This window comes from Schistocerca nitens, chromosome 2 (genome assembly GCF_023898315.1).
Source record: "Schistocerca nitens isolate TAMUIC-IGC-003100 chromosome 2, iqSchNite1.1, whole genome shotgun sequence".
Classification (NCBI taxonomy): domain Eukaryota; kingdom Metazoa; phylum Arthropoda; class Insecta; order Orthoptera; family Acrididae; genus Schistocerca; species Schistocerca nitens.
The window spans coordinates 495746201-496322916 of record NC_064615.1 but is presented as its reverse complement, the minus strand read 5'-3'; the positions used below and the strand labels follow the sequence as shown (position 1 = coordinate 496322916).

At 42.9% G+C, this 576716-nt stretch overlaps 1 protein-coding gene, 2 non-coding genes and 1 pseudogene across 3 annotated transcripts; 3 read left to right on the top strand and 1 right to left on the bottom strand.

The window, feature by feature from the left end:
- Window positions 1-150954: 150954 nt before the first annotated feature.
- Window positions 150955-501469, top strand: LOC126236459 (nose resistant to fluoxetine protein 6-like). Its single transcript, XM_049945777.1, has 13 exons — window positions 150955-151259; window positions 238256-238399; window positions 294105-294322; window positions 318160-318374; window positions 359131-359228; window positions 365319-365512; window positions 382582-382745; window positions 400678-400846; window positions 433290-433483; window positions 445295-445436; window positions 477258-477447; window positions 484472-484614; window positions 498282-501469. Exons 1-13 carry the CDS (start codon window positions 150956-150958, stop codon window positions 498396-498398), a joined length of 2292 nt encoding a protein of 763 aa, XP_049801734.1. The 5' UTR covers window position 150955; the 3' UTR covers window positions 498399-501469.
- Window positions 193685-193802, top strand: LOC126237978 (5S ribosomal RNA; annotated as a pseudogene).
- An 11210-nt stretch (window positions 501470-512679) lies between the features above and the next one.
- Window positions 512680-512752, top strand: Trnar-acg (transfer RNA arginine (anticodon ACG)). The gene has a single exon. It is a non-coding gene; the product is annotated as a tRNA-Arg (tRNA).
- A 441-nt stretch (window positions 512753-513193) lies between these two features.
- On the bottom strand, window positions 513194-513283 carry Trnay-gua (transfer RNA tyrosine (anticodon GUA)). Its single transcript is given in 2 exon segments — window positions 513194-513229; window positions 513247-513283. It is a non-coding gene; the product is annotated as a tRNA-Tyr (tRNA).
- Window positions 513284-576716: the final 63433 nt, after the last annotated feature.

The window sequence follows — 576716 nt, the reverse complement described above, 5'->3', positions numbered from 1 at the left end:
GACACACATTGACATTTTGTGTGGGCTGTTAGTTTGTTAAGATCAGGTTGGTCGCGAAATGAAAACCGGGGTGAAAATCCGATGGAGCTCTGCGCTTGTGTGGTGGGCAGTGTGTCCGGTATGGCTGTCGATCCTGTCACGTCAGTCTTCTCAGTTCCGAGAGCACAATGACCACGTAACGTTGTCTAGAACAATAGTGTCTCCCACCAGTATGAGTGCCTGCTAAGAGATTTCGCTTGGTGTCAGACAACCCCACATAACGTGACTGTCATGCATTTCTTTCTTGATGACAATTTCAGGCCGCTCATTGCAGTGGGAATGAAGACGTTCCTGCAACGTTTTCGATGTCAAGTGTTTGATCACAGATGGTAAGCCCGGTCTTCGCTTCCCCTGAGTTTCATCTTTGCTCACACGAACTGCTGGCTATGAAGACGGCATTTTGGTACAAACAACGGGCTGCAAACTAATAGAGAATCAGTGAAAAGCACAGGTGGCTGCTTTCTATGATAAGGGTATCGGAAAGTTGGAACAACACTACGACAGTGTCCAAGTCGGAGCGGCGACTATGTAGAGAAGTAGCTGCAAAAAGCGGCAAAAAAGATAAAAAAAATCATTTGTACTGTGGTGGAGTGGACCTTAATAAATGAATAGCCTTAATAAACGAATAGCCCTCATACATACAGATAGATAATATCTAAATTCGTCAATTCTTAATAAGTCAGCATCAGTGAGTCCCAGTTTTAGTGCTAAAACGTAGAACTGGTAGACAAACTGCATGTTGGCTTCTATCTCGGTTTCTTCGGTCGACGTTTGTCTGATGTTTTTTCTGAAGTTTCGCCAGCACGAGTGGCTGGCATTGACTAAGGTTCACCCTCCATTGCTGATGGTGGACTGGAGTCGAGCTGCCGGCCGATGTGGCCGTGCGGTTCTAGGCGCTTCAGTCTGGAACCGCGTGATACCTACGGTCGCAGGTTCGAATCCTGCCTCGGGCATGGATGTGTGTGATGTCCTCAGGTTAGTTAGGTTTAAGTAGTTCTAAATTCTAGGGGACTGATGACCTCAGAAGTTAGGTCACATAGTGCTCAGAGCCGTTTGATTATTTTTGTCAGTGCTAGTAGCCTGTACACCCTACTTTTGCAGTGTTGCAGGTTGCAATTTTCCCCTGAAGACGTTCGTAGAGGTGACGAATGTAGTTTTTCGGAATGGCCCTCCATGCAATTTCCACCTGGTGCCTCTATTGGCCCACATTTCCTGTCGGTCTTGCAGAAAGTGCAAGATGAAGTTTCATCCGCTGCCGCGTGCTCATTGGGTGACAGATCTGTGGGTTGTGCTGGTCGGGGTACATTACGTGCACCTTGGAGACCAAATTGGGTGGCACGTGGTGTGGCATGGGATGCATGTGGACGCGTATTGTCATGATGGAAAAGCACATCTCCTTGTTGGTGCACGAGCGGTAGCACGACGGGTTGAATGATGTTTTGGATGTACCGTGCACTGTACAATGTTCCCTCTACGATCGCCAAGGAGAACGGCCATTGTACTCGTAAGATACGGTTCCCTACACCATGATGCCCTCGAATAGAAAAAAGCGTATTTGAAAAACAAATTACCTTGTTACTTAGGGCCTTAGCTTTCAATAAAGTATAATACGACTGTTTATTATCTGCTTTGCCAAGTGGTTGCACCCAGTTTAACAAATATTTCCGTGTCAGATTGTTTACACATTCAAAACCGGCGCGGCAAACTTCTTCTAAGGTCAGCTTGTTGCTCTCAGAATATGCGGTCCAACTGGTAATTCTTGTACTCGCGCCACACGTAGCGAATTTACATCGTTGAAAGGCAAGAATACTTTCGTTTCCTTCTAGAAATTACATAACGTTCGCTTGTGCCTGACCGCCCGCGCTCAGCGTGCAACGCGGAATATCCCAGTTTGGAGTCGCGGTTTAGATCTGATGAGCAGGGAGTAGGGTCGTCACAAATAAAAGTACAGGGTGGATCGTGAGTCTTGGCTGTATAGGTCAGCATTGACCGTGAACGTGAGGGTCCAGGTTCGAGTCTTGGTACGTCACCCAGTTGGAATCTGACAGGAGGTATCAGAATGAGAGCTAGTTTGAACCAGCAAAGTCAATCTCTTTAGCCAATTATCACCTGAAAACGAGCAATGTAATAAATTGCACTGTAATTGGGTAAAAACAACATTAGTACTAATATGCACGAAATTTTGTATTAACAACATCTTATGTCATTCTAGGCAAACTAAACTAATACGCATCTTTGTTACGCTGTGAGCACCAAACAGCTTTTCCGTCTGTAGATCACTATAGACTAAGATGTCCCAAACAACGGCTACAGACTTTCGTTTGAAGAGAATCCGTCCACACAATATAAACAGATAACAAGTCACAAAGCCCGGACAACCACAGCAGGTTCCTCAGAAAAAAAACTGTAAACCTTCCTTTCTTAAGCTGCACGCCTTGCAGAATTGACATGTTCCTCATCGCATAAATCAGAATAAGCTTTTCCTGTAATAACAAACTTCATAAATAAGCAATCCAAAATACTAAAATCATCAATTCACGTTAACGCGGTCAGTCATGTGTAGACAAATTCCAGAGTGCGCGTGCAATAGCCTGTAACACATTCTGCAATTCGTTTTAAAGAACATGTTTATGCACTCAATTTACATACTCTAAGAAAAAAAAATGAAAGAAAAAGAAAACACGGCGCTTCACGAGGGAATTATCTGAATGCGACGGAAATCAGGAGATGTAATGCCGATGTATAGACAAACAAATGGTTACAATTTCAGAAAAACTGAATGACTGATTCAAGAGAAAGAGCTTCACAAATTGAGCAAGTCAATAATGCGTTGATCCACTTCTGGCCCTTATGCAAGCAGTTACTCTGCTCGGCATTGATTGATGGAGTTGTTGGATGTCCTGCTAAGCGGTATAGTGCCAAGACAAGCAATAGGAACTCTCACCGTGTGCAGCTGAAGTATAAGCCCGTAGAGTAGCAATGCACCATTGTGCTATAACGGGACAAGTAAATAAAAACACCTACAGCCGTTCTTATGATTTTATTTTATTTTGTCGCTACCAGATTCAACGCTTCATTGCGTCATCTTCAGGATGTTTTAGAAGCGGTACAGGTTGATATGATCCCCATGCATACCACATCTGTTGCGAGCATTACTGGATACGCAGATAATGTGCCAGTATTCCAACCCTCAACTGACAACTGACTCGAGAACCATTCAAATTTGAATTTAAACAAACATTCTTCCCATAACCAATACGTGAATGGAACTTCGAGATATATCGCACGCAGACGGGCAAGCTAAAAAATTCCGTAATATTTTAATTAAAACATAACATGCAATCATGCATTTTTTTTGAAAAGCATTAACTTTCAATTAATACAATTGGACCAAGGCATCATTTACAATTTATTTTACATTTTTCTACTATTGTAAACATAAACGATCAAGAACTGTTGCAAATGTTCGGTAATAAGATTGTGTCTTCGGTCATTCAAAACATTTTTATAAACAGAAAAGGACTGTTCTACATCAACTGAGGTAACTGGGCAGCAATACTTGCTTGTATAAGAGAAAAATGAGTACTAATCACAGCAATGTCTTTTTTAATATTGGAATCATTAATAGCTTCCTTGCGCTGTCAAACTATCCAAGCACTTTCTTTGTGGATGAAATCAGTTTATTTACATTGACAAATGGTTCAAATGGCTCTGAGCACTATGGGACTCAACTGCTGAGGTCATTAGTCCCCTAGAACTTAGAACTAGTTAAACCTAACTAACCTAAGGACATCACAAACATCCATGCCCGAGGCAGGATTCGAACCTGCGACCGTAGCGGTCTTGCGGTTCCAGACTGCAGCGCCTTTAACCGCACGGCCACTTCGGCCGGCTTTACATTCACAAACGTGGAACGTACTTCTTCAGCAAGACGATGTACTCCATGAGCAAAGCACGTCACATGAATCAAATTGGGATAAAATACTCGGAGTGCTTTCCCTGCTTTGATCATATAGGAAGGAGCATCTGAAATAAACACAAACACCCTTTCATTTTTCTAATACCCTCATTCACAAATCCAGCTATCGTAAAATGATTTACTTTTTTAAGTTCTTTGCAGGCCGCTAAATAGGAAGAAGAAGGCTCTTCTTTTAAAGCAACAACATTTAAATTTACAACGTAACGGTCACAAGTGTCTGTAGTTTCGTCAGCTGAAATCTATATAACGCTGTCCTTGAGTTCATTGCGTATTTCTTCCAGAACATTAACGTAAATTGTCCGTATGTAATTTTTGCGCAATGTTGATTCATCTGGCATATTTTGATTTAAGCAATATTTGCACAGGAAGCCTTTGAGGACAGGATTGGTAAGTTTGTGAAGAGGAATATTGTTTGCATTGAATGCTTCAGATAGATCCATGTTAAACCGATTTTTTTGGTTACCTTTGGACAAATCGCTGCTATTGCAATTTGTTGTTGTCGGTGGTTCTTGTCGTGGTCCATTCTTCTGCTTTCCTGAGATGTAAACACTTGTCTTGACGTGCTCGTCTATTTGATACTTTTTTTTTGCAAGAAGCGTTTTTCCTCGCAAACTCGACAATGTAAAACAATTTCGTCATATGTAAATGTTCCAGACGGTCAGATATCCACGAAACGATGTTTCTTTGAGCGGCATGACGCACAACACGTTACACGCTACACGTCGTAAACACGTTCAACTGTGTACAAGCAAATTGGAAGCTAAACTGAAACAATGGACGTGCGACTAAAGAGCTTGCGTAGTTTTATTTAATCGCTGCTGACGCGTACGGTATGACAGCAGAGGGGATTAACCGGGGTCGCGGGCGCAGGAGCGTTGACTCCGTCTGCCTGTTCCTCTTCTGTAATGATTTCGCTATTCAGTGGCCTCTCGGTTAGCGATTGCACGCACTTCTAGGTCGTGGTCAATCTATGAGATATCCAAGCTAGATTGAGCTAGAGACCGCCCGTCTAAATTTTTAAAATATTGTAAACAGAGCGAAAGTATGCATCGTTACTAGTTTTTAATTAAAATATACAAAACCGGTGAAAAAGAGCCAAATATGCAAACATACACTACATGCAAACATACACTACATGCAGTCTTTAGTAACAACGGTAACTAAATTGAATATATTAATTTCTTATATATAAATTGATATATGTTTAAATTTTACTGTTGATACTTTCACATTCCCAGGAATAAAATAAACTGAAAAAAGTTAATATCTTTGGTAATCAAACCCAGGTCTGCAAATTACTAGTCTTAGCCTCTGATCCTCACCGACACATCTGTCATGGCCACGGCACTTTGAACATCCCTAATACTCTCGAGATGCACAATTTGCGACATGTGGAACTACTGACCTTTTGAATTCAGTGGTCTGTGGCAAATGACTGACTCCAGACTAAATATTTGTTGAGAACCTGATCTGTACTTCCTAAAACCATCTCGATATTCATCTAGATTACTCCCCAATGTTGTTTCTACTCTGTTCAGTATAATCTTGAAAAATATGTTACATGCAGCTCGTTGCAGATGAATTCCTCCGTCAACATCTTGTGTACTGCCTTTCTTATGTTGTGGATGTATCAAAGCCACCTTCCACTCTCCTGGGAGTTTTTCTGCTTCCGTAGTTTTCTCAAAGATTAAATTAAGCTATTTTTAATTTTTGTTTCAGAGCATTTCAAAAGGTCTGCTGTAATAGAATCTTCTCCACTAGCTTTATAATGTTTTAATAACTTCTTTGATTTCTTTGCTAGGAGGGATACATCTTCGTCTACATTTTCGTAAGTGTTATAGTATTCAAGCTTGTGGATTGGTTCTGGGCAATTAAGAAGCTGATATAAATATTTTCCATTTCGAAATCTTCACTGTCATATAAGGCATATTGGTCAGCGTCATTCGCACTTCTCTGATGTTAGATTTACATTCGAAGTAAATCTACCTAACTCATTACATCTCACTTCCTCTTCCCAAAGTCTCCTGGAAAAGGGCATTTCTAGCAGTTCATCTACCAAAAACACTTTTATACTAAATTTCCTTGTTTAGTTGCTTGTTTTACCAACAACTAGCCTGTAGCCTTTTGACTTAGAAGTGTAGTTATTGTAACTAAATGGAATATACCAATTTACGTATATAAACTGAACTGTTATTTTTAAATCAAAGCTGGTTTTTAGTTATCTAGGAGAGAGCACTACAAGATACATTTTTGTCCATTTTATTTGCGTACCACCACACATTGGAAGAGAAGTGGCATAATTTTACTGCAATTCCCAGCTCGCATTCGAAGAGAAGTAGCGTAATTTAAGCACGATTTCCGGTTCACATTCGAAGAGACATGGTATAATCTCAGTGCACTATTTACAGTGTGCTGTAGCACATTAGCACATGATAACTGGCCATCACTGGTAGTAATGTTTATTTATTTGGTAGCCTACAAACTGTTGGACACAAAAAAAATGGTTCAAATGGCTCTGAGCACTATAGGACTTAACTTCTGAGGTCATCAGTCCCCTAGAACTTAGAACTACTTAAACCTAACTAACCTAAGGACATCACACACATCCATGCCCGAGGCAGGATTCGAACCTGCGACCGTAGCAGTCACGCGGCTCCAAACTGTAGCGCCTAGAACCGCTCGGCCACATCGGCCGGCTATGTTGGACACAATGAGAGGCAAAGCAATCTCATGAAATTCAAGAAAAAACAGTTTTGTGCTTGATTTTGGAAATTATCTCTTTTATCAGGAGTCACACTGACTGTAATGATTTCGAAGCACACTTCAGAATTTATCTAAAACTACAGAGGACAGTCTGGTTAAATTTTTGTTGAGATATCTCTAGCTTGTCTTCAACAGCTTTGAGTAGGTCCCAGTTCAAGTGGCACCTGTACAATGGCCGCATCAATACTCGGTTCGTAACAGCCCCTGTGTTACTAAAATCTACAAGTCTCGCACCTGCGTGTCAGCAAGCGGTGACTACACAGGCCGTAAAAAGCTACGTATACAAAACTTTGAGGATATCAAATGAAACAGTTTTTTATGTGACAAAAATGTCGTAGGTGTAACGTTCCATTGCTAAAGTTTTGCCGCAAGTAACATTCAAAGATGGTGATGGATATTGTTTTAGATATACTGCTAAAAAAGTTGTCCGTTTACACTAATGTGCAACTAATATCTGTGTCCTAATAATTGTCCAAAACGTTCAGAGCAGCCAGGTGTTTCACGAATAACGTTGCAGCTTCACTGAAATGGTGAACCAGCACTTCTGAAGTGTCTAAACGATGTCTCGTACACCAAACGCTTCGTCTTCCCCCACAAAAAGAAATCTATAGTAGATCACAAGCGATATTCATCACACGACAGTTTGAACACCGTCTCTGAACACCACTTGCGTCAAAACTTCCATGTTCTCCTAGCCGGGAAGCTCTGACATTTTTGTCATACAAAAATGTTTATTTTCGTTTTCTTTAAAATTTTATATACATAGTTCTTTTACTTCCTCTGTCTGTAGTTTGTGTTATTTGCGCTTATTGTTCTCCCTCGGCAGCCTATTAGCTTTTGGTCATTATTTCATTCGCTCATCACTTCACTAGTATCATGACTGACGTGGTGTGATTTGACACTGCGTTAGTACGGAGAAGGAAAATGATACCATTAGACCTATGGGGTTTGCGACACTACAGTCCTTTTTTGTAAATAAAACATGTTAACTAACTTTGATTCCTTAAGGAATCAGTCTGCACAACGACTGTAGATAAATTAAGGAAGGATAGGAAGACAGAAATCAGTCGCAATCCCGCTGGTTTTTTATTAGTCTTGCATATGTAGATTTCAGCTACAAATAGACATCTTCAGTGCATTTGAGTGGGTTACCGCCCAACAAACCCTCAACACTGCATTTCACCATATGACTTTAGTGATGTATAGGCAGAAGGAAATTATACTGGCCTAACAACCTCAGTTTACTTTTGCTTGTACACCAGTATAGTCGTATTTGACACTTACTGTTGCGCTTTTTCTGGATGGTAACTCACTCAAATGCACTGAGGATGGCTGTTTATAGCTGAAACCTGGATATGCAAAAATAAAAATTACTATAACTTTATTGAAATTTATTGAAACTATTAATTTTGAACCCTTTCCCGAATGAAAAACAGCACACTTACTGAATAAAAGAAACATTTATGTGATTGCTGTTCTAAATTAAATATATAGTTTAAAGTCAACAGTTTTATCATTTTTGTGTTTGATGTCGTTCTTTGCTGGTTTTCTTGGTATGTACTTTCGGCAGTGACAATGTACTCTAAATTTTTCAAGTTTTTCATCAACTGAGTGAAGTTACTTATATTTGGTAACAAAAATACCGAAAAACTGGTTGGCACAACGTTATTTATTTTAGATTTTTCTGCTGTATTTGATTTGTTGTCGAATCGAAGACACTGAAGAAGGAATGTGAAGTGTTGTACAGTCACCTAACATAAATGTGCTCATCCGAGTCTCTATCATCCCTGCTCATTCGAGTTTCTATCACCCAGATATAGTCTATTTGATTTCATTACACTGCTAATGCACGTCAGAACGATGCTATCTAGCCAGGATTATCCTATTTATTTTAAATTTGTCATGTTCTCTGTAAATTTTGGATGCTGTGCCAGTGCATTCCTTAGTTTTTTCGGCCACAATCCGCAAAACAATTATCATCACTACGAAACAGACGAAAACAGTTAACTGGAGTGTTGCAGTTTCTTGGCTCATTCCTAAGACAAGGCAGATGTGTTCTTATGACATTACACGAACTTATTGTTTTACTTCTGGGCGGCGCTTTCGTTCTCTCCATGTTTTCCTGTCCAGCAGTATGAAAACTCATTTTCTTTTACAGAGTCTGAAGTAGTTTCAGATTCAGCGCCACCGCGTCATTGTTATGGCTTCTATTACTCTAATGGCCTAACCGCAAAGCACTTTCGTACCCATCAACAACGTTAGCTTTCACTTCATCCTCACATTCTTGAGGAAGTTTCAATACGTAGGCTGCTGTGCTTCGTACAAATTATGTTACACTGAAGAATTTACCATTCTTGTTTAACCAAAGTGGTGGGATGTGTGACACGTCAGTTGAAGAATTTAAAATTCTCCATTGTTGTTGCTGCCAGGCTGACTAGTTGTCAATTGTTGTCATTTAGGTTGCAAAACGAGAAGCTACGTAGAAGGAGAGAAGTAAAAAATGTGGCCAAACACCAACCCTGTACAACAAAACGTATGCAGTGAGGTTCACGACAACCCTCCTGTCCTCCTTTCATTGCCGGCCGCTGGTGGCCGAGCGGTTCTGGCGCTACAGTCTGGAACCGCGCGACCGCTACGGTCGCAGGTTCGAATCATGCCTCGGGCATGGATGTGTGTGTTGTCCTTAGGTTAGTTAGGTTTAAGTAGTTCTAAGTTCTAGGGGATTTATGACCTCAGTAGTTGAGTCCCATAGTGCTCAGAGCCATTTGAACCATTTTTGAACCTGCTTTCATTTTGCATTGCTGGAAACATCTACAGGGGCAGTTATTCGTTTCGCCTGTCGGTTCAGGTGCCCTTAAACGTATCTTCGCTGAGACCCATGACTAAGTATAAACATGAAGAGGGGAGTGGAGGGTATACTGAAAGTTGCTAGCAACGTCAACAGAGGTTGACTTCAGTCTGCTGTTTCTCTTGTCGCGTCAGATAGTCCTAAACGATTCTTCGCGGGGCTGAAGGTGAACTTCAAGTTTTAACAGTGAGTGTTTTCTGTAAGTATTCTACTGATCATACATCTCAGCAACATTCAGCCATAATCCGTCCTTTCACAAAGATGGCGATTCAGTGTTTATGCCTTAGTGGCACTGTGTCGCATTTGTGGCAGATCGTTTCATTTCTAACGGTGTTGGTCCCTATGTAGATGGAAGATTAAGACTACTCTACTCGCTTTACCACTTTGCAATATCCGTTTCTGGTATTACTTATCATAACGATACTTATTTTTAGAAATAGACATCACATTTTGCTAATTAAATTTCGTCTCCTAAAACACGAAACAGTAGTTTTACGTACAAATAAATTAATATACAACTCTACGAATACCGTGCTTGTCATTTCTTATGCGTTGCTGTTAATGATGATATTTATTGTCACGTTCACTAAAGGCCTTTTATAGTCGAACCTTATAGATTGTTTCAAAATAACACAGAAAGCCTGAGCACACAATAAAGAGTACTGCAAGAAACTATTTCTGATATGGCACATATCAGGGAACCTCACCCATCGACGTCAAAGAGCACCCAGTAAATGGACAACAACGTTTCTACCACTGACCTAAACGTGTGGTGCTTCTTACTCCGGGGCACAACTGAAGAATATGGGTTTTAATAGTGTATAAGCGGTATGTGCAGATAGATGTTCACAGTGTGGCAGGCATTTCTGAGCGAGTATCAGCTGTCAGGCGTGCTGCGATTCTGAAGGCAATCTCCTACAACTCTTCCCACAATTTTGCTAGTTTTTACACCAGTAAAATCCCGTTTCCTTAAATAAACGTCCCCGCTCTCCCAGGTATAAAACAGTTTCAGAATTCTCATTACCTGATAAGTATTACTATATAAATATTTGACGTTAAGCATGTAGGCGACAAATACACTCCTGGAAATGGAAAAAGGAACACATTGACACCGGTGTGTCAGACCCACCATACTTGCTCCGGACACTGCGAGAGGGCTGTACAAGCAATGATCACACGCACGGCACAGCGGACACACCAGGAACCGCGGTGTTGGCCGTCGAATGGCGCTAGCTGCGCAGCATTTGTGCACCGCCGCCGTCAGTGTCAGCCAGTTTGCCGTGGCATACGGAGCTCGATCGCAGTCTTTAACACTGGTAGCATGCCGCGACAGCGTGGACGTGAACCGTATGTGCAGTTGACGGACTTTGAGCGAGGGCGTATAGTGGGCATGCGGGAGGCCGGGTGGACGTACCGCCGAATTGCTCAACACGTGGGGCGTGAGGTCTCCACAGTACATCGATGTTGTCGCCAGTGGTCGGCGGAAGGTGCACGTGCCCGTCGACCTGGGACCGGACCGCAGCGGCGCACGGATGCACGCCAAGACCGTAGGATCCTACGCAGTGCCGTAGGGGACCGCACCGCCACTTCCCAGCAAATTAGGGACACTGTTGCTCCTGGGGTATCGGCGAGGACCATTCGCAACCGTCTCCATGAAGCTGGGCTACGGTCCCGCACACCGTTAGGCCGTCTTCCGCTCACGCCCCAACATCGTGCAGCCCGCCTCCAGTGGTGTCGCGACAGGCGTGAATGGAGGGACGAATGGAGACGTGTCGTCTTCAGCGATGAGAGTCGCTTCTGCCTTGGTGCCAATGATGGTCGTATGCGTGTTTGGCGCCGTGCAGGTGAGCGCCACAATCAGGACTGCATACGACCGAGGCACACAGGGCCAACACCCGGCATCATGATGTGGGGAGCGATCTCCTACACTGGCCGTACACCACTGGTGATCGTCGAGGGGACACTGAATAGTGCACGGTACATCCAAACCGTCATCGAACCCATCGTTCTACCATTCCTAGACCGGCAAGGGAACTTGCTGTTCCAACAGGACAATGCACGTCCGCATGTATCCCGTGCCACCCAACGTGCTCTAGAAGGTGTAAGTCAACTACCCTGGCCAGCAAGATCTCCGGATCTGTCCCCCATTGAGCATGTTTGGGACTGGATGAAGCGTCGTCTCACGCGGTCTGCACGTCCAGCACGAACGCTGGTCCAACTGAGGCGCCAGGTGGAAATGGCATGGCAAGCCGTTCCACAGGACTACATCCAGCATCTCTACGATCGTCTCCATGGGAGAATAGCAGCCTGCATTGCTGCGAAAGGTGGATATACACTGTACTAGTGCCGACATTGTGCATGCTCTGTTGCCTGTGTCTATGTGCCTGTGGTTCTGTCAGTGTGATCATGTGATGTATCTGACCCCAGGAATGTGTCAATAAAGTTTCCCCTTCCTGGGACAATGAATTCACGGTGTTCTTATTTCAATTTCCAGGAGTGTATTTTAGAACGGGTTTGAAATTATGTTTAAAGGTTCTTGGAAGTCGTTAAGAGCTCTCCTCTTCAACTACTCGATGATTATACTTTAGACATTGCGTGCAGTCACTTACATTGTCTCAAGACATATATACAGAGTGTAATAAAAATTAAGGCACAAACTGCAGGGCGCATTGGTGACACATAGATGAAGAAATTATGTTATGTGACCATGGGTCTGAAAACTCTTTGTTTCGTTGTTTCAACTCATTTTCTCCAACTCGTTAGTCACGGAAAACACACAAAAATAGAACGTTAGAATCATGGGGACATGAACTCTTGGTGACGTCTGGTTACGTTGTGCACCGCCAGTGTTTTGTTTCACATGTCGCTGTTGCCATGCGGCGTTCGTCATTGCTTATTTACAGGTAACATCTCTTTCAACTATCAGTACGACCGTTGCAAGCACACGGGTTACTACGTAGAATTAATCACAGACTTGACTCGTGTATTAGTAGTGTACACAAATGCAAAGATGGCAGATGCCCATTTTATGTATGTATTAGCTGACGGCAATGGCGCTCGCGCTCAGCGTTTGTACTGGGAGAGATTTCCAGGACGAATACATTAAATGAGTTCGCAATTGCGAATGGGGACAACCATCAGCTATAGAATGGAATGATGACAATGAAAATTTGTTCCGGACCGAACGCGGATTTCCTGCTTATCGTGGTACTTTTCACTGTCGTCATTCCATTCTACAGCTGATGGTTATCCTCTTTCGCAGTTGCAAATGCATTTAATGTATATCATAATGGCTGCAGACGCCGCAGCGCCTGTTCCTTTGGACATGCATGAACACGGACTGCGGCGTCGACAGCTTTACATTGCATCGTAACCGGAATAACAAAGGCACAGCAATATCGTATTCCAGGACGATGGTTACACGACAGGAAAACGTTTGAAGCAATTGATCGCCTTAGCGAACATGGGGCACTGAAGCATGATACTCGCGATCAGCGGAGGCCTAGAAGGACGACGACACCGCAGCGGGGGGCGGCAGTTCTCCATGCAGTTGACGACGACCCTAGTGTCAGTACAAGACATGTGACCGAGTGAGGTGGCGCAGTGGTTATCGCACTGGACTAGCATTTGGGAGGATGACGGTTCAAACACGCATCTGGTCATCTAGATTTAGGTTTTCTGAGATTTTCCTAAATCGCTTAAGGCAAATGCCGGACTGGTTCCTTTCAATGGGCACGGCCGATTTTCTCCTCTGTACTTCCGTAATCCGAGAATATACTTCGTCTTTGATGACCTCGTTGTCGACGGGACGTTGTACACTAAAATCCTCCTCCTTCTCCAGTACGAGACATGTAGCTGCCCCAGTGAGCGTTGACCACATAACAATATGGCGAGTGTTACACGAGGACCAGCTGTATCCATACCATCTACAGCGTGTGTAGGCACTTTCAACCGTTGATTTTCCTGCACGGGTAGTCCTCTGCGGATGATTTATTTAACAAAGCGTCAACCCTAATTTTAGTGCAACGGTGTTGTTCACAGATGCGACGTCGTTTCTACAAGATCAGACTGTATATTTTCATAATCGTTGTGTGTGGACAAGTGATAATCCTCACGTAACTGTTGAAGCAAGTCATCAACAAAGATTTTCTGTCAATGTTTGGGCCGGCGTTGTTGGCGACTGTTTGGTGGGGTCTCACTTTTTTCCACCCAGGCTCAACGGACAAAGTTATCGTAATTTCGTAGATAATGTCCCACCTAATTTGTTGGCAGATGTGCCTTTAGCTGTCGACAAAACATGTACTTCATGCATCATGGAGCACTTCCTCACTTTATTGTCAATGCCTGTCGGCTTTCAAATAATAGATTCGGTGACAGATGGATAGGTAAAGATGTACCAATTGCTTGGCCTCCATGCTCTCCGGACCTAAACCCCCTGGATTTTTATTTGTGGGGGCATTTGAATCTCTTGTGGTTGGAACCCCAGTACAAGATGTTCCGAGTCTCAGTTTTCCTGTTATGGAAGGCTGCGAAATCAGACGCAATACTCCAGGGACACATCAGCGCACACGAGATTCACTACGTCGGTGGGCTGACGCATCTATCAGTGCCCGCAGCGGGCATATTGAACATCTCTTGTGAGAAATAGCTGCACATGGTATAAATGCTGTGTTCTGTTTGTGTGTATTTCACATGATTAATGAGTTGGACTTGTCACATGGAAACAAAGCGTGTCCAGACCCACGTTCATATAACATAATTTCTTCGTCTACGTGTGAGGAAGGCGTCCCGCAATTTGTGACGTACATTTTTGTTACACCCTGCGTACACTTTGTAACTGTAATACCTGTCTTACTGTGTTAGATCTTTGAGATTATAACTCTTATGCTTCCATATCTGAGCATTTTAAATTTTTAAATTCGTCCAATAATTGTTTAAAATTGTTCTGGATATTGTACCACATCATTGTATAAAATATTTTAAAATATACTGTACCAGCTATGAAACCGACTTTTCGGTCGTATCGCAACAGCCTGCCTCAGAGGAAAAGTGATTTTGCTGGAAGAAGGGTGTCACTACGTACTGCAAACTATCGGTATCTGTACGTCTGGAACTTTATTGGACCTAGAATATACCTAGAATATAATAGGCTAGCTATGACGAGAGGGAGAGCTTAGGAAGGAGGCTATTCGTGTACTATCCGGCTTGTTGATGACTGGTGTCTGTTTGCAAATTAGCGCTTGGCTTCTGGTGGGCTTACTTTCTTCCTTCGTGTTCTTGACTATCCTCACCGCTGCATAACCCGTTAGTTCTCTCTAAATGGGGTCGCTCAATAGCTCAACTATTTTCCTTTGATATGCTGAGGTGTCTATCACAGCCGTAACATTACTTCTGTGCCTGGAGGAGCACAGTGTTCTTGTTATTCCTGAGCTTTGTTTGGCCTACCTTTCTTCATGTGTAATATTGTGTCTGGATGGCTTTGTCCATGTAGGATTCCGACTATTTCCTGGCTTTTCTTTCCTGCTTCGACTTGTGGTGCCTGCAAGAGCAACGCCTCCACGGGATGAAGGATTCCCATTGTACGATCTTCGTGGTGTAACTGTAGAGTTTAACCCAGTCGACAGAACTGATGGTCTGCGACGAGATGTGGTACATCCAGACTTGGCTGTGAATGTGTTTGCCCACTATTACTTCCTCAAATTCCTTTTTCTGATCTGGTCTTCCTCCGCGCGGGATTTCTTGTCAGCTATTCCGTTGAAGTTACCCAATCAATCGCTGGTAACTTCGCTGACAAACACGGGGGCCAGCTATTGAAGCCTATGAAGCTTCGGAGTTGCTGTGTCCTTTTCCTTATTAAAGTAGGGCTGCCCAGGTGGTAAATGGTTCTTGCTTTTCTAGTCATGACTAGCCTGATATATTCTAGGGCAATAAAGTTCCAACAAGAGAGTACTCTGTGATGATGCAGTGGTTTATAGACTATACCATCGATCTTTCTCCGCCACAAGGTACAGGGACAGCAAGCAGTTGTACGTTTCAGCCATAATTGCTGGGCTATACTGGCGTCGAATCGACGGCCGTTTTCCGAAGATGACATCCTGAAGTGGCTCGCCCGATTCTACGTCAAAAAATGATGACAAATGAAATTTGTAACTTTGAACTGTAATGGATTAAAAGATATGTATTCAGTTCTTCTTCAAGACTTGGCAACGACCAGTTGGAATCTGTTAATATACGACCTTAATGTTTGAAACGTGACCCTATTACCAATATGTGTAATACTTCTATAGTGAAGTGTTAAACACTGAACACACAGATTTGGCTGGCCGGTGTGGCCGAGCGGTTCTAGGCGCTACAGTCTGGAACCGCGCGACCTCTACGTTCGCAGGTTCGAATCCTGCCTCGGGCATGGATGTGCGTGATGTCCTTAGGTTAGTTAGGTTAAAGTAGTTCTAAGTTCTAGGGGACTGATGACCTCAGGTGTTAAGTCCCATAGTGCTCAGAGCCATTTGTAAATCGTCTTCCATATTATGTAATTGGAAATGTCACAGTAGTCAGCCTTGTTGTAAGAAATATTAACATTCACAAGGTGACATTTTTTACAACATTTTTCATTCGTATGGAATATTACTCATTATAATCACATTGGAATGCAAGAATGTTTAAAATAAGTAAATTTACAATAAATTCAAACTATTTCAATATATTGCTAAGCTGATTTTTTTAATGAATAAGGTTTTACCAGTTGGTACTGATACATCCTATGGTTACCAACGTCTCTTGGTGGAAGTTCGTAATCTATGCATATAATAAGAAATTTCGGACTTTTAGCGCACCGTGATGGTAAGTCTTATTAGGATTTACCAGTTAATTCTAGGATTTACTGATCATCTTACTTTTACAGTAACATATCTAACGAGAAAACATTGTTATCAAAAATATACACGTTACTGTAATGAAGGTTTAGACACATATAGACTACACAATTTTTAATATATAAATATGGATATAAAATATAAAATAGTGAAACGTTGTTAGTAAACAGGAAAGTTACATTTATGGCTTATTACTTTATGATCAGAATACTACTACGGAGAATTTCCAATAGCAATAAACAAGGTTCAAGATCAGACAGAGGGGGAGAACGAGATGGACAGTGGATAACATTGTTATCAAAAATATATACGTTACTGTAATGAAGGTTTAGACACATATAGACTACACACTTTTTAATATATAAATATGGATATAAAATATAAAATGGTGAAACGTTGTTAGGAAACAGGAAAGTTACATTTATGGCTTATTACTTTATGATCGGAATACTACTACGGAGAATTTGCAATAGCAATAAACAAGGTTCAAGATCAGACAGAGGGGGAGAACGAGATGGACAGTGGATAACATTGTTGTCAAAAATATACACGTTACTGTAATGAAGGTTTAGACATATATAGACTACACACTTTTTAATATATAAATATGGATATAAAATATAAAATAGTGAAACGTTGTTAGTAATCAGGAAAGTTACATTTATGGCTTATTACTTTATGATCAGAATACTACTACGGAGAATTTGCAATAGCAATAAACAAGGTTCAAGATCAGACAGAGGGGGAGAACGAGATGGACAGTGGATAACATTGTTATCAAAAATATACACGTTACTGTAATGAAGGTTTAGACACATATAGACTACACACTTTTTAATATATAAATATGGATATAAAATATAAAATGGTGAAACGTTGTTAGTAAACATCAAAGTTACATTTATGGCTTATTACTTTATGATCAGAATACTACTGCGGAGAATTTGCAATAGCAATAAACAAGGTTCAAGATCAGACAGAGGGCGAGAACGAGATGGACAGTGGGTTCAGAGGAAATGAACATAGAAAAAGGAAAAGAGGAGAAGGACCGAGAGAGGGATTAGAAGGAGCCTGTGAGCGAGGGGGGAAGGGTAGGAGAAGATGGACAGAGAAAGGGGAGGGTAGGTGATGGACTGTGAGAGGGAGAGAGAGAGGTGATGGGAGGAGATGGAGAGGGGGGAGGAGAAGATGGGCAGAGAGATGGGGAGGAAGTGATGGAAAGGGGGAGGCATGAGGAGATGGACAAAGAAGGGGAGAGGAGGATGTAGACACAAACAGGGAAGAGAAGGAGATTAGGTCGTTTATCCAATTACTATACGTATTGAAAACGTGTGCTTTCTATTTTCCGTTTAAGCAGACTAAACCACAGCAAAACGTGGTCGGGTACAACTAGTAAATAATAAAAATGAAAGGACAACGCAATACGCAGTCTCCGAGCGGAGAAAATCCCCGACCCAAAACTTTTTGAGTTGAACTGATGGATGTGCAATTAAATTGAGGGCGTGTATTTGGCCCCTTAAGAATTCGGTAGACGTGCAAAGCAAATAACAGCTAATGTGGTGTGTGTGTGTGTGTGTGTGTGTGTGTGTGTGTGTGTGTGTGTGTGTGTGTGAGGGCACTCAGGTTCACGCGCACGCGTGTGCAGTCCGAATCCTCCCTGGCGCAATGAACAGCGTGCGTCGTATTCTGTGACGCGGGTGTTTAATTTGATGTGCGCTCTTCGACTATCTGTCAGGTTCGTCACTAATTCTTCCTTTACGCAACAGGGAAGGGGGCGAACAAACGAGCGGTGCGTTATAGCTTGGCCCACGGCTGCAGTCCGTTAGAACGGCACCACGCCTGCTCGTCGCAGCAGCGGCAGCAGCCCTTGCTACACGTCTACGTCGGCCAACTTGAGGGGATCGTGTCGTCGCTTCTGTTAACTGAAGAATACTGCAAACCGCTGCAAGCTGTCTCAGGCGCGATCTCATACAGCTGCGCCCTATTCTCAGGTAAAACCGCATGCCTACAGCCATCCTCATACAGAACGTAAAAGCCAACATTTACGTTAAATGTTTTGACGTCATAATGTGGGATTTCACGTTGCGAATCATTCATGCGCGATTGTTACCCGCTACTTCGAGGTCTTGCATCACTATGGTTGTCATTTTTTGATACAATAAATAACGGACAGTTACCTAAAAATAAGGGACATTTCGTAGATACTTCGAAATCAATCGTTACATACCAGTTTCAATTACACTGTAATTAGTTTAATTAACAGAATGAGATAATTGGTGAATTTATTAAAAGAAACTAGCTTACACACTGTTAACTGTACAATGCTTAAGCTACGACAAAACATGCAGAAAAAACATTAATGGAACTACCTTATTTTCTTCATCTGCTCTTCACATTTGACCTAGCTGACTTTAAAATTGCACTGTCTAACTTTATCATGCAGAGGAACTATCTATAAGAAATGTTTATGTTTATAGTACTTAGTAGTTCACTTTTAAACAAGTCTACTGAACAACTTTTTCCACTGCCTTACCACTTGTTAGAAATTAAGGAGAAAACGCGTTCAACAAATTCATTTGCTCCAGGAACTCTCATTACAAAAGACACTAGTTTCCCAAGTTAAATTAATTTCTGTTGATCTTTATGATTAGTAAACACTGACAACCACTTCCAGAATGAGGTTCGCAGGAGAGCTTCTGTTAAGTCTGGAAGGTAGGAGACGAGGTACTGGCAGAAGTATAGCTGTGAGGACGGAGCGTGAGTCGTGCTTGGGTTGCTCAGTTGGTAGAGCACTTGCCCGCGAAAGGCGAAGGTCCCGAGTTCGAGTCTCGGTCCGGCACACAGTTTTAATCTTACCTTTTAATAGATATATAATTTATTCAATTTCGAAGACTACAACTATTTTTAAATTTTTTTTGAAATGTGTTCTACATGGGCGTGACCCACTGTGGCGCTGTTAAACTGCTGTCAAATGGTGTTATTATTAACGTCCGTGTTCATAAGGTACATTTTAGTGATGTGAGATAAAGTATGTGTTGTGGCTAACCTGTGATGGTTCAATATATATCGCTGGTGTGATTGTCGATTGTTTCATGTTTATTTACTTTGTCGTTATCTCGAAAATATTCGTAATTAATTCTGTTTCTTGAGTCTCTGTTTTGTTGAAGTATAATAATGAGTAAAAGTAAAGTTATTAGAAATCCTCTGAAGGTTTTTAAGAAAAGGAGAAATGTTGGAAAGCCAAAGGTATTTAGAAATATGGGAATGAAGATAAGTTCTAACATGGTACGAGCGATGCTTGCTTTAGACAAGGAACGCCTTCGGGCTGCAGACAGGGCTGTAAAGAGTCTAGAAATACAAGCAAGAGTAAACAGGAGGAGGAACAAGAGGAAGCTGGAGGAGGAGTTTGCAGAGGATGAAGATAATCCATCCTATGGACCTGGAATGCACTAAAAAGTTAATGCAATCTTTGTCGCTCGATTCCCAAAACTTTTATTTTCTCATACTAATTACATGTTTTCTAAGGATCTTCCAAACATATTTGTTTCAAACTTTCAGTAAATGTTACACAGTACCTTCTGCATAATTTAACACAGCCTTTTTCCAAAAAACTGTATATTTTTGAATATATAAATAAAAAATTGCAAAAAAAGTTCTGAATTTTCATTACAATTGAAAAAAATCATCTTTAATAACTGAACTAAAATTTTGTAAAATCCCTGTGTTAAGTTGTAGCCCAAATTCCAATAAATAATCTGTAAAAAGTTCAACTTCCTACCTCAAATACTTTGTGAGGAAAGATGTAATTTATAAGCGTTATTTTAACATTGCAAGTATAGGGCGTTCCGGAGCCCCTTAACTGTGTTTCCGAAGAATTGATGTTCTTTCCTTTCTTCCAGTTTTCTCTTCAGTAAGCACATTCCGTCATAACCTTTAACCGTAGAAATAGTATCTATTTCTAAGATATTGATGCACAGAAAAAAATCTTAGCTACCTTGCTGGAGAATAATGAATGGATCCCAAAAAATATATCCTTAAGTTCAACTTCTGGATAAAACTACTTCTTCAGAACTGTGGTGCAGCTCAGTCCCAGTGGTTTGATGTAGCTTTTGATGGAAGGCCAGTCGTGGGTTAATCTTTCTACTAAACGTCTACAACAAGCAAGCGAGTTGTAACTTGTCCCAATATCTTCATTCATTCAACATTGACACTTTCAAAATATTTCTGCGGTACTTCTCAAACGTGGAAAAAAGGCTAAATATTTTCAGAATAACGTTTACTATGTCTATATCAACGTAATCGGTTCATGCCTCACTGTATTATGGATGATATGGGCTGAACAATTTGACTACATATTTCTGCAATGTACATCGTGAAGCAGCTTAATAACAGAATTGTGCTTTCAATAATTGACACTAGTGTTGTCTGCAGTACAGGCAATAATCTTGTCTAAAGGCAGGCAATTTTCATTACTTTTCATAGTGGCACGTTCATGAATTGAACTTGCGGTATCATTGGCACTTTCATAAAAGTCCAGAAAGTTGTTTTGTACACTAGTTGTAGCTGTGAAGTGTCTTACCATTTTACGATTACCTTTATTGCTGACTTTTGCTGCAAACTGAAAAGAAATAGTTTTTAGAAACAACCTGCCACATCTTTTAAAGACTTTGGAGCCAATATATCTCGCAACAGACTTTCTTCTTTCTGCGTAAGATCTGACTCACCGTCGTGAGATATAGAAAATTCTCACGCGCTGATGAACATCGGGCCTTGTGGTATTGTCCAGTGACAGGCTTCATCCACTTGTACGACGATTACCAGATATTTTGATATGGCGTTACTTCCTACAACTTCGTTCGTAGGAGTTTTATTGACTGAATTTTGATCAGAATCTGACATCTTAGCGCTGATGTCCTCGATGAGCTTTGATAACTTCACAGTTTACGGAGAAATTTCACAGACGAACCTGCACGGGCCTTTTATCTTTTGTGAGAAGACTGTGATGGATACCTAAAAAGTTGCGTTTGTGCTTGTTTCCACAACTGACTGCTGAGTCCGAGAATTTCATCTTCCAACAAGACGGGGCACCCCCTCATTGGAGAATGTTCGTCGCTGCCTGAACGATGAACTTCCGCATCGCTGGATTGGAAGTAGTGGTGAAAATGATGTGGTTCTCTTTCCTTAGAACGCACCAATGCTGCTGTGATAACCATTGGCACGATGTTTCTACATACGACATGAAACGAACTTACCTACTGCATGGCCGCGCATCATGTGATCAGAGGGGCCCTGCAGAACATTTGTAGAGTGCAAAAACCAAACTTGGTGATAAAACTTTTTTTAGGTGACTGTCTATATCTGTTAAATATTTTCAAAAAATGCATATTTGTGCCATCAGCTGTACATCTGTATGTTTATTCTCTGCCGGTTTCAATTAGCAGCAACCATCTTCACAGGAGAAAAAGAGTGCACATCAATGGATCAAAAATAAATTTTCTACAAATACGACGTAGCCATATGTGGAACATGCATAGCTGTTATAAGAGCCTGTCTCAAGATAATCTATTATAAACCTGCTTCACATCGGCACGGTTACTGTGGTGTATACTTGATGATAACTTCTCATCAATTACTGCAGTTGTGCTATAGCTGAAACCGGTAGATAATAAATGTACAGTTGTACAGCTGATGGTGGAAATGTGCCTTTTTGTTAAAAAAAAAAAAAACTCTTGGTGAGTTGACGGTTTTATTCGTACATCACTCATATTTGTAGATGTAACACTTTGTATACTATAGAGGTTTGAAAACGAATGAATAGTTTATAGTAGCCCTGAATGCCTCGACATATTTCTCAAAAAAGAAGTAGCTATCCTACCGTATATTTTTCCTTATTCGCAATCGGAATGTAGTTGTGAAGTTTCAATGTAATAATTAAAATACAGACGAATGGAACAGTATCCACACTTAACGGTGGCCACATGTAGACATGCTACATCATTTCCGGTGTACTCGCACTGCAGTAAGCTAAAATCAAATACCATAGTGACCACATGATCAAGATCTTTGCTACTTCACTAAAACTCTGCTTTTGCACTACACTGACGAGTACGGCAAGGAAGTGCGATAGCACAACAACTTCTATTTTGGGAAATATGTCTCTGTTAGCGGTGCATATGTTAAGACAGGGCTGGCGAAACGCTGCACAGTGTGCAGACGTGCGGAAGCGCTGCACATGTGCGCACGTGTGCGACAGCGAGCGACAGCGACATCTGTTATTAGACATGTGTCCTAAATGAACGGCGGCGGCTCCACTTCCCTGTTTATGTGGTACACGCAAGAGCTTGTTTGTGAAAGATTTTTCTCGCTGATGAAAATGAATAAATCAAGGTTTCGATCAAGCATAAGTGATGAAAACCTTCGCAACTGCTTGCGTTTGTCAATGAGCCGTGCTTTTGTGCCCGATATTAACTATATCATTTCTCATGACCAGTGATAAACGTGTTTGGATTTATTCCTTTCATAATTAAAAATTATTGTTTACTAATTGTGCATTATTGCCTCATTCTGCTCCATGTTACATTATTATCAGGAAAATTGGTCATTAAACCGATTGTTCCAATGTATACTTACATTCAGGGTTTTTTATTAATGTGAGAAGGGCTACGCTCAGCTGAAGTCGATAAAACATAACATTCATCTAATTGTCGGTTACTATGGAGATTTCAGACGGAACTGATGAAAGATATAGCAATAATGGTATTGAAATAACAGGTGATCATTGAGAGGTCTGCGGTTATCATTCTGTTCAGAGGTCAGTGAGACAGAAATTATGTGGGTGTAATTGAGGGCACCGAGAATTAGTTATAGGAAACCTTGCATTAGTTTAATGTTATTTCAAATCATGAATAAGGTTCGTTGGAAGTCGCTAAGTGCTCTCTTTCTTAAATACTAGATCAAAAACATTAAGCGTATTTACGTGCCGTCAGTCAAGCTGCCTTAATAAAAACCCACGGTTGTTAACTGTATTGCTTGTCTTACTGGGTTAAACTGTTAACATAAAAGTAGACGTCTCAATGAGAAGACTGTGACAGTAATGTTTAATACGCGAAATACCTTCCTATTGTTGGCTTGCAAGCTGTGGAAAGAGCACTAGAATTCGCCGGTACAGAGTATCCCAGCAAGTGGATAAAGCGACATCTGTGCGTAGAAACATGCACTACGTGAACGCTGACGGCTGCGGGGTGCACGCTGTGACCCGGAAGTTGCACATGTGCAGGAGCACCGCACGCGTGCAGAATTTCTGGCCGGCCCTGTGTTAAGACATTATTTCAAGCAAATGTTTAGCACTCTGCCAAATAACATTTTATTTATGACTTTTGTGAATCTGCTAGTCGTAATTGCTCGGTAGTCAGTGTTGTTTCTTCAGTGACCTGTGCTTTTCTAGTCATTACATTCATTAACCTTAAAACATCGATCGCACACAGATACAGAGCTCTACAGATAAATTACCTTGATGGGTGAAAAAAAAGATGAATTTTCATATGTTAAAATAATTTTTATTCAGTTTTAGCCGTTCTAGCCCTAGGATGTTTTCCTGGAAGCGAAGTAAGGACAGGTTCAGCCGCCTAACTGGAACGGTCTTCCCTATCCTTCGCGACTGCATGTACCTCTTCTTCGGGAAGTACGGAACAGTGCGCGTTAGTGAAGGTCACTGTAACGGATGTGTCATGTTCCTGCTGGAGTCGATGAGAGAAGGGAGAAGTTGCCCGTACATAGCTACTCCTCTCGAAAAGGACCAACGGGATGGCCGAGTTTAACGTCCACATGCGACGGACGGGTCACCATCAACATGTTTCATGCTCACAATTCACTTCATGGCACGCTGAGGAGAGGTTTCGAATTTTATCCAGGTCGTTGGCGTGGAGTTTGGTGTTCAGGGACTTGACGCCACCGACTCCCCCGCCCCCCCCCTCCACCTCGTCCTTTCAGGTAAGAGAAAGTAATATTTTACAGTGTAAATGAACTTTCAAACAAAACTTTTTGTAAGCATGTAGCGTTATTTGGGTGACGAGATTTAGGATGGAGAATATATAGAAAGCAGAATTTGTTTATCACTGTGAAGTATCGCGGCACATTCGGAACGTATCCTTTAGAGCATCGTGCCATATTTAGCAGTAGAATGATGTTGTTGGTTCAAATGGCTCTGAGCACTATGGGACTTAACATCTATGGTCATCAGTCCCCTAGAACTTAGAACTACTTAAACCTAACTAACCTAAGGACATCACACAACACCCAGTATGATGTTGTTGTTGTGGTCTTTAGTCCTGAGACTGGTTTGATGCAGTTCTCGATGCTACTCTATCCTGTGCAAGCTTCTTCACCTCCCAGTACTTACTACAACCTACATCTTTCTGAATCTGCTTAGTGTATTCATGTCTTGGTCTCCCTCTACGATTTTTACCCTCCACGCTGCCCTCCAATGCTAAATTTGTGACCCCTTGATGCCTCAGAACATGTCCTACCAACCGGTCCTTTCTTCTTGTCAAGTTGTGCCACAAACTCCTCTTATCCCCAATTCTATTCAATACCTCCTCATTAGTTATGTGATCTACCCATCTAATCTTCAGCATTCTTCTGTAGCACCACATTTCGAAAGCTTCTATTCTCTTCTTGTCCTGACTATTTATCGTCCATGTTTCACTTCCATACATGGCTACACTCCATACAAATCCTTTCAGAAACGACTTCCTGACACTTAAATCTATACTCGATGTTAACAAATTTCTCTTCTTCAGAAACGATTTCCTTGCCATTGCCAGTCTACATTTTATATCCTCTCTACTTCGACTATCATCAGTTATTTTGCTCCCAAAATAGCAAAACTCCTTTACTACTTTAAGTGTCTCATTTCCTAATCTAATGCCCTCAGCATCACCCGACTTAATTCGACTACATTCCATTATCCTCGTTTTGCTTTTGTTGTGTTCATCTTATATCCTCCTTTCAAGACACTGTCCATTCCGTTCAACGGCTCTTCCAAGTCCTTTGCTGTCTCTGACAGAATTTCAATGTCATCGGCGAACCTCAAAGTTTTTATTTCTTCTCCATAGACTTTAATACCTACTCCGAATATTTCTTTTGTTTCCTTTACTGCTTTGCTCAATATACAGATTGAATAACATCGGGAACAGGCTACAACCCTGTCTCACTCCCTTCCCAACCGCTGCTTCCCTTTCTTGCCCCTCGACTCTTATAACTGCCATCTGGTTTCTGTACAAATTGTAAATAGCCTTTCGCTCCCTGTATTTTACCCCTGCCACCTTTAGAATGTGAAAGAGAGTATTCCAGTCAACATTGTCTAAAACTTTCTCTAAGTCCACAAATGCTAGAAATGTAGGTTTGCCTTTCCTTAATCTATTTTCTAAGATAAGTCGTAGGGTCAGTATTGCCTCACGTGTTCCAACATTTCTGCGGAATCCAAACTGATCTTCGCCGAGGTCGGCTTCTACCAGTTTTTCCATTCGTCTGTACAGAATCCGCGTTAGGAGCAGGTACTAAATATAATTATGTGCGTGGGAGATCATCCGCAGCATCGTTAAAAAAAAACAGTTATGAACAGATCTAAAATAAGCTCACACCAATGTGACCGTGTAGTGCATAAGAAAAACAACGGATTTTTGAGGGAGGACAAGGCGACCTTGTTACAAAAAATGGTGTTTACGCGTTTCAAGCATGCTCCATACAACTTGCAGAATGTGCATAATAGCGACCTACCACGTTATGCACCTCAAACTGCGAGCGATATAGATTACAATGATTTCAAAGGAAGCAGTGAACGGTTGCATAACTTCAAACAGTGCTACGGAATTGGAGGATGTAGGATAATGAAATTTCAAAACAAAGAGTCAACTTGATGATGCACAGCAAAGTTGCGGAATCGGCCCAAATTTTTTTAGATGAGATGAACTTACCTAATCGTTCAGTAAGGAATTTGTTTTCAACTCTAACCAATCGGGATTTGAAGACGAAATGCATATGAACGAACCCTGGAAAGGGGGTGTATCAAGATCAGCTAACGTCAATGCCTTAACGCATTCGTATAGAATTATGCCGACTGTAAATGGGTTGGAAAGTCATATATTGTGCTGCGAGAAGCTGGAGGTGCTTGCCAACTACGTTTCTTTCTAGTGTGCGTGATCTTACAAGGGCGGTAGGGAATGTTTATGTCACAGCAAGAAAGAGTGGGAAAACGGGCGTTCCAATAACTGGGACCAAGAACTTGCATTTGCTTAATTTCTGGGCTGCATATAAAAATCACACCCCTTTAGAGCAAACTGTCCCTCCTGAAAAGGTTGTGACATTGCAGTTCATACCGTGTGGAACCAATGGACAAATTCAGCCTCTGGATGTTTATTTTTTCCTTGCCTGTAAACACATTTTCGCGCTATGTACAGCTACGCCTTAAAGAATAGCCAGTTTCGTGATAATATCTACGGCAGACTGTTTCGCATTCGGTTGCATGCCATCACATTCATCAGTTCTCATTAGCCCGTTACACCAAAAAGATTTTATACGCATTCTTTAAGAGTGGATACCTAGCTTGAACATCCTGTACTGTTTGTAACTCCCAAGGAGCTTGCCTTCGACGTCGATGGTGCGAACCTTTGTGATTAACATTCCGTGACATTTTTCATTCGGTGTTCATTGTGGAAGTTAATAGTCTCTTTTGAACATTTCTTCAATGTCGACGATGTCCATTTTTTGAAGTTAAACATTTTCTGTCGCCCTCTTACGTACGTGATGAGTCATTATCAGCTAATATTTTTCCTGTCATAATTGTTAACTCAGCACTTTCAAATGAGCCTTACTGAAGACTGAATTTGCGACCCTTCGCTCAAGGGGTTCCTCGACATCGGCTACTATTTTCATTATGTTGGGTGAAGTGTGGTGTTCACTGCTGTACCATAAGTGCACATGAATGACAACTTATGCTAAGGCCATTGTTATTTAAGTACGACGATAAAGATTTCTGGCGAGGACTCACCATACTATCCAGACAAGAATAGGGGGGCGCTGACCTAGGCAACAGAATCTGGAAACTTTCTGTATGGCGTACAACATTTCGCTCTTTGTTCTTCCCGCTGTTTCATACGCTATGATAGTTTTTGCTTCCTGTTCGTTTTATGTTGACAGTGTACTCAGGTATTGCAGTTATACATCCACGTGAATATGACAAATTTGCACTCATTGACTCCATAGCCCACAAAAGATTTCTTATACCACCAAAAGGTGTTATATCAATAATTACTGTTATTTTAGATTTGTTTGGATCTTAGATTTTCATCAGGTCGACAAATATTATAAAGGTAACATGCTATTTTCTTTGACCTCGGGTCCACAGCTGTCATAAATTTTGTAACACTCCTTCCGCTGAACTTTTCACTCAAACTGGTGTTCGGTCTAATTTGTATAGGACTGTGATTATTGTTTCACTATTACATGAGATTTTGACCTAGTAATGCGCTACCTCACAAATGGTGCTAGTTGGAAGTTTTAGTCATACACGTGACATGTACACTCAGAAGTTGTACACAGGCTAAGGGGCGTACTTCTTGTGCAACAGACCAATGTGGAAATGTTTGCAGTCACAGACCAATGTGGGAATATTTGCAGTCACAGAATTTTGATGAAGCAGTATCCTATGAGTGGCATTTAAAATTGACTTTGAGCCGTAATTGTGCAATAGCGAAAAAATAAATAAAATCTAACAGTCACGGACTGCATGGAGTCATTTAAGAGACAAATGTTACACTTATGATAAATAACATGTTATGTTAAAAACATTAGTCGACCTGACGATGATTTGACAAAGAACGGAAAAATTATTAAAATAAGAGCATCTGACGATTTTATGATGTGTTCTCTGAAACATTAAAGAGCAGTGGAATTCTGCGTCCAGGACGTATTTTGGAGTCTATAATACTCCAGGAATATGATTATACTGTACGTCCCGTGAACCTGCAGATCATCAGTAGCTCGTTCCCATAGGCTTGGATGGACGTGTTCAGTGTCCCACCTTTACTCAGCAGTGATTGAACAAACCCATGCCAGATATAAAATCCGATGCCTAGACTGGAATTTGAGTCTTTATTTTGGAAATTTGTGGTAAGTTTCTATGGAACCAAACTGCTGAGGTCATCGGTCCCTAAGCTTACACACTACTTAATCTAACTTTAACTTACTGGAAGGACAACACACGCACCCACGCCTGAGGAATGACGCGAACCACCGGCGGAAGGAGCGACGCGAACCGCGGCAAGGCGCGCAGACCGCTCGGCTACCCCGCGCGGCTTGCATCTTTATTTTCGTGAATATGTGTCCAATGTTTGTACATTGCGCTACAGTATTCGATAAAGAAATTATATTTATGTTAAACGATGTATCTGTTCCGCATTATTTAGATAAGAGTATTTGCTATTCAAAATGTTGGTAACAGATTTTAGAATCGGCATTTTAAACAACAGTTTATTGAGTTTTCGTGCACACTGTTTCTGAGATGGTTTACTACCAACTTCGAATGCTATTTTCTTTTTCAATTTAATACATGTAAACTGAAATTATAAAAAACCACTGCTATCGAGAGTAAGTGTGGAGGTAAGTGACAGTCTCTGGCCGTGCGGTTAAAGGCGCTGCAGTCTGGAACCGCGAGACCGCTCCGGTCGCAGGTTCGAATCCTGCCTCGGGCATGGATGTTTGTGATGTCCTTAGGTTAGTTAGGTTTGACTAGTTCTAAGTTCTAGGGGACTAATGACCTCAGCAGTTGAGTCCCATAGTACTCAGAGCCATTTTTTGTAAGTGACAGTCTACTGCTCGGCCTGTAAAATCTAATATACGCCCTGTCTTATGGTTCGGTGCGTTAGTGGTTAACGGTTAGATGACAAATTCAAAGGTTTGAGGTCCGTTTTCGGTCAGTGTTATGATTTTTATCTATCACTAATCACTTCTTTCACCTCTGTCAGTGTTTGCGAGTGTCAAAATGCTGAGTTGCACCGTGGTGGCCGTGTAAGCCAGTCTGTTGGAACATCAAACTACTTTACAAGGTGTGGTCCTATTGGAGGCTGTATTTCCTTCCTAAGAGCTTGAAGTTCCAACCAACATTCGGGCTGATGACAGCTTTTCCTCTTCTTTAACATACGTCGCAAATTGTACTTCGACGAATATCGTATGGGTTATGATGTTTCTCCGACAAATTTGCTTAATTTTACGAAACACGTTTCACTGTATTGCAAACCATCATGAGTGGTCTCTGTTACAATTACATACGGTTTTACCTGAAAATAACATTTCCGTACTTACAGGTTATTACACTACTGGCCACTAAAATTGCTACACCACGAAGATGACGTGCCACAGACGCGAAATTTAACCGACAGAAGGAGGTGCTGTCATATGCAAATGATTAGCTTTATAGAGCATTCACACAAGGTTGGCGCCTGTGGCGACACCTACAACGTGCTGACATGAGAAAAGTTCCCAACCGATTTCTCACAAACAAATAGCAGTTGACCGGCGTTGCCTGGTGAAACGTTGTTGTGATGCCTCGTGTAAGGAGGAGAAATGCGTCCCATCACGTTTCCGACTTTGATAAAGGTCGGATTGTAGTCTATCGCGATTGCGGTTTATCGTATCGCGACATTGCTGCTCGCTTTGGTCGAGATCCAATGACTGTTAGCAGAATATGGAATCGGTGGGTTCAGGAGGGTAATACGGAACGTCGTGCTGGATCCCAACGGCCTCTTATCACTAGCAGTCGAGATGACAGGCATCTTATCCGCATGGCTGTAACGGATCGTACAGCCACGCCTCGATCCCTGAGTCAACAGATTGGGACGTTTGCAAGACAACAACCATCTCCACGAACAGTTCGACGACGTTTGCAGCAGCATGGACTATCATCTCGGAGACGATGGTTGCGGTTACCCTTGACGCTACATCACAGACAGGAGCGCCTGCGGTGGTGTACTGAACGACGAACCTGGGTGTACGAATGGCAAAACGTCATATTTTCGGACGAATTCAGGTTCTGTTTACAGCATCACGATGATTGCATCCGTGTTTGGCGACATCGCGGTGAAGGCACATTGGAAGCGTGTATTCGTCATCGCCATACTGGCGCATCACCCGGCGTGATAGTATGGGGTGCCATTGGTTACACGTCTCGGTCACCTCTTGTTCGTACTGACAGCACTTTGAACAGTGGACGTGACATTTCAGATGTGTTACGACCCGTGGCTCTACCATACATTCGATCCCTGCGAAACCCTACATTTCAGTAGGATAATGCACGACCGCATGTTGTGGGTCGTGTACGGGCCTTTCTGGATACAGAAAATGTTCGACTGCTGCCCTGGCTAGCACATTCTCCACGTCTCTCACCAATTGAAAACGTGTGGTCAATGGTGGCCGAGCAACTGGCTCGTCACAATACGGCAGTCACTACTCTTGATGAACTGTGGTATCGTGTTGAAGCTGCATGGGGAGCTGTACCTGTACACGCCATCCAAGCTCTGTTTGACTCAATGCCCAGGCGTATCAAGGCTGTTATTACGGCCAGAGGTGGTTGTTCTGGATACTGATTTCTCAGGATCTATGCACTCAAATTGCGTGAAAATGTAATCACATGTCAGTTCTAGTGTAATATATTTGTTCAATGAATACCCGTTTATCATCTGCATTTCTTCTTGGTGTAATAATTTTAGTGGCCAGTAGTGTATGTTTACTATTCCTTTGTTTGCTGGTAGTGGTCGTAGCCCCGTTTAAATTGCTCGTTCTCGTTCAGTGATCCCAAGTTGTCATACTGAGGCCTTTGTATCGACACTGCCTACTGTTAGACTATAAGTGGAAATGAATAAAATAAATAAGTGTAACTGCGGAACTGTTATTACCACGAAAAATACTTTGTGGGCCACGGTCCCACCAATTAAAATTTCTCCTGATAAAATAATAAAACAGACCACGAATTACGCATATTTACGCTAATAGTACAATTTATTCACATCTGAAACAGTTCCTGGCATTAATTTTGACTTCGTAATTGACGCCGGTGCATACTGCAAACGCAGACATGTTCATCAGATAACATATACTAAGCAACGTAATGGAGGTTGTACTCGTCACGATGCGACATTATGGCGGTGTATCGATCACGGTGGTGCGGCGGCTGGACGCTACGCACGAGGTGCCCTGTCCCTGATTTTGGTTTCCTTCAGTCATAGACGATCGTCTGGGCGAGTCCGTGACCGACTCGTTCAGTTTTGCTTGGCCAAAGTGGAGTAGCGTCGTCTCCCTGCTGACATCGATGTCGACGACTCGTTGAACTCTCTTGTCCTCGCCCGCGTAACAACGAACACTGAGAGGTACGTTAAGGGAGCACGAGACGCAGGCTGAAACTCGCAAAATTCTTTGCACGGCGAAACCGGATAGCAGTGTAGCCAAACAGGCGGCGCATTCCTTTACAGGGCTCATTGCCGACGAGAGACGTCTGGTTATCCCTGCCGACAAGGCGACTGCCAGAGTTGCGTTGCAAACAGACCAGGCGGACAGGCGAGTATTGTTATGTAATTCTCCCAATCCAGTAACATTTCAAGGGACAAACCTTCAGCGCCGCCGATGAACTTCAACAGAGATATGAAAAGGATCAAAAAGCGAATAATCCTCTTTTAGTGTAAATTATACACAAAGGAGCAGAATTTGTTATTCGGAGGCGATCGCTTTTAAGCATTAGACGGTATTCATATGTACAGTGGACTATGTCACGTTTCGCCTCTTGTAGTGGAAAACATCATCAAGGGAAATGAAGTTTTGTTGTTAGGGTTTAAGTAAACATTTCTTTGTCTCCTCATCACATCTCGTCATTCCCGTCAGAACTCCTTTGGTTAATCCGTACAGTACCGTGCACTCCTTGTTCCCTCTTTCGTTTAAGTATACAGTTTCACCAACTGGTTAAATAACATAAAGGTGCAAACTGAAACTCTTTCTTTCATGCACAAATTTAACATAACTTTTTTTCGTAATTAATGCTTTCTCTAACTTGCTTAAGTCCCTCCCACAGTATTTGGTGGTTCATATAAGATCGTTCAAGCCATTTGAACTCCAGTGTTGCACGCACGTGGGAGGTGGTTCAGATAAGATCCTTCAAGCCAGTAGAGTTATTTTATCGCTTCTTCCGCGGTTTCCGAAAATAATTCGGGAGAAATGAAATCGTATTAACTAACTCAGTTCTCAAATATCACTTTTTCGCAACTGTGGTCTTACTACAGGTCCTGCTGAATTAATTACTGTACAGTAAAATATTGATTATCCTAATACTTATCAACCGAAACATCGGTTAACCGAAAGCGTCAAACTGCGATCGACACGTAGAAGTGCCGTTGGCACAAGGCTGCTGATTCGTTCGTGGTTTTCCCTTTTTCTGCCAATGGTCACTGTTGCTGTTCTGTGCTGACGGCGGAACTTTCGCTTGTGAGACAGATCGTTGCGCTGTTCGTGACGGCTACTAAACTTAGACGCGCTTCTCTTTACGTTTCCGATAAAGTTAAAATAACAGATCAGTTGAAGAAACGTGCTAGTGGAGGAGAGTTTGTTTAGGAATATGACGCTGAAATGCATAAAGGACACTGAAGAGAACGATGGTGTCATTACAGAATTTGGAAGTGTACCTGACCGTAATGGTGGAAGCTTGCACAGAAGAATGATGAAAATGACAGAAAACCTGGGTTCAGACACTGCACAAAGCTTGCAATTAGCTCCTATCTTCGGATGAATCTGACACTGAACCGGAGAGACCACCAAACAGCCAGTTTGTAATCGAAGCGGCGGGGCTGATTAACTAATCTTGAGGATCGGAAGAATGTCAGGAAAATATCCAAGATTACCTCGGATGTGATGCTGATTAACATGGATATCAAGTAATGTCAGACGATGAGTAATTATCACTGATGACGAAAACCCTAGCGACGAGGAGGAACACGTCGCAGGGAAAGGAGGAAAGTTTTCACTGCTTTGAGGCGGCTGTGTAGCGGTTGGAAGAAGATGATGAATGTGATGACGTCCATCTGCTATCTTTAACATGTTTGCGAGATTTAGTGCCAAAGAGAAAATAAATTTTGGACTTCTTTTCCTACAGAGCAGGCCTATTCTAATGGCCACTTTCAACGTTTCAATGTAGGCTATGTAGCTTTCCTTTTTCAGTGTTCTTTGTGAGACATGTAATACCATATAAACTGGATGTAAACGATAACTATTTACAACGTACCACACTGGTGTGGGGAAGTCGAGACGAACAATTTGCTATAGGACTATTGCTGCCTAATTAGCCGGGACTACAAAAGCTACCTAAGCTACACCGCACCCGCGCTAATCGAGTTTTTGAATATTCTCTCGCCCTTCTACGCGACCGATCTCAATTTTAAAATTCTTTATTTTTTTAACTCCTGCAATTTAGACTTCCACATAAGCGTAACAAAAGAAAAAAGATTTTTGTGAAGTTATGTAAAACCGAACATTTAGACCTAAACTCTTACAAAAACGATTATCTCATACTAAGAAGGCTAGAAAAACAAAACGATTTGTTGGTTACTTTTACGATCTTAAAATTCACGAAATATTGATGCAAAATTTACACACACGTCAATTTAGCACATTGTAAGTATAAGTGCTAGGTCTTTTGAATATTCAAGGAAGATTTTGGTGAGAAAAATACACTAACGGAAAAAAACACAGCACCAAAAAGAAGCTGACATAAACGAAAGTTGGTAGGCATGTTTCTACATCTGAAAGATGATGTCTGCTCAAATTTCGCGCCAGTCGCGTAAGAGTGGCGTTAGTATCGCCACTATGAGGGTGCAAATCGGGTTTGCTTTAAATACGCGCTGTAACGATCGTGAGCGTTAGTTACCTTTGAGATTGGACGTAGGGAGTTGATGTTAGTCAAGAAGACCTTTAAGACGACAAGTGCACCATTATCAAAACCTCACTGAGCTTGAACGAGGTCGTGGTAGGGCTTCGAGAAGCTGGATATCTCCAGTACTGTAGAGAGACTTGGCAGGAATGTAGCCACTGTATATTATTGCAGGCAGCAGTGGTCACGGAAATGTACGGTCGTAAGTAGATCGGGCTCTGGACAGTCACGTGACTCTACCGAGAGGGAAGACCATCGTGTTCAGCGTATGGCTCTGGCGCATCGTATTGCATCTGCAGCAGCAATGTGAGCAGAAGTTAGCACCACAGCGACGCAACGAATTGTTACAAATTGATTTATTCATGGACGGCTCCGAGCCAGACGTCTTGTAGCGAGCATTGCACTGACCCCAAACCACCGCTATTTGCGACGGCAGTGGTGTCAAACAAGAGCTCATAGGAGGGCAGGGCGGAGATGTGTTTTGCTCTCTGCTGAGAGCTGGTTTTGCGTCGGTGCAGGTGATGGCCACGTCTTTCTTAGAGGGAGGCCAGTAGAGGGCCTGCAGCCAACAGTCTGCGTGGTAGACACAGTGCACTTACATGGACCTATACTTGGAGTATGGTTTGGGGTGCAATTTCCAATGAAAGAAGGAGCACTCTCGTGGTTATCCCACTTATCCTGACTACAAAACTGTACGTCAGTCTGGTGATTCGACCTGTTGTGCTGTCAATCACGAACGGAATTCCAGGGGGTGTTTTCCAGCATGGTAACGCCTCCCCCTCCCCCTCACCCCACTCTCCGCCCCAACATACCGCTGTGCTCCAGTCGAGCACTTATAGTACATCCATTGTCATCCAAAATCAGCATTAACAGCCCTTGTATTGTCTTCACTTAAAACTTCCGGGCTGATAGGCCGTGGTCGAAGTAGAAAACTCTCCCTTGGCGTTTCGTCTCCGACTGCGGGAGACATCCTCGGAGGTACAGCGGGAGAGTTTTATACTTCGACCACGGCCTACCAACCCGGAAGTTTTAAGTGAAGACAATACCTGCCGTGAAAGCTTACATTGTATAATCAGCCCTTGTATTGGCCGACCAAGTGCCATAGGTATGGAACTCCATCCCTCAAACTGATATCTGGCACCTGTAAAACACAATGAATGCACGTTTGTATGCTTGCATCCACCATTCCAGCGGTTACATCGGTTGTTAATGAACCAGCATTTCACATTTGCAATGGCTGTTTGCTGGTATGATAATCAAGTAAATTTGTTACTTAGACAAATGTATTCCCGAAATTTCATTACTCTAAATTAATTGGTTTTTGGTGTTGCGACTTTCTTTCCGTCAGTGTGAATGAGCTTCATGCGGTGAAGAGAGACTAAATAGGAGGCGTAAAAGAGCGAGAGGATTTTCATAACATCGTGCGGCGCGCTTTTTTCCTGGCTTAGGTGGCTTTCGTAGGCCAATTTGAGGTTGTTTTCTAGTTTGGTACTTATAATTAAAGGGCGACTACTCACGGGTGTCCGCTGTGGGCTGTAAATATCGTATGGCAGCGAAATTTGGTAGATATGCGAGTGCGTTAATGCGGAACCGATTTACACAGGAGAAAAAAAATTAGTAACACTTTTAGCCACCAGGTGCAAATCTGGCGCTTTCAACCGTTTTTTATGACTGTATTACATAGGAATCTTTAGCGCTAGGATTTCACCCGGAACAAGTCCTGCCCACTAACCCCCGGTTTCCCGGTCCTTGCTCGGTGCCTGGGCATCGTTTCAGTTGACCTGCGTGGTTTACCGCGTCCGGCTGCACTTGGAGTGAATGTTAAATTAATATCTTGCTAGGTCTTAAATTTTGCCCGATAGTGAAAGGACACGTTATAAAAAAACGTGCACAATTGGCCTCGGCTGTGCCAGGTACTTCCACAGCAAACATAAGAGAAAACAATTTAGCGCTGAATTATTTAAATACGAGAACCCAGTATTCAGATGAATAGCCTATGAAGAAAGATACTTCTATGTGAGAAAAAGCACCCAAAGCTACAACAGGAAAATCCTACCCTCAAAGAATAATTTGCTTGGAGAAAGAGGAATCACAGTATACTTGACACTTAAGTTTCAGAACTCAGACAGTATATGTGAAACAAGTAATGTTCACTATACTTCCAGATGGCATCAAAATTACTTTGTTCTTGCCAGATCGATCCAAGCTGTTTTTGCGTGTTATTCACTGAATAGTTTTGCTGAAAAGGTGTAGGGGTGGAAGACGAACTAGCACAGCATGAAGGACGTTTTACAGCCGTGAAAGACTGCAGCATTTGTTTCCTCCATAACTGCTGTGTGACAAACATATACATCATCATTATTATTTTTAAAAATGGTTTGAATGACATTTACGAAATTAATAAATGTTTTGGTTAAAAACAGACAGGACAAAGAATAACGACAGATTATTTTCCCGAGACTTTTGCAATAGCATATAGGACACTAATCCCACAGAAACAGCCACAATTCTATATAACCTCGTTTACAATGCGCAGGTATGGCATTAGAAGAATTTACAAGTTAAAATTCACCCATTACCCACGCAAATACTAACGAAATATGTCATATAAGCAAATATATTACTGCTTTCACTAGGCATTTCTACTTTATGGCATTCTTATATTCTTTAATTTTCTTGAGCTACTATGAGGGCCTACATAAACAAAACCACTTTTACTTATTTCTATATAACGTTGATTTTAGACAACAGAGTTAGTCGACTGCATCCGTGGCTTTATTACCGACATGACGGATTCAAGACCATTGATTTCGCATTGTATGTTTGCTCTGCTGATTCCCTCAAATAAACGTATTATAATAAGTGAATTAGCTAGCGAAAATTTGTCCTTATTGCCCTTAAATAACATCACGTTGTTTTTTGTTTTCTATTGCTGGCGATGCGTTCAATTCTCTATAAATATTTTTATTTCTTTAATAATGCACATTCATATTATATTACTCTCCAGAACAACTTAAATTTCTTATTGTTACTGAATTTCATCACAGTGTAACATGTGTTGCACTGTGACGGTAACAACTTTGATGTAGCTTCCAGTTTGCGGAACTGCCGGCTGTTTAGGGGAGGGGGTTACACTATGGATAGGCATGGAGGGGGGGGGGGTGAATGGGCGGGACTTGTTTCGGGTGAAATCCTAGCGCTAAGGGCACGTGTATGGCATCTACACTTGACAGGCCACAACATGAGTGAACGGTATGACTATCGACGACAGAGACCGTGTGCTGTTATGAAACAGTTTTACGAGAATGGCAGCAATTACAGAGTTCTGCTGAGAGTATCGCCGACTGAAAGGTATGTGGAGAGACACGATGTCGTTAAATCATTTAAAGAAGATGATAATGAAATTCGAAAACACGGATGAACTTGGTATGGCAACTGGGAGAGAAAGGCATCCTGTCCCGATGGGAGCTATTCACGAGGCTGCGGTTGCAGTAACTGACCATACAGCACGTGCCCCATTAGTGCTAGTGCTCGTACAGAGTCACGAGAATGTCCAGCCTATTTTGCACTGGTACCCATACAAGGTCCAGACATTGCAGTGTTCTGAATTTTCTCTTCGGTTTCTGGCACGGATCAAAGATGGTAACATGTGGCTGGGCAATATTGTGTGGAGTGACGACGCACATTTCACATCTACATCTACACTCCGCAAGCCACCTGACGGTGTGTGGTGGAGGGTACTTTGAGTACCTCTATCGGTTCTCCCTTCTATTCCAGTGTCGTATTGTTCGTGGAAAGAAAGATTGTCGGTATGCCTCTGTGTGGGCTCTAATCTCTCTGATTTTATCCTCATGGTCAGATGTACGTAGGAGGGAGCAATATACTGCTTGACTTTTCGGTGAAGGTATGTTCTCGAAACTTCAACATGAGCCCGTACCGAGCTACTGAGCGTCTCTCCTGCAGAGTCTTCCACTGGAGTTTATCTATCATCTCCGTAACGCTTTCGAGATTACTAAATGATCCTGTAACGAAGCGCGCTGCTCTCCGTTGGATCTTCTCTATCTCTTCTATCAACCCTATCTGATACGGATCCCACACTGGTGAGCAATATTCAAGCAATGGGCGAACAAGTGTACTGTAACCTACTTACTTTGTTTTCGGATTGCATTTCCTTAGGATTCTTCCAATGAATCTCAGTCTGGCATCTGCTTTACCGACGATCAACTTTATATGATCATTCCATTTTAAATCACTCCTAATGCGTACTCCCAGATAATTTATGGAATTAACTGCTTCCAGTTGCTGACCTGCTATATTGTAGCTAAATGATAAAGGATCTTTCTTTCTATGTATTCGCAGCACATTACACTTGTCTACATTGAGATTCAATTGCCATTCCCTGCACCATGCGTCAATTCGTTGCAGATCCTCCTGCATTTCAGTACAATTTTCCAATGTTACAGCCTCTCGATATACCACAGCATCATCCGCAAAAAGCCTTAGTGAACTTCCGTTGTTATCCACAAGGTCATTTATGTATATTGTGAATAGCAACGGTCCTACGACACACCCCTGCGGCACACCTGAAATCACTCTTACTTCGGAAGACTTCTCTCCATTGAGAACGACATGTTGCGTTCTGTTATCTAGGAACTCTTCAATCCAATCACACAATTGGTCTCATAGTCCATATGCTCTTACTTTGTTCATTAAACGACTGTGGGGACTGTATCGAACGCCTTGCGGAAGTCAAGAAACACGGCATCTAACCTGGGAACCCGTGTCTATGGCCCTCTGAGTCTCGTGGGCGAATAGCGCGAGCTGGGTTTCACACGATCGTCTTTTTCGAAACCCATGCTGATTCCTACAGAGTAGATTTCTAGTGTCCATAAAAGTCATTATACTCGAACATAATACGTGTTCCAAAATTCTACAACTGATCGACGTTAGAGATATAGGTCTATAGTTCTGCACGTCTGTTCGACGTCCCTTCTTGAAAACGGTGATGACCTGTGCCCTTTTCTAATCCTTTGGAACGCTACGCTCTTCTAGAGACCTACGTACACCGCTGCAAGAAGGCGGGCAAGATGCAGTGAATACACAGAACAACCGAATTTTGGGATACTGTTAAACCTCGTCTTGTGACGAAGAGTCTTGGCACTCGCCTTATGTAACTGTGCGGTGAGCACCCTTAGCCTCGATCCGGTCTTCTTTGAAGAGAATGCCCCTAGAGTGTCTGTCAGGTGTACTGTGACGTCTGCACTATCGGGACCTCCGTCTACAGACTGTGATTTGTACTTTGAAACAGCGCAACTGTGTGGAAACCACCGTTTTCATGCAAGGTGGGGCAACGCCTCGCATCGCTCACCCAGTGAAAGATGTGGTTATTGCAACTTTCGATGAACATGTTGCGTCCAGAAGTTTTCCAAATGCATGGCCTGTAAAGATCACCTGATCTGGATCCCTGTGACTTTCGGCTTTGGGGATATCTAAAAGAACGCGTTTACTAGGGACACCTTCGGTCTCCACCTGATCTGAAGGCCTATATACTGGAACACGTCGTTCACATTTCACTCGAACTGCTGCGAGCAACTGTTGATCAAGTCCTTTTACGGATGCAGCATCTCGTCGACATCTCCGGTGCTCATATTGAACAAATTGTGTGAGAGTCAGTTACTAATAAAATCAACATTACGCCATTCTCACCTGTTTGACCTTTTTTGCCCACGTCCCACTCCTAATCCGAAACATTGGAAACATTTCTATAGATCTTTGTTGCATTCACAGCGCCAGGTTCGCACCTTATGGCCAAAATTGGAATTAATTTTTTTGCAGCCTAAATCAGTTCCGCATTGTAATATCTACCAAGTTTCGCTGTCGGTAAGATAACCGCACATTGGGCCTCTGTGAGTAGCTGCACATTAATTATAGCCACCGGTAGGCCGCAAGTGCCCTGTGCTAATCTGTTCGTCTCTATTACCTCTACACCACTGTGGCACTTTGTAAACAGTTACACTGTATATGTTCAGTTCTGTCTTTAATTCAGTCTTCCTTTGTTTAATTTTCTTCTGACCTTCGCTGGAGTATGTTTTCATTAATGATTGGTTGACCAAAATATCAATTAACCCTCCGTGCGCCGCCGCCCCTCCCCCCCCCCCCCCCACTTCTTAAAACACGTTACACTACGCTGGTAGACACGTTGATTGTGATAGTATATAATATGGGCAATCTTAAATCTGGAAAGAAGAGGGCATGCAGCAGTTTCTACCCATCTCTTTATGCTTTAAGATGCCAGAATTTGACACCTTACGTTACCAGTTCGCATTCCGGACACGCGGCGGGAACGGATCTGTTTGTTGTGAGTTAGTCAATGTCAGTTTGTTTGTTTAAGCAATGTGGTATGTCTGGAAGTTGTAGAATTCACTCTTGACGTTGTGTGCTATAAAGGTTGGAGGGCCGTCTGTTTGCATAAAATAAAGGATTATCTGTTGAAAGGGCTACAAGTTAATCTTCATAATGGACTATGAGTTTAGAGGGAAATCACTGCATTGAAACTCCCGTTTATACTCTGCAAACCACTGTGAAGTGCATGGCAGGGTGCTCTTTCCTTTGTGTGACTTACTAGGGCTTCTTCCCATTCCACCGGCGTATGGAACGTGGTAAGAATGGTTGTTTAAATGCCTCTGTGTGTGCTGTACTTAATCTAAGCTTCTCTTCACCCTCTCTGCGGTAGCGATGTGTAGGGACTGTGATACATTCCTAGAGCGGTTCTGGTTCGCGAAACTTTTTCAATAAGCTTTTGCGGGGTAGAAAATTTTGTACCTTGGGCATCCACAGCTGTAGAATTGCATCATGATGAATGGTTCAAATGGCTCTGAGCACTATGGGACTTAACATATGAGGTCATCAATCTCCTAGAACTTAGAACTACTTAAACCTAACTAACCTAAGGACATCACAGACATCCATGCCCGAGGCAGGATTCGAACCTGCGACAGTAGCGGCCGCGCGGTTCCAGACTGAAGTGCCTAGAACCGCTAGGCCACACCGGCCGGCGCATGATGATGAAAAAGACCGTTTCAGCTGTATGATATTTAGTAATGACTCAGCTAGATTCCTAGAGTTAGTGCCACATCTTCACGTGCACGTATTTATTTGATAACTATGATCTACTGGGTATCGCTTGATCCAACTACACTCCTGGAAATTGAAATAAGAACACCGTGAATTCATTGTCCCAGGAAGGGGAAACTTTATTGACACATTCCTGGGGTCAGATACATCACATGATCACACTGACAGAACCACAGGCACATAGACACAGGCAACAGAGCATGCACAATGTCGGCACTAGTACAGTGTATATCCACCTTTCGCAGCAATGCAGGCTGCTATTCTCCCATGGAGACGATCGTAGAGATGCTGGATGTAGTCCTGTGGAACGGCTTGCCATGCCATTTCCACCTGGCGCCTCAGTTGGACCAGCGTTCGTGCTGGACGTGCAGACCGCGTGAGACGACGCTTCATCCAGTCCCAAACATGCTCAATGGGGGACAGATCCGGAGATCTTGCTGGCCAGGGTAGTTGACTTACACCTTCTAGAGCACGTTGGGTGGCACGGGATACATGCGGACGTGCATTGTCCTGTTGGAACAGCAAGTTCCCTTGCCGGTCTAGGAATGGTAGAACGATGGGTTCGATGACGGTTTGGATGTACCGTGCACTATTCAGTGTCCCCTCGACGATCACCAGTGGTGTACGGCCAGTGTAGGAGATCGCTCCCCACACCATGATGCCGGGTGTTGCCCTGTGTGCCTCGGTCGTATGCAGTCCTGATTGTGGCGCTCACCTGCACGGCGCCAAACACGCATACGACCATCATTGGCACCAAGGCAGAAGCGACTCTCATCGCTGACGACGACACGTCTCCATTCGTCCCTCCATTCACGCCTGTCGCGACACCACTGGAGGCGGGCTGCACGATGTTGGGGCGTGAGCGGAAGACGGCCTAACGGTGTGCGGGACCGTAGCCCAGCTTCATGGAGACGGTTGCGAATGGTCCTCGCCGATACCCCAGGAGCAACAGTGTCCCTAATTTGCTGGGAAGTGGCGGTGCGGTCCCCTACGGCACTGCGTAGGATCCTACGGTCTTGGCGTGCATCCGTGCGTCGCTGCGGTCCGGTCCCAGGTCGACGGGCACGTGCACCTTCCGCCGACCACTGGCGACAACATCGATGTACTGTGGAGACCTCACGCCCCACGTGTTGAGCAATTCGGCGGTACGTCCACCCGGCCTCCCGCATGCCCACTATACGCCCTCGCTCAAAGTCCGTCAACTGCACATACGGTTCACGTCCACGCTGTCGCGGCATGCTACCAGTGTTAAAGACTGCGATCGAGCTCCGTATGCCACGGCAAACTGGCTGACACTGACGGCGGCGGTGCACAAATGCTGCGCAGCTAGCGCCATTCGACGGCCAACACCGCGGTTCCTGGTGTGTCCGCTGTGCCGTGCGTGTGATCATTGCTTGTACAGCCCTCTCGCAGTGTCCGGAGCAAGTATGGTGGGTCTGACACACCGGTGTCAATGTGTTCTTTTTTCCATTTCCAGGAGTGTAGTTTCATAGCGTTGGAATCACATCTTCGGTGATATATATTTATATCATAATTTAAATCAACTGCTTATCCTTCAGTTACGAAATAAATATGTATCCTTGAAAATGTGGCTCTAACGCCATCAAACTAACTCTATCACAAATAAATATTTATCATACAGCTGGTCTTTTTCATAATTTCGTGGAATAGTTGGCGTTTATCTCAAGGGTCTGCCACTTCAGATTTCTCAGAACTTCCGCGAAACTCTCCCGTGGGTCAAACCTGTGACCATTCATGCTGTCATTCTTTGAAAGTGTTCAGTATCTCCTGTTATTCCTATTTGTTATGGGTTCCACACGCTTTAGCAGTACTCATCAACTAGCTGGTTGCTTACATTTATATCACTTACTGCAACTTCTTAGTATGGTTGACTTCTCTGTGCTCTAGAGTCCTTGGAGAGAATAATTAATCATCTGTTAATCTCTGCTTGTACACTGCCGGAAAAAATGCAACACCACGAATGTACGTGTTCAGTGGCACTAGGGTATAATATGTGCATACGGAGCGGTTGTATTGTTAGCGACTCATGTGTGACGGCCATCGGCGAGCAGATGACGCTTAGGAGACCTGGCTTTGCGCCCTCTGTTTCGAAACTCAAGGCAGTAACTGTGCTGAGTGTGGGAGTGAACAGTGTTTGCAATATTTATTCTCTGGCCCCACCGAAGAGTACGTACTCCTGTTCAACAGCTACAGCCATTAGAAGAGGGTCGCATTGTGGGCCTGAGGGAAGCTGGATGGTCGTATTGGCGGATTGCTGCAAATGATGTGCACAATATGTAGGCAGCGTGTCACTACTTTACGGTTTTCTGGATGTCTGCGTAGTACAGACGCACATCTAGATCGTTGACACATTATACGAGCAGCGGTGGCCGACCGAACATCATCTAAGGGCAAAATCCGGGCACATATTGCATCAGTGGCGTTATCAAGGGACATTAGAACCCGCCTGCCTGCAGCAAGATTAAAAACACGTGTGCCTCTGCCCAGACTATCATTGACACTACGACACCGCCAAGCATGGTTCTTATCCCTGTGCTGCCATTTCTTCGACAGGAAGGTGATGTGAATTTTCAGCAGACAATGCACATCCACATACTGGTGCTGTGACTCATCGAGATCTTCGTGGTGTTCAACAACTGGCCTGGTCAGCAAAATGACCAGCTCTCTCGCCAACTGAACACGCATGAGACATGGTGAAGCGGGGAACTTAGACATTCTCCGAGTCCCGCAAGAACCAGTGCAGAACTGTTACAAACAGCGCCAAGATTCTTGCGGCAATCTACCGCAAGATGCCACAGGACGGGGGGAGTGGGGAGGGGGGAGGGGGGAGGGGGGAGGGGGGAGGGGGGAGGGGGGAGGGGGGAGGGGGGAGGGGGGGGTACACCGAGTACCGATACGACTGTTTGTGCACCCTTTACCGTGACATTCAGCTGTTTCACTTGGTCTGAATTCGTTATCTTACGCTCCTACAATGATAAACTACCTGTCACTTCACCTGTCAATAAAATTACCATGTCCTTGAGACTGTTGCATTTTTTCCGACCATGTAAAAGAAATTTACACCTTTACTATCATTTTCTAAGTGATAAGGAAGATAGCCAAAAAGGAGCTAATAAAAGCTATGTAAGTTCATATAGCATGATTTTGATGAAGTGTGACCTCACTCGAAACGCACAGGATTCAAACAATGATGTCTACTGTAACTGGTGGCAGTTTAAACAAGTATTTCAGTTACAGTATTCTGCATTGTCTACATTCGTTCCTCATAAGTATGTTTGTTTAAAATTAACTACCGCATCTGTCTCAGGATCGATGTACGGTGTTGGAGAGTGGAGTTTCATGGCACTATGAGGCACAAAATGATGTGATTTACCAGATGGAATCTATCGGGCTCATCAGTAACTTCTAGAACGCAATTCGGTGTGAACTCGAAAACCTCTCCGCCTCTTCTGAACGAAATGTGATGTATGCGTGAGAGGCCATTAGATTTTATGGAAATTGATTAATGTGCACACGATCATTAACTGCCAATAGGCAGGTACAAATCATCACACTTCATGTTACGTAAAACTTCCTTGGAGTGTTCAACATGAGATCGTAGTTTTGAGAGATTCTACCAGGTCGCATCCAACATTTCGCAAGTCTTGTTTTCCAACTCATCTACACCTGCATCGACGTACATACCACACAGGCCACCCTATGGTGCGTGTTGGAGGATAGCTTGTACAACTACTAGTCAATTACTTTCCCGGTCCACTCGCAAATAACCTCAAGTCTCTCTAATCTTATCTTCATTGTCCTTACGCGAAATGTACGTTGGCGACAGCAGGGTCGTTCTGCAGTCAGACTCTAATGCCGGCTCTCTAAATTTTCTCAGTAGTGCTCCTCGAAATGAATGTCACCTTCCCACCAATGATTCCCATTTGAATTCCCGAAGCATCTGCGTAGTACTTGCGTCCTGTACGAACGTAACGGTAAGAAATCTAGCAGCCCGCCTCCGAATTGCTTCGATGTATTCCCTTAATAAACCCTGGTGCGAATCCCAAACACTCGAACAGTACTCAACAATGGGTCGCACTAGTGTCGTATATCTGGCCTCCTTTACGAATAAAACATCCTTCCATAAAATTCTCCAAATAAACAGAAATCGACCATTTCCCTTCCCTGCTACAATCCTTACAAGATCATTCCATTTCATACTGCTTTGCAACGTTACTCCTAGACATGTAATCGACGTGTCTACGCTAAGCAGAACACTGCTAATGTCTTACTCGGACATGGTTTTTTTCATACGCATCTGCAATGACTTCCATTTTCGTAAAATTAGATCTAGCTGAAATTCATCACATCAACTACAAATTTGTCTAAGTCGCCTTGTATCCTCCTACAGTCATTTAACGACGGAGGCTTACCGTACACCGCAGTATCATCAACAAACAGACGCAGACTGCTGTTCATTCAGTCAGCCAGATACTTTTGTATATATGATGCAACAGCGCTCCTATCCCACTTCCTCGGGGCACCCTTGACGATTTCCTTATCTCTGATGAACGCTCGCCGTCGACAACATACTGGGTTCTGTTACTTAAGAAGCCTTCGATCCACTCACATACGTGAGAACCTATTCCGTATGCTTGTATGTCCGTTAACAGTTGGCAGTGCGACCCGTTGTCAAAAATGTACGTAAATCTAGGCGTGGCGTCTTTAATGGTAATCAAGATGTCACCGGTCCCGGGTTTAATATTAATCAGCATCGGCAGCTGAAGTTTATCGGCATAAGAAGTCACCGCCAATCTGCCAACGGCCTTGTCAAAGAGGGCGGAGGAGCAGACACAGAGATTCAGGGCACTCTTGTCCTTGGAATGCGAAACCCCATAAAGGCGGAAGAATCAGCGATGATAAACGACATGAGGATGCGGAATGGAATGGAAACCACTACATTAAAGACACATAACGTGTATCCGCAGGACATGCGACCTATAACTGCAAAAGTGTCATGATGATCTCTCTATTAGCAAAAGATTTCGGAATAGTCCCCTACTCGGATCTGCGGAAGGGCACTGTCAAGGGAGAGGCGAGCATGAGAAAAAGATTTAGTAACCGACGAAAGGATAACGTTCGACGAGTCGGGGGGTTGAATGTCAGAAGCTTGGTAGAAAAGCTAGAAAATCTGAAAAGGAAAATACAAAGGCTCAAGTTAGATATAGTAGCAGTCAATGAAGTGAAACGGAAAGAAGACAAGGATTTCTGGTCAGATGAGTACAGGACAGCAGAAAATGGTATAATTGGAGTAGGAAGTACGAATAGGAAGGTAGGGCAGAGAGTGTGTTACTGTGAACACTTCCGTATTGGGGTTGTTCTTATCAGAATCGACACCAAACCTACAAGGACAACGATAGTTCAGGTATACATGCCGACGTCGCAAGCTGAAGACGAGGAGCTATAGAAAGTATATGAGAATATTAAAAGGGTAACACAGTACGTAAAGGGAGTTGAAAATCTAATAGTCATGGGGAACTGGAATGCAGTTGTACGGGAAGGACTAGAAGAAAGGGTTACTGCAGAATATGGTCTTTTGACAAAGAATGAGAGAGCAGAAAGACTAATTGAGTTCCGCAATGAAATTTTATCTACTAATAGCGAATACCCTGTTCAAGGATCACAAGAGGAGGAGGTATACCTGGAAAAGGCCGGGTGATACTGGAAGATTTCAGTTGGATTACATCATTGTCAGACAGAGATTCCGAAATCAGATTCTGGATTGTAAGGCTTACCCAGAAGCAGATATAGACTCAGGTCACAATGTAGTAGTGATGAAAAGTAGGCAGAACTTTAAAGAGATTATCAGAAGAATCAATACGAAAAGAAGTGGGATACGGAAGTACTAAGGAAAGAAGAGAGACGCTTGAAGTTCTCTAAGGTTATAGGTATTCCAATAAGGAATAGCTCGACAGAGAGTGCAACTGAAGAGGAATAAAACAACTCCAAGAAAGGCAGTCACGGAAGATGGAAAGAAATCCATAGGTACAAGGAACGTCACTGCGAAGAAACCATTGATAGCAGAAGAAATGCTTCAGTTGATAAACGAAAGAAGGAAGTATAAAAATGTTCAGGGAAATTCAGGAGTACAGAAATACAAGTCATTGAGGAATGAAATAAATAGGAAGTACAGGGAAGCTAAGACAAAATGGTTGCATGCAAAAGGTGAAGAAATGATTGTCAGAAGGACTGACTCAGCATATAGGAAAGTCAAAACAACCTACGATGAAATTAAAAGCAAGGCTAGTAACTTCAGGAGTGCAGCGGAAATTCTATGTTAAACGCAGAGGAGAGACCGGATAGATGGAAAGAGTAAATTGAAAGCCTCTGTGAGGGGGACGATTTGTCTGAAGTGATAGAAGAAGAAATAGGTGTCGATTTAGAAGAGAAGGGGGATCCAGTATTCGAATCAGAATTTAAAAGAGCTTCGGAAGATTTAAGATCAAATAGGGTAGTAGGAATAGATAACATTACATCAGAATTTCTAAAATCATTGTGGGAGGTGGTACAAAACGACTATTCACGTTGGTGTGTTGAACGTATGAGGCTGGCGACATAAAATCTGACTTGCGGAAAAAAATCATACACACATTTCGAAGACTGGAAGAGATGACAAGTGCGAGAATTATCGCACAATCAGCATAACAGCTCATACATCCAAGTTGCTGACTGGAGTAATATATAGAAGAATAGAAAATAAAATTGAGGATGTGTTAGATGATCAGTTTGTCTTTAGGAAAGGCAAAAGCACCAGGGAGACAATTCTTACGTTTCGGTTGATAATGGAGCGAGATTAAAGAAAAATAAAGACAGGTTCATAGGATTTTTTGACGTGGAAAAGCCGTGCGACAATGTAAAGTGTTGCAAGATGTTCGAAATTCTGAGGAAAATAGCTATTGGGAAACATGGGTAATATACAATATGTACAAGAGCCAAAAGGGAATAATAAGAGTGGACGAACAAGAACGAAGTTCTCCAATCAAAAAGGGTGTAAGACAGGGACGTAGTATTTTGCCCCTACTGTTCAGTCTGTACATCGTAGAAGCAATGATGGAAACAAATGAAAGATTCATGAGTGGAATTAAAATTCAAGGAGAACGGATATCAATGATACGATTTGCTGATGACATTGCTATCCTCAGTGAAAGTGAAGAAGAATTTCATGATCTGCTGAATGGAACAAACAGTCTAATGAGCACAGGGTATTGATTGAGAGTAGATAGAAGAAAGACGACAGTAATGAGAAGTAGGGGAAAGAGAACAGCGAGAAACTTAACACCAGGAAGTAGATGAAGTCGAGGAATTCTACTACCTAGGCAGTAAAATAACCAACGACGGCCGAGCAATGTTGACGTCGAAAGCTGACTAGCAATGGCAAAAAGTGCTTTCCTGTCCAAGAGAAGTCTACTAGTATCAAACGTGAGCCTTAATTTTGGGAGGAAATTTCTGAAACTGTACGTTTGGAGCACAGTATTGTATAGTAGGACTGTGGGAAAACCAGAACATTGAAGAATCGAAGCATTTGAGATGTGGTGCTACTGTCTAATGTTGAAAATTAGTTCTGGTAAGGTAAGGAATGAGGAAATTCTGTGCAGAATCGGAGAGGAAAGGAATATTGGATAACACTGACAAGAAGAAAGGACAGGATGATAAGACATCTGTTAATACATCAGCGAATGACTTCCACGGTACTAGAGGGAGCTGTAGAGGGAGACAGCGATTGGACTACATCCAGCAAATAATTGAGGACGCAGGTTGCAAGTGCTCCTTTGAGATGAAGAGGTTAGCACGTGAGGAATTCGAGGCGGGCCGCGTCAAATCAGGCGGAAGACTGATGACACAAAAAAGGAATAGCGAATCCGCCTATTGCCTTTAATCCATGGTTCGCAGGATCTCATGTCAAAAAATGGCAAGCTCATTTTTGCATGAGCCAAGCTTTAAGACGGAAAGCAAATTTCCTGAACGAGTCAGCGATCATTGTAGATTTTTGTGTATAAAGTCTGCTAGACCGCTTATTATGTTTAATTACCTATTTATAACGTAATTTCGGCTACTACCATCATCACATCAAAATTTAGAACTAGTAAATCAACCTTCAGATTCAGATTCAGTTAGGCTTAGATTTAATTTACCAGTTCTGAGTTTTGATCTGATGATGGCAATTGTGGAAACGATGTTATAAATAAAGAAATGTATTAAATTGTTATCCGTCTATGTGCTGTTTTCATGTCGAGTGCTTCCTTGAACACACTGTTACGCGACAGGAGTAGCTGTGGAACTTTTTACTGCATCTAACGGAAAAGCCGCGCTGAAGAAGAGGACTCATGCGCGTATTTAATTATTGAAACAATGATGATAGGCGCATTGGGCATAAAATACGAATTCTTTAACGGAAGATGATAACGATATTTTCTACTCTAATAATCATTTATAGCCCCGACAGTGGATCAAAGTGTTTATACGGGCAATGTCAGGGGTTAGGGAACGGGTAGCTGCGCGCTTGCGGCGTACACGGATGACACGTTATTGCAGGAGGATCGTTAAGAATCTGTCAGGACATCTTCATTAAGCGGTCTGGAGAAACCGCAAAAAGGCAGTTTAAAAAGGGGCGTGACGACATCTCTGTCGCAAGTACAGCGCAGCGAGTTGGCGTCGGACATTGTGCAGCAGAAGAGACTACCTAGGTGATTAACCCCCACGGTTTTGTGAGTGGGATAATATGTGATGAAATATTCAATTGTTAATGACTTACAAAATCAAGGAACGTAACGCCTTGAATGAAATTTTCACTCTGCAGCGGAGTGTGCGCTGATATGAAACTTCCTGGCAGATTAAAACTGTGTGCCGGACCGCGACTCGAACTCGCGACCTTTGCCTCGCGTGGACAAGTGCTCTACCAACTGAGCTACGCAAGCACGACTCACGGCCCGTCCTCACAACCTTAATTCCGCCAGTACCTCGTCTCCTACCTTCCAAACTACGCAGAAGCTCTCCTGCAGGTACTGGCGGAATTAAGGCTGTGAGGGCGGGCCGTGAGTCGTGCTTGCGTAGCTCAGTTGATAGAGCACTTGCCCGCGATAGGCAAAGGTCCCGAGTTCGACTCTCCATCCGGTACACAGTTTTAATCTGACAGGAAGTTTCAACGTAACGTCTTATCCGACGCTATCTTGTCAGTGAAAATGTTTGCCATTCTTTCCGATAACCTGTTCAAGGGATCATTTACGCTTCTTCACAATATGCGTACTGCCTTACGGGACATATGACCGTGTTAACAATAGAATTTTTCTTCATTGTCACAGGTTTGATCTGAGGCTGAAAAGAAATATAATAAAAATTAATTTACTGTAAAAATGGGCAATTTCTGACAGTTTTAGCACTTTTTGAACATATCCCTACACAAATATGTATTGTGAAATTTAATTTCCAATTATATGGAATTTTATAACCTTTGTCCTTTAATTTCGATAAGAATAAAGAAGTTATGTGGACTGGAGTATTCTGAATACTGCGTTCCGTGGCGTTACCCGCGTCTAAACAGCTATTTTTAAAGAAATGTGAATGTCGAAACTAAGTCTCTATGTGTATGCGTCATCACGAGAGTTATCTCCTGTAGGTGTTAAGGTTCGAGCCACCTGCGGCCCGGCAAACCACGTAGCATCGGAAATTACGAGGGCTATTCCGAAAGTAAGGTCCGATCGGTCACGAAATGGAAACGACTATGAAAATCCGATAAAGCTTTGCACAGATGTGTTGGGTAGTGTCTCTAGTATAACCCCAGTTAGCATCACGTCGCTCTTCTCATTTCTGAGCTCGCAGTGAGTGCGTAAAGATGTCTAGAAAATAGTGTCTGCCGCCAAGTACGGGGGCCTGGTGAGAAATTTCCCCTGAAGCTATGCAGCTAACATTACATAACTGTCGTGCTGTTTCGTCTTCAAGACAATTCTCAGCCGCATTCTGCAGGGGCAATGAAGATGCTCCTGCATCGTTTTCAAATGGAAATGTGAGAGTACCCACAATACAGCCCGTAATTGTCTCCCTCTGAGTTTCAGCTCTGGTCACATGAACCGCTGGTTATGAAGACAACATTTCGGCACAAGACAACGAGCCGTAGGCCAGCGTAGAGAATTGGCGGAGAGCACTGGCGGCTGCCTTCTATAGCGAGGGTATGGGAAAGTTGGTACAACGCTACGATACACGTCTAAGTCGAGTCGGCGCCTATGGAGATAAGTAGCTGCAAGGTGTATCTAACTGTTGCAAATAAAACATTTTTGATTTTTACCGTGGTTTCCATTTCGCGACCTATCGGACCTTACTTTCGGAATAGCCCTCGTATATATGTGTATATTTATATATGTTGTGGGGCAAATAAAAGTGGCCTGGATGAGAGGATATAGTTGGACGTGAATTTGTGGCAGCATTAACGAAGGAGAAAAACACATATTTTTACTTCAAACAAGATGGAGCAACTGCCCATACAGCGGGCCGAACCTCGGAGCACATTACACAATCTTCGCGCCTGACAGAGTTGTTAGCAGAGGTCAATCAGTACTCTGTACTAATTACACTGTTCGTACCATTCGGCAGATCTTGTAATTCTTCTTCACTTTCACTGAGGATAGCAATGTCATCAGCAAATCGTATCATTGATATCCATCCTCCTTGAATTTTAATTCCACTCATGAATCTTCACTTTATTTCCATCATTGCTTCTTCGAAGTTCAGACTGAACATTAGGGGCGAAATACTACGTCCCTGTCTTACACCCTTTTTGATTCGAGAACTTCGTTGTTGTTCGTCCACTCTTATTATTCTCTCTTGGCTCTTGTACATATTTTATATTACCAATCTCTCCCTACAGCTTCCCCTATTTTGCTCAGAATTTCGAACACCTTGCACCATCTTACGTTGACGAAAGCCTTTTCCATTTCGACAGATCCTATGAACGTGTCTTGAATTTTCTTTAGTCTTGCTTCCATTATCAACCGCAACGTCATAATCGTCTCTCTGACGCATTTACCTTTCCTAAATCCAAGCTGATAGTCATCTAATAGTCCTCAATTTTCTTTTCCGTTCCTCTGTATATTATTCTTGTCACCAACTTGGGTACATTAGCTGTTAAGTTGATCGTGTGATAATTCTCTCACTTGTCAGTTCTTGCACTCTTTGCTAGTGTGTGGATGATATATTTCCGAGAGTCATAAAGTATATCACTAGACTCACATTCTACACACCAACGTGAATAGTGTTCTGCTGCCACTTCTCTCCATTATTTTAGAAATTCTGATGGAATATTATCCATCCCTTCTGCCTTATTTGATCTACAGTCTTCCATAGCTCTTTTAAACTCTGATTGTATTACTGTATATCCTACCTCTTCTAAATCGACTCTTGTTTCTTCTACCACATCAGACAAATCGTCTCCCTCATAGAAGCCTTTAATGTACTCTTTCCACCTATCCAGTCTGTCCCCTGTATTTAACAGTGGAATTCCCGCTGCACTCTTAATGTTACCACCTGTGCTTTTTATGTTTTGACTTTCCTATATGCTGCTTTAGTGCTTCCGACAATAACTTCTTTTTCGATTTCTTTACATTTCTCAATCAACCATTTGGTGTTACCTTCTCTCCACTTCCTGTTTATTTCATTCCTCAGTGACTTGTATTTGTCTACTCATGAATTACTCTGAACATTTTTATACTTCCTTCTTTCGTTGGTCAACTGAAGTATTTCTTTTGCTATCCTTGGTTTCTTCGCAATGACCTTTGTTCCTATGGTTTTCTTTCCATCTTCCGTGACTGCCCTTTTTGTAGTTGTTCGTTCCTCTTCAACTGTACTGCCTGTCGAGCTATTCCTTATTGGAATACCTACAACTTTAGAGCACTTTAAGCGTATCTCCTCATTCCTTAGCACTTTCGTATCCCACTACTTTTCGTATTGATTCTTCTGACTAATCTCTTTTCATCACTACTACATTGTGATCTGAGTCTATATCTGCTCCTGGACAAACCTTACAATCCAGAATTTGATTTCGGAATCTCTGTCTGGGAATGATGTAATCTAACTTAAATCTTACCGTATCTCCCAGCCTGTTTCAAGTATATCTCCTCCACTTGTGGTTCTTAAACAGAGTATTTGCTATTACTTGCTGATATTTATTACAGAACTCAGTGTTTCTCTTCTCTCATTTCTAATACCAAACCCATGTTATACCGCAACGCTTTCTTCTTCTCCTACCCATAAAATATCATTGCAGCGCCACAAGACTATTCGATTTTCATCCTCCTTTACATTAAACGTTCAGTACTTTCTCTATCTCTTCATCGTCTGTTTGCGACGTTGGTTTTTATACTTGAACTATCGTTGTCGGTACTGGTTTCCTGTCGATTCTAATGAGAACAACCCTATCACTGAACTGTTCACAGTATCACACTCCCTGCCCTGCCTTCTTATTCTCCCGTTATATTATTTTCTGCTGCTGTTGATATTACCCTGTACTCATCTGACCAGAAGTCCTTGTCTTCTTTCCTTTTCATTTCGCTGACCATCAGTATACCTATGTTTGGCTTTTGCATTTCCATTTTCAGAATTTCTAGCTTTCTTACCACGTTCAATCTTCTGAAATTCCAACGCCTACTCGTAGAACGTTATCCTTTCGTTGGTTAATCAATCTTTATCTCGTGATCGCTTCCCGTTGGCATTCTCCTCTCGGAGATCCGAATGGGGTACTATTCCGGAATCTTTTGCCACTGGAGAGATCATCATGACACTTTTTTAATTACAAGGTACATGTCCTGTAGATACGCGTTATGTGTTTTTAATGCATTGGTTTCCACTGTCTTCTACATCCTTATGCCGTTGATTGTTGCCGATTCTTCTGGCTTTAGGAGCAGTTTCCCACACAAGGTGCAAGCGAGTGCCCTGAACCTTTCACCCCTTCTCCGCCCTCTTTGACAAGGCCGTTGGCAGAATGAGGGTTAATTCTTATGGCGGAAGTCTTTGGCCGCGAATGCTGATAATTATTCAGTATTTAAGCAGTGGTGGGATTTGAACCCAAGAACATGGACGTTTTGATTACTGGTCAAAGATTCTGTGAGTATTGTTTTATTCATACACAAAAACACTTGTCACAAACTTTGCCATGCTGGTGAGATTTATTTTTCTAATTTTATTTTGAAGTCCTAATAATTGTAGGCTAGCATGGGTGAAAGAAAATGAGAATAAAAAAAAAGAATACTGCATTAAGCAAGTTAATTTAACAAAATTTCAACACATTTATGTACGCATCTGTTGTGTGGAATAGAAAACAGTTCGCAATACTTACATTAACACAATATCTTCTAGTCAAGACATTTAGTTTACGCCGGCCGGTGTGGTCGAACGGTTCTAGGCGCTTCAGTCTGGAACCGCGTGACCGCTACGGTCGCAGGTTCGAATCCTGCCTTGGGCATGGATGAGTGTGATGTCCATAGGTTAGTTAATTTTAAGTAGTTCTAAGTTCTATGGGACTGATGACCTCAGATGTTAAGTCCCATAGTGCTCAGAGCCATTTGAACCATTTAGTTCACACTGTTAGCCATTTACGTACAAATTCAGTGGTATGAGAAAAAAAAGTCATGGAACATTTAATACAATTATCTGAGCAAATGTAGTATTCGAAAGTTACATTGCAAAACACAAGATGGTGATTTTTTACTAAACCATGCCACATGTCACTAATTTCAGTAATGAAACTTGTATTCTACTACATCAATTGTTACAATAGTGCCTTCGAATATGTGTCCTCTCATGTAAAATTTAACTCTTATACAGAATGGGCTTTGGGCTACACTTATAACTTATTTATATCTACTTACGTTCAGCCAGTTTTTTTTTTATTGGTTCAAATGGCTCTGAGCACTATGGGACCTAACATCTGAGGTCATCAGTCCTCTGGAAGTTATAACTACGTAAACCAAACTAACCTAAGGACATTACACACATCCATGCCCGAGGCAGGATTCGAACCTGCGACCGGAGCAACTGCGCGGTTCCACACTGAAGCGCCTAGAACCGCTCGGCCACCTCGGCCGGCGTTCAGCTAGTCAGCTCTTCATAGTTATCTGCACTAACATTACAAAAGAAAGAAAAATGTTGCCTCAAATCATTTCGCGAAGCCATATCTGGTCCAGATTTTTGTTGCTGTTTCAGAAGGTTCTAAATGTTTGAATTTGTTGCAGTACCCCTCTAAAATGTTTGAAAAAATGTTCAAATGTGTGTGAAATCTGATGGAACTTAACTGCTAAGGTCGTCAGTCCCTAAGCTTACACACTACTTAACCTAAATTATCCAAAGGACAAACACACACACCCTTGCCCGAGGGAGGACTCGAACCTCTAAAGTTTTTCTAGGAATGTTTAAATCTTTGCTCGCATCTCTAACTGATCTTTCACGTCGTTTTACTTAAATCACTGCTAATCTCATAGTTGATTCAGAAACATTGCCTCTTCTAGTTTCGTTTTTGTAATTTCGAACCATTCTGTAAACAAAACGGCAAAACGACGATGAGTAAGAAGACATAGCTATGTCGAAGATACGCGTAGTTTTGACACTTGAAAGTGAATGTACTATAATGACCAATAAGTAATGATTTCAAATTTACACTGAAGAGCCAAAGAAACTCGTACACCTGCCTAATATCATGTAGGGCTCCCGCGAGCTCGCAGAAGTGCTGCAGCACGCCATGGCATGGACTCGACTAATGTCTGAAGTCGTGCTGGAGGGAACTGACACCATGAATGCTACAGGGCTCTCCGTTGCCTGGTCGGACGAGTCTCGTTTCAAATTGTATCGAGCAGATGGACATGTACGGGTATGGAGACAACCTCATGAATCCATGGACCCTGCATGTCTGCAGGGAACTGTGCAAGCTGTTGGAGGCTCTGTAGTGGTGTGTGGCGTGTGCAGTACGAGGGTGTGGAGATCTCTTCCGAACAGCACGTTGCAAGGCATCCCAGGTATGCTCATTAACGTTCAAGTCTGGGGAGTCTGGTGGCCAGCGGAAGTGTTTAAACCCGTAAGAGTGTTCCTCGAGCCGCCCTCTAGCAATTCTGGACGTGTGGGGTGTCGTTTTGTCCTACTGGAATTGTCCAAGTGTCGGAATGCACAATGGGCATGAATGGATGCGGGTGATCAGACAGTTTGCATACGTGTCACCTGTCAGAGTTGTATCTAGACGTATCAGGAGTCCCATATCACTCCAACTGCACACGCCCCACACCACTGCAGAGCCTCCTCCAGCTTGCACAGTCCCCCGCTGACAAGCAGGGTCTATGGATTCATGACGTTGTCTCCATACCAGCACATGTTTATCCACTCGCTAAAATTTGAAACGAGACTCGTCCCATCAGGCAATATGTTTCCAGTCATCAACAGTCAATGTCGGTGTTGACGGGCCCAGACGAGGCGTAAAGCTTTGTGTCGTGCAGTCATCAAGGGTCCATGAGTGGGCGTTCAGCACTGAAAGCCCATATAGATGATGTTTGGTTGAATCGTTCGCACGTTAACACTTGTTGACGACCCAACATTGAAATCTGAAGCAATTTGCAGAACGGTTGCACTTCTGTCACGTAGAAAGATTCTCTTCAGTCGTCGTTGGTCCCGTTCTTGCAGGTTCTTTTTCCGGCCGGTGCGATGTCGGATTCCTGATATTCACGCTGCACTCGTGTAATGGTCGTATGGGAAAATCCCCACTTCATCGCTACCTGGGAGGTGCTGTGTCCCATCGATCGTATGCCGACTATAACACCACGTTCAAACTGACTTAACTCTTGATAATCTGCCATTGTAGCAGCAATAACCGATCTAACAACTGTGCCAGACACTTGTTGTCTTATACCGCAGCGCCGTATTCTGCCTGTTTACATATCTCTGTATTTGAATACGCATGCCTATATCAGTTTCCTTGGGGCTTCAATGTATATTACAATAGTTTTATTAGAAAACTTGAAGATATGTCATGGGTTTTGGAAAGAAAAAAGAAAAAAATTATATATCTCAAGGATGTTACCCGATTAAAATCAATGCAAGACAAATCTGCTTACGAAAAAATTGCGTTGGATATGATGTAGATTTTGATTACGTTTGAACTATTAAAGTAATAACAGTACTTACTTTAAAAAAGGCAGCAGGGCCGACATGTTCCTGTTTAAGTGGGCCGTTATGCCCATCGCCATATTGGAATTATTTTAGTTCGTTTACGAAAACATTTTAAATGTTTACTGTCGTGTATAGTGTCGAAACAATTCTTAATCTACGGACTTTGATCGTTGAACTTATTAGGAAGTAAGAGCGTGGTGTTGGAGCGTACAATGGAATATCTTGAGCAAGTAATATTTACTTCCATTAATAAGAAAACGGAAAATTTGCGTCGTTTCTCTCTTAGACACATTTGTGGAAAGATAGCCTCCTTGGTTGGTGGCGTACCGTAACGGCAGTTTAACGAAATGATACCAACTGGCCATCGTGACCCTATAGTCAGCGTGTCGCAGTCTCCTCTATATCACATACAATTTTTTCAGTTTGTTGCTTGTCTGTCTGTCTGTCTGTCTGTTGAGACCCCTCTTTCTCCGGAATGGGTTGAGGTATCAAGTTGAAATTTAAGTCAAACACTAAAGCTACAGCCTCTTAGCGATGTAAGAGGTTTAAGTTTCTAAGTCAATGGAATCAAAAGATACGGCCATTTATGTCACTTGTTTCGATACTCGCAAACTCACTCATCAAAATCTGTAGACAAACTATCTATGTACATATTTCACATTTAAGTTTGTATGGAACCCTCAGAGCGCGAATCCTAAGCGCACTTGTCCGATTTTTTCTCTTTTCTTTACCTCTGAAGAGACAAATGAATAGCTGCAGCGTTCGCATTTGTATTGAGACAATATGAAACTTGATTCGCTAAACGATTTTTCCTCTATTTAAAAGTCCAAAGATTTCTCAGGTAAATAGATATTCATCTCCTCACAACAACCAACTTGGGTGATGCCTGTTCAGAAAATGTTAACTGTGGGCCTTTTTGATGGATGGGAAGGACTATTCCTTGACCTAATCGACCTTGCGGCATCCTCATACCCGTCTGCCACCGAAAACGTTTGGTGACAAAGTGGAGATTGGGTTTGTTCATCTATGCGCCAGCATTAAGTAGAAGGAGCTACAATTGCAACTATGATACGACTCCAGGAGCAGGTGACATACACTTATGAGTCCATTCCCGTTCATTCTTAAGCACAGTGGACACAGAATTGTCCCTCTAGCTGAAGTCACGCTAGTACCGTGTGACGCCGCCTATACACTTTATAATGGCGTCAGAAGGCTACTGTCCTATGTTATAAATATTGTTCAGATTGTTGTTATGCTGCATGACTATAAAATTAAAATAGCATTTTCAGTCAATATTCCCACAAAATATCTATTATTTTTTCTATAATTAAAGCTTGTCATTAAATTTCAGTGTCTGGTCTCGTGATCGAAAACGTTCTCTTATTGGCTGTAGCTCTTGTGACGGTACTATAAGTATGTTGTAGGAGTGTTAACCGTGTTCTTCCGTACTTTTTTCTGCAAATATCGTATTTATTTAGTGATTGAAAACACATTTACAACTTCTAAATTCCAATAGAAAGCAATTTTGTGAAGGCTGATAGTGGGAACCTTCCTAAAGTTTATGCGTTTGTGATCTCGTCGTTCTTCAAAAACAACCCAAATTTTTATGTTCTGTACATAAGAAACGTGAAAACTGCATTGCATGGCAACTGGGACATAAGTACTGTCACACAGTAATAAGTCGCAGAATTGTCTAAAAACTGAGGGACTCTGGAACTGCATTATTTGCTCGGACCATACTGAAAAGGTTTTCCGGGGCAACCTGTGAAAGCCTGCACAGTAAAACACATTGGAAACTTTTGCATTCGGAATATAATTGTGATTGTTAATTTCTGTGGTTGTTGTCAGAACCACCACCATTTTCCAGGTCCTCTTTCCTCAATTTTAAAATTTCCTGAGAGTGTGATAACACTCACAGAGAACTGCAAAGCACCATCGTGTTGGCCTTCAACAGCTTTATACACTGCAGTTTATCTGTTCCTCCGGTCATTAATTTAAATCACCGGAAAATTGTGCCTGTATAATATGCGGTTGACGCAGCAGGAACACGGAATTTTCATTTATTCAATTTCTTGATGCGTGGCGTAGTTCACATTTATTGCACACTAAAGGATATGTACTTCCACAAATATATGTAGCACTTGGGCAACAGACACTCAGTAACACGTGAACAAACTGCTTCAGCGAAACAAAAGTAAATACTGGCAAAGATAATCATTTACAGTCACTAGAATCTTGCACTGTCACCAACATATACAATGTATCATACGTATAATCGCTGAAATTTCACAGTTCATTTCGAAATAATACTGATTTCTGTAACAGAAATAAAGGGGGCGTGGCGGCATACATGACCGTAACTTTAAAATTTGGTATATATATAGATAGGTCTTTTTCATTTGAAACCCTATGATGTATATGTCAATGTAATCAGGAAAGACTATAGAATTTAATAAAGTCATAAAAATTTCGATTTTTCCACCATTTATAAGTACCCTGTATCCTTAAGGTATTTGTTTTCCTACTTCATACTTAACTGCAGCTGAACACTGTGTCCTGCTCAAGCAGGACCAACTTCTATTTTGTCGTAATTCCCTGGTCGTATTGCACTTCCTCGTAGGTTTCTAACAATGTTCAGTTCTTCCATTTGTCGAAATCATACAGCTTTACAACCGGGTTAATGGAGACAGTTGGTAGTGGCAAATTATTGTCTTTTTCTTCACACCATCCTTGTGATTCATCACAAACTGATCAGGTGTAAAATGAAGCTAATAAGTGAAAATAGATATTAAAATGTAACATGATACAGAATTTAAAGTTATGTAACTGTATTACGAATAACGTAAACTTAAGAAGACCTCAGTATTAAGCGGAGAATAACTTGTTCATAATGAGGATCGAGCTTGAGAACTTGGCATTAGAAGCCCAGTACGCTACATTTTAAACCACAGGTGACAACTGATTTATATTAAGTATTTACTTACATCAAAATGGTCCTCACAGAAACATACATATAAGTAGTAGCCACGATCTCATTTGGATCTCTACGAGCGAGTTGCAACCACCTTCACTCGTCTTCTCATTCTTTGGAATACTCAAAAACAATTTTTCATGAGTTTTTATGGTTCAAATGGCTCTGAGCACTATGGCACTTAACATATGTGGTCATCAGTCCCCTAAAACTTAGAACTACTTAAACCTAACTATCCTAAGGACATCACACACATCCATGCCCGAGGCGGGATTCGAACCTGCGACCGTAGCGGTCACGCGGTTCCAGACTGAAGCGTCTAGAACAGCACGGCCACACTGGCCGGCGCCAGGAGTTTTTATAGATGTACTTGTATAATGTGGTACTATACACCATTTCCAACCCACTTTCTGAAGCGTAAATTCCAAAACAAGATATCACTGTGAATGAGCTTTACGATAGTAGGAGCAGCGTGCTACTCGGTGACGTCTCAAGCGTCACGCGGCTGAAAGGGACCGTTTTACGGGCTTTCAGATTATTTTAATTTCATTTCCGTTTTTTAAACACTGAAATTGGCGAAGAAAAAAGCGTGTTACGAGCGTGAAATAACATAACTAACAATTTAAGACGATTTTCAGAAAACAGTCAAATATCCTACTCTGCCTGGAACAGAACCCACAAATTTCTTCAGGGATGCCATAAACAGCGAAAGACACATCCGCAGTCAGCTACTGTCCAGTTTGCGTGTTGTTTGACCCACTGAATACGTGCACGTGTCTGGAGGCGCCCTGGAGAGAGGTGGATACTAAGCGGACTGCCGCCCGCCATACGGTCCGATAAGCGGAATGATGGTCTGGGGTGCCACTTCATTTCGTAGCACGACCCCTCTGGTTGTCATCCGCGGCGTCCTTATAGCACAGCGCTACTCGACAGTATTCTGTGCCCCATTTTGTTACTCTTCATGGCAATCAATCCTGGGCTTACATTTCAACAAGACAGTGCCCCCGCAGACACGGCAAAATTTCTACTGCTTGTCTTCGTACTTGCAAAACTCTACTTTGTCGAGCAAAGTCGCCGTATCTCTCGCAAACTGAGATCGTTTGAAGCATTATTGGTAGGATTCTCCAACCAGATAGGGGTTTTGGCGATCTAACTCGCCAATTGGACACAATTTGCCACGAATCTCTCCGACGACATCCAACAACTGTATCAATCAATGCCAAGCCGAAAACCGCTTGCATGAGTGGCAGAGGTGCACCAACGCGTTATTGACTTGCTTAGTTTATGAAGCTCTGTCTCTTGAATAAATCATCCGGTTTTTCTGAAATTGTAATCATTTGTTTGTATATGTACATCACATCTGCCTATTTCCGCCCCAGTCGGTTAATTCCTTCGTGGTGTGTCATTTTTTCTTGTCTTACAAGTTTCAGTGTACTTTGTCTGGCGAGCTTATTTGCGAACCCGTTATTGCTCAGTATTACTTTTACTTTTTTACGGTTAAGTATGTTACGCAACATAAATAATAATCCAACTGAGGAAACTACGAACAAAATTAAGATTTTTTTATGTGATTCACAGCTCAATTGCTTCATTGGTGTACAGATGCTGCTCCACTGGGACAGATCGTGCATATTTCACGTAGTCACGAGCCTTTTTTGGCAATGCGGAAGTTACATAGAAAGTACACCCTTGCTAACAGAGAAATGAAAAACCATAGAAGCATCTCCTACTTGGCGAACTTCTATAAAAAAATATTTGGGAGATTTCTGGGCGGTTTTAATGTGAATTTGCCATGCACGTGGGACACAAGTGAAGCTGTTTGTGAGAGGTTGGCGAGGTAGCCAGTACAAAGCAATGGACGCTCTTTCCAAATGCCAGGCGTCTTTGGCGAGAGCGTCTGCTATGGTTTGCAGGTCTGCTTTCCAGGCGATTGGTTTACTCTGACCTTGCTCTTTAACGTTATTGATTTTTCGTGTTGCTTAAGGAACGCTGGAAGTGCGATTAGTGTGACTCGTCACTTCTAAATTGCTCTCTCAAAAAAGGCACTGCATTGGTCAAAACGTACACGTTCAACTATCTTTCAGACGAACTTCACGTAAAAAATGCTTTTGAAACTATCTCTGAAATAGTATCGCTATTGTTGTTTCCATGGATCACTCTGTTACAAAAAAATTGGTCTTTAAGGTATATCATTTTCCAATACTCGAATGTTGCAAGGGCTGTCGGACAAGTCTTGTTTCTTCGAAGAATGTATCACTCTCATTTTTATCACTCTTCATCTGTTTCTGCGCGTGTAACCGAGATCCTTATGTCCATATTCCATGAATTTACTTGTTTATCCTCCCATGACAATATTTTAGACGGTGAACGGACTAGTTCATAATCATTGACATCGTTGGAATCGTATTCGTGCCAGCTTCTCTTAAGTAACCAGAAGAAGACAGCACCTAGTCATTCTAAAGCTATATTTTCATCCCGATTTCAGCTTCCTTCATAACAGAAGCAGACATGGGAGTATTGTTTGTGATGCTGTCTACCGATGTGATCTTCGGCTATCAGCAGGCGTTTTGTCATTTAGCGGACAGAATATCGCAATATTACCAGGGAACAGCGTCTCGAGTACAAAATACACTTCTAGAATACATCTGTTAAATTGTAGAACGAACAATTTTGTATTAGATTATCTGTCGTTTCATAATTATTTATTTATTTTATTATAGAAGAATATGTACAGCCGTTCATAACAAATACATACAGATACACACACTCTCAAGCTCGCAATGGGTTCATAGCTCTAAGTACAGGCTGGGGATCCAGTCAAAAGCTTCTGCACACAAATTGTAAAGGTGTTCCGCTGTCCTTCTGAACGCTCTGAGAGAACATGCAAATGTTATGCGAGGTACTGTCTGTTGCTTTCCACCGCAGTCACATTAAGGGGATCACCTTAGGCTAAGGCTGAAATTATATTCAAGGCCGCAGGTGAGTCTTGCTGTTATCCTCCTTCAAAGTACGTATAGTTCTATCTTCCTTATTTGCAAAAGTGCCGTCGCATACAATCTACTTTTCCTTTTATTTGATAGCGGCAGCTTTCTCTTATGGATCAGTCCTCAAGGACACGTCCTCGTTACTTTGTGATCGTGACTTGTTATATGTTCAGCACATCGTTTGTGAAAGTGGGGAAGATACAGGATGTTTCAAAAATGACCGGTATATTTGAAACGGCAATAACAACTAAACGAGCAGCGATAGAAATACACCGTTTGTTGCAATATGCTTGGGACAACAGTACATTTTCAGGCAGACAAACTTTCGAAATTACAGTAGTTACAATTTTCAACAACAGATGGCGCTGCGGTCTGGGAAACTCTATAGTACGATATTTTCCACATATCCACCATGCGTAGCAATAATATGGCGTAGTCTCTGAATGAAATTACCCGAAACCTTTGACAACGTGTCTGGCGGAGTGGCTTCACATGCAGATGAGATGTACTGCTTCGGCTGTTCAATTGTTTCTGGATTCTGGCGGTACACCTGGTCTTTCACGTGTCCCCACAGAAAGAAGTCACAGGGGTTCATGTTTGGTGAATAGGGAGGCCAATCCACGCCGCCTCCTGTATGTTTCGGATAGCCCAAAGCAATCACACGATCATCGAAATATTCATTCAGGAAATTAAAGACGTCGGCCGTGCGATGTGGCCGGGCACCATCTTACATAAACCACGAGGTGTTCGCAGTGTCATGTAAGGCAGTTTGTACCGCCACAAATTCACGAAGAATGTCCAGATAGCGTGTTGCAGTAATCGTTTCGGATCTGAAAAATGGGCCAATGATTCCTTTGGAAGCAATGGCGGCCCAGACCAGTACTTTTTGAGGATGCAGGGACGATGGGACTGCAACATGGGGCTTTTCGGTTCCCCATATGCGCCAGTTCTGTTTATTGACGAAGCCGTCCAGGTAAAAATAAGCTTCGTCAGTAAACCAAATGCTGCCCACATGCATATCGCCGTCATCAATCCTGTGCACTATATCGTTAGCGAATGTCTCTCGTGCAGCAATGGTAGCGGCGCTGAGGGGTTGCCGCGTTTGAATTTTGTATGGATAGAGGTGTAAACTCTGGCGCATGAGACGATACGTGGACGTTGGCGTCATTTGGACCGCAGCTGCAACACGGCGAACGGAAACCCGAGGCCGCTGTTGGATCACCTGCTGCACTAGCTGCGCATTGCCCTCTGAGGTTGCCGTACGCGGTCGCCCTACCTTTCCCGCATGTTCATCCGTCATGTTCCCAGTCCGTTGAAATTTTTCAAACAGATCCTTTATTGTATCGCTTTTCGGTCCTTTGGTTACATTAAACCTCCGTTGAAAACTTCGTCTTGTTGCAACAACACTGTGTTCTAGGCGGTGGAATTCCAACACCAGAAAAATCCTCTGTTCTAAGGAATAAACCATGTTGTCTACAGCACACTTGCACGTTGTGAACAGCACACGCTTACAGCAGAAAGACGACGTACAGAATGGCGCACCCACAGACTGCGTTGTCGTCTATATCTTTCACATCACTTGCAGCGCCATCTGTTGTTGAAAATTGTAACTACTGTAATTTCGAAAGTTTGTCCGCCTGAAAATGTACTGTTGTCCCAAGCATATTGCAACAAACGGTGTATTTCTATCGCTGCTCGTTTAGTTTTTATTGCCGTTTCAAATATACCGGTCATTTTTGAAACACCCTGTAGAATTCATGGTGGATAGAGTTATGGAGAAAGAAATGCAGCAGGGCACAAGATTCCAGAATACGCTGTATCTTTTGACCTAATGATCGTCAATACTTGCTTCAGTCGTAGAAGAGAACAACTTATAACGTACAGGAGCGGAAACCATAAAAGTCAGTTACACTACCTGTTGTCCAGAAGGAAACAAATAAAGGAAATAAAGAATACCAATGTTGTATACAGTGATAGTGTGGCTGCGCAACACAAACTCCTAGTGGCCGATTATGACATGGTAGTGGGGAAAAGATGTAAATGTAGCAAGCGAGGAGAAGAAAGAATAAAGTGGTGGCAATTGAAAGAAGGGGAGTTGCGAGAAAAATTCAAGGAAAGAAAAGAGAAATTACCAGAGGATGTACAGGAGTGGTGGAGCTATAATAGAAAGGTAATTACAAAAGCTGGAAAAGACGTACTGGGTGTAACAATAGTAAAGGGACCACCAGACGATAAGGAGGCACGGTGGTGGAATGAGAAGGTTCAGAAAGCGATAAGAGATGAAAAAAAAAGAAAAGGACTTAATAGGAAGACAGGAGGCTAGGGAAGCCTACAAGACTGCAAAAAAGATGGCAAAAAAAGCAGTGGCAAAAGAAAGGCTGACGCAATGGAAGAGACGTATGAAGAGCTAGGAAGAAGACAGGACGGCAGGCAACTCCCACAGATTGCTAAGGCAACAGATAAGGGGACCACGGACATTACATCAATGAGGTAGATAAAGGATGAATCAGGTGTAGAATTACACGACCTTGAGAAAATCCTGAATAGGTGATGGGAGTACTCTGAAAGGCTACTGAAAGAGGAAAATGTAAGAGAGAAGTATGAGGATGGAGATATAAATGAAGGAATGACCCAAAGTATAAGTAGGGAAGAAGTCGAGCACGCGATGAAGAAAATGAAAAATGGGAAGGCCCTAGCGGCAGACCAAATCCCAACAGAAGCATGGAAAAGTCTGGGAGAACAGGGAACTGATGTTCTCTGGGATCTAACGCAGAAGATCTGGAAAGGAGAAAGAATGCCGCATGCGTGGAGAAGCAGTATACTGGTTCCCATTTACATGGGGATAGGGGATATCAAGAACTGTGGCAATTATAGAGAGACAAACTGATGTCGCACACAATGAAGTTCTGGGAAACGTTAATTGAGAAGAGGTTGCGTCCAGAAACTGGAGTATGTGAAGAACAGTTTGGATTTATGCCGGGAAGAGGAACAACCGACGCAATATTTGCATTAAGGCAACTGATTTAGAGGCACAGAGAAGTACAAGCCGAACTGCAATGGCCTTTATCGATCTTGAGAAGGCATATGACAAAGTGCCGAGGCAAGAGATATGGAGATGTCTGAGAAGTAAATGCCTGCCAGAAAATAATATCAGGTTGGTGGAAGACAAGTATGAGGGTGCAATGACACAAGTCAGGAGCAGTGCAGGTGCAACAAAGGCATTTCCAGTCAGAGTAGGACTAAATCATGGATCTTTTCTCAGCCCATATCTCTTTGAACTTGTCATGGATGTACTAGGCAAGATGTGAAAAAAGAGGCACCTTGGAGCATGATGTTTGCCGATGATGTTGTAATTGTGAACCCACCTAGGAGGCACTTCAAGACAAGCTTGAACACTGGAGAATAGCTCTAGAGGCAAGAGGAATGAGAATTAGCAGGGTGGAAACAGAGCATATGTGTGCAAAGGATGCCAAAGAGCTATATATTAACTTGAAAGGAGAATAACTGACGCTGGTCAAGAAATTTAAATACCTAGGCTCTTACACGCAAAGTGATGGAAGACTGGAGGCCGAAATACAGCACAGGATAAATAGTGGATGGATGAACTGGAGTAAACTCAGCGGAGTACTGTGTGATAGGGAGGTTAGCTGCAGAATGAAACTTTACAAGTCTGTGGTGAGACCTGCGAGGCTGTATAGCGCAGAAACTTGGCCAATTACAAAAGCCCCAGAGATAAAGATGGAAGAGGCAGAAATGAGAATGTTAAGGTGAATGAGGGGGGGGGGGGGGGCACACGAAAGGATAGATTAAGGAATGAGTATTGAGTACATCAGGGAAAGAGTGAAAGTGGGGCCCATAGGGAAGAAGATACAAGCAAGTAGGCTAAGGTGGTATGGACATGTGCAGAGACGAGGGGAGTACTACGTGGCGAGAAGAGTCGAAGACCTAGAAATCGAAGGTTCAAGGTGAAGAGTAAGACCGAAACGGAGATGAGAGACAAGGTAGTAGGGGACCTACGGGAGAAAAGATGGCTCAGAGAAGCAGCACTGGATAGGTATTTATGGAAGAGAAGGATCCAGCAAAGCAACGCCGGCCCCACATGACGTGGGAAAAGGCTGAGATGAAGATGATGATGACACCGTTTGTGAAAGAATCCTTTTGCGCTAAAAAATCATTCGTTCGTGAGCCCGCGGGCGGAAGAAGCTAAAGCAGTCACCCCACATAAATGAAATTTTATTCAGATGTTATACCGTATGCGATCGTGATCATGGACATGCACTTAAATACGTAATGTCTTGCATAAGAATTCCAGTAACAAGAATTCCAGTATCTTGTGTAACATTCTCGAGCTGCGACTTAGCCTTGTATCGATGCATAATGAATGTTCCATGTATGGTCAACGAGGACCTGTATAATGATCGTGCTGGCCACGGCAGTTTCGGAGAGCGTATTACATAACAAGAGAAGTGTGTTCACATATATTGTCCTACTGACATCAGTCTGGAGTTGTACGTATAGCTACAACATGGACTGAGCGATGTTCTGGATGTATTTGTACTTCTCAGTGTTCCATCAGCAAACACCAACTTCCTCACTAACTTGCAAACGACCTTGCTGTGCTGAGTCAGATCTGTTGTTATCATAAAAGGAACAGTGCGACGTCATCCCTCCAGTTAGGACTGTCACTGCACCATTAGAAGAAGGCACCAGAAAACTGCTCCATTTGTTGTAATTTGTGCTGCGGTTATTGCGGGATCAGCAGTGACTGCTTCTTACAACAAGCTGTCTTTGTATGATTGTGTCTGCCTCTCCTGTACGGAACCAGGACATCTAGCATATTCTGTCTCGTTGGGATGCAGGTAATAACGTGACAGACGGCTACAGCCCACGTCCGGGTTGTCCTGCATTTCCTCAGAATAACCGTTCGTCTCTCGCAGGCCCACTATACTATCTCGCTGAACGTCAGTTCTATGAATGAAGTTCCTCGCCGTTATACTTTCAGTACTCACCGTCTCGTATATCCCCTGCTTTCTCTGTTGTCCGAAAGTGGGATACACTTCGGACTGGAAAAATGAATTAAAAATGACTTACACCAAGATTCCGACTGATTACCATCAGACTTTCATCTGTAATGAATCTTCACAGAATATAAGGGATAGTCAAATGAAAACGAGACAGGTGGGAAAAAAAATAAGTGAAGAAATCACAATTGTTAATACAGTTATCCTATTGTGAGACAAGACGATCAATGCCTTCACTGAAAAATGTTTCCGATTGCCAGAGGAACCATGATTGTAACCAGGCGTGCACCTCTTCATCCAAAGTAAGTCGGTGGCCACGATTGTCTTCTTCAGGGCTCCAAAAATATGTAAATGGTACAGGAAGAGATCCCCAACGAAACTCCTGTAGCGAAACAACCTCGGCAGCATGAGGACCCGCAAGCATTTATCAATGAAAGCACTGATCGTCATGTTTCACAGTGGTATAAATGTATTAACAATTATTGCGATTCCTTTTGAAATAATGAAAAGTTTACTTACTTTTTTCCATCCGTCTCGTTTTCATTTCACTGTCCCTTATAATGTTTACCATTGCCTCTACGATGTAATTGTGATGGCTACAGACCAAACAAATAAGGGTGTTTGGTCTAAAGTTATACTTTCTGAAACGTATATTAATTACTGTTGTAATAAAGTTTACTGTACCAAGAATTGATGATATACCTGCTAAGTGTAATAAAAAAAATGGCTAGATCTACAAACTTTAACCCTTTAGCCAGACCTACTACTATTCCGGATGACTTTCGTATCATCAGCAGTCAAATCTTTTGAAAGTCGGAGTTTAGTTACAAACCCGTACAACCATGTACTATGACAGCTCACTAGCTACTCTGCTGAACGATTGCTCCTGCCCCTTGTGCTAAACACAGGGCAAACAAACTCATTAGTGAGACCAGAGGTGCAATTTTACTTACTCTCACAACCCGCCAACGTTACTGTTCGCATTGCTCGTATACGCACATTGATATTCGGATGTGCTGTGAGAACAGCAATCTTTGAGATTGCTTTGTGGGGTCCTTCTCTGGTGTGCGATCAAAGTGACAGATAACACGTCCCGATACGAGACAGCACTATGAGACAACGTCCTTAGGAGGAACAGCCACTGAACCAATTAAACCATACTCACAGTTCAACACGCCGCGCGTCCCCACAGTGCCTCCCTGGATCCCCCCCCCCCCCCCCCCCCCCCTCTGTCCCCTCCGCCAGGTAATGCAGTGGTGACCGCCGTTTTCGAACGATGTTGAAACAGTATGACTCCCGTGCAGCAGGAGAGGCCTGATGAGTGCCGAGTTATTGCAGGTTGCGGTCGAAGCGGTGTTCAGTCCGGCTGGAATGTCCGTATGTGGGTGCGGTTCCTGTACTACAGGTCGCCCAGTCCATCCGTAGCGGGACTGGTCGTAGGAGCAGAGCGGTACCTGTGGGGTCAGCCTGCGGTGTGGAAGCATTGGGGTCCTCAGAAGAGATATTAAGTGGATGCGATGTTCTGGGAGAGTGATAATAAGGCATCCTGTTAACAAAAATTGCAAAGAGTGGACATATATGAGCATGGTATGTGAATGGAGTAAAGTTTGGCATCACGCACAACTGCCTCTTGGCCAGGTCGAGATTCCAACAAAGGATGAGTCGACATGCAAGATCCACGCGGGCTTGGGAGGGTGTATCGTTTCTGCCTTAGACTTGCTGTTAAGTAATATCTCGAAAGTGTGTACTGCTTGTTTAAGAAGTTTGTGTGGATCCATACATGGCATCTGTGAAGCGGACCACATCGTTCGACAACTTATTGGTGTGAAGTAACGAATGGTGACGCTAACTCCGGCGTGCTGTTCCCAGTGTTGTAACTCGACGACCGGAAAATTGGCAACTAATGCTCGGGCTGTTAGGCAGGAAGTGTTGGACATCGAGGCATACCTTGACGTCGTTTGGAGCACCGGTGTGTGCTGTCGGGCTACCCAGCCGAATGGCATGGGGTGAGGCTGGCTGGCACGAAGGAAGAGGTGCGTCGTCGGTGGATGAGTCGACATGCAGGATCCACACAGGCTTGGGAGGGTGTATCGTCTCTGCCGGAGGCTTGCTGTTAAGTAATGTCTCGAAAGTGTGTACTGCTTGTTTAAGAAGTTGGTGTGGATCCATATATGACATCTGTGAAGCGGACCACATTATGTCGCCGCAGATCATAAAGAAATTACAGTCGGTTAGCGCCTTGTATATGAAGATTTTTAGCACACTGTATGGCGTCGGAGGAGGTACGCGGATGCACGCTGTATGTCGTTTTACAAATACGACAAGCGTGGGTAGGTTCGTGGCTGCGACCGGTGGTTGTTGAAGCAGTCCGCTGGTAAGGAGAGCGTTTCACCCTACAGGATCTCTGCCAGGGAAGCCACTAAGTCATGTTACTGTGCAGAGGAGACACCTAACAGCACCCAAGGCAGGTGTTTGGTCCTTTGCCCTCCACGGCACATGAGTGCTGTTTTCAAGGTATGGTGTCACCGTTCGATGAGGGCGTGCTCTGTGGAAGACAGGCAGACGTCTGATACCGATGAGTGCCGCAAAGACTGCATAGTTCACAGAATAGGGCCGAATCGCATTTTTGACCTCGACTGAAAAATCAATGAAAACCTGGCTGCTGAATCTGCCATGATGTCCCTGAGAGATAAGGCCTCTACCCACTGTATTACGCGGTCGAGGAGCGAAAGAATGTATCGAATATCCATCAGACTTGGGAAGAGGTTGTACCAGATCAAGATTTACATGTTAGAAATGTTTTGTTGGAATCTCGACCTGGCCAACAGGCAGTTGTGAGTGATGCCACACTTTACTCCATTTACATGGCATGCTAATATATGTCCACTCTTTGCAATTTTTTTTAACATTCAGCTACACGAAGTGACCTGTGACGAGGCGATTTGTGAGATAGCTATTTTTTTGATGATTCTATTGGATGTATTAGTATTTGTAAAGGAAAATGATATCTTTGAAAAATTGTGGTCAGAGAAACAGTTGTTAGGCAACAATATCTGCGTCTTTGATGACAGCACTGTGGAGTCGTAGAACCTTTGACAGTCAGTAGTGGAAAGCTGCGGTGTACAGCAGGCGGTGGTTTGTTGAGTGTAGAGTGTAATGCATGGACGCCCTTTTGGAACTATGAGAGTTGGAGATTTATTACGAGGAGGAATGATGACTCAGAAGAATGCTTGGACATCATACGGACATAAGAAAAGATTTTGAAATGACGGACAAGATATTATTTGATGACATAAAAGGTTCATTTTATTTTTGTAGACTTGTATCGTTGGTCCACTTCACCCTCATCACAGTCGAATTTTTGATAATTATTCTATTGATTGATCTTATGAGTTAATTTACTGTACCATGAAAGTTATCAGATTAAATGAATGCCGCCCGTGGTAGCCGTGCGATCTGATGTGTCTTGTCACGGTTCGCGCGGCTCCCCCCGTCGGAGGGTCGAGTCCTCCCTCGGGCATGGGTGTGTGTGTGTGTGCGTTGTCCTTAGCCTTAGTTAGTTTGATTCAGCAGTGTGTACGCTTAGGGACTGATGACCTCAGCAGTTTGGTCCCATAAGACCTTACCACGAATTTCCAAAGTTAAATAAATTTTCATATTAGAGTCTACAATAGGTTTTTTTGGATAAGTTCCTTCCTAAGTGAAATTTCAGAACTTATGTTGAGTCATGTGTTTCATTGGCATTCTGTGTCAAGACTGTGAACCAAATTTCTCCAGACCAACTGTAGTGCTAGTGCTTACTAGGCACAACCTTTTATTTTAATAGCGTACAGTACCGCCGTTTTTACCGACATTTGCATCGATCCTCGTATCGTACAGGCTTTTGTTTGTTTTGATTAGTATAGCGCAGTGTCGGCTAGACCTTTAGTTTGAGAGCACCTCAAGTTCCTGCTGCTACTAAGACGAGTACATCGTTACTTTGTTACATATTTTTACGAGCTTCGAACAGGATCGACTTCAGTAACGGATAGGAACTGTGATTGCTGTGTACAGATGCGAGCTGAGTTGGTAACCCTTCGCTCACAGCTCCAGGTGGTGTTGGCTTCCGTCACACAGCTTGAGGCTGCTGCCAAGGGGCATCACTGTGGGGAGTTGGACGCGGGGATGCGAGGGACGTCGACCATGTCCCACGTGTCCCCCGATCAGTCCACTGCTGTGGCCACCCCAGGTACTACCTGCACTGTTGACCCTCACCTGTGGTCGAGTGGAAGATCATTGCAAAGCCTGACAGGCAGTGAAACACTTTCTGAGGGGCCGATCGTAGGGCCTCCTCAGTTTATTTGACGAACAGGTCTCGGGCGAAGTCTCTAAGCTGGATGCAGTCGTCCACCCTGTTCCAGAGGAAGCTTCTCGGTCCGTAATGTCTGGGCATTCACAGAGGGTGGGTTTGCTAGTTGTTTGGAGCTCCAACGTTAGGCGCATAATGGGACCCCTTAGGAACATGGCTGCCAAGGAGGGGAAGGAAGCCAGTGTGCACTTCGTGTGCACATTGGGAGTAGTCATTCTGGGTGTGGAAAGGCTGCTATGAAGAGTATAGGGTGCAGTCAACTGTAGGTGGTGGCTCATGTCAGTACCACTCAGGTGTTTTGCTTTGGATTGGAGAAGATTCTCTCGGCGGCTAGCGAACACAGTAAAGACTGTCAGTCTTTCTTGCGAGATTAAGACGGCGCTGGCCATCTGCAGCTTCGTCGATAGAATCAACTGTGGTCCTTTGGTACAGAGCCGAGTGGAATGTCTGAATCAGACCGTGTAGGCTACAGATTCCTTGACTTGCGTCATCGGGTGGTGGGTTTCTGGGTTCTGTTTAATAGGTGAGGAGTCCACTTCACACAGGAAGCAGCTACACGGGTAGCGGGGGCTGTGTGGAAGGGACTGGGCGGTTTTTTAAGTTAGAGGATCTCAGGAAACCACAGAAAGGACGTGCATTTAAAAGGGGGTAGGAAAAACACAGTAAGGTAGTTGTAGCAACAATCGATATTGTAGCTGTAAATTGTCGTAGCTGTGTTGGGAAAGAATCAGAGCTCCAAGCCTAAACAGAAACCACTAAAGCCCAAATAGTTATAGATACAGAAAGCTGGCTAAAGCCGGAAATAAGTTCAGCTGAAATTTTTTCAAACGACCTAACAGTGTTCAGAAAGGATAGATTAAATACGGTTGGTAACGTAGTATTTATTGCTGTCAGAAGTAGTTAACCTTGTGGTGAAATTGAAGTAGATAGCTCCTGCGAAATAGCATGGGTAGAGGTTATACTTGACAATCGGACTAAACTATTAATTGGATCGTTTTACCGATCCCCCGACTCAGAAGATATAGTTGCTGAACAGTTAAAAAAAACTTGAGTCTCATTTCAAATAAGTACCCCACTCATACAATTATAGTTGTGGTGACTTTAGTCTCCCCTCGATATGCTGGAAAAGTTATACGTTTAAAGCCGACGGGGGATATAAAACGTCATCCGAAATTGTACTGAATGCTTTGTCAGAAAATTATTTTGAACAGTTAGTTCAGGAGCCCACTCGAGGCGTAAATGGTTGCGAAAGCATACCTGACCTCTTAGCAACAAATAATCCTGGACAAATAGGGAGTATCATGACGAATACAGGGACTAGTGACGATAAGGCTGTTGCTGCTAGGCTGAATGCCGTAACATTCACAACCTGAAAAAGAAACGCAAAGTACACCTATTTAAAAAATCTGATAAAAATGCTCTTAACGCCTTTTTAAGAGACAGACTCCACACAAAAGATGTAGAATGATTTCAGAGAGAGAAGCAATTGGGAGGTATATACCACACAAATTAATAAGTGGTTGTACTGACCCCCCCCCCCGCCCTCCCCCCCCCCTCCCTCAACGGCCCCCCCCCCTCACGGTACACAAATCGGATCAGATCGCTATTGCACAAGCAACGAAAAAGGCATGCAATATTTAAAAGAACGCAAATTCCTCAAGATTGGCAAAGTTTTGCAGAAGTTCGAAATATAGCGCGTACCTCAATGCGAGATGCTTTTAATAATTTCCACAACGAAATTCTGTCTCGGAATCTGACAGAAAACCCAAAGAGATTCTGGTCATACAAAAAGCACACCAGTGGCAGACGCAGTCAATACTTTCACTGCACGAAAACAGCGGTGAAGTCACTGATGACAGTGGCACTAAATCAGAGTTATTACACACGGTTTTCCGAAACTCCTTCACCAAAGAAGGCGCAGCAAATATTCCTGAATTCTAATCACGAACAACTACCAAGATGAGAAACATAAAGTAGATTTCCTCGGTGCAGCAAAGCAGCTTAAACACTTAATAAAGGCAAGGCCTCCGATCCAGATTACATACCAGTCAGGTTCCTTTCAGTGTTTTCTGATACAATAGCTCCGTATTTAGCAATTATATACAATCGCTCGCTCATAGAAAGATCCGTACCTAAAGACTGGAAAATTGCTCAAGTCACATCAATAGCCAAAAAGGGATATAGGAGTAATCCGCTGAATTACAGACTCATATCAAATGGCTCTGAGCACTATGGGACTTAACCTCTCAGGCCATCAGTCCCCTAGAACTTAGAACTACTTAAACCTAACTAACCTAAGGACAGCACACACATCCATGCCCGAGGCAGGATTCGAACCTGCTACCGTAGCGGTCGCGCGGTTCCAGACTGAAGCGCCTAGAACCGCTCGGCCACTCCGGCGGGAGACCCATATCACTAACGTAGTTTTGCAGTACGGTTTTGGAACATATACTGTGTTCGATCGTTATGAATTACCTCGAAGAAAACGATTTATTGAGACATAGTCAGAACGGATTCAGAAAATATCGTTCTTGTGAAACACAACTAGCTCATTATATTCATGAAGTAATGAGTGCTATCGACAGGGGATGTCAAATTGATTCCATATTTTTATATTTCCAGAAGGCTTTCGACACCGTTCCTCACAAGCGTCTTCTAAACAAACTGCGTGTCCATGGAATATCGCCACAGTTGTGCGACTGGATTCGTGATTTGCTGTCAGAAAGGTCACAGTTCGTAGTAATAGATGACAAGTCATCGAGTAAAACGGAAGTAATATCCGGCGTTCCCCAAGGAAGTGTTATAGACCCTCTATTGTTCCTGATCTATGTTAACGACGCAGGAGAGAATTTGAGTAGCCCTCTTAGATTATTTGCAGATGATGCTGTCATTTACCGTTTTGTAAAGTCATCAGATTACCAAAACGAATTGCAAAATGATTTAGATAAGATATCTGTATGATGCGAAAAGTGACAATTGACCCTGAATAAAGAAAAGTGTGAACTTATTCATTTGAGTACTAAAAGAAATCCGCTAAATTTCTAGTCCGCGATAAGTCACACAAATCTGAAGACTGTAAATTCAACTAAATACTTAGTGATTTCAGTTATAAATAACCTAAATTGGAACGATCACATAGATATGTTGTGGGTCGAGCAAGCCAGTGATTGCGATTCATTGGCAGAACACTTAGAAGTTGCAACAGTTCTACTAAAGAGACTGCTTACACCACGCTAGTCCGCCCTATCCTGGAGTACTGCTCTGCGGTGTGGGATCCGCATCAGGTGGGTGACATCGAAAAAGTTCAGAGAAGGGCAGCTCGTTTTGTATTATCGCGAAATAGGGGAGATTCTGCCACAGACATGATACGTGAATTGGAGAGGCAATCATTAAAACAAAGGCGTTTTACGTTGCGACCGGATCTTCTCACGAAATTTCAATCACCAGTTTTCTCCTCCGATTGCGAAAACTTTTTGTTGGCACCCAACTACATAGGGAGGAATGATAATCACGATAAAATAAGAGAAATAAAGGTTCGCACAGAAGAATTTAAGTGATCATTTTTCCCGTGCGCCGTTCGAGAGTGGAACGGTAGAGAGACAGCTTGAAGGTGGTTCATTGAACCCTCTGCCAGGCACTTCACTGTGAATAGCAGAATAATCACTTAGCTGTAGATGTAGTTAGTTTTTAGCAGAGTAATTGTAGCTGTTGCCGAGTCTTATTGTGTTGCTATTTCTGCTTCATTAATTCATTTTGCAGGTGAGATTCATAATACGTGATTGTTTCGTTTCCTTTGCGCAATGTAGGTTCTGTTACGTTCTTTATTTTACCAGGGCCATACCTCAGTGCAGAAATTTTCGTGCTTATCAGGTCAATATTACAGTTTTTTAAGCAGTTACGTTTTTTTTAAACAGTTCGCACTGGTCAAGTCTATTGAGCGTAAACTTATTAGCCTGCTTACTTATTTGTTTATGAATCAGATCGGTTTGCACAGACAAAGCATTCTTTTCAGTTTCATGTAAGTGATGTGGCTTTGAGCTCAGTAGCACATTTGGGTCGTGACTTCACATTCCCAGGTTTGTATTTAAGATAATACACACTCAACTAAAGGCTACTTACTTGCCATGTCATCAGGTGGATGCTGGAATGAGAGAGTTCTTGGAAGTAATCGAAGATGGCATTCTGAAGCAGCTAAGTGGCAAGGGGTGAATTCGGTTTTGTGACACATCAAACAAAATCTGTCTAATCATGCCCAGTATTTGGGATGTTGAAGACTGAGGTTAGGAGTGGGATTATGGAGAAGCTCTTGTAGTTGTCGGTCGTGCAACTGTGCCTCGGTGAAGTTATCGTAGTCTACTTGTGTCGAGCTGTCGAGCTGGCATTGATCCATGAGAGGTAGTATGCAACAACGTCATCTGCACCCTTCAGGTGGCAGAAGTCGGTCATAAATTGTGCAAAACAGTCTAGGTGGCGGAATTTCCTGGGCATTTGTCTGTAGACGGATTTCATGCTGGGTCAACTAGCAGTTGGTGGTCTGTGTAAATAACTAGTGGTCTGCCTTCCACCTTGAACTGGAAAACTACTTCATAAATCTCTAGAAGTTCACGGTCGCAGGTGGACCACTTACACTCTGAAGCTAGCGACACAAGCCGAAGTGATTGCTGTACACCTGCTGGAGAACTGCCCCAATAGTGAAGTCACTCTCCTCAGACTGGCCATGAGGAAGCGAATATGCAAAAGTCATGGCATGTACAAGGCAGTTCTTAAGCTGGTCAAAGGTATGCTACATGTGGTGGGATCATGCTACCCTATGTTTACCAGTGGTATTCCTGCCTTTGAGAACCTTCATGAGCAGAGCATGATGGTGGCTGCCTGTGGATGGCATGTTGATCGAAGTTAATCATCCCTAGGAATCGACGTAACCCTTGGAACTCTGCGGTGGTGGCAGCTGATGGATAATTCTATTCGCTGTGGCATAAGCCAAATGTCAGCAGTGTTCAGCCGCGTGGGGTAGCCGAGCTGCCGAGCGCGCCTTGTCGCGGTCCGCGCGGCTCCTCCCGTCGGAGGTTCGAGTCCTCCCTCGGGCATGGGTGTGTGTGTTGTTCTTAGCATAAGTTAGTTTGATTAAGTAGTGTGCAAGCTTATGGACCGATGACCTCAGCAATTTTGGTCCCATAAGACCTTACCACAAATTTCCAATTTTTTTCAGCAGTGTTGATGACATGTCCGAGAAATTGCATTTTTCTTTGTTAATCATGACATCGCTATTAGTAAGTATGTCAAAAACTTTTTTAACATGCAATTCAAGCATGTCCTTGTCTGGAAAAAAATGCGGGTATCGCCTAGGTAGGTATAGCAGAAAAGTAAACTTGAAAAACAAAATCAATAAACCACCGTGAGGTTTAAGCCGCTTTTTGAGTGCACATGACATAAACAGGAATTCAAGTAAGTCGAAAGGCATGATAATCGTTGTCTTGTAAATTTATTAGGTAGTAGGTTAATGTAGTATTCATATTGTTATTGAAATAAATAAATAAAAAAATGTCTTGCATATTCTTTGGTATCTGGAGGTACGCCCGCTTGCAGTCCAGGACACAAAAGAAAGGGAGCACCCACAAGGTAGTGTGTGAAACCCACCATGTTCAGTATCAGGTACCCTTCCGTTTTCATACTGACGTTAAGGAACCTCTAGTATCCAGCCAACCATTCAGTCCCGGGTTCCTTGGGCCCAAACATAATGGGTGAAGCCCACGAGATGTCCGAAGGTCTCAAAACTGTGCCTTTTTAAGAGTTCATCGCCCGCTGTCTTATTGGCACGGTGGAAACCTGCCTTGTCTGTGGTTAATCGGAGGGCCTGGTGTGGTGGTTATCTTGTGCACCACTCTGTTTCTGGTAGCACACAGCATAAACAGCACAGGCATAAGGACTGTGGGTGGAGGAATACACGGAGCTTCAGTGGGATGACATACACATGCACATGCACATGAGTCTTGTTGACGAGTGAGAGTGTGTTGCCAGAGGCGCTTCCTCAGAAGCTGCCGTTGCCACGTCGAGACCGGGTTGAGATGGTGAAACGAAGTTATCATGGACGAGTAGAGGTGACTGTCGTGTGTGATGAATTCGTAAAGTGCGCCCTGCTACGATGAATTTCTCCAGTGTGTTGTAGACTGCTCGCCTGTCGTATGGTATCATTTTCCTGTTGTAGGAATAGGGCATCCAGTAGGGTCTCAAAGTGGATTAGTTGGAACTGCTGGATTTTGACGAACGACGTCGTGCAATTTTGCAATCCTGTGAATAACGACGATGATCATCCGTCGAAGTGCGGTACACAGTGTCGTGCGAAGGAGACACAGCGAGGGTGCGATGTGCTGCTGGAAGGGCGTGGCTAATGACACTGACAACAGAGCAGCAGCTGTCTCGGTGAATCCATCTACCGCTAGCCAAATAAGGTCGGTAATGGCGAAAGAAATTAGCGTCGAGTGCAGGTACAGTGAAATCTCCGATGAGGAAGTTCGATTTGCTCACATCTTCGAGACTTGGTCCAGTATTCGAGATTCGGACTCACAGAGTCAATTGCCACACAGAGCTACGCAGCGGGACAGCAATGTCATCAAGAGTTAAGGCCGAAGGTGCGGAACTTACATCGCAAGATAATGTTGGCGTGAGTAGTCGATGATGTAAGGTCTGCTGCCATTCTGTGGCGGTGGCATGAGAGACGATTCATTGCCGCGGTTCGACGTGAAGTCAGTGGCCTGGGAAGGGGCTATGACGTCACAGTCGGCAGAGATTGGTCGTGATCGACCGAGCTCGGTTGCAGCGAGGGGGCGGGCGTGCCGAGGTTGGTTTGCGATCTGCGTGCGGTGGTTATATTGTCGACGGTATTTATGCATTATTGGTGTTGGAATACGTTGAAGATTCTGTCTGATAATTTGAGACTGTTATTTAATGATTCATGTTTATGACCGATCATGGTGAACTGCACTTGCAATGGAAGGTCGACCACCCATAACGTCCAAAGTGAATGGTCCGGCACCTGTTGATAATCAACTAGTGTGCTCAACCTACTCCAGAGCTGTGACGGAGTCCTGTTCCCCAGTTTTACGGTACAAGTCATTTGCTGTAGCTGCTTTTCTGCGTCCCTTGAGAGGTACTTAAGAGCCGACTTTGCTGCAACGTTCGCGTTATCTGAGGTGGATGCGAGAATAATGTTAGTTATCACTAGACGACGGATTTTTAGGTCGTAAAAAAGTGTTTTTGGCACCTAAAATAGGCTCCTTCAGTAGTTCATTTAGGCTATATAAAACCTAAAACAGGCTCTAATAAAAATGATGCAGAGAAAATAAAAATAAATTAAAATACACAGTGTTGACAATATGAACATCTTTTCAGTCATTAAAACAAGGAGAATGAATATTTACACAGTTACAGAGCACAGCAATCTACGACATTAATGTTGAACATAACTCCAAATAGTTTTGAGTTCCTGCAAGATAAAAATCTCCGTAAAAAGATGTGGCAATGGTTTAATTAATACATTCGTAGTTTCACATATTCTGACCATAGTTGGCTTCACAATAAATAACCAAAATCTTTTCTAAGTTTTCTAGTGAAAAACTGTGGCGCTTGTCAGTCAGAATCAATTTATACGCTGAAAAAGAACGTTCTACATCAACAGATGTGACAGGGACGCACTGCATTTTCGGCACATGTTGGACAGGAATGATGCAGTCAGGAGTGCTGGATTTTCCAGTAGTTATGTCGGCAGCGGCACACAACTCCTTCAGGCGAGTGTTCTTCTGCAAAACCGTTTGCATTTTTGCCCGTACTTTTTCCCCTACTTCACCTGGCGCTTCATTATTTTCATTCTGACTTCTTCAAGCAAAGAAATATTGTCGTAGATAGGTCTCCCTGAGCCTTCTAATTGTGAAATTATTCTTGCCATAAATGTGTAGTAGGCCCTAATGTAAGATAAGTCCCGTTTTAAAGAAGAATCTTTGAGTAACTCCATTGCTGCAGTTACGGATGCAGCATCCTCCGGTATGTTTTCAACCACCTTCTGGACAGCTGAGAGATGCGTGCTATGGTATTCTGCTGCTATCAGTCACGTGCAACAGATGGTGACAACAGGCTCTGGCGGCAACAGGACATCTGGAAGCTGTTCTTTGAATGCCTGTATTCTTGATGGTGCCTTAACAAAAATTTTCTTCCCCATAGATATTACTTTTTTACTTTAGGAAATTGTAGCCTTACTTGCTCTGCTATGCGGTTGATCCCATGCACTACACAAGTTACGTGCAGCATCAATGGGTAGAATACTTTTAATAGTTGAAACGCTGCTATCATATATGCAGCAGCATCAGTGACGGCCAGAAGCACCTTATTCCATTCCACTCCGTTTGGGTATAGCACCTTAAGCCCATTGTTCACAAACTGTGCTATTGTTTGTTGATTAGTTTTTGCAAGCTGTTTTGAGTAAATCAAATGAGCCCTGGATGGAGATCTGGATCTAGCTTGCCAATAATCAGGTTTGCAATGTAACGGCCAAGACTGTCATTAGTTTCATGCACAGAAATCTATATACAAGATTCTCCAACATCTTCTCGGATTCTGTGCAATGCAGCATTGTAAGCTGAATCCACATAATTCTTACGTAAAGTTGACTCTGCAGGAATAGACTGAGGGCAGTACTTCTCAAGAAAAACTCTGAAAATAGGGTTTTCTAGTTTCCGAAAGGGGATGTTTGCTGCCACAAGTGCATCACACAAATCACTGCAGAACTTGTTTTTTTCGGAGGATTCACCATATTTAGTGGTTAAAAGAGTTTGCCTCAATTTTGACTTTCGTTCAACATTAGCTTTATGTGCGATTCCATCTGCATGCTGAGTTCAGTGAGATTTCTTAACACTCGAAACCTAATACGAGAGAAAAGGGAAATGCGGTTTAGAATCGCATATAAAGAGTATTTCGTATTACTAAAGGATAGCGATAAAAAAGAATCCTTAGTGGCAGGAAAATAAGAAGTCTAAGAAAAACATCAACTAACCTCCTTGTTGCATGCTTGGCAGAAAATAATTTTCCCATCTGTTGTATAATGCGGAAAATCTTGCAGCCACTGCCTTATATGAGTAGACTTTGAACTAGCTGTTTTCGGCATGGCGTAGTATTCTCACACAGAAACTAGAATTTATTTTGCACTTAGAACGTCAGTAACACTTAACACGTCGGTCGCTACATAATGTACTGATTCGTTTTCGCTAGGAAAAAGTGAACGATGACCTGTTTTTTTTTCCTTTTACTGCGGTGCATGGGGGCGGTAGGGGAAGTACCGCACTCGTTGCTGGACATATGGCACCTGGCAGATGGCCGCCCCTTCTGAACAAGCGAATGGAATCTACCAGTGCTTCAGATGAAAACATCTCACTACTGGCAAATTATTTTTCGAACCGGAAAATTCACGTATAATACCTTTCACGAAACAGAGTAGTTTGATAGGACTGCCTGTAGACAGCAGCGAGAAAATGCGCGAAGGGCAGTAATTTAGCTATAGAGGGCGTCTACGATTAACACTGTGATTTTTAATCCGTGCTCAGCTTAAGGCCTATGAAAACGTTTCTTTGCGAAAATACACAGCTGGTCAGAATCCTACGAACGAAATATTTTCAGATGTAACATTTAGTACTCCCACGTTCGAGTCTAATGTGTAACTCAAATCTTTGACCGGTTCCCATTCGCTCACCGAAGTTAAGCACTGTCGCGCTCGGCGCGTACTTGGATGGATGACCATTCAACCGTGCCGAGTGCTGTTGGTAGTAAGGCAAGCAAAGGAACTGTAAACCGTCTCTAACGACCTTCGCCTTCGACGAGACGTAAAGCCCTAAGTTTACTTCCTTTTTCTAATCTTTGAAAACACACGAACTCTATGTCAGATTAACGAAATAGGTACTTTTTAGGATTTTGATGCCGAAATAGGCAAAATTAGGCGTCAACGTCGCAATAAGCAATTTTAGGTCCTATAGAACTAACGGTATTCAGTTTATGTAGTCATGAAACGCATAAGTACCAACTTATATGCAAATTGGAGCTTAGGAAAAAAATAGGTTTTAACCTAAAGATCCGTGATCTATTCTTTACATATGAACAATAAAACACCTATGAAGAGTATTTGGTATTAACAGGGATAGCGATATAAAAAAATAAAAAAAGACCGAAGTGTTAGGCAAATACGAAGCATGAGCGCATATCAACTAGCCACCTTGCTGCACGCTGGGCAGAAAATATTTTTTTTCATCTGTCATATAGTGTGGAAAAACTTGGAGCCACTGTCTTATATGATGAAATAGGCACTTTTTAGGATATTAAAGCCGAAATAGGCAAAAATAGGCACTAACGTCGAAATAGGCTTTTTTAGGTCCTATAGAATTAGCGCTGTTAAGTGCAAATAGTCATGAAACGCATAAGTACAAAATTTTTATGCAAATAGAAACTCAGGAACAAAATAGGTTTTTACCTAAAATCCGCGGTCTAGTTATCACACCAGCGTGGCTTCATAAGTGACTGAGCAGCGTAACAAATATAGGATCGTCACTAGTGACGTCATATGTGGCGAGGATGGTTTCAACTATCGCGAACCAGACAGTGGTGCTGTTGAAATGGTGGCAGTTTAGGATGTGCACTAAAGCGGACGGGGGCGACGTCGGTGGATAGTCGTGCGGCTTGCATTGGTGACATCCGTAGGGGTTTCGACAATGTTCCGTATCTTAATTGAAGCACAGGGGGGTGCGGGGTAGGAATGTCCGAAGACTGTGCAGCACCGGGTCGAATGATTTCACAAGCGGCGGAGAAGACACATCGGCCAGAACGGACGATCGTGAATCTGACCGGACTGTTGTGACTCAGTATGTGGCAGATTTTCATCCGAATCAGGAGTGGTACACAGTTAATCATTTGTAGTACGCCAATGTTCGACATTATTGTCCGCTGTTGGAGGAGCACTGCAGTGATAAGTGTCACTTTCGCATTTGACGAATGTGGGTTGCTGAAGGGTTGACTGCAAAGTACTGAACACTCTGATACTGAAATCATTGTCGACTCATGCGAATTGCGGCGCACAAAGATTGCACAAAGGTTGCACTGTCGACACGTAGTACCGAAATCGGCATGAAAATAAATCAGCACACGGCCGTCGCAGTTAACCAGTGTGGGCTCCTTCCCCGGGATAGGATCAGGTTGACAGGTAGCATGTCCCGATAAGAAAAAATGGTTCAAATGGCTCTAGGCACAATGGGACTTAACATCTGAGGTCATGTGTCCCCTAGACGTAGAACTACTTAAAACTAATTAACCTAAGGACATCACACACATCCATGCCCGAGGCGGGATTCGAACCTGCGACCGTAGCAGCCGCGTAGTTCCGCGCTGAAGCGTCTAGAACCGCTCGACCACTGCGGCCGGCTGTCCCGATAAGAGACAGCACTCTCTTATTACACGAATTACCGCAGTACAAGACGACGTCCGTACAAGAGGCAGCCTTATAACGAGCTAAAGCACACTCACAGTTTCAAATATCGCCTGCCTGAGACCACAGCCGATAGCCACTGAGGTTAACATGTCGCAGCTTGGCCGACGACGTCTGCTACATTTTATACTAAACGAGCATCGTGAGCACTACTTGTTTGTACAAAATACTTATTATCCGTGAGGATCAAAGGTGTAGTATTTTGGCTGTTACTGGTCTTCGTTTCCTCTACGAATAGTGTGAAAGTAGTACGTTTATGTTATACTACCACGTCATACAGTACGCTTATTGACTAGATCTGCTGTTGTCATAGTGGGAGGTCTGAAGATTGATTGTTAACTAAACAGGAATAGTTAATAGCAAAACAAAATTGTACTTGTGACCCTGACTATACTCTTGTATTTTGTACGATGTTCGAAACAACAGGCTGCTGGTAACAACAACTACAATATTGGTTCTACTTTGCCATTCTCAATACATGATTATTCCGGCTGCGTCACAATCAAGCACTTCAAACCAGTGCTCATTCTGTTATTTCTGGTTTCCTCGCAAATACAACCCAGTCCATAAAGACCAAAAAATGTCGACCGGGGAAAAAATTTCGGGTAGTTGCAAATTTTTGAACAGTGGGAGTGTCATCACCAACACATTGCAAATCCCGCCGGTGTGTGTGAGCGCGTGGGAGTAAGGGAAGAGGGGTCGTGCAAAGATCACTTCGTTACGTTTTTCTTAAATATTTCGCACGCCGTGGCATCTAGCGAAAACTTTTCTCGTTATAAAATTAAATTACATCAAATTCCCTACAAGAAAGTTCCTATTCATTATTTGTCTAGGACTAATAATTTCCGCTTTGCAGGGGATGGAAAAATAGCACATTATTAAGACAGTTACAGATCACTTGGTCAGTGGGGAAGCCACAGCTGTAGAAATCCATTTAAATAAAGAGCTATTTCGCTTATTAATTATTCAAATTAAAAATAGGCAGGCAATTCCCATTATCACTAGCGCACTACGTCACAAAACGCAGTTACAGGGTGACGCAACGTTGTACTGAACTTCCCGTGGCTCGCCTTATGAATCACTGGAGATGCAGTGCGTGAACATTGAGAGAGCGGGAGGGAGCGGTTTCATTTCCACCAAGTGTGTTAATACTACATTGAACACGAGTATTGTTGTTTTTGTGGTCTTCAGTCCGAAGACTCTATTCTGTGCGAGTTTCTTCATCTCTGAACAACTGCTGTAATCTACATCTTCTGAATCTGATTTCTGCATTCATCTCTTGGTCTCCCTCTACGATTTTTGGGGCCCGCCCCCACACTCCGCTCAAATACTAAATCGGTGATACCCTGGTGTCTCAGAATGAGTCCTGTCAACCTAGCCCTTTTTTGGTAAAGTTGTGCCACAAATTTCTTGTCTCTCATATAATTTTCAGCATTCTTCTTTAGCACTACATTTCAAAAGCTTCAATTCTCTTCTTGTCTAAACTGTTTATCTTCAACGTTTCATTTCCAGTCTGGAACCGCGTGACCGCTACGGTCGCAGGTTCGAATCCTGCCTGGGGCATGGATGTGTGTGATGTCCCTTGGTTGGTTAGGTTTAAGTAGTTCTAAGTTCTAGGGGACTGATGAACTCAGATGTTAAGTCCCATAGTGCTCAGAGCCATTTTTAGCTTTCCTTTCCGCAGGTCAGATTTTCCATCTGAACTCTTGATATTCATACAGGTTCTTCTCTTTTCTCCATAAGCCTTTTTAATTCTCTTATAGGCGGTGTCTATCTTTCCCCTAGTGATATATCCTTCTAAATCTTTACATTCGTCCTCTAGCCATTCCTGCTTAGCCATTTTTCACTTTCTGTCAATCTCATTTTTTAGATGTTTGTATTTCATTTAGCCTACTTCATTTACTGCATTTTTAAATTTTTTTCTTTCATCAGTTAAATTCAGTATGTCTTGTGTTATCAAAGGTTCTTACTAGGCCTTGTCTTTTTATCTATTTGATAATCTGCTGCCTTCACTACTTCATCTCTTAAAGCTACCCATTCGTCTATTATCGTATTCCTTTCCCCTGCTCTGCTCAACCGTTGTCTGATGCTCCACCTGAAGCTCTCAACAACCTCTGGTTCTTTCAATTTATCTTGGTCCTATGTCCTTAATTTCCTACCTTTTTTCAGTTTCTTCCGTTTTAATGTACAGTTCACAACCAATAAATTTCAGAATGCTGACCAACCCCTGGGAATGTCTTAGAATTTGAAATGTGGTTCCTAAATCTCTGCCTAACCATTATATAAACAGTCTGAAACCTTCCAGTGTCCACAGGTCTCCTCACGCATACAATCTTCTTTTATGGCTCTTTAACTAAGAGTTGGCGATGATTAAATTACGCTCTGTGTCAAACCCTGCCAGGCGGCTTCCTCTTTCATTGCTTCCCCCAGTCCATATTCACCTACTAATTTTCCTTCTCGTTCTTTCCCTACTACCGAATTCCAGTCCTCCATCACGTTTAAATTTTAGTCTGCTTTAATTATCTGAATAATCACACATTTCTTCAACCTCTTCATAATTTGCGCAGCTAGTAAACTTGTACTACTGTGGTAAGTGTGGGCTCCGTGTCCATCTTGGCTACGATAATGCGTTCACTATACTGTCCATAGTAGCTTATCCGCATTGCTATTTTCGTATTCATTATTAAACCCATTCCTGCATTACCCCTATTTGGCTTTGGATTTGTAACCCTGTATTCATCTGAGCAGAACTTCACTAACACCCGCTATATTTAACTTCATCCTATCTTTTTCCCTTTTTAAATTTTCTAAACAACTTGTCCGATGCGTAAAATGCCATTTCTGTTTTTCCTGATGACGACATCCTCCTGAGTAGTTCCCGCCCGGATATCCGAATGTGGGACTGTTTTACCTTCAGAATATTGTACCCAAGAGGACGCCATCGTCATTTAACCATACAGTCGTGCATGTCCTCGGAAAAAATTACGGCTTTAGTTTCCCCTCGCTTGCAACTGTTTGCAGTACCAGGTCAGGAGGGTCGTTTTGGTTGCTGTTACAGGGTCAAATCATTCAATCATCCAGACTGTTTCCCCTGCAACTACTGAAGAGGCTGCTGCCCCTCTTCAGGAACCACACGTTTGTCTGGCCTCTCAACAGATACCCCTTCGTTGTGGTTGCACCTACGGTACGGCTATCTGTATTGATCTTCGTAGTCCTACACGGAAATTGTAGCATTCTTCTGGGAAAGGTGACTTCCTCTACCACAAGCGCTGCTGCTTGTCAGGCTACATGCAGGCTATACCTCTATAGCGTTTCCTGCATAGTACTTCTACGTGAATAGACATAACAACTTCACTGACTTCATGTGTATACAGTGGAGTTATTTTCAGTTTATTGACTGCCTACTTGCAGAGGACGGGGAGCTGCCTTTCCCGGAAGAACGCCACAGCTGCTGAACAGGATAGCTAAGAGTCAGTTCCCCTCTAGCATTGTTGAACTATCTGCAAAGATTTACGTCGATTCTGTCCATATGCATGCTACGGTCGCAGGTTCGAATCCTGCCTCGGGCATGGATGTGTGTGATGTCCTTAGGTTAGTTAGGTTTAGGTAGTTCTAAGTTCTAGGGGACTGATGACCACAGATGTTAAGTCCCATAGTGCTCAGAACCATTTGAACCATTTTTGTCCATATGCATTTCTCGCGTAAGAATTATTAGTAATCCACATCTATATTCAATGTATTGTTGACACACTTTATGTAAAATAAACGCACCCCTATTGCCTCCTCCTTCCCCGGGGGTGTCGGTGCACTGTGTCGTCAGTGGTTCATAAAAGTGCTCTGCAGAAGGTTCATTATAACTTTGTGTTTCACACTGTAGTTGCTTTCTGTGACGTAGTGCGGTAGCACGAATGGGGAATTCCCTGCTGCCTCTTCGTTTTTCAGAACTATGAAGGAGGGAAGTTCATGACCACAATCACGCGAACTACCTTCCCTCATGTTTCTAACCTACGCCCCCACCTTTCCAACCTATTACACCCACAGAACACAATTTATTCCTTAATACGATTCTACTGCACTTAAATGTGGTACAAGCATTAAATATTTATTCTTAACGCGCTTCAAATGTGTGTGAATTCCTATGGGACCAAACTGCTGATGTCATCGGTCCCTAGACTTCCACACTACTTACACCAACTTATGCTAAGAACAACACACACACACACACACACACACACACACACACACACACACACACACACACGCCCATGCCCATGCCCGAGGGGGGACTCGAGCCTCCGGCGGGAGGGCCGCGCAATCCGTGACATGGCGCCTCAAACCGCATGGGCTCTCCGTGTAAAAAATGAATAGCCCTTTCATGTGGGAAATTTAATTTTCTACTGCGAGACATTTTCGTTAGAAGCCGCTGTTTTCGAGATATGCAAGAAAAATCTCATAAAGTGAGCTACAGTAGTCACCCCACACCAACGTTTACACTCCACCGTTCACGATCTTTAGTGCGTTACTCTTTAAACTTCCCAATACCACAGTAAAAATTTTTTTCCCTATTTTCCTTCGTCGACTGGACTAATAAAGTCCTTCTACCTAACGTTCTTGCGGATCAACATTTTTTTAAATTTTTATTTGTACATTTCGAAAGAGAAGAAATGCTGCCTGTATGGATGATGGAAGAGTAAGAGTATTTTTTGCTAACTACTGAGGCCACGAAATAAGTACATAGTGTAACACGATCCCCTACATGCCCCACCTGAAATTTGCAAGCTTCTAACTTGTCAATCACAAAATTCCGGTGTATGTAAAGCGTACAACGGGTAAAAGTGCAGATATTTTTATATGTGGTACCTTGTCTTGATGTGTACACATTGATGTGTTGGTTGTTTTTTCCTCTGCGTCAGGCTTCCCACATACACTTCACAAACTTTAATACCTAATGTTTTATGCATGGTCGCAGCTGCACCACTAGGTGCACTATGCCTGTCAGTATAGACTAACCGTTTTGCATCCACGTGTCCACACTTCAACACCCGGCCTGCTGTCCAAAGGAAAATAAGATTGATGACTTGCTCTTGTCACATGTTGTTGGAGGAAAAACCCAACATAAACACTTACGACTTCTAATAGCAACAATTATTAGTCTGCAAATGACGTAAATATTGATGTAATGATATTAGTACACCGTTCTTAGTCACCAATAGAAATATCTGCACTTATACCTCTTAACCCTGTACATGATTTCATGAGTTTAGGGGGAGGGGGAGTCCAAACATAATGCTTAGACAGTAAGAATATCTTATAACTCATCATTATCAATAAGAAATTGGCTTATAATTTTCACCCAAAAATATTTAGCAAAGTAATCTCTGAAATGAAAAAGATGCGAAAGATATCAGATCTCAAACAGCAAAGTAAGATTTGCAGCAGTGCTTAAATGGGTAAATAAATGCGTAAAATTAAAATGACTTTATTGGTATTTGTGTCTTCGGTCTTTATGGAAAATTCACAGCTCCAGATGTAAATCCCATGCAGTCGACCGGATAGGTGTATTAGACGTGTGTTGGACAAGACCACAGTTACAGTGTATTGTTTCTCAATCCATTCCGTATACGTGATCTCTTCTCAGATCGCAGTAGCGGTTACGGAGAGTCTGTCAGAAAAAACTGAGGACAATTCGGGAAACAGAAACTGTGGTGTCACCGCCAGACACCACACTTGCTAGGTGGTAGCCTTTAAATCGGCCGCGGTCCATTAGTATACGTCGGACCCGCGTGTCGCCACTGTCAGTAATTGCAGACCGAGCGCCACCACACGGCAGGTCTAGAGAGACGTCCTGGCACTCGCCCCAGTTGTACAGCCGACTTTGCCTGAGATGGATTACTGACAAATACGCTCTCATTTGCCGAGACGATAGTTAGCATAGCCTTCAGCTACATTTGCTACGACCTAGCAAGGCGCCGTATTCAATTGATATTGAGATTCTATTAATGTATCATCAAGAGCGATGTTCTACAAATGTGGATTAAAGTTGAGTATTCCAGAAGCTACGTACTTTTCTTTATAGCATTCATTACGTATCCTGTTTCAGACCTCACGCCAGCCTGCGTGAGTTTAAGCGCGTGCCTTTCGGCTTCCTCTCATTGTGTCTAGGCTGTCTTGTCTAGACACAACAGAAACTTTTGCTGAAATTAACTTGAAATTGATGTAGTCCACTGCCGTCAAAATTGAAAACATCAGGAAGTACAGCAAATAACGAAATTTTGCTTATTTGGGATATACATTGAACTAGGAAGAACATACGATTAAATGTGTCAGTGGTTTAGGGGGTAGAGATGGTGAGAAATTTAGGGCGCAGAGCTGTCCTTCCTGGCGGACAACGAGTCGCACTGAGCTTGAACGACGCGTTCGTTATTTCAGTCTCCCCCATCTCTGTGGCAGATTCTACCAGCCGTATTGACTAGCGAGTGGTTGCATGCCAGTCTCTCAGACACGCATGAAACGATGTTCTCAGTGGGTGAAAGGTCTGTAGAACGTGATGACTAGGGCAAGAGACGAACCCCCTCAGGTCAGGACAGTACGCTCTTGTATTCCCCTCTGTATCGCGATTTCGAGATGTCTTGTTTATAAAACAGAAAGAAAGATGTTTAGCCTACCTTATTAAGGAATGCCTGAGTACTCTGGGACTTTCTCTCCACCGCTTCTCAAACGAGTTGTTCGATCTCATGCTGAACGTGCAGCACCGTGTCTTCCTTTTTCGGGAACCACTGCTTCACCACATTCCGTAATAGAGTCACTGTTGGAATCGGCTAACTTATACAAATATGTGGGTGTAACACCTTGTAGGGATATGAAATGGAACGATAACATAAGCTCAGTCCCTTCGGTTTATTGGTAGAATACTGGGGAAGTGCAATCTGTCTACAAAGGAGGTTGCTTACAAATCGCTCGTGCTACCGGTGCTACAATACTACTCAAGTGTGTGGGACGCGTACGAAATAGACCAACAGGGGCCATTGACGAATACAGAGAAGGGCAGCACGAACGGTCACAGGTTTGTTTGGTCCGTGAGAAAGTGTGACAGAGGTACTGAAGAAACTGAACTTGAAGATAGACATAAACTATCGCGAGAAAGTCTGCTAACAAAGTTCCAAGATCTCTTCAAATAATGACCGTAGGAATGCACTACATCCCCCTACGTATCGCTCACATAGGGATCGTGAGGATAAGATTAGAATAATTACAGCACGCACAGAGGTATTCAAACAATCATTCTTCCCGCGCTCCATATGAAAATGGAACCGGAAGAAACACTAATAACCGGTACAATGGGACGTACCCTCTGCCGTACACTGCACTGTGGTTTGCAGAGTATAAATGGAAATGCCATGTGGCTAGGGCCTCCCGTCGGGTAGACGGTTCGCCTGGTGCAAGTCTTTCGATTTGACGCCACTTCGGCGACTCGCGTGTCGATGGGGATGAAATGATGATGATAAGGACAACACTACACCCAGTCCCTGACCGGAGAAAATCTCCGACCCAGCCGGGAATCGAACCCGGGCCGTTAGGCGTGACATTCTGTCGCGCTGACCACTCAGCTACCAGGGGCGCACTGCAGAGTATAAACATAGAATTAGATAACCGTCTTACTTCTTCCTGGCAGCACTTTTTCGTCTTATAGACGTGTTTTTACAGGCATACAGCATAATCATCGTTCTGAACGATTAACAGCGCTCGTTGAACGGTCGACTAACGAAACATTTACGGACGTAAACACACAACGTCCGGGAGCTGTCCGCGACTCGCTGCTACGCGGCTCGTGCACCGCAGCGTTCGTCGAGTCGCGCATTTGGCTGGCCGGTGGCGGCTGAACAAGCCAAGGGCTACTGTGCTACTTTGTGGCATACCCATGATGACTGTTACTGTCTAGGGTTTAGCCGTATTTTAGCGGGGAAACATGTTTCACTTAATTAAACCCAGTTTTCTCGCAATTTTACAGTTTCTTGCAGAAAAAAATTTACGTGATATTTGCCGAGACCCGATCTTCACCATCTGAGATTGGGTGAGATTCAGCTCGACCCCCTTCCCTGAACGCCCCAAGTAATTAATGGATACCCCCTTATCTTGTTGAAAGTTGTCACGGAAACTTCGAAACTGCCCTTAACGCGTTAGAAATGAAATGGAAATGAGCGTTTGGCGTCATTGGCCGGGAGGCCCCTTGCGGGGCTGATCCGGCCGCCTTGGTGCAGGCCTTATTACATTCGACGTCACATTGGGCGACCTGCGAGCCGGATGGGGATGAAATGATGATGAAGACAGCACAACACCCAGTCCCTGAGCGGGGAAAATCCCCGACCCAGCCGGGAGTCGAACACGGGTCCATAGGACGGCAATCCGTCACGCTGACCACTCAGCTATCGGGGCGGACTACGTGGTAGAAATGTAACGGCTACTGTCTAAACTACCGTCTATGCGAACCAGAGGTGACCGTGTTCAGCAACCAACGGCAACCCGTATCGTCCCGCCTTGTTCTGGGTCCATATGGTGATGACCAATGCACTCTGGTAACTTTCGTTCTCCTGGGAGCCTCCATAAGCGGATATGGCTGTGGTGATGCTGAACGCAGTAGCGGGGCTGCAAAGACGACGTGGTGACACTCCTTTGTTCATGTTTGCCGCTGGGCATGTCACTGTTGGCGCACCGCTCTCTCCCGTCACATCAAGGTAAGCCGCAACTATAGTTGCTGGACAGTACGTGGTGCTCCAGGAGTCCTCTACTTGTCTTGCTGCAAACAAACCACTTTCCTCAGTCACATTGTGTGACGTTGTTGTACAGCCCTGCTTCAGCGAGTGAACAATATGACTCTCCGCCGGCCGGAGTGGCCGTGCGGTTCTAGGCGCTACAGTCTGGAGCCGAGCGACCGCTACGGTCGCAGGTTCGAATCCTGCCTCGGGCATGGATGTGTGTGATGTCCTTAGGTTAGTTAAGTTTAATTAGTTCTAAGTTCTAGGCGACTGATGACCTCAGAAGTTAAGTCGCATAGTGCTCAGAGCCATTTGAACCAATATGACTCTCCTCTTGGGCCCTAGTCAAAATTGTTCAAATGGCTCTGAGCACTATGGGACTTAACATCTGAGGTCATCAGTCCGCTAGAACTTAGAACTACTTAAACCTAACTAACCTAAGGACATCACACACATCGATGCCCGAGGCAGGATTTGAACCTGCGACCGTAGCGGTCGCGCGGTTCCACACTGAATCGCCTAGAACCGCTCGGCCACACAGGCCAGCGAGCCCTAGTCCCGTGGAACGTTGATATCGTACGTAGAGATGCAAATGGATAAACCGCAGTCTGGACAGGTTACGATCTTGCCACTGTCAGACTCAGACAAATGCTGACACATATTTATCTTTCTTACACGAGAAATAACACGAACTTCTCACAAAAAAAAACAACATTAAAATGCCATATTTGAAGGAAGGTGGTATTGATTCGAACCACTTTCTGCGGTTGTGCTGAAATGCTGATAATTTGCATCAGCACGCACGAAGTACATTTGATGTCAGTATGACATTTGTAGCATACCACCTTCATGGTGCCGAAATTTTTATGTCAGTAAGCATAAGTTTCAGAAGAACCACCCCGACAACCTACATACACATTGCATTTAACCTTGCTATGAGCGGTGTTCAAAATAAAAGGTACGGAACAACACTGTAGGTATAACAGAAGTCTTTATCCAGAACTAAGCACCAGAGGACTGAGCACAACTAACCCAATGTTCTTCAGTTCGTCGTCCGAGTTGAACCGCTTCCCTTTTTTTTTTTTCAGTAGAAGTAAATATCCTCGGAGTAGTGAAGGAACTTATATCACTTAATAAACGCAGGTCTTCTGGTCCAGACTGTATAACAATTAGCTTCCTTTCGGCGTATGCTGATGCATTAGCTCCATACTTAACAATCATGTACAACCGTTCGCTCGACGAAAGATCCGTACCCAAAGACTGGAAAGTTGCACAGGTCACACCAATATTCAAGAAAGGTAGTAGGAGTAATCCACTAAATTGCAGGCCCATACCGTTAACGTTGATATAGAGCAGGATTTTAGAACATATATTGTGTTCCAACATTATGAATTACCTCGAAGAAAACGGTCTATTGATACACAGTCAACATAGTTTTAGAAAACATCGTTCTTGTGAAACACAACTAGCTCTTTATTCACATGAAGCGTTGACCGCTATTGACAAGGGATTTCAGGTCGATTCCGTATTTCTGGATTGCCGGAAGGCTTTTGACACGGTATCACACAAGCGGCTCGTAGTGAAATTGCGTGCTTATGGAATATCGTCTCAGTTATGTGACTGGGCTTGTGATTTCCTGTCAGAGATGTCACAGTTCGTAGTAATTGACGGAAAGTCATCGAGTAAAACAAGTGATTTCTGGCGTTCCCCAAGATAGTGTTGTAGGCCCTTTACTGTTCCTTATCTATATAAACAGTCTGGGAGACAATCTGAGCAGCCGTCTTCGGTTGTTTCCAGATGGCTCTGTCGTTTATCGAAGTCATCAGAAGACCAAAACGAACTGCAAAACGATTTAGAAAAGATATCTGAATCGTGCGAAAAGTGGCAGTTGACCCTAAATAACGAAAAGTGTGAGATCATCCACATGAGTGCTAAAAGGACCTCGTTAAACTTCGGTTACAAGATAAATCAGTCTAATCTAAAACCGTAAACTCAACTAAATACCTAGGAATTACAATTACGAACATCTTAAATTGGAAGGAACACATCGAAAATGTTGTGGGGAAGTCTAGCCATAGACTACGTTTTATTGGCAGGACACTTAGAAAATGTAACAGACCTAATAAGGAGACTGCCTACACTACGCTTGACCGCCATCTTTTAGAATACTGCTGCGCGGTGTGGGATACTTACTAGATATGACTCACGGAGTACATCGAAAAAGTTCAAAGAAAGGCAGCACGTTTTGTATTATCACGAAATATGGGAGAGAGTGTCACAGAAATTTACGACGGAATCTTCTCATGAAATTCCAGTCATCAACTTTCTCCTCCGAATGTGAAAATATTTTGTTGACACCGACCTACATAGGGAGGAACGGTCGCCACGATAAAATAAGGGAAATCAGAGATCGTGCGGAAAGATATAGATGTTCATTCTTTCCACGCACTATACGATATTGGAATAATAGAGAATTGTGAACTTGGTTCGATAAACCCTCTGCCAGGCACTTAAATGTGATTTACAGAGTATCCATGTAGATATAGATGTTTGTTTTATTTTATATTTATTAGCGGAACAAACACATGGCAGTCGCAGGGCTATAAGTATGGGCTGTAGGGCGGGTGCTTAAGCGACTCCCATCTGAACTTGGCCTTTCCCTGTTGTGTGATCTTGGAGACATTTGAGCGCTCGTAATCGTGGAGCAAAATCACCCCGTCCGTGAGCAATCCAGACAGTTTGGTCTTGACGCACTTGCGTAGGCTACAGAGTGTCTCACAGTACACTTAGCTGTTAATGTTTTTTTCCGTGCCCGAGGAATTCTATGAGTGTCGGACCTCGTACGTTGAAATAGATGGTGGACATCTCCTTGTCTGCTTAGAGCACAGCTTTGATTTTTTTTTGTTGGAAAAATGACACTAAATTCCCGGCCCTTGGTGCCTCACTACGGTGCTTCAAAGTGGCATATGCAGATTTCAAACGGTTTGGATGTTACGCCGTTTCGTAGTTTTTCGTTCAAACACTCCTTTCTTCACAACTGGGCTGGAAGACACCGGCAGAGCCACTGTTCTAGATCGTCCTTATTGCCACGTGGCACGACTGGATTCAAGAAAGCGAAAAGAAAGTCGCGCGAAGCCCCGTTCCAGATTGGGAATGTTTCAGATAGTTGAAATGTTCCTCGTAGTCGGAAACTGATCTCTCGTCGACGCAGTGAGTTTCAAGGAGTGCTGCGCTGAAGGCTCCAGGGGAACTAGATTTTTGATAGGATGCGCACAAATCTATCTCTCAAAGATCTCTCTGTTTCCAAATCTTACACTAAATTTTATCGCGTAACGTTACTGAGGTGTTATGCTGTGCACCACTAGTGCCTTATGTAAGAAATATAGATTCTATGGAAGCACAAAGGTGTCTGGCTGTAAATCTGACACATATTCCTGCCCTGCTCCCCCCTCACACGACCGACATTCCACCTGTCCTGCCTACTGCCGTTGGTCTCATCTACCAGCAAACGCAGTAGGAAGTGAGTAAAAGTAAAACACAAAACTTTCGGCCTCCTCCGATAGATGCCTTATCAAACAAGCACTCATTTGCTTCATTAAGTTTCGGGCGTGCGGTCATATAAATTCCATTTCTTCTTCTAATATTTCTGCCATCTTCAGTGTGAGCCAAAGACTCACGCTACAGCACTAGCTACGTACATTTAAACTCACGGACCGAACTACTATGTTGTACGAAAACATCGAAATAGTAGCGTCAACTTCATCTGTTTGGGATAAAGTGGAGAAAGAAATGATTGAAGTTCGATTGGCGACGAATTTAATTCATAGAGATAACGGTTTCAGCTTTGATAAGTCATGGAATCCGGCACTTTCTTTAATATACTTGCTGATATGTCACTACAGCGCAGCTCACAGTGATGCATCCATCACCTGACGGGGATCGACGCGTAAACATAGATCTAATTCATACATATGTTTTACTTCTTCGCCATCGACCGACGTCTCTGGCGCCTGTATACCTGTGGCCGCATACACAGTGGTGCGATCCGCGAGTTTAAAAGGACGGACTAAGTGTTGGAGCGTCGGTCTTTCGGCTTACTCTGAAGATGACTGTACGGTACGCGCCGAAATATTAGAATTGGAATTTATACGGCTGCACGCCTGAAATTTAATGGGGCAGTGATTGCGCCGCGAAAACATGAAGATGCATAACCACTCATTTATATCAAGATCGGCACTAACTACACAGATAGTTTACTGACACACCGAAAGCCTTGGTGATGCGGTCTGATATTGTAATAGGTAATGAAAATGGGCCATTGGCAACCACAGTTTCTCCAAGCACGTTGTTTTACGTGTTACCTGTTTCTCCGAGAATTCAGACAAATATGTCGGCGAGTGGCCTCCAGTACTACGGTTTGCTTGAAGCGGGACCTTTTTCACGGCCTTCAGACTGATCAAGCGCGAACACAGTGTCACATAACAACGTCGCTCTTTTTTTGGCCCTCGCTTAATCCACAGTAAATCATCGCAAAAATGTAAGCAACCACTACAAAAACAGACTTTACAGGGGATTTTTAACTTCAAGTTGTACATCTGCAGAGTTTTAGCTGGAACAGATAACACTACCACAAATACATCGCCACAGTCTTTGATAATGTGTTCGCAATATTTCTGTTACGGTTTCCATCAATTTCACCTCTGACAGCTGTTTTCAAACCTCCGGTATATTTTCGAGAGAAGGGGTTAGCAAATGAATGAGTGTTATTAAATGGCGTGAAGTGACTTAAGCATGATAAAAGAAAAATTCAAATGAAATGAAATGTAGTCGTATACGTCGCTCAGAAACTTTTAAGAAAATCCTATTTTCGCCTTTAGCGTGCTATTTAGCTCATTTCTGTTATGAGCCACCAATATTTTTATTCACTTTATAAAAAATTTGTATAAATGAAGTACGGGACTGTGAATGACCAAACATACTACAGTTATCGCCTCTTTATTTGGAGAATATCGAATTTAGATCGCTTATCCGCTGGTGGTTGTAGTAAACAATGGATGAAGGACATCTCTTCCAAACGTAGTGTAAGCATGTTAAAAAGGCGGGTGAAAGAAAAACTTACTTTCCAGACGATTTGACTGTGTATAGAGTATTTAGCAACACTGACGCCATAAGAACCATGAATATCTCTGCGATTCGCTGTGTCAAAATAGTTTATCTACCCTGAAGAAAAAGCGCCATATGTATGTAATGCTTAGAATCACAAGATTACTGATTATAAATCATAGCTAGGATTGTACAAAATGGGAGCTTTCAGATTTCTGCAATTTTTGTGCGTACTAACTTTTGTGCCTAGGGATAGCGCCTTTGACTAGCAATCAAACGTCCTGGGTCCCAAGTTCGATCACACCCTCTGCCTAAATTCTGAATAAAAAACATTAACAATGATGGCCAAAGATTTCCTGTATAAGGACTCATCATAATTCTGCCAACGCCCTTGTCAAAGGCCGCAGAGGTGAGGAAAACAGACTCCGGGCATCCTCTTGCCGTTTGGGATGGGAAACTGCCCAAAAAGGCAGAAGAATCTGCAATTATCAACGGGATGACGATGCAGAAGGCAATGAAACAAGTGCGTTAAAAACAATGTGTATCCACAGGATATGTAGTTTGTAAGTGGAAAAGTGTGATGATGAATTACACTGGTAAAAGGTTTGGGATCAGTTCCCCATTCGAAATTTCAGGAGGGGACTGCAAGGGGGAGGTGACCATGATAAAAAACTTGAATAACCAAAGAAAGGGTAACACTCTGGGAGTCGGGACTTAGTATGTCAGAAATCTGAATATAGCAGGTTAACTGGAAAATCTATAAAGGGAAATGCAAGGTTCAGTGTCTCACGGAATGGCCGCGCGGTTAGAGGCGCCATGTCAGAATTGCGCGGTCCGTCCCGCCGGAGGTTCGCGTCCTCCCTCGGGCATGGGTGTGTGTGTTTTGTTCTTAGCATAAGTTAGTTTAAGTAGTGTGTAAGTCTAGGGACCGATGACCTAAGCAGTTTGGCCCCTTAGGAATTCACACACAACAAGTTTCAGTCTAGATATAGCGGAGGCCAGTGCAACGAAATGAGAAGGATGTAAGGATTTCTGGTTAGACGAATGCAGGGTAACATCAACAGCAACAGAAAATGTTGTAACTGGAGTAGGATTGATAGTGAATAAGAAGGTAGGTAAGAGAGCGTGTGCTTCGAACAATTCAGGTAAAGCATTATTCTTATCGGAATCGACTGCAAACCCACACCAATGATAATCCAAGTATACATGAAGACGTCACAAGCAGAACATACGATGGGGAGAGCATATGAGGGCACTGAATGAGTAACTCAGTATGTGAAGTTAGATGATAATCCAATAATCATGGGGGACTGGAATGCTGTCGCAGGGGAAGGAACTGTAGATGATGTTATTAAGAATGACAGAGGAGGAAGATGAATAGTTTTGGAGAAATCTTCAGCTGGTAGTAGCGAATACACTGTCCAAAAATCACTTGGAAGAGGCCTTGAGACACGGGAAGTAGCAGCTGATTTACGTCATGGTGAGACAGAGATTCCAAAATCACTTACTGGATTGTGAGGCATACACAGGAGCAGATATAGACTCAAAGCCCACACTTACTCGCAGATATTCCGGTGGTGAAAAACGCGGATCTGCAATATCACGATGAGAACTGCATGTCCGGATCATGTCTTTGCTACTAGAGACAGCGTAAGGATCACGCGGACGTCACAGCCAACCCAGGCACTGCTCAGTGGCCCACCGCTGGCGTTAAGTTACTGAGACGTCATTGCGTGGATACAACGCTGTTCAGGTAAGTATCAGCTCATATCGATGACTGACGAAAAAGTGCGGAGTTACGCTACAGTTACCAGTATATCGAGACGTTCTGAGTGTATGTCAGGAATACGGATTTCTTTGGTTCAAATGGTTCTGAGCACTATGGGACTTAACTTCTAAGGTCATCGGTCCGCTAGAACTTACAACTACTTAAACCTAACTAACCTAAGGACATCACACACATCCATGCCCGAGGCAGGATTCGAACCTGCGACCGTAGCGGTCGCTCGGTTCCAGACTGTAGCGCCTTTAACCGCTTGGCCACCCCGGCCGGCGGATTTCTTTGAAAAATAACGTCTTGCTCTGCGAAGGCTAGTTGTACTACCCACTGTAGGCAACGAAAAGAGGTTAAAGTTCCATAAATTTCCGAAGAACAAAAAGACGAAACAAAAATTTATAAATTCTTGTGCGCGCTCAATACATTTTGTTGATATGGATATTTAAAGGGATTTGTAAAGTGAACATTGTATCTTTCTCCGAAACTGAAGCCTGAAGCTGTTCTAATTATATTTCCATCTTCCAGAGTTGATTTTGGAATTAATAACCAGCCTAATAATGAGAGAAAAATTCTGGCACGAAACAAAATTTATCTTAAAGGAGTGGAAGAGATTTTGCAGGTAAATGTATTACCAAGTAATCAAGAAACGACCAGTAGAGAAACATTAACCAGAAATTATGAGGAAAAGAGATAAAAGAATTTAGGCAGAGGTTTACAGATATGCAGGATCGTCTCTCTCGGTGTAATATTGAGTTACTTAAAATAAAACATTTTCAAAAAGTCACTGAGCGTTCTTTTTCTGACTGTCATCAACAAATGGTTATGAAAGGACGCAGTACTAATTGCTGACGAAGATATTGCGAGGGCTGCAATTTCACTTTGTGTTGTCCCACGAGTGTATTGCTAAGTCATCTTCCTAGAGCAGTCACTATTAAATGAAGACTCAGGCAGTAAGCGGTTCCATCAGATTTTATTGATTGGAGCCTTAATATCATGAAAATCCAAGAAAAGTTACCATCTAAATTTTAAATGGACGTAATTCTTAGCTTTCTTGAAATGCATGTTAACGTGAGCTTTTTTTTTACTCCGTAAAGGAAATTGTGAGAGAACCCCAGAATAATGTTCAAGTTATGGTCATCACAAGTTTAGTAGGAAAACGAGTGCGGCCTATTTATTATAACTTCGACCCGGACGTTAGTAAAGACCTGTTGACTGAAATGATACAAGCCATAGCAAATGATGAATTTAAAGTGTGATGTTGGGCCTTACAATGGAAAAATCGTACGTGATCTAAAGGTTACATTTAACGACTCAGGATTCGAATATACATCAGATCAAAACATGCGCGTCGTGCCTGAAATATGTTAAGGAATTATCTGCTTGATGATTGATACCAACTTAAGTCTTGTAGTTTACTCACTAAAGAAGCGTTTATTTAGTTAACTGAACCTCTGGACGGGTCTCCTGAGATCATCCAGTATACTACGAGGGTACCTTCGACGACGCACGAGTTTCAGCTGGTCCCATTCGTGCCCACTTGGAATCATTTGGATGATTTCCGTCTCTTACAGGCGGATCTCCAATATTACTAGTACGGCTGAATGTTTGAATCGCGTCCTGTTGTGCCCACCAATGTGGCAGTCATCTTCGCGTGCTGTCAGTATTTCTACAACTACTTCTACACCGTACGATGCGTGGTGGAGGGTACCCTGTACCACTGCTAGTCATTTCTTTTCCTGTCCCACTCGTAAACAGAACGAGGGGAAAAAGACTATCTAAAAGCATCTACACGAGCCCCAATTTTTCGCATCTTATCTTCATAGTCCTTATGCGAAATGTTGGTTGGCAGCAGTAGAATCGTTTTGCAATGGTCCTAAATGCCGGTTCGCTATATATGTCCAATAGTGCAGTTGCAAAAAGAGCATCGTCTTCCGGAGTGAGATTCGCATTTGCGTTCACGAAGCACCTCAAAATACTAGCTTTCTGATCGAACCTACTGGTAACAAATCAAGTAGCACATTTCTGAAATATTTCGATGTCTTCCCTCAAACTGACCTCCTGGGGATCACAAATAATCGAATAGTACTCAAGAATGGGTCGCACCAGCGTTCTATACGCCGTCTGCTTTATGGATAAGCTACACTTTTCCAAAGTCTCCCAATAAACCGAAGCTGGACATTCGCCTTTGTAAGGTACCCCTTATTTGCAGATAAGAGCGTATTTTATTTTATTTTCTGTTTTGCTATTTCACATACACGAAGTCATTGTATCAGCATTGTAGTACGTACAAAGTAATGAACGAGAGGTAGGTTCCCACGTTGGTTAGCAGAGGCGGTTGATGATCTGGCGCTTTCAGAACCAGTGAGATGATGTACCGAGGCAGAAATCGCTCTTGACGTCAGCAAAGAGATACATAGGGAAATACATTTATTCTGATGCAACAAAAGTTGCCTTTTGCCACTCAGACATTAGGAGGAGTCTACGGATCATAAATACCATCTTACTGTAATTTCACTGTGCCAGAAAACGTTGATATTAATAAATAAACGAATAACTTTGGCATAACCGAACATTTACGATCTTAAACAAACTACACCGATTATACGCTCAAGTTACAGACAGTTCGCCATGGTCGGCAGTCGTCGATACAATGCATCTCGATCTAGTCATCCGGTAGACCATGCTCTCGTACCGTCAATAGTTGGCTTACAATCTGTGTGAGCAAGTTCATTTTACAGTGCTTCTTAAATAAATGTATCATAATGGCATCCCGCGTAAAAAACTGTTGGCATAAAAAAATTCTTCCTGCTTCATTGCGAAAAACATAGACAATAGTATTGCACTTTCAGAACCCGACAGCGCTGCTGCGGCTCTGCAATAAGACTACGAGAGCTTCTCCACATAAGAGGTAGGAAGAATTCCCACGCGGCTGTTCACTAAGTCAGTTCAAGGACGGACTTAATTATCGCAGAAGTCGGGTGGGAAAACGTGGCCATTTATGCTGTATACCTCTTGTTGTTGTTGTGGTCTTCAGTCCTGATACTGGTTTGATGCAGCTCTCCATGCTACTCTATCCTGTGCAAGCTTCTTCATCTCCCAGTACCTACTGCAACCTACATCCTTCTGAATCTGCTTAGTGTACTCATCTCTTGGTCTCCCTCTACGATTTTTACCCTCCACGCTGCCCTCCAATGCTCAATTTGTGATCCCTTGATGCCTCAAAACATGTCCTACCAACCGATCCCTTCTTCTAGTCAAGTTGTGCCACAAGCTTCTCTTCTCCCCAATCCTATTCAATACCTCCTCATTAGTTACGTGATCTACCCACCTTATCTTCAGCATTCTTCTGTGGCACCACATTTCGAAAGCTTCTATTCTCTTCTTGTCCAAACTGGTTATCGTCCATGTTTCACTTCCATACATAGCTACACTCCATACAAGTACTTTCAGAAACGCCTTCCTAACACTTAAATCTATACTCGATGTTAACAAATTTCTCTTCTTCAGAAACGATTTCCTTGCCATTGCCAGTCTACATTTTATATCCTCTCTACTTCGACCATCATCAGTTATTTTACTCCCTAAATAGCAAAACTCCTTTACTACTTTAAGTGTCTCATTTCCTAATCCAATCCCCTCAGCATCACCCGATTTAATTTGACTACATTCCATTATCCTAGTTTTGCTTTTGTTGATGTTCATCTTATATCCTCGCCGGCCGAAGTGGCCGTGCGGTTAAAGGCGCTGCAGTCTGGAACCGCGAGACCGCTACGGTCGCAGGTTCGAATCCTGCCTCGGGCATGGATGTTTGTGATGTCCTTAGGTTAGTTAGGTTTAACTAGTTCTAAGTTCTAGGGGACTAATGACCTCAGCAGTTGAGTCCCATAGTGCTCAGAGCCATTTGAACCATCTTATATCCTCCTTTCAAGACACTGTCCATTCCGTTCAACTGCTCTTCCAAGTCCTTTGCTGTCTCTGACAGAATTACAATGTCATCGGCGAACCTCCAAGTTTTTACGTCTTCTCCATGAATTTTAATGCCTACTCCGAATTTTTCTTTTGTTTCCTTTACTGCTTGCTCAATATACAGATTGAATAACATCGGGGAGAGACTACAACCCTGTCTCACTCCTTTCCCAACCACTGCTTCCCTTTCATGCCCCTCGACTCTTATAACTGCCATCTGGTTTCTATACAAATTGTAAATAGCCTTTCGCTCCCTGTATTTTACCCCTGTCAACTTCAGAATTTGAAAGAGAGTATTCCAGTTAACGTTGTCAAAAGCTTTCTCTAAGTCTACAAATGCTAGAAACATAGGTTTGCCTTTTCTTAATCTTTCTTCTAAGATAAGTCGTAAGGTTAGTATTGCCTCACGTGTTCCAACATTTCTACGGAATCCAAACTGATCTTCCCCGAGGTCCGCTTCTACCAGTTTTTCCATTCGTCTGTAAAGAATTCGCGTTAGTATTTTGCAGCTGTGACTTATTAAACTGATAGTTCGGTAATTTTCACATCTGTCAACACCTGCTTTCTTTGGGATTGGAATTATTATATTCTTCTTGAAGTCTGTGGGTATTTCACCTGTCTCACACATCTTGCTCACCAGATGGTAGAGTTTTGTCATGACTGGCTCTCCCAAGGCCATCAGTAGTTCTAATGGAATGTTGTCTACTCCCGGGGCCTTGTTTCGACTCAGGTCTTTCAGTGCTCTGTCAAACTCTTCACGCAGTATGTTATCTCCCATTTCATCTTCATCTACATCCTCTTCCATTTCCATAATATTGTCTTCAAGTACATCGCCCTTGTATAAACCCTCTATATACTCCTTCCACCTTTCTGCCTTCCCTTCTTTGCTTAGAACTGGGTTGCCATCTGAGCTCTTGATATTCATACAAGTGGTTCTCTTCTCTCCAATGGTCTCTTTAATTTTCCTGTAGGCAATATCTATCTTACCCCTAGTGAGACAAGCCTCTACATCCTTACATTTGTCCTCTAGCCATCCCTGCTTAGCCATTTTGCACTTCCTGTCGATCTCATTTTTGAGACGTTTGTATTCCTTTTTGCCTGCTTCATTTACTGCATTTTTATATTTTCTCCTTTCATCAATTAAATTCAATATTTCTTCTGTTACCCAAGGATTTCTATTAGCCCTCGTCTTTTTACCTACTTGATCCTCTGCTGCCTTCACTACTTCATCCCTCAGAGCTACCCATTCTTCTTCTACTGTATTTCTTTCCCCATTCCTGTCAATTGTTCCCTTATGCTCTCCCTGAAACTCTCTACAACCTCCTCACCGGCTAAATTGAGACATTTCTGGAGGTTTAGTACGAGTGGGGGGTTCTTGCACCTTCGTCAACAGTCTGTAGTGAGGCGCAATGTCAAATGTTTTCCGGAAATCTAGGAATGTGAAATTTACCTGGTACCTTCCGTATAGGAGATTTATTATATTCAAACTCAGAATTTGTTCAAAAATTCTGCAGCAAACTATTTTAAGGGTACTGGTCTGTAATTAGGCGAGTCAGTTCTTTGACCTTTTTTATGTACTGGAGTCATCTGCGTTTTTTTACCATTCAGTTTGGACTTTCCACTGGGCGAGGATTCGCTGTAGCCATAAACTAACAATGCACGCACGGTCTACTTTTTAAATAATCCTTCGAGACGTGCTGACTTGCTAAACAGAGTACAGGGGCCGGACAGTCCCTTTCAGAGGGCTCTCTGGTCAACTGCAATTTAGACAAAGATGTTTCCGACAAGAAACACCAGCTAACAAGTCATGAATATGGTAATAAACTTTTTTGAGCAATTAGTTACGGTGCACTCGCTTTTAATTGAAAGCCGTTCAGTAGGCGTATGGCGTCCCTATCGATTTTCGAAGAAAGTTGATCCTAAAAACAACAACGATTTGAGCCTAGGCTATCAGGAAAATTCAGATGATTCTTTAGGTTTTATAGTACAGCATTTTGCAATGGACGTTCGCTCTACTGTACGTGACGTACGAGGAAATCGCTCGCTTCACTGTTGGGAAGTACAGACCTGGGGCCCTTGTGTTGCTGAGAGCGTCATCCCGAGGTAAGGCAGTACACTACCACATTGCACCAGGTGGGTAACAAACATCCTTTGAGCGTCAGTGTGCTTGACCTTCTTAAGCAAATGCGCAACCTATATTGCAGCAAGACAATTCCTGACCAGTAAATGCCTTCGAAATATAGCTGTCTTTGGTTCCCCGACTTGCCACGCCAGTTCGTCAAATAGTCCATTAAAAAATATCGCGGATGTGCCTGGTCAGCAAATTGTTCACAATTCTCCAGTAAGCTAGCTGATTCTTCGCTAACTCGGACTCATATTAACTGACATCTGCAAGAAAGTAACCAGTAACATATCGAGGCCCTCTTTGATTTCATATCATGATATTCAGAGACTCTGATGCAGTGTGTGTATATCCACACCACATTGAATTTTCAGTCAGAGCTCATATACAGTTTGTAAAGTTCTGTAATTGTAATTGCCCGCATCTCCTGGTCGTGCGGTAGCGTTCTCGCTTCCCACGCCCGGGTTCCCGGGTTCGATTCCCGGCGGGGTCAGGGATTTTCTCTGCCTCGTGATGGCTGGGTGTTGTGTGCTGTCCTTAGGTTAGTTAGGTTTAAGTAGTTCTAAGTTCTAGGGGACTTATGACCACAGCAGTTGAGTCCCATAGTGCTCAGAGCCATTTGAACCATTTTTTTTTGTAATTGTAATTACTTAGTTTTAGCATGTACCTAGAGTTTGGTAATAAACATTCCAAAAGTAACGACAGACCGGAAATGGGTTGTAAATCCCTTAACTATCATACATACGAAAAAGGCTCTCATCGGCTCCATGGTCAACTATGCAAATGTTGCATACTTTCCACCCTTCTCAAGTTTTACTTCTTCTTTGAAATACTTGAGCGCTATGCACTGCGTCTTCCTTTCTCCTCCCTTGCTCTCTCTCTCTCTCTCTCTCTCTCTCTCTCTCTCTCTCTCTCTCTCTCCCTTCCCGCTCGAACCTCGCAATCCTTGTCCCAGACGAAGTTCCCTTTCCTCCGCCTCTTCAGACACCTCCTCACCAGTTCTGTTTCCCGCAAAATTGACTTTCAGCAGCCGGCCGAAGTGGCCGTGAGGTTCTAGGCGCTGCAGTCTGGTACCGCGAGACCGCTACTGTCGCAGGTTCGAATCCTGCCTCGGGCATGGATGTGTGTGATGTCCTTAGGTTAGTTAGGTTTAACTAGTTCTAAGTTATAGGGGACTGATGACCTCAGAAGTTGAGTCCCATAGTGCTCAGAGCCATTTGAACCTTTTGACTTTCAGCACACCTCTGTATCGCGCAATGTTGAGAACGCTGACCTTCTCCCTCATCTCAGGCACAACGTCTCACCTTCCTTGCATCTCCACACACTCCACGTTCTCTTTTTCCGGCTAATTTCAACAACCTTCCTCTCTCACCCTCAGAAGATATTAAAGAGCGCTAACCATCCTACAGGTTGACAATTATTGAGCCATATGAGAAAAAACGTAAATTAGTTACAAACTACGGCGTCCACATTCTTTATTCAACATGTGAACGTCACTATAGATATTCGAATGGAGGTTATGACATGTTCTATATGCTTGCCGTCATTAGCGATGCTTTGGCGCAGAAGAATAGGGGAAATTCTGCATGACCCGCTGAAGAGTCGGAACATCGATGCTGTCGATGACCACCAGAATGGCTGTTTTCAACTTAGCAATAGTTTTGGGGTTAGTACTATACACCTTGTCTTTAATAAAGTTCGACAAAAAGGAGTCGCATGTGTTCAGATCCAGAGAAACTGGCGGCCAATCGAGGCCCATGCCAGTAGCCTGGGTATTCCGGAGACAGAATGCGGTCCCCAAAGTGCTCCTCCAGGACATCAAACACTCTACTGCTTCTATGGGATCGAGCTCCGTCTTTCATGAACAACATCTTGTCGAAATCAGCATCAATTTGGATAAGGGGGATGAAATCATCTTCCAAAACTTTCACGTATCGTTCGGCAGTCACCATGCCATCAAGGAATATTGCACCGATTATTCTGTGACTGGACATTGCACACCACACAGTCACCTGTTGAGGGTGAAGAGACTTCTCGATTACGAAATGCGGATTCCCAGTCCCCAAAATGCGCCAATTGTTGGCGAACTCATCTAAATGAAAGTGGATTTCGTCACTAAACCAAACCATACTAATTCTCATCATGCCCCGCGGTCAACCGTGCGGTTTAAAGGTCCTAACGCAAACCGTTCAGAAGTTATGACGATTATATTTCATATAGTTCAATAACTGTCACCCTGTATGAACCTAGCCCACATTTTCATTCCAAATAAAGGTTCCAATTCACCTTTTCTTTACATAGTTGCAATCCTATCTACAGCTACATCTCTCTTCCCACATGCTTTCTCATACGATCTTTGTTTTCAGTCACATCTACACCTTAGTCCCTCACTTATACGTTGTTACCATGAGCCCCGTAGCACCACCACTCTCAGAGATGAAGACTGCACACATCACCTCATCAAGCTCAGATCATCGTTTCTATTCCTATCAATGTGTATAAACTGTTCAGAAGAATTAGGAGACACACGTGTATCAGCGTGCGGTATGTTAAATCTAGTTTGATACAGGGGATATCTGTAGTGTTATTGTATGGCTTCAGATCTTCGCTTTCAATGCAGGCAACAAATAAAATCATTCGCCATCCATTGGTTGTGCTTTACAAACTCAAGACCACTCAGAAGGAAGTGAGTACCTATTGTGGACTGACAAGAGCAGCCAGTCCACAATGAAGTAGCCGATAGGGCACGCGTCAACTCACACCGTCTTGCGTTAAATCTGAAACAGGATATGTGGTAAAAGCTAAAAAGAAAAGAACGGAGCTTCTCATATACTTATCTTTAATTTCTTCTTGTACATCTCTATGGTGAACACAAGTGAGACTCTCTCCAGATATGGATAACTGCGCCTTGCTAGGTCGTCCGTACTACTGGGGCCGAGTTCTAGTCAGTCTCTCGAGACCTGCCATGTGGTGGCGCTCGGCCTGCGATAACACAGTGGCGACACGCGGGTCCGACATGTACTAGAGGACCGCGGCCGATTTAAGCTACCACCTAGCAAGTGTGGTGTCTGACGGTGACACCACATTCCTCCCCCGCAAATCGGAGAACGGTCGTGTTATAAGGCTTCCGTCCGCCGTGGGGAGGACCCCATGTTGACGTAGGCGATGAGGTGGGGAGCCTAACAACAGGCGAGGCTGTGCCACCTGCACCCTGCCATTCGGTCCGAGGGGAGCTAGGAAACGCCTGAAAACCTAGTCCAGGGTGCACGTCAACATGCGGTGTATGCGCCCGTAATGAGACAGGAGGGGCCGAAGGGTCGACCTCCATGGCGTCGGGGAATCCGACGCGCGATGACGACATCTGGTCCGGAGCGGGCAATAGTTCCATGGCGGAGGACGGCTGGTCACGGGAAGCAAGCGGCGGCGCGTGACCCAGGGAGGCGCGTGGCGGTTGCAGCGACGCGTCCACCGCGGGCGGCGCCGGAGGCGGCTGCGGCGGTGCGGCGCCATGAGGCAAAATGGAAGGCAGCGTCGGGAACACCTGGGGATGAGGCGAGCCAGTAGATGGGTCCCCAGGGCGCTGACCTGACGGCCCCGTCGCTGAAAGCAGACGGGGAGCGGCAGAACCCAGGCGACGACAGAGGCGCAGCTGATTGAGATGCCGACGCACCTCACCAGAGGCCCCCAAAACCAAATACATCGCGCGGCCGAGGCAGCGAAGAATGCGCCCTGCGAGCCAACGCCGTAAGCCGCGATAGTTGCGATAATAGACAACGTCGCCAGGAGCAAAAGCAGGAGTCTGGCGCAGCACAGGAACCTGATGCGGCGGATGCAGCAAAGACATCAAGGTTCGATGAGAACGACCATGGAGCAACTCAGCCGGCGAGCGACCATCGCGGGGCTGAGAGCGATACGAGGACAAAAAGAGCAACAATGCGTCCTCTCGAGAATGCGACTCTTTCAACTTCAACATCTGTGACTTGAAAGTCCGGACCAATCGTTCAGCGGCACCGTTTGACTGAGGCGAAAATGGTGCGGATGTCAGATGTTGAATACCATTGGCCTTGCAGAACGACTGAAATTCTGCAGACATGAATTGTGGGCCATTGTCGGAAACAATAGTCTGTGGTAGACCTTCAATGCAAAAAATAGCGGACAACGCTTGGATGGTGGCAGATGACGTCGTTGAAGACATCCGGACAACAAACGGAAAATGACTGAAAGAATCGACCACAACCAAACATCGAGCATTCCAGAATGGACCAGCAAAATCGATGTGCAAGCGTTGCCAAGGGGAAGTGGTTGTCGGCCATGCAAAGAATTTCCGCGGCGGGGCGGCCTGGTGTTCGGCACACGCCACGCAAGAAGAGCACATATGCGTAATCGCAGCATCGATTCCGAACCAAGTACAGTGCTGACGAGCAAGTTGTTTCGTTCGCACTATACCCCAATGTCCTTGGTGGAGAAGCTTTAAGACAGAGGACTGTAACGAACGTGGGACCACAACCCGAGACTGATCATTATCAGAACGCAACAACAAAACACCACGTCGTACAAAAAGTCTCTCCTTGTGAGCAAAAAATCGGCGAACCAACGGATCCTCGATCCCTGACTTTGACAAGGGCCATTGCGTAGCAACAAAACGCAAAACAGTAGCAAGGACAGGGTCAACAGCTGTGGCCGTAGCTACACGACGAAAATCAATCGGAAACGATTCGACCACGTCATCGGTTTCCGCATCAATGAACATGCAAGCAAGTTCGGAAGAATCGAATGCTTTATCCTCGGCAACAGGCAAACGGGACAACGCATCAGCGTTTCCGTGCTTAGCAGTGGACCGATACAAGATATCGTAGCGGTACTGCGAGAGAAAAATAGACCAGCGAATGAATTTCTGCGCTGTACGTGGAGGTACAGGCGTGTTCGGATGAAAAAGCGATGTCAAAGGTTTGTGGTCTGTGAGGATGGTAAAGTGACGACCATACAAGAAATCATGAAACTTTGTAACACCAAATACGAGAGCCAAAGCTTCTTTCTCTATCTGGGAATAATTTCTTTGCACAGATGAGAGCAATTTTGACGCAAAGGCAATAGGGCGATCATGCGATCCATCTTTGTGCGCAAGCACAGCACCGATCCCGAAATCCGATGCATCTACCATCAACAAATGGGGTTTTCGGGGATCGAATGGCGTAAGGCAAGTATGTGAAAGCAACGCCGATTTCAACTGGCGAAAGGCGCGTTCGCATTCCGTCGTCCAGACGAACGGAACACCTTTACGGCGTAAGCGATGAAGCGGAGCTGAAATGGAAGAGGCATGGGGAACATATTTATGGTAGTAATTAATTTTCCCCAACACACTCTGCAGCTGTTTCAAGTTCTGCGGTGACGGCAAATCCTGTATGGCACGGAGGTGCTCTGGACTCGGATGTATTCCTTGGGCATTGAGGACATGGCCCAGGTAGGGTAAATCCCGAGCAAAAAACACACATTTGTCCTTCCTCAAGCGAAGACCATTTTGTCGCAAGACCTGAAATAACGTTCGGAGATTTTGCAAATGTTCGGCTTCTGTCTTTCCGGAGATCACAATATCGTCCAGATAGTTCGCAGCAGTAGGGACCGACGCACAAACAGTTTGTAAATATTGCTGAAACAATGCAGGTGCGGATGCACACCCGAATGGCAGTCTTTTGAAGCGATACAAACCAAGATGCGTGTTTACCACCAAGACGCGCTGGGATTCTTCGTCCACCGGTATTTGCAAGTACGCATCTGCTAGGTCCAACTTTGAAAAATATGTTCCCGGGCACAGTTTGTCAAAAAGATCATCCGGGCGTGGCAAAGGAAAAGTTGCCGTCACAAGTTGTGGATTCACAGTTGCCTTGAAGTCCACACAAAGTCTCAATTTTCCGGAAGGTTTTGGCAAAATTACTAAGGGTGAGGCCCAGAGAGAAGCCTGCACACGTTCAATTACACCTTGAGATTCTAAATCGTGTAATGTTCTTGCGACCTCATCACGCAATGCGTGGGGAACATTGCGCGCTCTGAAAAACTTCGGTTGCGCGTTTGCTTTCAGTTCCAAATGCGCTGCATAATTCTTAGCGCAACCAAGTCCCGGTGCAAAAATGTCTGCAAATTCTTCACATAGACGAGAAACACTGGCGGAAGGCACAGTCTGATTCACTGATAGGACCTGATTTACGATAGACAAATTAAACAACTGAAATAAATCTAAACCAAACAAGTTCACTGCCGTAGAAGAACGAAGAACGTAAAATGACACAAGTTTTGTTTGTCCTTTGTAAGTTGCAAGAAGGCTGCACTGTCCTAACACAGGTATCCGCTGCCCTGAGTAACTATTGAGCTGAACATTCGCGGCACGCAACGGAGGGGCGCCCAGTTGTTCGTACGTGGCGTGATTGAGCAATGAAACTGCAGCTCCGGTATCGAGCTGGAATGGGATCACTTTGCCTTCAAAGTCTAAGTCCACAAAAAGTTTATTGTCCTGCTGACGACAAGAACGACGTTCACGTGCAATTTGAACTGATACAGGTACAGAAGCACTTGCGACTGTACGGGATTTCCGGCGACGTCGACGCACACTTGTTGTGGGACGAACACAGTCACTGTGAGATAAAGTGGCACTGGACGGGGTGGAATGAACTACATGAATGTCCATGGGCGAAGGTCCACGAGCCTGAGTGTCCTCGGTTCGATTCCGGCGCGAAGCAAAGGGCCTGGAATAATTGTGATTGTCCGATCGAAGCCTTTTCTGGCAAACACTTTGTACATGTCCTTTCTTATGACAGTAAAAGCAAATAGCTTGGCGGGACAGGCAATTTTCACGCGAATGTCTAGTGGCACACCACGGGCATGATTTTAGAACTTCATTTGCTTGCTTACGCGGCGCACGTGTGTGCGAGCTAGGCTGCTGCTGCGCTGACGGGCGCGAGGGCCGCCTAGCGTCCCGTGCAGCGGGCCCGGCGGGCCGGTTAATGTGACACACTGCTGGCGAAGTTTCAAACGAGTCCTGAGCAAAGTCAAGTGTGTCTTGCCTGTCCAATATGTCTATCACTTGTTGAAGGGAGGGATTAACTAGTTTTAAAATCTGTTCCCATATGCGAACATCAGAAACGTTCTGTGCAATTGCATCACGCACCATAGTATCTGAATAAGGGAGGCCACAATCACACTGAAATTCACAATCCCTAGTAAGTCCTTGCAATGTCGCAACCCACTCCCTATTAGTCTGACCGGCCGTACGTTTTGTACGAAAGAACGTATACCGTTTGGCAACGACATTTACTGTTTCTTTGAAATAGGCATCTAACGCCGACAAAATTTCTTCGTAGGACGGAGTTGCTACGTCGCGTCGGGGAAACAATTTCACTATCACACGGTAGGTGCACACACCGACACAAGAAAGCAAAAACGGCTGCCGCTCATTACCTTGAATTCTGTAGGCGGCGAGATGAAAGCCGAACTGGCGGGACCATTCCGGCCAGGACTCGTGGGTTGAATCAAAATTACGGAAGGGCGGTGCAACGGCGTGTTGTGGCTGCGGTAGCGATGAAGCGGCGGCTGCCGCATCGTATTGCAGCACACGTTGACCCTGGACGAGCTGTCCAAGGGCATCCAATAACGCCTGCGTCTGCTGATTCTGCAAGCGAAAAAAGTCGGACAGTACATCCGGAGATTGTGGCGAAGCCATGACACAAGCAATTCAGAGCAAAGCAAGGGAAAAAAGAACAATCCTTCAATCCTAGTCGCCAATGTTGTGGACTGACAAGAGCAGCCAGTCCACAATGAAGTAGCCGATAGGGCACGCGTCAACTCACGCCGTCTTGCGTTAAATCTGAAACAGGATATGTGGTAAAAGCTATAAAGAAAAGAACGGAGCTTCTCATATACTTATCTTTAATTTCTTCTTGTACATCTCTATGGTGAACACAAGTGAGACTCTCTCGAGATATGGATAACTGCGCCTTGCTAGGTCGTCCGTACTACTGGGGCCGAGTTCTAGTCAGTCTCTCGAGACCTGCCATGTGGTGGCGCTCGGCCTGCGATAACACAGTGGCGACACGCGGGTCCGACATGTACTAGAGGACCGCGGTCGATTTAAGCTACCACCTAGCAAGTGTGGTGTCTGACGGTGACACCACAGTACCTGTGTGCCAGTGTTTTCCAGTGAGGTACACAGATGGCAGTTGTCCTTTGTGGACGTTTATTGAATCAAGCTCTGTGGTGGCCCCGAATTCCATCTAATGCCAGAGCCTACGCGGCGGGTGTTGGCAGGTTCCGACGGCGAGTCGCGACCCCATCACAAATATCTGGAACACCCCTGACAGATGTGTTCTGCTCGTTCTGTGCACCACAGACTCTCCAAGAACTCTCGTGGACTCTCACTGGAGAACTGGGACGTGTACCACATAGTGATCTCCGTAGATTTATGCGGAGAATGCGGCGAAGGTGTCAGGCAGGGATAAATGCTATCAGAGGGCATACACGTTATTGAAGCTAAGTCAAAATGGTTCAAATGGCTCTGAGCACTATGGGACTTAACTGCTGAGGTCAGCAGTCCCCTAGAACTTAGAACTACTTAAACCTAACTAACCTAATGACATCACACACATCCATGCCCGAGGAAGGATTCGAAGCTGCGACCGTAGCGGTAGCGCGGTTCCAGACTGTAGCTCCTAGAACCGCTCGGCCACCCCGGCTGGCGACGCTAAGTCCACAATGAAGGGATGAATGATTGTTTCCACTTTGTTTCCTATACATGTTGGATATTTCAGTTCTTTTTGTGTAAAAAATTTAAGACATAATGATGTTTTGTTGCGTATTTCATTTTTGTAAGATGAAGCTATAAATTGGTAATATACCCAATCCTCAATTATTGCTCAATGGAGTATGGCAGACGTCTAAAGACATGTTCTCCTATTTCCTTATAGCAGTTTATATTTATATATTTTAATTTTTCAATCAGAAGCTCAAGAGCGGAAACATAGCCGCTGCAAATCAACTCCACTACTGGTACAATAAAAATAATGGACAGATAAAAAAGTAGCCTGTGACATAACGCTTATTTCAGCCACACGTATCGTCCTTGCAATTTTAAAATCCTGTCTGTACGAAGGTGCGAAGGATAATTGGCTTGACATGGCCAAATGCTAATAAATAAAGAAATCTACTTTAATAGCTGTAAGTCGCTCTCGCTATTAAATTATTCAGCTTCTTCTTCTGCAGACAAAGGGACAGCTTTACTGCGCAATAGTATGTTTTGCTATCAGAACAAAGCTTCTCGGAACAGACCCGTGTCAGGTGCACCTTTCAGCAAGATACTTATGAAGCTCTTGTGCGGAGGCAGTTGCGTTTTTGCAAGTGCCAGGTCTCGCTGCGCAATACGGCTAATCCGATGAGGCAAGAGATGCACTTACCGACGTTGCTGCATTGCTCAGGCAGGAACGATAACAGACGGGTACACCTGCTTGTGCCGCGCATCTGCCCGGGACTCGTCACCTGCCTGTGGTGACACACGGGACTCGCATTCGGAAGGACGGCGTTTCGAATCTCACTCTCGCCGCCAAGATTTAGATTTCCGTGGGTTCCGTAAATCGCTTTAAGTACATGGAGGGCCGATTCATTCGAAGGAGGTATGGCCAGTTTCCTTCCGTGTTCTTCCCCAATCTGAGCTTGTGTCTTGACGCTAATGAGCTCGCCGGGATGTTAACTCTCATCTCCCTTCTTTCAGTGGTTAGTTCCTCTGTACTCTTGTTTTTGTAAAGAGAAGGCACGACAGTGTTTTAGCAAGACTCATCACACTAATACATAAAGAGCTTAATTCCCAACCTCTGTGAGTTGAGGCATTCTCCAGACGAAGAATCTGTAGGTCTATGTGTTCGTTTCCGGGAAATTGCTTAAAATTAATCATCGGGTTATGTAGAATATTCTATCAAGGTTTCGTTTCATTATCTCAATGTCAGACGTCAGGGCGGCGTTTACTTAATGTGTGTGGGCGCAGCATTTCTCACTGAGTTTAACTTAGTGAAGAGTTTAACTTACAGAGTGCTTATGTGGAGGTCAGCTTCGGGCGGGGGGAGGGGGGGGGGGCAGTTGGTTCAGTAATAGGCTGACTAGCGTACAAAGGTCCGCACGCATCATTTCGACTTTGGAAACATAGACTAATGGAGTACTGAAAAACCTCAGACTATCAACAGTTGCGTGTAACCGAGTGAAGCCAGGAAAACAAAACGATGTCAGGGAATTATTTAAGTACACGAGTGATGAAAGTAGTTCGTGGTTACTCATTATGCTTGAAGATAGTCACCAACAACGAGACATTATTTAGAAAATAGACACGCATGCAGGACAGGAAGAAGAAGAAGAAAAAGAAGAAGACAAGCAAAACGTCCTGCAGCAACTAGTAGCTATGCCAGACGTACTGTCCATCATAATGTATGGAACACAGGAAAAAACAGCGGTATTCTGGCTGTATAGTTGTATTTTGTTATCAATTTACTTTTTGTTATTTTAGTTCTGTACCTTTCTGAATGTTCCGTGATCGTAGGTATTATTACTAATAATATTAGTGTTATGTTTTAATGTGTTATGAGAGTTAAAATAACATTTGGTGAAAGACATTATAACTTACTGACTCTGATTTATGGGAAAAGGGAATATGAATATTTATCAAAAAAATAATTTTCCACATTAAAAACATATGTTAAGATATCTAATGCTTAAAAAGATTTACTTAATAATGATACACACCATATTAAAATATAAACTTCTGGAAAAAATTAGTACACCCTTTTTGAAATTTTCAATTACTGAAGATTTACTGTTGCAACAACGCATGTGAGGAATACATGAAATGATTACTTCTGCAAATCAATAGCACAAGCGGTACAAGAGGTACCAGGTATCGACCTGTGCTCAAAACACACATATTAGTATGAGGCGTACCCTTCACAGGTGGAAATGCAAGCGCTGCCTCTTGCATCCAGTCGATCGTACAGATAGCGAATACTGTCCTGGGATACATTATTCCACCCCTGCTCGACCTGTTCACGTAGTCCTATAAGATAAGTTGGTTGACGAGTTGCACCAGTCACTTCTCGTCCCATAATGTCCCACACGTGCTCCTTTGGAGACAAGTCCGATGACCATGCTGACCACTGAAGTTGCTGCACATCTTGCAAAGCACGTCGAGTGTCATGGGCAGTGTCCGAGCGAGCATCATCCTGTTGGAGCAACACATCACCCTCCTGTTTCAAGAACAGCAAAAGAACTGATCTAACAACATTCTGCACTTAGTGAACACTGGATAGCGTCCCCTTTAGAAACACCAAAGGTGAACGGCAGCTGTAGTTATCGCACCTCAGGCCATATCGTCTGGGGTGGGCCCAGTGTGCCATAGGCGAATGCGCCCTACGAGACAGCGCTCACCAGGTCTACGTCGTACGAGCAAACGCCCGTCACTCGATTGCAAGCACAGCGCGCCATTCCATCTTCCGAGTGATCCTCTTGAAACGCCCTCTTTGGAAAATTAATGAATTACTGTGCTGGAAAACCTCTTACGTTATTTGCTTTTCAAACAGCTGAGCAGAACTGAACGTACTCAGACATTTCTCTCTTTACCTATTCTGATCAACACTAAACTGACACGCAATATATTTATCGCAACGCAATCTGACTTTCAAAAGTCCCTACAAAAGAATGGCCCTGACTAACAATAACCTATACCTTTCATGAATCACTTACCTTACAAAAATCTTCGTTACTCGAACTACTGCAATACAGCGAGCGCCACTACTGCCAGCTAAATAAAAGATTCTAACTACTGAAGGCACTAACTACTGATAGGCATATTCAGCAAATGAAAGATTTTGATAGAGAACAAACAATGTATTTACCTTAATAATGTTCCAAAGTCATCATATATATATATATATATATATATATATATATATATATATATATATATATATATATCAGTTCATGATATCCAATATTACAAATTTACTCTTTCTGATGGACACACGTCCAGATCGTCCGCTCTCAAAATTCTGCCATTTCTCTCCCCACATCCACCACTGTTGGCGGCTCATCTCCAACTGCGCAACGCTACGCGCTGTTCACATCAAACTGCCCAACACTACAATGGCGAATATTCCAACAATGCCAACCAGCCACAGACTGCACACAGCACAGCCAGCGACTTTCATACAGAGCGCTACGTGCCGTTACCAACATAAAAACCTAAACAGCCTAGTTACACTCTGATCACACCAGTTCAGCCGTGCACGTTGATGCTGTGGCATGAGTGGAAGACAAGCTAGAGGTGTGCGTGCCCGCAGTGCCACTGCTAATAACCAGTTCGCAACAGTTCATGTCGACACGTCTGGGGCGCACGTGCTCTCTTATCTGTGCTGTGGTAGCTGTACGATCTACCATTGCTACCCTCACAATACGACGATCCTGTCGGGCGTCTGTGCTGCGTAGACGTCCAAAACTTCGTCTACAAGTGTGAGAAATCTTCACGTGATCAGTGATAAAAGCTTGATTGCACAACTGAAGCAGCATGTCCAACTTGCGTGGCAATCCTCCAAAACGACCATCCGCCATTCGGAAGGCCACAATTTGACCTCTTTCAGGCTCGCTCAGTTGGTTGTACGAAGCACGAGTGCATCTCCGTGACATGGCTCCCTGCTTGCTCCACACTTTTGCATCACACTGTTTCTTGTGGCTGTTAGCATTCCCTATCAAGAGAGGCACAGATAGCGCTCTGGTAGGTATGCTCCTACGCTGTCTGTTGGCGGATGACGTTAAAGCCAGTATCAGCCACTATCCGCTGGGTGGCATATGCCATCATCGGATCAAAATCGACGTCGTCTTTCCAGGTGTACTAATTTTTTTCCGGCTGCGTACTTGTGTATTAGAATCAGTCTGTTATTCAAATACATTGAAAGTAAGTATTTAAATGCCCTACCTCAAACAAACATTTTGTTTTATGAACTTTTCTTCGAAAAAAGCCGGCCGCGGTGGTCTCGCGGTTCTAGGCGCGCAGTCCGGAACCGTGCGACTGCTACGGTCGCAGGTTCGAATCCTGCCTCGGGCATGGATGTGTGTGATGTCCTTAGGTTAGTTAGGTTTAAGTAGTTCTAAGTTCTAGGGGACTGATGACCACAGCAGTTGAGTCCCATAGTGCTCAGAGCCATTTGAACCATCTTCGAAAAAGTGCCTCAGTTGTGAATTTGGTTCTCTTGTGAGACGATAAACTGCCGAATTGTATTTAAAACATAAAGAGTTTTATACCTTCCGCTTTGAAACAATGTAAGGTATCAGTTCTTGTTTTTATATCATTACTTCCGCTTATTGTGTGGATTCGGTATCGACAAAAAGTCGTCTCAAGAATGCCAAAATACAGTGGCGGTATCTGAGAGCTTTATGTTAAAGATATGACGACAATTGCCAACGTCCCTTCATTTCCAGTACTCAAATGTAATGAAAGATCGCTGTATATGGCAATTTGATTGTAGGAGAGATGACGTCGAATCTAAAAGATGGCCTGCGCAGAAAGACAACATGCACAGTAACATCTGTCGCCAGCACACAATCGAAGATTACCAATTGCAGATGATACTGATAGCGAAACATTAAGTAACAATAGGCGAGCAAGAAACTCTAAATCTGCCCCTCTGTTGTATACCCTGGGATAGAGCAGGATTCCAATTGGAGTTACGCAAAAACCCCCATCTACATTAATGTCGTTTGCATGTTTAATGACAACAGCGTTCCTAATAGTACTATTCTAGTAGTTCGAAGTGCAAACTGTAATCTCCACGAAGTGACTGATACGAAGGAAACGCTATGGAATCGTAGATTTTCTCGGGTATGCGAAGTTTAAGCGCTATACAACGACCATTCACGATCCTGATGGTCTGACTCTGACCGATGTATGCCATGTGAAAAATGCAGGGGGTGTCACAGACACCAGCCATAGGAAAACCTGCATCATCCTTACACGATGTTCCGAAAATAAATTTGACGTCGCGTTCGTTTATTCAGAATATGACCAATAATGTTGGAAATATTACCTGCTTAAGGCCTAAAAGCTGTAGACTTTAGCACAATTTCATCATTCTCATCACTCAGGCAATTCCGAGCTGGTCGATAGTGCGACACGTATTTGATGTATCTCTCACGATGAGTGCTATGAACTAATGTACGAAGTAGCTATTCGCCCTGAGCCAGATGGTATGACCCAACGTACCATCGTTCTCCAGCTTTGCCAAGACGTCAGGGCATGAAAACATTGGTAACAATAAGTGACAAAGGGCTTTCCAGCGCATACCATCAATCTGCTCGTAGAAGTGGACAAAAATATGGGACACCAAAAACACAACACTCTATCATGCCTAATACGGCGAAGGAGAACCGTTGGCATCCAAAACAGCTTCTGCCCGTCTCGCAATCGATAAATACATACCCAGCATGGTTTTCAGTGTAATCATATACCATTCTCCCTGAAAAACAGTGGCACGTTCAGGTAATGGTGATGCACATGGATAGCGCTCACGATCCACTCTCTACAAAGTACACCACAAAGGCTCACTAATATTCAGATCTGGTGACTGGGGTGGCAACGGACGTTGCAACAATTCATCCTTACAGGAAACAGAAACAACAGTGACTCTCCCAAAACCTACCGCCGAGGAGGGATTGGAACCCACCACCTCCGCTTTACGACCATTCGACGCTATCCTATGGAGGGTCTTTATGGCAGTTTATTCTTTAATTCAAATAAGTTTAGAGGATGTGTGCCGTCATTCAAAAACGAAGTTGTACGTAGAACAGCAGCGCATTTACTTGTTTATTTATTACTACACTGTTGTGCAAAACTTGAGGATGAAAGTGGATTTATCATGATGTCTTACTGCCAAGTAGTATAGCACGAGGAAATGGGGGCCATATATAGAAACAACTATTACAGTACACCGAGGTGACATAAGTCATGGGATAGCGATGTGCACATATACATATGGTGGTTTCGAGGTGATTATGGCCGCACGACGGGAACTAAAAGACTGTGAATGCGGAATGGTAGGTGGAGCTAGACGCAGGGGACATTCCATTTCGGGAATTTATTTATTTATTTATTTACACGTCAAGTTTCGTAAGACCAAATTGAGGAAACAGATCTCCAAGGTCATGGAACGCGTCAGTACATGAAATTACAACATAAAAGTAATAACAATTAAAAACAAAATGTTTATGAACCTAAAAAAGTCAAGCCACAAGTTTAAGTAAACCCAATAAACAGTATAATATAAGAATCAGCTTAATTTTTCAAGGAACTCGTCGACAGAATAGAAGGAGTGTCCCATGAAGAAACTCTTCAGTTTCGATTTGGAAGCTCGTGGATTTCTGCTAAGACTTTTGAATTATTGTGGTAGCTTATTGTAAATGGATGGAGCAGTATACTGTACAACCTTCTGCACAAGACTCAAGGAAGTGTAATCCAAACGCAGATTGGATTTCTGCCTAGTATTACCTGAGTGAAAACTGCTAATTTTTGGGGATGAGCTGATATTATTAACAAGAAACGACAGTAACGAATATATATATTGAGTGGCCAATGTCAAAATAACGAGACTAGTGAACGGGCGTCGAGAAGAGGTTCGCGAACTCACACCACTTGTTACCCGAACTGCCCGTTTCTGAGCCAAAAATATCCTTTTAGAATGGGATGAGTTACCCCAAAATGTAATACCACACGACATAAGCGAATGAAAATAAGCAAAGTAGACTAATTTTCGTGTCGAACGAAATTCAATATTCCAAGATCCGCAGTCTCAGGAGTGAACCGAGATTACTAAATTTCAGACATTACCTCTTAACCACGAACAACGCAGTGACCGAAGGCCTTCACTTAACGACCGAGAGCAGCACCGTTTGCGTATAGTTCTCAGGGCTAACCGACAGGCAACGTGAAATAACCTAGAAATCAATGTGGGACGTAAGGAGAACGTACCCTTGAGGACAATGAGGCGAAATTTGAAATCTGGCGTTAATAGGGTATGGCAACAGACGACCGACGCGAGTGTCTTTCCTAACAGCACGGCATCGCCTGCAACACCTCTCCTGGGTTCGTCACCATAACCACGTCTACACTTTCATCTACACGTATGCCCCGCAAATCACATTTAAGTGCCTGGCAGAGGTTTCATCGAGTCACCGTCACAATAATTCTCTATTATTCCACTCTCTAGCAGCGTGCGGGAAAAAGAAACACCTACATCTTTCAGTGTGAGCTCTGATTTCCCTCATTTTAGTATGGTGATCGTTTTCCCTGTGTACACTCATGCTCATAAATTAAGGTTAATTGCGGAATGTGGTGCCACACAACGTGGCACTACACAAAACTGGCGCTAACAGCATAGGCACATAGTGAACACACACGACACAGATCTGTAAGTCCACGGTATTGGTGATAACTTGAGAAAACCGTCCCGAAACACATGTGCTACAAAACGCCACTGTTTCCTGCGCATGTACCCCGACATCAATATGGGATATGATCACCATGCACACGTACACAGGCCGCACAACGGGTTGGCGTACTCTGGATCAGGTGGTCGAGCAGCTGCTGGCGTAGAGCCTCCCATTCTTGCACCAGTGCCTGTCGGAGCTCCTGAAGTGTCCTAGGGGTTTGAAGACGTGCAGCGATACGTCTACCGAGAGCATCCCAGACGTGCTCGATGGAGTTTAGGTCTGGAGAAGAGGCGGCCACTCCAGTCGCCTGATATCTTCTGTTTCAAGGTACTCCTCCATGATGGCAGCTCGGTGGGGCCGTGCGTTATCATCCATTAGGAGGAAGGTGGGACCCACTGCACCCCTGAAAAGGCGGACATACTGTTGCAAAATGACGTCCCGATACACCTGACCTGTTACAGTTGTTCTGTCAAAGACATGCAGGGGTGTACGTGCACCAATCATAATCCCACCCCACACCATCAAACCACGACCTCCATACAGGTCCCTTTCAAGGACATTAAGCGGTTGGTATCCGGTTCCTGGTTCACGCCAGATGAAAACCCGGCGAGAATCACTGTTCAGGCTATACGTGGACTCGTCCGTGAACATAAGCTGGGACCACTGTTCCAATGAGCATGTACCATGTTCTTGACACCAGGCTTTACGGGCTCTCCTGTGACTAGGGGTCAGTGGAATGCACCTTGCAGGTCTCCAGGCGAATAAACCATGTCTGTTCAGCCGTCTGCAGACTGTGTGTCTGGATACAACAGTTCCAGTGGCTGCGGTAAGGTCCCGAGCAAGGCTACATGCAGTACTCCGTGGCCGTCTGCGGGCACTGATGGTGAGTTATCGGTGTTCCTGTGGTGTTGTACACTGTGGACGTCCCGTACTGTAGCGCCTGGACACGTTTTCTGTCTGCTGGTACCGTTGCCATAATCTTGAAATCACACTTTGTGGCACATGGAGGGTCCGTGCTACGATCTGCTGTGTTTGACCAGCCCCCAGTCGCTCTAGTATTCTACCCCTCATAACGTCATCAATATGTGTTCTTTGAGCCATTTTCAACACACAGTCACCATTAGCACGTCTGAAAACGTCTGCACACTTACTCGCTGCACCGTACTATGACATGCACCAACACACCTCTGCGTATGTGGACTGCTGCCAGCGCCACCGTGCGAAGACTGTAGGTCAGATGCACCGCATGGTTATACCCCCAGGTGATTTAAACCCGCAAACCGCCCACCAGAACGTTGCTTTGCCATATAACAGAATTAACCTTAATTTATGAGCATGAGTGTAGATCGACGTCAATAAAACATTTTCGCATTCGGAGGAGGAAGTAGGTGATTGAAATTTGGTGAGAAGATCCCGCCGCAACGAGAAACGCCTTTGTTTTAATGATGTCCATCCCAGATCCTGTATCAAGTCCATGACACTCTAACGCCTATTTATCGATAATAGGGTTAGCTCAGGATTATTTGTTGCTAAGAGGTCAAGTGTGTTTTTACAACCGTTTACCATTCGAGTGGGCTCATGATCTAACTGCTCGAAATAATTTTCAGAGAATGCGTTTAGCACAGTTTCGGATGATGTTTTACTCGTACCTCCGGATTTTCACATGTATTATCGCTGATACATCAAGGATAAATTGAAGTCACCAACACCTACAGTTGTATGAGTCGGGTACTTGTTTGAAATTCGACTCACGTTTTCCTTGAACCTTTAAGCAACTGTATCATCTGAGCTGAGAAGTCGGTAAAAGGATTCATTCATTATTTTATTCAGGTTGCCAAGAATGACATGTACCCTACTAACTCACAGCACTCTCTACTTCAATTTCGCTACAAGATAAACTACTTCTAACCCCAACCGTGTTTAGCCTATCCGTTTTGAACACCGTAAGGTCTTTTGCAAAAATTTCGGCTGAACTTTTCTCAGACCTTAGCCAGCTTTCAGTGCCTATAACGATTTGAGCATCAGTGCTTTCTATTAGCACTTGATGCTCTCGTATTTTCCCAACATAGCTTCCACAATTTGTAACTGCTATACCAACGGAACCTAGATCTACATTTTTCCTGTGTTCGACCTCATCCTGTTAGACTGGACTCCTTTTTGTGTTTCCCCGAGACCTTCTAACTTAAAAGACCGCCCAATCCACGCCACACAGCACCTGCTCCTCGTATAGTAGCATGTTGTGTATAACGGACGGCTCCTGACTTATTTAGCGAAACTCGAAACGCCACCAACTTATGCCGCAAGTCAGGAAATCTGCACTCTTCACAGTCGCAGAATCGTCTGAGCCTGTGATTCAGACCCTCCACTCGGCTCCCTACCAGAGGTCCGCTGTCAGTCTGAAGGGAAGCAGCCTACTCACGACATATAGAATTCATATGCTTTCCCTTGTGTGCTAGCGTAGTCCGCTGTAACTAGCTATGACGTTACGAATGTTGCGCAATACCTTAAAAGTAAAGTAAATAATCTGAAACGTTGATAGTATGTCGGGAGTGATGCTAAAATAATAATGTGTTAAGTTTCAGTTTGGTAACTTAAACAGTTTTCGAAATATGGACATTTTACGTAAAAATCATTGGCGCAACAGGAAGGAGCTAGAAACTTCAAAATTTATATTCGGATTCCTTTTTCATTGTAATTTAATGGAAACAGCATGCTGGATCTCACAAAGTAATATTTTGGTTGCTATTCATGATTTGCTGTTTTTGTGTCCTAAAAGTTCGGAAGCAAGATAGATTACGTAAGCGATTAGATAAAGCTAGGATGTTTAGATTTCGGTAGAATGGAGATACGCTGTAATAACAAAGATGTGAGAAGTTTCAAAAAGGTAGCTATAAAAGTATAGCTGTAGTGTCTCTCCAAAGGGCTAGTTCAGAGCTCATCTATTGCGTGCAGTGCAATTAAAATAATTCTCTCGCTAAAAGTATTTAACCTAGCCACATTAGAATTTTGTTATTGATACTTACCTGTGTGCTGATTGCACAATTAAATCGAGAGCTTCATTGGCCTTCAGCGAATGAAGCAATTAATTATTTAGTAAATTGAAGTGGTGTTTTGCTAGCCCACCAGCTAGTCAGTACGGCAAATGTTGTCGACTGCGCCTTCGGCGGTCCGCACCACGGCTATATATATACAGGGTGTTACAAAAAGGTACGGCCAAACTTTCAGGAAACATTCCCCACACACAAATAAAGAAAAGATGTTATGTGGACATGTGTCCGGAAACGCTTAATTTCCATGTTAGAGCTCATTTTAGTTTCGTCAGTATGTACTGTACTTCCTCGATTCACCGCCAGTTGGCCAAATTGAAGGAAGGTAATGTTGACTTCGGTGCTTGTGTTGACATGCGACTCATTGCTCTACAGTACTAGCATTGTTGGTGATGTCTTGATTGGGCCCCATGTTCTTCCACCTACGCTCAATGGAGCACGTCATCATGATTTCATACGGGATACTCTACCTGTGCTGCTAGAACATGGGCCTTTACAAGTACGACACAACATGTGGTTCATGCACGACGGAGCTCCTGCACATTTCAGTCGAAGTGTTCGTACGCTTCTCAACAACAGATTCGGTGACCGATGGATTGGTAGAGGCGGACCAATTCCATGGCCTCCACGCTCTCCTGAACTCAACCCTCTTGACTTTCATTTATGGGGGCATTTGAAAGCTCTTGTCTATGCAACCCCGGTACCAAATGTAGAGACTGTATTGTGGACGGCTGTGATACAATAAGCCATTCTCCAGGGTTGCATCAGCACATCAGGGATTCCACGCGACGGAGGGTGGATGCATGTATCCTCGCTAATGGAGGACATTTTGAACATTTCCTGTAACAAAGTGTTTGAAGTCACGCTGGTTCTGTTGCTGTGTGTTTCCATTCTATGATTAATGTGATCTGAAGAAAAGTAATAAAATGAACTCTAACATGGAAAGTAAGCGTTTCCGGACACATGTCCACATAACATATTTTCTTTCTTTGTGTGTGAGGAATGTTTCCTGAAAGTTTGGCCGTACCTTTTTGTAACACCCTGTATAAGAGCATGCAAGCTAGAGTAAGGCCCCAGTTCTCTTCTGCATCCGTATCAGCACGTACTCCGTGTCGGAAGCCGCGTCGCGTTTGTGCAGTTGCCAGGAACAGCCTTGGATGCCGTATTGTGCAACTCGGTATGCACATAACAATGAGTTCGCATTGGGGTAAAGAGTTAATAACGGAACGACTCCAGTGATTTATTCTCAGTTTGCATATGTCGTATTTTCACGTGTCGCCGCAGGACAGACTTTCTACCGTTACTAGCGTGGCGTTTGATGAGTATTAACATCAAATTTTGGCGAGAATTCACTTTGAACATTTACATCGACAACAATTATTGAACAGTTTCATTATCTAGGGATAATAGGATCCACGTAATAGACTCTGAACAGCTCTGATAGTACAATAGCTGATATGGGTAATCAGTTTTCTGGAATTTTACGCTTTATCATTTTCAGAATATAGTGAAAATTGTTATATTAAACGGCATTTTCTATGAATCCCAGACATCATCCTAAATCCTCAGTGTAATGAACTTCAATAACTCTAATTCTCCATCAGAGTGGGCACAGTGAACTCTAATTACAGGCCTCACGTTTTTGCTAATCACTTTCTGGTTGCCAACATTGTAGTTAGAGAGCCTGTGTTGAGAATGGTAACAATAGAAAATAATATAATAAATAACTTACTTTTCCACCCACCGCCCCACAAGTCCTCTCGACTGTGCTGCAAATGGTGAGAGCTGCTTTCATCTCGTAAGCAAGACTTGCAGCCCATAACACTTCTGATAGTCTCTTGAAACCAGAGAGAATCTCTTCGGATCCAAAGCAACATACATCATTGGTGCCGACGTGAGCCACCACCTACACTTGGTTGCACCCTGTGCTCTCTATGGTATCCAGAAGGACTCACTCCATGACTGGAATCACTCCAAGCGATATGCACACGTTCACATTTGTTTTCTTCCTCTCCTTGGCGGCCATGCCCCTAATAGGCCCCATAATGCGCCTGAAACTGGAGCTCCCAACTACCAATAATCTCACCTATCTTTCAGGCTGAGAGGTTTCCTCTGAAACAGTACAAGCAACTGCAACTGGCTGAGGGATAGTGTCAGCCACAGGCTCCACCTCAAATCTGTTTGTTAGACTAACCAGAGAGGCATTACGTTCAGCGCCATGGGAAGTCTTTCACCGCCTGCAACGCCCAGAGCCGAACTCCCACTCGATCACGGATGAGGGGTCAACCTCAGTGGGAGCAGTAACTGGGATGGCCAGCATTGCGGCCCGATTGGCAGACTTGTGAGTCGTGCTGGACGTCCTTTGGATCCCCATGGCCGGCCCACAACAGTGATGCCTGTCCACTGCAGCCTCAAGCTGTGTAACCGAAGCCATCACAGCCTGGAGCTGAGAGTGAAGAGTCACCCACTTGGCTCACATCCACACACAGCAATCATAGTCTCTATCTATACTAAAGACCGTGGAGAACTACACTACAAAGACAGACGAAGGAGCCGGCTGGAGTGGCCGAGCGGTTCTAGGCGCTACAGCCTGGAACCGCATTACCGCTGCGGCCGCAGGTTCGAATCCTGCCTCGGGCATGGCTGTGTGTGATGTCCTTAGGTTAGTTAAGTAGTTCTAAGTTCTAGGGGACTGATGACCTCAGAAGATAAGTCCCACAGTGCTCAGAGCCATTTGAACAGACAAAGGACTTTCCACATGTGTACAGAACTCTGCTGTAGACACTGATGAAAACGCAAGAATTGTGTCTGATAAATTAGATTAACATGGAGAGATTAAAAAACTAAACTACCAAAGCACTCAGGTGAGACTAAATAATTCGCTTCTCATTAGGTACTTGTAATATGTCACAAAATCTGTATACTTTTCCATCACAAACGCAAACTCTAGAACTGTGTCTATTAAATGTTTAATTAACATGCAGAAATTCAAGAAAGCACAAAGATGAAACTATATGATTCGCTCCTGGTTAGGAACTCCTAAAACATCACAAAATCGCTTACTTTCCTGTTGCTGCTTGTGTCTCATTCGGCAGCTGCTGCATGATTCACGTACCCTAGACAGCTGAAAAACCGTGGACCGGTCACAATACCAGTTGGTAAGAGCTGTTGATAGGAATCGAGTATGGCGCAGGCTCAACAAAGCCATGGATCCATATCCTCAACAAGGCACTGCGCAAGCTGGCGGCTGCTCTATAATGGTGTATGCTGTGTTTACACGGAATGAACCGATCATTGACTAGAAATGGTTACGTTAGGCTACTTGGAGACCTTTTGCAGACTCTTGTAGACTTCATGTTCTCAAACAAAAATGGATTGTTTTATGGATGACAATGTGCCACTTCACTGAGCCACAGTTGTTCGTGACTGGTTTGAAGAACATTCTGAACAATTCAAGTGGACGGTTTGGCTACCCACATTGTACGACATGACTCCCATGTGACATAATCGGGAGGTCAGTTCGTGCACGAAATCCTGCACTGGCGGCACCTTCGGAATTATGGACGGCTATACAGGCAGGATGGCTCGACATCTCTGCAGGGAACTTCCAACGACTTCTTGAGTCCACGCCACTCTAGTTGCTGTACTACGCTGAGCCAATGGAGGCCCGACACGATGTTAGGAGGTATCCCTTGACTTTTGTCACTGAAGTGTAATGATGGCCCTCTGGACATTGAAAAACCTCATACATAGTTCTTAGTAGGGCATCCCTCTCTTTCTGTGCCACTGCAATTGTGTACTTCGCTCTTACTGTATCATTGCGATTGTTACCACTGCCACTGTCTCCTTACCTTTTAGCGTAAAAAAGCGCGAGTATATTCGCGTGCCAAAATTGTAGCATTTTTCCGCTTGTTCGCTTCTTTTTCCTGCTACAGAAAGGCCAGTCAGTCATATAAAAGGAATATTATGGGTCAGTAAAATTTTGATAAGTTTGCTTACTTGGAATTGAAATAACACAGAACTAATTTTAGACCTCAGACCGGATTGTACATGAATAAAAAAATTTTCATGGATTCTACGCTGCAACATGTGATTTCCAAAACCCCTTTGATGATAAAGGAGACACCTTACAGCTTACTCCTCCGTGTACGTCACGTTATGAACGTTTCCCTTCATACGGGATCTTAGGTGCGTGTTTTAGGCGTACACAGAGGGTAATTTTAAAGCTGTGTACCTCGCAAACCGATAAAGATATCAAGAAAGTTTTCAAGATTATTCGAGGTCGGGATATTAGGAGTATATCGTAAAAATTACAGCCACTTAACGAACATAGTCGTCTTGGAATCGCGTCTCGGTGTTGATACCTAAAAACCTTATTTTTGGTGTGTTTCTCGACAACGGATGAAGATTTTTGAAAACGGGAAGATGGTGACTCTAGATAAATGCCTATAAAAATGGCTCTGAGCACTATGAGACTTAACATCGGAGGTCATCAGTCCCCTAGAACTTAGTAGTACTTAAACCTAACTAACCTAGGGACATCACACACATCCACGCCCGAGACAGGATTCGAACCTGCGACTGTAGCGGTCGCGCGGTTCCAGACTGAAGCGGCTAGAACCGCTCGGCCACTCCGGCCGGCCATAAATGCCCATAGAATATACCATTAAAATAAGAGCAATTTGCTGCGGTTATTTATTATTTAGATTTCGCCTCACACCGGATTTTATGTGTGTACTTTACATGTAGAAGTAGGTAACTTAGAACCTCTGTATCTCGGAAACGGATGAAGACATCAAGAAAATTTTCAAGAGTGCTTGAGAGAGGGATCTTAGGAATATATGGGAAAAATTGTAGCCATTTGATGCGCATAGCAGCCTCGGAATCTGCGGCTCTGTTTTGGTACCCAGAAATCATGTTCTTATGGTTTTCTCAGGAACCGCCGATGAAGTAAATGGTACCATCATAAGACTTTTATAGCACACCGTAGACCACGCCTGATGCAAAGAGTGCCAATCGATTTGCTGCATACGCCTAAGCTGGGGGAAGTGTGTAGCATTCAAACTTTGACCCTGTACTGTAGGATAGTTGTAGTAAGGCGATCCTTCTGTTGCGTATACAAATGGTTCCTAGCCCAAGGGCTATTCAAAACAATTGAACGATATTTCTTAGCCCGAGGGTTATACATAACGATTCACCCTACTTTTCTATCACCAACAGAACCCGAGGTATGAGCCCCGGAAAAATCATTTTTATGCGCGGCGTTTTGGAACGTATTGCTAGATCATGCGTACCGATTGTCGCTGGGTGCATTACGCGTTCCCAACTCTCACCGTATGAGAGTACGTCCATAAACAGTGCACAGACTTAAGCTTTTCTTATCCGAGTAGAGCACGCGGTCCCATAGGTCGTCGGTCCATTACCCGTGGTCTTGGCACCATCGCAAACGGTGCCGGGTGTGTCAGTTTAAGCACAGTTATTTACAATTTTTCTAAGGGGACGTTTCACACTGTGGAGCGTGCCTTGTAGCCTTGTTAAACGTGCCTCTAACTGCAATCGCTATTTAACGTGGATCCCTTCTTGCCCGTTGCGGAATGTGGCAGCCATCGGCCGACCACCTCCTTCGGGCAGCAGTGCCTGTGGTTCGGAATGCTCGTCATGCTTGTGAAACAAAGCTGTGAGCAGTAGAGCAATGCCAATTGCCTGGACTACATTCGTCAGACTTCGTCTTTCTTCCAGTTTCCCGATGATTCTTCCTCGTGTGAAGTCATCCAAATGTTGCCTCCGGGTCATGTTGTTGTGGAGAGTACTACGACTTAGCACTGTAACCACTAGCTGATTAACATATTGTCTTTTTCCCGTTCTTTCAACTGCCTCGTCTTGCGGTACCAGCTGCAGTCACGATGCCATGTGACGTCCAGCTTTCTGTGCCCGACTGGAAGAATGTTCAAATGTGTGTGAAATCTTATGGGACTTATCTGCTAAGGTCATCAGTCCCTAAGTTTACACACTACTTAACCTAAATTATCCTAAGGACAAACACACACACCCATGCCCGAGGGAGGACTCGAACCTCCGCCGAGATCAGCCGCACAGTCCATGACTGCAGCGCCAAAGACCGCTCGGCTACACCCATGCCCGAGGGAGGACTCGAACCTCCGCCGAGATCAGCCGCACAGTCCATGACTCCAGCGCCAAAGACCGCTCGGCTAATCCAGCGCGGCCCTGTGGCAACATGCTCCCGCCTTTACACTAATTTCCACCAAGTATTTAATATGTTATGTTACTCTGTCCATCTCGCCCGCAAGTTTTGCATAGCAGCGTATTCCTTTGCGTCCCTGCTTAATATTCCGCAAGATGTTTAAGCTTTTAGCGTGTCTGAGATTGCTTATCAACAATTTATTGAGGCCTTTCTGTGTTCCGAGAATTTTCTATTTTCCACAAATGATGCGCCTGACAGCAGCTCTTACGTTTCTCATGATCTGTAGGCTATGGAGACACGAGAGAGGGGCGCTTCTTATTTCAGAATCTTTTCCTTGCGGAGATTCATTAAGGAATCGAGAAGAGCGTGGACAAAAATGTCATTGCACAGGTTTCCTATAAAAATCAGTCATTGGCGTATCAGGTGGTTGCACATATAACATAAACATCAGAATTAACAAGTTTCCAGGAGAAATGGACAAATGCGTCCAAGGGCCCTCTGTCAATGAACGAGGACTAATAAAGTTCCTCTCACCATGCTGTGGGTTTTTAATTTTTATGTCACAACATCCTTGACAAAAAATGCAAATGTCGTGTGACTAGGGCCTCCTCGTTGGGTAGACCGTTCGCCGGGTGCAAGTCTTTCGATTTGACGCTCCTTCGGCGACTTGCGCCTCGATGGGGATGAAATGATGATGGTTAGGACAACACAACACCCAGTCCCTGAACGGAGAAAACCTCCAACCCAGCCGGGAATCGAACCCGGGCCCTTAGGATTGACATTCTGTCACGCTGACCACTCAGCTACCGGGGCGGACAGCATCCTTCACAGTAATGTGTCTCAAGGATTGAAACAAATTATTGTTCCAAGTATATTCGAGACTCTGGCCAAACAGTTCTTCCTGGCGTAGTAAATGACAGTAGGAAGGAATAGTACTGAAACCTGACTAGCATGCCTTAAGATCATAATTCGATTACCTGCCTGACCAAGGTGCCTTAGTATCCCATTGTTTCCAAAGAGAAGGATGGGACAGTTTGTTACATCAGCTTCGGCAGGTTCGTTCCTTTTTAAACGTATGGACACAGTCTTTGCACTGTTAGAGGTAAGCTAAACTGAAGGAAGGAAGAAAAGTTATTGCAGTACCTGAGGCCTTTGAATACTAAATTTTTATGTTTTGTCAATCTGTTTTTCCTTCGTACTTAGCCGTCTATGGACTTCGCAGAACATAAGACTTCTTGGTCTTTCTTTTCCTCTCTTCCGAGAACCTCTTCTTTGTTGCGATTATTTTCTCTTTCTTCTCGGAAATGTGATGTACGTATCGTTTTAATGGTTTCTCTTCAAAAGATTTTTTTGTTGACTTTGCGTCTGAATTATTCTTTGTTTTGGATCATCTCTCGTTCCTGAATTGTGTCCCGTGACCTTTTCAGCGTACACTTAGAGCTCCTCGTCTTCTTATTATTCTAAGCCATATCAGTAGCCTTGTGGGATCCGAGACTTTTTCCTGAGAATCTTCCTTTCCTTCTTTTCAAGTTACTCTAACTGCTCCTTTTTCTCTTAACTAAGACACTTCGAAGCATAGAGTCCTTGTAGTTTTATAACTCAATTATAGCGCCTGATATTGGTCTTGAAGGTATCGTTTGTTTGCTGTACCTGTTCTGTGTTAGTTCGTAAGCGATGTCTAATTTGCTGGCTTCCCTTGACTGCCTCTTCGACCAGTACATTGGGCTGGATCCGTTTTTCGAATTATTTGAATTTATCTGGCCTTTTAACCTTCTCATATTTTACCTCCAGGTATTTTTCCCCTGGGTGTCTGTGTTACATGTATTCCATCTTTTCATATGAGACGTCGAGACTCGTTTTTCCAGTGATTTCATTCGAGATCTTCCGCATTCTTTGCGTATCCCTCAGCCTATCGCTAAAAGGGCAAGGTCATCGGCAGAAGCTTAACATCTGATTTCCAGTTTGTTTCTTTTCTTTCCAAGGTGCATTACAGTTACGCCTTTCAGTTCAGAGTTTCTTCACAGGATGATGCTGCAGAGAATTGTGGATAACTGGCTCGCTTGCCTGACCCCTGTGTTTATTTCAGGGGGCTCAGAGATTTCTTAAAAAAAAAAAAAAACTTAACATAGCTTTCGAGATGCAGTGTGTCAGGGTTTGTTTAACGATCTCCATCTCCCTCGTTTTTCTATCAATATCGAATCCCTCGAAAACCCTAAATAAAGTTTTTCTGTCAATTGAGTCGTCAGCTTTCTTGAAGTCGACAAAAATTACTACTGTATTCTGTCTTCTTCTTGTTCTAGTTCTCAGCATGCTCTTGATTTAATTTAGTAGCAAAGACGAAGATGAACACTTCATTAACTTTTAACTGTGGGAACTTGAAAATGTTTGCAGTACTTTACTGCTTCACTTTCCAAGACTATGGATGGTATTTTCAAATATTCAAGGAAAGATTTCAGTGATTTTTTTCAAGCTTACAAAATTGAATCTGATCAACAGTGATGTTCTCATAGATCTATATTTCCGCTGGTCTCATACTGTTTCGCGAATCCCAAGAGACTCCAGTTTCTGTCATTTAACGTAGGCCGCATTCTTTGCGTATCCCTCAGCCTATCGCTAAAAGGGCAAGGTCATCGGCAGAAGCTTAACATCTGATTTCCAGTTTGTTTCTTTTCTTTCCAAGGTGCATTACAGTTACGCCTTTCAGTTCAGAGTTTCTTCACAGGATGATGCTGCAGAGAATTGTGGATAACTGGCTCGCTTGCCTGACCCCTGTGTTTATTTCAGGGGGCTCAGAGATTTCTTAAAAAAAAAAAAAAAAACTTAACATAGCTTTCGAGATGCAGTGTGTCAGGGTTTGTTTAACGATCTCCATCTCCCTCGTTTTTCTATCAATATCGAATCCCTCGAAAACCCTAAATAAAGTTTTTCTGTCAATTGAGTCGTCAGCTTTCTTGAAGTCGACAAAAATTACTACTGTATTCTGTCTTCTTCTTGTTCTAGTTCTCAGCATGCTCTTGATTTAATTTAGTAGCAAAGACGAAGATGAACACTTCATTAACTTTTAACTGTGGGAACTTGAAAATGTTTGCAGTACTTTACTGCTTCACTTTCCAAGACTATGGATGGTATTTTCAAATATTCAAGGAAAGATTTCAGTGATTTTTTTCAAGCTTACAAAATTGAATCTGATCAACAGTGATGTTCTCATAGATCTATATTTCCGCTGGTCTCATACTGTTTCGCGAATCCCAAGAGACTCCAGTTTCTGTCATTTAACGTAGGCCGCGCCGCACTATGCAGTCTCTCACTACTGTCTTGGGAATAACCTTTGTTGTTCTCTGTGTTGCTAACTATACCGGATATGACACAGCTGTGGGGTAAGGCGTGTCTCTGAACATCTTCAGGAGATTCGAATTGCATTAAACGACTGACGAGGGCTGTCCACAATGGGGACATCGCTCTCCTATAATTTACCTTTGTATCTTTCACTCTCTGTTACAATATATTGTTATTCAATAGGTAGTAAAATGAAACTATAACTAACAGTGACCTCGTCGACAGAATTTGTAGAAATTCATTATAAGGAAATGGGGAACTGCATTGGTGACGTGACCATCAATGCGTTTATACACTCCTGGAAATGGAAAAAAGAACACATTGACACCGGTGTGTCAGACCCACCATACTTGCTCCGGACACTGCGAGAGGGCTGTACAAGCAATGATCACACGCACGGCACAGCGGACACACCAGGACCCGCGGTGTTGGCCGTCGAATGGCGCTAGCTGCGCAGCATTTGTGCACCGCCGCCGTCAGTGTCAGCCAGTTTGCCGTGGCATACGGAGCTCTATCGCAGTCTTTAACACTGGTAGCATGCCGCGACAGCGTGGACGTGAACCGTATGTGCAGTTGACGGACTTTGAGCGAGGGCGTATAGTGGGCATGCGGGAGGCCGGGTGGACGTACCGCCGAATTGCTCAACACGTGGGGCGTGAGGTCTCCACAGTACATTGATGTTGTCGCCAGTGGTCGGCGGAAGGTGCACGTGCCCGTCGACCTGGGACCGGACCGCAGCGACGCACGGATGCACGCCAAGACCGTAGGATCCTACGCAGTGCCGTAGGGGACCGCACCGCCACTTCCCAGCAATTTAGGGACACTGTTGCTCCTGGGGTATCGGCGAGGACCATTCGCAACCGTCTCCATGAAGCTGGGCTACGGTCCCGCACACCGTTAGGCCGTCTTCCGCTCACGCCCCAACATCGTGCAGCCCGCCTCCAGTGGTGTCGCGACAGGCGTGAATGGAGGGACGAATGGAGACGTGTCGTCTTCAGCGATGAGAGTCGCTTCTGCCTTGGTGCCAATGATGGTCGTATGCGTGTTTGGCGCCGTGCAGGTGAGCGCCACAATCAGGACTGCATACGACCGAGGCACACAGGGCCAACACCCGGCATCATGGTGTGGGGAGCGATCTCCTACACTGGCCGTACACCACTGGTGATCGTCGAGGGGACACTGAATAGTGCACGGTACATCCAAACCGTCATCGAACCCATCGTTCTACCATTCCTAGACCGGCAAGGGAACTTGCTGTTCCAACAGGACAATGCACGTCCGCATGTATCCCGTGCCACCCAACGTGCTCTAGAAGGTGTAAGTCAACTACCCTGGCCAGCAAGATCTCCGGATCTGTCCCCCATTGAGCATGTTTGGGACTGGATGAAGCGTCGTCTCACGCGGTCTGCACGTCCAGCACGAACGCTGGTCCAACTGAGGCGCCAGGTGGAAATGGCATGGCAAGCCGTTCCACAGGACTACATCCAGCATCTCTACGATCGTCTCCATGGGAGAATAGCAGCCTGCATTGCTGCGAAAGGTGGATATACACTGTACTAGTGCCGACATTGTGCATGCTCTGTTGCCTGTGTCTATGTGCCTGTGGTTCTGTCAGTGTGATCATGTGATGTATCTGACCCCAGGAATGTGTCAATAAAGTTTCCCCTTCCTGGGACAATGAATTCACGGTGTTCTTATTTCAATTTCCAGGAGTGTATCTCAAAACCTTCCAGCACTGTGATGACCGATCCCAAGGAAGGCGTATTCTTGTCTAACGTCCCACCGACAGAACATATGCTGGCCTAGGTCTCAGCCGTGCATTTTTCAGTGAGACCAACTCTGATTCTCCGGAATTATTTATGAAAACCACGAAAAAACTGAACCTAGACTGTTGTAGCGGGATTTGAACTCCTCTGAACGCGAGACCAGTGTTTCAACCAATGCGTCATCTCTCTCTGCGTTTCTTATGGTACTACAGGCTATTACCCTGCTGATGGTGATTCATTTATTTAGGTACTATTAGTATGCATTTCTGGGATACCTAAGATACAAAAAGAAGGCACTCAATGGTTTCATTCTTCATACAGTTCCTGTAGCTCCCTTGTTCCTACACCAGAAATTAACGTCAAACTGCCATTGTTATCTCTCTCTTTTCTTTGTACGTATAGGGTGCTTCAGGAGGAATAGTAAATACAGTCGAAGACGAAAAAAAAAAAAGCGATGCATCACCACGGAATTATCCGAATGGCAAATAAATCGGGAGACATGATGTGCATGTACAGATAAACAAATGATTACTATTTCAACAGAACTGGATGATCTATTCAAGGGAGCTTCACAAACTGAATAAGTCAGTAACGCGTTGAACCATCTCTGGCCCTTGACTGACAGAGTCGTTGGATGACCTGAGAGATATCGTGCCAAATTCTGCCCGATTGGCGCCTTAGATCGTTAAAATCCCGAGCTGGTTGGAGAGCCCTACCCATAGTGCTCCAAACGTTCTCAACTGATGAGAGATCCGGTGACATTACTGGTCATGGTAGGGTTTCGAAAGCATGAAGACAAGCATTAGAAACTCTAGCCCTGTGTCGGCAGGATTTTTCTTGCTGAAATATAAGCCCAGTTTGAGCTGCCATGTTTTGTATCCCGCCTGGATAGGCGGTGCGTGGGTCTGCTCCTGTGAACTGGCTCTGTAATATAGGCCGAGAGTGAAGGAAGCGAGTAGGAGCAGGAGAGGTGAAGCACTTCGGTACTGCATGTAACTTTAACACTTTTAATACAGTCAAAAACACAAGTAAATATCAAATGCATACATAACTTTAGGCTAGGATGAGCACGTAGGTGTGAAGCCGTAGTCCATGTGTAATCCTGTGAAGTTAGGATGACTGTTCTGTTTAATTTCAAAGCTATCAAATACTCGTTGCTGTCCAAACTTTAACTGAATGTAACTAATACAAAGTGTCAATACCACTCGGTAGTAGAAGCGATATTTCCAGGCCGTCTGCTCTTGATGAAAATGGGTCGAAAATCAAGACGGCACTCCCTCAGCTCCACAGCGTCGGCCAGAGGGCGCTGTGGACGGCGTAGTTAGTCTTCTCTTGTAGTGCCAACTTACGAGAGTGTGCACCTACTTTGTGGCATCGTTACTATCGACGCCACACCATGAATATTAAGTAAACGGGACGTAGGCTAACATCGTCGTGCCGCTCTGCTGTAGGGGTGCCGCGGATGACAACTGTCACTTCTGGTTGTCGGGCCGTATGGCGAGTGGCGACAGACAGGCTGGCATCCCGCTGCTGTCCGACGGGTCTCCAGACACGTGTTCGGTCTGAAATCTTTTTGAATGGAGTAGAATTGTCTTCAGAGGCGAGTCCCAGTTCTAACGTACTGATTACCAGCGAAGGCGTGTCTAGAGACGTTCGGTACAGCGGTGGGATACCAACGTCAATGTCAGGAATGATGGTCTGTGGTGCCAATTCATTTCATGGCAGGATCCATTTGACTGTCATTCGCGACATCCTTACAGCCCAGCAGCACTACGACCCGTTTAGTTACTTTTCATGAGAAGTCATCCTGAGCAAGATAAATTCCGTCCTCATACGGCGAGAGTATCTGCTGCCTGTCTTCGTGCTTTCGAAACCTTAACATGGCCAGCAATATTAGTAGATCTCTCTCCAATTGAGAACATTTGGAGCATTATGGGTAGGGCCCTCCAACCAGCTGAGAATTTTGGAGATCTAATGTGCCAATTGGACAGAATCTGGCACGACGTCCAACAATTCTATCAATCAATTCCCAGCCATAACTGCTTTCATAAGGGCCAGAGGTGAACCAATGCGATATTGACTTGCTCAATTTGTGAAGCTCTTTTGCTTGCAAAAATCATCTAAATTTCCTGAAACTGTAATCATTTGTTTGTCTCTAGATGTACACCACATCTACCGTTTTTCGTGCCATTCGGATAATTCATTCGTGGTGTCTCTTTTTTTGTTAGCTAATTCGACTGTATACTTTATGCAAGCCGGTAGTATTTAGAAATTCTGTGTATACCCATATGGTATTTGTGAAGTGGTTTTGTAATGGAAACGCTGATGCTGCTTATAGAGAACACGGTAGGTGATTTCCTAAATGCGGTGTACCGTATTCAACAGTGTTTACTTGTGTTTTCACTAAACTGTGTGAGACTCACGATGTACTCAGCAGTCGAACCTCCTCAGAACTTGCGAATCAACAAAGTGTTAATGAAGTGGAGCACTATTCATTTGATAAAAGTTATTTTCAGCAAGCACATCTGAAACTTCTACAAATACCGGTATTCCACAAACACTAATATGGCGCACATGACGTATGCACGATCTCTATCCTTCTCATTTCATCGTATGAAGCCCCTTCCAAAAGGAAATGAGGGTAAATGATTGTAATTTTGTCGCTGTCTAACTACAAATCGGAAATTCAGGAGTACAGGAGTACAAGTCGCTGAGTCATGAAATAAATTGGAAGTGTAGAGAAACTAAGACGAAACGGCTGCATGATAAATGTGAGGAAATCGAAAAAGAAATGATTGTCGGGATGACTGATTCAACGTATAGGAAAGTCAAAACAACCTTCAGTGAAATTAAAAACAAGGGTGGTAACATTTAGAGTGCAAGAGGAATTCCACTGTTAAATGCAGAGGAGAGAGCGGATAGGTGGAAAGAGTACACTGAAGGCCTCTGTGAGGGAGAAGATTTGTATGATGTGGTAGAAGAAGAAACGGGAGTCGATTTAGAAGAGATAGGGGATCCAGTCTTCGAATCAGAATTTAAGAGAGCTTTGGAAGACTTAAGATCAAATAAGGCAGAAGGGATAGATAACATCCATCAGAATTTCTAAAATCAATGGGAGAAGTGGCAACAAAACGACTATTCACTTTGGCGTGTAGAATGTGAATGAGTCTGGTGACACACCATCTGACTTGCGAAAAAATATCATCCACACAATTCCTAGGACTGCAAAAGCTGACAAGTGCGAGAATTATCGCACAATCAGCTTAACAGCATCCAAGTTCCTGACGAGAATAATATACAGAAGCATGGAAAAGAAAACCGAGAATGTGCTAGATGAGGATCAGTTTCGATTTAGGAAAGGTAAAGGCACAAGATAAGCAATTCTGACATTGCTGTTGATAATGGAAGCAAGACTAAAGAAAAATCGACAGGTTCATAGGATTTGGCGCCCTGGGAAAAGCGTTCGACAATGTAAAATGGTGCAAGATGTTCATAGTTCTGAGAAAAATACAGGTAAGTTATAGAGAAATACGGGTAGTATACAACATGTATAAGACCCAAGAGGGAATATGGGTGGATGACCAAGAACAAAGTACTCTGATTAAAACGGATGTTTCGCCCCTACTGTTCAATCTGTACATCCAAGAAACAATGATGGAAATAAATGAAAGGTTCAGGACTGGAATTAAAATTCAAGGTTAAGGCATATCAATGATATGATTCGCTGATGGCATTGCTATCCTGAGTGAAAGTGAAGAAGAATAGCATGATTTGCTGAGTGGAATGAACTGTCTAATGAGTTCAAAATATGGACTGAGAGTAGGTCGAGGAAAGACGAACGTAATGAGAGGTAGTAGAATTGAGAACAGCGAGAAACTTAACATCAGGATTGATGGTCACGAAGTATATGAAGTTAACGAATTCTGTTATCTAGGCAGCGGAATCACCGATGACGGATGGAGCAAGGAGGACGTCAAAAGTAGACTAGTACTAAAAGCGGGCATTCCTGGACAAGAAAAGTCTACTAGTATGAAACACAGCCCTTAATTTGAGGAAGAGATTTCTGAGAATGTAGTTTTGGAGCGCAGCATTGTATGGTAGTGAAACATGGACTGTGGGAAAACCGGAACAGAAGAAAATTGAAACATTTGAGATGTGGTACTACAGACGAATGTTGAAAATTAGGTGGACTGATAACGTAAGGCATGAGGAGGTTCTGCGCACAATCGGAGAGGAAAGGAGTATGTGGAAAACACTGACAAGGAGAAGGTACAGACATCTGTTCAGACATCAGGGAATGACTTCCATGGTGCTAGAGGGAGCTGTAGAGGGCAAAACGTAGAGCAAGACAGAGAGTGGAATACATCTAGCATCCGGTCACGCATTGCTGAGAAGCCGGCATCCGCCATTCGCCAGCCACTACAGTTAATTAATTCTGGCCTGGTATTGTCAAGAGAATTCTAAGTCGGAGTGTAATTATGAAAATCGACTTTGAACTTTGCCTTTGCTTAAAACCTTCTGTGAGTATTTTTTTGGGTTGCATACAAATACACTTCGACATACACGAGGCTTCCATACTTTTAGCCTGGGAAATGTCGATTCAGAATCCAAGGAAGAGTTCACTTGGTTGTAAGGCAAATACTGGAACTGGAATTCTTTTAGCATACGTTCCCACTTGGAACTTTCCGTGCCTCACCGCCAGTTCAATGGGCATTTGGCTGGAAAGTCCCTGACTTCACCATGGATCATTACTCCAACTGTCTTCTGACAGGTTTGCTGCGGGCAGCCACAAATTCCTCTCCTGTGCTAACCTTTCCATCTCACAGGACCACTTGCAACCTGCGTCCTCAATTATTTGCTGGGTGTATTCCAATCTCTGTCCCTTCTACAGTTTTTACCCTCTACAGCTCCCTCTAGCAAAACAGTAATTATTCCTTGATGTCTTCACACATGTCCTATGATCGTGTCCCTTCTTATTGTCAGTGTTCGTTTCCTCACTGATTCTGCTCATACCTTATCAGTCCTAATTTTCAACATATTTCTCTAGCACAACACCTCAAATGCTTAGATTCTCTTCTGTTCCGGTTTTCCTGTAGTCCATATTTGACACATGTACAATGCTGCGCTCCAAACGTACATTCTAAGAAATTCCTCCCAAAGATTAAGACCTATGTTTGATGCTAGCAGACTTTTCTTGGCCAGGAATGTCCTAGTCTGCTTTTAATATCCTCCTTGCTCAGACCATCAAGGGTTATTTTTCTGCCTAGGTAGCAGAATTCCTTAACCTTGTCGGTAGCAGAATTCCTTAATTTCGTCTACTTCGTGATCCCCAATTCTGATGCTAGGTTTCTCGCTGTTCTCATTTCTATTACTTCTCATTGCTTTCGTCCTTTTTCTGTTTCCTCTAAATCCATATTCTGTACTCATTAGACTGTTCATCCATTCAACAGATCCTGTAACACTCTTCCACTTTCATGGAGAATTGCAATGTCATTAACAAATATTATTACTGATATTCTTTACCCTTGAATTTTAAAACCAAGCTTAAACCTTTCTTTCATTTTCGTCATTTTTTCTTCGATGTATAGATTGAACAGTAGAACCGAAACACTGCACTCCCGCCTTACACCATTTTTAAACCGAGCGCCACATTCTTGGTTCAAAATGGTTCAAATGGCTCTGAGCACTATGGGACTTAACTTCTGAGGTCATCAGTCCCCTAGAACTTAGAACTACTTAAACCTAACTAACCTAAGGACATCACACACATCCATGCCCGAGGCACGATTAGAACCTGCGACAGTAGCGGTCGCGCGGTTCCAGACTGTAGCGCTTAGAACCGCTCGGCCACCCCGGCCGGCACATTCTTGGTCACCAATCTACTTGCTCCCTCTTGATTCTCGTATGTATGGTATATTACCCGTCTTTCCCTATAGCTTATACTTATTTTTCTCAGAATTTCGAACATCTTGCACCATTTGACATTCTCAAACGCTTTTTCCAAATCGACAAATACTATGAACGTGTCTTGATTTTTATTCAGTCTTGCTTCCACAACTGCCTCTCTGGTTCCTTTACCTTTGCTAAACCCAACTAATCGTCATGTAACAGGTCCTCGAGTTCCTTTTCCATTCGTCTGTATATTATTCTTGTCAGCAACTTGGATGCATGAGATGTTAAGCTGATTATGCGATAATTCTCGCGCTTATCGGCTCTTGCTGTCTTCGGTACTGGGTGGATGATGTTTTAGGAAACTAGCCGGTGTGCCTATGTACAGTGCCATACATTCTACAAACTAACGCAGACAGCAGTTTTGTTGACAGTTCCACCCAATGGTTTTAGGAATTCCGAGGAATGTTATCTATCCCTTCTGCCTTATTTGATGTTAAGTCGTCCATAGCTATTTTAACTTCTGATTCTAATAATGGATCTTTATCTATTCCCTGACGACTCCTGTTTCTTCTTCTGCCACGCAGTCAGACAATTCATCCCCCTGATAGAGGCCTTCAGTGTACTCCTTCCACCTACCCTCTCTCTCCTATACATTTAACAGTGGAATTCCCATTGCACTATTAATGTTACTGCGCTTGCTTTTTAACACTTAGCGTACGATTGACGAAATGTTACGGTCGTTCCAGGAAAATCAAATATGCGGCGGACGTAATACTACATCATGCTAGTTATAATGATTTTCCGCTGCGTCAAGTATATATTTACGGCTGCCGCAAACGTGTGTCAGGTCTTCAGGATCATACATAATGCTAGATGATAGTAGATTTATCATTGGAAAAATTCGTTTTGAAAGGTTTGTTATCGTTTCTTGTTTTGTTGGCGTTAGCTGCAGTTCTGGCTCTATCTATTTGGTGAGTTTTGTGTCGTTTTGTGTTGATTTTGTGTTCAAAATGTGCAGTGAAGAAAAAACGCGCAAGGAGCAAATGATTTATAAAGTCCTTGACGAGTCTGCAGAAGATGAGAACGAAATATTTGATGACGATTCGGCTTATACGCCTATCATATTGTTTTGGCAGATTGTGTTATGAAGACTTTTCATCCAGGTAAATCAGGCAATCGATCCGAGCATATGATTTCAGAGAGCGTAATGTTGGACTATGTGTTTCTCCATGTTCAAGTTTGCATTGTGTGTTTTTCATTTGGATCGGCTGTAAAAGAAATTTAAACAGGAAGGTAAATTGTTTGCCTACCTGGCGTGTATTTGAATACCAGAACTCATTTTTAATATCTTTTTGTGATAATTATTGTAAAATTGAAGTTTCATGTGTGGATTCAGATTTAATACTATCAATGCCAATATATATATATATATATATATATATATATATATATATATATATATATATATATATATATATATATAAGTAGAAAGTCCAATAAACCTAAAAGCGTTTTGAAGCTGGAACTACATATTTGAAAACGTGAGTTATAAATTCCAAAAAACCACGTGTTTTAGCCAGTCCGAGGTAAAGGCAGCTACGTACAACACTAGGACCTTAAGTTTCAATTTCACCCAAGGTTGTTTCGACTTATCGACATACCAGTTCTTCCGAAAATCATTTCTTTTTCGATTTCTTCACATTTTTCATGCAGCCATTTAGCCTTAGCTCCACCTACAGAGTGAAAAAGAACTTCTAACCTTTATTTGCAATAGAACTGATTCATGTTTTGTTAATCTCTAATGAATAGCGCATCGTTTAAACCTTGAAAACACTTTACACTGAACGCGAATGAAGCGTCGCCTTTGTCATGTCTACATACTCTCTACATAGTCAAGCTTGTTTTTTGTTACAAGAGGAGCAATAGCAGAAATGCTATGCACTTGTGTTAATTTTCCTTCACTTTTGCTTTCATTATCAACCTGAACGTCAGAGCGGCCTCTCTTGTGGCTTTGCCAAGTTGATCGTCATCTAACAGATCCTCAATTTTCTTTTCTGTTCTTCTGTATATCGTTCTTATCAGCTCTTTGAATGCATGAGTGCTAAGGTGATTGTGAAACAGTACTCCCTCTTGTCGGCTGTTGTTATGTTAGGAATTGTTGAGGAGGACGTTTTTCCGAAAGTCTGATGGAATATCGCTGGTCTCATACATTCTGCACACCAACGTGAATAGTCGTGTTGTTGCCATTTTCCCGAACGATTATAGAAAAGTCTTTTAATTCTGATACTGGATCTCCTATCTCTTGCCTGTCGACTTCTGTTTCTTCTCCTGTCACCTCATCAGGAAAGTCCTCCTCCTCATAGAGGCCTTGAACGTATTGTTTCCACTTATCGGCTCTCTCCTCTGCATTTAACAATGGAATTCCCATTGCACTCTTAATGTTAGCCCCCTTGCTTTTAATTTCATCGAAGATTGTTTTGAATTAACTGTATGACGAGTCAGTCCTTCCTACAATCATTTCTTTCTTCAGTTAAAACTTCCTGGCTGAGAGCAGTGATTGATCTATAAAACTGCTCCCTGATATTTAGTCTCCAACTGCGCGAGACAAGTTCCGAGATAAAACGGCTACTGCCACTAAAGCTTGAATGACTTTCGCATTTATAGAACACGTGGAGGGCACCACTATACGTCAGGTGATGCCGACTGTGTGACTATGTCTGGTTGGCGTTATCATTCTCGATTAAACATGATCGATTGTAAATCTGTTGGCGCAATGTCGACATCCATATTTTATCTAACTTCAAACGTTCTTCTTTTCTATTAAAATTATCATGGTGTTTTGTTCAACAGAATAGAAGTTCTGAAATTAGATAAAATATGGATGTCGGCTATGCACCAACGGAATGACAACTGATTATTTTTAATCGATAATGATGAAGCCATCCAAAGATAATCACACAGTCACCATCACGTGACATATGGTGGTGCGTTCTATGCGCTCTATAAATGCGAGAGGGCCCCTCAAGCCTTCCCCCCCCCCCACCCCCCACCAAATTCTATAAGCCCCTCGAGATCTTCGAGCGCCATGCACCATGCAATCCGCTTCGCCTTCCGTTTACGCCTCCCATCCCCCATGCGGATCCTCTACGACCTGATTTCTTTCCCCCATCTGCTCCTATTCTTTGAACATATCCGCATACTCTACACCTCCCGCTGCCTTGATTCCCCTCATCCCGTGGTTGCTCCTCTCCAACCCCTGCCCTCTGCCGCGCCTTCACTGTTGTGTTTCACCTACCCTCCATCTCTACACCCTTCATCTCCTTTCCCAAGGTGGCCACCATCAACTCCCCCTCCCGGATGATGCCCTCTCTCCCTCCATTTATCCCTCCTATCAACTCTGATCCTCACCTCCCCTTCCCTTCCTCTGTCTTTTTCCTGAGCTCCCTCCCCCCCCTTTCTATCCTATTTTTTCCCTGTCTACCCTCTCTCTGCCTCCCTTCTCTCCCCCGAGTCGTTTTGCATTCCCCTCCTCTGCCTTCCCCATTCCCTCTCGCGTCTGCCCCCCTTATGAGTCCTCTCCCTCCTTCTTCCCCCCCCCCCTTTCGTTTTTCCTTTTCTTCCCCCTTTTTTTGCCCCTCATCTGTCCAGGTCACCCCTATCTGCCCTTGGCTGTGGTGTGTTATCTTTGTGCCGACTTTTTAGTGCAGTGTTTCCAATGATTGTTAAGTGTTGTGTGTCTTTTCCAAAGTGTTGCGAACGGTCATCATACTGTCGCTGGGTGTGATTTTTATAATTTTCCGCCATTTTACAGTTTAAGTTGCCTGCTTTTATTGTTTCTTATCTTCTTATGTTTTAGAAATTCTGTAGGCTGAAAAGCAGCATACTAAGCTCTAACATTCAGCGTGGTGTCTGTTGTTCTAAGTCGTGTCTCCCTACCACTTTCGCGCAACGACGCTCTGAGCGTGTTTTTTTAGGGAATTGACTAGTTTGAACCTGGGACCTGTTGCTAGTAAGGAGACGCCAGACCACACATGACATGTAGAGTTCAGAAGAGTTCAGTGAGACTAGAGATGATATAGCCAAATACTTAATGATTTGCCGGCCGCGGTGGCCGTGCGGTTCTAGGCGCTCCAGTCCGGAGACGCGCTGCTGCTACGGTTGCAGGTTCGAATCCTGCCTCGGGCATGGGTGTGTGTGATGTCCTTAGGTTAGTTAGGTTTCAGTAGTTCTAAGTCCTAGGGGACTGATAACCACAGCAGTTGAGTCCCATAGTGCTCAGAGCCATTTGAACTTAATGATTTCAGCGTCAGCTCCACTGTACTCCCTCTGAAAGAATCTTAATACTAACTAAATTTAGTGGAAGGGGTTCAAGGCTTTCCTATTTTTAGTTAGCTGGTAAAATAACGTCGAAAAAGCAGTTAAGTTTACCATTGGAAATTTTATTCTACTCACAAAACATTGTGTATAAATTGCACTATTGATAAAAGGAAATGTTTTAATACAGGATGATAAAAACCAACTGTGTTCAACAAAAATGTGAACGAATATTCCCTGAATGGGTTTCCAACTTCTACAATGGATCGAAGGATGACCTATGCCATATCACATCTATAATCTAGGTTTAAATTAAGTTTCACAAAAGAGAAAACTATCAAAATGGTCTACAGTGACCCTCAATTATCTTTAATTGCTTATCTGACTTGTCGTAAATTACAGTGGCTGATGTGGCTTCTCAATCATTATACTGTATAACAGAAAAATCATCGCGTTTCAGATTTTAACTTATGTAGCAAATGTGAATTCCATGAGCTTTAATTGACGATCGACACTAGTATTACGCAAAACGGGTGTGTAACAGACGAGACTTCTGCAGTTCTGAGTGAAGCTTTATGCGCTGTTATGTGGCATCACTTGCGTTCATTACCTTGTCGTTGGTTAGGCAGTGTCAGGGGGCGTCGGCGACGCAGCTCCATCCAGCTCGCCGTCTCGGAAGCAACTCCTCCTAACTTCTCGGTACTACAATTTACCGAAGTTGGTTTAAAAACAACTATCTGACCAATCATGGTCTCAATGTTAACCTTAAGCTCCGCCTACAAAAATTCTGTCTATCCAATGAGAAACGTTATACTTTTCGTGGTGGGGTAATGTTTTTAACGTTTGCAACGTAACAGAGACGTGAAAAAGTCTCACGCTAAAACTTGCAGCTGGTGTGGCTCTTTTAGTGTCATCGTAAGATCTATACTGTTCTTCTGGAGGGCTCTAGCTTTTAACCTGGGCTGGGGGTGGTCCTGTCGGTTAGCTGGCGACGTGGGTTTCCGTCCCTTATCGTAGGGCCTTCTAGCTTAACACGGTTCTGCTCTCGGCTTCTGTTATCGTTTCTCCCCTCGGAACTGCGTCTGTCTCATGGTGGGAAGGTATGACATGCATTTAGGCATTCTTGTGTTAGTCTGTGGTATTCCATTTGCTCACTCGTTACTCGTATTACTTTGGTTAATTTAATGTCACGATTTATTCGGAGCTATGTGACATACTACTGGATTTGCTTATCATGTCAGGGTTTTCATGGAAGGTGTTGGATTTGCCTGACACCTTACAAAGCTGTTGCCAGTCCGACCCCTTCGAGAGGGAGTCGAAATTCAATAAAGGAAAAAAAAATCAAACCTTATCTGACTGTAGCCGTCTTACCTCGGAAGACGTCTGCCGCTATTGTAGACGAAACGTCAGGGAGCAGTTTTACACAGACAATTGATCATCACAGGTCGAGTTCGACATGATCAGTGGCAGTGGCAGTACACCCTTCTTGTCTGGTATGGATCGACTGCTGCACACATACTAGTAGCATTTAGCAGAGATGTCAGAGCAGGCTGCAGTAATACATCGTTGCATACCATTAGTTGTATTTGGTAGACAGCGCCTTTCAGCTTCCCCACAGAAGACAGCCTACAGACGTCAAATACGGGGAACGGGTCGGCCGAGGTACAGTTCCTCTGCGTGTTTCTGTAAGAGCGTGCAAAAATTTAACGGGACATAGAGGATGCTCCACTCAACAACTTGAGGTAGGGAGCCTGGGGTCGGAGAAGCCAGCTTAAGGAGATAATGGGAATAAAATCACGTTAGTGTGTACTTTTTTATTTACATTAGTGACAGTTAACTGCAAATACCATCATTGACAAAATGAACGTGCTATTCGTACTGTATCTTACAAAACGTGCTGAAACTGACGGTCATCAACCTCAATGCAAGCATGACATCGGCTTACAGGATTCTGACGCACCCTGACAAATATCCCCGGTGTGTTTAGAATCACACTACAGGCAGCTGCAATTCTTGCAACTAATTCCGCCTCAGTATCCACTGTGGTCTCATGCATAAGTGACTTTAGGTATACCCATAGGAAATAATCAAGGAGATTCAGGTCAGGTGACCTCGCAGGCCGTGGAAAAGGACTTCCCTTTCCAATCCAGCGACCAGCAAATACTGTACCGGTACTGCTCCATCGTATTGTACTGTGCGTCTCGGAATATCACTGAGTAATTAACGGGTCTGTCGTTGATTCATAGCACGTTCTGTCATGGGATAATGTAAGTACCATACAACAGCGCTGCCTTATGAGCAAGTAAAGTAAACAAAACCTGCATCATAGCTTCCTGGGAATCAGGCTCGTCCTCCTTGTTTCCTTGCAAGAAATAAAGAATGCACATGTAAATAAACAGCACAGTACGTGTGAAGTTGTACTCATGTTAGTTGTAAATAAGCTGGAAGACAGTAACGCTAGACAAAACGGTAGCAAAGTTTATTTCCATACCTTCTTAAGCTATCTGTTCCGACCCCACGACCGGCCGGGGTGGCCGAGCGGTTCTAGGCGCTACAGTCTGGAACCGCGCGACCGCTACGGTCGCTGGTTCGCACCCTGCATCAGGCATGAGTGTGTGTGATGTCCTCAGGTTAGTTAGGTTTAAGTAGTTCCAAGTTCTAGGGGACTGATGACCTGAGAATTTAAGTCCCATAGTGCTCAGAGCCATTTTGAACCGACCCCACGTTCCCTATCTCAGATTGTTCAGTGGAGCAATCTCTATGTCGTTACATTTTTGTACGCTCTTACGGAAACCCCCTGCACATTGACGACTGCCTCTCAGCTCGGTAATTGTGACTGAAGAAGACGCCGGATGTGAAAGCCTACATTGTATAACAATTTCTTTTACGATTTCTTCACGTTTGTCATTCAGCCATTCCGCCTTTACTTGACACAATAGTGATTCATATTTGGTTAATCTCTACTACATACTACATCGTTTCAAGCTTGAAAGCATTTTAAATTGCAACTGAATGAAGTATCATGTTTGGTTTTCGTTACAGGAGGAGCAGCGCCAGCAAAAAATATTTCGCAAATCCAGATGCAGGGAGAATAGCAGCTGAAGATTCGTTGACTGAATCACGCTGGTGAGGGTGCTGGTGTCATCCACGACACCGCTTGCAGTGTGGCGAGTGGATATCTTTGCCGTTTGAAACCAGTTGGCTCCATTGTCCCGGAGAAAACGAGAACTGTGAACTCTGAACGTTTCCGATTCGGATCCGCCGCTGTCACTGGTTACTAGAAGAGGGCAGTGTTAATTGCTGGACGTGTTTTTGCGTAAGGACACGGCGAGTGAGAGGAGGGAGCGCGCGTCGCGTGGGAATCTTCCTCCCCGTGTGACCGGTCTGTGACAGCGGAGGGGTTGTCCTTGCAGCCGAAGGAGTCGGAGAACGAGCCGCGGACGCGGACGTGCGGCATGGGCCCGGGCGGCTGGATGGCCTTGGGCGGCGGCGGCCCGCAGCCCTACTAGTCGGCGCGGCGCGGCCCGCTCTGCACAGTGCGGCGCTCGGGATGGCGGCGACAGCACCCTCCTCCACATGGCCGCGGCTCTGCCTGCTGCTGCTGCTGCTGCTGCAGGCGGTCGTCGGAGACAGCGCCTCAGCACAGCAGGCGGTCGGCCTGCAGCGCTCTCTGCCGATCGAAGACCTCTCGGCCGATGTCCGTGGACCTGAAGAAAGTACCGACTTGGAGGGCGGCGCCGGTGGGACGCTGGAAACGACAACGGAGGACGCAGAGTCGCTGCACATCATGAAGGTGCCCGCCGCCGCTGCGCCCCACGGCGGATCCGTGCACCGGCACGAGGATATCCCACCAGGTACGGACACTCCACCACTTGCCTCTCGTCGTTCACAAATGGTATACTGGAACTATAATGAAACATGCCGGCAGATTAAAACTGTGTGCAGGAACGAGAGTCGAACTCGGGACCTTTTTCCTTTCGCAGGCAAGTGCTCTGCAGACTGAGTAAACCAAGAACGACTCGCGACCCGTCCTCACAGCTTCACTTCTGCGAGTACTTCGTCTCCTTCCTCCAAAACCTCACAGTACCCCTCCTGAGAAACTTGCAAGACTAGCACTTGACCGCGAAAGGCAAAAGTCGCGAATTTGAGTCTCGGTCCCATACAAAGTTTTAATCTTCAAGGAAGTTTCGTATCAGCGCAGACTCCGCTGCAGAGTGAAAATTTCATTATGGATGTATATTACTAAAGGATACCCGGTTCATGGTGCAAGACCTCAGTTGCAAGTTCCCTGTCTCACGACTTTCATGCGAAACAAAAATTTGATTTTCATCATTTCATACAGGCTGAAAAGAAGATGCTACTAAACTACTAAATGACAAGTGACTATAACTAAATACATAATCCCAATAGACGATCACAAATTCCACCCAAGAAAGCATAGATGTACACACACACACACACACACACGCACACACACACACTTTCGTTCACAGAACTTACATCAGCATACATATAGTCACAGAAAAAGCAATTGAAACCAAAACCTGAGAAAGATGGTAACACGTACAGAAACGAAAGTGGCAGTTAAAGGCTATATTTAGAAAACAATGACCACAAGGAAAACTGCAAACTTTCAACCAGTTTCTCGCATGACAGAGTCAGAAAGCTGTTTGGCTTACAAATGATGATTTAGAGGCTCATCTGTAAGTACTTCTCCATTTTATAATAAAAACCGCAATGAACTGTTTTAAATCTATAATTTTAAATCTATAGCCTACGTGTGCAAACGACAATCTATGTGTGCAATCGAAAAATAAAGAAAACAAATCATAAGGTGCAGCATGCAAAAGACGTTTTCCTTTTGAACTACTGGAATCTATGTACAGTTGTTGCGAAAATGACCACCACAAAAAACTTGTTTCAAACATTTTTTTCTTTTTTTTTCATTTATTGGCTTTCGGCCTGTGGCCATGCAGCCATCTCAATAGTAATATTAATTATGACATTACAAATGTAGACACAACACAACAACCAGTCGCAGAGCGAAGGAAATCTCCTACCCGACCGTTTCATACAGTTATTGACCAAACTGAAAAATGCTGTCGTAATCTGCTCATTAAGAGCTACAATCTTATGTCAAAGGTTTAACACAGTAACTCAAGTATTACAAATAGTAACCGTGTATCTGTTATTGCTACCTGACATTATCAGCAGCTGAGGGATCTCTGATTTTGAGAATATAATCTTCTTACTAGGGATGTTTTATTTACTCAGACTGCAATAAATACATACACACACACAACTTGTTTCGGCAGTTTAAATTGTCATCTTCAAATTACCTATGTACGTCAACCATTGTGCCACGCAACGTGGTGCACCGTCATTTAGTCGTAAATACACCAGCGTAAAAATACTATCTGAGCACAAACAATACGAATATGTTCCTCTTTATCTAAAAGACTCTCCCTGAAAAATGGTGTACCAGATCTCTCATTATACCTTTTTCAGGACCTTTAAAAATTTTCCCAAAAATTCTGGTGTGCGAACATACTGGCGCTTTTTTTTAACCTGCAGATTATCTCCAACTCCCACAGGCTCCCCTAACTGTAGCTCACAACCACTAGTCCATCACCGTAATCCGTTCATAATCACCCACACCCAGTTGCTCTTTCTCACTCATTCATTCGGCCCATCTCATTCTCATTATCCTCCGTCGTTGTGTCGTATGCCACAGCCACAGTCCCATTCGTCCTGTCCCTACTACTGATGTCTCCTGTCGCTGTCACTGTCTCCCTCTCGCTGTCTCACTCCTAACATCTCTTTCCTTCCTTCCTCCTGCTGCTGTCTCTCCTCGCTGTCAATACGTCTCTCTTGCTCTTGTCATTGACACATGCTCTGTGTCTCACTGGCTCACTCTCACTTTTTCTTTCTCTTTATTCCTCCCTCCCAGTCATTGTCTCCTTCACTCCTTTCTGTAACACAACCTATGTCTACTATTTCCCAGTACTAATTGCTTTTCCGTCTATTAGCCATTGCCAGTATCTCCTTCTCTCTCAGCATAAAAAAGCGCGAATATGTTCGCATGCCGAAATTTTTGGGAACTTTTTTAAAGATGCTGAGGAAGGTAAAATCAGGCAGCTTGTACCTCGTTATTCAGTTAGTCTTTTGAATAAACGGCAACTTATTCATAGTTTTTGTGCTCCGACAAGTGCACTTTTCCGATGGTTCCCTTCTTTTCACTACCGTGGCGGGGCATTTAACACATACGGAAAGAAATGTGCTGATCAATCAAATTTAGATATTTTACTTATGTGAAATTGAAATAACCCAAAACTAATTTTTACCTGTGACTAGTCTTTCCGCTTCAGTACTACAACATGGGATTCCCAGATGATAACGGAGACACTTTACAGAATATTCCTCTGTACTACGTCACTTTATAAACGTTTCCGCCCCACATCGGATTTTAAATGGTATTTTACGTGTACGGGTAGGGTGACTTTTAACCTCTGCATGCTGGAAACGGATAAAGATATGAAAAAAAATCAAAGTTGTTCGAAATCGGGATTTTAGAAATAAATCGTAAAAATTACAGTCATTTGCTGAACATAGCCGTCTTGGAATCCTCGGCTGTGTTTTGGTCGGTGGTGGCGGCGAAAATATAGTAAAAGGAGGTTTTGTACTATATTTTCAAGGAACAGCCCATGAACGGACTTTTCCTCCCCATAAGTCACATAAAGCCCACCGTAGGAACCATATGCAAAAAATAATGACAACCAATTTGCTCCATTTGTCTAAACAGGAGGAACTGTGTAATATTCATAATTGAACCCTGTACTGTAGGTTAGTGTCACTAACATGATTCTTCTGTTGGATACGCAAATGATCGCTAGTCCTATCTTTTTATCACCTATACAATTCTAGGTTTGTTCACCGGAAAATTCTGTTTTGTACGCGACGTTTTGGAACATATTAAGTGCGCATGCTGTCGAACGCACACCGATTTGGGAGGAACACGCAGGAGAAGAAGCACCAGTGTGATATACATCAACCATTGTGCCACTCAGTGTAGTCCACTGTTATGCAGTCATAAACATATCTGGGAACAGCTTGTTGGGGAAGACGCACCAGTGTACTCGTAGCATTGATGCGCCTTCTTAACTGCTCCCAAATATGTTTATGACTAGACGACAATGCAATGAAACTTCAGCATGAGGCACGACGTTTTAATTTATTATTCTTTACTACTAACTCTATTCTCAAGATATTTTGCAGACAGTATCCACATATATCACTAAATGTACCTGCAGAATTATATCACTGCAGTACATATAGTACGGGAATATGGCGTAATAAAGCTTAAGATGGGTGAGAAACTAGCTACAGCTTAAAAGGGAGAGCAAATTATCTACACTCATCCACTATTTGATAATGAGAGCTCTTAGCGACTTCCAACAAACTTTAAACGTAATTTCAAAACTTCTGCAGTTTATAGTGTCAAGTATTTTGCACTTTAACTCATTTCCAAAGTAACCAGACGTTTGAAGCCGTTTTGTACCCGGGGTTTCGAGTCCTTAAAGGATCGGTGGTGGGCGATTTACTGCTGTATCATATTGGGAAAACCTCAGATTTTAACCTCATGCAGCTCCTGATAAATAACTACTTACTATCGGTTTCGATCTTCAGTTTAGCCACATTCAATGTATTCATTATATGAATACTAAACATACAAAGTAATACATTCGGTGTATTGTTGTGTGTATTTAATATTAAAAAGTAAAATCTTTCGTGATTGTGACTTCTTTCCTGTTAACATTTGTATCATAACGCACAACAGCTTTGCCAGTATTGGTCAAGGGACCTTTGTCGTTTTATCCACGCATGTGTCAATGTAGCATCGGTCCTTTATTACACTGAAGAAGCGTAAGGACTCTTTATTGCTTGGGATCATGTTGACATTTCGTTGAATGGTTTTGAACGGTCCCTATTGGCTCCACGCTCTACACCAAAGCAAAAATTCCAAAATTGCGGGGTCACTGCACTCCAAAGGGGCGAGATCACGTTCAAGAGCGTTGCTAGGCCACGATGTTCTTAGAGAAGGGTTGAAGCGACAGGGAGATTTCAGCAGTATAAAATTTTGTCAAGAATGTCTTCCCCTCGCTCACCGCACTGCAAACTGTCGTTTACGACTGCGAAATGTTTGGAAATCAATGTCCCAAGGAAATGAGTGGTTTCATTTATGCTCTTTATGCTTCCGTCTGAGAACTTTTCGTGTAGATTCCGAGCTGTGATGCGTATTAAGTGTTTACCTCGACCACCCACAAGAAAACCGCGTGATTTCAACACTGGGCGTCGTAGTTCCGACCTCCATCGCAGAGGCGTCAAGGGAAGGGATGAAATGTGGGTAACAGGTGTTGTGACGATGTTTCCATCGCGTGACACGTCCTCGGTGGCGTTGGGCAGAATTGTGGTGAAATTTGGTGTCTATGTGACGTCATTAACCCGTCTTACACTCCAGATGAACTTCTGAGCTCTTGCCTTTTTTTCGTAAGTGGCGACACATTGCTGTTTGAAGTGTTGGCGAGCACTATTACAGAAGTGGGTTGTCGGCACCTTCCAGTCATATTTCAAACGTGTGTCGCTATGGGAGAGAATTACGGGATTCCGAAGAAAGTGCTCCTTTAATCCTGTTGCGCAGTGTACTTAAGAGTTGTAGAACGTCACCTGCACAAAACATAGTGTATCATAATTGAAGAGTGTATTTCCAAAGTGATGTATCTCCATGAAATAAGAAGCTTGGGGAAACGGCAAAATGTGATAGGATCCAAAAGGCTGACTGGAACAATATAACTTTTTGTACGTAACACCATTGTGTAATTTAAAATAAATATGCCAAAGTAAAACAAACATAATATAAACACTCCGAGAAAATAAACAACTTGTGTTGGAGCTAAGTTACTTTGGAACAAAAGTTCTCGATAAAAGGAAATGATTCATTCCTGGTTTTTGTTATGGTCATCACTACCTGAATGTCAACATAATAAGACGCTGTGTCATAAAGAACATTTTAATATATATGTATTTTAGTGAAGGCAGTATAGCGAGAAAAAAGTATTGAAATACCAGACTAACATTTAAACCCAATACTGACAAGAGCGTTTATTACCATCACTTTAGTAACGCATGTGACAATAATAGAGGGAATGACATTATTCATTGTTACATTGTATCACTTTAGAGTAAAATGTCATTGCAGGACGGTCATCATGTACTGCAAGTTTTTCAAAAAGACGCTTTACGTCCTCGATCTTTTCCTTCTTCAAAGAATCACCTAATGGTGATTGCATAGGAACAAGACAGGATCACATACTGCCACGTTTAAATAGCCCATGTTCGCAACCAGCAAGTTGGTCAGAATAATGCGCTGTACAAATGACAAATTTTGAGGTAATACTTATGACCTCCATTTCAAATATTTTGAAATCTAATTTTGATTTAGTACGCAGACTGAGTGTACTTTTCCAATCGAAAATTTGACAGTTGTTGTCAATAATTTGAACTCTACCGACTCTATTAAAAATAATGTTGTAATCCTTATCATCATCTCCACTCTTCCAGAAACTCTATCAACTGGCAAAGAGCTGGATAAGGTATCTGGAAGGTCACATGATACAAGACTGAAAGCTTACAAAGAACCGATAGCAAAACATAATTCTTACTTTCGGCACTACGGCCATCACAAAAAAAGTTACTAGGCGCTCAGTCCGGAACCGCGCGACTGCTACGGTCGCAGGTTCGAATCCTGCCTCGGGCATGGATGTGTGTGATGTCCTTAGGTTAGTTAGGTTTAAGTAGTTCTAAGTTCTAGGGGACTGATGACCTCAGAAGCTAAGTCCCATAGTGCTCAGAGCCATTTGAACCATTTGAAGGTGATAATAACACAAAATTAATATCTCTTTACATCTAGACCTTCGTTCGTACAGTTGAAGTTAATTTATACATAACATATCACGCATTGACACAATAATAATGTGAAATTTAAATTCGTATTTTAGCGGGACCCATTCAGATTGTAAGAGATTTGCACGTAAATAAAGTAAGTAGGCCTATAATGGGGTTCTTACTGCATTTGGTTATACTGATTATTCGAAATATTAATATTACAATGCTTATCTTATCCCTGCCATAATGTCCCTCGGTGCACATGAAGCTCTCTAATTGAGTCAGTTCTTGGATTCAGCCGTTTGCCACCTCACCTCTCTCCTTTTGCAACCCCATAGAAGAACAGAATGCTGCAAGACGACGTACTCTCTTCGGGTCTCTCTGAGAATGCTACAGAATGTAGAGCAACACAGTTTCACTTTTTCACCAGTACAGGTTTGAATGAAATACTCTACAGAAAACTTTTGTCGTTCTCAGTCTTGTCCTCTACGCCTCTCGCATCTCGTTACGATTATAGCATTAGTAATGGAATTATCTTGATCTGCCTTAGCTTTCAATCTATAAAACAACGAATGAAACTTTTCACAGTCAGAAACTTTAAACTTGTAAGGTAGCTGCCTTGCAGCGTCCGTCAGCATGTTAACACGAAATCTTCGCTTTGCGACCGTCACTCGCACTTCTCCGCACTTTGTCTTTATTTTTTTGCCACTCCGATAGTTTCCGTTGCCTTTTGCTGACGATACTTATTCAACATTATCGAGAAATTCCGACCTGTCTGAAGAAATAACACGAAAACACCGAAACTCAACGAAACGCAGTGGCCAATACTGTTGGATGGTCACATGCCAAAAGTTGGCCGTTTGGAAATTCGACTGCTTGGAAATAAAAACTAGGAGATGCGTCAGCTTGGAAGTAACTGCCATTTTCTCACGCCCTTTTTACAGAGATTTAGTCGTTTTGGAAATACAGCTATTGCTATAACATAAAATAGCTTATAGCGAATTCTATGGCGTGCATAACTCACAAAATATCAAAAATGGAGTTGCGTCACTTAGGAAATACGCTCTTCAATTACTTGCCAGAAACGACACGGGTGAGAGAATGCAATAATAGAGGCAAGAACGTTCCAGGAAACATGGGTCCTCGAACGCGCCGTCTGCAGAATAATTGCGCCAGTTATGTATGAAGTGCTGTCCTGGTTTCCACAGATGTGTTTGAAATATAAACATTTCTATTGTCCCCTTGTAGTAGGGCTCAGATTTCATCCATGAGTCATGATAGGTGAATATGCTACAATCATGATGTTGCTCGAGTACAGTTCACAGCTGACGTCAGACGACACCTAACGCACCAGTATGATCCCAGCAAGGCCGGTACACTGAATATCATAGAACCTCAGTCCTCTAGATTTTTCTGTTTGATGTTGCGTCAGAACTAAGGAATACAGCACAGGCGTTGTGAACTGTTGAAGAACTGGAGCAGCGAACTGTAGTCTTTTCGAGATTGCCGGCCGCGGTGGTCTAGCGGTTCTGGCGCTGCAGTCCGGAACCGCGGGACTGCTACGGTCGCAGGTTCGAATCCTGCCTCGGGCATGGGTGTGTGTGATGTCCTTAGGTTAGTTAGGTTTAAGTAGTTCTAAGTTCTAGGGGACTTATGACCTAAGATGTTGAGTCCCATAGTGCTCAGAGCCATTTTTCGAGATTTACGAGGGGATGTTTGAAAGAATTCGTAATTCACTGCAGAGACGAGTGCTGTGTTCCATCCAGATGCATGGAGGACATCATCTAACAGGTGCTATTGTACGGTAAACTGTAAAATGCAGTGCACTCAAGCAGTGTAGTATTTCCTGTTGAGATAGGCCTTCCTAGAAGTTTGAGCCCAGTTATACAGTGACATCATCAACAAATTTTCATTAGTAAGCACGAAATCGTCACAGAGATGGACAGCCAACTCCAGTGGCAGGTACTGCCAAGTGACGCTGTTTGCATCGCAATGTGGTGTACTGTTGAAGTTCTGAGAGCTTAGTTTCCTAGAAGAGTCAACCAATATATTTTTTCCTCCTTCGTATATCTCGCGAAAAGACCATGAAAGTCAGATGTCCTGAGCTCTCAGCAAAGCTTGAATGCCTTTCCTCTGTTTGTATGACCACATACAGAAGTAACCAACTGCCGCTTTTGGCTTCTGTTGAATAAGGGTAGCATTATGGTGCCGATGTAATGCAGTCAGCCACAGAAGACTTTGAAAAAGGTTCGATTTCTTGACAGATTAAATCAATATATCCGTGGGGCTCGATCCCAACATTGCCTGTCGATCGCAACTCAGATGCGGACTCCTGAGTACCCGCTTCTCAGTCTGCCGCTCTCTCTTTTCGCCCGTCGACACCGACTTTTCCACTAAAACGCAAGTAAATTGGCTCGTCCTTAAGTACGATTCCTCACCTGTTGAGAACTATGTCCGTGTTGAATAGAGAATAAGACGTTAAGGTTGTCATCTGCACATTAAGCAAATTGAAGCGATACGGATATGAAACGGTTGGATACACACTGAAAAACAAATACGTGAGATTTTTCCATTCTTATTCAGAATGGTTCTGAGCACTATGGGACTTAACTTCTGAGGTCATCAGTCCCCTAGAACTTGGAACTACTTAAACCTAACTAACCTAAGGACATCACACACATCCATGACCGAGGCAGGATTCGAATCTGCGACCGTAGCGGTTGCGCGGTTCCAGACTATAGCGCCTAGAACTGCTCGGCCACTCTGGCCGGCTCCATTCTCGGCCACTCAGCCTCTAAACATAGAACAAATTTCAAGCACCTAAACTGTTTTATGTTTGCTTCAATGTGCGCTGCTAATCGTCACGCGTTTCGTTCGCACCGACTCCCGCTACAAAATCCTGAGCTCATATATCTCGATAAAGGTTTTACGTACTGAAACACCTTAAAAGCCAGATACAGTTCTTACAGGTGCTTTCTGCTTGGTACAGAGAACCTCCAGCAAAGTAACAATTCTTTCTTTGTTTCCAACAATATAGTACATACCGTTATGTAGCAGTAATTTTTTATTACCGTATAACAAATTTTCAGTCTAATTCTTCGGTTATTTCAATGACATCCTGGTACCTTTTTAATGCTGAAATATGTGTACGGAGATAATCTCACCGCTTTCTGGAAAGGTAATTAAAAATTTAGGAACTTCTTGTTCTCTGATTAGGCTGCCACCATCAAGAAAATTAGTATAGGAGTGCTCAAGCCCTAGAGAACTTCTGTGAAATGCAGGAAAACTTGCAGAGAAAGTGGCATTTAATCCCGAACGTAAATACATGGCAAGTATTGCTTACAAGACCTATTACTGCTAGTTTACTCTATTGGAAATAAATCTCTGGAAACAGTAATAACCGCAAAATACACCGCTCAAAAGAACTGGGGGAAGACGTGTATCAACGTTCGGTGTGTTAAATCTATTTTGATGCAGGCGGTACCTGAAACCTTATTCCATAGCATGAGAACTTCGCTTTAGATATATGCAACAACTAAAGTCATTCGCCACCTGTCGGCAGTGTTATGCATTACAGCATCAGGTGACCCTTCAAAAGGAAGTGAGTACCGGTGTACCAGTATTCTCCAGTGACGCTATAGAGAGACATATCAGTAAACAAGACGAGTTGGAGAAGGTCGCCGACTCGTTAAAACACTACATGAAGACCAATATCTGGCTATCTCTGCGTTCCAGCGTCGATGGCGGGTACCAGAGCACCGTAAGACGATCTCAGAACGGTCACTAGAACCACTGTATGCTATCAGACTGTAAGGAAGAGCTTACGAGAAGGGATCTTACGACCCTGACGTACTGTTCGAGTACCTTGCCTCACACGACAAAATCTCGCAACGTGCTCTCCGAATTGTGTGGAGACGCAGAGCTGAGCAGTTAGTGTCAAACGTTGTCCAGGAAATCAACAGATTCGGCCAAAGTTCTGTGACGGCGTGGTGAGCCATCAGCGTCGACAGCCATACGAATCTTGTCGTTGCCCATGGTCGCCTTACCGCCAAGCGGTGCATCAAACTGATCCTGTTGGCCCATGTGCTGGAAGCTGCATACGGTGGTGGCCCTGAATTCCTTCAAATGCCAGGGCCCATGTGTCGGGCGACACCCGTAGTGTATTGTGAAGCCTGGACATTGATGGAATGGAGTGGCTGGAGGTGAGTCCCGACCTAAACCCCATCGAGTATACATTGGACATGCTTGACAGACGTGTTCGTTGTCGCCCTGTTCCGCCTCAGACTCTCGAAGAACTCTCAAGGGCTCTCGTTCAAGAATGCGAACGGACACCACCGGCTGACCTCAATAGACTTAAGGGGGGATGCCACGTGTTAGGCGGAGATAAACGCTCACGTAGGGTATACATGTTACTGAAACTCTCCAAGTCCAATGAAAAGCACCCACGATGACGTGATGAATTATTGTTTCCTCTTCGTTTTCGACGCCTGACGTTTCATTTCTTGTCAGGTAAATGAACTAAAATGTGACGATCTTTTGTTTTGTACTTAATTTGTGAAAGATAAAGGAGTGCCGGCCGAAGTGGCCGTGCGGTTAAAGGCGCTGCAGTCTGGAACCGCAGGACCGCTACGGTCGCAGGTTCGAATCCTGCCTCGGGCATGGATGTGTGTGATGTCCTTAGGTTAGTTAGGTTTAACTAGTTCTAAGTTCTAGGGGACTAATGACCTCAGCAGTTGAGTCCCATAGTGCTCAGAGCCAAAGATAAAGGAGTAGTTTGGTAACATACGCAGTCCTCAATTATTGCTGAGTGGAGTATGACAGACCGCCAGAGTAATGTTCCTTTAATTCTTTTAACTAGTGTAGTAAGGAGTAACTGTCCGGAGTGCCGTAAAGTGAAATGACGATAATAGATGCCAGTCGTAGGCAAAGAAGGGAAAGCAGAAAGATGGAAGGAGTATACAGAGGATCTATACAAGGGAGATGTATTTGAGAGACATGGAAGACGTAGATGAAGATGAAATGGGAGATATGACACTGCGTGAGGAATTTGGCAGAGCATTGAAAGACCTAAGTCGAAGCAAGACTCCAGGAGTAGAAAACATTCAATTAGAACTACTCATAGTCTTGGCAGAACTCTACCATCTGGTGAGCAAGATGTATGAGACAGGCGAAATACCCTCAGACTTCAAGAAGAATATAATAATTTCAATCCCAAAGAAAGCAGGTGTTGACAGATGTGAAAATTACCGAAGTATGAGTTTAATAAGTCACGATTGCAAAATACGAAGACGAATTTTTTACAAACGAATGGAGAAACTGGTAGAAGCCGAACTCGGGGAAGATCAGTTTGGATTCCGTAGAAATGTTGGAACACGTGAGGCAATACTGACCCCATGACTTATCTTAGCAGAAAGATTAAGGAAAGGCAAACCTACGTTACTAGCATTTGTAGACTTAGAGAAAGCTTTTGACAATGTTGACTGGAATACTCTCTTTCACATTCTAAAGGTGGCAGGGAGCGAAGGGCTATTTACAATTTGTACAGAAACCAGATAGCAGTTATAAGAGTCGAGGGGCATGAAAGGAAAGCAGTGGTTGAGAAGGGAGTGAGACAGAGTTGTAGCCCATTCCCGATGTTATTCAGTCTGTATATTGAGCGAACAGTAAACGAAACAAAAGAAAAATTCTGAGTAGGAATTAAAATCCATGGAGAAGAAACGAAAACTTCGAGGTTTGCCGACGAGACTGAAATTCTGTCAGAGGCACCAAAGGACCTGGAAGAACAGTTGAACGGAATGGACAGTCTTCAAACGGGGATATAAGTTGAAAATCAACGTAAGAAAAACAAGGATAATGGAATGTAGTCGAATTAAATCAGGTGATGCTGAGGGAATGAGATTAGGAAATGACACTTAAAGTAGTAGATGAATTTTGCTATTTGGGAAGCAAAATAACTGATCGAAGTAAACAGGATATACAATGTAGACCGGCAATGGCAAGGAAAGAGTATCTGAAGAAGAGAAATTTGTTAACATCGAGTATAGATTTAAGTGTCAGGAAGCCGTTTCTGAAAGTATTTGTATGGAGTGTAGCCATGTATGGCAGTGAAACATGGGCTGTAAATAGTTTAGGCAAGAAGGGAATAGAAACTTTCGAAATGTGGTGCTACAGAAGGATGCTGAAGATTAGATGGGTAGATCACGTAATCAATGGGGTACTGAACAGAATTGGGGAAAAGAGGAATTTGTGGCACAACTTGACTAAAAGAATGGATTGGTTGGTATTACACGTTCTGAGACATCAAGGAATCGCGAATTTAGTATGGGAGGAAGCTTGGAGGGTAAAAATCTTAAACGGAGACCAAGAGCTGGATACACTAAGCAGATTCAGAAGGATGTAGGTTGCAGTAGTAACTCGGAGATGAAGAGGCTTGCACAGGATAGAGTAGCATGGAGAGCTGCATCAAACCAGTCTCTTGATTGAAGACCACAACAACAAGACAATAGTAGACGTAGGAGAAACACATGCCAAGCTGAGGTTCACTTGAAGACCCTCAAAGAAATGCCATTCATCCACGAACGAAGTGATTTAAGAAACGCTTGTTCGACCCATTCTTGAGTACTGATCATCTGCCAGTTTTACCAGGTTGGATTAGTGACGAGTGTCCAAGAACACTTCGTTTCGTTATGGGGTCGTTTAGTAAGCACCAGAGCAGTGGCAAAGGCTAGAAGGGAGGCGTTGTGCCTCAGTCCACTAGCGTTTATACTAAGCAGCGTCGAGGAACATTCTTCCCACACAGAATTCGCAAATGATCACGAAGAGTAACTCAGGGAAATCAGTGCTCTTACGGAGGATTGTCGACATTCTCCCCAAGCACATTCGATAATGAAGCAGCACAAGGGCTGTTGGTAGTGATATTTGGTGTACCCCGTGTAACACACTGAGGAGTGGCTTGCGGAGTACATATACCAGGTGTTCCTCCTAAGCCGAATTTTCTCTTGTGGCTCGGCAGGTACTAGAAATTTAGTTTTTGTCATGTGTAGCTGGATTTTGACCAAACAAATGCTTTTAATCGCCTCTTCCATTCGTCACCCAGTGTCGACGAAAAGCGTCCGTTTGTTATCTGTTACAAACAAAACGACTTTTAAAGCGCAATGTTTTTGCCCACTCGATAGAGCGGCCCCAAATTAGCCTACTGCGGTATCTGTTAAATCGAGATGTAATAACGGAGACTGTAAAACGCGGAGAATAGCTAGTATTGCCGGCCGCGGTGGTCTAGCGGTTCTGGCGCTGCAGTCCGGAACCGCGGGACTGCTACGGTCGCAGGTTCGAATCCTGCCTCGGGCATGGGTGTGTGTGATGTCCTTAGGTTAGTTAGGTTTAAGTAGTTCTAAGTTCTAGGGGACTTATGACCTAAGATGTTGTGTCCCATAGTGCTCAGAGCCATTTGAGCGAATAGCTAGTATTCCAGAAGCGACGGAGCATGGCTGCTGCATGGCGGTAGAGCCGGCGCGAGCCAGGGCGGTGCTCAGTCACTTCTGGAATACTAGCTATTCTCCGCGTTTTACAGTCTCCGTTATTACATCTCGATTTAACAGATACCGCAGTAGGCTAATTTGGGGCCGCTCTATCGAGTGGGCAAAAACAATGCGCTTTAAAAATAATTTTCTTTGTAATGGGAAACGAAAAGGTGCGTTCCGTGGGCGTCGCGTGAAAGATGTAATGAGCAGTATATGTTTCTGTTGAATCTACCTACTCACTACAAAAACGAAATTGCAAAAATACATCGAAACACCAGAGAAAATGCGCCTGACGATTCAGGGGCACCCTATATGTATATAGACGCAATTACCAGGCCATGTAATCTGTTTTTGGATGTGTACATACCTGTTTAAGTGTAGCATCTATCTTATTCATCATCAAATGACAAGTTAGTCTCTTACTTCCGAGCATAGCTGCAAGAACATCTCTTAGTTGCGAAGTATTGAAACATAAGGTTCAAATGGCTCTGAGTACTATGGGACTTAACGTCTGAGGTCATCAGTCCCCTAGAACGTAGAACTACTCAAACCTAACTAACTTAAGGACATCACACACATCCATGCCCGAGGCAAGATTCGAACCTGCGACCGTACCGGTTGCGCGGTTCCAGACTGTAGCGCCTACAACCGCTCGGCCACTCAGACCGGCTTCAAAATAAGGGTGAAGGAATGTAATAAAGTATTCCTCTAACTTTCAAAAAGTTACGTCACTCATATCGGAAATTTTATAGGAAATCTCTCAGAACTTTAATTCAGAAGTAAATATAACAATTGGTACCTGTGTGTGTTTTTCTGTTTTTGAAAAATCATACACTTCTCCTTTTTGCAATTTAATGTTATTTCAGTCGTAATAGGAGTAAAAATGTTACAACCTTTACGCGACCCATCTTGTCTAAACGTAAGAAGGCAGTTTGCCTCATGCGTATATCGTGAGTTCGAAAGTGCTCAGAGGACAAAACATAATCCATCATTCGCCTTTTCTTGGTTCCTTCCTATCATATTCAAAGGAATGAAATTGGGAAATGTACTCTCTTAATACACTACTGGCCAATAAATTGCTACACCAAGAAGAAATGCGGATGATAAACGGGTATTCAATGGACAACAATATTATACTAGAACTGTCATGTGATTAAATTTTCACGCAATTTGGGTGCATAGATCCTGAGAAATCAGTACCCTGAACAACCACCTCTGGCCGTAATAACGGCCTTGATACGCCTGGACATTGAGTCAACCAGAGCTTGGATGCCGTGTACAGGTACAGCTGCCCATGCAGCTTCAACACGATACCACAGTTCATCAAGAGTAGTGACTGGGGTATTGTGACGAGCCAGTTGCTCGGCCACCATTGACCAGACGTTTTGAATTGCTGAGAGATCTGGAGAATGTGCTGGGCAAGGCAGCAGTCGAACATTATTTGTATACAGAAAGGCCCGTACAGGAGCTGCAACATGCGGTTGTGAATTATCATGCTGAAATGTAGGATTTCGCACGGATCGAATGAAGGGTAGAGCCACGGGTCGTAACACATCTGAAATGTAACGTCCACTGTTCGAAGTGCCGTCAATGCGAACAAGAGCTGACCAAGACGTGTAACCAATGGCACCCCATACCATCACGCCGGGAGTATGGCGATGACGAATACACGCTTCCAGTGTGCGTTCACTGCGATGTCGCCAAACACGGATGCAACCATCATGATGCTGTAAACAGAACCTGGATTCATCCGAAAAAATGATGTTTTGCCATTCGTGCACCCAGGTTCGTCGTTGAGTACACTATCGCAGGCGCTCCTGTCTGTGATGCAGCGTCAAGGGTAACCGCAGCCGCGGTCTCCGATCTGATAGTCCATGCTGCTGCAAACGTCGTCGAACTGTTCGTGCAGATGGTTTTTGTCTTGCAAACGTCCCCATCTGTTGACTCAGGGATCGAGACGTGGCTGCACGTTACAGCCGTGCGGATAAGATGCCTGTCATCTCGACTGCTAGTGATACAAGGCCGTTGGGATCCAGCACGGCGTTCCGTATTACCCTCCTGAACCCACCGATTCCATATTCTGTTAACATTCATTGGATCTCGACCAACACGAGCAGCAATATCGCGATACGATAAACCGCAATCGCGATAGGCTAAAATCTGACCTTTATCAAAGTCGGAAACATGATGGTACGTATTTCTCCTCCTTACACGAGGCATCACAACAACGTTTCATCAGGCAACGCCGGTCAACTGCTGTTTGTGTATGAGAAATCGGTTGGAAACTTTCCTCATGTCAGCTCGTTGTAGGTGTGGCCACCGTCGCCAACCTTGTGTGAGGGCTCTGAAATGCTAATCATTTGCATATCACAGCATCTTCTTCCTGTCGGTTAAATTTCGCGTCTGTAGCACGGCATCTTCGCGGTGTAGCAATTTTAATGGCTAGTAGTGTACTTGAGCTCGAAAAATCTGGAACTGCTTTTCCTTTCGTTTCTTAATCACACACGGATGCAGGATCCACTATAAGTAATTCTGGCTAGAGTGTACAGTCACTGCAGTCGTATGTGGCGTTTCTGTAGTCGATGATCGTAGAACGCATTTGGTAGCGTTGACGGGCAAACATCGCACATAGGTCTGTGTGTGGACAGAGATACAGCGACGTCGTCTGATTGGTCACTACGGCGTCCGCCATCATGACCGAAATGTTGCGTTTTGGCAGCATCACTGGTATAGTGAAGGTGATATGTAATGTGAAGAGACTGCGAGGTAGAAACGCCGTCCGACGGTCTTTAACAGCCATTGAACATGGTTTCTGGAGGTGAAAATAGGGCCATGCGGCCTTCGTTCTGACTCACACCGGTTAAAGGCTGTGTTCTGGCAGTGTGTCGTTTCTTAATCACTTACAGCATGGCGGCAACATCGGAAGTTTCTTATTTTGTGGAACATCCAAGTCTCTCTCAAAGCAAAAATGAACTATAAGCGAACGGCTATCGATGGACTTGTCCCGCTACAGAGTGTCTTTCAGGCTTTAGACGCCCGCACTGATCAAGTGAGGACAAAATCGCTCGTACGCAATTACCACCTGAAATTAAATATCGTGGTTTGTGAAGATCTCTTGACAATTGCGCCCAACGTAACTAATAATTACTGACACGAAGAGAGCGGTGGGCATGGAGCTGTGTAGCTCCACCTGGCACGGGCACCAGCTGGCGACAGTGGCTGCACACCTAGTTTCCAGAAAGACCAATTTAGGCAGCCACATGTCGCGTTGTTTAAGATGACAAAGTAAAACGTATCGCGCGTGTGGGACGTGGGTCACCCGCTCTTCTCATGCCTAGTCACGTGTTCGAATCCGAACACTGTATCTCGGTTTCATGGGTCTGTTGTGACCTACTCATATACATTTTTTTCTTTTCCCGGAATACACTCTATTTGTGTTGTATCGGCAATACTTGTACTAACTAGCGTCGAGATTGTGAAGTTATTTATGTTCCCAGAAATGCAAGGAAGCGGAAATGCCACCACTTTCTTCCGCCTGACGAATAGTACCAAGTAGACTGGAGAGCTTAAAGATCAATTTTTCGGGCGAAACATCATCCAGCTAATGGTCTTTTCCAATGAGAGGTATGGAATTTCATCCAGGACAATGATGCATAATTTGATTTACGTCATCATGTCATTTCCACCTGCAAGACAAACTCTGAAGACGGATTTTTTTTTAACTACCAAACTATGACGATTCTAAATGGCTAGTACCACTTGAGACTGCTATTAGCCTCTGTTAATGATGTCAGTTATGGAACTGAGGCTCAGATGTCTTCTGCTTGCAAAAAATATCGCCAGAAAACGTATTAAATGGCTTGTGACACATGGCGCCGCCGTTCGATGTGACACAGTGATTAAACACTGGACGTAAATTCGGGAGGACAGGATCTGGTACCGCGCGCCGCGGGCTTTGAATCCGCGCCAGACGGCACGGACGTCGAAGACCCCTACAGGTCTCTGCACCGTCGCGCCGTAAGCCGCGGCGGCGCGCGCCTCCTAGTCCACGTATAATGAGAGGCCGCCACGGTGGAACACGTGGTCCCAGCGGCCAATAGCGACATCCCCCATCATGTATTTAAGCGGCTGCCTCTGGCTCAGTCAGTCCCCCCCCCCCCCCCCAAATTCTATCAGTCACTCCAGATGCTTGAGCGTCATGCACTCCGCCTCGCCTTCCGTATACGCATCCCGTCCCTCACGCGGATCCTCTATGGCCTCATTCCTTTACCCCATCTGCTCCTATTCCTCGAACATATCCGCATACTCTACACCTATGCTTGCTCCTTTCCTCTCCCATCCCCGTCCTCTGCCACACCTTCACTGTTGTGTCCCCCCTACCCTCCATCTCTACACCCTTCATCTCCTTTCCCAAGGTGGCTTCCATCAACTCCCCCTCCCAGATGATGCCCTCTCCCCCTCCATTTATCCCTCCTATCAACTCCGATTCTCACTCCCCCTCCTTTCCTCTGTCTTTTTTCTGGGATCCTCTTCCCCCCCTTCCATCCATTTTTCCCCACCTACCCTCTCTCTGCCCCCCCCCTTCTCTCCCCCCGAGTCCTTTTGCATTTCCCTCCTCTGCCTTTTCCCATTCCCTCTCGCGTCTGGCCTGCCCCTCCCCCCCTTTTTGAGTCCTCTCCCTCCTTTGGTCCCCCCTTTCGTTTTTCCTCTCCTCCCTCCTTGTTTTCCCCCTCATCTGTCCTGGTCCCCCCCCCCCCCCCATCTGCCCTTTGTGCCGACATTTTCGTGCAGTGTTTACAGTGAGTGTTCAGTGTTGTATGTTTTTTTTTTTCGGAAGTGTTGCGAACGGACATCATACTGTCGCTGGGCGTGATTTTTATATCTCTTGCGAACAGAAACCAGACTGTTGTCATGTTTTTTAATTGTCTGTCTGCTATGTTACTTGTCTGATTCCTGTGTATTTTATTAGCATTGCCAACCCTTTGCTTTATGTTTTAACTTTCCCCAATTTTTCCGCCGTTTTACAATTTAAGTCACTATTTTATTGCCTTTTTATTGTTTCTTATCTTCTTCTTACGTTTTAAAAGTCTGTAGGCTGCAGAGCAGCGTAATAAGCTGCTGCCAGCCCGCTCCCTTCGGGGGGAATCGAAATTCAATAAAGGAAAAAAAAAGAAAAAGAAAAAAAAAAGCTCAGCCAGTCAGTCTGATCTTCGCGTGCCTCTATCGACATCTCGCCTAGAGATAGCTTGTTCACGTTACTTTGTTCCGTTTATGAGTGGATGTGGTTCATTCGTGTTTTTTTCTTTTTTTTGTGACTTCGTTGCTTCGTGCGTGTTGTTGTTCGTAAGGACTCGCTCGGTTGTCCTTCGTTGTTCGTGTCCGTCCTTTCCCGTTTTTGTTGTTGTTCGCGGGCCGCTCCGTGGGTCCCGCCGTGCTTTCCTTCACGGCAACCCCGCGACCGTTCCGGTCGTGTTTACAACACAGGGTTTCAAATTTCCCTTCGACCACTCAGGTTTAGTTTTTCCATAGTTTCTCCAAATCGCTTAAGGCAAACTCTGGGATTGTGCTTTTGAAAAGAATACGGCCGATTTCTCTTAGTGTCTTTGTGTAAGCCGAGCTTATGCTCTGTCTATAGTTACCTCATTGTCGACGGGACGTTGAACTCTAACCTTTCTCCCTTGTCACGGATTTGGTCGTCAATTTCATGGCTGGAGTCTTTTGCTGCTGACACACTCTGGTGGAAGGTCTTACACACTATCCGTCTTTGAATTAGGTGCAATACAGTTCTATACTATTCCCCATTTTACTTATAGGATGAGCAGACAAACAATCGCTAATGCGGCTCATGCGTAATTTTCTGTTATACCCACTATGATATGAGCAAGTAATCAACACAGTGAAATGTATCGACAGGTTACAATAACCATTCGGATGGTAGAGAGTAAAGTCTTAGGTGTCGCCCTTCGTCCATACGTACATTGATCAGCCAAAAGATTATGCTCGCCGCCGACCGCGACGATGCATACCGTCTGGTGGCGCTTTGCGCACGAGACGCGGTAATAAAAGGGTGTAAGCGGAGCAGACTCAGACCGGGGGTTCACCCTAGCGAATATGTTGTTGTTGTTGTGGTCTTCAGTCCTGAGACTGGTTTGATGCAGCTCTCCATGCTACTCTATCCTGTGCAAGCTTCTTCATCTCCCAGTACCTACTGCAGCCTACATCCTTCTGAATCTGCTTAGTGTATTCATCTCTTGGTCTCCCTCTACGATTTTTACCCTCCACGCTGCCCTCCAATGCTAAATTTGTGATCCCTTGATGCCTCAAAACATGTCCCACCAACCGATCCCTTCTTCTAGTCAAGTTGTGCCACAAACTTCTCTTCTCCCCAATCCTATTCAATACCTCCTCATTAGTTACGTGATCTACCCACCTTATCTTCAGCATTCTTCTGTAGCACCACATTTCAAAAGCTTCTATTCTCTTCTTGTCCAAACTATTTATCGTCCATGTTTCACTTCCATACATGGCTACACTCCATACAAATACTTCCAGAAACGACTTCCTGACACTTAAATCTATACTCGATGTTAACAAATTTCTCTTCTTCAGAAACGATTTCCTTGCCATTGCCAGTCTACATTTTATATCCTCTCTACTTCGACCATCATCAGTTATTTTACTCCCTAAATAGCAAAACTCCTTTACTACTTTAAGTGTCTCATTTCCTAATCTAATTCCCTCAGCATCACCCGACTTAATTCGACTACATTCCATTATTCTCGTTTTGCTTTTGTTGATGTTCATCTTATATCCTCCTTTCAAGACACTGTCCATTCCGTTCAACTGCTCTTCCAAGTCCTTTGCTGTCTCTGACAGAATTACAATGTCATCGGCGAACCTCAAAGTCTTTACTTCTTCTCCATGAATTTTAATACCTACTCCGAATGTTTCTTTTGTTTCCTTTACTGCTTGCTCAATATACAGATTGAACAACATCGGGGAGAGGCTACAACCCTGTCTCACTCCTTTCCCAACCACTGCTTCCCTTTCATGCCCCTCAACTCTTATAACTGCCATCTGGTTTCTGTACAAATTGTAAATAGCCTTTCGCTCCCTGTATTTTACCCCTGCCACCTTCAGAATTTGAAAGAGAGTATTCCAGTTAACGTTGTCAAAAGCTTTCTCTAAGTCTACAAATGCTAGAAACGTAGGTTTGCCTTTTCTTAATCTTTCTTCTAAGATAAGTCGTAAGGTTAGTATTGCCTCACGTGTTCCAACATTTCTACGGAATCCAAACTGATCTTCCCCGAGGTCCGCTTCTACCAGTTTTTCCATTCGTCTGTAAAGAATTCGCGTTAGTATTTTGCAGCTGTGACTTATTAAACTGATAGTTCGGTAATTTTCACATCTGTCAACACCTGCTTTCTTTGGGATTGGAATTATTATATTCTTCTTGAAGTCTGTGGGTATTTCGCCTGTCTCATTTATCTTGCTCACCAGATGGTAGAGTTTTGTCATGATTGGCTCTCCCAAGGCCATCAGTAGTTCTAATGGAATGTTGTCTACTCCCGGGGCCTTGTTTCGACTCAGGTCTTTCAGTGCTCTGTCAAACTCTTCACGCAGTATCTTATCTCCCATTTCATCTTCATCTACATCCTCTTCCATTTCCATAATATTGTCCTCAAGTACATCGCCCTTGTATAAACCCTCTATATACTCCTTCCACCTTTCTGCCTTCCCTTCTTTGCTTAGAACTGGGTTGCCATCTGAGCTCTTGATATTCATACAAGTGGTTCTCTTCTCTCCAAAGGTCTCTTTAATTTTCCTGTAGGCAGTATCTATCTTACCCCTAGTGAGACAAGCCTCTACATCCTTACATTTGTCCTCTAGCCATCCCTGCTTAGCGAATATATGGGCTGCAAATTGGGAAATCCATTGATCTAAGCGACTTGGACAAAGGACAGGTTACTATTACGTAGAGCTTGTAAACGAGTATCTCGGAAACGGCGAAGCTGGTAGCATGTTTACGTGCTACTGTCGTGAGCATCTACAGAAAGAGGTAGAGGGATAGTGAAACTACCACTAGGAGCTAAATGGTTGGACGTCCATGACTCTTCGCAGAACATGGGATTCGGAGGCTTGTCTGCTCTGTAAAGTAGGATAGATGGTGATCTGTGGCATCTCTGGCTGGTATACGCAACAGTGCATCGGAGTACACCGTTCATCGGATATCGTTGAACATGGAGCTCCGCAGCAGACCATCACTACGTGTTCACATGTTGACCTAACGACAACGTCAGTTACAATTGCAGTGGGCATGGGACCATCGGGATTCGACCGTCGATCAATGGAAGCGTGTCGGCTCATCGGGTGAATCACATTTTTGCTACACTATGTCGCTGGTTGTCTCCACAAACGGCGTAATCGTGGTGAACGGCGGCTCGAAACGTGCAGTACGCCACGGACGTAGGCTGGTGAGAGTAGTGTTATGCTATGGGAGCCATTCTCTTGAGCTTGTATGGGACCTGTGGCAGTAATTAAAGCCACGCTGAGAGCTGCGAACCACCTGCATCCCTTCATGCTTGATGTCTTTCCCGAGGGCGATGTCATCTTTCAGCAGCATAATTGCCTGTGTCTCGAAGCGGCTCGTTAATTACACTAATTACACGCCCTGTGCTTAGACATGTAATACCACATTCCTCCACAAACCTACCAGCACACTGTGGGATTCCCGAAACATAGAATCACTGATGTATTTCGTTCCAAAGATGGGCAAACAAGCTACACTACATGCCATTAAAATTCCCACACCACGAAGATGACGTGCTACAGACGCGAAATTTAACCGAGAGGAAGAAGATGCTGTGATATGCAAGTGATTAGCTTTTGAGAGCATTCACACAAGGTTGGCGCCCGTGGCGACACCTACAACTTGCTGACATGAGTTTCCAACAGATTTCTTATACACAAACAGCAGCTGACTGGCGTTGCCTGGTGAAACGCTGTTGTGATGCCTCGTGTAAGGAGGAGAAATGCGTACCATCACGTTTCCGACTTTGATAAAGGTCGGATTGTAGCCTATCGAGATTGCGGTTTATCGTATCGCGACATTGCTGCTCGCTTTGGTCGAGATCCAATGACTGTTAGCAGAATATGGAATCGGTGGGTTCAGGAGGGTAATACGGAACGTCGCGCTGGATCCCAACGGCCTCGTATCAGTAGCAGTCGAGATGACAGGCATCTTATCCGCTTGGCTGTAACGGTTCGTGCAGCCACGTCTCGATCCCTGAATCAACTGATGGGGATGTTCGCAAGACAACAAACACCTGCACGAACAGTTTGACGACGTTTGCAGCAGCATGGACTATCAGCTCGGAGACCACGGCTGCGGTTACCCTTGACGTTGCATCACAGACAGGAGCGCCTGCGATGGTGTACTCAACGACGAACCTGGGTGCACGAATGGCAAAACGTCATTTTTTTGGATGAATCCAGGTTCTGTTTAGAGCATCATGATGGTCGCATCCGTGTTTGGCGACATCGCTGTGAACGCACATTGGAAACGTGCATTCGTGATCGCCATACTGGCGTATCACCTGGCGTGATGGTATGGGGTGCCATTGGTTACACGTCTCGGTCACCTCTTGTTCGCATTGACGGCACTTTGAACAGTAGATGTTACATTTCAGATGTGTTACGACTCGTGGCTCTACCTTTCATTCGATCTCTGCGGAACCCTACATTTCAGCAGGATAATGCACGACCACATGTTGCAGGTCCTTTACGGGCCTTTCTGGATACAGAAAATGTTCGACTACTGCCCTCGCCACTACATTCTCCAGATCTCTCACCAATTGAAAACGTCTGTCAGTGGCTCGTCACAATACGCCAGTCACTACTCTTGATGAACTGTGGTATCTGTTGAAGCTGAATGGGCAGCTGTACCTGTACACGCCATTCAAGCTCTGTTTGACTCAATGCCCAGGCGTATCAAGGCCGTTATTACGGCCAGAGGTGGTTGTTCTGGGTGGTAATTTCTCAGGATCTATGCACCCAAATTGCGTGAAAATGTAATCACATGTCAGTTCTAGTATAATATATTTGTCCAATGAATACCCGTTTATCATCTGCATTTCTTCATGGTGTAGCAATTTTAATGGCCAGTAGTATATTAACCAGGTGGTCATAATGTTCTATCATTGCAGAAATGCTATACTGTCGCTTTAGTTTTCATTACTGTTCATTGTGTCAGAAAAAAGACGAGGAACCTGGGTAAGTCTCCGTAATACCGCAGCATTGTGTAATACCTGCCAACGAGATTCTGCAGTAGTCTTCCACTGCCTGGGGTGTGACAATATCGCTCGTAGTGATGCAAGAATCGCAGCCTTCTACTCACTTGCTCCGCTTGTCTCTTGCAGTTCCGCTCTAGATCTCTCTCTCTCTCTCTCTGTCACACACACACACACACACACACACACACACACACACACACACACACACACACCTCATCCCACTCCCTTGTCCCGACGCTCTCGTTTGCTCTCTCTGATACTCTTCCTCTCTCTGACTTTCTCTGTTAATGTATCTCTTTTTGATTTTCTCTCTTTTAGTCCGTCACACAAATACACGCGTACACACACACGCACATGTTATTTATTTGTTCTTCGCTAACATGCCCACTTACATACCTGCTGGTTTTGTTGTTACGCATAACTAGCTTTGTAGCCTATTATTTGTATCAGACAGAGTTGCGATTTAACCCATTGATTTACTAATATTCTTCCCATAATCGACCCTATATTTACTACTTAAAAATACGAAAATCAGCGTATTTTGCTTTACACACATTTCTGTAAATTATATAATTTTTTATAGTAATTCCTTATAAATCCATCTTCACTATTAATTGAAGTGATGAGGAGTGAAGGCAATACTGTTTTAGAAGCTTTCGTTAGTGTGGTATACCCGATAAAAGCAGAGGCATGTGCAACGCCAATAGGCATTTCTTACACTCATACCACGTATCAATTTTCTTCTTTCTTTCTTGCTTTGCGCACTACACAATTTCTGGAGGATGTTTTTTTGATGCGATTGGGGATGGATAAACCTAACAAAATCGGAAAATGATGGCTTATAATTCGAAAAATATCGAAAGAAATCGAGTGTGCTGTACACCACTAAATAGAATGATTTCTCAGCTTTCAAGTGATGTATAACTCGTCACGCTGTCTACCACCAGAGAAGACGAAACTATAAGAATCAGCTCGGCCCGTCTCACAGCCGGAAAATTGTAACGGACTTGAAACATGCGGCGTTGTGGAGGAGGCGACACTTATACTTTTAATTTATATTTTTTTAATCACTGGTAACTTTATTTAATTTGTGACATTTGAGAGGTAATATAAGAAAAAAAACGTGCATTTTCATGAAGTTGTAGGGAATTTCATATGTTATTTGGCTATTTGCCATTTGTAATTGAATTTTCAAGGACGAGGGACAGGCTTGGAAAGTCTTGGGATAGTGAAACGCACATATACTGGGTGGGACAAATAAAAGTCGGCTGGACCAGTGGATACGATTGGACCTGAATTTGTGGCGGCATTAACGGAGGAGGGAAAGACCTACAGTCACTTCCAACAGACTGGAGGAACTGCCCATACAGCCGGCCGAACCTTGGAGCACGTTTACGCAGTCTTCACGCCTGACAGGGTTGTTGGCAGAGGTCAGTCTGGTAGCGGTCCTAGCTAGCCACCCAGGTCACCTCATCTGTCCGTGTGCGATTACTCTGTGTATGGAGCCCTCAAGTCTAAGGTGTTTTGGATGGGATTGCAGCAATTCCAGCACTCCAGTTTCGATCCACCTTCAGCAACTTGCTGAACAGGGCTCAAAAGTGCCAAGAGATGAATGGTGGTCGCTTTCAGAATCTGCTATAGTCAGGTTGCCACTTCTGAGCCTTTCCTCTGCTGTGTTTCTTTGTACCCTGGAACTCTGTTCCCCTGGCCACTTTTATTTGCCCCACCCTGTTCACATGTGGTGGTATCGCGAACACGAGGTATAAGAGGACAGTGGATTGGCACAGCCGTCATTTGTACTCAGTGGTTTCCTACGTGGTTATATCTGGACAACGGGAATTAACAGACTGTGAACGAGGAATCGCAGTTGGAGCTAGACCCCTGGGGCATTCCATTTCGGAAATTGTTCGTGAAGTCAATATTTCGAGATCCACAGAGTCAAGAGTATGCCGAGAATCCATATTTCAGGCGTTACCTCTCATCAAGGACAACGCAGTAGCCGACGGCCTTCGGTTAACGACCGAACAGTGGCGTTTAAGTAGAGTTGTCAGTGCTAACAGACAAGCAACAATGCTTGACAAAACCGCAGAAATCAATATGGGACGTACGACGACCGTATCCGTTAGGACAATGTTGCGAAATTTGGCGTTAATGGGATATGGCAGCAGACGACCGCTTGTAGCGCCTCTCCTGGGCTCGTGACCATAGCGGTTGGACCCTAGACAACTGGATAACCGTGGGCTGGTCAGGTGAGTCCAAATTTCATATGGTAAAGGTTGGTGGTGTGGTCCGAGTCTATCGCTGAGCCCACGAAGCCATGGATCCAACAAGGCACTGTGCAAGCTGGTGGTGGCTGCATAATGGTGTGGGTTGTGTTTTCAAGTAAGGTTCAAACGGCTCTGAGCACTATAGGACTTAACAGCTGTGCTCATCAGTCCCCTAGAACTTAGGACTACTTAAACCTAACTAACCTAAGGACATCACACACATCCATGCCCGTGGCAGGATTCGAACCTGCGACCGTAGCAGTCGCGCGGTTCCGGGCTGATCGCCTAGAACCGCTCGGCCACCACGGCCGGCTACAAGTAAGGGAGTCGGTCCTATGGTCCAACAATAACCGATCAGTGAGTGGAAATTATTACATTCGGCTACATGGAGACCATTTGCAGCCATTCGTGATGTTCCCAGACAACGATAGAACTTTTATGGATGACAATGCGCCATCTCACCCTGTGACAATTGTTCGCGATTGGGTTGAAGAGCATTCTGGACAGTTCGAGCTAATGATTTGGCCACTCATCGAACATTTATGGGACATAATCCAGAGGTGAGTTGGTGCACAAAATCCTGCACCGGCAACACTTAGCAGTTATGGACGGCTGTAAAGGCAGCATGACTCAATATTTCTGCAGGGAATTTCCAACTATTTGTTGAGTCCATGCCACGTCGAGTCGTTGCAGTTCGCCGGGCAAAAGGAAGTCCGACACGATATTAGGAGCCATCCCTTGACTTTTGCTACCTCAGTGAATACCGTACTACCGGTATCAAAAGAGATACCATTTGACTAAATTTGTGTGCACATTTTGTCTCACACTTTTGCATATACACCGTGAAAAACTATTCCCACTAAAAACATTAATTTTCCTACAAATATCTGTACCTTTATACTGATTTCCACTACTGCAATTAGATGCGTCTCGCCCTCACCTTGTTGGTAGATATCTTACAAAACTGCGAAGCTTCGGGTGTGAAGAGGCGGATTGCTGCCGAGAACTATATCTACTGCCGTGGACCGGTAAGTTGTACATACAACAGCACAGTTTATGAATTGCGGAATCGATGAAGTGAGTCAGCGGCTTGTCTGACCGGACCGGCGGCGGCAGCGGAAGGCTCCCAACAGCAGCGCGTGGATGTTTACGTTGTCGCTGTCACTGGCAGCAATGCGTCGCGCGGACAACGCAGCGCTCCGAACAGGTTCGTACTGAACAACGGCTACGGATCATAACAGCAGCAGTATGGACTAAGAAGGGAACCTGGTGGTTGTCTCACCACTGGCATTGGATGTGAAGGTAAACGGAAGGAAGACTGGGGTGTTAACTCTCCGTCGGCAACTAGGATACTGGAGAGTGGACACAAGCCTGGATAGTTCAAGAAAGCAAAGAAAATCGGCCGTGTTATTTTACTCGTACAAGGAAACGTCCCTGAGTTCGTTTAAATACAAGGAACGTTCAATAGGCAACGCAATACATTTTTTTCTGAAAGCAGGTTGGTTTTGCTCAGGATTTCAGTGCCTCATATTATTCCCCACTCTTTTGGCTACAAAACCCTATTTTTTCAACATAACCTCCGTTTAATGCGACGGCATTACGACACCTTACTGGGAAGGCCTGTAAATCCGCATGGTACCACTCTACTGGTCAACGTCGCAGCAAATGTCTTGCTGCATCAATAACCTCCCCATCATCCACGTACTGCTTCCCACGGAGTGCATCCTTCATTCGGCGAAACAGATGCACGTCGGAAGGAGCGAAATCCAGGTTGTAGGGTGGATGAGGAAGGACAGTCCTATGAGGTTTTGCGAGCTCCTCTTGTGTGCGCAGACTCGTGTTTGCGTTGACTTTCAGAAGTCCAAACTCCCTCTTGGCTTCTCTGTCGGGTTCTACAGCCGACATTCGTCTCATAATTTTTCTGAAGTTTCGCCAGCACGGATAGCTGGCATTGTCAAAGTTTCACCCTCCATTGCTGGTCATGGATTGGAGCCGAGCTCGCGACCGCAAACTATATATACCTCGCGCGCCAACATCCAAGGGCTTCTCCGCGCACCGACGCGCACCGAGCGAGGTGGCGCAGTGGTTAGCACACTGGACTCGCATTCGGGAGGACGACGGTTCAATCCCGTCTCCGGCCATCCTGATGTAGGTTTTCCGTGATTTCCCTAAATCGCTTCAGGCAAATGCCGGGATGGTTCCTTTGAAAGGGCACGGCCGATTTCCTTCCCCATCCTTCCCTAACCCGAGCTTGCGCTCCGTCTCTAATGACCTCGTTGTCGACGGGACGTTAAACACTAATCTCCTCCTCCTCCTTCTCCGTGGTCATTTCCGGTGCGGTTCTCTTGCTACCTTGCGACGGTCGTTCGCTGATGCACGGAAGCCAGGATTCAGTACGGTTTCGGAAAATATCGTTCTTGTAAAACACAACCAGCTTTTTATACTCATGAAGTAATAAGAGCTATCGACAGGGGATGTCAAATTGATTCCATATTTTTAGATTTCCAGAAGGCTTTCCACACCGTTCCTCACAAGCGCCTTCTAACCAAACTGCGTGCCTACGGAGTATCGCCTCAGTTGTGCGACTGGATTCGTGATTTCCTGTCAGAGAGGTCACAGTTCGTAGTAATAGACGGAAGGTCATCGAGCAAAACAGAAGTAATATCCGGCGTTCCCCAAGGAAGTCTTATAGACCCTTTATTGTTCCTGATCTATATTAACTACATAGGAGACAATCTGAGTAATCGTCTTAGATTGTTTGCAGATGATGCTGTCATTTACCGTCTTGTAAAGTCATCAGATGATCAAAACGACTTGCAAAATGATTTACGTAAGATATCTGTATGGTGCGGAAACTGGGAATTGACCATGAATAAGGAGAAGTGTGACGTTAGTCGCATGAGTACTAAAAGAAATCAGCTAAATTTCGATTATGCGATAAGTCACACAAATCTGAAGGCTCTAAATTCAACTAAATACTGAGGGATTACAATTACAAATAACTTAAATTGGAATAACTTAAATTGGATAATATTGTGGGTAGAGCAAACCAAAGACTGCGATTCATTGGCAGAACACTTAGAAGGTGCAACAGGTCTACTAAAGAGACTGCTTACACCACGCTTGTCCGCCCTATTCTGGAGTATTGCTGTACGGTGTGGGATCCGCATCAGGTGGGACTGACGGATGACATCGAAAAAGTACAGAGAAGGGCAGCTCGTTTTGTATTACCGCGAAATAGGGGAGATAGTGTCACAGACATGATATCTGAAATGGAGTGGCAATCATTAAAACAAAGGCTTTTTCGTTGCGATGGGATCTTCTCAAGAAATTTCAATCACAAGTTTTCTTCTCCGATTGCAAAAACATTCTGTTGGCAACCACTTACGTAGGGAGAAATGATGATCACGATAAAATAAAAGAAATCAGGGCTCGCATAGAAAAATTTAAGTGCTCGTTTTTCCCGTGTGCCGTTCGAGAGTGGAACGGTAGAGAGACAGCTTGAAGGTGGTACATTGAATCCTCTACCAGGCACTTTATTGTAAATAGCAGGTTAATCACATAGATGTAGATGTAGATTCGTTTACCTTGAGGCTTCCTAGTTTTTTGTTGAAGCTATTCTCGTGTTTAAGTATATCTATAGTTTCCAGGCCACCGACCTGTTCTTCACCATGGCTCCACACGACGAAGGTATCATCGACGTATTTGTACCACATCTTAGGTTTGCAAGGTGCCGAGTGCCTGTGCTTCGAAATGTTCCATGAAGAAGTTGGCCACCACTGCACTGAGAGGACTACCCATGTAACGCCCTCCAGCTGTTCGTAGAAACGGACATTCCACATGAAATAACTCGTAGTGAGGTATGCATGAAAGAACTTCGTGATATCTTGCGGGAAAATGGAACCGATGTGCTCCAGAGAGTCACTGAGTGGCACTTTCGTGAACAAAGAAACAACATCAAAGCTGACTAGGATGTCGTTTGGTGCAAGGTTTAGTTTGTTCAGCTTCTCAATGAAATGTCCTGAGTGCTGTATGTATGTGTCAGTCTTCCCCAGGTGCGGCTGGAGCAGAGACGCTAAGTGTTTTCCTAGTTTATACGTCGGAGCGCTAACAATCGGTCTTAGTGGAACGTTGTTCATATGGATCTTAGGTAATCCATACAGCCGAGGTGGTAGGGCTTCTGTGTTGCACAGGTATGTCCGCCGGCAGAGAAGACGCCTTGATTAACCGATTCGTATTCCGTGTGATACGCTGCGTCGGATCTACCCTTAGTTTTCGGTACGTCGTCAGATCACCTGCTCATAATCTTTGATCTTCATTACGACGGTCGCATTTCCCTCATCGGCAGGCAGTACCAACATACTCTTATCGCCGTTAAGGTTCTTAATAGCTTGTACCTCTTCTGTCTTCATGTTGAAAGCTGGTGGTTTTGCTCGGAGCAATATCCTGGCTATTTCAGTGCGTATTTCCTCTGCTCTTTCACAAGGAAGGGTCCGAATGGCCGCTTCGGTTTAGCAGTGGTGACCTCCTTGGTAGAGTTCTCGGGATGATAGCGAAATTCCCTCTTTTTTTGAAAGACGCAGACTTCCTCTTCGGTCAATTGACACTCAGTGAGGTTCACCACTGTGCGTGACATGTCGGGAATCGCTTTATCGCAGGTGGCAAGAGAACTGGAAATGACCGCTGAGATGCCCTTGGACGTTGGCGCGCCAGGTGTGTATAGTTTGCGACCGCGAGCACGGCTCCAGTCCACACCCAGCATGGAGGATGAAATTTTGACAATGCCAGCCACTCGGGCTGGTGAAACATCAGGAAAATCATCAGACGAACGTCGGCCGATGAACCTGATAAAGAAGTCAACAGGCAGTTTGCTGTGGCCATGAAAACCTTAACAATTTTGTATTACGCCTCTACGGGGAGGAGATCTGCAGACTGTACCGACGCCTTGACCAAAGACGGTAGAAAACAGCGCGATTGATGTCCTCTCTCGCCTTTCTGTAGCAGTGTCGGGATGAAGGTGCTACACTGGAGTTCTTGAAACGTAAGCGCCCAAGCACATCGTATCTGTGACAGAATGGAACGATCTTTTCTTCGTAAGCGAATTCTTACAACACGGAGAGACTTGGCGAGAACGGGTGAGGAACTTTTGAACACTTTCTACCAACTAAGTAGCAGAATGCATCGAGACAACTGGGACAAGATCGACAGCATCACCCACAGGAGCATACAAAACGAACTCGAGCGCTGCACTGAGCGACAGAAGAAAAAATTTGTAAGGTGCCGGAAGCAGACTGAGATTCTGTGTGAAATGTGGTCTGAAGAAAAATCAAAAGCACAGAGCGTCAAATGTATGTGAGTTGCTGTTTCTAAATGTCGAGAAACTACTTTACAGTTAAATAAGAACCTCAATATGCCATACCTCTTAATGGGATGAATGTCAGAAAAGTGAGATTTCAGGGTTTCGTGTGAACATTGAATGAAAGAACGTTTTAGCGTCTTCTCTTGGCACCGTGGAGTACTGCTAGTGGCTATGCTTTTTTCCACCACACGAAATTTCTTAAAGTGTTTTCGGCAACAGAATGTAAGAAGATTGAGATAAAGCGGTAGCATAAGATTAATTTACCAACTGTGCCATGATTTTTCTCTCTTCCTCATCCCCATCCACATTCCATCGTATGTTGTTTTCTACGCATCTGGCTGTCGGAACAGATTTTTGTGTCACTGTGCGGGAAACTATTGAAAATAGAAGTGTCTTTTACCAGTTGGGTATAATTATAATAAATGAATATTAATGGCTCGTTATACAGCATAGTTAGGTAATGACTCAAAAATTCAGGTAACACAATTTTATCAAAGGTTATGCTACCGGAATTACATTAAGATCCGCTCGACAAATGAAATAATTGTTTTATGTAAAAGTGAAATGATAATTAAATGGACACCCTAGCTGCAAACAGGCGTTGATGTACTTCATTGGGGACATGTTGAAAATGTCTGCACCGACCGGGACTCGAACCCGGGATCTCCTGCTTACATGGCAGACGCTCTATCCATCTGAGCCACCGCGGGCACAGAGGATAGTGCGTCTGCAGGGACTTATCCCTTGCACAGGGGGATAGTGCGTCTGCAGCGACTTATCCCTTGCGAGGGATAAATCCCTGCAGACGCACTATCCTCTGTGCCCGCGGTGGCTCAGATGGATAGAGCGTCTGCCATGTAAGCAGGAGATCCCGGGTTCGAGTCCCGGTCGGCGCAGACATTTTCAACATGTCCCCAATGAAGTACATCAACGCCTGTTTGCAGCTAGGGTGTCCATTTAATTATCATTTCAATTCTAGCAAAGCTGCATGGTCATCCACGGTAACTGTTCTTTCGGGAACAGATACTACCGTCATATATATTATGTAAAAGTGGCTGGGAAACGCCGATAATCCCCGGTACCTACTTGTTCACATGACAAATTTCAGATCACGCTACGCCATGATGAAGCCATTTCCGTCTCTACTTGATGAAACCCCTGAGTCAAGTATTATTACACAAGTCTTTTATTTACGCATTTCACGGAGTGCTTTCGATTTCTTTCCGGATGTCCCAGCTGTAAGTACATAATCGTTTAACACTGCTCGTTGTTTTTGGTTTGTCACTTTGGCTTAGTTTATCTGTTTGATCGAGGACGACTTTCATTCTACGCGTAATGTATCTCTATTCATCACTTCACATATATTCAGGAGGTCCAAAGAATACATCTACAAACACTTTAAACCACGTCAGAAAAAATACTGGCAAGATACATTACATAACCAGAGGAACAGGCAGTGACTGAGAATCGTCCTCAATTGAACAATAAACTCAGTTAAGTTGACAAACTAGACAAATACAACGAAGAAAACCGTTTTAAACTAATATGCAAATTTAGCTGTGAAAGTCGAGAACAAGACAAAACGCTTTGTGACATTCATAAATAAAATAGTATTATTTCCGGAAGGCGGCTATTTACTTATGCTATTATGTTATTTCACTTCGTTGCAATAAACTCATTGTTAGACATTTCTGTGGGAGCGAAAAATTTAGAGACACTAATCCAAAAGTTTGCTCAAATCGGAGTTTTCTGAATGCTTATTTCAGCTGTCCATGTAAAGGCAGTTGGTATCTTTCGCTCATTAGCCTGAGCTAAAACTTAGTGCTTCGTTACTAATTCACTCTTATGAGAAAGTCGTTACATAGTGATGTCCTCCTTTTCTCGTAGTGCACTCACTTACATTTTAATTCGATTCTTAAGCTTTTCTTACAGGAAGTGAAATGTCCGTTTGAGTGTGCAGTTTTCGTATGGTTTGTAATCTGGTACAAGATGTAAGATTGTACGCTAGATGTCAGATACGTAACCGTCCGGTGTCAGTGACGAGAGCTTGGTGTTATCATGATTTGTTTTGTTATTGATATATTTTTGAGAAAGGGTAAAGTGACACCTGATAGCATCAGCAAGCACCAAAGAAGACTTAACGTACCCGTTCGTTGGTTCACCATCAAATGTGGTTCCTACGTTTCCTCCTTGGACACCGGAAAGATTTAGTTCATAAACAGACATGTTGACACATAATCTGATGATCAGGAACTCCATTGCTCGCTTTGTCATCCCTGTTCTGGTAACGGAAACTTCCCGCAGCGCCAGAATTCTGTGCGTTATCGAGCGATAGTGATCTTGTCCATGGAGAAGCAGAGCCTACAGTTCTCTTTTTACACCAGTACTCTGTCATTTCCCGCCTCGTTAGCCTTCGTCAGACTGGCACTTGGATTGTGCAGAATAGCATGTGTAGTTGTTGGGTGAAATAACGAAACAAAATTCTTCAGTGCCACTATCGAATTGTTATCTGCATTTAGGGAAGTAGCATACTAATAATCAGTAGTCTCTATATTATTTTGGCCTCATAATCGGACAGATGCATGTACTCCGTTCTTTTGCCACATCTAGGAAGTTTGGATTAGACATTTAACGAAGTCACGAGTGTAGTGGCCTCGGGTTGGAAAGGCGATGCTCTTCTGTATCTTTAACCAACACGTTGCGGCATTTTTGTTTTCTCCACGACATTTTCATCTGAGTTCCCTGAAGATATTTCACAAATAATAGTCGAGAATGAATCTGCGGATGAAACTATGATAATAAACGTCTAGACAGATTAATATCTTGCGTAGGAGTGGGTACTGAAGCAGGTTCAAAATGGCTCTGAGCACTATTGGACTTAATTTCTGAGGTCATCAGTCCCCTAGAACTACTTAAACCTAACTAACCTAAGGACATCACACACATCCATGCCCGAGGCAGGATTCGAACCTGCGACCGTAGCCGTCGCGCGGTTCCAGACTGAAGCGCCTAGAACCGCATGGCCACTCCGGCCGGCTCGTAATGGTGACTGCGACTGGAAGTACCATATGCAATACACAACGAAAGAGAAGTTTAATGGGCCATCGACATCCTGGTCCTGACACTACCGGCAGTCGTTTCGTAGGTTAAGTGTGAGAAACGGATCATTCGTGTCATTGTGGAACAAATAACCCGGGTACTAGTCTGAAGTTATGTGGGATTTCAGCTTCACTTCTGCAGAATTCAAATCTAACGCAAACTATTGCGTCACGTTGCAAGGTTAACAATCAGTGATTCACAATCCGATACAGAGTGCCGTAAGTGTTTGTATTCTTACATTATTCAGGTGGTGGGAGAAAGGGGTGAAGGAGAGGGGCAAGCCTCTCCAAATACATTTTGACATTTCACACAAGGGAACTTACTTCCAGTTACGACATATGTCTGCCATGACTTTAGAAAGGAACCAATCCGACATTTCTCTTAGGACATTAGAGAAATAATGGATATATATGCAGTTTACGTTTCAGCGATGACGCTTTAGCTGTGCACAGCAAATGAATGCTTGTGGATAATTTATTTCCCTTTAACGTTACTTATACATCGATTTATAATTGCTCTCTAACGCTGCGGGAAAGTTGTTTTCTTGATGTAGGCGGATGAAAAAATTGCGAACATTTCCAAACAAGCAAACTGTTTACTTCTGTATACAGGGTGGGCGAGAAGTTTGCATACCCCTGTAACCCATGTTTAGTATCGAATGTTTTTATGTAGGTTGGTAGCTACGTTACTTCTTATCAGTTTTTGGAATCTATGTTTACACGTTTTCGCAGTGGCAGTCGAGTTTTAATTTGTAGCCATGGCAGATGTGAGCGGTCATAGTTACACAATTGACGAGCGTTTAGTGACAAGTGTATGGATGTACGAACGACAGCAGACAGGACAGACATTGAGGTAGATTATGGGAGCATTCCAGAAAAGATTTAATAGGTCTCCACGGTGAAAGGTAACACTTCTGGGTTGCGAAAGACGTGCTTTTGCTATTGACCGTGTTAAAGACAGGCCGTGGAGTAGAAGGGAGAAGACACGCACGAGGAGAAAATGTGCCGGAGTCGTTGTTTAGCTTGAACAATCTCCTATGAAGTCGAAACGTAAACGTGCTTTGGAACTCGGTATGCCGGGGACAACTATGTGAGACCACATGAAAAAAAGACCTTAAGGTCAGGTCTTATCGACCGACGTTCGTAAATGAGTTACCGGGTGCAGACCGGAATGAACGCGTTTTAGCAAGCAGTGCTTTGTTAATTCAGATTCCAAGTGCAGCAAACGGTGTCAGGGTAAGGTTTCCAGATTAATGTTGTCGTCTGGGCCAAAGAGAAACCTTATTACACAGTCGAGTTTGAAAGGAATGAGCTCCCGCAATGATATGGGAACCGATGACATCACATCTGCTTGGACTGTGCTTCTTTGAAGGCATTTTGAATGATGCAGATTGTTTACACATGTTACAAACACGGTTAATGGTTCAAATGGCTCTGAGCACTATGGGACTTAACATCTATGGTCATCAGTCCCCTAGAACTTAGAACTACTTAAACCTAACTAACCTAAGGACAGCACACACAACACCCAGCCATCACGAGGCAGAGAAAATCCCTGACCCCGCCGGGAATCGAACCCGGGAACCCGGGCGTGGGAAGCGAGAACGCTACCGCACGACCACGAGATGCGGGCAAACACGGTTAATACCTCAGCTTGAGTAAAGGGGACTCACAGAACGCACATAGTTGCAGCAAGAGGAATGCCTCCTCACTGCGCTCTTGCAGTGCGCGAGTTCTTAAATGAACACTTTCCAGGACGGTGGATAGGTCGTGGTTCCTCAGCGACAACAGCTCCCTTAAAATGGCCAGCAAGAAGTCCTCACCATGTCATACCTGACATCTCGTTATGGGGAGTCATTATGCCGCATGTATCTGCACGTCGTTTTGTTACAAACGAAGAATTGCGCAATGCAATTGAGGATGCATTTTTCTATGTAACACCAAACATGCTGAAAAATATGTCAGAAAGAACATGGAGGCATATGGAAATGTGTTTATACTATGATGGGGAACATACTAATACACTGGACACTTAATATGTTTGTACTTGTGCTAAAACAAATCAAATAATTATCATTTGATACTGGAGGGTACGAGAACTTCTCGCCCGCCCTTTACATTACCACGTCTTAAAATTTTTTTCTGGCGTCTTCAGCTGTTTGGAATAAGCTTAGATACTATCCTAGTACATTTGCGCCTCTCTGTTCGTTAATAACACCAATGCATCAAATAAACAGACTGACTGAATTGCAAGTAATTCATTTGCTCTTTATTAACGTTCATCCATGATGCAGACCTGCATCTGTTCAATCCGAACCAGTGTGTTACCACTGAAGAGCTCTAGACGGGCTGGGCGCCAAGTTTAGCCTCCCCCTTTTGTTTATGATGGCGAAGGGAGGTTAACGTTCTGCTTTGCTTCTTCTGCGTCGCTGGGGATGGCGTACAAGCCCCAGCCCTACACTGATCTGCTTTAGCAACTTCCAGCCACGCGTCAGACCGGTGTCAAGTTGAGAGCGGCCTTTGTGTCAAGACGCTAGTCAATAAGCGAGCAGGACAAGCGCGACGACCTTCGCAAACGGAGTTTGCAAAATTTGTACAACGTAGCTTACAAGACGATACTTGAGTGTGTAAGGTGATGGCAGTGCTTCAAAACTGAACAATTACGTCAAATCACATTCTTATATTGTAAATATATTTTGAGATTTTCGCCCTGAGGAAAACAAAATCTCTTGTTCTTCTCCGTGTACCGATACATGTTTCGGTTACTTTACACCATCAGAAGGTTTCCCTTTATTCTTAACACCACACTGGCTTGTTCATGTTGCGGTCTGCCTTATGCAGAACAGATATTACAAGTAGAGTAAACAGACGAGCGTATTATAAACATAGAAACTGTGCCCATTGTGAAGATTTGTAATAACGTGAAAATCATTACCAGTAATAACGAAGTTGCACATGGAAAACTGTGTTAAAATACCGGCTGTACTGCACAAGGTACACAGCCACACGAAGCACCAAAAGCGCTCTTAGTAATAATGGGAAACCCACTTATGATATGTGAGCGTGGGGTTCATCTGAGATTCTGTTATTCTGCGCAACGAATTAATCTGAGATGTACCCTTTACCCTGTGGCTCCTGCAAGATGCAATTTCCACCCCCACACTACTACAGAAGTCAGACAGACGCTCCTATCGTTCTAAAGAGAAATGCCTAAAAATCTTTCAGCAATAAGTATCTTCTGGAGTCGTCCGCTGTAAGGAAATGACACAAAAATTCACAAAATTTTTTACGTAACTAGTGGAATACTTGGGTCCTGGAGTAGTGCTAGTTAGTGTAAGAAAAACAAAAGTTATTATTTATTTTGCAACAATTCTGAGAAATCACAATGGCACTTTTAGTTATGAAAAGAACAAGTTATATCCCGGTTCTTTTCAGAATGTGAAGTTACCTCTCAAAGATAGGATTCGCTAATGAAATTTCTATACAAAGTTTAAGATTGTTGTTGACTTGGCAGAATGGCTGAGAGGTGCGCCTACTGAACTTGAATAATTATCCTTTAGAATGTCGCTAGGTACAGCCGAGGCTGTCGCGTGTGAAACGCAGTGAAGTGTACTGTTGTGGAGGAAATATGGGGCTCGCAATAGCTGTAGCGCACAATACCGTAAGCTGCGATGACTGCTGTCTGCGCCGCTCGCTGCTGACAAATAAGATAACTCTCATTCTATCTGGATTGACCTTCGCCAATCAAACTCTCCCTATGCTTTGATGAAGTCAAGGATTCCTATTCGCCCCTAGTCTAACTATTGGCGTGGTACACCGGTCAGATAACCAGTCCACCGCGATGCCACTCAAAAATTCACTCGCAGGCGTTAACTATAACTCTGTCCGTTCACACCGCACAATAAGTGTGTCGGTCAACACAGTGAACAACGATTAATCGCAAGGACTCAATATAGAGAGTCGCACTTCGATTCGCTCTCGACAGAGGTGCTCTCGCAGTGAAGTATTGAGGAGAGATCGCTCCAAGAGCGACAACGGAACGGCGCCTCTCCACGCCAGACGTGAAGGGGTATATCTTTCGGTCTCTTCCATTACTCCTTCAGCTCAAGGCGTAAGAAGTATCCTCTGCCAATTAGCATTGCTCTTCTATACCGGGAGAATGACGTTTCGTTTAAGGCGACCAATTCGGAAAACTGTGGTATCGGCGTTTGGCGTTTGCTGTCTCCCTGTGAAAATCTCTGAAACTGCGTGCTATGTGTAAAGAATGCGTAGGCTGGCCGCTCCCACACAATGTAGCGGAATTGCTTTTAAGCCGAACACGGGGTCGTTCCTCCTTTCCCTCGGGCGAACGCTGTCCGCTCCATGGGCGTCCACCGGCCAACGTAGATGGGTTGGGACTGGCCTCCTGGCGTGTGGTTGCCTCTCTCGAACTAAAAGCCCCTGCGACCGTCGTGTCTGGAATGTATGTGTGTACGCCAGCCTCGAGTATTTCAACCACGGTGCGCACTTGCGATTTATTAGTTATTTGCATATCGTTTACATGAATTCATACATCATTGACTTTATCTTATCGAGTTTGGGTTCGAATGAAGCGTCTTGATGTGCGGAATATGATTGTGAGGGCGGAATATGTAAGCAATGAAGGTCAGGAGACCACGACGTCTTACTAACCTCCCTCCTTCTGACGTAATTTTTGTCTGGGGTTTGTCAATGCCGAGGAAAACATTGACAAAGTCAGGCAAAAATTGTTCTTTTAGATTTTCCAATAAACTTTTCTCAGCCATTGTTAACAGTATAGAATATGGAATGAGAGTAAATTGAAGAGAGACGAAAGTAATGAGAAGTGGCAGAAATGAGAATAGCGAGCAACTTAACATCAGAACAGGTGATCACGAAGTAGGACAAGTTGAGGAATTCTGGTGCCTGGGCACCAAAAATAACCAATGACGGACGGAGCAAGGAGGGCGTGAAAAGCAGATCAGCCCTGGCAAAATGGCATTCCTTTTCAAGAGAAGTCTACTAGTATCAAACATAGGCCTTAACATGAGGAAGAAATTTCTGAGAATGTATGTTTGGAACACAGCATTGTATGGTAGTGAAACATGAATTGCGAGAAAACCTGAAAAGAAGAGTATCGAAGCATTTGAGGTGTGATACTACAGAATAATTTTGAAAATTAGGTGGACTTAAAAGATAACGAATGAGGAGGTTCTCCGGGGAATCTGCGACGAAAGGAATATATGGAAAAGACTGACAAGAAGAAGCGACAGGATAGTAGGACATATGTTAAGACGTCATGGAATAACTTCCATGGTACTAGAAGGAGCCGTAGAGGGTAAAAACTGTAGAGGAAAACAGAGACTGAAATACATCCAGCAAATAACTAAGTAGATTTCAAGTGCTACCCTGAGATTAAGAGGCTGGCACAGGAGCGGAATTCGTGGCGGGGTGCATCAAACCAGTCGGACTATCAAGTAGCTCACCTGGGTTTGATCCCCGGCTGCCTTGGAGATTTTCTCCGCTCGTGGACTGGGTGTTGTGTTTCAATCTGGGCTGTCAATTATTATTATTATTCTCGTGTCAGAGACATACATAAAACACAGTTATACATGGGTTGTCAATATGTAGAAATGTTGGCGTAATCTCAAAATGAGGACAGCGAAAACTTTTCATTTGTATCTTCTTATTCGGCTTTCAGTAAGACGTCACAAAAGAAATGTTTTCGCTGTCCTCATTTCGAGATGTCAGCATTTCTACTGTTGTACGAGGGGCGTTCCATAAAGCAGAATGATTCTGTTCAGGATTCCAGTACACCATATTATTCCCCACTCTTTTGGTTACAAAACCCTATTTTCTCTGAATAATCTCCGTTCAATAAGACGGTCGTGCATCTCCTTTGACCTTTTTTCTTCGGGGGTAGGTGGTGTGGCGCCACTCCATAGATTGCCATTTTATTTCTTGTTCAAAGTGATGAACCCACGTTTGAACACCTGTGACTATATTCGATCAAAACGTGTCACGATCAGCTTCTAACGCGCAAGATGCTCTTTATGGACTTCTATCGTGCGGCGAGGAGCCCAGCGGGCACACGACTTAAGAGTACCCTGGCTGGTGGAGGCGCAGTGGTTAGCACACTGGACTCGCATTCGGGAGGACGACGGTTCAATCCCGTCTCCGGCCATCCTGATTTAGGTTTTCCGTGATTTCCCTAAATCGCTTCAGGCAAATGCCGGGATGGTTCCTTTGAAAGGGCACGGCCGACTTCCTTCCCCATCCTTCCCTAACCCGAGCTTGCGCTCCGTCTCTAATGACCTCGTTGTCGACGGGACGTTAAACACTAATCTCCTCCTCCTCCTCCTCCCGGCTGGTGGACTACTGTCTCAGCACTACCAACAGAGACGTTCAGTTGTGCAGCGAGGTGTATGATTGAGATCCGTTGATCAAATCGAATGAGAGTATCCGCCGGCCGTTGTGGCCGAGCGGTTCTAGGCGCTTCAGTTCGGAACCGCGCTGTTGCTACGGTCACAGGTTCGAATCCTGTCTCGGGCATGGATGTTTGTTATGTCCTCAGGTTGATTAGGTTTAAGTAGTTCTAAGTCTAGCGGACTGATGACCTCATATGTTAAGTCCCATAGTGCTTAGAGCCATTTTGAGAGTATTCGCAAGTTCCAATATAGCAGGAGTCAGAGCCATGTGCAGCCGGCCGGCACACGGAAGACTGGACAGGTTTGTGCGACCTTGTTGCCATGATGACTTTGCTCTCGAAGGAACATTGAGCAATATGTGTACGAGGTATTGTTTATTTTGATTTGGGAGACAATTTTTTTCTGCTAGATGGTTTTTACCCTGAAAGCCCTCGATTGGTTTTCTGATGCTGTAGCCCACCTCGGATTTCGAATTGAACTTGTAATAGACATTATCTATATTAGAAACGGGTAACCCGGTTCAAGGTTTGTAGTGCACGGATTCAGTTTCAGGTTGCTATCTGACGGTCCAGGAGTAACAAAAGTTTTTTTCACTCAGTATTTCATATAACTATAAACCGAACTTAAAATTTTAAAATGCTGTCATAATCTACTTCCTAAGGGATATAATCTTATTTTAAAACTGAAGGCCTGACACAGCAAGGCAAATATTGGAGTAAGAAGCTATGTACATATCTTGAGGCAGCATAATTCGCACCATGCAAATTACCCAGCCTTCATTCATCCAGGAGGCATTTAGCGAGTCGCAACAAACTTTACACATTACTTCAAACTTGTACGAACTTTTTTCCCTTTGATATTCCCCGTAAATGGTGAAAGGACGAAAGATTGTCCCTTACTGCACTTGAACTAATCATGTAGTAAAACACCATCAGGTGTGACATTTTAATTTATTACTTCTTTATTACTAACTCTAATCATGTAGTAAAACACCATCAGGTGTGACATTTTAATTTATTACTTCTTTATTACTAACTCTAATCATGTAGTAAAACACCATCAGGTGTGACATTTTAATTTATTACTTCTTTATTACTAACTCTATTCGCAACACATTTTGCTAACAGTATCCATCTATACCACTGAATGTACCTGCAAAATTATATCAATCCACGACACATAGTTCAGGATATGACGTCATGGATTTTGAGATTCGCGAAAAACTAGCTCTTGGTTAAAAAGGAGCACAATTACCCATACTCAAGAGCGCTTCATAATGACAGCACTTAGCTATTCCAAACAAACTTTAGGTATAATTTCTAACCTTTTCTAAACTTTTTCTCTTACATTTTTAATATCAAACGTTTAACACATAAGCCAACGGCCTTGCCGCAGTGTTAACAACGGTTCCCGTCGGATCACCGAAGTTAAGCGCTGTCGGGCTGGGCTAGCACTTGTATGGGCGACCATCCGGTCTGCCGAGCGCTGTTGGCAAGCTGGATGCACTCGGCCCTTGTGAGGCAAACTGAGGAGCTACTTGATTGAGAAGTGGCGGCTCCGGTCTCGTAAACTGACATACGTCCGGGAGAGCGGTGTGCTGACCACATGCCCCTCCATGTCCGCATCCAGTGACGCCTGTGGGCTGAGGATGACACGGCGGCCGGTCGGTACCGTTTTGCCTTCTAAGGCCTTTTCGGACGGAGTTTAGTTTAGTTTAGTTTTAACGCATAAACTCATTTAGAAAATAATCAGACGTTTGAAGGTACTTTATTCAGTGTTGTTAGATCCTTTAAGGGAGGACGTATGAGTAAATAAGCGGGTACATATAAGCTAATGTATCTCTTACAGTTCGAGAGATAATTAAAACAGATTTGGCACATTTTTTCATAATGTTATTGGGTATAATTTGGGTTTTTCCAATTTCTTTGTCAAATAATTTGATCACGACGTTGCTGGACGCTTTCTGAAACACATACCATCATACGAGGAACATTTTCTGAAAGATTACTTTACTAATCTCTTTCAAACTGGTGTTATCCTTAGTAATTAGGTAAACAAACCCGTGTACCAGTTTTTTTCAATATCTGTCTTAAAACTCTCGCAATAATTTTTTAAATTTACATGTATGATGCATAGCAATTTTATTACACCTTGCCGCATAATAGAAAACCATTAAGAGCGACCAAGGATCATCCTGCGCGTTAGAGGCTGATCGTGACAGTTTTTCGTCAAATATCGTCTCGGGAGCTGAAACATGGGTTCATCACTTCTTACAGGAAACAAAACGGCAATCTACGGAATGGCGCCACACCATCTCTCTCCTGAAGAAAAAAGGTCGACGGTGGCGTATAGCCGTCGCATTGAACGGAGACTACGTAGAGAAAATAGGGTCTTGTAACCAAAAGAGTGGTGGATAATATCGTGTACTGGAATCTTGAATAAAATCATTTTGCTTTATTGAACGCCCCTTATACAAAACTAGAAATTTGGCAGTAATGCAATTGAAAAATTTTGTACCACAGGAATCTGAGTTATAGTATGTACGAAGTCTGTAGCAAACTTCATCTTTTCATCTACAATCGTTCACCAGAAAATACTCCTTATACAGTGAACAATGAAAGTCGCTGGAAATGCAGAAAGAAGATTTTACTAGCCTTTATACCAGCAACAAGTACCTTAATATCGGCCATAACATACATTGGGTCTTGGTCTTCATGTAGTTCTTTTGTTCGAATCTGATCCTACTGGCATGCTTTTTTGACAATATCCTTCACATACATTTCAGAACTAGCAAGACGCACATGATCAGTCTTTTTCAGCAGATTTTGAGTGAAGCAACCTGCATCAAATCCTAGTCTCATAAAGTCCCGATTCTTCCATGTTGCTATAAGTGAACACTAGGCAAGTATCATATGAAGATATTTTAACAACAGTAGATGAACAAAATGGTGTCTTTGGACATCTCTGCTAAATGAGGATATTAAAGATTTCGTTCGAGTTTTTTGTGACATCAAGTGTGCATTTCTTTAATAAATCGTAATCAAGCACATGGTAAACGGGCGCACAGCCTGCAATACTCGACAGATATCTTCTCTGATGGCAAGCAATAATGAAATATCGCAAACAAGGACAGAGTCGTGTACAAAAGTGGGCGTGACACTGCGCGCTGGTTGAAACAAGATGGCTTTTTACATCATTTGTAGCATGAATTAAACGCTGAAAATTTAAGACGACATTTCTAACATGCTGCAGAACTATCTGGTGGCAAAAAAAAATATTTTTGAACAATTTTGCGTACATCTCCCCTTAAACAACCGGGATTGGCATTTACAGATATAGCCTGTAATGTGTTTTGGTAAACAAATTGATTTAATGCTGATAAAAGAGAATTTAGCGTTCTCTTTTCAGTGTTTTATACAATTACGTCTCAGTAAGCATCGTCATAAGTAGGGAGATATCGTATGTTCCGCAAACTTTCATACCGCACTTTCTTACATGTTAAGTGCTTTATTTTTTTATCTACATACTTCCTTATTTTGTACTACCGGGGAAGCTGCATTTACGTTTACAGTGGCCTGAACCTGAGCGGCATTGTCATCAGTTACCTATTTTTTCGACTATTTTTCCTCTAGTGTTCATTTTTTTAAACATAAAACTTGTAGGTTCGTTTCCATTTGTTGTTTTTTTTTTGTCTTAACTCCACATCATCTTTTGCCAGCGCGCTATCTGACCATTTATTAAGTAATAAACCCGTAGCTATCTGATTTCTCCACTTGTGCTTTTTTCATACACCGTGGCACTTAGTAATTACAATATTCATTAATCTTCCTAATACGTCATCGCGTTGAAACATTCATTTCTTACCTCACGCGGTAAGCTGTAATCAAGTCGCTAAAAGCAACGTTCTCTGACAGCTATAATGCAGCATATTACAATCTCTTACCACTGTTACGTAAGGGAACAGATGCGAGCGCATAAATTTGCGTCACTACTTTCCGCGGTACTCACTGATAGCTGGTAAATATTTGATCCCTGAGGTTAAGTGGAAACACACACACACACACACACACACACACACACGACTAGGGAGATATGTAAACTGGAACAACAAAACAGAGACAGTAATTTACTATTTTGCTTATTTACGGAGTTAACGGCACCTGCTCACTAACACAGCTGACAAATCAATTATCCGTTGCATGTTTAGAGACACGAATGTTAAAAAAGGCATCGCGATAAACGCCTATTACTAACTAACCGTAATCCTCTGCTTGGCGTTAGCTCCATTCAAGAAACTTAAACGAAGCGTCTAAGGTCACGCTCGAAACGAGATACGTGGCTACGTAAGTAGAGTGAGTTAACGTATTAAAGCAAAAATGTTTCTTACGAAATGAAGCACGATTTTAACGCTCCCCGACACTTCTTAAAAAGAAGAGTACCGTAACGGTTGTAAACGTCTGCAGTGAAACTTCTCTCTAAAGGATTCGGGAAAAAACGTGGATGTGAAACCATCGACTCATGTAGGCGGCAGTGAAGACGGTAGCACTGTGACCCGGCAGCATATTTGTAATATATTTTCTTTTACCTTTTCAGGAATTTCGCTTGCGGTTAGTAGAAGGATACTGTCCGATCAAAAGTATCCGAACACCTCTATGAAATGCGGAATTAACCACTAGATGTCTCCGGAGGCATCCCCGCCAGAATGAAAAAAGGTGAGGAAGGAGAACAACACAATATGTCGGTCAGAAGACTCAGTGACTTCGAACGTGGACTAGTCATTGTATATGACCTGAGTGAACAAATCAATCAGGGACATCTCAGTGCTTATAACCCTGCAGAAGTTGACTGTTGATGATGTGAATGTGATATGTATACGCGAAGGAACAACCAGAAGTAAACCCAGACCAGACAGACCTCACGTACTCATGGGCAGGGACCGTCGAGTATTGTGGAGGGTGACTGTAAATAATCGAAAAATCAAACGAAGAAATCTCTTGTCAGTTCCAAAGTGCTCAGTTCTCCAATTAGCCCAGGGACTGTGCATAGGGAGTGAAAACGAATGGGGTACAATGGTGCAGAAACTCTACATCTACATCTACATCTACATCCAAACTCCGCAATCCACCGTACGGTGCGTGGCGGAGGGTACCTCGTACCACAACTAGCACCTTCTCTCCCTGTTCCACTCCCAAACAGAACGAGGGACAAATGACTGCCTATATGCCTCTGTACGAGCCCTCATCTCTCTTATCTTAGCTTTGTGGTCTTTCCGCGAAATGTAAGTTGGCGGCAGTAAAATTGTACTGCAGTCAGCCTCAAATGCTGGTTCTCTATATTTCCTCAGTAGCGATTCACGAAAAGAACGCCTCCTTTCCTCTAGAGACCCCCACCCGAGTTCCTGAAGCATTTCTGTAACACTCACGTGATGATCAAACCTACCAGTAACAAATCTAGCAGCCCGCCTCTGAATTGCTTCTATGTCCTCCCTCAATCCGACCTGATAGGGATCCCAAACGCTTGAGCAGTACTCAAGAATAGGTCGTATTAGTGTTTTATAAGCGGTCTCCTTTACAGATGAGACACATCTTCCCAAAATTCTACCAATGAACTGAAGACGACTATCCGCCTTCCCCACAACTGCCATTACATGCTTGTCCCACTTCATATCGCTCTGCAATGTTTCGCCCAAATATTTAATCGACGTGACTGTGTCAAGCGCTACAATACTAATGGAGTATTCAAACATTACAGGATTCTTTTTCGTATTCATCTGCATTAATTTACAATTATCCATATTTAGAGTTAGCTGCCATTCTTTACACCAATCACAAATCCTGTCCAAGTCATCTTGTATCCTCCTACAGTCGCTCAACGACGACACCTTCCCGTACACCACAGCATCATCAGCAAACATCCGCACAGTGCTTTCCACCCTATGCAAACATTTATGTAGATAGAAAACAACAGCGGAACTACCACACTTCCCTGGGGCACTCCAGATGATACCCTCACCTCCGATGAACACTCACCATCGAGGACAACTCCTCATATATTTCTGTAGACAGTGCGAAGCGACGCTTGAGTTGGTGTAAAGAGTAACACTAGTGATGTTGAGAGATGAACTACGCTGTGGGAGTCCGACTGAAAGACTCAGATTTGGCGAATACCTGGTGAACGTTACCTGGCATCATGTATAGTGGCAGTAGTGAATTACAGATAAGGTTGCGGTATGATATGGGGGGGGGGGGGTGTTTTCGTTGTTAGGGTGTAGACCCCTTAACACACTTGGAAAAACGCTAAATATGGAAGGTCATGAAAACATTTTACAGCATCGTATATTGTGTAATTCAGAGACGAAGACCTTTTTGTATCAGCATGATTTTATACCGTGTCATAAAGCAGCATCTGTGAAGGAATGGTTTGTCGCCAGTAATACTCCTGAAATGGACAGACCTGTCCAGAGTACCAACCTGAACCCAATGGTACACCTGTTGGATGAGCCGAGAAGTCTGCTTCGCTCTAGATCCCATCGTCCAACATCACTACCTTCTCCGGTTTCGGATCTGGAGGAAGAATGGACTGCCATTCCTCCACAGACATTGAGGCACCTCACTGAAAGTGTACCCAGCGAAGTTCAACGCATCGTAAAGGCGATGGGTGGACACACCCCATATTAGCGTCTACTAATAGCTAATCAAATGGTATATATTACACGAGGGTTGCCCATCACATTTTTTCTTCAGAAATTCTTTATTGAACATAATCAGAATTACACACGAAAGAATGGTGTTCTATCTACACACCTTATTTTCCCACGTAGTCTTCATCCCATTCTATGGTCTTCCTCCAGCGGAAACATGGGCGTGTATGCCCTGTCATTACCAATCGTTGGCCTGGTGGTGGAGCTAGAGTTTCACTATACGAATCACCTCCTCATCGTCCTCAAAATGGCTTCCACAAACGGCATCCTTCAATGACCCTAGTAAGTGGAAGTCCTTTGGGACTAGATCAGGTGTGTCGGGTGTGACAGCCATGGATGGTCTCCCCGACCGCTGCAAATCGTGGAGCTCCGCCGAGCCGCCTTCTGATGACCTCACCCTCCATTCCTAGCGACTAACTGTACTTTATATATGAAGATGGCAAACTGTTCTTTAGGATATATCGGAAAGAATAGATAACATCTTCTAATAGTTAAGGTTAACCGGCCATTGATCTTCCTCTGTGCGGATGCACACGTATTGCCCGAACTCTTGCGGGACTCGGTAAGATTGTCTGCCGCAGGTAATGAGTGTAATGGTCAGGGGCACCACGAATGTAGTGTGTGGACATTAAGCTGGGAATGTGGGTCTCACGGGGAGCGAGTAACGGAGAAGTCCCTGCAGTCGCAGTATTCTCTGTGACCTCGGTGGCTCAGATGGATAGAGCGTCTGTCATGTAAACAGGAAATCCTGGGTTCGAGTTACGGTCGGGGCGCACATTTTCAACTGTCCCCGTTGATGTATATCATCGCCTGTCGGCAGCGTAGGATCTTGATTTGATTATCATTTCATAACTCTACTTCTGTCGACAGCAGATGTTCCATAGACTTTGCACAGTCGTTTGTGAATATTCCCCACAGTTTCTTTTCCTCCAGTGAGAAATCCAATGACGGCACGTTGCTTGTAACACACATCACCTACAGACGCAATGTTGAAACTGTCCTGCAGCTACGCTACCTGTGGAAGTGACGGAAACTTCGCTCAGGACACTTAAAATAATACATACGTAACGATTCGCATTCGTAGCGGAGTTTTTCAGCTGAGGAAGAAAAATGCGATGCATTACTTTCTGTGCAACCCTTGTATATGTGTGTGTATATGTTAGATTACTCGGGCAGATAATATATGAGCAAATGTCGACCATGGAGCAACACACTCGTTTCGTTGCGTGCTGTCACTTACTGTAAACGTGGTTCCTCTTTGTTAGACCACTTATGGCATACTAGGGATTTATGCGTAACACAGTACGTAATGAAAAACAAGAAAAAAACATTACTTCAGTTAACAACTACATATACACTGCGCAAGTTACTGTAGAGTACATAGCAAAGATTACTTCTAGGCACTAACAGCTACTCCAGGTCCTACTTCATTCAAATGTAGAGAGTCTTTAACGTTCTTACTTTATTGTCGTGATCCCTATGTGAGATGGACAGTGGAGGCAGGAGAAATGTGTCGTACCGTCTTCCCTGCATAGCATCTTTCTAAAGTTACCCCCTTACGTTTCTCGATATCAACGTCGCCTTCCTGTCAGAGATTCCTACTTAAGCTCCCTGAACATCCAAGTTATACCTTTCAATGCTATATACCAACCTGTTACGACCTAGCATTGCCTCTCTCTAATTCTTTCAACGTTTTGCTGCGAGGTCCGCACGACAAAGACTTCAAACGCTGCTGCAGCGCTTATCTTTCACAACACTTCCAGCCTGCTGACTTGTGGAATGCACACACCATTAGCATTTTTGAGCGGCATCTTCTTTTGTGGTGTGCCTTAGAGCCGCAAGCCTGCTCCTATCGTAAAGAAATGTGTTACACTGTAATTCTGTTCAGATAATTTGCTAGTTAACTGTGTTTACCAATAATAGTAATAGTTTGTCTTGTGTTCATGGGTTTTATGTGTCATTCGTTTACATCTAAAGGCAGCTGACACTCAGTATGCCAACTGAAAAAACTGTGCGGAAAGCTGCTTCAGATTCATTCAGTGGCAACATTTTCTTGTAAACAAGTATCCCTGTGTGACACATCATGTTGAATTATTAAGAAAATTAGCGGTTCTGTTATACCTCCTGGGGCACATTCGATGTTAGTTTCGCTTTTGTTGAACATGTATTGTACACCACAAAGTTCTATGAGGCAAAATTTCTTTCAATCAAACACATGCGCACTCTGATCAAATGTGTCCGGACACCTATTAGTGAGTGCGTCCGCCCTTCATCTTTACGGTGGTTTGAACTCTGCTGGAGACACGTTCACTGCGGTGTGTGAATATCTGTTGAGCAATGGCCGCTCATTCTTCCAAAAAAAAAAAAAAAAAAAAAAAAAAAAAAAAAAAAAAAAAAACCGATACCAAGGAAGTTAATGACGTTGCACGCTGGCGTTTGCATTTAAGTCGACATTCTAAAAAAAATGGCTCTGAGCACTATGGGACTTAACTTCTGAGGTCATCAGTCCCCTAGAACTTAGAACTACTTAAACCTAACTAACCTAAGGAAATCACACACATCCATGCCCGAGGCAGGATTCGAACCTGCGACCGTAGCGGTCGCGCGGTTCCTGACTGTAGCGCCTAGAACCGCTCGGCCGCTCCGACCGGCTCGAAATTCTAGCTCATTCCAAACGTGTTTCACTGGGTTCACGCTGGGACTCTAGGCAGGCCAGTCCATTTTAGGAAAATTGTCTCAAACCATTGGCCTCACACATGCTACTTTGTGTGTATGACAGCGTGCATTGTCACGCTAATATAAATAGTCGTCTCCGGACTGTTCTCTACTGTACGCAGTGCACCCTGCCGGAGGTCCGAGTTCTCTCTCGGGCATGGGTGTACCTGTATGTGTTGTTCTCAGCCCAATTTAGTTTAAGTTAGTTTAAGTAGTATGTAAGTCTAGGGAACCGATGAGCTCAGCAGTTTGGTACCTTAGGAATTCACATACATTTGAACGAAGTGCAAAATGTTGTGAAATATGCTCATTTCCTTCCGCCTTTAGCGTTTTATTAAGCACAATAAGGATACCACTCTCTAACAATTAAAACCATGCCAACACCGTAACACCATCTCATTCGTACTTCACTATTGGCACTACACATGCTGGCAGGTAGAGTTCTCGAGGCACTCGCCATACCCAAGCACTTCCATCAGGCTGTCAATGGATGTAGCGTGATTCATCACACTGAATCATCCTTTTCCAGCCATCTGCTATCAAACAGAAATACGTGGCTTATGAGGAGCTTCTCGACCATTGTTTTTAACACCTGTGTACAGTCACTGTACTAGATGGGCTGCTGAAAGCACTTTGGAGCACACGGGTGATTACTCCTGCTGATTTCAGGCGAGTTTTGCGCTCACCCTCTGCAATACCCGACGGTCCGTCTATCAGTTTCGGTTGTTCCTTTGCCTTTCCTGCTTCACAATAACCAAGTGTGGACCTGGATAGCTTTAAAAGGCTTAAAATGTTTTTGAATGATTTGTGACTTAGGTGACGTTCAATAACTACACTACTGGCCATTAAAATAGCTACACCAACAAGAAATGCAGATGATAAACGGGTATTCATTGGACAAATATATTATACTAGAACTGACATGTGATTACATTTTCACGCAGTTTGGGTGCATAGATCCTGAGAAATAAGTACCCAGAACAACCACCTCTGGCCGTAATAACGGCCTTGATACGCCTGGGCATTGAGTCAAACAGAGCTTGGATGGCGTGTACACGTACAGCTGCCCATGCAGCTTCAACACGATACCACAGATCATCAAGAGTAGTGACTGGCGTATTGTGACCAGCCAGTTGCTCGGCCACCATTGACCAGACGTTTTCAGTTGGTGGGAGATCTGGAGAATGTGCTGACCAGGGCAGCAGTCGAACATTTTCTGTATACAGAAAGGCCCGTACGGGACCTGCAACATGCGGTCGTGCATTATTCTGCTGAAATGTAGGGTTTCGCAGGGATCGAATGAAGGGTAGAGCCACGGGTCGTAACACATCTGACATGTAACGTCAACTGTTCAAAGTGCCGTCAATGCGAACAAGACGTGACCCAGACGTGTAACCAATGGCACCCCTACCATCACGCCGGGTGATACGCCAGTGTGACGAGACGAATACAGGCTTCCCATGTGCGTTCACCGCGATGTCGCCAAACACGGATGCGACCATCATGAAGCTGTAAACAGAACGTGTATTCATCCGAAAAAATGACGTTTCGCCATTCGTGCATCCAGGTTCGTCGTTGAGTACACCATCGCAGGCGCTCCTGTCTGTGATGCAGCGTCTAGGGTAACCGCAGCTCCGAGCTGATAGTCCACGCTGCTGCAAACATCATCGAACTGTTCGTGCAGATGGTTGCTGTCTTGCAAACGTCCCCATCTGTTGACTCAGGGATCGAGACGTGGCTGCACGATCCATTACAGCCATGCGGATAAGATGCCTGTCATCTCGACTGCTAGTGATACGAGGCCGTTGGGATCGAGCACGGGAGCACGGCGTTCCGTATTACCTTCTTTTTTTTTTCCTTTATTGAATTTCAATTCCCCCGAAGGGGGCGGGCTGGCAGCAACTTAGTATGCCGCTCTTCAGCCTACAGACTTTGTTAAAAAGATGAAGAGAATAAATAATAAAAACAGGCGATAAAATCGGAGACTTAAAGAGTAAAGTGGCGAAAAAAAAAACGTGGAACTTAAAACAAAGAACAGAGGGATGATAAAATACGTACAAAGCAGACAGGTAAAACAATAGACAGACAATTAAAAACACGGTGACAGTCTGGTTTCTGTTCGCAAAAGATATAAAATTCACACCTAGCGACAGCATGGTTTCTGTTCGCAACACGAGAAAGACGAACAACACTGAACAGTCACTGAAACACTGCACTAAAAAGTTGGCAAATGTGACATACCACAGCCGAGAGCAGGTGGGGGGAAACCGGACAATCACACTCACTGCCCAGCTTATCGTAGGCCCACACTCCTTAAACTGCTACCAGAAAAATGACACACGGTTCGTCTGTGGATGGAATGCTCGCTCAGTATTCTATAAATTGTTCCCTTCGAACTGTCTGTTGTAGGTTAGGGTTTGTTCAGTAAGCCATCCGGATTTAAGTTATTCAAAAAGGCCACAGTTTACAAAGAAAATCTGAAATTTGTAATTTACAGTTTACCCATTTATACTTTACTACACGACCTTTTTACGAGCACGACTGCTCAAAATTAAAACATCTTTTCAGAGCTCGATATTAACACATCTGACCGTTATGATATCTGACAAGACGTTCAAATCTCCTCAAGGCTACAGAAAGAAATAACTCTAGCCCACAGAATGCACATGAACGCTCTCTCTCCCGACTGGATAAAACTGAACCTCATTGCCCCGTTTCTTTTATGTTGCACCAACCATATTATCAATACACATTTAAAGCAACTTATTAAAATTGGTTTAAGAAAAGCCGTAAATACCAAGATAATCCTTCTTTACATAACTGAAGTATCGGAGGATGTTTCTCGTTTTCCCAGTACCATGAACTGGCGAATTATAAACTCACAAATTTTCCCGATGAATACGACTCACACAACCGATTCAGATACGTGTTCTCATGCTGTCATACACTCAGTCCACACCAATACAGGCATTCACATATCACATATGAGTACATCACATTTATTCCTTCATTCACCCTGATTATCAAATTCATGAAAAGTACAGCAGAAAATAAAATTATGTATGACAGCTAGGGAAAACTGTTTCCCCTTATAACGGAAAAGCTAAGTATAGTCTAAGATTTACACTGCTGTTAGTTATTGATATATGACAACATAATACCAGGTGGTTGTAATTAAAGTGCAGTTATTCGCAGCTGTAATTGTCATATGACAGCGAAACTTAATAGATATTCTAATGCGTTAATGCGGAACCGATTTATGCTGGAAAATAAAATAGTTTCAGTTTTGGCCACCAGCTGCAAATTTGGCGCTGTGAATGCAGGAAAGACGCATAGAAATGTTTCCGTATATAATGCATTAGGAATGGGACATGGACAAAAAAGGCCAAACAATTGAGGAAGTCATAATATTGATTTTATTATTAACAGCTGCTTACACAACTTGTTCAGTATGAGCACCGGAGGCATCGATGAGGTGCTCCACAGCGGCAGATTTGCACCTGGTGATCAAGACTGTAACTAATTTCTTTCCAGCTGAAATCGATTCCGCTTTAACTCTTCAGCATATCTATAAAGTTTCGCTGCCATACGATAACCCCAGCCCACACTGGATCTGCGTGAGTAGCTGCAGTTTAATAAAAACCACGCTGTACAAAGTTTTGTTCCGTCTGGTGTAAGGTAAACGTTTCATTTAATTTAACAATATCATGCTTAAAATGTCGTCATCTGTACAATAGTATAACTTTACGACGGGAACCGCAACTGCCAGCACATAGATGGCTCATATTAACGAACATCCGTTTTTGGGGGTAGCCGTGTCTCAGCAGCTGTACGAAGCTACTAGCCGTCGTAAGAGTTCTATAGGAGCAAAGTACGGCGCAACGCTGCTGACGACATTATTTTCATGTAGGTCTGTCCAGGAACAGAAGATTATGGGAATTCTGATAACTAATTTGTTAATCTCCGTGTAAGATACGCAGAATGCACTCCGAAATGGTGAAGAGATAGTTACAAAATAACAAGACATTTTACGAACAAAACAGCTGCCTCAAAATGTACTGCTCCAGTGAAGTATGTGGGATATTGGAAAGTCTAGCGTCATTATCTCAAGCTTAAATCCAAGTGACCATGCGTATTGTGAAATCGAGCTATTCCAGGAATTTCACTGGAAAAAAACTCAAAGCGTAGACTCTGCTAGGTAGAAGATCGCCAACAGTGGGTCAGAAGATGAAGAAACTTCCGGTTTCCTCAAGTTCTTAGAACAGCTTACCGTCTGTATGTAGCGCCCCAAAGATGTGCTTGAAAACAATAGTCCATCCTGCCGTAACGGGGAAGCAACAAAGTTTGCAGAGAAAATGAAATAAATTGTTTCTGTAAAGCTACTCTCTTTCACTAATAGTGCTGTAGATAGTTGGACCTACTGAAGAACGTAGTAGTAAGTTCTGATACATCCAATCTACAGCTCACATTTCAACTTCTTGACCCACTCAAGACGTCCTTTTACGGCGTCAAGTCCGACCCCGTTAGCTGAGTGGTCAGCGCGGCGGAATGCCACGCCAAGGGGGCCGGGTTCGATTCCCGGCTGGGGCAGGAAATTTGCTCCGCTCAGGGATTTGTTGTTGTGTTGTCATCATCATTTCACCCCCATCTCTGACGCACAAGTCGTCCACTGTGGCGTCGAATGCAATAAGTACTTGCCCTCGGCGGCCGCACTTCCCCCAATGCCATACGCTCATTTCCATTTTTTTACGGCGTAAAATTTAGGAAAAGAGAGGAAATGAAAGGAAAGTCACGACTAGTTATTACTCTTTGCAGTGTCTGTGTTTTTCGGTGTACTATGCAAAGTCGTTCAGACATGCATGCATGTCGGAAGGAACAGACACTGCTACGATTGACAGCTATATGATATGGAAGAAATGTATTCGGAACTGCCAATACGATTAGATTGCAGCTGCACAATTTATTACCTGCACTAGTTACTAGACTGCCTCGCAGTCAGTTAACCAACTAGTGCAAGAATTTAATTTTATCACTGTATGTTGTGGCTAGATGCTGTTACTAGATGTTGTCTAAAGACATTTGTCTTGAGCCATTTTTCTACCCCACTTCCTTGAGTTACCATTAAAAATGGATTATTTATGTGATAAGAAATACACATTATGGGTATTTTGTAGCTAACTGCAGGATCCTGTCTCATTATTACCATGGTGTGGGTGTTGGGGTCTTCAGCCTGAAGCTGGTTTGAAGCAACTCTGCGCACTAGTCAATCCTGAGCTAGTCTCTTGATCTCTGCTTAACTTCTGCAGCCTACGTCCATTTTCAAAAATGGCCCAAATGGCTCTAAGCACTATGGGACTTAACATCTAAAGTCATCAGTACCCTAGAACTTAGAACTACTTAAACCTAACTAACCTAAGGACATCACACACATCCATGCCCGAGTCAGGATTCGAACCTGCGACCGCAGCAGCCGCGTGGTTCCGGGCTGAAGCGCCTAGAATCGCTCGGCCGCAGCGGCCGGCTACGTCCATTTTAACTTGCTTTGTATAGCCAAGCCTTGATCTTCCTTTACGATATTTACCCCCTACACTTCACTCCATTATAAAACTGGCGGGTACTTGATGTCTTAAGCTGTGTTCAGCCAACTGATCTCTTCTTTTAGTCAGACTGTTTCATAGCCTTGGTTTGAAGCAACTCTGTGCACTAGTCAATCCTGAGCTAGTCCCTTGATCTCTGCTTAACTTCTGCAGCCTACGTCCATTTTCAAAAATGGCACTAACCTAAGGACATCACACACATCCATGCCCGAGTCAGGATTCGAACCTGTGACCGCAGCAGCCGCGTGGTTCCGGACTGAAGTGCCTAGAATCGCTCGGCCACAGCGGCCGGCTACGTCCATTTTAACTTGCTTTGTATAGCCAAGCCTTGATCTTCCTTTACGATATTTACCCCCTACACTTCACTCCATTATAAAACTGGCGGGTCCTTGATGTCTTAAGCTGTGTTCTGCCAACTGATCTCTTCTTTTAGTCAGACTGTTCCATAGCCTTTTCTTCTCCTCAGGTAGATTCATTTCTTCCTCACTAGTTAATCAATCTATTCACTTAATCTTCGGTGTTCTTCTGTAGCACCATATTTCAATAGTTCTATTCTTTACTGAACTGTTTATCGTCGTTGTTTCAGTTCCGTACAAGGTTAAACTTCACACAAATAACTACAGAAAACACTTCCTGACATTTAAATTTGTATTCGATATTAACAAATCCATTTTTTTTTCAGAAACACTTTTCATTCTGCTGCCAGTCTGCATTCGCTCTACTCTGACTATCATCACTTATTTTACCACCCTTATTTGTTACTTTCAGTGTTTCATTTGGTAATCTATTTTCTTCACCATCGCCTGATTTAATTCGACTGTTTTCGATTACCCTTGTTTTACTTCTTGTGATGTTCATCTTACAACCTCTTTTCAAGACACTATCCGTTCCTTTCAACTGCTCTTCTAAGTCCTTGGCTACCTGTGATAGAACTATTATGTGGATGTATAAGTTCGTAGCGTTTTTGTTTTGAATGTTCGTATTCTGGTTGCTATAGGTTTGTTTGTCGGCTGTCATTTGTAGTTCACTGTTGCTGTTAGAGTTTAAATAACTTCATTTTGTCACTTGTAAGTAGTGAGAGGAGGTGTGCACTCTAGGAAGTGGTGTGCCAAGTGGAGAAATCGGAACATTTCCAACATATTCTTCTGTTCTAGTTTATCAGTGCACTCGAGAACTGGGAGATGTGATGAACTATGATCATCCCACTATCGTGCGACATTTGCATGCAATGGCGGAGGTTCAAAAATCTGACGATGGGTACCGAATGCTCTAAGCAAAATTCATAAGAATCAGTGGTTGGCCATACGTGCATTTCTGCTTGCTCTTTATCAACTGGTTATTGTCAACAACTGAGATGTCTTGCAGACGCAATCCACGAACAACGAGCAGGAAGAATGCATGAAGTGATCCCACCATGATAACGGCCGCCCGCACTCTGCCGGACAGACAGAAAACCCTATACAGGAGTTGGGCTGCGTGTCATTCCGCACCCACCTTATTAACCTGATCTTGCGCCCTTAGATTTTCACCTTTTACCTGCTCTATCGAACAACCTTCAAGGAACTTCCTTTCTGGATAAAAATGCGCTCCGAACATGGCTCGACAACCTCTTCGCCTCGAAAGCATGTGATTTCTACAGTCACGGAGTAGAGAAGTTTTCCCAGCGTAGGCAGACTGTTATAAATAGCGAGGGATAATATATTGTTGATGACTAATGTCTCTGTTATGTGTATCTGCTGTGTTTATTAAAAACGTATGGAAAGACTCTACGAACTTATGCACCAGCCCAACGCCATTTCATCGGCAGCTCTCAGAGTTTTTATTAATTTTCCCTAACTTTACTTCATTTTCCAAATTTTTCATTGGCTTCCTTTACTGTTTTCTCAATATACAGATTGAATAACACGGGAACGGGGTACAACCCTATCTCACTCCCTTCTCGGGCACTGTTTCCTTTTCATGTCGTTCGACTCTTGCAACTGCCGTCTGGTTTATGTACAAGCTTTATATGGCTTCTCACTCACTCTATTTGATCCCTGCTAACTTCGGAATTTTAAAGAGTGTAATCCAGTCAACATTGTCAAAATCGCAGCGTCATCGCATCGCAGCTTCAACGTACGGGGGTCAATATAGAGCCGAGCATGGACTCGCTTAGCCCGTAGTTTGTGACCTCCTATGAGGCAATCAGCACCATCTAGTTAGGACACTAATGCTATCCAAGCTCAAGATCAAACTGTACTTTTGTAAATGTTGATCTTGTACTTCAAAAATGGTTCAAATGGCTCCGAGCACTATGGGACTTAACATCTGAGGTCATCAGTCCCCTAGATCTTAGAACTACTTAAACCTAACTAACCTAAGGACATCACACACATCCATGCCCGAGGCAGGATTCGAACCTGCGACCATAGCAGTCGCGCGGTTCCAGACTGAAGCGCCTAGAACCGCTCTGCCGCACCGGCCGGCTATTGTACTTCAAGAGAAGAGTTTGTAATAGTGTGATGTTTTACAGTTCAAAGACAGTTACAAATTTTCGATACATTCCTGTGGCAATGAACTGTAAAAATGAAAAACATCTTTTTATCAATCTTGTAATAAAGTGAGTTAATGTTTCATATGTTGTAGTTCCGACCAGGTACCGCATAGAGCAATCAAAGAACCAAGAGCTATGACCAGACGATTGTAGTTTCCTTAGGTCAAAACAGGTTTCTCTTTCTTTAACCTATCTCCTAAGATAAGTTGTAGAGTCAGTACTGATTCGCATCTTTCCAAAATTCTCTGGAACCCAAGCTGATTTTCTCCAAGGTCAGCTTTTACCAGTTTTTCCATTCTTCTGTAAATTATTCCTGTTATTATTCTGCAACCATGACATAATAAATTGATCGTTCGCTAATATTCAGACCAATATCTATACAAAAATTGATGTAGCAGTATAAAAGTTATGGTCTCTGACAGAGCCTTGGGGAACGGGCACGAAGAACGGTAAAAGAATCCTATGTGTGGCCGTGGGCTTTTTTGCCAGCGTTTAGCTCGCCCTCGTCAGAAGTGCGACAGGTATGCGGCAGTCTCAGGTTCCGCCTGCGCCGCGTTCTGCACTGCAGCCGCTTACGTTGGCATCGCTCCTACGCATGCTTTGAATCTCTAAACAATGAACCGACAGTGTGCAGTTGGAAATATAGCCTCGCCTAGGAATTCAAGGCTACTTCTCTCATTACTTGTAATTTTCTGCTTCATTAAATCTTCTACCTGTACTTTTACGTACGAGAGATCGGCCTTAGTTTCGAAACCAGAAAGAGCACATGATTAATGTGGATAACGAGTTAAGTGCTGCGAACATATCACGGAAGTGGACGGTTGAAGGGACTGTCACTTTTAGCAGTCACTTGAAGTTGGATCTGGCCATTTTGTTGCTGTTATAAAAGATTTTTTTACATATTATTAAGCTTTGTTACATGAAAAGTAATAGAATTTGTAGATCTCCTGAAACAGTGGTAGGGTGAGACACAGGAAGACGAGACAGCTATCATCTGCATTAGACTCATGGCGAACGAGACGCTGGGGTGTCGTTGGCTTTGCACAACGAAACTCACTGCATTGACACCTACGCTTAAGAGAGTGGAAACTGCAACGTGGTTTGTCATTTTGTCATCTGTGCCGAGAGATTGGAACGTTTGTAAATTTACAGATCTGATTTGTAATGAATAATGGTTTCATTTTCATTCAAACGGCCCCATTCGCGGGTGAAACACCCTAACTCGGGGTAACACTAATTACTGTAGATGCACGAGATCTTGAAATGCATCTGCTACGCAGCGTGTGGTACAACTGCACCACTGGAGTGTCAGTGCATCGCTGTAGTGCCCTGTGAGCAGCAGCGGCACGAATTCCAGCAACTGTTTGAACAGTTGGCTTAGGACGCCGTGCACCTGGAACATGTGCTTCACCGATGTGCAGGGCTGGCCGGGTTTCGGAAATCGTGATGTCGTGTTTGACGAATCGCGTTTCTGTCTTGGTCACCGTATGTGTTAAGCATAATTCGTGGACGAACGTGCGGTGCAAATCAGTTGCGTCGATCGTAAGGAATAAGACTGATTAATTCTATGCCTCATGCAGTGTGACGAGAGAAGAAATCGAAATTCCGCTTTAGGAAAATGAAATATCAGTAACTTGAAGCAATAAACCCAAAAAAGTGTTTTAAGCACGCAGTATAATGATTAGTTACTGTGCACGATCAATGGATTGTTTATCTTGGATAACTGATTCAGTGTGATTCTCCAGTTTCTCCCTGCGTATTTGTTGCTCCAACAGTCCACGGGTGTAGTGCCGGTTCATAGTGACCAACGGGCACAATATTTCGGCGATCAGACATGTCGCCATCGTCAGGTGCGCTGACGAACAGCTCCTGAGGGTGGGCGGCCGATTTAAATCCCCCCCCCCCCCCCCCCCCGTGGGCCGCTCTCTTCGCCGTCCGCGCCCGCGCGCCGGCGGTCGCGAAGACGTGGGCGTCGGAATCTGTCGTAGCGTCGATGTGCTTGCTACGTCCGCCCTGGTCGCCAGTTCGTACTTCTTCCTGAGAGCCTTCTTAATTACATTCAATGCTGGGTCCCAAGCCTTGCTGACATTGTAGCCGCGCTATCGGTTGATAAGATCTTCCCTGGTGCGAATTTCGATAGCCTCCCTTATAACGCTGTCCCAATATGTAGAGGTCTGAGCCAGGATCTTGGTACGCTCATAATCCATCTCGTGTTTCTCGGACAAACAGTGCTTTGCTACCGCTTACTTATTTGGATGTTTCAGTCGAGTGTGCCTTTGATGTTCTCGGCAACGATCTTCGATGGTGCGTACTGTTTGTCCGATGTAAGCCTTCCCACACTCACATGGAATTTGGTATATGCCGGCCTTCCTCAAACCGAGGTCATCTTTCACACTTTCCAGTAATGTTTTATTGGGCGGGCAGAAGGCGGTTTTAACTTGGTGTTTCTTTAATATACGGCCGATTTTCCCCGATAGTGCGCCATTGTACGGAATAAAGGCAGTGGCTACCTCTTCTTCCGTACAATCACAATTTGTACCCCTGTAAGGCGCAGATTACCAGTGTTTTGTGTCACAACACAGAGGCTGGATGTTCGGATGTCGTCTCTGTAGTATGCACTAATTCTGTGTGCTATCTGTCTTTCTCTATGTGAAGTGGCCACGCACGCAGTCTGCCCTTGAAATAACTCCGAGGCGTGTTGTCAGACTGACAATGCATATAAACCGCATGTACACAAGTGGCTGTATTATCTATGTTTAAAGAGAGTCCTGAATAAGAAAGTTCAAATTAAAAAAAATTGGGTATTACAGGCACGAAAGCGAGGAATAGAGAATAATAAACATAGTGATACTCGGCCAGCTGCGAGTGGTTGTTTGAGGAGTGGAGGGACCAGTCAGCAGGGAAACTGAACACCGTTCTGTTCTCAACAATAATACAGTTTATTAAATTTCTCGCTGCTGCATCAAATAGGTAACAAGATAACATTTCTGACAAACAAAAAGACCGTCTGTTTAAATAAAGTAAACACGCTCCCCTGTGACACACCGGGAGACAGGATTCAAATCCTGGCGTCGCCCTCTAGTCTGGACACGCCACAGCACTCATTGGTCGGATAACGCAAGCAGCGGACACTTGTAATATACATATACAAGGATATCTTAACATATACGTAAAAAGGCCAGACTGTTATTAAAACAATTTAAAAATGTTAATGTGTTTCCCGGAGTAGAATAGTGCGACTTATAAAAAAAAAGAAAAAAACTTCCTTAAAATACCACTAATCAGTAGAGTTTAAGTAACAGGCGAGTGCCAAGTTTGCAAGGTGACGCCCCACCCCTACAGTTAACTGAATAAGCACCAACAGTGCAATAACGGGCGAGAAAAAATACTGTTGAACAACAGATTCTCAATGCGGCGACTAACCAGCAAATCATAATTGGCAGAGCGGATTATTAATGGCATAAAAACTAGTCTCGACCCGGAAACAATGTTACATAAAAAGATCCAATTAAAATTTCGCATATGATAATAGCACAATTTAAATAACCCACATAAACAACTATTACACACTGAAAACAAAAGTAAAACCCATTAACAAGCATTTGTTACGTGACACTGAGCCGCGCGGGATTAGCCGAGCGGTCTAAGGCGCTGCAGTCATGGACTGTGCGGCTGATCCCGGCGGAGGTTCGAGTCCTCCCCCGGGCATGGGTGTTTGTGTTTGTCCTTAGGATAATTTAGGTTAAGTAGTGTGTAAGCTTAGGGACTGATGACCTTAGCAGTTAAGTCCCATAAGATTTCACACACATTTGAACTTTTTTCGTGACACTGAGCTATACTATAGGTCAAAACATTGAACCTTTGAATGCTTTAGAATTGTTATAGGTTAAGTCAAGCAACAGTTACAGCCACAGCGTAATTCGACGATGGTTCCGTCCTCCGAGAGCTGCTGTCTGCACGATCTATAGACCACCCCTCGGTTAATCCGGCTTTGCTGACGTGACGTTTTTCGGGCGTCGGTGTAACCGGCCACGCTTCATCTTCCGCCAAGTCTGTGAGTCCGTGGCCAGATGGAAAGCCTCCTGCCTCGGCTGCTAAAAGCGGACTGCCTCTCTAGTCGGCTGAGCGCTGCTCCACCGGAGCAACTGCACTCTGCCCTCTCGTTCTACACGCCCAGCGTGCTCGCGGACTGAGGACACCGAACCCCAGACTCACAAGGAACCCCATGAGTGCGAGGTCGCAAGTTCAGTCGATTTTAACTCTCGTTTCAAAGTGTTGTGTTAACAATTATGATAAGAAAAATATGACTTGTTAATGGCTCACCATGCACATTAGGTGGGCGACAGAAAATAGATGTCGGAGAAGTGCAGAGCTCAACCTTCTATGGGATGTTTGTATTACACTTCACAAAATGGACATCCATTAACTAGCACCACCAACATCGAATGAAAAATGGCACGCCACAGTGATCACAAATGTTCGCACCATCAGCATCAAAGGCGAACTCCTCGGGATTTACAAACCGTGTAGGACGTTAAGCTAGTTAGCCATTCTTGAAGAATGCATATGGGAGTCATAACGGTGTAACGGGGTGATGAGAACTGATGGAATGTGATGACATGCAACAGAATGCGAAACAGTCTGTCGCGGAGCTTATGGGGAATCTGGCTGTCCTTTAAGGCGTAGTATAGTGCGATGTATGTTTAATAGCCATGGAAAAAAAATATCCAGAGGCTGCATTTGTCCATTTGTTCCAGGTGCTATGGATTGCAATGTCAAACACTTTTCATGAAGAAAATTTGCTCTAAAGGGGTATGATATTTAAGTATGATTTTTATACCCGCATCAGAAATCAAGAAAACGTGTTATCTGGGTCAGCTACTGACCAAAAGCAGTACTCATACCATAGGTTCAGTTCTCTTACGGCCATTTCACCACTCTTGCTTGCTGTGACACAGATATTCCCTACTGCCCTTGCAAGATCACACACACAAGAAAGAATCTTAGGGGGCAGAGCACCTCCAACTTCTCGCAGCACAATAAATAACTTCCCAGCCAATTTGCCATTCAGATTAACGATCGGCATAATTGTACACGAAAGTGTTAAGCCATTGATGTTAGTTGATCTTGATACAACTCTCTTGGTGCCTCTAATTTCCAGGTTTCCTTTCATATGCTTTTCCTCTTCAAATCCCGATTGGTGCGAGCTGAAAACGGATTCCCTTCTGAGCGATGGGGTAAGTCTGTTGATCTCATCTACAAATTTTCGGACCCATTCCGTAGTTTCCTGTGCGTAGTAAAGTTGACGCTCTGTTTCAAATTTCGTTATTTATCTTCCAATTATCAAACACTATTTGAAGTTATGCAGCCATCCACTGCTTCCCTTGAAATCACTGCAACCTACGTTGCGCGGAATCTGATGTGGATAACGTAGTATGTCACTATCATGTGCGTCCGGTAAATTATATCGATGATCCTAGAAACACGCAAACACCAGTTTTTGTAACAAGTGCTGCTTGTACTCCCTTGCATATCCATACTTTTTCTTATGCCCTTCACGGTCATATTGCTGCGGACTTATTCGAAATCTGTTCAAAATTTTCTTTTAACTATGCTGCGGATGACCTTATATATCCGTAATTACGTTTAGTACTCGCTCCTTGGACGGCGATTGTCCGTTACTACATTTCACTGGAAACGGGATTTGTTTCTCTCTGTCCGGCAAGGATGAAGTAGTATGTGGCTCGACCGTTGTTTCTGTATCACTTTCAATCGTCATCGTTTTATTCCTCATGTACACTGTCCGCACAGTCTAGCTTATACGACACCAACATTCCACTGACTCATCCTGCAGTAACGCTAATGTTCCATCTGCCACTTCTTTAGGACTCTGCGAAATTCCTTTGGTTCTTTTCTGACGAAATGTCAACTGTTGTTGTAGATATAATGCAATGTTATCGTTGCCATTGCTCTGCTTTGTATCAACACCAGTAGCGATTACTCGTCAACTTAACAGTTCAACTACGCTCCGTAGTCTCATGCTGTGCTTACCGTTGGATACCTCCAGTCCCGCTCCCACTTGCCATGAGGAGCCAGTATTGTGGTTGCATGGTAGACAGTATGTGGGGCGTCGAATTCTGTAAATATCATTGGCCTTTTGCGACCCCGTGCTCAACAGGTTTCCTGTCATTCGGAAGAAGCGGCCTCAGACGATGCCAGACTTTTTTCTTCAAACGAGCGCGTCCTACCCCAGACTGACCCGCTCTTCCGTCTCCCGTCACGCAAAGGCAGGGCCGGCCAGAAATTCTGCACACATGCGGAGATGCTGCTCAAATGCAACTTCCTGGTCACAGTGTGCACACTTACCGGACGTTCAAACTGGGAATTTGAGCCGTCAGCGCTCATTTTGTGAATGTCGCTAAGCACAGACGTCGCCGCTTCGCTTTACCCGCTAGCTGGGATACACTACACCTGGGACACTCTCGAGCTATTTTCACAGTGCGCAATGCAATCAAGGGAAGGTATCGTGTTATTCCATTCACCTTTCAACAAACGTCATGGTTCTACAATAAAACATAAAAACAAGGGGTGCATAAATATGCCGGACTGGTTTTACGCCTACACTATTCATGGCAAGAGTATCCAACATGTCTCTCAACAAATAAACCATAATTATTAAGCATGTAAGTATACCTTGAACAACCGCTTTAATACCATAACGATATTCGCTTATGTAATATGGAGCAGGATGAGACACTGTTAGTAAATAACAATTGTAAATTAGAAAAAGAAACAAATTCGAAACACATTTATCACTGGTGACGAGAAACGATGAAGTTAAGGTCGGGCACAAAAGTACGGCATATTGATTAAACGCAAGCGAAGATTTTGGTCATTAATACTCGATCGAAATATTGATTTATTCATTTTCATTATGGAGAAAAATCTTTCACACACGTAAGTAGATCCGAACATGGACCTAACTCTCGCAGATTTGTGAGCCAGGCGTGGAAATCCTTGCTGTGAGAAGTTTTCGTAGAATTCTTTTGTACTTCGAACTGCAAAAAACTTGTCCGTCAGCCGTGTATTGCACTGCAGATCGATTAACTTCACCTGTAGATGATTCGGAGCATCTTCAACTGATGCTGGAAACGATCGTACAAAGCGACGAATGACAGAAGACACACTCGTTTGTGCGGCTGGTCTCGGCGGAGGTTCGAGTCCTCCCTCGGGCATGGGTGTGTGTGTGTTTGTCCTTAGGATAATTTAGGTTAAGTAGTGTGTACGCTTAGGGACTGATGACCTTAGCAGTTAAGTCCCATAAGATTTCACACACATTTGAACGTTTTGAACACACTCGTCACATCTACAAATCGTGCTCGAAGCTGCTCCTTAATTTTTACAATTATTGACTCGCATTCTTGAAATCTAGCACTTTCATGGGCCAAACCAATGGTAGGGAAACGTGCATTGTTTTCAGACAATAATTGGCTCTCCCAAAGAGAAAGCTTTCTTTCAAAAGCATTTACTTTTTACAACATGTCAAAAAAGAAATTATTTTCACATTGCAAACACGTTCAGGCTATTCATGTGAGACGTAATGTCCACGAGAAATGAAAGATCCGATATGCAGCAACGGTCTAATTTCGGTTCACTCTTTCCCTTCTCATGGAAGAAATGTGCTATAGCCAAACATAAAGCAAAAAAGTCTGTTCAGCTTTTCACCTCGTCTGAATGAGCTTACTTCGGTACCGTAAGATATGTCGCCGTGTTCCTCTCCTAACCCCTCCAAGAACTGTCCATGTGTTTTCAGATGGTTTACAGTACGCACAACAATTTACCAACAACATTTCAGCAACAAGTGTATCTGTCGTGGGTTGCCAATACCATGGCCTCACAAGTCACTCGAATTCAACCCCTTGCATTTATTTATGCGGGGATATTTAAAACTTCTGGTGTATTTCAACCCTACTCATAGTGTCGATGAACTGTGGAAACACTGTGGTTGCTTGCCCGTGAATTCGGTACACGCGTGGGATTTTTGAACGTATTCGGGCATCAATGAAGAGACGTGCTGAAGCCTGCTTTCATCAACGGTAGCCACGTGGAACATTTGTTGCAATGTGTTCGTCCTCAAGTGCATACCCGAAGTACGGATCATCGGGGACTCTGCTATTACGGGTTCAAGTACTCAGGCGTAATACGTCGTATTGGGGAAATTATTGATTTCCGAATCTAAGTTTATTGGGTTTATTTGCTTATTTCATTGTTGTCTACTCTCCATTTACGTTTGTAGGTATAACAGTCGAACACCCTGTACATCGGAAGTTCCTTTACTTTTGTGCCACCCGGCATTTTGAAACTAAAAATATAAAAGTTTTGAGTCGAAATATTCTGAGGCACCAAGGGATCACCAATTTAGTATTGGAGGGCAGCGTGGTGGGTAAAAATCGTAGAGGGAGACCAAGGGATGAGTACACTAAATAGATTCAGAAGGATGTAGGTTGCAGTACATACTGGGAGATGAAGAAGCTTGCACAGGATAGAGTAGCATGGAGAGCTGCATCAAACCAGTCTCTGGACTGAAGACCACAACAACAACAGTCGAAATATGCAGCACACTGTGTGGTTTAGATAGACTTTACCTTACACATGTTCTGGCCTTGTCTAGACTAATTACAAGACATCAGGTCTGCAAGAGGGGATGCAGAGGAGACTATTCGTAACGTCTCATACGTCATAGGACCAGTTGTAACTTTCCTACGAGTAGAAAACAATGCCTTCTCGAGGAAGGACAGAGGAAGATTTCAGCGAGACGTCATCTAGTAACAGACTGCCCCGCCTTAGCACATTGTTGACAATGGAGCACTTTTGATTACACTCTGCCGCGGCAGGTTTATTTCTGTCGTGCCACCCAGCTGGGGACGGAGCAGTCCTTCATTATGTGACGAAAGAAGCTGTCTTCAAGCAAACGCGCCGCCACTTTCACACGCGATAGCCGGCCGTAGTGGGAAGCCGTCCGAGGATGTCTCATGTGTGTCTTGTCCAGGGATTCCAGAGAGCACGCCAGGCGGAAGACGGGCCTGGGAACGGCCTGGCTTCCCTCCTTCCGGCGAAGCGCCTCAGCCACTCCCACCAATTACAACCCAGAGCTAAGCGTTTCCTCGTTACGGGACTCTCAGTTCTGCTCGTACCCAAAAAAGCTTCGCTCCGGGCGTACACGAACACAAATATCAATAACCTGTCTTCAGCTGTGACTTGCGTTGCGGTGTCGCTTATCGTTAAGTAAGTTCTCCTGACCGAACTTTGGGCAGTTGCTGTAGTGGCAATTACAACAAATTACGTCCATGTTTTTTCTAGAGAGATATACAGGGTAATTCATTGATAGAGACCAGGCAAAATATCTCACGAAATAAGCATCAAACGATAAAACTACAAAAAACGAAACTCGGCTAGCTTGAAGGGGGAAACCAGATGGCGCTATGGTTGGCCCGCTAGATGGCGCTGCCATAGGTCAAACGGATATCAACTGCGTTTTTTAAAACAGGAACCCACATTTTTATTACATATTCGTGTAGTACGTAAAGAAATATGATTGTTTTAGTTGGACCACTTTTTTCGCTTTGTGAAAGATGGCGCTGTAATAGTCACAAACATATAAGTACGTGGTATCACGTAACATTCCACCAGTGCGGACGGTATTTGCTTCGTGATACATTACTCGTGTTAAAATGGACCGTTTACCAGTTGTGGAAAGGGTCGATATCGTGTTGATGTTTGGCTGTTGTGACCAAAATGCACAACGGGCGTGTGCTATGTATGCTGCTCGGTATCCTGGACGACATTATCCAAGTGTCCGGACCGTTCGCCGGATAGTTACGTTATTTAAGGAAACAGGAAGTGTTCAGCCACATGTGAAACGTCAACCACGACCTGAAACAAATGATGATGCCCAAGTAGGTGTTTTAGCTGCTGTCGCGGCTAACCCGCACATCAGTAGCAGACAAATTGAGCGAGAATCGGGAATCTCAAAAACGTCGGTGTTGAGAAGGCTACATCAATATCGACTGCACCCGTACCATATTTCTATGCTCCAGGAATTGCATGGCGACGACTTTGAACGTCGTGTACGGTTCTGCCACTGGGCACAAGAGAAATTACGGGACGATGATAGATTTTTTGCACGCGTTCTGTTTAGCGACGAAGCGTCATTCATCAACAGCGGTAACGTAAACCGGCATAATATGCACTATTGGGCAACGGAAAATCCATGATGGCTGCGACAAGTGGAACATCAGCGACCTTGGCGGGTTAATGTATGGTGCGGCATTATGGGAGGAATCTAAATGGTGCAATGTATGCTGATTTCCTACGTTATGTTCTACCGATGTTGCTACAAGATGCTTCACACCATGACAGAATGGCGACGTACTTCCAACATGATGGATGTCCGGGACATAGCTCGCGTGCGGTTGAAGCGGTATTGAACAGCATATTTCATGACAGGTGGATTGGTCGTCGAAGCACCATAACATGGCCCGCACGTTCACCGGATCTGACGTTCCCGGATTTCTTTCTGTGGGGAAAGTTGAAGTATATTTGCTATCGTGATCCACCGACAACGCCTGACAACATGCTTCAGCGCATTGTAAATGCATGTGCGAACATTACGGAAGGCGAACTACTCGCTGTTGAGAGGAATGTCGTTATACGTATTGCCAAATGCATTGAGGTTGACGGACATTATTTTGAGCATTTATTGCAATAATGTGGTATTTACAGGTAATTACGCTGTAACAGCATGCGTTCTCAGAAATGATAAGTTCACAAAGGTATATGTATCACATTGGAACAACCGAAATAAAATGTTCAAACGTACGTACGTTCTGTATTTTAATTTGAAAAACCTACCTGTTACCAACTGTTCATCTAAAATTGTGAGCCATATGTTTGTGACTATTACAGCGCCATCTATCACAAAGCGAAAAAACTGGCCCAACTAAAACATTCATATTTCTTTACGTACTACACGAATATGTAATAAAAAATGGGGGTTCCTATTTAAAAAAAAACGCAGTTGATATCCGTTTGACCTATGGCAGCGCCATCTAGCGGGCCAACCAAAGCGCTATCTGGTTTTCTCCTTCAAACTAGACAAGTTTCGTTCTTTGTAGTTTCTTCGTTTGACGCTTGTTTCGTGAGATATTTGGCCCGGTCACGATCAATTTACCACCCTGTATATGTATACACACACCAGAAAAGGTTTTACATCACCCCGGCATCACCCCGGTTCCCAGAACTCCTGAAAATAGACGTTGGCTGTGGATATTGTATCACAGACACAGTCCCTTTGACTGATCAGATATGTCACTAACCCCCTCCCACAAAGATGGAAACAACCATGCATGAGCAGCGCCTGTTAGAGAAGGGGGTCCTACAGCCGATCTGTTCCAGTCATTCCACTACGAAGGAGGTACACGGCTCGTGTTGTCTGTAGTTCAACCACGCCTAGAGGGGCAATCGCGGTTCGATCGCGTCCGCATTGTTACTTTGGGCCAGGAAGGGATGTCAACAAGTGAAGTGTCCAGGCGTCTCGGAGTGAACCAAAGCGATGTTGTTCGGACATGGAGGAGATGCAGAGAAACAGGAACTGTCGATGACATGCCTCGCTCAGGCCGCCCAAGGGCTACTACTGCAGTGGATGACCGTTATCTACGGATTATGGCTCGGAGGAACCCTGACAGCTACGCCACCATGTTGAAAATAATGCTTTTCGTGCAGCCACAGAACGTCATGTTACGACTCAAACTGTGCGCAATAGGCTGCATGATGCGCAACTTCACTCCCGACGTCCATGGCGAGGTCAATTTTTGCAACCACGACACCATGCAGCGCGGTACAGATGGGCCCAACAACATGCCGAATGGACTGGCTCAGGATTGGCATCACGTTCTCTTCACCGATGAGTGTCGCATATGCCTTCAACCAGACAGTCGGAGACGTGTTTAGAGGAAACACAGCCAAGCTGAACGACTTAGACACAGCGAGTGCAGCAAGGTGGGGGTTCCCTGCTGTTTTGGGGTGGCACTATGTGTGGCCGACCTGTGCAGCTGGTGGTCATGGAAGGCACCGTAGTGGCTGTACGATACGTGAATCCCAACCTCCGACCGATGGTGCAACCATATCGGCAGCATATTGCCGAGGCATTCACCTTCATGGACGAAAATTCGCGCCCCCGTGGCACATCTTATGAATGACTTCCTTCAGGATAACGACATCGCTCGACTAGAGTGGCCTTCATGTTTTCCAAGTATGAACCCTACCGAACATGCCTGGGATAGATTGATGGGGACGTGCTACTGGCTATTAGAGGTACCGGTGTGTACAGCAATCTGGACCACCACCTCTGATGGTCACGCTCTAAGGTGGTAAAATATGCAACGTGTGGTTTTGATGAGCAATAAAAAGGGCGGAAATGATGTTTATGTTGACCTCTATTCCAATTTTCTGTACACGTTCCGGAACTCTCGGAACCGAGGTGATGCAAAACTTTTTTTGGTTGTAAGGTAACAGGGGATAATATGGAACTCTTTAAAGTAATTTAAAATTTAAAGCACGGCAGCAGAGATAATATGCTGGGCAAAATAGACCGGAAAATACTTGTTTGTGTTTTGATGGACGTTGTAGTTCCGTGGGATAGTGTTTTGGTTTTCTTTTAATTGCAACGAATTATATAAGTGTGGTGATAATTTGTAAAATTATATAATGTATTTAGATTTAAGTATTTAAATATTATAAAATATTGTAAACAAATTGTGGCCATGTTTAGCAATTGTTTTGACTACTGTGGTGTCATGTGACCCGACTCAGGACTGTGGATGTGAGCGGGAAAATCGGGGTCTTTTGTCGTTGGCCGTTGTGGTGGTGAGTTGGGAGCGGGAAAGTGCCGCGAGTGCAAGCATGGACGCCAGGGTATGCGAAGGAACAAAGTGAAAGTGTGTGGGTGTGAGACAAACAGTGTACGAATTGCACCGATTATTATTTGTGAACCTAAAAATGCATGGCCACAACGTTGAAGTGTTTCTTTTGAATAAATAAGTTACAATCTGAACGTGTATAGTTCAATTCACTGCTCTTCAAAAGCCAGCCAATATCAGGCTCAATAATAGGGGCGCAAATGCAACCGTTTACTACCAACCCCTTTACAGAAGAGCCACGTGAAAAATAGGTAGTAAACGAGCCCGAGTACAGTTGCATGGTGTGCGTAGGAGGCACAATAAACTAGTTGACTCTTCTAGCAGCTGTTTGAATGGAAGTTCCGACGTCTATTTCACTATTGCAGAATCATGATTTCGATCTTGGCTATTTTCAAGTTGTTGTTGTGGTCTTCAGTCCTGAGACTGGTTTGATGCAGCTCTCCATGCTACTCTATCCTGTGCAAGCTTCTTCATCTCCCAGTACCTACTGCAACCTACATCCTTCTGAATCTGCTTAGTGTATTCATCTCTTGGTCTCCCTCTACGATTTTTACCATCCACGCTGCCCTCCAATGCTAAAATTTGTGATCCCTTGGTGCCTCAAAACATGTCCTACCAACCGATCCCTTCTTCTAGTCAAGTTGTGCCACAAACTTCTCCCCAGTCCTATTCAATACCTCCTCATTAGTTACGTGATCTACCCACCTTATCTTCAGCATTCTTCTGTAGCACCACATTTCGAATGCTTCTATTCTCTTCTTGTCCATACTAGTTATCGTCCATGTTTCACTTCCATACATGGCTACACTCCATACAAATACTTTCAGAAACGACTTCCTGACACTTAAATCTATACTCGATGTTAACAAATTTCTCTTCTTCAGAAACGATTTCCTTGCCATTGCCAGTCTACATTTTATATTCTCTCCACTTCGACCATCATCAGTTATTTTACTCCCTAAATAGCAAAACTTCTTTACTACTTTAAGTGTCTCATTTCCTAATCTAATTCCCTCAGCATCACCCGACTTAATTTGACTACATTCCATTATCCTCGTTTTGCTTTTGTTGATGTCCATCTTATATCCTCCTTTCAAGACACTGTCCATTCCGTTCAACTGCTCTTCCAAGTCCTTTGCTGTCTCTGACAGAATTACAATGTCATCGGCGAACCTCAAAGTTTTTACTTCTTCTCCATGAATTTTAATACCTACTCCGAATTTTTCTTTTGTTTCCTTTACTGCTTGCTCAATATACAGATTGAATAACATCGGGGAGAGGCTAGAACCCTGTCTCACTCCTTTCCCAACCACTGCTTCCATTTCATGCCCCTCGACTCTTATAACTGCCATCTGGTTTCTGTACAAATTGTAAATAGCCTTTCGCTCCCTGTATTTTACCCCTGCCACCTTTAGAATGTGAAAGAGAGTATTCCAGTCAACATTGTCAAAAGCTTTCTCTAAGTCTACAAATGCTAGAAACGTAGGTTTGCCTTTTCTTAATCTTTCTTCTAAGATAAGTCGTAAGGCTAGTATTGCCTCACGTGTTCCAACTTTTCTACGGAATCCAAACTGATCTTCCCCGAGGTCCGCTTCTACCAGTTTTTCCATTCGTCTGTAAAGAATTCGCGTAAGTATTTTGCAGCTGTGACTTATTGAACTGATAGTTCGGTAATTTTCACATCTGTCAACAGCTGCTTTCTTTGGGATTGTAATTATTATATTCTTCTTGAAGTCTGAGGGTATTTCACCTGTCTCATACATCTTGCTCACCAGATGGTAGAGTTTTGTCAGGGCTGGCTCTCCCAAGGCCGTCAGTAGTTCTAATGGAATGTTGTCTACTCCCGGGGCCTTGTTTCGACTCAGGTCTTTCAGTGCTCTGTCAAACTCTTCACGCAGTATCGTATCTCCCATTTCATCTTCATCTACATCCTCTTCCATTTCCATAATATTGTCCTCAAGTACATCGCCCTTGTATAAACCCTCTATATACTCCTTCCACCTTTCTGCCTTCCCTTCTTTGCTTAGAACTGGGTTTCCATCTGAGCTCTTGATATTCATACAAGTGGTTCTCTTCTCTCCAAAGGTCTCTTTAATTTTCCTGTAGGCAGTATCTATCTTACCCCTAGTGAGACAAGCCTCTACATCCTTACATTTGTCCTCTAGCCATCCCTGCTTAGCCATTTTGCACTTCCTGTCGATCTCATTTTTGAGACGTTTGTATTCCTTTTTGCCTGCTTCATTTACTGCATTTTTATATTTTCTCCTTTCATCAATTAAATTCAATATTTCTTCTGTTACCCAAGGATTTCTATTAGCCCTCGTCTTTTTACCTACTTGATCGTCTGCTGCTTTCACTACTTCATCCCTCAGAGCTACCCATTCTTCTTCTACTGTATTTCTTTCCCCTATTCCTGTCAATTGTTCCCTTATGCTCTCCCTGAAACTCTGTACAACCTCTCGTTCTTTCAGTTTATCCAGGTCCCATCTCCTTAAATTCCCACCTTTTTGTAGTTTCTTCAGTTTCAATCTGCTGTTCATAACCAAGAGATTGTGGTCAGAATCCATATCTGCCCCTGGAAATGTCTTACAATTTAAAACCTGGTTCCTAAATCTCTGTCTTACCATTATATAATCTATCTGATACCTTTTAGTATCTCCAGGATTCTTCCAGGTATACAACCATCTTTTATGATTCTTGAACCAAGTGTTAGCTATGATTATGTTATGCTCTGTGCAAAATTCTACAAGGCGGCTTCCTCTTTCATTCCTTCCCCCCAATCCGTATTCACCTACTATGTTTCCTTCTCTCCCTTTTCCTACTGACGAATTCCAGTCACCCATGACTATTAAATTTTCGTCTCCCTTCACTACCTGAATAATTTCTTTTATCTCGTCATACATTTCATCAATTTCTTCATCATCTGCAGAGCTAGTTGGCATATAAACTTGTACTACTGTAGTAGGCATGGGCTTTGTGTCTATCTTGGCCACAATAATGCGTTCACTATGCTGTTTGTAGTAGCTAACCCGCACTCCTATTTTTTATTCATTATTAAACCTACTCCTGCATTACCTCTATTTGATTTTGTATTTATAACCCTGTAATCACCTGACCAAAAGTCTTGTTCCTCCTGCCACCGAACTTCACTAATTCCCACTATATCTAACTTCAACCTATCCATTTCCCTTTTTAAATTTTCTAACATACCTGCCCGATTAAGGGATCTGACATTCCACGCTCCGATCCGTAGAACGCCAGTTTTCTTTCTCCTGGTAACGACATTCTCTTGAGTAGTCCCCTCCCGGAGATCCGAATGGGGGACTATTTTACCTCCGGAATATTTTACCCAAGAGGACGCCATCGTCATATAATCATACAGTAAAGCTGCATGTCCTCGGGAAAAATTACGGCTGTAGTTTCCCCTTGCTTTCAGCCGTTCGGAGTACCAGCACAGCAAGGCCGTTTTGGTTAATGTTACAAGGCCACATCAGTCAATCATCCAGACTGTTGCCCCTGCAACTACTGAAAAGGCTGCTGCCCCTCTTCAGGAACCACATGTTTGTCTGGCCTCTCAACAGATACCCCTCTGTTGTGGTTGCACCTACGGTACGGCTATCTGTATCGCTGAGGCACGCAAGCCTCCCCACCAAAGGCAAGGTCCATGGTTTATGGGGGGGAGTACAAAAGTGAATTACAGAATCATGATTTCGGCATTTGGTCATTTTAAAATACATATATATTTTATAAGTATGTATATAATTTTTTCAGTGTTGTACTAGAAAATGGCCAAAGGCCGAAATCATGATTCTGTAATAGATAATTTTTATGCGTTATATATATAATGCATAAAAATACAACGGATCAAAAAGTAGGTAACATTATGCCAATACAACGTAAGATCAAAATTTTTTTTAATTTATTAGAATTTAAAATTTATTGAAATCGTGTTACTTACATGTTAAGAATGATCAGACTTCTGTAAACGACGTCATCGTTGAAATACATTAAATTTGGTTATACACTGAGGTGACAAAACTCATCGGATACCTCCTAATATCGTGTCGGGCTTCCTATTAGCCGGCGTAATGCAACAACGCGACATGACATGAACTGAAAATGTCGTTGAAAATCCCTTCGAAAAATATTGAGCCATGCTGCCTCTATTGCCGCCCATAATTGCAAAAGGGTTGCTGGAGCAGGATTTTGGACACGAACTGAACTCTCGATTATGTCCATGAATGTTCGATGGGACTCATGTCAAATCATTCGTTCCAACTGTCCAGAACGCTCTTCAAACTAATCGCGAACAACTGTTATCCGGTGACATGGCACATTGTTATTCATAAAAATTCCTTCGTTGTTTAGGAACATGAAATCCATGAATGGCTGCAGATTGACTCCAAGTAGCCGAACGTATCTGTTTCCAGTCAATGATCGGTTCAGTTGGACGATAGGAACAGTCCGTTTCATGTAAACAAAGCCCACACCATTATGGAGCCACGACCAGGTTCTAGAGTGCCATGTTGACAAGCTGGGTCCGCTTCGTGGGGTCTGCACCACAGTCGAACTCTACCATCAGCTCTTACCAAATGAAATCGGAAATCCTCTGACCAGGCTACGGGTTTCCAGTCGTCTAGGGTTGGATCGATCTAATCACGAGCCCAAGAAGTGCCGGAGCAGACGCTGTCTTGCTGTTAGCAAAGGCGTTCGTGACGGTCGTCTGCTGCCATTGTCAGATTTCGCCGCTTTGTCCTAAAGGATTCGTTCGTCGTACGTCCGATACTGATTTCCGCATTTATTTCATGTAGTGTTGCAAATCTGGTAGCACTGACAACTCTCCCTGCTCTGGTCGATAAGAGAAGGCCGTCGGCCATTGAGTTATCTCTGGTGAGAGTTACTATCGCCACCAGCTATAAGCTGTCTTAGATGCACATAACATAATTAGCTGCCAAGACAAGCAAACAAGTTTATTCTTGCCTTATAGAACATTTTTATGTGTTTAGGCCTGACTCACAACTAGTTGACTACCATTTAACCATCCGCTGCTTTTACATAATGGTACAAATTTTTATACATTTTACAAAATTTTATACATTTACAACTTTCTTTTTCTGTGATGTACTTAAGGAGACAGTACATCACTCATCCATTAATTGAAAAGAGAAGACAATAAGTTGCCAGCACTCGAACAAAATCATTATAAGCACTAACGTGTGCAAAAAAGAAAAGAAAAAATGTCAGCCCCAACAAGGGAGGCAACGAATGAAAAATTCTAACTGCGGAACTTATGGAAAGATAAAATAGAAGTAAAATTTTATTTATTTGTGACTTGCACATTGGATTTTATAGCACCTCACATTTACTCATGCATTCATGGATATAAGTCTGTCATATTACTAGAGGTGTACATATCTTAACGGTCGTGTAGGCGGAAGAAGTCATGCCGGACGAAATGGCTGCCAAGGCGCTGCTCAACTGTCCTTGAACCCGCGGCAGTTCGTTACAGTTCACCTGCCCCACACCCATGTTCCATGATGACTGGTTCCAGAGTCGTAGGGAGTGGGTTACTTCCTCGCAAGTTGAGACCCACCTTAAATAAAGTCACGCGAATGGAAATTTCTCCCGCCATTTTCCTTAGAACCTAGTGGTGATGAGACAAGGATGGCGGTAGCAGGCTCGAGTGTGGCTGGAAGTTACTAGTCTGGACCTGCACATTGCCGGCACATGTGTGATGGTCGCCTTCCTGAGAATTCATGTGACTACTCAGGGATGCGGTCCTGCATCTGCGACTGGGCAAGCCTATTTAGGATAACAACTACCCACTCTGAATGGGGAAATCCCTAGAAAAGGTGGGCTAAACATCTGCAGTCACACTTGTGCCTCGCAGGGATTCCGCACCCTGAGGGTCATTACTAAGCGGACGAAACGCAACAAAACCCAATACGTCCGTTACTACTGGAACATGGAATGTCAGGACTCTACTAGACTTAAATGGCAGCAGACGAGGAAGTAGAAGAGCTCTCGTCACCCACGAGATTAGATATATATGTTACTCCCTTAAGTGAAACCAGATCATCAAGTGAAGGACGCACCTGTCAGGCTATCTCAGGGTACACGATCTTTTGGAAAAGAAAGGATGCAGGAGAACCATGCACCGACTTTGTAGGATTTGCAATAAAACAAAAGTAGTGAAACAACATGGATTAACCCCTACTGCTGTCAATGACAGAATTATCACTCTTAGAATTCTCCTAGCTGGAGATAGCGGTGAGAAGTATTAAAAGAATCGGTTGTACCATCAATTGAGCAATGTTCCCGTCAAGATATCAACCGCAGTTAAACTCTTATTACTAGGCGAGTAGGAAGAGAGAATAGTATTTAGGGGAACCATCATAGGTAATCAAAGTGTTGGAAACTGCAGTGCAAATGGGCCGCTACTTCTAGGTGTCTGTGCTGAACATGAGCTTTTTATTACGAACACGCAGTTCCGTTTACATAATCGTTATAAGACCACATGGATGCACCCTCGCTCCAAACACTGGCATGTAATTGGTTACGTCATCGCTCGGCAGCGTGACGAGAAAGAATTCCCGATCACAAAAACAGCGCGAAATATTGGTGATTGCTGGACTGATCACAAAATGCTGGTTAGCATACTGAGGGTCCTCGTCCATCGTAAACCACGATCCTACTTCTCAAATCTCCCAGAAGAAAATTTGACATCAACGGCCAGCAGAACGAAATTGATCGCTCTCTCTTGCAAGACGCACTTTTGGATAGACTTAGCAATAACCCAGTCAATACAACAGATCTTGAACAGGAATGGCTCACTTTAATAAAAGACCATCAAGAAGATTACAGAGGATATCATTGGTTTTGATGCAAGTAAGAAAAATGAATGTACTGATGACAACAATACAGTGATTAAGAATCTCATAACTGTTAAGGGGAATGCTTTACTGTTTCTTGCTCGAGTCCCATCCTCCGGGCAGAAGTAAACACACTTTCAAGAGCTAAGGCATAAACGTCAAACTGAAACAAGAACAATCAAGAACAACTGACAGCAAAAAAGCCATTGAACTTCAAAGTCTGTCAGATGCCAGGGGCTTGCGGAGTTTTTATTTTGGAATAAAAGAAATATATGGACCTGTTCGTTCGTCACCAGGGATCCTGAAAGCCGCCGACAGCACAACTATCCTCGCTGACAGTCAGGATATCTTGAATCGATGGGACACTATTAAACCGCATTTATTCTGCTGCTGACAACTTTCTCGAACATGTCCCACAACGTCCAGCACAATTCTGTATGGCAGTCCTACAGACATTTCATGAATTCAGCAAGGCTCTAGACAGTATGAAAGCGAGACAGGCACCTAGACCTGACAGAATACCCCTGGAGATAATTCAATTGTCTCTAAAAATTAGACTCTTATCACTGTTTCTTCTAATGTGAAAAACCCGTGAGATACCAGTTGACACGAAGAACACCACAATTGTCACCATCTTTAAAAAAGGCGACCGGAGCGTAAGTGGTGATTACCATGGCATAACATTGCTCTCCTTGACTGGAAAATTTTTTGCTAGAATTGCCTCCAGACTCTTTCCGAGACTGTAGTTCCTGAGTATCAGGGCGGATTTGCCCTTTCAGAGGAACTATTGACATGGTCTTCTGTGGATGACAACTGCAGGAGAAGTACAGGGAACAACACAAGCCCTTACTGTTTGTGTTCTATGACCTAGAAAAGGCTTTTGATACAGTGTCCAGAGAAGCTATGTGGAAGACCATACTTTTTGGCTACCATGAACACTTTGTTCAACTGATTCAAGCTTTCCACCATGACATGTCTAGGCAAGTACTATTCCAGAGTTAAACATCTGACAAATTCCCTATTACCAATGGATTAAAACAAAGCTGTGTCTTCGCGCCAGCCTTGTTTGCTCTGTATCTAGCAGATATTCTCATAAACAATGCAGGAGTAGAGGTTAGATGCAGATTTGACGGAGGGCTATTTGATCAGTCCAGACTGCAGTGTAAAATGTTTACAAGTCTCACCCAAGTAACACATGGACGACAATAATTCTCCAGCTCACACACAAGCAGAGCTGCAACTGCCTGTAAATTGTTTCGGTACTACATGTACCATCAACATCCAAAAAATGAAGGTACTGCCACAGCCACTTCCTGAAACTGTCCTTCCGGATTTCAATATCTCTATTTCCAGCACATCTGTGAAAATTGGATCACTTCTCCTATGTAGGAAGTATATTATCAACTAACTGCTCGTCGGTAAAGGACGTGGAGAACAGGATGGATCCTACATCGGGTCTTGCTGAATAAAGATCTGACACTATGCACCGAACTGACGGAGTATCAAGCAGTTGTTTCTGCTCTGCGCTATGGTTGCGAAACCTGGCCACTATGTCGCCGTAATCTTAAGAAATTAGAACGCTTCAACCAACAGAAGCTTAGACGTATTACGAACATCAAATGGGATGACTTCGTATCAAACACTGCAGTTCTTGCGAAGGCAGAGATGTACAGTATAGAAGCCACCGTTATTGGTCACCATCTGAGATGGATTGGGCATGTCCAGCGGATGAAAAACAACAGACTTTCTCCACAAATTTTGTATTGTGAGCAGAACCCCCACCCCCTGGCGTTCCTCTGAAGGGCTATAAGGACCAGTTCAAGAAGAACCTAAGGAATCTAAACACTGGCCCAAGTACTAGGTGCGCTGCAGCAGAAGAGCGTAAACATTGGCACACAACTTCTTCAGGTGTTGTCTTACATTTTGCGCAGTGGTAGGAAATTAAAAAAAAAAAAGTCACAGACGCAAACTTCTCGAGGACAGGCACACTCTCCACCTTCGATTATGTGGAATGCATGTGGCCGCATGTTTCATGTCAAGATAGGTCTCCTGAGCCATCATTGGCACCTCCATACCTGAACTGCGAGGAAATAATAGAAATACAGTAGAGAAATGAAAATCCGTATACAGTAGCAGCCGACGACGACATTTGTTATTTATCTGGTTACCCTCACCCTTCATTTTAAAGCCACTATTTTGTTTATTTTCTTATCCGCATATCAAATGACGTCCTAATAACTATTTTTTGTGAGACTACTCACTTACTGCTACAAATAGTGACCGGTATATGCATATTTACAAAATTTTATGGAAATGAGGAAAGTAGGCCTAGTCTAGTTATCTTGTGCTATTCAAAATTCCTCCCGTTCTTCAAAATTTAGTCAGAAGCAACTGTGTAGCATACTAAGCATTATAATATTATTCACTAATTTATACTAATTGAAAAGTTTCTTACCGCCTTCTATATATAAAACTGAAGGTTAGGTTACCCAACCAGAGTACCTCTACATTATTTCCCTCAGATCATTTTGAGGTCAAGACTTTCATTAATATACGGTCATTTTAAGTTTTTAGCGTAGAGTTCTATGGTTTTACTGTTGTAGGAAGAGTACATCTCGTTCTCAGCGATTTTAGGGACTAAAATGTCTTTAGTTTCTAGTTACATTACTAATACAAATAGTTTATTGTCAGGGTTCGTTGCAAACGCTTTTACACCTTCCACACACTGACGTGAGGAAGTTACTTATACATCAGACAAAGAGATCCTCGTACCACTACAAGATCGCATTCTGTTAATTATACTACTCCCACTGTACTTGGTTCTGTAGTTTTATTATTACATGGTAAGAAGCTTGCTTGTATCTGTAGTGTAGAAGTAGTATATTTTCGAAAAACTGGCTGTAAATGAACAATGCCTGAAATTTTTTGATCAAGGCTTCAGACTAGAATATTCATATTTATTCTGACTGTTGTCACAGTTAAACTTAGATTTTTTTTTGAGTCATCAGTCTTCTGACTGATTTGATGCGACCCTCCACGAAGTACTCTCCTGTGCCAACCTCTTCATCACAGAGTAGCACTTGCAGTTTACGTCCTCAGTCATGTGCTCTATATATCCCAATCCCTAACTTCCTCATAGTTTTTGCCCTCTACATCTCCCTCTAGTACCATGGAAGTTATTCCCTGGCGTCTTAACACATGTCCTATCATCCTGTCCCTTCTCCTTGGAAGTGTTTTCCACATATTCCTTTCCTCTCCGATTCTGCGCAGAGCCTCGTCATTCCTTACCTTACCAGACCACCTAATTTTCGACAGTCGCCTGTAGATCCTTATAGGCGTTTTTTTACCGCATTTGTTATTCATTCAGACCTCTGAGATTGCTAGTTTTTACATTTTAGGTAACGTAGATAGACAACGGTACCTATTGTACACGAGACTGTATCTGTTTTATTACGTACTCATTCCATAAAAACTTTTATACACCCGTTTACATGTTCATTCGGTTAAATTCCATTCCTTATGACAGATCTATCCATTCATCCCTTCCAAATATTCCACACTCTCGTCCAATCTGCACCTACCTACTTGTTTGGGCCGTCTCGTTGACTCCGGTTCCCTTTTACAAACTTATTCTAAAAATTACAGTGGTCGTATATCTATCCTCCCTCACCATAAGTATGTACCTAGTGAATAACAGCAATTAGCCGTCAATGTTTTCTAGTTACTTACAAAATAATCCTTTAATCTTCTTGGTAGTGGGGTATGCCACCAAGTAACAGAATTAGAATTAAATTGCCTCCACCCATTCTCGTGATCCGTTGTTTTAGTAACGCGCCATAGAATGTGTAATATGTCATGCTCAGTGTATTGAGTCATAATGGGTTTCCGTCAGTTTTATTTTATTGATGCAAGGCGGACAGCGCACTGTGCGTCGAGTGTATCACAGCGACCGCGTCAGCCCTTGCGTCAGCGCGACGTCTCCGTCTTGTGAAGTTGCGCAGCAACAAAACTTTACATGAAGCTGCGAGAAATAACTCGCATGACAACTGTTGTACGTTTTGTCACTACCATCATTGCTGCTTGTCATAAAGGTGGACATCTGAAACCGTTTGTATCTCAGTAGACTGTTGTCTACCGGAATGACACCGAAAGATAGTTCTGCCTCCATATTCCTTGTCATATGGTTTTGTGGCGACAGTTTAAGTTCCAGCACTAATATCCACATCAAGATTCTCGTCTGCAGCCCGCCACGCAATTTCAGTCATCCAGCTATCGACTTATTTAAATTTTCAGAGGCGAATTCGCCTTCTCGTATCTAATTAGACTCATTTTTATGACAGACCAAACGGCTTTTTGACTGTATGTTATTATATTTATCTTTCGTACTATCTAGATTTCGGCTTTTACGCCATTATGAAATACAATGTTAAAAGTTGTTAGACCATTATTAAATTATATTTGTTAAGGCAGCCCTAAGCAGGTAAACAAGACTAACACATCTCTTTAAGTCGTCATTCTAAGTTGCTGACGGGTTATCACCATATTAATGGGCAATACAGTTTGTACAATCTGTTACTTATCGTAATGCAGTGCGCGGATAAACAACTAAGAGATGATATTTGCGCACAGTGCATCATCGCAGCTAAGCAGACTTTCTTTGGAAAACAAATGCTAATCGCTGCTACAAGCTGCGCACGTCTAATTATGCTTATATGACTTCTTGTAGCTCTACTACCAAGGCTTACAATTACATAGAACTGCTAAGTTTTCAAACGACTACTTTTTATTTTAATTTAGAAGCCTCAAATAAACAATTTTCCATCTACAGAAAGCAGAATTGTGAGGAATGAATGAGATAGTGCCTTACCTTGTGTTGTAGTCGTTATCAGTTATGTGTATGTAGGAATTTACCAGTTTCATTTGATATCTTGCTGTTTTATACCTGTTCATTTGATTCTACCGGTTTTGAGGCATAAATTCTTTTCATTTATACAAAAGGTTTTTAGTCATTCAAAAAATCATAAACTGGTTTTTCGTCATCGCACATGAAAATAAGCAGACAGTCATTAAAACGTACATATTTTGAAATAAAATTACATATGCAACATATTAATCATCTATTTTACTAGTCATAAGTGGAGAGTCAAACTGACGGCGAATGGAAATATTAATTTGGTTTCTTATTTTCACGACCGTGTTAGCTTCGAATCTCTCAAGTGCGCCAGTACTGTCCGCACTAGCAAATAGGACTTCGAAAATTAAAAAGCAAGCAGATTCTGAATAATTACCACAATTCGCAGCGATCTCAGTGAGGTAGCCTTAATGACTAAACAGGCGTCATGCAAGCCGATTATTCGCCTTCATACAGTCAAACTCATTGGCACCTCTACTGTAAAACATGTCAATATGTACCAAGGCTATCAGTTGTACAAAATAAAATAGCATGAGACAAGGCTTAAATAAAATGTGTATTATTGTCATTGTACGAAATTTAACATTGATACATAAAGATCTCAGCTAGGAGGAATAAAGGTGAAGTGAGAAGTAACAAGTGAAGTATGTCAGACAAAATATGGACATTGTTTTAAAAAAAATGGTTCAAATGGCTCTGAGCGCTATGGGACTTAACTTCTGAAGTCATCAGTCCCCTAGACCTTAGAACTACTTAAACCTAACTAACCTAATGACGTCACATACATCCACGCCCTAGGCGGGATTCGAACCTGCGAGCGTAGCGGTCGCGCGGTGCCAGACTGTAGCGCCTAGAACCGCTGACATTGTTTTACAACGAAAACATTTTCTGAACTGTTTACTCCAGATTTTACACATTATGATTATTTCTCATATAAAGAGTATTTGCTGCATCACAAATAAGATATTTACAGTCAGACTACTGTATCTGCTCTCAAGTAGAATTGTGTTATTAAAACAAGAAAGAAATGGAGAAAATTACTGATATGCCGTAATGTGGACGATTCAACCCTCCCCTAAGGACACCGTAGGGCTGCACTGAACATGATTGAATCCCTTCGGTGTGTCGTGCGACCGCAATCTTTGCTGTGGTGTACAGGGTGGAACCACTAGGGGCCATTAAAAACCATTCGACGAAATTTGAACGTAACCCGAAGCAGCAAAGGATGTTAATGCTTTCTCAGCCCTCCTGTTTCGCGCCTTGCTGTGGCATGATCACGGACGTGTGGAACGGTGACATGTGGGCGAATAAAAGCCAAAGGGTCACCTAAGACTATCCTCCGCCACCACCATTTCGGCTACACTCTCCATGCCACCCACGCATATTTGCTGAGCTTGTTCAAGCTGTACCTGTCAGAGACTTGGAACCCGCTCAGCTGAGTGGTGTCTCGCAGCTGTTCTAGCGCCTGAGGGCAGGCAGCCCCACCTAAGTGGTATGGAAGGGGGTTTGACTCCACGCAAGGCTACAATCCAGTCAAATACTTTCTGAAAAGACGTGCAAGCACTTAATTTTTTAATTGATGTTAACAAAGTCTCCTTTTACAAATTGCTTTTCTTACTGTTGCGAGTCTGCATATTGTATACCCTTTGCTTTGGTCATCGTCAGTTGCTTTGCTGCCTGTATAGCTAAAGCCATGTATTACTTTCAGTGTGTCGTTTCCTAATCTTATTCACACAGCTTCGTCTGATTTAAATCGTTTACATTCCATTGCCCTTGCCCTAGTTTACTTGATGTTCACGTTATAATCTTTTTTGGAGTCATTACCTTTTGTGATTGACAATTCGCAATTTTTCACAAACACAACTGTTATTGAGGTAAGTTCACAAGGTTGATGACTGAACAACAAACGAATAAATGTCTGATTCAGAGACGAACACGTAATCTTCAGCGGTCGAAGTACACGAGGTCGGCATCCAGAGTGAACTGAACTTTGGGGCTGGTTGTAGCCCCTAAATAGCTGTCTCCAGCCAGTCAGGTTTTGGCATAGTGATACTTCCTGCAGGCCGTGGCTCGACCTCCCGCTGCAGGAAGTTGTGCTCGCAATGTCTGTTTCTATTATCTTGTATGTAAATAGCCGATGTTTACCATGGCGCTTTTGGTACGCCTCGGACATACACAACCTCGTCCTCTGTGGTGTAGTATGGATTGCCGGCTCTCAGGGGCTACCCTGGCTCCGGCATAACATTACCCATTCCATACAAGTGCTCTTCCTAGTTCTTTGCCTGCTCTGACAGTATTACAATTTTCTCAGCGAACCTCAAAGTTTTTGCTTCTTCCCCCCTGAGTTTTAATTCTCTTTTCAAATTTCTCATTGCTTTCATTGACAGCTTGGTCAATGTACAGATTGAATAACGCCTGGAGTAGGCTACAGCGTTAACTCACCTCCTTCGCAACTATTGCGACCCCTAATGTCTTTCGGCACTTAATTTGTGGTCTGTTTTCTGTACAAGTTGTGAATAACCACTCACTCCCTGTATTGTATCCCTGCTACCTTTAAAATTTCAGCCGCGCGGGATTAGCCGAGCGGTCTAAGGCGCTGCACTCGTGGACTGTGCGGCTGGTCCCGGCGGAGGTTCGAGTCCTCCCTCGGGTATGGGTGTGTGTGTTTGTCCTTAGGATAATTCAGGTTAAGTATTGTGTAAGCTTAGGGACTGATGACCTTAGCAGTTAGGTCCCATAAGATTTCACACGCATTTGAACATTTTTTCAAAATTTCAGTGGATGTATTCCAGTCAACATTGTCAAAAGCTTTCTCTAAATGTATGAGTGCTATTCTGTTTAAATGTAGGTTTGTCTTTCTTTACCTGTCTTCTAAGATAAGACCTAGGGTCAGTAGCCTTGCTTGTTGCAACATTTCTCCTGAACCAAAAATTGATCTTCTGCAAGACAGGTTCCTCCCAATTTTTGCATCCTTCTCTGAATAATTAGTGTCAATATTTTGCAACCACGACATGTTAAACTGATGGGTCCTTAATAGCCTATTCACACTGCCGAAACTACTGTAGCCAATTCATACCTGTCAGCACTGCCGAAACTACTGATGGCTGATATATCGGGTGACCGGGCTACTCGAGGCTATTTTTTGGCTACTCGAGGGGGTCCAGCGAAACTAGGTAGACATTGTAATGCGTTGATGTGAAACCGATTTAAGCTGAAAAAAAATTAGTTCCAAATTTGGGCACGAGGTACAAATCTGGCGCTGTACATCTTGTCAAAGTCTCGTCACGACATTTTGTGTTGGTAGCATTTAATAATAAAATCAACATTATGCCTTTTTCACTTGTTTGACCTTTTCTGCCCACATCCCATTACTAATCAATCACAAACGGAAACAACATTTTTTTTTCTAGCATCAGAATATCTACCAAGATTCGCTGCCATGCGATAATTACAGCCCACGCTGGACCTCTGTGAATAACTGTGCCATAACTATAACCACCCGGTACATCACCATTCAAAAGGTGTGGCTGCTTGAAGTTGTTTGATCAGTGATATTTACGAAATCATTGTGTCGTTTTAGAACGGACGGAGTGGACGGAGGTTTGAGTGAGGTGTGAGACGTGTGTGCGTCGGTGTTGCAGAGCTGGCGGCGTCTGCCGAGCTGCCGGACGTGGTGCGGCTGGTGGCGCTGGCGGCGGCGCGCCTCGAGGCGGGCACGGCCTGCGGCGACCACAGCGCCGCCTTCCTGCACGCGCTGCGCAACTTCACGCTGTGGGCCGTCCAGAGTGAGTACATACAGCGCGCTGCCGCAGATAGACAGGCACAGGTGTCGCCGGCCTTCGCCGAAACACGCCACCTGGTCCCGCCGCTGCCGGCTTTGTTACTGCGCTCGGCCAAACCTGTGTGGGCTGCATTCGCGAACGTGGCGACCTTGTAGATTGCCAGTACAGATTTACGGAAATCCAGACGTTACGCGAATTTACGTAAAGGTCAGCTCTCCAGGACTAAAATACCTCCCGCCCGTGTGATCCGGTTGTCTGTTACGAAATTACAGCTGGCATCCTGTGCTCCAAGGCTGTAACTGACCTCTACTGTCTTTGATTACAATATTTTAAAAACACAAGATATTTTTCTGATGTACAACATAGCTGGGCACAAGATGATTAATCTGTTAATCGTTAATCAACGATGTTAACTTTACGAATAACGTATTAACTTTTAACTTAGTTTCAGAAACGTTAATGGTTTCGTTTAACTTTCTTTCAGTCCATTCATCGCTAATTAGGTGCCTAATATTTATGACAAAAATGACGCCTCATTGCCCGCGGATATCATGATGTGACGGGGTAGGGTCATGTAAGTGTGTGGTTACGCAGGGGTGCTCACCTTTAATGTAAACAATCGAGTTCGAGCGAGAATAACTAAGCGTTGGTTGTTTATCGATCTTTGTTTACTGAGCTCACATTAAGCAACATCTTTTGTTAGTGGATTGTCTACAGAAACTAAATCATGTAATCTGATTCTAGTTTTAACCACAATTTAAAGAGAATCCTAGGCGCTACAGTCTGGAACCACGCGACCGCTACGGTCGCACGTTCGAATCCTGCCTCGGGCAGGGATGTGTGTGATGTCCTTAGGTTAGTTAGGTTTAAGTAGTTCTAAGTTTTAGGGGACTGATGGCCTAAGCAGTTAAGTCCAATAGTGCTCAGAGCCATTTTTTTGAGAATCCTAGTAGTAACACGTCTGCAGAAAGTGAAGCCCAGAGCCTTGTCAAAACGTGGCTGGACCTGAAACCAAAGGACTCATTCAACGACGCGGTATTTCTTGAGGCTTTAGGTTCTAGTAAATAATTTTATTAAATATACTCTCGAGTGCTGTAGTCAAACGACTTTTTTCCGTGGAAAAAAATTTTTCTTCCTAAACTAGTCTCGCTCTCGGAAGACAAGTTTAACATGTTCTACATCTACATCTACATCCATACTCCGCAAGCCACCTGACGGTGTGTGGCGGAGAGTACCTTGAGTACCTCTATCGGTTCTCCCTTCTATTCCAGTCTCGTATTGTTCGTGGAAAGAAAGATTGTCGGTATGTCTCTGTCAGGGCTCTAATCTCTCTGATTTTATCCTCGTGGTCTCTTCGCGAGATATACGTAGGAGGGAGCAATATACTGCTTGACTCCTCGGTGAAGGTATGTTCTCGAAACTTCAACAAAAGCCCGTACCGAGCTACTGAGCGTCTCTCCTGCAGAGTCTTCCACTGGAGTTTATCTGTCATCTCCGTAACGCTTCCGCGATTACTAAATGATCCTGTAACGAAGCGCGCTGCTCTCCGTTGGATCTTCTCTATCTCTTCTATCAACCCTATCTGATACGGATCCCACACTGCTGAGCAGTATTCAAGCAGTGGGAGAACAAGCGTACTGTAACCTACTTCCTTTGTTTTCGGATTGCATTTCCTTAGGATTCTTCCAATGAATCTCAGTCTGGCATCTGCTTTACCAGCGATCAACTTTATATGATCATTCCATTTTAAATCACTCCTAATACGTACTCCCAGATAATTTGTGGAATTAACTGCTTCCAGTTGCTGACATGCTATATTGTAGCTAAATGATAAGCGATCTATCTTTCTATGTATTCGCAGCACATTACACTTGTCTACATTGAGATTCAATTGCCATTCCCTGCACCATGTATCAATTCGCTGCAGATCCTCCTGCATTTCAGTACAACTTTCCATTGTTACAACCTCTCGAGACACCACAGCATCATCTGCAAAAAGCCTCAGTGACCTTCCGATGTCATCCACAAGGTCATTTATGTATATTTTGAATAACAACCGTCCTATGACACTCCCCTGCGGCACACCTGAAATCACTCTTACTTCGGAAGACTTCTCTTCATTGAGAATGACATGCTGCGTTCTGTTATCTAGGAACTCTTCAATCCAATCACACAATTGGTCTGATAGTCCACATACTCTTACTTTGTTCATTAAACGACTGTGGGGAACTGTATCGAACGCCTTGCGGAAGTCAGGAAACACGGCATCTACCTGTGAACCCGTGTCTATGGACGAATAGCGCGAGCTGGGTTTCACAGGACCGTCTTTTTCGAAACCCATGCTGATTCCTACAGAGTAAATTTCTAGTCTCCAGAAAAGTCATTATACTCGAACATAGTACGTGTTCCAAAATTCTACAACTGATCGACGGTAGAGATATAGGTCTATAGTTCTGCACATCTGTTCGACGCCCCTTCTTGAAAACGGGGTCGACCTGTGCCCTTTTCCAATCCTTTGGAACGCTACGTCTTCTAGAGACCTACGGTACACCGCTGCAAGAAGGGGGGCAAGTTCCTTCGCGTACTCTGTCGTAAAATCGAACTGCTATCCCATCAGGTCCAGCGGCCTTTCCTCTTTTGAGCGATTTTAATTGTTTCTCTATCCCTCTGTCGTCTATTTCGATATCTACCATTTTGTCATCTGTACGACAATCTAGAGAAGGAACTACAGTGCAGTCTTCCTCTGTGAAACAGCTTCGGAAAAAGACATTTAGTATTTTGGCCTTTAGTCTGTCATCCTCTGTTTCAGTACCATTTTGGTCACAGAGTGTCTGGACATTTTGTTTTGATCCACCTACCGCTTTGACATAAGACCAAAATTTCTTAGGATATTCTGCCATGTCAGTACATAGAACTTTACTTTCGAATTCATTGAACGCCTCTCGCATAGCCCTCATTACACTACATTTCGCTTCGCGTAATTTTTGTTTGTCTGCAAGGCTTTGGCTATGTTTATGTTTGCTGTGAAGTTCCCTTTGCTTCCGCAGCAGTTTTCTAAAAAAATGGCTCTGAGCACTATGGGACTCAACTGCTGAGGTCATTAGTCCCCTAGAACTTAGAACTAGTTAAACCTAACTAACCTAAGGACATCACACACATCCATGCCCGAGGCAGGATTCGAACCTGCGACCGTAGCGGTCTCGCAGTTCCAGACTGCAGCGCCAGAACCGCGCGGCCACTTCGGCCGGCGCAGTTTTCTAACTCGGTTGTTGTACCTCGGTGGCTCTTCTCCATCTCTTACGATCTTGCTTGGCACATACTCATCTAACGCATATTGTACGATGATTTTGAACTTTGTCCACTGATGTTGATGTTCATGAAGGGGAATATGGATCTTATATCAGACACTGTCTGATTCTCCTGTATTTTGATTGTCCTATGATTTAACACTGATAACTAGATAATTATATAACTAAATGGTTAAACTGTTTTTGTATTTTTCTTTGATGTGCTTCCTGAACTTTCCCAACCAAAGTATTTTTTATCCAAGCAACGGTAATAAGTTTACTCACTTGCTCATTTCACTACACTCACAACATAAAAATTACTATTGCGACTTAACTATTAACGGTTAACTTTAACTGCCAATAAATCTGCTGTAAAATAGCGCTTTAACTTTTAACGAAGTTAAGTTTTTTAGCAGCGGATTAATGATTAGCGAAGTTAACTTTTTCATTAACGTTGCCTAGCTATGTGTACAACTAGATATACGAGTCGATTTCTCTGGGCCAGTCGCTGGAAGTACTTTTTTCATCGTTTTCTGACTGGTTTGAAGCGGCTCGACACAAATTCCTATCCCCTGGCAACGTCTTCATCTCCCAAGGAGATCGTAAGAATTCCTTCCCCACTTGCACACCTTGATTCATGTTGAAAGGATGCGCAGGGTTCAACTAGGAATCAGTACATGTAAACAGGGAGATGTAACTATCAGTCGTTTTCTAGAAAATCAAGTTTGAACATTTTTGTCATGCTTGCATAACTTTTATGGTCCCTAGTATTCAAGGAGTCTGTAGCCGTGCGCGTAAGCTATTAGTATCACAAGCGCGAGATCTCTGAATAGAATCTCGCTGCCGGTACTTTCGTTTTTTTTTCATTCTCACTAACAACAGATTATTATTTTCATAATCTTTATCCTAAAAAAGGAGAACTTTTTTGCTAAGACGATACACAAGGATTTTCAATCAAATCGATACAGTTATTTTATGTGTTGTTTTATCTACATTTTTGATGAGTATAATGTGAAACCTACAGAGAACTGTACGAATCAGGATGCTACTGATCGTAGAAACATGGAAAATAATAATTACTAAAATATAAAGCACATGTATTTCGAGTAAATGCCAATTTTTTGCATGTGCGTGGTTCTTTCCATGCGTCTACTGCAAAACGAACTTGATGTCAGTCTCGCTCATCACACAATTTTATGGTGTACTACATATATCTGTTGCTAGAATTACGTGGGGAAGAAAGGGCGTAAATGGCTCTGAGCACTATGGGACTTAACATCTATGGTCATCAGTCCCCTAGAACTTAGAACTACTTAAACCTAACTAACCTAAGGACAGCACACAACGCCCAGCCATCACGAGGCAGAGAAAATCCCTGACTCCGCCGGGAATCGAACCCGGGAACCCGGGCGTGGGAAGCGAGAACGCTACCGCACGACCACGAGATGCGGGCTGAGAAAGGGCGTACCGACAGTGAGATTCGATCCAGAGACATCGCGGTCGCGAAACTAACAAGCCACTTTTTTTTTTTAAAAAAATATATTTTGTTCTATATTGGTCGCTGAATTTGTTCAGGGCGGAGTCCGATGACACCTGTTCAGTTTGTTCGTTCATACTTTCGTTCCGTTTTTTTGTTAGAAAGGGAAGCCAACGCTCTGACCGAACACGCCGAGCTACCGTGCCGTCACCACTCAGCTGCCGCCGCTTCATGGTTAAAATGGCCACGCACAGATAGACATTCGACGACCGAAATTATCTTGCGATTTTGTCAGTAACGCTTGAGAAGTACTAACAAGCCACGACGTTTGGAACGCGAATTTACTGTGAACTTTGTAAACTCGTAGTACACCACGAGGACAAAAAATGTGCAAGCAGTAGCGCGTACTTCTCAAGCGTTACTGACAAAATCGCAAGATAATTTCGGTCGTCGAATGTCTATCTGTGCGTGGCCATTTTAACCATGAAGCGGCGGCAGCTGAGTGGTGACGGCACGGTAGCTCGGCGTGTTCGGTCAGAGCGTTGGCTTCCCTTTCTAACAAAAAAACGGAACGAAAGTATGAACGAACAAACTGAACAGGTGTCATCGGACTCCGCCCTGAACAAATTCAGCGACCAATATAGAACAAAATATATTTTTTTTAAAAAAAAAAGTGTTTGGCGTTCAAGCCGCTGGATCGCTAGATCGAGTTCCGTTCGTCAGTTTTATTTTTTTTTTATTTTTAACACAGTCATTTTCTTTACTATTTATATTACAATTGATATAATGGAAAAATACTTGTAACTTTTATTAAATTTACAATGTTATTTGGTAGTCTACTAATTTTTATTATCACAAATAATATAATATTCATAACTATCGACTAGTAAACAACAAAACGCATAAAGTGATACTGAAAATGTATGCTTGTCCGTGTCTTCAAAACTGTTCGTATTTAATTGAAAGAGAACGAGAAATTGCTTCTCGGAAGACCCTATTAAAATACACTCGATACTGCATAACCAGGTATCAGCGCCGCTTTTTATGGAAATACTGCGTTGAGCATGGTTTGCTTCCAAACTAATGTCTGAAAGAGAGGTTTTTGAAAATGTGAACAAGGTTTGTTTTTCCACAGAAAACGTGAAAAGACCTTGCGTATGCGGAAACATAACATTTATTCAATGCAACTGGTGCCGTTTAACTTTATGTTTTCCATGTTTTTACGAAAAATACCATCCTGCAACTTGTACTCGTAATGTCGAAAGCGGCGATTAATTGTACATCTTTCGAAAGCCGTCTGTGTCGGTAAAGCCGCGAGGGATTAGCCGAGCGGTCTAGGGCGCTGCAGTCATGGACTGTGCGGTTGATCCCGGCGGAGGTTGGAGTCCTCCCTCGGGCATGGGTGTGTGTGTTTGTCCTTAGGATAATTTAGGTCAAGTAGTGTGTAAGCTTAGGGACTAATGACCTTAGCAGTTAAGTGTCATAAGATTTCACACAGCCGTCTGTGCCGGTCAAAACTTGGAGGTAACAAGTCGTTTCGGGCTCTTTCCAGGTATAAGGGATTTCTCAAATCACGGACAAACATACATTTTCAGTATGACTTTATGCATTTGGTCGTTTGCCGGCCGTGGTGGCCGTGCGGTTCTAGGCGATGCAGTCCAGAACCACGGGACTGCTACGGTCGCAGGTTCGAATTCTGCCTCGGGCATGGATGTGTGGTATGTCCTTAGGTTAATTAGGTTTAAGTAGTTCTAAGTTCTAGGGGACTGATGACCTAAGATGTTAAGTCCCATAGTACTCAGAGCCATTTGAGCCATTTGGTCGTTTACTAGTCGATAGTTATGAATATTACTTTATTTGTGATAATAAAAATTAGTAGACTGCCAAATAACATTGTAAATTTAATAAAATTTCATCCGGTTACACGTATTTTCCCCATTATATCAGTTGTAATATAAATAATAAAGAAAATGACTGTGTAGAAAATAAAAAAAAAAACTGACGAACGGAACTCGATCCAGCGATCCAGCGGCTTGAACGTGAAACACTTTTTTTTTAAAAAAGAATATTTTGTTCTATATTGTTCGTTGAATTCCTTCAGGGCGGACGTCAGATGACACCCGTTCAGTTTGTTCGATGATCCGTTCGCTCAGTTTTTTTATTATAAAGGGTAACTAACGCTCTGACCGAACACGCTGTTTTTTTTTTTAATCTCATTTTGTTCGCTTTCGTTCGTTGTATCTGCTCGGGGCGGACGTCGTTAGACATCCGTTTAAGTTCGTTGTTGATGGATGAACTGAGTTTTTTTTTTTTATTACAGAGAGCTGCCCGAGCACGCTGAGCTACCGTGCCGGCACCACTTGGCTGCAGCCGCTTCATGGTTAAAATGGCCACGCACAGACATATATATATATATTCGACGACCGAAATTATCTTGCTATTTTCTAAATAACGCTTGAGAAGTACGCGCTACTGCTTACACATTTTGTTGTTCTCATGGAGTACTACGATTGTACGAAGTTTGCAGTAAATCCGAGTTCCAAACGTCGTCGCCTCCCCTTGTAAGAGCTTACTCGCTCGGTGGCGGACCTTTGAAAATTAGCGATCATACGAAGCATATAAGCAAACCCAAAATATTCAAACTCGATTTTCTCGAAAAAGATTCACAATTGCGTCTTCCTGTTTACGCATGTTGAAGTCCTGGTCGAGCGCTACCCTCCCTGTCAGTATGGCTCAAATCGGCGAGGGAAGCTCGTACAGACCTCTTGTCAAAGTAGCGCGCGTACCTGACTTCTTCAGTTATTTGTTGGATATATCGCAATCTCTGCCTTCTACAGTTTTTGCCTTCTACAGTTCCTTGAAATGCCGCGGAAGTTATTCCCTGATGTCTTAACACATGTCTTATCGTCTTGTCTTTTCATCTTGTTTATGTTTTTTATATCTCCTCTCGTCACCGATTATTCAGACAACCTCCTCGTCTTTTATTTCATTTGTCCACCTAATTTTCAACATCCTTCAATAGCACTACATCTCAAACGTTTCGATTCTTTTCTTTTCTGGTTTTCTCACAGTCCATGATCCGCTGTTGTACAGTGTTGTGTTCCAAATGTACATTGTCAGGAGTTTCTTCCTCAAGTTAAGGCCTACGTTTGATACTACTTGACTTCTCTTTGCGAGGAATGTCCTCTTTGCTTGCGCTGGTCTGCTCCCTCCTTGCTATGTCCATCATGCGTAATTTGGCTTCGAAACAAGCAGATTGCCTTCACTTCCTTTGCTTCGTAGATCCAGCAATTATGTTAAACCTACCGCTAATCTCATTTTTAGCGGCTACATATTGCCTCTCCCGAATTTTGCGCAGACTAAAGGAATTTTCAGGACGATGGGACATCACAGATACGTCGTCTAATAGTCACACAGGCTAAATCTCATCAGTAACAATCGAAGGGTCATGATTAAAAAGGGAAAGAGAAAAGGAAATTCCCACTGTAGTTTTCAGCTCTGTTGATGAGGGGCCCGCATCTCGTGGTCGTGCGGTAGCGTTCTCGCTTCCCACGCCCGGGTTCCCGGGTTCGATTCCCGGCGAGGTCAGGGATTTTCTCTGCCTCGTGATGGCTGGGTGTTGTGTGCTGTCCTTAGGTTAGTTAGGTTTAAGTAGTTCTAAGTTCTAGGGGACTGATGACCATAGATGTTAAGTCCCATAGTGCTCAGAGCCAATTTCGTTGATGAGGGTGGAGTAGCCACAGTCTCCCTACACGCTTCTTGTTCGAGTGCGTAGAACGCTTTTAGTCGGTCAACTATTATGTGTATTTAGCTGGAGCGGTGTAACAGATAGAAACTGGCTTTGAGGGATCGTATGCCTGCTGCTAGAAGCTTATGTGACGTATCTGCCTACAGAACATACGAGCTATAAGATGGCATAATTTTTGTCTACTCATACTTTTGATACCAGTACTGTTTCTACATCAACATTTAAACTCTACAAGTCATCGTGAAGTGCTTAGTACAGGGTAAATCTGCATATCTGGGTTTCTTCTCGTTCCGTATCTTTGTAGCACCTCTTTATTCCTAACTTTATCTGTTCACTTCGTTTTAACACCTTTCTACAGCATAACATTTTCCAGTTTCTTTTTCGTTGTCTTTACCACGGTGACGATTCACTTCCATGCAATGCTGGGCCCCGAAAGCGTTTTTAGGCATTTTTACTCCGTTGCACGCCAGTATTTAAAACCGCTGCAGTGGTTTTATTGATGGATGTTTTCTTCCCTTTATATATCCAGTTTGACATCTTCCTTGCTTCAGCCACTCAGCGTCATCTTACCCCCTAACTGGGAGGATTACTTCGTTCTTCTACTATTTTGTCATTTTGTACTTCCATGTTAGGTAAGTTGCTATTCTCCTTTCTGCTATCTTTGTAATTTATCCCAGTTGTTACAGGATTTCGAATACATCATTCCAGTTCACATTGCCCAGGTCTATGATGATTCTTGTTAAAAAACTGCCCTTTACTCTGGTATCAGTTTCTTTGTACACTACTAGTATCTGTTTATATCCCAGCTGGCTTAGTTTTAATATCATTGCGGCACATCTCATTTCAAATTATTTCACGTCACAATTGAAAATCTCACCGTTTCCTGTTCCTTGGTTTTCTCACTCTTCACGCTCCACATTATTACAGCGATACACTCCATGCGTATAGGCACGTTGTAAGGTTTCTAGCTTATTTTTGGTATTCAAGAAAAGTGATGTAAACTCTCCTATCATACGATGCGTCATACTTCATACCTGTACACTGGATTTTTTTTTTCAAACAGGGGTTTTCAATGATCGATACGTTACGCCATAGAGTTTCTCACTATAGGCAATGTGATCTATTGTTGCTAGCAGCAATGCCATTGCTGCGGAATTCTGATAGTGAGAGAAGCTAATGAGTGAGCTGGGTGTTGGTCACGATACAGTGCGCTGTAGAAATGACTTGCAGAACACAGAGATAAAGATACAGAGGATGATGAATTTTGGAAATATAATTTGTTAAAGATTAGTTTGAGAAACGAAGATTTCCTGTTACTGTTGTTGCTGCACTTCTTGCTAGCACGTAATTTATGGAGTGTTTGGAAAACGAGAAGTTTTAGTAGGAATTTTCTTTATTGGTTTGGGTTAGTTTCATTGTCTACACGTCATAAAGTTAACAGTTCACATGGCTTACACTCAGAAGTTATAGATTTACCACTCCTTTACCTTTTCAGCAATTAATTTCACGACAGAGTCATACTTTTTAATAAGAGGTAATTTTTGTAAAGATGATTGTAATAGCTAAGGAATGATTTTCGTTATTCACAGTATAGTTCTTTAAAAAATGTTAGTTTCCTTTCAGTCACTAAGCAAACTTAAAACTCTACCACCGTCTCCTCACACAATCTTATCTTTCTGGTTATGTGTGTCGCCACATTACACTGAGCGGAACACAGTTGTTTAAAAAGGAAGCATGATATGCTTAGAATAGTTGCACTCCTTGCTATGCACTCGATGCTTTTCTTTTATTTAGCTGATTTGCTGCTGCGCTACATATTCACGTGCATCACTTCGGGCAGCAATGAGTTACCGTTGCCACAAATGAGCCACGAATATTCGTTAGCCAATTACATTACAGTCGAGGCAATAAGATGATTCACAGTTAGGTGTTGCATTTCGGAATTAATCTGAGAGTCAGATTAGGTAAAGTTCTTATGCAGACAGTTTTATTCTCGCAGTGCAGCTTTACATTTCAAAGTGCATCATACAGTGAGGGTTTGGAAATTTGTTTAATCAGTCAGAGTTCGTAAAATTGTAGGGAATTTTCACAGAAACATTTTTGGTTACTTATTCCTTCAAAATTCGTTTTGTAATTTAAAGTAGCATTTTTATTCTATTAGTCATGTGTGTTGAAACTGCAAGTAACATAGTGTGACGTAACGCATTGCAGCACTATTCACTGTACTGCACAGTACAGAATTTCACAGGACATCCTTTTTATTGTACGGTTTAGGTTTTGATAGAAATAAATTAAAATACAGTTACACAGTCTCAGATAGTTTGGCACTCCATGTTTATCAAATAACATTTAATAATTACACCTCTTCAATTATTCAGGCGACAACACAGACACACAAAGTTCAAGATAGGAAACCAATCTATTCCACGTTTACTTCACAACAATGAAACATTTTTACTGAGAAAAGTTACGCCGCATATAAGATTTCATTGTGGGGTCAAATGTGTTCTTACATCCTACAACTAGTGAATGTATTTCCTGACGAATGACTATAAGGAGCCATTTACCTTCTGCTTTTGGTGTGTAAATGTGTCAGTGAAGTGTCATCTGTTGAGAAAAATACAAATCAAGGGACGTCCCGACCGTAAGCTTGGAGCTTGATCATGGAACACTACGTGATTGAAGCAGGTGACACAATCAGGAAACATTAGCGTCCTGTTTAGAAATAGATGTGGACAACTTTCCGCTTCCGATGCTCCAAGGTTACGCTAAAATACTTTACATGGTTACATAGCAAACTTTGAACTAACGAACTCGAATTGGGAAGATGCCATTTGGGACGTAAATGGTTGGGTACTCATTTAAGGGTGAGCCCCGGCCCCTGCCACGTCTTCACTGTTGTATCCCCCCTACCATCCATCTCTACACCCTACATCTCCTTTCCCAAGGTGGCTTCCATCAACTCCCCCTCCCGGATGGTGCCCTCTCTCCCTCCATTTATCCTTCCTATCAACTCTGATCCTCACCCCCCTGCTTTCCTCCGTCCTTTCCCTGGGCTCCCTCTTCCTCTCCCCTTCCATCCTGTGTTTTCTATCCGCCTACCCTCTCCCTATCTCCTTTCTCCCCCCCCCCCCCCCCGAGTCCTTTTGTACTCCCCTCCTCTGCCTTCCCCACTCCCTGGCACGTCTGTTCAGCACCCCCACCCCTCTTATGGATCCTCATCTTCCATTGGCTCCTTTCCCCCCTCCCCCTCCACTTTTCCTCTCCTCCCCCCTTTTTTCCCGTCATCTGACCAGTTTCCCCCCACCTGCTCTCGGGTGTGGTATGTCATATTTGTGCCAACTTTTTAGTGCAGTGTTTAAGTGAGTGTTCAGTGTTGTGCGTCTTTCCACAGTGTTGCGAACAGAAATCATGCTGTCGCTGGGTGTGCATTTTATATCTCTTTCGAACAGAACCCAGACTGTCGCAGTGTTTTTTTAATTGTCTGTCTATTATTTTTCTGCTTCCTGTGTATTTTATTAACATCATCAACCCTGTGTTTTATGTTTTAAGCTCCAGAATTTTCTGCCATTTTTCCTTTAAGTCACTGATTTTATCGCCAACTGTTATTATTTTTTATTATCTTCATCTTTTTAAAACAAATTCTGTAGGTTGAAGAGCGGCGTAATAAGCTGCTGCCAGCCCGCCCCCTTTAGGGGGAATCGAAACTCAATAAAGGAAAAAAAAAATTAAGGGTGAGGTGAAGAGCGTGGTGTGCGAAAGTTACCTGGATGAAAATAATAGGGGGTATGGTGATACCATGGAATCGAAGCCATGTTTACTGGGCGGGAAGAAAGAGAAAGGAGAGAGCTTGTCGATGCTTTGACAGGGCATCTTGGATCAGGGAAGCAAACCACCGAATTCACGCACTGAGGAAATAGTACGAAAAGTTTCTCCGGAAAAGAGATTAGAAGGTATGGGGACATAAAATTTGACGCTGAAGAGGACAGAAAGAGAGAGGGGCTATGGCAAGGAGTAGTGTCTTGGCAGTGGAAGAGGAACTGTACGTGGCTGGGGGTACAGTGGGCTAATGGGATGGGTAGTGAGAATTATGTGAGTGCAGTGGAGTGTCAGCAGATCTGACTAATACTACTGCAGCAGAGTTTATGGTATGAGGTTTACCTGTATATTTGGGGCGTCTATGGGACCGCAAAGAATACATCTACAACTAACGAACTGGAGAACGACATTGGCATGCTGCTTAAGAAAATTAAGAGTTTTGCAGAGGGAATTTGAAGGTACGGTAATTTCGGAATTAACAGTGAGATACCATTGGATATTAGGCACTTTTGGCAATGGTAGTCTAACAATATGGTTCTCGGGTTGATAGCAAGTGTGGATGGGGATTTAGTCGAGCTTTAGGTGAAGAATCTAGAAGCAGGGTCCTTCTCGAGCGGTTTCTTGTAAATGGCTGACAGCTCAAATCAGATTATAATTTCCCCACTGTGATCTCAAGTTCAAAGCTGTTTATCTCAGCAGTGAGAATAGGAAAAGGGCGGGTAAGCTTGAAATGGGGTAAAGATCTCACTGGGTTGAAAGATGATACAGAAAGGTGATCTGTGTGATAGGTTTAGAACTGAGTGTTAGCCCCCATATGAGTTTTTTTACAATGGCTGATGTGATGTAGGTCTTTTTCATTTTTAGTTTAGGAATTTAGGAAATTCAGGTTCAAGGTAGTTACAGTAAACGTTTATGTTTCAAAGAAACGGAGAGAGGTGCGGGAGAGAAATTTTTTGTTGTTGGGTGAGGTCTGTGTTTTGGGATATAAATTTGATGATGTGTGCGATGTAGAATTTAGATGGTTTTTTAGGAACGTTTCATGGAAGGAAGAGCTGGACGGATCAATTGCCGGTTTTGGCCATATCTTTCTTTGAGATGTTAACTCAGTAATGGCAACCAGTTTTTAAGTTGCTGATATATTAAGAGATGAAAAAGTTTATAGAGCAACAACTAGTGAGCTGTGGCGGCGTTAGAGGATGAACATATTATGGTGGGAAGCATAAGATAGATGTATGACGGGAAGAAATGAAGATTACCGTTTATCGTCCCATCGACGACGAGGCTATTAGAAATGGGATGTAAGATGGCGTTTTATGAGTAATGGCTCAAATACCTGCCTCTGGAATGAAAGATAAGAGGCGTTTCCACGACAAAGCTTTCGATTTATGTGATAAGGAAACTTTTCAATCAGCGCGTATTAGAAGTATTGACACAATTGGTGAGTTAAAGACATACAATGCGAAAACTATTAAAAAAGAGAATGTCTCGGCCAATAATGAAGTACTGAATGGCTGTAATGTGTGGGCAATACGGAAAAACAAACAGATCGAACAGACTAGAGTGCAAAATGTGAAGATGAGCGCAGTGAAAATGATATGTAGAAGGACGGGCCATGTAGCCAAGTTTGTGGATGGTGGATGGACCAAGAAAAGTGATAGGGCATATTCATTTTTGCTTTCTACAGTGTAATTCGTAACTTGCAAATGGCTCATTGTGCTATATTCATTTTTAAATCAAGCTTATTATTTTGCGCAATTCAAATATGGTTTTTTCTATGCTGTTGTGATTAATTTTAGTGAAAATATGAGAGTTAGTGGTCTGAAGTCTTTTAAGTCTTGTCTGTCTCCTTTTTTATGAAGTAAGACAATTACGGAACTGTTTCACTGTTGGAGGCTGTCTTACTCCGCAGACATTCTGTAAAAAATTTTGCAGCCTCCATTGTAATACCATTTCTACTGAAACACTATCATCCCCAGGCCTTTTTTCGTTCTTCGAACCACCAACTTCATATGGCTTCACTTTCGGTACATTGTTATTGTCATTATTAGCTGTATATGTGTTTGTGATTCATTTTGGAAAGATTGGACAGCATTGTCTTTGTTATTTGTTATGCATCATCTGCTGTCCTACCTTTAGACTTCTGCTGTCTATTCAACATAAGACTACTGTTTTATTGTTTTGAATTATTTTCCTGAACAAATTGTATCTTGTTCCCTAGAATACATTTTCGAATAGTGTTGCTTAATACGGGATATTCTATGACGTTTTTATTACCTTTTGTATTAAGTTCTCGTCTTCCCTTTAATAGCGCCTTATTGCTTTGTATTTTCTTTTGATTTTCTTGTGTGTGAAATAACTTTTACTTTTTGCGTAAGTGCTTTTGTTAACTAATTCTTTTAGAGAATTAAGGCTTATGTTTTATACTAGTAGATTTCTCTTGGCCCGTAATGCCCTCTTTTCCTGTGCTAATCTGCTTTTTATGCACTCCTTGCTCCGTCCGTCATGGGTTACTTTGCTACCTGGTAGGAGAATTCTATAACTTCATTTTCGTCGTGATCACCATTCTGACTTTAAGTTTCTCGCTATTCTCATTTCTGCTACTTCTAATTACTGTCGTCTTTCTGCGGTTTACTCTCAAACCATATTTTGTACTGATCAGACAGTTCATTCCATTCAAGAGATCCTGTAGTTCTTCACTTTCAATGAGGATAACAATGTCATCAGGGATCTTGTCATTGATATCCTTTCACTTTGCATTTTAATCCTACTCTGGGACCTTTCTTTTATTTCTTTCTTTGCTTCTTCGATGTAGGGACTGAACAATAGGGGTGAAAGACTTCATCGCTGTCTTACTGCCTTTTTAATCCGAGCATTTCTTTCTTGATCTTGGTCTTGCAACTATAAATTGTTCAAATCAAGTAAGACCCAATTCGAGTGAAATCTCTTTCTGAAGAGAAGTGGTCTTAATCTTCTAGTTGTTCAACACCAGTATTCAGAATAAGTGTTACCAGTGATAGTTTTAGGGACACAAACAGATGAATCAATTACCCGGCGAGGAAATGTTATCTAAAGAAATAGATTCTATATAATGGAAGCCCACGTATAATCCCCTCGACCTCATCTATGACTGTGTATACAGTTTAGGAGAGAATATTGTTTACAGTATCGTTAATGGCGAGGACATCGAGTTTAAGAGCCAATTCCTTAATTGTCACGACGTTTAGTGACAGAATATCTTAGTCTTTTGCACTAATTGAGAGTAGGAACTCATTTACTTGAATGAACAAGCGGTAGCAACCGCAATTCCAGGGCTCGTCTGCAGTGTCTGGTCCTGCGTGTTTCACAAGCTGCGCGACTACCGGGGAACCACAGAGACCAGAGTTACTTATAAGGAAGTTGCCTGAGGTGCAAACGCTTAAGTACGACTAGTCGAAAACGCAAATCCGTAACATTTGTGGCGCTGAATTAGACTTGTAAGTAAAGACCAAGAGAAGCTGGTGTTCTTGTCAAGACCCGAACGACTCGATTTGCCGTTTTAGATTGTGGTTTTCTTCAGTTTTTTGGTCATATGTTCATTTCGGCTTACCGTTGATAACAAAAAAATTTGGTTAGTGGCACAGATGGTGTTAACTCGCCGCGATCTGTGATTTATGACTAGCAGTGTTGTTCAAGCCTAGTCGGAATTTCGACGTTTGGGACACAAAGTGCACCTGAGATGTAGTAATTCAAAAAGACAAAAATGTGTGTCACAGAAATAGACTGTCATCTGTTGTTAATTTAGTACTGTCTGGGAAACAGCTGAGATAACGACGGTTCCATTACCGCGTGCCTCTGGAACAACCGCTGTGTACGCTCTCTCTGATATCTACACCTACATCCATGCTCCGTAGTCTACCTTCCGGTATGTGGCGAAGGCTACCGTGTACCATTGCTAGGCATTTCCTTTCCTATTACACTCACAAATGGAACGAGGTAAAAACTACTCTCCATATGCCTCCGTATGAGCCCAAATTTCTCTTATCTTGTCCTCGCAGTTCTTATGCGAGAAGTACAGTAGAATCGTTCTGCAGTCAGTCTCAAATGCCAGAACACTAAAATTTCTCTATAATGTTTTGCGGAAACAGCATAGTCTTCGCCGTGTGATACTTGGCAATACGAGCATAGGGAGTCGAGATAGTACGTTTTCAAATTAATGTGATAATTTTACTCAAAACGTCAGAAGACTTATGAAGGGGTCAAAAAGGTTTCCCATATTCTTACAGGAGATAGTTCTGGCACTAACTAGGAAAAGTTCTATAAAAATATGTCCAGAAACACATAATTATTGCAGTACTTCTGTCAAGGACGACCAGAATTCATTGGTGCAGGCCGTCCTCCTGGTGCCCATCATTGCTCCTTTCCTACCGGTTGTGTGCTACTCTATACTTAGTCCTCGGATTATGATATACAATGTGTTTCATACTACTTTTACAGACTTTGGGGATAGGTTCCTTATATAAAAACAAGTTTCAGGTTTATTTACATGGCCACAACTTCTAGTAGGTCTTGGAGGTGTTCTCAGTGAAGCTGCAGCAGATAGCACCTGTAAGAAGTGGTGGGAGAACATATGACCCTACCAAACAGTCACCTACAATTCGAGTCCTCTCTGTAATCTTCAACTGATGCTGATGTCAAGCCTGTAGTATAGCACGAGGACTGCGATCGGCCCTTACGTGCTGATTGGTGTTAGTCTCTCCCCTCCAAACGTTGTCTCTTCCCTAAACAAAACTGAAGATGCAAACAACATATTGACAGTTTGTGCAACAAACCATCGGTGAAACCTCTCCTGTGGTGGGTGAGACGTAAGGGCCTTGAAAACGCTGAAGATGATATGGATACATGAGTTACTCGTGATGTATCCTCTATGCTGAACTTGGAAATGTATCACATGCCAGGGCTACTTGTCTTGCACGTATCCCTGGCTCTTCTTCCGCAGCCCATAAGACGTGCTCTTCCTCGTCAGGCACAGGTGCAACACGTGGTCGACCTCAACAATTAATCTGTGGTGCTACGGATAGTGGCTCGACAACGCAGCGATACACATCACCAAAGGTTGGATGACTCGGCTGCCTTCGATCTGGAAACGCCGTGTGATAGAGGCGTGCAGCCTAGTGTCCATTACCATTTGTACGGTCGTACGTAAAAATCATGTCTGCCTGCTCATGAAATGAATATCATGCCACGCTTGAACGGAACACTTTCAATTAACTCAATGCCCGTAGCGTATGTGCACAATGAACACGAAGACTGACGAATGACGAGATTGAACAGGTCTCCCTGGCAATGCGACACCATGAGTCATAAGGGTGGATAGCTAAATGAGGTAGTTGGATTCTACCTGGAAAGCCGCTGAACGCCAACTTTCATTAATGACTCGAAAACTAAGGATTTTCAGACGTACGTTAATATGAACCTCTTTATTGTTTTGTGTAAGGAACCTGTCCCCAAAGGCAGTAAAAATGTTTTTGAAACAGTCTGTATAATACTTGCAATTGGCTCGTGAAGTAAAAAATGTTCAGCAGTATGTTCCAGATACTTGAAGACACTGCAGACAGTGTGTCGTTTGCGAAAAGGACAAGGAATCCACATAGACCTCGAGCAGTTCGTACGACGGATATAAAGGGGCGATTGTAACGACGATTAGAAGATCTGGAAGCAAGTGTGCGAAGAACTTGAGATTCTGGAGATATAAAACACGTTCTCGCGTAATAAACGGGTCGTAGCAGATGGTTTATCCACATTGTAGTGACTGCAAGCTCGCTGTCTACAAGACCACCACTTTAGATTACTGTTCTATCAATGTATTCTATCATGGAGCGCTCGAGATTCGCAGGTAACAGCTTGTACTTTTTTATGGATGAGGCGGGATTCATAGAAAGTGAGATAAAAAATGACAGCAATAAACAAATGTGAACACATGGATATCTCCGAGCTATCATTGAAGAAAGACATCATGTTTCCTTTAGTATCTATGCGTGGGCAGGAACTGTGTTCATCAAACTCATAGTGTCCTACAGTTTACCGAAAAAACTAACAGGTGCAGTTTATCACAAACTTCTTCACACTAAATTCTCTGCATTACTAGAGAATGTTGACCATAATGAAGACAGAGGATACGATCTCTGTTAGAGAAGGCACCACACCATGGACTATTTCTCGTATTGCAGTACCCAATAGAAACATTTAGACCAAACAAACGACTGATTCATCGAGGTGTGCCTGTAGCATGGTCTCCCCATTCTCCTGGCCTTAATCTCTAGATATGTGGACATTTGAAGTCACTGGTGTATTCCACAACCACCGACAGTATGTACACGTTACGGTAGTGTGTTTCACAGCTAAGTGTGCTCACATGAGTTCGCGATTCTCTGCGAAGGAGGGCTGAAGAATAAATAAAAATGGATGGTAACTACATTGAGCACTTCCTGTAGGGTCAAAAGAAGCCTTTCATAGTGTACAGTATAATAGTTCATATGCCTACTAGTAGTAGTTTATAGACATACAATGCTTGACACTTGCTAAGAAGCCACTGCCAATTTCTACTGAACAACCAACGATCGCTAGGGAACACCAGACCAATGACAGTAAAAGGAAATACAGAGAGCAGGACGTGTTAACTGCAGCGAAGCCCGTGCACGAACGCTTTGTATGAATTCGCCAGTACATGCAGCAACAAAGGTTGTTGTGGAACTGATTCGTGCGACATTTCGTGTGGTACGGCAACATGTCTACACCATTTGATTGCTTACGGGCGTGGACGAACAGTTGGACGGCTCTAAGCCGGTCGAAGTGTCACTACTGTGACCACAATAATGGGTGTGTCCAAAAGTGTCATCTCGCGATTGGCAAAGGCCACAGAGGGTGTCAATAATATGAGAAAGCACGTCGGTGGTCGTAGACGGGCACCACACCGCAAGACAATATATAAGTAGCCCTACCGATCAAAAGGAACAGACATCTCATTCCTAAGCAGGTCGTTGAAAACCTTGCAACCGTTACCGTTACACGTGTCTCTGCCAGAACCATTTCGCGGCGATGAAATCAAGCTGTTTATATGCTCGGAAGCCTGTAGAATGAATCCCACTTCAGTCACGCCATCGTCGAGAAAGAGATCGTTGGTGTAGGGAGCATGTTGGTTGGAGTCGGCAACAGTCGTCCAGAGTGATGCTATCCAACGCAGCGGGAGGCAATCATGGTTGGTAGTCACAATTTATAATTAAGACACTTTATTGACTTTACGCCTTTTAAGGAATTTGCCAATTACAGATTGTGGACGAGCCACTACATAAAGCTTTGCAAATAAAGTTAGAAATCAAACGAACTCAGCACTCAAATAAACAGTCCCTTAAGAGAAAACTATAAAAAACTTAATGTGCCAGGCATTTACAGAAACCTTAGGCATAGCAATTATCAATTACTTCACATAGTCACTCCGTCGAACTCCTTAAAACCAGTTACTACATTAAGATGGCCACACTTAAAATTCTTCACTAAAACACCCTTATAAACTTACTATTTCAATTCGTTAAAGAAGCATTTGTTAAAAGGTCAATTACAAACTTAACGTTGCCGGGCACTAATACAGCTCGCTTATTTTCCCTTATTAAGAAAACAGAACTACTGACAAACTTCAGAAATTCAAACTCCCATATAGGATTTCCCTCAAAATACACTACTGGCCATTAAAATTGCTACACCAAGAAGAAATGCAGATGATAAACGGTATTCATTGGACAAATATATTATACTAGAAAAGCCATGTGATTACATTTTCACGCAATTTGGGTGCATAGATCCTGAGAAATCAGTACCCAGAGCAACCGATTCTGGCCGTAATAACGGCCTTGATACGCCTGGGAATTGAGTCAAACAGAGCTTGGATGGCGTGTACAGGTGCAGCTGCCCATGCAGCTTCAACACGATACCACAGTTCATCAAGAATAGTGACTGGCGTATTGTGACGAGCCAGTTGCTCGGCCACCATTGACCAGACGTTTTCAATTGATCAGAGATCTGGAGAATGTGCTGGCCAGGGCAGCGGTCGAACATTTACTGTATCCAGAAAGGCCCATACAGGACCTGTAACATGCGGTCGTGCATTATCCTGCTGAAATGTAGGGTTTCGTAGGGATCGAATGAAGGGTAGAGCCACGGGTCGTAACACATCTGAAATGTAACGTCTACTGTTCAAAGTGCCGTCAATGCGAACAAGAGGTGACCGAGACGTGTAACCAATGGCACCCCATACCATCACGCCGGGTGATACGCCAGTATGGCGATGACGAATACACGCTTCCAATGTGCGTTCACCGCGATGTCGCCAAACACGAATGCGACCATCACGATGCTGTAAACAGAACCTGGATTCATCCGAAAAAATGGCGTTTTGCCACTCGTGCACCGAGGTTCGTCGTTGAGTACACTATCGCAGGCGCTCCTGTTTGTGATGCAGCGTCAAGGGTAACCGCAGCCATGATCTCCGAGCTGATAGTCCATGCTGCTGCAAACGCCGTCGAACTGTTCGTGCAGATGGTTGTTGCCTTGCAAACGTCCCCATCTGTTGACTCAGGGATCGAGACGTGGCTGCACGATCCGTTACAGCCATGCGGATAAGATGCCTGTCATCTCGACTGCTAGTGATACGAGGCCGTTGGGATCCAGCACGGCGTTCCGTATTAGCCTCCTGAACCCCCCGATTCCATATTCTGCTAACAGTCATTGGATCTGGACCAACGCGAGCATAAATGTCGCGATACGATAAACCGCAATCGCGATAGGCTACAATTCGACCTTTATCAAAGTCGGAAACGTGATCGTACGCATGTCTCCTCCTTACACGAGGCATCACAACAACGTTTCACCAGGCAACGCCGATTAACTGCTGTTTGTGTATGAGAAATCGGTTGGAAACTTTCCTTATATCAGCACGTTGTAGGTGTCGTCACCGGCGCGAACCTTGTGTGAATGCTCTGAAAAGCTGATCATTTGCATATCTCAGCATCTTCTTCCTGTCGGTTAAATTTCGCGTCTGTAGCACGTCATCTTCGTGGTGTAGCAATTTTAATGGCCACTAGAATACATATAATGAAAACAGTTACCAATAAAGAGAGACTTAATGGCACTTCAACACTAGTGCCAAGCTAAGATCCAATTACATAACATGACAGAATATCTTACATAAAAAACTACAGAAGAAGCACTGATCTTTAAAAATGAATGTTCACGTGCTCAGACATGTTAATAAAGAACTACTAGAAACAGCTGCGCAAGTAACTCAGCAGATGCTATGCAATTTAAAGTTTAATCAGTTGACAGTCGCTAATATTTAAGGAAACAGGTTCGTATAAGAACAGGTTACATACAATATATATTTATGTATCTACCAGCTGAACCCTCCTTCGCGGAAGGGAGATAAATACTAAACTTTGGAAGGCGGTATGTGAACAACTCCCGGTAGTGGCCAGGTTCTTAAACTCTGCCAGGCCTAGACCTCGGATGACATTTCAGTCCCCGCCAAGGCGCTGGCACAGTCAAAGGTTTCTGCGCGAATCACAAAGACATTCCAATAACTCTGAAACATAGAAACACTCGGCAGAACCTCTGACTCGACGTATGGGTAAGCGTGTAAGGAACACGTTACACTACTGACAAATTCGCAACTTTGACCTTGAGCATTTTACACATGGACAACTGTATTAATAGAGTGCAGGCTTTGAAAACGCCAACATAAAATCATTTGCTTACAAGAAACACAGAGCACTAGAAAACTTCTGAGAAAACTGTCAAATAACGGCCACCATTTAACTAGGGCAACTGAACTCTTCCACACCATCTTTAAGTTCGACTGTGAAAGTCTCACCATAATAATAAAATTTAAATGCCTCTGAGTGCGTCGGTCAACAACACGCAATTACGACCACTTACTTCATATCACGTACACAATACGGAGGAGCGGGTTGCACAGCTTCACCGCTTCACTTCAAATTTGGTTCCCAGCGAAGTCACAGAACTTGTGTCTCCAAGCGGCCCATGTCGCCAAAACGCCCGACCAATTTCACACCACAACATATAATGGTCACCACGCTCGTTCGGCAGCCGTTGACACTCGCCTTCCAGCGAAAGTCTCGAGATCTCGAGGATTACAAGGCGAAGACTCACAACCAAATCGCTTCGCCCGCCTACCCAGAAGATAAGACACGCTAAAAGGAAAGATAGCTTCTTAGCTCAACCACAATCGATCTCAACGATACATGAACAAAATAACACTGGAGCCAGCTCGCCACGGTTCAAAACCTGTATTTTTTATTCGGCAATTCATTTGCTTTCCTAAAGACCTATCCAAAAATGTATCACTGTACCATTCACTGAAACACAACGTTATTAATTAAATAACACAACATTGACGTTGACGCTCCCAGCGCTTAGCGCAGGTACTCGGGCTAATGGAATACATCCACGTGCTGACGTTGACAGAGACAAATGTAAACATAAGTAGAATGCACACCCGTCAACCATCGTCAGTTGAAGAGTTGTGTGAGTAGAATGTACACCAACGAACACAAGGTAAAAATCCTACTCATCTATGGGTAATTTAAGTTATCAGTACATTAATTGCAATACTGTTTTATTATGCACGGGTACATTTTGTAAAGTAGTTTAGTCCTTTTCAATATTGTCGCGTAGAGAGGCAAACAGTAAAGGCTGTCCTTCCTACAAACTGCATCGACATACCGTTTTTTTTATTGTTGTTGTTGTTGTTGAAGGTAGGCGAAATGCTACGCAAAAAAATGGTTCAAATGGCTCTGAGCACTATGGGACTCAACTGCTGTGGTCATAAGTCCCCTAGAACTTAGAACTACTTAAACCTAACTAACCTAAGGACAGCACACAACACCCAGCCATCACGAGGCAGAGAAAATCCCTGACCCCGCCGGGAATCGAACCCGGGAACCCGGGCGTGGGAAGCGAGAACGCTACCGCACGACCACGAGATGCGGAATGCTACGCAGGCAGCGGAACTGTACAGAGAGCGATATTCTGACAAGAACCCACCTTCCCGATGGATGTTTTCTCGTCTTGTTGCGACCTTTCAGAAAACGGGAAGTTTGAACCGACGACGACGCAATCGTCGTAGCACTCGCACAGACGAAGCTGCCGAAGTTACTGTTCTCGCTTCCGTTGCTGCGAATCCACATGTGCGCACACGACAGCGTGAACACGAGAGTGGCATTCCTAAAACCAGTGTACGTCGTATTCTTACACGTCACCGGTTCCATCCTTACCATGTACACCTACATCAAGACTAGCATGGGAATGATTTCCAGAATCATGTACAGTTCTGTCAGTGGGCACAGCAGCAAATCCTCGCCAACCCGAACTTCTTCTCCAGTGTTCTATTTACCGATGAATGTTTCTTCTCAAACAAAGGACAGGTAAATACAAGGAACATGCATTATTTGTCCAGCGACAACCTACGAGGGCTTACAAAGGTGGAACATCAGCGTCACTGAAGAGTTAACGTCTGGTGTGGGATACTTGGTACTACAGTTATTGGCCCTTATTTCATCAATGGTAGTCTAAACGGCACGGCGTATACCAACTTCCTCAGACGAATTCTTCCTCCTCTTCTGGATGAAGTGCCTCTCAGAACCAGAATGCTTATGTGGTATCAACACTATGGATGTTCAGCACATAATGCCTTGCGTGCGCGTCGTGTTCTGAACCGGAGGTATCCTGCCAGATGGATTGGTCGAGGAGGAACAGTTACTTGGCCTGCTAGGTCTCCTGATTTAAATCCTCTTGACTTTTTTCTTTGGGGATGCGTTAAAGACGTTGTCCATCGCGATACTCCAACAACTCCAGAGGACATGCAGGAACGTATCGCGCTTGCTTGTAATTCTCTTCAGCAGGCAACACTGGAAGCAGTAAATAATTCTTTCAGTCAACGAGTGCACCAGTGTATCGGTGTCCAAGGTCACCACTTTGAGCACCTTTGAATGTTCTACTCCTGGGCAATGGTACAGGAGAGTCAAAGTCAATTTTGTGTTATGTTTTTACTTGGTTTTCATTTGTTTTCTGACAACTCCAGCAGGTGGACGAGTTTGTGATCCCGGGCTATAAGTCAGTGTTGTGTTATGTGATTAATAACGTTGTGTTACAGTGAATGGTACACTGTGATACATTTTTGGATAGGTCTTTAGGAGTTGAAATGAGTTACCGAATAAAAAATACAGGGTGCCATTTAAAAAAGTCAAACCGCTGTTCATATCTCTGTATAAACAAAGCTACAACGAAGGCAATCATGTTGATGTCCCCCTGACTGCTAAAGAATATTTGCTTCAAAAATTTTGTAATTTGCATCTGAACAAACAGTTATGTAGGATGGGCAAGATAAATGGAAGACACTGTGTGTATAAACAAACTTCTGTTTTCTGGTTTTGAGCAGTCTCCCATAAGAATATGGGGCACATCTTTTTAAACGTCTTTTATGATGATCAGTCGCTCAGAAAGCATTTTATTCATATACAGTCCACATTCGGGAGGACGACAGTTCAAACCGGCCATACTGCTTTCGGTTTTCCGTGACTTCCCTCAGGCAAATGCCGGGATGGTTCCTTTGAAAGGGCACGGCCGACTTCCGTCCCAATCCTTCCCTAATCCAGTGGGACCGATGACCTCGCCGTTTGGTCGCCTTCCTCGAATCAACCGACCATATACAGTCACCTTCCTAATGTTACATTAATGTCAGCGGTATCGACTAGAACGACCTACCTTCAGGTACTACATATATATGTCGCAATGATGAAGCAGCAGCAATTGTCGACTGACTGAAACTTCCTCCAGATTAAAACTGTGTGCTGGACCAGAGCACAGTCCGCTGCAGAGTGAAAATTTCAATCCGGAAACATCCCCCAGGCTGTGGATAGACCACGGCTCCACAATATCATTTCTTCCAGGTGTCTTGGAAGTTTGACAGGGCAGCTTCTGTGAGGAGATGAGGTGCTGGTGGAAGTAAAGCTGTGAGGACGGGTCGTGAGTCGTGCTTGGGTAGCTCAGTCGATGGTGCATTTGCTCGCGATAGGCTAAAGTCCCAAGTTCGAGTCTCGGTTCGACAGACAGCTTTAATTTGCCAGGAAGCTTCACATCAGCACACACTGCGCTGCAGAGTGACAATTTAATTCTGTCGACTGTCTCTTACGCGCCACATAGTTGCCACTAAAGCCGTTAACTGGAATATTTCAGAAAAATCAAAATAAAGCAGGACGTAGAGATCACAAGAAAAATTTTGAACAGGGTTTTAATGTTACTGACGTCAGTTGATGTATTCGGCCAGCCTGTTGAATACGCTCCTCTGACGAGGCTTGTGAGCTGGCAGTGCGTCGCCTGCCAACTTCCTGCCTTTTGTTCTGAGGAGCCTCGTAAGCCCCTTCGCTCATACTGACAAGCTGATTTGTCGGGGGAGAGCGTACAGCCACCGCTGCTCGATTATGGGCTGAACGGATATACGAAGACTTTTAATATTTAAGTTTTCCACAACACCAGAATATAGCAATTCGTGCCTTGAGAAAGACGAGAGTGAAAAGAGCAAGAGATGCAGAACACGACTTTCGTGTGACACAATTGGCACTTACAGACAGCTCACAGCACCGACTTTGAAGCGTCTGGAAACGGCAGTTGCGATTTCTTTTACCGCAAACTATAATGTTATGAACCAGTTTTTTCGGAGGCACGTGACGTAGTGTCAACTTAAACTCATCATCAGATTTGCGTTGCGTATGGTCACGACGCCATGATCAGGCAGCTACTGCAGCGTTTAGCACGGCGTGACGGGGAGCACGGTGATGAGCTGCAGACGTTCTCGGGCAGATGCGATAGCTCGTCACTGGCTTCACAATAAATTGCAGACCTACCAGCGGTCGTTCTCCGCAGGTACTCTGATTTTGGAAATTGCGGCGGTCTATTCAAAACGAGAGGTGCTGAATTCTCAGCTAAGGTATTGTACAGATTCATCACAATAGCTACTCACATGTAGCTCAGAGCATTGTTACGCTAGGATCGCTGAAAACATCATTCTACAGTACAGATCTGGCTACCATCTTATGTTTCACCTGCTAAAATTCCTGTTCGGTTATCATTTTCAGAGTGACAAAGAAGCACTTATGGCTATCGCAAATCCCAGGCGGAGGGCATTATGGAAAAAGAATACAGAAGGTGATCTCACAATACGCGAAGTGTATCAGTTCTCATGACGAATATGTTCAGGATTAGTTGAAGAATGGATGTGTCTCTTTCAATAATACGAGGGTTATTCGGAAAGTAAGGAACGATCGATCGCGAAAAGGAAACCACAGTGAAAATCCGATGAAGTTTTGCACCGGTGTGTTGGGCTGTGTCTCTAGTCTGCCCGACGATCGCCTTACGTCGTTCTTTTTCGTTCTGAGCACACAGGGAGCACATAAAGATATCTAGAACAATACTGTCTCCCGCCGAGTACGAGGGCCTGGCGAGAAATTTCGCCTGAAGCTATGCAGCCAACATTACATAACCATCGTGCGATTTCTTCTTCAAGACAATTCTCAGCCGCATTCTGCAGTGGCAATGAAGATGCTCCTGCATCGTTTTCAGTTGGAAATGTTTGATTACCCACAATACAGCCCGTAATTGTCTCCCTCCGAGTTTCATCTCTGCTCACATGAACCGCTGGCTATGAAGACAACATTTTGGCACAGACAACGAACTGTAGGTCAGCTTACAGAATTGGCGGAAAGCACTGGCGGCTGCCTTCTATAACGAGGGTGCTGGAAAGTTGGTACAACGCTACGACAGACGTATAAGTCGGATCTGCGACTATGGAGATAAGTAGCTGGAAGTTGTAGCTAACCGTTGCAAATAAAACAGTTTTGGTTTTCACTGTGGTTTCCATTTCGCGACCTATCGTTCCTTACTTTGCGAATAGCCCTCGTATATCCAGGTATCGATATTATCTTTCTCTTCACGGCCGTAGGGAAGTCTACAGTAGTCATAATTCTAGTGCAACGATAATCTAACTGCGGCCCGAATGAAGTACTTCTGCAGACCGCAATTGTTAGCTGTATTTTGTAATAATACGCATCTAGCAACTAACACTCTAACGATAAGAGATTCTTAAGAACGTAGTTTCCCTGCTCAGCAGCAAACTAATTGCAAAGACAGTGATACCTTAAGATGTACTTAATTTTAATTAACGTTAGTGAATTCGGCAGTGAGCTAAGTGAAGTTGGCCACTACTGACAACTCACGAGCGTGCGCGACTCGTACCGATCAGCTGCTATGGTATAAATTTCGAGATAGAAGTAGCATGGATTCGTCAGTGCGGGTTATACAAATATATCTGTAGCAAGGAATATGAAATTGGGGCTTTTAACGATCTGTAATTGCTGGCCGGCTGCCAACTTATCGCTAGTTCCTTACTATAGCTAACCTATTAGGGGTCTCATGACGTAGTGAGTTGTTTAGGTTATCAATTAATAATAAAATCGGCACACGAGGTACCACCTCACAATGTCAGTATTGGCTCTTGAGGTAAAAGTTTGAAGATCACGCCCTTAGTTTGTGTTACTCGTGGCGTTCCATACTAATGGTGAGGGCAGGTTGTGAACTGTGTCTGGTTGCTCAGTTGGTATAATCTGTTCACTGAAGGGCAAACAACGGTTTTGGGGGAGGGACGTGCCAATTCCTGGAAGAAAGCTGCAACTGCAGTAAAGGTGCACTAGGAATCAGTTTCCCATCTAGCAATGTAGCGCAATGTGAGACGGTTTCAGATGGTTCTGCTTACGTGCTTTTCTTACTCATAGTCCAGTGATGTGTTGTACATCCAATTACTGGGCTCTCAAGTAGACGAAGAACAATGCACTCTTCGTTAGGAATGGAATAACAATGAAAACACACTAACTTCTACAGGTAGCATAATTAGGCTAAAATGGCACTTCTTAGTTCCTTGGTTCAGTCACAAGAAGAAATAACAGTTGGCAAATAACCGTCTAGCTATTTTGTGAGTTGTAAGAAGTGGCAAACGACTTCATTAGAATCCTGGCTGGTGTCTGGGTCAGTGCTGGAGCTGCTACCGGTGGACACTACTGCGAGTTGTGCATGTTTTTGTGCAATGGTGCGGCGAGCATGAAACCCGGACTGTGCTGAGCGACTGCCTGTGCTCTGCTGTGCGCCTGCCGTACAGGTCAGAGCATCAGCGAATGTTGCTCTGCTAGTTTTTTTCTTTATTGTTATTTCAGTTCTCACAAAGGAGGCGAACTGGCAACGTAAAACGATCTTCACCCAAAATTACGTAAACTGTATTTAAAAGACGGTTAAATAAATAAACAGATGACAGTAACAGACGATTTTGTAAAAACCGTATTCCTGGACGATATTTCCGATTTTCACATAAAAACAAGTGACAATAAATGAGGATTTGTAGAATATACATGGACAGAAAATAGTGAAGGTTTTTGGAACTCGTTCGACGATTTTATATTACAGTTAAAGTATAGTTACTGATGAATGTGAAAGATGCCAAGGTGTAACGAAGTTGCTAGGTGATACATGAAAAAATAGTCATGATGAAGATATGGTAGTGAGTATGATTATGAGGCCCTGTAGAGCTGCAGGTGGTGACTGGAAGTCACCACGGTGGATAAAAGTGAAAGCAATGAAAGGACTGTGGGAGGTCGAGAGTTTCAATTAGGGTTGGAAAGAGGATTTTACACTACTGGCAATTAACATTGCTACACCACGAAGATGACGTGCTACAGACGCGAAATTTAACCGACAGGAAGACTATGCTGTGATATGCAAATGATTAGCTTTTCAGAGCATTCACACAGGGTTGGCGCCGGTGACGACACCTACAACGTGCTGACATGAGGAACGCTTCCAACCAATTTCTGACACACAAACAGCAGTTAACCGGCGTTGCCTGGTGAAACATTGTTGTGATGCCTCGTGTAGGGAGGAGAAATGCGTACCATCACGTTTCCGACTTTGATAAAGGTGGGATTGTAGCCTATCGCGATTGCGGTTTACCGTGTCGCCACATTGCTGCGCGCATTGGTCGAGATCCAATGACTGTTAGCAGAATATGGAATCGGTGGGTTCACGAGGGAAATACGGAACACCGTGCTCGATCCCAACGGCCGCGTATCACTAGCAGTCGAGATGACAGGCATCTTATCCGCATGGTTGTAACGGATCGTGCAGGCACGTCTCGATCCCTGAGTCAACAGATGGGGACGTTTGCAAGACAACAACCATCTGCACGAACAGTTCGACGACGTTTGCAGCAGTATGGACTATCAGCTCGGAGACCATGGCTGCAGTTACCCTTGACGCTGCATCACAGACATGATCGCCTGCGGTGGTGTACCCAACGACGAACCTGGGTGCACGAATGCCAAAACGTCATTTTTTTTCGGATGAATCCATGTTCTGTTTACAGCATCATGATGGTCGCATCCGTGTTTGGCGACATCGCGGTGAACGCACATTGGAAGCGTCTATTCGTCATCGCCATACTGGCGTATCACCCGGCGTGATGGTATGGGGTGCCATTGGTTACACGTCTTGGTCAGCTCTTGTTCGCACTGACGGCACTTCGAACAGTGGCCGTTACATTTCAGACGTGTTACGACCCGTGGCTCTACCCTTCATTCGATCCTTGCGAAACCCTACATTTCAGCAGGATAATGCACGACCGCATGTTGCAGGTCCTGTACAGGCCTTTCTGGATACAGAAAATGTTCGACTGCTGCCCTGGCCAGCACATTCTCCCGATCTCTCACCAACTGAAAACGTCTGGTCAACGGTGGCCGAGCAACTGGCTCGTCACAATACGCCAGTCACTACTCTTGGTGAACTGTGGTATCGTGTTGAAGCTTTATGGGCATCTGTACACGCCATCCAAGCCCTGTTTGACTCAATGCCCAGGCGTATCAAGGCCGTTATTACGGCCGCAGGTAGTTCTTCTGAGTACTGACTTCTCAGGATCTATGCACCCAAATTGAGTGAAAATGTAATCACATGTCAGTTCTAGTATAATACACTCCTGGAAATTGAAATAAGAACACCGTGAATTCATTGTCCCAGGAAGGGGAAACTTTATTGACACATTCCTGGGGTCAGATACATCACATGATCACACTGACAGAACCACAGGCACATAGACACAGGCAACAGAGCATGCACAATGTCGGCACTAGTACAGTGTATATCCACCTTTCGCAGCAATGCAGGCTGCTATTCTCCCATGGAGACGATCGTAGAGATGCTGGATGTAGTCCTGTGGAACGGCTTGCCATGCCATTTCCACCTGGCGCCTCAGTTGGACCAGCGTTCGTGCTGGACGTGCAGACCGCGTGAGACGACGCTTCATCCAGTCCCAAACATGCTCAATGGGGGACAGATCCGGAGATCTTGCTGGCCAGGGTAGTTGACTTACACCTTCTAGAGCACGTTGGGTGGCACGGGATACATGCGGACGTGCATTGTCCTGTTGGAACAGCAAGTTCCCTTGCCGGTCTAGGAATGGTAGAACGATGGGTTCGATGACGGTTTGGATGTACCGTGCACTATTCAGTGTCCCCTCGACGATCACCAGTGGTGTACGGCCAGTGTAGGAGATCGCTCCCCACACCATGATGCCGGGTGTTGGCCGTGTGCCTCGGTCGTATGCAGTCCTGATTGTGGCGCTCACCTGCACGGCGCCAAACACGCATACGACCATCATTGGCACCAAGGCAGAAGCGACTCTCATCGCTGAAGACGACACGTCTCCATTCGTCCCTCCATTCACGCCTGTCGCGACACCACTGGAGGCGGGCTGCACGATGTTGGGGCGTGAGCGGAAGACGGCCTAACGGCGTGCGGGACCGTAGCCCAGCTTCATGGAGACGGTTGCGAATGGTCCTCGCCGATACCCCAGGAGCAACAGTGTCCCTAATTTGCTGGGAAGTGGCGGTGCGGTCCCCTACGGCACTGCGTAGGATCCTACGGTCTTGGCGTGCATCCGTGCGTCACTGCGATCCGGTCCCAGGTCGACGGGCACGTGCGCCTTCCGCCGACCACTGGCGACAACATCGATGTACTGTGGAGACCTCACGCCCCACGTGTTGAGCAATTCGGCGGTACGTCCACCCGGCCTCCCGCATGCCCACTATACGCCCTCGCTCAAAGTCCGTCAACTGCACATACGGTTCACGTCCACGCTGTCGCGGCATGCTACCAGTGTTAAAGACTGCGATGGAGCTCCGTATGCCACGGCAAACTGGCTGACACTGACGGCGGCGGTGCACAAATGCTGCGCAGCTAGCGCCATTCGACGGCCAACACCGCGGTTCCTGGTGTGTCCGCTGTGCCGTGCGTGTGATCATTGCTTGTACAGCCCTCTCGCAGTGTCCGGAGCAAGTATGGTGGGTCTGACACACCGGTGTCAATGTGTTCTTTTTTCCATTTCCAGGAGTGTAAATTTGTCCAATGAATACCCGTTTATCATCTGCATTTCTTCTTGGTGTAGCAATTTTAATGGCCAGTAGTGTATCTCGGGACGGATTTGACAGTCGGAGATTTGGTTAAAATTCCAGCGGGAAAGGATGGATAAGGCATGAAGGTGCATGGAAGGTGGAATATGATCATAGTGGCGCAACGGTGTACCTGCATAGATTATTAGTGGGTGGGAACGTGGGTGCTAGGACTGGGTGTGCGATTACTGCGTCGGGTCCGAAGGTGCTCTAGAAACGCCCTGCCAGGCGATGCAGTCTCTGAAGTAGGCAGGCGTTCCAATTTCCACATGGACTTGACAGCGACACCATAGTCACTGAGGCGCGCTATGCCGGTGGCGAGGCTGGTGCCCCCTGTGGCGGCTGCGGGCTAGTTCCGGCGTACGGCTGGAATGCGGCAACCCGCCAATCTCAGGCGTATGTCTGGTAGCCTAACCGATCGGTGACTGGCCGTGGATGACGCATCCTTTCCAACTTCGGGAAAGATTGCAGAGCTACGAGTATGTTGGTAGTAGCTGCAGGTTCTGCGCTTACGTTACGTATAGAAATTATGAGTGTCAATTGGCTCTATTTCTCGATAATAACGGGTAGTTGGATAGTTTTGTGTTCTGGACTGGGGCGTCCACTTTGATGAAAATCTCGCTGCTGCTCAAAAAGGCTAATACAGATGTCCTGGTAGGACTGATGCATTGGTTCTAGGGCAGCACACACGCACAATGTAAGTAACACAGAATAGTGAACAGCAAAATATATTACTTAACATTGGTAACACCGGTTGCAGCAAATGAAGAATACAGGTTTAACCTGTATGTCCTGCGTTGACTACAGTTCCATGAACACAAACTTAATAATGTTCTCTGACTAAATGGGAAGAAATCTAAATCTTATGTCATGATTACTATTCGAAGAACAGTTCCAAACTAGCAAAACTCAGTTAAATCTCTAAGCAGTAGGTCTCTGTCGTGTTTCTACAGAAGACTAACCACTGTCTGTCTGCCACTGTTTCTGTCTCACTCCACGGCTTGAAGACTTTAAGAAACGACGAACGTTGTGCAGTAATTCCCTAGCAAGACTCGGACTGACTTACGACTTTCAGCTGACAACTTCAGCTCGTGAACGTGAAACGTCCCCTTAGAAAAATTATACATGACTGTGCTTAAACTGACACACAATATTTTTAGCGCAACGGAATCTGGCTTTCAATAATCCCTACAAAGGAATGGCCCTGACTAACATTAAACTATACCTGTCACAAATCACTTACCTCACAAAAATCTTCGTTACTCAAGCTACTGCAATACAGCGAGCGCCACTACTGCCAGCTAAATAAAAGATTCAAACTACTGAAGGCACTAACTACTGATAGGCATAGTTGGCAAATGAAAGATTTTGATAGAGAACAAACAATGTATTTACCTTAATAGTGTTCAAAAGTCATAATATATATAGCAGTTCATGACATCCAGTCTTATAAATTTCAAAACTCCGCCATTTCTCTCCCCACATCCACCACTGCTGGCGGCTCACCTCCAACTGCGTAACGCTACGCGCTGTTAACAGCCAACTGCTCAACACTACAATGGCCAACAACAATGCAAACCAGCCACAGACTGCACACAGCACAGCCACTGATTTTCATACAGAGCGCTACGTGGCGTTACCAATATAAAAACCTAAACAGCCTACTTACATAGCCCCCATGCTCCCCACAAAAAATTTTACAAATTTTTTTGGGCAGTGGCCAATACATATTTGAAAAAATTTTTCATGATTACAATAACAAAGAAATCAAATGCACACACTTATTGATACAAAGTTGGTCAAAAGCTAAAATTTTCTCACAGTCCATAAAGACAGTCCTGATCGGTCATCACAGCAAAATAGTAGTGTTTTTCTCAAAGTCTGAGCAGTAAAAGAAAATGCACATGTAAGTAGTGGATTTCCATGCAGTCTTCAAGAAGTAGTGTTGTCCTTCCAATGGAAAGACAGTGCTGACTCTTGACATGCAGACAGGTAATGGGCCACAACAGAGCAAACCCACAGCAGAGTTAGTCGAAGTTGAGGAATATTGGTAGGTAGGTCATCACAGAGCAGACCCACTGCAGTCCTGGTAGAGATTATGGTATTGGTGGGCCACCAGAGATGCAGACCCACTGCAGTCCTTGTAGAAATAATGGTATTGGCGAGTCATCAAAGATGCAGACCCACTGTAGTCCTTGTAGAGATGGCTAGCAGCCATCTGTTGCGACTGTGCAGGTGTACAATCACCATTGAAGAGTCTTGTACTATATAGCAAGTCCATAAACCACCACTTGTGCACTCACAAAGCTTCTTTTTTAATTGTCCTTAGAACCAGAAATGCTGTTATCCAGTCCCTTGCTGTATTATTAACACACATGTAAACACTAACAGTCCCTACTTCTCACATATTGTCCATATACTATGACCAAAAGAAACGTGTGCAGTGAAATAATACTTAATTTGAAGAACTGGTGTCTATACAATTATAAATTTACAACGTAAGAATACAGTTACAAAGGTACAAAATTCATTATTAAAGAACATAACAATACAGATAACACTTGTAGTAATAGGGGCTTTACAAAAGAATAGAAATAAACATATACATCAGTGTTACAGGAATTATGACGTAAGTAAATACATAAAATAATGAGAATAGTTTTCGAAACATTAATTTCACACATGAGCATTGAAACAGAACGGAATAAATAATGTCTAAACATCTTTACAAAGAAAATAACATATTATAAATGCAAATTATATTTGAGGATAACAGTATTCCTCATCATAGTGAATGTAGCTTAGTACTAGAAAAATTCTACAACATAAACTCTCATCAGCCAAACGCATAAAGACAGGAAGAACACAAATACCCAAGGGTATACAAACACATAGTGGGATAACAGAAGGAAAGGACAGGGTTTGTTTTACTGCAGTATTTTCCAAACAAAACTTTCTTTACTTCTTGGAGATCTCCCTTCGTTCTTCATTATTTCCAAAAAGTCCTATCTATACCTGCTTTCTGTACTTTTTTCGTATAACTTCTCAATGCTTTTCTTCCAATTCATCACAACTCGTTCTCTTATACAGCCTACCCCCTCTTAAGTTAATTTAAATCTACTGAGCTCAGATGCTAAACTAAGGGACGAGGCAATGCAGCAGCACAAAACAATTAACACAAACAGCAATGACAAAAATGCAAATTGGCAAAGCAAGTAGCAATATATATATATATATATATATATATATATATATATATATATATATATAGGTTAGCAAAGCAAATGTAACATTATCACTAATATGAGCCAATGGGCAGCAAAAAGAAAAATAAATCAGCAGAAAAACTGGCTTAACAGAGTAATACAAAGTGAAATTTAATAGCACTATGCATGGGAAGCAGCAGCAGCAGCAAATGCAGTAACTTATACCTAAACATGACAAAGCTCAAGCAGAAAAATATTACAGTAAAAATGGCCATGTTTAACACCTATGTCACATCTTAACACTAGAGTGATGCATCACCTTAACTTACACTACTAAAAAAATTACCAAGTAGTTGAAAAGAAAATTATGTATGCAGTTACTGTTATTAATCCCTTCTTATTGTTATTTCCATTCCAAGTGGTCCTTTTTCGAAGAATGTGGATCATAAAATTATTATTTAATAGATCTGTTGGCAGAAAGTGTTCACATTAGCAAATGCACTTAATTTTATTTTATAAAACCAATGCTGCAACACAGCTGGAAACCAGATATTAAACAAAATGAGCAATCTCTCAACTAAAAAGACAATAGATGTAAAATGTTTCTCATCATTTCATTAGGCATTTTAGTAAATATCATAAATGAAGAGCTCCACAGTGTAATCATATGTTTCAAGTTTGAACATGTCGTTTTTGCGATGCTTTCTACAAAGGAATGTCAATAACAAGGATAATGGCCTCTTTTTTTTTCTCCACCTGTGCCTCTGAAAGGCACACACTAATGCGTTTTTCCAGGCGACTGTCGCGCAGCTGGGTGCCCACGACGCATTACATGAAGGTGGTCACTTAACTTTCTTACCGAAATATTTACGACACCAGTTTGCAGTATAGTGACAGTCTCATATAAAAATTTCACAGGTCGAGAATTTGTGTTGCAAATCTGTAGAAACAAAATCCTGTAAATATAACAGTGTCCAAAAAATTTTCGCCAGCATAGTGATACATTCACGCATATACACACATTTCATAACTCTTAAAGTACGATTCTCGGTTTCCAACATCCTTTTTCACAAACCAGAGTCCCTAACCACTACTCATTATTCCTTGCTTTATTACACATATACATATTCGTAGACACCTCTTCAATATTTCATCATAATAAATACATAGCATAATCAAATTCCTCATATAGCATCAGCTTATTAATCATAAACATACCGCAACAGCGTAATACACATCGTCATAATAACATCATAAAACCTCAGCCAAATCTCAAAATCGTCGTAGCTTCCTCCAATAATTTCAAAACCTAAAAAAAATTCTCTGCTCATGTCAAAATTGTCATCTAGTTCAAACGTACTTTAAAAATCATGATCCCATACCAAATACATCATTCAAAGCTCTCATTGTATCACAATAGTTCCGAAAAAATATGAACAGTTCACAAAGTACAGACAAGATACAATTTCAAAAGTGTGAAGTTATCCAGCTGTGTAATTACGTAAACACCTGTTACTGACGTAGTAAAAAAAATGTTTGTCTCTCTCTGTTAAATAATCAGATAGCTGTGCAATTTATGTGTTAGAGAAATATGGTACCGATGTGTAAAGTTGTATAAGCAAATACCATATTAGCTAGGGCAACTTGTGCTTGCCGGACACATGGTACACAAAGTACGCGTGTACCCCCCTGAGGATTAATGTAATTATACCCTCAGATGTTACAGATTACAGCAATGGAATGAAATGTATCACGGAAAACTTTCTTTGTAATTCAAAAATCTTGAAAAATAAATGGTTTAAGTACAAAATTAATCTCTCAAATGCGTATCCTGTAGCGCTAAATGTGCGTCTTGCTGTAAGATAATTCTGTGGAAGTGTCGTAGTTATCGTCCTTTGTAAGCAAAGTTCTGCTGAAGTCAATGTACTTACCTCATCATAAACGAAAGTGAAATGCTTTGCGTATAGATATCGTAGTTATTACGTACCTTACCGTGATCAAGAAAGCACTATAATGTAACGTATTTTTGTGCTACGTAAAAGGCTGTCTCATTGTAGCTATACCACAAAAGTTACTACTAAAACATGTTTTAATTTCCAGAAGAATTCAGAAAAACTGTGCAGATATAAAACAGATGCACCGCAAAAGCAACAATGTAAATTGTGTCACACATTAGTAGCGTCGTGATAGAATCGTGTAGCTGTCAAAGAAACCAAATGCTAAGTCATCTTTAACTCACAGAAAGTACTTTAAATTCAGAATGTAGTCTCAAGTAAACCAAAATGTTGCATTAAAATCTCGTTAGCAGAAGTGAGCCTTATAGTCGTTACGTAATCGTGCAATTAACAAGCAAGAATGTACACACACAATAACACCGTGTCCTCTGTTCACTATAACAATGCATTCGTAATTTCTGTTTAAATAAGTTCTCTTGGTTCTTGACTGGATATTTAACCTTAATCATTGTTGCATGTTAACAGTTTCTAAGTGTGACAAAAAGTACTAGAAACGTGAAGTGAAAAGTTTTATGGCAAAGACAAAGTTAAAAAGCAGATTATCTTTCAATAAACGGTTTTACATGTGAAAAGTGGTGTAAACCATTACTCTTCCTAGTACACAGAGTTTCATCTTCAACGCAATTATCAGGTGGTACACGTCGGATTCTGTAAGGTCCATTGTAAATCAGAAAGAATTTGTGACTCAAGTGTTTCTTCTTATGTGACAATGAATGATCTTTAATGAGAACTTTCTGACCAATATATAATTTCTTTGCATTTGCTTTACCGTGTAGGTTTCTCCTTTTGTCTGCTGCAGATTTTATATTTTTAATAGCCAAATCAATTATGTCTTTGTGTCGAAGTTTACGTGTATTCGGGAAAGGTACAAGCTCTCTGATTCTGTTCGGTGGTTCTTCATTCTTCAGTACAAGAGTAGGTGGTAAAGCAGTCAAGTCATGAGGCATTTCATTCAGCACATTTTGAAATAAGTGTAAATATCTGTCCCAATGCTGACGCTTTCTGTGACAATAAAGTCTGCAAAGCTTATTGATTTCTTTCATAATCCGTTCAGACGGTTACAATGTGGTGAGTACAATGAAATAAAAACAGGTTTGATTTTATGATTCCGAAGCATGCGTGACCAAACAGCAGATCCGAATTGCGGTCCGTTATCGGAAATGACTTAAGCAAGGTGGCCAATTTCACGTAAGAAACTTTTAACAAAGGCGTTGGATACAGACCGTCCAGTTGTTTTACGTAACGGAGTGAAAGAAACAAATTTTGAAGTGAAGTTCAACAGCGACTAGAACGTACGAAAATCCATTCGATGTTCTGACAAGGGGTCCCAAGAGATCAACAGCAGCAAATTCTTTTAATTTAGAAGGAATGATGGGAAACAATGGAGCACGATGTGAGATAGTAGATGGTTTCGCCTTTTGACAAAGTTTACAAATAGACAAGACTCTTCGAATTCTCTTTTCCATATTGTTAAAATAACAAGTCGTTCGAAGAATATGATAACATTTTCGTGGACCAAAATGTGCGTAGCTGAAATGAATGTACCAAATGAGCTTATTAACAAAATCGTCAGGAATGCAAAGTACACATAGCTTGTCATCAACAGTGCAGCGTTTGAAGAGTATGTTGTTTCTAACCAGATAATAATGCCGAATCTGAGTGTGTGTTTTTTCATGCCATTTACTTTTGATGTCTTTCCAAATCGGATCTTTATCTTGTTCATGAGCAATGTACTTTAACGATGTGGTGATGAAGTTTTCAAAGGCGACTTTCTGAATGTAAAGAATACTGAAATTTTTCTCGAGGTTGCCTTCTGTGTTACTTTTCTCAAGCCCAGCCGGTGCGCGTGACAGTGCGTCCGCAACAATGTTCTCCTTGCCGGGAATGTAGGCTATTGTGAAGTGGAATTCTTGCAGATACAGTGCCCAACGTTTTAACCTGTCATGATTTAATTTTGAAGACATAAGAAATTGTAATGCACGATGATCACTGTATACTTTTAAGTGCTTACCAGAAAGAAAGAAACGGAATTTGTTAAATGCCCAAACGATAGCTAAAACTTCTAATTCAATAACGGAATAATTTTTTTCAGATTTTGTTAGCACTCGGCTAGCAAAAGCAATGGTTTTCTGAACAGTAGTGTCATTTTCTGTGGCTTCTTGAAATAAATGGGCACCAAGACCGACTTTAGAATAATCCGTACAAATGCAGAAATCTTGTGACAGATCTGGATGAGCTAGTATTGGCGCGTTAAATAGCGATTGTTTCAAAGAATTGAATTCCAACTGTGCTTGTTCGTCCCAGTTCCAAATAGTATTTTTTCCAGTGAGAGAACAAAGTTTTGGTGTAACTAGAATTTGCATATTCAGAAAACGACGGTAAAAATTTACGAGACCTAGAAAACTTCGGATTTGTTTTTTTGTGAATAGAACTGGAATGGCTCTGATTGCTTCTAACTTTTCAGGATCCTGCCGAATCCCTTCAGAAGAAATAATATGTCCCAAAAACTTCACCTTCTTCCTACCGAATTCAGACTTTTGTAAGTTAACTGTAATTCCAGATTCTGCAAAAATATGTAACACGCTGTTGAGGATGCGATTATGTTGTTCCCATGAGGCTTCTGCTATCAGAATATCGTCCACATATAAGGTGATGTGATGTTTTAAGAACTCAGGTAATATGGAATTTAGCCCGCGAATGAATGCTGCCGAAGAAATGTTCAAACCAAAAGGAAGTTTCCGAAACTGATAACAAACTCCGAAACAAAGGAAAGCTGTGTATTTTCTACATTCTGGATGAAGTTCGATCTGATAAAAGCTGGATCTGAGATCAATAGAAGACAACACTTTTACACCATTAAATTTTTGAAGAAGTTCTTCCAACGTTTGTGGCCCGTCTGTTTCAGGAATGATGATAGTATTCATTTGTCTCGAATCTAAGACAAGCCTGATCGATCCATTTTTCTTCTCAGCAACATGTAATGGATTGTTGTATGAGCTTACTGCAGGCCAATAATGCCCTCGTCCAGCATAGATTGTATTTCTGTTCTAACACGGTCCCTATAATGTGCCGGAATTACGTATGGTCTAACACAAAATTTAGTATGCTCACGAACACGAAATTGGTATTGAAATCCCTTGATTGTTCCTGTTTTGTGAGTAAAAACTGTGGAATATACTTGTAAAATCTCAAAAAGGTCTTGCCTATCAGTGTCATTACAATTCTCAATTGTTCGAATTTTATTCTGAATTAACTCATTAGTATCAAATGCGCCGTCGATATCATCCCTGTCAGTACTTGCAGAGTGATTGTTAGTGTCAAGTTCCGTCGAAAATTCCGAACTGTTGTCTAACAGGAGGTAAAGCCGATTAATTTCTTCGTCATGGTTTGAGAGCCAATCTTCAAATTTCAAAGCTATTGACTTACCTTCTTTCTCTAAACTTATTTCAGCATCGTGAAAGTTTTAGATTGCTTTGTATTCATTCAAAAAGTCTACTCCCAATATAATTTCCGTCGACAATAATGGAACAATAAGAAAGTTCATAGAGAAGGTGTGGCTTTGACAAAAGAATTCTAAGTTGGTTTGTTGGCGTACATCTGCACTTTTCCCAAAGATTACACCTTGTAATTTAATCTTACGTAACAGAAGTGTGGGGCAATCGTTCGATTTGTTGCATTTGCTAAAGGCTGTTTCACTAATTACTGAAATGGGACTGCCAGAGTCAAGTACTGCCGTAAATTTTACGTCATTTACTGTAGTGTGAATCACAGGATATGCAATGTTGTTATGTTTTACGCCGTGTTCCTGGAGTAAGATGTCCCTAATGTCATCCATTTTTACGTAATTACTAGCTACGGCAGCTGCGTCGTCAGTTTCATAAGTACGTTTTGTGGCTGCCTGCGGTATGAATCATTGCCTATTGTGTCTTTGTTGGCGTGCGTCGTTATTGGGATTTGGAGACCTAACTTCTACAAATTCACCATGTCGAGAGGGCCCTGCCCTGTTTGAATCCCGCCAGTTCTGATGCAATTCAGGTCTGTTGTTACGATCATATCGTCTGTCGTCATGTCGGTGGTTCCTGTAGTTTCTTTCTTCTCGGTTAAGTGGTGGAGAATTCCTCCCTGAATTATCACTGCACGGTGGACCGTTGCGTCTAAAGTTATTCTGTCTCCCGTAATAATAACTGTTTTGGTTTCCATATTGTCTGTTCCTCTGATTGTCTCTGTAATAGTCATTACCGCGGAGAGGTGATCTTTCCCTGTAATTATTACTACTCTGCCAACGGTTGTCATATGGGTGGTGTCTGTTTTGGTCACGATTTGTGCTGTGAGAATAGCCTTGTCGTGTCCAGTTATTATTTCTTTCATAGCGGAATTGCGACGGATGTGACCTGTAATTGTTGTGTTCCTGTTTTTGCGTTCCGCGATTGTCAGTGTCAGTTTCTAATTCTTGTAAGAGTCCCTGAAAAGCTTCAATGTCGTCTTTGCAATGTCCTGCCAAAATAATATGTCGTAAATGTTCAGGTAATTTGATTAAGCAAATGCGGATGAGTTCTGAGGGGCTGTATGGGTTTGGCAGGTACTGATTCTTGTGCAACATGTCTTCAAAATATTTCACAAGACTGGAAACTTCAGATTGTTCGAAATGTTTCATCATTATGATGCTATGTTTTACTCGGTTTTGTGTAGCTTGAGACCAATATGCTGAGAGGAAGGCATGATAAAATTCTCCTTCACTGTGGCAATCGTGAATGACCAATCGCATTCTTACAGCTGGTTAATTCCCTAAATAGTCACATAAATTCTAATCTGTGCTCTAATGACCAGTTGGGAGGAAAACAATGAGAGAATTGATGAAGCCACGCTTGTGGATGAATGTCGTTGCCGGAATTTTTAAATGTTTTGAATTTACGTGTAGTAATAAACAGCTTATAGTCAAAATCATGATGTCGGCGAGTTGCATGTCGGTCATTGTTACGTCGTTTCGGCGGTTCCATCTCAAAATTCGGTGTACCTTGCCATTTTCTTTCATAATTCCCGAAGTACCCCGTGTTATTATTTTGTGGCTGTTCCGTATTTCTATGTCCCTCTTCCCGTATTGGATCGCGAGTGTCCTCTGAAATACGTAGTTCTTGTATTACCTGTGTCAGCTGATCTTGTACTTCCCGGATTTCTCTTTGGTGTTGCGTATTAATTTGATTCTGATTTTGTTTGAATTTCCTAATTTGTTCACACTCTTCTGTGTCATTAAAGACTACCGGTTTTGTGTCATTCAGATTATCATCTACCTTCGTAGATAAATTATTTAGCTGATCCGAAAGTTCAACTACTTTCTGTGATAATGAACTAATTTCCTCCATGTGTCTTTCTGAACCAATTTTCAGAGTATCCACTGTGTCCTTTAAGTGTTCCTGAGTTTTTGCAAGTTGCGTAACCGAATCGGTAGATGCAACTGAGTCAATTTTAGCTTTCAAGGTCTCATGATTTTCATGAACAATAGTTTGCAGTTCTTTTATGGCTGCTTCGTGCTTCTGTAATGCATTTTCATGCCGCGAAAAAATTGGTTGAAAATGCTCACAAATTTGTGTTTTTACGTCATTGCAGACTTTTTGACATTTCGATTCAATGTTATGTAACTCAGTAGTTAAATCTACACGTGTTTGTTCAAGCGTGGTGTCTATCTTCAGAAGATTTTGTTCCACTGTGTCTAACTTTTGAAGCTTTTCCTGTGTTTGTCTCTGATTTTGTTCCATTGTGTCTAACTGTTGCTGTGTTTGTCTCTGATTTTGTTTCATTTGTTTCATTAATTGCAATAATAGTGTATTAGTGTCTGGAATCTGCTCCTCTATGCTTTTCGGCAGTGCATTTGCACCGGCAACATTCACATTTTGACAAGCAGAAAATGTGTCTTGACTTATTTGAGAAAACGGTGAGGACGCAAAACCTGAATCTACAGTATTTGCAAGATTGTGTCCTGTCATTTCGGATTCCTGAGGCGAGCTGCTGCGGCGGCGCTAACACAGTGCTTTCGTCTTCACTGTCATTTCTCAGTTTACTTTGGAGCCTAGTATTACGTTTTTCACACGCCATTATTGTCACAATATTTCACACGACAACACAGAAAAGAACAATTTGAAGAGCAAAATAGGAAAACACATTAACATAGCATTGAAAATAATATCTAGTTAATTGCAAGCGCAGCTGCGAAATACTTGGTGCAAATCTACATGCATGCCACAACTGTTTTACTGTACAACAATGAAAGACTGCAACTACAAATGAGATTCTCTCTACAATTACGCGTTAGCAATAAACAAAAGCTAGACTAATTACACAAACTACAAGAAAAAATCAGAAGATTCCAGGTTCGAATCGGTCGACATATGAAACGTCCCCTTAGAAAAATTATACATGACTGTGCTTAAACTGACATACAATATTTTTAGCGCAACGGAATCTGGCTTTCAATAATCCCTACAAAAGAATGGCCCTGACTAACATTAAACTATACCTTTCACAAATCACTTACCTCACAAAAATCTTCGTTACTCAAGCTACTGCAATACAGCGAGCGCCACTACTGCCAGCTAAATAAAAGATTCAAACTACTGAAGGCACTAACTACTGATAGGCATAGTTAGCAAATGAAAGATTTTGATAGAGAACAAACAATGTATTTACCTTAATAGTGTTCAAAAGTCATAATATATATAGCAGTTCATGACATCCAGTCTTATAAATTTCAAAACTCCGCCATTTCTCTCCCCACATCCACCACTGCTGGCGGCTCACCTCCAACTGCGCAACGCTACGCGCTGTTAACAACCAACTGCCCAACACTACAATGGCCAACAACAATGCAAACCAGCCACAGACTGCACACAGCACAGCCACTGATTTTCATACAGAGCGCTACGTGGCGTTACCAATATAAGAACCTAAACAGCCTACTTACAAAGTTCTTGACCGATTTGCTTCAAAATTTAGCTCGCTACTACAATAAACAATTGGACGGACATACTAAAAACGTAAATGCTCATTCGTTAAAAATCTCATATCTCCGAAAATTCTTCACGTATTGCTTACAAATATTGGCACAATGTACAGCGTACCCTATTTGTCTTGGTCATCGCAAACAACGTTTTTGTACAGAGGCATAATCAAAAATGTATCGAGCATATGTTGTTTGGATCTGTTACCAGATGACATTAACCAGTTTGATGGTCTTTCTTGTAACTTCCTCCGTTACGAACTTATGATGAACAGTACATATTTTTTTAAAATAGCACCCTATATTTTCTGTTCGGTAATACATTTCTCCTCAAGACCAGTATTCACGTAAACATAGTATTAAACTTTATAAGAAAGAGAAGCGGTCATCTTTAATACAATTGTGTAGTACTGTAATCCATTCTGAGGACAAAAGGCCATACAACGTTCAAAGACGCTCAAGGTGGTGACCGTAGACTTGATACACTGATGCCTGTGATGAATGAAAGAATTAATCGCAGCTTCCAGTGTTGCGTGCTGAGGCTAATAACAAACAAGCAAGATACGTTCCTGTTTATTCTGGAGCTATTGGAATATTGCAACAGACAATGTCTTTCCTGCATCAACAAAGAAACAGGTCCAGAGGAGTTAAGTTGGACAGTGAACAAGCCAATCCACTGTTGCTCGACAGCAGTACATTTGGCGCGGTAATTCTAATTCAGAACATGACGTGCACCCAAGGCATTATGAGCTGGACATCAATCTCGTTGGTTCCATACAGGCAATTTGTTTCTTAGCGGCACTTCCCCCCCCCCCCCCCCCCCCCCTCATGGACCATGGACCTTGCCGTTGGTGGGGAGGCTTGCGTGCCTCAGCGATAGGTCCAACCACGACGGAGGGGTATCTGTTGAGAGGCCAGACAAAAGTATGGTTCCTGAAGAGGGGCAGCATCCTTTTAAGTAGTTGCAGGGGGGCAACAGTCTGGATGATTGACTGATCTGGCCTTGTAACACTAACCAAAACGGCCTTGCTGTGCTGGTACTGCGAACGGCTGAAAGCAAGGGGAAACTACAGCCGTAATTTTTCCTGAGGGCATGCAGCTTTACTGTATGGTTAAATGATAATGTCGTCCTCTTGGGTAAGATATTCCGGAGGTAAAATAGCCCCCCATTCGGATCTTCGGGCGGGCACTACTCAGGAGGAAGTCGTTATCAGGAGAAAGAAAACTGTCGTTCTACGGATCGGAGCGTGGAATGTCAGATCCCTTAATCGAGTAGGTAGGTTAGAATATTTAAAAAGGGAAATGGATTGGTTAAAGTTAGATATAGTAGGAATTAGTAAAGTTCGGTGGCAGGAGGAACAAGACTTTTGATCAGGCGAATACAGGGTTATAAATAAAAAATCAAATAGGGGTAATGCAGGAGTCGATTTAATAATGGATAAAAAATAGGAGTGCGGGTAAGCTACTACAAACAGCGTAGTGAACGCATTATTGTGGCCAAGATAGACACGAAGCCCACGCCTACTACAGTAGTACAAGTTTATATGCCAACTAGCTCTGCAGATGACGAAGAAATTGAAGAAATGTATGATGAAATAAAAGAAATTATTCAGATAGTGAAGGAAGACGAAAATTGAATAGTCATGGGTGACTGGAATTCGGTAGTAGGAAAAGGGAGCGAAGGAAACGTAATAGGTGAATATGGATTGGGGCTAAGAAATCAAAGAGGAAGCCGCCTGGTAGAATTTTGCACAGAGCACAACTTAATCATAGCTAACACTTGGTTTAAGAATCATAAAAGAAGGTTGTATACATGGAAGAAGCCTGGAGGCACTGACAGGTTTCAGATAGATTATATAATGGTAAGACAGAGATTTAGGAACCAGGTTTTAAATTATAAGAGATTTCCAGGGGCAGATGTGGACTCTGACCACAATCTATTGATTATGAACTGTATATTAAAACTGAAGAAACTGCAAAAAGGTGGGAATTTAAGGAGATGGGACCTGGATAAACTGAAAGAACGAGAGGTTTTACAGAGTTTCAGAGAGAGCATAAGGGAACAATTGACAAGAATGGGGGAAAGAAATACAGTAGAAGAAGAATGGGTAACTTTGAGGGATGAAATAGTGAAGGCAGCAGAGGATCAAGTAGGTAAAAAGACAAGGGCTAGTAGAAATCCTTGGGTAACAGAAGAAATATTGAATTTAATTGATGAAAGGAGAAAATATAAAAATGCAGTAAATGATGCAGGCAAAAAGGAATACAAACGTCTCAAAAATGAGATCGACAGGAAGTGCAAAACGGTTAAGCAGGGATGGCTAGAGGACAAATGTAAGGATGTAGAGGCACATATCACTAGGGGTAAGATAGATACTGCCTACAGGAAAATTAAAGAGACCTTTGGAGGTAAGAGAACGACTTGTATGAATATCAAGAGCTCAGATGGAAACCCAGTACTAAGCAAAGAAGGGAAAGCAGAAAGGGGGGAGGAGTATATAGAGGGTCTATACAAGGGCGATGTACTTGAGGACAATATTATGGAAATGGAAGAGGATGTAGATGAAGATGAAATGGGAGATACGATACTGCGTGAAGAGTTTGACAGAGCACTGAAAGACCTGAGTCGAAATAAGGCCCCGGCAGTTGACAACATTCCATTAGAACTACTGACGGCCTTGGGAGAGCCAGTCATGACAAAACTCTACCATCTGGTGAGAAAGATGTATGAGACAGGCGAAATACCCTCAGACTTCAAGAAGAATATAATAATTCCAATCCCAAAGAAAGCAGGTGCTGACAGATGTGAAAATTACCGAACAATCAGTTTAATAATTCACGGATGCAAAATACTAACGCGAAATCTTTACAGACGAATGGAAAAACTGGTAGAAGCGGACCTCGGGGAAGATCAGTTTGGATTCCGTAGAAATGTTGGAACACGTGAGGCAATACTGACCCTACGACTTATCTTAGAAGCTAGATTAAGGAAAGGCAAACCTACGTTTCTAGCATTTGTAGACTTAGAGAAAGCTTTTGACAATGTTGACTGGAATACTCTCTTTCAAATTCAGAAGGTGGCAGGGGTAAAATACAGGGAGCGAAAGGCTATTTACGATTTGTACAGAAACCAGATGGCAGTTACAAGAGTTGAGGGGCATGAAAGGGAAGCAGTGGTTGGGAAGGGAGTGAGACAGGGTTGTAGCCTCTCCCCGATGCTATTCAATCTGTATATTGAGCAAGCAATGAAGGAAACAAAAGAAAAATTCGGAGTAGGTATTAGTACCCATGGAGAAGAAATAAAAACTTTGGGGTTCTCCGATGACATTGTAATTCTGTCAGAGACAGCAGAGAACTTACAAGAGCAGTTGAACGGAATGGATGAACGTCAACAAAAGCAAAACGAGGATAATGGAATGTAGCCGAATTAAGTCAGGTGATGCTGAGGGAATTAGATTAGGAAATGAGACACTTGAAGTAGTAAAGGAGTTTTGCTATTTGGGGAGCAAAATAACTGATGATGGTCGAAGTAGAGAGGATATAAAATGTAGACTGGCAATGGCAAGGAAAGCGTTTCTGAAGAAGAGAAATTTGTTAACATCGAGTATTGATTTAAGTGTCAGGAAGTCGTTTCTGAAAGTACAGGGTGTTTCAAAAATGACTGGTATATTTGAAACCGTAATAAAAACTAAACGAGCAGCGACAGAAATACACCGTTTGTTGCAATATGCTTGGGACAACAGTACATTTTCAGGCGCACAATCTTTCGAAATTACAGTAGTTACAATTTTCAACAACAGATGGCGCTGCAAGTGATGCGAAAGATATAGAAGACAATGCAGTCTGTGGGTGCGCCATTCTGTACGTCGTCTTTCTGCTGTAAGCGTGTGCTGTTCGCAACGTGCAAGTGTGCTGTAGACAACATGGTTTATTCCTTAGAACAGAGGATTTTTCTGGTGTTGGAATTCCACCGCCTAGAACACAGTGTTGTTGCAACAAGACGAAATTTTCAACGGAGGTTTAATGTAACCAAAGGACCGAAAAGCGATACAATAAAGGATCTGTTTGAAAAATGTCAACGGACTGGGAACGTGACGGATGAACGTGCTGGAAAGGTAGGGCGACCGCGTATGGCAACCACAGAGGGCAACGCGCAGCTAGTGCAGCAGGTGATCCAACAGCGGCCTCGAGTTTTCCGTTCGCCGTGTTGCAGCTGCGGTCCAAATGACGCCAACGTCCACGTATCGTCTCATGCTCCAGAGTTTACACCTCTATCCATACAAAATTCAAACGCGGCAACCTCTCAGCGCCGCTACCATTGCTGCACGAGAGACATTCGCTAACGATATAGTGCACAGGATTGATGACGGCGATATGCATGTGGGCAGCATTTGGTTTACTGACGAAGCTTATTTTTACCTGGACGGCTTCGTCAATAAATAGAACTGGCGCATATGGGGAACCGAAAAGCCCCATGTTGCAGTCCCATCGTCCCTGCATCCTCAAAAAGTACTGGTCTGGGCCGCCATTTCTTCCAAAGGAATCATTGGCCCATTTTTCAGATCCGAAACGATTACTGCATCACGCTATCTGGACATTCTTCGTGAATTTGTGGCGGTACAAACTGCCTTAGACGACACTGCGAACACCTCGTGGTTTATGCAAGATGGTGCCCGGCCACATCGCACGGCCGACGTCTTTAATTTCCTGAATGAATATTTCGATGATCGTGTGATTGCTTTGGGCTATCCGAAACATACAGGAGGCGGCGTGGATTGGCCTCCCTATTCGCCAGACATGAACCCCTGTGACTTCTTTCTGTGGGGACACTTGAAAGACCAGGTGTACCGCCAGAATCCAGAAACAATTGAACAGCTGAAGCAGTACATCTCATCTGCATGTGAAGCCATTCCGCCAGACACGTTGTCAAAGGTTTCGGGTAATTTCATTCAGAGACTACGCCATATTATTGCTACGCATGGTGGATATGTGGAAAATATCGTACTATAGAGTTTCCCAGACCGCAGCGCCATCTGTTGTTGAAAATTGTAACTACTGTAATTTCGAAAGTTTGTCTGCCTGAAAATGTACTGTTGTCCCAAGCATATTACAACAAACGGTGTATTTCTATCGCTGCTCGTTTAGTTTTTATTGCCGTTTCAAATATACCGGTCATTTTTGAAACACCCTGTATTTGTATGGAGCATAATCATGTATAGAAGTGAAACGTGGACAATAACTAGTTTGGACAGGAAGCGAATAGAAGCTTTCGAAATGTGGTGCTACAGAAGAATGCTGAAGATTAGATGTTTAGATCATATAACTAATGAGGAGGTATTGAATAGGATTGGGGAGAAGAGAAGTTTGTGGCACAACTTGACTAGAAGAAGGGATCGGTTGATAGGACATGTTCTGAGGCATCAAGGGATCACCAATTTAGTATTGGAGGGCAGCGTGGAGGGTAAAAATCGTAGAGGGAGACCAAGAGATGAATACACTAAACAGATTCAGAAGGATGTAGGTTGCAGTAGGTACTGGGAGATGAAGAAGCTTGCACAGGATAGAGTAGCACGGTGAGCTGCATCAAACCAGTCTCAGGACTGAAGACCACAACAACAACAGCAGCACTTCATCCTGAAGGCGAAAGATAATTCGTGAGAGGAAAGCTGGCATATGCACTGTCGTTTAACATCGATGATATATAGAGGCCAATAACTGTTGTACCAAGCATCCCATACTAGATATTAACTCTCCATTGACACTGATCATCCATTTGCCTGAGCCATCGTGGGTTTTCACTGGTCCAATATTTCTGGTTCTTTGCATTTACGTGTCCTTTATTTCAGAAGTAACATTCAGCTGCAAAAAGAAGATAAGTTCCGGCTTGCGACGCTTGTCTACCGTGCCCAATGATAGAATCGTGCACGATTCTGGAAACCATTCCATTTGTATAAATGTACATGGTAAGGGTGGAATTGGCTACGTGTTAGCATACGATGTACATTGCTCTAGGAATGTCAATGTCCCGTTCAAGTTATGATGTTCTGACGTGTGAATTCATTGTAACAGAAACGAGAACAGTAACTTTATCGACTTCGTCTGCGCGAATTCTGGGACTGTTGTGTTGCACTGGGTTGAATTTTCTTGCTTCCTGAAGCGCCACAAGAAGACGAGAAAACGTCTGTCGGGAATGTGGATTCTAGTCAGGGTATCGCTCTCTGTAAAGCTCCTCGGCCTGAGTAACATTACACCTGCCTTCAACCGCAATAAAAGAAAATTAATAGTGATGCTATTTGTACTCTAGGACTGCCATTACTGTACACACAATATCGTTTAAAACTGCTACTGCTAACTTATATTTTCCATATATGAGTAGCATTTCTATGTTCTCTAGGTTGGTGTACGTTATATTCAAACCACCCTGCATCAGAATACGGTCGTCTGAATTACCGGTGTACTTTTTCCTTGTGTTTCCAGTTATTGACTGTCAGCTCCCGCAAGTGGACGGATTTCGTTACCCTGGGGACCTCCACTGTGTGCTAGTACAGGAGAGACAAAATTTTTAATAACTTGTATACAGGTGCAAGAGGCTGATGTGGGCTTCGACTTAGATGCTCGGTTTAACATCTGGTGCCGTCTGTACTATCCCGATTCAGAATGTCCACCCGTGAGTTCAATACTTAGCATTAAAATTTCGCAATGGATAACGCAAACAGCCCTCGCGAGTGACCCGTGGGTGCATTAATTATTTAAATATTAGATGTAAGGGAGTATCTAGCTACAAGAAAGATATAATGAGACCATATTTATTTAATTTAATATCTCACGTGAGCACACACGAGTAAAAGAAATTTACAGAATATTCAGATACGATGGATAAACAAAACTGTTAAAGAACATGGTGAAGTCTCAGTTAGAATATATCTTAAATGCTTATGGGTAGGTCGTCTGCAAACCGGAAAAGCACGAATGAAGTTACCGATTCTGAGGTGAGCGGAAAGAATTGCGTGGTTATGTTATCCGAAGGGGATGTTAACCAGACATGCCAGAAAGTTAACTGCAACGTGTGGACACGATTAACAAAATTGAAGTGCACTCGCGAATCGGACAAGGGATTGGTGCAACAGTTGGCAAGGAACTGACTTAATCTCGCGCTTTCGAGAAAATCCCCTCAGGGCACGAACGCGTACTTGGACCCACGTCGTATCCAGCGAAGCAAGTCAAACGTTGCCTTCAATGTCTTCGGGCAGCATCCGTGCCCCTTGTAGTCCGTTACCAGTGATTCCCAGCACTTGTTCCGATTGAAGTTTGAACCAAGGATCAGAACACCAGAGAGTCAGAGGAGCTGCATCGAATCAGATCTGAAATTAGAGATAAAGTGCCGCAAAACTTGGCTTTTCTACCCGCCCAAGCATTCTGCGAAAAAAGAGCTCCACCTAAACTTTTTCATCCAATCAAAACGGTTAATTTGTGGTCAGTCAGTGAGATAAGTAGAGATCGATTCTCCGTAGTACCCTCCCAAGAAAACTTTTGAAAATGTCACTGTATCGCTTGAGAACTCAGTTTCGGCAAGCAAGGGTTACATCTCTCACTTCAACGTATCAAACCCTAACGGGACAAGGTTTTGAGCTGTACTTTATACGGCGTCTAAAGTCTATCTTCAACTATTAGAACATGTCCATCTAAAGTAAACAGATGTGGTAATGTGCATTTTATTGTGTACTGTGTTTTTTTTACGATTTAACAATCGTATGTTGAGCGCTACGTACATGGGCATGGCCATTTGCAGAAGCTACTTTCTGATTTTTAATGTTTCATTTTTCTAAAAACCTTTATATAATGTACTACGATTTATCTGCATGACAATGCGAGGTGCCGGGGCTAGCAGTGTATTTAACACTAAATTCTTCTCGAATCTTCATATGGAAATGATGCTCTAAGCCCCCCCCCCCTTTTCTAACTCCGACTTTTGCTGTTGCAAATGGATTAAGAAGAAACGCGAACTGACTGTAATCGACCCTGCAAGTGGAGTAGAAAAGAGTTTGGCACCTGCAATAATTTAATCGGATAGAAATTAATTAGATAAAGGAAAGTTTCCTTAACGCAGTAAGAAATGAAAGGTTTGCTCTACCGATTAACAGAATGAAAGTTCTGTCCAAAATAACAATTTGATTTATTATGACTAAACTCAAAACAATAAACAAAACACATGAAACATTTACAATACATCAAATTGGATACTCAAATAAATGCTGTGAGGGTGAAGTTGTCCATAAACTAGACTGTGACATTTATGACCAAGTGGTATGTGGAGCCAATTCCTTGCAACTCAAATCTTAAGAGGAACACCCAGACAACCCAAAATTAATTGCTGCTACAGTAGTGATAACTCAGACAATGAACACCCAAGACAGAACAAAGTTAGAAAAAACGAACAGGCGCGCTCTGCTGAGCTCTGATTATCACCTAGCAAAATTCCCTGATTTGCCGGTGCTGCGGACATACATTACCAAGCTGTCTTCTTAACTGCAAGTGTCGATCTGGCATACCGGAGGCGATGGCTGGTTGCTTCGACGTCCCGTCGTGGTGATGATAATGTCGTGAGTATAGCCCGAAACAAATTCTCCTGGTCTGGTTGTTCCACACTAAAGACTTCCTAGCAACACAAATACGCCTCTGAGGGAGACGAAGAAGGCTCGCTACACAATCACTGACGGTACAGTGAGTGATTTTAGCAAGAGAAGTCACACAGTAACTCCGGTACAGTCATCTTTAGCCAAAACTGCTCAAGACGGACAACATAGGCCGCTTGTACGCAGAACGCTCAATTGCCAACTGTACTCGGAAAGTTACGTTGAAGTCGAAACTTCAGCAACTTCGTCAAACAGTTACAATTAAATGAAAGTATATTAGACAGCCAACTGAAGGCAGGCTGTCCAGAGCAGCAAGAGCTCAGTCTTGTAACCTACTCCAACTGAAAGCCGAGAGCCGACCCTCTCAAGAGCACCCGTACAAGCTGTACACAGAACATTCCCGCCCCCACGACAGTGGTCGTGGCTAAACGTTCCAATCAGCAACTGGAAAACCGGCGGAAAATTCCCCTGTATTGCCGACGCAGTACTATTCCACCAATGGAGATACTTGCGCCAATTTCTGCGCCGATTTTGCTACGTCACGGAGCTATTCCCTGATCAAGCCAATTACAGCTATGATTGTTCAGAAAACGCGGGAATTTGCCCGCCAAGACTGCCTGGGAACACAAGTCATTCCCACGCCTCGCTGGTAGCCCACCAGAAAGTGTTTTCACAAAGTTTCTGTGAATTAATGGAATCTCAAGCCCAGCCGCTCTGTCAGGCCCCTGTGGGCGTGTCGCTGCCACTCTTATGACAATGTCGGCGTCTGGAAAGCATCCACTCGACTCCCTCAGACCCGTCGGCATAACCCTTTTAAGATCAGCAGAACCCGCCTGTCACCAGACCACCTGGGTGACGAGAGACGCTGCATGGGAAGTCTGCGTGTGAAGGAATAGCAACTTTTCACCGCAAGCAATTAGAGAGGAAAATCGAATTACTCAGAGTAAGATAGAAATATGAGAGGGGGCTCATGCCACCTCTCAACAACTTTTCTTGAGGTCCAACTCAAAATGAATACATTATAAATTTTTGAAGACTTGAAGATGACAGCAAAGTCTGTTGAAAGCGGTTATTTGTAAATAAAGAATTTTTTGCGCTTTCTTGGCTCTAGACAGTTTTTACGAAATAAAACAGGCGCTCCTTCTCGTTTCTCAGTATGAGGAAATTCAATCTTTACAAAGAAATGGATCCTCAGTGTCATTTAGTTGCAGCATACCTATGCGCAAACAATTTCCACGCTTGTAACCCACAAGTTCACAAGAGGAGGCATGTGTTGAAAGTACTAGGCGACATGTCAGCGTTAGTATTACCAGCCTGAAGTAAGATGATGTCTTCTGAAACTCTCCACTACCAAAGCATTGGGAAGCGTAACTATCTGTGCTTTGTGAGAGTAGACAAACATGTCCACCGCTCAATGGTCCACTGGATGCCGGAGTCAAGCTCACACCTAGTGTGGGGCCACCTTCCTATTCCTGAGAATTCAACTACAAACGATGTCTGACTTAATTTATTAACGATTGAAGATTGTTGATGCATTGCCTGTACCGGGAGGCGTATCTGAATTGCGCGCGGGGGGGGGGGGAGGAGGAGGGAAGAGGTTTAATGAATAATGCAACCCATTTCTTTCTGAAGGTTTTATTCGGGATTCCAGTACACCATATTATTTCCCACTCTTTTGGGTACAAAACCCTATTTTTCAACATAGTCCCCATGCTGTCCAATGTAACGGCCTTACGCCACCTTACTGAGAAGGCCTGTATGCTCACATGGTATCACTGTATCGGTGACATCGTAGCCAACGTCTTGCTGCATCAATAACCTACCCGTCATCCACTACCTGTGGAGTGCATCCTTCATTGGACCAAGCAGATGGAAGTGGGAAGGCGCGAGATCCGGGCTGTAGAGTGTATAAGGAAGAACTGTCCGGTTAAGTTTTGTGAGCGCCTTTAAGGTCCACAGACTTATGTGAGGCCTTGCCTTGTCATGGAGAAGGAGAAGTTCGTTCACATTATTGTGGGAACGAACACGCTGAAGTTGTTTCTTCAGTTTACTGAGAACTACACAACTTTGTGTAGGCCAACTGGTGGACGAGTGAATCAGCACTACGTCTAACTGAGCAACGAGGCGTTTGTTATCCGTCGATCTCCTCGAATGAGAGAGTCCACACGTTCCAACATTGTAGGAGTCACAGCTGTGTGCGGCCGATCTGCACGCGAGAAACGGAACAGGTTTGCATGACCTTGGTGCGATGATGACAGACGCATCGCCAACGACTCACGATGCTTTTGTTCATTTGTTCAATCCCAGGTCTCCGTATACGTTCTGCAAGCGCCTATGAATATCTGCGTTGCTCTGGTTTTCCGCCAAAAGAAACTCAGTGACAGCTCTCTGCTGGGTTATAGACGCCATTTTCAAGGCTACGTATAGTGCCATCAGATCTTCATGGAACAGTAGGAGCTGAAGCTGGAATATTCCACAATGTCCCACGACAAATTACGCGTTTTTTCAACCGAAATTAGCCGAGAAAACGTGTTATATTATTTATTGAACGCTGACAGAAGACGGTATGGAGGAGGTAGTGACTACAACTATCACTCTTTCTTCTCAAGTTCCGTAACCGATCTTTTCATCAAGCTGGCGGACATAGGCATCACAGGAAACAAGCCAGACAGACTACTGGTGGATGCGTGTCAGAGCTCTCGCATTTCCAGTTTGGTGTCCTATAGTTTCTATCCGCGCGTTGTGGCCCAGTATTATGACTAGACTCACATTCGACAGGACTGTGGTTCAAATACTGCCCGGCCATCACATTTTTGTTTTTATTTCGTGTCCAGCCTGCAGTGTGCAGCAGCAGAAGGCAGACGGAGCTACTTGTAACAATGGCGCTTGCGTGGGTGGAAGAGCTGGGCAGCCTCGCTAATGCTCGACGGCGGCCTGTGGTTGCAGTGTACGACGCGTCGGTGAAGGCGCCCTCCGGCGTGCTGTACGGCTCGGTGTACCAGCTGGGCCACTTCGACCAGTGCGTGTCGGCGGGCGCGGGCGGGCTGCGCGGCCAGTACTGCCTGCCGCAGGTGCAGGCGCTGCCCGCCGAGCCGCAGCCCCTGCCGACCGACCCCTACAGCGACCGCTTCCAGCAGGACCAGTCCGCCTGGCTCAAGCTGCAGGTTAGGGCGCTACGCTAAAGCCTCGCTACTACCTTCAAGCACTGGGCGGGAACTAGTTGCCGCGCTCGGCACTCAATGTAGCGGCAGCCCCCGAGCCGAGAAGAGGCGCAGCAGAGCAGCAGCAGCAGCACTTGTGTGATAAACTGTAAATTAAGGGGGTAGGACGTGAAACGGGCCGACTTGGAGCAGGAGAGGCACCACAGGACATTTTAATTTACACTGTCTATACTTTTACAAATAAATTCATAAAACTTTGTTAGAATGACCAGGAAGGATTCAGGATTCACACTCATAGCAGAGGAAGTTCAAAAACATAACAAAACAAATTTTTTTACATGTGAAATTTCATCACTTTTTTCACTTGGTATTGGCTGCATTTGTTGCTGTAGGTACACTTTTCTTCATAAGTAAGAGAGATTCTTCGATGAATTTTGCACAGTATACAAACCATACTTACAGGTGTACGAAACTCTAGAATTTCCCAAATCTATTAAAAACTGTGGTAAAAATTGAGATAATTAACTAGACGTGCGAGACCTTTGGTGTCACTGGAAACCACTGGTAGCCCGGACGTCACTGCGGCTTCCGATACGCAACATCTGACCGGTCCGTCCTCACTCCAGAGTGGGTGGCAGACTGTGGTGGGTTCGCGTGTCACTGAGCGGAAGGCGAAAGAAGGAGCAGGCCGTGAGGCTGGCTCCCTACGTCTTAGCAACAGGTGCGAAGTGCTTCCTAGTGTTGATGATAACTCTGAGCCAGCACGGGATGCCTTTCCTGTTGGGCCAGCGGTCGATTTTCCTGCCCAGTCCGGTACGCTAGTCATTGGGAGCCCCAATGTTAGGCGTGTGATGGAGCCCCTCAGGGAGATAATAGGCAAGGCGGGTAAGAACTCCAGTGTGCATTCGGTATGTTTGCCGGTAGGTCCCATCCGTGATGTGGAGAAGGCCCAGCCGGTGGCTATCGAGCGCACTGGGTGAAACCGGCTGCATGTAGTGGCACATGTCGGCACGAATGACGCCTGCTGCTTGGGTTCTGAGGCCATCCTCGGCTCCTTTCGCGACTGGCTGATTTGGTGAGGGCAACTAGCAACGCAGGCGGGGTGCAGGCTAAGCTCTCTATTTGTAGCTTCGTACCCAGGGTTGATCGCGGTCATCTGGTTTGGAGCAGAGCGTAAGGTATAAACCAGAGGCTCAGACGGCTCTGCGACGGTATCGGAAGCGAATTTCTCGACCTCCGCAATTGCGTGCAGAATTCTAGGGTTCCCCTTAATAGATCAGGCGTGCACTACACGCAGGAAGCGGCTACTAGGGTAGCGGAGTACGTGTCGCGTGCACATGGGTCTTTTTTAGGTTAGAGGACCCCTCTCTTGGGAGCAAACACGATTTGCTGTTAAATCAGTCACAGCGACCTCAGAGAAACTTGGTCCTCGCAGATCACAGAATGAAAAGATTAATATGATTTTAGTAAACTGCAGGAGCATCCAGAGAAAGGTCCCAGAATTAGTAATTCTTATTGAAGGTTATAATGCACAAATAGTATTGGGAACAGGAAGCTGGTTGAAGCCAGATAATGACAATGAAATCCTAAGTTCAGATTGGAATGTTTATCGTAAAGATAGGTTAGTCGCCAATATTGGCGGCGTGTTTATTGCACTCAGAAACTCGATACACTCTAGCGAGGTTATCATGGATTCCGAATGTGAATTAATCTGGGTAAAACTGAGTATCAAAGAACGGTCAAAAATGGTGTTCGGGTGCTTTTATAGACCACCTGGGTCAGGATCTGTAGTTGTAGAGCGCTTCAGACAGACCTTGCAGAATATCATTAGTAATTTTCCAGATCATGCCGTTGTAATAAGGGGTGACTTCAACATGCCAGGTATAGATTGGGAGTGTTATGCCATCAAAACTTGTGCCAGAGACAGGGAATCGTATGGCATTGTTCTGGATGTCTTGTCCAAAAATTAGCTTGAGCAGATAGATAACCAACTCGTGAGGGTAACGTCTTAGACCTCCTGGCAAGAAACAGACCTGAACTTACCGAATCAGTTAACGTAGAGGAAGATATCAGTGATCATAACGCTGTGACAGATTCTATGACGACGGCTCCTACAAGGAATGTTAAGAAAGGTAGGAGTATATATTTGCTCAGCAAGGGTGACAGGATACAAATTTCAGAATATCTCAGCAATCAGCATCAAATATTCGGTGATGAGGACGAAGATGTGCAGAACAAATGGAAAAAATTCAAAGGCATCGTTCAATATGCCCTAGACAAGAATGTTCCGAGTAAGGTTTTAAGGGATGCGAAAGATCCACCATGGTTTAATAGCCGTATTAGAAAAGCTCTACATAAACAAACAAAGAGCACTTCATCTCAGATTCAAGAGAAGTAAAAACCTAGCTGGCAAACAAAAGCTGAAAGAAGCGAAAATGAGCGTAAGGAGAGGAATGAGAGAAGCATTCAATGATTTCGAAAGTGAGACTTTGTCAACTGACCTGAATAACAACCCTAAGAGAGTTTGGTCGTATGTAAAATCAGTAAGTGGTTCAAAATCATCTACTCATTCTCTCAGCGACCACACCGGCACCGAAACGGAAGGTGAAAGAGAGAAGGCCGAAATACTCAATTCGGTCTTCCAAGTTGTTTCACCGCGTTAGATCGAAAGACTGTCCCTTCTTTCAATAGTCGTGCGAACGTCTAAATGGCAGATATTGAGATAACTGATCGAAGAATTGAAAAGGAGCTACAATAGCTTAGTAGTGGAAAGGTTTCAGGACCAGATGAGATACCTATAAGATTCTATAAGGATTACGCGAAAGAACTTGCTCCCCTTCTAGCAGTAATTTATTGTAGACCGCTTGAGCAACGGAAGGTACTTAACGACTGGGAAAAAGCGCATGTCATTCCCGTTTTTAAGAAAGGCCGTAAGACATATTCACACAATTATAGACCTATATCGTTGACGTCAATCTGTTGTAGACCTATGGAACATATTTTATGCTCAAGAATTATGACGTTCTTGGAAAATGAACAGCTCCTCCATAAAAATCAACATGGATTCCGCAAACAGAGATCCTGCGAAATTCAGCTCGCTCGGTTCCTCCATGAGATCCACAGCGCAGTGGACAACGGCGCTCAGGCTGATGCCGCGTTCCTTGATTTCAGTAAGGCATCTGACACCGTGCCGCACTGCCGTTTAATGAGAAAAAATACTAGCTTACGGATTATCGGAGCAGACATGCGATTGAATCCAGGACTTTTTTGTAGATAGAACTCAATACGTCGCTCTTAACGGTTGCTATAACATATATATAGAAGAAAGCGTCGGATGCTGTTTAAGGCTATTCGCAGATGATGCAGTTGTCTATACCAAAGTAGCGACGCCATAAGATAGTAAGAATTCGCAGAAAGACCTGTAGAGAATTGATGAATGGTACAGGCTCTGGCAGTTGACCCTGTACGTAAATAAATGTAACATATTGCTCTCGTACATAGGATAAGAAATCCACAACTGTGCAGCTACACTATTGATGACAAACAGCTGGAGACAGCGTCTGCCGTAAAATATCTAGGCGCAACTATCCACAGCGACCTTAAGTGGAATGACCATCTAAAACAGATAGTGAGAAAGCAGACACAAGACTCAGATTCATCGGAAGAATCTTAAGGAAGTGTAACTCACCTACGAAAGAAGTGGCTTATAAGGCGATTGTTCGTCCGATTCTTGAGTATTGTTCATCTATCTGGGATCCCTATCAGATAGGACTGATAGAGGAGATAGAGAAGATCCAACGAAGAGCGGCGCGTTTCGTCACGGGATCGTTTAGCCGGCGAGAGAGCGTTACGGAGATGCTAAACAGACTCCCCTGGCAGAAGTTACAAGAGGGACGTTGTGCATCACGGAAAGATTTACTATTGACATTTCAGGACAGTGCCTTCAGGAGTAGTCAGATAACATATTACTTCCCCCCACATACATCTCGCGTATTGATCACGAGGAGGAAATTCGATAAATTAGAGCCAATACAGAGGCTTACCGACAATCATTCTTCCCATGCACTATTCGCGAGTGGAACATGGTTGGAGGGATCAGATAGTGGTACCGAACGTACCCTCCGCCACCCACCATTAGGTGACTTGCCGAGTATGATGTAGATGTAGATGTAGATCGTTAGACACGATGGATTATACACTGACGGTAATGGAAACTGGTACATCACGAAGCTCAAGTTCGATATTTGTCATGCTCTGTGCAGATGCTCATCACAGAACAGGTATCAAATGATAAAGCTTTCATTCCATTCAGAACCGACGTCCATCATCAAAATCAATACGAGGTGTAACAACCACTGTTGTATTTATCGTGGCCTGGAAGCAAAGAGCCTGAAACGATTACCTTGACGAATTTCTTGCCATATCCGAAGCGACTGCCATGACAGTTCATGAAGATTGCTGACTCGAAGGCATGTATGAAATTACGAAGGGCGTTCAGAAAGTAAGCTCCGATCGATCGCGAAATGGAAACGACTATGAAAATCCGATAAAGATTTGCACAGATGTGTTGGGTAGTGTCTCTAGTATAACCCCAGTTAGCATCACGTCGCTCTTCTCATTTCTGAGCTCGCAGTGAGTGCGTAAAGATGTCTAGAAAATAGTGTCTGCCGCCAAGTACGAGGGCCTGGTGAAAAATTTCGCCTGAAGCTATGCAGCTAACATTACATAACTGTCGTGCTGTTTCTTCTTGAAGACAATTCTCAGCCGCATTCTGCAGGGGCAATGAAGATGCTCCTGCATCGTTTTCAAATGGAAATGTGAGATTACCCACAATACAGTCCGCAATTGTCTCCCCCTGAGTTTCATCTCTGGTCACATGAACCGCTGTCTTTGAAGACAACATTTTGACACAGACAACGAGGTGTAGGCCAGAGTGGAGAATTGGCGGAAAGCACTGGCGGCTGCCTTCTATGATGAGGCTATTGAAAAGTTGGTACAACGCTATAACAAAAGTCTAAGTCAGAACGGCGACTACGTAGAGAAGTAGCTGAAAGGTGTAGCTAATTGTTACAAGTAAAACATTTCTGATGTTCACTGTGGTTTCAATTTGGCAATCAATCGGAGCTTACTTTCTGAACAGGCCTCGTATATCTCTTTCCATTACATCCCATACATGTTCTGAGTGATAAATCGGGGGACAAGGCCAGTCAAGGACACGTACATTCCTCACCGCATATCCGACGCGAACTGCAATCCCACACTATAATGCTGGAATATGCCATTTGGTACCCTCTCCACGAAGGGTATGACAATAGAGCTCACTATCCTTGCCATATACTGGCCCACTTTCTGCTTCCGTTCAACAACTGCCGAATCAATCCGTTTCTCAGATCCAATAGCTCCGCACGCCATGATCCCTGGAAGTGGAGAGAAAAATTTGTGGAAAATCGCTGTTACCAGGTCCCTTTCTCAATTTCTAGGGACACGTTGGCGTCGGTGTAAGCACCACAAGCAGAAGCTAGATTCGTCGTTGAACGCAACAAAATGCCACACTTGTCCCACTTGCCTTTGGATAACTGTCCCATTTATCTATGGCTCTGCACAATTCATTCTCTGTTACGTGTGGTATAGTGTCAGCAGGAAGCGACGCATGGCAAATTGAGACCTCAATGCAGGTAATCTTTTCGAGACGGTTCGTGGTGACAATTTGCCTGTGTCCCCTGCGACAATTTCGGTTGTAGTGATTCGTATACTCGTCAGTCAGTCGCCAATCCTACGATCTTCTCGCTCTGTAGACTTTCGTGAAGGAGTCGTGTCTAGCCGGCCGTTGTGGCCGAGTGGTTTTAGGCGCTTCAGTCCGGAACCGCGCTGCTGCCACGGTCGCAGGTTTGAATCCTGCCTCGTGCATGGATGTGTGTGATGTCCTTAGGTTAGTTAGGTTTAAGTAGTTCTTAAGTCTAGGGGACTGATGACCTCAGATGTTAAGTCCCATAGAGCTTAGAGCCATTTGAATCATTTGAAGTCGTGTCTACTCTTCTCGCCACACTCTTGTCTAGAGTCCACCTTGTCACCACTTGCTTCGTAGTCATTGCATTATAATCAGAGTGAATTTTCACGCTGTGTGCGCTGATTTGAATAGGAGAAGAGTTACAGGCGGAATTAAAGCTATAAACGGAGGTGGTGAGTGGTGTTTGGATATCTCAGTGGACAGAGTGCTATCCCGAAAAGGGCAAATGCCCTGATGTGGCACACGGTTTGGATCTGCCAGGAAATTTCGTTGTGCGATAACGAAATGTCTGTGCAATCTGTCGGTATGATCCTCCCATGTGCTTCCTGCGATAAGCCCCATGGCCGCTTCCCTTGGGCATGGTGTTTTGCGATCTTCACCTAAAAAGCTCCAACATAGTTAGACACACCCAAAGACGTCGTGCGCTGAAGCTGATCTCGCTGCATAGAAATGGGCTTTTCCTTCACTGAAAATAAGTTGGTGTAAGGACAAAATCGTAATCAACATATTCCGAAAATACTGGAGTTACAATCTGATAGCATTCCAGTCAACGTGCTGGTAGTGTAACACTGTCAGTTTCCGTCAGTGTATAAACGGCGTAAAAAGCGTTTTCCACCGCTATCAAGACTAGAATTTTCTTTCAATCTTGTTCGTTTGAACACAGGAAATCGCTACCTACAGCCACGTGTGCACTGGACATAAAAAGACGCAGGCTTTCTCGTGCAGTTGAAGTGAGAGGACTGTGTCTCCGTTCGTGGACGGAACAACGCGGCCTGTTACAGTGTTGAGTCCTCGAACAGACATTACAGAATCATTTCACGCTTCGAACTTTCGTGCACTGCAACTGAAATATTGGAAATCTCTGTTATAGGAAGAATACAGCAAAGAAGAGATTGTCCAGGATATGAAGGATACGCAGAATAGAGAGCTGTGCAAAATGAGAAGGAATACTGAGCCTATAAGGCGCAACTTGTTAAGCCAACCACGTTTCATCACCTGTACGAATCAGAAATGTATGACTTATATAAAGTTCCTCACCGTTTTTTCTGTTTGTATGTTCTAGGAGTGAATGGCGGAACTCCTTGGATCATCCATACATAAAATAAAGACACTTGCCGCGTTTTTCTGTCCGTATGTAATCTCATGGACGCTTTTCACTAATAGACTGTTTCATTAGAGAAGCTTGTGGACACAGGAGACAGGCGTAAACCTGCCGGAGTGCAGTGCCATGCCGGTGCAAGCCATCCCGATGTGGCCGAGCGGTTCTAGGCGCTACAGTCTGGAACCGAGCGACCGCTACGGTCGCAGGTTCGAATCCTGCCTCGGGCATGGATGTGTGTGATGTCCTTATGTTAGTTAGGTTTAAGTAGTTCTAAGTTCTAGGGGACTGATGACCTCAGAAGTTAAGTCCCATAGTGCTCAGAGCCATTTTTTTGCAAGCCGTCACTACTGGGAGGCCGGTACAAGCAACCGCCGATTTCCTAAACGACCCGTGGTGTAGCACCTATGAGATATTAAGCTGACGAGAACATTTATTTTTTATTTTGTGTTTAGGGGATGTGAGGGGAAACGCAGGAAAAGGCCATACAGAAAATGTAGCTCGCACTGGAATGGGGCTGGAGTGGGCAGGCCGACAAGCGACGGTAGGTCGTGGCGAACTTCCTTGCTTTCGGGCAATCTGGGTGCTCGGTAGCCCGTAGCTCCCATCATTGCCACGAGATGTCACTCCAAACGCCATTTGTAGACGAAACAGATACTACCTGAGAGCTTTGCTGGCATGCGCTGCTTAAACTGGTTAAATTATGGTGATGGTACTCAGCGATCTAACCCCGTTATCTGAATTTTAAGCATTATTATTTGTAGTGGCCCAGACAAGTCGTCATAGGTACATAGTGCTACCCATGAAAAGCCAATACGATTTACTGGTAATGTTTATGGTTACCTCATTATGTGTTTCTATAAGACAACACTCACTAATGAACGATGGAAGCAGAGGTAACTGCTGCATTGGAGAGCGTGTTCCTCTCCCCGCAGAGAATGTATTTACATTGTCTTCTGTGTGTCATGTGACTGCTATGTTATCAGCATCTCACCCAGCATAGAAGGTGCAACACACGCGATATCAACACATATGGTAGCGGCAAGATTGCGTCTGTACGACATAATGGATACTGCATTTCGAAAACCGTGCAGGTACTACGCTTTTCTCATAACCCTGCGTCAAGGCTGTCACATCATCATTCACGGCCACCCGCCAACTGTAGAGTCAACGTCCGTGGCCAACAACATGAAGTTGTCAGGGTTTATCCACGACAACTGCAGATTCTAACAGAGAATAGAATGACAGTCGTGGAAAACATCAGTCGCTAATTCAGTACTGTATAACAAACGGTGCGCAGGACATGCCGTCAAGAACCTCCTCATCAGCAGGGGGTACAGCAGCCGCCGCCAAATAAATTTACCTCAAGTCACTCACGTCACCGAAAACAGATATTAGTATGGACACAGGAATGCCGCATAGTCCAAGCTTCAAGCATGGAAATATGTTGCAGGTCATTTGGACAGATGAGTCGCGGTACACATCGGCACAAGACGATAATAGACTGCGAGGTCGTTGAAATCCACGTGAAGCGAAGTGTCCCAGTCGTCGATAGGGCAATGGGCTCAGAGGCTTGGAGGAGGAAATCTGAAGTGGAGTTGAAACGTCCCTGACACGTATATCGACTCTTTTTGCTGAGCGATGCGCGAGCCTGTGGTTCAGTCGTGTAGATTCGTTGTTTCCCCACAGACGACCACGAGCGATTTATACTTGCTTCCAGTTGCTCTTAGGAGGAGGCGGTGGGAATAGAAGGTATGGAAAAAAGCTCACGAATTGTGACAAAAGTTTCAGGAACTCTCCATACGTAGTTCAGACAGCCTTTAGAATTACCAGCCACCTGAACTCATTCTAACTGAACATACAAGTGACGCCATCGACGAGATTTGCATGCCTTTGACCCCATTTTGATCAACATCCGTGAATTGTGGGCGGTATTTGCGTGCTTTAGGACGGTTTAAATTACCTCAGAGTGCTTATGAGCCAGTATTAATTTTATGGCGGAAGTATAACTACACTGCGATTAAAATAGCTTTGTGACTGACGTTTCAACGAGTCGAGTGGTAGGAGCAAGTTGACAGCCAACTGAAGTTCTCTCTCGAGCGCCAGTCGCAACCTAGGCTGAAATCGAGGAGAAGTTTCTTCCAGACATTAAAAACGTTGGAAGCACATCCAGATAAGACTGGACTTCCGTTCTGTATATCTAAGCGTCGCGGTAGGGTAGCTGCGCGTGAAAATCTTCTGTCTAGCTACAACAAGGACTGGGTTGTTTGGAGATTCCTTAACCAGGATAGTGACTGGTGTCTGGGGGACTAAATTATCACTTACGTCTCAGATCTTCACATCAGACGATGTCAAGTGCGAATGTGGCCAAGAAGAGACAGCAACATCTGTCAGTTCCCTCTCTGCATATTTTCATGCTCAGAACAATATTTATTGCTTGCCAACGACAATGCCATTGGTGTGGCTCAGTTATTGAGAAATGTTATTTGAATGTAGACTCAATGAATTCTTTTGGATTGTTAATTTACTTTTTTTTGTAATCTATGTGTTTATAATTAAGATTGTCACATAATCATGCATATATTTAACTGTATATATTTACTATTCTTCTGACATGAGGAAAAAGAGAAACGAGCAAATAGGACCATTAGCAATATGTAGGATAGGTTTTGTTCTTCATCTCTAAGTGCATATTACAGTTGCTGAATTACAGCATTTTTACAGACATAGGGCGTCTCAGAAAATACGGACCACGCTTACTACGTTGTGCAGGAAAGCAAACTGATCGGTTTTCACGAAGGAACCCGCATCCGGAAATGCACAGATGAGACGCTGTGGAGCGTCGAAGTCAGAATGAACGGTTGTGACGGTTTGTTCCGATTCGTTTCGATATCTGAATACGGAAAGTGTGCTACCCTTTAGCCACTTGTGTACTGCGGATGGCTGACCTGTGCGTAATAACATACCTGCCATGAGCTACATTCCTCTACATTGCTCTTGTGCGCATCCTACTGCGGACCTCGTGTGGTCAGCAGTGAGACGTGTACCAGTACATTTCTGCAGAGATGATCGACATTGTGCTTGCATACGGCAAAGCGGATTGCAGTGGGAGAGCTGTTGCAACACTGTATGCAGAACGTTTTTCGAACAGACGTACCCCACACCATTCCATGTTCGCGGCCATCAAAAGCCTCCTCAGACAAGCTGGAAAGTTGCACGTAGGAATTTTCCACCTGAGGTATGGCCATTGTACAGTAAAATAGTAGCACTTTGTGCTTGGTGTTTGTGAATACTATTCCCATTCTACTGTTTGTCCTCTGGTAGGTACTGAAACGAGATGCGGGTAGTCTACGGCTCGGCTCAAACCCTACAGTTAGATGAGAACATGTTGTCAATGTTCGAAGAGGACCCATCCCCAGGACTCGGCAGGTGACACAACGATGCACACGGGTAAAAAGCCACGTGCAGTGTTGTAAATGAACACCGGCTCCATCCATACTATTTGCAGAAAGTCCAGGCATTACCATGGGGGAGGCCTACACACGTCTGGTGCAGTTTGCGCAGTGGTATTTACAACAATGAATACTCCAGCCACAATTCCTGAACTTGGTGCTATCCATACATGAAGATACGACGTATTAAACTTGCGCAACACGTATGTTTAGGAGGATGAAAATCCACGTGCGCAGGTGATTCAAAATCACCAACAAGGGGTCAGTAATAACCTCTGGGTCGGGATAATTGGTGACCGTACCATTTGGCCATATCTACTGGCAAACAGAGTAACAGGATCGATCTACCTCACATTATTAGAGATGTTTTGCCCACCCTATCGAATGCAGTGTTACTTAATGTTCAGATGGACATGTGGCTGCCGCACGACGGAGCTCCAGCACACGTTGATGTCAAATGTGCTGAATCACTTCAACGTCGCATGTCCCAGTCGATGGACTGGTAGGGTTGGACCGGTTCCACGACCAGCACGATCGCAGATCTAACACCTCTCGACTGTTTTCTGTGGGGCAATATGAAGACTATGGTGGTGTAGGGTGCGTCAGCGGAGGATTTTATTGCTCCATTCCAAGAAACGACTGAAATACTTCAGAGACAATGAAAGTTGCGAGCTCTATGTTCTTATCTCGTGTTTTCTACTGAAAATCTCGTGCTTGTACTCTTGTTAACTTTACTATTACAGAGATCGCCAAAACTTTATATACTTTTTTTTATTGGTCCTGTGCGCAACAAATAACTTACTTGGTCTTTCTGCTGCCACTGCTTGATTTGCTGCATTCCATTATTTAACAAAAACATAAAAAAACCTATTACTCATGCTGAGTGCAATGCATGTTCTGTATGGCGGCTCCTGCTGTTGCTGCGGCTGCTGCTTACTACAACTACATATAATTCAAGAGAAAGGGTTTGGTCAAATCGGAACTCGATAAATGATAACCCAAACACAAAACTATATCCTGAAAGCGATTCTTTCTCATTCAATTAACAAAACGCTAGAAGCTCTTTGAACAATCGATTCGTTTGTAAATCTGCCTCCAGTGGCATTAAAGCAATATTAGAAATTAATCAAACTCTTGAGACAGACTGAAATACTTCTCAACTGAATACATAGTGAAACAATTCCCTGACAATTACAAAAGAAATCAATGACAAAAATTAATACTTAATCTAACAATGGTTTCCCCTTAAGAATTCAACTCCTATCATTATCAAAATTACCGTCTGCTGCTACGCACATACATAAACCCTTTTCTTTAAATTAATAAGCGCGCTGCAAATTATAAAAAATATCAACTAAATACCAAATCCTGTGTCGCTGCTGGCGGACACGGCAGTACGGCAGCTCGGCGACGACCCCTCGCCCAACACACGTGCGCACCACAGCAGGCATGCTCCTACACTGGCTTCAAAACTGCCACTAGTTAATCCGTGCGCTGCGAGGTGCGACAACAATATCTTAGATTCCAGAGCTTGTGTATGCGCGCTGTAGCCAACCTTTACATGCTAAGAGAGTATTGCCAACTCTCATAACCCCCAACCCCATTTCTGAAAATTTTGCGGGGTGATTCTTGCCTAACATATTGGCAAGGAACAAACAGTAAATTTTTTTTTACAAAACGACGAAGAAATTAGGCAAAGAGAAAAAATGTTACAATTTATATCCAATGACTAAAAGCATTTCTTGCTTAGCATCTAAGTAAATTTTTTTTTTACAAAAGGACGAAAATTTTCTTGCATGGCATATAGGCAAGAGAAAAATGTTAAAATTTTATACAAAATGGCAGAAATGTTGCTTGCCTAATTGATTGGAAAGGAGAAAACATGGCTCCTTTTACAAAAATAATATGAAAATGTTGCTAGCCTAGTATGTATGTAATAAGAAAACGTCATAAGTAGATAAAAAATCATATAAGTTTTAACAGATGTGTAACAGTAACTACTTAAGCATGGAATAGTCTTCAATAAGCTAATATAACCTAATAACCAGTAAAAATAATATTTTATTTTCTGCATTTGGGCACTTACGTTTCCATGACATTAATCAGTAGTGGTCTGACTACATGATACTGTATGCTTTTATGCTCGCAGTTCCCTCTGGTCAAAAGAAACCAGGTCTACATGTTTTAAGTGCAGCAGACTAAGGGACTTCATATCCAAGGACAACCACACCTGAAGTCAAATTTTCCTCTGGTGAGACTGTTTGACAACGTAGGCAGACTCAGGGACCTTGTGTCCACTGACAACCACAGGTCACTGCGCTATTGCATAAGTACCTCCTCAAACGTATGTAGTATTTCTGTATACTGGAAACGTCATATTTTATAGAAAATAGATTCTCCCTTTAAAATACGATATCTCTAACCTAATTACAGAAATTAAGCAAGAATAATATTATATCATATAAACAGGCATGTGAGCTCTGAGCTCATTTAAATGTTTTCTTTAACTCTATTGCCACAGAAATTACAGATTTGTGGCATATATCTCAAGTCATTAATAATGTGAGGCTCACCACACGGTGGCAAAGTCAATTTTCTTTAAACTTCTCGCCACAGCAATCCCAGATTTGTGGCACGTATTTTTCAATTCAGTCATAATATGAGGCTCACCACACAGTGGCAAGTTAATTTTCTTACGATTAGTTTGGCCAATAACAATGGCAAAGTTTTGATTGTGACCATGAATCATTACAAATGTGGCACCACCCAAAAAATATCATTTTCATTTCAAGGCATAAATTCTGTGCTGTCGAACTCTAATTACCTACTATTTTTACATTACTAGTGATGCTGAAAAAGAAAGTTACAATATTTGTTACAAGAATTGTTATGTACATTTTGGTTATAAAATATTTAAATAATCCTACAAATAGAAAAGTAATTCCATAGTGATGCCATTATATATAATACAAGTTACAGAATCATTTAGAAAAAGTCTAGCCAACGGCTCGCCAAATCAATTCATGAATATGTACAAAATTCTGTGAATAATTACGTGACTATGCCTTAGAATTTTTACACTCTAATTACTAAGTTATACCAAATTTATAATTATTAGTCTGTAATGACTGTCAATATTTCTGATGTCAAACGTCAATGTCTGTGGTATAGCGTCTCAATCGTTTTTATATGGAGTCCTCATTGTCTCTGTTTGGAGGCCTCTCTAGTCTTTGTATGAATCTGTGTGGCCATACCTTGGACCGTCACAAAGAACAAGAATAAGAAACAACCTACAAAGTACATAATAAAAAAAATTATTTACAAAATACAACACACAAAACCCCTCCATCTGTCCAGTAGAAACTGAAAGAAATGGTTTATTCATCAAGGTGGCAAGAAATAAATTTATGACATGATAAGAGAAAAATCATCACCTTCCAATTAACCTCGTGCTGGAATCGGCACTGCATCACTAAATTACAATCATGAAACAGAAAAACACAAGATAAATATTAAATTGACTTATGTTACACTACTATTTACACATTCATAAAATATGGCAGATACTCTCGCCTCTTGGCGTAAGAGTCATTTCGCTCAGGAAAGAGAAAAGAAACCGTTTAATGCACGACATAATTATCCTCGGTGTTTTTGTCACGGCCGATTGTTACTGGAACGTCTTTCTTTTCGCGACTCTTAACGGTATGCGTGCTACGCTCCGATCTGAAAATATCGTCTACTACACAAAATTACGTCACGTTAACTGCTTTCGTTTCTGCAATGGAGAAAACTTCCGTTGCGATCATGTTTCCTGTAAGAAATGCAATAAAATCAACCTTAACAACAATAAGAAGAGAAACAACACTATCATTCTTACCATTCCACAATTTCACAGAGCAAAAAAAAAAAAAAAAAAAAAAAAAAAAAAAAAAAAATATTCTTGGCACTCATTCATCACATAATTCAACAATTTGCTGTGTATTTGTATCAGAACCCCTTTCGTGACTCATAGCCATGTCTTAACTTTACTGTGACTTAGATTTTAAGTAAGTGTGTACTCTACCTTAACATTACTGTGACTTAAATTTTACGCAAATGTGTATAAGCTGTATCTTCCTTCATAGAATACCGTTGTGGGTTTCTGCGTTTAGAAGTGTATCTTTCTTGCCTTTTCTTGTTCTATAAATGTCTGCAAAGTGCTCCCTCATTGTGTCACACTAATCATGAGAGGTCCATAAATCCTAATACGCCTTACCTGGCAAACTAATAAACACGAAAAATCCACACAAATCATCACTCTTCAAACTACCTCACAAATCAGAACAAGTGTCAGTTCGAAGGTTTCGTAATTATACTATTACCCATCAAATATACCTTCTCAATTCAGAGCCACTTATACACTATATTTTACCGGAAGATAATGTCAACAGTTTCTGTTATTTCATGTTATTTCTCCCTAAAAACGTACATAGTTATTTCTTGCATTTTCCTTCAAATAAGTCACGAAAATTTCATTCTTTCAGTGAACAATCGCAAGATGTCAGCAGCTGGTACAATCGTCTCGTCAGAAATGTCCTTTGCAAAGTTCTCATTCTCTCAAGCAATACAAATCATTCATAATCATTCATTGTTGGTCTTTCACACAGAGTAGATTGATAGTAAAAGATTAATAGATAAACAGGTTAGTCAAAGATTATGAAACAGTACTGAAAACTAAAATCGGAAGAATATACTGTAACGGCTGGGGCACCTATGCTCGCCAAACATATATTTACTAAAGATCAGTAAACCCCCTATGGCCTTATTCCTTGAAAATTTTAATGTGTGATAAGTGATGAAGACCTCGCGATTTGTGTGTTCGTATTGTCTCAAGTTCCACAACGTGTGTGTGTGCAATGCGTCGTATACGGAAGGGTCCTTCATACACCAAGAAAAACTTCCTCCTTAAATATTTTCCCTTGTGAGATAGTCGATGTGATCTAAGCAATACTTTTTTGACCTACCTGTAAATTCTTGACGTTGACTCGTGGATTATACAGCTTCTTTTTTCTGTCTGCAGCTTTCTTGATCTTCTGCAATGCTATACTACCACTTCATGGTGTTTTTGCAATAGTTCATTTAGTGTCTGTGGTCTATCGGTTTCAGGTTGGATTACTGAGTTAATTTGTCTGGAATGAAGAACCAGTCCAATGGAATTATCCCTTTTCTTAACCACGTGTAATGGGCTGTTATATGAACTCACAGCAGGTTCGATGATTCCCTGCTCTAACATGGATTGTATTTCCTGTTTGACTTTGTCTCTGTATGTCAATGGGATGACGTATGGTGGTACAAAAAATTTATTATGTTCCTTGACCTTGAATTCATAAAGAAAGTTACTTACTGTTCCTGTCTTGTGAGAAAAAACTTCACAATTTGTTTGTAATATTTCAAATAACTCATCAGTGCCTGCATTAGGATCTACTTCGTCTCGGTAAACTTTCCTTTTAGTTAATTGTTGTGTACTAATGGGTTGTTCTGTTTCACAGTAAAATGTAGTGATGTTATCTGTGCAACAATTAGACAAATTCATTGATTGTTTTGCCTCAAGTGGAAAGAGAAAATGCAGATAAGTCACTTCCTCATCCTCCTTTGTTAACCATCCATGAAATTTAAGCCTAACTAGCATTTGATTTACTTGTAACAGGACTTCAGCATTACAAAAGTTTAACATTGCTTTATATTCACGTAGGAATTCCACACCCAAAATCATTTCTATTGATAAAACAGGGACTACTAAGAAATTTGCAGAAAACTCGTGTCCTTGACACCTGAAAACTAAAGAAGTCTGATTGCGTACGTCTACACTCTTTCCTTGAATGACTCCCTTTAATTTGGTCTTTAATAATTGCAAGGTTGGACAAACAGATGCCTTTTCACACTTCTTAAACATTGTCTCGCTAATTACATTCACAGGACTGCCAGAATCAAGTACGGCTGAAAGTAGAATATTTCCTACCGAGATTTTTATAATTGGATGAGCATACATAATTTCGCTGTTATCATTTTCTTGTAATAATGTGTCTCTAAAGTCCTCCAGTCCAACAAAGTTAACATAATTTGTGTGTCGGCTTTCCGCCGCTGCAAACGGTTCGTTTGTAGTCCTTGTTGCTAGTCATTGTTCTGCCGACTCGTATTGCCGCGAATTATTGCTTGGGTTGGGTGGTCTGATTTCTACATTGTCCCCACGCTCTAAATTGGAATTTCTGCGATCCTGCCAATTTTGATTTGTCCCCTCATCATAACTGTTTTGGTTCTCATAATTGTTATGACCATAATTATCACGTGGACTCGATGCTCTGTATTCTGCATGAGTACCGCGTTCCGAGTTGTAATTTGCGTGTCCGCTCCAATTTCGGTTGGCTCTACTGCTATCTTCTTCCGCCCTGTACCCGTGAGGTTCGTCCGAGTTCCGCACTCGTTTACGGTCACGGATTATTATTTTCCCAATACTGATTACTATTATCTCTTTGTGTGTTTTCATAGTTGTCAAATTCTAATTCTTGCAAAAGAGCTTGGAATGCCTCTAAGTCATCTTTGCACCTACCTGCCAAAATTATGTGGCGTAATCTGATCGGCAGTTTTGTCAAACAGATACGAATTAATTCCGACTGACTGTACGGATTCGTTCATGCGCATCATGTTTTCAAAATATTGCACTGGAGTTGAAAATTTCGGCTGTTCATAACTTTGCATCATAATGATGTAATATTTTACACGATCTTGTGTAGTCTCTGACCAGTAAGCAGATAAGAATGCGTGATAAAAATCACCATATGTGTGACATTCACGTACTATTGATCGCATTCTTGTTGTAGGCTCTCCTTCAAGATAACTGCAACTGAATTCCAGTTTGTGGCCAACTGGCCATGCTGGTGGTAAAGAATAGTCAAATTGTTGTAACCACTCTCGAGGGTGGATTTCGTGACTAGCATTCCGAAAAATTTTAAATTTCCAAACTGTGAGAAAATGCTTATAGTCAAACTCGTCATTTTTCTTAGCGGATGAGTTTTCTTTTACAGCATGACTCACGTTTCCTTCATTAAGTCCCGCAAACGTGTCACATCCACGAGAAAAGTGGTCGGCATTTCCATCATTAACGAGCTCATTGTCGTTACCAATTTTGTAATTATCGGATCTACCCGTGTCACTGATACGATCAATCTTTTCTTCGATGCTGGCAAGCTGTTCCTCTATATTTTTCACGTCACGTTTGCTTTGCTGATTAATTGTCATCTGCCCTTGTTTAAAACGTCGCAGAGACTGAAATTCTTCGGTATCCGCGATCGGCACCCGCTGAGTGTCATCTGACCTCGTATCTAACCCGCTACTTATTTCCGTCACTTTCATGGATAACTCATCTACCTGTTTAGCTACTGTCGTTAATTGAGTTTCTATCTTTGAAACTTCATTGGTAGTCTGTAATTGCAATGACTCAACATTTTTCGCTAATTCCTCTACTTGCAGTTCTTGTTGTGACGTCTGTCGTTTCACTTCAACAATATCAACATTTTGTACGTGATCAAGTCGGGATACAAGATTATTAATATCTGATTTGAATTCTTCACGTAGCCGACTTTTCAGCTGACTGGTCATTTCTTCAAATTTACTATTTAAATTGTCATTCACCTCACCCTGAAACAATGTGAGATTCTCGTTAATTTATTTCTGAAGCGATTTGAAATTCTTTGCATTATTGTCATTAAATTCAGTGAGTTCACTCTTAAATTCAGTGAGTTTACTCTCCTGTCTGTCATTAAATTCAGTGAGTTTACTCAGTAATAATTGTAAAACACCATTACTGGGGGCAGGGAGTACAACGTTACTCTTCTCTGTTAAAGCAGAAGCAGTACCTGTATTTCCAGTAACAGAAGAAAAGGCAAAATTACTCCGCTCTATCGGAGTGGCAACCAGACCTGAATTTCCACCCAAAGTGGGGAAAACAAAATTACTCTGCACTTTTGAGGCGGAAGCAACGTTGGTATTTCTCATAATGCGTTCTGTTTGCGTCACTGTATTGTCATGTCCTAAGTTGCGTGCAGCACACAGTTGTTCATCACACATTGTTGGCAAATGACCGCCTACATTCCGATTCTCCGCAGTATTGTTAGAAAATTCCCAGATCTCAATATTCTCAAAAGAATTTTCCACTCTCTGTTCCGAATTTCCGGAAACTGCGTTGGAAACCGCTCCTACATTCATGTTCGCAACCGTTATCTACGTTCGCGTTTGCAGTAGCATCTGCATTATTTTCCATTTTCTTTTGTGCTCGCGTCCTCATTGTCGCAATACGAACGAAAACATGTCACTAAAATACACCGCTATCATAAAAATTCCACTGTTCAATTAACTATTACACGATGCACCAACAAATTCAAAGACAAAACTGCTGAAATAAAATTTTGTGTTAATGCAAAGCAGTGTGCAAGCGATCAAAATGCTCTCCACTAATGATTACTGTTATGTAAGCTTGCAGTTGGCAGTAGAAAGACGAAGCATATCTAACTACGACTCATCCAAAAAAAACTTATCCTGGCAGGGTCACCAGGTGAAAGTTGCGAACTCTATCTTCTTATCTCGTGTTTTCTACTGAAAATGTCGTGCTTGTACTCTTGTTAACTTTACTATTACAGAGATCGCCAAAACTTTATATACTTTTTTTTATTGGTCCTGTGCGCAACAAATAACTTACTTGGTCTTTCTGCTGCCACTGCTTGATCTGCTGCATTCCATTATTTAACAAAAACATAAAAAACCTATTATTCATGCTGAGTGCAATGCATGTTCTGTATGGCGGCTCCTGCTGTTGCTGCGGCTGCTACTGCTTACTACAACTACATATAATTCAAGAGAAAGGGTTTGGTCAAATCGGAACTCGATAAATGATAACCCAAACACAAAACTATATCCTGAAAGCGATTCTTTCTCATTCAATTAACAAAACGCTAGAAGCTCTTTGAACAATCGATTCGTTTGTAAATCTGCCTCCAGTGGCATTAAAGCAATATTAGAAATTAATCAAACTTTTGAGACAGGCTGAAATACTTCTCAATTGAATACATAGTGAAACAATTCCCTGACAATTACAAAAGAAATCAATGACAAAAATCAATACTTAATCTAACAATGGTTTCCCCTTAAGAATTCAACTCCTATCATTATCAAAATTACCGTCTGCTGCTACGCACATACACAAACCCTTTTCTTTAAATTAATAAGCGCGCTGCAAATTATAAAAAATATCAACTAAATACTAAATCCTGTGTCGCTGCTGGCGGACACGGCAGTACGGCAGTTCGGCGACGACCCCTCGCCCAACACACGTGCGCACCACAGCAGGCATGCTCCTACACTGGCTTCAAAACTGCCACTAGTTAATCCGTGCGCTGCGAGGCGCGACAACAATATCTTAGATTCCAGAGCTTGTGTATGCGCGCTGTAGCCAACCTTTACATGCTAAGAGAGTATTGCCAACTCTCAACAACTGCATGTAATGACTCGTATGTGTGAGGCTCAGTACCACCTATGTACGCTCTGCAGTGACATTGGAGGTACGTAATTCGAAGCCCGTTTGTAATGTAGACAGCATGATGTGCTGTTCATGTTAGATTTATTGACACAATGTGGAACACACACCCTTCTCTGATTTCTGCACTCTCCAGCGCTAAATTCAGGAGCAAACAACCTGTTGCCCAGTTGGTTGTCTAATGGTAATCATCGTACATGTCCCTTGCCAGCCATGGATGTAATTTTCATAATTTTCTGTGTAGAGATGATGGCAAGAGGCGTCTAAATATCTAATGGAATAATAAACAAGTGAATGCATAAACCTGTTTCTATCTTATTAAAAGTAACAGCCCTGAAATTGTAGTCATGGGCGGAATACACTGACGAAACAAGATCGCAACACCAGGAGGGAGTTGTGCGACATAAATGAAAACTGGTAGACGTACTTCTACTACTGGAAGATGATGTCCATTCAGATTTCGTGCCAGGCACATAAGAGAGGCGCTAGTAGCATCACTATGAGGATTCAAATCAAGTTGGCTTTAAATACACGCTGCAACGGTCGTGAGCTTTTTAGCTAGCTTTGATATCGCACGTGGTAAGTTGATATGATTCAACAAGACAAGACGCCATTGTCGACACCTCACTGAGTTCGAATTAGGCAGTGTAATACGCTACTGGCCATTAAAATTGCTACACCAAGAAGAAATGCAGATGATAAACGGGTATTCATTGGACAAATATATTATACTAGAACTGACATGTGATTACATTTTCACTCAATTTGGGTGCATAGATCCTGAGAAATCAGTACCCAGAACGACCACCTCTGGCCGTAATAACGACCTTGATACGCCTGGGCATTGAGTCAAACAGAGCTTGGATGGCGTGTACAGGTACAGCTGCCCATGCAGCTTCAACACGATACCACAGTTCATCAAGAGTAGTGACTGGCGTATTGTGACGAGCCAGTTGCTCGGCCACCGTTGACCAGACGTTTTCAATTGGTGAGAGATCGCGAGAACGGGCTGGCCAGGGCAGCAGGGGAACATTTTCTGTATCCAGAAAGGCCCGTACAGCACCTGCAACATGCGGTCGTGCATCATTCTGCTGAAATCCAGGGTTTCGCAGAGATCGAATTAAGAGTAGAGCCACGGGTAGTAACACATCTGAAATGTAACGTCCACTGTTCAAAGTGTCGTCAATGCGAACAGGAGGTGACCGAGACGTGTAACCAATGGCACCCCATACCATCAAACCAGGTGATACGCCAGTAAGGGGATGACGAATACACGCTTCCAATGTGCGGTCACCGCGATGTCACCAAACACGGATGCGACCATCATCATGCTGTAAACAGAACATGGATTCATCCGAAAAAAAAATGACGTTTTGGCATTCGTGCACCCAGGTTCGTCGTTGGGTACACCACCGCAGGCGATCATGTCTGTGATGCAGCGTCAAGGGTAACTGCAGCCATGGTCTCCGAGCTGATAGTCCATACTGCTGCAAACGTCGTCGAACTGTTCGTGCAGATGGTTGTTGTTTTGCAAACGTCCCCATCGTGCCTGCACGATCCGTTACAGCCATGCGGATAAGATGCCTGTCATCTCGACTGCTAGTGATACGAGGCCGTTGGGATCCAGCACGGCGTTCCGTATTTCCCTCGTGAACCCACCGATTCCATATTATGCTAACAGTCATTGGATCTCGACCAATGCGAGCAGCAATGTGGCGACACGGTAAACCGCAATCGCGATAGGCTACAATCCCACCTTTATCAAAGTCGGAAACGTGATGGTACGCATTTCTCCTCCTTACACGAGGCATCACAACATCGTTTCACCAGGCAACGCCGATCAACTGCTGTTTGTGTATGAGAAATCGGTTGGAAACTTTCCTCGTGTCAGCACGTTGTAGGTGTCGCCATCGGCGCCAACCTTGTGTGAATGCTCTGAAAAGCTAATCATTTGCATATCACAGCAGCTTCTTCCTGTCGGCTAAATTTCGCGTCTGTAGCACGTCATCTTCGTGGTGTAGCAATTTTAATGGCCAGTAGTGTAGGACAACCAGAAGGTGCTCTTTCTTGTGCGATATTGCAGAAAGGCTTGAAACGAATTAAACCACTGTACACGACTGTTGGGAGCGGTGGCCATGACAGTTTACAGTACGGTCGCATGAAGACGTGGCGCTACCGAGAAGGATGACCATCGTATTCGCCGTATGGTTCTAGTGCATCACAATGCACCTGCAGTAGCAATCTGAGCAGCAATCTGAGCAGCAGTTGGCAGCATAGTGACGCTACGAACTGTTACAAATCGGTTACTTCAAGGACAGCTCCTGGCCTGACGCGTGTAACGTGCATTCCACTGTCCCCAAACCAGGTCCATTTGCGACTTTAGTGATGTCAAGGGAGAGTTCTGATGAAAGCCAGTTCTGCCTCGGTGCCAGTGATGGCCGTGTGTTGGTTATGAGGAGGACAATAGGGGTTTGAGAACCAATCTGTCTGCATTCTAGAGACACAGGACCTGCACCTGCCTGGGGTTCCACTTCGTATGACAGCAGGAGCACTCTTGTGGTTGTCCCACGCACCGTGACTGCAAATTTCTACGTCAATCTGGTGATTCGACGTGTGGTGGTGCCATTCATGAACATAAAATGGCTCTGAGCACTATGGGACTCAACATCTTAGGTCATAAGTCCCCTAGAACTTAGAACTACTTATACCTAACCAACCTAAGGACATCACACACACCCATGCCCGAGGCAGGATTCGAACCTGCGACCGCAGCAGTCCCGCGGTTCCGGACTGCAGCGCCAGAACCGCTAGACCACCGCGGCCGGCCCATGAACATAATGCCAAGCGTGTTTTCCAACAGGATGATGCTCGCACACATATCTCCGCTGTAACCCAACATGTTCTACAAAGTGTCGATATGTTGCCTTGTCCTACTCGATCACCAGATCTTCAAAATGGCTCTGAGTACTATGGGACTTAACTTCTGAGGTCATCAGTCCCCTACAACTTAGAACTACTTAAACATAACTAACCTAAGGACACCACCCACATCCATGCCCGAGGCAGGACTCGAACCTGTGAACGTAACGGTCGCGCGGTTCCAGACTGAAGCGCCTAGAACCGCTCGGCCACACTGGCCTGCAATCACCAGATCTGTCTCCAATGGAGCACATATGGGACATCATCGGACGACGACTCCAGCGTTATCCACCATCAGCATTGCCGTCTCTGTATTGACCGACCGAGTGCAACAGGCATGGAACTCCATCCCACACTCACATCTGCACCTTGTCCTCAACAAAAAAAGTGTGTGAAATCTTATGGGACTTAACTGCTAAGGTCATCAGTCCCTAAGCTTACACACTACTTAACCTAAATTATCCTAAGGACAAACACACACACCCATGCCCGAGGTAGGACTCGAACCTCCGCTGGGACCAGCCGCACAGTCCATGACTGCAGCGCCCTAGACTGCTCGGCTAATCCCGCGCGGCTGCACTCAACGTTCTGGAGGTTACACCAGTTGTTAATGTACTAGCATGCCGCATTTGCAATGGGTTATCTTGCGGTTACATTAACCTGTGATTGTGCAATCACTTAAATATGTTACCTAGACAAATGTATTCGTGAAATTTCATTACTTTGAATTAATTATTTTTTGGTGTTGCCATTTTCTTCCGTCAGTGTGGTTGTTAAATGAAACGACTGTGGTTGCAGTTCGCGGGCGACCAGGTGAAGATCCGCCGGGACAAGGGCTGGTGGGCGGTGTGCGTGCCCGCCTCGTGCTCGCCGCGGCAGGTGCAGCGCGCCCTCGATGCAGCATTCAGGGTCGTAGGCCCGCGCATGCGCCTGCAACTGCGCGCGGAGCTCCGAGACGACTACTGCTCCACGGGGGAGCCCCTGCAGCCGGGCCGCTCCACCGTCATCTTCGTGTGAGTTAACGGCGGCTCCTCTCGGTGCCACCAATCATAGTTTTTGGCGGGACGTTTCGAGTGCTACCGTCGGAACCATCTGCGTAAATGGATGAAAGACAGTAAAACCGAGAGTAGGCGACTTTGTGTGGGACGTACATGCGTCATCACAGAACGTGAAGGCCGGAAGTTTGCTCGTTTTGTAAAGCAGGATAGGCGACGATCAGTGGCAAGTCTGACGGCGGAGTACATTAAATGTGAGGACACAAGCACATCACTCGACACACACTGTTGAAGATGGAGCAGCGCAGCAGACGAGCGACCTAACAACATCGTCAATTACGATTGCTGCGGACACGAGATCGTGGCGACTGAACCACGAATCAATGGAAACCTGATGTCTGGTCGGACGTTTCTTGTTACATCATGTCGATGGTCGTGTTAGAACAATCTGTCATTTAAGGTAACTGGCTGCTCGAAGCAAATATCGTGCCACATAAGCAGGCGTAGGGGGCAGTGTTATGCTATGGGGGGCGTTCACCTGGGCCTGTGGTAGTAACCGAAGGCTCCGTGACGTCTGTGGAGTACATGAATATTATTCCAAATCAACTGCACACTTCATGCTAATAGTGTCCTTCACGCACAAATGAAGTCGACACTTAGGTCATTGGCCAAGGTCTCCGGCATCTCTATAGGCCCCCCTTACTCCTCCTCCTCCCCCCCCCCCCCCATTACAATAAAATCAATGTAGAAATAGTGAAGCGGTAGTTACCAAGGAAGGGGATGTACATGCAAATAAAATATTTGGCAGTCACTCCCCTTCCTCCTACCATTCTTCTCTGGCGTCTCCATTCTGCTCCCACAACTCTTCAAACCTTGAACTGTCCTTTCACCGATAATAGTCAAACAGGTTCACTTTCTGTCTTTCTTTTGCTTGTGCCTTTTTCCCGCAATGACGCAGAGTCAGCACGGTTAATCGGAATTTGCAAGGTTAATTTAAGTGGGTGGCCAGATGCCCTTCCTGCCGCCACCCCCTACCCCCTGGGATGGAATTAGTCTACCCCAACTGTATGTGTCTAGTGTAATCCATGAAATAGTGCGAATGTGTTCAGATGTCTACATGCTGTGTAACTGAGGCGGAACGTGGGGACAGCCCAGTATTCAACTAGCTGGATGTGGAAAACCGCCTAAAAACCACATCCAGGCTGGCCGGCACACCGGCCTCCATAGTTAAGCCACCGGGCGTATTCGAGCCGGGGCCTGCGCGCCTACCCGAGTCCAGGAAGCAGCGCATTAGCGCTCTTGGCTAACCTGGCAGGTTAGTCAAAAAGGTTCACTGCATCGTATTATTTAAGCGATGATATTGCAGCTGCGGTAATGGGGACACCTTATTTCATTGCAAAACTGACCATGAAGCAGGAGCAACGATGTATTATTAGACAATGGTACATAAACAATTCAATGAGCTCTGTTCGACAGACAAGAGCGCCGCGCTACCGCTCGAGTGTGGGGTCCATCGTGAAATCGACACGTTTGGTCGTCAGACGATGTCCCTCACCCCACCGCAGGTTCTATGAGGAGAGTGCCAGATTTATGCGCAGCAGAAGGACGCATGGACTGCGAGGAGCCGTTCTTAATTATTTACACCACACCAGACAACCGTTACAAAGTAATGTAAGCACAACAAGCAACACTGGCCGTAGACAGTGTCCAGCTAACCAGAGGCACCAGAAGATCCTGTAGAAAATCTAAACATCGAATGTGAAGAAGAAATTAGAAGTGTAACATGCTGCAGCTAAGCAATCTAGAATACAGGGTGTCCCAAAAAGAATGACCCGATTTTAACTTGTAATAATATTGAGACAAATGTCACTATGTAAATGAGACAGCGCTAGATGTAATCGGCATGGTCTAGAGTTTCAGAAAAAATCCGCTAGATGTCGCTACGAGCGCTGACCTGGAGCGTGCAGCCAGTCTCGCGCAATATGGCGTCCGCTCAACAGAAGGCGTATCGTGTTATTGAATTTAGTCGTACTCAATCAGTGATCGCAATTCAGCGGGCGTTTCATATTCGATTTCGTGCTAAACCACTACCACCAAAGAACATTCGACGGTGGTATAAACCGTTTGAAGAAACAGGGTGTCTCTGTAAACGCAAAAGACCCGGCCTGCCACGCGTTCATGAACAAACAGCGGAACAAATCCAACGAGCATTTGAGCAGAGCCCCCGCAAGCCTACGCATCGTGCTAGCCGAGAACTTGCGTTACCGCGCATGACAGTGTGGCGTGTGTTACGGCGTCGTTTAGCCCTCAAACCATACTGATTACAACTGGTACAAGCTCTTCGAGATACTGACAAAATGAAGCGAGTGGACTTCAGCAATTCTATGCTAGAGGACATGGAAGAAGACACTTGTATGTCATGGTTGATATTCAGCGATGAGGCAACTTTCCATATTAGCAGTGAGGTTCAAAAAATGTGTTCAAATGTGTGTGAAATCTTATGGGACTTAACTGCTAAGGTCATCAGTCCCTAAGCTGACACACTACTTAACCTAAATTATCCTAAGGAGAAACACAAACACCCATGCTTGAGGGAGGACTCGAACATCCGTCGGGACCAGCTGCACAATCCATGATTGCAGCGCCTCAGACCGCTCAGCTAATCCCGCGCCGGTGAGGTTCACCGTCATTATGTGTGTATATTGGGGGCTCAAAAATCCTGATGAAACAATTGAAAACGAACGTGATTCACCAAAAGTAAATGTTTTTTGTGCTGTTTCGCAAAGCAAGGTTTATGGACCCAACTTTTTTGAGGAAGAAATCGTAACACGACAATCATATCTTGCAATGCTTCGGAACTGGTTATTACCACAACTGGACTCTGACAATTTCATCTGTCAGCAAGATGGAGCACCACCGTACTGGCACTACAACGTGCCTAACAACAACGTGCCTCAACGTTGGATAGGGCGTACAGGACTGCGAGACCAGGCTAACACTCTTGACCTCCTAGGTCCACTTACTTAACACCATGTGATTTCTTCCTGTGGGGATATCTAAACAATGTGTTTATGTTCCTCCCTTACCTCGTGACATTGATGAACTAAAAACCAGAATATCAGTTGCTGTAGCTTCAGTCACAGAAGACACCTTACGCTCAGTTTGGGATGAATTCGGCTATTGGCTACATGTCGGCCGTGCAGACAGTGGAGGTCATATTGAACATTTATGATGGATTTTTTTAAACTTCTGTCTTTTATGAGTAATTTGGTATTAAATTTGTTGGTGTTAAGCCCTTCTTCCTAATAAATAATTCTATTTAAAATCTGGTCATTTTACCCTCAATGAAACGGGAGCTTGCAGACTTAAGGAAATACAACATATTTAGGGAATTGTAGATAGAAAAACATGATTATTCCATAATTAGCTACGAAGGCTTGGGGCAAAACATGCAGTCTTAGTTACACCTCTCCTACATACCCAAACAGGCAACACAGAAGACGAAAAAACGCTAACAGACGAAATACAGTAAAACAAAATCAATAGCCACGAGCAAAAACTCGGCAATAAAGGTACAAAGACATTCCATCTCTGCAAAGACACACAAAAGATGTTCGTCCCCCTATTAACTCATCTCTTCAGTTTCTGAGACACTTCAGTTGACATGGAGGAAGAGAGGAATCCGCGCTATGATCACAGTAAACATACTGAAGCACAATGTTCCGCAAGCACCAATGTCATTGACATAGAATTACTACCAACACATGACTCAGTTCAGAGATTTCATATACGCTGTTAGCCACTAACAGTTTTGGAGCTACACGGTTCGGAATAAGATAAAAAATCTTGCTCTAATAGCAAATTATAAAAATTTCTTTTATAGCGACTCCATACACAGTTGCAGCGTGGTGAGAGTTATGGAGATCGGGTACATTGGCAGCCTCGTTATTCTGCATTTCCCAGAAAGTGTTGCTTCTATTGACCACCACGTAAAAGACTCACTGGCAACATACCTCGCAACAACTAAACCCAAGAACCTCCACTTGTTAGACAATGTGGCTTGTGATGGCTGATAAAGCTGTAGACACTGACGGAGATAAAACATAAATCACAGAGAAAAATAGCGTTTTAAAGTCGTCATAACGAATAATCAGTGGTTCATTTCCTGCAGCGCTAATGTAAAATTACGAAGGACCGTCTGCCATAAAGCGGTTGAGATTTGTGCCTTGATTAACCCCTGACAAATACTTTTGTTTGCCTTTCTTAAAAACTAGATATACATCTCCAGACTATAAAAAATATTATTTTCTCGTACTCTCACATTAAAATTCTCTACCACATATACACACCATCGTAAACTCAGATCCGCATTGCGAGGTTCGTAACGTCTCGTACTTGGATGGTAGCACCTACAACACTCAAAAAGTATCTATACATTTTAAAAAAACCAGAAAGATTAGGTTTAATTTCCTGTCGACGGCGAGGTCCTTAGAACACAGCACAGCCTCGGATGTATCAAGGATGGGGAAGGAAATCGGCCACGCCATTAAAAAAAAAAAAAAAAAAAAAAAAAAAGTGGCATTTGTCTGGAGCGGCGTAGAAAAACCGCAGAAAACCTAAACTGGATGGTCGGACACAGGATTGAACTGCCATCCTCATGAATGCGAGTGCAGTATACTAACCACTTATCTGTACATTATCGTGAACAAACTGGTTTACCAAAAATCACGAGGACGGTTCACCCATTTGATGATGTATCTTGAATTACAAGCCTGTGTGACGGCCAGATACAACATATGCCGTGTGTGTAGACACAATATCTGAGCAGTCAGTTACAGGTAGATATGTAGTGAATGGCGAAGCATGTCTTGAATTAACCGACTTTGAACGTGGGATGATGAAGAATTCAGGTTCCTGTGCTGAACACAGCTGAAAGTGGATCTTCAAATTAACTACATCTGCAAATCGCCACAGCAGTTCGTTGAACGGACGTCACATCGCCTGTGCAGAGCTTTATGGGGTGATGGACGGTCCACAGTGTGCCAGATTTGATTTGAGTTCATAGCATAGGGTACAGCAGCTGATGACTTATATCGCATCCGGAGTCTATCCTGACAGTCGGCCACGCAGTATGTGAAGGATAAATTAACAAACGAAAGTATCTTTGAGGCTGGGATGCAAGATCGCCCTCTGGAGGCGCTTAATGTTTTCTGATGATTGCAGAAAACGACATCTTATCTACATTTCAACATTTTCCGAATGCGTCCCACACCGAAGATACGGGCTGCAGTGTACGTGCCACTGAGAAATCTTCTGTGATCAGGAGAACTGGGATCAGATCCCATCTACTATGTGAGGACAGTTTACTCGTGTGGCTCGCTTCTCAGGTTGGCAACACTGGGACGACTTGTTTGCCAGATGTCTTAACTGTGAATTTTTGGGGCAGTCGACCATCATAAATGCGGGTATAGCGTAGTATCGTGATTGTGTTGTCGATTACAATGAGAAAAGGACGACACATTCTGCAAACAAACAGCCTTTTCCTTTATAAAAGCACAGATCTGAACTTCCTCGTCCGATAGGCCACCACTGCAACATGGTCCCCCCCCCCACTAGACTTTTCCAAGACGTTTGCATGGTAATGCAAGATACTGACGCTAAGCATGGTGGTTATCACCTCTCCTCCCTCTGCTGACCAAATCTGTAGCACTCTCAATCTGTACACTCAGAGTGAGGTTGTCTAGAGATAAAATCTACATTGGACAATCGTGGGGAAACATGCAAGAAGTGGAAGCAAATATCCCACTGGTATAACGATAGATAAGTGTGTGTAGAACAAGGCTAGTGGCGAACATCTGAGGCACTTCTTTTCATTTACATGTTATTGGGGAAAGTGAAGCAATACGAAACAGAACAAACACGTAAAATCTGTGTAACAGGTAAGGTGGAGGGAAGAAAGATTCGATGGAAGGGTTCTAGTGCACTCAAGGCTGAATCTCAAGTGTTCCGCCAGCATTTGGCACTATTATAAAATTTTTTTGAGTCAACAGTCTTCTGACTGATTTGATGCGGCCCGCCAAGAATTCCTCTCTTCATCTCAGAGTAGCACTTGCAGCCTACGTCCTCAATCATTCGTCGGATGTATTCCAATCCTTTACAGCTTTTGCCCTCTATAGTTTCTTCTAGTACCATGGAAGTCGTTCCATGATGTCTTAAAAGATGTCTTATCATCGTATCCCTCCTTCTTGTCACCGATTTCCATATATTCCTTTCCTCTCCGATTCTGCGGAGAATGTCCCTTATTCCTTATTTTTAGTCCACCTGATTTTCAGTATTTGTCTCAAATGCTTCCCCTCTTTTCTGTTCCGGTTTCCCGACATTTCAAGTTTCACTACCACATATTGTTGTGCTGCAAACATACATTCTCCGAAATTGCTTCCTCAAATTAAGGCATATGTTTGATACAAATACGATTCTCTTGGCCAGGAATGCCCTTTTTGTCAGTACTAGTTTGCTTTTGCTGTCCTCCTTAATCCGCTCGTCTTTGGTTAGCAGAATTCCTTAAATTCATCTACTTCGTGACCATCAGTCCTGATGTGACTTTCTCTCTGTTCTCATTTCTACTACTTCTCATTGCTTTACTTTCAGTCCATATTCTGTACTCATTACACTGTTCATTCCATTCAGCAGATCAAGTAATTCTTCTTCACTTTCGCTCAGGATAGCAAAGACTTCAACGAATCGTATCATTAATAACTATTCACCTTGAATTTCAATTCCACTTGTGAAACTTTCTTTTATTTTCATCATTGTTTCTTCGATGTACAGGTTGCAAAGTAGGGGCGAAAGACTACATCCCTGTCTTACACCCTTTTTAATCCGATCACTTCGTTCTTGGTCATGCACCCTTATTATTCCCTCTTGGCTCTTGTACATATATTACCCGTCTCTCCCTATAGCTTACCCCTATTTCTCTCAGACTTTCGAACATCTTACACCATTCTATACAGTCGAAATTTTTTCCAGGTCGACAAATCCTATGAAAGTGTCTTCATTTGTCTTTAGTCTTGCTTCCATTACCTGCGCAACGTCAGAAGTGCCTCTCTGACGCCTTTACCTTTCATAAAACCAAACTGATCGTCATCTAACACTTCCTCAATTTTCTTTTCCATTCTTCTGTTTATTATTCTTGTCAGCAACTTGAATGCATGAGATGTCAAGATTATTGTGCGATAATTCTCGCACTTGTCAACTCTTGGAGTCTTCGGAATGGTGTGAATGATATTTTTCCGAAAGTCAGATGGGATATACATTCTACACGCCAACGTGAATGGTCGCTTTGTTGCCACTTCTCCCAATGGTTTTAGAAATTCTGATGGAATGTTCAATATCCCTTTTGCCTTCTTTGACCTTCTCCAAAGATCTCTTAAACTCTGATTCTAATACAGGATCCTCTATCTCTTCCAAATCGACTCCTGTTTCTTCTTCTACCACATCAGACAAATCATCCCCCTCATAGAGCCCTCCAATGTACTGTTTCCACCTATCCGCTCTCTTCTCTGCGTTTAACAGTAGAATTCCCGTTGCGCTCTTAGTGTTACCACGGTTGCTTTTAATTTCACCGAAGGTTATTTTGACTTTCCTGTATGTTGAGTCACTCCTCCGGACAATCATTTCATTTTCGATTTCTTCACGTTTTTCCTGCAGCCTTTTCGTCTTAGCTTCCCTGCACTTCCTATTCGGTTTATTCCTCAGCGTTTTGTATTTCTGTACTCCTCAATTTCCCAGTACATTTTTGTACTTCCCTATTTCATCGACCAACTGAAATATTTTTTCTGTTACCATGGTTTCTTTAGAGGTACCTTCTTTATAGCTATGTTTACCTTTCCAACTTCTGTGATTATCATTTTTAGAGATGTTCATTCCTCTTCAACTATACTGCCTACTGAGATTTTCCTTATCTTTGGGTATTGATTTTTCCTGACTAATCTCTTAAACTTCAGCCTACTCTTCAACAAGTATACAGGGTGGTCCATTGATCGTGACCGGGCCAAATATCTCACGAAATAAGGGTCAAACGAAAAAACTACAAAGAACGAAACTTGTCTAGCTTGAAGGGGGAAACCAGATGGCGCTATGGTTGGCCCGCTAGATGGCGCTGCCATAGCTCAAACTGATATAAACTGCGTTTTTTTAAAAATAGGAACCCCCATTTTTTGTTACATATTCGTGTAGTACGTAAAGAAATATGAATGTTTTATTTGGACCACTTTTCGCTTTGTGATAGATGGCGCTGTAATAGTCACAAACATATGGCTCACAACTTTAGATGAACAGTTGGTAATAGGTAGTTTTTTTAAATTAAAATACAGAACTTAGGTACGTTTGAACATTTTATTTCGTTGTTCCATTGTGATACATGTATCTTTGTGAACTTATTATTTCTGAGAACGCATGCTGTTACAGCGTGATTACCTGTAAATACCACACTAATGCAATAAATGCTTAAAATGATGTCCGTCAACCTCAATGCATTTGGCAATACGTGTAACGACATTCCTCTCAACAGCGAGTAGTTCGCCTTCCGTAATGTTCGCATATGCATTGACAATACGCTGACGCATGTTGTCAGGCGTTGTCGGTGGATCACAATAGCAAATATCCTTCAACTTTCCCCACAGAAAGAAATCCGGGGACGTCAGATCCGGTGAACGTGCAGGCCATGGTATGGTGCTTCGACGACCAATCCACCTGTAATGAAATATGCTATTCAATACCGCTTCAACCGCACGCGTGCTATGTGCCGGACAGCCATCATGTTGGAAGTACATCGCCATTCTGTCATACAGTGAAACATCTTGTAGTAACATCGGTAGAACATTACGTAGGAAATCTGCATGCACTGCACCATTTATATTGACATCGATAAAATGGGGGCCAATTATCCTTCCTCCCATAATGACGCACCATACAGTAACCCGCCAAGGTCGCTGATGTTCCAATTGTCGCAGCCGTCGTGGATTTTCCGTTGCCCAATAGTGCATATTATGCCGGTTTACGTTACCGCTGTTGGTGAATGACGCTTCGTCGCTAAATAGAACGCGTGCAAAAAATCTGTCATCGTCCCGTAATTTCTCTTGTGCCCAGCGGCAGAACCGTACACGACGTTCAAAGTCGTCGCCATACAGTTCCTGGTGCATAGAAATATGGTACGGGTGCAATCGAAATTGATGTAGCATTCTCAACACCGACGTTTTTGAGATTCCCGATTCTCGCTCAATTTGTCTGCTACTGATGTGCGGATTAGCCGCGACAGCAGCTAAAACACCTACTTGGGCATCATCATTTGTTTCAGGTCGTGGTTGACGTTTCACATGTGGCTGAACGCTTCCTGTTTCCTTAAATAACGTAACTATCCGGCGAACGGTCTGGACACTTGGATAATGTCGTCCAGGATACCGAGCAGCATACATAGCACACGCCCGCTGGGCATTTTGATCACAATAGCCATGTAATGTATCACGAAGCAAATACTGTCCGCACTGGCGGAATGTTACGTTATACCACGTACTTATACGTTTGTGACTATTACAGCGCCATCTATCACAAAGCGAAAAAAGTGGTCCAACTAAAACATTCATATTTCTTTACGCACTACACGAATATGTAATAAAAAGGGGGGTTCCTATTTAAAAAAACGCAGTTGATATCCGTTTGACCTATAGCAGCGCCATCTAGCGGGCCAACCATAGCGCCATCTGGTTTCCCCCTTCAAGCTAGACGAGTTCCGTTCCTTGTAGTTTTTTCGTTTGATGCTTATTTCGTGAGATATTTGGCCCGGTCACTGTCAATGGACCACCCTGTTTACGACAGCAATAAATAGTGTAACTGATGTGATTAGGTAACTTAAAACAGAATGTAGGAAGGAAGGTGATGTTCTCGTGAGACCGTGTTGGGTAAAATTAGAGAGCCAATATTCGAGGAAGACTGTACAACAGTCTGCTGTGTCCATCATACTCTCGCGTAGGAATCACACGAATACGGTACGAGGGACTAAGGTGTGTGTAGGGGTATACAGGCAGTGGTAGTTTCACTGCCGGTAAACAAGCCATTCTTCTGTAGTTTCTTTTCAGTATGAAAAGAAGCGAGTATCTTATAACACAAACTGCAGGTGGTTTGTGACGAAATGAAACCTTGAATTCAATTTCCTCCACACCATAATCAAGCGAGAATAGCTCTGCCTTCATTTACCTTTTATACAGGGTGTTTCATCTAAAACGTGTACCACAAATAATGCGGAAAAGCAAAGTGCTACTGATGTGCTGTTGTCACAGAATGGGTTACTCGTGAGGGGCTCGTATTGTTAGCCACTGAAACAATACATAGAAAGCGTTTTTTGCATATATACGCTTTTTTAAATAGAACTGTGCCTATTGACATTTAAAAAGTATAAATAGGGTAAATTAGAATGTCAGTGGTGTTCGTTGCAGGATTCTAGTGCGAGTCGTTTACGACATACCGCATTTTGAAAACTATCTACATCGACGCTTGTACAGGGTGGACCAAATAAAAGTGGCCCAGGCGAGTGGAAACGACTGCAAGAGGAAAAGACCTACAGTTACTACCCTTACAGCCGCCCGAACCTTGTAGTTCATTTACATAATCTTTATACCTGGCGGAGGTGTTAGCAGAAGTCAGTCTGTTCAAGGCCCTACCCAGGTCACCAGATCTGTCAGTATGCGATTACTTTGTGTGGGGAGCCCTCAAGTCTAAGTTGCATCGCAACAACCCCCATAGTCTTCAAGAACTGCAACAGAACATTTCGCATGAGATTGCAGTAATTCCAGTAGTCCAGCTTCGATCCGCCTTCAACGACTTGCTGACCAGGGTCAGAAGTGCCAAGAGATGAATGGTGGTCACTTTCAACATCTGCTATAGTCAGGTTAATATTGTATTGCCTTTCCTCTGCAGTGTTTCTCTGCACCCTGGAACTCTGTGCTCTGGGCCACTTATTTGCGCCACCCTGTCTGTACAAGACCTGTGGTAGCACACGCTAAAGAACAACGGAAGTGCATACGCTAGTTATGCTGATTCTGACCAATAACGAGACAACTGTCCATCGTAGGTTGTGTTAAGAAAAACCACTGGCAGGGACAATACACGCTTCCAGTACATGTGCTAGCATTTCAGTGGAGATGTCCGAGCAGGCTGCAATAATGCGCCGTTGCTTATCATCGAGTGTAGTTGGGGTGTCCTTGTCGATAGCGTGCTTCAGCTTTCCCAGCAGAAAAAAACCTGCGGGCGTAAATCAAGGGAATGGGACGGCCAAGGTACAGGTCCTCTGTGTCCAAACCGACGGTTTGGAAACAATTGGTGAAGACATTCTGTAGTGCTTCGTGCACCATGGGCTGGACAGCCATCTTGTTGGTACCACAAGCTGCTCCTAGTCTGCAGAGGAACGTCTTCTAGCATCCGTGGAAGATGGGCTGCCAGGAGGCTTCGATAATAGTACGCATTCGTAATTCAGTCTCCGAAGCCTATGAGCTGACGATTCACTTTCCCACACCATGCGTTTGCATTCCATGGACTTTGAAGTTCAACCTGAGGAAGCCAATGAGAATTGTCAACAGATGAATAGTGCATGTTTCAGCGGTTTGCCTGGCTATGAATGGTAAATGTGCCTTCATCACTGAACATGATACGTGATACATGTGTTGTATCATGTTTTAATGCCCTGTACAGAAGTTAACATGCTTCTCATAATCGTTTCAATGGAGCTCCTGATGGAAAAAGATGTGATAAGGGTGGAACCACTGTCGGCGAAGAATCCGTACGACACTTGCCTTACTCATGCCGCTTCCTCGTGCGATTGCGTTGGAACTAACTGGCGGATCAGCTACAACAGAAACAAGAACATTAATTTCTCAGCTTATGTCGTCACTTTTTTCCTTCTGTTGCTGTTTTGAAGAGTTACAAAACCACTTTGACGCGACTAGCTGAAAATGTTGATAAATAATTGCAGAGATGGTTCACGTCTATTTGGATACACCGTACAAGAACGAAGTGTATTCTTCCTAGACTCTCCATACACCATGAGCATGTCGGTTTTTTCGGCGATGGTAAATCCCATTGTCCACTCACGACCTACAACTTGGAGTGTCCCACACTAACTGTCTAGCAAGTCGCAATGCACTCAAGGAACACACACACACACACAGACACACACACACACACACACACACACACACACACACACACACACACGGTGCTAGCGAACATAGCAACATAGTACGTAGCAACTAGGTTGAATCTTGCAACCAACACCACTGACATTTTAATTTTCCCTATTTTTAGCTTGTTAATATCAATAGGCATTGTTACATTTAAAATGGGTATATTGGCACAAAAAAAACTTTCTGAGTACTATTACATCAGTTTATTGGCTAACAAAATGAGCTCCTGACTGCCCATCCATTCAGTGAAAACCGCACATCAATAGCGCTTGCCATTTCCTCAATATTTTCAGTGTAAGTTTTACGTCATTCATCCTGTATAGGCACCTCGTTTGACTGTCAAACAAAATTAAATTTGATACGAGAATAATTAAATGATTAACAAGTCCGAAAACTGTCAGACATTTCACAATTTCAGTGTCATGGATGGAGGGTGCGTAACATTAATAAGAGGCTTCTTTTGGGTAATGCACTTGTCATAACCCTGCTCTTGGTTGGTTACTAATGTTGAGTCACGTTTCATGCTTTCGCTAATTACATATTACTTTGACCTTGTAGAGAAGAAAGTGGGGATCCGAGATCGTTATCTGAGCTCTACACGTGGCGATGAATGACATGCAGTCGGTTGCAGATCTTTATTACAGATCTAAAGCATTTATTTTATTCCACCTAGCAAGGAATAAAAAATGTACTTTTTGCTTCATAATTAACAAAGACGAGTGGGAATTTACTTGCATATAGAATACCTGGCACTTCGTACTTTGATGGTGCTATTCAATTAACACGTCGGAAAACCCGAAGCAGCTCACACGACTCTTCATCACAACCTTTTCCACTGTAGTGAATCTCTTGTCATTGGAGCTAGTCTGCTAAGAATTAAACGAATCGTAAATCTTTCTATACCTGCAGTCTTTAAATTTTGACGTCAAAACTGATGCTTATGGGCAAACAAAGGCAGGATGTTAGGTCGACACATTCAAACATATGAGGACTTAATGTGACAGCTCTTTGTTATGAACAGTTTTATTGAAATATTAGTCCATTAAATTTCATTTTGGATATGAAGTGATAACGCAAATAAACAGAAGACGTAGGGACTAAAGTCTTTTCCTTTTTTAAAAAAAATTAAAGCAAGAGTTCACGTATTAAAATTACTTAGTATCAGCACAGTAATGTTAATACACAGAACCCAGTAGCATTTACTGTTTCAGGAGACACATACGGTACGTCATGTAACTCAAGTCAAGAGTACGTCCTGTAACTGATTTCGTAGAGAGCAACTGATACAGGAAGACTTGATGTAGTGGAACACAACATTTTTTTTTACTTTGTTGGCAGAATTTCTTTTCTATCTACTTGAAACTCGAAGAGTAGATACTGTGATTAAACATTCACTTATTTCTCGGACAGATTTTGAGATATTACATGTAAGATAAAAAATATATAAATTATCTTACGAAAAAACAACTGTGAAGAAAATAGTGCTGTTTATAAGGGCCCTATTAGATTAGTTCAAAAACCCACTCTAAAAATTAATGAAGAAACTATTGAAGAAGAATATGTAATTATATGATTCTTCTGAAGACCATCTTAATGTTTAAATTTATTGAAAAGTCATGTGTATGACGAAATAATAGTTAGAAACACAAAGAAATCACTAAAATGACAAACACAAGTGCCAGTCTCATATCACATTCTTTATGCGCTTACATTTGACAGCATACACTCAACCCATAGTATGCCACTACGGTACCTCGCGTGCATTTCCCTCAGTGTCGCTGAGGATCTGTTTATCGGAAGAGGTAGCTAAGATCTGCGGATCCCCCCGGTTCTATTACAATGGAAAAGGCTGTTTTTGTGAAGCAGCTGTTGTCCTGTTCTCATTGTAATCGACAACAAAACCACGATATTAAGCAGTACTCTCATTCATCATCACCATCTGCCCCAAAAATTCACAGTTAAGACACCTGACAAGCAATTCGTCCCAGCGTTGATAACTTAAAAAGCCTGCACGTCCTAGAGCGGATCTGGTCGCAGTTCTCCAGATCACAGGAAATGTCTTAGTCTGATGTGTAGTGCAGCACATATCCACATTTTGGCACTCATTCGGAAAACGTTGAAATGTGGATACGATCTTGCTTCCACTGCAATTAACAGAAAATATGTACCGCCTCCACAGGGCGATGCTCTGTCCCAGCCTTGACGATGCCGTGGTTCCAGGATGCTACTCCAGCCGGGTGTAAAATAAAGGTGCGCAACGGAAAATACTGAACGCGAAAATGAGCATTTGGTCCTGTTTGACTGCCCCCTGAAACAGATCTTAGGATCTCTTAATGGTGCTATTATGTCCTCGTTCTTGCTTTTTAACATATAAATTACAACATAGACATAAATGAATGATTAAGGAAACTAGTAACTACTAAATGATAAATGTCATTTCTGCTTGTAAATTTATTGTAGGTTAAAACTCCTTTATAGAATTACAAATGTTTATATATCAATGTGCAATAGACATAAAGAGATACAAATGGATTTCCTAACTAATATGATTGATCAGCTGCCAAATCGCCCCTTTTTATGGCTACGCGATCTAATATAAATCATGCGAGATGACTGACATCACCTACGTACCAAACACTAGAAGACGCTACTTTCAAAGATGATCTACAGTGATGTGCAACCTCAGTGGAAATAAAATTTACGTGACCACAGCTGTTTAGCTTTATAGCCCTAATAAGCCGAAACAGTTACCAATATCACCGTATTTACTGCGCCCAGTGCGTCGGAGTGATGGTTCTCGTACACGTTTGCAACGATGGTAGGACCCCAGCCACAAAATAAAACTCTTTCAATCACTAGGACGGCAGAAGGCGGTCCTCTGACTAGTATAATTTAATACCGTCTTCTCCTCTCTGTGTTCTACAGACAAGAAAAGCGAACTCCCATCCACAAGGACGGAATTCAGATAACGTCTCTACGTGAGTATAGATAGAAGAAGTGCCCTCAATCACTGAACGCTGCATACCCAAAGACGACTCCCTACCCGGAGGCGAAGTCCGGAATCGTATCGCAACAGTACAGTGCCTCACCGTTCTAACTATAAAATATCCTGAGAGTAAAGACAGCGAGTCCGTCTGTACTAACAAAAGCTGATACTGAGCGACCATCAAACCCGGGCGCTCAAAACAGAAGACCTTTTCTCTCCACCGCTGGCTTCCCAGCAAAGCTCGGCTCCCCTCCCTCGTAACTCAGAAGTGAATTATTTTCTCGAAACCACGGAATATTCTCCATCTCTACAGATTATTCCGTTGTCCAGCGCTGAAAGTTTGCGAGGACATACCTATTCTCATACAATGGTATGCTTCTCAGAGTAAAAATCATCGGAAATAACCCAACCTGCGATTTCCGAGGTAACGCTTCCTTGTTCCTCTCTGCTGCGTCCAAGATTTTCAGAGTTTCCGCAGCGTTATCCGATTATCGTTCCGCCCTCACTACACCACCGGCCGGCCGCCGCTGTATTGTGCTTCCGCGCCCAGGTGCCCAGACCGTCCATCTTGGCACTTCCTGTGTGAAGCAGGAGCAACACACCTGTGCGGGCTTTTCCACTCAGGGCTTGAGTTACACCTGCCGTTTCATTTCCACTGGCGTTCCAACCTCTACTAGTATAGGTAATCATTCATTACGCCATTTTGATAATAAAGACACTCCGTCACCTTTCATGCAATAATCGTTAACAACTATTTACAAGGTGTACGTGACAATGTCAGTCTTTTTTAAATATTCATATATACGACATACAACCTATCAAATGATACCTAATTTCTGTTGTAAATCACGGCAAAGTATGTAGATGAGTGCTTGTAAGGTGAGAAATTATAGCCACCTTACATGGTTTGTTAACTTATCCTTCAAATACTGCGCTGCCGATAGTAGGGGTAGACTCCAGATGTGTTGTCAGTCATTACTGCTGTAACTTATGCAGTGTATTCAAATCGACAGCAGTCTGGCTCACAGGAGACCGTCCATCACATCATGTATTTCTGGATGGGCGGTGTGATGTCCGTTCGTTGAACAGCTGTGGTCGTCCATTGTGGAGGTTTACACGTGTTGCTCATTTGTAAACCCATCCTCTACTCTGTTCAGCCTGGGAACACGAATTCTTGTTAATCTTCGATACGGTAAGCCCTTTGCACCTTGCAGCGTTTATTACCACACGTTAAAAGTTGGTAACCTCAGAACATGCTGCCCTGTTAACTATTTACCTGCCTGTAACTGGCTATTCAGACACTGTCTACACACACGCCGTATGTAGCAACTAGCTACAACACTGTGGTGTCATTCACGGCACATCTTCAATTGGGAGAACCCTTCCCATGACTTTTGGCGTCGCTGTGTATTAACGATAACGTACAGACAGTTTTTTCTACGTTGTAGATCCTACAATTTTTCTATACGACATTGTGAATCTCGCAATGACAATTTGTGTTTACAGTGGTTTGAGTATGTTTGGTTTGTGGGGCGCTCAACTGCGCGGTCGTCAGCGCTCGTACAAAGTTCCAATTTTTTACACAGTCCAAGCTAGCCACTGATGATGATGCAATGATGAGGACAACACAAACACCCAGTCCCCGGGCTGAGAAGATCCCCAGCCCGGCTGGGAATCGAGTCCGGGACCGCGTGATCCAGAGGCAGCAACGCTAGCCACTAGGCCACGAAATGCGGACGTTTGTGTATGTGACAGAGAGTTTCAATGTGTGATGCCTTGAGTGGCTGAGAAAATTGTAACATTTTTATAGTCTGAAGATAGCTGTCTTATTTTTTAAAAAGACAATGAAATATTGGTCAGAGATTATTCAAGGCAAAAAATCTCAATCACTTTACGGCAAACAGTCTTTTGTAATTTTACATTAGCATTGCAGGAAATGAACCATTGATCATTCGCTATGATAGCTCTGAAACGCTGTTTTTCTTTGTGATTTACGTTTTTCTCTGCGGCGATATCGACAGCTCCATCCGCGTTCACAAGCCAAGTTGTCTCAGTTGTGTTTTGCGAGAGTCTATTCCTACAGCATGGCCACTAGCAGAAACGCTTTCTGAAAAATGCAAAATGCGGAATGACGAGGTTGTCAGTGTGACCAACCTCCCTAGTTCTCACCACTATGCGACTGTGTATGGGATAGCTATACATAATTTTTTTTTATTGTGCTTTCGGAGCAAGATATTTTGTCTTATTCTGAACCGTGTAACTCTGAGACTGTTAGTGGCTATCAGCGTATATGAAACCTGTGAGCTGACACATACATTGGTAGTATTTCAATGTAATGATAATGATGCTTTTCAGATCATTGTGCTTCATAGAGTTGATTGTCATCACAGCACGCAGTGGTGCTGTCTTCCTGCATGCTAACTGAATTTTATCAGTCCTAGAACAGAAGTTGGAGAGTTAAATTAGAAGGCAGATGAACATCTTTTGTGGGTCTTTGCGAAGATATGTTTTTGCATCGTTGTTGTTGAATTTAGTCCTGTGGGTATTGACTTTGATTTGCTTTATTTCGTCTGCAAGTTCTTTATTTTCTTCTGTGTTGTCTGTTTGGGTATGTAGGATAGGAGTAGTGCAGATTATGTTTTGGCTGGAGTCTTCATGGCAGATTGGTGGGGAAATTACGTATCGCTACAGAAAACTGTCAAAATAACTTTACGGAAATCTGCAAGGTTTCGTTTCACTGAAGGTAAAATATTCTAGGTTGTTACGCCACGTCTAGTCCTCTTCAGACTTCCTCTTCATAATGCATATTTCGATCCTTTTTTCAGGATCTGCTGCTGTCCCCTGGTTAGCTGGACAGTGTCTACGACCAACGGCACTTCTTGTGGATACATTACTTCTTGGAGCGTTTTCTGTCGCCTAATGTTACGAAGCGCTTGCCTGCAGTAACGTAAATCATTAAGTACCGCTTCTCGCGTGCTATCTGGGCGGCCAATGTGTGTTTCTGCTGCTGCATACACCTGGCTCTCTACACTGGGTGCCTGCGCTGGGGTGAGGGACATCGTATGTAGACTACAGCCCCGTGCCAGGTGCTGCAATGCGGCAGCGTGGCGTTCTTGCAGGTTGAACGCTGCCCATCAGGATTGCTTAACTCCTTAAGCACGCTGTCAGTTCCCTGGAGCTGACACTGCAATTTTCTTTCGGAGGAAGACAGTCCGTGGCGACAGACAGGGCGCTTTTCGGTTGGACAACACCTGTGCATGGGAACGGCAGTATCAAGATTTTAAACCGATGTTGCAATTTTAATGAAGTTGATTAAAACATTCACTACATAATAGGGTTTAAATTTGCACGTATTAGAATATGCAACCAGGTGTTTAATTATTTTTCTAGTTGAATTGCGTCCGATTTGTGTTTGACTTCTAACTAGAGTTGTTAAACTTCCGTAGATTATGGTAACCTGTCATGAGTAAATGTAGACTACAGTAGTATTCCTAGTAACCTCGGTCAGTTTAAGATAGTACCCGCGTTACCTGTACTTTAGGAGTGTTGCATACCTATCGGACTTTACCTCACATCGATCAGTTTGTTTAGGTATGTGACCAGTGTCTTACTAGATTCCTGTAGAAATCGGGAGAATCGTTTAGAAACTGAGTGAGAATGTGTAAAGGGCCACGTAACCTACGGAACATTTTCGTCCTACATAGTCATCCACCTGTGCGTTATTTAAAAATAAACAGTATTTATAACAAAAATGAAAATGTCTGTGTTTCATTCTTATTTAATTCTTCCCCCCACATACATCTCGCATACTGACCACGAGGAGAAAATTCGAGAAATTAGAGCCGATACAGAGGCTTAGTGACAATCATTCTTCCCACGCACTATTCGCGAGTGGACGGGAGGGATTAGATAGTGGTACCGAAAGTACCCTCCCCCACACACCATAAGGTGGCTTGAGGAGTATGATGTAGATGTAGATGTAATTCAGGTTTTATTCGAAAACTGATTCGTAACCTGAAACAGAGAAAAAAAGTACAGATCTGTCCTCTCCTCATGATGAAGAACGTCCCATAGAGTACAAAAACAATAGTTACATAGATTTTTTTATACTTGTGCATGTAAACTCTACTTGCCATCAAAAGTAATTTCTTTGGTTACATGAAAGTGTAGAAGTGAGGCAGTTAACTGATTTTTCTTACTTATAAAAGGCAAATTTATATTCTGTAAGGATGTAAAATACACAATGGACTAGCTCTGAATGGAATTTTGGAAATTTGTGGTAAGGTATTATGGGACCAAGGCTGTTGTAATTATCTGCAAAACAAACAACCAAACAAGCAAGAAAACAAATGGAAGTCATCGATTCTAAGTTCCTCTCTCACATATGCATTTGTGTTTCTTTGTCTTCCAATGCTACCAACGCTACAGGTTATCCTACCATTTAATACGTCATTTTACGTACTGTAGCAAAACACTGAACCGTAGTTTTGGCAGAGCGTAACTCTACTTCCAACATTCAGAAATATATGTACACACTCTTTGCTCCTCTCATTCTTTTGTTTTTAACTGGAGTTTGCTTCTTTTTGTATCGACACTTGTTCCTTCATGTGAATGCCGTTTGAGCGCACCTGTCAACTCTCCGAAATATTGTGATCAACATCTTTCCACCCCGTCACGTCTTTGGATACATACAACACATTCATAACAGCATTGTTCAAAGAAAGATCAAATGCTAACTTTCGATACCACCTTATCGTCTATTTCAAAGGACTGCTACATGCACTCATCTAATAAGAAACATTCACAATAGTTTTTCCCTTACTTTGTTCAGTAACAATGTTTGATAAATTCCTTTCTTGGTATCACGTTTTCCAGTTTTATTTTTTTTCAGTCACTTCCAGGATTTGGTAGTTCGAATTTCTTTGAGAATTCCTTTCCGATGTAATCGAAAGGTACCAACCAAATGCATATCTTCTGCTATTTGTTGCCAAATCTACGCTGTATACAAGTTATCGGTGCGTACTCGTATTGTATGACATTTATCGAATACATCTTGTCACAAATTCATCACATTTGTTGCTGTGGTATTTTTTTATCAAGTAGTTTGCCAGTATAAATTCGGTGATGACCTGCACTTTTGACATGCAGTCTAAAGCATCACTCTTTGTCCTGTCTCAGAAAGGCATCAGTCGTACCAGTATTTCGAAACGATCTCTACTCTTTACATTTCGCGGGATTGTTTGAGTAAACAGTGGATCCTTGGACCAATACAAATGTATGGATGGAAGTTTCATCACTTATCACAAAATCAATCAAAAAACCACTTTATTCATCCTTTTTTGTTAGCATACATAGATTCAAATGTTTGGAAACCATTGGCGTTTGTTTAACATAAGTATTTGCTTGTTCACTGATGTGTTGAAATATTACATCTTTGGCAAGAAGGTAATAAAAATCTACTACTTCATTACACTTTTGCACCTTTTCATCTCTCACTTTGACACCATGGGCACTAGTAAAATGCACAATGTTCCGCTGGTTTGCTCGAGGATCGAACCTCGTAGTTTGATCACTTACTCAACCATCAGACGAATTTTCACTATTGGGTGAAGGCAATCACATTATCTATCAACGTTTTCCTCGTGCAAATGAAGTGTTCGATGAACCACTTTCTTCCTCGCGACATTTTTCTATTGCGAATAACAAAACTTTTTGAAAATAATCGCTGTGAAACTCGTCCCTCCTTACACACCCCTGGGCTTTCTCTAACTGGTTGTCTCTTGCAGGTTGTCTTCTTACCATGCCACTTCAGTCTGTACTCCAACTCAATAACCGTCAAGTGGTGTAGCGACATTTTAATTATTTACCCAATTCGGCGGCAGTTGCGGAGCGAACTTTTTCCACGGTAACGCCTTTGTGTTAGGTGGAAAGTACTCCGCGGCCGTCGGATGGGTTGCCCACTCGTAGGCGTCCCATTACCCACGCGTATTTACTCTAACTAGGTAGTTGCCAAACTCATCAAGCTTATGAGCTACCGTGCCGTTTTATATATTATTGTGAACTATCAAAGGAACATAGGACAAAAATAAGAAGTTCTTTTTAAAAACCTTACATTTGTTTATTGCTTATAAAGTTATATTCCTAGTTAGTGCTCTGAACACAGGTCTCTAAATTACATGAACTCTAACCTTAGTCACCACTTTTACGGCTTTTTTCATTACAGTGTTCGTACTTAAGAACTTTCCATGCGTTGCCTGATGGTGTGTTGCATAGACATTTCGGGAAGCTGTTTTCTTTACGACACAATATTATGAATCCCTTCTCTCTGCGTTCCGTCAAAGGAGCTCTATGTCGCTAAGCCCACCAATTTCTGTACAGGAATATTTTCAGAGTTGATCAGGACTTCAATTGCTAGAATTGCCTTCTGTGCTGTAGTGCGTTCTGTTAATGGTTCAGTCTTCGCCAGATTTTCTCTTATTTCGAAAGTATGGAAAGCCACTGTTGAAAAAGCTGCCAGTTACATCAGTTGTAAGAAAAAATTTCTGCAGCCATCAAAGTCAGTTTTAAATTGTAAAGTAACGTCAGAACTCAAAGCGTTAACCCTCCTCCTTACTGTACTTGTACGCAGGTACACATATTAAATCTCCTGAATGAAAGGATATAGCGGAGACATGGCTTAGCCACAGCCTGGGGGATGTTTCCAGAATGAGATTTTCACTCTGCAGCGGAGTGTGCGCTGATATGAAACTTCCTGGCAGATTAAAACTGTGTGCCCGACCGAGACTCGAACTCGGGACCTTTACCTTTCGCGGGCAAGTGCTCTACCATCTGAGCTACCGAAGCACGACTCACGGCCGGTACTCACAGCTTTACTTCTGCCAGTATCTCGTCTCCTACCTTCCAAACTTTACAGAAGCTCTTCTAAACACATATTAAATGTCAGACATTACGTCAGTTTCATTTTTGAAACATCAAATAATGAATCTGCAGCTTCTAAAAGTGCAGTTTTGAGTAATTCACAGTTTTCGTACAGATTCTCGTTGTCTGCAGTAATTTCTGAAACTCAAAATGACGCCTCGGTTCCTGTTTTATTCTTGTATAATGAATTTATAAAGGTTAATTGTCGAGTATTAAGTTTGGATTTATGCTGCCTTAGCTTTCGCTTCCTTAGAGCAGACTGTAATGGGAAATCCTTTCCAATTCTCATGTGAGCGGTTACGAAGTGACGTTCTACGTTCACTTTCTTCGTAACTGATACACTTGTGTAGCATAGGAAACACACCAGGGTAAAATGTTCCTTCACTGATTTCAATGGAAAGATACCGGTTGACGTCAGTGAACCACCTCAGTGTCGGCTTCCTTTGGCCAGGACACTACTCACGCTTGATGCCTTCCACGATGGCGATGACGACTTCCAGCTGGTGCACTGTCTGTGTAGCAAGGCCAGAATTTTGCTACAGATATCTGAGAAGCTTGATGAGCAACCGATGTTGATGTCTTGGCAAACGAATTCGTCTGATATAAACTTGATGGAACACATCTGAGACGCTCTTTGGCGTCAGCTTTGCACCCACAAAACACAGGTCACTAATTTATAGAAATTTCGTGACCTGTGAGCAAACGTCTGGCACCACATACCTGCGGAGACCTACCAAGGTCTCCTAGAATCCATGCCACGTTGGGTAGTTGCTTTCCAAAGGTGAATCAAAACGAAATTAAGCGGGTGGTCAGAACGTTTTAAGCCATCGGTGCATAGTGATTGTAATTGCAAATCACACCCTATTAACGTCGTTTGTGCGAATGCCCTTTAAGCTCTTTTCATACATTACCTGTCTGGAAACATTACTTTAAAAAAAATTCGTCAGCTGTTGCTTCCCATCTTCTCTTGCTCAGCGTCGGCTATCGTGATGTCTATTTGAAAAACAGGTTTCAATATGTAAGTAGGCTGTTTAGGTTTTTAAGTTGGTAGCGCTCTGTATGAAAATCAATGGCTGTGCTGTGTTCAGTCTATGGCTGGTTTGCATTGTTGGAATTTGCTATTGTAGTGTTGGGCAGTTGGCCGTTAACAGCGCATAGCGTTGCGCAGTTGGAGGTGAGCCGCCAGCAGTGGTGGATGTGGGGAGTGAGATGGCGGAGTTTTGAGAGCTGATGATCTGAACATGTGTCCATCAGAGACAGTAAATTTGTAAGACTGGGTGTCATGAACTGATATATATATATATATAATGACTTTTGAACACTATTGAGGTAAATACATTGTTTGTTCTCTATCAAAATCTTTCATTTGCTAAGTATGCCTATCAGTAGTTAGTGCATCCGGAGTTAGAATCTTTTATTTAGCTGGCAGTAGTGGCGCTCGCTGTATTGCAGTAGTTCGAGTAACGAAGATTTTTGTGAGGCAAGTGATTTGTGAAAGGTATTGGTTAATGTTAGTCAGCGCCATTCTTTTGTAGGGATTATTGAAAGTCAGATTCCGTTGCGCTAAAAATATTGTGTGTCAGTTTAAGCAAAGTCATGTATAATTTTTCTAAGGGGACGTTTCAAGTAACTGCACAAAGCGATATCAACTACATACAACAGCACAGTCATTTATAATTTTTCTAAGGGGACGTTTCAAGTAATACACAGACTGCACAAAGCGATATCAACTACATACAACAGATAATTCTCAGAAGTGCTTCGTAATAGCAATGAAAAGATTCTGAACATACTCTAGGTCTAACTTCCGTACCAACAATTCTTTCTCTTCCTTGCTTTGTATTTCTTCGAATTACCTGGAGCGACCATAAATAAATTCTAAGAAAAAAAAAGAAAAGAAAAAAGGACAAACAAAACACAAGGATCCATCACGGAGGAATTATCCGAATGGGACCGAAATAAGATGTGATGTACAGGTATAGACAAAGAAATGAATTCAATTTCATAAGATTCATTCAAGAGATAGAGCTTCACAAATTGAGCAAGTCAATAATGCGTTGTTCAATCTGTGGTCCTTATGCAAGCAGTTATTCGGCTCGGCATTTATTGATAGAGTTGTCGGAAGTCCTGCTGACCGATATCATGCTAAATTCTGTCCAATTGGCGCATTAGATCGCCAAAATGGTTGGAGGCCTCTGGCCTTAACGCTCCAAACGTCCTCAACTGGGGAGAGATCCGGCCACGGTAGCGTTTGGCTAGCACGAAGAAAAGCAGCAGAAACTCTCGTCGTGTGCGTGTGGATTTTATCTTGCTGAAATGTAAGCTCAGAATGGCTTGCAATGAAGGGCAACGAAATGAGGCGCAGAATATCGCCGACGTACCGCCTTGCTGTAAGTGTGCCGCCGATGACAACCAAAGACATCCTGCTATGAAACGAAACGGCACACCAATCCATCACTCCTGGTTGTCGGGCCTATGTCAGGCGACAGAGGTTAGTATCGCAGCGGTGTCCGGGCCGTTTCCAGTCAAGTCTTCGCTGTTCATCAGGGACCAGTTCGAAACGGGACTATTCTACTCCAGGCAGTGGTATACCAAGCCGAATGCCCCGACATCACTGCTAACTGGCTTCTTGGTGTACAGAGCTCAACGGGAGTCGGCATAAGGGGCGCCGTGGGCTCAGTCCCCCTTTCTGTCAGCCGCTGTATTAATGGCCCTTGACGTGACTGAGACACCAACTGCACGTCGGATCGCCCATAATGATGAATCTGGGGCTCTGAGAGCCTCTCTGACGATTGCTCCGTCGTTTCGTTCTACCGTCTCTCTAGGTCGAACGCTTCCTTCTTCGCTCTGGTTCACTCATTCCTGCCAACAACGTTTAATAATGACATCGCTTCTATTGAGATTCCGAGCTATTCGCTGACGACTCCAAAAGGCTTCTTTGAGCTCAACTACTCGTCCTTTCTGAAATCGTTACATCTGTACATATCGTTCACGCGCCCGTCCAGAACGCATAGTTACTGTCGAAATGAGTACACCGAATGAAAGCGTCGAATTTTTTCACACTGTTGCATCCTTGCGCCCCCAGTTCGCGATGTACGCTCCCCGGTTACAGAAATCATGGTTCACACTTTATTAATAATTATAGTACAAGGTGATATCTCCAGTTACAGTTACATTTTCAGCAAGTACACCAAGTTCCTTCATCCATACATGTATTTTTTCCATCATTACTAACTTTTCTACAAGAGCGTGTATACAAAGTAAATGGCATATTACTATACACATTACTAGGCCTACTTTGGGTCTTCGGATCAATGTCACAATGCCAGGTCTTGTAGGCGATGACATCTCGATCACTCCAGGAAGAGAGGCGTTTTCACAACGAACGATGGCTAGGGTAAACCAACCACTACCAGAATTTCCAGTAGCGACATCCAGAGTAAAATTAACCCTGCACCCACGGAAGAATATAGGTCCATTTAATATTACTGTTTGCGCTGTTCCATTTCCTTTAAGTTTATTCTCGAGGCTAATAAAAAAAATGGTTGTGAGCACTATGGGACTTAACATCTGTGGTCATCAGTCCCCTAGAACTTAGAACTACTTAAACCTAACTAACCTAAGGACATCACACACATCCATGCCCGATGCAGGATTCGAACCTGCGACCGTAGCAGTCGCGCGGTTCCGGACTGCGCGCCTAGAACCGCTAGACCACCGCGCGAGGCTAATAATGTGTTTGTAGACAGGCATGCGGTGGCGGCGTTGACGATACATACGTCAACGAGGTTCAAATGGTTCAAATGGCTCTGAGCACTATGGGACTTAACTGCTGTGGTCATCAGTCCCCTAGAACTTAGAACTACTTAAACCTAACTAACCTAAGAACATCACACACATCCATGCCCGAGGCAGGAGTCGAACCTGCGACCGTAGCGGTGACGCGGTTCCAGACTGAAGCGCCTAGAACCGCACGGCCACACCGGCCGGCCTCGTCAACGAGACATAGTGCTTCAATGCCGTTGCACATAGACCTCACAGCGAAATGGTTCCGCTGTCGTGCACTGCCCGCTTATATAGGAGACGAGTGACCGTGATTACGTAAACCGCTGATAACGGACTTAGACTCTGCGGGCACCAGCAGGAGTGGCTTATCCCGTACGCGCGCTGCTGGTGCTGGTTATGCCCTGGTATCGACAAGTCCTGTGTTTACTACCCCTGCCAGCTACGCGGTAAAGCAGCACTGCGGCGTTACACATTCATTCATTGGTCGCCAAAGTTTCCAGTTTTGCATTTTCGGTCGAGGCTGGTACGAATATAAATTTGTGACCGATTTGCATTACTCCTTTGTGGTGGTTGGTTTTGTTATCTTAGACTGTATTTTGTAAACGAATGTTTCTGCAAGCATTCCGAAAGGTGACAAGTCTGCTTCCACTTCACGGCTAACAGTAAGTGACTTTGTGGCCGTGTGCTCAGGAGACAGGAGAGCAGTTACAGCCGTCGACATACTGCATACAGGTGCACTACACGTTCTCCCAGGTCAAAGAGACCTCAACTGCCACGTGCCAGATGAATTGCCATCTCTCGGTTTGTTGTTTTACTACAGCACTACTTAGTAAAATGTTTCCGACAAAGGAAATCCCAGTAGTCGCCACAAGTAATGTACTCATCTAGAAAAGCAAAACATGAAACTGATAGTATAGGTGACTCACAATAACTAATCCATAAATTCATTTAAGAGTGTTCAATTACTATCATGAAACTCTTTGAGATTCCGAGAATGTTTTTTGTATAACATTGTGCAACAATGCTTTTTCCATGTACACTAACTGATAAAAAGTTTCTGGAGACCTGTTAGTGCACATTAATATAAGTTATGTCCACCTCTCGCCCTTACGACGACATGGACTTTGCTTGGGACACTTTCAGTGAGGTGTTCGAATATTTGTGGAGGAATGGCAGCTCATTCTTACTTGAGATGCGACACCGTAGATGGTAGTGATGTTGGTCCCTGGTGTCTGGAGAGAAGTCGACCATCTGACCCATCCCAAAGGTGTTCCACTAGGTTCAGGTCGCGACTCTGGGCTGGTCAGTCCATTTCAGGAATGTTATTGTCGACAAGTCGTTGCCGTACAGATGCCCTTCAGGACAGGATGCATTGTCATGCTGATGTAGACATCGTATCGGCATTGATCGTCTTCTGTCCACAGTACACAATGTTGTAAAATGTGTTTATACCCTTCCGCATGCGCGGTTTTCGTAACGGCAATAAGGGACAGCACCATAACAGCGAAAACCATCATCTCCTCCGTACTTCAGTGTTGCCTACACACACGAGGGCAGGTAAAATTCTGGAGGCATTCTTCCTTCGGATTGCCACAGAGTATAGCGTGGTTCATCACTCCAAGTCAGCCGTTTTGAGTCATCCACTTCGTACCACCTAAAGCATCTCTTCGCATTGGCTACAGAAAGCAGCTGCTCGACAGTTGCATTCCGTTCTTTTTAACTCTCTATGCACAATTGTTGTGCTCGCTGGACTGATGGCAGCACTTCGGAACGCACGTGTGATGCCTTTCAATAATTTCATGCGATTTGTTTGAAACAGCACCGTAGTGCTCGATGCTCCCTGTACGTCAGGACGTGAGGTCTGCCTGGTCTTGTTTTACTGGTGGTTGGTGATCCGTATTTCAGCTTCACAATCACATCAACAGTCGACCTGGACGGATTTAGAAGGGTTACAGTTGATTTCTTACTCAGGTAAAATCCAGTGTCTAGTCCACGTTCAAAGTCACTGATCTCTCCAGGCCGACCCATTCTGCTGTTGTTGCTTCTGTACTGGCAGCACAGTATTGATCGCATCCTTTTATACAAGCGAGTCCTCAACTCGTGACATCTAGTGGTCAATTTCGCATTTCGTGGGGATGTCACAATATATTTGACCAGATAGTGTATTTGGTTTATTTATATTTTACGTTGGATAACAGACCCTAAAATTAACTCTCCTCTAGACCTCTTAACATCCAACATCACCTACCCATAATCTTTCGATTTTGTGTATCATTCTTTAAAACCACGAGAGTTATTAATATCATTCCTATGTCAAACTGTTCGGTTTAGAGGTACCTACACATGCGAGCATCCCTTGCTAACCTGAGTTACGTTCCCGTATAGAAATTTCAGACTTGTCTAGAATACCTCAAGTTGCATGCAAAAAGAAGTAAGGCCACAGTAGACAAAACGATGATGTTATCAGCTAAGAAGGAAAAGTGGGAAGTAATAGCCAATGGATTTGTAACATAAACCGATTTCCCTAGTGCGTAGCTGCTATGTATGAAAACATCGCAAATGTTATTCATCCAGAAAGCAATGATCGAGTGTTGTGCAAGTAGAACGTCGCTCCCATTAGTACTGGAAAACAATGAAGACAATTACTACTGTTGGGTCAGTGCTAGATACTGATGAGAGAAAACAGAGTTGTTGACTTGACAATGCATACCGAATGGTTCAAATGGCTCTGAGTACTATGGGACTTAACATCTAAGGTCATCAGTCCCCTAGAACTTAGAACTACCTAAACCTAACTAACCTAAGGACGTCACACACATCCAAGCCCGAGGCAGGATTCGAACCTGCGACCGTAGCGGTTGCGCGGTTCCAGACTGAAGGGCCTAGAACCGCTCGGCCACACGGGCCGGCAATTCATACCGAAACTGCGCACCAAGGAAACACTTTCTATGAGCTGTTGAGGAAAAGCTGTAGGCAATGGCGCTTAACTTGACAAGCCTCATGACTGCTGCAATGAGCGGTAGTCGAAGATCTGTACCTTTCGCGCGAAAAGATGCACCAGATCCAATGTAAAGTGGTTCATTTGAACTTTATCCATTGCGATGCACCTGTGAGAAGATTATCACATTTCACAATGTAGACCTACATATAATTACGCCATAATTAATGTCAAGTCCCGACTACGTAATTAGTCTCTACTAGAATATGAATAACAGTCGCACTTTAATAAGTATAACACAATATCGAGACTTATAGGAATTAAGAACAGTCAGACAGCATGTAACTGTCGTAGTTGTGTGTGGTAATTTAATTACAGAGCGATGGGATGTTACGTATTTCACAGAGGAATTTATAGCTAGGTTAGTGTGTTTGGCGCTCTCACTATTTAAACCTTGTTGTAAAAAGAATTATTTGGGTTAATATTTTTTTTCGGTTTAACTTAACATAACTCTACGTGTGTCGATCATGTTCATACAGACACATACAGGCATTGGACAAAAATACGGAAAAACTGCGGAAAACGCATGCCTGAACATAAATGAGTGTGTTAGCCAAACCTGCAGGTTGCGCTGTTGTATTTGACCAGAACTTTACCTGTGCAGTGTCCTCAATACGTTAAAAGTGTTAGTCGTGCATTGGCTCTGAGCATTGGCTCTGAGCACTATGGGACTTAACATCTGTGGTCATCAGTCCCCTAGAACTTAGAACTACTTAAACCTAACTAACCAAAGGACATCACACACATCCATGCCCGAGGCAGGATTCGAACCTGCGACCGTAGCAGTCGCGCGGTTCCGGACTGAGCGCCTAGAACCGCGAGACCACCGCGGCCGGCTGTTAGTCGTGGACAGAACAGTGTTCTGTTTATTTCGGAGTCCATTTTGTCGGAACTAAGGGAATTCGAACGTGCTCAAATTGTTAGTGCTCATAGGGTGGGCGTTTTCGTGATCATGGTAGCCAAAGTGTTTTAGCAGGCACCGTATCAAAGATTTATAGTGCATACAGGGAAAGTGGAAAAAAAAAAACATCCGCTAAGTCACAACGCGGACAAAGGTGTGTGTTGAATGTGCTGAGTGATCGTGAAAGACGATCGCTGTATAAGATTGTGACGGAAGATAAGAGCATGAAAGCTGCAGAAGTTATTGAAAATCTGAATATTCCACTCGCGAATCCTGTGAGCACCAAAATAAGACGAAGGGAGCTCCATGAGTAAGGATTTACAGCGAGCTGGAATTTCAGTTCCACTCATCAGTGAGGCAAAACCATGTACCAGGAAAACGTGGCGCCAAAACCGTAAAACCGGGGTTATGGAGCAATGGAAGAACGTCATTTGGTTCTTTCACACGGGTTCCGTCGCCTGGCCGAGTTTGCGCCTGAAGAGCGAAATGTGGCGGGGATTCGGTAATAAACTGGGAAACCATATCGTAGTATTCCGTGGGCCCCATCGTTACTCTGCACTGTGCAGGACTTGTACTGTGAGCACGAGGAAGATGTGTCGCTTCTCCTCCGCCTATTAGCCAGCAGATCTCATTATCATTGAGCTTTTGTGGTCTACTTTGGAGAGAAGGATGCTCTGTATGATTTTCAAGGGAATCTTGTACCAATCTTCATTCAAAATAGAATGATGTGAGACACCTGCGACGTGCCGACGTGAACGTATGGCAACATTGCTATACAATGAAATCCATCGTCAAAAAGAACTGATTTGCTACCATTCGACCTTCGGAAGGAAACCACATGATCATAAACTGATTACAGGCTCTACATTAGCCTAAGGGGCTGGTTGCGCGCCGATGCATAGACCCGAAATGAAATCTACTTGATTCTTAAAGCCCAGCCTATGGAAGAGTTAATGAATGATAGTATAACAAAAATAAATTTTACTGTAAATAAAGTGATATAGTAGTAACAGTTAGCTTGGATAATGTTGTACCCGGAGAACAGTGTGAAATGCAATCTCAGTTTTATTTACGCCACCTTAACGTATTACAAGGGACGTTCAATAAGTAATGCAACAAATAATTTTCTCCGCCAATTTCGATTGTAAAATGCGGACTTTGTTGTTGAACATCAGCAAGATGTGGGCTGCGACGTCAACTGGCAGAGTGATGCCATTCGGACGTAAGAGTCCTCCCAGTAAGGTAGCGTAATGCCGTCGCATCGAGCGGAGGTTATGTTGAAAAATAGGATTCTGTAGCCAAAAGACATTGGAGAGAAGAGAAATTTGTGGTACGAGTTGACTAGAAGAAGGGATCGGTTGGTAGGGCATATTCTGAGGCATCAAGGGATCACCAATTTAGCATTGGAGGGCCGCGTGGAGGGTAAAAATCGTAGAGGGAGACCAAGAGAAGAATACGCTAAACAGATTCAGAAGGATGTAGGTTGCAGTAGGTACTGGGAGATGAAGAACTTTGCACAGGATAGAGTAGCATGGAAAGCTGCATCAAACCAGTCTCTGGACTGAAGACCACAACAACAACAACAGCCAAAAGAATGGGGAATAATATGCTGTACAGGAATCCTGAATAAAGCCAACCTGCTTTCAGAAAAATGTGTTGCATTACTTATTGAGCGCCCCTTGCATACAGAACGGTGGCCTTACAGGGACTAAACTGTTTATTGCGTGGAACAAACAGCATTTGAAATAGCGGCGCATTCAGAGCAAGCAAAGCGTACACAGGCCACGTTTAACATATGACAGTGGCATCATGCAGTCCACCAACACGTTGTACTATACAGATTCCCCACATTATACAGTTGACCCAAATCTGTCTAAATACCATATTAGTTCATCGATAACAAGGTGCAGCATCAAAACTCTGTAACAGTTCGCAGTAAACACGCCTCATCAAATTGTAAGCTGATGCACTGAATTTACTATGCCCCATCCTACTACTCTCCACGCTGACACTTCATCGCACACACGGCTCATAGGCAGCACAGGACCTTACCACTTTACCCGACACTGGAAAACCTGCATACCCGTTTCACATACTCCATCCTCGGTTACATCACGTGACTTATCTCTCTAGTCAAAAGATATACTACATTCCTAGCCACAATTGTTCTAAATCAAATCAAATTTCATATATTCTGAATACCGGTACATCATTATACATGTTTGACGTGTGTCTTTTAAATATTTCTTTTTCATTATGTTTTGTTAATTTATTAGTATGACATTACGTATTACGTTAGTCACGAGCCGGAATAGCAGATGCTAGTCAATTGACCTCCTTTCTTTGCCGTTGGCATTTGCACACTACGTTACTAAAAACAATTTCATTACAAATATTAATGTACAAATAATTTTTACATATGAAAGAAAAATAAAGCGTAATTGAATCAGGCGAATGTGAGGGGCCACGAGACTGGTACTGCTGAAACTACCCGCTGTTCCCCAAATCCTACCGTTAGCTGCGGACGCACAATAGCACTGCATGCTGCGGGTGCTCCATCATCCTTTATGTGCACTGCGTCCAGCAGTTTTGTGAGGGTGGCGCACAGAAGCTGTGGGTATTGTGCTCCGTTTACGCCTGCAGACGGAAGTACTGGTTCTATAATGTGGTTTCCAACGATTACAGGTCAAGCATTCACTAACAACAAACGGTTGGCGGGAAGTGACAATAATCGCATGCAGATTATTATAGTGACAGATGTTATTACTTCAAGTTTGTATTGCAGTAATCAACCACGTGAAATTAGGTTTGTTATATGAACTGAATATGTGTGCGTGTGTGTGACAATATTGCCGAATGCGCATTGTTGATTTGAGATGCAAAATTTACCGAGGCAGTGAATCGTGGACTTATGGACTGACGATTGGAATTGCCGTCGCAGTGCGTAATGATAGGTAAAGTGATAGGCCTAATTATGAACAGAAAGATCGTACACTTTGAGTATTGCTAAATGGAATGTGTCTCAACCGGTACTGCCAATGATTGGCGAGTAGACATTACAGTTATTGCCGTCGTGTGAGTGAAACTATCTTTTTACATTTAACCTCATCGCGAGAGTTAAGGCTCCATAAAACTGTGTAATATGTCTGTCTTCTTAATGAACAACGCACTGTTTGAATCTGTAACTGTCGCAATGAACGTAATTACAATTGCGTATCAGGTGCAAGAACGGTTTTATTGACGGTGAATTTGCTATTGTGGTAGTCATATGCAAACGTGACGAACAGTTAGATCGCGGCCTTAAGTTATCACGAAGAGTGTATAACGTACTGATACGAGAACTAGGTGTGTGTGTGTGTGTGTGTGTGTATAACGAGTAATAAGCGTGTGAAACTGTGGATTGCCGCCAACAATGACGTCTATTCAGCCAATGGCCTGTGAAACGCCACTGAAGATGACTTTGCAACATAACCGAGAAGAGACTTCACCAGCTTACTTCGCCGTGGAAATACGACAAATATATAACTTCATCAACAATATCACAGGCCAACCCCGTCATCTCAATACACCTGAGCCGTGCTGTGGCTCGCTTTGGGGCTGTTGCAGGTTTCCGTCCTCTGCTGGAGGCCAGACTGTATCCTGTAGTTGACATGGTTGCGGTTGTTTCTATTCTTCTTGTGTTGACTGGCGCCACTTGGTATCGCAAGCGTTGCCTGTCCGCTAGTGGCAGCAGTAGCGTTATCGATATTTAGTTACTGTGGCCCTATTTTTGGGGTGACGTCGTTATTCTTCCGGGTCGTGTCAGTGAGCAGTTCGGCTGGGGACTCCAGAGGAGCCACGAGGGCAGTGCGCCGGAACCGCTGGCTGCACGCATGCACTGCCGCATGGAAAGGTTGTGGTCACGAGGGTACACGACCTAGTCGTCAATCGTATCCAACATGCTTTAAGTTGAGTGGATTTTAATCCTATCAGTGAAACCTCCACCATTGTGAGATCTCGCGATTCTCCAGTGACTTGGGTTCGTGTTGCTGCTCGCAGTGGCGCCAAGACGAAGAGCAGCGAGTGGAGTGCTTGGGGAAGGCGGATCTAATTGGCTTCCCTCGACTTATTGTTACTAATTGCTGCATTATATGTGTTACTATTTGTTAAGTTCAACCAGTGGTATTTTTCCTGCCTGGTGGGCGCTAACGCCCCAGTGACCTGCCGTGGAGGTTAGTGTATGTGACGGCAGTGTACGTTTCCTCGCCTTGCCGCTGCTGTCCGGTAAGGCGTGTAGTTTTGACAGTTTCCCTGATTTGTAGGTCGGTTGGTGTTTCTTGTAGTCTGGTAGTAGTGGTTCCTTTCTCTTTACGGACGCTCTAAACGTAGCATTCTGAGGACGTAGTGCTCACCGTCGGTTCCGGCTTTGGAGTAGTGTTCCATCGTTGCTTTGGTTATCGGACGTCCGGTAGCTTCAGCAGATTATCATTAGTCATTCTTTAGACTGCCACTAGTCTGAGTTACCATCTTGTGAACAGAATGCAACTCTTGGCTGTCTTTCTCATCGCTCGCGAAAGGCCTGACCTACTCAGAGGTCGATTCCTGGAGCACCGTCTGTGACTAGCCCTTGTGTTTTATTATTGTGTAATTATTTTATTATTTTATTACCAAGTTACCATCATTTGCTCACCTGTTTGGTGATCAGGTGCCTGTCTTTTAAATTAACTTTTGCTATTGCCTTGCTGTTTGACAGCATGTTTGTTACATTTTTTTAATAACAGCCATTCTTGGCGTTTAAAGGCCTTCAGCCGTGACTGTCGCTACTTGTCTTAAAATTCTAAATGTATTTTAGCAGTTAACCTTTAAGACCTTGGTGATCTGTTTTCAGTATTTTAATAACTGTAGTTTGTAAGTTGCAACGAGTTAAACAATTCTTAATTTATTGCCGTTAAGGCCGTCAGCCGTGAAACAATTCTTAGTTTATTGCCATTAAGGCCTTCAGCCGTGAGTGTCGTTGCTTGTTTTGAAATTTTAATTTAGCAATTGTATTTTTGCAGCGAGCTTTAAGACCTTGGTCACTTGTCTTTTACACTTTAATAACTGTAATTGTAAGTTGCAGCAAGTTTAATCAATCCTTAATTTATTGCCCTTAACGCCTTCAGCCGTAAACAATTCTTAAATTATAGCCATTATTTTAATTTGTTGTTGATTTTAAATAAGTTGTGTGTGATTAAAAGAAAAGCCAACCAATAGTAACTGATTACGGCCCCGTCCACAATCGTAACCGAATCCTGCCTTCCTTGACCACCAATTTCAAAATGGCTCTGAGCACTATGGGACTTAACATCTGAGGTCATCAGTCCCCTAGAACTTAGAACTACTTAGATCTAACTAACCGAAGGACATCATACACAGCCATCCCCAAGGCAGGATTCGAACCTGCGACCGTAACGGTCGCGCGGTTCCGGACTGAAGCAGCTAGAACCGCTCGGCCACCGCGGCCGGCCTGACCACCAGGTCTCAACACCGCCGGCCATCTAGGACAATGAATAGACAAGCTGGATTGCTGTGCGCTTTTCCCAGTAAACGATTAACGAAACTGAGCAGTTCTGACTGTAAATTGTTTGTTTTATTACAAAACAAATTTCTTTCATTTCATTTCATTTCCTTAACTTCTGCTTCGTGAATAAAGTTGTTGAAAGTGCACTGTTAACGTAAAGTGAAGTTTTGTTGACCCACCATTAGTTATAAGTATTTTTCTTTTATTTAAACTTCCCTTTACATTCATGCTGCTGCAGTTGCATGTATTTTGAATGCCTTTTGAGGGGAAGTGTTACAAATGCGTGTGCGTTGTTTCTTTCAGAGTGAATCTGCGTAATTCAGTGTTTCATACGATGCAACGCGTAAATCGCCGCCTGGGCCATTAGTTTCTGGGCTCCGAGCAGTAAAATTAAAGCTTCGGGGCTAGGGCAAAACTGTATACGACGGCTGTCAAACTACGCACGCCATATTTACATTGTACTTAGTCATGTTACCACACTTTCACGAGTAGTTACTTGATTGTTGATGATTACAAGGACAAGTGAACGGATACGTAGTCTATCTTACAGTGTTTACAGAGTCAGTAACAGAATTGTATGTTCAAATGGCTCTGAGCACTATGGGACTCAACTGCTGAGGTCATCAGTCCCCTAGAACTTAGAACTAGTTAAACCTAACTAACCTAAGGACATCACAAACATCCACGCCCAAGGCAGGATTCGAACCTGCGACCGTAGCAGCATCGCGGTTCCGGACTGAAGAGCCTAGAAAATTGTGTGTGAGTTACATAATTTAGCCACTAGACAATCACATTCTCCACAACGACACAATTCGCAAGTAAAACGTGTTCTTGTGGAGGAAATAACCGGACACTAATTCAGTTAGATTATTTCTAACAGAGCCTCGTATAGATGTATGGTCTGTGATCTCGCGAAGTTCACAAGAGAGAGAGAGAGAGAGAGAGAGAGAGAGAGAGAGAGATGCTGATTGGAGATGCATTGCTAAACTTCTTTACGGCGCCTAGGCGAAATATGGTGTTTTCGTATCACGCCTTCAACCAGCAACATAGTCAGGACAATGACTCCCAGCTATCTTCAGGGATAGACAGATTGCAATAAAGGTGTTCTGTTGTGGCTATTTGCTTCCGAGTAGCAGTAACGAAGGGATCGGGTAGATGCATACATTCAATTAAACACCTCAGAGCCAGCCTGAGATTTCCCGTGGTAGCGTCGCTGCTTTATAATATAGAGATTGCGAATTAAAGTGCGCCGGCCGGTGTGGCCGTGCGGTTCTAGGCGCTTCAGTCTGGAACCGCGTGACCGCTACGGTCGTAGGTTCGAATCCTGCCTGGGGCATGGATGTGTGTGATGTCCTTAGGTTACTTAGGTTTAAGTAGTTCTAAGTTCTAGGGAACTTATGACCTCAGATGTTGAGTCCCATAGTGCTCAGAGCCATTTGAACCATTTGATTAAAGTGCCGTCCTACGTTTGGTTGTGGATCTTAAAGAGCGTACTTTAAAACACTAGACTACAGTTCATAGAACGTCCTCTCAATATGTTAGAAAGTGATTACGTTTAATTCGATCGTCCGTTATATGGGTGTATGCTGTCTAGAAGAACTGATATCGAATAAAGAGCTAGGTCTAAAATAAATATTACAGAAAATATCGAATCTAGAATTGGTTCTATAGTTAACGTTATCTTTCGCAAAAATAATTTCTTCGTGTCTTCTGTATGTGTAAACATAACGATCTGTTTAGGTGTACACTTATCTTCCAAGCCCTTTGCTGTCTGTGAAAGACGTATAGTGTTCTCGGAAAACCACAAAGTTTTATTCGTTCTCCTAGAACTTTGATTGCCTTTCCAAGTTTCTCCTTGGCTCCTTCACTACTTGCTCAGTGGCCAGAATCAGTAACGTTTGGAATAGGCTACCATTCTGTCTCACTCTGTCCTCGACTGTTCCCAGCTTTCCTTGATCTTCGACTCTTTTATAGGGTGACAATTATTGAACTGTGTATAAAAAAAAGTAAATTAGTTACAAACTATGGCGTGTACATAATTCATTAAACATGTAAACGTCACTACTGATATTCGGATTTAGGTTATGACATGTTAGATATGCCTGTCATAATTGGCGATGATGTGCGGACTAATAGCGAAATTTTGCATGACCCAATGAAGTGTCGGAACATCGATGCTGTCGATGACCTCCTTAATTGCTGTTTTCAGGTCTGCAATAGTTTTGGGGTTATTGCTGCACACCTTGTCTGTAATGTACCCCCCCCCCCCCCAAAAAAAAAGGATTCGCATGAGGTCAGATCCGAAGAACATGGCGGCCAATCGAGGCCCATTGCCAGTGGCTCCTGGGTTACCCCAGAGCCAGAATGCGGTCCCCAAAGCGCTCCTCCAGGACATCAGACACTTTCCTGCCTTGATGCGGTCGAGCTCCGTCTTGGATGAACCACATCTTGTCGAAATCAGCGTCACTTTGGATAATGGGGATGAAATCATCTTCCAAAACCTTCACGGATTACTCTGTGACTGGTCATTGCACACAGCACAGTCACACGTCGAGGGTGAAGAAACTTCTCGATCGCGAAATGCAATTCTCAGTCCCCTAAATGCGCCAATTTTGCTTTCTGACGAACGCATCCAGACGAAAGTGGGCTTCGTCGCTAAACCAAACCACACAGCACATACTAAATCCCATCAAGACCTGCGGCCAACTTTGCTGTTTGAACGTCTTAACGCGAACAGTTGGGAAGTTATGAAGATTTTATTCCATATACACTCCTGGAAATGGAAAAAAGAAAACATTGACACCGGTGTGTCAGACCCACCATACTTGCTCCGGACACTGCGAGAGGGCTGTACAAGCAATGATCACACGCACGGCACAGCGGACACACCAGGAACCGCGGTGTTGGCCGTCAAAAGGCGCTAGCTGCGCAGCATTTGTGCACCGCCGCCGTCAGTGTCAGCCAGTTTGCCGTGGCATACGGAGCTCCATCGCAGTCTTTAACACTGGTAGCATGCCGCGACAGCGTGGACGTGAACCGTATGTGCAGTTGACGGACTTTGAGCGAGGGCGTATAGTGGGCATGCGGGAGGCCGGGTGGACGTACCGCCGAATTGCTCAACACGTGGGGCGTGAGGTCTCCACAGTACATCGATGTTGTCGCCAGTGGTCGGCGGAAGGTGCACGTGCCCGTCGACCTGGGACCGGACCGCAGCGACGCACGGATGCACGCCAAGACCGTAGGATCCTACGCAGTGCCGTAGGGGACCGCACCGCCACTTCCCAGCAAATTAGGGACACTGTTGCTCCTGGGGTATCGGCGAGGACCATTCGCAACCGTCTCCATGAAGCTGGGCTACGGTCCCGCACACCGTTAGGCCGTCTTCCGCTCACGCCCCAACATCGTGCAGCCCGCCTCCAGTGGTGTCGCGACAGGCGTGAATGGAGGGACGAATGGAGACGTGTCGTCTTCAGCGATGAGAGTCGCTTCTGCCTTGGTGCCAATGATGGTCGTATGCGTGTTTGGCGCCGTGCAGGTGAGCGCCACAATCAGGACTGCATACGACCGAGGCACACAGGGCCAACACCCGGCATCATGGTGTGGGGAGCGATCTCCTACACTGGCCGTACACCACTGGTGATCGTCGAGGGGACACTGAATAGTGCACGGTACATCCAAACCGTCATCGAACCCATCGTTCTACCATTCCTAGACCGGCAAGGGAACTTGCTGTTCCAACAGGACAATGCACGTCCGCATGTATCCCGTGCCACCCAACGTGCTCTAGAAGGTGTAAGTCAACTACCCTGGCCAGCAAGATCTCCGGATCTGTCCCCCATTGAGCATGTTTGGGACTGGATGAAGCGTCGTCTCACGCGGTCTGCACGTCCAGCACGAACGCTGGACCAACTGAGGCGCCAGGTGGAAATGACATGGCAAGCCGTTCCACAGGACTACATCCAGCATCTCTACGATCGTCTCCATGGGAGAATAGCAGCCTGCATTGCTGCGAAAGGTGGATATACATTGTACTAGTGCCGACATTGTGCGTGCTCTGTTGCCTGTGTCTATGTGCCTGTGGTTCTGTCAGTGTGATCATGTGATGTATCTGACCCCAGGAATGTGTCAATAAAGTTTCCCCTTCCTGGGACAATGAATTCACGGTGTTCTTATTTCAATTTCCAGGAGTGTAGTTCAATAATTGTCATCCGTTAATTACAGTCTGCTTTATGTGTAAGTTGTAGGTAAATATAATGTATTGATGCAGACTGAAGTGACTAATGGAATTTGTACCAAGGTCGGTATCCAAACCAACTGCTCACTAGGCAGGTGCGCTAATCATTATGTCATGATGGCCTAATGGTTAGTACATCTGCCTAGTGAGCAGGAGATATCAATTCAAATTACGGCTTTGGTACGAATTCTCACTCGTCGCCACGGCGCCATAGTGGTTAGCGTATCTGCCTACTGACTAGGAGACCTGGGTTCGAATCCCTGCATTTGTACAAATTTTAATTTGTTGCTCAAGGGCGTAGTTGCCTAACGAGCAAGAGACCCGGGTTCGAATGCCGGTCTTTGTACAAATTTTCATTCGGCGCCATGTTAGCGTAGTGGTTAGCGTGTCTGCCTCGTAGTGAGGAAGAGACCCGAGATCGGATGACGGCCTGGATCATCGCTTCAGTCTACATAAATACATTATAGACGTTTGAGACTTGAAAAGATCTCTGTTACCATGTAACTTCATTTGTTGAATTTGTTGATAACTGTTCATCTCTCCATGTTGTGTTCCTGTTACCTTCAGAACTTCGAAGAACGTATTCCACTCAAAACTGACAAAAGCTTCCTCTCAGTCTACAACTCCTATAAATGTAGGTTTGCCTTTCTCGAATCTATTTCCTAAGACTTGAACAAACTTCTACACTCCCATCAAGCCGGCCGAAGTGGCCGTGCGGTTAAAGGCGCTGCAGTCTGGAACCGCAAGACCGCTACGGTCGCAGGTTCGAATCCTGCCTCGGGCATGGATGTGTGTGATGTCCTTAGGTTAGTTAGGTTTAACTAGTTCTAAGTTCTAGGGGACTAATGACCTCAGCAGTTGAGTCCCATAGTGCTCAGAGCCATTTGAACCATTTGAACTCCCATCAAAGTAGCATTATTTCTTTACAGACATGAAACTGAGCCAGCCGTGGTGGCCGAGCGGTTCTAGGCGCTACAGTCTGGAACCGCGCGACCGCTACGGACGCAGGTTCGAATCCTGCCTAAGGCATGGATGTGTGTGATGTCCTTAGGTTAGCTAGGTTTAAGTAGTTCTAAGTTCTAGGAGACTGACGACGTCAGATGTTAAGTCCCATAGTGCTCAGAGCCATTTTGTGATTTCAATTGTTTCCCGAAGTAATGCAATCGATGTTCGTAACAGGTGTCTCATAGCAACGCTGTTGGTGTTAGCGGCCATTGGAAGCTATTATGATGAGCGTGTGAACAATAGTGATGTCTTCAAACCAGAGAAAAGGAAAGGTGGGTCTGCCTAAATTAATTTTAATTTAATACTGCATGTATACAATTAGCTTCATTTACGACGGCGTGCTGAAAAGTAATGCATCTGAATTTTTTATGTGAAACCTTTTAAAGCTTTTTAAATGAAACAAACTTTATTAACATTCTGTATCTTTATCCTTCGTGTCTACAAATCTACTTCTCAGTATGGTGACTCTGGTGATGAACACTTACCTCCCAACGAGAGATCAGTTTATTGATACCATCACTGTAGAACATTTGACTTTGTTGACGGCGGCACAACGTCACTTCTGCTTGCACCGTTTCATCACCATCACAGTGAAGTCCTCGATGGTGTTCTTTAATTTTCCGAAACACTCCAGAGTCTATCACTCACGCTCAGGTTAGCACCAATGTTTCGTTCATTACGAGCACAAATAATACAACGTCGCACATTACTAATGTCCATACATTCATAGCCATACACAGTTTTGATTCCTCTATGGATTTTAACTGGAGGCATCTATTCTGCGATTAGAGACTCGATTACAGCACGATGTTTCCCACAAACCGACGTAGTTAAGTTACCCACCACCATGTTACGTGCCACATTTCGAAGCCCTCCAGAGGCAGGTGGTTGCAACTTGCATTAGCGAAGCACGGAAGTCTATCTTGTAATACGATTGACAAGTAATACCTCAACCGATATCGAGAAAAGAATTAAAATTCGGAGGCATTACTTTTCAGCTTGCCTCGTATTTTAAGAAAGGTTGGCGTTTAATATCTCACTGACTATTGAAAGCTGAGGATGTTCTCTTCTGTGCAAGTATCTAATGCAGCTATAAGTCAAGAACTTTCTGTTGGTAATGGGCATACCAGTCGACATCATCACTTTCATTTTTAAAGCTGAATCCAATTACGAATCATGTGTCCAGAATCAAGTATTTTAGTGTATTTTAAAATATTTGCTTCTTGAATTTATAGTGCAAGAGAAAGAGCTGGGATAATACTTTTATGAAAACATTTCCCTGTGCGTCGCAGCAAGTAAAATAATGTTTATCATGCAGTTCCGTGACCAACGAGAGAAACGTTAAAAGCCGGCAAACCCGATAAAATAAAAAAAAGTAGGCGAAAGAAATTAATGATTACAATCAAAAGATGTAAATAACGTATTCTCGTAATTATCAGGTTACCGTCTGTTAATACCAAGCCACTGAAGCGACTGACGACGTCATTCTTCGAAGCTAACTGGATAATCAGACAGACATGATTTTTACATTAAAATATACGTAAGCAACGAATGAAATGATTGGCCACTCGATTTCAAGATGGCTCTGCTTAGCAATACTGAATTATCAGGTCTGACCCTATAATTAATTTCCGCTCACACATTTCCAAACCTTCTATTTTATCTATAGGTGCGGTACACAGGCATGCGTGTTCACTGTTCAACGACAAGACAGAAAAAGATGCCACGGATTGGCAAATATAAATGAAATACCATATCATTTGTTTTACATCAGAAGATATACAGAGTTCGTTTCTATTTGGCGTGTCTCCTGGTCTCTTACAAAACGTTTTTATTATGATTTCAATTGCAACACGTATTTTTACATAGGAAAACAAAAACATCTCAGTCTTCAAACGGTTATGAAGTCACATGGGGGTAATGTATTTCATGGCTCGCATATATAACGTTCTAATTTTCAACAGCATATTCCGTGACAACGACTTCGGCACACTGTCACTACGTAACTATCAAGCGACGCTGCCAATAAGAATCGTGCATGTCTGCTCCAACTTCCCCGACCCGGCAACCCAGCAAAAATCGAGGTGGCAGCACTGTCTTATTGGATGTGGTGCACCAGCCGTAACTGAAGAAAGTTATCGATTTCCTGCGACAAAACTAAATTTCTTCTGTCGTTTTCTCATATGCAGGAGAACTCTCTACAGTACTCGATATCCTCTCGCCACTGCGATGTTCTGACAACCAGTAATGTCTCTCGTGTTTTATGTGAAACAGTCGTGTGTTGGAGCCAACTTACTAAATAACATCCATAGTGTTCCATTTTCTAGCAGCCGAATTTTGTGGGAGCATTTGTCATCTGCTGTACCTCAGTGAAAGAATTTTTTTTAGTTTAATTGAAGTAAAGCTACAACCACCGCTGACGTTAGGTTTTCGCTAAGCTTTCTGCTTTCTCTCTAAAAGCTTGAAAATCTCTGTATTTGGATCGACGTGTTTTCTTCACTGCGTAATTTATCTCCAGCTGATTTAAGGAAACTGTATAGTTAAAAGGCTGTTTCTTTCGCATCCCATAGTCCCAGGTCGCAGCCTGATAATGCATGGCTTACATCCTATGTTGGTCGTAGTTATTGTGATCCTTAGAAAAAGTTTTTGCGTTGGATAATGTGATCAGTGGTATTTCTTTTGGCGTACTTTAGGCCTTATACTGAGTTCTGCCGTCAAATTCCACAATTTCCAACAGCAAACAGAACCATTCACTTTCCAGAATGAAGTCTGGGAGATAGGAGAAAAGGGTCTGGCGGAAGTTTCAGAGCCAATCATGGTTATTATCTCATTCCATCAGTACAACCGCTGGATTACTTCGACCTGATAATGAGACCGCTAAGATCGCGTAATAGTTTTTTCAGGAATTGAGCTCTTAATCATGCAAAAATCCTTTGGCACAGAGAACTCAAAAGCACATGCAGTCTCAATCATTATTCGTGTACATAACATCATATATTTGTTATTTATAGACTACGCTATCGGAATATGGTTAAGATCACTGATTTTTCTCTGTCTCTTTAAGCGGATACGTAAAATACACTGACAAGCCAAAACATTATGACCTCTGCCTACCGCAACGTGCGGCGGGGCGGTTTTTTTTCTCTCGTTACGTCGTTGTCACTGTGCAGGCTGAAAATTAAAATTCACCTACCTCAGAACGGCGTCTGCTCGATGTCCCTTCACTCGGCAACGTAGATACAAGATGATTTAAAAGCAGCGTTGATAAAAAACACCGTCTAATATCTACAATTACTGAGGCCGCGCATCTCTAATTATGAAAGAAAGTTGTGTAGAAAAACTGCTATCAATTTTATCGGACAGTAAGAAAATGGATTGGCTTCTGGAAAATAATGTCCCAAATTTCCACACAAAGATGTTTATTTTGTACTTGGTAGTCAAAAAAAAAATAGGTACTATTCAGTCCACATATAAACTATTGGCTATTTTCTTCCAGTTCACGACTCACACACATTTCACACGCACAGCTGCCATAAATCTGTCCAAACCCGACCCAAATGAAACAACGTCTTCACAGTCATTAATTTCACCACTAATTTCAGTTATTACGTTCAATCCTTCTTTCGGATTTATAAAAAAGAAACTGCTCATCAAAAATGCTCAGTAGTTGAATACTGAAACATGTCACATGGATACTATGAAGGACAATATTTCACACGCGAATATCTGTCCAACAGATTTAGTCAAAATCTCCGAATTTCGCCAAGCAGTCCTGGACAGCAACTGCTATCGACTTAGCTCACCAATATCTCAAACACTAAGTAATTCTTCATCTTACACATTATTTTGACTATCACTAGTAACATGACCGTCCGCATTCAAAGCTAGCGAGCGACTTTCTTCTTCCAGCCTCACTCCCAGTAGAACTATCAGGTAACGAGTGGGAACCGTCTCAATTCTGAATCGCTGACCATACTCGCTGCCAATCAGAATACTCGCTCATGATCATACTGCACGAATCCTTATACTCAGACGAATTTGCGTCAATCTGACATGCAAATATTAAAATAATGTTCAATAAACGAAAACGAAAAGACAATAATTCTGAAAATATTCTTTAGATACAGATTTTACCCCAGCTGACTTTCTGGCTGCTCTGTTACAATAGCAATCACACCTAGACATACATCATCAGCAAAGTGAGTAAATCCCCTAGGATCATTTTCTCACGAAGGGCTCGTGTAACTTTTGCAGGTTACTTAAGACGGTATATAATGCAACATTGAAATCAAACGAATGTCCCACGTACACACTCATTTACATGCATTTACTCTCACAACAATATTAGAGACAAATAATAACTCCGTCTGATTTTTGTGTTACCAAAACGAAAAATAATTAAAGTTTTAATCTGAAGATATTAATTAATTCTGCACACAGAGTTCGGTTTATGCTTTCCAATTATACCAAAAGATAAACTATCATATTTCCTAACTGAATTTAGTTCCCTAAGTCTCGGATTTTTTCCTTTTTAATAATAATTTTATCTCCGAAACGATGACAGTTACAATGTTGAAATTGTTATACAATCTTCTCCTGAACAACAAAAGGTAGTGTACCGATTCTGAAAACGATTGAATAATATTTAATGTCATTTACTTAGGTTCTTATAGATGGTGAATGTACGCGTCCAGTAAGAGACCTTGAATAGCTTTCCCGCGGCAGGCAGTGACAGATGCTCGTGTATCTCTCAGTTAGGCCGCTAGATGTCAGCCCCCGAAGTTACATGCAGCGAACTATACTAGAACAAACGTTCGCTCGGAACAACTTGCGACGCTACAAACGCTGAATGCCGCCTAGCGGCGTTGCGGGAACATGACGCGGTAACAACCGTACGTACGTATGGCGAAATCCATTGAGATAACCAACTCTGACAAAGGGGAGATTATTATTCCGCAGACTCTGTGAACGAGTATCTCGTAAACGGCGAAGCTGGTCGAATATTCACTTGCTGCTGTGTGAGCAGCGACGGGAAGAGGAAGGACAGTAAAACTACCACTAGGTTCGGAGGCTTGTCTGTGACGTAGGATAGATGGTGATCTGTGGCACTCACAAATGTTTCGGAGTACACCGTTTATCGTACTTTGTTGAATATGGAGCTCCGCAGCAGACCACCCTACGTGTTCACATTTTGATCTAAGGGCATCGTCAGTTACGACTGCAGTGGTCACGGGACCATCGGGATTCGACCGTCGATCAATGGAAATGTGTCGGCTCTTCGGGTGAGTCACATTTTTGTTACACTACGTCGCTAGTCGTCTCCGCAGACGCCGTCTTCAAGGTGAATGGCGGCTCGAAACGTGCAGCCCGCCACGGACGCAAGTTTGTGAAAGCAGTATTATGCTACGGGAGACATTCTGAACTTTCATTTGACCTTTGGTAGTAATCGAAGACAGGCTGACAGCTGCGAACCACCTGCATCCCTTCATGCTTGGTCTGCTCCGACGGCGATTTCATCTTTCGTCAGTATAATTCTCCGTGTATCGGAGCCAGAACCGTGATACAGTGGTATCGGAGCCAGAACCGTGCTACAGTTGTCTGAGCACCATTATAGTGAACTCACGTTCATTTCTCGGCAGTCACGTTCGCCTAATGTAGATCCTATAGATCCTACGGAACCCATCTTGATCGATATTCGGCTCCATCACCGCGTGCGCAAATCAACGGCCCATTATTTACGCGAATTGCACGACCTGTGCGTGGACTTCTAATGTCACATACTTCCACGAACCTAATAGGAAACTGTCGGATCCCTTATTAGCACTCCTTGTATTTCGAAAATTTGTTGAGTATTTTGAAAATTCATTTTTCCAAGTTTGTTGGCAGGAAACTTAGGGTAGGTGGTTAACTGAAATTTCCTCATAGAGGGACTTCATTATTGCACTGATGTATTTTGTAGACTAAATGCAAAGAAGTTGGTCATTGAGTTCGTTTCGCGTTCTCTACATATGGCTCAAATATACCTGCCATAACGACGTAACAACGTAGAAAAGAAAAAGTTAATTTTTCGGTAGAGAGATTTGAGTATTTACTGACTTATAATGGCAGTTGGTTTGCGTGCTGCACTGATATAAACAAAAATTAATCTTGAAAATCACAGCTAAGTTACCAATATTGTTGTTTTGCATAGATAGGAAACAGCTGAATCATTACACAACCAAATAAAAGTTTATAGTTCAATATTCGTGGCTCGTTTGAGGCAACAACACTAACGTGCCGCAAGACGGATGAGCACGTTAGTATGCTGACTTCATCTTGTAATGATAATACCTTCAGCACAAACAGTTACTGACTTTTCGCAGGTTTGGGCAGGCAGATTATGGAGTGCTTCTCAGTGCAGCGAAACTACCGACGGCTGACCGTCACAAATAAATCGAATATGGATCTTGATGTATTCGGGTTCATGCGCACCTTTTCCTTGCTGTGCATCATTGCTGGCCATCGGCTCCTGCACTACTGTGGCTTCCCGCTTTACAACGGAGAAGACGAAGACAAGGTAAGTAGCATGGCTTCCTATAGACTTTGTGATCAACACTAAAATGCAGAGATACTCTGGTTACATCATATTCATTGTTTTCTGAAAATAACTAACACGGGTAATTGAGGACGTTTTATCTAATGGAGTCCAGTACATAGTTGTAGACGAGAAGTGTTTATCAGAGACAAGGGTACCGTCATGAGCATCCCAGAGAGATGTCATAGACCCGCGCTTGTTCTCTTAATGCATGAGCGATTTTACGAAAAAGGTTAGAAGCAATCTGTGGCTGTTTGTTGATGACGCTGCTATGATTCCATCTCCCCCCCCCCCCCCCCTCGTCTTTTGATCTGCCTGGCATCTCTTCTTCCCCAGGCAGTAATGAATTTGGATTAGTGTCCTTAGTTTTTTGTAGTGGGAATCTTTATGTTGGTTCTCGGCAGTTAAGCAGTTCAATGAAATGTGTGGAAAATTCCTTGTAGTTTTCTTGACTGTTTAGAGCCAACTGCCCATTTCTTTCTTGAAGCAGAGAATTTGTTACTGACATCCTTTGAGCTTAGTTTTGAAGTTCTTATAGCAGTTTCTTTATTTCAAATAGTTGATCCTTTGCGTATTTCTTTTCGGTCTTTCTGATTAATCAGGCTGTCTCTTTCCTCACAGTCAGGATGTTTTATTGTGGTTGTCTTTGTCTTATCGTTAGGGAAATGGCTGCGAAGGAGGGAAAGGAATCCAGTGCGCACTCTGTATGCATACCGGAGGAGTTATTCCTGATGGGGAACGGGCAGTGACTCTATACAACCTGGATGTAGAAGTCTGGTCTCCGAGTACAGAACTGCAGCGTGTCTGCAAATACAAGTGCTTTGCATCGTCCGCCATATTGTAGTTTGGCAAACAAATTTCCATCGTTCTGCATGTGACAAAGAATTGCAGACTGATTTCTTGTTTTGAACTTTATGTCAACATATGATGTAATAGGCTGATGAAGGAGCGGAATTGAAAGTATTTTCTTTTCGTGTTCTAGTGACATTTCCTAGCAGCCATGTTGTAGTTTGGCAAGAAACGAAATATGAGCATCTATGGCTGGCACGATCAGATAGCTGAAGTTCAACATCCAGGTAGTACAGAGATCACTGGGAACGGCTGATTCTGGATACCATGAAGAACACAGGAGGCAGCAAACTGGAATTGGTGACTCATGTTGGCGCTAACGATTGGGTGCAGCCAACTGCAAGTGGTAGCTCATGTTGGTACTAACGATTTGTGGCGATATGGATCGGAAGAGATTCTCTCTAGCTTCGGGCGGCTAGCTGAAGTAGTAAAGACTGCCAGTCTTCCTTGCGAGATGAAGGCGGAGCTCACCATCTGTAGATCGTCAACAGAAGCGAATGAACGGTCTGAATCAGAGGCGCAGGCGGTTTTGCGAACGTGTAAGTTGCAGGTTCCTCGACCTGCGCCATATGATGGCGGGCTTCCGGGTAATGCTAAATAGGACAGGGGTCCACTACATACAGGAAACGGCTACAGGGGTAGCGGGGGCTGTGTTGAGGGGACAGGGCCATTTTTTAGGTTAGAGGTTCTTTTGAAAGTGCAGAAAATGTTTTAGTTTCGAATGGTGCAGGAAGAACACAAGAATAGCAACAATCAATATTGTAGTTGTAAACTGTTGTAGCTCTGTTGGAAAAGAAACAGGGCTCCAAGCGCTAACAGAAAGCACCGAATCAAAAATCGTTCTATGTAAGGAAAATTCGCCAAAACAGGAAATGAGTTCAGCTGAAATTTTTGCACAGGACTTAACCGTGTTAAGAAAGGATAGATTAAATACAGTTGATGGTGGTGGAGTGTTTATTGTTGTCAGAAGTAGTATAACTAGTGGTGAAATTGAAGTAGATGGTTCCTGTAAGTTAGTATGGGATGAGGCTATACTTGACAACAGTAATAAATTAATAATTGGTTTCTTTCACCTCCCCCCCTCCCCCCCCCCCCTCGTCGATTCAGGTGCTCCAGTTGCTGAACACTTCAAAGAAAACGTGAGTGTAATTTCAAATAGTTGCTGGTGACTTCAATCTATTCTTGATATGTTGGAAAAAATACTTATGTAAAGTCGGTGGGAGGCATAAGATGTCATCCCAAATCTTACAGAATGCCTTCTCAGAAAATTATTTTGAACAATGAAAGTGTAAATGGTTATGAATACATATTGACATCTTGTTGTTGTTGTTGTGGTCTTCAGTCCTGAGACTGGTTTGATGCAGCTCTTCATGCTACTCTATGCTGTGCAAGCTTCTTCATCTCCCAGTACCTACTGCAACCTACATCCTTCTGAATCTGCTCAGTGTATTCGTCTCTTGGTCTCCCTCTACGATTTTTACCCTCCACGCTGCCCTCCAATGCTAAATTTGTGATCCCTTGATGCTTCAGGACATGTCCTATCAACCGCTCCCTTCTTCTTGTCAAGTTGTGCCACAAACTCCTCTTCTCCCCAGTTGTATTCAATATCTCCTCATTAGTTATGTGATCTACCCATCTAATCTTCAGAATTCTTCTGTAGCACCACATTTCGAAAGCTTCTATTCTCTTCTTGTCCAAACTATTTATCGTCCATGTTTCACTTCCATACATGGCTACACTCCATACAAATACTTTCAGAAACGACTTCCTGACACTTAAATCTATACTCGATGTTAACAAATTTCTCTTCTTCAGAAACGATTTCCTTGCCATTGCCAGTCTACATTTTATATCCTCTCTACTTCGACCATCATCAGTTATTTTACTCCCTAAATAGCAAAACTCCTTTACTACTTTAAGTGTCTCATTTCCTAATCTAATTCCCTCAGCATCACCAGATTTAATTTGACTACATTCCATTATCCTCGTTTTTCTTTTGTTGATGTTCATCTTATATCCTCCTTTCAAGACACTGTCCATTCCGTTCAACTGCTCTTCCAAGTCCATTGCTGTCTCTGATAGAATTACAATGTCATCGGCAAACCTCAAAGTTTTTACTTCTTCTCCATGAATTTTAATACCTACTCCGAATTTTTCTTTTGTTTCCTTTACTGCTTGCTCAATATACAGATTGAATAACATCGGGGAGAGGCTACAACCCTGTCTCACTCCTTTCCCAACCACTGCTTCCCTTTCATGCCCCTCGACTCTTATAACTGCCATCTGGTTTCTGTACAAATTGTAAATAGCCTTCCGCTCCCTGTATTTTACCCCTGCCGCCTTCAGAATTTGAAAGAGAGTATTCCAGTTAACATTGTCAGAAGCTTTCTCTAAGTCTACAAATGCTAGAAACGTAGGTTTGCCTTTTCTTAATCTAGCTTCTAAGATAAGTCGTAAGGTTAGTATTGCCTCACGTGTTCCAACATTTCTACGGAATCCAAACTGATCTTCCCCGAGGTCCGCTTCTACCAGTTTTTCCATTCGTCTGTAAAGAATTCGCGTTAGTATTTTGCAACTGTGACTTATTAAACTGATAGTTCGGTAATTTTCACATCTGTCAACAGCTGCTTTCTTTGGGATTGTAATTATTATATTCTTCTTGAAGTCTGAGGGTATTTCGCCTGTCTCATACATCTTGCTCACCACATGGTAGAGTTTTGTCATGACTGGCTCTCCCAAGGCCATCAGTAGTTCTAATGGAATTTTGTCTACTCCCGGGGCCTTGTTTCGACTCAGGTCTTTCAGTGCTCTGTCAAACTCTTCACGCAGTATCTTATCTCCCATTTCGTCTTCATCTACATCCTCTTCCATTTCCATAATATTGTCCTCAAGTACATCGCCCTTGTATAAACCCTCTATATACTCCTTCCACCTTTCTGGCTGGTTCAAATGGCTCTGAGCACTATGGGACTTAACAGCTATGGTCATCAGTCCCCTAGAACTTAGAACTACTTAAACCTAACTAACCTAAGGACAAGACACAACACCCAGTCATCACGAGGCAGAGAAAATCCCTGACCCCGCCGGGAATCGAACCCGGGACCCCGTGCTCGGGAAGCGAGAACGCTACCGCGAGACCACGAGCTGCGGACCCACCTTTCTGCCTTCCCTTCTTTGCTTAGAACTGGGTTGCCATCTGAGCACTTGATATTCATACAAGTGGTTCTCTTCTCTCCAAAGGTCTCTTTAATTTTCATGTAGGCAGTATCTATCTTGCCCCTAGTGAGACAGGCCTCTACATCCTGACATTTGTCCTCTAGCCATCCCTGCTTAGCCATTTTGCACTTCCTGTCGATCTCATTTTTGAGACGTTTGTATTCCTTTTTGCCTGCTTCATTTACTGCATTTTTATATTTTCTCCTTTCATCAATTAAATTCAATATTTCTTCTGTTACCCAGGGATTTCTATTAGCTCTCGTCTTTTTACCTTCTTGATCCTCTGCTGCCTTCACTACTTCATTCCTCATAGCTACCCATTCTTCTTCTACTGTATTTCTTTCCCCCATTCCTGTCAATTGTTCCCTTATGCTCTCCCTGAAACTCTCTACAACCTCTGGTTCTTTCAGTTTATCCAGGTCCTATCTCCTTAAATTCCCACCTTTTTGCAGTTTCTTCAGTTTCAATCTGCAGTTCATAACCAATAGATTGTGGTCAGAATCCACATCTACCCCTGGAAATGTCTTACAATTTAAAACCTGGTTCCTAAATCTCTGTCTTACCATTATATAATCTATCTGATACCTTTTAGTATCTCGAGGATTCTTCCAGGTATACAACCTTCTTTTATGATTCTTGAACCAAGTGTTAGCTATGATTAAGTTGTGCTCTGTGCAAAATTCTACAAGGCACTTCCTCTTTCATTTCTTCCCCCCAATCCATATTCACCTACTATGTTTCCTTCTCTCCCTTTTCCTACTGACGAATTCCAGTCACCCATGACTATTAAATTTTCGTCTCCCTTCACTACCTGAATAATTTCTTTTATCTCGTCATACATTTCATCAATTTCTTCATCATCTGCAGAGCTAGTTGGCATATAAACTTGTACTACTGTAGTAGGCATGGGTTTTGTGTCTATCTTGGCCACAATAATGCGTTCACTATGCAGTTTGTAGTAGCTAACGGCACTCCTATTTTTTTATTCATTATTAAACCTACTCCTGCATTAACCCTATTTGATTTTGTATTTATAACCCTGTAATCACCTGACCAAAAGTCTTGTTCCTCCTGCCACCGAACTTCACTAATTCCCACTATATCTAACTTTAACCTATCCATTTCCCTTTTTAGATTTTCTAATCTACCTGCCCGATTAAGGGATCTGACATTCCACGCTCCGATCCGTAGAACGCCAGTTTTCTTTCTCCTGATAACGACGTCCTCTTGAGTAGTCCCCGCCCGGAGATCCGAATGGGGGACTATTTTACCTCCGGAATATTTTACCCAAGAGGACGCCATCATCATTTAATCATACAGTAAAGCTGCATGTCCTCGGGAAAAAATTACGGCTGTAGTTTCCCCTTGCTTTCAGCCGTTCGCAGTACCAGCACAGCAAGGCCGTTTTGGTTAATGTTGCAAGGCCAGATCAGTCAATCATCCAGACTGTTGCCCCTGCAACTACTGAAAAGGCTGCTGCCCTTCTTCAGGAACCACATGTTTGTCTGGCCTCTCAACAGATACCCCTCCGTTGTGGTTGCACCTACGGTACGGCCACCTGTATCGCTGAGGCACGCAAGCCTCCCCACCAACGGCAAGGTCCATGGTTCATGGGGGGATTGACATCTTAGCAAGAGATAATCCTTATAATATAGGGATCATAGTAAAAGAGACAGTGATTAGTGACCACAATGTTGTGCTGGGTAGACTGAATACCATAATATCAAAAATAAACGCAAAATACATGTATTTAAAAAAGAAGATTAAAACTGGCTTCACACTCTCCTAAGAGACAGACTCCACTCTTCCAGCCTCACTATGGATTATTCCAGAATTTGAAACACGAACAGCTCCTAGCATGAGTTTCTTAGAAGTAGATAACTTAGGGGTTGCGAAGCAACTCAAATCGCTTGATGCGGGCAAGTCTTCAGGTCCAGATTGTATACCGATTAGGTTCCTTTCAGATTACGCTGATACAATAGCTCCCTAATTAGCAATCATATACAACCGCTCGCTCACCGGTAGATCTGTACCTACAGATTGGAAAATTGCCCAGGTCGCACCAGTGTTTAAGAAGGGTAGTAGGAGTAATCCATCGAACTACAGACCTATATCATTGACGTCGGTTTGCAGTAGGGTTTTGGAGCATATACTGTATTCAAACATTATGAATCACCTCGAAGGGAACGATCTATTGATACGTAATCAGCATGGTTTCAGAAAACATCGTTCTTGTGCAACGCAGCTAGCTCTTTATTCGCACGAAGTAATGGCCGCTATCGACAGGGGATCTCAAGTTGATTGCGTATTTCTAGATTTCCGGAAAGCTTTTGACACCATTCCTCACAAGCGACTTCTAATCAAGCTGCGGGCCTATGGGGTATCGTCTCAGTTGTGCGACTGGATTTGTGATTTCCTGTCAGGAAGGTCGCAGTTCGTAGTAATAGACGGCAAATCATAGAGTAAAACTGAAGCGATATCAGGTGTTCCCCATGGAAGCGTCCTGGGACCTCTGTTGTTCCTGATCTATATAAATGACCTGGGTGACAATCTGAGCAGTTTTCTTAGGTTGTTCGCAGATGATGCTGTAATTTACCGTCTAGTAAGGTCATCCGAAGACCAGTATCAGTTGCAAAGCGATTTAGAAGAGATTGCTGTATGGTGTGGCAGGTGGCAGTTGACGCTAAATAACGAAAAGTGTGAGGTGATCCACAGGAGTTCCAAAAGAAATACTGTACGTTGGAATTCGATTACTCGATAAATAGTACAATTCTCAAGGCTGTCAATTCAACTAAGTGCCTGGGTGTTAAAATTACGAACAACTTCAGTTGGAAAGACCACACAGACAATATTGTGGAAAAGGCGAGCCAAAGGTTGCGTTTCATTGGCAGGACACTTAGAAGATGCAACAAGTCCACTAAAGAGACAGCTTACACTACACTCGTTCGTCCTCTGTTAGAATATTGCTGCACGGTGTGGAATCCTTACCAGGTGGGATTGACGGAGGACATCGAAAGGGTGCAAAAAAGGGCAGCTCGTTTTGTATTATCACGTAACAGGGGAGAGAGTGTGGCAGATATGATACGCGAGTTGGGATGGAAGTCATTAAAGCAAAGACGTTTTTCGTCGCGGCGAGATGTATTTACGAAATTTCAGTCACCAACTTTCTCTTCCGAATGCGAAAATATTTTGTTGATCCCAACCTACATAGGTAGGAATGATCATCAAAATAAAATAAGAGATATCAGAGCTCGAACAGAAAGGTTTAGATGTTCGATTTTCCCGCGCGCTGTTCGGGAGTGGAATGGTAGAGAGATAGTATGATTGTGGTTCGATGAACCCTCTGCCAAGCACTTAAATGTGAATTGCAGAGTAATCATGTAGATGTAGATAAGCGTAGACCAGATTTATTTTAAATTGAAAGAAATAGTATCGATGGAAATTGAGAGATATATACCAAATAAATTATTAAGAGTTGGTGTACACAAAACAGGTCACAACGCTGTTGCAGCCGGCAACTGGTGGCCGAGCGGTTCTAGGCGCTTCAGTCTGGAACCGCGCGACCGCTACGGTCGCAGGTTCGAATCCTGCCTCGGGCATGGACGTGTGTGATGTCCTTAGGTTAGTTAGGTTTAAGTACTTCTAAGTTCTAGGGGACTGATGACCTGTGATGTTAAGTCCCATCGTGCTCAGAGATATTTGAATCATTTGAACAATTTAAAAGGTCACAAAATCCCCAACATTGGCGAAGTTTTACACAATTTCGAAATGTAACGTGAAATTCAATGCGAGATGCTTTAAACAGTTTCGCCACGAAACTCTGTCTCGACATCTGGCAGAAAACCAAAAAGAGTCTGTTCGTATTTTATGTACAGCAGTAGCAAGAAGCAATCAATACCTTCATTCTCGATAACAATGATGTTATTGATGCTAGTGCCACTAAAGACAACCACTCGGCCGCGCGGAGTGGCCGCGCCGTTTGAGGCGTTATGTTGCGGACTGCGAGGCCCCTCACGCCGGAGGTTCGAGTCGTCACAGACCCGTATCACTAACGTCGATTTGCCGGAGGATTTTCGAACGTATTGGAGTAGTGTGCTCGACATTAGGAATCACCTCGAAGAAGACGGTTTATTGACAAATTCATGAATTCAGAAAAATATCGTTTTTTTTAAAACACAACTAGCCCTTTATTCTCCAGCGAGAATTAGGTGACGTCAAATGGATTCCGTATTTTCAGATTTCCAGAAAGCTTTTGACACGGTCCCTCAGAAGCGACTTCTAATTAACCCGCCTATGGAGTATCGGCTCAGTTGTGCGACTGGATTCGTGATTTCCTGTCAAAAAGGTCGGAGTTCGTAATAACTGACGGAAAGTCATCGAGTAAAACAGGAATTAATACCTGGTGCTCCCCAAGGAAGTGTTACAAGCCCTCTGTTGTTCCTGATTTACATAAACGATTAAGGAGTCACACTGAGCAGTCCTCTTAGATTCTTTGCCGATGATGATGTCATTTACCGTCTTGTAAAGTCATCAGATGATGAAAACGAATTGAAAAATGATTTGGACAAGATATCTTTATTGTGCAAAAGTGGCACTTGAATCTAAGTAATGAAGTCCACATGAATACTAAAAGGAATCCGCTAAATTTCAGTTACACGAAACCATACAAATCCAATGCGTGTAAACTCAACTAAATGCTTGAGGTTTACAGTTAGAATAACTTAAATTGGAATGATCACATTTGTAATGTTGTGAGGATAGCAAACCAAAGACTGCGACTTATTTTGCAGAACACTGAGAAAATGCAACAGGTCTGCTAAAGAGACTGCTTACACAAAGGTTGTCCGTCCTCTTGTGGAGTATTTCTGTGTGGTGTGGGATCTGCATCAGATAGGATTGACGGTGGACGCCGAAAAAGTTCAAAGCAGTACCGCTCGTTTTGTACTATCGTGAAATAGGGGAGAGAGCGCCACGCATATGAAGCATGAATTCGGATGGCAGTCAAAAAAATGGCTCTGAGCACTATGGGACTCAACATCTTCGGTCATCGGTCCCCTAGAACTTAGAACTACTTAAACCTAACTAATCTAAGGACATCACACACATCCATGCCCGAGGCAGGATTCGAACCTGCGACCGTAGCGATCGCGCGGTTCCAGACTGAAGCGCCTAGAACCGCTCGGCCACTCCGGCCGGCGGGATGGCAGTCATTAAAGACGTTTTGCGCTGAGGCACCGTCTTCTCATGAAATTTCAGTCACCAACTTGCTTCTTAGAGTGTGAAAATATTTTTTTGATGCCCACCTTCATAGGGGAAATGATCATTATAATAAAAAAGAGAAATTAAAGCCCGCATGGAAAGATTTAAGTGTTCGTTTTTTCCGCGATCTCTTCGAGAATGAAACTGTAGAGAAGTAGCTTAAAGGTGGTTCGACGAACACTCTGCCAGGCACTTATGGATTGCAGAGTGGTTATGAAGATGTAGGTATATTGCTGTTACAATTGTATGCAAGCAGTTGAGTTCAAATTCATTCCTCCAACGGTGCTGTTTCCTTTTCTACAGCGGTATTAGTGTATGTGCTGTTTCGATTTATTTGCTATTGGGTTATTGCCAGTTGTTTGTCTTCTGTCTCTCCTTCAACGTTGGGTGGATATGCTAGTATCAGATTCATGGGTCTGTGTGAAACTCTGAGGTTTTAAACGTAGTTTTGTTCTTGGCAGGTAACGACTGAATAGACGGTTGCACGCTTTATGACATAGACGTTTATAATTTCTCTATACTTTCAATAAAAGATTGCTAAATGGTCAATTTGTAATCCAACGATGCGTGAGTTCGGTAATCTCCATTTCATATGTTTAAACTGTTTCTTTTTGTAAGGTGTTGACATGATTTTAAGGTTTAATATCCTGAAGAATTCACCCGTTGTCTAGGGAAAGCGTCTATGATAGTCATCAAAACGTCCTCGGGCCCGGCTTCGAAACCTGCCACTGCTTAAATATTGTGTAAAAAAACTGCCAGCGTAAGAAGTCACCATCATTCTGCCAACGGCTTTGTCAAAGAGGTAGGATGACCGGACAGAGGTTCAGAGCACTCTATCGCTCTTGGGGTGGGAAACTGCCCCTAAAAGGCGCAAGAATCAGCACTGATCGAGGGCTAGAGGATGCAGAAGGCATTGGAAACCACTGCATTGAATAATTATGACGTGTATCCACAGGGCATATGACATTTAATTGGAAAAGTGAATGATCTCTCCATTAGCAAACATTACGCACTAGTTCCCCATTCAGATGTCCGGTAGACTTCTGCCAAGGATGAGGTGACCACGTGAAAAAGTTTGAATAACCAACGAAACAATAACGTTCTACGAGTCGGGACAAGTATGTCACAACGGTAAGGAAGATAGAAAATGTAAAAAGGGAAATGTTAAGGCTCAGTCTACATAAAGTGGGCGTCAATGAAGTTAAATGGAAATAAGACATGAATTTCTGGTGAGACTAATATAGGGTAATATCAACTGCAGCAGAAAATGGTGTAACCGGAGTAGGATTCGTCGTGAATAGGAAGGTAGGACAGAGAGTGAACTACTGTGAACAGTTCAGTGATGATGTTGTTTGTTGTTGTTGTGGTCTTCAGTCCTGAGACTGGTTTGATGCAGCTCTCCATGCCACTATATCCTGTTTCAAGCTTCTTCATCTCCCAGTACTTACTGCAACCTACATCCTTCTGAATCTGCTTAGTGTATTCATCTCTTAGTCTCCCTCTACGTTTTTACCCTCCACGCTGCCCTCCAATGCTAAATTGGTGATCCCTTGATGCCTCAGAACATGTCCTACCAACCGGTCCCTTCTTCTTGTCAAGTTGTGCCACAAACTCCTCCTCTCCCCAATTCTATTCAATATCTCCTCATTAGTTATGTGATCTACCCACCTTATCTTCAGCATTCTTCTGTAGCACCACATTTCGAAAGCTTCTATTCTCTTCTTGTCCAGACTATTTATCGTCCATGTTTCACTTCCATACATGGCTACACTCCATACAAATACTTTCAGAAACGACTTCCTGACACTTAAATCTATACTCGATGTTAGCAAATTTCTCTTCTTCAGAAACGCTTTCCTTGCCATTGCCAGTCTACATTTTATATCCTCCCTACTTCGACCATCATCAGTTATTTTGCTCCCCAAATAGCAAAACTCCTTTACTACTTTAAGTGTCTCATTTCCTAATCTAATTCCCTCAGCATCACCCGACTTAATTCGACTACATTCCATTATTGTCGTTTTGCTTTCGTTGATGTTCATCTTATATCCTCCTTTTACGACATTGTCCATTCCATTCAACTGCTCTTCCAAGTCTATTGCTGTCTCTGACAGAATTACAATGTCATCGGCGAACCTCACGTGTTCCAACATTTCTACGGAATCCAAACTGATCTTCCCCGAGGTCCGCTTCTACCAGTTTTTTCATTCGTCTGTAAAGAATTTGCGTTAGTATTTTGCAGCTGTGTCTTATTAAACTGATAGTTCGGCAATTTTCACATCTGTCAACACCTGCTTTCTTTGGGATTGGAATTATTATATAGGAATTGGAATTATTATATAGTGATATGTTTGTCCTTATCAGAATCGACAGCAAACCAACACCGACAACGATAGTTCCGATATACATGCCGACGTCGCAAGCTGAGGATGAAGAGATAGAGGAAGTATATGAGGATATTCGAAGGGTAATAGAATGCGCGAGGGGAGATATGAAATGATCGTATGGCATTGTTGGTCGAGATGTCCCAGTCGGATTCGTCGCCAAGTGTAAGTCTTATTTCAGTCTGCGCCACATTGGGCGACTTGCAGCCGATGATAATGAAATGATGAGAGGAGAACATAACATCAAGTCCCAGAGCGGAGAAAATCTCCAAACCGCCCGGGACCCGAGCCCGGACCCAGTGCATGGGAGGAAAGCACGTTACCACCGAGCTAAGTTGTGGACGCAAAGAGATGAAAATTTAATAGTCATGGGTGACTGGCATGCAGTTATAGGGGAATGAGGAGAAGATATGATTAGAGGAGAATATGGGCTTGGGACAAGGAATGAGAGAGGAGAAAGATTAATTGACTTCTTTAAGAAATTTCAGCTAGTAACAGCGAATACTCTGTTCAAGAATCACAAGAGGAGAAGGTATACTTGGAAAAAACCGGGTGATACGGGAAATTACATCATGGTCAGACAGAATTCCGAAATCAGGTAGTGGATTGTAAGGCGTACTCAGGAGTAGATATAGACTTATATCACAATGTAGTATTGATGAAGAGCAGGACGCAGTATAAGGCATTAGACAGGAAGAATCAATACGCAAAGAAGTAGGATACAAAAGTGCTAAGGGATGACGACATACGCTTGAAGTTCTCTAAGGCTGTAGCTACAGCAATAAAGAATAGTCCAGTAGGCAGTACGGTTAAAGAGGAATGGACATCTCTAAAAAAGGCAATCACAGAAGCCGGAAAGAAAAACATAGGTACAAAGAAGGTAACTGCAAAGAAACGATGGGTAAAAGCTGATCGATGAAAGAAGGAAGTACAAAAATGTTCAGGGAAATTCAGGAATACAGAAATACACGTCGCTGAGGAATGAAATAAATAGGAAGAGCAGGGAAGCTAAGATGAAATGTCTGCATGCAAAATGTGAATAAATCGAAAAAGAAATGATTATCGGAAGGACTGACTCAGCATACAGAAAAGCTAAAACACCATTCGTCGAAATTAAAAGCAAGACTGATAACATTAAGAGCACAGTGGGAAATCCACCAATAAATGCAGAGGAGACAGCAGATGGTAGAGAAGTGTACATTGAGGTCCTCTGTGAGGGGGAAGACTTATCTGATTAAGTGATAGAAAAAGAAACAAGAGTCGATAGGGAGAATATAAGGGATCCAGTATTAGAATCAGAGTTTAAAAGAGCTTTGGGCGACTTAAAAACAAATAAGGCAGAAGGGACAGATAACATTCCATCGGAATTTCTAAAACCATTGGGAGCAGTGGCAACAAAACAATTATTCACGTTAGTGTGTAGAATATATGAGACTGATGATATACCAGAGTTCTAATGTTGCGGTTGATAATGGAAGCAAGACCGAAGAAAAATCAAGACACGTTCGTAAGACATTTCAACCTGGAAGGAACGTTTGATAATGTCAAGTGGCACATGATATTAGAAATTCTGAGAAAAATAAAGAGAAATTCAGAGAAAAATGAAGTTACGCTATAGGGAAAGACGGATAATATGAAATTCGTACAAGAACCAAGAGTGAACAATAAAACGGGAAGACCAAGTGTGCGGATCAAAAAGGGCCTGAACTAGGGATGTAGTCTTACGACCCTGCAGCTCAGTCTATACGTCGAAGAAGCAGTGACGGAAATAGAAGAAAGATTCAAGAGTGAGTTTAAAATTCAGTGTAAAAGAATATCAATGTTAAGATTCACTGATGAAATTGGTATCCTCAGTGATAGTGAAGAAAAATTTCAGGACCTGTTACAGGGAATGAAGAAAATAATGAGAGGTGGCAGAAATGAGAAGACCGAGAAAGTGATCACGAAGTAGATGATGTTAAGGAATTCTGCTACCTAGGCAGCAAGGTAAACCATGACGGAAGGAGCAAGGAGGACATCGAAAGCAGACTAGCACTGGCAAAAATTTCATTCCTGGGCAAAAGAAGTGTACTAGTGTCATACATAGGTCTTAATTTGAGGAAGAAATTTCTGAGAATGTACGTCTGGAGCACAGCAGTGAAACATGTGAACACAGTAGTGAAACATGGACTGTGGGAAAACCCTAACAGAAGATAATAGAAGCATTTGAGATGTGCTATAGAAGCATGTTAAAAATTACGTGGGCATGTATGGTAAGGAATGAGGAGGATCTCCGCAGAATCGGCGAAGAAAGGAATACATGGAAAACACAGATAAGAAGAAGGGACAGAATTATAGGAAACCTATTAAGATAATAACTTCCATGATACTAGAGGGAACTGTAGAGTGTAAAAACTGTAGAGGAAGACAGAGAATGGAATACGTCCAGCAAGTAATTGAGGACGTATGTTGCAAGGGCTACTCCGAGATGAAGAGGTTGACACAGGGCAGGAGTACGTGGCTAGCCTTCAACTAGTCTTCGCGCGTTTTAGGTGGTCTATTTACGTGCGGGGATTTTCCTGTTATCTTCCTGCAGTTTCTTTCTTTGTCTGGGTGTGCACTCAAATCGATCGTAGTATTTTGACACGGTTTTGGGGAATTTTAAATTTTTTTTACTTTCCCTGATGATTCTTGTACCTTTCTGCCGTTGGTTTTATTTTCAGTGTTTATTGGCATCTGTGCATGAACTAGTGTGCGTGTTTTATTTGCACACTTCAGGGTGATTGTCATTAGTGTGTTGTTTACATTTGCTGTGGAGGTGATTGTCTTTCTCCGCTGCAAAAGCGACACCTAAAAGTGGCAATTTCTCCTTCTTACTTTTGAAAAGTCTCTAGCTCCAAAAATCCATTGCATGGCAGACAGTCTTATTTCTTGGATTATCAGAATTTGTATTTTTTGTTCGTTTAACTTTTGCTATAGTTCATGCAGCTTATCTGCTCATAAGCAGTATTTACATTTAGTGCGGGGTGAAAGGTTCTGGTGTTTGGGTGAAGGTGACCAGAGGAGTCGGACTCCCCTCTTTGCGTGTCAGTCCAGCCGCCAGAGTCCGGCAGTCTGGTTGTACTGCTCTTGACAGCAGTGGACTGGGTGCCACCTGGGCTAAAAGTCTGTTTTCTGCTAAGCCTAATGGTATCTGATTATTTCAAGCTCTGGAGCGAAGTCCAGTTTTTGGGATGGGAATGTTAGCTCCAGAACAAAACGTCCAGAGGCACCTCTGGTGATGATGCGCTGACCACTTGGCCTGATGCTAAATGTCTGACGCAAAGTGAATTTTCCAGGATGTCTCTCCCGCCAACTCTGCGTATTGAAGGTCCTCATCAGCGCCTTCCCAGCTGTTAACATCGCATATTGTAGTTAATCTTATTGTTGACATATTGGATGTTAACTTCTACATTGTAAGACGAAAAAAGAACGACGCAACATGAAGGATTTATCCGAGAGGGACGGAAATAGGTAGATGTGACGCACATGTACAAACAGACAAATGATTGCAATTTCAGGAAAACTAAATGATGCATTCAGGAGAAAGAGTTTAACAAACTGAGCCAAGTCAGTAACGCGTTGGCCCACCACTGGCCTTTACGCAAGCAGCTTTACGGTGTGGCATTGATTGGTCGAGTTGTTAGATGTCCTTTTGAGGGATATCGTGCCAAATTATGACCAGTTGGTGCATTAGATCTTCAAAATACCGAGATGGTTGGAGGGCGCTGTTCATTATGCTCCACACGTTATCAGTTGTGGAGAGATCCCTCGCTTTCTGGCGAAGGGTTTATCAAGCACGAAGGCAATCAGTAGAAACTGTCGCCATGTGCAGGCGGCCATTAACCTGCAGAAATGGAAGCCCAGGGTGGTTTGCCACGAAGGGCAACGAAACGGGACGTAGATCATCGACGTACCCCTGTGCTGCAAGCTTGCTGCCGATGACAACCAAAGGAATCGTGTTATGACAAAAAAGGGACCCAGACCATCATCCTGATTGTCGTGCCGTAAGACGTGACAGATGGTGTCCCACTGCGTCTCCACACACGTCTTCGCTGCTCATCGGTGCTGTTTGAAGCGAGACTTATCACTGAATACTGTTCTTGCTAGAAGCTCTTTCTCTTGAACAAATCATCCCATTTTTCTAAAACTGTAATTATTTGTCTGCCTGTAAATGTGCATCACATTTACCGATTTCCTCCCCATTCGAATAATTCCTTCGTGGTGCGTTATTGTTTTTATCTTAAAATGCATATCCAGAGCTTCGCCCAACGTTTATCGATTTTTCTAACGTTTGGGCGGTACGAGTGGACGGCATTGACAAAGGGTCACCGTTCATTGGTGGTGGCAACCTTCAGTAGAGCCCACTACCTGCAACGGTCGTTCGTTGCAGCACGAGAATCCAGGAACTGTTTTCAATGAAACTTTCTTCTTTCTTGTTGAAACTATTGTAATGTTTATGAATTTCTATGGTTTCCGTGAACAAACAGGCGTTGTAGCTCTTCTCCAAGGAGAGGACCTGCATGTCGGTGAATTTTAATACGTGGTCGGTCTCTCACAGATAGTTCTCTGCCACGGCTGGTTTACAACCCTGCAGTACCGTTTATGTTCGGTGACCTGGCAGTGATGTATCGTTGTTTCCATTCACTCTGAAAGAATTGTGGGACCGTCTCACCAGTAAGATCGCGACCGATGCTTATTCTGCAGTCACGCAAATTGAGCTAATGTTCCCTTCCGGATTAACAAACATTTCAATGCTTTCAGAATCACAACATTAAAATGTTGTTGTTGTGGTCTTCAGTCCAAAGACTGATTTGATGCAGCTCTCCATGTTACTCTATCCTGTGCAAGTTTCTTCATCTCCCAGTAACTACTGCACCCTACATGCTTCTGAATCTGCTTAGTGTATTAATCTCTTGGTCTCCCTCTACGATTTCTGTCCTCCACGCTGCCCTCAAATACTACATTGGTAATCCCTTGATGCCTGAGAACATGTCCTACCAACCGATCCCTTCTTCTAATCACGTTGTGCCACAAATTCCTCATCTGCCCAATTCTATTTAGTACCTTCTCATTAGTTACGTGATCTACCCATCTAATCTTCAGTATTCCTCTGTAGCACCACATTTCGAAAGCTTCTATTTTCTTCTTGTCTAAACTATGCTTGTCTAAACTAAGCTTTAAAATATGTAATCTAAATTATACCAATCAGTTTTTTGTTAAGTGTTGATTTGACCACTGATTTAATATTTTCGTGGCATGTACTCAGTAATCATCATTTTCCTCTAAATAACACCATTTCAAAGAAGTTTCTTATGCTTTCAGCTGTTTCGACAACCGGCTAGCATGTTGGTTGCTAATGGTGTCCTGTTTGTGGACATCTTTTTCACAATTGGAGCCATGACGATCACAAGCCCGCTGTTCCAGGCGCTTGATAAAGGAGTGAAATTCCATCAACTCTTTCTGGGAATAATAAATCGATATGTAAGGTAAGATTTAGTTTAGCCATCAATGCAGGAAGCAGCTGTATTGACTTTACTTGGATTTTACGCTTAATTTTGCTGTTTATCGTTGCGACGAGCATAATTAAGATTGTGATTTATACACTCATGGTCTCAAAGTAGTTTCGCTGTCTCGCGAAACGGAGATGGAGCCTTTGAATGTGGACAGCAGCATGCAGTATCCAGATTACGCATCACACATGTTCCTGTAGCCTACTAGTATGTAAACAAAACATCAGCGCAGAGGTCGAACAACAAATACGGTCTCTTGGCACAGTAACCTCATATTTATACATGGTCTATGCATGCCATGAACTCACGTGATAACGAGGAAAAACAGTTGTTAGATAACAGGAAGAGAAAGGTGGAACAGGCTCACCGATAATATGTACTATATTAGTGCACTTAAATCATTTGATGTGTACCTTGATATAAGGAAATTGTTGCTGGAAACGAATATTTATCTTCTTTTACACAAACAGACATGGTCTATGGGTGAGAAATCAGGAAACCAGGTCAGTTATGGATCCGTACATTTCTCAAGGTGTTTGTGGTCTCAAATGCGGTGCGAGGTCTTGCATTATCACGTTGGAATATGCAATTTGGTACCCTAGTCGTGAAAGGTATCACAAGATACAAGATACAAGGTATCATTGCTACCAATAGTGGCGAACATTCTGCCTCTGTTCAGCATTTACCAAATCAGTCCAGCTGTCACGCTGAAGAGCTCCTCACGCTATGTTTTTATTAGTAGAGGTATGGGACTCATGTAATGGTGCTCCATGTGACCTTTCATCAGGTCGTTGGCGTTGGATCTGGTCGCCACAAACAGAAACGAGACTCGTCTCCAAACACCACATAAAGCCACTCAGTGTCTCAGTTGACTCCTGCTCTGCACCATGCAAGTCACTTTCTTCTGCGGCAACAGAAAACAATTAACTGATGTATTAAAGACACCAAGAACGTGAAAAATGTGAAAATTGTAATTTTTGGTTTTTTGCATATTAAAATTTTACCAAATTTCATGATTAATTTGCTGCAAGTGTCTCACATCTGCTTTAATTCTAAGTACTTAAAAATAAATAAATAAAAAAGGCCTGCGCTCGTCTTTGTGGGCGTTTCCCGACCCGTTTGTCAGATTGTTTTTGTTTGTTTGTCGGAGAAAGATTTTTACATCTTTTGAACTCCCTTCTGTTTTCTTCGGCGATAGGGATAGGCGTTTTACGATGTGTGGGTTCTGTGCAGAGGTTGACAACTCCGGCAGAAAATAAGGCAGCTGTACATCGAAGTTTGTTGTTGTGTGGTTTTCAAGCGCGGTTTTGAGTGTGTTGTTCTGAAGTGTGTTGAGTAGGTAGGCAGTGTGGGTGCAGTCTTGTTTGAATATCATATTTTTAGCGAAAATGCTGCGAGTAACGTAACATTTAAAAAGCGGAAAGGCAAAAGCAAGAAGCATGTTTAGAAGAACGTTTCTGCAAATGTAAAGGTTTGATCAGAAACAGATAGTGAGGAGTCCTCCTTCCAGCGCATTGCATCCAAGAGGAAACTGAATATTAGTGAAAACAGCTACAATAAAATGTCTCAGAAAACAGATTAAAACAATGTACATGAAATATTTGACAAGTGTACTGTCAGATATTTTTAAAAATTATATTAGATGTAAGAACTGAAGTTAGGAATGTCTCGAGCTTTAAGTCAGATGACATGTTGGCCTTGCATATGAAATAATGCTGTCATGTGATGTTTGTTTACAAAGTATCATTTTTTAATTGGCACTCCGTGCAAAGTGAGTAGAAAAGTTATTTCAACCTAATCTAAGACTGGTTCATGCCCTTCACTTTATTGGGAAAGGTGCACCCGCATGACAAATGGTGTGTAGTCTTTACAATAAAAGATTAGGATCTGTAGTGGAAGATACTGCACAAGAAACTATGCAGGAAGCAGTTGAATAAGCTGTTAGTGTCAATGACAGAGTCAACAAAAGAGGCCTAGCTGTAGGCTTGGATGGTTCCTGGCAAAAGAGAGGCCATTAGTCACTCGTGCTGACCGCCGCTAGTGGACATAGGTGCAAAGGTGATTGATGTTGTAATTTTATCAAATGCAGATGCCCTGACAGAATTAAAAATAAACATTCTGAAAGCTATCAAGCAATGGTGGTACGGATGTTGAAGGGGTAAAGAAATTTTTGAAACGTCTGTCTCATGCTACAACGCTAGATTTGTCAATTTCGTAAGTGATGGTGACTGCAAAAGTTTCAAAACAATTTAAGAATTGAAACCCTATGGTAATGACATCCAATTAAAAAAGTTAGATGTATTGGTCGCATTGAGAAGAGGTTTGGGTCAAGACTGAGGCAGCTCAAAGCAAACTTAGGAAGAACAACTTGCTGATGGAAAGCCTGTTGGAGGTAGGAACAGGCTGACAGATGATGTCATATACAGATTGCAGAGATATTATGGGCTTTGTATAAGGCAGAATACTAAATGTGTAAGTGATATGAGAAAGGCAATTTGGGCATTATTTTTTCATACATTGTCTAGAGATGCAAAACCTGAGCACAGTTTGTGTCCACCTGGTCCGTCATCATGGTGTAAGTAGAACAAATTGCAAAATACAGGAGAAATCTATGACAACAAACATAATTGGCCTGCAGCAATTATGGAAGAGATTAATCCAGTATTTAGATAATTATCAAATGAAACATTATTGGAAAAAATGTCTACATGGAAAAACACAACATTGCAAATGAAAGTGGGACTAATGTAATTTGGAGTCGCATTCCCGAAAGAGATTTGTTAAAATTAGTATTATACATTTCGGAGTCTATAATGCGGTAGCTGTTTACAATAAAGGAAACGGGACTGAGTGTGAAGTTCTGAAAAAGCTAGGACTAAAATCAGGATGCTTCCTAATTCAGTCCATGGCTGCGATGGCCTCTGACGGAATAAGGAATGCTCAAAGGATGCGAAATGCTTATGAGAACAAACTTCAACAGAAAAAAGTGTAAAAAGAAAACTGTTAGATGAGATTGAAGACCCTAACACTCCATCCTATGCAGCTGGGATGTTCTAAACAGGTAACAGATTTTAAAGCTTCGTTTCCCAAATGTACCTTTTTTAAAATTATAAGGACCATTTTCTTTAAAACTATAATACACACAGGGTACAAACTTCCACAGGCTGTTGTAATAAGTGTATTTAGCATTTTAAAATATTTCTGCTGAATTTCATGTCACAGAAAAAAATGTTATGAGATATTCTATGTGATATTTTTTGTTAAAATATTAGTATTCAGATAAATATATTAACTTTTCATACTCCAGTCCATTGCCTCCAAAACATTTTAAAATGTATATAAAGTCAGTTTAACAACCTGTAAAACTTTTATCATAATATCTTAATTATTTTCCAAGAGAAATCTACGAAAAACTTGTAGTTTTAGCAAGGAATTGAGTTACAGCTTGATGTTCTGATTCGTGAAAGAGAGTACTGCATACCAAAAAATATTTTATAATTAAAATAACTGTGTCTGGTCACGCTTTGCTATGGCTCAGTCTGCTGAAATGGAAAAGAAAGGAAAGCACACGTTCCTAATATGTATGGGAATTGGATATACGTCGTAATCTCCTCTTCTTCACTGTCTCTGTCCATCTCCCCCTCCCCCTATCTTTGTCCATTTCCTCCTCCTCCTTTCCCCTCTCGCTGTCCACTACTTCCTCCACCTCTTTCTGTCCACCTTCTCCTCCACCCTCGTTATTGCAAATTCGGGTTCTGTGGTAGTATTCTGATCATAATCCAATAAGCAGTAAATACAACTTTACTGTTTGCTGACCATGTTTCATTATTGTATACTTTTTAAGTATCGCATATTTTATACATATATTTATTTTGTACATATACATATTCTGTATGTGTCTAAACGTTTATTACAGTAACATGTAAAAATTTTAAGTATTTCGGAAAGGTACATTTTGAGATTTTTGGTAACATTGTTTCCTCTCTCTCTTATACATTATATACGCATATACATAGATAATGTTTTTGTATATATATATATATATATATATATATATATATATATATATATACTGTATATATATATATATACAGTAAAGATTTAGGTTTTTAAAAACATGTACGTGCTACAATTCCACGTTGTGTCAAAATTGCAAAGCAATACGTGAAAAACTTTCTGGAGATTTGATATTTTTAAGAAAAGAAAATATACATTTGTATTCGTATAGAAACTGTAAATGTTCCTAATGGCAAATCTCGGAAAGCTTTTGATAAATGCTTTGAAATTTTGACGCTACGTTGCATAGGAAAACACACACACACACACACACACACACACACACACACACACACACACACACACACACACACACACATATATATATATATATATATATATATATATATATATATATATATATATATATATATATGGGGAGGACGAATGGTACCTGCCGGCCGGGGTGGCCGAGCGGCTCTAGGCGCTACAGTCTGGAACCGCGCGACCGCTACGGTCGCAGGTTCGAATCTTGCCTCGGGCATGGGTGTGTGTGATCCAGAATGAGATTTTCACTCTGCAGCGGAGTGTGTGCTGATATGAAACTTTCTGGCGGATTAAAATAGTGTGCCGGACCGAGAATCGAACTCGGGACCTTTGCCTGTTGCGGGCAAGTGCTCTACCAACTGAGCTACCCAAGCACGACTCACGCCCCGTCCTCACAGCTTTACTTCTGCTAGTGTGTGTGATGTCCTTAGGTTAGTTAGGTTTAAGTAGTTCTAAGTTCTAGGGGACTGAACGAACTTTCACATTTTTATTCGTGTAGATAGGTGAAGTATGGCTTGGCTTTCAAACAACAGTTCAGGAGAAGTAAAAAATACTTACTACATTTGAATCTCGACATGTACAGAGATTTCCCGAAGTACTGGCGGGGGACACAACCAATTGAGAGCTACAGAGTAAACCGACTGCTGTTGACAAATTTAAGTTACAGAATGTGTCATATTTATATCAGAAGATCCTAATACGTTGCTAGCAAACAGTGTAACAAACGAGAAACTTTAACAAGAGCCTATCCACTTCAGTTGCAGTATCATATTTTGCATTGATAAAATGTGATGACGCGAGTTACTTCCATTTGATAAATATTATTTTGCTACAATATAATAAGTACTCTTTGTCTGGGGAAGAATAAAAATTCTAGAAAACGAATGTAGTTCTCGCAAGCTTTGAAAGTTTGTTTTCGTCACGCTCCATGCCGTGAGGAAGCATAGCGGAACCAATCTTCCATATTTCCTCTTCGCTTTCGTAGCACACCTCAGACACCACAACTCGGCCAGCTAATCACACGAAGGGAGGACGCCTCCGCTAGAGAGCGTGACGCTGTCATTGGGCTAGTCTCCCTTGCTTAATATTTGCCAGGAGAGAGATACTATACGTCTATCACTGAACGTACACATACACCGTGTGATCAAAAGAATCCGGAGACCCCCCAAAACATACGTTTTTCATATTAGGTGCATTGTGGTGACACCTACTGCCAGATACTTCATATCAGCGACTTCAGTAGTCATTAGGATGGCGATTGCGTCTTTCAGCACGATCGAGCACCTGTTCATAATGCACGGCCTGTGGCGGAGTGGTTACACGACAATAATATCCCTGCAATTGACTGGCTTGCACAGAGTCCTGACCTGAACCCTATAGAACACCTTTGGGATGTTTTGAAACGCCGACTTCGTGCCAGGCCTCACCGACCGACATCGGTACCTCTCCTCAGTGCAGCATTCCCCAAGAGTCATCAAGGCTAAGGGGTAAGCCAACACCGTATTGAATTCCAGCACTACCGATGGAGGGCGCCACGAACTTGTAAGTAATTTTCAGCTAGGTGTCCGTATACTTTTGATCACGTAGTGTATATTTTCGACAGAATGACCCCGGGAAAAGTCTCCCAGAATTAGTATTTAGCAGGCACTAGCTTCAGTGTTTTCAAACAGGCGATGCCCTACAATTCCCCTAGCGCTGAAGGAGGCGACGAACTTTCCTTTCCGCAACTGTAATTATCGCGTTTATATGAAAGTTATTTTTGATTCTTAACATTGACAACATTCTCCTCTCTCACTTAGACCAATTCCTTTACCCTCTATTGCCAGCCGCGGTGACCGTGCGGTTCTAGCGCTGCAGTCCGGAACCGCGGGGCTGCTACGGTCGCAGGTTCGAATCCTGCCTCGGGCATGGATGTGTGTAATGTCCTTAGGTTAGTTAGGTTTAAGTAGTTCTAAGTTCTAGGGGACTGATGACCTAAGATGTTAAGTCCCATAGTGCTCAGAGCCATTTGAACCATTTTTTTTACCCTCTATCCTCAAGAAACAGCTTAATGTTCCGTTGGAAAATTCATTTACCACGTTTACATACGCTCCCAAAACCGGATTTCATAAGCCGATTTACCATTACCGTTTCTGGTTTGTCACGTAAGCACTCCAAAATCGATTCTGGAAATCGCTTTCTACCTGCTGCTGGATTTCCACTTTCACAGTCGATTTTTCCTCCTATGTAATCGCAAAACCGTTTTTGAAACACGTTTGGGCTATCACACTGCGTCTTGTCAAAATATTCGACTAATCTCGACGGAGTGCCTTATCTTGCAGTGAAGGAAAAGCAGAAATATTAAACGTAGCATGAAACTGTCTACCACTAATATTTAAGTGAAAGGATATAACCATTGTACTGACTAAATCAGAAACTGGAACAGCTATTTTCCAGACCTTAACACGTAAGGGTGACAGAAAAACGGTTTCAGAAATTCGGTTTTCGTCTTTTTGAAGATGTCGCGCGTAAATGTAGTGATTGAACATCTCGTTACGCCACGAAACATATCAAGCAATTAGATTTTCGGTTAAAACATTAGGAAGTACAAGAGACACACTATTCAAAGATGTGTGTGTGGTATTTTAAGACGGAGTGCCTTCGCCGTGGAGAAATATTCTAACACTTCTCTTTCTTGTGATATGGAATACGCTAAGTGTCCTTGAGCCTCAAACCATGAACCCATTGGTTAATGCCAAATTTCAAAATCTCCCCAAGATCATATTGCTGTCGTTCGTACTGGAATGTTACTTTGGTTTAGCAGAAAGCAACAATGTTTTACGCTATTGAAACCGTCTAAAATAATCAATGTGCCGTTAACTGCATGAATATGGCGTAACGATGAATTTTGAGGTCACACACCATCTTTCTACACTGCTAGTCAGTATTTGCTGGTACACTGTTCTTCACGACCATCGACTTATTAATTCCTGTGACATTTTTCATAACCTCTAGTGTTTTCAGCAAAACATTCAAGATTTCCGAACTAGGATTTCGCCATGTGATTATGTGAAAATAAGGAACTGTTTTGATATGTGGTTAAAAGTCTGAACTTATTACCTACTGATATAATGACGGAACATTTTTTTCTAATGGAACGTTTGATTTTTTTCATGGGCAATCGATAGCTATTTCTTTAAATTATTGAACCATACAGTGCTTTTCAGTTTCTCTAGTAAAACTGTTCGAGGAAATAACGGGGAGATTTTTTAAAAGAGATGACCACGTCTGTAGCTGACTGCCACGTCAGTTATAGTGTTAACATCTAGTGTATTCGGTCAACAAGCTTCATTACTACATTTGATAAAATATCCCGACTGTTTGTCAAAACTAAACTGCAAGCATTAACGAAAGTTGCACGACCGTACTTGTTGCAAGAGCTTCGCTGTATCCTGGAAATAAACCATCTCTGTGAAAAGCTGGTATGTCAGTATCTGTATAAATAAAAGTTACTGATACTAAGCTTAGTAAACAACCGTCTATCGTTCCATTAATTTCGGAAATCCTTGTTCAATGTCATGAACGGTTCGGGAAATATAATTAGAAATGCCAGCATTAAAAGCAATGGAGGAAATACTCCAGTGTCACAGATCTGGTAGAGCGCTAGCATCTGCGAATAGCAAGGTGCTGAGCGAAAATAAAATAATCTTTGTAGTAAAATTATTTATTGATTTATCCCAGAGTGCAATTTTATTTTAATTACAGAGCAAGTTGTATTTCTCCGCTGCAGACCCTATGTTGCAAAACAAGTCGTTAGAATTTGAGAAACACGCTAAAATTGACCATAACTCCATCTAAAATTTACATCAGCCAATAGCTGAACAGGAATTAACAAATATACCTCTGTGAAGCAGTACATTACAAAATAGACAGTAGCGTCAGTAAATTCCAAAAATTAAAACATGATTTATACACACAGCTGAAAAAGCAAGCAGAAGGAATTTTTCTCACTAGTTTGCACAGTCAAGGTAAATGAGAAATTTGAAAAAACGTATTCGTCTGTGAAGCAGACTTTTTGCACCAATAAATATGAATCAGAAGATGAGAAAATTATTATTAAAATACTAAAGCTTCATGCATGGCTGTGAAGCATCCATAGGGAACTGCTGTTTGAGTGATGTGAATGTTTACAGAAACCAGAAAATTTTGAATAATGTATATGTCCGTGAAGCAGACTTTAGCATCGATAAACATCTGTTACATAAAACCAAAATTTAAAGAAGAAAATGTTCACGACTACGAAGCAGATTTTTGAAAGATCAGATTTCATTTATACGGAAAAAAAGTCTGTAAGTTCATAAACTGCTATGAAGCAACCAAAAGGAATTCCTATTTGACTAATATGCGGAATCATAAGAAACAGAAAATTTAAAATGTGCACGTCTGTGAAGCAGACTAAGCGGTTTACCAAGCACTTTTACGAGTTACGAAATCCCAGGCAAGCGAATGGCCTCAATCTTAGAAATTAGGCAAATATGCAACGGCTCGATTTCGATCAATTTCCCAGACAGCTAAGAGACAAATTCTAAAAAAAAAAAAGTACGTACAGACTACACATTAACTCCACACAGCAAATGGCTGGCATTCAGTACGCAGATTCCCAGTCAACACAGAAACTTGAGGACGTACAACTGAGCCTATCTGGCCCGCTAGCATCAGATAAGGAAATAAGTATAAAGATGCACTTAAATGCAGACACAGTAGGCACTACAACTGTATTTTTGAAAACACATACGCCTACTGAAGCTGATACCCTCTTAAAGTTGATTGAATATTTGTTTTAAAAGGTTCTTATCGCCAGGATGCTGATCTACACAAAAGCTAAACACGCCCAGTAGAACGATCCGAATTAGTTTAATGTCAAAATAACTAACTAAACTCAGAAGTGACTGCACGGGAAGGGTGCATTGTCTCGCGAAACCTGACGAACACTTAACGCCTACGGAATGTTGCTCACCATCATTACTATATCTGGCCGAAGCAAATCACGGATAGTGAAATATGGCCACATCCACCAGCTAAAGCAGCAGGAACACGCCGAATGTCACCGCACAGGTAGGGTAAAGCTGCAACTCACCACTATGAGAAGGCTTGGACCACAGAGTAACCGTCAATAGCGCATACACGATCAGCAATCACCACGGCCCCGAGGCGCAAGCCGCTATACGGGGCGGGCCTCCGTCGAAACAGCCAAACCCCAGCCAGTCACGTCTGAGCTACGTGCACGCTTAGCCCTTGGAGTACCAAATGTGGTGGGAGGGAGGGTCGAGGTTACTTTATGCCCGCCCTTTGAGAGAAATGTAATCTAGTCATTTACTCTATATTTTAAAATTCTGAAAAAAGTTCATTGTTTTTAATCATTTCTTCTACCAGATTCCAATTATGTTTTAAATTTTCCAGTTAAAATTAAAGGAAAAATTTAAGTCTCAGTAGCAGATATCACTTTCCCAAGTGAATGTCGTATTCAGTATTCCAAAGCTCATGGCCGTACTTACACATCAATATCTCTTTAAAAAGTATGTTGAGAGTAAAAATCAACAACAATTAGTGAAATTTGCATTTTAAAATTTTCTTTTGTGGTAGTCATGAAGTGGATAGCAGACGTTATTGAAAGTGTGTTGATATTGCTAAGTGTGTGTACTAAAAGGTATTTTCAGGTTCTGGACAATACTTACTCATCAGTACCTCTTTTAAGAAGTATGTTGTTAATGTAATTCAACAGTCAACGAATTGTTTTTTCTAAAATTTTTTCGGGTGGTCAGCCAGCAAGTTCGCAGGACCTCTCTCTCAACCAGTTCGGGATTTTGAGTATCTTACGCGCCAATTGGACAGAATTAGGCACGATATCCATCAGGAGGACATCAAACAACTCTGCCAAGCCAAATAATTGCTTTGATAAGGGCCACAGGTGGACCAACGCGTTAATGAGTTGCTCAGTTTGTGAAACTCTTTCTATTGAACAAATCATCCAATTTTTGCGAAATTGTTTCTGGTTGCTTGTCCATGCATGCACATAACATCTATCGATTTCCGTTCTATTCGGATATTCCTATGTGGTGTGTCGTCTTTTTTTTTTGTCATAGATGTATGAAAATCGGAACAAAAGCAAACTCCGTAAACACTAGAATACTTTAAGCAGTATCAAATTAATGGGAATGTAACGAAGTTCACATTCTACCCTCAGGGATGCAAAACTGAAATGCCAATATTTTGCTGTGAGCGAAATCTACGTGTTTGCACAGCGGAAGTTAAGTCTGAACATGACTGGAAACGTTGCTGTTGTTGTTGTGGTCTTCAGTCCTGAGACTGGTTTGATGCAGCTCTCCATGCTACTGTATCCTGTGCAAGCTTCTTCATCTCTTACAAACAAAATATTACACCAAGCTGCACGAGCATCCTGCGATCTCATCAAAACCCTCGTAGATTGTAACATGAGAATGACCATCGGAACGTAACCACTACTCACAGGGGAATATTCCCAAGGGTCGATGAACGGTCTTGATAAAACTCGGCAGGAACGTAGAGGGGGCAAAATAATGCTGTACATATTTTTTGTTCTTTCCCAATTTCACATCCCGAGAGGTAATTTGGAGGAAATATCTACGAAATGATGAGATACACTGATCAGCCAGAACATTATGACCACTGACCTACTATCGATGTAAACCCGTCCAGGCGACAGCAGCGTCACCTAGCGAGGACTGACTGTTTGTCAGACACACGCACGGTAGTTGTAGTATCAGTGTGTAGAATGGGAAAGGCACGCGATCTATCTGAGTTTGGTCGAGCGCAGACATTAATGGCCTGAACGCTCGGTACGACCATTTCGGAAGCTGCACGACTTGTCGGGTGTTCGAGGAGTGCTATGGTGAGTGTCTTCAACACGTCGAAACCAGGGTGAAACCACGTCCAGATGTCGTTGGGTTGCGCGGCCACCCCTCGTTACAGATTTCGGATATCGTAGGCTGGACACACTGGTAAAACAGGACAGGCGGAGGACTGTCGCCGAACTAACATCAGACTGGGCAGAGTACACGTGTGCATGGACACACGTTGCATCGAACACTCCTAACGATGGACCCCCTCAGCCGACGACCCATACATCTACCAATGTTAACGCCACAACATCGGCGACTACTACTGAAATGGGCACATGACCATCGACACTCGGCGTTGGCGCAGTGGCAGAGCGTTGCATGGTCTGGTGAATCCCAATATCTTGTTTCTCATGTCTTTACGAGGGCGCGAATCGTCGTCTTCCAGGTGAACAACTCCTTGACACCTATAGTGCAGGACGGAGACGAGTTGGCGGCGGCTCCATTATGCTGTGGTGAACATTCACGTGGGCATCCGTTGGTCGAGTGGAGCTCGTGCGAGGCACCATGTCTGCCAAGGAGTATCTATCTTATGCTGGTTGCAGATCACGTATGCCCCTTCATGACGATCAGTTTCCCGACGGTAGTGGCATTTTTCAACAAGATAATGCGCCATGTCACAAGACCAGGAGTGTGATGGAGTGGTTCGAGGAACAGAGAGGCTTGTTCCGATTGATGTGCTACCCAACCATTTCGTCATATCTGAACCCGACCGAACACGTCTGGGGTGTGATTGAACATGGCGTCATAGCTCATCGCCCCTTTCCCCGCAGTTTATGGAATTAGGTGACTTGTGTCTGCAGATATGGTGGCAGCTCCCTCCAGCGACCTACCAAGACCTCGTGGCTTCCATGTCACGACGTATCACCGCTAGTATCCGTGCCATTGTGGACATACCGGCCATTAGATAGGTTGTCAAGATGTTCTGGCTGCACAATCTATAGTAAATGTTTCTCATATAAAAGGTAATATGTAATTATTGTTCTTGAAATTGTGTAACCAAATTTTGTAGTAATTTAAAATTTTGCAAAATACCCCACCACCAGTGCTAAAAATAAAAACTTCTGTTACAACATAAATTAAAGGAGCTGCATACACCGATGTATAATAAAGCTGGTTTCTGAAATACCATTTTTGAAAAATAAGCTATACACAACGTGCTGTTAGAGTATTTTCGACATACCTAAGTAATATATCCAAACATTCATATTAGACTTGTTATTTATTTTACTTACATTTGTTTTATTTTTTAAATTGTTATTTTACGTTTTAAATTCTTCTTTTTAGTTTAACGTTTCACATGTGTGTATTTTATTAATTGAAAATAGTAACTAATACATTATTATGACACAGAATTATTACAATACTGATAATCTGCAAATCAATGCTTAAATTATAACGTTTTCTTACGAAATAAACAAAAATAAATCAAATTTCTTCACTAATATACACGACAGGGAAGACAATATAAAACAAAATTCAGCAGGATTTTAAATCATCACGGGTGACCCTCTAAATATCCTGATTTGCATCAGGCATACTTCAGTACAGTAATTAGCCTTGGCGATGAGAATTGAATATGTACTAGTGACTGTAGATTGATTATATTGTTAATCAAATGGTGACCGACATCATAATCATTCATCAAAACTAGATCTGAAAGTCCTCTCACAAAGTTCTTCCAACATCGAAAGCTATATGCATCTCACGACTATACCTGTGCCGTGGTTCCCTCTGGGATCACCAGATGAACAAGTTTCTTGTGCTCAGGTCGTTTCTGTCACATTGACAGCCCCAATAATCTAACAATAATACAGATTTTTCTGCTTCACTAGGAAAGAAATCATCTTTCAAATATATTTTGAGTTGGTCATGCTGTCAAAGGACATTTAGGGCTTCAAAAAGAGATTCTCGATTTTTCAGTTCAAATTCGCCTTTAGTTTCTTTTAAAACTATGAGAAGGCGGCCGGTCAATGTGAAAAAACCGTTTTGACCATCATACTCAGAACGAGGAACTTGTTCATCTGGTGATCCCCTAGAGCTCGACATCACAGGTACCGGCATTAAATGTATACGGATTTCGATGTTTGAAGAACCTTGTCACAAGATTTTTCAAATCTAGTTCTGTTGAAAGATTATGATGTCAATCCCCACCTGAGAAGCGGTTTAATTAACCTCCGCTTGAGAAGAAATATAACCAGTCTGTAGTCATTAGTACACAATCAATTCTCTTCGCCACAGCTTACCGTGTTATTGAAATATGTCTGATACAAATCAGAATACTTTGAGGGACACCCGTGACAATTTGAAATCCTGCTGAATTTTGTTTTATATAGTGTAGTCTGTCGCATGTATTGTGTGAAGAAACTTCGTTCATTTTACTTATTATTTTCAATTAAAAAAATACATGTACATGAGACAGTAAAGTAAAAAACAAGAAAAGAATGTAAAACATGAAAAACAATTTAAAACATAAAAGAATATAAGTAAAATAAATGTCTAGTCCAATAATGAATGTCTAGATATTTTAGTTAGGTATGTGAAAAATACTCTAACTGCACATTGTGTACAGCTTATTTTCAAAAGTGGTATATTAGAAACCAACTTTATTAAACATGTATGTATTTAGCTTCTGTAATTTAAGTTGTAACAAAAGTTTTTATTTTTCAAAATTAATTAATGGCGGTGGGGTATTTTGCAAAATTTCGAATTATTACAAAATTCAATTTTACTATCTTCAAGAATGTTAATTACGTATCAGCTTTTATATGAAAAAAAACTTTTATATATCATTCGAATATATCCCATCCAAACTTTTTATGCGAAATTACCTTTCGGTTTGTGTTTTACCCCTTATAACTGAAATTGGGCATAAACAAAAAAAATATGTATTACATAATTTTGCCCCCTCTACTCACCTACCAAGTTTCATCACGATCGTCGATTGACACTTCGGAATGTTCTTTTGTCAGTACTCACCGTTCATAATCCAGCCCCAACAAGTGGCAAGAAGCAGGAAACAGCAATTCGTCCATAGCAAGACGGAAAGAGCATCAGAAATGGTTCTTTGTGTTGCGTTGAACGGGGCACTTTTCGACCGAACTCTGCCGTCTGATCTCCCCACTGGTCGGGTCGCTATGCCTACAGACAGACATACCTTCACTTTACCAGCCAGTAACTGTAGTAGCATGTTGTTGTTGTTGTGGTCTTCAGTCCTGAGACTGGTTTGATGCAGCTCTCCATGCTACTCTATCCTGTGCAAGCTTCTTCATCTCCCAGTACCTACTGCAACCTACATCCTTCTGAATCTGCTTAGTGTATTCATCTCTTGGTCTCCCTCTACGATTTTTACCCTCCACGCTGCCCTCCAATGCTAAATTTGTGATCCCTTGATGCCTCAAAACATGTCCTACCAACCGACCCCTTCTTCTAGTCAAGTTGTGCCACAAACTTCACTTCTCCCCAATCCTATTCAGTACCTCCTCATTAGTTACGTGATCTACCCACCTTATCTTCAGCATTCTTCTGTAGCACCACATTTCGAAAGCTTCTATTCTCTTCTTGTCCAAACTAGTTATCGTCCATGTTTCACTTCCATACATGGCTACACTCCATACAAATACTTTCAGAAACGACTTCCTGACACTTAAATCTATACTTGATGTTAACAAATTTCTCTTCTTGAGAAACGCTTTCCTTGCCATTGCCAGTCTACATTTTATATCCTCTCTACTTCGACCATCATCGGTTATTTTACTCCCTAAATAGCAAAACTCCTTTACTACTTTAAGTGTCTCATTTCCTAACCTAATTCCCTCAGCATCACCCGACTTAATTTGACTACATTCCATTATCCTCGTTTTGCTTTTGTTGATGTTCATCTTATATCCTCCTTTCAAGACACTGTCCATTCCGTTCAACTGCTCTTCCAAGTCCTTTGCTGTCTCTGACAGAATTACAATGTCATCGGCGAACCTCAAAGTTTTTACTTCTTCTCCATGAATTTTAATACCTACTCCGAATTTTCCTTTTGTTTCCTTTACTGCTTGCTCAATATACAGATTGAATAACATCGTGGAGAGGCTACAACCCTGTCTCACACGTTTCCCAACCACTGCTTCCCTTTCATGCCCCTCGACTCTTATAACTGCCATCTGGTTTCTGTACAAATTGTAAATAGCCTTTCGCTCCCTGTATTTTACCCCTGCCACCTTCAGAATTTGAAAGAGAGTATTCCAGTTAACATTGTCAAAAGCTTTCTCTAAGTCAACAAATACTAGAAACGTAGGTTTGCCTTTTCTTAATCTAGCTTCTAAGATAAGTCGTAAGGTCAGTATTGCCTCACGTGTTCCAACATTTCTACGGAATCCAAACTGATCTTCCCCGAGGTCGGCTTCTACCAGTTTTTCCATTCGTCTGTAAAGAATTCGCGTTAGTATTTTGCAGCTGTGACTTATTAAACTGATAGTCCGGTAATTTTCGCATCTGTCAACACCTGCTTTCTTTGGGATTGGAATTATTATATTCTTCTTGAAGTCTGAGGGTATTTCGCCTGTCTCATACATCGTGCTCACCAGATGGTAGAGTTTTGTCATGACTGGCTCTCCCGAGGCCACCAGTAGTTCTAATGGAATGTTGTCTACTCCCGGGGCCTTGTTTCGACTCAGGTCTTTCAGTGCTCTGTCAAACTCTTCACGCAGTATCTTATCTCCCATTTCGTCTTCATCTACATCCTCTTCCATTTCCATAATATTGTCCACAAGTACATCGCCCTTGTATAAACCCTCTATATACTCCTTCCACCTTTCTGCCTTCCCTTCTTCGCTTAGAACTGGGTTGCCATCTGAGCTCTTGATATTCATACAAGTGGTTCTCTTCTCTCCAAAGGTCTCTTTAATTTTCCTGTAGGCAGTATCTATCTTACCCCTAGTGAGACAAGTCTCTACATCCTTACATTTGTCCTCTAGCCATCCCTGCTTAGCCATTTTGCACTTCCTGTCGATCTCATTTTTGAGACGCTTGTATTCCTTTTTGCCTGCTTCATTTACTGCATTTTTATATTTTCTCCTTTCATCAATTAAATTCAATATTTCTTCTGTTACCCAAGGATTTCTATTAGCCCTCGTCTTTTTACCTACTTGATCGTCTGCTGCCTTCACTACTTCATCCCTCAGAGCTACCCATTCTTCTTCTACTGTATTTCTTTCCCCCATTCCTGTCAATTGTTCCCTTATGCTCTCCCTCAAACTCTCTACAACCTCTGGTTCTTTCAGTTTATCCAGGTCCCATCTCCTTAAATTACCACCTTTATGCAGTTTCTTCAGTTTCAATCTGCAGTTCATAACTAATAGATTGTGGTCAGAATCCACATCTGCCCCAGGAAATGTCTTACAATTTAAAACCTGGTTCCTAAATCTCTGTCTTACCATTATATAATCTATCTGATACCTTTTAGTATCTCCAGGATTCTTCCAGGTATACAACCTTCTTTTATGATTCTTGAACCAAGTGTTAGCTATGATTAAGTTGTGCTCTGTGCAAAATTCTACAAGGCGGCTTCCTCTTTCATTCCTTCCCCCCAATCCATATTCACCTACTATGTTTCCTTCTCTCCCTTTTCCTACTGACGAATTCCAGTCACCCATGACTATTAAATTTTCGTCTCCCTTCACTACCTGAATAATTTCTTTTATCTCGTCATACATTGCATCAATTTCTTCATCATCTGCAGAGCTAGTTGGCATATAAACTTGAACTACTGTAGTAGGCATGGGCTTTGTGTCTATCTTGGCCACAATAATGCGTTCACTATGCTGTTTGTAGTAGCTAACCCGCACTCCTATTTTTTTATTCATTATTAAACCTACTCCTGCATTACCCCTATTTGATTTTGTGTTTATAACCCTGTAATCACCTGACCAAACGTCTTGTTCCTCCTGCCACCGAACTTCACTAATTCCCACTATATCTAATTTTAACCTATCCATTTCCCTTTTTAAATTTTCTAACCTACCTGTCCGATTAAGGGATCTGACATTCCACGCTCCGATCCGTAGAACGCCAGTTTTCTTTCTCCTGATAACGACGTCCTCCTGAGTAGTCCCCGCCCGGAGATCCGAATGGTGGACTATTTTACCTCCGGAATATTTTACCCAAGAGGACGCCGTCATCATTTAATCATACAGTAGAGCTGCATGTCCTCGGGAAAAATTACGGCTGTAGTTTCCCCTTGCTTTCAACCGTTCGCAGTACCAGCACAGCAAGGCCGTTTTGGTAAATGTTACAAGGCCAGATCAGTCAGTCATCCAGACTGTTGCCCCTGCAACTACTGAAAAGGCTGCTGCCCCTCTTCAGGAACCACATGTTTGTCTGGCCTCTCAACAGATACCCCTCCGTTGTGGTTGCACCTACGGTACGGCCATCTGTATCGCTGAGGCACGCAAGCCTCCCCACCAACGGCAAGGTCCATGGTTCATGGGGGGTGTAGTAGCATTACGAATTGATAACACGAGTACAGAAATTGCTTGCAACTATTTAGCGACTCAGAACTGAAGTGAAACGAGTAATTGAGGGGTGGCTATTTAACGAACGACTATCATGTTTTGTAAATAAGTTTTAGAATAAAAAGTTTGGAGTGATAAATCAGAGTATGATTTATTCTGTTCATCCAGGTTAACGCCGCTATACGCTCTGGTGATCCTGTTCCACTGTGGCGTGTTGCCTTACATGGGCTCCGGGCCATTCTGGAAGTCCACCGTGCTTCAGGAGCAAACACGATGTGAGACCAACTGGTGGACCAACGTCCTTTATGTCAACAACTACATAGATCCTGCTAAAATGGTGAGGCTTTTCATCACTGGCTTATTACATAGTTTAGTTGGACATTATGAAATATTCCGACTTGTACGATTTAATACTTTTCTCATCTGAAGGCACAGAAGGTAGGAAACTCATTTGCTAAATACTTCGTAACTGAATTGTCTTATAGTGTAATGTCAATCCAGTAGAATAACACCAAAAACTTACTAGCAGTCAGCATCTTTATATGGAACATTCACAGACAAAAGCTCATTTTTAATTAACATGAAAATATACAAACAGTTCCCCCGCCCCCGTCCCCGCTGTCCCTCCACTGTTTCAAACATTAACAGAACGATAAGTAGATATGGTAGATAATTAGCTCCCTCTGTGACCCATTCTGCAGTATCTTTCATGACAAAAAATTCTAAAAAAAAAAAAAAACCGAACATATGAAGTACATGCGTAAATGACGAAATATACTTTATGTGGCAGTATTATAGACATTCAGTGGGCACTGTGTTTTTATAGAATTTAAGAATCTCACAGGGATTTTAAGAAATGGGGATGACTTGCAAAGAACAATACATTCTATCAACAAAATATTTATGCAATGTAATACATCATAAATAATGTGTATTCAAACTAAAATTGTTCTTAATGACAGAATATCATGAAAGGCAAACCATTTTAATTAGGGGTACCATGTTTTTGATGTGTTTTTTTATTACCTTGACGATGCACAAAATGATGTTACCAAATTTAGCACAATAAGCGGAATAATCAACATTCACTTGACAACTAAATTACAAAAAATAAAAAATAAACAACCACGAATGAAAAGTTGTCTTCATTGCTATAAGGAAATGTTTCATGCGCTTAGAATAAGAAATATGTAATATGTATTTTTATGCAAAATGAAGTCTATAAGAACTGCTAAAGTAAATAAAGGAATACACACAATATAAAATAAATACGTCAGAACGGAGCTTCAGGTAGGCAGCGTACAACAAAGCAGAAGGGAAGGGAAGAACATGGAATGGACACCTGCAGAGAATCTATCGGAAAAGACTCTTAATAAAGTTCAAAAATCTAGTGCATAAAAGTGATCTTGTCAAACCAATGAAAAAGTATAGAACTTAAGGGGCAATAATGGCCTAATAAGGGAAGGGAAGAAAAAAAGCAACGATGCAACTACAAGAAATTCTTGTGCAAATTTTGAGATGTGTGATTATTACGTTTTCACTGCGTACATACATTGATTTCCTTCTTAATTTTTACAGTTTACTTTCACAGTATGACACTTGTTTCTATATTTCAAGAAAAGGTTTGCCCGGCAGAAGACTTGTCGAAGTGTACAGATCTTGCATCACCTTTGCTACATTTTCTCTTGCTAGTTCTTGTAAATAATCTGCCAAAGACAAGTAAATGAATGTTTGTAGCGTCAAAGACTACAGTCCTTCGGTAAAGAGAGGCTAAAGTATGAGTGTAGAATATCGTAGGTAAAACCAACTTTATAACGATAATAAAAGATATCTCTAATTTCTCATAACAAAAAGTCTTCGAATGGTATTTGTAAAGAAATGTAATTCAAGAGAATTGTTGAGAAATTGATGTTATACGTAAAAGGATACACAAAGTAGAAAGCGCGCATTATAAAACTTAGAAAATCTAGATTAAAATGTTTATCTAAAAATGTAGATAGATTGGGATATCTCCTAATACCGTGACGGGACATCCTTGTGCCCAGCGTAGTGGAGAAACTCGACGTGGCATGCACTCAACCAAGTCGTTGGAAGTCTCCTCCAGAGATATTGGACCACGCTGCCGAAATCTGCAAACAGGGGACTATGCTAAAAACAAGTAAAAGAATAGTGATATCTGGGAGGGGTTAATTTAAACGATTTACATTACGTCAAGAAATATTTGAGAAGAAGCGACGAAAGAGAAGGGGAGGAAACAGAGTTTTTAGGTAGAAAGTGTTAGAAGTGGGTAGCAGGAGGTATTTGTATGGAATAAGTTACCATATTTTATCTACGAGCAATATTAATGTGGTTTCGTGGCACTAGGTTTTCATTGCACCGTGTCTTTGTCGTCGCTTATGGGACTGCCCATCTCTCCGACTTATAATTCCGCATCACGTTTCAGTACAATTTTGTCTTAAACACTAGTATTAATTTAATGTAAGAACAAAGCAAAGGAATTAAAAATGGTTGGAATGCCTACCTGTTTCGTTATTATTTACGTTATTCTGTGTCTGTCCAGAACATTTGACTCCATAGCGTATTGTCAAAACGAAAAGCACAGTAGTAGTCCCTTTTACTTACAAAGCTCTTGTAGGCAACTGAGCACTGGCGTAGCGATAAAGATGTTTGCTCACTAGGCGACTTGTTCGAATCGTTCTTAATTTTATCTCGCCAGTTGACAATAAATCCCCTAGATGCACTTCATATATGGTATTCCTTTACATTTATTTAATAAACATGCTATCACTTAACGAAATTGACGATACTAACTTAAACTGGTGTTCGAGAGGGGCGAAAATCGAATTCTTATTTTTCGCGATCTACTTTCACATATGCAATTGGTGACGACGTGACACTGGCTGCAGTGTCCTATTCAGAGGCAGAACAAAGTTGTCGAAGTACTCATAACAAAATTCCCGAATTTATTGCCCTCCAGGAAAGTTCTCAACCTCAAATTATTTTTCTGAGTGAGAGCTGGTTAACACCCAAAGTAAAAAGCTCTGAGATAATTAGTGAGTCTTGGAATGTTCATCGGAAAGACAGATTAGACGCCGTAGGAGTGGGTGTCTTCATTGCAGTCGACAAAAATATTGTCTCTACTGAGGTTGTAATTGAGTGTGGTAGTGGTTAGCTGGTCGCGCATAACAGGTCATAGTGAAACTAAGTTAATTGTTGGGTGTTTTTACCGACCATCCGACTCCACTGTGATAGTTCTAGAGTCATTCAAAGAAAGTCTATGGTCAGTTATTCATAAATACCCAGATCATGCAATACTAGTTGGTGGTGACTTTCACCTGCCGACTACAGAGTGGGGCGTGTATGGATTCATTAGAGGGGGTAGCTACAAACAGGCCGGACCTTATCGATGGTGTCAGTACAGCGATGGGGATTGGTGATCATGAGGTCATCATAGCGACTGTGGTTACGAAAGTTAATAACTCAGTCAAGAGGGCTGGGAGAGTGTTTCTGCTAGAAAGAGCAGATAAGCAGCTGCTAGCATCTAACTTAGGCAATGAACTGCAGTTGTTTAGTTCCAGAATGACGGTCATAGAGGAATTATGGGTAAAGTTTAAACAGGTTGTAAATAGTCAGTATCAAAGAAATTCTCCAACAGTCGTGTTACTAAGACGTTATTTTATTTTATTTTGAAGGTCACCAGTTTCAGCTTTTTACTATGCGATCTTCAGGCCCGATATGAATCTCTCCGAATAAGCGATAATTTCATATAGTCATAAATCCCCGGAACTAGTCTTTTCAATCGTTTCACTAGTGTTTCATTCGAAGTCCTGATAGTTGCTAGAATTTCATTGATATTGACAATTACTTAACCAGTCGACATTGCCTGTCCATGATGAATCAACAGAGATTGATTGTAAATCGTGCTCTGAACAAGTATGTGCCTAGTAAGTGGATTTAGAACGTAAAAGACTCTCCGCCGTTTAATAACGAAATTCGAAAAACGCTGAGGAAACAAAGGTCCAAAAGAGGTCGCGCAAATGATGACAGGGAAAGATTAATAGAGACTCGAGCGTCTGTGAAAAGAGCCACGAGCGAAGCATATAACAGCTACCAGCGTCATACCTTGGCTGAAGACCTGGCGGAGAACCCGAAAAAAATCTGGTCTTATGTAAGATCGTAGAGCGGATCGAAGGCTTCTATCCAGTCACTCGTTGACCAGCCTGGTTTGGCAGCAGGAGATAGCAAAAGGATGGGCGATGTTTTAAATTCCACGTTAAAAAGATTGTTCACACAGGAGAATTGTACAAAGATACCGTCGTTTGACCATCGCACAGAGTCCCGTATGGACAACATAGTAATAAGCATTCCTGACGTTGAGAAACAACTGAAAGGGTTGACAACAATAAAGTCGCCAGGTCCGGAGACCAGGTCCAGGCAGAAAGCATGCTCTACGTTATTGTCCCCTTACTTAGTTTGAATGTATCGCGAATCTCTCGATCAGCGCAAAGTATCAAGCTACTGGAAAAAAGCACAGGCGACTTCTGTATAAAGAAGGGTAAAAGAAGGGACCCGGAAAATTACAGACCAATATCCTTAACATCGGTTTTCTGCAGAGTACTAGAGCAAATTCTTAGTTCGAATATAATAAATTTCCTAGAGACCGAAAACCTCATGCCCACGAATCACGTCTTTAGAAAGCATCGCTCGTGCGAAACCCAGGTTGCTCTTTCCTCAAATTATATGCTACGAACTATACGAGATGAAGGGCAACAGGCAGATTCCATATTTCTAGATTTCCGAAAAGCATTCGACACAGTACCTCACTACAGACTGTTAACGAAGGTAAGTACATATGGAATAGGTTCATAAATCTGTGACTGGCTAGAAGATTTCTTGAGTAATAGAACACAGTACGTTGTCGTCGACGGCGAGTGTTCATCGGAGACGGGGGTAACATCGGGAGTGCCCCAGAAAAGTGATAGCAAGTTGCTGTTTTGTAAATGCATAAATGATCTAGGAGACATGATGGCAGAAGTCTGGGGTTGTTCGCTGATGTTGCTGTAGTGTACAGGAAGGTACATTGATACAAGATGATCTAGACAAAATTTGTAGTTGGTGTGATGAATAGCAGCTGTCTCTTAAAGTAGAAAAACGTAAGTTAATGTGGATGAACAGGAAAAACAAATCTGTTATGTTCTAACACAGCATTATTAGCGTCATACTTGACACCGTGACGTCGTTTAAATATCTGCGCGTAACGCTGCAAAGCGATATGAAACGGAACGAGCATGTGAGGATTGTGGTAGGGAAGGTGAATGGTCGACTTCGGTTTATTGGGAGACTTTTAGGAAAGTGTAGTTCATCTGCAAAGGAGATCGCACATAGGACGCTAATGCGACCAATTCTTGAGTACTGATCGAGTGTTTGGGATACTCACCAGGCCGGATTGAAAGAAAACATCGAAGCAATTCAGAGGCGAGCTACTAGATGTGTTACCGGTAGACTCGATCAGCTTGCTAGTGTTACATACATGCTTCTGGAGCTCAAATGGGAATCCCTGGAGGGAAGAGGACATTCATTTCGAAGAACACTACTGATAAAGTTTAGAGAACCGTCAGTTGAAGCTGAGAGCAGAACGATCCTACTGCCGCCAACGTACATTTCGGGAGCACGAAAATAAGATACGAGAAAGTACGGCTCATACGAAGACATATAAATAGTTGTCTTTCCGTCGCTCTACCTGTGTGTAGAATAGGAAACGACTATTTGCGGTACAAGGTACCTCCGCCACGTATCGTACGGCGGTTTGCGGAATATGTATTTAGATGTAGATGTTATAGTTGAACAAGACGTCTGTGCGGTGAAGAGGGAAGTTCAGCGCGAATCCAGCGGTAAGAGCTCTCTTTTCACCCATAACTGATGCAAAATAATTTACCGGTCGCTTCCAGCAACTTGTCTCCGGCTATACTACAGGTTCAAGAACAATCTTTGAAAGCGATCACATAAACTCCTTGCACGTAATTACGTAATTAAACCCCACGGAGGCGAGATCCTAGGGGGGGGGGGGGAGATCACAATTTCACCAGCTGTGTGTGATCATGCCTCTTTTAGCGCAAACGTAGGAAGCACTAAACAAGTCTGCCCTCCAAAGAGTTCTACACGGACGACTTTTCTGACATTTGTGTCAGCCTTAGTAGAGGTCACAACTCAGGTGCAGAAGACTGTGAGAGAGCAATCCACCGAGACACGATAGTACTCAGGATTTCATAGCTAAGATGCTGCCAGAAAGCCACTGATCACCTGCATGAATGCACATCGCCTCCTGAAGTGATGCCAAGAAGGTCTTATGGCGTTAGGTAAAGTGATATGCGGATACTTAGCGAACGGTATACAGTTAAGTGGATTTAGGCAACAATGACATGCATAGAAGTGATGACATGATCTGGGGTCGTTTCCTTACCTGCTTTGGGCACCCGCCATTAGTTTCACCCGATGGCAAAATGAAATGTTAAAAAAAAAAATTACGAACTGCTGTCAAGCTTCCCACATGGAGGCAGTTGTTTGGAGTTGAACTTTACCTGTATCAGCATAACAGTGCTTCTCTCCGAAAAAAAAAAAGAAAGGAACGCTGAGCCTATAACAGTAGCTCGCCGGTTGGAACACAAGCTAATGTTGCCCTCTGAAAGGATATTCTGAATATATTGCAATTTAACAAAAAGAAAACTAAACAGTCTTTAACTTTTGGGTTTCATGAAAGTAGAAAAGTTCATATGAATGAAACAAACGGTTTCCAGCCCAGTTTGGCACATTCAATGGGAAATATAAGTTTAAGAAAATTAAATATTAGATATTGAAGTTACTTTCATTAATATTTGCCTTTGAATAGTACACAGGATACAAACGGACACAGGGCACTCTAAGCTGTGTGTAGCAGTAGTTTCCAGTTATGCACATACTAGTAATCATGGAAAGCAAAATAGTACCAAACTCACACTAATAAGAGCTACACTCAATATTGTTACTTTGATCATTACTGAATTATTCCTGCAAGAAGTGCAGAACTAAAATTGGCCAGGAGGGACTTCTGACTTCACGAACACATAAATACCACAACGGAAAAAATAATACCGCAATCACACTGTTTATACTCCCATTTATAGAAATCATATTTCCTTAGTAGTAATAATTAATTTATCTTTCTAATATGAAAATATGGTGGGGACTCATAAACTGATATTTTATCACTAATTAAATTCTATGATTATTTAAAAAGTAAAATTCAATTCAGCTAAACTTATTTCTTAACTTCACTTGGAATAATTTATAGTTTTACTCTTTTCAAGGCAAATTGTTTAACACTAATGCCCAATTAACTTCAAAAATTCGTTCAGGATAGTAATTAAAGCTAAATTAAGTTTCAAATGAGTATAACGTATTTGCCTTCTTTCATCACCTGTGAAGCAGGTGTTTTAGACAATAACATTTACACAGTGTTGCACTGAATTTTTGCAAAACGATACTTTGCAATAAACTGAAAACACTATAGCAGCATTCTAACTAACTTCTACTCTTGCTAATCCGTGCACATTTGACAAATATACATAAATTGCTCTTTCATTTGAAACAGGATACTCGGTTTTCTGAACGTTTAGGAGAAGATCCTGCATAGGTTCATGATTAAGATAAAATCTAGGGTTCTAAACACAGGTTTATAGCACTTAGATTATTATTAAAATCACCCACACAACTTAACTGGTCCATGCTCTGATACATATCTGTATGCATGACGTTGGTGGAGCAGTGGCGAAGTAGTGGTGGCAAACGACGTGCCGGCTAACTGTACTTACGGCTCTTGATGTTTGAATGCTCTATACAACTTCTCCTTGGCGACGGATTTTTAATGTGTCAGAGCCATTCCGTATTACCGAGAGTACCATGCAACAGCCAAATCCAGATCCGATTAATCCGATTTCATCCGATTCTATATATGCTGTGGTAAATTTTAACTTACGTACAGGATTACAGAGTTTACACCTTCTAGAGAAAGATCCAATTTCAAAAGGCTTCATCTTTTAAATGCGTGCCCTTACAACCTTGGGGTACATTTTGCAACTACGTTTATGGTCAAAGTTTTCATTTGCCCCTCACGAACGTTCCATGCGCTCTACATTGAACAAATGACAAATATCTCGATGATGGTCGAACACGGATTTTCGCGAACAGGCCTGAGGTTACCGGATGCACCGAAACTGCTATGTGCTGTCGCCTCTCACCCTTAGTCGTTGGAAGGGGAGGCACACAGAGCGAGTCTTTCACAAACCTCGCAAAATAATGACATTCTATAAAATCAGGCGACCTTGGACGCCAGTGGTGAAATATGAAATCCACTCTCCAGTTACGCTGCGGGAAGCGCAGTGCCTATGTGGATAAAAACCATGCCTCACACTAATTGTAACTGAATTACGGCTATTGAAGCGGAGAAGGCGAAAACTTGGACCATACTGGGACTCAAACTTCAGCTGTCTAAGCACGCTTCCCGTCCAAACCAAATTCCCATCTTGTCGTACAATACATACACAGCATCCCCCTGTCCCTTATCCTCATTCCTCCCAGATTCCCGCAAGAGGTCAGACGAATAGTGCACTCACACTGAATGATCATTCATTGCTGTCAACGCCCATCTATTTCTATGTGTTGTCTCTGTTATTTCGGATATGTCCGAAGGAACAGACACCTGGTATAATCCCGCATAAATGATAGGGTGTTTCAAAGAGAATTATCTGACTTCAAAACTCCATTTATGTTGACAAAAACATACTACAAACGTGAGATGAACTAAAAAAAAATCTTAAAGTTTTGTCTACGCTATTAGAAGTGCTCTGTGTCCAGCAGCAGCACGAACAACATCTACACGATAGCTAAATTCGTCATAAACTTGACACAACGTATCTGCTTTTATAGAAATTATCGTGGTTGTTACTCTGTTCTTCACTTCTTCTACGTCACGAGACAAAGTGGAGATGAACACACTTTCCATCACGTATCCCCACAAGAAAAAAATCGCACGGGCACACATCTGGCGATCTTGGAGGCCAAGAATGCGTGACAGTTGTAGCTGTCGTCGACTTCTCTGACGTATCGAGCTCTATTAGTTCCAAATTTGATTTAACTAGAAATTCAAACAGGTTATTGATACTGATATCTCCAGATGGCCTGTTGACCACACTGGTAGGATTACTTTCCTCACAAGCACCTACAGTTTCAAACTCGTCACTTTCGGTATAGTCATTACTCCTTACCAAACTAGTTCTACTCATATTTGACATTTCAGGTTCAAATGGTTCAGAGCACTATGGGACTTAACATCTGAGGTCATCAGTCCCCTAGAACTTAAAAATACTTAAACCTAACTAGCCTAAGGACATCACACACATCCATGCCCGAGGCAGGATTCGAACCGGCGACCGTAGCGGTCGCGCGGTTCCAGAACCGCTCGGCCACCTCGGCCGGCTTTTGTGTTGTTTCTGTCCGATTGGAAATGAAATGTTAAATAGCTTTTAACTCACAACTTACGCTTCGTAACATTTCATAATCGAACCTTTCGTCATCCAGAGATAGAGCTTGCAGCTTTCCTATGATTATCGTTGACTAATACACACACTGTTGTGGAAATCACTTTCGTTTTTTTTACTAACAATATTTAATAATAATTAAATGATCATGAATGATTGCGTTTTGTATGTAGAGAAAGAGAGGGTTGATCCTACAATTACTCTCAACAATTACGGCAACTAAAATTCCGTGATTTTTATAGTTCGTCACTCAAAGATATTAGAGCAAGGACTATGGTCCATTACTATACTTCGATACAGACATTCAAACTTCGTACGCTTTTACTTTCACAATGCCAATTGTCCAGTACCGCTCTTATATGCAATTTAACGTCCCTTCGTGTAGTACGCAGATCCCATTATCGGTTATTCGGCTTGTAATAGAGTGTAATACTGAGCGCTGCTTTCTCTCGCGCACACAATTCTTGAGATATTTTTAGTCCGTCTACCTAGACCTCAGTATAAGTTTCAACGTAAGTCCGTCCAGTATAAATAGTCACTTTTCTTGCAGTTTACCAGAAGTGCCCTTATCCCTTCCGTAGCATATCACACGGAAATGCCGGCTATATCGCACGCCGCAGCTACGTAGACTTATTCAGAGCGCAGAAAACAAGACAAGAGAACTAACAGTAACCACGCAATTTAGAAACAAAAGTAGCCGCGTTGAACCCTCTTTGATTTCCCTGAAGGGCTGCTTTGCTGCGGGCGTTATTCTGATGAGAGGTTATATATCTATAATTTTATCTAAAACTTTTTCTATGCTATTAATTATTTCCGATATTATCGATCACCTCTCCCCTATATGAGAATAATAAGACTGATAATAATGTTCTCAATTAAAACAGTGGTTATACAATGTCTCGAGGTCCTGTGCGCCCTATCTAGCGTTGAGCTATCTTCATATGCTGCAGAACTGGCCTTCTCTACAACGTCAAGGGGACTCCGATGACTTAATTTTGCAACAGAATGGAGCTCCATCACACTGGCGCAACAACGCACGTTTCTCAGTGACACTCGGTCTCAACGGTGGGTGAGGCGCACGGGACCAGAAGACTCAGCCCCGAATTCTTGGCCTCCAAATCGCAAGATATGAACCCATTCGATTTTTTCTTATGGAAATATGTGATGGAAAGAGTGTTCGTTTCCTCTTTACCTCATGACGCAGAAGAAATGAAGAACAGATTAACAGCCACCGTAACTTCTACAAAAGAAGATACATTGTTTAAAGTTTATGAGGAATTTAGCTATCGTCTAGATTTTGTCCGTGCTGCTGCTGGTGAAAGCACAGAGCATTTGTAACAGCATGGCTAAAAATATGAGACTTTGTGAGCATTTCGCAACTCATACGACTTTTGTAGTATGTTTTTATCAATAAATATGAAGATGAACAGGGAAGCTACGTATGTGGTGTGGTGTGGTGTGCGACAATTTTGAAATTTTGGCTGGATAGGAAGCATGCTCGGATAGTCGAAATTGTTAAAGCAACCGCTTGCATAAAGCAGGAAATATGGGTTCAGATTTTGGTCCAGCACAAATTTTCAATTGCCGCTACAGGGTCATATTTGGTGTCCGTTCTTTTAGACATATCAGAAATAACAGACACGACATATAAAAATATATGGTCTTTGATAGCAATTAATGATCATTCAGTGCGGATGCAATATTCGTCTGACCTCTTGGAGGAATCGGCGTAAGGCTGCGAACAACGAGGATAACGAATAGGGAATGTTATGTTTGAAGTGTATAACAATTGGGAATTTGGTTTGGATGGAAAGTGTGCTCGTATAGCTGAATTGGTTAAGATGATCATCGAATAAAGTGGGAAATTCGGGTTTGAGTCCCTGTGTGGCACAAATTTTCACTTAGTGCCATTGAACGTAGTTCAATGCCCTATTGCGGCTGATCTTTGTATTTATGTTTCCGGAAATAATACTAATACTACTACTACTAATAATAATAATAAAATAATGGAGGAATTATGAATTACATTGATTAGTTTAGCACTTTCGAATCCTTTTTTGGTGTCAGAAGAAGTGGACGGACTAATGAAAGAGGAGAAAATTGAAATTAAAGAGACAATGGTTGTTAGTTGCAGTAGAGAAGTCTGTAAAGCCTGTAGGGGGAGGGGGGGGGGAAGTGGAGGGGTATGGAGTGTTGACGAGAGGTAGCTGCAGAATAGATATTTATTGTGGTAGAAGGTGGTCCATTAGCTGTCTTTCGAAGTTTGAAAGGATTTTAATTCCTCTAATAACGTGAGGAACATGGTTCCAAAACCGAGTTTCTGCAACTGAAAAGGATTCAGAGAACATGGCAGTGTTGTGCAGTGGTACAAAGAAGATCCTAATTTGTTGACAACGAGAATTTTGCTGTGTTATTTTGATTGTACTGTAAGGGCTAAAGATAAATAAGGAATGCAAAGGTTGATAAGACGATAGAGAAAATGTAGAGTATGATAGTTTCTACGCTTATTGGAGCGTAGCCATCATAATTGTTTGTAGGTAGGAGTGATATTGTCGAAATAGCATACGTCACAAATGTATCTCACACGAGCATTCGTCATCAGTTCCAGCTGACGTGAGCCCACATGCGAAAATCCTTGGAGAATAGGATTCTCATAATTAAGGATGGGGAATATCAGTCACTCTACGAGTTTCCTTATAAGCTCGAGTGGAAATACTTTTTCATATTTTTGTAGCAACTGAAGTGACGCTGACACTTTCTTACAGACTAAAGTTGTGTGTTCAGTTCAGTCAAAGCGATGGTCCAGAATTATCCCCCAGTTCTTTGGAGAAGAAGAAAAGGATTTTTCCATGCTGTTTAGAATTGAGGCAGAAGAGATTCTCTGTTCTAATGGGTATAAGTCTTTTGTGAGCGACTATGATTGCATGCATGTTAGATGGGTAGTTTCAGCGTGTAAATGATGTTTGTAATGGGCGACAATAGTCAACACCTCATTAACATATAATGAGAAAAGTAATGGACCATATACTGTTTCTTCTGGAATTCCTGATACGCCATTTCTCCTATGTGGCCTCTTTGTTCTGATCATTATACGCTGTTGACACGATGATGAATTAAGCAAGTAGAATTTCAAGATCGACAGTATCGAAAGCTTTGCCGAAACCCAAAAAGCACGTAATACTCGCCTCTTGTTTGTCCGAGGCTTGTTTCAGTTCATCAATCACTTTTATCAGATCAGTCGTCATGCTGCAATTTTTCTGGAAAATAGACTGGGATTCCTCCAGAAGATCATTTGATTGAATCTTCTTGAAACACTCTAAGCAGAAAAAGAGCGGATGTAACACCATTATGCATGAAAATGTAAATAAATTTCTTGCTTTTATGTGGTACCTAAAAGCCGTGGCGAAAGCAAAACAGACAGACACGAAGTGCTCGTTAAGCGGGTGGCACCTATCAGCCACGTGTTTTTCGCAACCTTGCAGCCAGTTGGCAGAAAGCATTCTGCAGCAACCGCTCACATTTGAACTAGACTTGACACTCGCCTTGAGACCGGCGTCAGGACTTGGGCGGGCTTCCCGGCGACTTCGGCTGTGTACGGAATTCCACCGCGCCCAGCAGGTCGCGCGCGTAGCAGCCCTGCGCCGAAGACGGTGCCAATCAGATCACAAATAATGTACAGTTGTCTATTTCCTGGCCGGCCGGAGTGGCCGATCGGTTCTAGGCGCTACAGTCTGGAACCGCGCGACCGCTACGGTCGCAGGTTCGAATCCTACATCGGGCATGGATGTGTTGATGTCCTTAGGTTAGTTAGGTTTAAGTAGTTCTAAATTATAGGGGACTGATGACCTCAGATGTTAAGTCCCATAGTGCTCAGAGTCATTTTTTTGTCTACTTCCTCCAAATCACAAGTAAGGTAAGGTGAACTAAGTGCACAGTAAATTCATAAACGACTTCAAATGGGCATACATCGTTTGTTTATACAGCCATAGGACTTTATATTCCTTAAATGTGGTGAGGAAACTGTCCTTTTTTAAGATACAGATTCAGTAGTTTGTTTTGAGAAACATTTACTGCTGATAATATCAAAGTTCTTGAAAAATGCCTAGTTGTGCACTTATCCCGCTAAAGTGGGGCAAGTGCACAACATACCCCGTGAAAGTTCTCTTTTTAGTTGGCAGTAATACTGGGGAAAATGTCCGGTAGAACATATTCTGTTATTTATTTTTATGGCTGAAGCTCCAAAGTTGGGTTAATACTTTTTGATCTTTCAACTTTTGTGCTTTGATGTGTCATAATGCTTATGGATCTCAAGAAAATACGTAACATTAAAAGCAAGATTTATTGTGTCAATGAATATATTTTAGTGGTGTATCATGGAAAACAGTCTTCGTCCATCAGCATAAAGAGTTGACGTAGGGCAAAGGTGCACATCTTTACACATAATACAACTTACATTAAAGGGGGAAACTAAAAATGGCAGCAAATCTCGTCGTCTAAAGCACTACAATGATGAACAAACTAACAGTAATTTTACTAAATAATAGATGACAACCAAATATACTGAAACACACATAAAGGCAATAAATAAAACAGAAATATTTTCCCGTACTGGAGAACTTGTTGTTCTTGATGAACGTAATCTCCTACCTACCACAACTTTAGCTTTTGAAGGATGCCTAGCAAATCCTGTCTCATCTAAATTAAAAATCATATCTGATGTATTTTCAAGACCAAAACCATTTATGGTAAATTCAACGAGTTTGAAGTAGTAATTGATGATGAGTTGATCCACACAATTTTTTCTGCAGGTTTCAGTGCTTTGTGATTTTTTAACAGATAAGTTATTGCATTTCATGCGCGCATAGAGCCAATCATAGTTTTGTTTGTCATTTGTGAATGGCTTTTTCAGTTTATTACTTTTAACAAACCCGCTTCTCAACGACTAAAGAATCATGTCTTGACAATTTAGAGCTGTACTTTTCCATCCCAGTTATTCCTGCTTCCATGCTCTTTCCGACGTCAGGCGAAAACGTGGTTGAGCGACCGTGGGAGAATGATTTGGCCGTTCTTCTACCTTTGAAATGATCTCTTAATGTAAAATACGGTACACTGTATATCTTAGAAGCGCGATATGTATTCATTCGGCCAGATTACACCTACTTCACAGCAGCTTTTAGAACTCTTGCCGTATACTGCTCTCCTCTCTTCGGTTTCCTGCTACAGAGTATCTTTAATTTAAAACGTTGCAAGTATTTAAAAGGACAATATTCACTTACTTGAGAATCCTATTCGTTGCCTACTCAGCCATATTTTTGTCCAACATTTTGGCCTTGCCCACAAATTAGAGTGCAATTGACTCACTATTGAATTTTGTGGACCAAGTGCATATCAAGGCCTCAGTCTTCAACACAAGGAAAGTAATGCTTCAAATGGATCTGAGCACTATGCGACTTAACTTCTAAGGTCATCAGTCGCCTAGAACTTAGAACTACTTAAACCTAACTAACCTAAGGACATCACACACATCCATGCCCGAGGCAGGATTCGAACCTGCGACCATAGCGACAAGGAAAATAACTGAAAAGCTAATGCATTTGTTAAAGTACAAAATCAACAGTATTTACTCGCCGTCTCAAAATTGAAAAAGCTGCAAACAATCCCATGAAGACAACAGATTAGAGAAACGCGCTTGGGAATGCATGCGTAGCTTCTGGAGATGCTGCACCTGACACCAGCACACTCTAGCTAAGACATAAAGAATCACATACAGTTCGAACACACATAGTTCACTATATGATCACGCTGTGGCAGCTCTGTAGAAAACATTTCAAGAACACTGTGAACTAATTGTGCACTTGCCCCGAAAGCGCTCTTACTTCCACTTACCTAACCAGACTTGTTGACTTTTTAACGATTTTGCCAACACTTAGTACAGCAAATTAACCTTCACGTATAAGAACCGAAGGGCATGAAGGGAATGAGACAGCGTTGAACGTATCTTCCATGTTGTTCATTCTCTAGACAGAGCGAAGATTAAAGGAAAGCAAAGAGAAATAATGAAAAGGAAATAAAGTCCACCGAGAAAAGGTAAAATTTTTGAGGACTACCACTGTCACTGCAATGCTTCCACAGTCTGCAAAGCACTTTGAGGATAAGCTTAATAGAAAGAATAGTGCTTTGGGAAGATGTCATAGGATGAACATCAATATAAGTAAAACGTAGGGCATGAAATCAAGTGATACTACGGAACTTAGAGTTGTAAATGAGATACAAAGTGTAGTAGACACGTTTTGACATTTGGGCAGCAAAATAACTGAATATGGCCTGAAATAGAGAGGACATGAAATGCAGACTGACAATAGCAAGCAATGAATTTCTAAATAAAAAGGAATATTTTAAAGTGTAATGTACATTTAAGCGTTAAAAAAACTATCCTGGAGTGCAGTGGGGTGCATCACCCGGTGCCTGTCCGTGCCAGCCCGTCCATTCAGACGGGCTGGCTCACGTAGAACGTGTCGGCTTGGTCCAGCGCGGTGTCAGTGGGTTCCACTCAACCGCGCTGCCCCTCATGGCTGCTGGGATGGAAACAGCTCTCTTAACCTAAAATCGCACAGCAGGCTCAACTCACCGAGCGACTCACTTTTCTCACTTGCCTGCAGATTGAACGCCACCAGTCGTCTGTAAACAACAAATAAATATCCTCAGTCAATGCTAGAAAACCAATACAACGATTAATCGTCCTATATTTCCATTACATATGAAACTCGAATAACGTTTCCATTAACTACTTTGGAACACTGAAAAACTTGGGAGAGCCCAAACTGAGCCAAAATAATAGTAAGTCCCGCGACTGAGCCAGAAACTAAGTCCAAATACGGGCCGACAGACCACAAAAGCCAGACTCACTTACACACGCCCAAACAACAACAGACCAGCCATCAACTACCGGCCGACCGAACACGCACACCCCGAGGAACCTGGCTGCAGACCTTCTAAAACCTCGATTATCCCCTCCAAAAACTATCCCCTCTTCTAACCCTCAGCGTCTCCCTCCTGCGAAAAGTGCACCCAATGACGTCACATTGGACCCTTTTGTCTTCGCCAATATAGATTTATAACTTTTTAATCATAAATTTCATTTAAATTCCGATTACATCATTAGCTGCGCGGTACAGTTCTAGTTCAGTAACATATTTCACAATAATTTCTAAGTGCCATAGTTAACTCGTAAATTAGAAATTTAATTATTCACAATTTGAGCTTTAAGCGGCGAAAATAGTTGATCCTCTTGGCATCACACTTTTTTAGTTCACACTTACAAATGGTATATTATTTTCATCAGATTTTATCTGAGATTTTCATAGCTGTAATCGCAACTTACATATCTTTGACGAAATTCAAACTGTGGGCAAAAACTAGGTAAATTTAACACTAAAGAATAAAAATGGTTAGTAAAAATGATAATCTTACAATATAAATAATATGTCTAGTTATAAGAATCCGCCGCCAACACATGCAGCCATACTGTCCTCGTATTTGTCTTCATTTATAAGTTATGCTAAATTTAATTAATTCCAATTAAAATGATTCTCTCACCTTAATTATTAGAGTTATGGATCATACGATTATCTCAGTCAACGAAACTCATCAAAAGCAACAATTTGAATGCTCAATCCCTTTAATGGCTTGATTGCATTAAAAGTTATAAATTACAAAGTGCGCCGGCCGGAGTGGCCGATCGGTTCTAGGCGCTTCAGTCTGGAACCGCGCGACCGCTACGGTCGCAGGTTCGAATCCTGCCTCGGGCATGAATGTGTGTGATGTCCTTAGGTTAGTTAGGTTTAAGTAGTTCTATGTTCTAGGGGACCGATGACCTCAGAGGTTAAGTCCCATAGTGCTCAGAGCCATTTGAACCATTTTTACAAAGTGCATACGTTCTAAATAAATCGATTTGTATCTGTGAATTGTGTTAAATAAAACGCTCAAATGACATCTTTATATCATTTCATGCTTAATTAAATCCTCTTTCGTGTGACATAGATGTGTGTCTGTACCCAGTGTGGGTTTTGCCGCTCATGTGCAGGCGGTTACAAAGCAACTGAAACTTTCCAGTGGCCACTGGCCGCTGACGTCAAGAGCTGCGAAGAACCCCACAGGTGGTCCGCGGCTCCGCGCATCGGAAGCGAGGCGTTGAACAGCGGGAAACGGGGATGCCGCACAGACGCAAGTAGCCGCCCCACGCTAGACGAGACCGCAGAATTCCCTCGCTAGGCCCGACAAGACGCCTCCTAAGACGCGGCAACGTAGGAGTAGGCAAAATGCAACAGAGGATAACAATATTAATGTGCTAATAGTAAACTGCTGGAGCGACTATAGAAAGGTCTCAGAACTGCTCTCATTAATACACGGTCACAATGCCCACATAGTACTAGGGACAGAAAGTTGGCTGAAACCCGATGTAAACAGTAATGAAATTCTAAACTCAGATTGGAATGTATACCGCAGAGACAGGCTGGACAGTGAAGGGGGAGGCGTGTTTATAGCGATAAGAAGTGAAATAGTATCGAAGGAAATTGACGGAGATCCGAAATGTGAAATAATTTGGGTGCAGATCAGGCTCAGACATGGTAATTGGATGTCTCTATAGGCCCCCTGGCTCAGCAGCTGTTGTGGCAGAACACCTGAAGGATAATTTGGAAAATATTTCGAGTAGATTTCCCCACCATGTTATAGGTTTGGGTGGAGATTTTAATTTACCAGATGTAGACTGGGAGACTCAAACGTTCATAACGGGTGGCAGGGACAAAGAATTCAGTGAAATTTTTTTAAGTCCATTATCTGAAAACTACATTGAGTAGTTAAACAGAAAACCGACTCGTGGCGATAACATATTAGACCTTCTGGTGACAAACAGACCCGAACAGTTAACGCAGAATAGGGAATCAGCGATCATAAAGCGGTTACTGCATCGATGATTTCAGCCGTAAATAGAAATATTAAAAAAGGTAGGAAGATTTTTCTGTTTAGCAAAAGTGACAAAAAGCAGATTTCAGAGTACCTGACGGCTCAACACAAAAGTTTTGTCTCAAGTACAGATAGTGTTGAGGATCAGTGGACAAAGTTCAAAACCATCGTACAATATGCGTTAGATGAGTATGTGCCAAGCAAGATCGTAAGAGATGGAAAAGAGCCACCGTGGTACAAAAACTGCGTTAGAAACCTGCTGCGGAAGCAAAGGGACCTTCACAACAAACATAAACATAGCCGACGCCTTGCAGACAAACAAAAATTACGCGAAGCGAAATGTAATGCGAGGACGGCCATGCGAGAGGCGTTCAATGAATTCGAAAGTAAAGTTCTATGTACTGACTTAGCAGAAAGTCCTAAGAAATTTTGGTCTTATGTCAAAGCGGTAGGTGGATCAAAACAAAATGTCCAAACACTCTGTGACCAAAATGGTATTGAAATAGAGGATGACAGACTAAAGGCCGAAATACTAAATGTCTTTTTCCAAAGCTGTTTTACAGAGGAAGACTGCACTGTAGTTCCTTCTCTAGACTGTCGCACAGATGACAAAATGGTAGATATCGAAATAGACGACAGAGGGATAGAGAAACAATTAAAATCGCTCAAAAGAGGAAAGGCCGCTGGACCTGATGGGATACCAGTTCGATTTTACACAGAGTACGCGAAGGAACTTGCCCCCCTTCTTGCAGCGGTGTACCGTAGGTCTCTAGAAGAGCGTAGCGTTCCAAAGGATTGGAAAAGGGCACAGGTCATCCCCGTTTTCAAGAAGGGACGTCGAACAGATGTGCAGAACTATAGACCTATATCTCTAACGTCGATCAGTTGTAGAATTTTGGAACACATATTATGTTCGAGTATAATGACTTTTCTGTAAACTAGAAATCTACTCTGTAGGAATCAGCATGGGTTTCGAAAAAGACGATCGTGTGAAACCCAGCTCGCGCTATTCGTCCACGAGACTTAGAGGGTCATAGACACGGGTTCCCAGGTAAATGCCGTGTTTCTTGACTTCCGCAAGGCGTTCGATACAGTTCCCCAAAGTCGTCTAATGAAGAAAATAAGAGCATATGCACTATCAGACCAATTGTGTGATTGGATTGAAGAGTTCCAAGATAACAGAACGCAGCATGTCATTCTCAATGGAGAGAAGTCTTCCGAAGTAAGAGTGATTTCAGGTGTGCCGCAGGGTAGTGTCGTAGGAACGTTGCTATTCACTATATACATAAATGACCTTGTTGATGACATCGGAAGTTCACTGAGACTTTTTGCGGATGATGCTGTGGTGTATCGAGAGGTTTTAACAATGGAAAATTGTACTGAAATGCAGGAGGGTCTGCAGCGAATTGATGCATGGTGCAGGGAATGGTAATTGAATCCCTATGTAGACAAGTGTAATGTGCTGCGAATACATAGAAAGAAAGATCCCATATCATTTAGCTACAAATATCAGGTCAGCAACTGGAAGCAGTTAATTCCATAAATTATCTGGGAGTACGCATTAGGAGTGATTTAAAATGGAATGATCATTTAAAGTTGATCGTCGGTAAAGCAGATGCCAGACTGAGATTCATTGGAAAAATCCTAAGGAAATGCAATCCGAAAACAAAGGAAGTAGGTTACAGTACGTTTGTTCACCCACTGCTTGAATACTGCTCAGCAGTCTGGGATCCGTACCAGATAGGGTTGATAGAAGAGATAGAGAAGATCCAACGGAGAGCAGCGCGCTTCGTTACAGGATCATTTAGTAATCGCGAAAGCGTTACGAAGATGATAGATAAACTCGAGTCGAAGACTCTGCAGGAGAGACTCTCAGTAGCTCGGTACGGGCTTTTGTTGAAGTTTCGAGAACATACCTTCACCGAGGAGTCAAGAAGTATATTGCTCCCTCCTACGTATATCTCGCGAAGAGACCATGAGGATAAAATCAGAGAGATTAGAGCCCACACAGAGGCATACCGACAATCCTTCTTTCCACGAACAATACGAGACTGGAATAGAAGGGAGAACCGATAGAGGTACTCAAGGTACCCTCCGCCACACACCGTCAGGTGGCTTGAGGAGTATGGATGTAGATGTAGACCGCGCGATGGAAACGAGGCACTCGGCCAGCGAAACTAATACGCCGATATTACTTGTGTTACAATGGGAACTGGCTCGCAGTGTCACTGAAGTGGACAAGATTAGAGAGAAATATAAATTATTGATTAACTAATAAGGTTTCGTTTGGTTTGGAGCTTATCGGTTTAGAGACCAGTCTCGGAAAGGATAATGACTGCACGCATCGAACGAATGTGCAAAATATTACTGTGGATCAGCGCTATGAACTTACTCAAGTGCAAGTGGCTGAAGGAGAATTGATAGATACATTTTATGCAGGGTTAAATGGAGTCCATAGGCAACCTAGAGGCAGAAACATAAAAGGTATTAGTGGGAGACTTCAACGCAGAAGTCGAGTCAGAAAATGAAGTGCTTGAATACATCATGTGTGTCCACGGCATTTGTTACAGAAATGCAGATGACGAACTGCTAAGAGACTGATGCATTGAGCGTGATCTAGTCATTGGTATACACTGTTGCCACATCGTAACCTGAGTCTTGCCAGATCATGTTGCTGAAAGTCAAATAGATCATATAGATATAAACCGTAAGTTTCGATGCTCTCTGTTCCACTGGTGGAAAAAAAATTGCAACACCCTCAAGAACTGTTTAGTGCCACCAGGGTACAATATGTGCATACTGAGAGGTTGCAGTGTTAATGATTGATTTTTCATGGTCATCGGCTATCAGGTGGCTCTCAGGAAGCTTGCTTGTGCACAGCCTGTTTTCGCAGAGATCAGATTTAAAATTCTGCAAAGAGGATCAAGCTCAGTCACAGGAGCAAAAACATGGAAACATGGAAATGATAAACTTACAAGATCAAAAGATCAAAGAAAGATTTCCCTTGAACTAAAAAAAAAATTTAAAAAAATCACCCCTCTCTCTGAACAAAACGTCATGCAGGTAGGAATTTAAGTAGTTCGGCAAAAATTTAGTCAGATGTCTAGATATTGGGGAGAACATATTTTTATTAAGGCACATCAAAGGAAAGAATAGATCTCCGTCGACACGTGGAATGAGACAAATGCAGGAAATAACTAGAACAAAGTTAAGTCTTTGTAAGACGAGAACGCAGAAAATCGAAACGTAGAAACAGCCCACTTCGGCAGACAAAAGAGTGAATATTGGGACAAAGAGAGGTAAAAGCAAGTGGACAGATGATCAGACACAGTCAGAAGAAGAGGCAGCAAAGCAGGGTTATATAAAGGAGTTGTACAACACTACCAGACGGCTTTCAAAGAAGATCTTTAAACGTGAAGACCAGTTCAGAACAAAGCATAGAGTCATAATTACAACCAAACAGATACAGCTACAAATATTCGAGGAGCATTTCAAGGAGCAGTTAAATCGTGGAGATAACCTAGAGAAACAGATAAGAAATGTTGGAGAGGGAGTTAAAGCAGATCGAGATATAAATCTGCAGTGCCCCAATATGGGAAAAATTAGGTTTGCTTTGAGAAGCCTAAAATATGCATAGGCTCCAGGTCCAGAAAACATAACATCGGAGCTCTTAAAAGCTGCCATCGAAATTATTGGTACTTAATTTTAGTTTTTCGTGTCCGGAAACCAGTATAGGGCCACGTCCAAGGCTTCTTTCTTGTCCATCCATAAATCGTCGGGGTTGCACCTATAAGGGCAGTTTGGGCAGGCGAGCAGATGCTCCATATCCTGCACAGTGCCACAGTCACATTTATCATCTGTGGTTCCAAGACCCCACCTAATCATGTTCACTGGGTCCACCCCTGTCCTTATTCGGTTCAGTATCCTCCATATCTTCCAGTTTGTGCTGAATCCGCTGGGCACTTCCTGTCCAGGTAGGTAATCAGATGGTGGTTCTTCTCTTATCGCGGCTAAGAACTTTTTGCGGGATTTCAATCGCCCTGGTTCACACTCACTGCCAAAAAGGGGATACCGATCGTCAATAGTTTGGCTGAGCCTCTCTGTGAATTCATGTGATGTTTCCGAGAGTTAGGATTCACAAACGCGGCAGCTCCATATTAAGAACCACACCACAAGCCTTATGCTTCTCTGCAGTCGATTATGCCTGCCCAGTATGGTCCAGATCAACCCATGCAAAGAAGGTTGACATAAGTCTTAATGAAACATGTCGATTAACAACAGGACGCATAAAACCTACTTCCCTACCAAAACTATATAGAAATTACTGGTAAAATCCTCCACTCTTTGTTTAAGTATATTTGGCTCAAAGATAAATCATCAAAAGAGTGGCAAAATAGGTTGGCGGTAATGCTCCCTAAAATTTTGTCGGCATCTAACAATTGGCGCGGTACTATAGTTGCCGTGCAAATGGCCACTCGCCGACTTCTTAGGCAACCGCACACACATCTTCGTCCAGCGGGTAGCCAACCTCTTGGCGTCGTGCGCCGCAACCAGCACAAGAGCTTGCGGGTCAACCTCGACCCGTGCTGATCTCTCATTAGTAAACTCATCCCACAATCACCACACAGGCCGATTTTTTGTCCACGGTATCTCTGGCAGCCGCTAGCAGAGCGTGCATTCACGATCGCGGTGCTATAATTGCGAGTATTATTTCGCTTCCGCGATTTCACGTACTCGCAAGCAGGTCGCGCAGTATCCATGCTCCACGAAAGTACTCATGCTGGCGCACAACTGCGGAATGACAGTCCACGCTGACCGCACAAGTTGTTCCTCAATCACGAAGGCACCGGGGAGTGTCCATCCTCCGAGATACACTCACGCTCCGGGCACCCTGCAGCTCATCAGTCGGAACACAAACAGAGCCCACTGTATCCTGCATTTAACAGCACTCCTAGATTGACCCGGACCCAACCAAGACCGTGTATATACAACGGAAAGTTACTGCCAAGTGCTAACCCTTTGTGTAACACAATTATCAATCAATCAAAAATCTATGTCTACCTGGGAAACTGTTCATTACATTTACACTGTACCACCAGTACCCCTTAAGAGTAAAAAATGGTTCAAATGGCTCTGAGCACTATGGGACTTAACAGTGGAGGTCATCAGTCCCCTAGAACTTAGAACTAGTTAAACGTAACTAACCTAAGGACATCACACATATCCATGCCCGAGGCAGGATTCGAACCTGCGACCGAATCGGTCGCGCGGTTCCAGACTGAAGCGCCTAGAACAGCTCGGCCACACCGACCGGCCCCCTTCCCCCCACCCGCACCCCACACCCCCCAAAAAAGAAAAGAAGCACCACGCAGGCTGATCACAAATTGATATACATACAGATATCAACGGAAAATGCAAACCTGTATGGTTTGGTGGCCGATGGATGAATGTGTGACGCTGCAGTGCTATTTCACCGCGCAGCTGGTAAGGATAGTAAACACAGGAAATGTTGATTCCAGCGTCAGCTGGACAGAATTTGGCACGATATCCCTCAGGAGGACATCCAATGAGTCTATCAATTAGTGCCACGACGAATAACTGGCTGTATAGGGCAAGAGGTGGACCTACTCGTTATTGACTTGCTTAATTTGGGAAGCTCCTTCTCTTGAATAAATTATCTATTTTTTCTTTAATTGCAATCATTTCTTTGTTTGTACATGTACGCCACATCTACCGATTTCCGTCCCTTTCGGATAATTCCTCCGTGGTGCGTCGACTTTTTTTGTTTTTTTAGTTTTATTTTTTTGTCTTAAGAGTGTAAATTACTTCTGATTTAACAGTCAACTGAAAATCTACTGTGTAAAGAACAAGCCTGTTTTTGCGCACAGCGCAGTTGTATTAATCTTATCGGTACATTTAGGATCATCTTAAAGTAAAGAAATAATTCCAGGTAACCTTGTACCTGGCATTCATTGATTTTGAAAAGGACTTCATTTTCTGTGAAACAGGAAGTGCTGTGACAGGTGTTGCGGAAGTATGGTGTACTAGAGAAGGTTGTCAACATCGTTAAAGAGCTATAGGATGGCTACAGATGTTGCGCGTTTCACAAGGGAAATCTCACTGAGCCAATAGAGGTAACTGGAGTCTGGCAGGTTTTTATTTTGTCATAAACACGTCTTCTACTTATCCTTGACTGTGTTGTGAGAAGAATCACAACAGGGAGGACAAGAGAAATCCAATAGCGGATCGATGAACATATGGAGGATTTGAATTTCGTTAAATTCTCTTAAAAAAGAGAAGCAGAAATTTCTGGAATCAAGATGTAAGTAAAATAAAGGAAATGAGAGTAAATTCTGGGACCATAAAAGTGCCTCTGTATGTACGGTAGCAGCATATGGAGTCTGCCAACTAATTCTGGTATCTGGTGATAGAAGATTGTGGATTGCTGAAGATGTGAACAATAGCATAAACAAGGAAAATGCTGTCTTCATATAAATGTATACAATATGAGAAAATAGAAACATCACTTGCAAAACAAAAATTCCTATGTTTTTTAATACAAATGTGAAGGCTGTCCTTTTATACGACAGTGAAAGTTGAAAACTACACGAGGAGATAATATAACAGTTACAGGGCCACATGAATAGGTGTCTCCGGTGCATCACCAATATCTGGCAGCCATAAAAAAGAAGTAATTAGGAGGTCAGGAGCAAAACAAAATAGATACGACAGGAGACCAGACACTTGAGAGAAAGTGGAGATGGCTGGGATACTCACTGAGGTAGCTGAACGAAGCAGTCGAGAAGAAGACATTGGACCGGAATCGCCCAAGTGGGAAGAGCAAGGAGAATTGGCGGAATTGAGGGAAATGGGAAAAGGCAGAGACTGATGTCTAGTCCTCCTGGATGCACTATGCCCCCTCCCCCTCCACCTCGACCCTTCCCTAGGTGTCGAAGGAATAACCTCAAGGAGTCGGTTTTCATGTAGGAAAATGCTATCACTCACTTTTTTTACACTTCATTATGAAAAAGAAGCGATACAACCAGTCTTTATTTTCTTCGTAGTCTCTACGTGTAGCATTTCCACCTGCAGTGTTTTAAAGGTATCCAAATGAATTGTGTGAAAAGTAAACTAAGAACTGTCTCAAACACGTTTTGCATGGTGTAATTTTGGGTGGCAGAAACTGCAAGAGAACATCTCTGAAGGGTGACATGAAAATGCTACTTGGTCCAGCATGCTATCAGAGTGCGCTGACGATCAGCAAAAGGAGATGGTGAAAACTGTATTCTTTGGGCAGTAGAGAAAACAGCAGAGCGACAGAGCTTTTATCAACGTCAGATAAAGAATCTGTTCAATAAACGAAAGGACAACTGCTATTACAGTTGCATATGTACAGGGTGACAATTATTGAACTGTACGAGAAAAAACATAAATTAGTTACAAACTACGGCGTCCACACACTTTATTCAACATGTAAACGTCATTACAGATATTCGGATTTAAGTTAAGACATGGTTGATATGCCTGCCATCATTGGGGATGATGTGGCGCAGACGAATAGCGAAATTCTGCGTGACCCGCTGAAGTGTCGGCACATCGATGATGTCGCTGACCTCTTGAATGGCTGTTTTCAGCTCAGCAATGGTTTTGAGTTTATTGCTGTACACCTTGTCTTTAACGAAGCCCCTCAAAAAGGAGTCCATTGTGTTTAGATCCGGAGAATATGGCGGCCAACCGAGGCCCATGCCAGTGGCCACTGGGTACCCCAGAGTCAAAATGCGGTCCCCAAAGTGCTTCTCCGGGACATCAAACACTCCCCTGCTTCGATGGGGCCGAGCTTCGTCTTGCATGAACCACATCTTGTCGAAATAAGGATCACTTTGGATAATGGGGATTAAATTATCTTCCAAAGCCTGCACGTGCCGTTCGCTAATCACCGTGCCTTCAAGGAATATCGCATCGATTATTCCATGACTGGACATTGCACATAACTCAGCCACCCGTTAAGAGTGAACGGACTTCTCGATCGCGAAATACAGATTCTCACTCCCCCAAATGCGCCAGTTTTGTTTATTGACGAACCCATCCAAATGGAAGTGGGCTTCGTCGCTAAATCAAACCATACAGCACATACTAATTCCCATCGTGCCCAGCGGCCAACCATGCAGTTTGGACGTCCTAGCCGCCGAAGTGGCCGAGCTGTTCTAGGCTCTACAGTCGGGAACCGCGCGACCGCTACGGTCGCAGGTTCGAATCCTGCCTCGGGCATGGATGTGTGTGATGTCCTTAGGTTAGTTAGGATTAAGTAGTTCTAAGTTCCAGGGGACTGGTGACCTCAGAAGTTAAGTCCCATAGCGCTCAGAGCCATTTGAACCATTTTTTCTGGCGGTGGGACGTTGATTTAAATGTGATGTTCAAATATGTGTCCATGTTCCTGAATGTACAACGCAATGCGCCTTCTAAAGGATCTGCGGACGAAATGTAACATCACCGGTGTCACGGAGCAAAATGCGTTCTCGATGCTCCGTTTTAGAACATCTGGGGATGTGGACTCTGTGACACACAAAAAGAAATCTAATGGTGTTAAATCGGGTGACCATGGCGCCCCAACCACCCTCCTGCAAACCTGTTGTTTAGTTCTTCCACTCAGCACACGCAGAATGAGCTGGGTGACCATCGTGCTGCATCCACATGTGGACTCTCGTGTGCAGACACACATTTTCAAAACGCGCGATATAAGTCACCTGTCAGTGTACCTGGGAAGTAGTGTGGTCCGATGATTTCATCCCCAAGGATTCCACACCATACATTAATAGACCACCTACGTTGCTGGTCGGCAGGTCGTACCCACCGAGGATTGTCTGCGGCCCAGTAGTGCACGTTATGGTCATTCACTGCACCATAATTTGTGAACGTGGACTCATCAGAGAACATAACACCTTGTAAAGACTCCAGCGTGAAATTACGCATGGCCCATTCACAGAATGTAACTCTCCCACGGAAATCGTACCCATGCAGCTCCTGTGTCAGTGACAGGCGGTACGGATGAAACCTGTGGCCGTGTTCTATACGCCCCAAAGATGTGAGACTGACACCAGCGACTGCAGCAACGGCTCGTAAGCTGACATGAGGATCGTCTGTTACTGCGGCGCAATACCAAGCTGCCTGTTTCCCGAAGTCGTTGTTCGGCATGTAAGAACGTAATGGCTGCCTGAGCTCATCGTCTAGAATATCCTCGGCGTACGCCATGGCTGCTTCAGTGGCATCGTGTCGGCATTCGCCGAGCATCAGCAACATGTCAACGTACTCGTTGTTTGTGTATGGCATCTTCATCCGATGTCAGTAACTGTGGTATATTGAGCCCCGTTTGTTTGTGTGGCTCGAAATGTCGGGTACACGGCTGTGAGCGGCGGCAGTTGGCAGTCTAACAGCGCATCGAGGAAGCTTCTCGCTCCGTGACACCGGCGACGTTACAACTCAGCCCGCACCACATTTAGAAGGCGCTTTGCGTTATGCGCAGCGTGTGTGGTATCTGCCCCTGAAACTTTGAAGGGTTGTAGCTCCCAAACTAAAAGTGATAGGAATGTAATTTACAGGATGTTTCAAAAATGACCGGTATATTTGAAACGGCAATAAAAACTAAACGAGCAACGATAGAAATACACCGTTTGTTGCAATATGCTTGGGACAACAGTACATTTTCAGGCAGACAAACTTTCGAAATTACAGTAGTTACAATTTTCAACAACAGATGGCGCTGCGGTCTGGGAAACTCTATAGTACGATATTTTCCACATATCCACCATGCGTAGCAATAATATGGCGTAGTCTCTGAATGAAATTACCCGAAACCTTTGACAACGTGTCTGGCGGAATGGCTTCACATGCAGATGAGATGTACTGCTTCAGCTGTTCAATTGTTTCTGGATTCTGGCGGTACACCTGGTCTTTCAAGTGTCCCCACAGAAAGAAGTCACAGGGGTTCATGTCTGGCGAATAGGGAGGCCAATCCACGCCGCCTCCTGTACGTTTCGGATAGCCCAAAGCAATCACACGATCATCGAAATATTCATTCAGGAAATTAAAGACGTCGGCCGTGCGATGTGGCCGGGCACCATCTTGCATAAACCACGAGGTGTTCGCAGTGTCGTCTAAGGCAGTTTGTACCGCCACAAATTCACGAAGAATGTCCAGATAGCGTGATGCAGTAATCGTTTCGGATCTGAAAAATGGGCCAATGATTCCTTTGGAAGAAATGGCGGCCCAGACCAGTACTTTTTGAGGATGCAGGGACGATGGGACTGCAACATGGGGCTTTTCGGTTCCCCATATGCGCCAGTTCTGTTTATTGACGAAGCCGTCCAGGTAAAAATAAGCTTCGTCAGTAAACCAAATGCTGCCCACATACATATCGCCGTCATCAATCCTGTGCACTATATCGTTAGCGAATGTCTCTCGTGCAGCAATGGTAGCGGCGCTGAGGGGTTGCCGCGTTTGAATTTTGTATGGATAGAGGTGTAAACTCTGGCGCATGAGACGATAAGTGGACGTTGGCGTCATTTGGACCGCAGCTGCAACACGGCGAACGGAAACCCGAGGCCGCTGTTGTATCACCTGCTGCACTAGCTGCGCGTTGCCCTCTGTGGTTGCCGTACGCGGTCGCCCTACCTTTCCAGCACGTTCATCCGTCACGTTCCCAGTCCGTTGAAATTTTTCAAACAGATCCTTTATGGTATCGCTTTTCGGTCCTTTGGTTACATTAAACCTCCGTTGAAAACGTCGTCTTGTTGCAACAACACTGTGTTCTAGGCGGTGGAATTCCAACACCAGAAAAATCCTCTGTTCTAAGGAATAAACCATGTTGTCTACAGCACACTTGCACGTTGTGAACAGCACACGCTTACAGCAGAAAGACGACGTACAGAATGGCGCACCCACAGACTGCTTTGACTTCTATATCTTTCACATCACTTGCAGCGCCATCTGTTGTTGAAAATTGTAACTACTGTAATTTCGAAAGTTTGTCCGCCTGAAAATGTACTGTTGTCCCAAGCATATTACAACAAACGGTGTATTTCTATCGCTGCTCGTTTAGTTTTTATTGCCGTTTCAAATATACCGGTCATTTTTGAAACACCCTGTAAATTGATGTATACACAGCTGGTGTTACTGATTCCAGTGCATGATAGAAACAACTATTGTTCCATTTAAGAAATTGTATCCTTTTGCTGTAACGCTTTGGGTAATAACACAATAAACTATGTTCATAGCTCCGCAAACATGTAACGTTTCTTATGGTGACCTATCGCAATAAATATTTCCGTCGCCTATTACTTTGTAACTTACAGAGGCAAATACATTTAGTGAAACACCCTGTACATCGGCAAGCAAAGACCTTCTAAGGACACAACCCACAGGTACCAACTTCTCCTCATAGATATTGGCAATGGGGCCGCAAGAGGGATAGTCGATACTACACATGAGCCCGTGACGCCAGACAGAAGAGCCTACTAATTCAACGGCGCCACGTTTCACTGAGTGTGAATACTTAACTAGAGAGTCTGGACAAAAGGATTTAGAATGTTCTATGATGAATGAGCACGAATATGTTTGCATGCCAAAATTTTTGAAGAGGGTCGGAATGAGGAATTAGGCATCTGGTTCACCACTGTCAGAGTCTTTTGAAGAGCAACATATTTACCATTTTTGTGCTAAGACACGAGCATTTCTCCTCTGATCTGTTTACGACTCGTTTTCTAATATAGAGGTTGTGTGCGCATTGCTGCATTACGCTTTTAATGAAACATAAATTAACCATTTGGCCAGCCTAAAAGTCAGTGAAGACATATGTGTAGCTGAAACGAAGGATTAAAGTACTCCATCAGTTTATTCAGATTGAACATGAATTACTTTGAATGGTGGCATTACACAGACTAATGTTACACACGGTAAAATCAGTGGAATGTGAAATAACTGACCTATAAGAGCAAGCAGAGCGTTTGCAGACAGTGACTAATGCAAGCCAAAGACGTTGTGCTGAGCACAAAAATCAAATAAACTGAATAAACTCCTGCCAACGACCTTGCCGCAGTGTACCACCAGTTGCCGTCAGATCACCCAAGTCAAGCGCTGTCGGGCTGGGCTAGATCATGGATTGGTGACCATCTGGGTCTTCCGAGCGCTGTTGGCAAGCGGGGTGCACTCAGCCCTTGTGAGAAAAATTGATGAGGTACCTGACACTGAAGTAGCGGCTCCAGTCACCAAAACTGACAACGGCCGGAAGATCGGTGTGCTGACCACATGACCTTCCATATCAGGATCCAGTGACGCCTTTCAGGTGAGGATGACACGCCGGTCGGTCGGTATCGTTGGGTCTGCCGAGACCTGTTGGGATGGAGTTTAGTTTTTGCCGTAGGAATAATTTCCCAATATTCAAAAATTTCATCGAAATCTATATGTAATAAATAGTTCACTATAACGAAGTGCAGTCACTGATATCTATACTAGAACACACTGCTCAAACATGTGCCTGACATTCTCTGGTGGCAGCCTGAGGTATACGATAGCTAAAGAAAACTTCACAAGCCAAGATCGCTAAAAAAAACATTTTATTGGATGACTGGTTTCGACAGAGCTGTGCTGTCATCATCGCTACTTATTGTTTTCAATTTTTACAACATATTATCCATAATTGTTGCAAGTCCTTTCACACTGCGCATGTACATCCCACTACCATGACTAATGATCTTAATGACAGTAGGGTGTACACACGCAATGTAAAGCGACTTGCAACATTGATGGATGCATTGTGGTAAAAATTCATAACCAAAAGATCCGATGATGACAGCATAGCTCTGTCGAAACGTGTCATCCAATAAAATGTTATTTTAGTGATGTTGAATTGTGAACTTTTCTTCGTTGTCCACTGTTCAAACGTTCTCTGTTACGAACTTTTACTCTGGAAAAATAACTAAGTCCAAAACGGTGCACATTGAAATATTCCTAACACATCTGTACACCTGCGACTCTCTGGCCACTTAACATTACCGAGAACCTTACCCAACCAACTGTGAAGGTTGGCTTTAAGGTACGCTTAGCTACCCCGTTCTTTAGTTCTCTTTTTCCGAACATCATCTGACCTAATGCGTTAGGTTCCGTGTTCAGTGCCAGACCGACCACAGTTTTAATCTGCTAGGATGTTTCAAGACAGCTCACTCTCCGCGGCATTCTGGTAACTTAATAACTATTTGTTAAACATGGTAACTACTGCATCAAAATACCTTACATTAGGAAAGCGGAATGCACTCCGTGATAACTTCAGCAGCAAAAAATGGTTCAAACGCCTCTGAGCACTATGGGACTTAATATCTGAGGTCATCAGTCCCGTAGAACTTAGAACTACTTAAACCTAACTAACCTAAAGACATGACACACATCCATGCCCGAGGTAGGATTCGAACCTGCGACCGTAGCGGTTGCGCGGTTCCATACTGAAGCGCCTAGAACCGCTCGGCCACACCGGCTGGCTAAACAGCAGCAGTTAGTCGCCGTTTTCGTTCTAGCTTTATTAGATCAGATTCTGATTTCAACGCAGTATTTCAGAGTTATTATATCTACACCTGTTGTTCAGGTTCCTGTCACAGTTCATTAAACTCTTACTGCTTCTGTCTGTCAAACTGTGGCGTGCGCGATTAGCCGAGCGGTCGAGGTCGCTGCAGTCATGGACTGTGCGGCTGGTCTCGGCTGGGGTTCGAGTCCTCCCTCGGGCATGGGTGTGTGTGTGTGTGTTTGTCCGTAGGATAATTTAGGTTAAGTAGTGTGTAAGCTTAGGGACTGATGACCTTAGCAGTTAAGTCCCATAAGATTTCACACACATTTTCTTGTCAAACTGTAGCAAGCCATAATCGTTAATTTTCACGTTAAACAACTATATGAAGGATGTTGGCTCGTTCCTCATCAACCTGACTTAATAACAGTAGAGTCAAGCTGTCGCTCCTTGGATGGCTTCCCTTCGTCCGCCTGTTGTGCCTCTGATGTTATCACAAATAGTGCGTACCACTTAGCTCTTTAACGCGGCTATACCTTGTCGCTGACCGCGGCGGTATTTCCTCGTGGGACCAAGCTCTGTTTCTGAAAGTACGGTGATTGTATTTGGCTTTGTTGACTCATAATTTCCTGTTATAAAAAACCTAATTACTTCCATTGTAAGAACAGAACACTTCGTGAAATATTTCGCTTTTGCAGTGCATGTTCCAGTCGTGGTACATGTCGGCGGATTTCCACTTCTTCATCGTGTCCCTGTTCTTGGGGTACGTGACGTGGCGGTGGCCCGTCGCAGGCTGGGCAGCTATGGGGTGCGTCACCATAATCTCCATGGTGCTGCCCTTCATGACGATTTATCTCCAAAATCTGGACGCATTAGTGAAGCCGTTCCCGCAGTAAGTATTACATTTTAATGTAACACATTGTACACCGTGTGCGGGAAGGGACAGTGTTGTACCTGGAGGAAAGCGTAACCAGAAACATATGAAGCTGCTTGGTCAGAACTTTAGAGTCACGGGAAGGAATGTGCCAAAAGCAGGTTCCGCCGTTTTATGCTGTTTTTCTGGATGTTAACATGAGGATGTTTTTCGTGCTGCATTTGTAATTAGAGTTCTACACATTTAAGTTCTGTATTGAGGTGACAAGTCATGGGATGCCTCCTAATATCATGTCGGACCTCCTTTTGCTCGGCGTAGTGCAGCAGCTCGACGTAGCATGGACTCAACAAGTCGTTGGAAGTCCCGCGCAAAAATATTGAACCGTACTGTCTCTATAGGCGTCCATAATTGCGAAAATGTTGCCGATGCTCGAACTGACCTCTCGTTTATGTCCCATAAACGTTCGATGGGATTCAAGTCGGACCATCTAAGTGACCAAGTCATTCGTTCGAGCTGTCAACGTTCTTCAAACCAATCGCGAACAATTGTAGCCCGATGAAATGGTGCTTCGTCATCGATAAAACGTCCACCGTTGTTTGAGAATGTGAATCCTGTGGATGGCTGCAAAAGGTCTCCAAGTAGGCGAATATAACCATTTCCAGTCAATAATCGGTTCAGTTGGACCAGACGAACCTATCCATTCCATGTAAACACAGCCCACACCATTACGAAGCCACAAACAGCTTCTACAGAGCCTTACTGACATCTCGGGTTCATGGCTTCGTGACGTCTACGCCACTCTCGAATCGCACGTACCAAGAGCCCAACCATGAGCATCTCAAATAAGCACTCATCTGACCAGGTCAACCGATATGGTCACGAGCCCAGCAGAGGCAATGTTGTGCTTTTAGCACAGGCACTGTCCGCCCCCGGTAGCTGAGTGGTCAATCCTAAGGGCCCGGGTTCGATTCCCGGCTGGGTCGGAGATTTTCTCCGCTCAGGGACTGGGTGTTGTGTTGTCCTAATCATCATCATTTCATCCACTAGTGGCGTAAAATCGTAAGACTTACACCCGGCGAACGGTCTACCGGACGGGAGGCCCTAGTCACACGACATTTACATTTACCAGAGGCACTCGCGTCGTTCTTCTGCTGCCGTAGCCCATTAACGCCAAATTTCGCCGCACTGTACTAAAGGACACATTCGTCCTACGTCCCACATTGATATCTGCGGTTATTACCTGCAGTGTTGCTCATCTGCTAGCACTGACAGCTCTACCCAAAGGCCGCCGTCCTTCGACGTTAAGTGAAGGCCGTCGGCCACGTGTTGTTCGTGGTGACAGGTAGTGCCTGAAATTTGGTATTCTCGGCACACTCTTGACGCTGTGGATCTCCGAATATTCAATCCCCTAACAGTTTCCGGAATATAATGTCCCATACATCTAACTCCAACGACCATTCCGCGTTCAAAATCTGTTAATTCCAGTCGTGAGGCCATAAGGACGTCATAATCCTTTTGATATGAATCACGTGAGTACAAATGACAGCTCCGCCAATGCACTGCCCTTTTATACCGTCTGTATGCGATACTGCCGCCATCTTTATATGTTCACATCTCTATCCCATAATTTCTGTCACCTCAGTCTACATTAATTTACTTGGAACATATTGTTAATTCTTCAATTGCAGTTTTTCATTTCAAGTTAGATTCTATATGTTTTTGTAACAATTGTATTCCTTGTGGATGGTTAAGCCATACTTCATCATCACTGAAACAGCAGAAGGTCTCTTACCATGGAACATATGATAATTAAAAATTAACTGAGTTTCGTATATGTCCCAACAATTTTACCTGACATGAAAATGGAAATTTGTATAAGTTTACAGTTTTCTCAGTTTCACCATGTATTTAACTTGTACCTTTTTTTTCAAAACACGTATGCTTAGTTTGATTTTACTTAGTATGAATGTGTAGCAGAGCAATAGCGTAACAGACTGGCGGCTAAATGCAATAGCTACTGCATCACATTTAAATTTTAATAGAATATTTGTTCCTAAGTACATGATAATGTTACAACTTGAAACGTGTCTTAAAATTTGGAAAGCCTTAATTTTTCCGGGGTTATTTCAGGAAAAGACTGTAGCAAATCTTAAGTAATTGCCACCATTCAAAACGGATTAAGAAAATGCACTAACGGAAAGACATCGCAACACCAAGAAGGAGTTGTTCGGCATAAGCGATAGTTGGTAGGCGTGTTTATACATATGAAAGATGATGTCTATTCAAAATTCGCGCCAGTCGCATAAGAGTGGCACTAGTAGCGCCACTATGAGAATTCAAATCAAGTTTGCTTTAAATACACGCTGTAACGGTCGTTGTTGTTGTTGTGGTCTTCAGTCCTGAGACTGGTTTGATGCAGCTCTCCATGCTACTCTATCCTGTGCAAGCTTCTTCATCTCCCAGTACCTACTGCAACCTACATCTTCTGAATCTGCTTAGTGTATTCATCTCTTGGTCTCCCTCTGCGATTTTTATCCTCCACGCTGCCCTCCAATACTAAATTGGTGATTCCTTGATGCCTCAGAACATGCCCCACCAACCGATCCCTCCTTCTAGTCAAGTTGTGCCACAAACTTCTCTTCTTCCCAATCCTATTCAATACCTCCTCATTAGTTACGTGAACTACCCATCTAATCTTCAGCATTCTTCTGTAGCACCACATTCGAAAGCTTCTATTCTCTTCTTGTCCAAACTATTTATCGTCCACGTTTCACTTCCATACGTGGCAACACTCCACACAAATACATTTAGAAACGACTTCCTGACACTTAAATCTATGCTCGATGTGAACAAATTCCTCCTCTTCAGAAACGCTTTCCTTGCCATTGTCAGTCTACATTTTAAATCCTCTCTACTTCGACCATCATCAGTTATTTTGCTCCCCAAACAGCAAAACTCCTTTACTAATTTCAGTGTCTCGTTTCCTAATGTAATTCCCTCAGCATCACCAGACTTAATTCGACTACATTCCATTATCCTCGTTTTTCTGTTGTTGATGTTCATCTTATATCGTCCTTTCAAGACACTGTCCATTCCGTTCAACTGCTCTTACAAGTCCTTTGCTGTCTCTGACAGAATTACAACGGTCGTAAGCGTTAGTTACCTTTGAGACTGGTCATTGACGTTAGTCAAGACAGTGTTCAAGGCGACAAAGACGCCTTTTTCAACACCTCACTCAGTTTGAACGTAGTCGTATAGTAGGTCTACGTGAAGCTTAATGTTCCTTCAGCGATAATGCAGATATACTTGGAAGGAATATAGTCACGCTGGCAGCTGTAGCTGATGGAATGTACGATTTCGAGAAGTTCAGGATAAGAACGGCCACGTGGTATTACAGAGAGAAAAGAACATCGCGTTCGGCGTATGGCTCTGGCGCTTTGTACTGCATCTGCAGCAGCAATTTGAGCAGCAGTTGGCAACGCAATGACATAACGAACTGTTAAAAATAGGTTATTTCAAGTACAGCTCCGATCCAGACGCCCTGTAGCGGGCTTTTCACCGACCCCATACCCCCGCCGTTTGAGCTTTGGTGTCAAGAAAGAGCTCACTGGAGGGCAGAGCGGAGGTCTGTTGTGTTTCCTGATGAAAGCTCTTTCTGCCTCCGTGACGGTGATGGCCGAGTGTGTATAGGTTAGGAGGAAGCCAATTGAGAGCCTGCAACCAACGTGTCTGCGGCCTAGACACTCTGGACCTACAAGCGGAGTTACGGTCCAAGGTGCGATTTCGTATGAGAGCAGAGGCACTCTCGTGGCCATCGCACGCACCCAGACTTGAGTCTGTACGTCAGTCTTATGACTGGACCTGCTGTGCTGTCATTCATGAACATCAGTATAGGCGATGTTTTCCAACAGGATAACGCACGCCCACATGCCGCTGTTGTAGCTCAACGTGCTCTATACAGAGTCGACATGTTGTCTTGGCTGCTCGATCCCTGATCTGTCTAAAATAGAGCACATATGGGACATCATCGGACGTCAACTGCAGCGTCATCCACAAACAGTTTTGATCGTCCCTGTATTGAACAACCAAGTGCAACAGGCATGGAACTCGATTCCGCAAACTGATATCCGGGACCTGTGCAACACAAGTCATGCACGTTTGCATGCTGGCATTCAACATTCTGGCGGTTACAAAAAAATGCTTCAAATGGCTCTGAGCACTATGGGACTTAACTTCTGAGGTCATCAGTCGCCTAGAACTTAGAACTACTTAAACCTAACTAACCTAGAGACATCACACACATCCATGCCCGAGGCAGAGGTTGCGCGGTTCCAGACTGTAGCGCCTAGAACCGCTCGGCCACACCGGCCGGCTCTGGCGGTTACACCGGTTATTAATGTCCCAGCATTTCACTTTTGCAATAGCTTATCTCGCCCTTACATTAACTATGATTTTGCAATGTTAATCACGTCAATATGTTATTATACAAATTTATTTCAGAAATTTTATTATTCTACATTAATTTTTTGTGTTCCCAGTTTAACCGTCAGTGTATATTAAACTTCTATCACAGGGCTTTCTGGAGAAGAAATTCCAAAAAGTAATTCTAGGCTTGGCAATGATCTATTCTGTGGTACTCTGCAACAAATTGTGATTTTGATCCAAACAAATGCCACGTTTAGGAAAATTAAAGAATCCCTTTGGAGAAGGAGAAGGAACTATATTAATGTCAAGACCTAAGATGGCAACCCAGTTTGAGAACTTACATAAACGCTGGTGCTGCAATATTTTGTTGTGTTTTGTGAGAAAAACTTGTAGCACTGCAAGCTAAAAGATGAAGCCAGAATCATTCGAGTGAAACGCAGGAATACATCAAAAATATCAAGGCAGACAACACTTTAAGATGTAAGCGAAACTCACACAAAAATATCACCCACTAACGACTTTTAAATGAACAAAAGGAAATGTGTGTTGTAAAATAACAAATTTACATAACATAAGAAATACTTTAATTGATCCATTAAGGAAAGACAGGATTATAGCAATGTAAGAAACTTAGGAATGAAATAAAGAGGAAGTGCAGGGAAGCCATGCTGTAGTGGCTGTAGAAAAAATGTGAATAAATCATCGAGAACATAGAAAAGTCAAAACAACCTTCAGTGAACTTGAATACAGGGGTGTCAATATCTAAGAGGGCAACGGGAGTTCCGCTGTTAAACGCAGAGGAGATAGCTGCTAGTCAGGCAGCAGCAGCCGGCCGAGACAGACGCGACTTCCTTACCAGAAGCGAGTTTCATATCATCATCTGTGTGCGTTAATAGTTTATTTTCTTGAATTTTTGGGTGTTTATTTAACATCTAATAGCCACAGTTCTCACGTTTTCGTTTGCGTCGGACAGTAAACCGACTTTGTGACATATTAAAAGTTCCTAATCAGGGCTGAATTATTTAGTTTCACCTGAGTGCTTCGGTACTTAGATTTTTGAATCTCTGTGTATTAATCTAATTTATTAGACACAGTTCCTGCATTTTCGTCAGTGTCTACAGTAGAGTTTACAAGTGCCCATAGTTCGTTTATCTGTATAGTTGTGTTTTCCACAGTCTTTAGTATGGACAGGGATGTGATTGTAGTGTGCAGATGCGAGTCGGGTTGGTGATACTTCGCTCTCAGCTCCAGGCTGCGATGGCTTTGGTTACACAGCTTGAGGCTGTTGTGGATGGGCACCACTATTGTTGGCAAGCCGTGAGGATGCAACGGCCGTTCCGCACGTCCGAGTCCTCTGATCGGGCGTAGCAGGCGGCGAAAGACTTCCCAGGTGGCTGCATGTAAGGCCCTCCCAGTTAGTGCGACAGACAGGTTCTAGGTACTGTCTGTGGCTGACACTGTCGCTTAGCCAGATGCCGTCGCCTGTCCTATTTCAGAGGAAATCTCTCAGCCTGTAAGATCCGGACAATCACAGGGGGTGGAATTATTGATAGTTGGGAGCTCCAACGTTAGGCGCATTATGGGGCACCTTAGGAACATGGTTGCCAAGAAGGGGAAGAAAACCAAAGCGCACTCAGTGTGCAAAGTGGGTGGAGTCATTCCAGATGTGGAACGTGTCCTTTTGGATGCCACGAAGAGCACAGGGTGGAGCCAAGTGCTGGTGGTGACTCACATCGATACCAATGATGTGTGTCACTTTGGATCAGAATAGATTTTCTCTGGTTTCGAGCGGCTAACAGAAGTGGTAAAGGCTGACAGTTTTACTTGCGAGATGAAAGCAGAGCTGAACATTTGCAGCATAGTCGACAGGACCGATTGCGGACCTCTGGTAGAGAGTCCAGTGGAGGGTCTGAATCAGAGGCTCAGGCGGTTCTGAGACAGTGTAGGATGCAGATTCCTCGGCTTGCGCCAAAGGGTGGCTGGGTTTCGTATTCTGCTAAATAGGTCAATTGTCCACTATACGCAGAAGTCGGCTACACGGGTAGCAGGGGCTGTGTGGCGTGGACTGGACGGTTTTTTGGGTTAGAGGGTCCCAGGAAAACACAAAAAGGGCATCAGTCACAAAGGGTGTAGGCCGAACACAGAAAGAACGTAGATACAGGAACCACTGGTATAACAGTTGTAAATTGTCGTAGCTGTGTTCGGGAAGTACCAGAGCTCGAAGCGCTAGTAGAAAGTACTGATGCTCAAATCATTATAGGCATAGAAATCTGGCTAAAGCCGGAGATAAGCTCAGCCGAAATTTTTGCGAAGAACCTAACGGTCTTCCGAAAGGATAGGCTAAACACGGTTGGCGGTGGCGTGTTTGTGCTGTTAGAAGTAGTTTATCTTGTCGCGAAATTGAAGTAGATAGTTCCTGTGAGTTAGTATGGGCAGAGGCCATTGTTGGCAATCGGAATAAAGAAAGTTAATTTGCTCCTCTTACCGAACTCCCAATTCAGGTGATACAATTGCTAAACGTTCAAAGAAAACGTGAGTTTCATTTCAAACACGTACCCGACCCATACGATTATAGTTAGTGTGACTTTAATTTACCTTCGATATGTTGGCGAAAATACATGTTTAACTCCAGAGGTTCGCATAATACATCATCCGAAATTGTGCTAAAATCATTCTCTGAAAATTATTTTGAGAAGTTAGTCCATGAGCCCACGCGAATAATAAACGGTTGTGAAAACACACTTGACCTATTAGCAACAAATAATCCTGAGTTAATAACGAGAGTCAAAATGCATACAGGGATTAGTGACAAAGGGTTGTCGTAACGAGATTGAATATTGTAACCGCTAAATTTTCCAAAAATAAACTAAAAATGTACCTATTCAAAAAAGCAGATAAAAATTCACTTGACGCCTTCCTGAGCGACAATCTCCACTCCTTCCAAATTAACAACATAAGTGTAGACCAGATGTGGTTTGAATTCAGAGATATAGTATCGAGAGCAATTGAGAGATCTATGCCAAATAAATTAACAAACGACGGAGCCGATACTCCTTGGTACACAAAACAGGTCAGATCACTGTTGCAGAAACAACGAAAGAAACATCCCAAATTTAAACAGACGCAAATTCCCCAAGATTGGCGATCTTTTACAGAAGGTCGAAATTTAGCGTCGACTTCAATGCGAGATGCTTATAATAGTTTCCACAACGAAACTTTGTCTCGAAACCTAGCAGAAAATCCAAAGAGATTCTGGTCGTACGTGAAGTATGACAGCGGCAAGACACAATCAATGTCTTCTCTGCGCAATGAAGATACTATCGAAGACAGCGCTTCCAAAGCAGCATTATTAAACAGTCTTCCGAAATTCCTTCACCAAATAAGGCGAAGTAAATACTCCAGAATTTGAATCAAGAACAGTTGCCAACAAGAGCAAACAGATATCCTCGGAGTAGTGAAGTAACTTAAATCACTTAATAAAAGCAAGTCTTCTGGTCCAGACTGTATATTAATTAGGTTCCTTTCAGAATATGCTGATTCAGTAGCTCCATACTTAACAATCATATACACCCGTTCGCTCGACGAAATAGCTGTACCCAAAGACTAGAAAGTTGCGCAGTGCACACCAATATTCAAGAAAGATAGTAGGAGTAATCCACTAAATTACAGGCTCATGTCATTAACGTCGATATGCAGCAGAATTTTGGAATATATGTAGTGTTCGAACATTATGCATTACCTCGGTCTATTGACACTCAGTCAACATGGATTTAAAAAACATCGTTCTTGTGAAACACAACTAGCTCTTTACTCGCATGAAGTCCCGAGTGCTATTGACAAGGGATTTCAGATAGATTCCGTATTTCTGGATTTCCGAAAGGCTTTTGACACTGTACCACACAAGCGGCTTGTAGTGAAATTGCGTGCTTATGGAATATCGTCTCAGTTATGTGACTTGATCTGTGATTTCCTGTCAGAGAGATCACAGTTCGTAGTAATTGACGGAAAGTCATCGAGTAAAACAGAAGTGATTTCTGGCGTTCCCCAAGGTAGTGTTATAGGCCCTTTGCTGTTCCTTATCTATATCAACGATTTAGGAGACAATCTGAGCAGCCGTCTTCGGTTATTTGCAGTTGACGCTGTCGTTTATCGACTAATAAAGTCATCGGAAGATCAAAACAAACTGCAAAGCGATTTAGAAAAGATATCTGTATGGTACGAAGATTGGCAGTTGACCCTAAATAACGAAAAGTGTGAGGTTATTCACATGAGTGCTAAAGTGAATCAGTTAAACTTCGGATACATGATAAATCAGTCAAATCTAAAAGCCATATATTCAACTAAATACCTAGGAACTACAATTACGGACAACTTAAATTGGAAGGAACACGTAGAAAATGATGTGTTGCAGGCTAATCAAAGACTGCGTTTTATTGGCAGGGCAGTTAGAAAATGTAACAGATCTACTAAGGAGACTGCCTACACCACGCTTGTCCGTCCTCTTTTAGAATACTGTTGCGCGGTTTGGGATCCTTACCAGATAGGATTGACGGAGTACACCGAAAAAGTTCAAAGAAGAGCAGCACGTTTTGCATTATCACGAAATATGGGAGAGAGTGTCCCTGAAATGGTAGAGGATTTGGGGTGGACGTCATTAAAACAAAGGCGTTTTTCGTTGAGGCGGATTCTTCTCACGAAATTCCAATCACCAGCTTTCTCCTACGAATGCGAAAATATTTTTTTGACACCGACGTATATAGGAATAAACGATCACATAAGGGAAATCAGAGCTCGTACGGAAAGATATAGGTGTTCGTTCTTTCCGCGCGCGACACGAGATTGGAATACTAGAGAATTGTGAAAGTGGTTCGATGAACACTCTGCCAGGCACTTAAATGTGAGTTGCATCGTATCCATGTAGATGTAGATGTACTGTCTGATGACATGACAGAAGAAGGAATGGGAGTCGATAGGGGATCCAGTTCTAGAGTCGGAATTCGATAAGGCTTTGGAAGGTTTGCCATTACTTTAGGCAGAAGCGGTAGATAACACACGTTAGAAGTTTGTATTTCGACTTTGGGAACTGGTAAACAAACGACTGGCTATTTAGGTAGGCATGTAGGATCTATAAGAATGGAGCCGTAACATCGGACTTGCCGAAAAAATATTACCTAGATAATCCCGAACATAGCATCGGCAGATACCGTACGAGCGACAGTTATCGTGTAATCATTTTAATTTCACAGACATCCAAGTTGCTAACGCGAGTAATATATAGAAGAATGGATAATTAAATTGAGAAGCTGTTAGATGACGATCAGCTTTTCTCCTTGGAAAGTTAAAGTCCCGCATAACTAGTGCTGATGTTGCATCTGATAATGGAAGAAAGACTTAAGGATAATAAAGACACTTCATAGAATGTGTCGACCATGAAAAAGCGTTCGACAATGTCAAATGGTGCAAGATGTTTGAAATTGGGGGAAAATAGCAGTAAGCTGTAGGGAAAGACAGATAATATACAATATATACGAGAATCAAGGGGTAACTGTAAGGATGGAAAATCAAGAAAGAAGTGCACGGATTAAAATTTGTTCCAACAGCAACACAGTCTTTCAGCGCTACTGTTCAGTCTATAAATCGAAGAAAAAAAATTCCAAGAGTGGGATCAAAATTCAAGGCAAAAGGGTATCAATGATAAGACTGACTCATGGCATTGCTACACTCATTGAAAGCGAAGAAAAATTACAGGACCTTACACATAGATAGAGCAGTCTATAAATAGTCCAGAATATGGATTTAGAGTAAACCGTAGAAAGACAAAAGTACAATGGAATAGCTGAAATGAAATTAGTGATAAACTTAACATCAAAGTTGGTGACTACAAAGTACATGAAGTTTAGGACTTCTGCTGGCTTGAAAATAAAATAACAAATGATAGATGAAGCAAAGAGGATATAAAAATCAGACTATCGTCGGTACAGAGGCGATTTCTGGCAAGGCGAAGTTTGCTGGTATCAAACATGTAGGAATGAACATATGAGGAAGAAATTTCTGAAAATAGACTTTTGGAGCACGGAATTGTGTGGCACTGAACCGTGGACTTCGGGACAACCGGTGTACAAGAGAATCGACGAGTTTGAGATGCTTTGCCATAGAAGGATGTTGAAAATTAGGTGGACTGATAAGATACGGTATGAGGAGGTTCTCCGCAGAATCGGGGAAAAAAAGAATCTATGAAAAACACTGACAAGCATAGAGGACAGGATGATAGGACACCTGTTAACACATCTGGGAATAACTTGTATGATATTAGATGTTCTACGCTACTGTGGACAGTAAAAACTGCAGGAGAAGACAGAGATAGAAATGATACAACAAATAGTTGAGGACATAGGGTGTAAATGCTACTGTGGACTGAAATGAGCGGAACAAGTGAGGAATTCGAGGCGGCTCGGATCGAACCAGTGAGAGGTCCGATGACTCAAAGAAGAAGAAAAAAACTGGTAAAATAAATACGCATTTTTAGCATTTGCAAAAACCGATTTCAAATTGCGTTAATGTAGTTAGTTTTCTAATGCCTAATGTGCTACTGCAGTAGTCCCCTTTCAGAAGGGAAAAGAAAAAATCCATCCGCGTGGTACGTCACTTATTGAAAAATATTATCACTACCGTCAACAGTTAGACCTCCACGGGTGGGTCCACCTACCATCTATCCGCCTGGCTACATGTGCCGCCAACCTCGAGTGTATTTTCATTAAGTTTGTTATTATGTTTCTAGTCTGTTTGCTAGGACATTTGTTTTTCTGTCTCTCCTACTACTTTGCAACACGCATCCACCGAACGAGGTGGCACAGTTGTTATCACACTGGAGCATTCGGGAGGACGATAGTTCAAACTCGCGTCCGGCCATCCTGATTTAGGTTTTCCGTGATTTCCCTACATCGCTTCAGGCAAATGCCGGGATCGTTTCTTTGAAAGGGCACAGTGACTTCCTTCCCCACCCTCCCCTAATCCGATGGCCTAGCTGTTTGGTCCCCTCCCCCAAACCAACTAACACACATCCCTCCATTGCTCGTTGATAAAGCCTGAGGTCTTGAATTGAGAGACCATACTTTACGTCTACAGGTCAAAACAGGTAATACACACATCGAAATCTTTGGTTTGAAAAATCTCATTTAGTGGACCAAAAGCAGTCCATGTCATTTTCATTCTTCTGTATATTTAGTTCGCTACCTGTCCCGTTCTTATCTTCATTAAACCCAAATACGCAAATAGTTGACTGGTTTTATGACTCTATTTGTGAGAACTCAGTAACCTATAAATAAATAACTGTATTAGCTTTACATCAAGCAGAACGAATGTCACAGTAGAGGCGACTGTGAATCACGTGCCTTTTCTTTCTAGCGTGCTGAAGAACTTCCGCGAGACCAAAGTGTTCCAGAAGCTGTACGTACCGTCGCACAACAGAGCCACTCCCTACCTGCTGGGAGTGATGGCCGGGATACTGGTGTATCGTGGAAGAAATCTGAAGAGGAAAATGAACGAGGTATTTTAACGTACATTAATGGGCATAGTTTTATTCTGTCCGTAAGATTTTGCTGTGTCTTCTTGTGATGTAACAGCAAACAATGGTAGTGTTTTACATATTACTAGCTGAGAATCCGGCGCTGCCCGGGTATGCATTCATTCCAGTCTTCTAACAGTCCATCTACTCCTTCCCCCTTTCTCTGACCATCTCCTCTCCTTCTCTCTCTCTCTCTCTGTCCATCTCCTCCTCCTCCCTCTCTGACTGCTCATCTCTTTGTCCCTCTTTCTCACTCTATCGCCATATTATAATTCCCGTTCCAATTTTCTGTTTCTAAGCCCCACAGTATTTCTTTCCATATAGTAAATAATATATGTACCAAGTTTGGTTGATGTCGATTCAAGAGCTTTTCAATCGCGACTTTGCCAGGTTACGCACCTGTCACATGTACGTCGCCTATATTTAACGTCTTCAAACATGGTTGTAGACATATTTCACCTGTATCTCTAGCGAATTTCGCCCTGCAGTTTCATTTTCACGCAGCTGAATGTTTATGACGTCCTAACTCCAGAACTGTGTGTCTTACAATGAGATTTTTTTGTCACGTAAATTCAGTGGTATATGCGAATACTGTCTGCAAAATGTGCTATGAAAAGAGTTAGTAATAAAGATGTAATAAATTAAAACGTCGAGCCTGATGCGGCAGTTGTACTGCACCAACAGTGAAAACATAGTAAGCGATAAACATTTTTTCTTTCATCTTTTTGCGTCGGGTGGCAGTGAGAATAAGTCTCATAAGTGTGTGTGCAATTACGTGTACAGTTCGTTACAAGTCATGAAGTGCCCTCATTCTCAAACATTGGATGAATATAGTCTAGCTGTTTGCTCTTCCTGATGTGCGCGTCTTTTTCACCCAGCATCAGCACCCGTTTGAGAGTTTGGTACCTCTTATCGTCTCAGTAGTTCTTTCAAAAACTGCTACTGCGCTCCGCACGCCCCTACTTACAATCGCTTCTGCCATTCAGGCAACATCTTTGGTTCAGTGGTGTCGAAAATACAATCTCTTCTACATACGACAATCGTTTCAGGTAATTTTTCATTCCAGAATGAGATTTTCACTCTGCAGCGGAGTGTGCGCTGATATGAAACTTCGTGGCAGATTAAAACTGTGTGCCCGACCGAGACTCGAACTCGGGACCTTTGCCTTTCGCGGGCAAGTGCTCTACCAACTGAGCTACCGAAGCACGACTCACGCCCGGTACTCACAGCTTTACTCAGTTGGTAGAGCACTTGCCCGCGAAAGGCAAAGGTCCCGAGTTCGAGTCTCGGTCGGGCACACAGTTTTAATCTGCCAGGAAGTTTTAATTTTTCATTATTTATATTACAAAAGCGGGCTCCACGTACAAGTGGACCCCTCACAATTTTTATAACACACTGCCGGAAAAAAAATTAGTAAATCTGGAAAGATGACGTCGAGTGTGACCCGATGACGACGTATACCACGTGGGATTAGTAGATGTGCTGAAAATGGTTTCACAGTCGTCTGTCAACAGATAGTGCAGTGGCATAGCTACCAGAACGCCATTTGTGTCTACCCTTTAATAGGAATGCTCACAGCCAGAAGGGTCAGTGTGGTCCAAACGTGTGAAACAAGCAAGCAACCATGCTTTGACCAACTTTGACCTTATGGTATTCGAGAAATAAAACCGAAGGGAAGCCGTCAGTCGTTGTTGTGTGATGTGAATTATCAGTGGCGAAACAGATTCATGACTGATCACACAGGGTTCCAGGAAACGGGGTGGACCTCTAATAAGAGTAAACCAGTAACTAGCAGCTGTAGGCAATACATGGTAATTTGCTGAACATACAGAATACAAAGCGCTGTGGTGACTATTAGTGACCGTCCTACATTCAGCAGCAAATTGAAGGGTTGAATGACCACTGTGGGCTAACAACTCATTCCTCTAAGCTTTCCGTAACATAACAAAATTAAATTTCTGTTGAAGCGTTTCAGAAATAACTATTAAAATGTAATATATGTAACATCCAATAACGAATGACGTAGGAAGATCAGAGCAAATATAAGTAAATAGAACCGGCATTACAGTGAATAAACGAGCAACAGTCTTCGGTTACTGTTTTATAAATACGTATTTTATATTATTCTTCTAGATAAGATACTATTTTACGTTAAGTAAACGCACTATACACTGTTTTCCTACAACAGAGAAGCTGATAAATGACATGCTGTCATATTAAGAAGTACCAACAATGAAGATAGCAGCGAACGCGTTGCTAGAATTGCAAATGCAAATCACCCATGAAACATATTTGAATGCCACACAAAATCCACGTGAATACCGAATAATGACATATAGCACAGCAGAAACAGCATAGCCTAGGGGTATCAGATAATGAAAAATGTAGAAACAGAGCAACGTATTTAACGTAGTGGTCATGATGTATGGAGGAATTTTTCCCACACAGAGACCGCGAATCCCAAGCAAAACAACTCCAGGAAGCTTCCATGCGTTATTCATATTTTAAACAACACAATGTTGCCGTATTTCCTGTCGCAAGATGCACATAGCTTTAGTGACATTGAGAGAGTTATCTAAGCTCAAGCGGTTTCAGCCGTGATTGAACTGGTGGGAAGATAATGTGAGTATTCATTCAGACTTAAAGTCATAGCTTTAGTGACATTGAGAGAGTTATCTGAGCTCAAGCGGTTTCAGCCGTGATTAAACTGGTGGGAAGATAATGTGAGTATTCATTCAGACTTAAAGTCATAGCTTTAGTGACATTGAGAGAGTTATCTGAGCTCAAGCGGTTTCACCCGTGATTAAACTGGTGGGAAGATAATGTGAGTATTCATTCAGACTTAAAGTCGCCGTGGGAAAGACGTCTCAATAATGATACAGTAAATTTGAGGGAAGACATTGGTCGCGTACACCTGTTCATCAAGGACTCATAAACGTATCACAAGAATAAGGGCAAACACAAGAAAATGTACAGGCTATGATAAAGACAGTCAAAAGTAGTAATGGGTTAAGCTCTATGTTAAATTGTCACACAGACATGGATAACATTAAAACACATGACCAAAATGAGCAAAGATGACCCACCACCTACAACCAGTAGAAATATTTTTCAAAGAAAATAAGTATGTCATGTTGCCTGTAAAAAATGCAGAAGAACGAATGCAAGGAAAGGCGAGACCCAGGGTACTGGATTTGAAATGTGAAAACAAAAGTAAACCTATGAATTATTAGGACACCTACAACTATTCAGTCCTCCTTATGAAAAGGCTGATGCACGAAACAGTAAAACAACCCATCACGAGTACAAATTTCAGCAGAATTTTATCAGTTTGAAAATCTAAATCATATGAAAGAAATGCCATCTGCGCTATTTAACACATATGCAGTCCCATAGTGATTTCTACTTTTGACCTCACTGCCTGGACAAAAGCAGACCTGGAAGTAATCCAGAGAAAGATATGAGAAATGTTCATGACTTATGGCGAACAGTATCTTAAATCAGTTTTTGAAAGACTAATCGTTCCACCTGGCAAAGGGTTAGGGGGCTAACCGATACTGAACGGTGACACTGAATCAACTTTGCAGCATGTAACAGTACTAGTATTTCTACAGAAGCACTTCATCCATAACGTATAAACATTAACTACAGACATAAAGTACGTACCACTTAAGCACCACGGTAAAGCCAAAAATAATTGATACCAAAATGGAAGGTCAGATCAGGAAAGAACTACACATAGAACATGTGAATGACTTCAGCCAGAGCCATGTCGATTTTCAGGCATCGAGTAACTGACTGACAACACGGTTTACACCCAGAAACGGATTTTTGACCGCTAAACTGTAATGGAGAACTATCGAAAGTATAACCAGAAGAAACAAGGAATATACAAAAATAAAATGTACAATAAAATTGAAACAATAGGAAGGCTACCAAATAATGAAATTTCACTTTTTGTGCGCATATACGAGGTCCAGTTACATTAATATAACCACCTCCTATGTTCGAAGCCAACGAGCAATAACCATTCACGGATGGAAGATGGTAGCAGTTGGAGTGGAGGGCATATAAAACGTGTCGGTGGGATGCGGGAAACAGTGCAGTCGTTTCTTAATGCGGAAACGGAGCGATTTGTCTGATACCCAAAAGGGCATACTCATTGGCTTTCGGCCAAGGGTGGTAGCATTTCCGAATCGGCTAAGTTTGTAAACTGTTCATGTGACGCCGTGCTTAAAATATACCATACGTGGCAAAAGGGCGCTATACCAAACCGGCGTGTAGGCCACTGTGCACCATGGGCCATAGATGACAGGCGTGACCGACGGCTGTGGAGACGTGTACGGGCGAACAAAAGTGCAGCTGTTGAGCAACTGACCGCCCAGATGCACCAAGGGACTTCCGACGGTGTCTCCTCAACGAAATTTCAGTAAAAGTTGCTGGTGTGGGCCTCCACAGCCGGCGCCTGGTTCATGCATCCATGGTAGCTGCTGTTGATACGCGAAGGAAGCTGCAAGTTGCAAACGAATGCCGCAACTGCACATCCAGTGAGCTTTTCAGATAAATCATGTTTTATGCTGCATCAGAGGCCGTTAGCGTGTACAGCGTCAAACATTAGAAAGTAAACACCATGTAACTATCATTGAAAGGGTCCATGAAGGAGGAGGGAGCATTATGGTCTGGTGAATGTTTTCGTGACATTTCCAGGCTGATCTCGTCATTCTAGAAGGCACAATAGAAGAACAGGGAGTGTGTCCACCCCTACACGCAGTGTGTTTTTCCTCAGCACGATGACATCTACAAATAGGACAACGCCGCGTGTCACACAGCTGGCAGTGCACGTGCGTAATTCCAAGAGCAGCAGGATGAGTTCACCGTGCTCCCCTGGCCACCAAACTCTCCGGACTAAAACCCAATCGAGAATGTGTGGGACCAACTCGATTAGGCTGTTCGCGCCATGAATATTCAACCGAGAAACCTAGCACAGCTGGTTACGGCACTGGAGTCACCGTTGCTGAACATCCCTGTAGGTACCTCGCAGCACCTCACTGACTCCCTCCCTGCAGGTCTCTCAGTGGTCGCGCTGGAAAAGGTATTTATTCAGGCCTCTGACAGGTCGTCGTATTAATGTGGCTGAACATGTAGTATCGGTCCGTGCGCAATATTGTTCAGTACCAAACCGCACGTGAAAATCCGATTTTTCAGGGGGGTGTATGTCGGTTCTATTGATCACAGACATGAGACCATCTGTATATCTCTCGGAAGAAAGTGCATACTGTAGCTATCCCACAGTACAGGGTCAAAATTTCAATGTTACACGCTACCTCCATCCCAGGAAAATTGAAAAGATCCTTTGTTTCCTTAGGATTAGATGTGACTTAGGATGTACTTTAGGCGGCTTTAAAATACCATTCGTTCATGCGCGGTCCCTGAGAAATCCCCGAGAAACCATGATTTCTGGGTATGAAAAGTACCAGTTGTGGGGACGGTCACTTACAATTTCTATTCATGATAAATCGTCAGAATTTTTACGATAAATTCTTAACATGATATTCTCGAGGAACCTTGGAAATTTCTTCGACATCTTTATCCATTACCGAGATCCAGAGATTCAAATCTACCGTACTCTTGGAGTTAAGATGTGCACCTAATATCCGGTATGAGGCGTAATGTAGATTCAATTGCCGTAGCGAACATGTAGAACAAGTTCTAGGGTCATCGCTTGCGTTCTGTGCTCATGAAAGAATATTGTTAGTCAGAATTCTTTTACCAACAAAACTTTATGACACGCTGTCAGTATAATGGTCACTTCACGTCTAAAATATGCCCAAAGCAACAAACGGCAGTGACGAAAAATTAGCTGCAAAGGGTCTTGACATGCCTGAAAAGAAAAATTACAGAGAATTGGAAAGACTGCAAATCCAGTAAAATATTTCTAATGGCATTTTTACATTTTTAAGTTACAAATCATAAGCCGGGCGTTTTCGATTAGTTGCGATCGATGAGCAAATCAGTCATAAAAAGTGTAAAGCAGACGATTTGTGTTATCCTTATATTACGTATACTTATTTGTTGTTTATATGTGTCAAAGTATATAGTTGTGTCGAAGTATATAAACTGTCAAAACTACACTGGCCTATAGAATTGGCTTTTAATATCCATCACAACGTGCTGTGTCAGGGAAAAGATGGGAACCAGCGGAAAGACGCTCTTGTCGGAGCACAAAAAAGACTCTGAGAGAAAGTCGGGAACCAGTTCCCTCGATCCTTTTTCCTCACTTCTCACCAAAAATGTTGGCATGGGAGCATATTCGCGCTTTTTTGTGCAGAAAGAGAGCAGCAGAGAGACAGTGACTGTAGAAGAGAGAAGATACAGTGATGGTTGACAGAGAAAGTGGCAGTGAAAACGAAAGAGAGGTGAATGAAGAAGTCGAAGAGGGAGATATTAATTATCAGTGAGAGTGACAATACAAGAGAGATATGAATGCACAGACAAGCACTGGCAGCCAAAGAGAGAGGAGTCATTGGAAATGAATGGAGAGCATATATATGCTTGAAGGGCCTCCCATACTGGCGAACTTTAACACGTAAAAATAGGAAAAGGTACACCTTGAACCGAAATTTTAAAATGTGGATATAGGGAAAAAATAAGTTGATCCCTCCCCCAGAACGTTTGAGGTGCCGAGGTATGCTGGAGACACTGGCAGTGGTAAAGAAAGACAAAAGGAGACTGTGTAAGTGAGAGGAGAGACAGTGGCACTGGGATATAGTGTAAATCAATGCGAGGAAAAAGATACATTTAATGGCAGCGAGAGGGAGATGCTGAGCATGAGGGCTTAGCTACAAAGAGAGACTGTGTAAAAGAATTTAGAATGTTCTGTATTAAAAGACCACGAATATCTTCGCATGCCAAAATTTTTTGTGAAGAAGGCCGAATGAAGACTGAAGCCGCTGGTTTCCAACTTTCCTGCCAGTCTTTTGAAGAGGAGCTTATCCGCCTGTTGACAGGAGCATTCTTCCGCTGGGTAGTAGAAGAAATACATGATCAAGTTTTTGGAAGGTTTTGGGGTATAATGGGTGTGAAATTTAGTTCACGGAATTTCCAAGTCAGGCAGAAATGATGGTTTTAACCTGGATGGGCACCGAGTGAAACTCAGCTTGAACGGCAGATGAAGGTACGTGATTCCATGCTGCTTCGACTGTAGTGTTCTAATAGTGTGTGTGTGTGTGTGTGTGTGTGTGGAGAGAGAGTGAGTGAGAGAGGAGAGAGAGAGAGAGAGAGAGAGAGAGAGAGAGAGGAGAGAGAGAGGGATTGGATGTAGGAAATGGAAATGGCGTGTGACGAGGGCATCCCGTCGGGTAGACCGCTCGCCTGGTGCAAGTCTTTCGATTTGACGGCACTGCGGCGACATGCGCGTCGATGGGGATGAAATGATGATGATGATAACACAACACCCAGTCCCTCAGCGGAGAAAATCTCCGACCCAGCCGAGAATCGAACCCGGGCCCTTAGGATTGACAGTCTGTCGCGCTGACCACTCAGCTACCGGGGGCAGACATGTAGGAAATAAAAGGCTAAGATCAAAGTTAACTGTCAGCTTGACGTTTATCCAGCGATGAAATTGCTGTAATTGCGAATCTGACTCGTTCCATATACCTATACGTGCAATTATGATCCACGGTACAATCATGTTAACTCACTACGGCAGAGACCATCAGTCGTAGCGGCTGGCGAGTGGTGGAGTGCCAGACTCATGGCAACCCACTACCTTACGTTTTCAGTGGATGGGAGACCTAGAGAGCGTGCTGACGATGGCGAGAATCTGGCACCCTCTGTGTCGACGTCGGGCAGCACTGACGACACGGAGTTTTGCACTATCTTATTGACAGACAACGAACATGGAGCATAGCCAACTGCCTTAACACGTCAGACATATAAGTCCTAATGTGAAAATTACCAGCCACACGAACCAGAGAAGATCGCATAGTGTAATCAGTGGCACTTCATGCGATTACGCCAAGTGTTGCACCCATATCACAATGACAAGTGCAGCGTTCGTCATGCTCGAAGCCTCTACACATGGGGACGGCCACCTCGAATCTCTACGCATGACCGGGACTGGCATGAAAAGACATGTTGCCACCGCATTGTTCCGTGTGGCTACCGGGCTACCGCTGTCGGCGCGTCTCTTTCTGCTGCCGTGCAAGGGAAGTCGCTACGCTGCTCATTATCCTAGTACTCTAAAAGTCGCCGCTCTGTCCGCCTCTATGCTTCTCTTGCTGCGAACAAGCCCATTTCCTGATTCAGGCAACGTGACCTAACTGTACGAGCCTGCACGGCGGAGTGAACGATATCTGTCCTCTATGGTTCCTGTCGCGTGGGGCTGTTGAGATCCTGCATGGCTCTATGGCCCTTCAGAACTGTAATTACGCTCTGTGAAACCTACAGTTCGGTAGTTTCGGTACACTACTTAAATGATGTAGTAATTGGTAGCATTGCCGATAGCATTGGTATGGAAGGAAACAAAAATGAAAGTGTAAGAGAGAAACTGGGAACCGACGACTTCTCTTTGTTTTTTGTTTTGTTTTTTTCGTTAGTTTGCTTGTTTGTTTTGCACACAATTAGAGCCGTACATCATTCAGTCTTAGCCCACTGCGTATTTTATATCCTTACAGAACATGAATTACATTTTATAGGTAAGAGAAATTAGTTTATCATTAACTTCTGCACTGTTATGTAACCAAAGCAATTACTTTTGATGCAAAAACAGTTTACCTGCTGTGACTGAGCATTAAGTGGAAAGGTTGGGAGTGAGGAGGTAGGCGTAAACAACACTTCTAAGCATAATTTTATTGTTACTATCCATCCAGTAAAATCCACTGACATTCTTAAAACGAAACTTTTAAAAACAACACGAAATAATTGATTTACAACTATATGTCAAAAAACTTTACAATGAAACGTTTAATTTAATTTACTCTGGTACCTTGGCCAAGAAAAATTTTACAACCAGAAGTGGATATAACACATACTCTCATCCTATCAAAATTACTGCAGTTCCTCATTGGTCTATCTTTGCTCAATGCAAACAGTTACAAAAGAAAACACGACTATCAGAAGTTGTCTCTGGAAGAACATAAAAATAACCATCTGAATTCAGTACATATGAGTAGCACGACAAGTTTTCGGGCTCCCCTTCCTGCAGAGTTCTCTTCGTTAAATATACGCCACAGCTGAGACACATACAACACGCCCGGTATTCAGATCCCTGGGCGACGACTGTTCCAATCACCATAGTTCACTGTAACTCGAAAAGGTTAGTGATCGGTACTATGCACAGTGTCACCGATACCGACCAAAGGCATCTTCTGTCGGGAACAAACCGTTCTCCTGGCTCCGGCCGCCCCTCGTGTGAGTCACCAGAGGGCGACACCTGAGTGGCGCTGATCGCGCCACACTTAAGTACCGACGTGGGAGAGTTGCGCTCGGCATTCAAAGGCGTCGGACATGTGGCGATGATACCATCTGCACACTACGTAATATTATGTATATAACTATTGTTATTATTTTGTTCTCAATGTTCTTCATCATGATCAAAGGCAAAAGTTTTCTGTTATTTTGATAAATACGAAACTTGTTTATGAACACACAAAAATGTTTAAAATAAAATCGATTAAGCATTGATGCGCTGTTTGACATAATCCTGTGTTGAGGTTCTTCTATTTTACTGTCTCCTGAGAAAATTGCGTTTTCTAGCGGTACATGATAAATCTGTACTGTTTTCTGTGTGTTTTTAGTACGAAATTCCTCTGTCTCACTTTACAAAACAACAATTCTCTATAAAACCTGAATTGAACATTGACAATTTCAGTTTTGTTATATATACAGTTTATTTTTAAATAACAACCAAGAGGATATTCATATAGGGCAAAAACGTTATGTAGGTTGCCTGGCACTTTACGCATCCCCACTCAGTTTCTAGACAGTTCATGATTTTCGGTTTTAGGGGAATCTAGTAAGACACTGATCGCATACGCAAAGAAAACGATAATTATAGCGTAACGCTCGATAGGCATGCAACACCCCTAATGCACAAGTAATGTGGGTATGTACTTAATGGACCAAACCTACTAGGAAAGCTAGGATAGTCTATTTTCACTTATACCAGTCTAGGGTAGCCTACAGTAGGCTATGGCAGTTTTACAGCTCTATTCAGAGCTCATCGTTTCATTATTCGCCTGACTGCCGTGGGATCCCGACCAACATGAGCAGCAATATCAAGGAATACTAAATAGCAGCCTCATCAGGCCATGATGTTGCTACTGCCGAATTTCGAGATGTGCTGGTAGATGTTTGCCCTCCTTACATGAGATACAATATGATCTTCTCAGAAAGTCCAACATTCAACAGTGACTCCTGAATGTCAAAATCAATGAATGATCTTTCTTCGTATACATTGCGAAATTTTGAAATACATTGCGTAAGTCAACTAAATACATGTAATAAAAACATTACAGGAACTGTAAACGCACCCTAAATCTCTACTCAGTATTCGAAGTGGCAGGCTGGCGTCCAAAGCCTACAAGTCAACTGACATGGTGGTCTTTGTTCAGCGTGGCCCTCCTCCACCCACCCACGCACCCGCCACGGCCGGTGTGGTCCCCTTTGTTTAGGCTGTAATAGTGAGTGAAAAAGGGGGGGGGGTAGGATGAGGACAGGACTTCCTTTCGCTCCCCCTGCCAGTGCTCTTCCTCTTCTCTATGTGCATGGCCCACCACATGCAGGTAGGTGTGACGTCTTTGTATTGTATAGCTGTCCTTTGGGGCCTTTACCATCAGTGCAGTTCAGCAGTACAGTTCACTCCTAGCAAAAACCCCTGGCCAGGTGTGACGCACAGTGAGCTGGAGGCAGTTTCGAAGACAAAAAATGTGGGCGGCAGATTATTAAACTTTTTGTGAGGGCTGCAAATGGTTGCAGGTGTCTCTCGCTGTCCTTAAGAGACGAGATAGCTCCATGACAATAACTTTGTTTCATTCATAAATACTGCGAGATTTCCTAGAAGCCCTGAGAAATGCTCCCAGGAGACTGTGCAATTGCACAACTATAACTTTGGTTCAGATCTAAATTTCAGTGTTTTCCAGATCACGAAATCCCTTGTTAATGTTTCCCAGGAGGTGGAACACCAAAACGCGATATTCCTACCATAAATTTTCGCTGTTTCCAAGAAGTCGCAGGTCACGAAATTCCTTGTAAATGTTTCCCAGGAGACAGCACAGCGCCACTTCCACTCATTCCACCGAAAATTTTGACGTCAGGACATGTTCTCCTGAACTTCTATCAACCTAGAATTCTTATTGGTTGTCCATTCAAACTGGCTTGATGTTTCCAACGTACAGGCTGCTGGACAAAGCCTTTACCGACTTGCCTGGCTGTTGGAGGCACAAAGGCTCCAGTGTGCTCAGACCTGCATTCATCCCCAGGTTTGAACGCTGCACTCCTACTGATTTGACCAGTAGAAGTAGTGGTGGCGGGATTGAGTGTATATAAGTCCGCCACGTATTCTACTCATCCTCGTTGTGTGCTTGTTTGTAATTGTATCAGTGAGTCTTGTCACATTTTGGTGTGCTGATTTTGTTGTTGTTGTTAGTGGTTTTTTTTCTACAATGAAATGCAGCAGCAGCAGCAGCAGCAGCAGCAGCAAGTTCTCAGAAAACAGCAAGTGCCCAAGATTTTCAGAAGACAATGATCTATCGTGTAAGTAAATAATGTTGTTTACTTCCGTAGATCTGTGAAAAAGTGTGTTAAATCCCATAGTTAATTTCTCTTCAGTAATTCTGTTTCTTCCTGTTGTTATAGATTAACTGCTGGATATTATACTGGAGTGTTATTAGAAGGAGGTGATCAGACCTTGGCAGACTCTCTGGACTCCTGTGCTAAACCCACAGTCAGAACTACCCTCTAAGTATAATCTGTTCTTGTAGTAGTAGTAGTAGTAGTAGTAGTAGTAGTAGAAGTAACAGTAGTAGCAGTAGCAGCAATGGTTTCACGTTCAAAATTTTTTTTCCTTTTACAGACTATATGCCAGGAGTGCTGGCTATACTGTAGGAGGAGAAACCAGAACAGCCTCTAGCTGTTGAACAGTCTCCAGCTGTGAATTCATCTCCTCATCAGTCAAATATGTATAAAAAATAATAATTCCAAAATGGTTGTTATGTAATCTTTTTTCAAAAATTTTACATTTTTTCTTTTCACCATCTGCTAGATCAGATTAACTACGAGCTGGGGGCTGTTCAACAGATCCTACTGAGTCATCTCACCAGTCGTGTAAGTAGAAATTAATATTATGATGTCTGTGTGGTATGGGAGTTTTTTTCCCTAACAACTCCGTGTTTTGTTACAGCCTGAGATGTCACTAGATTCACTCCTGGGTGGCTCGGACTGTGAGATGTCTGCAATAGTCAGTGAACGAGGGCAATCAGGGTTCGAGCTGCCCATCCCAGAATGGGCAGGTGCAGTACCAAAGGACCTTGATGAGATGATTGCCTTGTGGCGCTAGAACGATGACTTTAGCTGTGCTGCTGACTTACGTAAATTATTATATTCGCACGTTTTTCCTCTCTTTATTCATAGTATTAGTGTATTTTTTCTTCCTCCCACTATGGCCAACGTGACTGTGTGTTTAATTAATGTACTTTATCTTCGTTCTACTACTAGTCAACCGGCTGACATCTATGTGAGTCCCGTGTGCACAGCCCATGCAGAGCAAACAGCAACTGTCATGGGCATGCCTATTTACCACTGCCCTGAGAAACAGAGCCGCTGCAACAAACAACCACCGTCTGCTTCCCCACAGCTGGGCTGTTTATTCTGGCTGAGCCAACATCCTACTTCTATGCCACCAGTTAGTTCCACTAGTAACAACAGTGATATGGCTAGCAGCAGTCCCCTCTACTAATCAGATCACAAACATCATGCCAGAACTAGACTATGTTGTGATCAAGGGCGTGTCAGGCAGCAGCAGGCAGCAGGAATATGGAAGTAACCGATTTTGGGATTTTTACACGTTCCTGACAAGGAGCGAATTGTATAAATTAGTGTCTTGACTTTCTGAGGGTTAATTTAATATCTAATAGACACAGTCCTCGCGTTTTAGTTTGCATCAGAAAGTAAACGGACTTTCTGACATATTATTAGTTCCAAATATGAAGCGAATTATTTAGAATCACCTAACTGCTTCGATAGTTCGGTTTCTGAATCTTCACATATTAATCTAATTTATTAAACACAGTTCTTGCATTTTCGTCAGGGCCTACAGGAGAATTCCACAGCACATGTCGATAGTCCGTTTTTCTGAGTAGTGAAGTTTTCCATGGTCTTTAGTATGGGTAGGGACTGTGATTGTTGTGTATGGATGCGAGCCGAGTTTGTAGCACTTCGCTCTCAGCTCCAGGTTGTGATGGCTTCGATTACAAACCTTGAAGCTACAGTGGATGGGCATCACTGTTGTGCACTGGCCGTGGGGATCCAATGGATGTCCAGCACGACTATGTCCTCCAATCGATTCTCACCAGTGGCCAGCCCAGTTACTGCTTGCACTGAGTTTGACCCCTCACCCATGATCGAAGGGGAGGTCGCCTCAGGGCATCGCAAGCTGCGAAAGGATTCGCAGGGGACCACACATAAGGCCTACCCAGTTAGTCTGACAATCAGGTTCCAGGTGCTGTCTGTGGCTGACACTGTCGCTCAACCAGATGCAGTCGCCTATACTGTTTCTGAGGAAACCACTCAGCCTACAAGATCTGGGCAATCACAGAGTGTGGGATTATTGACAGTTGGGAGCTACAATGTTAGGCGTGTTATGGGGCCTCTCAGGGCATGGCTACCAAGAAGGGGAAGAAAGCCAATGTGCACTGAATGTGCATACTGGGTTGAGTCTTTCCAGACATGGAATGGGTTCTTTTGGATACCATGAAGAGCACAGGTTTCAGCCAGTTTCATGTGGTGGCTCGCTTTGGTACCAATGATGTGTTTCACTTAGAATCAGAAGAGATTCTCTCTGGTTTCGAGCGGTATGGTAAAGGATGCCAGTTTTGCTTGCGAGATGAAAGCAGAGCTCACAATTTGCAGCGTTATCGACAGGACTGATTGCGAACCGCTGGAACAGAGCCAAGTGGAAGCTCTGAATCAGAGGCTCAGATATTTCTGCGACAGTGTAGGATGCAGATTCCTCGATTTTCGCCATAGGGTGCTTGTGTTTTGGGTTCTGCTGAATAGGCCAGCAGTCCACTACACTAGAAGGCGGTCACACGGCTAGCAGGGGCTGTGTGGCGTGGACTGGGCGATTTTTTTAGGTTGGAGGTCTTGGGAAAACATAAAAAGGGGAACGATAGGCTAAACACAGTTGGCGGTGGCGTGTTTGTATCTAGTCGCAAAAATGAAGTAGACAGTTCCTGTGAGTTAGTATGGGCACAGGTCATTCTTGGAAACCGGAATAAAATAATAATTGTATCCTTTTCCCAACCTCCCAATTCAGATTATACAATTGTTGAAAAGTTCAAAGAAAATTTGGGTTTAATTTTAAACATGTACCCGACTTTAATTTATCTTCGATGTGTTAACGAAAATGCATGTTCAAATCCGGATAAAACATCATCTGAGATTTTGCTAAGCACATTCTCTGTAAATTATTTCGAATAGTTAGTTCATGAGCCCACCCGAAGAATAAATGGTTGTGAAAATACACTTGACCTTTCAGCAACAAATAATCCTAATCTAATAACGATCATCAAGACGGATACTGTGGTTAGTGAAAACAGGATTATAGTAGCGAGACTGAATATTGTAAACCCCAAATTCTCCAAAAATAAACGAAAAACATACATACTCAAGAAAGCAAATAAAGATTCACTTGACGCCTTCTTGAGTGGCAATCTCCACTCTTCCAAAATTAACAATGTAAGTGTAGACCGATGCGGCTTGAATTCAAAGAAATAGTATCGGCAGCAATTGAGAGATTTATACCAAATAAATTAACAAACGACGGAGCTGATCCTCCTCGGTACACAAAACGAGTCAGATCACTGTTGCAGAAATAACGGAAAAAAACATGCCAAATTTAAACGGACGCAAAATCTCAAAGATTAGCGATCTTTTACAGAAGTTCGAAATTTAGCTCAGATTTGAATGCGAAATGCTTATAACCGTTGACACAACGAAACTTCGTCACGAAACCTGTCAGAAAATCCAAAGACATTCTGGTCATATGTGAAGTATGCTAGCGGCAAGACACAATCAATGCTTTCTCTGCGCGACAGGAATGGAAATACTATAGATGACAGTGCTGCCAAAGCAGATTTACTCCAAAGCAGAGTTACTAAACACAGCCTTTCGAAATGCCTTCACAAAAGAAGACTAGGTAAATATTCCAGCTGCCAACATGAGCAACATAGAGGTAGATATCCTCGGAGTAGTGAAGCAACTTAATTAACTTAACAAAAGCAAGTCTTCCGGTCCAGATTCTATACCAATTAGGTTCCTTTCAGAGTATGGTGATACAATAGATCCGTACTTAACAATAATATACAACCGTTCGTTTGACGAAAGATCCGTACCCAAAGACTGGAAAGTTGCACAGGTCACACCAATATTCAAGAAAGATAGTAGGAGTAATCCACTAAATTACAGGCCCATATCATTAACGTCGAAATGCAGCAGGATTTTGGAACATATGATCATTATGAATTACCTCGAACAAAACGGTCTGTTGACACAAAATCAACAAGGATTTAGGAAATATCGTCCTTGCAAAAACAACTAGCTCTTTACTCACATGAAGTGTTGAGTGCTATTGACAAGGGATTTATAGTTGATTCCGTATCTCCAGACGGCTTGTAGTGGAACTGCTAGCTTATGGAGCAATGTCCCTTTGTACTGTATGCTGTCTCTGAGTGCCTCTTCGTTCCTGTGACACGCCGTGAAGGTGATTCCACTAATGTGACACGCTGTGAGGGTGATGCCACTACCTCACAGAGAAGCACATACCATATGTGGCAGCGTTGTAGGTTCATATGATTCCAGTCTCAGTCGCCAAAAATCATACATCATGAATAACCCTGCAATTTGGTTGCTCACTGAGATCAAGAATCTTTCAAGGGAGGTCCTTAAGCTTTACAACAACTTCATTCTCATAACCAAGTCAAAGGAAAATGATGACTTGTACAAGGAGGTTATTGAATGTCGGATCTGCACTGAACTGTTCGAATGGAAAGCGGAAACCTGCTGTATGGACCGCTGCCACCTAATGAGGAAATTCCATGGTGCGACTCACAATGCATGCAACCTAAAGTATCAATTACCATGACACATACTCATTTTCTTCCTTAATTTGAGTGCGTATGACGCTCACTTTCTCGTTGAGCACTTGACTGGTTTCGGTAAGAAGAATGATCAGGTCAATGTCCTGCCTGAGAAGGTCGAGAAATATACATCATTCTCCAAACGAATGACACCTAGAATTTCTCGACTCATCACGTTTTATGCAGGCACCACTCCGGAAACTAGTTAAAACAATATACCAGTGCGACATACACATCATCCGACATTCATTTCGCCGTGAGGCAAAGTTTGAACTTGTGACTAGGAAGAGCCTTTTCCCCTATGAGTTTCTGTATAGTATGGTAAAAATCGATGAAACAAGACTACCTGATGTAGCTGCATTCTCCAATAATCTCAAAGGAACTGCCATAACGAGTGTAAAGTATAAGAATGCTATGAATGTATGGCAGAAATTTAATAGTCTATCCCAACTTTGGGTGAATACACAAGGCTGTCCATGGACACAGACATGTGCTTGCTTCCGAATTTTTTTGAAAAATTCTGGACTGTATGTGTGACCACACACAAACTCTTATTACACAGCGCTGGGGTTGTGTTGGGCTGCAGTGCATAAGAAAACAAAGAAAACTATCATACTATTCACTGATGTGGATAAGCTTCTTTTTTTTTGAGCAAGGGATCCATAGGAGATTTTGCCAATATCTTCACAGGCACGCAAAAACAAATAACCCTCAAATGGGTGAGATGTTCGGTGCATGAGTTGAGTCCAGTTATATCACGTATTTGGACGTGAAAAACTTATATGGTCATGCTATGCAACAATCACCGCCAGCTGGTGGGTTTTACTGGATGCACAAGGAAGATCTCAACAGATTTTAAAAAAATAGTGGCATGGCGAAATATTCTGATATAGGGTAGGTTGTTGAGGCAGTTCTCACATACCATGTTATTATTTATGGTGCATGTGCCAATTTAGTACTATGTCCAGAGCGACTAGCTCCATGAGGCTCAGATTCCATCCTGAAGCTGACAAAAATGCTGTGGGACAGGCAGAGGTATGTTATTCGCTACTGTAACCTCCAGCAGTGTGTTCGGTTAGTGACAGTTCTGGTTGGAATTAGATGTGCTACCACCTTCAACCAGGAGTCCAGGAATCTAGGAGTATACTCATTTAAATACCGCAGAGGGGGCTTCTGTGACAACTGATTTTGAGAAAGACTTTTTTAAATTAATGAACAATGCAGTTTTTGGCAAAAATATGGAGAATTAAAGAAAATACCATGATACTCTTATTAGAACTACATGGGAGTTGTGTTGTGACGTAAGGAAATGCCTCGCCAGACCAAATTTCAAATGGGTCACCATTTTCAATAAGAACTTTGTCGTTTTGGAGATGGCGAAAACAAAACCTATCTATGTGAGAATGTGCAAACGTCACATGTACTGTTTCCATTATGAATTCACAAAAACTCATTTCGCTAATCTGAAATTGCTTTATATGGATACAGACAGCTTCAGCTACTGGGTGAAGAACTGCAATCCATATGAAGTGATTAGGTATAATGGCAATGAACTCGATACATCCTCATACACAGTTGATATTCTTACGGTATTGTTCGGTAGAACAAAAAAGGTTATCAGCTTAACGAAATACGAGGTGAATAGACTGCTGATTGTGGAGTTTGTAGGTCTGTGAGCAAAAATGCATGCATGTCATACATTGGGATGTGCTTTGTGGTGCATCAAGGACTCTCATGGTGGAAGATTACTTGTGGTGACTGTAAGATTGTGTTCATCGTGCTCCACCACACCGTGTATGCCATGTAAATAAGTTTTAATGTGCACGATGTGTGTTGTGTAAATAGTTTTCATGCACACCATTTGTCCTCTGTAAATAGTTTTTTGTATACAGAGAAAAAACTGTTGCACAGCATGTCCGATACATAAAAACGTGTGAACCAGGTACATGTGTAAATAGTACATGTGTAAATAGTGTGGTTTTTAAGTTTTACCTGCTACTAGCCATCCCAGTCGATTAGGTTTAGTATTCTTTTTTCCCACAGTCAAGTGCCATTATTGTATATCCAATGTCATTATTATATCATCCTCCTGGATACATCTCCTATTACTACAATTGTAAATGGATGCATGTTCCATTTTAAGAAAAATATTGTATTATCCTCCTGGATACATCTAGTACTACAGTTGTGAATTGATACATAGTCTGTTGTAAGAATAAAATGTGTTGTCACATTTCTCAAAATTGTTTGGACTGTAACGTATACTTATATTAGTAATAGTAGTAGCGTAAGGGAAAAAGTTCTTCTGTTTGACCGTTCAAACTCATTGTAAAAAAAGTAACAGAATAACAGAAATATACCTGTTTGTTATTCTAAAAGTACCTCTGCTTGACTGTTCGATCACATTGTAAAAGAAGTAACAGAATCACGAAAAATGTACCTGCTTGTCTTTCTAGAAGTATCTCTGTCTGACTGTTCATTCTAACTATAAAAAAGCGTAAGTTTGTTTTTCTAAAATAACCAAATTGTATCTTTGATAATTGAATAAACAAAAGAATTCGTTACCATACGTCTTCGTTAATGTTTACACAAAACGTATCCCCACTCCATTGTATGTGTATAAAAAGGACGTGCACATCACATAAATGACATTAGTTTTCTGTTGAATATGAGTGCTGTCAGGTTTGATATCGAGAATAACAAAATACGTGTCATGGTTGCATGGGAATATGCATACTGTGCAGCACGTATTTTACTATGGGAGCATGTGGCACATGAACATGTCTGCTTTCAAAGACATACTGCAAACTTGTCTAACATTACATTTCCTGCGCTTGAGAAGAACCATAGGTGTAATTTATGGGTAAAGTTAAATGCTAAGAAAGTGTAAAAAAAATTACGCAGATTGTGAGGTAAAATATTGTTTATTTATTCCTTATCCAACTTAAAAGTAAATTTGCAATTTTCAACACTAGACATAACACTAATTTCACATATAATCTCTTCTTCCTGAGTTGCTGGAAAGCACGACATCCATAGAATTCTTGGTTTTGAATAGCAGCAAGCTTGAATATTCGGCGCAACCATGTCATCTTCTCTTCGCCTTGACGTAGAGGACAGTATCTATATGGTCGAATAATGAAAGTGATGCCACCATGTCTTTGTAAGGTACACCAGGATAATCCCAGTTAATTTCATGGTAGAAATGTGTTAAGTATTTCGCATTCTTTGCATCCTTGAATGGTTTTGGCATTGAAATGCTTCCTGAGAACATCTGTATTATAACAGCAGCATCTAAATATGCTATGAATGCAGTGTCTTTAAATATGAACTGTATACACTCATCATCATAGAAACTCAGAATGTCTGCATTAATTTCACAGCTTAAGACGTCGTTATGAAATGTACTTGTTGATTTATACAGCCTGCTGCACAACAGCAGTGAGAGGGCAATAATTAATCACAAGGTCATGTAGAAGTAGAGCATACACTTCAGTGTGTTGACGGATATTTGTCAAAGATTCAAAATCAATTAACACATCTATAGGCCCTGATTTAACTATCTCGTACTGTTTCAAGCAGTCTATTACAATGATTGGCGCCAGCTGTATAGATTTTCATTCCTCTGAACGCGTAAATTATCATATGGGTGGATTTCTGAGTTCAGGTAGACTCTGGTACTAGTTAACCTGAAGTTGTCAAATTTGATGGAGACATTTGCTGTATTTCCTCTTCTGTTGGTCTGAAAAGTAAATATGATGAATCTGGGCGTCTCCAATTGAGCATAGGTTTCAATGGCACATGTTTGTCTGCTTGCCATAGGTAGCACTAGATACTCGAAGAGCTCCTATGAACGAAAACATAATGGCAGAAATACATCTGGAATCAGAACTTTTAAAAGCTTCAAACGGTGCTATTTGGACATAGTGATGTGTGGTATTTTCGATATTATTTTATTGATGGTGATCTCGTTCTCCTCGTCAACACCTTGAAAGCATGAGTTGCTATCCATTGCACTCTGTACCAAAATATGTTCCCGCTTAGCATTCATAATAATTCGCTGCCTGACTTCAAAGTATCCTATAAGCAGTTTTAGAGGTATACAAACAGTAAATCTGTACTCTTCCGCTGTTCTACACAGTAACTCGTCTATGAACCACCCTGCTTTCTCTAAATAATTCAAATCCGATGCAGGGCAAGAGTCGATACTATGCCTACATTGCGTGTACAGTCAATCAGGACTCTGTTAGGTTCATACAGTATATCATGAAACACTAATGCAAGGTATTATGTGTAAGCTTTGATGCTGCTGTAGCAGTACCATCCATAAATATTCCATCCAGATATAAGAAATACTTGGATGGGATGATTGAAGCGTCTTGGAGTTGGTTGACAACCCTAATATCATTGTTCTTTTTAAATGTGGTTGAAATGCAAGGTCTATGTGAGAAGTATTCCTGGTGCATAATACTCTCATCATATTCCATGGGGTTAGTTATCTTGAACGACGTCATTGCGAGGTTTCAGATCTACTGATTTAAGAAAGTCATAATTCACATGTGTTATCACCTTCTGTTCCATTGCGAAGTGCCACAGTGTGAGTTGTGTGCATTGGTGTTATATCTTATGCCCATACTGTCTTCATGGACGCTGATAATCTAGTTGAAGGTATCTGCACATTCGAGGTCACTGCCAGTCCCACCACAGATGTAGTCGTACAATGAATCCCTCACCACGAAATTCGATGAGTTGATCATCCTGTTCCACAATATGCAACTCCACATAGTCCAGTGTCTGAACTGTTACTGGAAGGTACGTAGCGTTGGTTGGGGTCTTGACAATCTTATACATAGTTCCAACTGTTTGGAAGAATCCGTAACTTGTATGAATCAGTCTGTTACAGAGGTAGAAGTTTGTTCCAATGTTACACCCAACACGAATTGTACTGACGGGAAATATATCCACTGGCTCACCAGATCTGCAAAATTTATTAGGATCCACCTTCAAAACTTATCCGTTTATGAAACCCAGTAGTTCTTTTACTGAGCTTCTTTGCTTAAAGTTAATCGTTGCATTCGATGTCTTTATTTCAGATTTAGATGTACAGATGTTTGCACATAGCAGAATTCCTTTTACAGACCATTTGAAAACTTCATTTAAATCATCAATATCATTTGCTCAAGGTGCTATTTCCACAATTGATTTTCTACCATTAGTTCCAGATGTTAATTGTTAGCCTCCCCAATCTTCGGAATGCTGTTGTACGTCTCCGATATAATCAGTGCAATACTCCACTCTTCATTGCTTAAATCAGTAGGTGGGAAGTAAGTTGCATGCAATACTGACAATTTCTCTTTTAAGGTCAGAATATATGCTTTGCATATGAACCTGACCTGACGATGGATGTTTAATGCACCTCCTTAGATATCCTTCTTCATAAACATCAGGAGGAACATAACGCGTAATGTCCACACCTGTAAGTATTAAACTCTCGGTAGCGACGAAAATGGTAGAAAACACGTCTTCTGCCAGTGAAGTACCGTTGTAACTCTTCTGGTATTTGCAGGTCTCTAAATGAGTTGAAACAGTGGACGTTATTTGTGGTTTTCTTAACATACGCCACCGATTGGGTGACAGGTCCCCCAGCAGCATCTGAATTCACAATTCCACATTGGTTCTAGGCGCTGAGTCCGGAACCGCGAGACTGCTACGGTCGCAGGTTCGAATCCTGCCTCGGGTATGGGTGTGTGTGTGTGATGTCCTTAGGTTAGTTAGGTTTAAGTAGTTCTAAATTCTAGGGGACTGATGACCACAGATGTTAGGTCCCATAGTGCTCAGAGCCATTTGAACCATTTTGAACAATTCCACATTCTCTGGATTTACACATAGTCTTTGTTAATGTATCCCGCATAATTACACCGCACAATTTTGGAATGCTGAATTTTTTCCTTGCAACTTGTGCAAAACTGTATTTTTAAGCACTCTATTGGTAGGATGGTTAAGGCGCCTTTTTTTATTTATGAAGAGACCTAGTCCTTACTTGCATGGTTGCAGGTACAGTCCTTTTCTGATGGCTGCTGCTTCCAACACACTTTTATGTCTCCTTGCCTGGGAGTGCCGTACGTTTTTCACTGTTCTGGCGATACCTGTAATACCACCAGCCAGTGAACCCACTGCTGAGGAAGGGGATAATTCCACCTGATGTCTTCGGTATTCGTAGGAACCTGTGAGTGTAAACCGTTCCTTTGTGCTTCGTAGCGCCTTTAGCTGCACACATCGCAGCCTGGATACCGTTTTTTAAACTCCTATCATCTTCTTCTTCGTGCTGTCTTCCTCTTCCCCTTCTTCAGTGCATGACGTGCGGCATTCATAACTTGCTTTAACTTAAAGTCCATGGTCAACTTAATTTTACTCGCAAGGTTTTATCAACTACAAATGCCGCAGTGCATTACCCTATACCAATATCCTTTCTCGCATGTATTGCCCTTGCTTTATCAGCTAAAATTCGATCTGCAGCATGACATCTGGGGATATCTTTATGTTTTGCGTATGCAGTGCGTCTTTCAAAATGGTTCAAATGGTTCTAAGCACTATGAGACTTAACATCTGAGGTCATCAGTCCCCTAGACTTAGAACTACTTAAACCTAACCTAAAGACAACACACATGTCCATGCCCGAGGCAGGATTCGAACCTGGGACCGTAGCAGCCAAGTGGTTCCGGACTGAAGAGTGTGTCTTTCCAAACACGCTTCATCAAGCAGGTTAATTTCCTTATCACCATAAGCAAGCTGTTTCTCAAGCTTTGTACCAGGTCCAGAGTAGCTATGCGCAGGAATGTACAACATGACTGGAAGATTGTCGAGACTACCACCACCTCATGTAATGTATCTCCTATCATGCACGTTATGCTAATGTGCTGGTTATGCTCCATGCACCCAATTATACAGCAAAGCTTCAGCATTAATCCAACTATTTTGTGCTGCAGGAAAACCAAGCCATTTAGCTAGTGCTCTATTCCCCCATCATCTTATCATATGCTCTATGAGAAACACGTGTTGTTACGAGATCTTTCCCATTTCCTCTTTGTAAAAGTATCCTGAAATTTCAGTATCAGTGCTATCCTTAGATGTAGACTCTTGAATTTATTCTCTGCACTTTAAAAACCATAAATATATCACTTGACGGGTTTGTGAGATGTGGCTCTTCAAATGCTGTCTTATGTTTTGAGGTATGTACCATATCACCCACAATAAATTTCTGTTTACATGGGTACAGCATTTTAATACGTTGGTATACTGTATCCATGAGTCCATTGTCACAAACATCAATTGATCTAATTTTTATTGTGCTATGTTCGGTCCGGTTACAGTGTGCAACTACTTATGGGAGAATATTAGTAGATTTGTATGAACCACGAACATTAAAACTCAGCCACATTTGACCTTTTATTGTTCTATTCATAAGTTCCACGATACTCGCCTTCAAGTGGGTGAATGTTCAATAGTGATGTACTCCATACCACTGCGCCACGGCCTTGAAATACCTGTTGGTAAACTCTGCACCATGATCGGTTTGAAGGCTGTTTGGACACCGATTTTTCCCTGTCTGCAACAATTGCTCAAACACCCGTGCAACATCTCCCCCAGTTTTTGTTTTAACTGGTAACGCCCAGGCAAATTTAGAATTGGTATCAATGACCATTAAAATATATTTGAATCCATCATTTGCACCTGAATATTCCCTCACATCTACAAGATCAGTCTACCATAAGGCAGCCAAACCTTTAATTATGAAATGTCTACGAGGGTATGTTTTGCATCTTGAATTGTGTAGTTCTTGAACTACTGTCTCCATACTTATTCGCTTATACCTTTCTCCCTAAGGCGTTTTAAATTACTGAAACAACGTCATTCGAATGAGCAATATTATCAGCAGCAACTGATGCCGTGAGTAGTCATTCTCGATCTATTAGCTCATTGGGCTCATCATTATATATATACTCTGGAAGTCGATTGCTGAGTTTTTTTATGCTGGATGTCAACACCATCACCAATGCATATCGAGCAACTGATGTAGGTTTTATATCTATGTATATACGATTTCTCTCTCTCTCCCTCTCTCTCTCTCTGTATACCTAAACCTCACAAGGAGCGCACTGCATGCACCCAAACTTGTCCATGTGCAGTGTATACTAATCTGATCATCTCTTTACAGAGCTATACATACAGAAACTCCTGAAAGTTTCATGAGTATCAACCGTTATTCACTTTTCTTGTTTTATCAAAAAGTAGGAGCCCACTCTGTGTGCAATTCCAGCAATACTCCACATATCATTACAAACTAATTAAATGATATGTCAGTTCCTACATGTGCTTGGTAAATGTGCTTTATATTCAAATTGTCTCATTTGAAGGCTATAATGATGTTTGCATTAGTCCTCACGTACTGTTTCAAGATCGTGGAATATATACAGGGTGTTTCAAAAATGACCGGTATATTTGAAACGGCAATAAAACCTAAACGAGCAGCGATAGAAATACACCGTTTGTTGCAATATGCTTGGGACAACAGTACATTTTCAGGCGGACACACTTTCGAAATTACAGTAGTTACAATTTTCAACAACAGATGGCGCTGCAAGTGATGTGAAAGATATAGAAGACAACGCAGTCTGTGGGTGCGCCATTCTGTACGTCGTCTTTCTGCTGTAAGCGTGTGCTGTTCACAACGTGCAAGTGTGCTGTAGACAACATGGTTTATTCCTTAGAACAGAGGATTTTTCTGGTGTTGGAATTCCACCGCCTAGAACACAGTGTTGTTGCAACAAGACGAAGTTTTCAACGGAGGTTTAATGTAACCAAAGGACCGAAAAGCGATACAATAAAGGATCTGTTTGAAAAATTTCAACGGCCTGGGAACGTGACGGATGAACGTGCTGGAAAGGTAGGGCGACCGCGTACGGCAACCACAGAGGGCAACGTGCAGCTAGTGCAGCAGGTGATCCAACAGCGGTCTCGGGTTTCCGTTCGCCGTGTTGCAGCTGCGGTCCAAATGACGCCAACGTCCACGTATCGTCTCATGCGCCAGAGTTTACACCTCTATCCATACAAAATTCAAACGCGGCAACCCCTCAGCGCCGCTACCATTGCTGCACGAGAGACATTCGCTAACGATATAGTGACAGGATTGATGACGGCGATATGCATGTGGGCAGCATTTGGTTTACTGACGAAGCTTATTTTTACCTGGACGGCTTCGTCAATAAACAGAACTGGCGCATATGGGGAACCGAAAAGCCCCATGTTGCAGTCCCATCGTCCCTGCATCCTCAAAAAGTACTGGTCTGGGCCGCCATTTCTTCCAAAGGAATCATTGGCCCATTTTTCAGATCCGAAACGATTACTGCATCACGCTATCTGGACATTCTTCGTGACTTTGTGGCGGTACAAACTGCCTTAGACGACACTGCGAACACCTCGTGGTTTATGCAAGATGGTGCCCGGCCACATCGCACGGCCGACGTCTCTAATTTCCTGAATGAATATTTCGATGATCGTGTGATTGCTTTGGGCTATCCGAAACATACAGGAGGCGGCGTGGATTGGCCTCCCTATTCGCCAGACATGAACCCCTGTGACTTCTTTCTGTGGGGACACTTGAAAGACCAGGTGTACCGCCAGAATCCAGAAACAATTGAACAGCTGAAGCAGTACATCTCATCTGCATGTGAAGCCATTCCGCCAGACACGTTGTCAAAGGTTTCGGGTAATTTCATTCAGAGACTACGCCATATTATTGCTACGCATGGTGGATATGTGGAAAATATCGTACTATAGAGTTTCCCAGACCGCAGCGCCATCTGTTGTTGAAAATTGTAACTACTGTAATGTCGAAAGTTTGTCTGCCTGAAAATGTACTGTTGTCCCAAGCATATTGCAACAAACGGTGTATTTCTATCGCTGCTCGTTTAGTTTTTATTGCCGTTTCAAATATACCGGTCATTTTTGAAACACCCTGTATGACTCAAAAATAAAAACGTATACACCAATATGACAACCAAAACAGAAATGTCGTTGAATTTGATCCTGGTTTTCTATAGGTACATCATCAGATACGAGCAATGTGTTCGACTTTACTTTTTCTGTTTGACGAATATCACTGCTTTCACTGAATGTATGTCACACCATCTACAACTCACAAATTCTCATGTAATAGCTTGCGTTTGGGCTGAAACAGCATTTTTGAGAATACACACACATATTCAAAGTGGACTCCATTCCTGTGCATTAGCAGCGACAAGAGGACATTTGACTCGCTGCAGTTGGATGGACCTACAGTAATCGTTCTTATATTATCAGGAACGAGTATTCCATTCTTCCTCTTATTGTTGTTGTGGTCTTCTTTTATGCCATCACAGGATCAGTCACTTATAACACAATCCTTATGCTTCACCCACCCTGCCATGATAATGAATACATCAGGTATCAGCGTGCAATGGGCTTATATAGAAAAAAACGCACATTTGTATTGAAAGTAATATGTGTAATCACTTTACCAACTAAGCTACACAGAGAATTTACTTTTATATAACCATGAAAGGCTCATTTGTCATTCAGTTTGACAGTGGTTGGTGATGATGTGATTGACACAATTTGTTGCTGCTGTTGTATGATTACAGGCATCACAGTGAAAATACTGGTAACAATAGTTGTAGTACTCACAGTAAAATGAGAGGTAAGAAATAAAAACCACATATATGTTTTGAGATTATATACACAATTTTTTAATTCAATAATCATACATACATTGTAATTCTGTCAGGGACAGCAAAGGACCTGGAAGAGCAGTTGAATGGAATGGACAGTGTCTTGAAAGGAGGATATAAGATGACTATCTACAAAATCAAAACGAAGATAATGGAATTTAGTCCAATTAAATCAGGTAATGCTGAGGGAATTAGATTAGGAAATGAGTCACTGAAAGTAGTGGATGAGTTTTGCTATTTGGGGACCAAAATAACTGATGATGGTCGAAATACAGAGGATATAAAATGTAGACTGGCAATGGAAAGGAAAGCGTTTCTGAAAAAGAGATTGAAGTGTCAGGAAGTCTTTTCTATAAGTATTTGTATGGAGTGTAGCCATGTATGGAAGTGAAACATGGACGATAACTAGTTAGGACAAGAAGAGAATAGAAGCTTTCGAAATGTGATGCTACAAAAGAATGCTGAAGATTAGGTGGGTAGATCACGTAAATAATGAGGAGGTACTGAATAGAACTGGGGGAAGAGGAATTTGTGGTACAATATGACTAGAAGAAGGGATCGGTTGGTAGGACACGTTCTGAGGCATCAAGCGATCATCAGTTTGTATTGGAGGGAAGCGCAGAGAGAAAAAATCGTAAAGAGAGACCTAGAGATGAATACACTAAACAGATTCAGAAGGATATAGGTTGCAGTAGTTATTCGGAGATGAATATGCTTGCACAGGATAGAGTAGCCTACTATGGAGAGTTGCATCAAACCAGTCTCTTGACTGAAAACTACAACAACAACAATCACACATGGGGTGCACTACATCAACAGGTTCTTTCTTCACACCTGTACACAATTTAGAAAACAGAACCTTGTAAGCACAGAATTCATCACGTATTTCTCTCAGACTTAGTGGCAGTCCCTTCGCTTCTGTCAGCACCATATTGATACACTGGTCGAAATCGTGCATGTGCATGCTGTCCACATCGAGATGCTCAGCAATGTCGCTATGTACAGCTTTAACACATGGCAACCATCTGTTCAGTCTCTCGAACAAGATGCATAACACGTTTCACAGACTGAACAAGTTTGTAATGGTGGAACACTTCAGATAAATGGATGTGTCCCTTGATTCCACATGGAGTGCAGTGTTGTAAGGGATGGAGCTAGAGTCTGGAGGAGAATGGGATGGATAATACCCAGTTGTCATCTACCGGTTGATGTAGGGTTCTGCACAGCACAGTTAATTCCATTCCAGCTCCGTAAACCGCACTTTAACACTTCTGAATGCATTTGCAATCTCTAGGACAACACTCCAGCCTTGGTCTACTGACGCTTCTATACCAATATTTAAACGTTTTGAACCACTAGATCTTAAATCGTAAGTTGAAGTAAAAAGCAGTAGAGCACTGGATGGAATTAGCAGCTTCTCATCCACCGTATCTATACCTTGTTCTTGCAGTGACACTTGATTGTTCCCAGATGGTGCATATTCCGGTACCCAGTACTGACCTGCACCTTGTGAGGTAGGACCCCAGGCACACTTATCCTGGGAGTCAGGAACAGGCTGGGTGTTCTTGTTACATAAATCAACAAGCAGGATAGTTAATAGCAGCTTATTGTGCCACTCTAACATGCTGGCCAGGTCCATTACTCGATCCCATGGTGCAGCCAGGCCTGAAAAGCTAGAGGTCACCATAGGTTCTGACAAGCCACCAACAATTGCTGCTGCCAGACATGTCAGAGGTCACTGCAGGTTCGTGCAAGCCAGTGGCTGGTGTTGGTCTGGACATGCTGGAGGTCTCTGATGGTTCAGACATGTTGGAGCCTGCTGCTGAACTAGAAAGAAACAAGAAGCTTCCACAGACAAAGAGATGAACAAATAAATGGAACTTGTCAGGAAACGATAGACACATAGTGGCTACTTACTCTCCTACTTCTTCCTACCCTGGTGGGAGGCGCTGGATGGTCTTGGCTGCTGCTGCTGACACTTCATGCCTGCGACTGAGACTTGTGAGCCATCACATCCACCTTATATTACCCCATGTCGTAACATGACCGGATGCTGTGTTTCTGCATTCGCATTGCTGATGTCAATTTTTAGGGCGGAATGCTGGATTCCTTTTGGCTCCCTGAGAGAAAGTGGTGGGAGCCAAATCCCATTTGAAGTTCTCTCTGGTGATGGTTTTCTAAAATATCTCAATTGATCTGCAGGTGCTGAAGAGAACACACAACGACCCCCATCCACACAAGTCGCTGAAATGTATTCCTCCAGCGAAATATTTCCAAGCCCCACCACCAGCATCTCATAATAACAATATGCTTACATGGAGCAGGTAAACTACTCGTCTCTTGCAGTTTGGAAGACTGACTGCAATTTTCATGAGTTCCAGTACAACACCTGTCAGCAAGAGTTGCGAAATGTAACTTTAACCCCTTCTTCTACATTATCATTACTTGATGAACTGTATTTTTCTTACACTCCACTACTATCTTCACATTCCAATCCCCATGAAGTGAGCTGTGGAGAGTCATTGACCTTATGATTATAGGTGATATAGATGTTAAACTCCTCCCTGTTCACACCAACATCTCTTCCATTGAACATAGCACAAAGACTTATGTCGTTGTATCCCTGAGCTTGGCACAGACTGAAACTTCTGCACAAGTGGAGGAGTGGGTGAAGTGGGGGAGTACTGGGGCAGGAGGATGAGACCAGCAGCTCCCTCTGGTGGATTAAACTAGCTCAGTCGGTCCCTGCAAGTCAAGGTGAACACATACGCCTCTGAGTTAGGTTACTAGAGGTATCACAACTAAGATATAAATAAATAAACAAATGCAGGACCCTACCTCACATCCTCATTTCCAGAAGTTAGGTTGGCAGAACTGATCTTTTTCCACCATTTCCAGGTGTGCATCATAGGAGGGGTGAGGGAAGGGGAGGGCGAAGGAAGAAGTTAGGTTAGAGAAGGCAGTCCAATTGACATTGTCCCGCCAAAATTTCCTGTCATTTCCAGGGAATGGAGGGGGTGGGTGACGTCATGGAGGGCTGGGGATTCCGCCGCCATTTTGAATAAATTATCTGGGCTTGTGGAGCTTTGTTACACTACTTCCATAATGCTCTAAACATTCTCAATCAGAACGACCTTGCTGGCCCAGGTAGGGCTTGTCAAAGCACAAAGACAAATAGTAGCAACTCTCGCTGTATATGGGTGGACATTATCTTGCTGAAACGTTAACCCAGCACAGCTTGCCATGAAGAGGAAGAAAACAGGGTGTAGAATATCGTCAACATACCATAATGCTGTAAGGGTGCCGCAGATGACAACGAAAAGATTTTGCTATGAATTGAAATGGCACTCCAGACAATCACTCCTGGCTGTTGGGCTGAATCGTAGGTGACAATCAGATTGGTATCCCACTTCTATCGGATATGTCTCCAGACATGTTTTCGCTGGTCGTCGAGGCTCAATTTGAAGGAGCAGGTCTCAACATTGAAGACAATTCTACTCCAGTCAGTGAAATTCCGAGCCGAAGATGTGTCTGCTGTCGATATGTCACTTGTTTGCTATCCTTGCCAGCAGAGGTGAAATAGCGCTCCAGCGTCACACATTTATCCATTGGCCATTTTGTGATCAATCCAATATTTTCTCAGTCTGTTACGAGAGGGCTGGAGGGCAATTCGTTTCATGGAAAACGGTTTATCTAATTGTTCCTTCCACAAATGACTGATGAAAGTTAAATATTCGCCCTTTAAATGAGCGAAAGGAATCATTTAGAAACATGTTAATTGAACAAAAGAATCTCTATTACTAGAATCACGTTGCACATCGATGAGCCAGCAAGATTGCGCTCTCTTTGTAGCCGTAAGTGATCACTCTCTATTGTTCAGGGCTCTAAGCACTATGGGACTTAACAGCTGAGGTCTTCAGTCCACTAGACGTAGAACTACTTATACCTAACTAAACTAAGGACATCGCACACATCCATGCCCGAAGCAGGATTCGAACCTGCGACCGTAGCAGCTCCAGACTGAAGCGCCTAGAATCGCTCGGCCACAGCGGCCAGCTTCGTTACCATTTTTGACAAATCTCTTATCTCGTTCCAGCACCACACACGGTCTGGTCAACTAAGTAGTCACGCGATAGCACTGCAGGTGCCACGGTGGCACCCTCTATACTCAGCTCAAAACATACTGGCCACCTATCCTGTCCATGCATCAAACCTAACCAACACTTATTCACTGCACTTCCACCCCATCTAAAGAACAGTTCACCAATTCTGATTTTGCTGTTGTTTTGAGAAAAAACGTTTTCACGCTTGCATTCAACATTCTGGCGGATACACCGTGTATTAAAGCACCAACATTTCACTTTTGCAATGGATTATCTCACGATTGCATTGATCTGTGATCTTGTACTGTTAATCTCTGAATTATTTTATCTAGACAAATATCATTACGCTACATTAATTATTTTTTGGTCTTGAGATTTTATCCCGTCAGTGCATTTCATGCACCTTATGACAGACAACCTGAGTCAGATGATGTAAGTTGGGTTGCCAGTCTTAAGGTGCACGCAATAGCAGAGATGTTTCATTTTGCCCAGACTGTATACAAGTAACTATTCAGCTACAGTGTCAATCTTTTCCTGTATTCTTACATTTGTATGCAGGCACTTTGTTTTTCTTTCCAGGTTTCAAGTTTTGTGGTGTTCGTCACATCTTGGTGCGTGGGCGTCGCGTTACTCTTCTCTGCGTACGTTTTCTTCATTCCTGGAAGGCCGTACAATGCACTTGAGGCAGCAATCTACGGTGCTCTTAATCATCCTGCCATGGCAGTGCTGATATGCATTTACGGATTATTTCCAGTCATTTCAAACTCAAGTAAGCTGCTTTATTTTCTTTGTGTACTTACGTCAAGATTAGTGACGATGTGTCTGTTTTGGTTGTGATAACTGCATTTCTAATTATTATCACCGCACCTTTCAATGGATACGTGAATGAACAAGAAAATTTCCCACACAGCTTGTATTTCTTAAGATGTTTCCTTATTACACAACTAGTTGCGACTTAAAAAGCCATTTAATTGGATTTGTGCAGAGCAAGCTGCCATACACTTGAAAATTGGACTGAATTCAGTCGGAGATGTCTCTTTAAGCTGAAGTAGGTTATCTTGCTGAGAAGAGGCCTTACTAAATACAGTCTGAGTTGTAAAATGTCACCTGACTCAACAGATTTATGGCTGTGGTGCTCACTATGAAGATGACTGGAGGCTTGCTTCTCCGTCATGTAGTTAATGATGCATGAGTTAACAGATAACATTATTGAAGTCTGTATTTACCCGCGTTAGAAGATACACTAAATGATGATGGTGTTGATTGTTCACTGTTCGTCAAATATTTCTGTTCCTTCTGTCTACATGTGGTGAAGTCCGAATCAGCACACCTTCAGGACGAGTGGGATGTTGAGGTCACATAATTGAAGAGATTTCACTCTTTATTGACTTAAAATTAGACAAATTTCCAGCAAAATGCACTATAGTCCGTTGCTACACTCAATTAATGCTTTACCTTCAATCGTTCATTTACATTTCCTTATTTCATAACTCTGCATTCTGAGACAAGTGTTCCTTAACAGTGTTTCTTACATAATAACCTTATTTTCAAGTATGTATACGAAGAAGTCCATTTTGGATAACTATGATTTCATTTGTGAACAGAAAACATTATTTTGAGCTTTCAGTTTTTTTTCTTACATAAAAATTCTGTCTAGTTGATTATGGAGAGACGAGTCAGTAGCTCAACTATTAATACTTTTAAAAACGTGGTATACGGTTCGATTATATAAAGATTAGCTGCTAACTTCAGCCAGTATTCTAATGGTCCATTTTTGAAGACTGAAAGTGCTATCTTTTCCTATTGCATTAATCTATACCCAGAAACCACAACAAGGAACTGAGTAAACGAAGAAATACAATTGAACTAAATAATGTAACTTTGTACATATATGTGACATATCTATAAGATAATTGTATGCTAATGACATTTGCCTTGGTAGTGTTTGATATGAAGTATGTAGAGTTTAACGTTTTCTTTAAACTCAAAGTATTACCTTTTCTCTTGAAGCTGTATTCGTGCTGTTAGTTTTCCTAACATGAAAGAATATTTGCTTTACTGGTCGTAAACAATTTTTTTCACTCTCTTTATCTTTAGGTTACTTCCTCTCTTGATAAGTGTTGTGTTTTACCACCTTCTTACTGTCAACAAGTAGAAATTTGTCTTCAAGCCTAATAATGTCTACAACAGTTTAGTATTGATCCTAATATGAATAATTCAGAGTTACATTTATCAACATATTTCGCATGTGACACATGTTTAACTAATAATTTGGCTATATTTGATGAATGTTTCACTTTTACACTTTGTATCCTATTTCTTTTAAGTAAAGCTACTCGTTAGATACTCTATTAGCGCTAGTTCTTCTCCTTTTCACTGTAGTTTTTTATGGTCAGCAGTCTCAAATTACTTTGATGGGACTGAAAACAATGTCGCTGTTGTTGATGCCAAGTGCCTCAAGGACCGCTTTATGGACTTTGCTATTGACAGCTTTTGGGCTTACGGCACTGCAAGAGCGAAATTACACTACACTTACAAGGCTGTCTTTATTAAGATCATTCGTTGGTCTGCTTGTCAGAATACAATGCATTTTATTATCCTTATTGAAATAATGTCAGCAGAAATTTCTAAATTCTTATTCTCTCTCTCTCTCTCTGTAGTAGTAGCTCAATATTTGTGTTTCTGATACGTCCCCAGTCTATATGCCTGTTGGTTTCTCTTTTACTCTTTCCCATTCTATAATGTTTTAGTGGCATTTGTGTTTGGTATTGTTTGTGTTGGCACTGATCTATTTTTTATTGCTAGCAGTGCCACCACAAACTCATGTTCCAGCGTTCTGTACTGCTGTGCTACTCACACACTCACACACACACACACACACACACACCACACACACACACACACACACACATTATATATATATTCACCAATTTATGGTTAATAGTAACAGACTATGTTTTTTGAGTAAAGAATTTAAATTACTCACAGGTACATGTCTCCTGTTCTCTTGACCACACAGTCGTTTCCATAATTAAGAGAAAACCACCCAGTTTGGGGCAGAGAAACTTTCGTCGTATCCAAGATGACGAAGGTCTTCGACAGGGTCACCTAAGCAAATACAACCTTAAAATCTATTACAAGTGGGGTATAGAGCTGTGTCACTCAAATACAGCTGTTACCTGGTTGTAGTACTTACAAGGTAAACAGTGTCCCTTTAATTGGTTTTAGTTATATGGCTTGAAGTCTATTTAATGATGGTCTGTACTCACAAACAAAATCTAGGACAACTTCTGCAGAATCAACTGAAGTAGCAATAATGATCACAATTCCGAACTAAATCCACACCTTGTTTACGTGTAATAAAGTACCTACAAAATTAACGACGCTTGAAATCGGTGATAAATTAGTTCTTTTCCGATTCTAAGCCATCGACTGTTATACAAAGCACTCTCAGTTTCGTAGTTTTTGTTCTTTGTGGTCTAAATACTTGAAGGCTGCCAAACAAAACCTGTAGAACATTACGTCTATATTTTAATTCACTGTGCATTTTAGCGTATGGAAATTATATCTAAAGACTTAAGAGTAGTGCACAGTATCACTTAAGAAAACTGTAAAAGAAGAACTAAAGGATAAAACAGAAGACATGATTCTATTGAAAGAACGTGTTGCAGTAAAACTATAAGCATTCGATCCCCCACCGGTCTTCTGACTGGTTTGATGCATCTTCATTGCCAACCTCTTCATATCAAAGTAGCACTTGCAACCTCTGTCCTCAATTATTTGCTTGATGTAGTCCAATCGCTGTCTTCATCTACAGTTTTTGCCCTCTACAGCTCCCTCTAGTACCATGGAAGTAGTTCCCTAATATCTTAAGAGATGTCCTATCATCCAGTCCCTTCTCTTTGTCAGTGTTTTCCACATATTCCTTTCCTCTCCGATTCTGCGCAGAACCTCCTTATTCCTTACCTTATCAGTCAACCTAATTGTCAACATTCACCTGCAGGACCACATCTCAAATGCTTCGCTTCCCTTCTGTTCCTGTTTTCCCACAGTCCGTGTTTCACTACCATACAACGCTGTGCTCCAGACGTCATTCTCAGAAATTTCTTGCTCAAATTAAGGCTTATGTTTGATACTAGTAGACTTATCTTGGCCAGGAATGCCCTTTTTGCCAGGCGTAGTCTGCTTTTGATGTCCTTTCTCCGATCGTCTTTGGCTGTTTTGCTGTCTAGGTAGGATAATTCCTTAACTTCATCTACTTCGTGACAATCAGTCTTCGTGTTAAATTTCTCGCCGTTCTCATCTCTTCTACTTCTCATTACTTTCGTCTTTCTTCGATTTACTCTCAGTCCATATTCTGTACTCATCAGATTGTTAATTTCACTCAGAATATCAGGTAATTCACCTTCACCTTCATCCAGGATAGCAATGTCATCAGCGAATCGTATCGTTCATATACTTTCACCTTGAATTTTAATTCCACTACTGAACCTTCCTTTCATTTCCATCATTGGTTCTTCGATATACAGATTGAACAATAGGGGGGAAAGACTATATCCCTCTCTTACACCCTTTTTAATCCGAACGCTTCATCGTTGGTCGTCCAATCTTATTATTCCCTCTTGGCTTTTGTACATATTGTTCATTGCCCGTCTCTCTCTATAGCGTTCCCCTATTTCCTCACAATTACATCTTACACCATTTTACATTGTCGAACGCTTTTTCCATGTCGACAAATCCTATGAACGTGTCTTGATTTTTCTTTAGTCTTGCTTCCATTATCAACCTCAACGTCAGAACTGCCTCTCTCTCTTTTACCTTTTCTAAAGCCAGACTGCTCGTTATCTAGCACATACTCAATTTTCTTTTCCTTTCTTCTGTGTGTTATTCCTGTCAGTAGTTTGGATGCATGAGCTGTCAAGATTATTGTGCGATAATTCTCGCATTTGTCAGCTCTTGCAGCCTTCGGAATTGTGTGGATGTTATTCTTCCGCAATTTAGATGGTATGTCGCCTGTTTCATACATTCTACATACCAAGATGAATAGTCGTTTTGTTGCCACTTCCCACGATGAATTTAGAAATTCTGATGGAATGGTATCCACCCCTTCTGCCCTATTTGATCTTAAGTCTTCAAAAACTCTCTTAATGCTGATTCTGATACTGGATCCCCTATCTCTTCTCAATCGACCCCTGTTTCGTCTTCTATCAAATGGGACAAATCTTCCGCTTCATAGAGGTCTTCAATGTACTCTCTCCACCTACTCGCTCTCTCCACTGCATTTAACGGAGGAATTACCATTACACTCGTAATGTCACCACCCATGCTTTTAATGTCACCAAAGATCGTTTTGACTTTCCTGTATGCTGATTCAGTCCTTCCGAGAGTCATTTCTTTTTCGATTTCTTCACATTTTTCATGTGGCCATTTCGTCTTAGTTTCCCTGCACTTCCTAGTTATTTTACTCCTCAGTGACTTGTATTTCTGCATTCCTGAAGTCCTCTAAATATTTTTGTACTTCCTCTTTTCATCTATGAAGTGAAGTATTTCTTCTGTTACCCATGGTTTCTTCGCAGTTACCCTCTTTGTACCTACATATTTCTTTTCAACTTCTGTGATTGTTCTTTTAAGAGATGTCCATTCCTTTTCAACTGCACTGCCTACTGGGCTATTCCTTATTGCTGTATCTATAGCCTTAGACAACTTCAAGCGTATCTCGTCATCCCTTGCACTTCTGTATCCCATTTCTATGTGTATTGATTCTTCCTGACTAATCTGTTGAAATTCAGCCAACTCTTCATCACTATTACATTGTGAGCTGAGTCTATACCTGCTCCTGGGCACACCTTACAATCCAGTATTTGATTTCGGAATCTCTGTCTGACCATGATGTAATGTAACTGCAATCTTCCCGTATCACCCGGTCTTTTCCAAATATACCTTCTCCCCTCGTGATTCTTGAACAGAGTATTTGCTACTACTATCTGAAATTTATTACAAAACTCAATTAGTCTTTCCAATTAGTTGTTCTCCTCTCTCACTCCTTGCCGTAAACCCATATTCTCATATAACCTTTTCTTCTATTCCTTCCCCTATAACTGCATTCCAGTCCCCCATGACTATTAGATTTTCATCTCCCTTTATTACTGCATTATTCTTTCAGTAGCCCCATATACTTTCTCTGTCTCTTCATCTTCAGCTTGCGACGTTGGCGTGTATATCTGATCTATCGTTGTCGGTGTTGGTTTGCTGTCGATTCTGACAAGAACAACCCTACCATTGAAGTGTTCATTGTAACACACTCTTTGCCCTACCTTTCTATTCATAACGAATCCTACTCCCGTTATACCATTTTCTTCTGCTGTTGACATTACCCTATACTCATCTGACCAAAAATCTTTGTCTTCCTTCCATTTCTGTTCACTGACCCTACTATATCTAGAATGAGCCTTTCCATTTCCCTTTTCAGATTTTCTAGCTTCCCTACCACAATCATAGTTGAGACATTCCCCGCCCCGACTTGTAGAACGTTATCCTTACGATGATTATTCAATCTTTTTCTTATGGTCACCTCCCCTTTGGCTGTCCCTTCCCGGAGATCCGAGTGGGGAACTATTCCGCTCTGTCCGCTCATACGCCCTCTTTGACATGGCCGTTGGCAGAATGAGGGCGACTTCTTATGCCAGAAGTCTTCAGCTCTCAGGGTTGTTTGTTAATCAAAATTTAAGTGGTGGCGCGTTTTGAATCCAGGACCGGGGACGTTTCGATTACTAATCAAGGTCCCTACTCCTAGGTCACGGGCTCGAACCTACTGGTAACAGATTTAGTAGCCCTCCTCTCAATTACCTCCATGTCTTCCTTTAATCTGACCTGGTACGGATCCCAAACACTGAAGCAGTGCTCAACAGTAAGTCACACCAGAGTCCTGTATACGGTCTCCTTTACAGATGAACCACACTTTCCTAAAATTCTCCCAAGAAACCGAAGTCGACCATGCGAATTTCCTACAACAGTCCTCATATGCTCGCTCCATTTCAAATCTCTTTGCAACGCTACTCCCAGGTGTATAACCGACGTGACTGTGTCAAGGAGGGCCCCACTGATGCTATATCCGAACATCACTGGCTTATTTCTCCTACTCATCCGCATTAACTTTGGTTGTTCCACATTCAGAGCTAGGTGCCATTCATCACAACATTTAGAAATTTTGTCTAAGTCGTCTTTTATCCTCCTACAGTCACTCCAACTTCGACATCTTACCGTATAACACAGTATCACCAGCAAACAACCACAGATTGCAGCCCGCCCTGTCCGCCAAATAATTTGTGTATATAGACAGCAATAGGAGTTCTATCACACTTCCATGGTGCACTCCTGACGGTACCCTTGTCTCTGCTGAACACTCGCCGTCGTACTGGATTCAATAACTTAAGAAGTCTTCGAGCCACTCTCATATCTGTGAACCTATTGCATATGCTTGTACCTTCTTTAACAGCCAGTTTGTTAACTGTGATTACGTATCCCCTTTCTTACTAATCCAGAACCTTTTTTATCCTTTCACTAAAGTGATTTATATTGTCTCAGGAAATCTTTCTCAGAAGGAATATCGTTTGTAGGTATGTCTTCCTCAAAATTCATACGTCAGCTTCAGTTGTTTTTCTGCATATAAAGTTCATTTCCATTTTTCTTAGATTTTTAAGAGTATGACTTGGCAGTGAAAACACACAGACTGTCTCATGTTTCGCGAATAGTCTCGTGATATCTGCACTGACAGTGTTTCTCCTCTGTTTCAGAGATCATTCTTAACTTTCTATCGGCGAAAATATTTGTTATCTTCGGTCGGCTCTCATTCGCCGCTTACCTGATCCACACCATACCGCAGATCTACGACCAGGGCAGTCTGCGCCAGCCACGACATATTGACGCATACTCTGGGGTAAGTTTCTGAAAATGAATGAGTACATGTTTTTCTGAAACAGGAATTATAACAAGCATGTCAAAACATAGCATACTAACGTGTATTACATGAATGATTTGAAAGACCGTATACTCCAAACAATAAGTAGTGAGCGCCATTAAGTTTATAAATAAACTAGAAAACCCGGCAATGCTTCGTAATTGCTATATATGTATGGGAAATGCGTATAAATCCCAAATTCCTTGTTTCCCCTCTCTCTCACCGGATATCTTCTCCTCCTCCTCACTTTCTCTGTCCACATCATCATCCTCCTCCGCCGCCCCCCCCCCCCCCCCCCCCCCAGTAGAGCATCTGTCAAGACCATTTCTAGATATGTGGTAACTACGCTTCTCATTTATGTATTACATATGCATGTATACAGTACATATATTACAAAAATGCGTAGTCTATGTCCATCCTAACGTTCATTTGAGGGTCGTGTATAAATTTATGATAATATATACATATTAACTGTGAAAATGATTTTTTTCTGTTTTGAAAACACGTGACAGTAGAACTGTCAAACTGAACGTATTTTCTTTTCTTTTTCGTTCCAAAAATACCATTACCATTCACAATTACGAACAAAAAAAGCCAAATCGGTCGAGCCGTTCTTAGGTGATGATCTTTTACAATTGATTTTAATGTCCTGCTTTTCCGATGGATTTTTTCAAATATTGTCTTTCAAACAATCCTTGGCCTGATAATTAAGAACACAACAAATACAAAAATCAACCAAATCTCTGGAGCCGTTCTTTGTTGATGATATCTGATACATGCAGCAAACGATTTTTATTTATATAGATTACACTCAGGTGACAATAGTCATGGGATACCTCCTTTTGCCCGGCTTAGAGCAGCAGCTGGATGTGGCATGAAGAGAACATCACAGCACAACGTCTTCCATTGTGCTCTCTATGCAAGCGGTCTAACCAGAAGACTTCCGAAAGTATACAAGGAAGTAAATGTGATTCAGTGGACCAATAATATGTTCCTAATTTTCCAAGCACCGTTACTGCTGCCTTTTGCCTCATTACTATTTGCAATTTCGTGAGTTGTACTGACAGAGTGTTTCTTGCGTGTAAGGAGAGTTGATCCCTATGAACAGTCTAATGAACACAGAATGTGGATTCAGAGTAAATCGAAGAAAGACGAAGATAATGAGAAGTAGCAGTAATGAAAAAATCGGGAAACTTAACATTAGAATAGGTGATAGCGCAGTAGATGAAGTTAAGGAATTCTGCTCTCTAGGGACCAAAAACTCTTGACGGACGGAGCAGGGAGGACATACTAAGCAGACTAGTACTGGCAAAAGGGTATTCCTAGCCAAGACAAGTCTACTAATATCAAACATAGACCTTAATTTCAGGAAGAAATTTCTAAGAATGTACGTCTGGTGCACAGTGTTGTATGGTAGTGAGGTATGGACTGTAGAAAAACTGGAAAATAAGAGAATCGAATCATTTGAGATATGGTGCTACAGAAGAAAATTGAAAATTAGATGAACTGATAAGATAAGGAACGAGGAGGTTCTCCACAGAACAGGAAAGGAAAGGAATATATCGAAAACACTGAGGCGAAAAAAGGACAGGATGATAGGACATCTTTAAGATATCACGGAATAATTTTCATTGTACTAGAGGGAACCGTAGAGGGTAAAGCTGGCGAGGAAAACAGAGATTGGAACACATACAACAAATAATTGAGGATGTAAGTTGCAAGTGCTATTCTGAAATGAAGAGGTTGGTACAGGAGGGGAATAGGCCGCGTGAAACCAGTCAGAAGACTGAAGAAAAGAAAAGAAAACCTTGAAGAAGAAAAGTAAAAAAATGCAGTTTACACATTATTATTACAGGCCACATAAGTTTTATTGAATGCTGCACTACACGTCAAAGTGGAACAGATACCTGTCGCTATTTGCCAGCATCATCACCAAAGATCTGTAAACTACTGTCGGGAAGTTCTACAAGTCGGTCAGTTCCTCGACGCTAGAAATATGTTTCTTGGTCACGCAACCATTCAATGACCGCTGTGTGAACCTGTTCATCACTAGAAAATCTCTTCTCCACCAGATGTTCTGTCATCTTGTCGAAAAGATGGAAATCGAGTGGTGCAAGATCTTCCTTTCCTATCAGCATCACACACTGAAACATCCACTTAGAAAAAATTTGTAAATGACTGTGCTGGTAAACCTCTTACGTTATTTGATTTTCAAACAGCTGACCAAAACTGAACGTACTCAGACATTTCTCTCTTTACGTATTCTGATCATCACTAAACTGACACACAATATTTTTAGCGCAACGCAATCTGACTTTCAATAATCCCTACAAAAGGATGGCCCTGACTAACAATAACCTATACCTTTCATGAATCACTTACCTCACAAAAATCTTCGTTACTCGAGCTACTGCAATACAGCGAGCGCCAATACTGCCAGCTAAATAAAAGATTCTAACTACCGAAAGCGCTAACTACTGATAGGCATAGTTAGAAAATGAAAGATTTTGATAGAGAACAAACAATGTATTTACCTTAATAATGTTCAAAGGTCATAATATATATCAGTTCATGACATCCAGTCTTACAAATTTCTTTTTCTGGCGGACACACGTCCAGATCTTCCTCTCTCAGAATTCTGCCATCTCTCTCCCAACATCCACCACTGCTGGCGACTCACCTCCAACTGCGCAACGCTACGCGCTCTTCACGTCCAACTGCCCAACACTACAATAGCGAATATTCAAACAATGCCAACCAGCCACAGACTGCACACAGCACAGTCAGTGATTTTCATACAGAGCGCTACGTGGCGTTACCAATATAAAAACCTAAACAGTCTACTTACAACATGTCTGTGCGGCCTTATTCGAATTGCTTGCACTGCTTGAGTGCGACTGGATGCAACCTTGCATATACTCTACCCCGGGATGAAAGGTCCTAGTAGGGAGTTAAATGTCGCAACTTGCTGTACACCTGTGCCTGGTGAAGGAGGTGTTCCACGTGTTGTCCTCATATTTGGATGCAATTTTGCGCTCGTTTGTGCATTGAGGTACGAATTATTTCGAACACTTCTTATCATCTCGTCAATCTTGACAAGACTGTACGGTTCGATGATCCAGTTCTTCAGCTGTATCACTTCACTAATGAGATGATGAATCCAGAGGATTCAGGATGGGTGACCTTGGGGGCTGTGACACAGGCTCTGCTCGACCTGTCTAACTTGCACCACCTGTTCCCCACCATGCTTCTGCCACATTCCTCTACGTTGCATAAGCTGTGGTAGGCTGTGGATGAAATATGAGTGGAATTATACGCGGATTAAATCGGAACGTTTACAGTTGGAATTCATTTATCCTAACCAGAATAATACGAAGGTCATTCCAAAAATCATTAAAACTATTATATATCGTGAAAACCTGTGACAATACCGTAATCGCAGTAAATACATTCCAAAGCTCGCGAAAACATTACCAAAATCAAGTGACAGATTGCGACTGCTTGCGAGGATGGCTCGGTACCAGCTCCAGAAGCATTCAGAGTGATGTCGGCCGTGCTACAAGATGGATCCTCCCCCATTCCACCTACTCACCAAGCATCAGTTCACGCGACTTCGACCTCATTCCACAACTGAAAAGAACAGTACGTGGGAGGCGCTTTGCAAACAGGGCGAATGCCCTCACGGCATTTAGGAATTTCGGGGACACTGACTGCAATGCCAGCACCATTCAGAGCTGCACCTTTTTTAGATTGAAGTCAGCTGATAGGTACACCTACTTAAAGGGAGTTCCTCTAACTAAGTAATTACCTTCAGAAGACGTCATGTTTCCAGGTAGCGAAGGAATTAGCATATTTCATCAAAATAAAAGAGGTATTAGAGATAAAGTTAGTGAACTGCTTATAGATGTTGACTCTGAAATTATTGGTATATCAGAGCACCACGTACATAATTTGACAATTCAGAAGCTTCTATTATCAGGATACAGATTAGCTGGCTGTTTTTAAGAAGTTCCTTGCAGAGTGGAGGAGTGGCCATGTACATAAAAAAACAATATTCCATTTGAGTCCATAGACGTATCATGGCACAGCACTGAATAGATATTTGAATGTTGTGCTGGGGCAGTTGAATTTAGTGAAACTAAACTTTTAATTTTTGTTGTTTATAGAACCCCTAACTGTGACTTCAGAGTGTTTCTGCTCAATCTAGAGAGGGTTCTCCATTTACTTTATAGGAAGTTCCAGAAATTAGTTACATGTGGTGATGTCAATATTAATTTTTTATATGATTGTGCAAGAAAAAGGATGTTGGTAGATCTCCTAAATTCATATGATCTGGTGCAGACTGCATTTTTTTCCAACGAGGGTGCAGCCTAACAGTAGCACAGCCATAGACAATATTTTTATTCATTCTTCATTACTAGACGGGCATCCTGTTAGTAAAAGGATGAATGGCCTTTCAGACCACGATGCACAAATTTCAACAATATGAGGCTTTTGCACTCAAAAAAGTTACATATAATTACAAACTATTTAGGAAAGTTAATCCTATGGCAGTAGAGAGTTTTTTAAACCTCGTCAAGGAACAAGAGTGGCAAGACGTTTACAGTGCCGATAACATAGATGACAAATATAATGCTTTCCTTAATACGTTTTTCATGCTCTTTGATAGTTGCCTTCCATTAGAACGTTCTAAACGGGGTACTAGCGGTAAAAGGCAGCCTGTGTGGCTCACTAGTGGGATAAGGATATCATGTACAACATAGCGGAAATTATATCAAAATGTTGGAAGTAGTCACAATCAAGCTACAGTAGATCATTACAGACAGTACTGTAAGGTGCTTAAAAATGTTATTAGGAAGGCAAAGAGTGTGTGGTATGCAAATATAATAGCTAATTCACAGAATAAAATTGAAACCAAATAGTGATTTGTGAAGGAAGTGTTCGGTCAACAGCACAGGATCAACAATATACAGTCAGTTCTTTGTAAAAATCTTTCTGTTTCTGATAAATCGGATATTTGTACAGTATTTAGCAATCATTTTCTGAGTATTGCTGGTGAATGAAATAAAAATTTAGTTTCTACAGGGTATCATGCCTTTCCGAAATTGATGTCTGAAATACTCCTCTGTGATACTGAGAAGGGGGATATTGAGTCAATAACTAAATCACTGAAGACTAGGAACTCTCAAGGATATGATGGAGTGCCGAGCAGAATATTAAAGTACTGTGCTGCACATGTTATCCCTGTATTTAGCCATATTTGTAATTTTTCCTTTAGGAATCGTCAGTTTCCTGAACGATTAAAGTACTCAGTAGTAAAGCCGCTTTATGAAAAGGGAGAAAAAGTTAAAGTAGACAAGTTTAGACCTACTTCTATGCCATCAGTGTTTGCTTAAGTTATTGAAAAGGCTGCGTATGTAAGGATAATTGATCATTTAATATCACACAGTTTGCTGTCAAATGGACAGTTCGGCTTTAGACGTCGTGTAACAGCTGAAAATGCTGTATTTTCTTTTCTAAATGAGGTACTGGCTGGGTTAAACAAAAGGTTTCGAACGTTAGGCATATTTTTTGATTTAACTAAGTCGCTTGACTGTGTTGATCACAAAATATTGTTCCAGAAGTTAGACCATTATGGAATATGGGGAGTAGCTCACAATTGGTTCACCTCTTACTTTAGCAACGGACAGCAAAAGGTCATTCTTTTCAGTGTTGAGAATGGCTGTGATGTGGAGTCTGAGTGGGGTATGGTCAAATGGTGGTTGCCCCAGGGGTAAGTGTTGGGGCCACTCCTGATCCTTATTTATATAAATGATATGCCCTCTAGTATCACGGGTAACACTAAAATATTTCTGTTTGCTGATGACACTAGCTTGGTAGTAACAGATGTTGTGTGCAACATTGGCTCGATTTCAAATATTGCAGTTCATGACGTAACTTCATGGCTTATAGAAAATAAACTAACGCTAAATCACAGTAAGACTCAGTTTTTACAGTTTCTATCACCCAAAATAACTAAACCTGACGTTTTAATTTCACAGAATGGAAATATAATTAGTGAAACTGAACAGCTCAAATTTCTAGGTGTTCAGATAGATAGTAAACTGTCGTGGGAAGCCCACATTCAAGATCTTATTCAAAGAATTAACGCTGCGATTTTTAGTATTCGAACGGTATCTGAAGTGATCGTTCGACCCGAAAATTAGTCTACTTTGCTTATTTTCATTCGCTTATGCGGTATGGTATTATATTTAGGGGTAACTCTTCCCATTCTAACAGGATATTTTTGGCTCAGAAATGGGCAGTTCGGGCAATAAGTGGTGTAAGTTCGCGAACCTGTTGTTGACCCCTGTTCACTAGTCTGGATATTTTGACATTGGCCTCTCAGTATATATATTCTTTACTGTCATTTCTTTTTAACAGTATCAGCTTATTCCCAAGAATAAGCAGCTTTCACTCAGTTAATACTAGGCAGAAATCAAACCTGCATGTGGATCGGACATGCTTAACTCTTGTGCTGAAAGGTGTGCAGTATACTGCTGCATCCATTTTCAATAAGCTACCACAAGCATTCAAATATCTTAGCAGTAATCCACGCGCTTTCATATTGAAACTGAAGAGTTTCCTCATGGGTCACTCCTATTCTGTCGAGGAGTTCCTTGAAAAATTATGCTGATTCTTATGTTGTATTGTTGATTGCATTTACTGAAACTGATGGCTTGACTTTTTTAGGGTTCATGAACATTTTATCAGTTATTACTTCTGCCTTGTAATTTGAGTACTGACACGTTCCATAACCGTGGAGATTTGCTCCTCAAGTTTGGTCCTATGGAACTTGATGTGTAAATAATATAAAAATAAATTCAGCGCTTTCGCAATTGTTGGCAACCCCGTGTGTATGCAACGGGCGACTATTCTGAAACTCAGTACTTGGTTTTGATTAATTATTGTTCCATTTGTACTAGTGCCGGTTCAGTGTACACCTTGGAATTCTCGTGTTTTAGCATTATCGTAAGATATACCATGTTACCGTGACTTATGGAACGACCCTTGTATTGCCTACTGAAGTCAATGGCGCCTCGTTAACGTATGTTGACAGTTATCTCGGAAATATCCACAACCAATCATGGAAGATCCAATTGCAAAAACCGAAGGTATCACCTTCATCATTCAAGTTTTCTCCCAAGAATGTGTGGCGCAATACGTCGATCACGTAGTGCCTCTAACCACACATTCGCAGCTACCTCAGAAACTTTGTTCTTACTCCTGTTATTATATACAGGGTGATTATAATTAAAGTTAAACTTTCGAAGCACTGTAGAAATAACACCACTGGTCAGAATGACACCAAATTGCAACGGAATATTATCGGAGAAGGGGGAAAACGTATGGCAGAAGAAAAATAAAGAATGTGAAAATTGATCAATAGATGGCACTGTATGTGTCAAAATACGTAAATTAGAACAACTGTCGCGACCCACTGAAGTTGGTATAAACAAGCTGGGTACAAGGCTTTTCTCACACCTACAAATCCTTGATCCGCCCCACCCTCTGTTATGCCAGCAATCATATGCTGGATTTCCGCCCCTCCCAGGTTCTATAAATCACTCCAAATCCTCGAACGCCATGCACTCTGCCTCGCCAACCGCATATGCCTTCTGTCCCCCATGCGCATCCTCTGCGACCTCATCCCCTTCCCCCACCTTGTCGTTTTCCTTGAACACATCCGCACACTATATATTGTCCGCCGCCTTGATCCCCCTCACCCCTGGTGTCTCCTTCCTCTCCACCCTCAGCCCGTTGCCGTGCCTTTACCGCTGTATCCCACTCTCTCTCCATCTCCACACCCTCCACCTTCTTTCCCAATGCAACTTCCACCATCTACCCCTCCTGGATGATGAGCCTCGCCCTGACATCTACCCTTCCTACCAAATATAACCCCATCTTCCACCTGCTTCTTCTTCAGGGAACCCTCTCCTCCCACTCCTTCTCCTGAGCGGCTTTCCCCACCTCCTCCCCTTACCTCTATTGTGCTCCCCTTCAGTGTCTCTGCACTCCCTCCTGCCTTGTCTTCCCTTTTACTCTCCTGCCCCACCTGTCTGGTGCCTCTTGGTGCACCCGCTGACGCCCCAACTCTTTTCATGCTGCCCCCTCCCCTGCTGCACCTTGCTCTCCCCTCCTTTTCCATCCTCTCAGGCCTCTCCCTCGGCAGGTCCCGCCTGGCAGTTTTATTCTTCGTTGTATGTGCTCCAAGTAGGTTTAAAGTGTGTTGTTCTGGAGTGTTTTTAATACCGTGGTCAGCCGGCCAGTGTGGCCATGCGGTTCTAGGCGCTTCAGTTTGGAACCGCGTGACCGCTACGGTCGGAGGTTCGAATCCTGGCTCGGGCATGGATGTGTGTGATGTCCTTAGGTTAGTTAGGTTTAAGTAGTTGTAAGTTCCAGGGGACTGATGACCACAGATGTTAAGTCCCATAGTGCTCAGAGCCATTTGAACCAATACTGGGGTCAACTTTTAACTTCAGTGTCTTTTTGTGTTCTACGAATCGTCAACAGTGTTTTCCAACTTTATGTCGACGTTTTTAATTGTCCCCCCCCCCCCCCCCCCCATGAACGTCTCCATGTCAGTGTCTTCTTACCTCCCTTACCTCCCATTACTCTGTTTTATTTCCCCCTTTTTTATCACCTTATATGTAACATTTTATTCTTGTATTAGTTGTTATATTACTTGGCTGAATAGTGACGGATTGTGCCACTGACAGCCCTCCCCTGCCCATATGAGGCAAGAGAATGAAATCCCAATAAAGAAAAAGAAAAACGTCTGCGACTTTCGCCATGACTGTCTCAATGCAGGATCGCGCTCTGCTTGTAAAACTGTATTGCAAGAATGATGGCTGTGTGCATGTCACTCTGAGGAGTACTGGACTCTGAATGGTTTCAAATAAGGCGTTGGTCCGATGACTGCAGTGGATCTGGAGAAAATGATTCGGAAAACGGAAAAAAGGTTTCTTTTGGTGTGCAACCTGGTAGAGGGAGGAAACGAATTGATTCGACGTTAGTGAAAGCAGTGCCCAGAGCAATGCAGGAGGAGACGAGTGGTGGCGTGCAAACGTGTAGCGCACGGAGAATTGGCCAAACATTGGACATACCCGTGAGCACGGTGCGTAAAATCCTACGAAACATTCATCTTTGCTATCCATTCAAAATTACCCATGTGCACAAGTTGATTCCTGTTGACCTCCCAGCAAGAGAGACCTTTGCTGTAGAATTTCTTGCTCGCATGGAAATGGACAGTGGTTGGCCGTGGAAGATTTTAAGGACAGACGAAGTCCACTTCCAGCTGACAGGATATGTCAATACACAGAATCGTTGAATATGGGCAAAGGAAGATCCACACGCGAATCAAACAATACCACTTCATCCTGAAAAGTTCACTGTGTGGTGCAGGTCTACGGCATCATTTATCAAAGGGCCATATTTTTTCGAAGAGACAGGTGCTTCCGTCCTGTTACCTGTACCGTCACTGATAAGCGCTATGAGTGTTTTTTGCGCAACCGCAATCACGTCATTCCAGGTCTCCCACAGCGTGGATGTGTGGATGGGATCATTTTTATGCAAGATGGCGCAACTTCGCACATTAAAAATCCAGTTAAGCAGTTTCAGAAATTCTATGATTATCAGCCGCCATTTCCGTACAGCCTGGCCATCCTGATCACCTGATCTTAATCCGTGTGACTCCTGGCTGTGGATCTATCTGAAAGACAATTTTTCAGTGTTCCGATTACAGACTTAGCTGCATTGAAGGCACGCATTGCGTAACAAATTTCGAACGTGGGCCTGGAAACACTTCGATCAGTTGAGGAACTTGCTGTTTCTCGATTTCAACTTGTTGCAGAAACCTGTAGACAGCATATTGAACATGTTTTGCGCCAGTCACGCGGAAATTAATAACCAGATTTGATTTTGATTTATGATGTTTATGTGGTTTTTGGCCCAGGCAAATTAAAAACCGATTTTTCCTATCCGATGTGATATGACATTGCCGTGGTGGATGGGCTTACCTAACTAACAGTATCACCCCTGTACACCCATGAACACTGAGTAGTACAGTTTGTTTAACGTGAAACGTACACCTTAGGCATTGTTGTATAATTCATTTGTCATTTGAAGTCGACCACTATTAAATTACGATGCTTACAGTGCCATTTATTGCTACATTTTGTAACTATTTATTTTGCTTCTGCCATGCGTCTTCCCCCTTCTCCGATAATATTTCGTTGCAATTTGACGCCATTCTGACCAATGGTGTTATTTGTACAGTGGTTTGAAAGTTTAACGTTAATTACAATGATCCTGTACTTTCACATGTGCGAGTCTTCACTAGTAATTTGATACAATCTGTACATGTAATAACAAAATTTTTGTTGTGATGTTTGTAGTTAAATAGACGATAAATGGCAACGGCTCACAGCTTGGTGCAAATACACTCTACGAGAAGGAAAATAATAAAGAAAAAAATCTACGCACCAAGGAGGAATTATCCAAATGGGACGAAAATCAATAAATGTGATGTTCATATACATGCAAATTAAATGATTACAATTTCAGAAAAAATAGATTACTTATTCAAGAGAGAGAGTTTTACAAATCGAGCAACTCAATAACGCGTTCGTCCACCTTTGGCCCTTATGCAAGCGGTTATTCGACTTGGCAATGGTTGATAGCGTTGTTGGACGTCCTTCAGAGAGATATCGTTCCAAATTCTATCCAATTGGCGCATTAGATCGTCAAAATCCCAAGGTGGTTGGAGGGCTCTGCTCATAATGCTCCAAGTTCTCACCTGTGGAGAGATCAGGCGACCTTGCTGGCCGAGATAGGCACGGGGACAGGTAGCGGAAACTATTGCTGTGTGCGGGCGTTATCTCGGTGAAATGTAAGCCAGGATGGCTTGCCATGGAGGGCAACAAAACGGGGCGTAGAATATCGTCGACGTACCACCGTGCTGTAAGGGTGCCGTGGATGACAACCAAAGAAGTCATTCTCTGAAAAGAAATGCCGCTACAGACAATCATTCCTGACTGTCGGCGCACGTGTCGGGCGACAGTCGATTGGTATCCATCCAGTCTGGGGCGTTTTCATGCACATCTTCACTGACCATCGGGCGCAATTCAAAGCTCGACTCACCAATGAAGACAATTCTACTCAAGTGAATGAAATTACAGCCCGAAGACGTGTTTGGAGACGCCACGGACAGCGGTGGAATACCAATATGACTGTCGACAGCCATGCGGCCCGATAACGAGGAATGATGGTCTGCGCTGCCATTTCATTTGACAATAGGAAACCCTCAAAGCACAGAGGTACCTCAACGATATTCTACGCACCGTTTCGTTGCTCTTCATTGCAAGACTTCCTGGACTTACATTTCAGCAAGATAGTGCACACCCAAACACAGTGAGAGTGCCTAACGCTTGTCTCCGTGCTTGCCAAAACCCTACCTTGGCCAGCAAGGTCTCCTGGTCTCTCCTCATCCGAGAACCTTTGGAGCTTGATGTCCTTCGACGACAAATTTTTGCCTACTGAGTGATAAATAATTTCATAATGCACAGTAAACCATATGTCCGGTAATGACATTGCACAGTAGCCATCATCTCGTTAAGCAACCTATTTTATATTGTTGTTAAATATCCTGTAATATTAGGTTTATATGTGGCTCTGAGCACTATGGGACTTAACATCTGAGGTCATCAGCCCCTAGAACTTAGAACTACTTAAACCTAACTAACCTAAAGACATTACACACATCCATGCCCGAGGCAGGATTCGAACCTGCGACCGTAGCGGTCGCGAAGTTCCAGACTAAAGCGCCTAGAACCGCTCGGCCGCTCCGGCCGGCTAAGTTTATATGTCAAAGGGTGTCGAACCAGATCGTTTTGCACAATTACACTGATAAAATGGAGCAGTATGTAATTAATTGTGTATAGATTTACTGATCTATGATCAGTACTCATAATATGAATAGAGGTGTGTTGGAAGCACAAATATGTCAATGTTAATATGATATATGATTAAAAATGATGGGTGGAAGATGCTCGAGCTTTCATAGACTGAAGTTTCATGGCGTAGGAGGATGATTTTGGTCGAAGAGGTGCTCCAGGGAGCAGGATGGACGAAGAGAAGAGGGAACGGTTCGAACATCGATCGAAATGAAGAGACTCTAGTTGTCTGCCATCGGAGAATAGGGCAGAGTAGTGCGATTGAATTTATGTAGAGAGACTTCTGATCGCTTATTGGATCTAAGTTACGGGCAAAGAAGAATGCAGGAGAAGAAACTTATGTATTGGGTGCATGTCGCGCCTTGATCTTAGTGGGGATTCCGTCACACTAGATAATTCGAAAACTGTGATATATTTCAATAATTAATTTTATTTACGTGCAAAACTGCTTGGACCTGACTGGAGTAACCATCTGTAATTAAAAGTTAAATCTGCAGTATCGTCTGTGTTTATCACAAATACTTTCCTGTTTGTCTACGTACATTAGTTTATAATTCTCATAACTTGTCTACCTCAATTATTTGGCCGCAGGATCGCCTTTCAATAAAATATGTTACTCATATAGCAACAGGGCGTAAAGCAGACAGTGTACCGCTCGTTCTTAGCACATTTATGAGACGAGCTTTATTCAGATCCGTACTTTGTCCCTCCGTCTCATTAAACACAGAGCAGTAAAGTCGCATCTCCCAACTGTGCCTCTATTGTACGTAATACACATGGCTGTAAAATTTGTTGGTGTCCTTAAGCATTTACTTTTTTCTGAAACGCAAGAAGGAGACCACAGTCCTACCAGGAAAAACATCCCCATATCGTAGCACCATCTCCTCCGTACCGCACGTATGGAAGGTAAAGTTCTCTAAGCGTTCGCCAAATCCAAACCCTTCCACCGAATTGCCACGGGGGTTAGCGTGCGATTCATCACTTCAGATCATTCGTTTCAGTCATCCACTGTTCAGTGGTGCCGCTCTTTACGCCGCCTTAAACTTCGCTTAGCGTTTACTACAGAAATGTGTGTGACTTACGAGGAGCTGTTGCCTCATCGAACCCCCCCCCCCCCCCTCCCACATTTTAACTCCCTACGCACAGTCATGGACTGCTGTTAGCACTTTGCAGCATACGAGTAATTCCTTCCGCTGATGACCTCGCATTGCTCAACAGTCTCTGTCGGTCCGTACATGAGATCTACTTGGTCTTGGTTTAGCTGTCGTTCTTTCTTAGATTTTCCTCTTACTCTCATCGCCAACAGTCGAATTGGGCATCTTTCGAAGGGTTTAAATCTCCCTGATGCATTTGTTACTTAGGCGACATCCAATGTCTAGCCCATGTTCGAACACTCTGACCTCTCCTGACCGACCCACTATGCTGTTACTGCTTGTCTGCTGACAACTCACTATTCCCCATTTCCTTTTATACTGGCGGTTCCGCTTCCCGTGTCGTCTATGTTGTACAGATATCTTTGATCAGATAGTGTAGCTGATTGGCGTGTGTAGTAATTATGTAACTTGATAAGTAGCTGGATAGCCAAACGCCGTATAGAAAAAATAAATATGTGTGAGACTGTTGCCTAATGCGACCTTGCCACGTCTGTTGCAGGTGTGGCTGGTGATAGCGGACTACTGCATCACGTATCCGGCGGCCGCGGTGCTGTCCGTGCTGGTGGAAGCGCCCTTCCGTGGCGTTATGAAGGTGTTGCTCCAAGGGACAAAGTGAGCGGAAAGGCAGACGTACAAGGAGGGTAGCGAAGTACAACAATCTGTAGCAAGTGTGCCTACAAATGCAAAATACATCTCAAATCGTATGCAACGAAGACTGTTCTCTATGCGAAGCATCTCTTACATATTAACACTCAACGTACTCGTATTTGGAGGAAAATCTGTTAAATGTTGGATATCCTTCGCGAACTGCATCTATAGTTCCGTACTTATTTGAGATTCCTCATACGGAAATGAGGGAACTGCAGAGCTTTAACGGTACGAGATAAATTTCCCATCCTGTCACTTCACAGTTAACACTTCAAAAGAAAAGACGAAACTAGCTCGAGTTGTGTATTTGAAGAGTGGAGAGGGAAGTAATTTTTATCTGAATTTTAACTCATTGTTACTTTGTCTCTGCCTATCGACAGTTTTGTATTTGTGCCAATGGTCCATTTTCAACCCTAGTAACTTGTTTCACAGCATCTATGTCGTTAGCAGGTCTGTGAGTGATGCAATATCTCCTCCTGCAATTACGTTTCTAAGATTGATACGACGTAACTAACACGATTTTTCGATCTTTGTTACAAGGAAGTAAAAACAAATAAAACGTCTTTTTGAAAGTGTCCCCGGCAGTCGACTGGTGATGTGCTCCACACCTTTCTACAGCAAGGGCCGTGCTTTACATAGTGTTGAAAGCACAACGATAACAGACGGGATGCCGTGTTAGCACCCTGCGGTGGAGAGCACCACTGTTCGTCGACTCCACAGCTCTGGGGTCGAGCGTTCCGGCTTACACACAGACACGGACACACGAGCACAGCCCGTTGATCTTGTGTGAACTTCCGTAATCGTTATTGTAACGCACACGTTCTTGAGATTTAAAAGACTATACTACAGAATCTAGTGTTTTAGTTATTATATTTTTCTAGTTACATACGTCACCATGTCGGTTCAGTAAGAATACCTGTACTTTATTTTTATACGAAACTAGTCATTATTCATAGTCACTAAAGGTAATTAACTAACTTGCATTGGCCAGGAAGAGTGTGAGAGAAGTGCCCACGAAGGAAACAAAACGACCAGACTCCACCCTCCCCTTCCCTCCTCTTCTTCCAGGCTACCTGTGGTAAAACGTAGTGATAGTACCTGCCGAACTGAACGTATGGACGTGCATCTTACAAGGGAACCTCCCCATCGCACCCCCCTCAGATTTAGTTATAAGTTGGCACAGGGATAGGCCTTGAAAAACTGAACACAGATCAATCGAGAAAACAGGAAGAAGTTGTGTGGAACTATGAAAAAAATAAGCAAAATATACAAACTGAGTTGTCCATGCGCAAGGTAGGCAACATCGAGGAGAGTGTTAGCTTACGAGCGCCGTGGTCCCGTGGTTAGCGTGAGCAGCTGTGGAACGACAGGTCCTTGGTTCAATTCTTCTCTCGGGTGAAAATTTTAATTTTTTATTTTCAGATAATTATCAAAGTTCAGGCACTCACACATAATCAACTTCGCTCTCCAAAATTCCAGGACATGTTCAGATTTGCTTGGACATATACAGAATTTGACGGTCTACGCACGGAAACATTTGAAAACGTAAAAAACATATGTTTTGACAGAGCACAGGGAAAACTGTGCGACTCTGAAACTGTTGCATTCATTTGATGCAGTTTATGTGACAAACTCTTATGTTTTCATCACTTTTTTGGGAGTGATTATCACATCCACAAGAAAACCTAAATCGGGCAAGGTAGAAGAATCTTTTTACCCATTCGCCAAGTGTACAAGTTAGGTGGGTCGACAACATATTCCTGTCATGTGACGCACATGCCGTCACCAGTGTCGTAATGAATATATCAGACGTGTTTTCCTGTGGAGGAATCGGTTGACCTATGACCTTGCGATCAAATGTTTTCTGTTCCTATTGGAGAGGCACGTCCTTTCGTCTACTAATCGCACGGTTTTGCGGTGCGGTCGCAAAACACAGATATTAAACTTATTACAGTGAACAGAGACGTCAATGAATGAACAGACAGAACGTAACTTTGCGAAAATAAAGAAAGTAAAATTTTCACTCGAGGGAGGACTCGAACCAAGGACCTTTCGTTCCGCAGACCACGGCTCTCATCAGCTATCATTGTCCTTTATGTTGCCTATCTTGCACATGGACTACTCAGTTTGTATATTTTGCTTATTTTTTCATAGTTCCACACAACTTCTTCCTGTTTTCTCGATTGATCTGTGTTCAGTTTTTCAAGGCCTATCCACTGTGTCAATTTATAACAAAAACTGAGGGGGGTGCGATGGGGAGCTTCCCTTGTTAGTACTAGCATCTACCAGGGAACTCCACGGACACGTTAGATTCTGTCTAATTGTCGTCCTATCGGGCAAACATGATCTGCATTGCTTGACATATGCCTAAGCTAATGTTAAATCAAATGATATATGCGTTTCACCGTAGTAGAGAGGTTGTGAAAACTCACAAACTAAAATTTATGAACTATTCGTCACCGGACATTTGTATAATCACATCACAAAGAAAGTCTATGACCACAAGAAGTCGTAAAACGCCCCAGAAGAAAGCTGTTGTACGAACCACGTTGGCGGTGAAGTGTCGATTGGAGAATTCACAAGATCCTTTGCGCAAAAATAAGATTAAAACTGAACAAAAATGTGTGGTCGGGTGGGTTGGCGAGGGGGATGGGGTTGGAGAGGGAGGGATTTGGGGGCAGACAGAACTCCCTCGGGGTCATAACAGATTATGAAAGGGGAGACCGCTATGTAGAATAGCTGTCTGACTCAAGTGCCCATCACACTATTCCCTTTCATCAGCTGAAGAGTCAATCTATGTCCAATAAAAATACAAGGAACTAGATCAGTTCGAAAACTAAACTAATTCAATGTGACAAAAAATGTAACTATTCAGTCATGAATCAAAGGAGACCATGAGATTTTGTATAAATATAATCGGTCAACACCTGAGTCATTTCCAGTTATGTTTTCGGTAAACTTCACACCTAACTTGTTTTGCGGACGCTTCAGTTTTACCTTGTATATTTTGAAGGTGCTACTTACATTGTGTGTCATTTTCTATTGTATAAAGGAAATATAACAAATAAAGTGTATTTACTGATAACAGAGTGTTGTGTATTTTCTTATGTACTTTTCCTCCGATTTTCAGTTTACAAATGGTTCACACGGCTCTAAGCACTATTGAACCCCATCTGAAGTCATCAGTCCCCTAGACCTAGAACTACGTAAACCTAATCAACTTAAGGACATCACACACTTCCATGCCCGACGCAGGATTCGAACCTGCGACCGTAGCAGCCGCGTCGTTCCCGACTAAAACGCCTAGAACCGCTAGGCCACAGCGGCCGGCTACAGTTTACAAGACTGTTATTTAGAAACAGAACAAATTTGATGAAAGGACGTGAGGGGCACATCATTTATTTTTTGAATTACAAATTTGACAGCTTCATCACTATCTAGCTTTGTAGTTTATTGAAAGTCTCAGTAAGCACACAGTTCCTCTTTCTTCCTCTCTGCACGATCCACACAAATAACAGGCTACTACAAATGATTAATTTGTTTTCAAAATCCATGTTTTCCGAAGTGTTACATGTATAAATAATACTGATGCTTGAATAGAACCGTAGGCTCATAAAGCTGTCATTTTACATTCTAGAAATGTTCTATGAGTGCCTCTATGGTCACACAACGACCGTCCAAGCGCTAGGCAAGTTTGTACCATGCCTTACGTAGCAACGTCCTGTCAGTGGTAATCACAGCAGCATTGGTGAGTTCTATGAGCTGTTCCAGTCTTCTTGGCAGTGGAGTAACTTAAACTCGGTCCTTACTGTACCCCTTAAAGCAAAACGTCACAAGGAGTTTGGTTCGACGACTTGGGAGACCAAGTCTTCGCCACCACGCCCAATTCAACGATGTGGAAGTTTGCTGTTTGTGTAGAGATGCTCCGACGAGGGGTTCCAAGACTTGTTGGAAGAGGAAATTCTCGGAATGAGCAGTCACTTGTGGAAACAACCACGACTGTAACATATCAAGGAAAGAGACGCCCGTCACGGTATTCTCACAGAACAGGAACAGCTCATACGACTTCGTCTGTGACACTGCACACAGAACATTAACCTTCGGCGAATCACGTTTGTGCGTCACAAGTTCATCAGAACTTTCAGCATTCCAAAATCTCCCAGTGTGACGATTAACGTTTCCAGATAAATGGAAGGTTGCTCAGTCACTAAATATTAGCTTGTAGGCGAAATGTTCATCCTCAAGTACTTCCTGCAGTGTGATGTAAAATTGGAGGCGACGGTCATAGCCTTCCGGTTTCATTGCTGGGTGAACTGTAGACAATACGGCCTGAAATGTAGTTGCCATCGAAAAACGTACTACACCGTTTGCTGCGGAATTGCAAGCTCGTGTCTAGTACGAACGATTGAAGTGTCTAGAATGCGTACGAAACTCCAAGGTTGCTGTATCTGGCACACAAGATCGACCGGTACTATTCTCTTTACAGACAGAACCAGTGTTCCTAAATTGTCGATACCAACGCACAGTGCTGTGTTTACATGATGGTTCTTTCCAAAACTTGCAAAATCGCCTTGCGTATTTGAATCTCCATACAATATCTGAATACATTCTATAACCGACTCTCACATGTGAACAGGCTCAGAGTAAGATCCACCGATGGCTGGCGACTTTGTCGCACATCCGGAGTCTTTTGCTTACTTCGTAACACTTCGCGACCCTACGTACATCTTCGGTAAGTGAACAATATTCATTTGTTTATTGATTTTGCGGGTTTGCTGCAGAGCGCTATCGTTGAAGTGAAGCCCAGATGAACTGTAGGCTCTTCCTAGTACCAGTTATGCAAAAGGACAGCTTCAATCGCTAAAATTTAACAAAGTAATATTAGCGCTTCGCGCCAGAACACTAGTGGTTCCCCTACATATTCACTGTCGAGTAAGATGTGTTCTCAAGGCTCGCATTCCTGTCCCCACTCTTGTGATTCACAATAGCGCCATACGGTCCACTCACTACCTCTGTCGCCTTGAAAACAGATCGGTGCTCACTGCTGGCTTATTCTGCAGCACTGGTTAACGCAGTGACTTGATTTCGTATATCTGCCGAGTGTTAGTAAACGTAAAATATGGAAAAATAAACATGGGTTTTGGGGGTTTGAAACAAAATTACAGTTTTGGAAATAACTAACGATGTTGTGACTCATAGGTGTTACCCCGCACGGCCTGGGGCATCTTGTCACGGTGCGCTCGGCTTCCCCCGTCGGGGGTTCGAGACCTCCCTCGGGCATGGGTGTCTCCGTTGTCCTTAGCGTAAGTTAGTTTAAGTTAGATTAAGTAGTCCGTAAGCTTAGGGAGCGATGACCTCCGCAGTTTGGTCCCATAAGACCTTACCACAAATTTCCAATTTATAGTCTGCACGGCCGGCCGCGGTGGTCTAGCGGTTCTAGGCGCGCAGTCCGGAACCGCGCGACTGCTACGGTCGCAGGTTCGAATCCTGCCTCGGGCATGGATGTGTGTGATGTCCTTAGGTTAGTTAGGTTTAAGTAGTTCTAAGTTCTAGGGGACTGATGACCACAGATGTTAAGTCCCATAGTGCTCAGAGCCATTTGAACCATTTATAGTCAGCACGTTTTGGTCTTTGCTTCTTTTCTATGCTGTAAACTTAATTTTTTCTTCTCAAATTTCAAAACAGATATAAAATCTCATCATAAGCCATTTTAAACAAAAGCTTTTGTCTTTCTCTTTAAATTATTATTAAATTTACAGTTTTGTATAATTATCAGAAGCAAACTGACTTTCACTTTTTAAACCTCCACATAATATTCCATTTTATTTCCCACGTTCTCGTAATGTATATAACCATTACTTGTTTAAACATAGGTAAACAATTGTTACAAAGTTACACAGAATAGATCATATTTCAAATTCAAATTTACAAACAAGAAATATAAAATGTGAAACCTTCACTTTGTCTGTTTGCATGCGACTGAAACGGGACTTCCCGGTGCTCTTTTCTCAGCTGAGGATTCGTCGCGCATACAGCCCGATTGGGATGGTCCCACAGATTCCCCATTGGGTTTAAATCTGGGGAAATTGGTGGCCATGGAGTACGTTAATTCATCTTGGTGCTCCTCGAACCACGGACGTGCAATGTGAGATGTGTGACACATTGCATTGCCCTGCTGGTAGATGCTGTCATGGCGAGGAAAATTAAACGGCATGAAGGAGTGAATATGGCCCCAGGGATATAGACTCATACTTGCGTTGATCCATTGTGCCTTCCAAGATGACGAGATCACTCACGTAGCCTCACTAAAACACACCCTCTTCCATCCTCAACTCTTCCGACGATTGTTACAGAATGTTCGCTTCCAACGTTCCACGCTGTACATGCCAACAGCCGTCTGTTAAATATGATTCATCTGAAAATGCCACCTGATGTCATTCAGTGGACGTCCAGTTCCAGTACTGGCATGACAATTGCAGTCTTCAGCACCGTTGAACATCAGTGGGCGTGGGTGCATAAAGCAGGCGCCTGCGGCAGAGGCCCGTAAACAGCAAAGTTCGCTGACCGGTCATTGAGGAGACGCGGTTGCTAGCCTCCTGATCAATTTGGATGGTCAACAGATGAACTTCTGTTTGCCCTTACACATCTCCGCAGCTCTCATCCACCCCTGTCATGTATGTTCCGTCGTGCTCCTCTGTGCCAATTTTGGAAAGCGCCATGCCTTAACCATGGCTCCACGCAAACAATTTACAAAATTATCCGTTTCGGCAATGCTTCCACCCTTGACCTGAAAGTCAATAATGATGCTCTTTTGGACGTTTGATAGATGACTGCATCTCCGGATTACAACTGCATTATTTCCCCCCCCCCCCCCCTCCAGCATGCTTTATACGAGTATACCCTCAACTGTTGGTGCTGCCATTTGCGTTGTGAATGGTTATTGCATGTAGATGTCGAACGTAGGCGTTGCTCACATTAATGTAAATGGACCATGTATTTAGCTCAAATGCTGTGTATTGTTTGAAGTTTTCTGACAACTGAATCTGCTAGTAGCCAACCATCAAATCGAGACTGTGGTCTGTCATTCTGAGGCTCTATATTTTTACTTGACTGTCTAGAGCCTAATGGAACTCTCAGCAGTCTATCCTTCCTCGTCACACATACTAAGTGGTTGCAGTATTGACTCATCAATCTCTCTACAATTTGCAAACTCAGTATCCTTTAAATTTCTTTCTCTATTGTATCCCTTGTTGATAACTGTATCCTTTGCAGTTCCAGCTTAAACTGTTGGTATGGTTTAAGTTTAAATTCATAAGGCACTTCTCTCATTATCCCTACGGTTTTGTACTTTATAAGTAAATCCGTCAACTCCCTTTTCCTAGCACAGTCCATTACGTTAATTTTACGCAGTTTAACCGTTATCTCGTCATTTGACACTTCTACTGCAACCTTTTTTTGCTTATTTCTGCCATCCTATACCGTAATTTCATTGGAATTATTTCCCATCAAAACACTCATGCATCATCTTCAGATAGCTTCCCCCTTGTGCCTTTTGATTAGCACCAACACTGTTATCAAGCCTAATCTCACTTATCATACTATTTGCTATCATGGAGATTTGCCTTTTACGAAATTTTGCAATAGCGGCACGGTCTACCTACAGTTCCTATTATAAGGCCAATACAAAGACCTGTTACGACCAAGGCACTAACCTCCAACATTATTCCTTGATTGTAAGCGTAGGCTTCCGCGGCCGTTGTCTTCTTCAATAAAATTCTTCAGGGTATCAGACCGCATCGTCATAATTTAAAATGCGCCAACGTTTCGGCCAGCGTTGCAGCTAGCCTTCATCAGGGCCTTACGTTAACTACGTTAAGGCCCTGATGAAGGCTAGCTGCAACGCTGGCCGAAACGTTGGCGCATTTTAAATTATGACGATGCGGTCTGATACCCTGAAGAATTTTATTGAAGATTATTCCTTGAGTTTTCAAATGGCTTCAAATGGCTCTGAGCACTATGGGACCCAACATCTATGGTCATCAGTCCCCTAGAACTTAGAACTACTTAAACCTAACTAACCTAAGAACAGCACACAACACCCAGCCATCACGAGGCACAGAAAATCCCTGACCCCGCCGGGAATCGAACCCGGGAACCCGGGCGTGGGAAGCGAGAACGCTACCGCACGACCACGAGATGCGGGCTCCTTGAGTTTTCACTTCTAGTAATATACTTGATCCTTCACCACTTTACTCTTTCCACGAACAGCACCTATGACCCCAATTCCTTGTATAGGTAATATTAATATCTCACTTGTGTTTACTGTTTGCTTCTAGAGCCTCATTGCAATGGCACACGCCTCATTACCCCGGTGTGTGGCCAAATGGTTCAAATGGCTCTGAGCACTATGGGACTTAACATCTGAGGTCATCAGTCCCCTAGAACTTAGAACTACTTAAACCTAACTAACCTAAGGACATCAGACACATCGATGCCCGAGGCAGGATTCGAACCTGCGACCGTAGCGGTCGCGCGGTTCCAGACTGAAGCGCCTAGAACAGCTCGGCCACATCGGCCGGCTTGTGTGTGGCCACAACCGCCTCAATACCACTGATCTCAGTATCTACTATGGGTTGACACTCATTTTCAACTTAAATCTCATCTTCTTCTAAAGGTCTTCCCTGAAATTTCCCCAATCATCTTTTACGAACTGTCTTATAACCACCCATCCACTCCCTGAGCTCGTGTTCAGACCCCACACAATCTCCTTTCTAGTTTTCCATCTCAATAATATTTATCCCATCGCCTCTATCCGTCCTTTTCTTATCATCTCTCTCATCATAATTCTCATGTCGACCATTACCATGTACATTCGAACCTTCCTGAATCCAATCCCCGCTTCCTCATCTGTTAAAACTGTTATTATTTCTTTCGTTCCCTCTGATCGTGTTGTGGTCCCCAATATGATCCCATTTGTTTTCACTCTCTCTAGATCTCCTGTTCACGTCTCTCCAAGCATTGCTGACTGTCTCTCCTCTGGATACAGCATCTAATTGGTCCAGAGCTTGCAAAATATCCTCTGTTTTCTTTTTAGGGATTCCTATGAATATTTCTTGTACTCATATTAGTAATTTAACCGGTGCCACCGCAATAAGGTGTTCCTCACTTACAAGAGGGCCGTAATTGTTTGTCATCATTGATTTATGCTTGGAGAAAATAACATTTTTGGCGCAGGTCGGATGAGACATCAGTAATGTATGTTAGCGTAGTTTCAGGGAGTTTCTGGTATAGCAGAAGAGTACAGAATAGTAACCAGACAGCCGTGGGCTCCATAAGCAAATTTCTTTTTATTTCCAACTTTTACGTTGAAATAATGCTCAACGCATTGTATTTATTAACATTTTCAAGAAAGGCATGAAGGGGAAGGGCCAAGGTAGATCTGGGAATGCAAATAAATTTCCAAGAAGGAATTTTAAGGCGTACGTGAGATATTCTTATATAAAATTCGATATTTTTATTTTACAGCTGATAATTTACACATGCAGGTTTCATATTCATCGTAAAAAGAGGGGAAGCGGTTGTTTACTCGGCATTTTGCACAAGCAATGAACGCCATAATTTTTCATTTAAATGGTTGTTCTAAAGTTTTTATGGAGAAACAAACTTGCTTTACATTCATAAAAGTTTCGCTGAAAACCACGAGTATCGCCTCATTTCGCTGTTAATTGGCGAGGATAACTGGTGATGTTCAATGTAATGTATTATGATGCAATCTTCTCTGAGCATAATTTATTTTTTTCTATCAGCAATTTTGGAACTTTTTGCTCGAATTCTTTTCCTGACGAGAAAAACATTCATTCATTAATACCGCACAATGACAATCCTTCATCATCTTGAAAAATGTATGCATATAATTGTGGATTTCTCTTCGCCAAGAGTCAATGAACAGAAGAAATTTTTTCTCTTACACGTAGGATTTCATCACACCAGTCAAACCTTTTTTGCAAAATTCTGTTGCAAGATTCCCGCATTTTGACGAAGGAATGACGACTTTCTAACATTTTGCAGCATACTGATCCAGCATTTTTTGAATCCTCGGTCCAACCTCCAGTGCTCTCTCTTCGGCATGTGTAGGCTGTTGGCAACAATTTTGCAGAAAGATTCATAGGATATTGCACTGTATACCAGTGGGTTATTTTATTTATATTTTGGTTTATTTGCATAATAATGTGAAAATTGACAATAAACTAAGTTTCCGCTTGTGGATTTGGGCCCGCGACCCTCGGATTACCATTATGTACTCTCTCTGCTGCGCCAACTGCTGCCTGGAAACTTCGGAAACATAAAAGGCTCATACCTCACCTGAACAGTGTCGAAAATTCTGTTCCTTATAAACGCTTCGCCATCTGGAGTTCCCACTTACGTCACTCTCGTTTCTCGCCAGGCCCTCCATTTACGATCAATTTGGACGAAACCGGTGGTGACTAGTAAGCGCGCTCCCCTTGTCAGTGGGTATCTAGGTATAAATTATTTTCACAAAAGCTTTGGAAATAATCTCTCTAACTATAGTGCCCACTACTTGAAATGTTCCTCCCCTGAAAATACTGTTTCGTACAGTTCTCTGTGTACTATTAGACCAATATTTATCTAGGAGGTTCTTAATGAATTCCTTAGATGATTGACAGGACTCTACTGTTCTCATTTTCAAAGACGGATCATTCCCTTCCACTCAGCTGGTGACGCAACCTATCTTTCTCCTGTCGTCCCAGTTTTCTGGGTATAAACCATTAAACTGTACGACAAAAGCTTTTGGATGTAATTTCCCCTGTGCAGTGAAATTATGAAAAGTACATACGGTTCAATAGTGGTCTTTATAGCCGAAATTTTCACCATTTTGACTTACAATAACCAACTTGTTTATTTTTTAATCTAATTTCTTCTCTGCTCTCTCTCAGTAAAAACGTCAATGCCTGACTAACCTCCTATTACTTTATCAGACGCCTCTTCTGTATTGCTTGCTATTCAGGTGCTATTGATAGAGTAATGCTGAATGAAACGTGTTTGACTGTCGTGAGCAATTCATAATGTATTCTGTGACTAACGTAGCAGAATATTGTCGAGTGATCTTTCACAGAAGCCAAAGAAATCCTGGTAGTATGTAAAGGCTGTTAGTGGCACCAAAGTTGGTGTCCAGTCCCTAGCAAATGAGACAGGAAATGAAATGGACAGTAGCAAAGCAAAAGCTGAAATGCTACACTCCATTTTCAAATGTTCCTTTACAAAGGAAAAACCAAGGGAACTGCTCCACTTTAATCCTCGTACCACTGAAAAGATGAATGAAATGAGTGTTAGTGTCAGTGGTGTTGCGAAACAGCTGAAATTGTTAAAACTGAACAAAACTCCAGGCTCCGATGGAACCCTTGTTAGATTCTATACTGAATTTACGGCTGAGATAGCCCCTCTTCTAACTATAATATACCGTAGAGCCCTCGAACAAAAAACAATGCCCAGTTCTTGGAAAAAGGCACAGGTCACATCCGTCTACAAGAAACGTAGTAGAAGTGATCCCCAAAACTACCGTATAATATCATTGACATCGCTTTGTTGTAGAACGTTAGAACATATTCTGAGCTCAAACATAATGAGGTATCTTGAACAGAATTACATTCTCAATGCCAACCAGCATGGTTTTCGAAAACGTAATAAAACCCTTTGGGCATCCTTTGCCATCACCTGATGAGGGTAGCCTACGTCTATTTTATGCTTACTTAATTGTTTAATGTAGCCTACAGTGCTACAATGCACCTATATCAGTAATAAGTCTGTTTGAGGCAACTTACGTAAAATATGCGTTGGCTGTTGTATTCTGCGCTCAATAACAAGTTTGTGAAAATGCTATGACTATTGTTCTTTCAATAATTACTACGTAATTGATCTGAACTTGCTACACCGATGAGTACAAAGTGTATTCTACAGCCGGCCGCGGTGGTCTCGCGGTTCTAGGCGCGCAGTCCGGAACCGTGCGACTGCTACGGTCGCAGGTTCGAATCCTGCCTCGGGCATGGATGTGTGTGATGTCCTTAGGTTAGTTAGGTTTAAGTAGTTCTAAGTTCTAGGGGACTAATGACCACAGCAGTTGAGTCCCATAGTGCTCAGAGCCATTTGAACCATTTGTATTCTACAGCTTACACATTTATTTTCAGCACATCGGCTAGCTATTTTTGATAATCATATTATTTGGAATTCATACACACAGTAGGAATACTTTTCGTTCTTCCTATAGACAGTAATTAATTAAAATGTAATATGTATTTTTATTTTCTGGAAACTTGTAAATTACTTTAGGATTCTAAACGAAATTATGTCCGTGTACACACAAAATTGTAAAGCACGATTTTTTTTTTCTTTTCGATGTATGTGAATTAATTTTGTTACCCCTTTTGCCATTTCTTTAAATTTCTAAATTCTGATGGTCAATTATTGTTGTAAATCATATAGATACCAGCGGTTTGCGTACAGCGGGGGGACAGTTTGTTACCAACCTTCAACAGCACTAGATGTAGAACTTTGTACACATACTGTCCGCCGTCGGCGCACATTTGCCTGCGTAGAAAGCAGTTTTTCGGAAAATCTGTACCTGGAATTTATATCATGCATTACTCGATGATTTTTGTACAGCAGCACAGAAAATGAGCTCAGGAGTATTTGCAGTGAAGTTACACCTCAAACTGAAGATCTACAAGTTACGCAAATTTCACGAACATTTTTGAAAACAACATATCATCTCTAAATTAATCAACAGTGCATATTTCCGTTCAATCAATTTCTTGAGATAGTTGCATCTCAGCTGGTGGAGGCCCAGCATTTCTTTTCGTTCTTGAGTTCACGTTTGGCCAGGAAACGTTTGACACAAACTTTCAACTTATGTAAATCTGCGAATATTTTAATCATCTGCAATCCACATTACACACATCCCACACGACGCTGACTTCTTCGCCATCAGCAGTTCCATTTTAAAGACATCCATCATGAGAAACCAAACTGGCACTTTTCTCACATGACATAGGCCTACTGAAAGCATTGTATCAAGGCAACCAGGTAGATGCAGTAGGCCTACTTCTTGATTTCCGAAAAACACATGACTCATTATCGCACATTACTTATTGTCAAAATTACGATCATGTGGCACATCAAGTGAAATTTGTGACTGTAACAAGGACTTTTTGGTGGAGAGGGGACAGCATGTTATCTTGTATGGAGAGTCATTGTCGGATGCAGATGTTAACATCGGGTGTGTCCTACGAAAGTGTGTTGGGATCCTTGCTGTTCATGTTGTATGTTAATGACCTTACAGTCAGTACTAACAATAAAAGCAAATTTTTCGCAGATGATGCAGTTCTCTGTAATGAAGTGCTATCTGAAAGAAGTTGCATAAATGATTAGTCAGATCTTCATAAGATTTCAACGTGGTGCAGAGATTGGCAACTTGTTCTAAATGTTCAGAAATGTAAAATTTTGCACTTCACAAAAAGAAAAAAAGTAGTATCCTATGACTACAATATCAATGAGTCACCGTTGGAATCTCATGAAAATACCTGGATCACTTTGTCGGGATGTGAAATGGAACGATCACATATGATCAGATGTGGGTGGATAAAGCAGCTGGTACACTTCCGTTGATTGGTAGAATACTGAGATTACTTACAAATCACTCGCGACCAGTTCTAGAATATTGCTCAATGGTGTGGGACCCGTACCAGATAGAATTAACAGGGAATATTGAACGTACATAGAGAAGGGCAGCACGAATGGTCACATGTTTGTTAAATTCCTGGGAGACTGTCACAGAGATACTGAAGGAACTGAACTGGAAGACTCTTTAAGACAGACAGAAATTATCCAGAGAAAGTCTGCAAGGTTTCAAGAACTGGCTTTAAATGATTAATCTAGGAATATACAACTATCCCCTACGTATCACTCAAATAGGGATAAGATTAGAATAATTCCTGCACGTCATGCTGGTTTGCAAATACAGATGCAGCCTGTAATACGATTTTGCGAGTGGGTCCGAATCTTATGTCTAGATTGTCGACTCTTAGACTTCAGTGAAATGCACTTTCACGAAAACCCGTAAAATGTACTATCGTTCAGTGACATTAGTCATAAACTATGACCCATAGCACAGAAACATTAGCAAAGCATAATGCTGATACCGTTAACTACAAGGTGGTTAGGACTCCACCCTTGTCGGCCCTGTGGCGCAATGGATAACGCGTCTGACTACGGATCAGAAGACTCCAGGTTCGAATCCTGGCAGGGTCGTAAATTTTTGAAACTGCTACACGAAATTAGGAATTAAAGAGTTACATGAACTGCAGTTGTTTCGACGGAGAAGCACAGTATATATATACAAAACTTTAATTTTATAACATTAATTTTAGCCGGAGAAATGGGCAACTGAAGATTAATGCACTTTCACTTTTTCCCTTGTTTACACTGTAATGTTCAATTTTTTGGAAAAAATTACTAGTGGTGGAAATACCACAACACACCTGCGAAACGGCACGCCGAGGTGTATGACGATGAAGTTTTGAGAGAAAAAGTATTAACTAACAGTCTTTTTGAGGTTTCCTTTGAGTACAGTGACTGCAAATTGAAGAGCACATAAACGTTGATGATAACCCAACAACAATTTTGTTTATTATTGGTATCGTTTAAGCTGCATAAATGTAAAGTGATACTCGTAAGAGGAGCTAAAAAAATTCCTTCGGGCCGGATTTGAACCAGCGACCTATGGATATCTGCCATACGTTCCTCTACAGTCCACCGCTCTACCAACTGAGCTACCGAAGGCTACAGATTACATCTACTGCAACAACATTTTCAAAATGATGGTTTTGTCCAATTATGTTCTCTCTAGCAATAGCGGGAAAGCAAATCACGAATGTAAAACTGAAGTTAACTTTATAGAGTGAAAGGCATTTTTAATTGAGTTATGGAATTTGTGCGCATCAGCGTGGAGACATTTCGGCGATACGGTGTACTGAAGTACATATGCGGGCAATGTATTGGCCTAATAATGACCAGAAATACAAACAGCGAACATTGCTAAAAACGCGCAACTTAAGTGAATTTGTAAATTATTACTTTCGTGAGAGCCGGTCACCCCACACGTGAACTTAGGTAACGGGATGTATAATATGAAAATCTCATTGGTTTTCAGATAGCGATACATATTAATAGAATGTTACAAATAAGAAAATGTACCAGTAATTACACCGTACCATCACTCGCATACATATATATAAGTAGGGGTGCATGACAACGTAATTTCAGTATAATTACCTCGAGTCCTTTGTCTATCATACCAGTACGAAGAAAGTAATTCTATCATGCCATGTTGTATAGTCTTTTACCTTTTCACAAGAAGTTGGGGCTAGATTTTATTTCTTTAAGTGCAGTAAAATTTAACTACTGCGTGTATAACCACAACATTTTTCTAATACTCTCACTCTCGTCAAACAGCAGCTGTGTACAATGTTTAATAGGCCTAATTTACTGGTAGAACAGTACTGCAAGAACAGCAAGTCCAAAGTGCAAAGTCGGAAAACCTGCGAAAGTTACGCAAGCTTTGTGCACGAAAACACATTTCAAGTACTTTCGATCGCCGATAGTGAAAATGCAACTTACAGTTCGCATGAACGATGGGAAAAGCAAAAAGGCACTTTGGGGAATAAGGTAAGAGAAGAAAATTTACGGACGCAAACAACTGTGAAGGAGGTCAATATATATGTGCCGACCAAAAATTGTGTCGAAGTGTGTAGTAAAACAATACAAAACGATTCGCAAATTGTGAACTCCAATAACAGGAAACTGTTTGTGTTTTCAGACAGCCATAGTCGTGGACTTCCGAGTAAGCTAAAAGGAACAACTAAAACATTTTCGTGTGGTATAGTGAAACCGGGAGCCCCACTTAGCGAAATTAAAAAAATGACCGAATCCGCAGAGGCAAAAAATCTGCATGATAAAGACTTCGTTGTACTTATGGGAGGCGCAAACGATGTCTACAAAAATGAAACAGCAACTGCAACGCGCGATCTTAAACAGTGTCTGAGGAACCTCACTCACACTAACGTAATACTTGTCAATATTCCGCATCGCTATGATCTTATAACAGGGAAATAGAAAGTGCCAACAGTCAGTTTGCAAAAATCTGCAGACATTTTAAAAATGTGAAATGCGTTGATATATGCAGTATTGGACGTAGATTCCACACGCAACACGGACTTCACCTGAATGGATTGGGGAAAGAATATCTGACAAGCCTGATAACCAGGGTAATAAAAAACCGTCAAAATAAATTCAAAACCAAAACGATAATTGCATTGCCATCGCCTGACTCCATAACGAAAACGCTTCAAAAAATTCATAAGAAACTTCATCAGCAGCAGCAAAACAAGTAAAAAAAGACCAAATTTTAACAGAAAGAACAGTGGACATCGATTTCAACAACAAAAGAACAACTGTTCCTCATCAGCCAAGTATTATTTTAGACGAAAATAACAAAAACGAGAAGACTCCAAGTTCACAAGGAAACACAGCAGTAGTGGTAGAACCAACATTTGAAGTGTCAGAAACAGCACCACCATCAACAACAACAAATAGAAGGCTGTTGGACAGAAGAAATGCTCAGCCTCCTTCTCATCTCAACGATTTTTTATGTGTGGGCCTGAAGAAAAAGAAGGGACAACAGTAGGTAGTGTCTGGTGTCTCCTCTGTCCTGTCTCAAGGCAGACTCCAATGGATTCTCAGTCAGGTAACAGCACTAACAGAATGAAAAAGCAAGAGGAAGGCATCTCTTTCTTTCATCAAAACATAAGGGGCCTCTTAAACAAAACAGATCAACTCCTTATTAACATTAGTGAAAAGGACAGTATAAATAATGCCCAGATTTTGTGCTTAACTGAGCACCATGTTACTGATAAATGTGCCTTGCCATCTATAATAAGTTATATTTTAGTAACATACTACTGTAGGGAAAGTAAAGATAAAGGTGGAGTAGCAATTTATGTTAAGGATAGTGTAGCATACAAAGCTATAGATATTAAGAAATATTGTGTGGAACAACAATTTGAGGCATGTGCCACAGAAATAACAACTAAATTCTACCCAATAATATTGTTGGCTGTCTACAGGGCTCCTTCAGATGACATAAAAACTTTTCTGCATTCAATGGAACTCCTACTGCCATGGTTACTTTCAAAAGCGAAAGATATTGTAGTATTAGGTGATTTCAATATAAACTTTTTGACAGAAAATAAGAATAAAATAGACTTGTGATGACCTTACACAATCTGACATCAGTAATAAACTTCCCAACAAGAATTACATCCGAGTGCCAAACTATGATAGACAACATTTTTTTAGATGTAAATAGACATCAGAATTATATTGTCAGGCAGGTTATAAGTGGGCTTTCAGATCACGATGGACAAATTCTCACTATTTATGACGTTAATCTGTTCAAAAAGGAATTTCCTCGATGGAAATTCATAAGAGTTATTAATGAAGAGGCGAAAGGAACTTTCAACCACCGGTTGCAGCAAATGGATTGGTCTTTAGTATATAGCCATGATGATGATGATACTAAATTTAACTGTTTTATAAATGAATTCTGTGCTCTTTTTGAAGAAATATTTCCCAAGAAATGGGTCAGAAACAGGGCTTCCAATTCTGTAAGCAAGCCTTGGATTACAAAAGGTATAAAACAGTCATGTAAAACCAAAAGGGAAACTTATGCTGCAATAAGATTCTGTAAAGATGTAGAAAACTGGGAACACTATAGAATATACTGTAAAATTTTGAAGAAACTAATACAGAAATCAAAAGCCCTTTATTATGAGAAGAAAATAGATAATTCTAATAATAAAATAAAAGCAATTTGGAGCATTGCAAAAAAAGAAACAGGAAGAGATACAACAAGTAAAGAAGATATAAATAATATCAGATATGAAGGTATCCTAGTAGATAACCCCAAAACGGTGGCTGAGATTTTTAATAAACACTTCCTATCAGTAACTCAACAGATTGGTTGCAAGCCCAATGTTGATGAAGCTGTAACTCTTTGTCAAGCCGTATATTCAAACACAATTTCAGAAATGCACCTTAATCCTGTCACTGTAGAAGAAATTCAAAAAATCATCATGCCTCTAAAAAGTACGAATTCTGCAGGGGTTGATAATATATCTAGTAATTTATTGAAATATTCTTGTGTGTGGATAAGGGACATTCTCTGTCATATTTTCAATGCTTCCCTTCAGAAAGGTGTTGTTCCCAGTAGACTTAAGTATGCCATTGTGAAGCCCCTGTACAAAAAGGGTGATAAAGCTGAACTAACTAACTATCGACCTATCTCTTTGCTGACAGCTTTCTCCGAAATTCTAGAAAAGCTAATACATGTAAGAATTACTTATCATCTCATGAAGAACGAAGTTCTCAGTAAGAGCCAGTTTGGCTTTCAAAAGGGCCGTTCAACAGAAGATGCAGTCTACGCACTTGCAAATGAAGTCCTAGAAACTCTTAATGAAAAAATGCTAGCACTTGGTGTCTTCTGTGATTTATCCAAAGCGTTTGACTGTGTTGATCACCAGATTCTCGTGCAAAAAGCAAAATTAGTAGGAATAAGTGGTGTTGCAGGCAATTGGCTACAGTCGTACCTCCAAGACAGAAAACAAAAAGTTGTGTTGAATAGCTCGGGTGGAGTATGTGACACTTCCTCAGATTCTGAATGGAGTTCCATTACATGTGGAGTGCCCCAGGGCTCAATTCTTGGGCCACTATTATTCCTGATTTTTATAAATGATCTACCATCATGTACAAGCCTGCCGTGTAAATTTACATTATTTGCTGATGATACCACAATTTTTATGAGCAGTAGAACAGATAACAATCTCGAGGCACTCATTAATCACATACTCTCAGATATGGTTAATTGGTTCAAGGTGAATGGTCTCTCATTAAATTCCAGTAAGACCAGCTTTATTCAATTCTGTACAAAAACAGAAAAAGAGAGAGAGATAAGTGTGACATGTGGTAATCAACCAATAGTTAGAATAGAAACAACAAAATTTCTTGGAGTGCACATTGACAAGAAAATGAACTGGTCTTCACATATTATTGATCTCTGTAAGAGGCTTAGCTCTGCTACCTATGCTTTATGGGTTGTCACTACATGTGTTGAACCTAACACTGCAGAAGTGGCATATTATGGCTATTTTCATTGTCTCATTGAGTACGGAATTATTTTTTGGGGCAACCAGCCATTAGCAAGGAAAGTGTTCATTGCACAAAAGCGAGCTTTAAGAATTATATGTGGATTGCGCCCAAGAGACTCTTGTAGAAATAGTTTTAGTAATCTTAAAATATTCACAACTACATGCCAATATATTTTTTCTCTCATGTGTTTTGTTTGTAAAAATATAGATATATTTCAACCAAACAGTAATTATCATGAGCATAGCACACGGAGGAAGAATGACATACACAGTGAACTCAGAAATTTGAGCTTGGCACAAAAGGGTGTCCACTACACTGGAGCAAAACTCTTCAATGCTCTTCCTCCCGAAATAAAGACAAAGATTCATAACAATAGTGAGTTTAAGAAAGCTCTAAAAATATTTTTGCTAGAAAAAGCTTTTTACAGTCTAGATGAATTTTTAACTAAATAAATTGTAATATTTTAATATTATATAATACAAGTTGATATAATGCCACTATGAATTCTATTTAACCTGAGCTCTGTAACTGTGTGTGCTCCGTATCTGTTTTCTGTAGTGTTTTAATGATTGTAAGAAAATATGTATTTTCTTTTTCTGTATTGCTGCCCAAAGAATTTACTGTATAAATTTTTATATAATTACGTACTCAAATTTCTGTATATGCTATAAGATTATCAGATTGTATTTGTAAAAAACTGACTCGTTCCACATCCTTGTGTATCCAACACAATCGGACCTATGGAACACGAAATAAATAAATAAATAAATCAATCAATCAATTCGTTTCTCAATTCTCACCTTTAATAATTTTTTTTAATGGAACACCATACTTGTATGAATATAGGTTTGTTAGAAAAAAAAGACATTACATTGCTCACTGCAGTCATTATATTATCATGATATGGTACTGTGTATATACTGAAAATTTGTAACTAAGTTCCCTGTTGACTGATTACGCTGTAGGAAGTATGTCAGTCATACATTCCACATAACACCTTCACACTATGTTTTTTCCTGTTTTTTTCCATTTTCTAGAAATACTCACCCAAAGCTATGCATAGCACAATACTAACACCTCTTCCTCTTCTGAACTCAACATTTCACTCATTATAGAGGGATGCCGACTCAGTTTTTCAGGATAGCAATTGGGAAGTTGCAGTACAGAAAATGGCCCAGAGATCACCAGTGTGTGTGTGTGTGTGTGTGTGTGTGTGTGTGTGTGTGTGTGTGTGTGTGTGTGTTTGTTTATTTAGTGAGTGAAGTGTTATGAAACAATGTGTGTATAGTGTAACTAATAGTGTGATATGAGTCAACAGTGTGGCATTACATTATTTAATAAGTTATTTGTTAAGAACACACTGTATACCAAGAGTAAATCTAATGATTGTCTCTAACTAGAAGTCTGTAAATGTATGTGTATACCAATTAGCTTATTTTAAATTGGTCTAAACTTGTAAATACTTTGACATGTCCTATATCCTTGTAAAAAGAGATACTACTACTAGTATAAATGAAATGTGTCTACGTAACTCCTATACTGTAAATTTTTTACCAACAATGAGCACTGTAAACAACAGTTCCAACTGCATAAATTATATTCACGTTCAAATCACTTGTGGGCTGCTGTCAGGCCCATATTATAGGAATCCATGGCAGTTCCATGAAGCTGAGTTGTGGGTTTGAAGAAAATACATAGTATAGTTGGAAAGAGCTATAACTAGACTGCAGTGAGAATGCACTATGATTAGCTAACCATGTTTGTTGCTGTATTGCCAGTTGGCTTCTGTCTGAGGATCTTTGACCAAGATGCAAGTTAATAAGTGGCCATGAACAATTTTAGATAATTATGGTTGTTACCTTGTGAATCAGACCATGTGAGGATAAGCATTATCATGATGAAAGATATTCTGATTTTTTCCTTGGAAATTGATCCTTTTTGTACAATGCTGATTGAAAAACATCCATATTTCACCTTCCATCAACTGTTATTATTAACAGTTGTAGATATAGTTCAAACGGCATGGGCTCTATATCTCCAGTATCTCAAAAAACTGTTTTGTACATATTTAACATCAATGACTATATTCTGAGTGTTCTTCAAGTGGATATTCTGGATATTTCTACTCTACTTTTTACTATTTTCATTCCAGTACATGGTGCCAAAACACACTTTCATTAGCTATTATAACCATTCCCTGAAAAACATTCAGCTTCTAGAGCCTGATGTCGGGTCAGCTATTCTGAGGAAAACTTTTTTCCTTATTGTTTTGTGGTCAGTATTCAATTGCTTCAGTATCTGAAGTGAATGCACATTATTATGGATATTCTGCTTCAAGGAAATGAGCTCTTTTCTTTAGATTTCATTGAATTACCTGTCTACTGTCTGCAGAGCTTGTTGGGGGCAGTCTCCAATCCTGAAAGCAATTTTCCTTACTTTATCTGTTGCCATGCAACAACAACTAATCTGAAATAAACATTGCAAATGTAAGTTTGGTAACTCCTGTCTTTAAAAGGCAGTCAGTCACTCAACAATTTTTCCCAGTGTCCATTGTATATACTTGTTTTCCACAAGCCATGTCACAACAAATTCAATGTGTCACTATCAGATGTAACAAACTGCCATGTTTAGAAAAACTGAGTGGATCAATGATGAAGTAGGAATGAAATGATAGTGTAAGATGCCTAACTAATCAAACTTAACACAAATGAGAAAATAATGCAACCTAAACAAAGAAGCAGTAATGCATATCTCAATGAGGATCTTGAGACTTTCATCTTAGGACAGGAGCATGTGGGTCAAGTTTAAAAGAATAGTTGACCATGTACTGGATAGATATGCCCCAGTATAACAGTTCTTGATGGGAGAGGGCTTCCACAACACACAGTCCAAATTACTACCATAGCACAATATTGTCAAACGATCTTTCACAAAACCCTAAGAAGTCTGCCTGTATGGAAAGTCTGTTAGTGAAACAAAAGTTAGTGTCCAGTTACTTGTGGAGAGACAAGAACTGAAAATGAGAGTAGCAAAGCAAAGGCAGAAATGTTTACTCCTCTTTTCAATGGTTTCTTTCAAAAGAAAACCCAGGAGTACAGCGCTGATTTGATTCTCACACTCCTGTAATGTTTTATTGAGAAACAGCTTAAATCATTAAAACTGAACAAAGGCACAAGGCCCAATGGAATTCCTATCAGATTCTATACCAAATTTGCAGCTGAATCAGTCCCTCTGTGAACTATAATCTATTGTGGATCCTTCAGGTAAAAAACCAAGCCTAGTAGCCAGAAGAAAAGGCGGGTCATACCTATTTACAAGAAAGGTAGCAGAAGTGCCACAAAACTACTGTTCAATTACCTTGACAGTCATTTGTTGTAGAATATTGGAACATATTCTGTGCCAAAACATCATGAGTTATCTCAAACAGAACAACCTCCTCCATGTCAGCCAGCATGCTTTTCAAAAACATAGATCATGTGGAACACAACTCTCGCACTTTTGTTACGTAACACCCTCAAAGCCATGGATCAAAGCCTTCAGGTATATGTGGTACTTCTTGATTTCTGAAAAGCATTTCATTCATCACCACAACTACACTTATTATCAAAAGTATGATCACACAGATAGACAAAATGAGTGACTGGATTGAGGACTTCTTGGCAGGATCAATGCAACATGTTATCTTGTATGAAGATGATCAACTTATTTAGAAGTATATTCAGTGTGGTCCAGGGAAGTGCAATCGGTCCCTTACTGTTCATGTCATATATTAACGATCCTGCTGATAATATCAGTAGTAACCTCAGACCTTTTGCAGATGGTCCAGTTGTCTACAATGAAGTACAGTCTAAACACTAATGTGACACAATCTATTCAGTCATGGCTGGTGAATGACACAGACTTGGTGATAAACCATAATAAATGGTAATAGTACAAACGAAGCTGCACGAATATTCAGTCACACCTTAACAAGATTTCAAAGTGGTTCAAAGATTGGCAACTTGCTTCAAATGTTCAGCAATGTAAAACTGTGCACTTCACAAAATGAAAAACAAACATAATAACCCATTAATATAATATCAGTGAGCCACAATTGGAAACAGTGAACTCATACAGATACCTGGTTGTAACACTTTAGTTTATTGACAGAATACTAGGGAAATGCTATCAGTCTGCAAAGGAGGTTGCTTGCAAATCACTCGTGATCCATCATAGAATATTGCTCTGGTGTGTGGGACCTGTATGAAATACGAGTAGCAGGGCATTTGGAATGTATACAGAGAAGGGCAGCACAAATTACAAATTACCACAGGCATGTGTGACCCATGGGAGAGTGTCACAGAGATGTTGAAAGAACTGAATGACGGCTCAAGGAATATACTACAACCCCCTTCATATCACATAGCGATTGTGAGAACAAGATTAGAACCATGGTTCATATGTGAGTGGAACAGGAAAAAGTCCTAATAACTGGAACAGTGGGGTGTATTCTCTGCCATGCACTTCACAGTGGTTTGCAGAATATAGATGTAGATGATATAAATAAACCACCATGGATATACTGAATCTATTAACACAACCTGCCATATTTCTGAAGAGGACAATCTCTATGAAGTTACCATACGACAACTAAATAAAGATAATTTTAAAAGGCAGAAGAGGACATTTGAGCAGTAGCAACTTATTATTTACAAATCTAGAGAAATGAGCACCACAGCCCAATAAACACTAAAACTATCGGATCATAAGTAAACTGTGTTAACAGCTCTTAATAAAAGTAGAGAAAAGAAATGCTTTTCCAGTTACTATAAATATATATATTAAAAATTATACCTTCTGTCTAAAGACCATGAAATAATTTATAGCACTGGAGAAGTCCATGTGATTTCAGACGCTAAGCTTATTACCTTAATTGTTGTAACTTTACTCATGTTCTTGTACCAGTAAAACAAGGCTACAGGAGTACATACATGCCCATAAATAAAATATGGTATAAGACACATAACAGAAATAACTGATGTTACAGAAATGTGTAAATTAGAGCATACTCATAATTACTTTGGATATAAGAACAAGATCACAAATAAAATTCTGAATTAGAAAGAAAATACAATTTTATGATGGTAACACGCTCAAGACTATTTTTGTAAGTGATACATGTTGAGTGTTTTCTTTTTTATTTTATTTTATTGAGTCCTTTGATCATATGTAGTACAGCGTAGAGGATGATATTGGACTTATTACTAAGTTCAAAATGATACATATTTAAATAATCATTTTACAACATGCTACCAATTTCAATAGTTGTAGTTCTTACAATGATACAAATTACAGTAGCTTTAGTTCTTAACTGTTATTCTGGTCCAAGTATTCCTTTACTGAGTAGAAACAGTGGTACTGTAGATATTCTCTGACAGATCTTTCAAAAGCACTAATATTTTGGAAGCATTTTATACTATTTGATAGTCTATAAGAGTTTAATACCCAGATAGCATGTACCTTTCTGATACAAACTGGTACTGGCTGGGGGTACATGCAAGTTATATTTTATTCGAGTATTATAATCATGTATATCTTTGTTTTTTAAAGTATTATCATCATTTCCAATCATATACTTTTTTATGTACATTAGTGTGTCAACAATAAACATACACGGTAGAGGTAGTATATTCAGTGCTTTAAATATTGGTTTGCAGGACTGCCGAGCACCACTCCCTGTCATAATCCTAATGGCTCGTTTTTTGTATTCTGAAAGTCCCTTGAGCTGCTGGGGAATTTCCCCAGAATATGAGTCCATACTTGAGATGGGCATTGAAGTAAGCATAAAAGGCACACATTAGTGCCTGTTCATTTATGCATCGTTTGAGAACCCTAAGAAGATAACAGCCCGTGCTCAGCTTGGCATTGATTTGTTCTAAGTGTTTGTCCCATTTTAAGTCTCTTTGTATCCAGATGTCGAGAAATTTTGTAGCTTCATCATTTGCAACAGGGTGTTGATTGATTTTTATTTCTGGATATATCAATGTGGTGATTTGGTGGTTATGGAAATTTAAGGCTACTGTTTTGTTGTAGTTTATTATCAACTGATTTTCTGCTGTCCAATTACTTAGATGTTAATTGTAACTGTGTTTACTTCTTCTTGCATATCTTCATTTTTTGCTGCTTTTACCAGTATTGTTGTGTTGTTAGCAAACAGTATTACTTTGTGGGAATCAATATGTATATCCAAATCATTGATATATATCTGTTAGATCAGATCAAGAATGCAGAATATAGGTTGTTGAAAGCAATAACATTCACATAAATGTTTAAGTCACCACTAGAAATAAGGATAAAAAAATAAAAAAAGTCAAGCATCGTTTCCTGTAGATCTCATTAGGAGTAAAATGTTCAAGAATGTGGAATGAGATAAAGCACCCCTTAAAAAAAGGCTGCTGTTTTGTTAACTAGAATAAGTAGCTATTTATTACATGTATCTTTAGCAATAGTGCCTGTTTATGATAGTATAAGGGCGTTCAGAAAGAAACGAGCTGGAGGCATAAGTGCAGAAACCAGTACCTGAATGTTAGAAGTATTGACCCTGGCTGTAGAGACACTTGTCCCACTGTGACACAAGGTGGTGAATGGCTGACTCATAAAATTCCCGGGGCTGCGATGTTAGCCAGTTCCGCACATATAGCTGGATGTCATTGTCCAAGGCGAATTGTTTGCCCTTCAGAGCGTTTATAAGGTGACCAAAAATGGCATAATCACAAGGTGAGAGGTCCAGATTGTATGGTGGGTAGCCGAGAACCTCCCATTTGAATTTCTAGCATGAGTGCCACAACTGTGTTGGCCATATGAGGCTCTGCATTGTCGTGGAGCTGAATGACCCCACAGTTGAGATTGCCTGGTCGTTTCGATTTCATCGCTTGGCAAAGCATGGTCAAGGTTTGCAAGTAAATCTGGAAATTCACTGTTGTCCCTTGCTGCAGGAAGTGAATCAGAAGAGTCCCCTTAAATAAGGCTCTCAGGGGCAAACGATTCACCTCGGACGACGATGTCCAGCTATATGTGCGGAACTGGTTAACATCGCAGCCTGGGAATTTTATAAGACAGCCATTCACCACCTTGTGTCACAGTGGGACAAGCGTCTCAACAGCCACGGTCAATACTTCTAACATACAGGTACTGGTTTCTGTAATTATGCCCCTGGCTCGTTTCTCTTTGAAAGTCCCTTATACATGCAATGCAGCTTTAAACTGAAAAGTTGTTACTTCCCTAAAGCTGAGAAGAAAATGCACCCAGATAATCAAAACAATCTCTGGGCAAAAATGAATTTGTCACAACACTTGGACTCACTTCTTTTGAAGACCCTGAAACTATAAACATTGGATCTATTTTTCAGATCTGTCAAATCAGTATTGAAGGCATAAGAAAATCAAAGTGCCAAACTTACAGAAGATTTTATAAAAAATATGAGTGACATTGTTGATATTCAGGAAGCCCATACTGAAAATGAAGATCAAATGGATCATTAAGACCAGTGGCTTTGACTTGCTAGGAGCAATGTACTATCATGCTTATCGAGTGGTAACTTACATATGATGTTTTATTCAGAATGTACATCTATGCTCTTTATCTGATGTCAATAACATCCACAAAGTTACCAGAAAAATTGGAGAATTAACAGTAATTAATATATTCAAACCTCCAGCTATATCTGAGCCTTCGTAGGTCATTGCAGTGTAATTAATATATTCAAACCTCCAGCTATATCTGGGCCTCCGTAGGTCATTTCAGTATTACCACATCCTGCCATATATTTCGGAGATTTTGACAGTCACAATACTGAGTGGAAGTTTAATGAAAATGTTGAAATCATTGTAAATTGTGTAGAAGACAATAACTTATCTTTGGTATTTGATGCAAAGGATAAAGGAACATTTGTATCAGCAGCATGGAGACAGGAGTATAATCCCAAACTATCCTTTGTGACAATTAATGAGAGTAAGCTACCTCTTCAAAGATCCTGGTTTGTATAAGTAAGTAAAAACAACAATCTCCACAAGCTCTATGGAACTATTTGGGGAACGTCACCACACAGTCTTCGAGTATCAGCACTGGATTTATTATACTCAGCAGCAGAGCACTGTGAAAAAGATAGATGTAGAGCTTACAAATCCATGTGCATTGTTAGTGGGTCAATAAGATTTACTCAAATTCCACACTTGATATAAGACAGAAGAGTATGCTACTAAATCAGTACCAAAAGCTTGTCGATAACCCTGACCTTACAATATTGGACAATGTTTTCCCTGTGGAGGGAAGAAGATTAAGATCAAGGCATTCCACTCTTATCATAGGCAGGATTCTTACTGAAAATGAATTCTTTGCTTTCAATGAAACACTGTTGACAGCAATACTGTCCTCCACAATGCCTGAAACTGTCTTGTATTAAGGAGATACCTCCTGGACTTGACCAGTCTCAGGCAATTTGGACTACCCTGAACTGCATCCTGATGGGCCATGGAAGATGGGCAGACATTCTTCACAAGTGGGGTAAATCTTCACCACCATCTTGGACTGTGGTGCAAAATGATAAACAATTACTCATGATATATCAACATGTCCAACATGTGCCTACAAGGTTTCTCCCAAAGATTTTCTGACAGTGATGAGTGGTGTGACAAACTATATAAAAGACCTCGATGTTTGCCTGTAACTGTTGTTGTTTGTGTTATACTATACTGGAGAGCTGTGTTGTAATGTTGATATGTAGTACTTTAGCTGCATATGTATCTGCGATTCAAAAACTCTCCATGTATGCCATAAGACAAATAAATAATAATGTTATTTCCCATACAGCTAACAGGAAGTTTTTATCCATGAATCTACACTCCTGGAAATTGAAATAAGAACACCGTGAATTCATTGTCCCAGGAAGGGGAAACTTTATTGACACATTCCTGGGGTCAGATACATCACATGATCACACTGACAGAACCACAGGCACATAGACACAGGCAACAGAGCATGCACAATGTCGGCACTAGTACAGTGTATATCCACCTTTCGCAGCAATGCAGGCTGCTATTCTCCCATGGAGACGATCGTAGAAATGCTGGATGTAGTCCTGTGGAACGGCTTGCCATGCCATTTCCACCTGGCGCCTCAGTTGGACCAGCGTTCGTGCTGGACGTGCAGACCGCGTGAGACGACGCTTCATCCAGTCCCAAACATGCTCAATGGGGGACAGATCCGGAGATCTTGCTGGCCAGGGTAGTTGACTTACACCTTCTAGAGCACTTTGGGTGGCACGGGATACATGCGGACGTGCATTGTCCTGTTGGAACAGCAAGTTCCCTTGCCGGTCTAGGAATGGTAGAACGATGGGTTCGATGACGGTTTGGATGTACCGTGCACTATTCAGTGTCCCCTCGACGATCACCAGTGGTGTACGGCCAGTGTAGGAGATCGCTCCCCCCACCATGATGCCGGGTGTTGGCCTTGTGTGCCTCGGTCGTATGCAGTCCTGATTGTGGCGCTCACCTGCACGGCGCCAAACACGCATACGACCATCATTGGCACCAAGGCAGAAGCGACTCTCATCGCTGAAGACGACACGTCTCCATTCGTCCCTCCATTCACGCCTGTCGCGACACCACTGGAGGCGGGCTGCACGATGTTGGGGCGTGAGCGGAAGACGGCCTAACGGTGTGCGGGACCGTAGCCCAGCTTCATGGAGACGGTTGCGAATGGTCCTCGCCGATACCCCAGGAGCAACAGTGTCCCTAATTTGCTGGGAAGTGGCGGTGCGGTCCCCTACGGCACTGCGTAGGATCCTACGGTCTTGGCGTGCATCCGTGCGTCGCTGCGGTCCGGTCCCAGGTCGACGGGCACGTGCACCTTCCGCCGACCACTGGCGACAACATCGATGTACTGTGGAGACCTCACGCCCCACGTGTTGAGCAATTCGGCGGTACGTCCACCCGGCCTCCCGCATGCCCACTATACGCCCTCGCTCAAAGTCCGTCAACTGCACATACGGTTCACGTCCACGCTGTCGCGGCATGCTACCAGTGTTAAAGACTGCGATGGAGCTCCGTATGCCATGGCAAACTGGCTGACACTGACGGCGGCGGTGCACAAATGCTGCGCAGCTAGCGCCATTCGACGGCCAACACCGCGGTTCCTGGTGTGTCCGCTGTGCCGTGCGTGTGATCATTGCTTGTACAGCCCTCTCGCAGTGTCCGGAGCAAGTATGGTGGGTCTGACACACCGGTGTCAATGTGTTCTTTTTTCCATTTCCAGGAGTGTATATGATGAGATAATCTGTAAAAAGAGAGGCTGATAGGCCTGTGTTCTGATTTTCACATGAATTGGTAGGGATGCCTAATTTCTTTCTTTATGTTAGATGAGAGCTTGTTGAGGATCTTTGCACCAAAAGAAATATTTTCACTCAGAAATCTAGATTAGGATACATTGACTATGTGAAAATTGTTTTTGAGCCTTGTATTGTGATTGTGTAAATCACAGTTCAGGTGAAACTACACTATCAGTGACAATGTACTGTAAGTTGAGTGTAAGAATCCAAGATCCCTAAAGATGCAGCTGCAAGATGTGCAGTCATTTCCTTTAGAAAATATTCTTGCTGCTCACATCTGCTATTAATTACTTTAGTGAGCAATTCCACAAAGCAGTAGGGAGTGAACACACACAAAATAAGCAGACAACCTTGTCTGTAGTTCAACACAGTTAGAAATACTATTACAAGAAAATCATATGGCAGTGAGTCTGTTGATTAGTTTATATGTGTGTATCGACCCATGTTATCCAGTGTGACTGTAAGGAAATTTACATGGAGTGTTTCATTTGCGTGTGACCCACTGATACATACTGTTTCTTGTACTAGCAGGTCATTTCTATTTAACAAGGTGCATTCTGAGAAACTGAGTTATCACTGTGTTGGTTTGGAGAATTTGCACACACAAAGAGGGTAGTGTGATGCATCATTGGTGTAAAGGATTGATTTGGAACTCTGCATTGAGTGGTACTGACTCAGTCTGCAACATATCTGATTGAACAGACACTACAGAATTTTGGAATAAAACTGAACACTTTTTTTTCTTTTTCTTTTTTTAAATAACTTTACTGGGAGGTGTACAACTGCTGGTACTCAACCACTGCCTTCTATTTCTGATGTAGCAGAAAAAGTCAGACAATGTTTTGTTATGTCAACCTGAAATAAAGAAGCTCCTAAATATATATTTTTTTTAATATTAGAATAATCCCCAAAGGAACTTGTGTCCCAAGATGACATGACTTAAGAAAATAAATTAAAGAGGCACAATTTTAGAAAGTTTCTAAAAGAAAATATGTAAATACAAACATATTATTAGTTAGCTGTCAGTTACTTGAACTAAAGAAACAAAATTCAGACATGTTTCCATCAGCCGTTAAGTACTTTAAAAAATGCATTTTACCATTACCTGCTTTATTTAACCTATATATCATCTTCTGTTCTCAGTCATAGACCATCATGACCATGTAAGATAAAACAGATCAGTTACAAAACAAATCCCATTTTCCTTTTAAGCTAATACAATGTCAGGGTTGTCATGATGAAACTGCCCAAATTACTACTACTACTACTACTACTACTACTACTCGGCTCTACAGCCCTTGGATGGCTTTGGCCTGCATCACAACATCCTGCCATTCTATCCGGTCTATGGCTTTCCGTCTCCATCCTCTGACACCCGCTTTTTCATGTCTTCAATTCCGCCCATCCATCTCTTTCTGAGACATCACTTCCACCATCTGCCTCCAGCCTTGGCATCAAAAATCTTCTTATATGTTCTATCTTCCTCCATTCTGACCATATGTTCTGCTCATTGCAGTCTTCTTATTTTAATGGTAGTGACAATGTCAGGTTCTTTAAACAGTTGTTCTGATTCTGCATTCGTACAGATGCACCAACCTTCTTGATCGTATATTGGGCCATATATTTTCTGCAGAACCTTCCTCTCCCAAATGCTAAGGATCCTTTCCTCATTTGCAGTCATGGTCCATGTCTCGGCACCATACATAACAACTGGTCTTATAATTGTTTTGTAAATGAGGATTTTAGATTTTCGTGATAGAAATGAGCTCCTAACCATGGGTAATGTGGCAAAGTAGCATCTGTTGCCTTCTGCTATTCTTGCTTTCACCTCGCTGCTGATGGTAGGTTGCAGTAGGTACTGGGAGATGAAGAAGGTAGCACAGGATAGAGTAGCATGGAGAGCTGCATCAAACCAGTCATAGGACTGAAGACCACATCAACAAACAACATATAGCTAATAATCCTTTTGAAGCTAGACCTACAAAAACTGGTATTTGGATCTCAGTCAGAAAATAATAATAATAAAAAAATACATGTTCTGGCATTTTTGGAAATTAAACCACTAAAAGAGTGAAACAGAGGGTGAAACAGTTTTTGAAAATAAATAATTACTAAAGAACTAGTAAAGGATTATTAAGGCTACATCTATGACATCTGGTATTTGACTTCTGAGTTAAAAATTAAAAAAAAAAATACATGTATCAGTGTTTCTGCAAATTCACCTCTAAGAGGATAAAAATTTTTAAGAAAATATTTTGTTACATTACACAAATTTTAAAACTAAGTTGATGACAAGTGGTGCTTCATTTCTCGGTTAGATATAAAGAAAATTTGTTAGTGGATGAAAGTTGCTAAGGATGTATCTCCACAAGATTGCAAAAGGCATCAAAAACTTTGGACTCAAGCTACCAGAATCAATTTTTTCTCAGAATCACATTCGGGTAAGACCATGCTTAATGGCCTTAATTAGCGTGAAAATCTTAGAACGTATTGCAATTTGTGAACAACATAAAAATTCAATTAAATAAAAACAAAGATTTATGCAGGCCACACTGTCTACCAGAACGAGGCAGTGGGCGCTAAGCTGATAATGATGCGTAGGTTAAATAAAACAGCTGATAGTTAAAACACATTTTCTAAAAATTCAAAGATGCAGTTATTTACTAATACATCCAACTAGGCAATACTATTTGATTTTATAAAGTTTATGCACAGCTATAAATTAATAATGGAATATATTATCCTTTGAGATGCACAATATTTACACAAATCCTTCATAGTAAATATTTTGGAAAGAAAGTAAGGGAGATAGGAAAGAATTTACTTTATATTGAAACAAAATGGAGATAAAAAGGGATTGACTAAAATTAATCCACAGTTCAACAGGTCACTGCAGAAAGATCATGAGTCATCTTTTTTACAAAAATAAGTACTATATTGGAACTGCATGATGAAGGGCAGCTACATTAATACATTCAAGGGGGGCAGTAGTCAGCCATCAAATGTTATCACTACCTTAGCTCGAAATCTTCACTCCATGAATGAAGGTCATGAGTCAGTGGCTCGTGCCATTTTGTAATGTATGGAAGTATGTTTAATTTAAGGAAAAAGACATTGGTGCCCTGTTGCTGCTTTCACATGTAGGCCTATTTTTTCTTGTTACGTTTAACAAACTGCAACAATCCAGTTAGTGGTTCACCATAGACAGTCCAATTATTATTTCTTTCTTTTTTTTTTTTTCAGTGAACTTTGTGAAGTTTTTGTACACAGTGAAAAGGGAAAAAATTACTGTGGGCAGAAGATCACTACATACAAAAATTATCATTACCAAATATTCTTGTGCAGTATATCTTATATTTCAAAAAGCTATAGCTTAATGTTTTTGACATACATAATATGAAAAGAAAGCACTCAAACTTTTATGAGTACCATGAAGGTGAAGCCACAAAAGGTGGAAATTAAGTAAGCTTATTTCTATACCATTATATCCAAAAACATATCCCCAAAGATATGATTGAGCTTCACCTGTTCTCCAGTGGGTGTGCTGATCAGAATACCACAATGATACATTTTTGGTTAACACTTTTATCAACTGCGAGATTTAAGAAAATGAAACATTACTTCCCTATACATGGGCATTTTTCTCTCAAGGGATATAGATGGTGAGCCATCATGACAGAACCTATATATACTCTTTAGAGTATTCGATAATGATAAAAAATAAAGGCAGCAAGTATATTCTCAGTAGAAACTATTGCTATATTAGCATTTAAACATTGGTGGCCTGTCTATTTTAAAAAGTCTTGTCTCTCTGAATCAAGTTTGGGAACATTTACTAAGGAGCACTGAATTTCGTTTTCCCCTTCTAAATCAATGAGTTTTGAGTATGACGCACACTATCCAAGGCAACTGAAACAGAGCAGTTCTGTGACAGTACATTCACAGAGACATTTCAGCTCCTTTACAGCTTCACTAAGGATCATGTACTTACTAATAAGTTAGCACATCCTGAAAAATGGGTAAAATAATACAAGATATACTGAACATGAAAAAGTATGCTCCACATAAGCATATGGAATCTTATGAGTAATTGCAAGAATGGCCAATAGTAGGTGGAGCAAACAAGACAACGATGATCAAGCAGATTCATTTGTGCAGCTACAGGCTCAGAAAATGCATAAAATAGTAGCAGTCTCATTAGAGCTTTCAGTTCAGAATATTTTCTCATTTTGTAATAAAACTGACATTTTTTTTTCAAAGTATAGCTTTCATTTATCGTAACAAATAGTTGCTCACTGCAGAAAGGTCATAAGTCAGCAATTTTAAGTTTACTTTTATGCCAAATTATAAATTGAAAAAAATTAAATGCTACACAGTGCCTGAAAACTCTATAACCATTGACACCTAAACAACAGTATATACACAGATGGTTTGTAGTGTAGACAGTTTCACCTTCTCCTGTAAAATTTTACTTTTGTGACAGATGACCTTTTTAAAATGACCAGTTCAGTTTAAGGAAAAGCTTTACTGTTATGTACTGTAAAATACTGTAAGTAAAACAAATTCCTTAAGTTACAAGTTTACCCCAAATTAATTAGCCTTGTTTGACAGGTGGTTATTAGATTCTGTTTTTATTTAGGGAGATTAATCACTACATAATTAGATTCATGCAGTAGTCAATAAGGTAACTGTGGTAAGCCCCGGATTTAAAATATTTCCGAACTCGGGCAGAAGCTCAATATAGGTGTCCCCCCCCCCCCCCCACATGTTCATTTCATATCACACATCTTTCTGAAGAGTTTCATATATAAATCATAAGTTCAAGGACATGCAAGACATGCTATTTCACCTAAAGTGTGCCAAAGTTCAGTGCCATGCCTCTTCACACAGCATTCTTCTATCGCACGTCACTTTATTTCGCTCTGTGGAATTCAAAAGTGTATATTTTGAAATGGGAGCCATCAAACCTATATTCAGGAAAGTGGAAATTAAAATGTCCTGTGGTGCCTCTCCTTCCCCCAGTCGGTCAGTTTAACAACCTAACACCCCCCCCCCCCCCCATATATAAAAAACAACTATTAGTGAATGCTGTGTATGATTATTTGTGACCAGGAGTCTTCAAAAAATTTGCACTCTTTATTGCCTATTAGCTAATAACTTTCTCTTTTGTGTGGCATACAATTAAATATATGAAACATAAAACCAGTGAAGCCAAGAGACAAGCAAAGAGGTACACATTTCTGCAATACTTAGGTCCCAGCATTTTTTTTGTCTGTAGTCTTGCTACAGTTTTACACGTGTGCTTACATTTCTGCGAAATAATCTATTATTTCGTCAAACGTTCTGCTACATGAAAAATCAAAATGTCGTTGTCTAATACTGAAAAAGCTTTTAATACGAACAGTACCCAATACTGGTGTGGCTCCTTGATTTTAAAACACGCCACATAAGCGAGACTGTTTTGGCACAAATGGTCATTCTTATCTACCTCATTTACATAAATATCAAAACAGAATGTAACTCGCAAACCGCCAGTATCAAATGCCTATTAAAAGCACAACCCTTTATGATAGGAAACAGTTTCATATTTCATTCATATGCTCCAGTTTCTCAAGCATGAGATCGAAAAGTAGTAGTAGTACGAAATTTTTTTGTAAATTTGGAATGTCATTCTTCCGTATAATTTGTGCGATGTCCCGGTTTCTTATCCTTCCTACTAACAAATAATTTGTCATCATTAATTCAGTAACTATTCCTGCCACTGTCAAAACTTTTTCTCTAGTTAACTTCACTAACTCTGCCAGAATCACCGGTTTAGCTATCTCGCGTTTATTCTCCGGTTTGGCGTTATTACATGTTCGTACAGCGTGTTTTCCGCTTATTCCGAGAACAGAACTTAAGTTGCTGCTAACCTGGTACTGTACAAATGGCCCTTGATAGTGCAGCGTTCTGTCAAATATTTTCTGTCAAAACATAATTTCGTTGGATACACCGAGAAGATAAAATGTAATCTTTCTTACCTGTCATTCCTGTTAGACGTTTATTTCTACTCTGGTAGTCTGAATCTATGGATTTCCCTAATAATTATAACAACGCCTATCATTCGCGCACACACTATCAACCACATAAACAAACAGCGTTTTGCATTCATCCGCTCAAGTTTATTCGGCTCAGCTCTTATAACCCCGCCCCCTTTGTCGGCGGGAAAGTTTTTTGTTTCTAGCTGCGACGGGGATATCCCAGGCAGAGAAATCACGTACACTACGCACGCATTCAAACATCAACTTACGATTTGTTCAGAAATCAACTTAGCATGTGTTCAAAAATGTTCAAAAACCAACAGGAATGCGTTTCAAAATCATATGAACAATCGACAGACCAAAGTGCGCTCGATGCTAGACGCTTTGTGAAACAAGGTTTATTTCTTCAAGAATGTGAATTTGGCGCCCCCTGAAATTGCCGCTCAGGGCAGATGCCCCACTATGCCCTCCAGTAGATCTGGGCCTGACTCTAGCTGAACTGCGCATTAAGATACGCCGTCTTCTTATGCTTTAGTCCTAAAAATCAGCATTAAAATTAATTCTTAATAGATTGTTGTTCTAAATAAATTAATGAAGGCTACATTTTGTGAAATCAGCATAAATGTTATCATGAATAATACTGTTGAGAACAATGTTAGTTACTGATTTGTAGCACATACGCTGAAGAGCCAAAGAAACTGGTACACCTGCCTAATATCGTGCAGCTCCCCCCCCCCCCCCCACGCGAGTTCGCAAAAGTGCCGCACGATATGGCATGGACTCGACTAATGCCTGAAGAATGCATGAATCCTGCAGGGCTACCCATAAAATGTTCGTGTCTTCGAAGTCTGGGGGCCAGCAGAAGTGTTTAAACTAAGAAGAATGTTTCTGGAGCCACTCTATAGCAATTCTTGACGTGTGGGGTGTCGCATTGGCCTACTGGAATTGCCGAAGTCCGTTGGAATGCACAATGGACAGGAATGGATGCAGGTGATCACACAGGATGCTTACGTGCATGTCACCAGTCAAGAGTCTTATCTAGATGTATCAGGGGTCCAACATCACTCCAACTGCACACACCTAACACCTTTACAGAGCCTCCACCACCTTGAACAGCCCCTGCTGACATGCAGGGTCCATGGATTCATGAGGTTGTCTCCATACCCGCTCAATACAATTTGAAACAGGTCTCGTCCAACCAGGCAACATATTTCTAGTCATTAACAGTCCAATGGCGGTTCTGATGGGCCCAAGTAAGGCGTAAAGCTTTGTGACATGTACTGATCAAGGGTACACGAGCGGTCCTTCAGCTCAGAAAGACGATATCGGTGATGTTTCGTTGAGTGGTTCGTATGCTGACACTTGTTGATGGCCCAGCATTGAAATCTGCAGCAATTTGCGAAAGGGTTGCACTTCTGTCACGTTGAACAATTCTTTTCAGTGTCATTGGTCCCGTTCTTGCAGGATCTTTTTCCGGTTGCAGCGACGTTGGAGATTTGATGTTTTACTGGATTACTGATATTCACGGTACACTCGCGAAATGACCATATGGAAAAATTCCGACTTCATTGGTGCCTCAGAGATGCTGTGTCCTATCGCTCTCGGTCACGTCAGTATGCCTGTAACAGTTAGGTTCGTCGTGGTTTTTTGTCCGATAGGTCATATATCAGATGCACAGTGTAGGGTGACGTTGGCGATTTGTTTGTGCGTCAGTGTGCGATCTCGTCGGATTCCTTGCAATAGCCTGTTGGTCGGCTTTAATAGCAGCTTGCATATCCAGTCAACTATGCTGATATGCAGGGGCTTGCCAATGTTTGTCGCTTGTTGGTGTATGTTAGCTTGTCATAGGTGCTTATGCCCTAGCTTGTAGTGTCTTTGACCGCTTATGCTTCCATGTATGGTTGTGATCATAGTTTCCCAGAGTAAGGATGAAAGGATTGTTCAAATGTCTCGAGTTCCTGTATAGTCATGTGCGTGTCTTTTGAATACTTCCTTGAGGGTTTCAGGTGGTGTATTCATTGTGAAGATCCATGGTGCATGTGTAGCATGGAGCACTGCTAATGATTCGTAGCACTTTGTTCTGTATGATATGCAGGTGGCACAGGCATGTAGGAGCTGCATATCCCCAGATAGGATCTGCGTACGTCATCAGAGGTCTAATCAGTGTCATGTGTATGAACCTTGACACCTTCCTATTCAGTGTAATTTCCCTGTTGAGCATTGGGTAGAGTTGTTTGATTATTGCGTGCGCTCTGTCGGCAACGTTTTCGATGTCGTCCCCCCATGTAAGTTTCCAGTCCAGCCAGACACCGAAATAACTGACTTTCTCTCAGAAACGTATTGGACGTGTATGTACTGATACCTGTCTACAGTGTTGATATTTGCACAGTAGTTTCAGTCTGCGCGTGAACAGAACTGGATCACACTGGTCGACGTTTACTTTAATACGCCATTGTTCCAACAAAGACTCGGCAGTTCTGAAGGGCCATCTGTATTCGTGACTTAATGTTCAATGGTTTCCAGTCTTGTGCAAGGATGGCTGTTTCATCCGTGTAGATGGCTAACGTCGAGTTTTGTGTTGCTGGGAAGTCATTAATGTACACGTTGAACAAGATGGGCCCTAGGATGCTTCCCTGGGGTACTCTAGCTTGGATACAATGTTGTGTCGATTGTTTACCCTACACGTCAGTGTTGAAACATCTGTTCGTGAGATATGAGTGTATGAGACGTACGAGTCCGTCTGGGAAACCAGCTTCGCTTAGTTTGCGTATGAGGCCATTGTGCCAAAGACTGTCGAAAGCTTTTTCGATGTCCAGGAGCACGGCCACTTTGGCTTTGTTCATGTTGTAGCCATGTGTTATATGTTTGACTGTGCACAGGAGTTGTGTTGTTGAGTGGTGATTCCTAAAGCCGAATTGCTCCGGTCTTAGGGTGTCATTGGCGATGCAGTGCTTAGTGATGCGTTTTAGTATTACCTTCTCAACAATCTTGCTGAGAAAGCAGAGCAGACTGGTGGGTTGGTAATTTTGTGGGAGGGAGTGGTCTTTCCCTGGCTTTCTGAACATCAGGACCTTGGCTGCCTTCCAAAAGTAAGGGAAGTGTTGGTGTTTTAGGATGGCATTCGTAGTGTGTGCAAGGTATTCTATTGCTCTATCAGTGAACTCCTGGAGGACAAGGTTTTGAGTGCCATCAGGCCCAGGGGCTTTCCTAGCATTCGTTTGCTTGATAGCCCATGTAATTTCCTTTGTAGTAGTGCATCTAATTTCATCGTGCGAGGGCTGGGCTACAAGTCGTGTAACCTCCTGGTCCATTTCAAGAGTGAATACTGGATCTGAAGCAGACACATTCGGCATGAAAGGCACTGCAAGTGTTGTGGCCAAACGTTCTACCTTCTCTGTCGCGGAGTAAGCTGGACCGTCTGGTCATTGTAGAGTGGGAATGTAATGTTTCTCACTGGTGAAGCGTCTGGCTAGCTTCCAATGCCAGGACGTGTGGTGTCTAGTCCTGCAAGTTTCTGTCCCCATTGTTCGTTTCGAAATGTTTTGTCAACAGACTCCAGGGTTGAGCCCCTGGTACACTGCCAGTATCTCCTGAGGCGGTTCTTCATTGAGAAAAGGCCCAGGATTTCCTGGGACAGGCCGTCGAATGTTGTTTTGGTGTTGTACGTGGAATGGCGTCAGTCATTGCATCTTGGACGGCAGTAGTAAGAGCCTCCTCTGCCTCATCAATTTGTTGCTTGTTATTAATTTTGTGCATGTCCAGAATACGACTATCAAGCTTTTCCTTGAACAGTGTCCAATTCGCGCTCTTGTAGTTAAGTATCCTGCGTGGTTCTGTGTCCTGCAGTGTTTCTTCCATGTGTGGTATTGCAGGCATGTGGGCCGAGTCCAGATCGTTTTCAACCATAAGGTTGAGTGTGTATGTGATGCCCTTGATGAGGGCTATGTCTAGCACATCTGGCCTGTATCGGGCCTGTGTAAGCACGTACGTGGGAACGTCCGGCCCAAGTATAATGTAGTTTCGGCCTAGTGTGTGTTCGTGTAGTTTCTTGCCATTGGAGGTACGTATTTGTGAGTTCCAGTTAGGTGTTTTGCATTTAGATCTCCAGCGGCGATTACCCGTGGTGCTATGTTGAGAACCGTGCCGATATCGCATGTTACTATGTTTCTAGGACGATTGCACAGTGATACCAGTGCGGTGTTGGCTCTGTTGAACTTGAGCCTGATGGTCGTTGCCTCTAATCTCTCAAGGGCAGGGAGCACGATGTTCGTCTGTTCTATGGCTTTGTGTATGATGATTGTTGTACCGCCTCCCCTCCAGCCAACCACTCGGTCGGTACGATAAATGCAATAGCCTGGGATGTTTAGCTGTTTGCGTGGTGTAAGCAGTGTTTCGTTCACTAGGGCGATTCGGATACCCTTTCATTCCATGAACGGAACCATTTTGGCTCTTTTGTTTGCGATCCCGTTGGCATTCCAAAACAGGTCTGTGAGTTAGTGTTGGCGTCTGCGTTTTGGGGCTCGTGTGGCGTGTTATTCATGAATTGGTGTAAACAGTGGCGTGATAACGGCTTGTATGCTAGTCCAGTTGAGCGAGCCCGACATGAACTGTGTGAAGAGTTGTGAGAACACACCCCATAATCTTCATGTCTACTTCGGTGGTCGTGAGTCCAGGGAATAGTGTCTCCATTATTCTTCGGAGTGTTGAGGTAACGTTGGATGTGTCAGCCTGTGGGTTGTTGGATGTGTTGGCGGCTGCTGGTACTTGTGTTGGCAACTGGTGTGGGCTGGCTTATGTGTCAACCATTTGAGTGACGGTTGTGGGCGCCTAAGAGGTCTGTGTGCTGAATGGGTGTGTTGTGTGGGTCGTTGTGTTGGTGTCCGAACTGTGTTGGTGCGTATTGGTGTCCTCTTGTCTGTGTGCTTGTTGTGGTGTGGTTGTGTCCCTCCTGTTCCAGTTGTTTCTCCTTCTCTGGCATTTTGGTTGTCCCTGTGTTGGTGCGTCTTCTGTAGCCTATGGTGGGCTGCAATGCGCGATCTCAGGGGGTAGGGTGGTGTAGCTATTTTTGTTGTGTGGTGTATCTGATGCGGGTGTGGTGTTGGGAGTTGTGTTTATTGGTTGTGTGTCTGTTACTGGGGGTGTTTGTCCCGCGTGTGCTGAGCTCTGAGGTTACTCTGACCAATGCAGCAAAGGATAGTCCACTCCTTATTGGGCGTGGGGGCGGTTTCGGAGCTGTGATGGTGGTAGTTTTTGTGTGTTTCGCTATTTTGAGCCTCAGAGCTTCTTTGTACTCAATACACCCCCTGTAGTTGGCCGGATGGGCCGCACCACAGTTAGCACATTTGCCTGGTGCTGTGTTGGGGAGTTTGCACTGTTGTGTTGTGTGACCACCAGTGCATCTGCGGCAGTGGGGAGCGAGACTACATCGGATACCTGTGTGCGCAAACCACTGGCAGTTGTGGCATTGTTGGGGGGTGAGCGGCATGTTGTAGACTTCTACATTGACGACCATGTGAAGAAATAATTTTAACTCAAGCAGGTCACGGGACTTGGCTGTGTCGGCCAGCACCACGATGTCGTTGTGCGATGGTCTCGTTGTGGCGAACTCTGTCATTCGGTTTACACGAATGTGCTCCCATCCGAGGGCGGTGAGTTCCTCGTGTACTATCGTGATCAGGGTTCGTGAGTCTACCCCCTTAATCACGTACTGCTGGGTCTTTTCCAGGTCTGTCCCGTACGTGAAGTCTTCTACCTTTTTTCTTTCAGAAAGTCCAGTAGATTCGTGTAGTCTGATTTGTTCACCACGTACAATGCGGCATGGTCCCCTGTGAGTTTGGAGTAAACTGTTGTGGGGTTGTGTTTATTATTAAATTCTTTGTTTAGGAGGCTAAGGTCTCCGTAGTCGTGTATAATGAATGGTGGGAAGCCAGCAAGGACTTGTTCGGGTTCTGCGTAGCTGTCTGTGTGTTTGAGTGTGCTGCAGTCACAGGGTTGTTCGTATTGTTCCCTGTGTTGCTAATTTGTGATGTAGTTTGGGTTGGCAGCAGCACTCACCGGTCGCCTCGTGAGTTTGTGGACCAAATTGTTTGTGTGATTTGAAGCGGTTTGCGTCATGAACCAACCTGCTGCCACAGTCCGTTTTTGGAGTTGTTAGTGTCTTCTGTCAGCTCTGGCTCTGATTCTGTCGGTGCCTGAGCCGCCAGAGGTGAGAGCGAGGGTATACCTCTTCTGTTTGCGGCAGGCGCTTGTGTATGTGGAGCGTGTGTCGGTGTTTGTGAGTGTTCAGCCCCCCATCAGCAGCTCGATCAGCTGTTGCTGATCAGCAATCTGCTGGTCCTTCTACATCTACATTTATACTCCGCAAGCCACCCAACGGTGTGTGGCGGAGGGCACTTTACGTGCCACTGTCATTGCCTCCCTTTCCTGTTCCAGTCTGCCGGAAAGCCTTCGTGCGCGCTCGAATCTCTCTTGGAACGCGGAGAGTTGGACAGAGATGCTGGCGGGAACAGCCGGCATTTCCACCTCTTGTGCTGCAATTTTGCTGTGGGTTGCTGGAGGGGATATGCCGGAATGATCGGACATTTTTCCTGCGTAGGGATGTTATCAACTGCTCCTGACACGTGTTGTGTTATATAGGCGTTGCTGTCCGCAGCGCCGTATTCTGCCTGTTTACATATCTCTGTATGTGAATACGCATGCCTATACCAGTTTCTTTGGCGCTTCAGTGTATATTGTTCTGTATGTCAGCAAATATATATCAATTGCTTATCAATACTTATTGCTCTATTGAGCACAAAACAGAAAGTGTAATAGTAGTTCCTCATTTAGTAAAGCTCTTATAAGTGAAACACACACACACACAAGGATAATACAGTATAACCCCAGTTTTAAGTTCCTGGAATTAACGTTTTCCCGCCATTTACGACGTTTTCTATCGCTCCCTTCCAGTTTCCTACGTCCGCAATGTTAATTTGCATCCAATATTGCGTCAACATATTCATAATTTTCCCGCGATTTACGCTTTATGAAAGAATGTTCGTGGAGAAAAAAATGACATCAAATGACACTGTTACGACGTTGACCGTTGCTTAGTGTTTACAAACGTTACGTGGTTAAGTTTCTCGACACCAGGGTGCTCTACTCAGCGGATTTGAACCAGTAAACGTGCCGTATCTTGTGCCGCTGCCATGCTCTACTCGGCATGATAGCTGATGGGAGTAAAATGGTTCAAATGGCTCTGAGCACTATGCGACTTAACTTCTGAGGTCACCAGTCGCCTAGAACTTAGAACTAATTAAACCTAACTAACCTAAGGACATCACAGGCATCCATGCCCGAGGCAGGATTCGAACCTGCGACCGTAGCGGTCGCTCGGTTCCAGACTGCAGCGCCTAGAACCGCACGGCCACTCCGGCCGGCGCTGATGGGAGTAACTAGGTTTGTTCGAATAAAGATATCACGACCAGTCACAACCAATTCCAAACTGGCCCTACTGCACATGCGCACTTTCGTGATTCTTGTGATCTTCGTAACACCTTTGTCAAACCTATTTAGCATATTTCGTCGTTCAGCCGCTTGTAGCGCTAGTTGATAACTACATTAATTTTGCTTTGCTCAGATGTTTTTGGCATAAAAACAGTGCGAATTACGTATTTTTTCATGCTGAAAAAAACGTGTCGGAGAATCTAACCTTGTTGTCATGAGCAGCATTTACTTGTGTATTTTTTTGATGTTAGATAAACGAACAATGTGTGTCATAATTTGCGTGTGTGTGGTTTTCTACATAACTTAGGAGGCATGGTATCTAATACCCTCAAAAAGACGGCTACAGTGCATGAGTCGCAGAACACCTCACATATGAAAACCCCACACAAAATAGTTAAGTAAATATTTGTACTTGACAACGAGAAAAAACTATCGAAACGCGTCGTGCTAAGCATGAAAAAATTCGTAACTGGTGCAGTGTGTCATTATTCAAATAATGAATGACAGCTGCAGGCTTTCTAAACACATCGATTAAGATGTATGAAATTGAGTCAGGTGTTTCTGTTTTCCGGACAGTTATCACTTCCAGTTACCTCACCGGTTTTTATTAGGTAGTAAACAACTCCCTGACAAGCATTTTGATGCCTATTATGTACATACACTGAAGCGCCAAAGTAACTGGTGTAGGCATGCGTATTGAAATACAGAGAAATGCAAACAGACAAAATATGGCGCTGTGGTCAGCAACGCCTATATAACGCAACAAGTGTCTGCAGTATTCGGAAGGCTGCTGCACTGCCGCACACGAGGCAGCCAGAGTCGGGTGTGCCACCGGGAGTCTCGCCGGTCGCACTGCAAGAGTTTGCGGGCCTGGCGGCGGCGGCCTCGGCGGGTGTTTCTCCGCGGGACTCGACCACCCAAGATGTCGGTGTGCCCCCGGTCGCCCCTTTGACCCCAGAGACACAAGAAGAGCCCGTGCCTGCGCTAGTTGATGCCCCGTCCTGCGCTAGGGGAAACCCCGCGGTCTGGATGGGGGCGCAGTCAACTGAAGAGGCCATCGAGACGGAGGCCATCGACCTGCCGGACGCTAATCTTGCTGAGGCGATTGCCGAGGCAGAGCGTCGCGACGCCGACTCTGACGATGCCCGCGCGTACAGAAAGCGCCGGGCTGTGGCGCACGACGACTCCGGCAATTCCTCCCTGACCTCTGACGCCGCGAGGCTGCGGAAGGAGGCGTCTAGGACCTCCCGCGACTCAACCACTGAGGTTGTGAAGACGGTCGCGGGCTCCTCATGGAGCACCGCCAAGCGGAGACCGACGACGAAGACGCAGCGACCCCCTCGTTCGCCTGCTGCCTCCCGGCAGCCTGATGTGGACGGCTTTGTTACTCCACTCAGCCGGCACACCGCCAGGGCTGCTGCGCTGCAGCAAACGCAGCCGCTGCCGACTGACAACACGTTTGCAGGCGCCAGCGTAGACGCGACGAGGACGGCGACGCGCCTGTGGCGCCGCTCCAGAAGAGGAGCCGCCCCCACCGCCTATCGTCGTCCAATGGGACGGCGCGTACAAGGATTTTCGGCAGAAACTCGTCAGGGTGGTCACGACCACTACTGTCAAGGCCGCCGGCCGTGACCTCTACAAGGTCACAGTCACGTCCAATGAAGAGTACCGGCCGGTGATGGACACCATCTGCACGGATGGCCTCCCGTGCTACACGCACCCTTCCGAGCCGCTGAAACTTCTGAAGGTGGTATTCCGCCACCTTTCCCTCAAGTTTCGTGCGGACTACCGCCACGAGGAACTCGAGGACATGGGCTTTGGCATCCGGTCCACCAGCCTGATGAAGTCCCCTCGAACTCACCGAGTCATGCTGCTGTACCAGGTTGTCCTCATTGACAACCTGGAAAACCGCTTCGGGCCAAAGGCAAGATGGCCCAGTGATTCTCATGCCAGAGGCTGGACCACGTCTCCCGATACTGCTTCATGCTGCCCCGCTGCGTAAAGTGCGCGGGACAGCACGAGAGCAAATCCTGCGGGGTCACCCGAGATGAAAAACCGACGTAGTGCAAGTGCGGCGGACAGCACGTTGCCAGTTACAGAGGCTCTTCGGCCTTCAAACGGGACCGAAACCAGCAACGGGACATGACTGCTCCTTTTCGTAAGGTGCACCCGTGCACCAACTTTCCTGCCGCCAACAAGAGCGGACCGTCTTCCTCCTCTACCCAGCGATCGGAGCAGGCCGCTGGAGAGACACAGCAACCGACTAAACCGTCGGCGGCTTCGCCCGCGCGGTTGGCAACCACGGCATCCACGCCTGGCGCGCGGGATGCCGCCCCACGCAGGCGTCCACGGCGCGCGGGCCGGCCACCCCTGCCGTTGCGCAACGGACTGCCGCCGACACACTGCCGCGGTGGCAGCCGGCAACTCGTGCTGCGCCGCCACTGCTGCTCGCTGGCGATGTTCCACGGCAGTCGTCTTCTACGGAGCGGCTGCAACCAGCCGCCCCATTAGCGGAGGCCGCCCCAGCGGCCCCCACCGCCCCCTCGGCTCCCGACACAGCTGAGCTCCGACCGCTTTTGCGGTCGTTTAGCCAGCTGCTACAGCCCGGTGCTCGTCACCGCGGTCACGACGGCCCTCCAGGCCGGCGTTGCTACTTCTCCCCGCCATGGATAATCGCCACATCCGTGGCCTCACCGTTTGTGCCTTCAACGTAAAACGCAAACAGCTTGGTCCCCCAGCAAGGGGAATTCAGGGCGTTCTTGCGCGACGAGGCGATTGACATTTGCCTCGTGTGCGAGACCTTCCTGAAGCGGGAAATTCATGTCAAGGTGGGCAACTATCGGTGCTACCGCACCGATAGGTTGACCCACGGTGGCGGGATGGCCATCTATGTGCGTCCCTCAAACATCACGAAGTCCAGCTACCGCCCCTCGCTGTGGTGTAGGCCACTAGGGTGGCTGTCACCACTACGGCGGGAGTCATCACCTTCGTTGCGGCCTACAGGCCGCCGAGGGGACTGCTCCAGGAGGCTGACTTCGACCCCTGCTGGCGTTGCGCGGGAAGATCTTCATTGCGGGCGACTTGAACGCCAAACACAAGCAATGGAACTCCGCATCACCAACGCCAGCGGCCGCCGCCTCCTTCGCGCCACACAACGGCATGGCATGATAGTACTGGGGCTCTACGACCACACCGTCTTCCCCCCATCGCGGCGAGCCAGATATGCTAGACTTCGCCGTAATGAAAGGTGTCGGGCACTTAACATTTGCCACCGTTAGATGCACCTTGTCGTCCGACCACCTCCCGGTGGTCTTCGACATGGACGTCATCGGTGCCTCTATGGCGACCGACCGCCGCAACTTCCGCAGCATAGATGAGGCAAGATTTCGTGCCGATATCTTAGATCGCCTCGAAGGCGCGCCCGATCCGGATGTGCAAGGAGTGACGAAGCGTTGGCCCTCTTCACGCGGCACACACTCGGCGCAGCAGAGGCGGCCACTCCCAGGCGGCCACGAGAGATGTCGCGCCAGCTCCCGCCGCACATCTTAGAGGCGATCACACACAAAAATCGCCTCTTTCGAGAGTGGCAGCTCGTGCGGCTGCCTGAGATGAAGCGCCGCCTCAACAGGGAGCGGCGCGAGATTCGGGCCGCCATAGATGATCATCGAAATCGTGACTGGGTGGGCCTTGTGGCCACTCTAACGACGACAGATCGCAGTGCTTGGCGGACGGCCAGGCGCTTCCTTTGCCGTCACCAGCGAGTCCTGCCCCTCCACGTGGGTGCGAACGTTGTCTGCGAGACAAATGCGAAAGCCAGCATCCTCGCGGACACGTTCGCGCAGAATTTCCAGCCTGCCGCTGGCGTGTTCGATGCCGACCACATACGCTTAGTGGAGGACCGCCTGTCAGTTTTGCTAGCTGCACGTGAGGAGGACGACACGATCGAAGAGATCACGGCTGCAGAAATAGATCTGCACCTCCGTCACCTCAACCCCAAGAAGGTGGGTGTCACGGATGGTGTCACCAACTGCCTGTTGAGGATGCTACCGCCAGAGGTACACCAGTCTCTGGTGGACATCTTCAACAGCATCCTCCGCTCTGGGACCTTCCCTGCCGCGTGGAAACACGCAGAAGTGGTTGCCATTCCCAAAAGCGGCAAGGACACCCACCAGGCAGCGAACTACCGGCCGATCAGCATGCTATTGTCCCACTCAAAAGTCTTTGAGAGGTTGTACGTGGAGCGGCTGCTACGCCACATGATGGAGCAGCAGCTCATCCCTGAGGAACAGTTCGGGTTCCGGTGCGGTCGCTCAACCACCCAGCAGTTGTTGCGCCTCGTGGAGCAGGCGATGCGAGCACTGGAGATGCTGGAGTACCTAGGGGTTGTGCTTCTCGACGTCTCCAAGGCCTTCGACTGCATGTGGCACGACGGCTCGTGTACAAACTTTTTGTACATGGGGTACCGACGTCGCATGTGGTCCTACTGCGCTCGTATCTCTCGGCCACACATTCCACGTCCGAGCAGGTAGAGGCATTCCACCGACCGGCAGATTCGAGTGGGAGTGCCTCAGAGGTCGGTTCTCGGCCCCCTGCTGTAGTCCCTGTACACGGCAGATGGCCCGCAGGTGGCACGTGTGGAGTTAGCACTTTATGCTGACGACACTGCGTTGTTCACCCGCAGCATGAATGCGGCCGAGATGCGCCGCCGTCTCCAGCTCGTATGTGACGTCCTGGGCGCCTGGTCCTCAAAGTGGCGCCTTAAGTACAACGCTGCGAAGAGTCAGGCTGTCGTCTTCAGCAGGAAGAGACTACCTCCGGACCTGCCGCAATCACGATCATAGAGGGCCCCATCCCATGGTTGCGGACCGGCAAATACCTCGGGGTCACACTGGACAGGCACCTGACGTGGCTGCCCCACGCCCGCGATGTCAGAGGGCGAGCAGTGGGGAGACTTCGTGCGCTGTACCCGCTGCTCAATCCCTCATCTACACTACCTCCATACCACGGCCTCTCCATGTACCTGGCCTTGGTACGACCAGTTCTGGAATATGCGGCCGTGGTGTGGGGTAACGCAGCAGCGATGCACACTGCGACGCTCCAACGCGTCCAAAATAGGGCGCTGCGACTTGCGCTCCACAAGCCGCTTCGCTACCCAACGAGGCTGCTCCACGAGGAAGCAGGCATCCATTTCCTGCGGGATCACTTGTGGCAAGTCGCCAGGGTGTTCTGCAACAACGCACAACATTCCGACAGCCGCTGGGGCTGGGCTGGGCCAACAGGTCCACCACAGGCCGACAACACGTTGGCCCGACCTACTGCGAGAGTAGTTCTCTCCCGCAGTCCCGATGAAGATACAAAGAGCGTCTCTACAGCCGGAGACGCTTACTGAAGACAACTCGTCAAGACAGGTCCCATTGCCAACACCATAGGTCAACACAGGAACAGCAGCTCCGCTGTTTTCACTGCCTCTACACCTGACATATGTCACCAGTGTTTTACAGCGAGCTAGAGAGCGAGCAGTTGCTAGATCGGTTACTGCTGCTACAATAGCAAGTTATCAAGATTTAAGCGAGTAAAACGCGGTGTTATAGTCAGCGCATGAGCGATGGGACACAGCGGCTCTGAGGTAGCGATGAAGTGGGGATTTCCCCATATGACCATTTCACGAGTGTACCGTGAATATCTGGAATATGATAAAACATCAAATCTTTGACATCGCTGTGGATGGAAAAAGGTGCTGCAAGAATGGGACCAGCTACACTGAAAAGAATTGCTCAGTGTGACAGAGGTGCAACCCTTCTGCAGATTTCAATGCTCTGCCATAACAAGTGTCAGCGTGCGAACTGTTCAATGAAACATCATCAATATGGGCTTCCTGAGCTGAAGGCGTACTTGTGTACCCTTGATAACTGCACGAGATAAAGCTTTACGCCTCGCCTGGGCCCATCAGCATTGACATTGGACTGTTAATGCCTAGAAATATGTTGCCTGGTCGCACGAGTCTCATTTCAAATTGCATCAAGCAGATAGACATGACAGATATCACGAATCCATGGACCCTGCATGTCAGCAGGGAACTGTTCAAGCTGGTGGGGGCCTTGTAATGGTATGAGTCGGGTGCAATTGGAGTGATATGGGACCCCTGGTACGTCTAAATACAACTCATTGACAGGTGACATGTACATAAGAATTATGCGTGATCACCTGCATCCATGCATGTCCATTGTGCATTCCGATGGACTTGGGCAATTCCAGTAGGCCAATGTGACACTCCACACTTCCAGAATTGCTACAGACTGGCTCCAGAAACACTCTTCTGAGTTTAAACACTTCCGCTGGCCGCCAAGCTTACCATACACAAACGTTATTGAGTGTATCTGGGATGCCTTGCAACATGCTGTTCAGAAGATACCCCCCCCCTTTCCCCCTTCATACTCTTATGGATTTATGGACGCCCCTGCGGGAATCATGGTGTCACCCCCCTCCAGCACTACTTCACACATTAGTCGAGTCCATGCCAGCTCGTGATGCAGCACTTCTGCCTGCTCGCAGGAGCCCTACACGATACGAGGCACGTGTACCAGTTTTTTTGGCTCTTCAGTGTATGTCACACATAAAGTGCGAAAATGCAAGTGGGTATCCTATATGTAACTTTTACAACTTAAAACTTTATTTCCCACATTTTACATTTATTTCCAACATTTTACATTTATTTGCCACAGTTTACATTTTTTTGGCAATTTACATATTTCTTTCTTTTTTTTTTTTTTTTTTTTTGAGTGCCTTGAAAAGTGGAAAAGCGGAGTATCACTGTAATAAATTTCAATTATGTGAAATTATAGCGATTGTTTTCTACTTGTTATTTAAAAGTCCAGCAATGTACTAGTAATTACATAATGACACCTAGTACTGATGATTAACAGGCAGCTCAGATGTATTCATGGTACTGTTACTTGTATGAATTAAAATGAAGAAAAATTTAAACTATCGAGCAGGGGACATATACACTATGTGATGAAAAGAATCCGGACACCCCAAAAAACGCACATTTTTCATATTAGGTGCATTTCGTTGCCACCTACTGCCAGGTACTCCATATCAGCGACCTGAGTAGTCATTAGACATCGTGAGAGATGGGGTGCTCCACAGAACTCATGAACTTCGAATGCAGTCAGGTGATTGGGTGTCACTTAGTCATACGTCTGTACACAGGATTTCCACACTGCTAAACATCCGTGGGTCCACTGTTTCCAATGTGATAGTGAAGTGGAAATATGAAGGGACACGTACAGCACAAAAGCGTACAGGCCAACCTCGTCTGTTGGTTGACAGAGACTGCTGACAGTTGAAGAGGGTCATAAAGTAAAATAGGCAGACATCTATCCAGACCATGACAAACTGCGTCAGGATCCACTGTTAGGCGAGAGGTGGGAAAACAAATTTCAAGGTTGAGCAGCTGCTCATAAGCGATGCATCATGCTGGTAAATGCCAAACGACGCCTCGCTTAGTGTAAGGAGTGTAAACATTGGACGATCGAACAGTGGAAAAACGTTGTGTGGAGGGACAAATTCCGGTACACAATGTGGCGATCCGATGGCAGGGTGTGGGTATGGTGAATGTCTGGTGAATGTTGTCTGCCAGCAAGTGTAGTGCTAACAGTATAATTCAGAGGCGGTGGTGTTATGGTGTGGTTGTGTTTTTCATGGAGGGGCTTGCACATGTTGTCCTGCGTGGCACTATCACAGGACAGGCCTACATTGATGTTTGAAGCACCTTCTTGCTTCCCACTGTTGAAGAGCAATTCGGGGATGGTGATTGCATCTTCAACATGATCGAGCATCTGTTCATAATGCAGGGCCTGTGGCAGAGTGGTTACATGACAATGGGCTGCCATTCTCCAAGAACCCCTCCGGCACCTGACTGAATGTATGCCTGCGAGAGTGGAAACTGTCATCAAGGCTCAGGGTGGACCAACACCAGACTGAACTCCAGCATTACCGATGGAGGGTGCCATGAACTTGTAAGTCATTTTCAGCCATGTGTCCGGATACTTTTGATCACATAGTGTATATTTCTCCATCTAAGTATGCACATCTCAAGCCTCGTCTTCCAGATCAGTTTATGAAGTATTGGTTATAGGTTTTATCTAGGATTAGGTGTTTACCAATACATGAATTTGCTTATGGTTGCTGTCTGGTATATTTTGAGTCATTAGTGTAAGAAGCATCCACCATGGCTAAGATTCATTTCTTGTAGAACAGTGCATGAAGTAGCAATGGTTTTAGATGTAATTATGTAGATATTATTCTGATACAGTGCAATAACCATTGACAGGATGTTGCTATATGAGGTGTGGAATGGAGTTTACTGCCACTTGGACATGTGTCATTTGACCAGAGAGGTACTCATTGAACATTTGTAGAGTGCAGGAAACAAACGTACTAAGTTGTGGTTCTATTCATGCACCAGTCATAACTGTAAAAATGGCTGAATCATTTGTAGTAGCTCTGTATAATAAGCAATTATAACAATAAATAATGGGAAGTCTGCTCCATATGTCATTACCTTGTTGTGCATGCCTAGGAAAGGCTTCAGGCCATTTTCAAATCAATGTAAAGACTGCACCACAGGTGCTCTATCAGTTGCAATTCTATAAAATTTTATAATGCAATAATTGCTACTGGTGCAGACTATTGGTCATACTCCCAACCTCTAGAAATTGGAACTCCTTTATATTAAATTCTATGTGTGAATATGCAAGCAGTCAAGTAAGATTTTTGCACTCATTTTCGATTGGCAGATAATACAGTTAGTAAATAATGACTTGTTATCAGTTAGTTTAAAGAATAACTGCCATTCAGTGAAATGAGAACCAAATATACTACTAGAAACAGGGCTTTAAAAACTGTAAGTTAATCTAATTGGGATTTCATTATAGAAAATTGCCACCAAATAATGTGTAACTTCATATTTCATTTGCATCTCATGGAGGGGTCACTGTATCACTTGAGATTTACATGTCTGACACCATTTGACAGTATGAACATTTGTATAAAAGATCACAGTGACTGTCAATCCTTCCTGTTAAATAGATGTCCTGTGACACACACACACACACACACACACACACACACACACTCACACACACAAACAGCTGTTGTTGAATCCTAGAACATATTCCAAATGTAAGTGTAATGAGACATTTTGAACAGAGTGCCCTCCATGTCAACCAGCATGAGTTTCAAAAACATTATTCTTGTCCATGAAAAAATCAACTCTTTATTTTCTCACATGACTTCCTGAAACCATTAAGGGCAACTTGGTGGATTCAGTATTTCTTGACTTTCCAAAAGAAGGGCATCACACCAGTGATAATGAATGAAAGTTCAATCACATGTGTTATCAAACAGATTTTGTGGTTGAATTGAGGATTTCTTGGTGTGGAAAATACATCAAGTTGTTTTGGCAGGGGAGGCACCTACAGAAGGAGATGTAACTTCAAGTATGCCTCAGGGTTCATTGACAGGAAACTGAGAAATTCAGTCAGTCTACAAAACAGACTGATTACAAAAAGTCATGTATTCTTAGAATACAACTTACTAGATAGGACTACTGGGAATACTGCACATATTCCAAGTAGGGTAGCATGAAAGGTCGCTGATTCAGCTATGGATTCAGGTCTCAGCAGTCACAGTTTCATAATTTGTTATTTTCTTTGGCTTCTCTTTCCCCACCCCCTCCTCTCCCAAATATAACTTTTGTGTACCACAAATATGTGTGATTTAAATAATGGCAACAATGAAATATATATGTTTTAATATAATAATTTGTTTAATTTCTGTAAAATGTGTAAAATATTTTTTCATGTAATAATAGTGATTTGTTTAAGTCAGTGTAAAGTAAATTGATTAAGCTTGACATTCAAGAAACTGCAATTCAAAAAATTATAGCCTTTGAGAAGCATACATCTTAAATTTTTGGAGTTAATTCATCTAAATGCTGTACCAGCAAAACACTCTCACAAGTTTGATGGTAGATAAGGTAAAGATCTGTGTTCTGGCCCTAGATGGCTCAGTTGGGCCTGACTGACCACCTTGTCCTCCTCTGCCAGTGGCATCATTGGATGCAATGTAGAGGGGCATGTGGTCAGCACACTGCCCTTCATTGTTCGACATCTTAACTTTGGAACCACTAATGCTTGGTCAATAGCTCTTCAGCTGGCCTCCCAAGGCTGAGTGTGTAATTTACACAATACAGAATTGAAGTGCGCACTCATTATTATCAGTAATTTGCCCAACAATATAGCCATTCCTCTGGTCTGCAAACTATGAATATATGAACATGCAAATGAGGGGAATGCTGTTTCTTTTACTCATTCCCACCTATGTTCAGAAAAGTCAGTTTTTCATAGTCGACAGTGTTTCCTTATCTGTATTCCCAGAATCTGAGGTTTGCCAGTTCACAAACAATCTCATTTTTGCTGCTGACAGCAGGTAGGATGAGGCTATGAATATGCACCCTTTTTCCTGACTGGAATAGTTCCAGTTGGGCTGCAAGCCTCTCCCACATTAGCAGGTGGTGACATAAGCAACAGAAAAGCATCCTGTGTTAAACATGGCTTGCAAAGTTCTAGAATTCCTTGCCATTTTTGATAGGCTTCATTGTTGGGCTACATTCTCTGAAAGTTAGCTCTGCTGTGAAATTTGGGAATTGATATATGCAGAAATATACACACTTGTAATATTTTTGTACTTGAGAAGATTTGTTCAACTCATGGGAAAGCCCCAGGGAAATTCTAGAAACCTGCATTTGAAGATAGACACCAGTTATCCCATGAAATTCTCCTCAAGAATCAGTATTAAGTGAAAAATCTGGAACAGCTTCATATCCATATCTCATAGATACTGCATTGATAAGATTACACTAATTACAGAAAGCTCAGAAGCATTTAAGAAGTCATTCTTCTCATACTCCACATCTGACTGTAACAGGAAGAAACCCCACCATATGCTGCAATGGTAAGTATGGTTGCCATGCAGTTCACATTGTGCTGCAGAGTACACATGTAAAAATTGATGCAGTCATACAAAACCAGACATCATATGATACTCAGTACAATGTGAGTAGGAGAGATCTACTGTTGGTCTCCTGTATTTAGAGAAAGTATATGACACTCAAGGAAAGGGCAGAAAAGCAGACTGTACTGAGGATAAATGAATTGTAGCAGGAAGAGAGAGAACAGGATGGCTCAAGCAGAGAAACAGTCTGAAATAAGGAAGTGTGCTGTCCCAGTTGCTTTTCGTATCGATTATGGATGATATAACAACACAAGTGTTGACAGAATAGCATAGAAGACAACAGCAGTGTTGTTTGCTGATGATTTTGTGGTGTGGGGGAGCAATGAGGAGGAAGTAAATAAGTAGTTAGGGGTTTGGAAAGGAGTTAGGCAAGAATATGGCCTAAAATTTAAAGCAAAGAGTGGAACTTGGTAGTCATAACAACAGCAACAACAACAGAAGGATAGGTGGTCAGCAGCTGAAAGTTTCAAGTACCTGGGAAGTATAATAAAGTAAAATACAAGAAATGACAAAGAAATAAACGAAAATGTGAGGCATGCTGATAGCTTTATCAGCATTTTGTGATAAATGATATGGAAAAAAGAAACTCGTCAATAATGTAGAAGACAATATGCTAAACATATTAAATGCCATTATCTTGTACCCTGTAGAAACCTGGGTCATTAAGGCAAAGGAAGAAATTAAGATATAAGCAAGTGAAATGAGGTTTTTGAGATACTTAGATGGACAGAAATGTAAAAGATGAGAAATGAAAGTATTAGCAGGTAACAGATATAATTGAAGAAATAACAGTAAAATGATACGGTTATGTGAAGACCACAGATAGAAGAGGCTGCTTAGAAAGATGCACGAGCTGAAGTTGGGAGGCAGGACTGCATTGAAGGTCATAGGACAAACGGCTAAAATGTAAAATGAGTGTAGGAAAGCATTTGTAAGTCAGGGAAGTGGTGCGAAGATCAGGGAAGATGAAGAAGCTTATGTTTCAAGCAGACCCTACCAGTGGCAGGAAACTGTACAAGGTTGTGGTGATGATGATGATGGTGTATCCACTTTGAACAACATTTGGCACTTCCTGATAATGCTCCTTCACAGTGATAAAAGCTACCCCCTCCAGTCACCCACTCCCAGCCCATCACATTCTTTCATCAGAATCATTCATACCATGTCTTAGACTCCTTACTTGAGTCTTAAACATCCAAACACACTTTCACACATACATTTTGTAGTATTTCCACTAGTGGAAATTGTGATGGAGGCAGATAAGCTGGTGTGGACAGCACCACCAAATAGCGCAAAAACGTACCATTGTGGGCAGACCCAGGGACCTAGTTGTGCCTGCAAAATGAGCAGCAAGAGCAGCTACAGATGCTGATGAAACACAGTTCAAAGTTGCTTTGTGCCCTTGCCTCACCTGTGGCCAGCTAGGCACCCACTGTGCAGTTTTCTTCCTTGTCCCTGCTACTGTTTGCCAGTTTCAATAAATCTCAGGAAAGATGGGAGATTTACATGTGTCACTTTTCTTTGTATTGCCAGGTGGGGCATGCCATTGATCCACGTTGTTGTTCTCCAGCTCTGCGGGTTTATAAAAAGCTGTCCAAAATTTGAAGCCCTCCACTGAGCCTGGTAAACTCCCCTTTGATAAGCTTTTTCAGTTGCTAATACAATATTCTAGACATGAAACCCATGTAGTGGTGGCACAGTTTCAGTTTAACCAGCACCACAAATGCCCTGGGCAGTCATAAGCATCCTGTATCACCGTTTTGTGGGGTCTCTCACACAAGTGTCATTTTGAGAGTCCTAGATGTCCTACCTCTTATGCAGACTGATTAATTCAAAATCTGATTTTCTGGTTAGCGTCTGATCTGAGACACAGACTAGGACAATGGCCTTGTCTGACCTTTCTTTAGCCTAAATTACTGATAGTGTGAACTTTCTTTAACTGACAGTGGCAGCAAGGGATGTCCTTTCTGATAATTGACAGGTAGCCAATGTGCATGGGGTAACCCAGGTGGCTTTACCTCCTGCCGAGTCACATGTGTTGATGCTGTCGACTATTCTGGTGCTACTGTCTGTGCCCACACCAAGATTGGCATGTTTGTATTGGTAGCTGCCTTGTAATTCCAACATGTTGTGGATTTGGGTCCTCAGTGCTGTTCTCCTTCCACTGATTGGGTGAGCCAGCAGTCCTGAACAGATTGTCATTTATTGTGTGTTCATCGAGACTGCCTGCACACAGAAGCTATGTGTCATGTATGTCATGAGATAGGTCATTTGGCAACTGTTTGTGCCAGTTAGAAAGCTGTGAGTCAGTTGTCTGACACCTCTGTGTTTTCACTCGACTCTGGGGCTGTCCATGCCATACTATGTGTGTCGCCTCAGCATATTTTGCTGACATTGTATGTGGAGGGGTGGCCAACCAAATTCTAGTTAACACAGGAGTGACTATCAGCCTCATTAATTTAGACATATATAGACTTTTGTGTTGCCCACAGTTGCAATGGCTACTACATCATGTTGTGTCTTATAGCAAACAGCGCTTTTTTTGTAGGGACAACTCTCTGTCTCCTCTTGCTATTAGAATGTGAAATGACAACTTACATTTTTAGTGGCCAATTCACTATTTTTAGGTTGCTCCCTTTAATCTTCAAACCAACCAACCAACTATTTTTAGGCTAAATGCCTTTTCTCTTTTTGGCTTCCAGATTGTTGATAAAGTCTATTTAGTTTCTCAATCCATTCCTTTTCATGACTTGGACTCCTTACTTGGTCATACAGCATGCTGTTTGAAAATACCTTGGGCAAGGCAGCAAAATTCGAGGCACATTTTTCTCCTAAGTCATGAGCAATATCTAAATTCATCATGCGTGACAAAGTGAAGGCTGAGTTACAGTATTGGCATGATCAATGCATCATTTCTCCTATTATGTCGAGTCAGTGAGCCACACATTTGGTGGTGATTCAAAAGCCCAACAGTGCCATGTGCCTTTGCAGTAATTTTCAACAACTGGTCAATGCCTACTTTGTTGCAGTCAGAGTCATTGTTGAAGTTATTGGAGTGACCAGTATTTTTCACACTGTAAGGGGCCACCTGTGTAAGCAGCCATGTCCTGTACCAGCACTGCTGCACTCATTGCTCAGCTTTTTGTATGACTACCAACCAGCTAAACACCACAAGGAAAGGCCATCATTAAACTGTGGACAAGAACAAAGTGGACCACTCTGTTGCAACACATGCAGCTGAAAATAACATGCTCAATCTCAATCATTGTTTCACAACCTGGATCCTCTTGACCCTCCACTTCATCACCAGCTTTTCTGAAATGCACAAATGGGAGTTATCCTTAAAATAATTCTCCACTACTGAAATCATCCCGGCCTCAACTTACAGTCCCCATAACATCCACCCAACAGTTTCTGTCCCATCTGACATATCATATCTTCCCAACTCACTTCCCCTCGCCATCACTGTGCACTGCTCTCTGCCAATGTACCAACCTATCTTTTCTCCTTCTTCACTCTTGGGCTATCTGCTCCCTTTTTTCCCCCTTCTCTCCCTCCCCCACAGCCTCCCATCACTGCACCAGGTAGTCTTGTTTGCCACTTATAATCCCTGCACACTTCACCAGGCAGCACTCTGGTCTCTTTCCCCACCCATATCCTGTATCCCTTAATCCTTCCCCAGTCCACTACGGATTGTTGCTCCCATTCAACATGTGTAATTTCAGTCTGGCTTGAGCAGCCAGAGATCTCAGTCATTTGTGTGTGAGGTGTGTTTGCTTGTGAGAATGTATATGTGTTTTCCCTTTTCATTGTGCCTGTCTACTACTCAACATGTCATCTTAATGGTGAGAATAAATTGCTGTAACATTTTTTCCAGCAAATAATTCACTTCCCATTATTGCCATACAACAGATCATGGATGTAGATGGCCGGCCGTGGTGGCCAAGCGGTTAAAGGCGCTACAGTCTGGAACCGCGCGGCCGCTACGGTCGCAGGTTCGAATCCTGCCTTGGGCATGGATGTGTGTGATGTCCTTAGGTTAGTTAGGTTTAAGTAGTTCTAAGTTCTAGGGGACTGATGACCTTAGAAGTTAAGTCCCATAGTGCTCAGAGCCATTTTTTTTGGATGTAGATGGTTACTTTGAAACTAAACACTTGTTTCCAGATTTAAATATTTGTCACTTAGTAAGAATTAATTACTAAAGTTCACATTGGATTACACACAATTTTATAGCATTCAGTTCTCTAGCTAAAAATTCCACTGCATCTTACATGAAACCAAGTTGCTGACTTACTTTACCACTTCTATCCTGCCCAATTGTAAAATATATATATATATATATATATATATATATATATATATATATATATATATATATATATATGTTGCTGACTTGCTTTACCACTTCTATACTGCCCATTTGTACCATATATATATATGGTACAATTGGGCAGGATAGAAGTGGTAAAGCAAGTCAGCAATATATATATATATATATAAACAAAGATGATGTGACTTACCGAACGAAAGTGCAGGCAGGTCGATAGACACACAAACAAACACAAACACACACACACAAAATTCAAGCTTATATAAAAACAAAGATGATGTGACTTATCGAACGAAAGCGCTGGCAGGTCGATAGACACACAAACAAACACAAACACACACACACAAACTTCAAGCTTTCGCAACAAACTGTTGCCTCATCAGGAAAGAGGGGAAGGAGAGGGAAAGACGAAAGGATGTGGGTTTTAAGGGAGAGGGTAAGGAGTCATTCCAATCCCGGGAGCGGAAAGACTTACCTTAGGGGGAAAAAAGGACAGGTATACACTTGCACACACACACACACACACATATCCATCCACACATATACAGACACAAGCAGACATATTTAAAGACAAAGGGTTTGGGCAGAGATGTCAGTCAAGGCGGAAGTGAAGAGGCAAAGATGATGTTGAATGACAGGTGAGGTATGAGTGGCGGCAACTTGAAATTAGCAGAGGTTGAGGCCTGCTGGGTAACGGGAAGAGAGGATATATTGAAGAGCAAGTTCCCATCTCCGGAGTTCGGATAGGTTGGTGTTGGTGGGAAGTATCCAGATAACCCGGACGGTGTAACACTGTGCCAAGATGTGCTGGCCGTGCAGCAAGGCATGTTTAGCCACAGGGTGATCCTCATTACCAACAAACACTGTCTGCCTGTGTCCATTCATGCGAATGGACAGTTTGTTGCTGGTCATTCCCACATAGAATGCATCACAGTGTAGGCAGGTCAGTTGGTAAATCACGTGGGTGCTTTCACATGTGGCTCTGCCTTTGATCGTGTATACCTTCCGGGTTACAGGACTGGAGTAGGTGGTGGTGGGAGGGTGCATGGGACAGGTTTTACACCGGGGGTGGTTACAAGGATAGGAGCCAAAGGGTAGGGAAGGTGGTTTGGGGATTTCATAGGGATGAACTAACAGGTTACGAAGGTTAGGTGGACGGCGGAAAGACACTCTTGGTGGAGTGGGGAGGATTTCATGAAGGATGGATCTCATTTCAGGGCAGGATTTGAGGAAGTCGTATCCCTGCTGGAGAGCCACATTCAGAGTCTGGTCCAGTCCCGGAAAGTATCCTGTCACAAGTGGGGCACTTTTGTGGTTCTTCTGTGGGGGATTCTGGGTTCGAGGGGATGAGGAAGTGGCTCTGGTTATTTGCTTCTGTACCATGTTGGGAGGGTAGTTGCGAGATGCGAAAGCTGTTGTCAGGTTGCTTGTGTAATGGTTCAGGGATTCCGGACTGGAGCAAATTCGTTTGCCATGAAGACCTAAGCTGTAGGGAAGGGACCGTTTGATGTGGAATGGGTGGCAGCTGTCATAATGCAGGTACTGTTGCTTGTTGGTGGGTTTGATGTGGACAGACATGTGAAGCTGGCCATTGGACAGGTGGAGGTCAACGTCAAGGAAAGTGGCATGGGATTTGGAGTAGGACCAGGTGAATCTGATTGAACCAAAGGAAATGAGGTTGGAGAGGAAATTCTGAAGTTCTTCTTCACTATGAGTCCAGATCATGAAGATGTCATCAATAAATCTGTACCAAACTTTGGGTTGGCAGGCCTGGGTAACCAAGAAGGCTTCCTCTAAGTGACCCATGAATAGATAGGCGTACGAGGGGGCCATCCTGGTACCCTTTAATTGTTGGTATGTCTGGCCTTCAAAAGTGAAGAAGTTGTGGGTCAAGATGAAGCTAGCTAAGGTGATGAGGTTTTAGGTTTTAGGTAGGGTGGCAGGTGATCGGCGTGAAAGGAAGTGCTCCATCGCAGCGAGGCCCTGGACGTGCGGAATATTTGTGTATAAAGAAGTGGCTTCAATGGTTACAAGGATGGTTTCCGGGGGTAACAGATTGGGTAAGGATTCCAGACGTTCGAGGAAGTGGTTGGTATCTTTGATGAAGGATGGGAGACTGCATGTAATGGGTTGAAGGTGTTGATCTACGTAGGCAGAGATACGTTCTGTGGGGGCTTGGTAACCAGCTACAATGGGGCGGCCGGGATGATTGGTTTTGTGGATTTTAGGAAGAAGGTAGAAGGTAGGGATGCGGGGTGTCGGTGGGGTCAGGAGGTTGATGGAGTCAGGTGAAAGGTTTTGCAGGGGGCCTAAGGTTCTGAGGATTCCTTGAAGCTCCGCCTGGACATCGAGAATGGGGTTACCTTGGCAAACTTTGTATGTGGTGTTGTCTGAAAGCTGACGCAGTCCCTCAGCCACATACTCCCGACGATCAAGTACCACGGTCGTGGAACCCTTGTCCGCCGGAAGAATGACGATGGATCGGTCAGCCTTCAGATCACGGATAGCCTGGGCTTCAGCAGTGGTGATGTTGGAAGTAGGATTAAGGTTTTTTAAGAAGGATTGAGATGCAAGGCTGGAAGTCAGAAATTCCTGGAAGGTTTGGAGAGGGTGATTTTGAGGAAGAGGAGGTGGGTCCCACTGCGACGGAGGACAGAACTGTTCCAGGCAGGGTTCAATTTGGATGGTGTCTTGGGGAGTTGGATCATTAGGAGTAGGATTAGGATCATTTTTCTTCGTGGCAAAGTGATATTTCCAGCAGAGAGTACGAGTGTAGGACAGTAAATCTTTGACGAGGGCTGTTTGATTGAATCTGGGAGTGAGGCTGAAGGTGAGGCCTTTGGATAGGACAGACGTTTCGGATTGGGAGAGAGGTTTGGAGGAAAGGTTAACTACTGAATTGGGGTGTTGTGGTTCCAGGTTGTGTTGATTGGAATTTTGAGGTTTTGGAGGGAGTGGAGCTGGAAGTGGGAGATTGAGTAGATGGGAGAGACTGGGTTGGTGTGCAATGAGAGGAGGTTGAGGTTTTGCTGGAAAGGTTGTGAAGGGTGAGTGAGTTGCCTTTCCGGAAGTGGGAAACCAGGAGATTGGATAGTTTTTTGAGGTGGAGGGTGGCATGCTGTTCTAATTTACGGTTGGCCTGTAGGAGGATGCTCTGAACAGCCGGTGTGGATGTGGGAGAGGAAAGATTAAGGACTTTTATTAAGGATAGGAGTTGACGGATGTGTTCATTGGCTGAGTTGATGTGTAGGTGAAGGATTAGATGGGTGAGGGCAATGGATTGTTCAGTTTGGAACTGGTATAGGGACTGATGGAAAGAAGGGTTGCAGCCAGAGATGGGAACTTTAAGTGTGAGGCCTTTGGGGGTAATGCCAAATGTCAGACAAGCCTGAGAAAATAGAATATGGGAGCGTAATCTGGCTAGGGCGAAGGCATGTTTGCGGAGGGAATGTAAATAAAACTTAATGGGGTCATTGTGGGGGTGTCTGCCTGTGTCCATTCATGTGAATGGACAGTTTGTTACTGGTTTCCCACCTCCGGAAAGGCAACTCACTCACCCTTCACAACCTTTCCAGCAAAACCTCAACCTCCTCTCATTGCACACCAACCCAGTCTCTCCCATCTACTCAATCTCCAACTTCCAGCTCCACTCCCTCCAAAACCTCAAAATTCCAATCAACACAACCTGGAACCACAACACCCCAATTCAGTAGTTAACCTTTCCTCCAAACCTCTCTCCCAATCCGAAACGTCTGTCCTATCCAAAGGCCTCACCTTCAGCCTCACTCCCAGATTCAATCAAACAGCCCTCGTCAAAGATTTACTGTCCTACACTCGTACTCTCTGCTGGAAATATCACTTTGCCACGAAGAAAAATGATCCTAATCCTACTCCTAATGATCCAACTCCCCAAGACACCATCCAAATTGAACCCTGCCTGGAACAGTTCTGTCCTCCGTCGCAGTGGGACCCACCTCCTCTTCCTTAAAATCACCCTCTCCAAACCTTCCAGGAATTTCTGACTTCCAGCCTTGCATCTCAATCCTTCTTAAAAAACCTTAATCCTACTCCCAACATCACCACTGCTGAAGCCCAGGCTATCCGTGATCTGAAGGCTGACCGATCCATCGTCATTCTTCCGGCGGACAAGGGTTCCACGACCGTGGTACTTGATCGTTGGGAGTATGTGGCTGAGGGACTGCCTCAGCTTTCAGACAACACCACATACAAAGTTTGCCAAGGTAACCCCATTCCCGATGTCCAGGCGGAGCTTCAAGGAATCCTCAGAACCTTAGGCCCCCTGCAAAACCTTTCACCTGACTCCATCAACCTCCTGATCCCACCAACACCCCGCACCCCTACCTTCTACCTTCTTCCTAAAATCCACAAAACCAATCATCCCAGCCGTCCCATTGTAGCTGGTTACCAAGCCCCCACAGAATGTTTCTCTGCCTACGTAGATCAACACCTTCAACCCATTACATGCAGTCTCCCATCCTTCATCAAAGACACCAACCACTTTCTCGAACGCCTGGAATCCTCACCCACTCTGTTACCCCCGGAAACCATCCTTGTAACCATTGAAGCCACTTCCTCATACACAAATATTCCGCACGTCCAGGGCCTCGCTGCGATGGAGCACTTCCTTTCACGCCGATCACCTGCCACCCTACCTAAAACCTAAAACCTCATCACCTTAGACAGCTTCATCTTGACCCACAACTTCTTCACTTTTGAAGGCCAGACATACCAACAATTAAAGGGAACAGCCATGGGTACCAGGATGGCCCTATCGTACACTAACCTATTCATAGGTCGCTTAGAGGAAGCCTTCTTGGTTACCCAGGCCTGCCAACCCAAAGTTTGGTACAGATTTATTGATGACATCTTCATGATCTGGACTCAGAGTGAAGAAGTTCAGAATTTCCTCTCCAACCTCAATTCCTTTGGTTCAATCAGATTCACCTGGTCCTACTCCAAATCCCATGCCACTTTCCTTGACGTTGACCTCCACCTGTCCAATGGCCAGCTTCACACGTCCGTCCACATCAAACCCACCAACAAGCAACAGTACCTGCATTATGACAGCTGCCACCCATTCCACATCAAACGGTCCCTTCCCTACAGCCAAGGTCTTCGTGGTAAACGAATCTGCTCCAGTCCGGAATCCCTGAACCATTACACAAGCAACCTGACAACAGCTTTCGCATCTCGCAACTACCCTCCCGACATGGTACAGAAGCAAATAACCAGAGCCACTTCCTCATCCCCTCGAACCCAGAATCCCCCACAGAAGAACCACAAAAGTGCCCCACTTGTGACAGGATACTTTCCGGGACTGGACCAGACTCTGAATGTGGCTCTCCAGCAGGGATACGACTTCCTCAAATCCTGCCCTGAAATGAGATCCATTTCATGAAAATCCTCCCCACTCCACCAAGAGTGTCTTTCCGCCGTCCACCTAACCTTCGTAACCTGTTAGTTCATCCCTATGAAATCCCCAAACCACCTTCCCTACCCTTTGGCTCCTATCCTTGTAACCACCCCCGGTGTAAAACCTGTCCCATGCACCCTCCCACCACCACCTACTCCAGTCCTGTAACCCGGAAGGTATACACGATCAAAGGCAGAGCCACATGTGAAAGCACCCACGTGATTTACCAACTGACCTGCCTACACTGTGATGCATTCTATGTGGGAATGACCAGCAACAAACTGTCCATTCGCATGAATGGACACAGGCAGACAGTGTTTGTTGGTAATGAGGATCACCCTGTGGCTAAACATGCCTTGCTGCACGGCCAGCACATCTTGGCACAGTGTTACACCGTCCGGGTTATCTGGATACTTCCCACCAACACCAACCTATCCGAACTCCGGAGATGGGAACTTGCTCTTCAATATATCCTCTCTTCCCGTTACCCAGCAGGCCTCAACCTCTGCTAATTTCAAGTTGCCGCCACTCATACCTCACCTGTCATTCAACATCATCTTTGCCTCTTCACTTCCGCCTCGACTGACATCTCTGCCCAAACCCTTTGTCTTTAAATATGTCTGCTTGTGTCTGTATATGTGTGGATGGATATGTGTGTGTGTGTGTGTGTGTGCGAGTGTATACCTGTCCTTTTTTCCCCCTAAGGTAAGTCTTTCCGCTCCCGGGATTGGAATGACTCCTTACCCTCTCCCTTAAAACCCACATCCTTTCGTCTTTCCCTCTCCTTCCCCTCTTTCCTGATGAGGCAACAGTTTGTTGCGAAAGCTTGAAGTTTGTGTGTGTGTGTTTGTGTTTGTTTGTGTGTCTATCGACCTGCCAGCGCTTTCGTTCGGTAAGTCACATCATCTTTGTTTTTACATATATTTTTCCCACGTGGAATGTTTCCCTCATTATATATATATATATATATATATATATATATATATATATATATATATATATATATATATATAAAAATTACATTTTATTCTAGAAGCATTCAGTGAGTCAAATTAACAATGTGAACATTTCCACTTATAAGATTTAAAACAGATCGAAACAAAACTAAGTTCTTTATAAATAAAAAACTTCTAAAACTACAATGAAAATGAAAGGTGTTTATGTGAATGTGAAAAGAAATCACAATTTTTTCAAAATATATGCTTTATCAGTTTCACATAATATATGTTTGTAAAGTAATCACATGCAAGTGGCACCTCTAATGAAATCAGTTCTTACAAATCAGATGTAAATAATGTATTGTGTTTTACATTTTGTAGTGGCATTTATCGTAAGAATAATTTTCATAGTATAACCCAGAAGCATGTAAACTTATTGATAAGTAAGGGACTAACTTTAAGCAATACAGAGTTTCAACACATGAAAAAACATGAATCAGAAGTTTCATATCTGAAAATAGGTATAGCTGAAAGTAAAGTAGTGTCACAAGTATCCATAATCTGAAAAGTAACCTTAAAGTTTTGGTTTATTATAATGTCCCCTTCACACATTGCGAAACATAGAATATGCACGAGATTGTGTGACTTATGGAACATATACTGGTATGAAAATTAGTCACTCCATAAAAAATTATGTATTTGTAAATTTTTGGTAATATTGAAATGTAGAGAAATTTTTAGTTATGATAATACGAAGTAAGTGGAAATATATGCTTTTGAATAGAAATCTTAAGTGAAATTTCCAAGAAAATTAAAAGAAAATTGAAATTTTTATACAAATAAAGTTCACATGTAATTAATTACTGGCAGTGTCTATCAAGAAGACTCAAATCATTGCAGTCAAAATCATGGATTTACTGATAATAAGAAAAGTTTTAAATTTTCATTTTCAAAAATTATTATGTCAAATAACAGGCATATTATTCACAAATGGGAAATTTACAGATTATAAAAATATTTTTAAGTGATTAACACTGCATTTTATACTACAAAGAAACATTATATCACTGCAAATCTCTGTTTCAGACCTTCATGTCTGAAGAAAACCAAGTGAAGTGGTGTAGTGGTTAGCACACTGGACTCACATTTGGGAGGACGATGATTCAAACTTAAGTCTGGCCATCCTGATTTAGGTTTTCCATTATTTCCCTAAATTGCTTCAGGCAAATGTCAGGATGGTTCCTTCAACAGGTCACAGTTGACATCCTTCACCATACTTCCCTAATCCGATGGGACCGATGACATCACTATTTGGTCCCTTCCCCCAAATCAAACAACCAACCAATCTGAAGAAAACTTCATCACAAATATGAGGTATGTTCTTTTCTCTGTTTGTAGCAGATTAATCCCAGTCAGATACAGGATAAAATAACACTCTATACATAATAATAAACATGACAATATTTGACTCAAGATTTCTCCTTTATTTCTTTTAAGTAAGATAATTGTCCACTCATGGAACTATTGGTTACACAATGTGATAAACTGAATAGGTTTTGCTTATCATTTGTTATACTTTTTTCCACAAAATTGTGTCCTTTACCCATCTTAAGTAGAACGGTCATCAACACTTTTTCTGGAATCTTTTCCTCAGTCCTTTTAGATCTGAGCAACCACCTGAATGCCCCATTGCCCCATTGTGGCTGGTTTCTGCCCTCCCCCCTTCTCCCTCCCCCAGGAGAATAACTACTTTCATTGACCAACAACTTCAGTCTATTACATGAAACCTACCCTCCTATATAAAAGACAACATCCATTTCTTTCACCAACTCTCCACAGTTCCTGTTCCTTCACTACATGGTGCCTTGCTCATCAGTATTGATCCACCTTCCTTTACAGTAACATCTCTAATGCTCATGGCCCGTTTTTTAGCATTACCTTTCCCAGTGCCTCCTTCCTGGTCACCATGACCAACAATATTCACACCAACAATTACTTCACCTTTGAAGGCATCACCTATAAAAAAATTCATGATATGGCACTGGGCAACTGCATGACACCATCCTATGCCATTCAGTTCATGGGCCATCTAGAGAAATCCTCCTTAACAACCAAGAATCACAATGTGAGGGGTCACCTGGCACAGATTCATTGATGTGATCAGGATGGAGGGTGAAGACATCCTATCCACATTCCTCCAGAACATCAATACTTTCTTCTGGAGAGATAACGCACAGGAAATGTTTTACTGTAGAAGATCTCATCATAATACCACAAATACCACAAAATACTTCTCCCTAGCTTCCATGTAACTCATTAGTGTACCCCAAGGAGAAAAAAATGCTCTGAGTATATTTCACATACCTCATTCGCGGCAACAAATCATATACTTTGAACCAAGAAACATTTTACATACCAACAGATCCTTCAAACATCTAACAATTTGTTTATTTCTTTGGTCTGACAGTCATCCTTCTATATTTAACATGGCTCTTACAGTGACACAATGACAGTAACAGTGTTGACGTAGTTTGCAAAAAATATAAGTTTTCAATATTCTCATCAACATTTTTCACTAATCATTTAGATATTTTCATACTATTATTAACAGCTGACTGTAATCACATTAAGATAGTAAATTATTCTGAATCAAATTTCTTTTCCAAATTGCACATAATTTACCCAAAACACTGAAATTTCATAACCAAATGTCTTGAATTTCATAACCAAATGTCTTCAGTTATTTCAACACTGCACAAGTGCACAATAATACAACTCTGTTTAAATAATACTGATCAAAAGTAAATTGTGTTTGAAAAGTTCATGAAAATCTTCCTGTGACCAACTTTTTTTCATATAAATTTCATGAAATTTAGATGCAGTAAAAATTCAAAATGAAAAGCATGTTGTTTCACATTCAAAAAATGTCTCGGCAAAACAGTAATAAATATTATTTCTTTCAGTATCCCAGAAAATTTTCAGTTTCAGCATAGGCATTTCAGAGCAATTTTTCCTGGTACTGTGAGAGTATTTCTTTATTATAAGAGCTTTGTATATTTATAAAATGAATGCTGTACTAAAGAAGAAGAAATTAATAGCAGAACATAATTAATAAAATTAAACATATGAGTTAGAGACCAAACATGTAGCATGAAAAATGAAATTTTTGAAATAATACTGCATGAGCATCAGGGACCTAGATTAGCCACACTCACATCTCAAAGAAAGCTTGTGATCCTCTGAGGGTGTGTTCATTAATCAGGAATTCCTGACCCCATCTGTTTCAAATACTACCATTGTTTCAATAGCAAGACCCAGATTTATCACTTCTTTGTTCTCTGCTTTTAATATATATTGACTATATCAACACCCAAGTTTTCCTTTAGTTGAGTTTTTTATAAACCTACACCAAAGCATGTTTATAAAAAGTTCTGCTTTTATTTTGCATTTACTTCTAAATATTGAGGACCCGACCTGGTTAGAAGTGTAAACAGCAGATCTCCTATATTGTACAATATGTAAGTTAATGATTGATGAAGTTTGTGTTATCATAAGCTTCTTGCATGACTAGGACTCATAGTTTCCTCAACTAATTGTTCCTCTTCAATAACACAGCTGATTTTACTGTTAATTTCCTTTGCCTTGTTATCTACAAATATTTTTTTAATGTAACTTCATTACTAAAACTTTATAATGGATTGCTGTTGTCCTCTAATTAAGTTTCTGTTGGTTCACTGTTCTTCTTTATTTCGAATTTCATGTTGTATTCAGTTTCCCTCATTTTGTTTAAAACTGCTTTCAACAAATCATTCTGATTTGGTTTTCTTTTAATTTGCACTTGTCTGACTCCTAATTCACATTTATATCTCCCACAATGCCTCATTTATAGATTTTTTCACTTTTTATGATATTTACTATTTCCAAAAACTACACACACCAAAAAGGTACAAATTTTAAGGCTTATATTATATTTCTCTTGTCTCATCCTTTGAAGTCCAGCACAATGATCTTCTGTGTCCCTTTTTGTTTTTATTTACTCGTATTTCTTTGAGTAGCTACAGCCCGTTGAATTCATATATGATCTTGTATTCTCTTTCATAGTTTTTGTCGAACAATTGTTTCCACAGAATAATGTATTTCTGAAAAATGAGGCAAGTATTAATATTCTGGTCAAAAAATCTTCATGTTCTGGCTGGAACCCCTGTGTATGAAGTCCCCTCTTAGATATTTCTTATTAAAGTTACAGCCTTATTTCAGCCTGGTGTGGTATGCTAATGCTGCCATATTTGTAGTGCAAATTCAGGGGCAGGATATACATACTGATAATATTACTTAACTTGAAGTCATGTCAACAACCAGGTGTAGCTTCCATTACATAACCTTATGGAATAGTAATGTGATCCTGGGTATTAGTTTTGATATGACTGCAGTTCAGTAGATCTTTTTTATTTACACTTTTTATGTTTAATTTGATCTTCACACACGTCAGTTTAACAAGGCACAGAAACATTTTGATATCCAGTGTGGTGCAATGTTCACACAAAGACATAATTTACAGTCTCTCATCGTTCTAAGAGCTCACTAGCAAGGAGTGTAGTGAACGGAACATGTTAACTGATCGAATACAAGTGGCCAAGTAAAGTCTTTGGCTTCAATTTCACAGTGTGTATATGAAATACGTTTTATTCTAGAAACACCCAGAACATTTGGTAAGTCAAATTAGCAGTATGAATATTTCCACTTTGAAGATTTAAAACAGATCAAAATAAAATTATATTTTTTCTAAATAAAAAACTTCCAGAAATACAGGCTGTTACAAAAAGGTACGGACAAACTTTCAGGAAACATTCCTCACACACAAAGAAAGAAAATATGTTATGTGGACATGTGTCCGGAAATGCTTACTTTCCATGTTCGAGTTCATTTTATTACTTCTCTTCAAATCACATTAATCATGGAATGGAAACACACAGCAACAGAACGTACCAGTGTGACTTCAAACACTTTGTTACAGGAAATGTTCAATATGTCCTCCGTTAGCGAGGATACATGCATCCACCCTCCGTCGCATGGAATCCCCGATGCGCTGATGCAGCCCTGGAGAATGGCGTATTGTATCATAGCTGTCCACAATACGAGCACGAAGAGTCTCTACATTTGGTAGACAAGAGCTTTCAAATGCCCCCATAAACGAAAGTCAAGAGCGTTGAGGTCAGGAGAGCGTGAAGGCCATGGAGTTGGTCCGCCTCTGCCAATCTGTTGTTGAGAATCTGTTGTTGAGAAGCGTACGAACACTTCGACTGAAATGTGCATGAGCTCCATCGTGCACGAACCACATGTTGTGTCGTACTTGTAAAGGCACATGTTCTAGCAGCACAGGTAGGGTATCCCGTATGAAATCATGATAACGTGTTCCATTGACCGTAGGTGGAAGAACATGGGGCCCAATCAAGACATCACTAACAATGCCTGCCCAAACGTTCACAGAAAATCTGTGTTGATGGCGTGATTGCACAGTTGCGTGCGGATTCTCGTCAGCCCACACATGTTGTTTGTGAAAATTTACAATTTGATCACGTTGGAATGAAGCCTCATCTGTAAAGAGAATATTTGCACTGAAATGACGATTGACACATTGTTGGATGAACCATTCGCAGAAGTGTACCCGTGGAGGCCAATCAGCTGCTGATAGTGCCTGGACACGCTGTACATGGTACGGAAACAACTGGATCTCCCGTAGCACTCTCCATACAGTGACGTGGTCAACGTTACCTTGTACAGCAGCAACTTCTCTGACGCTGACATTAGGGTTATCGTCAACTGCATGAAGAATTGCCTCGTCCATTGCAGGTGTCCTCGTCGTTCTAGGTCTTCCCCAGTCGCGAGTCATAGGCTGGAATGTTCCGTGCTCCCTAAGACGCCGATCAATTGCTTCGAACGTCTTCCTGTCGGGACACTTCGTTCTGGAAATCTGTCTCGATACAAACGTATCGCGCCACGGCTATTGCCCCGTGCTAATCCATACATCAAATGGGCATCTGCCAACTCCGCATTTGTAAACATTGCACTGACTGCAAAACCACGTTCGTGATGAACACTAACCTGTTGATGCTACGTACTGATGTGCTTGATGCTAGTACTGTAGAGCAATGAGTCGCATGTCAACACAAGCACCGAAGTCAACATTACCTTCCTTCAATTGGGCCAACTGGCGGTGAATCGAGGAAGTACAGTACATACTGACGAAACTAAAATGAGCTCTAACATGGAAATTAAGCATTTCCGGACACATGTCCAAGTAACATCTTTTCTTTATTTTTGTGTGAGGAATGTTTCCTGAAAGTTTGGCCGTACCTTTTTGTAACACCCTGTATATTGAAAGTAAAAGGTGTTTATGTGAGCTTGAAAATAAACTACATATTTTTCAAAATATGTGCCACAGCAAAACTATAGAAATGAGGTATCATACCATTTAACCTATAAATGCATTGACTATCTCCCTGCTAAGTTTTAGAATTGAGCCAAATGTTACTAAATATGTCTTCCCACCTGATGAAACTAAACTGACTGTTATCCTGATTTCTGACTAAACTGGTCCCCACTAGTACAGAAACATAATGATGGAGCTACTGACTGGTACAGGTGAGACAAGGTGTCACCAAAAACTTGGAAGGGCTTACTTGCTGCCTGGGTCTGGCTGCACTGCTCTGGATAATTAAATGAGAAGGTACATGGCAGCAAAGCACTGCACTCTACATTGGGCTATCCATGCTTTATGTTCTGCTCGGCATGTGCAGTGTCTAGATCTGTGTGCTGAGTACTGGAAGCAGGAGATAAAACAAACAGAAGGGAGGCGGCCGTATCTAAGACCCAGGCACCAGCCGATGGATCAGGGTAATGGTAGAGACAGCGCAGCTGGCATCAGGGGTGGTATTGGTGATGTCAGGGGCGCTGCTGGCATCATCACCCGTGGTGGCATCCATGACGTCTCACTGTCCAGCAGTGAAACCTCAACTGCCAGTGGCTTGCAGGCATTGTACAGGGTGAGCACTTAGCTGGTGTGAGCCCACCACAAAAAAAAAAAAAAAAAATAAAATAAAATAAAAGCTGACAGGGCACCATGTAGACACACTGGATGTGGGCCCAAGTACTGTGTGTGAAACGGGGGTTGCGAAGCATTCATGCATACCACACTGTAAGATCATGATGTATAAAAGTCCTGCACTTGCGATGGTGCTGTGGGAGTCATTGGTCATAACTGAGCTGTATAGTCTCAAAGCTTCTGTATGTAAGCTGGGATGTAGGCAGTTGTAGGTAGAGGCCGTGGTTTGATTAAGTCACCTGGTAGGTCTGGTGGCTGCCAGTAAACCAAGTCAGCAGTGGATTCCTTCTTCTTGATCTTCTGGGCCACACACAATCCTAGAAGAACCAGTGGCATAACAGCAGACCTTTCTCTGACATAACAAGTGAGGGTGGATTTCAATGTTCAGCGGAAATGTTCCACCCTGCCATGGTGTCTGGATGATAACTAGTGGTGAAATGAACTTGAAACTGGATGTTCCTTCTGCTATACTGCAGAAAGACTTGGCAGGAAAGCAGCCATTCTACATGATTGCTAGCAGCGGAGGTCATGGGAATGTACGGCCACAAGAAGACCGGGCTTTGGATGGCTACGTTGTACTACCGAGAGAGAAGATCATCGTGTCTGACCTATGCCTCTGGCGCATCGCACTGCATCTTCAGCAGCAATCTGAGCATCAGTTGGCACCATAGTAACACAACAAACTGTTACAAGTCGGTTACCTGAAGGACAGTTTCGAGCTAAACCCCCTGTAGCGCGCATTCCACTCACCCCAAACCGACGCCGTTAGGGACTTCAGTAGTGTTAAGCAAGAGCTCATTGAAGGGCGGAGTGGAGGTCTGTTGTGTTTTTCGATGAAAGATGATTCTGTCTCGGGGCCAGTGAGGCCGTGTGTTGGTTAGAAGGAGGCCAGTTGAGGGCTGCAACCGACCTGTCTGCGTTTGAAACACACTGCACCTCCATCTGTAGTTATGGTCTGGGTGCGATTTCATATGACAGCAGGAAAACTGTAGTGGTCATCGCACGCACTCTGACTACAAATTTTTACGTAGATAAGGTGATTCGATCTGTTGTGCTGCCATTTATGAACAGCATTTCAGGGGATGTTTTCCAACAGGGTAATGCCCGCCCACATCCCGGTGCTGTAACCCAACATGTTCTACAGAGTGTCGGCATGTTGCCTTAGCGTGCTCGACTACCAGAACTGTATCCAATCGAGCACATATGAGACATCATCGGACGACAAGTCCGGCGTCACCCGCAAACCGCATTAATCGTCCCTGTATTGACCGACCAGGTGCAACAAGGATGGAACTCCGTCCCACAAACTGACATCCGGCACCAGCGCAGCACAATGGATTCTTGTATTCTACATTCTGGCGGTTACGCCGGTTATTAATGTACCAGCATGTAACTTTTATAACAGCTTATCTCGCGCTTACCTTAGCCAGTGCTCTTGCACTTTTAATCACTTAAATGAGTTACAGATGAATTTATTCCTGAAATTTCATTACTCTACATTAATTACTTTTTGGTGTAGCGATTTTTTCCCATCAGTGTAGTTATTCTAAAGGAAAATATTTCTTTTTTTATTTCAAAAACAAAAACTGTGCCGAACTTGCAGAAATCCCAAAAAGACGACTTGACCAAAAATTTATGTTATTTTTGCAACTATGACAACAGAAGACCTCGAGTAGCTACGAACCTTGACTGAGAGACGTACATAAAGTAGAGTGCAAAACCCGTAGTTTGTTGGAGGAGGATAACAGTCTCACGAGTCGTGTTGTCTCAGTGTAAACAGTAGCCACTGGCGTGTGGAGAGAGCGTGTCTGCCTGCAAGTCACGGTGTGGAAGGCACAGCCAGTACCTGGCACGCCTCAGGCGTACACTTGCGCTGGCCACTAATCCGTCCCCTTATGACACGTTCGTGATAAATCTCCGGCCAAACCAACTCGATGTTTCATCTTAGCGACAGATGACCACACATACAGTATGATAGGTGCTCCAGGCGATGCTAAATGGCAACAAAGCACTAAAATTTTAAAAACATTGCCCCGACGGATAAAATCACCTCTTGCCATAAAATAGGATTTAAAATCATAGCGCAATTAGTGATAGTGTCTTAACAATGAAAATATTATGTGTTCTAAGCCCGTTGCAGGAGTGACTTAAACACCGTAACACAAAAAAGACAGGAGTGGCCGAGCGGTTCTAGGCGCTACAGTCTGGAGCCGCGCGACCGCTACGGTCGCAGGTTCGAATCCTGCTTCGGGGATGGATGTGTGTGTTGTCCTTAGGTTAGTTAGGTTTAAGTAGTTCTAAGTTTCTCAGAAGTTAAGTCTCATGGTGCTCAGAGCCATTTGGACCATTTTGAACAAAAAAGACACCATGAAGGAAACGGTAATCGGTAGATGTGATGTACATGTGAGACAAACAGGTCATTACAGTTTCTGAAAAACTGGATGATTTATTCAAGAGAAAGGGCTTCACAAACGGAGTAAGTCAATAACGTGTTGGCCCACTTCTGGAGCTTATCCAAGATTGAGGGATATCGTGCCAATTTTATTTTGTTTTATTTTTTCCCAGTTGATACCGTCAAAATTCCGAGCTGGCAGGAGCGGCCTGCTCCAAACGCTTCAACTTTTCCCAATTGGGGGGAGATCCGGCGACCTTGCTGGCCAAAGTGGGATATGGAAAGAATGAACACAAGCAGAGTAATTCTAGCCGCAATGTAAGCACCGGATGGCTTGCCACGCAGGGGAACGGAACTGGGCGTGGAATATCTTCGACGTAGCACTGTGCTGCAAGGGTTCCGCTGATGACAATCTAAGGAGTCCTGCTATGGAAAGAAATGGCACCCCAGACCATCACTTCTGCTAGTTGGGCCTTATGGCGAGCGACAGTCAGTTTGGTTTCCCATCACTGTCCGGGCCGTCTCCAGATACGTCTTCGGCTTGGAAACTTATTGAATGGAGTAGAATTGTCTTTAGTGACGAGTCCCGCTTCGAAATGAGCCCCGATGACCAGCGAAGACGTGACTGCAGGCGCCTCGGAGAGTGGTGGGATGCTAACCTCACTGTCGTCCGCCGTACGGCTCGGCAGGCAGGAGTGATGGTCTCGGGTACCACTTCTTTTCATAGCAGGACTCCTTTGGTTGTCATCAGCCGGACCATTTCAGCACAGTGTTACGTCGAAGATATTCCAGGCCCAGTTCTGTTGCCCTGCATGGCAAGCCATCCTAGGTTTACATTTCAACAAGTTAATGCAAGCCCGCAAAGGCTGAGAGTTTCTACAGCTTATCTTCGTATTTGCCAAATCTTACCTTGGCCAGCAAGGCCGCCGGATCTCTCTCCAAGAGTTTGTAAAATGTTCAAATGTGTGTGAAACCAACTGCTAAGGTCATCGGTCCCTAAGCTTACACACTACTTAACCTAAATTATCCTAAGGACAAACACACACACCCATGCCCGAGGGAGGACTCGAACCTCCGCCGAGACCAGCCGCACAGTCCATGACTGCAGCGCCTTAGACCACTCGGATAATCCCCTCGCGGCAAGAGTTTGGAGCATTATGGGAAAGGCTCTACTGAGAGCAAGCGATTTTGACGACCTTACGCGCCAATTGGACAGAATTTGGCACGATATCCCCAAGGAAGACATCCAACAACTCTATCATTCAACGCAAGGCCGAATAATTGCTTGTACGAGATTCAGAAGAAGGCCAACGCGTTATTGATTTACTCAATTTGTGAATAAATTACCCAATTTCTCTAAAATTGTAATCATTTGTTTGTCTGCAGTTTGTCTGCACATGTACAGCACATCTATCGACTTCCGTCTCCATCCGATAATTCCTTTTTGGTGCATCATTTTATGCCTTGTCTTACAGTGTATGTAGATGTATTTGTATTTCACAGAACGACGTGGCAACACACGAAGAATACTTTTTTCGGATCTGATTGTGGCCGCGGGAGAGGAGCTCGGTTTTTGTGTTGTAGAATAACTCAAACAAGTCGGAAATGAACTCCGGTATTCGCTACCAGCGAAAAATCGGAAACACAGATTGAATGCTTAGTTATGAATTCAGGAATCCAATTACACAATATCTAACTTGTTACCGAAATATTTTCAGTAGTTGGTGCTCCACAGCTGTAGATATTTATCGAAGATCATGTTGTACCATCGTCGGCCACTATGGAAACCTTGTTTTCAGTTACGAGTTTGCCGAAAGTGTATGAAAGATGTCAGGCGGTATCGAATAATATGATACATACAGATGTCGAAGTGTATTATAAAAGAGCTCTTGTCCAAGGCGCTTTTGTGCATTCTTTCTCAGGTAAAAGGAGATAATTAAAAATGGACGGCAGACTCCATAACTACACGACTTGGTTCAAAAGACCAGTAGATTCACTAAAGATTTTCAGTGTAACACGTAGACCAAATGTGACTGGTTAATCGATAGTGGTGACCTAAATGAGGCGTTTTGTTGGTATTGCCTGTTACTTGGAAAGCATAAAAATACTAATCGGAACAAAACTTCGACATGCGTTTGGGAAAATTTAGTGAAGTCGATAACAGAGCACGTACTGACTGTTAGGCACATACGATCGTCTGTAGTTATCGCTACTTTTGGGGAAAATAGAACGGAAACTGTGCTTGATGACGAGCTTAAAAACGAAATATTCCTACACAGTCAAAACGTAAGAGGGAACAGGGACATCCTTAAATACTTGTTAATACAGTGTGTTTTATGGGAAAAAGATCTGGCCTGTCGAGGACATGGATTGTGCGGCTGGTCCCGGCAGAGGTTCGAGTCCTCCCTCGGGCATAGGATAATTTAGGTTAAGTAGTGTGTAAGCTTAGGGACTGATGACCTTCGCAGTTAAGTCCCATAAGATTTCACACACATTTGAACATTTTTTGTCTAGGACTTAATCAAACAACAGATTCTATTAATTAGGGACATTATGTTGAATTGTTGAAGTACGCTGCAGTGTATGATTACCTTTTAGCGGAGCACATAAAAAAGTAATTTCTAATCGAACTCAGAAGGCGTAGGCTCGACTGTTTTAACAGCTATACAACAGGGAATTCTGGATGTTACCTGGATGTAGCCGTCCGGACTGATGACACTTCAGATGCAGTGAAGCACACGTTTCTGTTATCCTGCTTTATGTAAATGAAGCAGCCATTAAGAATACATTCTTGTGGTTCTGTGATGTGCACTGAGGTGATAAAAGTAACGGGATCCTGCCTAATATCGTGTCGGACCTCCTTTTTCCCGGCGCAGTGCAGCATGGCATGGACCCAACAAAACGTTGGAAGTTATCTGTAGAAATATTGAGTCATTCTGCCTCTATAGTCGTCCATAATTGCGAAAGTACTGCCGGTGCAGGATTTAGTGCACGAACTGACCTCTCGATTATGTCCCATAAACGTTCGATAGGATTCATGTTGCGTGATCTGGGTGGCCATATCGTTCGCTTGAGTTGTCCAAGATAACCTTCGAACCAATCGTGAACGGTTGTGGCCTAGTGACATGGCGCATTGTCGTTCATAAAGATTCCATCGTTATTTGGGAACATGAAGTCCATGCAAATGGTCTCCAAGTAGTAGAACATAACCATTTCCAGTCAATGAGCGGTTCAGTTGCATCAGAGGACACAATACATTCCATGTATCACAGTGCACACCATTATGGAGCCACCACCTGCTTGCACAGTGCCTTGTTGACAACCTAGGTCCATGGCTTCATGGTGTCAGCGCCACAATCGACCCTACCATCAGCTCTTACCAACTTAAATCGGGACTCGTCCGACAAGGCCACAATTTTCCAGTCATCGAGGGTCCAACCGATATGGCGACAAGTCCAGAAGATGAGTTGCAGGCGATGTCGTGCTCCTAGCAAAGGCATTCACATCGGTCTTCGGCTACCATAGATCATTAATGCCAAATTTCGCTACACCGTCCTAGCGCATACGTTCGTCGTACGTCCCATATTGATTTCCGCGGTTATTTCACGCAGCGTTGCTTGTCTGTTTGCACTGACAACTCTACGCAAACGCCGCTGCTCTCGGTCGTTAAGCGAAGGCCATCGGCCACTGCGTTGTCCGTGGTGAGGAGTAATGCCTGAAATTTGTTATTCTCGGCACACTCTTGACACTGTTGATCTCGGAATACTGAATTCCCTAAGGATTTCCGAAATGAAATATCCTATGCGTCTAGCTCCAACTACAATTCCGCATTAAAGATCTGTTACTTTCCGTCGAGCGGCCATAA

Excerpts from the sequence above, each read along its gene's own strand:
- LOC126236459 (XM_049945777.1), top strand. The coding sequence starts at position 150,956 with ATGGCGGCGACAGCACCCTCCTCCACATGGCCGCGGCTCTGCCTGCTG. Across the intron at positions 151,260-238,255 it reads GCACGAGGATATCCCACCAG|AGCTGGCGGCGTCTGCCGAG; the intron begins GTACGGACACTC and ends TCGGTGTTGCAG. Across the intron at positions 318,375-359,130 it reads CGCTCCACCGTCATCTTCGT|GTGTCTCATAGCAACGCTGT; the intron begins GTGAGTTAACGG and ends TGTTCGTAACAG.